This window comes from Acipenser ruthenus, chromosome 1 (assembly GCF_902713425.1).
Source record: "Acipenser ruthenus chromosome 1, fAciRut3.2 maternal haplotype, whole genome shotgun sequence".
Taxonomy (NCBI): Eukaryota; Metazoa; Chordata; class Actinopteri; order Acipenseriformes; family Acipenseridae; genus Acipenser; species Acipenser ruthenus.
The window spans coordinates 81,869,760-82,446,475 of record NC_081189.1 but is presented as its reverse complement, the minus strand read 5'-3'; the positions used below and the strand labels follow the sequence as shown (position 1 = coordinate 82,446,475).

Sequence of the window (576,716 nt, the reverse complement as noted above, 5' to 3'; positions counted from 1 at the left end):
TGTGTGTGTGTGTGTGTGCATGCATGCAGGGCAGGTGATAACTTTAGATAGATAGAGACAAGACTAATTAGTGTACCAGCATCTGATCATTTATTTTTATTTTTATTATTTATATTTTAATTATATACGTATTTTTTGTTTTCCTTTTCAGAAAACTTTTTTCCTCAGGAAGCGGACGGTGGCAAAACTAAATCCGTGCATCTGATGCAAAACTAGCTGTTGGGTCATTTTTATTATTATTAGCTATGTATTTGATTATTATTATTATTATTATTATTATTATTATTATTATTATTATTATTGGTTTATTATTATTTTATGTTTTCTTTGTTTCTGTGTCTGTGTATGTGTGTGTAAAAGGATGGAGTCATTATTTAGCTGTAGTGTGATTTATTTATTCTAGTTTTGAAAATAAAAATGTTGCTGTCAAAGTTTTGTCAAGTTGTAAGTTGCTCTTAAATAAATATACTTTTTTTATCACAAACAGGTTAACAATGTTTCCAGTCACAGTTTTTGGAAAGTCTTTGAGTTGGTCTGCATTTTGCCATTTCAGAGGTTGTTTTTGTTAAATACCATGCATCTTAAATCCTTGTGTATCTCTGCAACTGTACAACATATTTCATTTCTGATTCGAAATCCTTGGACATTTTCAGTTTTTATTATTATACATTTTTCAATATTTATTTGGGAGGCATGGCTTATATGAAAAAATATAAAACATTCCACAAAACAGCTACTTAATGCCTTTCTGTAGATATAATGGGTTTTAATTTCAGATTTAAGTTGCCAAACTACAAGCGCTAAAACACAAAGTGGTCATATTCATTCCCATATGAATATACAGCATATCAACAAAAGAAGAGCTTGAAAATAACAGGAAAATGCCCAGTTAATCACTTAAGTAGTTCAATGAAGGGTTCAATTAAGCAATTGAGCGCTGCGTTGGAACAAAAACCAGCAGACACGGTGTGCCGCCAGGAACAGGGTTGGGAAACACTGCTCTAAGCTAAACGACCGCTTAAAATTTGAGGATCGATGTTTTATGTATACAAACCAGCCTCTTGAAAACTGCAATTGCCATTGTCTCAGACAGTAAACTTGAATGTGCGTCACTTAAAAACAAACTGTTATACAATAAAATCCACTCAGAAATGTAGGATTTTTTTTGTGCCGAATGTAAATCTAGGTGAATTGTACAATCCATAGAACTATATTTTGCAAGATTTATATAATATTTTGAGAAATTATTATTATGATTAAGACAAGTTTCATTGTCTTTTGCAATATGTAGTAACTTTAGAGCTCTGTAAACATAAAACTACTTAAACATACTTAAATATTTTAAGACAGATGTGTATGGACAAAAAAGTTGTATTAAAAAATATATATTTATTTAGCAACTGATTACTGGGATAATCTTACATCGATTTCAAAACTGCTGCATTCACGATTCGCACACACTGTCCTCATAGGGGATAACGTGATCACGCCCAGTTCGGCCCACTCTAGTAGTCACGAGACAGAGGCAAATACAACGTGCTACCATTATTTCTTATTGATGTTAGTTACTCCATGCATGGTAATATACCAGTAGAAGTAAATGAGGAAAACAAATAGAAGGTGAGTAGAACACAAAGAGTACCTGTAACAGGGCGAGGAGCCCTGTACATGATTGTTTATTTATTTTTAGAACAGGGTCTCCCCCTCCGCCCCTGTGTCTCATTTGTGTTATTTTGTATTTCATTTGTTGTATTATTATTGTTGTGGTTGTTATTGTTATGATTTATTTATTTATAAATGTGACAGCATATGTTTTGATTATTTTCATTTAAATGTGTTCTGGCAGAGGCGAGGTTGTCAGCTCGTCCTCTGCCAGTAGTATTTAAAAAGCTCGTGCAGATTGTGGCCGAGGGGTAATGAGACAATTGATAGTTAACCCATTGGCCATAGTAAATAAAAGCCTGCAGCTCTCTGCATTCAGGGTGGGTATTCGGAGGAGTGAACAGGAGTGAGAGAGGAGAGTTTAAAAGTAAAAGTAAAACTAAAAATAAGTAGGATCAGTGAAGGCTACTGCCCAGCCTGACCTAGGGTCTGTTTTGTTGTGGGGGTTTTTTGTTTGTATTTTGTTTTTGTTTGAATATTTATTTTGCTCTGTGAGCACTGTTTTTGTTCAAATATTTTATTTATTTTTGTGTTAAAAATAAACGGCGCCGCAGCGTCTTTTTGTACTGCAGTATTTTGAGTTTATTTTCTTCCTGCATCTGGCCTGACGTCAGTACTTAGCCATCCCTGTCACAGTACCATATTGTTTATTTAATGAATTAAAGAAGATAGAAAACATAAGTGTTTCTTTTGAGTGCTTTGCTTGTTAATGTAGTTGAAGTTTTAGTTCTGCACGCACCCCCAGCTCAATTCAGAGACACCTAAAACAATGCAGCAGAGCAACCTGCTGGAAGAAGTGCAAAAAAATACTTTAAAAAAAAACAAACATTTATTTCAGGGAACATACATTCATCTCTAAGAAATACGATCATCAAGTTAGCCCGATTGCGATCTGACTGTAGTTTGTTTCTGCCACAGAAAAACAAGTCATAGAAAGGGAATGGTACTGCAACTAAGCCATTTTCTGATAGTATGGCAACAACATTATTCTAGTTTATATTTACAGCCCAGATCCTAAAAAGATCCTGGTAGATGTTTTGTACTTGTGGAGAAAAAGACAATAGCTGATAGCAGGTTGACAATAGCAATTGTGGATGATGAAGAATACATTATTCCTGAATAATGCCTTTTATGTGACAAATTAGGTGATTTCCACTGGGTTTGTGAATGTGCTCTGACTTATTTAGCACAAGCTCCATTTTAAATGATATGCCCTTGCCTAATGGTATTTTAATGCACCTACTTTGAAACCTGATAGAGATGATTGAATTTGTAGGTGTTTAGGCTGCTGCACTTCAGCCAGGCATTAACATTAATGCTAGCCTTAAGCTCTGCTTTCCTGTGATTAATCGTTAAACAATGTGGTCACGAAAAAAAGCATTTTGTATGGGATTCATTAGACGCTGATAGTGAATGGCTGAAAATTACAATTGAGTTTGTGGTCATTTAACTTTTAGTGACATACAATTAGTTACTCTAGGCACAGTACTAAATGATAGTGGATACTTGAAATGGCTTATCAAAAACAGAATTACTTTTTCTTCTCGGAACCAAACAACATTAACATGAAATAATTTTCTTATGTCTTAGGCCATATTTAATTTACGTTTTATTTTTTAGAACTCATCCTTTGTATAAAATAATAGTCTGACAATTGTACTAATAGTCTGTTTTGTGTCCTCATTAAGAGTAAAAATACAATACCTGGTTAAAAACTGCAATAATAATGCTTTCTCTCAATGTTATTAATTTTAGATACAACTTCGACAGTGTTTCCATTTAATTGATTTCCTACAGATAAAATCATAGTTTCACAACTGTTGTATCCTTTTGTACCTGTAAAAATCAATTGAGTCAAAATGTGTGCATTGTTAATACCAACATATTGAAGCAATCCTGGGAGGTAAAGCCCTTCTAACAATGTGCTAAATTTTAGGGGTGCTTAGCCATTCTGGTCCACTGGTAGTAAGGAAAATATGAATCTGTGAGCAGCTGCAGTTTGTTGAATTGAGAATCTAAACTCTCTGTGGTTTGCTTTCTCTTTTTTTGGTTGCTCTGGGTCTCACTCGAGCTCAGCACACATAGAATTGGTTTGCACCATTGGGGGTTGGGTAGTGACAACGGTCAACGGGGTAGACATTAGGAAAGTATTTTATTCTGAAGCCAGGTAGGTTGGAGAGTTTTTAATGATGGAACAGGCAGTGAAGAGTTCAAATATCTTGAAGCCGGTTAAGGGAATAAAATTGTAAGCATATTTTTTCCTGTTAACTACACACTAAAGCCTCAATAAACAACACATGTACCATGGGTAATATGTTAGGTCTTTTTTAACTGATGAATGGTAAGGGCTGTGGTATTTGGTCGGTATATTAGTTAGCTTGTGTAAAAAAAAGTACTCTTACTGTGCATCACAGAGCAAGTGGAATTCTCACTCAGTTGAATTAAAGCCACTGAAAACCGTGTAGACTCCAATTCACCACATGTAAAAACAATATACTTGTTTTAAATATATTATGTTATCCATAAATAAAGTGATTTGTCATTGCAAATCCTCCTTCCTGACTGTTTTACCATCATGTACTTGACATGACTAGATAATTATCCTCAAAGACAACATTTAAATAAGTATTTACAAAAATATCTGTGTAGCAGGGCAGAGCCCTGCCTGTAAATAATATTGTTATGTGGTGATTTGGTGGTGGCTGGCAGGGATGGGGTTAATTTCCTATCCCTGCCAAAATACATGTGAGAATGTGGCTGGAGCTAATTGAATCATTGATAATTGGGCTCCAGCCACATGCTATAAAAAGGGGAAAAATCCTTTGTTTGAGAGAGGTGTTGGGTGAGTGTTTGTTTGTGCTCTCTGTAGATTTTTGAAAAAGGTGTAGTGAAGGCTAATGCCCAGCCTACATTTTTGTGTTTTGTTTAAACCTTTTGTTTTGGCCCTTGCGCTGGTTATTTTGTTCTTGTTTATTGTGTGCGAGATTTGTTTTTGTTTGACCTTTTATTTTGGCTCGGTGAGCAGTGTTTTGTGCAACCTTTTGATTTATTTTTGTTTATTAAACGGCGCAGAAGCGTGTTAACTGCAATTCCTTGTCTCTGAGTCTCTCTGCCTGCCCAATACCATCTGGGCCCACGACGCTACCCTGTCACAATCTGATTAAAAAATATGTGTGTATTCCTTTTTTGTTTTACCATTGTAACAGGTGTGAATAAGCTATTACAATGTACTTGTTTATGTATAGGTATTGTGGCGGAGTGTCCCGCCCCTATTTATTATTATTTGTATTTTTGTTTGCGGCGCGGATAACAGCGCCGTGTATTTATAGTTATATTTAAAAACTCCGTGAGGATGCATGACTGATCAGCTACTGATTATGTAACTAGCTGACAGTCATGCATCCTTACCAAACGCGTGCAGACTCTGGCCGAGGGGTAATAAGATAATTAACAACTAGTTAACCCCTCGGCCAGAGTATAAGAGCCGGCAGCTGTCTGTGCTGCGGGGTTTGTTGTTGGAGCGTAGAGAGGAGTGTACGGGAGAGCGAGAGCATATAAAATTAACAATTGCTAAAACGTGCTGGATTAGCCAGCACGTCACTTACTTGTTTGTCTGTCTGATTCGTTTGGCCCTTGTGCCCTTTTGTTTTGTTGTTTGTTTAAATGTTTTGTTTTGTTTGTTAATAAATAAGCTGAGTGCCATAGCATTCAGCTTCACCCGCCCATCCATTGTTGTGGTTTCTGTACTTCCTGGTCCGTGACGTCACCACACCTCACCACTGCGAGCCAGCCTGTCACAGTATGTGTTTTTTTCTATTCTTGAACATTTATAAGGTAATTATTTGCACATTTATTTTCGCCATTAAAAATGTGTAAATTGTTTGTGTGTGTTAAACTGTCACTTTAAAATGACACATGGAGGCCCCCATATCAAAGGAGAATGAAAACTGTAATTACCTGCAGGGTAGTGAAGGATATTTAAATCTGCTTGTGAAAGCTCAGCAAGGGGGATGATATTGCTGTTAATTTGCAGGGGTAAAAAAATAAATAAAATGTGATACTGCTTTTCTGATCTATCTGCTGTCTTCTATTCATTTAACTAAAAATATAAAATGTCAATGCCTCTGCCAATGTTGATGGTAACATGAGTATAAGGTGCCTGCATTGTTTGGGAAGAGAGCAGAAATATGAAAACAGAGAGAAATGTCAGTTGACCAAGGCAGAATGAAATGGTGATACAGTCGGATATCCATTACCCAGATACACGTCAGTCGCGTTTTACCGCCCTTGTATTAAGAATAAAATCAATCCTCATGATATATATATATTGTAGCATACCTCAGTTCCCGCAGGCAGGCCCATCACACAGGGCGAGGCAATCCACACACAGGCGGAGGATGTGAGCGAATCCGGGACCCCTCGCACTAAAGCATAGCGCCGATACCGCTGTACAAAAGAGCCGGCTCCATTGCAAGGAGCTTATATCAGGCTTATGTCTTTGTGTGTGATTACGATACCTATCAGCCCTGCTGCTGCCTTCCCCTGTCGCTACACTATGTAATAAATTAATGCACTTACCCGTCACACTTGATTTCCGACTTCATCACCAGTTTTTTCATGCAAAGCCCATCTCTTCAATGTTACAATTTATCTGAATATCCGTCACAGCCCGGGGTTTTTTTTTTTTTTAATTCTCTCTAATGCCAAATCAGTCTTATATTGTGCAGTTACACAGCACTTCCTCTGGTTTCACCTGACAAAAATGCAGCAAAAACAAAGCGAACGAGACAAGCTAGGGTAATGTAACAGTTAATCATTAAACAGTTTTAGATTCTGTGATGTATTTTTTTTTTTATCTGTGATCTTTTGTTGCTTTTGTACATTTTCATTTGCAAGTGAACTGTGACATTAGGGCCTTATCGAGCACTATATTCTGCAATTTTGAATACTGACTTGGGATACTGTTTTAATTCTGGAAACTGTTGTTGTTTTTTTTAATCTTTTGGTTTTGCTAAATTGCATTGACTTTTACGGTTTACGCAGTTCTGTGCATGGATAACATTTAGATGTTATTTTGCTGTTAATGGGAAATTTTACATACTGCTACAATAAAATAAAACAGTCAAACAAACAAATCTTGGGCACTGTAATTCTGTACTGCTCCACAGAGTGTCACAAGCTCCCACTGCATCCCAAAAGTCGTCTCTGAGCTGCTAAAACCACCCCATTTTATAGCCCAGCATTTGTATAAACTTGCAACATTGTAAACAATACAACCAATCATAACTCCCCATCCAACACCACACCCAAGTCTCGTGCTGTAACAAGTGTCCCTCACGTGTACAAAGCAGGCTGCAATAACGATGTCACAAACATAATCCTGAAGGAAAACAAACAATAACACAAAACAGTTTTGTAGAGTGCGACACAACAATAGTTTTATACACATTTGTACATCCAGTAGTTTTAGTGTTAAAGACTCTCTGTTTTTGAAAAGTTTGGCCAACAACCTCGAACAGCAGATGGGGTGCTTACCTCCAATTTTGAACCAAGCTAAGCGAAGTACAGCCGACTATCAGAAGTTCACAGAGAACATTAAACTCTTTCAACCAGCAAATTGACCTCAAGGATGTGACATTAAATATGACAAAGAAGAAATTCACCAGCTTTGTTTCAAGTAAATGCAACCTGTAGTGTTAGAGTGTGTCTTAATATCATTCTGTTTATGAAATTAACAGAATTGTAATATACAGAGGGGGTTCCTAAGCCATTCTCTGTGTCTACTTCTTGTCACAAACTCCCCCACTGACAAAGAATGCATTTAAAAAAGTCATAAACTAAATACTGGACAAGTGGTTTATTTTCACCAGCGCTGAATAAATCCTGTGTCGCCGGCAGTGTCCTTTAAAAAGGTAAAACTAGACGGTTTTGAATGCCTTGACACTACTGCAAGATAACAGAACACCTGTGACAGAGACAGAATGATTCTTGGTGATAAATCTCCCTCCCGACCTGTGAGGGCGCTGTGTAAAGGGAACGGAGTGCTCTGGACTGGATGACCCGACAATTCATTCCCAGTGTTAGGTGGAAGTCGGCCATCTAGAAAGAGGGCGGAGCTACAGTACACCAAGTCATTGACCCGGGAGGGAAGCGATGTGGCAACCATGGATTGGAGGAGAAATGGTTGCAATCACTAACCAAGGGGGCGTGACTGATGGTATATAAGGGGACGAAGCGAGGTGATCTGTTCCTTTGTATGGTTAATTGCTGAACCGGAAGGAGAAACGTATTGGTATCATGAGTGTTTTGCTTGTTTTGTCTTGTCTAAAATGTACTTGTTTGTCGTTATTAGTTGGCTAACATGATCCAGAGCTGTCACTACAGGCCAGCACAAAACCCGGACAACAGTGCACCTTGTTCACGATAAATTGTATTTTTACCACGAGCGCTACAGCACTCACATTGGATTTAACTGAGCAATACACATCGTTGTGTATTGCCAGTTCTCATTATTATTTGCTGTTGTCAAGTGACGTTGGATTACAAATAAAACCATAATTTCACCAGTAACTTTGTTTTTTGTCATTATCTGAAGCACTGCATCACCTCTACACCTGCGCACTGCAAACCACTTGGTGTCAGAAAATAAGATGGATCACGCTTCACTATCAGTGCTGCTGGAGGTGCTGGATAGCAGAGGGAGGCCGAGGAGAGAAGGAGAGAGGAGAGGTACATGGCGCTAATCGAGAAGGTCCGTCTTGCGATGACGCCCAATGTACCAAAAGGACCTGTGATGACGGCCCCAAAGGCACAGGCACAGAAGATGACGGTGGATGATGACCCGGAAGCTTACCTGGTCACCTTTGAGCGGCTGGCTACCAACACGTCATGACCAAAAGAGTTCTTGGTGAGCCAGCTGGGACCCTGCTTGATAGGGGAGGCTCAGGCAGCATACCAGGCCATGATGGACGCCAAAGCCACCCAGTACGACCTGATAAAGCAAGCCATTCTACGCCGTCTCAACATCACAGGGGAAACACACCGGGTACGATTCAGGGAGTACCAGAGATCCCCCATCTACTAGCCTTGACAGCTGGTGGCACCAGGCTGTCTGTCTGCACTGGTTACGATAAGTCTAAGAAATGCATTGTTACCCCAATACACTTTGCAAATGGAAGCAGGACAGAAAAGAGTGTTTGGAATTACTGCTAATTTTACCAAACAAGATTCTGATGCAGCAAAGATGGAAAATGCAATAAGTGCACTGCATATGTTGAAAAGCACAGGATCTGTGTGATTTGTGCCAACACTTAGACTTTGTAAATGATTGTAAATGAAGCCCATTCTGGTCAAATGTTTATTTATTCATGTCATTTCGATTATCGTATTTCTGTATATAAACGCATAGCTTTGGTTGCGCCTTGTTATGTAGGTAGTAATATTTTTTTAAAAATGGATACTTATTTACATCGTTTCAGTTGTACAGTTTTGTATTTATATGATATACCTGTATACACACACATGTATTTTCAAATATTTATTTCATTTTTTTACAATTTTTGAGGATGCACATTATGTAATATGTCTATATATAAACACATTTCTCTTCAAATGTCAGTTTATTTACAATGTTTCTGTTGTGTAGATGCTTTATATGACATTCCTGAATAAAACTACGACTTACATTCAATTTTTTGTCCTTTCATTATAATATTGATGTTGTTTTTAATACTCCGGACAAATGGGTCATGGTTGTTCTAGGTATGACTATAAACGCAGTTGTTCTAGTGTTAAGCAGTTAATGTCAAGCCCATTGCTGTGCATAGAATGTTCTTTTTTTTTTGGGGGGGGGGTGATATGATATTTTCCCCACTTAAAAGTATTTATGTCCTCACTACAGTTGTTAAATACATTGTTTTAATGGGCTTAAGCAGTGATAATTGTTTTTTTTCCTTCCATGATGTGTGGTGGTGACATAATCAAAATAATCAGAATTCCTCAGGTTAGTATATCATAAGATAGCTTTGCAATCATCCTGTCCTGTAAATACAAACATTAGACACCCTAATGAAATATTGACAAGAAAATTTAAAATAAGTTGTTTTTTGGGGATATAAAACACAAGGGGTGGTTTGGAAAGGAAGTGTGGGTAAAATGAAGACTGGAACCTATTTAAAGGAAATAGAGCTTGGGGAAACAGAAAGGGAGAATAAAAAAGAAGATTGGAAAGAGAAATCAGCATGGAGAGTAGGATTCAAAAAGAAAGATTCAAGTGTGTAATCAGTGGGAATACCAGTAATGTTGTAATGCATATAACTGTGAAATTTAGTTAAATTTAGTTTCCTGTAAGGAACTACATTTAATTAATACGTGTTATGGACTAGCCATTTTTTTTAAAATACAAAGAACATATCTGCTGTATATAACTGTAGAAATATACATGTGGTATATGTAGGTCTTTGTCCAATTTATTTACAGTGACTTTTCCACGTTTTATTGTGTTACAACATGGAATCAAAATGGATTTAATTAGAAGTTTTTGCCACTGATCAACACAAAAAAAGTCTATAATGTCAAAGTGAAAAATAAAATCTACAAATTGTTCTAAATTAATTACAAATATAAAACAGAAAATAATTGATTGCATAAGTATTCACCCCCTTTGCTATGACACACCTAAATAAGCAGTGGTGCAACCAATTGTCTTTAGAAGTCACATAATTAGTTGAATGGAGTCCACCTGTGTGCAATTAAGGTGTTTCACTTGATTTCACGTTAAATACACCTGTCTCTGGGAGGTCTCACAGTTGGTTAGTACATTTCCTAACAAAAACTACATTATGAAGACGAAGGAACATTCAAAGCAAATCCAGAATAAGGTTCTTCAAAAGCACCAATCAGGGCTAGGACATAAGAACATTTCCAAGGCATTGAATATCCCCCGGAGCACAGTAAAGTCCATTATTAAGAAATTGAGAGAATATGGCCCAACTGTGAATCTGTCTAGAACAGGCCGTCATCAAAAACTGAGTATCCGGGCGAGAAGGGCACTAGTCAGGTAGGCCACCAAGAGGCCTATGGCAACTCTAAAGGAGTTACAGTCTTCCACGGCTGAGCTGGGAGACACTGTGCATACGGCAACAATAGCCTGGGTGCTTCACAAAACTGGCCTTTATGGGAGAGTGGCAAAAAGAAAGCCATTGTTGAAAAAAACTCACATCAAATATTGGCTAGAGTTTGCCAGAAGGCATGTGGGAGACTCTGAGACCAAGTGGAAGAAGATTCTATGGTTTGATGAGACCAAAATAGAGCTTTTTGGTCTCAACGCTAAGCGCTATGTTTGGCGCAAGCCTAACACCGCACATCATCCTGAGAACACCATCCTTACCATGGTGCATTGTGGTGGCAGCATCATGCTATGGGGATGCTTCTCTGCGTCAGGGCCTGGAAAGCTCGTGAAGATAGAGGGCAAAATGGATGCAGCAAAGTACAGAGAAATCCTGGAGGAAAACCTGCTGAAGTCTGCAAGAGACCTGGGACTTGGGAGAAGATTCATCTTCCAGCAGGACAATGACCCCAAACATACAGCCAAAGCCACACTGGAGTGGCTTAAAAACAAAAAGGTCAATGTCCTGGAGTGGCCCAGTCAAAGCCCGGACCTTAATCCAAATGAGAATATGTGGAAATAGTTGAAAATTGCTGTTCATCAAAGGCCCCCATCCAACTTGACGGAGCTTGAGCAATTTTGCAAAGAAGAATGGGCAAAAATTGCAGTGTCCAGATGTGCAAAGCTGGTAGAGACTTATCCAAATAGACTCATGGCTGTAATTGCTGCCAAAGGTGCCTCTACCAAATATTGACTCAAGGGGGTGAATATTTCAATCAATTATTTTCTGTTTTGTATTTGTAATTAATTTAGAACAATTTGTAGATTTTATTTTTCACTTTGACATTACTGACTTTTTTTGTGTTGATCAGTGGCAAAAACTCCTAATTAAATCCATTTTGATTCCATGTTGTAACACAATAAAATGTGGAAAAGTCCAAGGGGGGTGAATACTTTTGAGACCCACTGTAAGTAACAGTAGAGACCCTGAAGAGCACAATATATCAGAATCAGAAAGTGCTTCCCCTACTCCACTCTGTACTGGCCATTACTACGCAATCTGTTAAAACTGACAGGTATCCCAGAATACACTAAGAAATATTTTTCTAGATTATTTTTAAATTATTTTTAAATTTTGTTTTAAGCAACAAGGGATTATTCTTGCTTTACGGTTTTTAAAGGGAAATCAGCATCTTGGTTGTGTTCTTTCACAAGTGTGCGTGGGTTGGTTTAGGATTGAACATCATAGGCTGGGAGACATATGACATTAGGGGATGGGGACAAGGATTAGGTTTTATGATGAAGCCAGGCAGGGTACATTGGATAAGCTCTTGTTTCCAATAAGGCAGTGATGCCTGTCAATTTTTGCCTGTCAAGTATAGAGAATAAAAAAACAAACCTGAGGGCAAGTAGGAGGGACCATCAGCACATATTTGAACTAAAGAAATCTATTTGTTTTGTTCATATCACGTTAATTTGAGGATTTTAGTCTTTTATCAAGGTTTTTTTTCTTCAGTCTGTGTGCACACATCTAAAACTAATTTCAAGGGGGGGGGGGGGGAGCGAGTAGTATATACCTTTAAGTTTCTTGCTGTTATTTTTTTCTTGCATTGCCTTCAGTTGTTTTTGTTGTTATGAGATGTGATGTCTCTAATGTACTGTTTTATGATACAACCTACTGAAAACAAAAACAGTAGTATATTGTCCTGTAAGAAGACAGGACTTTTTATCTTAACATTTGGAGGCAATGTATGTTAAAAAAAAAAGCTTATTTTGTTTTTGCACTGCAGTCTGCCTTTCCTTATTTTAGTTAAACAAAAATAATCTTTGCAATTAGAAAAATGTAACACTTTTCAAAGAGCTGTTTTTTGGCAGCTGTATTTTTCATGGTTATTTTATTCGAGATCAGGTGTGTGAATTAATGTTGCACTTGTAGTGGTATATACACAGACAACACAATGTGCCTGTAAAACAATTAATAATTCTGCTTTGAATGTACTGTGTACATACAAATTATTGTTGTATTGAAACACATGTTACTCATAACATGAGCAATAAAATGTGGAGGTGTCACGGATGGCTTGAGTGGTGTGTGTGGGTGGTGCTATCAGACCAAGAAATGAAAAAAACAAACACAGGTAGTACGGGGCAAAACAGGGCTGCTGCGCTCATATTTAATAAATAATACAAAATTAAAGACATTACAAGATCGGCTTTTCGCCGGTCTCAAAATAATAAATAATAATGTCAGACGGCTTTTGTCCGTCCGCATACAAATACAATATAATAATACTACAAATTATAATAACGACAACAACACAAATTCAAAATTAATACATACATAAATAACTAAATAGGTACAAGGGGAGTGTTCTCTGTCACAGGAGTACTCAGTTAAATTACCCTAACCCCTAACCCAAATCCTAATCTGAACCTTAAACCTAACACTAACCCCAACCACTAACCCTAATCTGAACCCTAAACCTAATCCCAACCCTAACATAAAACATAAAACACCTGTTCACATAAACCAACACCTTTTCTAAAGTGTTGCCACATTTTGTTTTTACTGTTATCCATATTTATTAACACGGTTAATTATTCTTTTTGTACTAACCATAAATGAGTTTCACAATTTTCAAAACTGTAGTTCTGTGTCTATAAGTCTTTTGCAAGATGTTTACGCCATTATCATTAAGACACAAGCACTAGAAACAATGACATTTTTATATAAAGAGAAACCTTTTGTAACGTGGTTCTACATTTAAAGCTATCTGTCCCAGCAGGTGGCAAAGTACCTATAGCCAATTGAAAGGCCAATTGTAGCAGGGCGAGTGCCCTGCACGTGTGTATTTAGTGTTGGTATCATTTGTATGGGGAAATGGGTTTATTTTGTGTCATTTTGGGAGCTGATTTGTTTAATTGAATCATTGTTTACAGACGGACGCTCGATTGAGACTTGCTGCCTGCTAGGCTTGGTTGAGGGGAAGGGCAGCAGGTGATTGGCTGGGCTGGACCTCAATCAGCAGGTGGGCGGGTCTTGATCGAGTGTCCGTCAGGTTAAAAACATCCGCGGGAGATGGTTCAGGGCTGCTGCAAGGCCTGCCGTTTTCACGTAACCTTTGATTTATAGTTTGTGGGATTGTGTTTTATTTTGCACTTTTTGTACAGCTTGATGTACTGGTCCTCTGTGCGTTACCATCGCTGGTAACGTCACATGACCATCTTTATTTTACTTTCGTTTTGTGTTTGTTTGTTTGTAAATAAAACCTGCGCGCCTGTGCCGGCGTTTTCAACACCACCACCTCTGTCTCTCTGTATGCTTGAACAGCGGCTACCCACACGCGTGACACGAGGAAGACCCTGTCACACCAATAAACCAACATTTACCAAAGTGGAAGGGGGTCCTAAGACCCCATCAATAACTAAATCTGGAATACGCATATTAATATTACTGTGATGCATTAGTCAAACAGACACATTTTAAATGCAGTCATTTATGCTTGATCATTAAACATGTCTTCTGTCTCCCATAGGTAACTGTATTTGTAATTAAGGCTGTAAAATAAATTCATGCTGGAAGGGTGTATATTTTTATGCAAGACTGGTTTCAATTTTTTTTTTTTTTTTTTTTTTTTTTAATTTAGTCGTTGCCAATTAGTTTGTATTATTTTCTCCCCAATTTGAAATGCCCAATTATTTTTAGGCTCAGCTCACCGCTACCACCCCTGCGCTGACTCGGGAGGGGCGAAGATGAACACACGCTGTCCTCTGAAGTGCCGTCAGCCGCCCGCTTCTTTACACTCTGCATACTCACCTTGCAGCCGCCTCAGAGCTACAGCGTCGGAGGACAACGCAGCTCTGGGCAGCTTACAGGCAAGCCCGCAGGCGCCCGGCCAGACTACAGGGGTCGCTGGTGCGCGGTGAGCCGAGAACACCCTGGCCGACCTAACCCTCCCTCCCCCCAGACGATGCTCGGCCAATTGAGCGCCGCCCCCTGGGAGCTCCCGTCCACGGTCGGCTGTGGAATAGCCTGGACTCGAACCGGCGACGTCCAGGCTATAGAGCGCATCCTGCACTCTAGCGAGTGCTTTTACTGGATGCACCACTCGGGAGCCCTGCAAGACTGGTTTCTGGGGAAATAACTACAGTGGCCAGATGGCTTTATCATTATCTGTTATACAGAAAAAAACAGGGCACATATCAGCAAGTTTTGTATTGAATTGCTGCTTATCCACTGAAAGAGAATTATGGTTCAGCTGCTAAGAACAGATTTTCAATTTTCCATCATAGTTGTTCAACATCTGCTATTACTAACAGTTATCTCTATCTCCAGCATTAGGGAGACATTTAATAATTACTAGCTACCTGTTTCTGATTCATAGCTTATGAACTAAAAAGAACAAGGAATATGGATTTTCCGATTTAAGGTTAGGTTATTGGATTTATCTATGTATATCAGACTTGTAGGACTCGAGTCCGGGACTCGGATTCGAGTCAGACTTGAGTCGCATTTTTCATGACTCGGACATGGTCTCAAGTCACAGCCACAAAAGACTCGGACTCGACCTTGTGTGACTCAGACTCTAACATTTCGGCTGTCTGACTTGGAGATATTAACAGAGTCCTTTTTTATTTCCTATTACACAAGTAATATTACAGTTACTAGGAAACTGTGCACAATAAAAACCCACCCAACAAAACATTATCTAATTACTGGTTAGACCTGTTGTCTTTGCAGCCAATCATAATAAGAATAAGAAATTGGAAGCGAGTTAGGTTGTAGCATAAACATACGCCCACACAAATCCAATAGCAACCATCGCAGACCAAGTTTTGTTTTTTCTCTTTTGCATGTCAGCATGGTAAACAAGTAATAAATTATTTGGTTTTTAATGAGCCTTTCTCTTTACTATTTTAAACTGTGTTCTAAGTTTTTTAAGCACTATAGAAATACATTTCTAAAACTGCATTCTTGAAAAATACATAATTTGATTTTGCTGAGCTCCCTCAATCTCTGGAATATCATTTATTTGTTTGCACTGAAAACAATAGAACATTGGTCACCTTAATAATTTTGAGTTTACTGTAAACAAAAATGAATGAAAAAAGAATATATAAGTTATAGTCACACTGTTAGAGCTTCTTAATTTGTATCAGGCAGTCGCTGTGTGATTAAATATTCTGTGTTTTGCTTCTAATCTCTACTCGTTCCCAGCACAAACATCACTGTTTGCAAGCAACGTCAATTAATTCACCTGGCAAATTTAGTGTACAACTAGGCACTAAAGTCTCAAATCGAAAATTGCCTACCGTCAAAGAGGCAGATATATCAGACTGATTGATAGCAAAATAAAGAACGGCAGAATAACTTAATACCACTTAATTGACCAAAATGAAAATAATTTATTATGGACATGGGAAAAACACCTTAACAATACATTGTGCAGCGTCAACCTAGAAATCTGTATGAGAGAACTCCATTTGTTTATTCCATTATGAACGTACACAAAGGGAAATACATATAAATATAATGTGTTTTTGTGTAAAAAATAAAAATAAAAATACATTATCTGAAATCAAATGAATGAAGCATAATCTCGTAAATGCATCATTGTATTACAGACAAAAGTGCAAATGCAATGAAAGTGAAACATAACGTTTCCGTTTTGCAAAACAACTAATAAAAATAATACTAAATGTACTATTTAAGAACATAGTATATATACAGCTCTGTAAATCAGCAGCTTTCACCCAAATTGATGCTATAGTCAGAGGTGAAAGTAACTTTAATTTCTTACCGATGTAGTCTTATTTTCAGGTACGCATTAAAAAGTATGCACATGGCTAAACAACTTCTACTAAGAAAGCAGGGAAGCGCCCATTCAAATCTGGTACTTTATGCTGTTTTCGGTCTTTTACATCTTTTTTTTATTGAATGTATCATATTTTCCATTTTTTTACGTCATTTTTTTGTGAACAATTATTTTTATTGATTTTCTTTCCTTTCCCCACCCTTTGGGAATAGGGAAATGGGGGAGACAATACAATTTTAATAAATGTCACATTAATACAGAAAGTCCTAAGGGGAAATGCCATAATATAATAATACTAATAATAATAATAATACACACTTAATCTCTATCGGCAGGAATATCCCACACTGCCATCGTGTTAGCAGTGGCTAAGTGTAGCCAAGCCATGGACCTTTCCAAAGAAATAATGTCATGTAAATACTTTAACCAGATAGAAGAAAAGGCGATATACGGCTCCACCCAACCCTTCAGGATAGGTTTCTTGGCTGTCGTCATCCCTGCCAGGAAAAGCATCCTAGATTGTATTGGCACCCCCACTAGAGAGCCCATATTAGCTACAACAAACTGCCAAAAGTTAACATTTTTCGGGCACTCCCAGAACATATGCAAGTATGTGCCTGTCACTCCCAAGGTAGCAGCCTGGCAGTGCCCTGGATGTCAATAGGAGTAATCACCATGCTCTGGCTAACCGCCTGTGCTAGAAGTTCTAACAAGATGGCAAACAGGAGAGGACTGAGAGGACATCCCTGTCTGGTTCCTCTTGTCAGATGAAACTGAGCAGACATTACGAATCCAGTTAAAACAGAAGCAGTTGGAATACTGTACAGTGTACAAATCATTTTGATGAAGGGGGTCTTAAAGCCAAAGAGCCACAATACAGCCCACAAATAATCTCATTCCACTCTGTCAAAGGCTTTTTCAGCATCTAATAACAGAACAGCAGACGGCGATGGTGATCCCTCAGCCAGATCTATAACATGAAGCAAACTACGCAAATTATCTAAAGCAAGTCTGCCTTTCATAAACCACGTCTGATCGTGGTGAATTAGAGAGTGAATACATGAGTCAAGCTGACAGACTAAACACATTGCATACATTTTTATGTCTGCATTCAAGAGAGACAGCGAACGATAGCCAGAATATTCTAAAGGATCTTCCCCTTTTTCAAAAGAAGAGAGATCAACTGAGATTTCTGGTCTCTGTGAAAGGAGCTTATTTCTAATGAATAGTTAATTGACTTCAGGAATAGTGGGCCAATCTGTTTCCATAGTAATAACAGAAGTTCCATCCAATCCCGGGGCACAACCCTTATTCAGCCTCCTCCAGCTCCTGTAACGTCAGAGACGTGTCTAGCATTGAAACTTGATGAGGAGATAGTTGGGGTAATTCCAGGGTGTTCATAAAATCATTAATAACACTGATGTCTCCTGTTGCCTCAGATGTGTAAAGTCGAGAGTAAAATATCTTTAAGACCTTGTTTATTTGCTCTGGACGGTAAACCACCTTTCCTATTGTATCTCTGATTGCATCCATAGAAGTAAATTGTTCTGCTTGTTTTAAGTGCAAAGCCAATAATCTGCTTGGGCGTTCAGCATGTTCATAATAAAGCTGTCTAGATTTATGCAAAATAAATTCTGCTTTATTTCTAGACAACTTTTTATGTCTGGCTTTCAAAGCACATAGGTGGTCCATCTTGGATTTTCAATTATGATTCAATGTGTCTAACATCCTGCTCTGGGCTAGTAATCTGCTGTAGTCTGGATTTGTTCAAATGCGAAGCATTATGAGATGGTACAACTTTGAATATGACATTTTGTTACCTCCCATACAGTGTGGGGGGGTCACCCCTAAATTAAATGCCAGGAAGTCTTCTAAACTCTCTGTTAAATGTTTTACAAAAGCTTTATCCTGCAGCAGAAAAGTATTAAACCTCCAACACTTGGCCCGTTTTATCTCAGGAATAAAATTGAAAGTGTATGACATAAGAACATAAGAAAGTTTACAAATGAGAGGAGGCCATTCAGCCCATCTTGCTAGTAGCTTATTGATCCCAGAATCTCATCAAGCAGCTCCTTGAAGGATCCCAGGGTGTCAGCTTCAACAACATTACTGGGGAGTTGGTTCCAGACTCCCACAATTCTCTGTGTAAAAAAGTGCCTCCTATTTTCTGTTTGAATGCCCCTTTATCTAATCTCCATGTGTGACCCCTGGTCCTTGTTTCGTTTTTCAGGTTGAAAAAATGTCCCTTGGGTCAACATTGTCAATACCTTTTAGAATTTTGAATGCTTGAATCAGATCACTTCTTTGTTCAAAACTGAATACATTCAATTTAGCCTGTCTGCATATGACTTTACCTTTTTAAAATTGTAAACCTTAGCTTTAGTCGTTACTTTTGGGGTTTTAAAAAGCACTTCAAATGTTGTGATCTGAGTTTGCCAATGGTTCTCTAACCTCTATTTTAGTTATTCTGTCTTCATTATTTGAAAAGACTAAATCAATGCATGCCTCCCCTCTAGTCGGTGCCTTGACAAATTTCTACCATTTCAATTTCGTCTATCGTGCTCCCCACCAGTTTTTCCCATTTTATATGGGGGAAGTTGAAATCCCCCATTAATATGGCTTCTCCTTTGCTGCACGCATTTCTAATGTCATTGTATAACAGATTATTTTGTTCGGTACCTGAATTTGGCAGTCTATAGCATGCCCATATTATTATGCCCTTTGAATTTGTGTCCATTATTCTGAACCATATTGATTCTGTGTTGTTTTTTTATTCCAGATTTAACACCTGGGCATTTTGAAGTATAGCACAACCCCTCCACCTCTTCTGTCCTGCCTGTCTTTCGTATAGAGTGTATACCCACTAATATTATATTCATCTCCATCACTCTCGGATAACCACGTTTCTGTAACACCTTTCACATCGTAGTTACTTGTTAGTGCAGTAGCTTCAAGTTCTAACATTTTGTTTCTGAGACTTCTAGCATTTAGATAAATACATTTAATGGCTGTCTTACCTGAATTGTTGCCCTTGTTTTGATGTGGTCTCCCTTCTGTTTTTTGTTGATTTCTCCCCCCTTCCTTTCTAGTTTAAATATTCTGAACCCCCTCAAGGATCCTTTCTCCGAGTAGATTGGTTCAGTTTTTATTTAAGTGCAGTCCGTCCTGCCTATATAGATAGTCCTTCTTGTAGAATGTGGCCCAGTGTTCAAGGAAGGTGAAGTCTGTGTGCACCACGATTTCAGCCATGTATTTAGATTATTTATTTCCAGCTGTCCGTATGGTCCTTTGCAAGGTGCCTGCAGTATCCCAGAAAATACCACAGTTTTGGCCCACTACTGTGGTTATACCACAGTTTTGGTCTTGTCTTTTAATTTCCTTCCTAGCTCTCTGAATTTGTTTTGCAGGGACTTTGGTCTGTCTCTTCCAATGTTGTTTGTACTGATGTGGAACACTACTACCGGGTCGTGTCCTGTTAGTTCTAGGAGCCTGTCCACGTTCTCAGTGATGTGCATGACAAAGGCTCCTGGAAGGTTGTTGTAAGGGGGTCATGAATCCAACTCATTTTGTCTTGAACAAATATTTGAAATTGCTTAAGTACTCTTGTTTTTATAAAGATGGTTTGTTAAACTACCAGAAATGTTTTATTTTGGTCTTTGTCATATTAATTAGTGGTCACTAAGTGCTTTTAACATCTTCTTTATATTTTTTAATGAATTGCTTAATTTTCCAGCTATAGCAATAGTACTGTTCTTAAATCTAGCTAATCCCACACTAACCTATAGCACTAACCATGCTATCATAATGAAATGCATGCTGATAGCAGATGTATAAAACATATTTCAATATTATAATTCTATAAAAGTGTATCGGTGCTCTGAACAAACCACTTATCTAATCCATCCACAAAATCCTGTATACTGGATATGCAAAAATCCACATCCACTTTTACATCCTTTTTGTACTGGTAATAGTTCACAATTGTAGTTCTGGTAATTCAGAGGAATTCAGGTAAGAATGCATACCACTGTGTAAGCTTCTGTGTTCACAGCTGAATCTTTCCATTCCCCTTATGCTTTAAATAAAGATTGATTATTTTGGCCAGGTATGTTTCATATTATTTCATCCAATCTACCTTCATAGGAATCTACATATACCTCTACCAAGCAGTGTCACCTGCTGTGGGGGTGAGATTGGAGCAGCTGCTCGCAGCTTGAGTCTGTGATCATATGCTCCAGGTTCAGCAGTATGCCCCAGCAACACCAATGCAAAAATATTGTCTGGCTTAACTCTTTCCAAGCAATAAAAGCCTTTTGTACAACCTTTGATGACCCCCACACTGGTAGGATGTTAATATAGAACCTTGTCATTAGGAGTTTGCAGGAACCTAAATCATATATTCTGGTTCTCTTCCTCGTTCTCTTAAACTGTTGGCATAAATATGTGTGACAAATAGTATTAAGCATACAGTTTAACACCATATGTAAACTGTATTAATTGAAGATGTCTAATTTAATATGTTTCTTTCGATATTTTGTACACATGTAGTCTTATACAAATAAATGTTGTGGTAAGTACTCATGATTGGGTTTTCTTATTACTTACAATCAATCACAATACGTTAAAGCTTTACCAGTTTAAAAATTAAACATAATTGAATATGTTTTTGTTATTTTGCATTGTTATTCATTTTACTGACTGTATCTGACTCTGCTATGTATTTTGGAGTACAGTGGTGATTATTTCATGCAGTTGCATCCATTGTACAGATTTGAATATGTTTTGGAAGTTGACTTCAATAACTCCACCAGTTTTATCAACATTACAGATCTGGTTTTGAAAGGCTATGACAAAAGCACAGCCAGAAGTTGTGTTCCTGCTATGTGCACTAGAAGTCTGTAGCAGTATCCACAGGAGAAGGGAGAAAAAAAGGGTTTTGACATTAACAAAATTGACAAGAACATGTACGTGATACCATGATAAAAATAAACAATATGGTTTTAGATCCTTGAGCAAATTGTGTGAAGATGGATGTTAATCCTTAATGTACTTAATGGCTAACCTGGAGTGTATGACCTGCAAATATTCTGCAGTAGCAATGTACAAATATATTGATTTCCACCAACCAACAAAGGTTTCACATGCTAATTACCAGGCTGCAATATGGCAATGTATTTCAGAAGCATAGTAGATGCTGCCTTTCGTATATGAGGTCACCATAGGGATGGATCAACCATTCAGTATTAAGTTTATGCACCAAGTATTTCTCAAAAACATTACAAGGAAGCAATGTATTCCTGTCTTTCATTCACAGTATGAGTGTGGTTGTTGATATAAATGTGAAAATAGGCTGACAATCTACACAGAATATAAACAGTATCATAAAGCTAATGGCAGTGGGTATGCATTTTGAGGAGTCTAAAGTTAATGTATTTGTGAAAGACTTTGACAGTGACAGATGGATGTGATTGTACATACGTATAACTTTTTTTGTGATTTTTTTTTAAATGAATGCTGTGCTGAGATTTTTATGAGCTTCTGGTTATAATAATGACATGCCTACTTTATCATTCCACAAGGGTAAAGAAACCTGTTTTGTAAAAATACAACTATAGTAATTTTACAGGTCTTTGAAATATCAGCATTATTTGCAAAGCAAGAACTGAGAATGTATTCATTCACCTATCATAATCAAAAGGTGTACCATAGGAACTACAAGCAACACGAAGGAAAAGTTAGCCTCATTATTTATTTATTTTGGTGTTTTGAGTATTTTTTTAAAGAAAAAAGTAATGATATCAGTATGTGGTGTAACTGTTGGTGTAGGATAATGCTGATCAATTTCTTATACTGTACTAATGTGGAATTTAGACCACTTTCATTAAAATACAATAATATTGTTAATGCTTTGATAAACAGACCCATAGTTTTCCTAACTGTAGCTGCGTGACCTCACAAATTGCTTTGAATTTCCCTAGGTGGATACCCTTTATTTAAGCATGCCAGTATTACTACTTGTTTTACTATCTCTTAAACTGAACTTGTTGTTAAGAAGTCCTGTCAAAGGTGAGCTCCATCATCAAATTGTAGTGACAGCCACAGGAAAAGACACAACAGGCATTGTGAATACGTGCACACAGTTGGTCTGTAAAAATAATGTAATCAGGCTTGGTCTCTTCCCAGACGCAAGCTCTTTTCGCGCCTTATCTCTAAAATCCATGTAGCGTTTCTCTATGATTGCAGAACATGACAGAAGTGTCAGCAGAGAAAAAGGCTCATGTCATCTTGACAAAAGGAGAGATATTTGAACAGTAATGGCATTTTTAACACTTCAGGCGCTATTTAGAAAATATGTGTGCAGCCGCTATCGCTATCGCAAAAATGACAGCGTTAGCGAACCGCAAAAACGTGATTTAGAAGTCGGGTCTCATGCATGGGCTAATGCACATCAAATAGCGAGTCATGCGCCCAGCCAATCAAAGCACAGTGGAGGGAGTAAGGTTACAACCAATAACGATTCAACATTCCCTTTAAGAGCACCTGTGAATGGAGGGCATTTTGAAACCAAAAAATTGAAGGAAGACAAAAGCACAACTTTTTTTTAAAAGTCCAGCAGCCCAAGTGAAGAGGATGACCAAGCCCCTCAAGCAAGGCTACACATTTTTTTTAGCAGCCAGGAGGGGAAAAATGAATACACCATTTAACCCTTTGCGGTCCATTTATTCAGCGTGTCTCAGGCTCATTTATTTTCACATGCGCAGATTATTTTGGACATGCTGTTTAAAAGTATTTTTTTTCACAGTAAAACAGGTTTAAAAGGCACTGCATATCAACAGGACACTCTGTGGGTGCACGTACCTTTGTGCTACAAGCAAACAGTGTGCTCTCTGCATGTCTCCTTCCAGGTTAGCATGAACCAGTTGGCAGATGTCAGTGATTGTTTGTCCGTTGTGGCCAAATTGCTGCATAGATTGTGTGTCAGACTGGCTCAGAAAAGATGACTTCTAAATATTTGGGGACTTCTCCTCCTCTCTTTGTCTGGCCATGTAGAAATTATTTATTTATTTATTTATTTATTTATTTATTTATTTATTTATTTATTTCTTAGCAGAGGCCCTTATCCAGGGACACTTACAATTGTTACAAAATCACAGTGCAAAGAATCACATTAATCAAGTGTGCACTCCATATTTCTTTTGTTTCTCTTTTTTCTCTCTCTCTCTTTTCTCTGCCTGCTTCCCTGGTAGTTTCACTGGTATTTATTGTCGACCATGTAATTTGCGTACAGTTTAGACCTGATTTTCACATGTCTACTGAAACGCAAATGCTAACACTGTTGATGGTTTGCTAAATTGCTACATTTGTATGTAAATGAGGACACTCCTCTAAAGTTCAGCCCATATCAGCGCTAACGCTGACTTGTCGAGTGGGCACTAAAACACGATTGCTAAATCACATATGTGGGAAAAGTCTGTTTGGCCACACGTGCGCCTGATTCTGGTGCGCTAACTGTTCGCAAATGTGTTTTGTGATTGCCTTATCTACCGGTATTAAAAGTATTAACACATGATTGATCTGGTAAGAAACCAAATGAACACACATTGCTTTATAGTATTGGCAGTACAGAACTACAGCATTTTTCCCATAAATGAATCAGTCAAAATATCTATCTACCTGCCTGGAACTGGGGATGCAGAATTAAGTATGTGCCTGGCTCTGCTGTATAGCTGTTATGTATGAAGGTACTCAACCGTTCTCTTCATTTCTATAAAGATTGTGTTTGAAAAATGATTGTTCCTCATGAATTGAAAAATTAAATTTCTATTTAATAGGTAACGTATTTGTCCACATTACATTTGTGTGCCTTTGTAAGCTGCAGGGCAAGGCAGGTCATGATAAGAATAATCTTCTAAGTAGGCATTTCCCTCTGGGAGCTTAACAACTGTCTCAGCTGGGAGTTGTTAATTTTTGAAGTTCCTAGATCATGCAGAGAATAGTGCATTGAAGCACCAGTAGGTCACTAATATAGGTAGAAAATGTCAACAGCTATTCTGTGTCTGACTGTTGCAAGACGTCTTGGTGGAGCATGATGTTATTCACGATTCTGTAATGGGTATCTTAAATGTCAAACAATTACTTTAAACTTCAAAAGGAAAGAAATAAGAGGACAAAGCTACTTGTATCAGTTGCATTGTTATCTGCACATTGTCTTAATGTTAAGTTTATTTTTATAACAAGAATTCATCAAAAGGCACAGCAGTGCTGTCTGTTAATGATCTTTGCCATTTTATTTATTTTGCATATTTGTAATAGGCCGTACAAAGGCTTAGATTATGAGTAGGGGTCTACTTAAATCGTGGTAAATTTACGTATTTTTCACGGGTATGTTGCGGAATAAAATTAGGATTTCGTGGACATTTCGCTGACCTGTTTAAACATTAAATAAACCTAAGTAGACAGTATTTCAGAACACTATAAAGCCTAAAAATAGTGGTACTTGCTTCCCAGAGTGCTGTCATTTGTTAAAGGCAAGTATGCAGCATCCCCCAGCACTTGACTTGCCCATACATTGAGACTGCATGTTCTGCATCCACTGAATTGGTTGGAAGTTAAGGCAAAGCTTTGCCAAGTTATGCAGATGTGGAAATCGATTAGAAAACCCCAAAACTCGGCATACTTTAATAAAGGCAACGTATGCAGCACGTTCATTGTCCGACACTAAGTCTACTCACACTAAAAGCCTTATGTATGAAATTAAAGTTGGTTTAAAGAAAATGTTGGGAAGTCATGGTGCCCACTTAGCTGGTGGAGAATCATAGACCTCACTTGGTAGCATAGACGTACGTGTGTGTGTGTGTGTGTGTCACAGTTAATCTTTTGCTGAGAGTTGTGTTATGAAAGTCTAAACATGGTGTTTTTTTTGTTTCTGGTTGTCATTCGTATTTCTAGTGTGTACTGTAAAAATATCTCGATGCAGTTCTCTAATATATCAGCGATTACTGTTTTGTATGTCGGGTCATGGCAGACCCGTCAATTCATAGGTGTCTCAGCCAGAAAATATTTGAGAAAACTTGACATATATGCCAAGCTTTACAATAAAATGTGCATTTCACTGTTGTAGGTATTTTTCTATATGTATGATTTATATCACTAAGATATAATATACTATATACTATATTTAACCATTGGTAATTTCTCGTTCTCCATCCAGTAGTTTTAATCTGTAGCTACTTTTTTTAGACACTTGAGGACAATGAATTAGGCTATATTCATGTGATTTCAAAGAGCTGCATATTTGTAACTTTCAACCTTTATAAAAAATATAAAAAAAACACATGATTGAAACAGATTGGCTAGATGTTACATAAAAGATCTTTACTGTAGAAGGATTTTCATGTATTTAACATTTTGCACACACACACACACACACACACACATACCCAATATACAGCTCTTTACTTTAATGAAACTACGACCAGCTGTTGTTTTAACCGGAAAGACCTTTGCAGTATGTTACAGTGGTTTCCAAGGAGACGGGGTTAAAGAAAAGCAAGAAAAAAACTGTGACAGCTTGTTCTTGAAACGTTTCAATGTCACCATGACATACATTGTTATATTGTTCATTAGTAATTCTACATTATTTTCTCTCCTACTATCTGCCATTCCATACAGTAATCCAGGGTTAACTGTCATGTCCAAACACAGATATACTGTACTATTTTACTGTGCCTCTGAGGAGGTTAATAGAGGACGTGACATGTGCGACTCCTTTGAGAACGCTACTCAATTTGTATTTCTGCCTTTGTAGAGCTATCATAGGTATCCTTGGGTTACATGCTATTATTTTTTTTAGTTGAACCTTTATAATGAATGGTTACAATAAGGTTTACATGCTGTTTGTAAAGATTTTATACCTTATGCAAATTGTTATTTGCATCCACTATTGAATTAATGCAAAAGAACAATTAACTTAACTTATACTCCCATGCTAGAGTTTTAAAAAAGGATAAAAGGATACAGATCACAAATAATGTTATAGCGCCCCTCGTGGTCAGGGTGGCAGGGCACTATATTGTTATTTTTATGTTGGTGAAGGTGCAAGTCTTTTTAACATAAAGATGTGTTTCAGCCCTACATGCACACTTTTAATAGCAAAGCAAAAACAATGGGCCTCTGGCCCTTTAAGAATACAAACAATCGTTCTTCAAAAAACAAACAAAAAGCCTTTCATTTCACGTCCCTTTCCTTGTTTTAGTTATCTTATTTGAGGTGCAGACAACACTTAATAAGCTATGTGCATGTAAAATAACTAATAACTCCACAGTTAAATTACTTTGCACACACTTGCTATTGTATGTTTTGTTGAAATGCATTAGCTTTTAAAAAGGCAGATTTTGTTATGGCATTGAATGCATTTTATTCCCACATGAGATGTGTGCATTGTTGCCATGCATTGTATTTTGTCATCTGAGATACATTGAAAATAATTTTCCATTGTTTATGGAAAATGTATTTTGTGCATATTTGAGGGAAATATTGTTTTTCTTTTTTTTTTGTTCACAAGCATCTCTCCAGCACAATAAATACCTAGAATCCCCAAATAACACTCAAACAATAATTAGTATGTCTTTCAGATTTTTTGTCTTATCTAATGGATCTTGTAACCCTTATTTCCTACACCTCTCACAATAGTTGATCATAAGGGTAGACATTGGGTCTAATGATTATAATGGACCCAGTATATGATGGTTGAAAGTGCTAGCCCTATTTCCCCTGACAGAATGGTATGAACACAGTATATTTATATAAAAGGCTTACCTTTAGTATTGCTGTGCAGCGTCTGTGCCGGGTTACGAGACTTTCAAAGGCGCACCAGACTTGCAGCCTGAGCACAAGCGGAAAGCAGAGCTTGCAACAGCCGCGAGACTGCTCCCCATGGAGTGACATCGGTGAAAACTGCACCGACGATGACCCCTCGTCAGCACGACCAGGAGGACAGAAACAAGGGACGGGAGGCTGTGATTGGTTGGGGTTATTACAATGTTGAAATAATGTTAGTGGGCAAAGCGCTATTTAAGGAAAGTGTAAGGAGTTCCTGAAGAATTACAGTTGAAGAGTTGTCAGAGTGACTGCAATACAAGATTCCTGCTGATTTGCTGTAAATCTGTTTCTAGTCTTGTTCCTTCTTGGTGTTTCGTTACACTGGTTTAGTCAGGAAAATTCATGGGATAGAGATCAATATTTATTAAACAACAAATACTACGTTATACATATTTTCATTACATCTTTGGCCTTTGGCCTCATCCTTCGAGGTACCCCTGCCCTCCCCCTTAGACGAAGCCGAAAAACAGGTGGAGGCTGGGGAGGAGGAGGTGAACTCTGACTTACAGGGGGAACGAATGGATTGAGGTCATATATAAAACCCTTTCTAGCTGATCATAGCACGAATGAGATACCAGCCATTTGCAGACAAAAGTGGTAATGAAAGGTACCTAATATGCCTGATGTTTACAATTTTAATCAACCTTAAAAGTGAGTGCCCTACCTGAACCACCGCTTTGAAAAAATCACTCTTAAGAAAGAAAAAGACTGGGAGAGCAAGGCATCTTTTCAATTGAACAGTAATGTCATTTTGAAGACAACATGCTGGCTGTATTCCAGTGAAATTGTGCTCCACTGAAAAAGAATTCTCTCACAAACATGACATTGGAAAATGTTTAAAGTTACATTAACTATGTTAACAATTTAAGCTGTCATGGCCTGAAAACAACAGGCACATTGATCAGTGATCAGTCATGTATTCCTAATTAGTACATAACAATCTCACATAAAAGAAATACAGTACACTTATTGCTAAAAACAATTCATGAACCCAGTGGCTGTTATTTTGACATGTATAGATTTATATTTTCTATAATTATTATTGCAAAAGAATTACTGCTGATTTACTGTTTTAGTTAGGATTACCTTGAACATATACTATTAATTAAATGGTTGTAGGTTCAAATAAAATACAGAACAAAGAAATAATATGGACTTTCTTACAAATATCTAAATATATTTTCATTATGGTCAAAGCAGAACAATCTGATAAATATTTGATAAACAAAGGGGTATCTTCAAAGAGTAAATGTAATTAAGGATTTTCAAAAGTAAAAATATTGTTGTATTTCAGCATAAATGAATGCCATAGTGTCCCCTGTTTGGTTGTGTTGTGCAAGTAATTATGAAAAATGTGATTTACCTTCTAAATGTATTAAAATAATTAAAAACAGCTTTTTTAACAAGCACAATTATTAAAGAAAGTGCCAATTGCACAGTAATTACAGATGGTAGCACACACAATGAGAATGTATTTATTTTTTTAAGTACATTGATTCCAACAGTAATGAGTCACTGAAATTCCTTAACAGGGTGATTTACAAGCAATGCACAGTTCATATATGAAATAAAGCATTATTACATGACACCTGGCACATGGTAGTTTTTTATTAAGTTAGTAAGGACATTGTGCAAAATACTGGGCATGATTTTTGCACATTGTTGTTTCACAAGACATTGCACAATGTCTTGTGAGACATTGACGTGTTTATGGCGTTTCATATTTTGTTTACTATACTACAGAAACAATACAAATAAAATAAATCTATAAAATTACATTCCACAGCCTCTCCTGTCAGATTTTTTTTTTATTGTAGTTATAATACTAATAAAAAAAACAACATTTTGAAAGGTTGAAATCAATGCTTTCCACACATTTTCCCGATGGTTTATACAGTTTCTTTGCACACAAGAACATGAGTGTCTGAAGCAGCTGTGTGTTAAAGAGGCTATTAGTAAACTCAAAGACTATGTCAAGACCCCCTGACCTTTGGTGCCAATTCATTAGACACTTTTAATTACCTGCTAAAAAATCTGTCCCAGTACCAATGACTAGGTGACCCGTGTATACAGTTTACCAATATAAGCAGAAAATATACATCACATCTTAATTTCACATCGCTGAGCTACCTTCCAAGATATCAGTCATATCATCATTCACTTTGTCAGCAGCAACAGCAAGCTAATTGGACCTACATCTTTATACGGTTATTTCACCAGAGCAGCAGGATACAATTTAGTATGAAATTAGATGGTGATAGGTAGAAGAACCTGGGATTGTGAAAAGCTACATCAAGACAGACTAGATTATTGAAAGTATTAATTGTGTATAGTTGTGACAGGGTGGCTGGGCGGTGATGTCAAGGCAGAAGCAGGAAGGGAAACACTGACACCAAGTACTGCAGTTTCAAAATAAAAGACGCGTCGTTTTATGTAAATAATACAAAAATAAATAAAAAGTTCAAACAGAAAAAACTGTGCTCTCAGAGTAAAATGAAACAGGTAAACAAAACACAGCTCGAACACAAAATACTACGAAAACAACACAGGTCAGGCTGGGCAATTGCTGTCACTGTTCCTGTATTTAATTTTTAAGTCTCTCTCTCTCTCTCTCTCTCTCTCTCTCTCTCTCTCTCTCTCTCTCTCTCTCTCTTCAGACACCCACCCGGAACATGGAGAGATGCAGGCTTTTTATACCGTGGCCAAGGGGTTTAACTAGCTAGCAATTATTCTCTTACCCCTCGGCCACAATCTGCACGGGTAGAATTATTATGCGTGACTGCCAGCTAATTCAATAATAACTAGCTGACAGTCACGCATTCCCACGAGGTATTTAAAAAAAAAAAAACACACACACACGGCGCTTCGCCGTCATTCAATACAAATACACTAATAAATCATAATACAAAACAAATACAAAATAAAAATCTGCACAGGGGCAGAGGGGAATCCCCGTTCGAAAAATAAACAAATAAATACGTTAAGGGCTCCTCGCCCTGTTACAATAGTCCATTCTATTTATAAAGATATATATATATATATATATATATATATATATATATATATATATATATATATATATATATATATATATAGTGATTTACAATAATGTTACTTTGGGTTACACTTTCCAGTACTTTTACCACGGTAAACTTAAAAAAATGTCTCCAAAGACTGCGACACACATCCATCCAGTGGCGTAGCTAAGGGGGTGGTATTAGTGGGTGGTTTTAGGGGTTTGACCCCCCCCAAATGAATTATTCAACTATGTGGGCTACACCACGGCATCCATCAGCATATCACATACACCAAATAGCATCTGTATGTTGCAACTTGAGAGAACTTACTGTATGAGTGATGATCAGATACCTGGTGGATCTGGTGGGTAGTGAATTACTTGCCTGAGAAGGCAGAACTTAATATAGATTTTTTTTTTTTTTAATCTGTCGACTCAACTGCCAATACTATCAAATTGAAATAAATAACTCAGAAAAATGAAAGGAGGATACATACTGCAAACATAACACAACGAATATGCAATCAAAAAAGGAATTAAATACATTAATATGCACAAGGGGTGGGCACCCCGTCACAGTACTGTAGAACTTTTACATGTTGTCAACAAATTGTGATAGCTGTCAAGATACATTTTGCACTGGTACCCTTATTTAGACTTGCTCATTTGTCAAGAGGCTGCTCAACATCGTTTGTTGCTGTTGGTTTGGGAATCATGGATTCAAATGATGCAGACAAAGATTTTTGACTGAATTCCAGACTGCCAAAGCTGCTGAAATGCTGGAATCTGAGAATACACAGAAACATGTAGCTGGTCATTCGGTTTGACCCGCTATGTTGTTTCCTGATTCTGGACAGGTTATTAAACCACATCTTTCTTCACGACGATGTCCTCGGCAAGATTGTTGGAGGTCAAACACATCATGCTGTGGACAATCTTGGTCCCTGTAGTAAAACCATGTGCTAGTGTAATTGGCCATGAGTTTGTTCTGATACAAGATAAATGCCTGTTGTCATACTACCAGTATTGTCATAGATTGTCTTGAGCAGGAGACTATAAAGGTTATAAACTGCCCACCAAGAAGTCTGGACCTTAATCAGTGTTGTCACCCTCCACATGACATCAGAGAGCTTAGTGTTGCACTGACAGAAGATGAGAAGGATCCTCCAAACCTATGCTTTATACTGAGACACTCATATGTACCACTTTCAAACTGTATATAATGACCAAGTCCATGGGCTTGTTCAGATTTCTCTGTTAATTTCAATGTGTAAATAGGGAAATCCTTTGAAATTATTATTGTTATTGTTTATTGTGTCTTGGGAAAATAAGTATTATTTTTAGTAGTGTACATACTCATGTTTATTTATGTATATATTAATGTTTATTTCCTTTTTTCCAGCTAATTCCTGTTTAAACCAAGGACACGTGCTTTTAACCTTTTCATTTATGTTGTTGAACCAAATGCTATGGTGAATGCACTTCAGCTTCTACTGTGGATTCTGTTAGAGAGGTTTATGAGTGCACATTACTCCTTAGATTTACTAGGAAAATAACAAACAAGAACTGTAAGTTAATATTTTTTCAACCTTCCTAAAACACTGCCCTACAGTGCAGTACTTCAGTGCTTTGGTAGCAGCAACATTCATTCTTTGTCATTTTGTCAATACAAGAGTGCAGGAGAACACTGCCAAGCCCAAATCTCTGTCGATGCGCCATGCTGTAGCACTTCTCACTTGAATGGTATTCTCAAAGCACCAGGTCAGAGCACAATTCCTGAAAGGTCTCATCTCTGGGTAAACTTCTGTTCATATCCCCAAACGTGACCCGATGTAAAAAAAATAAATAAACTGCAAATGTTGTGTTGTTTCCCTTGTGGTACTATCATGTCCTGTGGGGTTTAAATAAACTCTTTGACGATAAAGGTTACAAGCACTTGTCATACATGAATTGAATGTGCACACACTTGGCTTCCTTAAAAAAAAGTTAAATAATCTAAGACTCATTTTGAATCCTTGAATCTCCTCTTTCGAACCATGCCATGCAAGCAGGGCTGTCTCTTACAGTGCATGAGTAAAAAGCTTTAAAGTGCCAGGTTGCCGGCGGGATTTTTAATATTAGGCGAACCCCAAAGAGTTAATAGAATTGTTAGTTGGAACATGATTCTTGGTTTTACACATGATGCATAAGCCAACAACACACCTGATACTGCATGTATGTTTTGCTTTATGCCAAAATTGAATATGCTGTACACCATGCCAGATAGTCAGTTGCACTCTAGTAATCAATGCTACTGTATCAGAATGAAGACGTTTAAACTTTCCTAAGTAGTGAGAAAATGATTGGAAAATGATTCCTATACCCTTTCAAGTGAATGTCCCAAGATATTTTGTTTAATTTTATGGATCCCAAAAGTGGTTATACCACATTTCCATGAACCACAGAACTCAGGTATGTGCCTGAGTTTTCCTCCTTCATCTTCCTTTCCATGTTTTTAAATTACTCGAGTTGGCTCCCAATCTGGGCAGGAGCCTGAATTCTCCAGTCCGATTTCACTCCTCGGGCTTGGATGAAATTGCATCACTAAATGTCAATTAAAAATGTTGTAGGGGGCGGGAACATACTGTATAACAGGACATTTGTCTGGTATTAAATTATTATTATTATTTATTTATTTCTTAGCTGACGCCCTTATCCAGGCTGAATTACAATTGTTACAAGATATCACATTATACAGTTGGGTTTTTACTGGAGCAATCTAGGTAAAGTACCTTGCTCAAGGGTACAGCTGCAGTGTCCCCACCAGGGATTGAACCCACGACCCTCCGGTCAAGAGTCCAGAGCCCTAACCACTACTCCACACTGCTGCCCACCACTACTCCACCTTGAAACATCTCCAAAGTCTGTCCCTACCTTTCCCTCCCGGATGTGGAGATACTTTGCTATGCATTTGTCTCCATTATTTTATTTTATAATATCTAAAAAAAGCTCTGCAAATGTCTGTGATGTTCTTTGAGCGCTGGATGCGGAAGCAGCTATCTTGTTTGTTTATGTCCGGTTTTTTTTTTTTCAGCTTCTCTCGGCTCCTATCGGTCTCACTCGGCCATTGAATGGTTTTCTCGGCTTTTTCTGGAGACAAAACGACTAGAGACCTGTTTTTTACGTACGGCATAGGATTCCACTGTGTATAAGGAGGTCCCACACTGGAAATGAAAAGCAAGTCCGCCAAATGACGAGTGGTAAGTGCAGTCCCTTTTTCCGTAATGATGTTATTCATGACACTGAATCTCCTTTCGCAGTCAGCGTTGCTTGCTGCAAGAGTATCCACTGCCAGGACAATTTTTTTTTTTTTTTTAATTTATCAGGAACGGTTTTTCCTGCAGAAGCTTTGAATTCTACAAATCCGAGGTGTGTTTCCTGGTGATTGATTCTCAGGTGATCAGTCAGTACTCTTATTTTCTTTTCTCCAAAGCTAGGATTATATGGTTATATTTCTGGGGAAAATCTGTAGTATTTCCTGCCCGACTCACGTGATAACTCAGGTAACTTGCCAAAACATGGAAACTCCACCTTTTCACCCTTGAGTTGTCCATCAACTCAAGTTCTGGTAGAATTCAGGCCAATTCGAGCGAACTGGAGTCGACTCGAGTTGGCTGTCCATGGAAACAAGGTATTGGACTTTAATCTTGCTGATGTTTTCCCCTTGTGGTGATGTATTGATCCTCTATTATAAACATAATGTATACAACATTACAAATACAGGTAAGAGGTCCACAAGCATGGTTACAACGTATTTGGGAAATGGTATAAACATCCGTCACTGTTTATATCATGTCCCCATTCGGTCATCTTGAAAATGACTTTGATGTGCCATTTAACAAATAATGAATTTATAGAAAGTGACCTTTAGTAGCAAAAATATATTTATGACATGAACATCAAATGCCATTAGTGAAATGCTTTACAGCAAGTTATGAAAGTTGCAGATTTTAATTAAGAAATAAAACGGTTGATAGAAACAAAGGTCACCAAAAGTAAATGTCACAATGTTCTGTAGAATAGTATATTGGTGCATTTGGAGATCAGTGTTGTTACGTCATTTAAAGGAGTTGGACAAAAAATAAGAAACACTTGCCATAACACTGTTGATAGGGGTGAAGGGTTATCACGGAACAGTGTAGGTTAGAGATTAATTAATAAAGGGTTCATATTATTGATGGAAACTGAATTTACCAGACATAAGTTGTCTTCAAATATTTATCTTCAAATATTTAAAGATAGCTCAAAATCATTTTAAAATATCTAAAATACATTTAGAGATATCTCAAAATGATTTACAGATATCTTTAAGTGGAGCTTTAAATGAGCTATCTAAAATGCATTTTTAGATATCTTTAAATCGTTTTAAGATATCTCTAAATGTTTTTGAGATATCTTTAAATACTTTTCAGATATCTCTAAATCATTTAGAGATCTTTAAATAACATCCTGTTCATTTAAAGATATCTCTAAATCATCTGAAGATGTCTTCAAATAACTTCCTGTTCATTTAGAGATATCTCTAAATCATTTGAAGATATCTTCAAATGAACAGGAAGCCAATTTGAGATATCTGGAAATGACGTCCTGTGAAAATGCTCTGTTTTCAATGGACTTCCTATCTATTTAAAGATATCTTCAAATAAACAGGAAGTTATTTAGAGAAATATCAATGATTTACAGATATCTTTAAATGAACAGGAAGTTATTTAGAGATATCTTTAAAATGATTTAGAGATATCTTTAAAACACTCATTTTAAGATATCTCTAAATGACAGTTTGGCGTGCCATGCTAGCACAATCCATATGGTTTCCATAGTATTTAAAGATACCTGTAAATCAATTTGAGATATCTTTATTTTATTTTTAGAAATCTCAAATTGATTTACAGATATCTTTAAATTAATTTTAGATATCTTAAAAACTGCACAATTAAAGATATCTGGAATTCAATTTGAGATATCTGGAAATGTTTTACAGATATCTCTAAATATTTCAAGATATCTTAAAGTGCAATTTGAGATATCTCAAATTGCACTTTAAGATGCAATTTGGCTTGCCATAGACCAGAGGGATTACGAAAAGAACCAAATTGCGGTTTGAGATTTTAGGTGAATGGGAAGTGAGAGTACGTCTGCCTGAAGAGGGCACACTTTTATCTCACTGCTGTTTTCTACAATTACCAAGTTAACACGAAATCAGTTGGTAACATGTCAATCTTGTAGCTCACAGCTTCATGATGGTATATAAATACAGGCACAGGGGAGACACTTTGAGACGGAGTCCAAGTCCTCCCGGTGACCCTGAAGGTGTGGCCGACGCGCTGCCAGAGGGATAGGTAATTGAGCTCTACCTTTACTTCTGTAATAACTAGTGCTACATTATTTTGTATATAATAGATTATAAGATGATGTTTAAATAATATGTATGAATCATTAGAAATTACAAACCACAATATTAGTTTCTTCACAACAGTACAACACTAATTTAAAGATGCGGCCGGTCCTGTTTCTATGTAGGAGACTATAAAGGTTATGAACAGTATGTTTTTGGCCAGTCATTTTCATAATTAGATTTGATAAATTCCAAAATATGATACGGTTAAAACATTAAATCAATATAAATAGTGATAATTGATTTGAATTTATATACAGTCAATGAAGGCTTTACCATCTGGTAATTGACTGCGAGGGTTATGCATCCTGGCTTCCAAAGTACAGACAGTTTTTTTTTTTATTCATAGAGCTGAAGCATCTGACCTGTTTGCCCTAAATTGCTAAATATAGCACCCATCCTGCAATGTTATTCGCTGCATTTCCTATTTATATAACTAATTGTCTGTTTTTCTATTTTTACATAAAAAATACATATATGTTAAAGGTTGTTGCTGTTCTAGAAGCCTCTATTTCCATCATTGGTTTACCCAAATTTCCTAAAGCTGGTAAGTGGGAACCTCACGATTCAAAGACAAATGTCTTAACATTCACTAAAGAGCAAGCTCTGTTGTTAAGAGGCAAGTATGTGGCTTATGCTGATGACAGTATTAGTAGCCATCAGCCGCTAGGAAGAGATCCATGACATTCTCCCGCCACTTTTAGATCCAGTATCACATTTTAACCTTCATAGTGTTGTACATGCATTCTTGTTCAAATATAAACAATTACCTTACACGAAAAAAGGTTAGTGCTGTGTTTTGCAGTTCTCTCCTCCCCCCCCCCCCCCCCCCCATTTCATAGAGACTTCCTCCACCTGGATTACCTGAGCAAATCCTTCATTCATTTTGATGTACAGTAGCTCCCAGAAATACAAAGCCAATGCAACTTAAAAAACAGACGTGTTTGCAAAATATTGCAGGAATTAAAATTCACCTGGTCAACACAACAGAAGTAACCCGTTATTCAAATAGTGCCACCTTGTCAATGGAGGAGAATGATGGATTAGCTTTTTTTTCTAAAATGACTAGTAGCAATATGTTAGCTTCTTAGAATGATGCTCATTAAGCATTTTCAAATGATTTATTAAGAGGTGCATTTTCAAGACCCATGATCCTGACCACAGTAGTGAATAACAAGATAAATATAGAAAAATAAATACATATGCTAGTCTTAGCAACAGTGTGACAGGGTAGTGGCAAGACAGAGACTCAGAAGCCAGGAAACTGCAGTACAAGCGCTAAAATGCACTTTAATAAATAACAAGGCATAAGGGCAAAATTAAGGTTTAAACAAACACACAAAAACTGTTCAGGCTTAGCAGAGCCTTCACTGAACTTTTAAATTAAATATATTGACACAAAAACAACACAGGTTCACTCACCAAACTCCTCTCTCCAAATGGAGCCCTGAACTCTCCTTTTATGGGATTTGGTTGGAGCCTAATTAATCAATAATTAGTGATTATCTAATTAAAGCCACATTCTCACATGTTTTTGGCAGGGAGGAATTAACCCCATCCCTGCTAACCACCACCAAACACCAATAAATATACATGGGCAGAGCAAGACAGATATTATAATGTTGTAGTAGCCCTAATAATAATAATAATAATAATAATAATAATAATAATAATAATATTATATTATATTAAAAGAGAAGGAAATGCTGTTCTGTTTTATTTCTTACTGTCTCAATATACAGAAAGATATGAATATTGAGGGAGGTTGGCGCGGCCGGACTTCCAGGATGAATACGGATGGAAAATGATAGAGTGAGCAGAAGAATGAGGAAATGAGAGTTTGGATAGTTTTGGCCGGGGGTCCCCTCATGCTTGCGGAGAACCTTCCTTGCAGTTCACTTCTCGGGCCTCTAAGGTTGGGAAGTTAACTTAACTTGTCCCCAAAAGAGGACCCCTGGGTCCCCGCAACTGTGCCACCAATGCAAAGGAAAATAACTAGAATAAATACAACTTATTTCTTTTTTTCTTTTTTTCACCGCTTAGTGGAGAGGGGAAAAAATCCTGTGGGAGGAAACCTCTGGTGGTCCCGATGAAGAGATGGCACACTAGCATTAACCCTTTGCGGTCCAATGTCGGACCTGGTCCGACATTGCAATTATTCCTATCCGGTCCAATGTCAGACCCTGTCCGACATCATCAAAAAGACGCAAAAAACAGGTTTCTAGTCATTTTTTCTCCGGAAAAAGCAGAGAAAACCATTCAATGGCCGAGTGGGAGCGACAGGAGCTGAGACAAGCGCAAAAAAAAATAAAAAAAAATGGGTGTCTCTCATGAATAGTCATACTTGCCCCTGGCATCTGATAATGGAGGCCATAAAGAAACAAGCTGACTGTGACTGCATCAGCGCTCAGAGAATATCACAGACATTTGCAGAGCTTTTTTCAGATGTTATAGTAATAAAATAATGACTTGGATCGCATTATTGAGGCATTTGGTGATAAAACGAGTGATCAGGAGATGATTGATCGGTATGTGCGACTATTATTATTATTATTATTATTATTATTTATTTCTTAGCATATGTGAAAGCTATAGCGAACAAAAGGGTGGGGCGGGGCTGGAGATGCCTAGTGAGTGCTTTGTTGATATGCAGGGCCTTTTAAACCCGTTTGACTGTGGAAAAAAAATACTTTTAAACAGCGCGTCTAAAATTAACTGCCTCAAGGAAGTATGCACGGTTGCCTTGGGTACAACCACTTCCCATTAAAGTAAAACATAAAATAATAACATGGTATGTATCATTTACTATACCTTACTCAATATGATGATAGATGATACTCCATAAATGATGTATATATTTATACTAATGATTCTTATTATTATTATATAAATAAAACTACAATATGCAGAATGATATGTCTTTATGGAGCATATAGGATCATACACCATGCTTGTGCTATAATTATACATTAATGGCTGTTTATCAAATAATTTATAACACATAATTAAAAATAAAAAAAAGATTCCTTGTTGTATACTAGAACCAGTTTTCCGACGTGATGTTCTGCAGTGGAACAGTGGAGGGCAGTGTTCTCTGTAGTAAATCATTGCAATGTCTGTATTTACTGTTTATCGTGTTTAAAATAATATATAAAATAACACCAGGTAGGTGATGATGTCACATTTAAAACAGCATGATTGGCCAGGAACATTTATCATTATCATTGTAGCAGGAAAAAATCGCTCTGAAAGCGATCGAAACGATAGCTATCATTATCGTTTACAATGGCTGTTATCGTTGTGGTGTGACCAACTCCATTCATTTGTACTGGAACGATTTTAAAAAATCATTATCATTATCCTTCCAGGTGTGACTGGGGCTTTACTCTGCTTTTTTATTAGGTGCTGATTGACATTGACTTTGGCTGCTGAGGTAGCTGCACCTATATGGAAGGAATAGATATATTTTGCATGGAGAAGGAATGCCAGAATGCAGTCCTAGTTGAAGGGGATATGCAGTTGAAAGTGGTGAAGGCGGGCCAACCGGTCACGGAGGAGAGGGTGCAAGGAACAAGGGCAGTGGCCATTAAGTCTTAGATGGGGGTAGATAAAGTTAATTGAATAACAGACCTCTGAACTGAAGAGTAGGCAGGGAGAAAAACAGGGGAGCCTTCCATAATGTTACACCGCAGTAGTGGAGAGAGTACCAGCGAAGAAGAAGGAGGATCTGCAAGTAGTATCAGGGTAAAGATTGGCAGCTCGATCACAGGGCGGGTGCAACGGGATTGGTGGAGGGGTCTCAAGTCATAGATAGGGTAAAGAAAAACAAGCCAACAGACATGACATATCAACTTTCCACACCATCAAAAATTTAATTGAAACAAAGAGGAATTTACACAAAATTCAAGATGGATTGGTCTTTTTTTTTTTACCTGAGGCCCACCTGTGTCGCACTGTGGCCCACTATTAACACTTCTTGAAAATTAACTTGAAACATTGTACTGTATATGTTTAAACACGTAACACTGTAAATATATATTTACATTATTTTTTCATTTGAATGTTAATCATTTTAATGATAGAAAGCAGTATGCACTGGATGAAGTGCTTCTAGAGCTTTTAAACATTCTTTGAAACACTTTAGTTTTATAAAGTAAATTGCAAATACTAAACAGGTGTTTCAAATCTTGAAATAATGCACCTTTTCACAACTAAATATCTTTGAAATGAAGCTGTTTTTCCTTCTTCATATATACCTGAACAGGCATCAAATTTTAGTGACACCAGTGCAACCTGAAAATATAAAATATATGTGATGGATGTGCCTGCTTCTCATTGCAAAGTTGCAGCTGGGTGCATAGTGAGGCTCAACCTGATTCCATCTTCTGTTTATTTTGCAAGATACTGTAAGAATATAAGAACATAAGAAAGTTTGGTTGTTAGTAGCTTATTGATCCCAGAATCTCATCAAGCAGCTTCTTGAAGGATCCCAGGGTGTCAGCTTCAACAACATTACTGGGGAGTTGTAAAAAAGTGCCTCCTATTTTCTGTTCTGAATGCCCCTTTATCTAATCTCCATTTGTGATCCATGGTCCTTTTTTCTTTTTTCAGGTCAAAAAAGTCCCCTGGGTCGACATTGTCTATACCTTTTAGCTTCAGCTGACGCTCAAGTTTTGACGACTTTAAACACTCATTTGCTAGTTTCACAGCATATAACACACTGAGGCAAAGGATACTCAAACCGATCTGGTAAAGGGAAATTCAAGCTTTAACAATAGGACCACCATAGCCGCTTTTTGAACGGCTTTTGCAATTCAAATTTAAATGTCCGTTCTTAAGTGTTAATAAACATTTGAATTAAATGCCCATACAGTGTTTCAGCTGCAGAATTGTAAAAATGAATAAGTTATAAGCACTTGCTTCTTCAACCGCCAGACCCACAGTTTATGTGGCATAATGAAATCAATACAATATAGCCGACAATTTAGTCTGGGCTTTGTAATAAAATCATCGTCATTGTGCAACGTATTATAATCCTGTTGAGTGCTTGAAACACAGATGAAAGTCATTCTACACATCATATATTATTATTTTTTACACTACATTTCTCAGGCAGAACGACTGTGCCACCCTGTGTGTGACGGTGCAAAAAATGTTTTAAAATGTGTATATTCTAAGCTCTGCAAAGATCAGTGACCATCGGGACTGATGCTAAACGAAAGTCAGAGACTGTTACATTTTACAACGCAATGAAGTACGGTGTAGATATACTGGATCAAATGGCACGGCTGTATTCTGTCAAAGGTGGTACTTGCAGGTGGCCTGTGTCTGTTTTTTATAATGTTTTGGACCTGGCAGCCATCAACGCTTTGGTTTTGTACAAGGAGTGCACCGGCAACACAATCACTCGGAGGGGCATCATTTTGCAGCTAGCCCTGGAGCTACGGCAGAAACATTTTGATAAGAGACACGAAAGCTGGCTGGCAAATGCCCTCAACCTTCAGCCAGCGCTGCGTCCACTGGCACACAGAATAAAAGACAATGCCAGGTTGCTAAATGCAATAAAAACAGAACTTTTGATGTCTGCGCCTGTTGTGAAAAGGCAAGTCTGTTTTCTGTTTTCTGCATAGATTGTTCTAAGAAAGCTGTAATAGAACTCTGAACAGACAGACAGCCTTTGAACTCAAAGCGCTTTCACGTTACATAAGTTATGTTATATTTTAGTTTTATGCTATTTTTATAACTAGTTATTTATGTTTTATAATTTTATATGTGCATACAGCTTTCTACACAAGTTTATTGCGTAAAGTTTATTTTATCATGTTTATGTATATGTGCTCTTTTTGAAAAAAATAAGGAAAAGTTAAATTTTCAATGTAAATACGGAGTTTATGTTCATAAATAAAAATATTAAGTTGTATCAGATTGTTTGTTTCTCATTTTCATATCGAAGCCGTTTTAAAATGGAGCCGCACATTTTGCGAATGCGGCGGTTGTATGTTGTCTGAAATCTCGGCGGTTCTAGTGTTAAGCATGCATCATCATATTTTCTCACCACTTTCTTAAATTTTTTCACTAGCTCATTTAGAAGGTAGAGTAGATTTAGAAGGTCCAGGAAGTTCATCTTCACCACCAGTGCAACCTTCTCGTTTTTGAACAATAAATCAATCCCTGACACATTCAAAATGCAAGCTGTTACTTTTTAGAGATGTAAAATGGACTGTACTTCTGTAGCTGAGTTACCGCACACTCAAACTCACATGACATACATGCAGGAAAGAGACACACATTGCAACTTGTTTGTACAACAAATACAACTTGCAAAGTTTCATTCCTTTGGCTTGCATTAAACTTTTACCTATATTATTGGGATATCAGTTTGGGAACCCCTGGTGTATGTACCCATTAACAACAATTTAGCAAAAAACAAAAGAAAAACAATTATCAAACGACAGCAAAGTTCAATTTATGTGCAAATTATTAGTTTTGCATTCTTATTTCCTGCAGTCATTACCAAAGCGTCTTTCAGGATTTTCATTCAATCATTCATTCAAGTGTGGAAAATATATTCTAAAATAGTAAGTGGCAGAAAAAAAGTTAAAGCTGCTTTTGCAGCTGTCATATCCAGAATCATACCATGTGGTTAAAAGGTTTGTGACTTTACACATCTCATAAATATATAAATTACATTTTCAAATAGAAAACAAGCAGAGCAAATTTGCCAACATTTATTTTGAAATGGACTGAGGTGGAGTGAGGAGTATTTCTGTGTTCAGAATGAAGACAAAATACCAGGTTTGATTTGCAAAGAGAGCATTGCCATTTTTAAAGAGTATAATGTTAGGAGGCACTATGGGCCCTATTCATAAAAGTACTTGCCGTCTGCTGTAGTAAAACTAATTTTGTTTAAAACTAACGAAAGTCGTCCATATTGTTATTCATAAAATTATCTGAGAATACGGACGACTGTCGTAAAGCACTTTATGAATGGGTATACAGCCCTTCAAGAACGAAAATCTGCCTCTTTTTGATGACATCATCAGCATTATTAATGTTCCCTGGTTGCCATCGATACTGTTGCAAAAAGAAAAAAGGACTCCACCGACAGTACTACCGAAACCCAAGTCTGCAGCTGCCAGTCACAGGCAGTTTGCAAAACCTGATTCCGATGCCCCTTCACGTCTGCCAAAAATTCAGGACATGTCATAATTTATAAAAAAAAGTTATTTTTAACTAAATACTTTGTATTTTCATTTTGTTTGGCAATGTTGGTAAACACATTTCCATACACACACATATGATTTCCATTCTTAACTACAGGACCAAAAATAAATAAATAAATAAATAAATAAATAAATAAATAAAAATAAACAAAAAGCACTGTAGGAGGATGTTTGAATAATACTGTAATTCTAGTAATAATAATAATAATAATAATAAACCCTGCTTAAAGGAATCAATCAGGGGCGAGTTTATGTTTATGAATCAGTGAAAGTTTCACGCCGTATTACACACTGTACACAAAATGGATTGTTTTGTGGTGCGCGAAAAAAAAAGACTCCCTTTCGAACACCGATTGAGCCTCGCACTGAAGCTCGATCAGTGTCATTTGCAATAGCAAGCAAGCCCAAATTTGCCACCAACTGCATCAGCAGCACTGGTGTACTGTATATAAACAGGTTCACACAGGCAGTATTCGTCCAAACTGCTTATTGTGAACACAGGTAAAATAAATAAAAAGGGCCGCTGTCAGCTGCAGATCACGGCAAAGGAATAAAATAACTGTCTATTCTCAGTCTCTCACTTGCTCTCCACTTCACAGCGCTGTTTCAAAATGATTATGCCAGAGAATATGTTCTTGTGTGAGTAAATGTGGTGTAGTCGTGTCGGAACACTGTTCCGGTACTTTGTTCAATAGACAGAACCTTGACTTAAGAATTAACTTAAGAATCTTTAACTTTTTTTATAAAAATGCTTTTATAGTGCCCGACCACTGTGATTTCAGTGAACGCGTACAGATGAAGTGATCCCATGCAACTGAATAAGCATTAGAAACTAAAAAATCAGTGTACAATTCCCTACGTGCTAGTGCTGATGGTACTCTAATCGGAGTCTCCATCTCCGATAAACGGCACGTATTTGAAATGTTTGCAGTCAAGTCACACACATCCCCTGATTCCCGCACAATTGTACGATTCAGTCAGTCGTCCTTGTGATTCAATGAAGAGAACATTAGGAACTCCTATTACAAACTACAGTACTAAAGTTTATTTTAGTAAAAATGCTGATGAAGAAGTAGCCAAATTCCAGCCAAGAAATACACCTACATTTAAGATTTAATATATTACAAAAGCACAAATAAGTGCTGCACATTTATTTAAAATTTAAAAAAGACAGTGATGGTATAAACTATGTATTTAGTTATCTGCTTTGCTTGTTTTTTTTTTCACAAGTTACAGTTACCAGAACTGTTTTTTTGTTTTTTTTTTAATCTGATCAGATCAAATGCGGTAGGTCCATGAAAAAATGTATTCAGTGTTGTGTAAAGTTAAATTGTCCAAAACTGTCAGTGGATACATTATTTAAAAATAAATTGAAAAACAGTTGTAATTGTGCTGATACAGTTCTCAAATTGGTGACGAATAAAAACTAACAGCGTTTGTGTGATTTGTAATTTTAATGAATGCACAGCTCCAGAAAACTGTATAACAGAGCAAGTGTAGTAATAAAATATGTCTGCCAAGGCTGTCGTTAGTTTAGACTTGACTGTAGAAAGCGGTCAATAACTCCTAGTTATCGACATCATTTTGCTGTCGTTCACTCTTATGAACAGCAGGTTGACGCTCAGGACCGTTGAAAACTTTATGCTAATGAGATAATCGTTAACCTTTCTCTAAATTCGTTAAAAACGTGCCTTCATAGACGAAAATCGTTGGGGCTTAAAGACGCATCTGAATTATTTCTTATCAATAGCAACTGCCATTAAATAGGCATTAATATGGATGAAATCTGATCGTGTACTTCTGTTTTCTAATTTCAGGTGTTAACCCTTTATGAATAGACCCCTATGAGACAAAACACAAAGATAAATACTGTGAATATCCAAATGTCACCCAGTTTGCTCGCACTTATTTATGTAAGCAAACATCAAAGTTGCATCAAGAATGACAGACAATCACCTCCATGCAGTGCAAAAGACAGGAGTTACGAATCTCCAACCAGACATCGGAAAATTGGCCAGTGAAATGCAAGCGCAGGGGTCACACTAACATCGACCTGCCCTACCAGCCCCCAAAGGTCAGTTTTTTAATATGGCCCTCCATTCAAAAAGGTTGGGGACCCCTGCTATAGACCATGCTTGGCAGTATCTGAAACGTAGCAAACACATTTTTGTTTGAAATTGAATGCCTATATACAGGTATGTCTGGGCTCGCTTTTGTGTTCATTTTTAAGCAATTTATTGTAAAATATTTCTACTTATATGTTGCACTGCTAGACACTCTCGGAGCTTAAATTAATCAGTAGCCAACTACGCCAAATAGTGACTAAATTTATCGGGCACTAGGACCCTAGCAACACTAAAAGCAACCCTAAAGCAATACAAGTTCGTAAATATGACCATGCAGAAGGACCATGACAAGAGAGGCAGACAACAGGAATGCAGTTGCACAATAAAATGTTAATTTGTTCTTGTAAAATAATTAAAATATGGCAATGAATTACTATAAACTAACAATACCAAAGGTTACCAAAATAAAAAAAACAAAGCACACACTAATTGGCTAGTGCACAAAGTATATATATATAAAAAAAAAAAATAATAAGTTTGTCAGGCCGCCAAGTCACAACAGCCGCCACTGGATCCTCATTAACTGCTCCAGGACGGGTGCAACTAGTGTCCCCCCACATCGGTGCCAGGCTCCTCCCTTGATGGGGCAGACACCCCCCCTGGAGACAGAAAAAGCAACAGCTTTGAGTGACCCACACACTATATGCATTGTACTAGTCACTGTACATAACACCCCAACAAAAATGAAGTATGCTTGTTTATAGTTAACTATACCAATACTATATCATATATTTAAGAACACACTCTGCAGCCACAGTTAAAAACAATTAAAATGCAGCACCTGAAATACCACTCACTCTATGGTGGGCATTTATAACGATATAAAGTGCAAGACAATAAAACACACCACCAAGATAGATATTTTCTTTAGAAGTAATAACTGGACACATGCAATTACATTGCAAGCATTTAATGCTTGTTACCCTAATAACAAGCATTAAATGGTGCAGAACAAATCACAAGTTGCAGACAAATACCAATCATTGTAATTATATTTGTTTGAAATACAGAGGGTAAACACCACAAAGCCTGCTTTTCTCCAGCTAGTTGGTTAAAATAAAATGCAGGTATTACTCTCAGCAGAGAGAAAGTAAAGGTGCACTAGGGTCCCTAAACACCAAGCGGGTCAAAAACCTTATTAGGCAATGTACTAATAATTAAAAAGAGGATCAACTACTTCCTTTTAAAACTGAACCCTTTTGTCCTGAGTCCACCCTCCAGTGCAGCCTGCCTGTTCAACTGGTGCATCTAGTATCTGTGGTTTCTCTTTGGATTCGAGTCTCTGCTCTCTTCGCTGCCTGTGGCTGTGTGTCTTTGAAGTGACGTCACTCACTCTCAACCCCCTCCCAGTCTGGATGCCGTTCCATACTAAAACACATGGTAAGACCAAGTTTAAAATAATAAAAACGTGCTCATGCAATCATAATAAAAGAAAAATACAGTATGTGCAATTCGTCCTAAATAAAGCAAAATCAAAACTTAAATACCAAGCCAAATGAAACAATTTATAAAATGTGCTCAAAATAACTCACACAGATAACTCATGCAAGTCTTACTCTGTGTACCTCTGGCAGCTGTGAGATAATTAACAACGTTCAATCATGTCGTGAAAGTCTCCTATACGTTGGTATATTATAAACATTATAATTTGTCATTGTTGTTCACAATAATGTGGTTCCTAAACTTTCATTTCATTTTGTATAAAACTAATACATTAATCCTGTGAGGTGCTTTAAAACACCTGTATGTAAAGTGTTAAATAAGCTAAAAAAAAAAAAAAATTGTAGATGTTAGGTCACCCTGTGACATATACATGTATATAAAATTGCCATTAAAAAGAATGCTAGTTGTTTCACGTTTTTGCCATTTCAGATCAATACTTATGAAAAACAAAATGGAACGCTGTTTGTGTGGCTTTTTTAACCTTCATAATTAATACACTAGAACAAAATGTCTTTGTGCATTTTTTGAAGATCTACAATTTATGTAGGGCCTTTATTATTTTCAGTATTAACTCATGAATTGTGTTTCGGTGGGAACACTAAAAATAGCACCAAGGAAGCTTCGCTCCCCTGAGCGTATAAAGCTTCCGGCGCCACTGCGTAGAGGTACTGCTTAAATGTAGCTATTCACAATCAGCTATATAAACTAAACTAAACATACACACTCTTAAATAACATGTAAAACATATAATACCATAATATTGCTTTTACTATTGTCCTAAAGATAAAACAAAAAAAATGACTTATTTTTACAGTGACAGAATAACTTTGCCTCTTAAGCAGGATTATATTACAACGTTAGACAGTAATTGTTTCTAAGAAGATACTGACATTTTGACAAAGGAATTAATGCAATAAGTGTTATGCAGCTCACTGATTCTGACACAGTTTGCATTCCTTAGGTACAGCTGCTGACTTATAAACTACAACTGCAATCACACCGCCTGCTGCTTAAATAAGGGGAAGCCATTGTTATGAAATGAAAGAGCAGCAATAAAGAAGTCTTAGGTGACATATCTCTCTATTGACTGACTGTTCCACAGCCCAGGCATGCTGGTGCTAAAGGTATTTATTAGACAAGCAGGTTTCATCCCCTCTGCAGGAAGCCAGTGGCAATGCTGAGGCTGCTAAGTGACTCAGTGGTGCAGGTGGTTAATTGCCCAAGACCATCACTTGCCACAAAAATAAGGCACTTAAACGATGGTTTCCTAAAGGTGGAGAGATTTGGATTGAGCACATGGCCTGGAGGTAACAAAATGGGTTCAAGCCGTTCCAACTGAAGCAGAAACTAATACACTTATTAATGCCCCAGATAACAAGATTGCCAGGTGAATTTCCCATTATATCAAACAATAATTAAAGAGGTGTTTTTGTGATGTGCACTATATACTGTATTCACATACTTATTTTATTTCAGTTATTCCACTGAGTAATGTGCAATAAATGTTGATTTTTATTGTTTTTTTAATGTTGGGGTGGAAACTCCATTTGCCCATAGCCTAGTTCACTTCCAGTTCTGTAGAAGGACGTTCTAAAGTATTCAGCAGCTGAAACTGATCTGTTAGGAACTCAGAGATATCCCTGCAATTGTTGTGAGAAAAGTGTATACATACATCTTGAAGCTACACGGAATGGGTATAAATATATTATTGTTTGTTTTTATTTGGAGAATTGTGCAATATTATACTTAGTAAAACACAATGCATTATGGACACATTTAGACCTAAACTGCTAAAGAAATTTAAATAAATACAGGAAGTGTTTTTTTTAATGAGGAAAATACCCTCATAAAGAACTGCATAAAGAAAAAAAAGTGTGATGATCAATAATAATAATAAATTATCTTTTTCTTAGATTCATTTATTAGGCTTCCAAGCCAAAGGCTGGGAAGCCTATTGTTATTGTCATTATTATTATTATTATTATTATTATTATTATTATTATTATTATTATTATTATTATTATTCCGTACAAACATCATCGCAGAGTTATGAAAACACATACGTAAGTAGATGCCTATGGCTGGACAACCAGACTGGCGCCCCCAAATGAAAAAGTCACATGGTTCGACCGCCATCTTGGATCTCGTGGAAATTTTGGGAATTTTTCAAAACTCTTGCCGTTAAAAACAACTTAAGGTGGAACTATGACAATGGCAGCAGATAGTGCAGCAATGGCCTATAAAAAACATGTTCAATCAAGGTCGATTGAACAATTACTTTGCCCGCTACGCTGGATTGGCGCCAAATATTCAATTATCTTCTTGTCTTAAACCGCAACGTCAATCGACACCTAAATTGGCACGCATGTTCATGACCAGGTCCTTTCTACCGTTTGTAAAATCCACACTTTTTCGCTAAAAAACATGGCCGCAGCGCGCAAATAACCGTTTCACGACAGCTCTATTTTCATACATTCGTGCATAAATCCAAGGTGCAATACACTACAGTCATGAAACTTTATATGACCATAGAGACTCACGTAAAGTACTGGTGATAGGAAAATGACACATTTTGGTCAATGTGGTTTGGCGGCCATATTGATAATTGTAAAAAAACTTTTGCAACCCATAACAAGAACACCATTGCACTTATGCTCTTCAATGTCAACACAATTGTACAGACCATTGGAAAGTAATAACTGCTGAAGATTGAAACCGATTGCTCACACGGTGCAGCGGCCATATTGGAATTTACGTTGAAATTTGAACTCCTAGGGCGTGCCGACAGGGTCAAAGTTATAATGGAACACGTATAGGAAGTCATATGTGCTCTATGAAAAAATGTAATCATCCGTGACCTCTGACCTCTCCTTAAGGTCAAACGGTTATGTATGACATCATCAATATATGCAACTGGCTATAAAACTGCCTATAACTTCTTATCTGCTACACCAAAATGCACGAAATTTGACATGGATGTAGAGGACTATGGGATGTTGTGCCATGGTCAATATGACGGCCTTTGGTCACATGGTGTGGCAGCCATCTTAGATTTAATGACAATTTCAGGGAATTTTCAAAAGTCTTCTCATATTTGTGCCAAAATTGACACAGTTGTGATGATAACGTTTCATCTATAATAACCATCTTAATAATAAATTTCACGATAACTGCTTGAAAGCCTTTATAGTTGCTACCAACTCTAGTTATTATTATTATTACTAGTATTATTTTTTATTATTATTTATTAGCAGACACCCTTATCCAGGGCAACTTACAGTTGTTACAAAATATCACAATACAAAATATCACATTGCAAAATATAAAATTACACAATATCACATTACAGATAAGAGCAGTTATAAAGTACAGTAAAATCAGTAAATACGAGCAAAATAAAGAATACAGTAAATAATTATATTTAAGAGCAAATTCGACTAAGAGCAGTTAAACTTATAGTAAAAATATTTGATTATACAAGTAAATTCCATTAAGAGCACCTGGTAGGATAAATGGATAAGAACAATTTCAAGTAAGAGCAATTATAAAAAACGTGAATACAGATACCTTCAAGAGTAAAATCAAGTACAAGATACTGAAAATTGGTATAATTAAGAGCAATAGTAGAATACGGCAAAATATGGAGCAGTTCAGTGCAAGTGCAAGATGATGCAAGCACTGGTACAATTGGGTGCCATATAGTACAGTATATTCGAAAGTTGTGAGGCTTACAGATGCTGTCTGAACGGGTGTGTCTTGAGGAGGCGCTGGAAGGTGGTCAGGGACTGCATAGTCCTGATATCCGTGGGTACGTCGTTCCACCACTGATTAATACCATCTTCATATTAGATTAATGTATAAAAACAAAACAAAATACATGATATATTATTACTTATAAAACGGCTTGGGAAAATAATAACCTTGTGTTGGTTAAACAGCATCACATGACCGTAATGGAAAAACAGCATATATGCACAGCTTGCATACTAATGAGCCGCTTCACACTCTATAAATCAATACACACCACATTATAAATTCCATCACAAAATTCCATGACAAACTTCCAATTGTATTTATCTTCTATAAAACCACTGCCACAAAATGAGTTACAATCCACCCATTTGAAACGCCAGACAACTGGTACAGCACCAACTTTCCCAGTGATAACAGTATTCCAGAAAAAAAACGTTTTAAAAAAAGGAAGTTCTACAGCAACTGTCAAAAGTAGACACAAAAGACTAAATGAGCCACAGCTAAATTAAATAGAAGAAAAAAAAACTACAACTATGGGTCGTTAATGTCTTTAAAAAAAATGTGGACGTTCATTTTAAGGAAATAACTCCAGAAAACCTCAACAGCATTCTGGGTGAATTTTATGCCAGTGCAAGAAATTCAACTGGGGCCCACTATGATTCAGTCTCTAGTTTTATAACGCTGAGAGCTAAACTAAATACTTTTGTTAACAGTAGAAGTTTTAACATCTCTGTTGACAGCAAGTTCAAGACCAGCAATAGTGTCTTCCTGTCAGTCATGAAAACTTTCAGAAAAGCCGGTAAAGACGAGGCCAAACACCACCCCCGCTTTACCGACCTGGATTTGAAGTGCCCGTGGGAATCTGAAGCACTTTCACTGGACTCAGTGGTCGGATTGGTATGGTTTGATCTTCAGCATAACCTGGCACGACATGGGTGGGAGGGTATCCTCAAACTGACAACAACATATTTTGAGACCCGAAAGGATGAAAACAGACTTGAATATGTGACCGTTGCCTGGCGACCCCCATTGTCCAGTACGGAGCTGCTCCGCCTCCTTTATCCAAAAACAGGATGAGTAAAATGCTTCAAGACACATTCTAACATCCAATCACTTATGTAGTCTTGACTGTCATCTGGTTTAAATCCTGCCATGCATCTGTGGGTTGTACTGGACAATAATTGTAGTGAATTACTGCACATTCTCCAGGAGAAATTAAAACATTGAAACATTAATAGTTATTAATCTTGTTTTTATTATAATAATGCAGTTATACAATGTATTACAAATTGGCCAAATATGCACTGTATACTGTGTTTAATCATAGTTCATCATGTCAACAGAAACCATGGACAGAACGACAGTACACCCCTGTGTGTACATTATTCCTTATAGCCTAATTTTCACAGGACAGCCTGTTCACAATAAATAGTCACTGGCCCAAATGTCTTATTTTTTTTACTTCAGTTAATGGCTCAGATGGACAGAAGTGTCATGACAATTACTTCATTAACATAGTAGCATCAGTCATGCTAGTGACTCATCTGTCACAATTTTGACGACACCTGTCAACATTTACACAACTGTGTAAACAGGAGAAATTCTAAGGTTATCAAGAAATTAACTTACCAATAAAAATGTAGACAGCATGTCAGCATCTATCATGTGTATGATTATATGGGGGGTAATTCCCCTTTTACTCCAAATATTCGATTGAGTCTTTGAAACTAAGTTGATAGGACGGGCATCAGTGTGGAGTAGTGGTTAGGGCTCTGGACTCTTGACCGGAGGGTTGTGGGTTCAATCCCTGGTGGAGGACACTGCTGCTGTACCCTTGAGCAAGGTACTTAGATTACCTTACTTCCTAAGTCTTCCTGGATAAGAGCGTCTTCTAAGAAATAAATAATAATAATAATAACATTTGCAAGCCCTTGAGGCTGAAACTGAGATTTATAGAAATATGATAAAGACATACAGTATAAGCTTTGTAACATATTCTTTTGGGCATTAGATTGCACAGTGTGAAGCAGGTACCGTAGTGTCTTTTGGGAGTTGGGTTACAAATAAGCATGCTGGCTGTGCAATATGTTTTCCCACCCGTTGCAGAAAGTGCACATTACAATATACAGACTTCCACCTGCCACTCTTGACACTTGGGACTCTAAACCTTGTGAGAAAAACATTCTGCGTATTTATTCATAAGCAATGACATATATTTCCCTCTGTTTTCACTTTGAGTAATTAACTGGAAAGTAAACACCTATGTCTATATTCCTAGGGGCTCATCAATATTTCAGTTACATTATTTAGGACCCTGGAGATGGGAAGCTTATTGAGGTCTGAGTGCAGATATTTGTTCAAACCATGAGCTGTATGCTTAACCTATCTTGAAGACAGGGGGCCTGTCTTACCCCTAGATTTACCTTTAGACTGTCCCGAGCCATAGGACTGTAGCCTAGCATTCTAGAACTCCAATTTCAATTCCCTATCAAGCAAACTGTGAATATACTGCCTGTACAGCACATTTGTTTGGAATCTGTAACTTCACACCCTGGATATATATCACATGATCTTACTAAGAAAAGGTCAATAATAATGACCAAAGTAACATACAAAGAAATTAAAAATTACAATGAAATGCCATGATGGCACAGGTATTTTACTCATTGTAAACTGTAATGCTTACTGTACACTGATGAAGGCACTATACAAAACGATACTGGTTTTAACTGGTTTTTCAGCTCACTCAAGGGGAACAATGACTATACTGTATATCAGTGGTGTTCAACTTTTTTTTTTTTAATTGTACCGTTTGTGTCTGAAGGTTTCAGCTCAAATACCCCTTTACAATTTCTGCTCAACTGAATAGTACAACAGTTGCAATAAAAGGCAAAATAATCTGATAAACACACATAACATATCATTTATGTCACAACAGTTTGGGACTGACAACCTGCTGGTTTAGGACAGAATACCAAACAGTAGTTCTTCAAACTTTTAATTACAAATCTTTGGATGCACAGAATCAAAAGACAGTATTTGGGAATCTCTTCGGAAACATATTCACGTTCTATTTAGCAAAGTTATTATAAATAATCCAACAATAGCCTGCACTGTAAATGTTTATCAAATTACCATTTACTTCCCATGTACTTATGTCTCTCCAGATTACAAGTTCCTAATAGCACACCTCAATTTCAGTCAGTTGCATTTGAGTTCTCTTTGTTGAATGTTTCTTTTTAAATGATTTTTCCCTGGGGGTCAGCTTCCCTCACCTTATTGATTCCTGTGTTTACTCTAAGGGAAGACTTAATATACTATGAATAAGTTCTTACTTTATCACTTTGTATTTGTTCCTTATATCTGTTTTCTGTATTAGGGTAAGTGTTAGGTAACCACTTAGTTTATGGCATTTAAACATGTTTAATTGAACTAGCATCAGACTGTGGAAAATATTAGGCATCAATCCAGTATTTATTTATTTATTTTTTACCCGTCAAATAATTCCAGTGTTTAGAGATTCCATGTGGTTTTGTAAAGATAGGACATGTAGTTCTTTCATCCTTCATTTTCTGCACAAAAGGCAGGTTGGCTGGTATTTCCAGGCATTGTGCCAGTCAGTGCACAAGCAACAGTAGTCATTTATAATCTATGAAAGTTGTCCTGCTATTTTTCAAACAATAGCATAATCAGTGTCATAATGCCAACCTACCATAAAAAAACATTGTATAAGTCGATTTTATAGGCATTTTTAGATATTGGTTAGAAAGCCGAGTAAACTTTACAATGCTATAATAATGCAGCTGACTTTGAGACAGGATAACGTAGGACAGTCAAACAAAAAACTAAAATGCTATTCAACAGGTTTGAAATTGGGTGTTGTTGAATTTTCCAAAATATATGTTATTTGCAATGCTGAAAAACACTACGTGACTGGAGACTGGAGAAACAAAGACAAACTTAAAATGGCCAAAGAAAAATGAGCTGATAGGGGAGGAAAGTGTTTAGGGCCCGATGTAGAAAACATTTAGTTTGAATGGAGTACTTTGAATGACTTTAATACATAATGTAATTTGTTCTACATGTCAGTGCAACGCAGTGGTATGGTTATGGTTCTGATTAACAAAACAAAATGAAAGTATTTGCACAGCTGGAAATTTAATGCAATTGTACTGCACTGTATACAACACTACATTTTTTGTTTACTGGTTATTGGTTTTGTTTTGATGGTGCACTGTTTATTTTATATTGTTTTATTTATTTATTTATTTTGCTTTTTTAATTGATACAAGCTGTGCTGTTTAACACTTTTTACAGTAATTCAACCAATATATTTAATTGCATCTGTTTTCTATGGTTGTTATTGTCTGGTACCATTAAACTATGTACTGTATCGATATGGAGAGCCAGTAACAAAAACAAGAATGCTGAAACAGAAAAACTGAAAAATACCTTTACTGGCTAAACAAAAGATTAGATGGCATAGAGTACAGCTAGATGTTTTGATAAAAACAAAGGTAGAAGATAAGGATGTAGTTGATTAACACTGTAGATTTGAAGTGTTAGACCAAAAGATGAATTAAATTTTCTTTTAAAATTAAGAGATACAGATGTGTGTCTGATAACGTTATACAAAGTAGAGGTATAAAGAGGTAAGAGAGATAACAACAGTAATTTCACTGCAGTAATCAAGCAAAACATAAAGTAAAAACAAAACAGGATTTTCATTCTTTTCATTTTGCATTGTTGCGGGATTTAATAAAAATGTATACATATGTAATTCTTATGGCAAGCCAAATTATCATTTAATTATAAATTAATTTATAGATATCTCTAAATCATTTCCAGATATCTTTACATATTTAAAGATATCTCAAAATTATTTCCAGGTATATTTAAATTGAGCTTTAACTGAGATCTGTAAAATGCATTTTACAGATCTCAAAATGTTTTTGAGCTATCACTAAATCATTTTAAGATATCTCCAAATAACTTCCTGTTCAATTACAGATATCTCTAAATAACTTCCTGATCATTTATATATCTCTAAATGGACAGGAAGTCAATTCAAAACAGAGCATTTTCACAGGAAGTCATTTAGAGATATATTGAAATGACTTCCTGTTCATTTCGAGATATCTCTAAATTAACAGGAAGTCATTTCGAGATATCTCTAAGGGGTCTATTCTGACTTGGTTAACGCACAATTTACGTGCTAGAAGAAGAGCCTACATGCCCATATATGGATAACACGGACATAAACAAACAAGATATCTGCTTCCGCATCCATTTGCAGACCTTTTTTTAGATGTTATAGTAATAAAGAAACGACTTGGATCGCATTATTGAGGAGTTTCGTGATAGATAAAACGAGCGATCAAGAGATGATTTATCGTTATGTACTATTATTATGAGGTATGTAAAAAATATAGCGAACAAGGGGTGGGGCGGGGCTGGAGATGCAGTACTGAGTGTCCTGTTGATATGCAGTGCCTTTTAAACCTGTTTTACTGTGAAAAAGAATACTTTTAAACAGAGCGTCTAAAATAAACTCTGAGTGTGAAAATAAATTGGACCTGACGCGCCTGAGACGCGCTGAATAAATGGACCGCTAAGGGTTAATGTAATATAGCTTCTTTTACTGTAAACTAATGTGATCCATCTGTGTTTCCTTCCATCTGATGGTGTAGATATCCTTCTGCCTGGTGTTGATGGCTGAGGTGTAATGCTGGCTCCAGGGATCAGCCTATTTTGCCTCTCTGGCGCATCAGCACACACAACAGCTGCAATGCTGGCTCCAGGGATCAACCACAGTGCGGCCTCCCTAACACATCAGCATGACAACCGTCTGGACTGAGCTGAGTAGGGTACTTCTCTGGGGTCTTCAAGTGGGCATCTTCCATCCTTGGTGTTTCGTTGACTAGCCCACGACACCTTAAGAGGGCTCGACAGTGATTCTGGCATCTCAGCATCACCCCCCTTCATTCCCCACTCAGCTAAGCCTAGCTTACTTAACTTCCTTTCCATCGACGTTGCTATCTTTCTACTATGCTTGAGGTCCCCAACCAGAATCTTTTCGTCTCAACCAGAGCCAGTTGCTCCTCTCTGTTGCTTCAGATAAGTTCTTCACTATGGGTCGCAACTTTTGACCACTGAGAAACTGGTTGAGGAGTGTGCCACAAATCCTCGATAACCCACCTCCACTGGGTAAACCTGGACTCTCCATCCTCGCTGTTCCGCTTCAGCAGATAGTTGAGCTTACCGAAGTTTCTTCCTTTCATATGCCTCATCCACAGCATCCTCCCATGGCACCGTATACTCTGCCAGGTGAATAAGACTGATCCAGACCACAAGACAATATCAGGTCGAAGGTTAGTGGTGGCAATCTCAGGTGGGAAAATAAGCCGTTGTCCAACATCTGCCAGCATTTTCCAGTGTCTAGCAGCTTCCAGTTGTCCTAGACGAGTTTTGGTTTTAATACCTTTTCTTGGTGTTTTCTCTCCTGGATGGAGGAATGTTGTTCTTCATGTGTCCTATATTGCTAGAATTGGTGGCAACATGTTGGTCATGCTGCGCTTGTCTTCCAATGCTAAGGCCAAACATCGCAGCACCTGGTCATGACGTCAAGTAAACCATCCTTGGCTAAGACCCACCTTACATCCTGTCAAACTGTGTCTTAATGTAGCTGGCGATGAACACCATATGTTGATCTGATGAGGAAACTGATCCTGCCGTGTTTCATTGTCCATAGATCTCGCCAGCCAATCTTGCATTGTTCCACACTCTCCCATCTCATCCATTCTCACTGCTTGGCCTGGGAAACTGCCTTTACACACCTCATCCTCTCCTCCTGCTTTTGCACCCCATTGACTACCAGCTTTCTCTGTTAAGCTGGGGCTGCTCAGGAGCTGTACTTACCTCATGACAATCTCTGAGCAACAATGCTGAAGAAAATCTTGCCTTCCACATTTAACAGGGAAATAGGGCAAAACTGACCAATACTCTTAGAATCTTTTTTGGGGGGTATAAAGACCCCACCTGTTGTGCACCATGCTCTTGGTACAACCTGTTTTTCCCATGCTACTTTCATCACTTTCCATAGGATTCGTAGAACACCAGGGGCACTCTTGTACACTCTGTACGGAATTCCATTAGGCCCAGGAGATGATGACGCCCTTGCCTTTTTCACAGCTTGCTCTATTTCTTTCCACTTCGGTGCACAGTTCTCCATTTGGTATTCTGGTGGATTGATAGGTGGGATGTCTGAAGGAATCGACATAGGCTCCTGCCTTTTTGAATCTGTGTGCATTTCCTTGAGATATCTCTCCAGCTCAGACGTAGTTGCTTTTAGTGTGCCATTTTTCTCCCTGGTGAATAACTTCTTTGAAAATTTGAATGGATCTTTATAAAAGTTAGTTCAAGCACGCTCCTTCTTTTTGCAGTGTTTCTGTAGGCGCTCAGCTCTGCACAATGTTGCAAGCTTTTATGATTTTTTGTAATAGATTGAGTGCCTCCTTCTCACTTTCTTCTGCTCTCCTCCATTGCCTCCTCAGCTGCCTCCTTTCTCTAACGAAGCTCTCAATCTCCTGCTGCCGTCTAGAATAGTTTGTACTTGGTACTTTCTTTTTTGAACTCCAAACCTCTCGCTTCCATATGCGTAGATGGTATTCCCAAATGTATCCAGCTTCTTCGAGATATATATATATATATATATATATATATATATATATATATATATATATATATATATATATACTGTTACATACACTGTAAGCCCCACTCGTGGAGTGAGTCAAGAAAGCACCAGGAACAATAAAGAAGTATGTTAACCTTGAGGTGAGTCATCCATGTGTATTCTATTAAAATACAGACGGCAACACTATAACAGTTATATTTATTCCACTGAAAAGGAAAATAGGTTAGCAGTTGACATTTCAGGTTAAAGATGCTCACTCTTTCTTAACTAAGCCCCATTCATTCACGTGCATATTACTCAGGCACCGTAAAAGCCACCTACCTGGCTTGTTTAAAAGTTCAGACCCGACACTTTCCAATGACGTATTCAGTGTTTGTGAGCGGTACTCCTAGCCAGAGCTATGATCGCCTGAAGGTAAGCCTGTCATCATGTGACAGACACAGGTTAGGTTTCGTTTTGAGTCGATTGCTCCGTCACTTTAGCAGCTAGACTGAAAGGGGCAGTACTTTGGAAAGCTTAGAATCTCAGCTGTCCAGCAATACCAGCAATAACCGCATACATAGTTCGTGAGAGATAGGGCGCTAGAGAAGCTGCAGACTTGGAGATAGACAGTGTGAGAGCGAGAGAGAGAGTTTTATTCATTGTGTTTGTGCCAGACAGGAACTGTTTTACAGAGTGGCACAGAAAGTAAAGGGACATGGCCTGAGCATGTAAAATTGAAACTAGTTATCTCCAGTGTTACATATTCTGTTTTGTTCAAAACAAATTTGTGATTATGCTCGGTTGGTAAAAGTGCTACTAAAACAGTTGTTTTTCACCCAATTTGCTTCATTTTTCCCCCCATGTTTGTTTCATATTGAAGTTCAATGGTGCAGTGTTTTTTTGAGCCATCTATGATTACAATATATACAGCAGTGACCAAACATGATTATTTTGGAAATGCGTTTTTTTCTTCTTTTTAATAAATATTCTCATCTCTACCACATATAGTATGCCTGATCCTGTTGCAACTGACATAATACGAAAGGAACTTTTGTGACCTTTCATTTGATATAAGTTACATGCTTGCAGCACAAACTATCCAGTAGTTAAACATACATAAATGAAAACAGTGAAAAACAGGCGGAAATAGGGCTGAGGGCTAAATAACTGAAATGTGCTTGCCTATTTCCCTTTTCAGGGTTTTCCGTGTAGAATAAAAACTACTCTGTTCTATTTACAGCTCACATTACCCAACCTCCTCATATGTACAGTAGCAACTCTTTAGTATATTAGTAAGCAGCCTTCCTTCAAGGGATTGGAATACAAATATGTCCCCTTACTTTTAGAATTCCCCACACAAGTCCTTTTATAGGATATCATGAGTCTGTGCTTATATTCCCCAGAATGCACAGACAAAAATAAAAGTTAAATATTTAGAGAATAATAAAACACAAAAAGGGGCTAATATACAATTTTACATAATATATGCTTCTTTTAAAAATAGCTTTATATAAGAAATATAAATATAGTAAAACCTAAAGTTTGTGAAGTTTCCTGTAAAGATGCAATGCAAAAATGCATTATTTATATCCAACAGCATCATAGCAAAATACAGTTATGGTAAAACATAATTCATGTTATTTTTTTCCTTCTCTTCATCTTCAAGACCCTTAAAATCACGAGGGGAGGGGGCTTGTTTTCAACAGGGTTTATTGGACAGTATTTCAATCTATTTTTAGTCTTTGTCACCAGTGTGCCAAACAGCCTTCACTAAACAGTCCCTACTCTGATTTTAGAGGTCTAGATATTCTCTGAACTAAATGCTCATTGTTTTAACCCTCTAGGGTCAAGCGCATAATTTAAATGCAGATGAAACCCATTAATCTTTTTGAGTGATTTCTTTTAAAGTCATTCCTTCAAACTAGGGGCCCTTAAGTCATGAGACTGGATGTACAGGAAGCACAGCTTAAAGGGCAAATTGGCCATATTCCAAAGAAATAAACTAATGGCACAACCTCAAGGAACTTGGTCTGCAATGCAAGATCAACAACAAGCATGCATTAGCGGTTACCTAACTGAGCTAAAAAGAAGAACAAAAAAGCTTTAACACAGCATGAGACAGAGTCCCCAATTAGCACTAATCTTGGAAACCTTACCTAAGGTAACATTCGCTAGTCCAATATTAGAGCTAATCAATGTCTGTAGAACCAGCCATATATACAGGGCTGATATAAAGTTGCTTGGGGTATATTCACATAAGCTGTGTGTTATCTATGGGGTGTAGAATGCTGAACTTGTGTACTGCTAAAGAACCATCCATAAAATGTTGAAGCCCACGTCACATTAAATAATCCACATAAACAAGGGTTTCAATTCTGCATGAATGTTGCATAATCACATTCCTCTGACTTGTTCTCTGCCAGTGGAAAATGATCCGTAACAAAAAGAAGATCCATAAAATCATAATTAGACTCTGTCAACAGTGGAATGTTCCGTACCTTCCCAAAAAAGTTTTGTGAAAATTTATGAACAAGTTTTTCAAAAGTCACTTCCTGTGTGCTTGTAGGTAATCAGTATTAAGTGCAATGGCTCAGAGAAAAATGAGTTAAGTAATGAGGATGTAAACAGAAGGCAACATGTGGAGAATGTGTGGTCTCCTGTATGTGAAGGCGATGGCAAACCAGTGGTAATTTCTGGAGACAACATGGTGGGAGGCGCTGAAGAGTCACAACCCCTCAGAAATTATATTCAAATCGAGTAACATCACCAACCTTTCTCAAACACCCCCCAAGTGAGAAATGACAAAATGTAATAGGTGTTGTCTACACAGGCAGTTCATGGACAGCTTCATGAGGCTGGTGTGAGGTAATCCACATACCACTGATGACATCGGCAAAAAAATCAATGATTGGAACCCAGGTTTCACAACAACATGTACAGCATTAATCAGTGGGATGTACAGGAACTATCGCAGTGTCACTGTGTTCAGACAAGGTACTTATCAGTTGCATTTTCTGTTGTTATCACTTAGTTAATGATTTTGTGGACCGTCTTGTGTGTAATGTGTAGGGCGATTTAGCGTGGCTATTGTTCTGTTAATAGTGGGCGTGTTTGTGTATTTGGCATAGCATAAATTGGTTCCGAAGCTGCGTGTATTCAGTTTGTGATTGTAACTGAAGAGACACGTGTGTTTCCAGTCGCTGGCTGAAACAAACATTGAAATAGGTAAGTGAATTACAGTTAAATTGATAGTTTAAATCATTGATTGCTGAGGTAACCAGACTGCACTTAAAAAAATTAATTTAGATTTCCTTTGTGTACTGGGCTGTGTTGAATTGGGAAGCTGATTAGAATCGTATGTTAAGTATATGGCTCCAGACCTACAAGGTAGTATTAATTGGCAAACAGTGTCATAGAACACCAGCTGTTCTAAGCGCCATCCGTCTAAGAGCCATACGTCCAAGGGCAGTCAGAGCGAGGACAGGTAGAGCGCGGACCTTTTCCAAATCCCTCCTAATGGCTACTAGAGGCCTCATTCCTACCTTGACACCTAACGTCTGGATCCCCTGGACAAAGCGTGCTCACTCTTTCACTCGCTCCTAGAATGAACACTGGTAAGTAATTGCTTCAGATACCACTACTAACTCCCTCTCCTCCTGTACTGCCTGCTACAAACTGTAAACTCTCCTTCCTGAATTGCCGTTCTCTGACTAACAAATCTCTGCTTCTCAGCAAACTTATAACTGATACTAATCTTGATCTTCTCTTTCTAGCAGAAACCAAGCACTCTGTAAATGCTAAGCACTCGCTACATCTATCCACCCCAAATGGCTACTTGCTCTTTGACAAGCCACGCCTCACTGGTAGAGGTGGGGGCACTGCTGTTATTGCTAACTCTGTGCTTGCCGCCTCAACTCTGTCTTTCCCAGCCTTCTCTTTTCATTTGAGCATCTCGCGATCAAGCTCCCCTCTCCCATGTCCCTCACCCTTGCTGTTATCTATCGTCCACCCTAATCTGCACTTCAACTGACAAAATTCTACTCCTAGGTGATTTAAACATCCATGTCGATTTGCCTTCTTCCCCTCTAGTGACCAACTATGTCACGCTCCTGGACTGTCTTGGACTCTCTCAATCTGTCAACGTTCCCACTCACACCCGTGGACACACCCTGGATCTGCTCATCACCAGGGGTCTTGATATCTCCAATCTCTCAGTCACAGATATTTCTCTCTCTGACCATTTCTTAATCACTGCCAATATTAATCTTCCTGCACTTTCAGCTACTACTGATACTGTTATTTCCTTCTGTCCCAAAAACCTGCTAAATCCTACAATACTATTAGAATGTATCTCTTCTTCCCCTCTGACTGGTACTCTTCCATCTTCGGTCGATGCTGTGGTGTCCCTCTACAACGCCACCCTTACTCAGATCATCGACACAGTTGCCCCGCTTACAACCAAAATAATGAAGAAACATCAAAACTGTCCATGATACACCCTTGAACTTCGACTGCTTAAGTCTGCCTGCCGCAAGTCTGAGCACAAATGGAGGTCATCTGGACTAACAGTTCACTGAGAGATTTGGACCGATCACCTCAGTAGCTACAGACGTGCGCTTGCTGCTGCCAGGGTGAAGTACTTCTAGAACTCTTATCACAGGGACACAGTAAACCAAATATTCTCTTCAAAACCATTGACCAAATCCTGCATCCAGTCATCGATAAATCCACCTCCCATTCATCCTCCTCTCTTACCTGCAATGATTTTTCCTCATTCTTTCGGAAAAAAAATCGACACCATTTATTCTATGCTCTCTTGCCACAAACCCAGTATAGTAGTTGACCACCTTGACTCTCCCACTGATTGCCCCTCCTGCTCTCTCTTCCTTCTCTGCTCTCTCCATTACTGATGTCTCCAGCCTATTGTTGAAATCAATTACTGCCACGTGCCCCTTGGACCACTGGCCAACAAATCTTGTCTGTTTCTGTGCTTCTGATCTTGCTCCTTCCATTATGCACACTCTCAACATATCTCTGGTCTCCCTTGACCAGGCTGTTTTATCCAACTTCCGTCCCATATCCAATCTTCCTTTTTTCTCCAAAACTCTTGAAAGGGCTGTAGCCAGCCAGCTGACGAAACAAATCACAGATAACAACCTACTTGAATCTCTGTACCGAACAGTACCCGAAACTGCTCTGCTCCGGATTGTAAATGATCTCCTGCTCAATGCTGATACTGCTGCTCCCTCTGTCCTTGTCCTCCTTGACCTAACTGCTGCTTTTGATGCCATAGATCATACCATTCTTCTTGACCGCCTTCAGAAGTATGCTGGGATCTCTGGAACCTGTCTCTCCTGGCTGTCCTCTTACCTATCTGGACGCATGCAGGCTGTTTTCTATGATGGAAGCAGTGCTGACGGTCACGTGCGGTGTCCCCCAAGGATCTGTTCTCGGGCTTCTTCTCTTCAACATCTACATGCTTCCCTTGGGTCACCTTATCCGCCAACATAGTCTCATGTTTCACTCCTATGCTGACGACACCCAGCTCTACCTAAAACTAGACCCTGGATGCCCCTCTGCCATGGTTCGGTTCTCAGCTTGCATCCAAGAGGCGTAGATGTCTGCCAATTTCCTTCAGCTCAACACCAAGAAATCTGAACTTCTAGTAGGATCGAAAACTCAACTGAATCTCAATATTGCTGCCTTGAACCTCAGAAACTGTCTGCTGCTGCCTTCACCCCACTGTACGAAGCCTTGATGTACTTCTGGACAGTAACCTCTCCTTTGATGCCCAAATCTCCTCTGTAGTCAAATCCTCCTGCTACCACCTCCGAAACATCTCAATGGCATGCATTCATCTCCTCTCGAATCAACTACTGCAACTCTCTCTACGGTGGTCTTCCGTCACGTGCCATAACCAGACTGCAGCTGGTTCAAAATGACGCTGCTTAGATCCTTACCAGATGTAAAAAAAACATCTGTCTTGCCCAACTGCACTGGCTACCTGTTAAATTCAGGATTATTTTCAGAATTCTCCTGCTTGCCTACAAGGCCCTCCATCACACAGGTCCAGAGTATCTCTCCAACCTGCTGACCCGCTATGTCCCTGCACGCAAGCTGAGGTCCTCTGACTCAGGCCTGCTGGTTATACCCAAGCAAAAGTACGCCACACTCGGAGAGCGCTCTTTTAGCTTTATGGCCCCGACTCTCTGGAACTCTCTCCCAGCTTTAGTGCGTGTGTAGCGTGCACGGGGGAAGGCAGCAGTAGGGCTGGTAGGTGACGTAGTCACACACAAAGACATAAGCCCGATATACTCTCCTTGCAAAGGAGCCGGCTCTTTTGTACAGCAGTATCGGCGCTATGCTTCAGTGCGAGAGGTCCCGGGTTCACGCCCATCCTCCGCCTGTGTGGGGATTGCCTTGCCCTGTGTGATGCGCCTGCCTGCAGGAACCAAGATCGCTACACGTGCAGCTCCCACAGTCGCTCCCTTCAAATCAACTCTCAAGACCCACTTGTTCTCTCTTGCTTTTAATGCTCTCTAAGCCTGGTATCTGTTATTAGCTGTTGTCTAAATTGCTATTTCAGGTTTTTTACTTACCTGTATGATTCTGCTTGACACACGCATCCACAATGTTTAGAATTCACATCCTAGCCTTTTATTTAATGTATTATGCCTATATTTAATATGTTTGCATTGTTTTTTTAATGTTGCAGTTAATGTAGTATGCCCTGTGTCTCACTGTATTTAATGTATTATGCATTGTTCCTCACTATCTTGTAAAGTGCTTTGTGATGGTGGTCCACTATGAAAGGCACTATATAAAATAAATATTGATTGATTGATTGATTATTTTTGTTATGCATAATTTTCCACAGGTTAAACTGCATATTAACAAAATGAGCCATTTAAAATATGAAGTATGAAACTCCTTTTTGTTGTATATCTTGATCCCCTGCAAGAGAACTGGAGTCCCATGCATTCCTAAAAAAAAAAAGAAAAAAAGAAAATTGAAAATAAGAAAGGCTATGTACACGCTCATGTGATAGAAATTACTTAAAGTTATGTGGAATTGCTTTCACTTTACATAAATGTATTACTTTTTGTTCTTGTTACCGATATAAAGTAATGAATTAAAACAACATTACTAAAAATGATTTCAATTCATCTGTGAATAATTTACATCTCCCGAATTACTAAATAAAAAAGTACTTGATCAGTTAAAGACTATGTATGCTTTCTGTATATATTATATATAAATCATAATAATTATCCCTGAATTGCATACTACAACATGCATCTCCCTAGTTTAACAAATAATAATGATCCTCATTTTTCTGGGTTGTGTGGGTCTCCACAAAATACTGCGGGAGCTCCTGTTAAAGATTCAGTTTAACAACATTAACGTTAACAACACAGAGTGCCAGTATGGCTTAAGATTTAACACTGGTAACAATTGACATTTTTTTAATTTGGGCAAAGGGTCCTCCAAATAGAATTATATCCGAGACGAAAAACAAAGAATAATTTCAAATATGTCTTTAAAGAAAAGAAAACCACTCCAAAAACTGAATGAAATGTCTCACCATTTTATTTCATTTAAAAACAAAAACAAACACACAAAAATATTTGAAAACAACAGAACTAAAGACAGGAAAATGATGTAGTATGTAAGAAATCTGCATTGTTACAAACCTAGTGAATACATTTTCCTGATTGCCTAAAGACCCATGTCTGTTCTTACTTAAAACCCAGTACATCATTTCTTCATAGGCTAAATCAAATGTTGCTTTTGAATTACTACCAAACATTAATTATTTAATTTTTTTTAACTTGTGTTGTTTTTACTAAACTCTCAGAGCATCAACTCTTTCATCAATGTTTTATTCAATCAACAGACCTGATGTTATGTTTTATTTTAAATCGTAGAATATTTTGTTAAAATGGGGGTTTACCAAAATATCGCAATAATATGGTTTATAATTGCAGTAATGACCTCTGTGTTTGTCTCTAACTGGCAGATAATGTGACCTATGGGTTGTTGAGAACTATTCCATTAGGTCATTATCTGCCAGTTAGAGACCGCCAGTCGTAATTTGGTAACTCCTCTTCTGTTTCTGGACATGGCTGTGGCTCATCCCCCTCTGGCTCTCGGGATGACAGCGGGCTCTTCCCCCTCTGGCTCTGGAAATGCAGCGATGCTTACCCTCACCGCATGTAGTCAGCCACCTGGTCAGGGTGCAGCATGCACCAGGTAAGACACACAGGCCGAAGCTGAGGCGGGCGAGAGCTCAGTTAGTTGAGAAAAGAACAGAAGGGAGGACACACACTTTTTTTTTTTTTTTTGAAGGCCAACGCACCGAGGTGGGCGGGCCGAGGCAGCCAACGAGGTCTACTCGACAGCGGGGCAGGCTATAGCACAGCCTCGGTGGAGGAACACACGGCTGACTGACTGTTGTTTTTTTTTTTTTGCCTAAGCTGCGCGAACAACAGCCAGCAGAGTCACTCAGAGATTAGTGACAAAGAAGCGTACCTTACCCTAGGTGACAGGCAAAAGAGGAAGTGGGCTCCGCAGAGCAACTATTTATTCCCTCAGCAGGTGGGACCGAGGACGTCACTCCACGGAGGGGCCTATCGGCAGCTCTGACATAAAATGCTCAGCGAATATCTACCTAAAGCAGGCATATCCCAAAAGTATTGGTTGGTGGTCATCCTCAAATTGAAAGGGAACCAAGTGTCTTCATATGGGCACTCTTCTGTGTTGTGCCCAACCTCCATGCAACTTTCGCAAAGTGGAGCTCTTTTGGCTTCCCACTGCCTTTGCTGCTCATGCCATGGCCTGGTTTGAATGTCCACAATTTTGCCCTGCTCCACTTTATCAAGGAACACTGTTACTTCCTTTGGCTCTGGATCTTGAAAGGGGCAGAATACCACAGTGTGCCCGAACTCCCTGCAAGCAAAGCACCAATTCTGGTCCCCAAGGCAGAAGAGGAGCTCCTTCACCACGCTTGAGACGCAGAGGGTTACAGCCAGTCCTTGCAGTTGCTTCCTGGGTCACTAGGGACACTATCCCGCAGCTGCCACTATATGTCATAGGGTAGCGTTACGGCCAAGACTGGTCAGCAGCAGAAATAGCAAATTCAGACACAGAAGATAACAGTTTAGAGGTGTTGCACACTTTTATTTGATAACAGGAACAATAACAAAAAGTTTAAACAAAAAATACAACTTCAAAACAAAACAGCACCTAAGCAAAGGCTATTTCAGTGTGGTATACAAAGAGCACAACCTGCTGCTCTCTGTCCTTCTCTCTCCCTTTCCTCTGCTCCCTAAACACACATTCCTTTGTTCTTAAATAATGTGATGTCTTCTCCAGATGGTCAACTGACTGATTGATCAGCCTCCCCATGAAGACACCACACCAAACCAATTATCTTATTAAAACCATGTGGCTGTGCAATGGGTGGCCATCCTGGCTCCAGGCTGTTCCTCCATTCCTGAGCCAAGATGGCCACTAGCCACCGAAACACATAACCTACTGTGCAGGGGAAGCCTAACGCTCAAAAAACAAACAAAATAAAAAATATTACTCTGTGCTCAATCAGGGAGACCAATACTACTCAATTTCCAGTAGTTTGCAAGACAAGAATAATTGTGACTTCCTGTTTAAACTACACAAGCTACACAACAGTCAAGCGAGACAAATACTGGGATCTTCCTTAATCAGATTAAGCAAACAGAACACAAATGTAAAGATGCAGCAAAGGACAAAAGATGGACAGAAGAGAAAAATATACAGATATACAGTATATATATTTCATAGTCCTTTTAACAGTGTGTGGCAGTTCAGTTAATTGCCGTGCACAGTTCCTGATAATTCCTTTAAACACAGTTCGAAGAAAAATAACATATGACCTGCCAAAGCTTCTCCCAAATACCGGGTATTTCATCTCCATCTTACAGCTGGCTTGTCCATTTACGAATCCATTTGCAGTTCAATCCTCTTCATTGAAAATTCAGCGAAAAGCGTAGCTGGTAAGTAAAGCAGTTTCTTCTGTCCACTCAGCATAGCATGTCACCATCTTGTTTCCAGGTCTCCTTCTGGTATCCGCTCCATCCCAGCACACAGATCAGATGCAATCAAACCACTTCCACAGGTAAAAAGAAAAAAACATGCTCCTTTGCTCCCCCCTCTCACCATCCCTAAGACCCAGCTTTTTAAAGATTTTTATTTATTTATTTATTTAAGGAACAACTTTAAAGGATTTTTATCACCACTCCACTCAATTATGGTGTGTCGTTAACTCAGCTGGTCAGAAACGACTCATAAACTGAAAGTGGCAAAACATATTGTATAATGAACAGGTTATTAAGCAAAGTGATGGTTCTGGCAGGGAACTCGCTTTAACCTTAGATAAAAGATTAAGTGCTTCCAATACCAGTAAATCGTGAATCGAATAGCTGGCTTCTTATTTGTCCCTCGATAAACAATATGTCCAATGATGGGCAAGGAAAGGATTTATATCTTACCTCACTCCACTACGTCCCCGCTGTGTGCCAGAGTTTGCCTCCTCCTCCGCAGCATCCACCTGCTTTTTTTGGCTCCGTCTAACAGGGGAGGATAGCTATCATAATAATAACCTAAGTACTTTCCCAAGGATCACTAATGTGTAGCCTATCATTGTAAATTGTCACTGACCACTTATTGTAGTTCACTAGCTACTAAGGAAGATTTGTAACAATTATATATGTTTTTTATTCCATCAGGCATTGTGTTAGAAGTGTGTCAAATCAGTTCCAGGGTGCTAAGCTCACTACATCCTTATTATATGAACCAATTTCAACTCAATGTGAAGCACAGCATGCCTGCAAATAATGTGTGAGCTGTTGCATGGCCTGACTCAATAGAAATGAGGTTTATTTTATGTCTTGGCAGGCTGTTGCGAGTAGGCTTACCTGTGCCCTTAGATACATCTGTCATCATTACAGTAAGTATCTGCAGCTGGCGGTCAATACGAGTGGAATGGAACCTCTCACTTTTCCATCTTGTTGGCAGTTCTATCAAGTGCCTCTAATGCAGAACCTTTGATACACTGGAAGGGAATCAATGTAAGTAATGAACAGATCTTCATTACTGTAAGGTAACAATTCTCTTGAGACCTGGCCTATTAATTCTTGTCTTAGAATGTGTACACAGGAAAGATTAATTATAAAGTGTCACCTTTGTTTCGTTATATAAATTGTACTGTATGTCTGTATTTATCATAAGCCATTTATTGAATACAAAACATATTAATACACACACTGGAATTGTATGAAATATTAACAGTAAGTACAGTACAGTGGAGAAGGCTTATATAGTTTTTAAGTTTTTAGTTTATTTTCTTTCCTGGATTGTTTTTACAGGCACCACAATGCACTTTACAATGGATTTCATTGGATATAGCAGTATTCATGGACAGCAGTGTGGTGTAGTGGTTAGGGGCTCTGGACTCTTGACCGGAGGGTTGTGGGTTCAATCCCAGGTGGGGGACACTGCTGCTGTACCCTTGAGCAAGGTACTTTACCTAGATTGCTCCAGTAAAAACCCAACTGTATAAATGGGTAATTGTATGTAAAAATAATGTGATATTTTGTAACAATTGTAAGTCGCCCTGGATAAGGGCGTCTGCTAAGAAATAATTAATAATAATAATAATAATAATAATAATATTTCATATTTCATATGGGTTAAAACACAGGGATTTAGTTAAAAGTAGTTTAAAATCAATTGTGTCATGGGATCTATGTTGATCTGATCATTAGTGTTGAGTACGAAGGACAGAAATTATGTTTTAAATTGTGGATTGCAGGGAAGAATTCCCACATTTAAACTAAATGGTGGTGTTTGAAAATGAATATGCTTTCAGAAAGTATTGAAAGTAGGTGAATTATTATTATTTATGTTTTTAGCAAAACAGGATTGTGGCAATGTGCCCCGCCCCTGTGTGCATTTGTGTGTTATATGTTGTATGTTGCGTGTGTTAATGTTGGTGTATAGAGATGGCTGCACGCGATATAAATGGGTGTGTGCAGCACAAGTTATTTAAGATGTAGAATTGTATTTAGGCACGAGGATGGCACATCACTTCACATGCATTTAAAGTATTTAATATGTGAGCACGAGGTTGCACATAATTAATTCACGTGCTGGGATTCAAGTGAATAATTAATTGGTAATTGAATCCCGGCACAACAGTATATATAGATGCACGTTTTACTCACTCGGGGTTGGGTGTTCGGTGAGTAGTGAACGGGAGAGAGGAGGAGAAAGATAAAGTGAAATAATAATGATAATAATAATAATAATAATAATAATAATAATAATAATAATAACAACAACAACAACAACAATTGCTATTGCGTGCAAGAGGCACGACACTTGTTTGTTTATTCTTACTCACTGTGTTTGTTTGTCTGTTCGTCCACTGTTTAGTGTTAATCCGCTTTGTCTATTTATTTTGGCGCAAGTGTCGTGTCCTGTCTTCTGTTTTGTTTAAACCTTTTTATTTTGTTCAATTAAAACACTAAGCACTGCCGCGACTCAGTTTCAACACACTCCACTACTGTCTCTGTGTATTCCTTTCTGGTGTGACGTCAGTCACAAAGCCACCCTGTGACAAGGATACATAGAGGTCTTTGTGTAACATCTGGTTGCCGATTGTATTGTATCCTTTAGCTAGAACCTGCAGCAGCCCCAATTTGATACTGGAGTTGTAGATACTGGGTTCATGGTTCACACATGCAATCCCATTCCATTGAAACTTTGGAAGCCCTTTTTGCAGTCTAAAATGAACGGAGCATACACATGCTAATGGAACTAAACAGTTACATTAACCTTTTTAAACACACTTTGGAAATCTAATTTAGCATACCACCAGACACCAGTTTATTTTCATAAATTAATCAATTCACATACATTACTAGTGAAGGAGTAGTAAAAGAAATTCTTTCAAGACTATTTAAGTGCTATGTCATTAACAATTAATCTTTTGGGACCTACTGAGAATAGTACAATAATGTACTTCAGATTCTTTACTAGAATCAGTGTGAAGATATTTGTCATCCAATTTAATTTCAGTACTGTCCCAGGTGTATAATGTGTGGCTAACTAGTTTAACTAGCCATATTGTGTTAAATAGGTACTGCTACTTCTATTATTATTATTATTATTATTATTATTATTATTATTATTATTATTAATAATAATAATAATAATAATAATACATTTAATTTAATTAAATCATTAAAAATACATTACATTTTGCCAATTTTCTTTCTTTTTTACTCACTGTGTCAGGCTCTATTTATTAATGTTGTTGATGTGCTTGCAACCTCTCGCTGCTCCAGTGTCTGGGCTAAATCCTGCCAGAACTGAACAGCTTTGAAACTACCCTATTACACACAATTGTAGATTCAATACGAATATGTGTGTAATAGGGTAATTAGACAGGTTTAATTGAAATAGTTATGACCTTGTAACGTTGGTGTAGAACACATAAATCAAAATTAGAAAGGAATTAGTTCACCTATAACCTTCCTTATCTGAAGTAGGATTTTGGTTTCAGTAACTCAAAATAGTGTCTGATCAATGACTTTGTAGCCACTTGTTTAAAAAGTAAAGCTAACAGTCAGGAAGTGTTTCCTTTACCAATAAAATAAATGAAAGTGGGGGTCCAAGTAAGCATAAAGAACTCCTTGTTGAAGAGACAAAACATAGTAAACGAAGATAGATCTTCCTTCTCTGTTTTTTGATTGAATTGACGTATGTAATGACCTCAGAGGCTATAGAACAATAGGATCAAAATCAAGTTTGGATATGTAAAATAAACAGAAGAAAATTAGAGAAGACATGTCTGAAGCACTGTGGTCAAGTCACATCTGGATACATAGGGTCATACATAACTTGGATGTTTTTAGATAGATACATTATACAAGATATTACTTCAGGCATATTTGAGATACATTTAATCAGCTTTCTTTATGAAACTACTGGTGTGGCACATCAGCTTCATTAACAATGCATATATACACATATTTGTTTTTATATACAATTGTAGTCAAAAGTTTGCATACCCCAATGAAAACAAATAATTTTAGGACAAATCTTTTGCAGCAAAAGTTTTGCTTTTGTGGATGAGGAATAAAAGTTACAAGAAATAGATCTACATTTTTTTTGCAAACCTCCAAAAATGCTAATTCAAAAGTATTCATACCCTGACAAGGAAAATGAAATTAATTAGGTAGTTGAGGCACTTATAGTAATAATAACCTCTTTTAAACAATTAGGATATTTGTCAATGAGCTTTTGGCATGATTCTTTAGTGATTTTTTACCATTCTTCAATGCAAAATTGTTCCAGTTCATTCAAATTCCAAGGACTTCTCTTGTGCACAGCCATTTCAATTCATATCAAAGATTCTCAATCGGATTTAGATCGGGACTTTGACTAGGCCATTCCAGAACCTGTAGACAGGAGCGATGGGGACCGCCGAGAAGTGCGAGGAGGCCCAGCGCCAGATTGAGGCGATCATGCGGGCACTGGCTACAGCCGAGATCAGCCATAGTGACTCTGAGGTGGGGGAGGCTCCCTATGCAAGGCCGAGGATGGCAGAGAAGGAGGCGCGGTCAGCAATGACCACGTAGAGTGCATCGGTGACGTCAACTCAGCGCATCAAAACAAACCGGTATGATGGATGGGGCAGCTGGGAGGCCTTCCATAGTGTGTTTGAAGCGATTGCGCTAGTGAATCAGTGGTCGGAGGCAGAGAAGGGAGGCCAATTGATTGCTGCACTAGATGGGGAGGGGCAGAGCTGCACCTTGACTCTACCAATGGGGGACAGGCCGCATCCTGTTCCACACACATGACGTGGCTGAAGGAGCTAAATGGCTTACCAGCTCGCCTGCCTGCCCATCAGCTGACCAGCTCACCAGCCCACAGACTCACCAGCTCACCTGCCTGCTCACCAGCTCGCCTGTCCGCTCATCAGCCCACCAACTCACCAGCTCGCCTGCCTGCTCAATGGCCCAACAGCTGAACCACTGGCCAGCCTGTCTAACAAATCACTAGTACAACCGCCGGGCTGTCCACCTGCGTGCCAGTCGCACAGCCCCCTTCACTGCAGGCCAAAGCCATGGAGGAAGGAGGGGCTCGACGGTAAACAGCGCCACATTCTGCAAGGATATGAGACCTGTTTTGCCCCGAAGTCCAAAGACTGCATGCAGACTGGGAACATGCTCCCCGGCTTCCGTTGGCCAAAAGGGAGGCCGCAGAGGGCATTATCTGAGAGATGGTCGCTGATAGGGTCATCGAGCCGTACGACAGCCCCTGGGCAACTCCCACAGTGCTCCCTCTAAAGAAGGACGACAGCCTCCGGTTTTGTGTCGACCACCGGCTACTCAATGCAATCACAAAGAAGGACGCTTCCCTGCTTCCCTGCATTGACGAGGCCCTGGACAAAATCGCAGGCTTCCATTGGTTCAGCTCCCTTGACCTGCGCAGTCAGCTTTTCACCATGGGGCATGGCCTCTGGCAGTTTATGTCAATGCCATTTGGGCTGTGCAATGCCCCTGCCACCTTCGAGCGCCTCATGGAGCGCGTCCTCAGTGGCATCCCCCGCTCAGCCTGCGTGGTCTACTTGGATGACTTACTTGTCCACGCAGCAACCTATGAAGATGCCATTGCCAACCTGAGGGAGGTGATGGACCGGATCTGGCCTGAAGCTGCACCTGGGGAAGTGCCACCTGATGCGCCAGGAGACGCAGTTTCTTGGTCACGTCGTGGGGGCCAAAGGGGTTGCCACCGACCCAGCCAAGGTGGAGGCAGTACAGGGGTGGCCGACGCTGACATCAGTCTGCCAAGTGAGGGGCTTCCTGGGGCTGGTCTGTTATCTGCGGTTTGTCCGGGGGTTTACCGACATCGCCCGAAGCGATTCAGCTGGACCGAAGTGTGTGACAGTGCGTTCTGCCAACACTGACATGCACTGGCCATGACCCCCGTCCTTGCCTACCATGATCCGGCCCTACACTTCCTGCTCGACACCGACGCCAATGATGTGGGACTTGGGGGCGTGCTCTCCCAGGTGGGCACCGAAGGGGAATGAGTAGTGGCCTACTACAGCAAGGTCCTCAGCAAGACCAAGCGGTGGTGCAGTCCATCCGTCACTTCTGGTCATACCTGTACGGAAGGCCTTTCACTGTCTGGACTGACCACGCTTTGCTACAGTGGCTTCTCCAAAGAACCAGAAGGGCAAGTGGCACGCTGGATTGAGGTGACTTCTGGTTCCAGCACCAGGCTGGCCGGCAGCATGGGAACGCTGATGCCCTGTCTCACCAGTGTCAGTGTCGGTGTCACAGGAAATAAGTTAGCTGAGAAATAAGTTAGCGTTTGCCTTTTTGAGCCTTTCTACGCATGTGCGAATCTTAGTACTTAAAGGCAAGGTTCTCTGTGGAGATTTATCCAAAATTACAGGATGCCATTTGTATTTTTTGAGAAACGAAAACAGGTATTGCATTGCAGACAGTAATTTTTGTTTAAATATGTTGTCATCGTATTTATCTAAGTGCATTGCAGACAGTATTTTTTTGTTTAAAAAGGTGACATTTATCATAATGTATATTTACGTTTAATTTTTATTATAAATACATTTTATCTTCAGGAAATTGCTCGCTGTATTTTATTTATTTATTTATTTTTAACATATTTTGTCGGTATTTTTATACATTATTTTGTCGGTATAATTTATGTCTATGCATAGTTACAATCACTACTTGCCAAATGTGTATTTCCTTTCAAAAATGCTGTTCGTGGACATGCTGTATACTGTGGCATAAGCAAATAAGTGTTTATGTAGGCTCACTTTAACAGTTATATTACTTACACTGCAAATTGCTCGGTGACTTTGAACCTTTTCAATAAATTGAGTGGGAAAGTAGGTACAAACACTTTTCATGTAGAGCATACTGTTTTTGACGTTTTTATCAAGTCTACGTGGGATATCTAAACCTGTTTTAGAAAACGTACACATTTTTAGTGGAGGATGGTGTTTTAAGGTGTATATATAATTTGAGAAAAGCACAAAACGATTGGCTTCCTATACATACCATCCTAAAATGCAGTTAAATTATTTATATGAACATCTGTAATCCTAGTTGACATGGTGGATGTATTTGCACAACACCAAATACTGTACTGTACTAATAATTCAGATAGCTCTCCAGTTTAATGCAGTACCCTGTGCAAATCTCTGATCCTCACTTCTACAATAAAAGTCCCCACTCACCAGTCGTTGTATTTCAGGAAAGATAAAACGTCATATCACAGGTTATACTTTTTACTTGTAGATTATTATGTGACGCTCCATATGATAACTTGCTCTTAATGTTATTTGATTTGTTTTAATTATTATGTTTTACACCAGATCTCATGAATCAAATATAGAGATATCATGAATATAATATAAAGGCATCATACAGCATTCATTGCATACCATACAGTAATACTTTTGTCTATATGCATTTTTCAATAACAAAGACCAACCTGATCATAACCCTAAAAAGACCAACCTGATCATAACCCTAAAAAGACCAACCTGATCATAACCCTAAAAAGACCAACCTGATCATAACCCTAAAAAGACCAACCTGATCATAACCCTAAAAAGACCAACCTGATCATATTTAATTTCGGGGTGCCGAATTGAATCCCCCCCTAAACAATGTATTATATTTAGGTTTACCATGATTGTTATTTATTATTATTTTTTATATATTGTACATAAATGCTGCATATTATTATTAACAGCATGCAGGGACTTGTAGGACTATTGTGGGGCTTAAGTTACTGCTTAAATCATTAAGATTAAATCATCCTCAGACACAAATGCATACAGGATAGATGCAGCTGTTAAAGAAGATGCAACATTTAGACACACTATGATTTCATATATATATATATATATATATATATATATATATATATATATATATATATATAAATATATATACTGATGCACAAAAGAATCATAACACTCAGGTCTAATGGATTTAATCAAATATTTTAAAAATAGATATCAAATAAAATCACAGAAAATGTAAACAAAAATACATGTATGAAACATGACACACTGTCAAAATGAAAGCATTACAAAGTTAGTATCAGTATGACCTCCTTGAGCATTAACACAATCCTGGCAGCGTTGACGCATAGACCTGATTAGCCTGATAGACTGCTGTGGGATGTTCTGCCATTCTTCCTGTGCAGCTGCAGCCAGCTGGCGAAGGTTGGATGGTCACGGTTGTCTCCTGTGGATGGCACTGGCGATTTGGTCTCACAGATGTTCTATTGGACTCAGGTCAGGAGAAAATGCTGGCCACGGCAACCCCTCAACATTGTAGTCATGCAATTGTAATCCTAGCACTGTGTGGCCCTGCTGGAAAATCGACACTTCTGGATTGGCTTGCAGGAATGGAAAAACTTTTACCTCAAGGACTTCGTCAATGTATCTCTGAGCAGGAAGGTTGCCCTCAATCTGCACCAAAGGCATTCTTGTGTTAGAGGAGATTCCTCCTCATATCACCACACTTCCACCAGTTGGCTTGAACAACGCAACAGTCAGCATAACGCTCACCACAACGTTTCCACACACGTTGTCTTCCGTCAGGTCTGTCAAGGGCAAAACAGCATTCATTGGTGAATAAAACAATCACCACTGTCTCTCTACCGCCACCTCAGGTCTTCTCTGGCCCACAGAAGATGTTGATTTCGTCTCTCAGTTGTCAACATGTTAACCCTGAACAGCCTTCGAGCATGCAAATCATTTTCATGCAGACGGCAAGCTACAGTCATTCTGCTGATGCGCGGGTTATTTTTTCCTGGAATTTCTTGTGCTGTAGCCACTGCAGTCTGAAAACGATTACGCAGATGGATCAGTCAGACGTGACGGTCCTAGGCCAGTGTGGTGACCCTCTGCCTTCCAGAACTTGGCCTGTCCCTCACAGAGCCAGTTTCCTGGTTTCTCTGGACTAGTCTGCTGATTGTTGAAGCAGAACATCACATTCTCCGGGCAACTTCTCACACAGACAGGTCACCTTCAATCATGCCGATAGCAACCAGGTGATCTTCATTACTAAAGTGGGGCATAGCCATATCTTTTTCTGTTCTTGCATTAATTAAAATAATGTCTATTTATACAGATCAACTCATTTTGGCAATTTTAACTCAACTCAAATACCAAACATTGAGCACCTGGCGTTTAAATGAAATCACATGACTTGAGCTCAGTATTTTGTTATCCCAAGGAACAATACTACTCAAAAAACCCACAAACCTATCTGCTTACTATTTAAAATTTAAATAAAATGGACAGGGGACTCTAATGCCCGAAGCCACAGGCTGAGGTCATTGCACCCTGGAGGTAACAATAGTCTTAATTTTGAATCAGTCAAGAAAATAAGTGAGGCAAGGTTGGATAGTAAGTATGACTATATATTTTGTTTAAATATAGCTGACACAGCATAAGTAAATAAATAAATAACAGAAAATGTTTTTGAACTTCATACCGCTGTGTGAACTTGCTACTATTCCTCTTTGTGTGTGTTTTCAAGAGAGGGAAGTTGGTTTAGGATGGTCTGCTATGCTGTTGTGTTGAGTGCTACCATGGATTGCTTTATTAACTGTGGTAATATAGTAGATGTCAGGCATTAAAAATGACTACCTAGTTGGAGAGGACCGTTGTGTTGACAACAGTCCTCTCCAACTAGGTAGGGCACATGCCATTATTTCTTAGAAACCAACCCCTCAATATCCCTTTATGAAACTGTGAAATAATTGGTTCTCTTCCTGTACATTATCAATTATCCTCTTGTCACATAACTCAGTATTTCCCCACAGGAGTTTCCACCCATTCATTATACACAACCATTTTCACCACTTCCAGAATGGTCAGAAGCCTTAGGGGAGTATAAAGCAGTTCAATAGACAGCAACCGATGTTGACTGCATCATTTCAGAAATGTGTTAATAATCTTTGTTTGTTTTTTGTTTTGTTTTTCCTGCTTATATGTTAATTCAGAACGGTTGCCAGGAACAAAATATAACTCATAGACCACCATTATACATGAGCAACCACAACCAGTTGTTAAGACCCAGTAGATTAGAAATATATTTGCATAGGAAGGGCCAAGATCAGACAAACTAAGATAATAATAGCTCAGCTATTTTGAGACAGGAAGTGTTATCAAATACTCATGAGATTATATAATAACCTATTGTCACAAATCCCAATCTACTACGAGAAAGTGTTAGAACAAAAAATGTCCTTGAAAAAAAATTAAAACAAGCTTTAATGACAAGAAAATGGAAACCAAAATACGTGATAAGTATAATTAATTTAACATATTGTCGGAAACCAGGGGGTCCTTGAATGCCCACTGCAAAACTGAAGTGTGAAAGTATAAGGAAGATGCTGGGTGTTGTCAGATTCGCACGTACACTGTGTAATACTTTTTTTTACTAGTACGACTATGACTATTTTTATTGTTCACGGCTCCCATATTGGACATTAAATAGGGCTGTATTTATTGTTTTCAACGGAGAAACAAATTTGAACAGCCATAAACATTCCATAAACTTACTTTATGTATGTCTATCTTACATATCTCCCCAGGTGGCCACCGCTTTGATTAATAAATAGGATTGTTTGTTAATCAATTGAATTTCCGTACTATAGCTTTCATGAAGAGACTGAGCTGCTGGCACAGATCTACTGGAAATATTACAATTTGAAGCTCATCTTCAAACGACAGTATTCCCACACATTTTTATTAAGGTTCATGCAGGATGCCTTCAAAAGATGTATTCTATAATTATGATATATGGGATGAATGTATGGAATAAAAACCTATATGACTTTAAATAACCCTTTAATATTATACTAGAAGCTGTTAAAACAAACAAACAGTTTAGTCTAGCCATATAATGACACTTTCTGTTGAATACATAAAGAACTGCCTTTAGGTATAGCTCACAATTGTTTACTAGTGGAAGAACCAGCTAGTTTTATATGTCTACAGTGCCACAGGATTTCACAGAGGACTGTTTTTTCACAGCTGGTTTCTTGACTGGGTAAAAACCTCTTTCCCTTGTTACATTTCTTGATGGATGGGCGTGTATGCTACGATATATTATTTTTAATATGATATATTTATTGGGCACCAATTGTAAAAAAAACAAACAAACAAAAAAAAAAAGCACAAATATTTACCAGGTGTTTTTTTCTTCCAGATTTAACTTTAAATCACATAATTTTTCCTAGATTTAACCAAAAAAATTACATTTATTTCCAGATTTAGCTTAGTACATAAATGTGAACAAAATGTGTACTTTTAGATATCATTTATAAATATTGAAAACGCATATCACAAATTTAACATTTAAAGTCAATATGACAATTACATCTGGAAAAAAATGCACCAGTCTTTAAATCTTTTTTTTTTACACTTGGCGAGTCAACATTTAGCTGGGAATCTAACAAAGAAATTATTGAAAAAATTAGGGCTGCCAATTAATAGCATTTTTTTGGAGATTAATTATTTTAATGCGAGTTAATCGCACTGCTGTGTTTTGAGCCTTTCTGGACACCGTATACTTTAATCCCGGCTGTGGCAACATTGTATTGTTTACATAGAAAGTTAGTCACTGACCCGCCTAATGGAGCAAATCACTAAAAATGAATGGGAGGGTTTTTTTGTTTTTTGTTTTTTTTAAACATTCTGACAGCTCATTGGACAGAAAGATGCTTACTTCTCTACTGTTAAAGTGAGTATCACCCATGATTTTCAAAAGGGGTGAAATAAGAACTAGGTCGCAAAGTGCTTTCTAAAAGCTGATTTGGGTCCTTAAGTGTATGGCTTTCAAATGAGTCAAATTAGATGAAATGAGTCGTGTATTCACTTGTTGATGCTAAAATACGAAACAGAGTTTTGTCAGATAATCTGCCATGATTAACACAACAACACATCATAACATGCAAATGAGTCCCTCGCTTAAATGGGCGGGGACCCATTTATCTTCAGATTTAGCTGCCAAATATTTATTTTTGAAAAAACAGATTTATTTTTCAAGATTTAATTGCAAACGACAAAGATTAAGCTAATTTTAAAATGCTGAAAGATCATGTATTTCAGAGTTCTCTGTTAGCTAAATGTTGGATGCCAAGTGTAAAATAAAGATTTCAGTTCTGTGTATTTTTTCACAGATGTATTTGTTAGATTCCCAGATTTAACATGTTGGCTCGCCATGTGTAAAAAAAAGATTTCAAGACTGAAGCATTTTTTTTCCAGATTTGTTATATTGACTTTAAATGTTGAATTGGTGATGCACATTTTCAATATTTATAAGTTATATCTAAAAGTACACATTTCAAACTTTTATGTGTTTTTTTTTACAATTGGCACCCCATATATATATATATATATATATATATATATATATATATATATATATATATATATATATATATATATAGCCCATGAACATTCATTAAAATTGTAATAAATAAGGAGTTTGTTTTTTATTTAGGCAATCAGATGTGCTATCAGAATGACAGAATAAAAAATAAATAATATGAGTATTCTAGACATGACATTCTTTTGTTATTATTATTATTTTAAGAAATACATAACATAGTGAATTATACAAAAAATAAGAAAGTTGAAACAAAGACTCTAATATTTTGTAAAAAATACACTTAGACAGGTACTGTCTAAAAGCAACAACATCAAAGCTCTACCTAAAGGCAGCTGACATTCAATTGGGACATCTATTTTCTGGCTTGTTGCTTCAGGAAATCACGGGGCGCACTCTGTAATTGGGTACTGACCAAAGCAAGCCTGTGGGTCAGTGAGCACTTTGTCTTTCATTAGCTCTGGATGTTCTTTTATTACCCTCATTACTTCACAAATCAGATTTGATATCAGTAGCCATGTTGTGTAAGACTATTTCAATTTCAAACCTGTATTATATAGGACATATTTACAAACATGTTCTCCTTTTAAATGCTGATAAGCATCCTAACTTCTTCTTTTTGTAGGTGAAATACTGTATGCTGTATACATTGTATATGAAATGTGAAGTCAACTCTACCATATTAGCTAGTTTCATGTTTACGGGTAACTTTTTTTTTATTATTATATTCTGTTTTTTTCCTGCTTTATAATTCTGTTTTTTTTTACCTTCAAGTGAAGACAATAACCTTAGATAATGACTTTATCGTGTCAGAAATGATCAAATTACTAAACTCAACACAAGCCATGTTCTATTGCCAGTAGACCCACATCAAATTGTTTTGAACTGGGATTCTGTCAGCTCCAGTTAGGATTGTGGAAATTTGACCTTTATATTACAACCTCAGATGTAACTGATTGCAACCACAGTGTGATATTCTTACAAAAAGAGATTGACTTTTACAACCTTATTTATGCTGTTGAAAGATCTGCTGTTGTAAACCTGGGGCTATGCATTAAACTAATTAATCACCATTTATGGTATAGTACATGTATGTTTTTGTTCCCCTCCACTGGCTGAATAAAAGTTTATGGCAACACGGCTTGCCCCGAACCTGTGGTTTGAGAATGATTGAGCATATTGTGAACACAAATAAAAATCAGATGAGCGCTTAAAATTGAAATCAGACTAGAGATCATTAATCTATTAATCTAAACTATAAACATCAATGCAACCAAACTTGCTTTCCAAAAGAAATGTGGACACTCGTATGTTTCTGATCACAAATACAAAGTCAATAACAATTCTGTTTCTGGATTGCAGTCAATGTACAAGTGCTGTTACCACCACAACTTGCTGTGGATTAAAATTGTATTCAACAATGCATCGATCAATGGATAGTCTTGTATTACCTGGGACCTATTTTCTGTCCACAGGGTTGACAGCTCTGCTTACAGCATTACTAAATATTGTTTTGCCACATAAGGTTGGATTTTGCCATCAGGAACAAGCATACTTTACATTTCTTAACCAACCTAATTGACCTAATCACAGAAAATGGAGCTCCAGCAAAGGTCCCCCTAAATAGAAATACTGTATTATAAAATGATTTATATATATCCCCCCAAAAAGCTTGAGGGACTCAAAAAAGAAGCCCCCCAAAGCTGGAAAGATTAATTAAGAACTTTCCTTGTTGGAACCAGCACTGGTTTATTCTATTTTCAAGAGATGTTAATTTTGCAATATAGTTCTTCCAACGCTTGCTGGTCACCAGCACACCAGCAATAAGTGGAATGTACACCAGAACCCCGCTTGTCTGTTAGATGTATTCGATACTACTGTCTTTCTTTGTAACATTTTTTTTAGGTTTGAATGGGACCACATGCAGCCCCATAGACATTTGCAGCAGTGAAAGTGCTTAATAACAGCTCCGTCAATAATGCATCTTCATTAAACAGTTTTCCATGACTTGGCAAAATAAGGTTATGTAAGATTGATTTAGATTAAAAAAGGGAAAACAATGCAAAAGTAAAATGAAACCAGAAGAGAAAGCAATGGAAAAAGATATATGATCTTCTCTCTCTGTTCTTGTTCTATTATTCAAGTGTTATGACTGAGGACAAAGTCCATTTGAATATATATATATATATATATATATATATATATATATATATATATATATATATATATATATATATATATATTAAATTGGCCAGTTTTCAGTTTTTGTCAGTAATGTATTATGCATATAGGGTATGTAATAGGTTAGATATACCAGTCATTAGTTTTTTAACTGTTAATGACAACCATACTTATTTTACCACACTATTAACAATGGAACACTGGGTTTCTCCTTGCATATTATCATTTTAATTACTGTGTGTGAACGTGTGGGTTGCAGTGCGTAGGTGTAGGGGTGATGCAGGTGCTCTAGGCAATGACAAACACAAAGTTCACAGATCAAGTTATTTTTCTTTTTCTCTTGTGGTCAACTTGACCATTTAAATAATAATGCTGGCTCTACCCAACTATGGGTATTGTCAGCGTATAAACCAAGGGGTTGCAGTCCCGAAATAATAATACAAAACACAGACACACAACACAGATATAAACACCTCTCCGGACAGTGCATGTTCTAGGTGCAGGTGGGGTGCTTGAAACAGTGGTGTTTGCTTGTGTTCAGGTGCAGTGAAGTCCAGGTTTATTACTGGCTTGAAGTGACAGCTCCCGGATTCGTATTAGCCGTCTAGCAAAGACAAACATACACAGTTAGTAAAACAAACAAAACACTTCACTCATGATTTCATGGTCCTCATTTCCTCCCATTAATCACAACAAAGGCACCGATTACAGCGTCACATCCCCCTAAAGTACCCTCAGCCCCGCCTCCTCCGATAGCTAGTTTAATCACGTCTCCTCCAATTCATGACTGAAACTTTGCTCACCGTACTAGGGCAATGACTCCTGGTACCGTGACGCTGCCCCCTTCCTGAATGGCTGGCTTCCGACTGACCCTGGAATGAATTGCCCAACCATTCAGTACGAGGCACACAGTTCCTGTTGTACAGCGCCCTCACAGGTCAGGAGGGAGATTGTTGATTCGGATTCATTCGCTCTCTGTCACACTGTGGCATTGAAAAAATTAAAGGCCCTTTAACAATACATTGCAGGGGGTCTATTTTTAATGATCCACACTGTGGCAGATCTTTGTACCCAGGGGTGAAATTCTCTACAAGAAAGTGCAGGTACTCATATGCACAGCCGGGTGTAAACATTTTAAAAATGGAGACAATTTGAGTGTCAATGAATAAATACTTTTAAAATATATATACATATCGGTACACAAAACATTTATGAATACAAAATAAACCTTAAAAAATAACTGATCAATTATAACCAATTCACCATAAACAAGGAAGCTGAAAATACCGAAAGCGTTGTATCCTCTGCATGTATCACTCAGTCATGTCCTGTAATATAACACTTAAGTTAAACCTTAAATGACAAGCATTAAGAAATATTACACTATGCGATAACTGTTGTGGAGATGGAGTTTTGTTTCAAGATATCCTAAAAAATGGATGATGTTATAAAAAATGGTATAAAAAAAAAACAACTGTGCTATGAAAAAATGATCCAAAAGGTCAAACAATGCACAATAGGGGCTAAAATACCCCTCAAATTTTTTACGGCACTACTACGACTAATGATGTACTTGACTTGGCCATTTTAATCTCCATAGTATTCTCAGCAATGATCCCCATACTTTCCAGACCCTGGGTACTCACCTACAACCGGCCCTGGACATGCTACAATAATAGCCTTGGATTAGAACATACAGTATATGCTGGTTACTTTTATGTATGTTTTACTTTACCTACAATAATATATTCTGTGTGTTTCTCTGTTGTGTTTCTGCGTAGATTAATTACCATGATCTATTCCATAAACTGATTTTCCAGGCAGAAACAGTAAAAAAGAAAAAAATATATCCCTGATATTATGGTTTCTGCACAATAAACAAAGTGGCAAAAGACACATTTTCATAAAGTAATAACATTACTGTGGTTTACTTCTGCCTTTTAGATGTACACGCAAGTGCAAAGTCATGTTTAACTTAAATAAACTCTTCAAAATGTTTTAGAAATGGGGGCATTTTACAAAGAAAAAACATCTCACCGTTATTACACTAACATGCACATTATATATCACAATTAACAGTATACAATCAGGGGCTTTAATAGAGCACAATTTATAACTGTGTATGTGTATGAGCATCATCTGACTGTATTTCTTAAGTCAAACGGTACTCACCTACTTATACAGGAATCGATCAGCAATTTCTCAATCGACAGCATGGCCAATGCGTTGAGTCGATCCTGCGACATTGTGTTAAGAATGTTTTAATTTTCTTCAGCGTGGAGAAACATCTTTTGGATTCTGCAGTTGTCATTGGTGTTGTAATAAGTATATGCAACAATGTCACAGTCTCAGAAAATGTGTCCTGCAGGTTGTTTTCAGTAAATAAACTGAAGAGTGACCAAGCCCCACTAGTCGAATGAAATTCAGTTTTTTCATAAATAACACAAAGTTCTGTTTGCAGCTTTCCTCTGTCCAGCATTGGATATTCCTGTATCGTGTCAGCCAATGCTTCTATTGGAAAGCATTTACTGTGCTTTTCAAATAATTCACTTTGCAGCAACTTGGCACTCATAAGATGTTTCATGAAAGCAAAATGTACCCTGGCATTGACTATTATTATGTCACACACTTCTCCAGCTATTTTCTCGTTTCCAGCCATGTCAGCGCTTCACCTAGATGACAGTGGAGGCAGTTTAGAAATCAGATTGCTGACCAAGTCTTGCACTTTGCTGATGCTGCTGACAAACATGGTGGTAGCTTTTTCAACATGCACTGTCAATATCATGCTTCTGGAGCTGGCTGTACAACATGTCAATGTGGGGCATAATTTCATGAAAAAGAAAAAGAAAGAAAATAAACTCCCTGTCTTTTGCAGATTGCTAAAGTGTCAGATCAGGCTGATCGGGTCCTAATCTTTTCAGTTTCAGCTTCTCCTCGAAACTCATTCCTAGGAATGGATTCGTCAATAATTTCTCAACACTATTAATCTCTGACGTTTTTTTAGCTCATTATCCATCAACAACCACCACCTTCTCAGATTGGATACTCGGTTTCCTAGGTAACGGCTGATATACCCACGAAACCTTGCGCTTGAGCGAGAGATAACATGCCCCATTAGGCACTGAACACATGAGCATTGTCATTCAATACAGAGCTCAGAAACCACTGCTGCGCATGTGCTCATATGCGTCAGCGATCCCGTAATGATACTATATGAAGTAGGTAACGATACAGTAATCTCTGCTGCTGTCCGTGGTCAGGACAAAATAATGAATTACTTAAAGCATTATTTATTGAATTAAAACTGGTGAGGCGGTGCCCCAACGCCCTCTATACACCAGCTACGCCTGAACGTTCATGCAAATTCTGGCAATGTGGTAAATCGGTGCAAGGCAAAACGCGTTATGATAATTATTTCTAATATTTCTCAACTATGTAATTTATGGAGAACAGTGATGTGGCTTTTTGCCTTCAAATTCATGTGCAGCAATGTTCGTTTCAAATGTTTCAGATCATCCTTGTGTTGCTCTAAGCTCTGATGCGCACAAATAGTAAAGGGCATGACCTGAAACATCTCTTGTTTATTTTTTGGCCACTAGCAAAACATATATTGCGCAATTGTTTTCTTTCTGATTAGCTACAACCTGATGGCCTATACAGGAAACTCACAAAGGAGTAAGTATTTCTAACTGTATAAGTAAGTTACTGATATAGGCTAAATTAAGATTTATTCTAATGTGTTTAAAAGGTAGTCAAAAATGTGTCACAGTAAAATGTGTTTATCTGCATATGTTTGTATTTTAAGAAGTTATGATTATATATATATATATATATATATATATATATATATATATATATATATATATACAGTACTGTGCAAAAGTTTTAGGCAGGTGTGAAAAAATGCTGTAAAGTAAGAATGCTTTCAAAAATAGACATGTTAATAGATTATATTTATCAATTAACTAAATGCAAAGTGAGTGAACAGAAGAAAAATCTAAATCAAATCCATATTTGGTGTGACCACCCTTTGCCTTCAAAACAGCATCAATTCTTCTAGGTACACTTGCACACAGTTTTTGAAGGAACTCGGCAGGTAGGTTGGCCCAAACATCTTGGAGAACTAACCACAGTTCTTCTGTGGATTTAGGCAGCCTCAGTTGCTTCTCTCTCTTCATGTAATCCCAGACAGGCTCGATGATGTTGAGATCAGGGCTCTGTGGGGGCCATAGCATCACTTCCAGGACTCCTTGTTCTTCTTTACGCTGAAGATAGTTCTTAATGACTTTCGCTGTATGTTTGGGGTCGTTGTCATGCTGCAGAATAAATTTGGGGCCAATCAGATGCCTCCCTGATGGTATTGCATGATGGATAAGTATCTGTCTGTACTTCTCAGCATTGAGGAGAGCATTAATTCTGACCAAATCCCCAACTCCATTTGCAGAAATGCAGCCCCAAACTTGCAAGGAACCTCCACCATGCTTCACTGTTGCCTGCAGACACTCATTCGTGTACCGCTCTCCAGCCCTTCGGCGAACAAACTGCCTTCTGCTACAGCCAAATATTTCAAATTTTGACTCACCAGTCCAGAGCACCTGCTGCCATTTTTCTGCACCCCAGTTCCTGTGTTTTCGTGCATAGTTGAGTCGCTTGGCCTTGTTTCCACATCGGAGGTATGGCTTTTTGGTCGCAAGTCTTCCATGAAGGCCACTTCTGACCAGACTTCTCCGGACAGTAGATGGGTGTACCAGGGTCCCACTGTTTTCTGCCAATTCTGAGCTGATGGCACTGCTGGACATCTTCCGATTGCGAAGGGAAGTAAGCATGATGTGTCTTTCATCTGCTGCAGTAAGTTTCCTTGGCCGACCACTGCGTCTACAGTCCTCAACGTTGCCCGTTTCTTTGTGCTTCTTCAAAAGAGCTTGGACAGCACATCTGGAAACCCCTGTCTGCCTTGAAATTTCTGCCTGGGAGAGACCTTGCTGATGCAGTATAACTACCTTGTGTCTTGTTGCTGTGCTCAGTCTTGCCATGGTGTATGACTTTTGACAGTAAACTGTCTTCAGCAACCTCACCTTGTTAGCTGAGTTTGGCTGTTCCTCACCCAGTTTTATTCCTCCTACACAGCTGTTTCTGTTTCAGTTAATGATTGTGTTTCAACCTACATATTGAATTGATGATCATTAGCACCTGTTTGGTATAATTGTTTAATCATACACCTGACTATATGCCAACAAAATCCCTGACTTTGTGCAAGTGTACCTAGAAGAATTGATGCTGTTTTGAAGGCAAAGGGTGGTCACACCAAATATTGATTTGATGTAGATTTTTCTTCTGTTCAATCACTTTGCATTTTGGTAATTGATAAATATAAACTATTAACATGTCTATTTTTGAAAGCATTCTTACTTTAGAGCATTTTTTCACACCTGCCTAAAACTTTTGCACAGTACTGTATATAGGGCAGCAGTGTGGAGTAGTGGTTAGGGCTCTGGACTCTTGACTGGAGGATTGTGGGTTCAATCCCCAGTGGGGGACACTGCTGTTGTACCCTTGAGCAAGGTACTTTACCTAGATTGCTCCAGTAAAAACCCAACTGTATAAATGGGTAATTGTATGTAAAAATAATGTGATATCTGTATAATGTGAAATAATGTATAATGTGATATCTTGTAACAATTGTAAGTCGCCCTGGATAAGGGCGTCTGCTAAGAAATAAATAATAATAATAATAATAATAATAATATATATATATATATATATATATATATATATAATAATATATATATATATATATATATACAGTGCCTTGCGAAAGTATTCGGCCCCCTTGAACTTTGCGACCTTTTGCCACATTTCAGGCTTCAAACATAAAGATATGAAACTGTAATTTTTTGTGAAGAATCAACAATAAGTGTGACACAATCATGAAGTGGAACGAAATTTATTGGATATTTCAAACTTTTTTAACAAATAAAAAACTGAAAAATTGGGCGTGCAAAATTATTCAGCCCCCTTAAGTTAATACTTTGTAGCGCCACCTTTTGCTGCGATTACAGCTGTAAGTCGCTTGGGGTATGTCTCTATCAGTTTTGCACATCGAGAGACTGAAATTTTTGCCCATTCCTCCTTGCAAAACAGCTCGATCTCAGTGAGGTTGGATGGAGAGCATTTGTGAACAGCAGTTTTCAGTTCTTTCCACAGATTCTCGATTGGATTCAGGTCTGGACTTTGACTTGGCCATTCTAACACCTGGATATGTTTATTTGTGAACCATTCCATTGTAGATTTTGCTTTATGTTTTGGATCATTGTCTTGTTGGAAGACAAATCTCCGTCCCAGTCTCAGGTCTTTTGCAGACTCCATCAGGTTTTCTTCCAGAATGGTCCTGTATTTGGCTCCATCCATCTTCCCATCAATTTTAACCATCTTCCCTGTCCCTGCTGAAGAAAAGCAGGCCCAAACCATGATGCTGCCACCACCATGTTTGACAGTGGGGATGGTGTGTTCAGGGTGATGAGCTGTGTTGCTTTTACGCCAAACATAACGTTTTGCATTGTTGCCAAAAAGTTCGATTTTGGTTTCATCTGACCAGAGCACCTTCTTCCACATGTTTGGTGTGTCTCCCAGGTGGCTTGTGGCAAACTGTAAATGACACTTTTTATGGATATCTTTAAGAAATGGCTTTCTTCTTGCCACTCTTCCATAAAGGCCAGATTTGTGCAGTATACGACTGATTGTTGTCCTATGGACAGAGTCTCCCACCTCAGCTGTAGATCTTTGCAGTTCATCCAGAGTGATCATGGGCCTCTTGGCTGCATCTCTGATCAGTCTTCTCCTTGTATGAGCTGAAAGTTTAGAGGGACGGCCAGGTCTTGGTAGATTTGCAGTGGTCTGATACTCCTTCCATTTCAATATTATCGCTTGCACAGTGCTCCTTGGGATGTTTAAAGCTTGGGAAATCTTTTTGTATCCAAATCCGGCTTTAAACTTTTCCACAACAGTATCTCGGACCTGCCTGGTGTGTTCCTTGTTCTTCATGATGCTCTCTGCGCTTTAAACAGACCTCTGAGACTATCACAGTGCAGGTGCATTTATACGGAGACTTGATTACACACAGGTGGATTCTATTTATCATCATTAGTCATTTAGGTCAACATTGGATCATTCAGAGATCCTCACTGAACTTCTGGAGAGAGTTTGCTGCACTGAAAGTAAAGGGGCTGAATAATTTTGCACGCCCAATTTTTCAGTTTTTTATTTGTTAAAAAAGTTTGAAATATCCAATAAATTTCGTTCCACTTCATGATTGTGTCCCACTTGTTGTTGATTCTTCACAAAAAATTACAGTTTCATATCTTTATGTTTGAAGCCTGAAATGTGGCAAAAGGTCGCAAAGTTCAAGGGGGCCGAATACTTTCGCAAGGCACTGTATATATATACAGTATATATATTTACAAAGCCTCTAAATGAAGTGAGGTAACCAGTGGAGTACCACAGGGATCAGTATTAGGCCCTCTGCTCTTCCTTATCTACATTAATTACTTAGATTCTGGTATAGTAAGCAAACTTGTTAAATTTGTAGACAACACAAAAATAGGAGGAGTGGCAAACACCTTTGCAGCTGCAAAGGTCATTCAAAATGATCTAGACAGGATTCAGAACTGGGCAGACACATGGCAAATGACATTTAATATAAAAAAAAGTGTAAGGTACTGCACGCAGGTAATAAAAATGTACATTATAATTATCATATGGGAGATACTGAAATTGAAGAAGGAACCTATGAAAAAGATCTAGGAGTTTATGTTGACTCAAAAATGTCTTCATCTAGATAATGTGGGGAAGCTATAAAAAAGGCCAACAAGTGCTCGGATATAGGAGGCTGTGTGGTCCAGTGGTTAAAGAAAAGGGCTTGTAACCAGGAGGTCCCTGGTTCAAATCCCACCTCAGCCACTGACTCATTGTGTGACCCTGAGCAAGTCACTTAACCTCCTTGTGCTCCGTCTTTAGGGTGAGACATAATTGTAAGTGACTCTGCAGCAGAGGCATAGTTCACACACCGTAGTCTCTGTAAGTCGCCTTGGATAAAGGCGTCTGCTAAATAAACAAATAATAAAAATAATATATTGTGAGAAGTGTTGAATTTAAATCAAGGGAAGTAATGTTAAAACTGTACAATGCATTAGTAAGACCTCATCTAGAATATTGTGTTCAGTTCTGATCACCTCGCTACAAAAAGGATATTGCTGCTGTAGAAAGAGTGCAAAGAAGAGCGACCAGAATTATCCCAGGTTTAAAAGGCATGTCATATGCAGACAGGCTAAAAGAATTCAATCTATTCAGTCTTGAACAAAGAAGACTATGTGGCGATCTGATTCAAGCATTCAAAATTCTGAAAGGTGTTGACAATGTCGACCCAGGGGACTTTTTCTACCGGAAAAAAGATAGAAGGGCCAGGGGTCACAAAAGGAGTTTAGATAAAGGGGCATTCAGATCACAAAATAGGAGGCACTTTTTTACACAGAGAATTGTGGGAGTCTGGAACCAACTCCCCAGTAATGTTGTTGAAGCTGACACCCTGGGATCCTTCAAGAAGCTGCTTGATGAGATTCTGGGATCAATACACTTCTAACAACCAAACGAGCTAGATGGGCCGAATGGCTTCCTCTCGTTTGTAAACTTTCTTATCTTCTGGTATGTTCTTATGTCTGAAGCAATTCTTACTCTGCTTAACCGTGGCTCCATCTGAATGTGTTTACATATCCTGTTCCACCTAGCTATCTATCAGACAACAAGTCAACACCAAATGCATTTCCTTTGTTTTCCTTTCTATGTCAATTTCTCACCCTTCTGCAGTCTTGACACAAACCAATAAAGAAGTAATTAATGAATATGTTTTTTGACAGCTGTCAAGAACATCTTGTGTTAAAATGAGTAAAACTGTCAAATCTGTTTATTTGTGCTTCTGTACATTCCTGTACATCTTTATAAACTGAAAAGGGGCAGCCATCAAGATCTGCCTTCGACTGTTAAAACACTGTTATCAATTTTCTTACCCTGGCAGCAGGAGAAAACGTATAGCTTAAGACAAATACCTGCTGTAGTTTTAGAACAGTCAGCTGCCCAAAATAGTCCAGATAGTTGATTCTGGGAAGCAGAACCCCCTTGTTGTTAGTCTGTCACTATGTAAACAGCCAGGATGGTCCAGAAGTTCCCATAAGTCAAAATACAATATGCACAATTTTATTAGCAGGGTTCTTGCGAAAAATACTAGTCCAAACACTATCTTCAGGATCACGTGTGAATAAGACAACGCTTCTGATAAAAACAATATTGTATTATCCCAAAGCAGTTTAATATACTGTAGAAGCAATCAAAGCTGTAAGCTTATCTAAGAACACCTAGCACATGAGAGGAAGAACACTTTCCTGATGTTTATTACATGAGAGTAGCTGTTATTTATTTACTTCATGCTAATAATATCTCCAACCAAGACATAGCTTCCCTACAACATCTGCACACATCGAAGTGAGATATGAGCCTCCAGTGCTTTTCCTCTGCCAGGTAATGCCTGGTGTTGATAGCATAAGTGTAATGCTGGCTCCAGGGATCAGCCAATTTGCGGCCTTCCTGGCACATCAGGACACACAGCGTTGGTGATGCTGGCTCCAGAGATCAACCAGAGTGCAGCCTCCTTGGTGCCTCAGCATGGCAGCCATCTTCAACGGGCTAGGTGGGGCAGTTCAGAGGAGTTGTCAGATAGGTACCTCCCATCGACACCTCAGGTAGGCTCAACAGTGATGCTGGTGTCCCATCACCACCCCCTCCACCCCCCAACCAACCCACTTAACTTACTGAGTCTTCCATTTCTTTCCATTGATGTTAGCTTCCTCCATCACCTCTTTTGAGGTCCCCAATCAGCCTCTTCCCTCCTCATCCAGTGTCAATTGCTACATCTCTCTGCCTCCCCTAGAGCCTTCACCAAATAACTCCTGTCCACTGAATCCAGTATCTCGGAATCTTTATGAAGATGGCCACAGGAATACAGAAGGGGCGTATACAAAAAATTAACAACATTTCAACTATTAGTTAAAACTTAATAGCAGTTGCTATAACACTTCATTTACAAGTGACACTGACAAAAAAGATGGAGTAATGAAACTCTACTTAATTGTATTTGTACTGTACCCATCCAGTTACATCAAAGTTAAGATAATGTTTAATCTGAAGCAGCTTGGCAATTAAAGTATGAACCTGTCTCTGTACCCAGCTCCCTGTGTGTTAGAAATTAACATTAGAATGCTTTGAAATGTAATATTCATTGCTTATATTTTTTTCTAATGTTCAAACAGCAGTGGAATGCGAGTTAAACAATATTGTTATATTTAAATTATTTACTTTAGCTAAATGAAGAAAGAAAACTATGGGTTCTCATTTGCATCTCTTGGTCATAGTTTAAAGTAGAGGTACTATAGTTTCCAGCTGTAGCCCAGTGTCCTGTATTTGAGCAACTGTGCTCTGGATTTTACCCACTTATTCTCAGAATCTACAGCCTCACTGATGTTAGTGCTGCCATCTTTTCTAAATGTCATGCAAGTTATTTTTGAAGATGCTGACAGTTGGGTTATTTGCTCCAATTTTACAGCTCTAGTTTTGGCAGCTTCTTGTCATGGAACAGCTTGGCGCTGATATACTGTAAATCAACTCTGTGAGTATGGTAGGTTTCCTGTTTCTCAAAACTATAAATCATTCTCATTCTGTCTTTTCTTTTTGTAGACTTTGCCACAATGCTGCTTGCATTAACTAGCTAGTTAATTATTTTAATTAATAATAATGGAGCATATGTATAGATTGTGCAGGCACATTTTACAACCCCTCACAGAATAAAATAGCCCACGAAGCCAAATAATCTCTAGGTATAAAAAACAAATAGGGGGATCCCAGAGTGGCGCATCCAGTAAAGGTGCTCCACGTGGAGTGCAGGATGCGCTCTACAGTCTGGACGTCACAAGTTCGAGTCCAGGCTATTCCTTTGCCGACCGAGGACGGGAGCTTCCAGGGGGCGGCGCTCAATTGGCCATGCGCCGCCCGGGGGGAGGGAGGGTTAGGTCGGCCAGGGTGTCCTCGGCTCACCGCGCACCAGCGACCGCTGTAGTCTGGCTGGGCACCTGCGGGCTTGCTTGTAAGGTGAGTTCGCAGTGTGAAAAAAAGCGGTCGGCTGACGGCACACGCTTGAGAGGACAGCGTGTGTTCGTCTTCGCCCTCCTGAGTCAGCGCAGGGGTGGTAGCGGTGAGCTGAGCATAATAAAATAATTGGCCATTCCAAATTGGGAGAAAATAATAAAAATAATTGGCAACGACTAAATTTATAAAAATAAATAAATAAATAAATAAATACAACAACAAAAAAAGAAGCCAGTGTTCTAACAAATGTGTTACTAGGGAGGCGGAGCAATAGCCCAACTCCCTTATGTGAATATGAATTAGCTTCCATTTAAAATAATAAAAAAAAAAAAACCTGAGATGTGCTTTATCTTTTGTCTTTGTTCATCCTTCTCTCAGGCAACAGTTTAAAAATGATGTAGGGATGTTAGTCCAGAGTTGTTAATATCTTTATTCACACATTCATTATTTTGCATCCATGAAGAACCATTGTGTTTTCTGTTTATACCATGTTTCATAAACTATTCATTTATTTTTGTTTTTACAGGTTAAACATTGCCCTTGCTGAGGGGAGCTCTGAATTCAAAGCTTGGCAAAGTCAATATTGTGATGTCACTGCTACAAGATAGCCATTGAAAAAGGAAAAATAAATATGATTTGAAACATGCATAGTATAAAGAATTGCATTGTTGCTGGTATTCCTTTGAATAGACACACTTCATGGCTTCAGTGTTTTTTTTTTATTGTGCTCATATAATACCAGTAACATTTTATGTATGTATGTATGTATGTATTTATTTATTTATTTATTAAGGTTATTGTGAAAACAGTATTAATCCTGTAAACAAACCATTCAGATTTTGCAAAACAGCAGTTTTGTAGAGCAGTATAGGAAACCAGCATTATGGAATAGTATTATTGAATAGTGTAAATACTGGACTAAACATATAGTAAAATGTATTAACATATAACCAGTTAAAACAACATAACATTAGATAATCAAACAATACATTATTATGTAATAAGAAAATAACTGTAGTTTTTCAAATATACATGTTTGATGTTGTATGACAACATAATAAAGATAATTGGAGAATTATTTAACAGTGTACAGTTTGCTGATTTATAAAATTATAGGCATAAGTCGTAAATACTACCTTCCACAGAATGAATGTCATTTCCTCTAACTCAGGAAAACAAAACAAAATGTACACAAAATGAAAACAAGTGGATCTTACGGAATGTACAGTAACTGACTTGTCTGTATACAGTATTGCAAATGCATACTGTTGCAAGGGGTAAGTGAAACAAAAGGTGATTTGTTCAATAATATAATTATTATTATTGAGAGAAGGAGAACAGGTATGGGCCTGTGACCAGGATGACTTTGGTGACATCAGACCAGGAAATGCAGGACACAGTATGGTGAGTTAATGCGCTGGTGCACAGATTTATTAAATAAACAAATAAAAGGTATGAACAAACACTTCTGCGCAAAACAAATGGCACGATGGCCAAACAAAACAGACAAAACAAACACTGACCTACAACAAGTATCGTGCTGAACTGTTTCAGCACGAGTAGCAATTGTTATATATATATATATATACATACAGTATATATATATATATATATATATATATATATATATATATATATATATATATATACATACAGTATATATATATATATATATATATATATATATATATATATATATATATATATATATATATATATTAGTTTCTCCCGACTCTCTCTCCCGTTCTCTCCACACTGAACACCCAACCCTGGGTGAGAAATCTGTGTTTCTTTTAAGCAGCTGTGCCGGGACTTGATTGCTAATCATTCAATCTGGCCCCGGCACATTCTGCACGTGAAGTAATTTGTTACTTCCCCGTGCCCACATACCAACATACTTTTAAAATCACCCATGCTACATAACCCACACTATACAAAATAACCCCAAAATACACCCAGGGGCGTGGTTTACCCCATCACGGCAAACAATGTCGAAATATCGCAAACTTATACAACTATTTACCAGTTCTGATTGCTAGTGTTTTGCAAGTCAGTAAAGTTCAAAAGAGGGAAATTGCCACAACTCTCAAGAAATGAATACATTTAAATGAATTTGAATTGGAAATGATTATAACTCACACTACAAAACTGTTGCAATGCCGTTTCTATATGTGACATTCTCAATCACTGAATCACAATTGTTTAGTATCAGCCAGGGGGGACCCCAGAATGACCCCAATACTTGTTGTATCTAGTTTTATCATTCAGAGAATAAACAACAACACATTTAAAGAAGTGCATGACACCTTGTAAACAAAAAGAAAAAAGGAAGCCTAATATTAGAATGTAGCCTCAGAAGGAAATCAACGGTGGTATGTAAGCATACATTACTTACCATAGATCATGAACAATACAAAAAGACTGTATAACGTAATTACAATGGAACCTGAAGAAAGCGCTTTTCAAATGGATGTATTTTGTCTACTAATGTAGGTTCATGGAAATTTTCCAGAGCTAATATGATTTGCTTTTAAGTTTTAAGACAGTGCTTGAAAGCTTAATGTAGGTTTCATTCTTTTTTTTTTTGTAAATGCAGACATCATGTATAATTTAATTGTTAAACAATTCTGTGATACAATGGTTTAAATCTCAGAATTCAAGATTTAATTACCAATAAGTACTTTGTTCAAACAACTGTTGCTTCATTAACATGCGCTAATATACATGCTAATATATATATATATATATATATATATATATATATATATATATATATATATATATATATATATATATGCATCACTCCCATTAGTTGTGATGACACCTTGACCAGTTTTAGTGACCCTTCTTTGACATTTCCATATATTTCTTCTTTAAATCATCTATTTGTAAAGCCTGCCAGAGCACATTTAATCTGTAACCCTGTCAAAAACAATAGGTCAAATGGATTTACTTGTTGTGGTTGTGTAAAATGCTCCTCCGGTTTCCTGTGTATGCAGTAGATGGTATTATTGTAAAACTAAATATATACATTATGTGCATTTTAGTGGTGCCTGGTAACTTAAGCGTAATATTGAAATACAGTATGCACACTTTAATTTAAAATATAATTAAAATACTATGATTTAAACATTGCATACTCACAGTTGAACTCATCAGACCAGGAACCCTTTTTAAGGCTTTAAATACAGTTTATGTTTAAATCAAGAAAAAGGGCACTGCCTGGTATTTTACATAAAGTAATTTTTCAGACAAAAACACTCATTTCCAGACAAAGCCTGCAAAAGTTGTATTAACTCTTTACTAGACTATTCAGAAGAAGCTATGTAGAGTTGTGGTAAATGAGATTAGTTCTGTGTAACTATGGAGATTGGCTTTGGTCCCATTTCTCACAACAGCTTTAGGCATTCTATATATAAAGTACCAAGGATGTAGATACAATCTTACTTAGAGGACCAAGTTATGAAACATGAAAATAAAAATTGCTGCATAAATGTAAATACCTTAAATATACCAACTTTCCAGAATAATTCCGCACGTCAATGAGGTCCAAAATGTATGATTTCCCATAAAAATAAAAGTTGAGTCTTTTTCTACAACTATCAGAAGTACCATTTTACAGAGCAGTGTGTGTTTTGCTGAACACTAAGATGTTATTCCAAAATATATTTAGCTGCAAACTAACAGGCATATTTCTACCAAAAGAGCTCTTACAAATCCAAAGTGTTTTTTTTTTTTTTTTAGGGAATTACTTTATTGTAGCATTTACAGTTAGTCAAGCAGAATATAAATGTGGGTTTAGACAAATAGACACCCACACATATATCCTCATGCACACACTTTCTCTCTATGAAAACACAGATCCAGCTATTCTTGGAGTTTACATTTTATTTGTTTCTGCACGTACAGCTTAAAGTTCACTGTATTTTCCAGACCAGCCACACAATATAGATGGAAAAATAGGCTTATTTATCAGTGCTACTTTATATTGGTCATGCATTGTTTTCATCAGAATGCCAATACAATCTGCTAGTTTCATTGATGAGTAAAATCATTATTTCTCCAAGATACTTTTGATTTTTTCTTCCCTGAATAGTCTCATAGCAACTTGTCGGAATGGATAAACATCTTGCAGAGAAGACGACTTTAATGGCTAACAGCATGAAACGGTTTCATTGGCCTAGAGGCTGTTGTTAGCTGCTGCTGAGACATGACAAGCATGGTCTTGTCTTCCTGCACCATGTGCAAGCTGCAGATCCTGGGAGAAATCAAGAAAGCCCAGAATAGGAGTGGATTGTGCTCTGTACCTCATGCACTAATAATACAATGGTATCAGTATAATATGATCAGAGCAAAAGTGGAAGTGGGCTATCAAAACATATTCTAAAGATAGTTTTACATTTAATAAATTAGACATTTCAAGGGGATCAGACTGCAAAGTAGCAGGTGTATGTAACAGTGAATCCTTCTTTCAAAGCCTACTTCTAACAGACTTTAAAAAACAGCAAATACTGTATTAGCAAATATTAGCTATTTATTTGACACAATCTTTCAGTTATTTTGTCTATAATTGGACTTACATCTGAAATAGTTTGTAAATAATAATAAACTTATTCTACAATGTATTTCACTAGAAACATACCAGATTTTGTAAACTGAATCTTAAAACAGCATAACACCCACTTCAATGAAATATAAAAGTAGTCTTTGCAGACAGGTGGCCTTTATAACTTCAGTATTTCATGATAATAATTAATTAATAAAGCAATAAGGCACGAGAGGGCATGGGTTTTGCTGGATATTGTCACTTAGTGCGTTGTTAGGCATGAGCCACAATCGAGTGCCTGCAACCAACCAAGAAGTGACAATATCAAGCACAACCCATGCCCTCAAGTGCCTTATTGCTTTTATAAAACAGATATATAAATGTTTTAATAAAAATAAAGGAGAAATGTATATAGTTTCTAAAGATGTATTGACATTTTAAGGTGTAACCTTACTCACCACAAAACATAAGAACTAAAATAATATTCAGTTAAAACATTTGCAATAAATGCAGTTACTTTAAATAACTTGCTTGCAATCCAGTAATGGACAGTTTCTGTATTAAGGTACTGCAGATGCTATGATTAGTGTAACATTGTGAGGTTCCTGCCTTCCTACATTTTCTGGGTAACATTGTTGCCAGTTAATTCACTCCCATTGGCTCTAGCAGATACCATACTGTGCAAGAGTTGAAGGTACTTTATTTTGCTTTGTTGGGATGAAGATAAAAGGCAGGTGGATTTTCCATAAGTTTTAATGAGTACTTCTCCAGTGAAGCTACTGGGCACAAGCAGCTTCCGGGCTCTTCAAACATGAATCCGCGGTGAGATTCTTTGTTCTGTTTGTAGGGATTTTTGTGGATTTCTTTGTACTTGCATACTTAGCTACATTTTCATCTGTGTTTTTTAACAAAGAAATCCACTCTTAGTTGTCTTCTTTTACTCTGCGTCCGAAATGTAACTGGATGTTGAACCAAGCTTTACTAACAAGACCAGTAGCTGTTTAATAATTTGAATGTCTCTTTCTGTTATTGCGAGGTGATGTTGTGTTTTATCCCGGCCTTCTTGTCTCAGTTTTTTATTTATTTATTTTATTTATTTTATTTATTTTATTTATTTCTTTATTTCTTAGCAGACGCACTTACCCAGTCGTAAACAAAAAAATACATTTCAAGAATCTCAGTACAAGAATTAATACAATTAAGAGCAAGATAAAATACAAAGACTTCAGTTCTAGTAAGTATAAGTATATGACAAAATACGATTCAATATCGGAGCAGATAAAAGTGTCAGTTATAGTTACATCAGGATACGGTTAAATGTAAAATACTACAGATTGAATAACACTTGTGGCAGAATACAGTACAGTACTCTGTAAAGTACAGGTTTAAATGCAGTAAAATAGGGAGCAGATAAGTGCAAGTAAAGCACATTAAATTAATTGTACCCACAAACAAATTTTTTTTAAAGTTCTGTGTCACTCATTAAACTCAGGATAAACTTAGCAGGGGTAATTTGTATGTCTGTTTATTCCAGCATGGAGCCCGACATTATTCTGTATTGCTAGCCTTTACAATTTCCGACTGTGCCATAGAAATCTCTCCATCTTTTGTAAATAATTTAGTCTCAAATTGTATTTTTTTTTTTCAGAAACCCATTAAAGGTCATTAAAGGTTTTAACTCGCCAATTTGTTTGTTTAGTGGTATTCATCTCATTTTGAGTTTTTCAAGCATGTCAATGTTACATTTTTGTACCTCAGCATGACGGCTTAACTGTTTTTATTCCTTAGTTTCCAGGGGAGGGTTGCTTTTAGGAATCAATGTGACTCTTCTGTAACCATTCTTCAAACAGTTCAAAACTGGTGTCTTCTGTATCTTCCATGAGAGCAAGGTATTTTGACAGGTGTTTTCTGATGTTGTGTGGCACAGTGATACACGGTTAGCATAGTTACAGTGATTTGCAGTTGTTGCTAAGTAGTTCCTCATCGTGCCGCTGTGCTGGATATTGTCACTACTTGGAACACTAATCGACCCATTTTATAATTGAGCATTTTATAATATTTTAGATCTGCTTTAATAGCATTAAACACAAAAAATGTAAAGCAAACTAATTTTCTTAAAGGCATTGTAGGCAGTATAGAAAAAAAATATTTAGTCTTGCATTGGACATCAGCTTGTATCATACATCACCTTATATGATATTTAGCGCCTCGTGTTTTTCATAAATAAGAAATAACCTGAAATAAAACCAAATTAATGGATAAAACGAAAATAAATAAAATCAAAGGACGAAACCAAAAAAATTATAAATCACAGTATGAAACTTACATCATGTTTTTTAAGAAAATATTAACAAAATAAATATTTCCAAACATAGTTGTGAAGAATCTGTTGTTACCATGGATATGGTATCGAAGGCAGTAGAAGTGTCTCATATTTGTAAACGTGCAAAGGTATTTTTATACAGTGCAACTTAGTTGTTCTGATATACTGTTTTGCTTACAGACATAAAATGCCTAAACCAAGTGTTATTATTAAAAGTATTGTGGCGAACCTCGGTTCCTGCAGGCAGGGGTTTCTTACAGGTGGAGGTGGGACGCGAACCTGCAGGGACCTCCTGCTCTGAAGCATAGTGCAGATACCGCTGTACAAAACAGCCATCTCCCTTGCAGGTATCAGGCTTATGTATTCATATTTGATTGCGTCACCTACCAGCCCTGACCCCTACCCCCGTGCACGCTACAGTATTAAAAGGAAATGTTGAGCACTGCTGCATACTTGCTTTTAATTCCTAAGTCACAATGTCATTTAGACTTCAATCAAACTTTTTCTAACAAAATATCTCTGTTTTCTTTGATAAACTTGTTTTTTGATCATTCATTCATATTGTGGCATACAGTGGTATAAATTATAAAACTGTTTGTTTTTGCTTGTTAATTGTGAGTGTTTCAAGCTTATAGTGATAACGTAGGTAGCAATTAGACAAACTCCTGACTGCAAACAATAACAAATAATACTTTATTTTCTACAGCCAGTTCTTACAACACCTGCTTTCTCTGCATTCATCTGTGTGCCACACTATATTGCTCCAAAGACTAGGAACCTTTAAACAGGACACACTATCCATAACAATAGGTTCCGCCGATATTACTACATCCTTTCTCTCAAAACCATTTTTTTCTCAAAACTATATCTAGTATAGGCTGTTTTTGATACCACAGGAGGCTCACGGCCATCTGGCTGGTTTTGGTGTTCAGATATTTCTGGTCCCCTTCTGTCATCGGAGAGGTTTCCGTCGCCCTGTGTGCTGGTATACAGTTTATTGCTCTCTTCATCCTCATTACGTGCCTCTGGCAGTTCCTGGGGCTTGTCTAGAATAGGAAAGTGGTTCTCTTTCTCTTTAGACTTCTTGAGTTGTCTTCTGTTTCTTCTTAGAATCTGTCCTTGTTCTGTCAGTACCTCATAAGACCTAATATCTACCAGCTTGATCACTGTGGCTTTCTCCCACCATTTTCTTTGTCTGACCAATGGCTGCACTCTCACCTTCTAATTTCTTTGCAGGTGAGGTAGATCCTTTGCAGTAATGTTGTAATATTGTGATAGCTTTTGTTATCTTTCCTTATTTTTTTCCTGCTTGCTGTTTGCCACTCCAGGCCTTAGTAAATGTTCACTCATCAGCAATAATGGATTTGTTTTTCTGCCCATAAGTCCCTGTGCTGGACTGCTCTCTAAACCCTGCGAGGGGGTGTTTCTGTGATCCATCATGGCTAGATATGGATCAGATCCTACTCTTTTTGCTTTAGCCATTATTAGCCTCATGCTGATTCAGCTTTTCCATTGCTCTGTGGGTAACCTGGGGATGATGTTTTGTGTTTAAAGTCTCATTTTTTACTGAACTCTTTGAATTCATCTGATGTGTACTGTGGCCCATTGTCAGAATACACAGTGTCTGGAATCCCATATCTCGCAAAGTGCGTTCTCCAGGTAGTCCACTTCCCAAAAGTTGGAGTAGTAGTCAACTGTAATGATATAGTCCTTCTCATTGAAAGTAAATAGATCCATTCCCACTCTTTCCCAGGGTCTGCTTGGAGCTTCATGTGATTTTAAGGTTTCTTTTTGTTGTTTAACTCCCCATGCACTGCAAACACTACATTGCTCCATGTATGTTTTCAGCTGTGCATTCATTCCTGATCAATAGACACTTCCACTTACTCTTCTCAGGCATCCTTCTACTCCAATGTGTGAGGAGTGTACTCTTTGCATTATGTCTGATCTGAGAGAAGCTGATATAACCACTCGCTCACCCCTGAAGACAATTCCATTTTGTACGCTCAGCTCATCCCTGTTATGGAAAAACATTGTCGCTTCCAGGATCACTTTCTTTACTACCTGCAAGCCCTTGTCTTCCTCTGTTGCTTTTTGTATGGCCTTCAACCTCTCGCTGGAGATAGTGCACCATGTTAATGGACTCAATTTCAGTTTCTATTGGGCCTTTTTTGTTGCAGTCTGTGAGATATGCCCTGCTTAGCGTATCTGTAAGCAATACATATCTTCTTGGGCAATATCTGAGTATTATATCATATCTTTGCAGCCTCAGTAGCATCCGCTGCAGTCTCTTGGGTGTACTTAGTAGTGGCTTCTTTATTATACTCTCTAGTGGCTTGTGATCTGACTGTACCTCTACTGTGCATCCATATGTGAACTGATGGAATCTCTCCATTCCAAACTGCACTGCCAACAGCTCTTTTTCTATCTGTGCGTAACCCTTTTATATTTCTGTCAGGGTTCTGCTTGCAAATGCAATCGGTTGTCCAGACTGTATTAGTGCAGCCCCCAATCCAGTTTCTGATGCATCACACTGTAAAACAAGCTGCTCTTCTGGGTTATAATATTTCAGCACTGGAGTTTCTGCAATTGCCTCTTTAATTTTTTCAAAGGCCTCTTCAGGTCCTTCAGTCCACTCCCACAGCATGTCTTTGTGTGTCAGCTGTCTCAGTGGTTCACACATCTCTGACAGGTGTTTACAAAATTTTGATAGGTAGTTCATCATATCCAAAAATTGTTGTACTCCTCGTCTGTTGGTCTGTCTAGTAGCAGTGACCTTCCCTGGATCCACTTTTAAACCTTGTGATGTTAAGAGATGTCCGATATATGGCACTTCTTTCAGCCTGAGCTGAAATTTGTCTGGGTTCATTCTCTGCATTATATTCTCTGCATCTTTCTAGGAACTTTCTCATTTTATCATCATGGTTGCGTGTAGCTGCTGAATCGTTGCTTCCCTCCCCTACAATAAGTATATCATCAGCTATGGTTTTGATTCCAGGTAAACCCTCTAACACTTGATTTAGTTTTCTCTGAAAGACCTCAGGTGCAGGGCTGATTCCCATTGGCATGCGCAACAAACTATAGCGTCCAAATGGTGTTGCAAAAGTGGTGAGGTAGTTTGACTCTTCTTCCAAATCAATGTGCCAAAACCCGTTCTTAACATCACACACAGAAAATGCTCTGGCTTTCGCCAAATCCGGTAAGACATCATCAATGGTTGGTAGGGGATAATGGCTTCTTTTGAGTGCTTTGTTCAGTGGCTTGGGGTCTATGCAAATTCTTAATTATTTTCCTGGTGGTTTCTTCACAACCATCAAACTGCTGATCCAGTCTGTGCTTTTCTAAACTGGAGCTATGATTTATTGTTCCTGAAGCCTTGCCAGTTCTTTCTTCAGTGGTTTTGACAGTGCCACTGGTACTCTTCTCTTTGGTAGCTTTAGGCTCTACACTTTCATCTACTTCTAGCTTGAGTTTTCCCTCTAGGTGTCCTTCACCCTGAAATACATCTGCATATTCCTGCCGGAATAATTCCATACTCCATGAGTCAATGTCTCTGTGGCAGATGGACTTGTCAATTGCTAGAATGTTTTGGTGTTGTACTGTTACTAACTCCATAACCTATATGGCTTTGCTGCCCAGTAGAGGTCTGTGCACATTATTGTTGACCACAATGAATTCCAGCCTATAAGCTTTTTTTGTTGCGTGGATTTCTTAGTTTAAGTTTACATTTTCCGACAGGCTTCAGTATACTTTTATTGTACATTACTAACACGTTTGCAGTTTTCTAGATGGACACCTTTTGTTAGGAGGTTCTCTGGAATTACATTGCAGCTAGCACCACATTCAAGCTGAAATTTAATTGGATGTTTTTCCAGTAACATGGTTGCAAACAGTGCTGTGTGAGGCTGTGGTGTTGACTCCTGTACTGCATTGATGTTTTCTGATTCTGGCTCTATAGAATGTCTTCACTGTCTAACTCAGTTGTATCATTCTCCAATGCTAACACTTACTGACTGATGGCCAATAATAATTTCGGGTTCGTACGGTCATGGAAACCATGGAAAAGTCATGGAATTTTATAACAGCGATTTCCAGGCCTGGAAAAAGTATTGTAAAAGTCATGAAAAACTTGCTTAGAAAAGGTTTAATAATATTTAAACTGCACTATACAATACAGCTGACCCTACATGAACATTGGTTTGACCCAATGCAACAAGCTGCTAGGCAGTTTTATTTTGGATACCACAAAACAAATATGTATTAAATAATATAGGTAGTAGTTAGTTTAGTTTGTTTTTATTATGTATTAATTCAATTACATTCATTAAAAAAAGATAAGAGAACCAGAAGTTTTTTTGTGTGTGTTGGTGTGTTTTATTTTGGTTTGTTTGTTTTGTTTTGTTTTTTTATAATAAGGAAGTAGGTTTGTATTGCTGCAGGGCCATGAACGGATGGATTTAAGTTCAGCACCAACTCTAAATAAAACGTTGTTACTGTTATTAAGCACTAGTAATAATCTAAAGCAGTGGTATTTCAAAATAACAAAATCATGGTTTTACTTTAGTGAAGTACGCTAGAATTGTTTTATTATTAAAAACATGTCGTTCTTTATTAAAATTCATTTTCAGCTTTCATATTAAGCTTTTTGTGCTCATTCAATAAAACCAAGTAGGAATTTGCTTGCACCGTATAAGACATTTTTCAAGTCAAGTAAGACTGGCAAAAGTAAACCAACATTATTATTATTATTATTATTATTATTATTATTATTATTATTATTATTATTATTAACTTCGTATAACACGCACGTCTGTAAACCTGCCAGGTTATTTTATTTATTTATTTTTTTCAAGTTACGTTTCCGATGGAGTTGCCTAACTTTTTTTAACCAGAAGGATAAAATGTAAAGGAGAAATTCTAAGTCTCCTAGACCAAGAGTTATCATTTAGCATACTCAGAAATGATAGCATATGAAATAGCATCATGTTTCTGGTTCTAGTGCTGATATTGCCTGACATTTAATTGCCATGGGTATTTGTTGTTAGATAGGACACCTTGATGCACTTGTCAGTTGTCTAGAAACAACTGAACTGTTTTATAATAGTTTTCTTACACCCATGAGTGGTGCTAGATTCATTCATACACCCAAAAAATAAACCGCCATACATGGTAGCTTGAGTTGTTTCACAATAACACGGTATGTTGTTTATAGTTTTTGTACATTTTTATCAAACAAATCATGTAATTGTGATCAACAGTTTTATCAACAACTGAATGAAAGATGGCCTATATTACGTTTATGTCACAGCCCACTGTATTAAGTCAGTATTTGTATGCTTGTAATAAAATGCTGTAATAAAGGATACTAATTTATCTAACTGGTTGCAGATTTAAATAAAGTTTACATTTAAATAATAAAAAGGGCCTGGCAATTTACTAACATAGGAGGCTCGAGGCACTGTTAACAAAATTGGTTTTCACAAAGAATAACCTTTTTAATGATTAAGAGGACAGCTGTATTTAGATTAGGTGCTGTTTAGATCAATTTAATTTTTTCTTCATACATATCCATCCCATTATAGTTACAGACATGTCTGTAACTTGCCTTGCCTTTCTCTAATCTCACTATAATAGGATTAGTGGGGTTTTTTAATGTGTGGCAAGATGGATGAATAGCTAGACACACAATCCCACCCCTTCTATCATAACTCAAATGATATAATTCTGCCTGGTTTATAAGTATTTCTCAATGGGATGCACTGAAGCAGATTTCTTTAGAGAACAGCATTCCCTCACTCAATCAATCATATAAATACTTTTATTTGTATTTATTTTTGAGTGGGATGATTTCCATTACACGAGAGTAGATGTTAAAACTTCATGCTGATTTGAACTCGGCTCTCGCCAAGATAAGCACCAACTAAGACGTAGCTTTACAGTAAACTAATGTGATCCATATGTGTCTCCATCCATTTACGTTTCCTTCCATATGATGATGTAGATATCCTTCTGTCTGGTGTTAATGGCTGAAGTGTAATGCTGGCTCCAGGGATCAGCTTATTTTGCCACCTGGCGCATCAGCACACACAACGGCTGCGATGCTGGCTCCGGGGATCAACCAAAGTGCGGCCTCCCCAGCGCATCAGCATGACAACCGTCTGGATTGAGCTAAGTAGGGTACATCTCTGGGGTTTTCAAGTGGGCACCTTCCATCCTCAGTGTTTCGTCGACTAGCCCACGACACCTCAAGAGGGCTCGACGGTGATTCTGGCGTCCCAGCATCACCCCCCTCCGTCCCCCACTCAACTCAGCCCAGCTTACTTACCTGTCCCCAGCCAGAATCTTTCCGTCTCAACCACAGCCAGTTGCTGCTCCTTTCTGCTGCTTCAGATAAGTTCTTCACTGTGCGACGCAACTCTTGGCCACTGAATCCGACGTCTCTGAGAAACCGGGTTGTAGAGTGTGCCACAAATCCTCGACAACCCACTTCCACTGGGTAAACCCGAACTCTCCATCCTCGCTGTTCCGCTTCAGTGGCTAGTTGAGCATACCGCAGTTTTTTCCTCTCATACGCCTCATCTACAGCATCCTCCCATGGCACTGTTAACTCTACCAGGTGAACAAGGCGTGCTGATCCAGACCACAAGACAATATCTGGTCGAAGGTTAGTGGTGGCAATCTCAGGTGGAAAAATAAGCCGTTGACCAACATCTGCCAGCATTTTCCAGTCTCTAGCAGCTTCCAGTTGTCCTGGGCGAGAATTGGTTTTAACACCTTTTCTTGGTGGTTGCTCTCCTGGGCGGAGGAATGTTGTCTTTTGTGTGTAATGTTTTGATGGAACAGGTGACAACTTATTGGTCATGTTACGCTTGTCTTCCAATGCTAAGGCCAAACATCGCAGCACCTGGTCATGGCGCCAAGTAAACCGTCCTTGGCTAAGAGCCACCTTACATCCTGTCAAAATGTGCCTTAATGTTGCAGGTGATGAACACAAAGGACATGAGGGATCCTCTCCTACCCAGAGGTTTAGATTCTGTGGTGATGGGAGAACATCATATGTTGACCTGATGAGGAAACTGATCCTGCTCTGTTCCATTGACCATAGGTCTTTCCAGCCAATCTTGCGTTGTTCCACACTCTCCCATCTCATCCATTCTCCCTGCTTGGCCTGGGAAATGGCCTTTATACACCTCATCCTCTCCTCCTGCTTTTGCACCTCGTTGACTACCAGCTTCCTCCTTTGAGCTGGGGCCGCCTTGTGCCATGTAGGAGGAGTTGAACTGAAACCAAGACCCCCTCTTCCATGCTGAACTTGCCCCATGATATCAACAATTCGAAGGGCAGCCTTTGCATCTTCCACAGCTTTCTTTGCCGCCCACTTTCTTCCAGTTTTCAACACAGGTGCTGCCTCCCTTACGCATTTATCGCGTGACTCTACTAATGTCATTTCCAGTCTGACCTTGGCGCACTTAAACTCCTCGGTTAGAGCAGAGACTGGTAGCTGCAGTATTCCTTTACCATAAAGTCCCACTCTGCTGAGGCAGCGTGGAACTCCCAACCATTTCCTGATGTATGAACTGATTAAAGCTTCCAGCTTCTCTACTGTTGTCAAAGAAACCTCGTACACAGTCAGTGGCCACAGCAACCTCGGCAGTAGACCAAACTGAAAGCACCAGAGTTTTAGTTTACCTGGTAGAGCGCAGCTGTCTATGCTCTTCAACCCTTCCACTGCTTGTTGTCTAACTTCTCCCACACGAACTGTGTCCTTTAGATCCCCGTCGTACCATCTCCCAAGACTCTTCACTGGCTTCTCAGACACTGTTGGTATTGGATAAATCTATTGAGATTTACCAACAGTCCATTTAGATATATCACGTATTTGAATATCCTGGATGTTGCTGTTCAAAAAACATCAACATCTGAAATGTTAATTTTCTAATACTTATAACTAACAAACTTTTAAAGTAGATGGCTGAAAAACTGTCAGACAAACACGACAAAAATGTGTGCAGGTTGACCATTAAAACAGAGATCAAGAACAGTAAGGTTCACAATTTGACAAGGATTCTCTAATTGACTGCTCTCACTGCCATTCATAAAGGCACACTAAACTGTAAGTTGAAGTTGAAATTATAAATCCTATTATTTCTGAAGTGTACAGCTGTGCAATAAACCCAGTGCTGTGGATCCCAATCAACAGCAGTGGATGGGTTCAGCTCTGAGTGTTTCATGACTTTAATATGAAAATACCACAGGAAAAAAAAAAACACCTGCTATAATAACCAGAAAGTTACTGAATAATTGTGACAAGTTGAACATAGGAGCAAGGTGGGCACAGGGACATTCAAAAGTGATCCCATATTGTCCAGCACCCGTTTGTTAGGGTTTACAAAATACAATGTTCAAACATATTGTAGCACAGGTGGGGATGCCAGTACCCTTTACTGGGTCAGTGGATTGTGGAGGTTTGTCAAATTGGACTATTTTGCCATCAGGGATCATGATGTTAGTCACTGCTCCATACACTTTGGGACTGGGAATCTGGCCACCCATGACCTTGCAAACAGGATTGGACATGTCCCTGTATATAAATCTGTCATTGTACCATTGCAAGGTTCTATCCCAAAAAGTGAATATGAAAAAAAGGTCCTTCACCATGTTTTTGAACAATCTAAATGTTTGTTCAAGACACAATCCTCCTCATTAAGGTTAACATGATGTAAAGCTTATAAGATACCTCTTCTGTGTAAAAAGCTCACAAAGGTATGAAAAATATTGAACCAGGTCTATGAGGGGAACAGGTGGAAGGTGAGATAGGAAGGAGTTAACAGAAAATATATGGGGAGTTGATCTATAGAAAGGCTTTAGATAGTGACAAAACACCAAACTACCATGACTTTGATTTGTTCATGTGACAAAGAAGCAATCTCTTTTGAACCTTTAAGTATTGTGGTCTTGTGTAGTGAACACCTTTATAGGGATCTAATGTTAACCTCTTTCATCATACTGGTCTTGCCTTTGTATAATATAAATTAAACAATGTAGCACTGTATATCTGGTATATTTGAGGTTAGAAGGAAGATTTTTTTATAGTGGCATAGAAAGGAATATATATATTTTTTTTAAAAACTCTATCTGGTATTACAGATTCAAAACAAATCGTACACGATTTTCAATAACAATGTGAATAAAAATAAATCTGTCAAAAAGACTGACTGCTGACCTTTACGCCTAACACAGTATTCTTCCCCAGAATCAGTGATTAATAGACATCTGTCCTATGCATTGGCAATCTGTTTCAAAAACGCAAAACGCGATTAATATTTAAAAGCGATTTCAGGCAAAGTACTCCAGTTTTTGTAAATTGCTCTCAAACAACTGTCTATATAGTTTATTATTATTATTATTATTATTATTATTATTATTATTATTATTATTATTATTATTATTATTTAGGTACAATTTGTCGTATTACCAGTGGAATTTTACGTTGTTCAGTTGTATTACCAGCTCAGACACCTGCCCGGCAGCATTAATCCAAAGAAAAGGTGCAGTGGATAAAATATTCATGCTGTATAGTCTGCATCTTTAAGGACGGCACTTCCCATTTGGAGCTGAGGTGCTGTTGCTTTATATTGGTTGAGCAGTGGCTTGTAGATACATTGTGGATTGCTCTCCTTCATTCATTTATGTCCTGGTGTGTTGTTCGATCATTTCCTTTCCGATCAGCTGAGTGAAAGATAACGTGTTTACCCGAAGACGTCGTCCACAATGAAGAAGGCTAGCTGCGAAATGACTTCAGCTTGAAGTCTCGTTTTATATATATATATATATATATATATATATATATACACACACACGTTGCTTTAGTCTTAGTTAAAGTCGTATCTTATGTGTGATGAATAACTCGCAAATGGCAGTGGTTGGCAGAGGAAGCTTTGTCACTGGCAGAGATGTCATTTTGCCTTGTTTTTCTTCCCTGCGTGAGGGGGTAAAGGGTATGTACTGCCTGAGAAACGTGATATCATCTCTACCTGTTTAATTTAAAGGGTTGGTCTGTTAGGTGTTTTTTGTTTTGTTTTGTTTTAATCGTTTGTATTAATGTGTTATAGTTCGCATTTAAAATACTTTTATCTACCGTCATGACAAGGCTTCTTTAAGAACTGTGTATTATTATTTTGTTTGTATATAAAAGTTCAATATCACATAGGCGGTGGGTTAGTGCATGAAGTGAGCAGAAGGTTTTTAAACTTTAAAGTTATTGCAACGATGGATGCAAAAAATGAACTTGTGGTCATTCCATTTCAGGTATTTGTGTAATTCTTGGTCCTTGAGGTGGCGCTGCAGTGACTGAACGATAAGGTACCACAGAACACATGTCAACAGGAAAATCATCATCGTCATCAGGTAACTTTTTCCCTTATAATGGGCACAGTGCCGCAGTTTTCAGCACTTATGTATCATTGACTAAGCATGCTGTTTATATATATATATATATATATATATATATATATATATATATATATATATATATATATATATATATATATAGGTTTGGCAGATGCTTGCTATTGGTACTGGTTATTGTGGTGTGATACAGTTACATTTCAAAAATAAGAAAGTGCATATTGTAACTGCATGTATAACAACACCTGCCTATTTCAGAACATAAATTGAAAGATATGTATCTTCAACATGAAATTGTCATATAGACATTATACTGTGATACAACCAGATAAGCATGAACGTGTGATGGAGAGACTACCAATGTCGTAAAAAAAAGTTTAAAAAATATACACAGATACGAAGTCGTCAATTTGTTTTTACATATTATCAAAGATTGGAATAAACAAAGTCACTTGTGCGTATATATTTATATGGGTTTATTAGTGATAGTACAGATTGTTTTCTGCCATGAATGGATGATATTGAAGAGAATCCCCAGGAGTATCATAACATATTATCCCTGATATGTGTTTGGCACCTGTGCACCCAGTCAGATAGATAGGCACATTAACCCTCACCTGTAAGTTAACCTATTGATTAGTTACCCTCGTTTACATATTTCTCCTTATTCTTCTGCGGTACTGCATATGTGGGCTATTTATTTATATGTATTATAATGTGTCTAGAATCATAAAGTATATGGTGTGTGTCTGTGTTTGTGGGCAAGTATGCTTTTTAATTGTTGTTTTAATTGAAACAATAATACCACCTACTATGCCCTAGGTGTTCAGTTGTGCTTTATCAAAAGCAAACATAGAATGATTTATGTAATGGAATAATAGGGTTTCACACAAGAAGCGGAACAGCATCTAATGTATATGTTCAATACTTTATTTTGCCAAAATATTATTTATATATATATCACATGGGTTTGCTAATAATTTTTTTTTTTTTTATAAAGACATTTTAACCTAGTATGTATTATTATTATTATTATTATTATTATTATTATTATTATTATTATTATTATTATTATTATTATTATTATTATTATTTATTTCTTAGCAGATGCCCTTATCCAGGGCGACTTACAATCGTAAGCAAATACATTTCAAGTGTTACAATACAAGTAATACAATAAGAGCAAGAAGTACAATAACTTTTGTTCAAGCAAAGTACAAGTGTGACAAACCAAAATTCAATAATACAGCAGATAATAGTGATAGTTACATCAGGATATGATTAAATAGTGATAGTTACATCAGGATGTGATTAAATACAAAGTACTACAGGTTGAACACTTGGCAGATTACAGTATTCTGAAGTACAGGATTAAATGCAGTAAAATAGGGGGCAGGTAAGAGCAAAATAAAGCACATTTACATGAAGGGTGATAGTGTCCCAGGATACAAACAGAGGAGTTCTACAGGTGCTGTTTGAAGAGGTGAGTCTTAAGGAGGTGCCGGAATGTGGTCAGGGACTGGGCAGTCCTGACATCTGTAGGAAGGTCATTCCACCACTGCGGAGCAAGGGTGGAGAAGGAGCGGGCTCTGGAGGCAGGGGAGCGTAGCGGAGGTAGAGCTAGTCTTCTAGTGCAGGCGGAGCGGAGAGGTTGAGTGGGGGTGTAGGGAGAGATGAGGGTCTGGAGGTAGCTGGGTGCAGTCTGGTCAAGGCATCTGTAGGCTAGTACAAGAGTCTTGAACTGGATGCGAGCGGTGATCGGGAGCCAGTGGAGCGAGCGGAGTAGTGGAGTAGCGTGGGCGAAGCGAGGCAGAGAGAACACCAGGCGGGCAGCAGAGTTCTGAATGAGCTGGAGCGGACGGGTGGCGGACGCAGGGAGGCCAGCCAGGAGGGAGTTGCAGTAGTCTAGGCGGGAGAGTACCAGGGCCTGGACCAGGAGCTGGGTAGCATAGTTGGTGTACAGAAAAAGTACAAGTATAGCTCAGTGATTGCCACTGTAATATGTGGGTTTATTTCTCTGACAATACATTTTACTAATAGGTACTGTACAGTGGACCCCAGTGGAAATAAGATGGAACATCTTGGTTGCTCTATCTTGATAAACTGCATTTTTTTCAGATTTACTGTGTTGGAGCAGAATAGAGTTGCTTGACCAAAGTAAGAAAAATGATGACTTCAGTATGTCAACAGGTTATGTTAACATCTGTCAGCCTGTCAATTAGGTTGCAAGATAAGAAAAAAAATACATTGTACGAAAAGCCTGTAAGGCATAATAATATAGACTCAATTACCTAGAATGCGATTTGTCAAATGGCTTACCTTTAACCATTAAACAATAAGTGTTGTGTACACTGTTCATTGTTCAATATATGGTTTGGAGGAAACACTTGTTGGAAGCTTCAAATTAGATGTTCAACCCTTTGTGGATGCAATTTAATTCAATGCCTGCATCAAAGGTTCTATTGAAAAATGTAACAAAAACAACCAGGGGAGTCAAGACCCTATGGTGTGTCTGTTGAATGCAGCTAGCTATTTATTTTCAATAAAGAATATGCATAGTACTGAAAGCTGTATATACTCACATTTTTATGCTGTGGAAAAAAAATCACTTTCTGTTGTTTTTGAGATTGTAGCCTGTGGCAAAGTGCCCCGCCCCTATGTGCATTTGTGTGTTTTGTGTATGTATGCGTGCGTATGTTAATGTTGGTGTATAGATTGGTACACGGGATATAAACGGGTCTGTGTTTCACGTATATTTAAAGTGTAGATTTGTATTTAGGCACGAGGAGAGCACAAATCACTTCACGTGCTGGTTAAATGTAATATGTGAGCACGGGGTTGCACAGAATTAATTCACGTGCTGGGATTCAAGTGAATAATTAATTAGTAATTGAATCCCAGCACAATAGTATATATAGACGCACATTTCTTGCACTCAGGGTTGGGTGTTCGGAAGAGGAGAACGGGTGAGAGAGAGAGGAGAGTTAAAATCATTAGAAGTAAAGATAAGTGTTTGTTCTCACCGTGTTTGTTTGTCTCCGTGCACCGTTTGTTAAGTGTTAGTCCGTTTTTGTATGTCTGTTTATTTTGGCGCAAGTGCCGTGTCCTGTTTTGTTTTGTGCTGTTTACAACCATTTTATTTGTTAATAAACGCTGAGTGCAGCCATTGCACTCAGCTCATCACAACCACTGTCTTTGTTTGGATTCCTTTCTGGTCTGACGCAACCCACTCTGGCCGTCTTTGTGACACGTGGTGTCATCGTGGGATAGCCGCGCCTCCAAGCGTCAGACCAGGAGGGGTCTGGATTAAAAAAAAAAAAAAAAAAAAAAAAAAAAGATTACAAATATTGTTTTGGGGGAAAAAAACAAAACAAAAAAAAAATCAATGGCAGAAGACGCCATCAAACTGCGGGGCTGGTTCCTGGAGAATGCTGGGCTGGAGGCCCAGTCTCTGCCCATAGTCGTCCGGGTCCTGTGGATGATGGACAGTGAGAGATGGGAGGCATATCAGCAGGAACACACCCCAAACACCTTGGAGGAGGGTGTGGAGTTTGTCCTCAACTACCTGGAGGCAACCATAAACGGAACAGCAGCCCAGGTAGCAGGACCACCAGCAGAGGAGTACCTGCTGTCCCCATCTCCACCAGCAGAGGGTGAGTACCTGCTGTCCCCATCTCCACCAGCAGAGGGTGAGTACCTGCTGTCCCCATCTCCACCAGCAGAGGGTGAGTACCTGCTGTCCCCATCTCCACCAGCAGAGGGTGAATGCCTGCTGGTTTTGCCTCCACAGCCCAAATGGGAGGAGCCTGAGCATCCACAGCCCAAATGGGAGGAGCCCAAGCGGAAGGAGCCCGAATGTCCTACGCCTGAGTGGGAGGAGCCCGAATGTCCTACGCCTGAGTGGGAGGAGCCCGAACGTACTACGCCTGAGTGGGAGGAGCCCGAACGTCCTACGCCTGAGTGGGAGGAGCCCGAACGTCCTACGCCTGAGTGGGAGGAGCCCGAACGTCCTACGCCTGAGTGGGAGGAGCCCGAACGTCCTACGCCTGAGTGGGAGGAGCCCGAACGTCCTACGCCTGAGTGGGGGGAGCCCGAACGTCCACAGCCCAACAGGGAGGAGTCGGGGCGTCCACAGCCCAACAGGGAGGAGTCGGGGCGTCCACAGCCCAACAGGGAGGAGTCGGGGCGTCCACAGCCCAACAGGGAGGAGTCGGGGCGTCCACAGCCCAACAGGGAGGAGTCGGGGCGTCCACAGCCCAAAAGGGAGGAGTCGGTGCGTCCACAGCCCAAAGGGAGGCAAGTCGGGGCTTCCACAGCCCTGGGACCCAAGCCACCAGCAGAGGGAAAATGCCTGCTGGTTCAGCCCCAAGAGCCAGAAGGGGAGGAGTTAAAGGCTCAACCCCCTGAAAATTTTTGGGGGGGAGAAGGGCAGGATGCTGGTGTCCCCCAGCAGCCTCTCGCTATGCTGCTGAAGGCAGCACGGCGTGCACATGCCCAGCCGCCACAGCAGAGGGAGCCAGCACCGCCAGGAGCAGAGGAGCTGGAGCTGCCTCTGCCTCCACCACCGCCAGGAGCAGAGGAGCTGGAGCTGCCTCTGCCTCCACCACCGCCAGGAGCAGAGGAGCTGGAGCTGCCTCTGCCTCCACCACCGCCAGGAGCAGAGGAGCTGGAGCTGCCTCTGCCTCCACCACCGCCAGGAGCAGAGGAGCTGGAGCTGCCTCTGCCTCCGCCACCGCCCGGAGCAGAGGAGCAGGAGCTGCCTCTGCTGCCCGTACCTCCGCAGGGAGTACGGTGGCCGGAGCCCCAGAAAGGGGAGCTGCCGGCCACGAAGAAGGGGGAGGAGGTCTGGAGACCACTTTCCCCAGCAGCAGTTTCGCTGCAGGAGTTCTTGTGGCCGGAGCCCCACAGGAGGGAGCTGCCGGCTATGAAGAAGGGGGAGGTCGGGGGACCACCTGCCCCCGCAGCTTTTTCGCTGCAGGACGGGACCAGCATGTTGTCAGCCGTGCCACTACCGGCAGGGGAGCTGACAGCATTGCCAGCCATGGGCCTACTGAAGCCTCCCTTCCCAGCCCGAGACTTTGTCCTGGACTGCTGGATTTTTAAGGGGGGAGGTGGCCGTTGAGGCCATGTGTGCTGCGCACAAGGGGGGGTATATGTGGCAAAGTGCCCCGCCCCTATGTGCATTTGTGTGTTTTGTGTATGTATGCGTGCGTATGTTAATGTTGGTGTATAGATTGGTACACGGGATATAAACGGGTCTGTGTTTCACGTATATTTAAAGTGTAGATTTGTATTTAGGCACGAGGAGAGCTCAAATCACTTCACGTGCTGGTTAAATGTAATATGTGAGCACGGGGTTGCACAGAATTAATTCACGTGCTGGGATTCAAGTGAATAATTAATTAGTAATTGAATCCCAGCACAATAGTATATATAGACGCACATTTCTTGCACTCAGGGTTGGGTGTTCGGAAGAGGAGAACGGGTGAGAGAGAGAGGAGAGTTAAAATCATTAGAAGTAAAGATAAGTGTTTGTTCTCACCGTGTTTGTTTGTCTCCGTGCACCGTTTGTTAAGTGTTAGTCCGTTTTTGTATGTCTGTTTATTTTGGCGCAAGTGCCGTGTCCTGTTTTGTTTTGTGCTGTTTACAACCATTTTATTTGTTAATAAACGCTGAGTGCAGCCATTGCACTCAGCTCATCACAACCACTGTCTTTGTTTGGATTCCTTTCTGGTCTGACGCAACCCACTCTGGCCGTCTTTGTGACACAGCCATATAAATCTTTACCTAAATAACAATTACAGGCATCAGCTGCATCATTTTCAATAACTTGCAGTGTTATTCCAAGAATCCTGTAAGACATTATTTAGTCCCTCTACCTTCAACATCCCCCATTTCTCACTGGTGACCATCATCTCACAGTGGCCAACTTACTTTATAATTACTTCTCTTGGCTGAGAAAATATCTTACAATAAATATTTCTGTATAGATCAGGTTGAGGCATGTCAGATAATATTTATTTACTAATAGATATACTTTATGTAACAAACTGTTACCATTGCCAGCCATTAATGCAGAAATGTTTCGAGACAAAAGTAGCCTTAGTACGAACTTTTAGTTTTTTAAAAACACTTTGGTAAACAACAATGATTAGCAGGAGTGACACTATCGACACTATTCATATTACTATCCGATTACGATCAGAGCAATGTTTTAATCATGGAGCAATATAAAAGCTAACATAATATTAGTGAAATAATTACTACTACGACTAATACGACTACTACTACGACTACTACTAATAATAATAATAATAATATTAATAATAATAACTAGAAGTTGCAGGCAACTTGAAGGCTTCCAGGCCTTTACAGCAGAACAAGATACGGTTTGAGACTCGTGAAAATGGAAATCATACGAACATTTTGTTAATTGGAAAGCATCATTTTATTGTGTGTGTTTTTTGCAGGATAACGGTTAGTATTTTATAAATGTTGATTTAGTATTCATTTTGAAACTACTTGCGATTCGTTGTGGGACTGCAATTCACGCTTTGGAACTTTCAGTTGCATATTTGAAATACCCCGGCTGTCAATTTTCTGTACACCCCGAGATTATAGTAATTTTATGAAAAATTAAAATAATATAAAAAATGTCAATTTTACACTGTTAAAAAATAAACTGGGCACAGTATTTTTTTTTAACCATTAAATAATTTACTGTTAGATGTAATAATAGTATTAAGCAGTATATGCTTTTCCTGGTCATAAGCGCCCTCTTGTGGTCAGATTTTCAAAAGCAGTCTTTGTCTCCAGAGACTGTTGTACAGTTCGCCACAAGAGGGCAACCTTGTACCACCCCGTAGTTAAAGGCCAAACTTTGTTTTTATTTCTGCTTAATTAATCTGCTTTTATTTCTGGTTAATGTAAAACACAGTGATATTTCGTTTTTTGTTCTAATAGTGGGATACTACAGGTAACAAGATAAAGTTACTTGCAAAGTGCCCCCCCCAAACTATCAGATACAACTCAAAAGTTTTATTTATAAACATCATATCTAACATTGCATAGCAGAAACATCGTATTTAAATGAAAAAATAAATATGAAAGGCTTTATTTTCAAAATTAGCGGATATAGGGCCATATAGCGCATTGTAGGTTATATTAATAATAAAAGCATGTATTGTAACAAGCCGTCAAAATGACTACTTTTGGCGGTTCTAGGTAGAAGTGCTCATAACTTTTTTTATTTTTGCAATTCTGACTTTCAAACGTCGTCAGTATATTCAATACATGTATTTAGGAAAAGTCATGAAAAGACAACCGTGGATCTTTAACACACACATAGTAATTTAAATTTTAAAAGTGAAAACGTGGCAGTTGTAGTGTTAAAAAGAATAGTGCAGGTGTTTTTTGGTTTTTTTTTGGCTTCTGCCTGCATGTCCACGAGGTTACTTTTAACATTATAGCAGAGAAGCTGGTCAGCTGGTATTTTTTTAACTGAAATAACCAGTTAATGAAAGATACACTTCAAAGTGTACCCCCTCCCCGATTTTTAAACAAACTGTATTCGTGTGACTTGTAAAGCTCATGTATTAAACATATTAGTATTACTGTTGTGTTCTGGTTTAAAAATAAGTGTGTTTTTTTCCCCCTGCTATTCAGTTGCAACAGCGTTTAAAAAAAAAAAAAAGATTACAAAACATTTGTATACAGAACGAGATCACGGTATTTTTTAAAAATAATTAGTGTTTCAGTATGTCTACAGTTCTGTATATGCCTGCATGTCCACAAGGTTATTCTAAATAAACAAACAACATTAGGGCAGAGATTACAGTCATTTTTCTCATACTTAGTGAGCGCGTGTGTGTGTGCGCGCGCGGTGCATCTGCAACAGTTCTTAAAAAAATAAGTTCTTAGTTACAGTATGTGGCATTGTACACTGTACAGTGTGTGTGTGTAATATAATACTAGCCTTTCCAGTGTAATTACTGTGTTTTAAGTTACACGAGTTAGTAAAACGGTTCTTGCCAGACACCAGCAAAAAAAATGGCTGCCTTTTTTTTCCTAGACCTTGCTCACGTTTCCATGGCAACAGCTGTCCCTAGTGGTGGGAATGTCATATCATTTCAGGGTATTTTTTGGGTAAAAATGCCATGTCACCCACATTGATTGGCTCATGGCAGCCATGTCTGTTCATGTAGGAACTTTCCCTGAATAACTTTTTTAGAGGACACTACAAAGATAACGTATACCCAAGATTCACGTCAATCGGCCAAAGGGTTTATGAGGAGATGTCGTTTAAGCGTTTTACGCAAAATGGCACATAGTTTCCACATCATGTGACCGATCAACTTTTCCTTAAGTAGAATCAATCCTGGACATGAGCGCACTACGTACAAAAATTCACAGCTGTACTATGTACTGTTCATGAGAAGAAGACATTTGAAAATTTCCCAAAATTTTCATTAAGTCCAAGATGGCTGCCACACCATGTGACCACCAAGCCGCCATATTGACCATGGCACAACATCCCATAGTCCTCTACATCCATGTGAAATTTCGTGAGTTTTGGTGCAGCCGTTTAAAAGTTATAGGCTTTTGTAATTTGGGAGGAAGGAAAAAAAAAAAAAAAAAATAGTAATAATAATAATAATAATAATAATAATAATAATAATAAAAATCTTTACAACAACAATAGGCTTCCCGGCCATTCTGGCCTGGAAGCCTAATAACAAAAACTGAAAAAAGAAATACAGTGCACAAATCTGTGAAACACGTGCTTTAAACTGTGGTATTTTCATAAGATGATCTAACCATTATTTTCTAAACTTTTAATAGCAGCATTCAGTATTTACCTATTTTATGGCTGACATGTATGAAAAGGGACAATAACACAATTTAGTTCTCCCCCAGTTTGTCCCTTAATTTATCAACTGTGCTGTACCAATTAATAGCACAGCACCAGCAATTAATTAATCAATGAAACCATTTTAATGCCGGCTACATTTAGATTGTTATTCATTGATATCAAGGAAGCATAGGGTAAATATTTGTGACAGTAAGATCTGTTGTAAGGCTGTTGTTGAGGAATTGAAAAAGTACTCTAAATATTGGACTTATGATTTCTTAAGATACAGTACTCACTTAGTTACTACTACATTTACATGTTTTAATTATATTGACATGTTTAATATTTTGTTAGGTTTGAAATCAAGATTATTGCCTAACAAGTGTTCACTTCACGAGTCACTAACTATCCAAATGTCTGTTATATAGAAAAATAAATAAATAAATAAATAAAAAATAATAATAATAAAATTATATATATATAAAATACCACTATTCTGGTACATTTTAGCTGGAAGATTTGGATAGCATCATAATGAAGTAGCATGAGCAGGTCAGTAAGAATTATCCATGGTTACAATTAACCACTCATTTTGAATGTGATTATTTCATGCCAGTAAACTCAACTAGTTAAAACCCCGTGAACTCTAGAAAAGAAACCAGTCACTTGGGAGAGTTTTTTTTCTTTTATTGATTAAACCTCTAAACCACTGGGAATCCTTTCACTGTGATTAATGCATCAAGGAGAACATGTTTCTTATGAAAGAGTCCTGAATGGATGACGAGGTTGGACAAATCTGCCATAACACTGTCAATAGGTTGTAGGGCCACTACATTTCATTTAGGTGGGATACCATTTGTCAGTATGGTGAGGATACCTATTCTATAGAATGTTCCATAGTCACCTCTTTTCAGACTGTTCTTTGTGAAACATCAATTATTTGTGTGCAGTACAGTGTTTTATACAGAAAGACCTGCTAACTATGAGCCCTTTTTTAAATGTCTTTCATATTAGCTGTAATGTCAATTGTTGCTGAAACTTGCACCAGGGAGTTTTTTTTGGTATGATATATTTAATTGCATTCCCTAAAGGTAGCCCTAGTTGAAAGGATACAAGATTCCTAAAACTGTTTAAACCTGCTACTACTACTATTATTATTATTATTATTTATTTCTTAGCAGACACCCTTATCCAGGGCGACTTACAATCGTAAGCAAATACATTTCAAGTGTTACAATACAAGTAATACAATAAGAGCAAGAAATACAATAACTTTTGTTCAAGCAAAGTATAAGTGTGACAAACCACAATTCAATAATACAGCAGATAATAGTGATAGTTACATCAGGGTATGATTAAATAGTGATAGTTACATCAGGATATGATTAAATACAAAGTACTACAGGTTAAGCACTTGGCAGATTACAGTATTCTGAAGTACAGGATTAAATGCAGTAAAATAGGGGCAGATAAGAGCAAAATAAAGCACATTTACATGAAGGGTGATAGTGTCCCAGGATACAAACAGAGGAGTTCTACAGGTGCTCTTTGAAGAGGTGAGTCTTAAGGAGGCGCCGGAATGTGGTCAGGGACTGGGCAGTCCTGACATCTGTAGGAAGGTCATTCCACCACTGCGGAGCAAGGGTGGAGAAGGAGCGGGCTCTGGAGGCAGGGGAGCGTAGCGGAGGTAGAGCTAGTCTTCTAGTGCAGGCGGAGCGGAGAGGTCGAGTGGGGGTTAGGGAGAGATGAGGGTCTGGAGGTAGCTGGGTGCAGTCTGGTCAAGGCATCTGTAGGCTAGTACAAGAGTCTTGAACTGGATGCGAGCGGTGATCGGGAGCCAGTGGAGCGAGCGGAGTAGTGGAGTAGCGTGGGCGAAGCGAGGCAGAGAGAACACCAGGCGGGCAGCAGAGTTCTGGATGAGCTGGAGCGGACGGGTGGCGGCAATAGGAGGTTATAAGTTGCTTTTTACAATACTTTTAGGAAAAGGTGGCTGTATTAAATTACACTGCATTTTAGTCCTAATACTGCTGCAATGTATATGCTTTTAATGAAGCTTAGATGGATCAGATTTGATCTGATATAATACTGTGATTGTGTGGACAATAAAGCGATGGTACTTTTTCTACCAATTTGGCTGTTTCTATAGTGGAATCTGGATATTGCCATTTTATCTGTCAAGTTATTTTTCATTGATCACTCTTAACTGGTTAGGGAATGTATCAACTAAAAAGAAGCTATTCCTCTGCATAAGAACGATTTTATATTTGTACTCTCATAGTCTACTCAGCAGATATCTCCTTATCTTTTCTTGGATAGACCATTACAGATTTTTTGATTGGAACAAAGAAAGAGTAAAAAGTAAAATTAAACACGTTGACAGAGTAGACTGGAACTGTGATAACCTATAGTAAAATTGTGTGAGAAAGCATGTCTGTTGGCATTTGTCTTGAAGCTGTTTAAAGTGCTTACATGATCAGTTTAGATTCTGAGGCGTCAGTTAAGTACAGTACTTGCATTTGAAAGGAATAAGTATACACAGGAAGTATAAGGAATGTTTACAAAAGCAGGTTTACTGTGATTGCATAACTCTAGTCACGTTAAATAAGGCAGTGTGATGCTTAGTGATGTACAGTAAATAACACTAAGTACAAACATGATTACCTAATTTAGACCACTTGGTTTATCAAAGCGGGGAACTGTTCTACAAGTTTTTAATTATAAACTTGCTTGGGTTCTAGAGATTAACTTTGAAATGGTTGTTTTTTTAAAGCACTGTGGTTTGGGAGGTCATTCAAATAGTCTCAGCTCTTTGAATACATTCACTCTTAATTAAGCTTTCACTAATCTAGGGCTTTGCCATTACATTCTGCATATTAATTCAATTTTTCTTATGTGTGGAGTATTTACATGCAAGTCTAGTGATCTTGCACTTGAGACATAACATTAATACCCTCAGACAAATAACAATCCCATCTTTATCCCTACGTTTTGTATAATTAATGAAGAAAGGCAGCAATTCTGAATTGCTAAAGCTCGAAGGACTCCTTCATATTCTCAAACGTCTCATTAGTAAACCCTGAGCTGTGAATGGTTACAGTCTTGGGGAATCTATTGTCGGATGTGGTCTTGGATATTGCATTACTGAAAGGTAAGAGGCAGCATTTGCCTGCAAGGGCAATATCTTTAACGTGGGCATACTATGCAATACTGTATATTTGACCATGACTGCAAATAGCTACGTTATAATGGATCTTGATAAATGTGCTGTTGTAAATAGTAAGTACTTCAAGTACTTCAATTTTAAATGCTTGTAGAATCTAAAGCAAAACAGAAACATTCCCATAATATAGTGGTATTATATCAGGTAATATCAGGTATTTACTGCTCAAATTGCACATGCAGTAAGACATCATTTAAAGGCCAATTGGCTTTTTTAAGCCAAAGTGATCTGCAACTTTGGAAACAAGTTTAATTTTGCTGGCAATACACTGCTCTGGACTAGATGGTGCTGGTGCTCACTAAAATAAAGACATTTTGGCTGTCCTAGCCTAAATTACTTATGTCCATGGCAGGCAACACCTCCTGAACTCATAGTCACAGCGCCTTATAATACAAATTTATAAAGAAAATTCAAAAACAACTATACAACTGCAGTCAATTCTTATTAAAACAAACTCAAATTAAAATTAATTTTCTACATGGACACGGCCAGATTTAGCAGTCACTTATTTTAAATTACTTATCATACAAATTCACTTTGCACAAATTTCCTGTTTGTGCAAATTATTTTGGAGCCCCGTAGTCAAGAAAAAAATGAATGAATTAATTGCCCTAGTTCGAAGCTAAGTGTAAAGGATATTTGGAAATGTATTAACGTACATCCAAATTAGCGCCTCTGTTCTGTGCTGTTTTGAGACTACTGATCCTATGATGCATTTGGAGTTTCCATAGTGCTCACGCATCAATGCCATTTCCACATAGCAGCACAACGCATGTGCATTACAAAAGCGGAGGTGTTGAAAGCAGTGGATAATTCACTGCTATATAAGAAAGATGTTGCTGCAGATTTCAACATTCGCGCAAACATTTTGTCAACCATTTCTGAAAAACCAAGAAACGTAATATAGGCCTATAACTAGCAAACTGTAGATGTAAAGGCCACCGCACACTAGACTGAACCGATAAGACACCGACACGATTTTGTTGTGTCGATGTCGCGTCGGTTTTGTGTGCGGCTGAAACCGACACCGATACCAATGGATTTTGCTTGTCGGCGCTCGTCGGTGGGTTTTCAAGTGTGCAGTGGCCTTAGGTCGTTAGCGTTTCCAGTTTACTCAATACCCTGATGTTGAGGACGCCTTGCTTTTGTGGTTTAAAAATGCCTTTGATCAGAATGGAACATGCAGATTTCAAGGACAGTTCATGTACTCAATGTATACTTTTTAAAAGTTACAACTGTATTTTCAATAAAATACTGTAATTGAAATTTGATTTCAGTGTTACCGTAACTTCATTAAAAACTGACAGTATGTATTCGGCTTAGCCTCCTGATAATAAGATTGACTGATAAGACTTTCTTTTTTGCTGGGCCCTTGAAATTAATATTATGAGATCTGACTGAGTAATTACAATGATAGCAAATAAGAACCAATGATTGCAAATATCCTGAAAATGTAATGGAACAGTAGAAATGAAATGTACTTTAAAGCTACTCTTGAAATGTAATTCCTCCTTGCACAGACTTTTGTGTTTTGTCATTTTAGATTCCTTTCTTTATATATGCAGAAACTCTTACTAGTGTCTTTGTTATTTGTAAACAACTATCCATCCCAAGCCTATTGCTCTTTCTGAATCCATTGAAAATATTGTTCATATACTTAAGAAGAGCACTCAAATATTGTGCATTTTGTTCTGGTAATTAATAAAATACCATACCTAGTTGTTGACAGTTTTATAGCTAGGTGGACCGAGGCTGTAAAATGACTTGTCTTCGGCCACACAGAAAGCATAAAAATGTGAAACGTGATGCTTAACTTTCCCTGTCCTCATCAATTTGTCCATGCTGCCACCATATGGCATACATTAAGCACATTTCAGAGGTTTTCCAAGATATTTGTGTTAAAATGGAAAGAAGCCTGAGTGGTGAATGATAGGTCCCTAGACTCTAGACCCAGAGTATTGGAGGCTCTGCTCTATGGTTTTGCCTTAGGCCCTGTCCACACTGTGCCTTTAAACCGTATTAGTTGCCTTTAAGCCCGCTTAAAAGTGCAGCGTATAATACCGTACTTGAGAACCGGACAAGACCACCTCAGGGTGTAGTCTTGAGTCCGGTTCTAAATTAGATCGCATCAGGTAGTGCGGTGAATGCCATAATACCAACCTACATTTTTTGTGTATCCTCTAATATCCCAAAATGCTTTGTGATATGTTTGGCTAAATACTCAGAACAGTCACCTGAAGGACTTGCTATCAGTGTACACTCCGCACTAGGTAATCATTTTTATGCTTAAAAAAAATTCGGACTGGACATCTCTGTTAAACTACTGGGAAAAATAACAAAAGCACAACATTAAATTAGGCGACTGCAAAAATGAAATGTGAGTTAAAGTAGAACCAGGGATGAACAATTTGTCAGGTTTGTTTGAAATAAAAGTAAGGGGACCACAATTAGGTTCAGGCAAGATATGAAGGTTAAAGCAAAGATTGTTTTGTAATTAACAGCTTTTTCTGAGTTTAATTATGAAACAGAATCAGCTCAATTTGTATGAAGGGACATCACCAGATTAAAAATAAAACCTCAGAAAACTTCAAGCCCTACTTGTGTGTGTGTGTGTGTGTGTGTTCGCATTTACTTTTTCCAAAATACTTCTTTTATTTATTTTTAGAAATATGGGGCTGTAACAGGGGAGAGATCTGTACTGACTCTGCTGGCGTGTTCACAGTGCTGCAGGAGGGGCGGCAGTCGTCCAACAACCGCCTGTCAGTCATGGCCGTGACACGGGGAGGTGGGAGAGAGTGTGTGGACTCTCCCTCTCTCTGAATGGCTGCGAGGCGGGTCTTGGGGAGATTGTTGGCCCTATAAGATAATGCTCTGCTGTTTCCTCAGGTCTGCCGTTTTAGACGCGCTGGAGGTGCGGAAAGTGCTGACCGGGAGCGAGGATCAGCGGAGAGAAAGGAGCCTCCGGATAGACAGAATTAGGGAGAGCGGGGTACCTTTGGGCAGAACCCCAGTAGTAAAAAGGCAAGCATAGCGAGCCGGTAGTGTAGGACGGAGATCCGGGTCGTGCGGGTAGCGGCGACCGGGATATTGTTGCCAAGGGCAGCACCTTTTTCTTTGAAGGTTTATTACTGTGTTTTATTTTCTCTTTTTCTTTGATCTTTTGTTTTCATTGTTTTGTTTGAGGCACCTGCGAGTGCTACTGTCCGATCCCTGGTTTACCAGACTCCTGGTATTCTCCGTGGCTCTGTTTACCATCGGTGGTACGCAGACCACGGACCCACAGCGCCATCTGCGGGCTAAAGAGATCAACTCCCTGCTCCCAACAAAAATAAAACTGGGCACCTGTGTGGTGACGCCAAATACACCTGTCTGTCTCTGCGTCAGTGAATTACCCACCACCCTTCCACACGTGGCCCAGTTTTATTTTTGTTGGGAGCAGGGAGTTGATCTCTTTAGCCCGCAGATGGCGCTGTGGGTCCGTGGTCTGCGTACCACCGATGGTAAACAGAGCCACGGAGAATACCAGGAGTCTGGTAAACCAGGGATCGGACAGTAGCACTCGCAGGTGCCTCAAACAAAACAATGAAAACAAAAGATCAAAGAAAAAGAGAAAATAAAACACAGTAATAAACCTTCAAAGAAAAAGGTGCTGCCCTTGGCAACAATATCCCGGTCGCCGCTACCCGCACGACCCGGATCTCCGTCCTACACTACCGGCTCGCTATGCTTGCCTTTTTACTACTGGGGTTCTGCCCAAAGGTACCCCGCTCTCCCTAATTCTGTCTATCCGGAGGCTCCTTTCTCTCCGCTGATCCTCGCTCCCGGTCAGCACTTTCCGCACCTCCAGCGCGTCTAAAACGGCAGACCTGAGGAAACAGCAGAGCATTATCTTATAGGGCCAACAATCTCCCCAAGACCCGCCTCGCAGCCATTCAGAGAGAGAGGGAGAGTCCACACCCACTCTCCCACCTCCCCGTGTCACGGCTATGACTGACAGGCGGTTGTTGGACGACTGCCGCCCCCTCCTGCAGCACTGTGAACACGCCAGCAGAGTCAGTACAGATCTCTCCCCTGTTACAGGGGCATAACACATTTAAAATAAAATACAGTGCATGGTGGGATGCTAGCGTATTAATTTCCACTTTTCATTGCACTGCTAGGAACTGTAACCGAAGTATTTTAATAGTGTGTGTACTTCCAACTAAACATGAAGCGGTACTTTAGTGTGGACGCTTTGAGTTGGATTAATTAAAACATTTTTGAGTACGGTTCTCAAGATCGGTTATGTAGTGTGGGATCAACTTGTTCTACTTTAGTGTGTTGCTGAATCTCTGCAACTATAATCCCTTACCCAATATCATTGATAGAAATGGTTTCAAGCTGAAAAAATTGCATTTGCTATGTGGAGGGTCCAATGTATTTGTTTTGACAGCTGGGGGAGTAATATGACTGGGCACCATGTGCTTCAGCAAACAAAAAGAAAAAAAAAAGAAAAAAATGTGAAGAGGAACTGAAAATTCCAAAGTTATTTATAAACTCCTGTGTGCCTATCAGATTCAAGAAAATTAAGCATTATGACCCCAGATCATGAGACGTGATAAATAATGTTTATAAATTGTGGACACTGACACTGTCATAAATTATAATATTTCTAGACATCAGCAGGTCATATATGCCACATGAAAAGATTTATGGCAACCTCGATCCCTGCAACACATCCTTTAATGAACGACCTTGCTTTGCAGAGCAAAGAGCTTTGTTTTTACTATGTGATAAAATATTTACTGCTTTTGACTTACATGAGGCAAAACAAGACCTCACAGCATGCAGTCTTTGAAGCAGCAACTGCTGTGTTGCCTTTGCTACACTAGATCATCTCAGGCTGGCATCATGCTTACTTTTTGCAGCAGCGTATACCCACAGTGTGAATAAGACATACAAATGGATATTATTACCTGTATTTTATTAAGTTACATATTTAAGATTGACTCTTTTAAATTGAGAAGTACAACCAAACTACAAATACTGTCTTGCACAAACACAAGCAAGTTTGATATAAAAAATACAATACGGGTCTCTTTTTACTACCTGTGTATTGATTATTAATTTGAGAATTTAAAGAAAATGTAGAAAATATGACAATACAGTTGTAAGTGTGGGTCTGTGGCCAGCGTAATAAAGACAAAGTTAAAACAAGCTTTGCATTAGCGGCAAGTACACCTCAATAATAACTGCAGTGACTATTCTTCTCAGGAACTAAATCTGAAAGAAAACAACATAACAACATCCTGTAAAGTATCCATTAATAACAATTACAGTGTGGCTTCCAATATGGAATGCTATATCTACAGTTATTACCAAAACGATCAAATAAGTAGCCTTTATTTAAAAATAAATAAACAAATAACTAAAGTATTGTACATGGTGTAGCCCAAAAAACCATAAACATTTTTATTTTATTTTAATGAAATAGATTTACTAAGAAAAAGCATACACACTCCAACATGCGTGAGGTGCAAAGCAGAAAATTAAAAACATTACTCACACACTTACCTATTTTGTTTTTGGTTAAATAAAAACGTTTATGGAGCACCCTTAAGTGCTAGTGCTCCCTCCTTTGAATGAAATATTTCTTTGGCAGAGTTTGCAAATTTCATTTTCTCCTGCTTGATAATGAAATTCCTCACAATGCTTTGCTTGGATGCCATGTTAATGTAAGACTGAAATATTTACATGTATTTATCAGTTCAGATTTGGATCTTTTTTCGTTTTGGGCTATTGTGTTTGCCATAGAGTGACTGGTGAACAATAAAGTTAGAACAAACGGGATGTGACAAAAAGGGAAACACAGGAAAAGCGAGAGAAAGAGAAGGAGCAGTAAAATATTCTCCTTGCCTAGACTTTTGTTTTGTGTAAACTACGCTGCTGTGTTCCGATTGAGAAAAGAAATACAACCTCCATTATTGGAACCCTTGCATTGCCTTGAATCAGTCCAAGTACAACATTACATTACCAACAACAGCAGCAGAATATGGCCAATAGATCTCACAAAGAATCCCGCAGCATGAAGCGCATTTAGCATAACTGTATTCGAACTGAGATGTTTATTATTATTATTATTATTATTATTATTATTATTATTATTATTATTATTATTTCAATGTTTCCAATACTGAAAAAGGTTACACAAGTCTACATATCTGAATGGACTAAATGTATGTGTACTATATAGTATCTCAATATGTATCATGCACTTTAAATATATTAAAACATTAATATATGTGATTTTTTTTATTTTTATCATTACCCGAAAAGGACCCCGGGTATCTGGGTATTTTTCACGGGGGGTACCCGGTTCTGGATTTTGTACCCGTGCCGACCTTGTTAGTTTAATCTTATGAACGTCTTATTGCATGTGCTTCTGAATAAATAAATGTCTTGCTGAAACAGGGAAATATGGTTGAGCAGTGCCTTTTATTTACAGTACACAGAATAGTGCTGCCGCATTACATTCAGAAGATTGAATGTAGACATTTTCTGCAAAGTGGTAGGGAGTGAAATGACTGGTAGCGTTCCCCAGCTGATGACCCAGGTACAGTACATGTGGATAAAAAATACCAAAAGAACACCATAATCGTGTTTAGAAAAGACACCTCCAACAATACATAATACACAGGAGGCAGTAACAGTTATTACAATCAGTGCTTTAATAGCCAATTACAACTTTAACAGCATTACAGTATGTTTTGTTTGTATACATATGTTTATGATATATTTTGCTTGCAGGACTAAAACTGTTCATCAGGCTTTAGTCAACTACAGAATCCATTAATGCTTCTGGATGGTTCCAATTATACAGTTAATAGGAAGAAAATGTGATTGCAAAATTAAATGAGTCATTAAAATTCCAATTTCAGCTATTACTAACCTTGTGCCCTGCTTTATGTTAAACAGATTTAAAGAAAAAAGACCTTTCTAAGTATAGTGTACTATCCTGTTAAGATTAAAGTACATACCGGCGACCTGAGGGTTTTCATCAGTGGACTCATTAGATTAGTATCTCAGTAATTAACTAATCAGGAAAAGTAATGGGGAGATTTAGAGCAGGACACATACTGTAGGACTGGATGCATACAACTTTATCCTGGTGCTAAACCTGTTTAGCACCTTGCTGTTTTTTTAGCACATTAATGAGATTCATATATGTGTTTCAGCATGATGCTACTTGGAAATAGCAAAAAAAAAAAAAAAAAATGCTAAAGATAATTTCCATAACTTGCACCTGATTCCTAAAATGTTTACCCTGTGCTAAATATTTTTGGCAATTGCATGAGATTTATATGCTTGTTTTATCATGGGCTATTTTTGACCTTGCTACTGAAGAAAAACAAGCAAAAAACAATTAGAATACTTATCACCTTATTTATAAATCTTCAAGAGGATGCTAACTGTGTTTTGGTAAAACAAATCTAAAAATATTATAAAGCGATTTGTTTATGCCTTTGCTTAATTTATACAATGCATTTATACATCAGTAATGAATTTACACAGTTAATGGTGTAGATGTGTGTGTAATAATCATAATATCTGTTACTACTAGTCAGTCCCTGAGTCAATGATTAAACAAACCACAGCAGCAGTCGGGTTACCAGACGTCCCAGGAAAACTGGGATTGTCCCAGTTTTCAAACTTTTTTTTATTTTTAATTTTTTTATCCCAGTCATAAACAGTAAAATTGTTAAATTGTCTCGGTTTTGCTATTTTGTATTCATCATGTTTGTTTATAAGTACAATACTGTAGCAGTGTGCTCAGCAAGTTGACAACGCAGTCATTTATTATTTACAAATACAATAAATAATCTTATGGATTACTTGTTTAATAATTCTGATTAGGTGTTTAATAATTCATATTCTGTTAAACTTCCTGGACCATGGCACATTTTTACAAATGTATTTTTTTTTACCTTGGAAGTCCACCAGTCAAGTTAGCCTTTTAAATTAGTCCCTATTGTGTTGTGAATAACACAGCCATTTATAACTGATTCAATAATAATACAATTCAAAATGTGTATTTGTTTAATTGTTGTTTAATTATTATTTATTGTTAATTATCACCTGCACCTGGCTACCATTGTAAATTAGAGCCAGGTGCAGGGTATTTGAAGAAAGCAGCCAGTCTGCTCAGGGCTGCTGTGTGAAGGAGCCCGATTGAAGGTGTGCTCAATCATAATGCAAAAGCCTTTTTGTTGTGTGTTTATTTTAACAGGTAAACATCTTAGCTGTCCTGTTTATTAGTTAGGTCCTGACAAGTGTGTAGTCAGTGCTCCAAAAAGGAGTTAGGTTTTGTTTTGATTTATTTTGTTTATTAAAAATAGCACGTAAGCGCCAAAATTCAAGTTCCTGTGTCCTGGGTCTTTATATTATTGGTTTTGGTGTACTGTTTCAAAGCTCTTGTGTATGTTTATGTAGCTAAACCTACATTATTTGGTGGCCTTTCCGTGAATTTTTTTTTTTTTCGCCCATAATATGTACAAAAAATCACCATGCAAAAATTGTGTCCTGACCAGTAAGTAAATATGGGAAAAAGTAAACAGCTATCTGAAGACCTTAGGCAGAAAATTATTTATTGTCATAAAGTTGGAGAAGGATACAAGAAGATTTAGCATTTGAGTATCCCAATTTCAAATATTGTTTCTATTATCAAGAAGTACAAGACTCATGGTACTGTCACAACACTCCCTCGGTCTGGAAGAAAGAAGGTTCTTTCACCAAGAACAAGTAGAAGAATTGTGAGGAAGGTTAATAACAATCCGAGATTGACTGACAAAGATACTCAAAGTGAATTGGCTGCAAGTGGGACTGGGGTTTGCCTGGTGAAGGTTTCAATGGTTGCAGGCCAAGTTAAAAGCCACCCTTAGGAAAATGTCACAAGGACAATCACTTAAAGTTTGCAAAGTGGCATTTGAATGATGGATATGTGATCTGGTCAAAGGTTTTGTGGAGTGGTGAAACAAAAATCAAGCTATTTGGTCACGCTGATAGTCACTATGTTTGGAGAAAGTCTGGTGAGGCGTACAAAGTAAAGAACACCATACCTTCTATGGGGCTGTTTTTCCTTAACCCTTTGCGGTCCATTGTCGGACCTGGTCCGACATTGCAATTATTCCTATCCGGTCCATTGTCGGACCCTGTCCGACATCATCAAAAAAACGCAAAAAACGGGTTTCTAGTCGTTTTTTCTCCAGAAAAAGCTGAGAAAACCATTCAATGGCCAAGTGGGAGCGACAGGAGCCGAGACAAGCCGATAAAAACAAAAAAATAAAAAAAAGGCGTATCTCATGAATAGTCATACTGCCATTGGCATCCCATATGGGCGGTCATAAGGAAACAAGCTGGATGTTACTGTATCAGCGCACAGAGACTATCACGGTCATTTGCAGAGCTTTTTTGAGATGTTATAGTAATAAAATAAGGACTTGGATTGCATTATTGAGGAGTTTGGTGATAAAACGAGTGATCAGGAGGTGATTGATCGGTATGTACGACTATTATTATTATTATTATTTATTTCTTAGCATATGTGAAAGCTATAGCGAACGAAAGGGTGGGGCGGGGCTGGAGATGCCTAGTGAGTGTTGATATGCAGGGCCTTTTAAACCCGTTTGACTGTGAAAACAAAATACTTTTAAACAGCGCGTCTAAAATTAACTGCGCATGTGAAAATAAATTGGACCTGACGCACACTTAATAAATGGACTGCAAAGGCTTAATGGCACAGGAAATTTTGTTCCAATACACAGTAAAATGGATTCCATAGCATACCAAAAGATATTGGCCAATCATCTGAAACCCTCCGCTACAAAACTTGGTTTAAAGTGCATCTCTCGCTGTAAGGATAGAGCAGAGGAACCTGAGGATCTGAAAACATATAAAAGGGCTCTGCTCGGCAGAGGCGCCTCTCAGGGTGATAGGAATAGTCCAACCGCTTAGGACTGAAAGGAGAGATAGTAAAGGGTTCCCTGACTGGTCTGGTGCTGCCCTCGCATGAGGTGGGACACAGGCCTCCAAAGCCGGGAGCGGGAAGACATCCCGCAGGGAACCTGCAACAGAGAGAGATGGGTTAGTCTGGGACTTGGGCACTGAGAGCGTAAAGCGGGCCACATTCCGAGAGAAGGAAGGACAGTGCCTCATGTGGTGAGGTAGAAAAGGTGCATGAGCTGCGAAAGAATAGTGTGGCCGGGGGTCCCCTCTGTCTCACTTGATGAGAACCCCCCTAGTGCGAGGATGAGGTAGCGTGGCTGACCAGAGGTCGGGGAAGTAGATCAGCACTTACCCCCCCCAAAGGATGGACCCCCAGCTCCCTGCAGAGACCCTCACCGTGAGACAAACAATAGAGTCGCACCAGTGCATAACATAAAAGAAACAGCTGGAAAAGATGGGAAAGGAAGGGACATATGAGACACACTGGAGAGGTTAAAATAGTGTTAGTGTGGTATGGTTATGTGATTACCTGCCGCTCAGTGGAGAGAAAAAACCTCTGGTGGCCCCGGCGGTCAGGTAGCCCCCACTTCGGGCATGCTAGCTAGTCTTTGATGGCTATTGCTATGTCGGTAGGGGATGAACAGATGCATGAATCGACTGCTGCAGAGGACCAGCTACCCATGCTCCTCGACTGGACAGAGATCGATGTTGGCTCTGGCTGCGGAAGTAGCTGCTCGATCCAAAATGACTGGTGAGAAAGCCGGTACTGGAGACGAGAGTGGTGAGACCATCCCATGTGTTAGTTAATACAGGATCGATCAGCAGTTTGCTACTGTCATGTCTGCTTGGAATGGTGAACTCACATTCAGAGATTTGGGTTTCATAACTCCAGTCATTCTCCTAATAGTGGAACTCCCTAACTCATAATCAAGACAGATTTCCAGTCTGGAAAGCTGGAGCATTGGAAGCTCTGGAGGAGGACAGTTGTAGATTTAAATGGTAAACTTAAGCAACTTTTGCCTGCTGCAACAGTGAGCAGATCTGAAGAGGGACCCGAGATCTGCTGTAGTGAGGAGCGATTAAGAGTAGAGGGTGGGATCTGCTGAGCAGTGCAGAGCTCTGAGGAAGTAAACGATGGAGTGCTGTCAGTAGCGTGCAGTGGCCCAGCTGTAGAAAGCAGAGATCTGCTGAAGCAGTTATCTGTACTAGTGAATGGTGGACTGCCATTGGTAGTGTGCAGTGCCTGCTGTAGAGCGCAGAGATCTGCTGAATGCGGTGGATATTGGTCTTTGAGTGTTAAGGCGGTTTAGATGGAGCCGAAAATGGGGCTGGCTTCGGGCAGAGATGAAGAATGCAAAGATCTGAGAACCTGAGGATGAAGAATGTGTTGCTCTGAGGCTGCTTTGAAACCTATTGCTTTGATCAGGAGCAGTCTATGAGTGTATTGTCCATTGCAGGGTAGGAGGGTGCCATGACTGAAACATTGATGATGGTAGGACATGGTTTCCGTATCCGACATGTGTCTCACATCGAATGAAATATTAACTTCTGAAGTAAAATTGATCCTGATTTGAAAATACATGACTTTCGCAATGAAAGAGGACCTGCTAAAATGTATAGAACTTGTGGTGTTATACTGCCATCTAGAGGTTATGATTAGAGTAAAACCGTTGACTTTAGAAAGTGATGCAGGGTAGAATATTTGAGTATTGTGATTAATAGTCCTCAAGATTGGAATGTTTATCCTAAATGCTCTGATGCTGTATTGTGATTGTGTTTTGACAGAGGGAGGTAGAATGGGCTGTGAATGCGCAGAGTCCGCAGGCGTTGGCTTGTGAACCACTGAAAGACCGATCGACAAAATCGTTATCTGCTGCTAAGATGGCGGCGGCTTTAGTGGAGAATGTTTTATAGTACTCATGGAACATAGTACCCCTGTATCTAACAGAGCTCGATAATGTAGAATAAATATTGAGCCGGCTCTTGACGCGATGTGGAATTTAATGTTGCATGACTTGAGTGTAACACTGATATCTTTACCATCGATTATTTATTTGGTAAAAGACCTGAATGTTATTGTTTAAACTATGTTTCCAGTTGGTGGAAACGGATATCTTCTATTTGCTTTCGAATGTTTGGAGAGAGTGTGGTGCCTAATGGTAGAGGCTGAATGAGAACCGGATGCAATTACTGATGCTAAATTTTACTCAGGCTATGCTTGATGGTTCCTTGCAGTGTGAGATGGACTGTTGGGATAGACAGCAAGATAGGTGAAAAACTGGCAGTAAAACAATACTGATACAGGATCCCACTAATGTATGATTTAATTGTGCCTAGAGCCAGATGGAGAGTCTCTTGCGTATGCGTTGAAAGCAAGGATCCAGTCTTGATTGAACAGATAGGAATCCAGTTTTGAGCACAGAAGACAAAGCAGTTACAGCCTGTGGTGCAAGACAACTCTGTGGGTGGAATGCCTGCAATGAGACTGGAGCTGCTGCTGCGATGAGCTTGCAGAATCTGGTGATTCATGAAACCCCTGAATCCTAGAAATGAGGCGTCTGTGAAAAGGGATGAGTCATGAGGGGCTGAGAAGCAGTCTGTAGAATAGTAAAAGCTAGTTCTAGTTTTTAATTAATAATGCACACATTTTGATATCCTTCCTGGATTGTGCAGATATGCTTTTATGAGCTTCCTGGCTTGATGCTGTAGAAAAGGAGCGAGGAGACATGAAATGAAGGTTCTACCCTTAAGGATCCGAGGTTGCTGAGTGTAAGTTATTGCGAATGTGCGATGATACATTCTGAAAATATCTTTAGTTCAGCAGCAGTGAAACTGGATGGAAAAATCTAGTACGAATAGCATTGTGAAGCCTGTTTCCAAAAATAAACTTGACAAAAACAACAACTCAGTCATTTCTTTTAGTACTTGCAAGCAGTCTTAAATTAGAACTGTACTTGAAAATGTTCTCTTTCAGAAAAAATAAATTAAAATGAGCTAGAAAATAGCTTTGAGAATCTAGCCCTTAATGTTGCAAAAGTATCGAAAGTAGAAGCCATATGTGGTCACTGGACTTGATTTCTAACAACAGACGTATGCTACGGACCACTGAGGGCAGCTGATGCCAGGTTGTAAGTGGGAATGTAAGCTGTGGGGACCAGAAGTGCTGAACCGAGACAGCGGTCATTGGAGTGGCGATACTGGGCTTGATAGAGACTGCTGCAGCGTTGCAAGCGACCTGTTTGTCCATATCATTGAGCCATGTATTAATTGAAGCAATTGATACGACAAAAGAGTGATTGAGAGACTTCATATCCTCTAAAATGTTGTTTATGAAGCTGAAGGGTAGGATTTTTTTTCGGCTGCGTCTCTTGTTTGCTGTGCTGGGAGGAGACGGTGACCATGACTGGAGAAGAGGGCAGTGCTGCCGTCTGTCCTGACGCTCTGAGTGAGCGAGTTTGTGGAAGTGCGTTTGAGAAGCAGGCAGCATAGTGTAGCAGATATAAAAGGTACAATAAATATTGAACAACGCTATACTGTCATTTCCAGACGGGATGTTGTTATTGTTGTCGGTTTTTAAAAGTTAGGCGAGCGGCCAATCCTTATAAAATAGCTGCTCCGGAGGCTTAGTCTGCTGGCGGGGGCATTTTGATCTCCTTAATGCCGGGGCAGCAGGTCTGGTTGCTGGGAGAAGTCTGCATTAGAAGTAGACGTTACTAGGTTTCCATCGGAGAAATGAATGAGATATTGTTGAGGAGAATCCGGCAGGGGGGTTTCCTGATCTGAATTGGAGTTGGTTCATGTTGAAAATTAAGAGTTTTAAATTTTGCGCAGAGAACGTGTTGCAGCATATGCAAGAAAGCAAAACACTAAACAGAGATGGAGTGCGAGATTGGGGTTTAAATAGGAGGTTAATGATGATAGATGTTAATTAATTAAGCTGCCCAGCTACCACCCCAACCACCATATATATATATATATATATATATATATATATATATATATATATATATATATATATAAAACAGCTTGGAAAAGTAACAACCTCTGATTGGTTAAACAGCATCACATGACCATGCGTATATATAGCATATATGCGCAGCTCACATACTAATGAGCCGCTTCACACTGTATAAATCAATATGCACCACATTATAAAAATGTCATGTCAAACTGCCATTTTATTTATTAGCTATAAATCCACCCATTTTCTTTAATATATTTGGGGATGAAACTCCAGGGAACTGGTATAGCACCAGCTTTCCCAGTGAAGACAGTACTCCAGCTGACAAAAAGAGAAAAAATGTGCTACAGAAACTGTCAAAAGCTGGCACATCCAAGGTTATATGAGGTACAGCAAAATAAAACAGAAAACACAGATGAAAAAAATACTAAAAAGAGTACAACATGGACTGTTAATATATTTAAAGACATAAAGCATAAAGAAAAAAAAGATGTATACTAATTTTAAGGAAATAAGTACAGAAAACCTCAACAGCATTCTGAGGGAATTTTGTACCAGTGCAAGAAGTTCAACTGGTGACCAGTATTCAGTCTCCAGTTTTTTTTGACACTAAGAGTTGGAATAAAAAGCTTAAATAAATAGATTTGTTAAGTAGAAGTTTTAACATCTCTGGTTTTAAGCACCTGCAGGAATCTGAAGCACTTTCACCATATATTTTGCTTAAATATAGCTATTACAGAACAAATAAATAAATAAATAACTTTCTCACTGCACCATAGAATTCTCGGAGGAGTCAGTTGAGTTTATGAACATCACAGTTATTTAAATCGTCGAGTTGGATTTGTTTGAATTTTAGGATGTCAGAAAACACTGAAAGCAAAGTTTTTATGACGATTTTAGTGTTTGCAGCATCTTTGTTTTGTAGTATATTTTATAATTTGTTTTCTGTACTATCAAAAAAATCGCTGGCCAGTGAGATGTGGGTTTGTCCGCCATTTTGCTTTGTTGTGTGAAGAAGGAAGGACATTCAGTGTGATGACGTAATATGAGGGAGTTTGTAAAAAAACTATTGACCGAAAGCAGCATCACGGGGGCAATACTTGGATCTATTTCTGGTCATGTGATGAGGTTTTAACCAATCATATGGCAGAATTTCTAAGGACTGATTCATATATATATATATATACCTGGCTTTTTATACATTTAATATGTTTTGGCCAGATGACATTAGAAATAAAACAACTGTTATGATCTGCAATAAATACACCTACTATGCAGGCATCAATGAATTCAAGAAAAAAAAATCTTGTTTTTTTTAACTCTGGAAATCTCGTAACCCTAAGCAGGAGTTAATAGTCTATTTGCCTTTTCCCACAGCATTGACCTTATCTATGATGTCTTGTCAAATTCGTTTCCTTAGGGCACCAGATGAACATTTCCAGCCAACGACTTAACTTATCCTATTCTGTTACTTCATGTCTTATTACATGTAGCTCATCAAGGGAACATTTCTTCTGACATGATTCTGGTTTGATGTCATTTTTTTATTTATTTATGAATTGATAGGAAAACCAACTGTGTTAAATTACGCCAAAAAAGTCTTTATAAATATGGCCCGTAGTGTTTTATATCTATGATTTTCATCTCCATGTGTTATTAATTTGTTTCTCCTAATGTCTGCTTGTGAATAGTAATAATAACCAACGTGTTTGAATATTTTAAGGTAGGTGAATGCAGCAACCACAATAGCTGAAATAAGAATGTCCCATTAAATTACTGGTAGTCAATGATTCATGCTGCTTTTTTAATGGTCTTTGGTGCATCTTATCCCCACACTGTCAATGATGATGGCCCTTCAGTGTGCTTAGTATCATTGTAATCAGCTGTTAATAAATCAAGAATCTTTTGATATCCTGATAAAAACGTGTTGTAGGTGTGCATGTGGCAATGATCTTAAAATGATAAGTGTGTAACTAGTGTATTTGTTAAATTAAGGATTTATAGTTGCATCCTGGGGTCACTAATTTTTTTTTTTGTAATTAACATGCTTTTTTATGTATATTGCTGTGACATTGTTGGCATGTATGAATATTTCAGTCTTTTGCAGAAATGAGAACTATGTGCAGTAATATAAAACAGCACTGTAATTAGAGGGTAGCAATGGTACCCAGACTTTTTCTAAGTAATATGAGAGATTGGAAACAATAATCCACAAGTGAGCCATGAGATATATGTTAGAAACAGATGGTATTGTTGGTAAAGCTAATAGTCGGTCTCTCTCTTTTTTTTTCTTTGCTGCTTTGATCTAACCCTCACGTTGTGTGGATAACACTGTAATTATCGCTGCTGCTATTGCAAAAAAGTTACACAACGCTCTCTGACCAGAACTGTTATGTGTCAATTTAGCTGCTGTTGAAGTTGCTCTCCATGAATGCAAATGTGGAATTAAACAGTATTCTGACAGGCTTTCTTGGGGAAAGCTTGATACGAATGTCAGACTGGTTGCCTGTGTGATTTTATGTTGCATTCTAGGCAGTCAGTGGTGTGCTGTTAAGTATAAATTACCTTCTGATGTCCATCTATCATTTTATTGAATAATATACACTTCCATAGCTATTGTTTATGATAGTTAAAAAAAACTATCAGGATTAACTATAAAGGATTTTAGAAGCAATAAAGCACAGCTAATCTACAGCAAGGTGCTATCTGAACAAAAATTGACACGCACGTTTTGTTTTTGGATAATATGTAACATTCATAATTATTACAATTGCAGGAATTCTGCTTTTTTTTATCAAACTAAAACAATATTGAGTATTAAGTGTGTCTGTAACACAAGCAATACATAAGCTTCAGTGTAGTTTACAAGTGTATCATAAGTCACAATTTATATTCGGGTTAATTATTTTAGGGGACGGTCCAAAATTCTTGGTTACATCAAGATCAAGGTTTGGAGAAACATTTTCACACTGGCTCCTACCTACTACACAAATATAGTTATTACACATGTTGTTGGTTTCAGAGTTCTTCACTTGGTTTTTCAGAATACATTTTTACAGTCTTGTTACTGTTTGAACTCTGTGCCAAAACCACAGAATTGTATAACTATTCTTATATGTTCCACCATTGCAAAAACAAAGTAAAGTGTAGCAAACCAAACTGAAGCACAGAAAAATAACTTCTAAATGATTGTGCTTTATGTTTTAAGTGAATTATATAGTCAGTATGTTTCAGTAATGTACTACCTGGATAAGGAATACCCCGCACACATAATGTGTTCTGCAGACACTGGTTCAGACTGGTAACTTTAAAATTGCAGGTGCTGTAAGGATCACTTGAATCACAAAAAGGTTGACAATTTTGATCACTATAACATCTGCATGCTCATTGCTAAACTTTGCACTTAGCACAGTTTGGTGGATCATGAATTGACATGATATTAAATTTGAGGTTTAAATCTATAGTGAATGGAGTTCAGTCCATTGAATATCACAAATACATGTGGACTCATATGTATTAATAAAAAGAGCATTACAGTGCTCCCCCTTTATAACGCTGTAGTCGGGAGCCATAGTTAAGAGTCCATGCTATTTGTGTTCCGCCTTATAATGAAAATACTAGTGTTAGTGTAATGGCATTATGGGGCAAATGGGAGCCATGACTGTACGGCCTTATAACATGTTCCGCAGTATAAAGGGCCGCCTTATAAAGGGGGGGGGGGGGGGGGGCACTGTATATCATATCTTAAAAAACAAATATCGGCTTAAAAACGCTACTTAACGAAAATTAGCTTTGTTGTTTTCTTTGTCTTTTTGAAGGGTGATTTTCCAAAGCATATGGAAGATATGAAAATGGTATCTTAATTTTTTGTTATTTATTTATTACCAGACATCCTTATCCAGGGCGACTTACAATTGTTACAAGATATCACATTATTTTTACATACAATTACCCATTTATACAGTTGGGTTTTTACTAGAGCAATCTAAGGTAAAGTACCCTGCTCAAGGGTACAGCAGCAGTGTCCCCCAACTGGGATTGAACCCACAACCCTCCAGTCAAGAGTCCAAAGCCCTAACCACTACTCCACACTGCTGCCCCTAATTGCTAAGGACAGCTGTTTTATTAACCATAGAGAAGGGAGACGTTAACGCTTGCAAACAGGCTATGGTAGCCAACACACATGACTGCATTTCCGCTTTCATTATAGCTGCAAATACTGTTGTAGTCTTTTTGGTTTATAGCGCTCGGTGTGTATCTACTCCTTACTATCAAAGCGATACCTGCTTAACCCTCCCATACCACCCTCTCAATTGCACAACATTTCCAATGTGAATGCAAGCAAAGCGTAGACTGGCATATGACTTGCTGGCCTGTTCAAAATGTACTGATGGTCCAGATTCAGACAGCAGTCTGGCTGTTGACTACCACTGACCTACTGTACATGAATACCTGTAGCATGTGAAGCCTTTATGTGTGAGAAAAAATACAACTCTTTATAACAAGTGTACAGTTTAGGCTTTATTGATTTATTGACAAAATAAGACATCTAAACAAACATTAAATTCCGAATCATCCTAAGTATTTTTCTTTGCTTTACCCCTCTGCATGTTATATAAGTGTGTATGTTATACACAGAATGTTAAATGAAACTGTTCAGTCATGCACACAATAAACAGGGTTCCTGTTGTATTCTGAGAATTACGGTACTAGATACTGTACGTCACTGAACACTGATGCTATCCAAGACTTTCAATTTAGATTCATTATTACAATATTTTTATTCAAACGTCATTTTTTTATATATATATGTTACACGTACAGAATGAGAATCAACTTCAATTCAGGTGCAACATATTTATTTTGCTTCCACTTGCTGGTCTCTGCAAAATAATAATAAGTTCGGTTGAAGTTTACAGAATACAGCAGCCTGTCTTCATATCATCACCATTGAGTTTTCTAACAACAATAGTCTATATATATTTAAACAGTATACAGCATTATAGTAATACTGAGACATGGTAGCAATACCTATAATCACTCACATTCATGCACACCTTTGTAAACAATGAACAAGTACTAACTGATTGGCTTTACCTATTAACTTTCGCTGTCATCATTTCCAGTTGTTTCTTTTCCTTTACATTTACAGTACATTCATTTGTCCATTGTTTGATGCAACAATCTAATTATTCTTTGTCATTAATCACTTACTAAATCATAGTACTGTGCATTTTCTGTTTCAATTATAGCAAATAATATTTTCACTGTTTATCTTAAGCGTTTTCAGATTTATTTCCACTTAAACACATAACAATCTTACTGATTTACCATTCAACCATAACATCCAACAGTAAAACTGAATTCTAACAATAACTTCAACATTCTGTTTCATTTTCTGAATTAGAAATTATTTTAATAATTATAGCAATACTATCAATGGCACAGATCGGATCGCCAACTTAATTATTCACATCCACATTGTCTTTACACAACTATCAGAATCCTTATTCATCCTTTGTTAATATTCCAAAGTAATCATCATCTGAACTATATATGCCATAAAGACAGTTTATATTCTCATTTTACACCTTTATTTTGGTATTTTATGCAACGATGATGTTTATTTATTCAGTTCAATGCAATTCCACCTTACCGTTATTTCAGATATTTTTCTCTTTAATCCCCAGTTTTAAACATCGGTCAAATTAATGTAATTGTAATCGCTAACTTTATTTATGATTCAATCTTTAGATTATATTCAGATTTGAATTCTTACCTGCAAAATAATAATAAAAGTTTGGTTGAACTTTACACAATACAGCAGCCTGTCTTCATATGATCACCATTGAGTTTTCTAACAATAGTCTATGATACGGCTGCCAGTGAACCTTAGAGCGCCACCTACTGACGGGGTGCCACCATCGCAATTATATTATTGTTTAGTTTTTTTTTTTTTTTTTAAAGGGGTACCTATTTTCCTGGCAATTCTATTTTGTTTCTACACAACTTACTTTCTATGTGCCACATATATATATATTTGTTTATTGAGATTTATTGTACAGCACAGTTAACTGTGTTATTGATAATACACCATGACTGAGAAACTTAATCATTAAAAAGCACAGCATAAATCTAAATGTCTTAAAATTATGAAAATGTGCAAATGACACAGAGTCTCTAATAAAAAAAAAAGTAATAATAATGAAAAGAAGAAGACATTTATTATAATACTTAATCTGTATACTACAAGACTACAAGCCTTTCCCAATTACATAATTAAGATTCAGTACATAACCTCTATTTATTATTATATGTTCAGTTTTCTTGGAAGTAGAAACAAAGCAAAGTAGACAATCCATTCGAATCTTGTAGTGAATCTGTGAATTGACATGATCGGTTTGAGGCTTCACTTTTATAATAGGAATTTATAATAATCATGATAATAAAATATATGATCAAGATAATTATGGTTGTCTTTATGTATTCTTTTTCAAGTTTCATGTTTTTATTGTGATTAATCACACAGTATCAGCTGCAGTCATGCTAGGTATCCTCAAGAACGAAAAGCTAGAATATTTTAGAATATTTGTATTCATGGTGTTAAAATCCAATAGCCTCTCACTAACTCCCCCTCACTTTTTACTTTGGGAAGTAGTCTATCCAGATATGTGGATACACGATAATAAACAGTAAGGCTTGTATAAGTACTCCACTGCCCTGGCTTCACTGTACAGCAGGGACCTACTATACATGGTGTCAAGGAGTGCTTTGAGACAAGTGTTTTTTATATTTTTTGGAAAATGTATTTGGAGCACCTTTGAGATTACACAAAGTCTCAATTATGCAACATAAGTACCCTATCGTGTCTTCTAAAAGGAACTGTCCATTTTAGTTCATAGTAATTTATAGTATTGCCCTGTGGCCCTGTTGAAGAAAGAAAATGTGTACCTCCACAACTGTTTAGCAAGAACGATGGTTTTAATGAAAATCTACTAGGATAACACCTAAATTGAATATTAAAAACAGGCACGGGGTATGTAATATTCTAAATATTGCACAGTATTTGTATGTACACAACTAATAAGAAAAATGGGTAATATATATTTTTTTAATAACTAAGCCAGAAAAAATAGTATGCACTGATTACAAATTGTTTTTGAAACACACTGTCAGTACATTTTTTTATCAGTCAGATTTAAAATGTTTGTTTAAGCCCAATCATTAGATATTTTTGTTTGTTTGTCTGAAATTGTGAAGAAAAGGAAACCTCCATTACAGTTTCCATCAGGGACGACTCTCCATTTAACCTTAGTGTTGTCAGACCATTCAAAGTAATACCTCCTGACAGTTCTAGGTCTAGAGTAGATACAAGAGGGAATGAACTCTCCACAAAATGTAACTACTGCAGGAAGCACTGTTAAGTACTCGTATGGTTAAAGGCAGCAAATTAAGACATTTAATTTGTAAGACCTTTATCCTTTAGTCCAGCATTTCTGAAACTTAAAGCAATAAAAATGACTATGCGACCCCACTGCCCTGTGTTATTGCAGAATAGTTAGTACTGAAAAGTAAAACATGCATTTCAAGACCATATCAACAAAACTAATATATAGCCATTGGCTATTTTAAAATAACATTACAATCGCTAGATTTTACTCCCGTTTCCAACATTTTCTTCAGAACACTGTTACTTTTTAAATATTTATAAAGCAACTTTTTTTAACTCACTTCCCAATAAAAATCACAGAGGCAGGACTAAACACTACAGAGGTGCATTCCGCTGATTGGCTGCCATGGAAAGTTGGTTGCTAGGTAACCCATTCAGAATGTTCAGACAAAGGCAGGTAGGGCGAGGGACCCATTGGGAGTACAACTGAGTAAAAAGTGCCAATAATAATAATAAATTAACATACCTGTTTCTTAAACACGCGGGAATCCACGAAGTAGCTGGTGCGCTTGCTGCCAGAGGTGGTGATCAGAACCGGCCAGCGGCTGCTCATCGCGGAGGCTACAATAGGTTCCGCTGCCCTGGTTCAGAGACAGAAGCCTCAGGCCAAGCCACAAGCCGTACAGCTGCCCTAGGAGTTTGCTTTTCAGCGAGCCATCTGGAGTATTGGCGTCAGTGCACCATGGACATCTGGTGCTTACTACTGTTCAGACCAGCTACTCACTACAGTTCAAGCACGTTCCCCCTCCCTTTTGGAGCTCGACTGTAACATCAGTCACAGACCCACAGGATGCAGTGGTGGTGTCTCAGGTAGCAATCCTGCTGCAAAAACACGCTATTCAGATCTTAGACCCCCTGCAGTTCTACTCCAGGTACTTCCTCATGCCCAAGCGGGATGGTGGCCTCAGACGATCCTTGATCTCAGACAGGTCAACCTGTATCTGAGCCGAAGGAGGTTCAAAATGTTGATAGTGGAACAGCTGTTGCAGTCAATCAGGCCAGGCAACTGGTTCACCACAGTGGACCTCAAAGACGCCTATTTCCACATCTACATAAAACCAGCTCGCAGAAAGTACCTGTGATTCGCCTTTCAGGGAACAGTGCATGAGTTCCTTGTCTTGCCATTTGGCCTCTCTCTAGCTACCTGTGCCTTTTTGAAGTGCATGGAAGCTATCCTGGCCCCATTTAGACTCAGAGGCATCAGAGTACTCAGTTATCATGGTAGTGACGTTCCAGAAAAGTCTGGGCTTGATGGCAGCATCTTCTCAAACCCTAACTTTGGATCTCCTGTGCATGTGTCCTCTGCAGGCCTGGATCAACAGCAGGGTTTTTCTCGTGACTGTCTTATGTCACTCTCTTGGTGGAAACAGCCTGCCCACCTACACCTCAGTATAGCACTGGGCAGTGTCACCAGAAGGGTGTTTGTCACCACGGACGCATCCAGCCTGGGCTGGGGTGCTGTTTGGAATGGCCGAGGTGTGCAAGGTGTGTGGAACCCCCCTTGGCAGGGTTTCCACATAAATGTTTTGGAGCTGCAGTCAGTTTACCTGGTCTTGCAGAATTGTTGCAGGAGGTTCAAAAGAGACATGTGCTTGTCCGTACAAACAACACAACAGTGCTGGAGTACATACACCACCAGGACGGCCTCAAGTCTCCCAGTACCCGTCGCATTGCCCACAAGCTTTTGGTCTGGGCACATGAGAACCTCCTCTCACTACAGGCAGCACATCTGCCCAGGGTGATAAACTGCGTGGTGGGCCTCTCAAGGGGAGTTTCTAGCTCCTCAGAATGGAGGCTACACCCGAAGTGGTGAGCCTCATTTTGGAGAGATTCAGGACAGCAGAGATAGATCTCTTTGCCTCCCAGGAATTGACTCACTGTCCCCTCTAGTTCGCCATAACAAGTGGCGGGGACCAAATGGCGATAGACAGGACCGTGCCAAGGTGCTCTTAGTAGCCCCTTATTGGCCCAGGAGGCTCTGGTTTTCAGCCCTGATGCAGCTCCAGAACCGTGGAAACTGCCCAAGCGCCGCAACCTTCTCAGTCTAGCGCGGGGGTCCTTATGGCATCCTGACCCATCGAGCCTGCAGCTCTGGTCTGGCCCCTGAAAGGCTGCATTTGAGCTGTCTGGGTCTGCCCAATAGAGTTATTGCCAGAACAGCATCCATGCATTCCCAGTATGGGTACAAGTGGGGCGTCTTTCAGACCCCATGACCTATCCCAAGGCAGTTATACTGCAATTTTTGCAGGACCTGTTTGACAAGGGGAAATCCCCCTCTACATTAAAGGTCTGTCTTGCAGCTATTTCAGCTTGCTATGTTAAAATTGACTTAGTCTCCCCAGGAGCTCACTTCCTGGCGGGGCAATTTTTGAAAAGGAGCTTGGCGGTTTCGGCTGCCTATGAAGGATATTGTTCCTTGCTGGAGGTTTAACGCAGTGCTTAATGCACTCATGAAGCCTCCATTTGAGCCCTTGCATTCAGCTGAGCTAAAATTTGTATCACTCTAAGCGGCTTTCTTGCTTGCAGTCACCTCCACAAAGCGTGTGAGTGAGATGCAGGCAATCTCAATAGCAAAAGCTTGCTTAGTTTTTGCAGAAGCCAGGACAAAGGTTACACTCCGTACAAATCCTGCTTTTTTTGCCTGAAACTAGCTCTGCATTTCATGTCAACCAGTCTGTGGAATTGGAGGCTTTTCATCCCCTTCCTTTCCAGTCTGACAGATAGTGGCTTCTCCATACGCGCTGTCCCGTGTGGGCCCTAGTTTAACTTTTTTTGTCTGCTATGGGGCCAAGTCATATATCAAGCCCTGTCTAAGCAGAGGCTGTCCAAATGGATAACAGACACAGTCAGGACTGCCTATGAGTGAGCCAACTTGCTCCCTCCAGAAAAGCTCACAGCCCACTCTACCAGGGGCATGGCAACTTCATGGGATTTATTCCAGGGTGCATCTGTCAAGGACATTTGCAATGCAATGGTGTGAGCTACTCCCCATACCTTCACTAGGTTCTACAGATTTAATGTTGTGGATCCTCAAAACCCTGGTTTTGAAACTAGGGCGGCTTCTCAATCAACCCTTCAACACAGGCTTAGAAGTGTTGAAGGGAGGGAGACAAAACCGAACCAGGTAACTACAGACCAATAAGCCTGACTTCTATTATATGTAAATTTATGGAAACTATAAGATCCAAAATGGAAAATTACCTATATGGTAACAGTATCCTGGGAGACAGGCAGCATGGTTTTAGGAAAGGGAGATCGTGTCTAACTAACCTGCTTGATATTTTGAGGATGCAACATCGACAATGGATAATAGCAAAGTATATGACATGGTTTATTTAGATTTCTAGAACGCTTCTGACAAAGTCTTGCATAAAAGATTGATTCTTAAATTGAACGCAGAAGGGGTTCAAGGAAATGCATGCACATGGATTAGGGAGTGGTTAACAAGTAGAAAACAGAAACTACTAATTAGAGGAGAAACCTTAAAATTGAGCTAGGTAACCAGTGGAGTACCACAGGGATCAGTATTAGGTCCTATGATCTTCCTAATCTACATTAATCTACAATAGATTATGGTATAGTAAGCAAACTTGTTAAATTTGCAGACGACACAAAAATAGGAGGAGTGGCAAACACCGTTGCAGCAGCAAAGGTCATTCAAAATGATCTAGACAGGATTCAGAACTGGGCAGACACATGGCAAATGATATTTAATATAAAAAAGTGTAAGGTACTGCATGCAGGTAATAAAAATGTCCATTATAAATACCATATGCAAGACACTGAAATTGAAGAAGGAATCTATGAAAAAGATCTAGGAGTTTATGTTTACTCAGAAATGTCTTCATCTAGACAACGTGGGGAAGCTATAAAAAAGGCCAACAAGATGTTTGGATATATAGTAAAAAGTGTTGAATTTAAATCAAGGGAAGTAATGGGAAGTAAAACTTTACAATGCATTAGTAAGACCTCATCTAGAATATTGTGTTCAGTTCTGGTCATCTCACTACAAAAAGGATATTGCTGCTCTAGAAAGAGTGCAAAGAAGAGCGACCAGAATTATCCCGGGTTTAAAAGACATGCAGACAGGTTAAAATAATTGAATCTATTCAGTATTGAACAAAGAACACTATGCGGCGATCGGATTCAAGCATTCAAAATTCTAAAAGGTATTGACAATGTCGACTCAGGGGACTTTTTTGACCTGAAAAAAGAAACCAGGACCAGGGGTAACAAATGGAGATGGAGATTGGGCATTAAAAACAGAAAATAGGAGGCACTTTTTTAAACAGAGAATTGTGGGAGTCTGGAACCAACTCCCCAGTAATGTTGTTGAAGCTGACGCCCTGGGATCCTTCAAGAAGCTGCTTGATGAGATTCTGGGATCAATAAACTATTAACAACTAAATGAACAAGAGGTGCCAAATGGCCTCCTATCATTTGTAACCTTTCTTATGTTCTTATGTGGGTTTCTCCCTCAAATTTTTATCCCTTGGACGAGTGCCGCCTGGGGGGGGGGGGAGGGGTTTGCTTAGGTCAGCCAGGGTGTCCTCAGCTCACCGCTGCACAGTCATTTATACCCTCTGAGGTGGGCATAACTGAGTCACAGACTCGGCTGAGCTGCTTTGTTATATCTGTTCAAGTTTCACCACCTTTACAAGGTAAATACCCATTTGGTAATGATTACATTTCTATTTCAGGGAACCAGGGTTATGATAATAATGCATTTTTGTTGCTTGCGTTATTTAAAGTTAGTGTATACTAATTGTTTTAAGAAATTTGCCTGCAGTTTCAACGTTACTACTTGGCAGTAACAATAAGACTGGAAAACAACAAAGAATATTTAACAAAATTGTTATTTTGGGTTGTTGTGACCATAGACAATCAAAATTATCTTTTTTAACATTTGCTTGACTGCAGTACAGTTTATCAATGTTGTTTGTGATTTGCCTTTTCCTCAGTTTTCAGTTGGGGGTCCCTATTCAAAAAATAGCTTTCAAAGAAAAAAAAAAATGAGAACCTCTATATCACCTACTGTACATGTTTTTTTTGTACAATTGGTTGGTGTTCATATTGAGTACAATTGTTGCTGTTATCATCTGAATTAAATGTTGTTTTTTTCATTATTGGCACTATACAGCATGCAGTCTGTGCATTCATTTCACTGTCAGGGTGTTATAAAATGCATTGATGTGAGTGATAGGGAGTACTTTATATTTGTAACTCTTAGAATGCATAACAATACTCTCCAATATATATAAAATAGTTGCCTTTTTAAGTATGTTTTTTTTGTTTGTTTTACAAACTATACTTTGGTCCTTTAACCCGTAACTACTATCCACGGGTCCTGTGACCCAGAACACTTTAAAAATGCCCACTGCTCTTCTGCTACGTGCAGCTACTTACTGTACCCTCAAGTAGTTTCATGTCAAGTCATGGTGGCGTTCTTGCTGGGCTGACTACTCTGAGTTTCTGCACAGGTGGGTATGTGGGTCCAGGGGACCCGTGGAAAACAGTTCACAGCCTACCTCTGTAAAGCGCTTTGTGATGGTGGTCCACTGTGAAGGCGCTATATAAAAATAAAGATATTATTATTATAGAATTTATCATTTTTGTAGCTACTAAGAGTTAGTTCTAGAGTCATATGAAGTAAATATGTTGCAAACAGAAAGAACAAAGTTTTTCCAATATTTTTAAGATTTGTTTTACTTATTTTGGTCAATGGCACGTTTTCATACCATTCTAACCATTGCTGGGATAAACAGTTACGTTCTCTACATGTCTGCAGCCCCTCTGAATTCCTCAAGGCACTTCGGACAGTCGTAGCTCGTCCCTTTATGGAACACAGAATGACCAACACCAAAGTACCTCGCAAACTCTGCTAACTTACAGTGGAAATTCTTGGATCTCGGATGCCTGCTGACCCAATCCCTGTGGATGATATTGCCAAATCTAAAAGGAAAGGTGCTCCATTTGTCTATCATAGAAGGACCGAAATGTCTATTGCACCTCATGCAAAAAATCCCATTTGTCTTTGATGTGCCTGTCACATGTTCAGATTGAGTCTGAGCAATGAAACTACTATGAAATATTTGAATAGTATTGTTTTCTTTTGATGAAGTGTTACTTTTGTTAAATGGATTTCATTTGTCTGCTGCTGGACCTGTGAGTTCAGTCTTTCTAGAGCCTTTCTCTTAAATGTATTATTTAGCTATAGGAGAGATTAGAAATACAGTTTGAGTTAGCAAGACAGTATTATTTAGTTTTTATATTATATCATATTTTATCTTGGAAAAGGTTCTTGGTTATTCTGTATCTGTTTTGCACTGTAAATGCAAATAATACAAGGGGTTGTGCACATTTCCTCACCACCAGTGCTGCAACAGTATAACAGGAAATACACAAAGAAAACCACAGCTGTTTTGGCATACATTTCAGAAAAAAATGCTCAATACTTGCATAGGTTGAGTAACAGAAATTTTAGTAATGGACATATATATATAGGCTATGCTTTTATTCACATTTCACTGGGTTAAAAAAAAACAAGGAGTATGACTTAGAAAGATTAATGTTTCATAAACTTTTCTTCAAGGCCTGCAGTACATTTTTATGAATGTTTAATCTCTATTATATTGTAGTTTAAACATTCTCTGTCTGTATAGATATACATATGAACACAGGCACACTTTTCTTTATGCTAGTATATACAGTAGACCGTTCGCATGAAAACCAGATGGGATTCTAAGCACTGTTTGTTACCTTCATCTATGTGTGTTTTCATCGTTTTCTGCATTCCAATAATGCTGATAGCAACAGCATCGCCCTGTCTGTATCTTTTAAGCTAAGATTCTTTAAAATTTGTACATCCGCGTGCACATGCATTTTTTTGCCCAGCAGCTTTTTCACACACACTGCAGTACATCTTGTCGTCTCGATAAACAAGCCACGGGTACTTCATCTCCAATTCAAAATTATAAGAACGTATTTTTTGTTTGCGTTTTTCTGCATTACTACTGCTTGCAACTGCTTTGGTCACTGTAGTACACGTACAGTCAGAAGTTGTTGGCTGAGATGTAGATGGATGATCTTCATGAGAATCCCCAGAAGATGCTGACTGCTTAGCAAAAAAACTTCCAATTGACAGCTGTTTCACCATATTGTCACAGACACTGGTATGGCTCCAGAAATGTCTAAAAGTAAATGTCCTTCTTAATATTAATGCATAAGCCAAATATGAGGCTTATTGCTGCCGCCTACAGGACTGGAGTGTACCTTAATCAAGGCTGTTATATTCCATAAAGCTAAATGAGCGTTCTCCAAGTGTGGTGCACTTTTGCTTGGGGATAACAAGCAGGCCAGAGTCGGAGGACCTCAGCTTGCGGGCAGGGACATAGCGGGTCAGCAGGTTGAGAAGGTAATCAGGACCTGTGTGATGAAGGGCATTGTAGGTGAGCAGGAGAGTTTTGAAAGTAATCCTGAACTTTAAAGGTAGCCAGTACAGCTGGGCAAGACGGAGGGTAATGTGTTCACGTTTTTTACATCTGGTAAGGATCCTGGCAGGGGCATTGTAGACTAGCTGCAGCTGGTTTATGGTGCGTGCCGGGAGACCACCATAGAGAGAGTTGCAGTAGTCGAGTTGAGAGGACACAAATGGATGACTAGGTATCTCCACATCCGGGAGGGAAAGGTAGGGATGGACTTTGGAGTTGTTTTGAAGATGGTAGAAGGAAGATTTGACCACGGAAGAGATGTAATAATCAAGGGAGAGGTTTCTGTCAAGAAGTACACCAAGGCTTCATACTGTGGGGGAAGGTAGCCGCAGACAGTTCCCGAGGTTCAGGGCAGCTAAATTGAGAGTCTTAAGTTGAGTTTTAGATCCTACTAGAAGGAGTTCTGATTTGCTAGTGTTGAGCTAAAGAAAATTTGCAGACATTCATGCCTCGATGTCTTGAATGCAAGGCAAGTCCGTAGGCACCCAGCCAGACTACAGGGGTTGCTGGTGCACGGTGAGCCGAGGACACCCAGGGCCGACCTAGGCCCTCCCCACCCGGGCAGCGCTCGGCCAATTGAGCGCCGCCCCCTGGAAGCTCCCATCCTTGGTCGGCAAAGGAATCGCCTGGACTCAAAGTCGTGACGTCCAGGCTATAGGCCGCATCCTGCATTCGGAGTGTCTTTACTGGATGTGCCACTCAGGAGCCCCGACATTGCTTTTTTGAAAGCAGAACATACAGTACTGTACATGGGTTGGACAAAAATAATAGAACTGGCCACTCTGTACCACTCAATTATGTTAAAAAAAGACTGATTAACCCCTTGTCATAGGCAAACAACCCACGGACAGGGCAGGCAGAATAGGGTGCATAAGCAACCTACACACATAAACGCAGTCGGCTTACATATTAAAACAAACACAAAAAAACAACACAAAACAGGTCTCAACTTAAATGAAGTGCTAAGCTTTATTAAAAAAAAATTTTTTAATAAAAAAATGCCTTTTCTATGTAAACGCCTTTCAAATTTCACACACAAATATAAAATGCACAAATACTTATGTACATGGAAAGTCAACATGTACAACACATAGCTGTGCTTGCATATGAAGTCACATTATGCATAAAAAAGCAGATTCCGTCTTTTCTGTGAAGAAAATATAGTGCACAAAGAGAAATGGCATTCATAACAAAAAAAGAAAGAATGACTCTGAAATGGTCTCTCTCAGACATTGATTCTGCAAATCCAATAGTGGCAGCCTACACAGTATTTGAAAGACACCTTTTTTTGCAAGTCATGGAAGACTAAAAAACTATAAAATTGCATTTTTCACTTTTGTAGGTACACACTGACAAATATTAGGCACACATTAAAAATCTCAAAAGAACACAGTCTTGTAACACTATAACTGTTACAGGATTCAGTATTGAGTTTTTTCAAGCTTTAGCTCCAATATAGACTTTTTAAAAAAAGTTTAGGCTCAAGATTCATAGCCACATGTCTCACTTTTGAAGATCATAAAATATGCCTATTCAAGTGCAGAGACTGGGACATCAATAATCAGATCACTTGTGTGGGCTTACCCATAGATGCTGTTTGAGTTGTTGCTGCTGTTAACATTGCATTAATCAAGTAGATGTTTTATTATTATTATTATTATTATTATTAATGTTGCTCTTTTTAGGAGAAAAAAAAAACAGATTAGATTAAGTCTTACATAGCACCTCATAGAATGTTAGTTTTGTTTCCGTAATAATATGAATATTTAAATGGAATAAATTCATAGCTGAAAATGTGCTTGTGCTGTTATTATTATTATTATTATTATTATTATTATTATTATTATTATTATTATTATTATTATCGTATTACACTTTTTTAAATGCTGTTACGATTCCGACTGGATATGGGATAATAAACTACAAATAAACTAAATTTTGACTGCAAACTTAAGAAAATTATTATTTTGCTCATCTGTGTCGATTTAAAAAAATAAGGAAAAATACTTATTTTGTTTCTTAAAACCTTGCAAACCATGAGTACTGAACACTGATCAAAGCATATATATATATATATATATATTGTAAGGCAGCAGGTGGAGAGAGACAGCAGGGAGGGGGTTAAAACTTCCCTGCGAGAGAGAAAAGATGTGCGAATGCACTTGTTGTTAATTGTTTTATTAATGATTATCCGCACCTGAGCGTTATTGGGCAGTTTAAAAGGAGAGCAGTCAGTCTGCTCAGGGCTGCTGAGGAGAAGGAGGCAGACGAGGTGCTCTGCTTCCCAGCAGTAAGAGAGAACGAGCGAGAAAGTTGAAAAGTAAGTGCGGTACTAAACTGTTTTGTGGGGCAGGGAAACGGCTTAGCCGTCCTGCGTTAGTTAGGTTCCTGCGTGTGTAGTTAGCGCTCGATAAGAGCTAGGTGTTTGTTTTGTGTTTTTGTTTGTTTTATTAAAAGTGCGCGTAAGCGCTGAACCGCCTATTTCTGTGTCTGGGTCAATTCTTAAAGGGGCAACGAACCGAGAAGGTGAAATCGTATTACAATATATATATATATATATATATATATATATATATATATATATATATATATATATATATATATATTTAGCCTTACTTGCAATAGAAATAATGAAACAATTAACAATAATCCCAGGGGGACACAGTGATAAAAAAAAAAAAACCACTTATTCGAGTTACAACTTACCCAAAAAAAACTTTTGGTTTTTCAGATCAGATGTAATTTTTAGCTGACCAAATTTCAATTTGTGATCCAAGTTCGATGGTTGTGAATGCATTGGTCACACACAATAAAATAGATGATCACACCCAAATTTGGTGCACCTTAGAGCCCTGCCGGTAATAAGCATGATATTGCAAAGATGGCATGTATCAAATACAGTGCGGGAAACTAATGTATTATACATGTCTGTATAATTTTAAAATTGGAAATCAACTTAATTTGTATGTGATTGTGGCAAAGTGGTTAATAGTGTGTAGGTGCAGGTGATTAAAGAACAAGCAGACAATTCCAGGTGAAAATGTTTGTTTTTATTTGTTTTGTCCAGTGCCTGACGGCGAAACAAACAGTAAATAATTATGCTAGTAAGTAAGACATTGGTGTTAATTACTTACGTTTATAATCCCCAAGCTGGTCTCGAAATAATAGTCCCGTTATTGTATCACCACATTAAATACAAAACACATACACAAGTCCCTTTATTGTGTGAATTAGTGAATGTGGTACAATACAAGTTACTGTGAAACAAGTGAAGTGCTGTTCCGGGTTTGTGCTGGCCTCTGGCGACAGCTCTGGAACATGTTAGCTGCCTAGTGATACAAGTAACAAATAGACAGTACAAAACAAAACACTCATGGTTATCTCCACAACAAACACAGGTCCTTCCAGGTCACTTTATAATAACCAAAATGAAGGAACAGATAACATTGCTTCGACCCCTATTTATACCGTCACTCATGACCCCTTGGTAAACGATTGCAGCCGCTCCTCCAATCCGCAGCTGCCACATCATTTCCCTTCCGGGTCAATGAGTTAGTGTACCGAAGCTCCGTCTCTTTTCTGACGACTTCCTTATAACCCTCGGAATGAAGTGTCAGGCCAAGTAGTCCAGAGTATTCTGTTCCCGTTACTTAGCGCCCTCACAGGTCAGGAGGGAGATTTACCACCAAGAATCATTGTCTTTCTGTCACAGTGATGTATCAATTTCACATCTCACTCAGCTCCCCTGCACCTCTCAGCAGTCTATGTGATTGTGTGACATGTAGTGATAATTTATGTTCCCATCGCCCTCCCTTCATATTCGTTTTCCTGTGTTGTTTCATATGTTATTGACTGATTTGCGGAAAAAAATACCAGTATACCAGCATGTTGACACGGAACATGCAACACCTCTTTAAAGAGAGCAAAATTTAAAACTCAAACTGTAAAAACATTTAACTTTATAATAATAAAACACTTCGGTAAAATACTACTTTTTTTTTTTTTTTGGTTGTTGGAAAATTTTGAGCAGCACATTTTATTGTGACTGTGGTGTATTTCGCAATGATCTCAGTCTTTCAGAATCTATGTGGTTTGTATTAAAAGTGTTTTTAATTTAAAGTGGTGCACTGCTAAGCTGAGTGCAGCGATCACTTTGCTTCCCACTGTAGTTTAAACAGGTTTTCTAATGTTGTTCTATATTAGCAAAACCATTGACTTTTTCCAAACAATTTTCCTTTGGAACACCTCACAGCTATGTAAGTCTATTCTTTTAATCCAAAAAGTGACCTCAGTGGGAGTCAAATCAACAGAAAAACAGAATTTAATCATTAAAAAAACAGCTTGAGAAAAAATACTTGCTTTACCTAATACACATATTTTTTGTTCTTGAAGATGCCTCAAAATACTGAACTCAGCTAAAGTAGACTGAGCCAGCAGGGAAGAACATTAGATTATCAGGACCCTTTTCGTAGCAACAGGAAAGTTACATCAGTATAGTTTACAAAGTAAAAGACAAAAATAAAACAGATTTGCTTAACAGGCTGGATAATTCAGATAAATGATCATGTGAACAGTTCAAAGTGAATTGCTTTTTACTGCATTAATATAAACCTGATTATACACAACACATACACTGAATTCATAGTAAAGGCATAATATAATTGGACATGTAATTACAGTTTTGGTAAACAAAGACTCAGTTAACATGTCATCTTTTTTTAACAAGGCAATTAAGAAACGGAACAGGAAGATAAGCTTTTAAAGCTTCTTGAAGCACAAAATTGTAGTGCCAGGTAGATGTTTCACAGTTTCTGCAATTAACAAGAGCTTTCTGTTTGGCACACTGCACACCTTTCTTAATCTGGATTCTATGGGATCTTTTAATTCATTTATAAATTATGGCTAAATTATGTTTTCCTCCTGGAATTTTACAATCGTGGGTAAAATGAGGCATAAGTGTCTATCATATTTTGTGACTGAAGCATTATGTGACAATATAAAACACAAGCACTTACGAAAACACTAGGTCGTCCAGTTAACATACAGTACTTCTAATAAAAGCCTTGTCTCAAAACAACATCCATAAGGAATACTTATAAACATTCCTTGAGGAACATAGGGCACCATTCATAAATAATACACGACTTTCCCACTATGCTCTTGTTTACCATTCATTGTTGACCTGTCACAGCATCCATGAGGGTGACACCCAACACCCCCACATTACAGTCATCCATCCACTAAAGAAACTATGTACATCATTGTGATAGGGGAGAGATCTGTGCTGACTCTGCTGGCGTGTTCACAGTGCTGCAGGAGGGGGGCGGCAGTCATCCAACAACCGCCTGTCAGTCATGGCCGTGACACGGGGAGGTGGGAGAGAGTGTGTGTGGACTCTCCCTCTCTCTGAATGGCTGGGAGGCGGGTCTTGGGGAGATTGTTGGCCCTATAAGATAATGCTCTGCTGTTTCCTCAGGTCTGCCGTTTTAGACGCGCTGGAGGTGCGGAAAGTGCTGACCGGGAGCGAGGATCAGCGGAGAGAAAGGAGCCTCCGGATAGAGAGAATTAGGGAGAGCGGGGTACCTTTGGGCAGAACCCCAGTAGTGAATAGGCAAGCATAGCGAGCCGGGAGAGTAGGACGGAGATCCGGGTCGTGCGGGTAGCGGCGACCGGGATATCGTTGCCAAGGGCAGCACCTTTTTCTTTGGAGGTTTTTTACTGTGTTTTATTTTCTCTTTTTCTTTGGTCTTTTGTTTTCATTGTTTTGTTTGAGGCAGCTGCGAGTGCTACTGCCCGATCCCTGGTTTACCAGACTCCTGGTATTCTCCGTGGCTCTGTTTACCATCGGTGGTAAGCAGACCACGGACCCACAGCGCCATCTGCGGGCTAAAGAAACCAAATCCCTGCTCGAAACGAAAATAAAACTGGGCACCTGTGTGGTGACTCCAAATACACCTGTCTGTCTCTGCGTCAGTGAATTACCCACCACCCTTCCACACGTGGTGTCAGAAGTGGGATTCACTGGCATTGCCCCAAGCAGTGCACCTACCCAGAGATAAAAAAAAACAAAACATAATGGGTGCCACGCAGTTTGCTGCCCTGATGGACCTCCTGCGCCAGACTCTCACCGCTGCGGTGCAGGGGGCGGCTAGATCAACAGCCCCAGACCCCCGGTTGCAAAGACCTACTAAAATGACGGCCGAGGATCGACCAGAAGCCTACTTGGAGGTGTTTGAGGCCATGGCGACCTCGGCCGGGTGGGCTCCAGAGCAGTGGGCTAGCTGCCTACTGCCTCAGCTCACGGGTGAGGCACAAGCAGCGGCGAGGACGCTATCCCCGGAGGCCATGATGGATTACCCCACTTTGAAGGCGGTCATCCTTAATCGCGTGGGGGCCACGCCCGAGGGGTATCAGAAAAAATTCCGGGGGGAACAGTTTGCGGCAGAGCAGCACCCACGAACCATTGCCCACCGCCTGAAAGATTACGCCCTAGGTTGGCTGAACCCGGACGTAAACACCAAAGCCAGGTTGGTGGAGATGGTGGTGGTGGAGCGCTTCCTGGAGTGTCTGGCCCTGGGTCCTCGACTGTGGGTCCAGCGACAGGCACCGGATACTCTGGACCGGGCGGTCGAATTGGCGGAGCAGTACCAGGCAGCGGAGCCAACGCCCGCGAGACTGCCTGGGAAGAGTGGGGCTACCGGATCATCCCCTCAACTGGCCCCGGAGAGGGTGAAGGGACTGGGGGGAAGGGGTTATCAAGGATTTGGTCGGGGGGTGTCGGCGGGGGCTCCCGGCCCGGGAACTGGGGCAGGGTGGGGCTACCCACGGGCTGCTGCAGTGTCGGACCAGGGTCTCGCGCGGACACCTTATCGGCGAGCCACTGTTCTGGCTCCGGTATTTCCACCTGTTGCCGAAGCTTCAGGGAGAGAAACCAGCCCACCGAGGTGTTGGACGTGCAGGGAGGTGGGCCACCTCGCCCGGGACTGTCCCGCGATGGAGTGTGACCTCGGCCGACCAGGTAAGCGCGTTCAATTACCTCAGTCACTTCAGCACACAGGTTTTGTTATTCCTGTGACAGTGGATGGTACAAAAACCCAGGCTCTCCTGGATTCAGGGTGTGGTCAGTCTCTAGTACAGGAGAGCCTAATCTCACCGGGGCACAGACTTATATTGGGACGGGTGCATATTAAATGTATTCATGGGGATGTACGCTCCTATCCTAAGATTAAGGTGAATATGACTATTGGCCAGCAGGTGACGCAGAGACAGACAGGTGTATTTGGAGTCACCACACAGGTGCCCAGTTTTATTTTCGTTTCGAGCAGGGATTTGGTTTCTTTAGCCCGCAGATGGTGCTGTGGGTCCGTGGTCTGCTTACCACCGATGGTAAACAGAGCCACGGAGAATACCAGGAGTCTGGTAAACCAGGGATCGGGCAGTAGCACTCGCAGGTGCCTCAAACAAAACAATGAAAACAAAAGACCAAAGAAAAAGAGAAAATAAAACACAGTAATAAACCTCCAAAGTAAAAGGTGCTGCCCTTGGCAACGATATCCCGGTCGCCGCTACCCGCACGACCCGGATCTCCGTCCTACTCTCCCGGCTCGCTATGCTTGCCTATTCACTACTGGGGTTCTGCCCAAAGGTACCCCGCTCTCCCTAATTCTCTCTATCCGGAGGCTCCTTTCTCTCCGCTGATCCTCGCTCCCGGTCAGCACTTTCCGCACCTCCAGCGCGTCTAAAACGGCAGACCTGAGGAAACAGCAGAGCATTATCTTATAGGGCCAACAATCTCCCCAAGACCCGCCTCCCAGCCATTCAGAGAGAGGGAGAGTCCACACACACTCTCTCCCACCTCCCCGTGTCACGGCCATGACTGACAGGCGGTTGTTGGATGACTGCCGCCCCCCTCCTGCAGCACTGTGAACACGCCAGCAGAGTCAGCACAGATCCCTCCCCTATCACAATCATATACAGACTAAAAGCATAAGGTGCAAGAAAGACTTATTTATTAAAAGCTATTTAAAAAAAAAAACAAGTGGAACACACTAATATTAGTACTGTGCAACTATAAATAAGTAAGACTAATGCATGACACTTTAACCTTATGCAAATGGGTGAGTTGTATAAAACAGAATGCCCTTGGTCATGGAAATAGGTAATGGAAAAAGCATTCACTCCAGCTTTGAGCATCCTTGAGGTACAGTTGGCTTTTGCCCTAACACTTCTCAGGGGTCTGTCTGTACATTCTAGTTATGTAACTGCAAAGATGAGACCATTTGGGATACAAACAGGAAAATGACTCAAATGCAATAGGTACAAAGAATAGGGGTTTTGCATCTGTCTTTACCAAGAGTTTTATATAGATCCCTTTTCCAAGTAACTTTTGTTGTTATCATACCTGAAACATTTGAAGTGTTTATGTAAGGTTAGCATCTTTGATTAAGCAGAGTATTTCCTTACTCTGTAATTAAGAGTAGCTTTTTGTAGCATTGTACATTATGATTCCATAACCCATTTGGACCCTTTTCGAAAGGGGTTTTATTTCTGGTGGAAATGGCAGAATTTTTCCACCTGTTAATCCGTTAAAAAATATCCACCTATTTTCTAACGTGATCCTCAGCATTATCTGCTGTCAGATCACATCTCATGCATACTTTTCTGTGGTTCTAATTTAATAATGAGCATTTAAGCGGTTTTATCCGCCAAAATAATACTTCTGGTTCAATTGTGGTTGCAAAAGCTGTATAATGCTATATAAATGCTATACACAATTGAAAAATTGTACCAAACCAGCAGAGAAATAAGTCAAAACACAAATGCAAATGGGCAAATTCTTATTTCCATGCAGTCTTACCAATCGGACAACATAAAATAAACACACATGATTGGAATAAATAATGAGAGTTCTAGGTTTGAAAGGAGGTATAACTGCAGTGTACAAAAATAAAAATGAATGAAAACTTGTTTTTTGGATGTACCTAAAATTAATAATGTGTCATTTATTTCAGGACGCTTAATTGTTTCTCTCTACAATGGTAAAGACAGGCTTTATTTATTTACTAGCTGAAGTACCCGGCATTGTCATGCATGACGAATTGGGGAACAGTAGCCTCATTGTTTCCTATAAATTACCGATCTTGGGTGTCTCACAATGCGCTTGGACCCCTTTCCCTTTTTTTAACTTTATTTTTTGGGGGGTTTTGCCATTTTAAAAATTGTGTTATTTATATTTATTTATTTTGGTTTTGTGGGTTTCTTTAATTTGAGATACATGGCTACTGTTGTGATCCAGCAATGGGGTTACTAAATAAAGTACCCCAGGGGTCAAAATTTTGGATCCAAACATAGCCCTCGGCCTTCCCCTGGATGAAAGAGGAGGCCATGCGAAGTTTGGTTGCATTGGCTCCTGCGGGGTCCGAATGCATAAAGGAACAGACAGACAGACAATCTTTCTTCTTTATAGTGGCTCTAAAAAAGTATTCACCCCCCTTGGACTTTTCCACATTTTATTATGTTACAACATGGAATCAAAATGGATTTAATTAGGAGTTTTTGCCATTGATCAACACAAAAAAAAGTCCATAATGTCAAAGTGAAAAATAAAATCTACAAATTGTTCTAAATTAATTTCAAATATAAAACAGAAAATAATTGATTGCATAAGTATTCACCCCCTTTGCTATGACACACCTAAATAAGCTCTGGTGCAACCAATTGTCTTTAGAAGTCACATAATTAGTTGAATGGAGTCCACCTGTGTGCAATTAAGGTGTTTCACATGATTTCAGGTTAAATACGTCTCTGGGAGGTCCCACAGTTGGTTAGTACATTTCCTAACAAAAACTACATCATGAAGACGGAGGAACATTCAAAGCAAATCCGGAATAAGGTTCTTAAAAGCACCAATCGGGTAGGATATAAGAACATTTCCAAGGCATTGAATATCCCCCGGAGCACAGTAAAGTCCATTATTAAGAAATGGAGAGAATATGGCACAACTGTGAATCTGTCTTGAACAGGCCATCCTCAAAAACTGAGTATCCGGGCGAGAAGGGCACTAGTCAGGGAGGCCACCAAGAAGCCTATGGCAATTCTAAAGGAGTTCCAGTCTTCCACGGCTGAGCTGGGAGACACTGTGCATATGGCAACAATAGCCCGAGTGCTTCACAAAACTGGCCTTTATGGGAGAGTGGCAAAAAGAAAGCCATAGTTCAAAAAAGCTCACATCAAATCTCGGCTAGAGTTTGCCAGAAGGCATGTGGGAGATTCTGAGACCAAGTGGAAGAAGATTCTATGGTCTGATGAGACCAAAATAGAGCTTTTTGGCCTCAATGCTAAGCGCTATGTTTGGTGCAAGCCTAACACCGCACATCATCCTGAGAACACCATCCTTACCGTGGTGCATTGTGGTGGCAGCATCATGCTATGGGGATGCTTCTCTGCGTCAGGGCCTGGAAAGCTCGTGAAGATAGAGGGCAAAATGGATGCAGCAAAGTACAGAGAAATCCTGGAGGAAAACCTGCTGAAGTCTGCAAGAGACCTGGGACTTGGGAGAAGATTCATCTTCCAGCAGGACAATGACCCAAAACATACAGCCAAAGCCACACAGGAGTGGCTTAAAAACAAAAAGGTCAATGTCCTGTAATGGCCCAGTCAAAGCCTGGACCTCAATCCAATTGAGAATATGTGGAAAGAGTTGAAAATTGCTGTTCACCAAAGGTCCCCATCCAACTTGACGGAGCTTGAGCAATTTTGCAAAGACTAATGGGCAAAGATTGCAGTGTCCAGATGTGCAAAGCTGGTAGAGACTTATCCAAATAGACTCATTGCTGCCAAAGGTGCCTCTACCAAATATTGACTCAAGGGGGTGAATACTTATACAATCAATTTTTTCCTGTTTTGTATTTGTAATTAATTTAGAACAATATGTAGATTTTATTTTTCACTTTGACATTATGGACTTTTTTGTGTTGATCAGTGGCAAAAACTCCTAATTAAATCCATTTTGATTCCATGTTGTAACACAATAAAATGTGGAAAAGTCCAAGGGGGGTGAATACTTTTGAGAGCCACAGTATACTGTATATTAAGATATATTTGAGAAATACTAAAGTGGGCTAAGTAATGTTTAACTGTTAAGTCAATATTGTAACAAGCATAATATCAAAACATTACAAAAGTATAAATATGCACTAAAAAAGGAACAGTGCTAAACAAAATGGTACAGCAAGTACCACATGTGCATAAAAATACTGAATACTGTATTGTTAAACTGAAGACGGTCTGTAAGATTTAATAGGTTTGTTTATTTCTCAAAAATAATAACTCCAGTCCTGTTGATGTGATTTTCAATAAAAACAGTTTAATTCCGGAACAGAGGAAAAAAAAATGATACACACTACAGAACGTACACATACGAACTGCACAGACAAATCTTCAAACAAAACAATACTGTAGATTTGACCCTACAGGACCCTTCAGCGTCGTCAGGTGAGCTTGATGAAAGAGGGCCCAGAATACAGAAATACATACTGTAGGTTTAAATAGAAGGCATAACCAGCCCCCCTCCTTACCCCAGTCTAAGCCCAACATCTTGTCTGTGGGAACCTGTCTCTGTCAGGTGTGATCGTGTTTTTAACACCTATGCCAAATCCGCTGTCTATAGGGGAAATAGCACTTCGAAAACCAGGATCTTCCACCTGAGTTCAAAGGGTACTCTGAACTTCAAAGTAACCAGATCTTATCCTGTTTCCCCTGACAGACAGGGCGTTTGGCGGTGTGTGAGATTGCAGGGAGAGAGATAATTAAGGATTTATTCCTTCTTACTATAAGAAGAGAACTGTAAAATGGTCACAATTAATACAATATTTAAAATCTTACAGGTCCCTGAAGAGAAATGAAAGCTAACTTACTTTAAGGAATGTATTGTATTTATTGTATGTTCATCCACAACACTCATTATTAAATCCTACTTAAAACTAAACAGCAACAGGAAAAAGTCAATTTAACAAGCCATTCTGTTGTGGTCACCTGTCCAAGTTTACTACTTTATTCTGCACCATACAGAAAGCACGTTTTCCTTGTTGAAGTTTTTATTTCTACTTTTCAAAGGTAAGCCCAACTTATCGAAAGTGTAAAGCAGTGTGTACACTGTATCATTGTTGAACGTCAATCTGTACCCCTAAATGATATTTTAGTTTCGTAGTATATTTATAGACCTTATTCATAGTTTCCTCCAGAATGGCTTGGTAAATGGACTTTTTCTTGTTCAGGTCTGTGTGAGTATGCTATATTACATGGGGAAAGCATAAAACTTAAAAATGGGTTATTAGATAAGATAACAAAGGAAAGCAAATTCCATGTTAGACAGGGACGAAAACATACATTTTATATATATATATATATATATATATATATATATATATATATATATATATATATATATATAAAGAAGCTGGCCAAATAAGAAGCCAACTTCAGCATCCACTTTCGTCTTTAGAAAAGACACAAATTCGCTCTGTCACAAATATGTACTGAATTTAAAAGTATGTAATGTATTATAGTCCATGTGTTGTCTGTTTTGGCAAGTGATGTTTTCAGAATCATATCATTCTGAAATAAAATACTTCTGTTGAAAATATACACATTCCTTTCTGCTATGTATTTTCCGACATTGTTTCTTTTTTGTGTTCCCTGAAAAAATGGACAAAAATTTGTCTTTTACTGCTGTGTTATTCCCCAACTCGCTAACAAATTTCAATGAAAGAAAGACCCCTCTGGATGAAAAACGAAACTAACAGGAGGACCATCTTCAGATAGTTTAACATTCGTGACAGATTGCTGTAAATATCCTGCCTTGGCCCTGTTGAATCAAATCTTCCATGGACGGTCTACCATACCGTATAGTTCTCCCTGTACAGTGCCTCAAACCCAAGTTATATTTTTTCTTTCCGTACGAAATGTGTGTGTGTGTGCAGGGCAGGAGGTTGTTGGCAGGTTACAACGTGCTCACCAATTGTGATTGATATTAATACTTTTCATCGTTTGCTACCTGAGGGCGTTTAGAATTTGTGAAAGAAATGCAAAATAACCATCTGCTCTACTGCATTCTTATGGATGCGGTGAAGCATTGTATTTAGGTGCTCCATTTAGTGTATTTAATTGATTTGAAGGGCAAACACTATTGCATTCTCATCTTGACAGGAATTTATTAATGCCTAAATCTCTTTGTGGCAGGACGGCTGTGTGGTAAACGTACCCAGACCAGTAAGCTGATACAGACACACAGAAGTACTGCAAGTTGATGGCGCTAGTGCGAGTATTTATTGACACCAAAATAAAAAGGCTATACAAAAAGCAGAGCAAAACAAAAGGTTTGAACAAAAACAGTCTCGACCACAAATAAGTAATACCTCCACCAAAAACACGTTATTGTTTTAAAGCTTTCTCCTTCTCTCTCGCTTGCTCATCCTTCCTGAACACCCACCACACTGATGAGTGGCTGATTCGTTCATTTATCCACCTGTGCCTGAGCTTGATTGCTTATTAAATTATTCAATCGAGCCCAGGCACATTCTGCACAAGAATTTTAATTTGAATGGCCAACAGCCAATTTGTTAATAATCATTAGTTGCCGAACACGCATTGCAAACATCGCCTTTGCCAAACCACATTCAACTATAACACAATAATACATTTAAATCATACAACACACAAATCATTCTTTAATACACACAAAACAATACATTAAATCACCTGTTCTTAAACCCCAGACACAATATTTAAATCAACCCACAATATTAAACACACCCCAAAATAATACATTATTTGCAGGGCTTAGCCTTGCCCCCTATTTATGTGCAGGGCTCTGCCGTTCCACACTATTTTTATACATAAAGATCTTTATTAGTAATCATGGTTGAATATGGATATTTTTGGACTAAACATTCAATTTCCCTGCCTCTCCTGGTATTACGATGGATTGGATAAACCCTAAAGAGACTAGCCTAAACTCATTGCAGGGGGCAATGATGGGTATAATCTGACAGATAGCTGTGTCAGTTTCAACAGGTACAAATGAGGGCAGGTCAGCCCTTTGAAGTATTCTTCTTCATAACTAATGAGAATTGACACATTTGTTTAGAAAATCACTTAAAATGAAATTCACACTGAGACAATTTTATCACGGCCAAATGTACCTTGATCTCTTTCTTTATCTTCTCTGGTCTAGCACTCCAACAAGAAAGAGCTGGCAGGCACATAAGGAAAAAAAGTGTACCCGTCAATTTGTCAGTCAGACAGAACACATTTATTTCCGAGGGATATCTTTCCTGTCACAGCTAATAATGAATTTCACATGTCTGATAAAAAGAAAATGGCCCTTATAGAAGTGTACTGTGGTATAGCTGTGTAATGTGCAGGTAGTAAAGTGTACCAAAGCACTTCATAGAATCATAGTAAAGTCATTGTGAAATCATGATGAATAGCCAATCATGGTTAAATAATACAATAGGCCTGGTAAATGTTTATAAAGGGGAGGGTGCAGGAAGAATTAGATCAACGTGATAGCATTGTTTTGCTTGTGTTTCCTCAGTCATGATAATTGAAATACAGTATATTACTCTGTTCTCTCAAATTCAGTGAAAAAACTGGGACATATTCATCTTTGGCAAGGGAATGCTGATTATGCAAAAGCCAGGAACATTCATATGTTTCTGCTGCTGCCGTAGCGTATCTGAATAGAATGACGAAGCAGCAAACAGGTTTCAAGGGGCATTGCTTATGTGCCTGCAGCTACAATGACTTTCTTATGATAATGTGAGGGTAGAAGGCTAAATGTAGATGAATTTAGTAAACACCGCGTAAGCATGTGGTTTGTTCCAGTATGCTGGCATGCATTGCTGTGAACTACCTAAATATGAACTCAGTGTAAATAACATTTTCTGTCTGAAACCTGCACACTCTTTCTTAAATTTACACACATGCATTACCTTATATTGTTGAACATGTTTGACAAACTGTGGTTATTAATAACATAATAAGTTAATATTTGCAACAAAACTCTTTAGGCTGATTGTTAGAACACATCCAGCAAAGAGCAAATAGCTGTGCTTGTTGTTCCAGCTTTCTACACTACACTTACTACAGTAGTAAAATAGTGTGATGGTGTGTTAAACTTCTATTTATAGTTATATGAATATTTTGCATTAAAGCACAACATAGTACGTTAGAGTATGTATTAACCATTGTCATGTATGTTAAACCCAAAGTATTTCAGTAACAGATTATTTATTTTTACTCTGTTCTTCCTTGCTTGTTACCATCCTCTGGAGGATTATAATAAAGCATATGGTGGTTTAAGCCCAGAAGAAAAAAATATTAATGTGATACAACATCCTAAACATACATCTAAAACACTGTACACACATACTGTGATGGAAACTTTGTTCAGTTACCAAAACTGCTATGTAAATTATAACTATTTAAAGCATTTTGTCCCTTTGGGCTCAAACAAGTCCCCGTGTTGTTTGTATGATGCAGTACTCACTGCTTAAGGAGCATTTCTTAGAAGCACTGTAATCATACAAATTAAATTCCCAGTGGAACATTTCTTTTAGTTCTGAAGCCTCCTGACATGAATTTCTAACCATCTTACTCAAAGCAACTCCAATTACTTAATGTAATTCATCAACATTTCTTATTTTTTTGTTATTATTTTAGCATGTTATACATCCACTAAATCACAATGGATTAATAGCATGGATAAGGCTGCAGTCACACAGGCACCACCATCTTAATCATTTACTTCATACATGGAAATAACAAAGTTCCATTAGACATGACTGGAAGCCAAAGGAGATCTCATAGCATCATAGGGCTAAGAAAGATTTGTAACTCACACGTTATATATATATATATATATATATATATATATATATATTGGCAGCAGTAGGGCTGGTAGGTGACGTAATCACGCACAGAGACATGAGCCCGATATACGCTCCTTGCAAAGGAGCCGGCTCTTTTGTACAGCGGTATCGGCGCTATGCTTCAGTGCGAGAGGACCCGGGTTCGTGCCCGCCCTCCGCCTGTGTGTGGCTTGCCTTGCTCTGTGTGATGCACCTGCCTGCGGGAACCAAGATCGCTACATTGGTGTCGGAAGTGGACGCAGGTACCCGAGCACGCACTCGTCGGACTGTAGCCTGGTTAGCAAGTCCGGGGCGGACTTGAGGCTGGCAGGGGAGAGTGTAGCGTGCACGGGGGAAGGCAGCAGTAGGGCTGGTAGGTGACGTAATCACGCACAGAGACATAAGCCCGATATACGCTCCTTGCAAAGGAGACGGCTCTTTTGTACAGCGGTATCGGCGCTATGCTTCAGTGCGAGAGGTCCCGGGTTCGCGCCCATCCTCCGCCTGTGTGTGGATTTCCTCGCCCTGTGTGATGCGCCTGCCTGCGGGAACCGAATACGCTACAATATATATATATATGCAGTGAAGGTAGAGTCTCTACAGAAATACAAAAGTTCAGAATTCTTTCAGCCAAACTTCCAGTTTTGATGGCTTTCCGAAAGAGTTTCCGTAGGGACATTCATGGTCGCACTCTCGCCATTTTGCTTCAAAAGGATTAAATACTTGACTCCTGCTCATTTGTATTTTTCAACAAAAAATCTCTTTATTTCTTTAAAATCATGGTTGTAAAACAAACAAACGTGTTTTGACACTAACGTGTCTTCATCGGGTTCACATTGAAGACACGTTAGTGTCGAAACGTGTTGTTTGTTTGTTTGTTTTTTGTCCCATATATATATGAAATGAAATGTGTGCATGTTTCAGAAGCTGTGGTTTTCCAGACACAGCCATTAGAGAAGCTCAGTTATGTGTATCTACGATAACAGAAAGGATGCCCACAGAATACTAATAATCGTATCCCCCTAGTTCTTACCTATCCTCCTGTGACCAACAAATACAATGTACAACATATACAATGTAGTGTTCTCCAATAAGATCTCGCTACAGCTCCTATTTTCAATAATTCACCATTGATGTCTTACAAAATAGACACAAATCTAAGAATATTTAGTCCATAGTAACATGTGGCCTAGTTGTGACACTCTTAAAGGCTCATTTACATGCAACATGTCATGCTGTGCTACTTGTAAATACATCCACAACAACACAGTAATCAAAGGGGCAAAATCTTAATTTACTATTCATGAGACACTCACTTGCACTAGTAAAGGAATAGTATATTGCATTGGTTGTGTCAAGTGTAACAAACTGTACATCGGAGAAAGAAAACGACGTTTCACAAATGACCACACTCTGCAGAAGTTATCACAATTTGTGGAATAAATCACTACTATGGCACAAATGCAGCCAGGAAGCAAAAACAACGCAAATTAATTTTCAAACGAGGCATTTTGGAACCTGTTGGAATTAACATTATATTCTGAAGTCATCATGTCATTATTCTCCGGAACTTTTCTTTTGAAAGCCGCTAGTGCAGGGACTGAGAGCTGAGAACTCTCCGAACTGCGGTAGCAGCAGGTGAGGTGTGGCCTCTGGACTTTGTGTGTTTTATCGTTTATTGGTTGTTTTCTGTCTGTGTTTCTATCGGTTTTCTTCCGCGCCTTATTTGAATAAATGTATCACAATGTTTATTGTTTTATGTCTGCTTGTCTATTTAGGTACTGAACCAGCAGCTGGGAAACAGTATACTTTTCCTTTCTCCAGTGTGACTAGATTTGATCTATTTCTGTCATTATTATAAGGACTGGCTCTGTAAACAGATAAAATCTTGTCTGTACAAAGAAAGCTTCTCTGCTAATAAATGAGGAGTAGAAGTGCATGTGCAAGAGCTGTGGACATGGGATATTTGGTTGTAAATTGGAAATGTAATATGGACTGTTTGCATATATTATTCAGCTATATTGACCTCTATACCTACAGTTTTTTTTTTTCTCTCTACCAGACTACCTGCTAATACAGCTCTGTTTTGGGTTCAGCAAGCTGATTCCTGTGTGAGAAAAATATCCTGTTCATTAATGAAGTATGACTTGAATCTTTTGGTTCAATAAAGTTTATTGAAATTGGGCACAAATTAGTACGTCACTGTCAGAAATGATGTCCATCACCTCATTCAGAGGATCTTTGACAAACCATAAAGACATGCTAAGTAATTGCTGACCATTTTATGACAATCTTTCAATATATATATTTTTAAATAATCCTGTTCAGGTGCTTTGAAAGAAGAATGACTTTCCTGCATTCATTTCCTCAGCAATACATCATATAACTCAGTCAAATAAACGAGAAGCTTGATGTTTTACATCGGAAAATGGGCTAATTACTTCATATCTTTCATCTGCTTATCATCTAGTACAATTATATTGAGAGGGGCAGATCTATTACTACACAAATACTTACTTTAAAGCTGAACATATTAATTTCTTATATTAATCATCTTTATTATCTTTTTATTTAAATCATTGGTGAATAAATCAAGAGTTGATAAAAGATTGATGGTGCTGGAATCAGTAGCTGTGCAGGATTCGTAGGCATGGTGAAAAGCATTCCCACTCTTATTTGTTTAAAAAAAAGTAGCCTCACATTCAGTTGCCTCTCTTATTTACACATTTATGACCTTTCTGTCTGGTGACAATGCATTTCAATATTAGTGGAAGACATATCTGTGGAAAGGCTTTAAATCTAATGTTTAGTTACCACACCTCTTATAATATCTAAAATAGCTTATACATTTCAGTTTTATTTCAGGAAATACTTTATTCATAAACATTCAAGTACAATAAAATACCTCCCAATGTCTGGACTCAAGAGAATATACACTTCTATATACTGTAGCGCTATTAAAATTACACATAACAATAAGTCAACATCATGGACGTGTGGAAAATGTAAAGATAAATGATTTCCATTACATGAGAGTAGATGTTAAAACTTCATTCTGAACTCGGCTCTCGCCAAGATAAGCGCCAACTAAGATGTAGCTTTACAGTAAACTAATGTGATGCATCTGCATCTCCATCCATTTGCGTTTCCTTCCATCTGATGATGTAGATATCCTTCTGCCTGGTGTTGATGGCTGAAGTGTAATGCTGGCTCCAGGGATCAGCTAATTTTGCCTCCCCAGCACATCAGCACACACAATGGCTGCGATGCTGGCTCCAGGGATCAACCACAGTGCGGTCTCCCCAGCGCATAAGCATGACAACCGTCTGGATTGAGCTAAGTAGGGTACATCTCTGGGGTCTTCAAGTGGGCACCTTCCATCCTCGGTGTTTCGTTGACTAGCCCATGACACCTCAAGAGGGCTCGATGGTGATTCTGGCATCCCAGCATCACCCCCTTCCTTCCCCCACTCAACTCAACCCAGCTTACTTACCTGTACATCAGCGTTTCTTTCTTTCTATGATGCTTGAGGTCCCCAACCAGAATCGGTCTCAACCACAGCCAGTTGCTGCTCCTCTCTGCTGCTTCAGATAAGTTCTTCACTGTGGGATGCAACTCTTGGCCACTGAATCCAACGTCTCTGAGAAACCGGGTTGTAGAGTGTACCACAAATCCTCGACAACCCACCTCCACTAGGTAAACCCGGACTCTCCATCCTCGCTGTTCCGCTTCAGCGGCTAGTTGAGCATACCGCAGTTTCTTCCTCTCATACGCCTCATCTACAGCATCCTCCCATGGCACTGTTAATTCTAACAGGTGAACAAGGCGTGCTGATCAAGACCACAAGACAATATCTGGTCGAAGGTTAGTGGTGGCAATCTCAGGTGGACAAATAAGCCGTTGACCAACATCTGCCAGCATCTAGCAGCTTCCAGTTGTCCTGGGCAAGGCTTGGTTGTAACACCTTTTCTTGGCGGTTGCTCTCCTTGGTGGAGGAATGTTTTCTTTTGTGCGTAGTGTTTTGATGGAATTGGTGGCAACTTATTGGTCATGTTACCCTGCAGTCACATTTGATATATTTCCTTGGTGATTAGGTTTCTGTAATCCGAAATCTGACTGTTTGATCTTCCAGTGCATTCACATCCTACAGGGACATTCAGTACCCTACGGTTTTAAAATTAGGGTCCCTGCACTTTATTAGCTCTGATACTCACCACTCACCCATGGTTTTCACTGCTTCACTTATTGTGTTAAACTTCACTGTGAAAAGGCTGTAATAACAGCACTAAACTGTGGATCCCTGTGTGCCAAGGTAGCCAATTATGCGTTCACAATTAGTTAAAGATAGTAATACAGTTCATACATATGGCTGATTTGCTTTCATATTGGTATTTATAACTTGCATGAAAATGCTGTTAAGTGTGTTATTTTATACATATAAATATCGTGTACCTAAAAAGTTTACTTTAGTATACTCTGGTAAAATAGTAAAATCACTGTTGTGATCCCTGGATCTGCAACTTAGAAGTCTGACAGTGATCAAAGTTTTTCTTTATACCTCCAAAATACACTAATTTTCAGTTAAATATAGAGTAAATCCCTTTACTAACACCTTGACCTTTTGTTTTCAGACACCGGGGTATATTCAGTTGACCTAAATAATAAATTAGGGCCTAACCTTTAATTACTTTTAAAGACAAAAATACACTAAGAGACACACACACTTAGATATGTTGGTTTTCTCAGAAAATAAGTCTCCCTATTTTAATGAATTAAATAATGGCATTATTTAAACCCCGCACCATTCAGATCAATAATAATAAAAAGATGACACTGCCTTATCTGCAGTGCTCCTACATCCCATGTAAGCATATATCTCAATAATCCTTTTATTTATTTTGCAAGTGGAAGCATTCAAATGTCCGAAGTAAACTGACGCAGTCATTGTTTTAGAGTTTATTACTATGTTTGATCAGTTTATTGTTTGTTTAGTTTAGATCACAATTAATTTGCATTATTTTAAACTGGATCATACTTCCCTTTATATAAGACATTCTTGAGGAATATGTGTAGGTGTATGTATGTCTGCAAGAATTCATGTTACAATTAAGTATCCTTTCTAAATGGAAAGCATCTAGTTTAAACGTTGCTAATGCTGGGAGTTTAAAACCATATCAGCAGATGGAACACCTGGAAGCAGTACAGAAAAGTAAAAGTGAAACAAAGGCATTTTTTTGTGAACAATTATTTTTTATTGATTTTTTTCTTTTCCCCACCCTTTGGGAATAGGGAACTGGGGGAGACAATACAATAAAAAAACATAAAAAACAATAAAAAAGAAATTAATACAGAAATACAACATAATATCCAGACAAAAACAAGAGCGTTACAACAAGATAAAAATAAATTATTGTAATTAAAATATTAAGCAAAGAATATTCTTTAATGATTAAATGAAAGTTGTCTTAAGTGGAAATGCCATAGTATAATAAACAAGGGGTTGTTGAAACCTGTCTGGAAAATTTAATGTTTTTGAATATCAAACTATTTAATGCATCAAACAAGCGTTTAACTTCAATTCTCTGTAAACACAATAACATTGCAAAGAAAGGGTTGAGATTTAACAATTATGTATTTATAATTTGCTAAAGATAATATTACAGTTCATACGTATGGCTGCTTTGCTTTTATTTCTATCTTAACTTCAAATAATATACAGTTATATGTGTTATTTCAAATACAGTGAAAATGTATATTTTAATAAAGTGCAGTTTAGTACATTGGTCCCAAGTTTCATCAACTGAAATACTGGTCAAGACTATTTGCTGTGGATGAGTGGGATTAATCTGACCTAAATTATTAAAATTAAATGTTGAATAATAAAAAAAGAAATCAACAACATTGGTTAATTTAAAATGATATAATTTGCAAATTGAATTAAGAACCCATCAATGAATGGAGTGTTCATCCATGCATACGCTTATTCAAACTCTATTCTTAATGCTGAGCACTAAGACCAGAAACCAGCATTAAATCGAATCTTACATATATGTTTTATTTTGAGGTTTGTACAATGACTGTCGCGGGGCTCCAGGTTTTAATGTCAAAATGGTAAACCCGGTCACATTCATGCACGAGACAAACAGGAGGGCAAATAAGATTGAATAAACTCAGGTATTCAAAGTTTAACGAATCAGAGTATATATTTACTCCTTTGGTTTGTTAATGCTTAAATGGATTGAGTGATCGCAGATCTACTTCGAATCCTAGCTCATAGACAGTCCAGTCAGTCTGGTGTCTGCAAACTAACAGCTTTAATAATATATAAAGCAATGTGGTTACGTTACGCACCTCAGGCAGTCTAAGGCACCCATTTACACTAATGCATACAATCTAACAACATCTCTAAAGCTAATAATAATCCTATCCTATAGCATCATGCGTCAATATAGGTGAGATATAAATTCAAGATTATGCTTGCCCTTCGCAGAGAAGTATGTCTCAAAATATAAAACAGTATTTCATAGTTCCAAGGTTCAATATGACATCCTGTGTTTTGGAATCTGAGAGTTCCGTTCAGCCCTCTAATGAGTTGTACCAATCACACTACAAGGAGCTTCCAGTCACATACACTAAGCAGTATCTGTCTCATGAACTCAAATCTGCAGCCAGTTGTATTAGTTCTTGCTTATATCTCTGTAAAAAACACAAGATGACAGCATTTTAAATTCAGAATCCTTGAGCTATGTCAACTTCAAAGTTTATCAGAGGGACAAGACAGTATAAGATTGTTGCCAACAGCCTACAGTCATTCTAAATTGTCTTGTGGGTCACTAATTCATACTTTTCTGATATAGTGCAAGACAAGACTGATGCAAGTTAATTTATAGCAGTTAAGTGTACAGTAGATACAAGGCATTTCTATTCATTTTCTTTAGCCATACCAGTGCTCGTGAAAGAGGTTCTCAGGCCCAGTATATTTATTATCAACTGAAGCCCAAAATGGGTAGCTCCTGGAGCATTGTTCGAGTGGAAACAGGTGTACCTTTTCCAGTTTTAAAGTTTTTTGTGATTTGGGCCTTTTTAGCAATATCTTGCTTGTCAATTTGTTGCACATGTCTGCGTGCTTGATCCATCATGACCTGCTTGTGCTTTCCCAGTGGTAGTTTTCTTCAAACATAGCCATTCCAGAAACATTGCAGACACTGGGTGCATGGGCATCCACTACTGTGCCCCTTATAAACACAGAGATTATTCTGCTTTCCAGTCATTTTTGCTGAATACTTTTATCTTTATCCACAATTGATATAGGTCTACTGGATCAGATACATTTTAGGACTAAGGAATTTTGCTTACAGTCAGTGAAGCAGATATTGTTTTCAATTTTTTCAAAAAGTGTCGTTATAACACAGCACTTAAAAACATAACAGTAAATATTATAATTAGAGTTAGGGGGAAAAAAGCACTTAAGGTAGAGGTGTCTTGATTTTCATGTTCAATAATAATAGATGTTTTCTCAGGCAATAAAATATATCTATATCTATATCTATATATGTAAGCAATAAGGCACGACAGGGTGTGGGATATACTCTAATACCCACATGCCCCGGGTGCGTTATAAGTCACGAGTATTAGAGTATATCCCACACCCTGAAGTGCCTTATTGCGCTTATAAAATGGATCAACCAACATTACAACCCCCCCCGTAAAAAAAAGTCATTTTTAATAAATATCCTTCCACCTCTGCCTGACCTTAGAAAAAATAGTCCCTTAAAACATAAAAAATAAAACCAAAAATGCATTAATTAAAAAATAATTTCAGATGTTGAATTGAACATTGCCATTGAAAGTGCAGTTTTGATTCGTTACACTTCGTTATATTACTGTCCATTTTCATCATGACACAGCACAAATGAGTCTGCCTTTAAATCACACAGACCCTTCCTCACAAGATCTGCAATAGTATCAGGTGAGAGTGCGTTTTTTTTAATCATCCTTTGTTATCTGGGGTAGTAACAGGAAGCATCCATACCAGATTTGTGCTACAGCTTCACAGTGGCAAGAAAGACGTTGCATGGAATACCCGGTTACTTCATTATTTCATTATTTATTTCTTAATCAAACTGACTTTGCAATTTACAGCTTGGCAACGTGGAGAACTACTGGGCCAGTGTTAAGAAACAATTTAAAACAATGCAGGGCACAGAAGAAGACATGATACCATCGTTTTAAACTATTTATTTTCAAAATGGTATAGGGAAACAGCGTAGTTCAGGGAGAAGGAACAGAACGATCAGAATGGCGAGTTTTGAATTGATTTGAATACTTACTTTTGCTTTTTTTCACTACTTTAATGGATCATTGGTGTCCGATTCAGATTCATTCAATATCTCATGTACACTTCGGTTTCCCAAAAGTTCAACATTTACATAAATCTCATCGGTCATGTTTATTGAGATAAATTTCTATATGTCTGCCGTTTTTGTTTTTAAATTCTAGAGGCGTATGGATATCTGCCAGTGATTTGCCCGTTTTTGAAAAAAAGTGCCGACCCATGGTGATATGCTGTAACATCAACACCCCTATGTGACCTTGTCACAAAGACGGCCAGAGTGGGTGGCGTCAGACCAGAAAAGGAATACACAGAGAGATGTGGTTTGGTATAAGCTGGGCGCGTGATCGCGCTCAGCATTTAATAAACAGAAAATAAAAGGTTTGAAACACAAAAACACTGGACACGGCACTTGCGCCAAAATAAAGAGACAAACAAAAACGAACACACACTAACAAACAGGGACGAACAAACACGGTGAGTAAAGCAATATTTACGTTCTTTCTTTCTTTCACTTTTTAGTTTCTCCTCTCTCTCCCGTTCTCCACTCACCGAACACCAACCCTGAGTGCAAGAAATGTGCGTCTATATATACTATTGTGCTGGGATTCAATTACTAATTAATTATTCACTTGAATCCCAGCACGTGAATTAATTCTGTGCAACCCCGTGCTCACATATTACATTTAACCAGCACGTGAAGTGATTTGTGCTCTCCTCGTGCCTAAATACAAATCTACACTTTTTAAATACACGTGAAACACAGACCCGTTTATATCCCGTGTACCAATCTATACACCGACATTAACACACGCACGCACGCAACATACAACACAGATCACACAAATGCACACAGGGGCGGGGCACTTTGCCACAGACCTGTTTTGACCAATCAGGATAGAATATTTAAAATACCTATTATATATATATATATATATATATATATATATATATATATATATATATATATATATATATATATATATATATATATAATACTGTCATTATTGCTACATGTTAATCCATGTGAACAAAAATAATTATCAGAGTAATTTAAGGTTAATTTAGAAAATGTGACTTGCATTACAGTTCTATGCAGGTTTGGCAAATTTTCCAACATCAACAGCAACCTGTCATATTTATTACTTTCATTTGTATGTTCTATGACAAGTCACTTCATGGACAGTAGATGTTAATTTCTTAAGCGAACAATAAGACACTATTTACAATTCTAAAACAAATAAGAAACAACTTAATACTGCTTACAGGCCACAAAATGGCATGCCTGAGATGTTTACTAATTGTATTGGGTTATTTTTATTCCTTTCCTAAAAAATCTTGCCAGTAACGATTTGAATGAAAGAGTTTTGAGAATCTATCCCAATGTGTGAATGTGCTTTACCATATACAGTACCTTCTTGGGAATAATACTGATTTAATGTTGGTTAAAAGACTGTTAGCAGAGTTCCTCTGTGTGACATACCCATGTTGAAGCACACAGAGTTGTAACATTGCACTGAAAGTAACCAGATCAGAGGAAATGCAACTCAAGCCTTTTTAGCCATTAGCAGGGTTTCGAATAACATGTCTTAAGGGCCTTGTAAGAGCTAAGTTTTCTGAAATAAGGACCACTTCAAGAATCTCCCAGGACCACATTCAATTTAATGTCATTTTGTTTCCCTCTGAAAGCCCATGGCTGGAAATCACAAAGTAGAAATGTATGTACTATACATTTCCATCTAACATATGGTCCTATGCATTTGGTCTGACTTCTATTTTAAATGTTTGTCAAAGAATTTTCCAAGTTTATTTTACTATTTCTATAAATTGTTTTTAGCAACAGCTAGCTATTATCTATTTCAGGTCTTACTTACTTAGTGCAGTAAGACCTGCCCACTTAAATTGACTTAAAATAATTAATACAAGTAGTATTAGGCTCACAACTAAAGTACATAACATTCATTTTAAATAATAAGTAATTAAGCTTTTGTAAAGTTTTACATAAATTCAAGACATGCAAGTACTCTATTTCACTGTTGAGTTTAGGAACATGCAGTAATGTTTATTCATTTCTTGACTTGAGATCAGTAACAACAAAAACGAAATACTTCAAAATAAATGTAAGTCAATTGGTATCCATAGTATTCAGATAGACTACTGAACATTAACTAACAAAGTGCAAGCAGAATATAGAAATTAAACAGTGGAAGTTTTCCTGTGTGGAATTACAGTAAACTTCTCAGTTCTGGCACAAATTAAACAATTGACAGAAGGAAACAGAAAGCTAAATGTATATTTTATTTTCAGTATGTTGATTTAGAAATTTCCATGGCATTATTAAAAAATGACAAAAGTGACTATGAGGCTACCTTTACAAGGGTATAAATTATACACACATTGATTGTGTAAAAGGAAGCATCATTCATATTCGGTAAACCAATGAAAGGACTGATATTTCTGAGGGATTAGCTTCCTGATTTACCCGGAAGTGAGTAGATCACCAAAGTAAACTCCTCTTTGGGCGCTATATTTAAAGAAAAACAAGCATTAACTCGTTCTCTTGAACTCTTCAACTCTTGGACTCGGACTTGGACTCTCATCTCACCATTAAGTAACCACAGAGCCTTCGCTTGTAATGGGGACCCATTCAAGTGTCATAAAAATCTCAGTTGTGAAGAAGACTTCTCATCGCTACACCCTGCAACTTTACATGTTATGGAGACGACAAACTGCATTCCAAATTTGTTTTTCAACAACAACCATATCTCCATAATTATTATGTTTCAAGACTTTTAAGATTCAAGTAAAATACTATGTTTGTATACAAAGTAGCTACATGCAAACCAGAAGTAAAAACATTTAATACAATGTAACGCTTTGCTAAGATTAGAAATACAAACCATTATACTTTGATGAACAACTGAAACGATAAGATTTTAACTGAACTGATGATATTGTGTGCATTTGAAAACAACAACGGTGAACGACGGAACCACTTAAACATTGAGTTTATCTACACATTGGAAGTAACTGAATTAATACTAAATCCAATTGAAACTGCTTCTGAACTGAACTTGTAAAACAAAAGTGCAGTCTTCATTCCAAACAACACAAGAGACGCTGCTTACCACCATCACTGTACGTAATGTGCACTAATCCTGCATGCATGTGTACGTAACCATACTGAAGCCTGCTTGCTTATGAAAATAAATGTTTTATTCCTGCTATGTCTATTCTTATAATTCTGGTACCATGATTTGTAACTTCTATATTCTTCTTACTTTTGTGTGCCTTAATACACTTAATACTTTTTATGTGTAGAGTTTATTTTTGCCTGTTATGAGTACTAAAGTAAGCATGTATGATTGATTTGAGATCCTTAAACCTATGTGATCTTTTAATGTTAGTATATTGACTTAGTTATTTGACTGGTTAACCTCTTGATATTGAAACTGGAAAGAATATTTGTATAACTTAGCCTCATATTTCTTTTCTATTTTGTTCATAGTTCTTGTAAATTGTAAATATAATTTTGAAATTTGTAATGGACTAAAACCCTAATTTTATATTTCAATATTAATCACATAATGGAGGTGTCGTCCTGTATATTAAGAAATTATATCTTCATAAATATGCACTACAACCCTGGCCTTTTTTATTTTGACAAGGGTTTACAACTACATGCCGCACCAGTGGGTGTCACCTTATGGTAATTAAGGAGGGGGCTATGTTTATATTACATAAAGCACCCATCATAAGAATGTACCAATAATTAAAAGCACATTACATTAAAAAAGGTGTTTGCAACAACTTAAAATGTTAATAAGATCTTAAAATTATATTACAGAAACATTCCAATTTTACTTTTTATGTCTAAATGTTTCTATAAAGATTCCTTATGCACTGTGTTAAAGCTCCATTTGGCATCAATCAAGGCTGAAATGTCTACTGTAGCACCCATATGTTTTAATGTAACAATCGACATGTCAGAGAGTAGAGAAAAATATCCCTGCAATTGTTTTACTTTCTGTTCAGCTCTTTTACCTCAGCATCCATTAGTATTTGTGTGAAACTTCAATTGAAGTCATTAGCATGGCATCTTTTGGAATCCACTCCTAAAACGTCAGCCACATACCAAAGGTCATTTAGGAAAACTGCTTTTATTCTAAGCCACAAACCACCTACAGTTGCATATAATAATCAAAAGTTATGAAAAGACTTACCTGACTGATTCTAACAGCCCTCAGTAGGAATAACCACGACTTAATGCTTAGTCTAGGTGTTTAGATGTCTAGGGTTTTGATATCTGTCCTGTCACTTAACTCATTCATCCCTTTTCACATTGTATGATTTTCTCCCTCTCACTTGAGCTGTTGCAGGTGATTTCCTGAGGGAAATCAATGCTTGCCGTGCCCTGCTGTGCACACCATATTTAACCTTTAATATCCATAAAGTCAGTGAACAATCATACACAAACATCAGTTATTCTTTAAAAAACATAAAATAAACAGACATCTCAGTTCTACTTAACCTTGTGAATCAATCACAGCCCATACAGCACATTATTCTCCAGAAAAAAATGCACTCCCGCTTTAGGCTAATGTTATTGAGACTGATAAACCTGCTCTAACCATGTCATTGCCATGTTGTAAGGTTTGTATTGATCCTAATCCTACAGCGATAAGATAAAAATTGAAAAGTGACACTCCCATAAAACCATTATTAAATCCTGACAGTGTTTCACCTCACTTGCCTTTTGTTAATAGCGACTCTACAAATGTATGTTTGCAGTACTTTCGTAATTGATGTTTTATATACAGTATTATATATTTAATCATAAATATATAATACGCTCAGAAGCAATACATTTTGGAAGAAGCATAGAGTGTGGGTATAGGACTCAGCTGGAACCTCTGCAGGTCGGCAGGGTTATGAGGTTTAGGGAGGCATTTTTAGGGTGGCATGAATAAAACACGATACTGTTTAGATAAATTAAATAGACCCCTCTATATATCAACCATTCTCAAAAGTTTTGGTGATAGATATTGATCAGAGCCTTGCCTTGAGATGTCAATATCAAAAATTAACTGACCATCATTAAACGAGCTGATGACCTGGCTATTCTAAGCCATTAGTCAAGAAATGATTTGCAGCATCAGTTAGGACAGATAATGTGTAAGTTTAATTGAATGCTAGTGAAATCTAGTGGCATAGCTTCCCCACTTAATGGATTACACTGTCCAGAGCCTGACACTGGGATCAATATATTTCGCTACTTATCACTGCTCCAGACTTCTACATAAGCTAATTTAGGCATAGGTTTAGAGATGCTCTATTTGGACTGAGGATAATGAAGTGGAAATTAGAGAGACTGACTGTTTCCAAGTCCTGGCAACAGTTGGTAATTGGTTCTGGTCCCACCAAGTCCAATAAACCAAGGCTTAATTCAACAGGAAAATGTTTGTCAAAATAATATGTGGTGTTTGATTGCTTGTTTAAATGAATATTTTTAAATGCAATATTTTTTCATGCATGAAAGTGTTACCAAGCACCAAGAGAGTTTATGGATGAATTTCTTTTAAAAACAATGTTTCCTTACAAACCTGGAGAATTGCTCTTTGCCCCCCCCCCCCTCCGCTGAGCGTTTTTCAGTGTTTAACTAAAATAAACTTAATTGCCATCACCTGCACGCCACATCCTGTGTGCTAGAAATCATTAGCATTGGTTTCAAGTAATGGCTGTTTGCAAGAGACCACTTAGCATGACTGCATATGCATCAAGCCTAAATGGCCTTCAATTAACATTTATTTAGGATAACTGACAGCACAATAGTTAAGCCCTGGCAGATTCAAGATAGGAGCTTCTCAAGAATACTTAGTACTAACAAGGTTTATTTAACATTTATTGAACTCATTAAAGAGACGTGGTATAGTTAAGTTGCGTCAAAGCTCCCAATTAAACGCGCACATTGAAATATAAATAACTTGAGTTTAAAAGCAGTAAAAGTATGAAATTCGGTAAACCCACAGTCATTCAGATTGTCTCTAAAACTGGAAAGGACATAAAGGGTACCTTTTTATTTTATTGTGCTACATGTTCCCATTTGTTGCTACAACTGTTTACGTAAGGTGTGTGTATTGTTTTAATTTTTGTTTTACATTTTGACCACTTTTTTTAAACTTTTAAATTGCATTCCCTGCCTCAAGATGGCTTCACATGTACCTGCATGGACCTCTCAGAACTACATTTCCCATCATCCACCTGCTCACTGGTAAATCCATCTTAGTTTCATATGTGAGCAGGTGTATGATGGGAAAATAGATTCAGACCGTTTTTTCAGCCACACATAGTTAAAATAAAAACTGCTAGGAAACATGCCGTTCAGCACAGACAAATCCGAAGTGAAAAAAAAAAAAATTAAAAGAGATATTAAGGTTTTAAAAATATAATCTCTGCATGAGCACTGTATTATGAAAATTCCAAAACCCAACAGTTGTATGGTGGTGCATTATCTACAACTTTCAACAACTCTTTTGGACTGCAAGGATAATGCAATGCACGTTTTTTTCATTTTAATACTTCATGGAAATGGCATTGATGTAGAGATGAAGAAAAAAAATAGCAAATATATTAAATGATTACTTTTCACAGGTTTTTACAAAGGAGGCCACGGACAACATGCCCCACATGTCGACCTGTTCCTATCCAGTTTTAAATAACTTTAGCATAACAGAGGCAGACGTGTTAAATAGACTAGGAGCTCTTAAAATAAACAAATCCCCTGGGCTGGATGAGATCCTCCCAATAGTACTCAAAGAAATGAAAGAAGTTATTTACAAACCGCTAACCAAGATCATGCAACAGTCTCTTGACACAGGGGTTGTACCGACAGACGTAATACCGATCCACAAAAAGGGAGACAAAACCGAACCAGGTAACTACAGACCAATAAGCCTGACTTCTATTATATGTAAACTTATGGAAACTATAATAAGATCCAAAATGGAAAATTACCTATATGGTAACAATATCCTGGGAGACAGTCAGCATGGTTTTAGGAAAGGGAGATCGTGTCTAACTAACCTACTTGACTTTTTTGAGGATGCAACATTGAAAATGGATAATTGCAAAGCATACGACATGGTTTATTTAGATTTCCAGAAAGCTTTTGACAAAGTCCCGCATAAAAGATTAATTCTCAAACTGAACGCAGTAGGGATTCAAGGAAATGCGTGCACATGGATTAGGGAGTGGTTAACAGGTAGAAAACAGAAAGTACTGATTAGAGGAGAAACCTCAAAATGGAGCGAGGTAACCAGTGGTGTACCACAGGGATCAGTATCCTCTGCTATTCCTAATCTACATTAATGATTTAGATTCTGGTATAGTAAGCAAACTTGTTAAATTTGCAGACGACACAAAAATAGGAGGAGTGGCAAACACTGTTACAGCAGCAAAGGTCATTCAAAATGATCTAGACAGCATTCAGAACTGGGCAGACACATGACAAATTAAATTTAATAGAGAAAGTGTAAAGTATTGCATGCAGGAAATAAAAAATGTGCATTATAAATATCATATGGGAGATAATGAAATTAAAGAAGGGAACTATGAAAAAGACCTAGGAGTTTATGTAGACTCAGAAATGTCTTCATCTAGACAATGTGGGGAAGCTATAAAAAAGGCCAACAAGATGCTCGGATATATTGTGAGAAGTGTTGAATTTAAATCAAGGGAAGTAATGTTAAAACTTTATAATGCATTAGTAAGACCTCACCTAGAATATTGTGTTCAGTTCTGGTCACCTTGTTACAAAAAGGATATTGTTGCTCTAGAAAGAGTGCAAAGAAGAGCAACCAGAATTATCCCGGGTTTAAAAGGCATGTCTTATGCAGACAGGCTAAAAGAATTGAATCTATTCAGTCTTGAACAAAGAAGACTACGCGGCGATTTGATTCAAACATTCACAATCCTAAAAGGTATAGACAATGTTGACCCAGGGGACTTCTTTGACCTGAAAAAAGAAACAAGGACCAGGGGTCACAAATGGAGATTAGATAAAGGGGCATTCAGAACAGAAAATAGGAGGCACTTTTTTACACAGAGAATTGTGAGGGTCTGGAACCAACTCCCCAGTAATGTTGTTGAAGCTGACACCCTGGGATCCTTCAAGAAGCTGCTTGATGAGATTCTGGGATCAATAAGCTACTAATAACCAAACGAGCAAGATGGGCTGAATGGCCTCCTCTCATTTGTAAACTTTCTTATGTTCTTCTGTTCTTATGTGTGAGCACTATAGCAACTCAAAAACAGTGTCTATGGCAACTCGAAATGCATCATAGGATCAGTAGTCCCGAAACAACACTAAAATACAGTACAGGTACAAGTTAATACATTTCTCAACGTCCTTTACACTCAGCTGTTTGTCCCAGTTATTTTCTACAAAATAACACTTTAAATCCTAGATTTACTTGTAATGATTTGTCGGGTACCCTTCTGCTGAGAAAATGTTTAGAAAAATAGTCCTGAAAATGTTCATAAAGGATCACATAGATAATGAGAGAAACTAACAAAAAACGTTTTATTTGTCAGAGCTACTTAGTTTAGTTATTTTTGATCATACGAGTTGCTCCAATACTGTGCTTCAAAAGTTCAAATATGTGACAAAGGTGTATCAGTAACAATATATAATAAACTCTGGTAATGTAAAGCAGTTTATTGAATACAGAATAGCAAGATGAATAAAGAAGTGATTCAGATATGGAGTTCACAGTTACTGAATGGCATCAATCAGAGAAAATAAACAAAGGGTTAAAGGGTTAAATCAATTAGTTGAATGTCTTAGAGTTCCACAGATTATGGCAATGTTATGTGAGCCTGTTGGTTGAGGATTAGGTCCTTTACCAGTGGAGCAAGGAACAGTGGTCAGGCAGTCACCAGCAGGAGTCTGTGAGATTGTTATTGTATCCAAGGTCGCAGACCAGTAGCTTGAACACAAATTCACAGCTGCTCTAAGATGGGGCAAAAAACAGAGAACATTTTGTTGGTTCCAGTTTAGTTTCGCTGGTGGACTTGACTTTTTAGATCAAACTTATTATCTGTTGGGTTAATTATTCCAACAAATCCTTCAATTAAAGCTTGACATTAGTGCTCTCCACTTTGTTATTGGAGGGTCCTTACTTTTATACCCCAGGGGTGGGGTCTCAGAGGTAACTTTATTGTCCAATAAAGTTACAGGTTTACATATGATGAATTACACAGTCACTGCAACACGTAATATTCATGATACTCAACTTTATAGTTCAAGAAGTTTCTTACAAATCCATTGTTTGTCAAAATACAGTCCGATAATTTAGACATACCGGCCCCCATTTTCAACACCTCCTCTTAAGATAACCAATCATCAAGAAGTGATTTGTTTACAAAACATGTGTGATACAGTGTTCAAGAAACTTTCTCTAACTCAGCATGTTTTTTATGACTTACAGAAACATTAGCAACATATTTGAAACCTAGTTACTTTTTTTTTTCGCGTTGCAGGCAAAATCCAGATTTTTGGGGGACGGATATATGTTTAATATTACAGGTGTGTCTGGATGTAGCCTAAATGAAGGTGTGTTCTTACTGTAGCGTGAATATGATAAGCCAGAATTAGAATTTAGAAGGTTTATCAGAAGATTTATATTATTTTCATGAAACCACTTGCCAAAAAAGTGTAAGCAGAATTATGGTTTATTTATGTTTGTATTAAAATATTTATCCACGACAAACAACTGAGATGCTGCATCTCATTCATGGTAGCAGACATAATAATAATAATAATAATAATAATAATAATAATAATAATAATAATAATAATAATAATAATAATAATAATAAATGTTCTTTGTAAGTACTGGTCCAAACAGGCCAAAACTATGACAGAGCTGGTTTTCACATTTGGCACTGTGCAGGTTTGCATCATTCACCAGCCTGATGTCCATGTAATTTACCTTGTGTATGTTCTTCCTTTGGTACAGCTGCTCTCTAATTGGTTAATATTTATTTTATGGCTGACTTGCAGGACATGTGCCTTACCAATTCAGACCGGTCTGTCACAGGGAGATAAAGCATGAGCAGCTTATGCAGCAGTTTGCAGAGTTCAAGGTGGGACTAATACTCAAACATATTTACAAACGTGTTATTAAATAGTTCAGCCGTAATATGAGCTCGATAGAGTCTAGTGTGAGCGTAAACATATTTTCCAAGCTTAAGACTATTTCTTTAATATTTATTTGATGTAAAAAATGTACAGTTTGTGAAAGAAATACAGTACCATTTCCCCACTTGCCTGCAACTTCAATTGTTATGGCTGTCGCCTGAGTCTTTCACAAATGATCTTCTAAACAATACCTTCCATTCTCCATGCTTAGCAAATTTGAAACCCACTTAGAACAGACTGCTAGTTCAGTTGAAGTCAGTAGAGATTTGCAAGGGATTGTTAATCAGGGCAAAGACCAAGCAAATGGTGCAGATCAAGGTTAAGTATAAGTGACTGAGGAATGACAGGTTAGATGTTGTCTCTCCCTAAGGTATTGGAACATCCTAGATGTAATTTTGAAATAAGTATGGGCAGACTGGCTGCTTGCTAAGAATAAGCAGGTATCTGACTTTGTTAGAAAATAGCATTGCCATGGAGACCACAGTTTGCTGCAAGATCCCATTGCTTGTCCTAGAAAGGAGTTGGATACGGCAGGCTGTATTATAACCCAGTTTAATATCAGCATGTGAACTAAGCCTGTGTTGTCTTGCAGTAGTGAGAAATAGACAGAAGGACAAGCAGGCGTCAGAAACTCCACTGAGAATGCCTAACCTCGTTGCACCCCAGAGCAGAATGTTCTACAGATATGAAGGAGCTTTTTGTACTCATCAGTCTATCCTTTACTCTGCTTCGGAGAAGGGCACCTTTAACATGGAATCAATGGCAGGTTTCAAAATAAGTCTTTCAGACTTGCCAGCAGGATGTCAGAATGAAAAATAAAGAATATAAAGGAATAAAGCCTAAATGAACTAGTTAGATTTGTGCATTTGTAGCTTCTATTGCCGATGAAATACTGAAGGATGAATGGATGGCGCTGACTAAGAAAGATCACAAATCTCTCTCTATATGTTTGTTTAATATGATACATAATATAAATTAAAATGTTAATCTACTTGACTTTAGTATATCTAGTATATGGTGGTATATTTAGTATATGGTGTGCCTGTATTTCACATGATGTAGAAGGAAAATACCAAGCAGTATTTCCTTTATTGTATTTTAATACTAATGGGGATTCTATATGTAAATATATAATACATTACTTTGAAATGAATCACAGGTATTAGATATCATGCACTACAATGTTTGTTATTAGTATGTTTATTACCTTTTATTAATAATTTAAAAAACACAGTGTGTTGGTTTTAAAACTGTAAATGTTATTGTGACAGGGAGTTGTTCCCTGACATGTGACCAGTACATTCTTTGCCATGCTCTCTGTAATTTATTATTTGTTTGATATTCATGAATCGTTTTGGCAGGGACAAGGTCTTGTCCCTGCTTTTGCTATAGAGGAGCCAAAGAAAGATGAGGAGAGTGAGGATTGCTATTGTGACTATGATGGTGCGCAACAAGAGTCTTGTTAAATACAACTCAACAATTGTTGTGTATGTCACTTACTCTTGCCTGATCTCCTGTACACCAGAGATGTTTCAGTTGTTTGGCCAACCTTTCAATGCACACAAGCCAGAAAAAAATACAGTCAGTATAGAAAGATCACAGATTAATTATCCCTGTAACAAACTAGTTCACTATGCAAGAAAACCTAGCCCTGTTTGGCCTTTTTGTGTATTGTCAGAATATAAAAAAAACATGTGTACTGGAAAAAATAAGAGCATGCCACAGTAGATCTGGGTTATTAAGTAGTTATTAGTTGAAAAGGTTCCAAGTCTAATACAAGAATACATTATGCAGTAGCAGTGATAACAGAAAAAATATATTCTTTACCCCAGTGTTGTTTGTGTTCATACCACACAATTCCATGCTGCTTACACATACACAACTCATTAATTCCTTTTCTGTGTTAACAGGTCGCGCCACATGCTTACAGTCCTGCTCACCAGATCACAAGATAATACTGCATTAATTTCGATGACAATAATTTCGGTTGCAATTATTACTGTATATGGTTTGATATAAGCCTCATATATGCTCAGCCGTTGGAAATAAAACACTTGAAAACACCTGGGGTACTACTGTTTTACTGTCTTACCAAGTGCACTTTAAACATTTAGATAGAAATCTGCTTTGATAACTGACATGTTTTGAAAAGCAGCTGTAGCTTATTGTTTATGATGCTAAGAAACAATTAAAAGATTTCAAGCAGACACATACAGGTCTATACAAATGTGTTTGAATGTTATTCTTACTATTGGGTTTATTATCACTGTGGAGGTCTAACACCCTTGAGCTTGAGCCAATTCAGAGATTGGCTCAAAAATCCTTGCGTTGACCTCAGCTAATAACTTTGAGCATTGTTGCATTACATCTAATGCAGGTTCTCCCTTATCTCATCCAGCCCAGTTTCTTATAGTGCTGATACTGAAACGTTCTGTATCAAATGTTACTGTTAGTGCTAGTTTGAATGTTTTTCAGATGTAAGAATGAAACTTCATACCCTATTGTGGTTTGTATTTATTACAGTGGGACCTCAGTTACTGTCACTCTGTCTACAAGACGGTGCTATCACTTTGCCAAAGAATATTGATCCTGTACAATGGCTTGTACAAGAATAACAACATTATTTTTTGCTGCTGGATCTGCAGAAGAATGGTATACCTCAGACAGGGTCTGAAAGCAGAAAGACTTTGCCTTAAAGATAAAGATCCTTACTTTGCATAATTTGATCCAAAATTCAATTCAGAATGATGAACAAGTGTTATCTCAAGATCCTCATCTCATTGTACTGTACCATATGCAGTCATGCCTTGCGTCAGTAGATATTAAAATAGCCAACTTCCTCTCACTCTGCAGATCTTCTTTCCTCACTAAAAATGATCATTTGTCATCACATCCTTAGACTTAGCTTATTGAAGAAATGATTTTTAAAACAATTACTTTACAAGAGATGAAATGCTGTTTGATGCCTCAACTTCATAAGAAAACAAGTATATTAAAAGGTCTCGAAAGAGCGAGTCTTACTTTATTATGATTAAATTGTACAATTTGTTAAATCACATCAACATATTATTTTTATTTGTGAAGGACCATATGTGACAAGTTGGGCTGTAATTCAATAGTACAGTATACATTAAACACTATGCACATCCTCGAGTCATGAGGAGAACCATAATCAGTGGCATTGAAACTTAAGGGTATTTCTGAATATTGAATATCATTTTGCCAATTAGATGAAAACAAAACAAAAAAACAATTAGCCTGCATTCAGGTGGGCAAGAGCTTCTTTGATGTAGTGGGTGATGTCAGGCTGTGTTAAAGTCAGTCAGGATTTCTTCATGCCTAAAGTAAGAATAACACTGCCCCTATCGAATAAAGGATTGAAAAATATGCAGTCTTCGAAGGGGATATTCTTTTCACTATAGTTTTACCGTGCATATCAAAGCATTTTATCTCAAGGGTTGTATCCTAGTTTAACTGTAATCCTTACATTTTCTTTCCATGTGTAGTGTGCAGATTGTCTAGCGACCGTTCTGGCACCCCTTTCAGCAACCCTGTTTATGTCGCATTCGTTTTGTGTTCGGCTGGGCTCTGGCAGCACATGCTTGACAGGCTAGAGCTGTACGTGTAACACATGTCCTCAGTTTTCTACATGTATACAGAAAACATGCCGGTTTAAAAAACAAATCATAGACAGCATGCTTCTATGCAAACTCTTCATCATCCTTAAAAGTATCCCTAAATATGAGTGTTATACTGCATATGTCCAATGTACAGTACTATGCTTTTCACAGATGTGTTGTCTTTATTGTCCATATGCATCATAAAACAAAGCTTTAAACTTCCCTGTGCACACCTGCTATCTACTCCATCTCTGAATTGGCTCAAGTTCAAGTGTGTTAGACCTCCACAGTGATAAACCTTCCTTTTAAAATCCTGTTCTACAGATTCACAAGGATGTAAGGGCTAAAATAATATATAAATATCAGTCGCCATCTAGAGCGTTCTGTTTATGAATCTGCTAATACGTTCTTTGTAGTAGGATGACCAAGTTAAATGGTTAAAGTTACGTGGGATATGATACTGCACTACACTTCCCTTTGTTTGCAAATGAAACAGAACACAGAGTCTAAATTTATACCGAAAACTAGAATTGTGGTTCCCAAACTTTAGTAAGGCGATCCACTAATTGCATTTTGTCTTTTTTTGCGACCCACAATATGCATAGCTGATGGTTAAAATGATGTTAAGAAACCCATTCAGTACATTACTAGTTTTCAAAACACATTCATTTAGGTAAAATAAAAAAAATAAAAACAGCTTTTGAAATTGTCCATGAAAGAAAGAATTTCCCAGGCTTTCTTTATACAAAATGATGAATTAGTAAGACAAAAATAATCTTTTAAAATAAAACCTATGGACCGTCAAAGTGCCATGAAGAGTAATTTGTAGTCACTGTCAGAATGATTGGATTGAACCGTGAAATGAATGGTGTATTACAGTCTTAGATGGAATTCTCGAAACTTGTGTCATTTAATTTGTGACCCTAATGTACGATTATTATTATGTGTATTAATGCAACCTTTAGTGTATCCACATATAATGAAAAACCATAACATACAGGACAAAACTTCAAAGCCTTTACCCCAGTTCTACCGTTTTGAAAGATTACAAATCCACATTAGTATAACTAAACTGAAAAACAGACAAACAGTGACAGAGTTTAAGAGACCTTCACAGTTATGTTACTAAGTAGTTTGGTTAGATTTTTGTAAAAATTTTTTTTTTTTTTGTTAAATACCAAATGACTGTAATACTTACTGTAAAAATCGTTGTATAGGTCGCACTGGCATAGTCGCTCCCCCCTTTTTGAGACTTCAATTTTAGGAAAACACTTTTTTGTGTTTAAAATAATTTTTTTACAATTGATTTTTTTTCCTACGTGCTCAACACCGATAAATAGATACACAGGTTTAGTTTTGAAATAACCCTTGTTTGCAACATTTTACAGTATTGTTTTTCATGATTAAGTTAAACTGCTAGAACCTATTCTGTTTAAAAAAAAAAAAAAAAGTGCAATGTCAAAATACATGTACAAAAAATGTAGGCTATACAAAAAAAAACCATGCACTGTATTGTAATACGCATCAAGGCGGTTCTAGGTAGAAGTGCTTATAAAATTGTTATTATTGCAAATCTGCTGCTCAAACGGCGTCAGAATAGCTAATACATATACTTAGGGGAAAAAAATGTATACCCGAATCTCGCCCTCACAATGGGGGGGGGGGGGTCGACTTTTACTTGAGCAAATACGGTAATCATCTTTTTTTATAGGAACCTATATTTAAGTAACAAATATGAAAGCAATAATTATTGAACATTTTCTAGAGAGTTTTTTTAATATGCATGTCAAGAAATACACTTTTTTTTACAGTATCTATTTATATCTTTTGCCAAGGTCGCTGTCTTGCATAATTTTTTGTAGATGCAATCATCAGTGACCAGTCTAAAGCAGTTGCAGACTGAAACGCTAAATTTCAATTTTTCTTTAATGGATAATGGTCATGTCTGATAGAAATTCATTTTTTATAAACACTACTCTTTTTTTTGGTGAAATTGATTCTATTAAACGTAATGTCAATCTGATGCAAATGTTTCAGCCTCTGAAGATGCATTGATACCTCAAATAATCTTCACAAGGCATTGAGAAATCCAGTGTTTCATTTAATTAAATTCATGCAGCAGTAACACACAGCTCTGCAGAGCCTGTGAAGTACACATTCTCCTGTAATATATCTCTGTCAGACTGCCTTTGCTACTTTACAAAGATGGAGTTGATATGACAGGTTCTTTACCTTGAGTTACTTGATAAGCTGAGCCATCATCCAAGTATGAAACATTATGGCCTGGTGACTTTAAAATAGGATGGCCCTAATGAATGAGATTAATTACACTTCAGGGAGATTCTCAAGGCTGTCAGATTTTCCAAGTGATGGGCTTTCTAACCACAGTGACATGTTAAAACAAGTTGGTTAGACAGATGTTCTTTTCTGTCTAAATTCCCCAAAGGGCATAATGCATAGTATGACTTTTGAACAACTCTGGGACAGATTGTGAGTGGTAGACAACCTTATCTCTAACTGGCCAATCATGTTTTAAATGTACAGTATCCGCCTGACCTTTGCTATGAAAGATTTGCATAAAAGAAGGGGATCTGGTAATGTACTGGCTTTGTGTTTGAATCAATCTCCAGTTGAAATGTATGGCATTTTAATCCCTACTGGCCACAATGAACACACACCAAATCACATGAACACTCCTGTAGAATCAGATCTTTTTTATAAAGGGTGATGTAGAGCATTGTTCCTAATGACTGAATTGAACTCTGAATGGCAGAATGGAAGTCACCAATGTTATCACCCCTTCATATCATATTTATTTATAAAAAAAAAAAAAAAAAAAAAAAAAAAAAAACATGAAAATTGAATCATATAAATATATTTTTTATTTTTAAATACTGAAAGGATTATTTAAGATTACTGGATAATGTTGATTAATGGAATTCAATACATTATCCCGTTTTTTTTTAATTATTTTTTTTAACCAAGGGTTAAAAAAATAATTCTAAAGAAAGGACTAAAAAGAAAGTTATTTTCTAATTAGAAATAAAAATGTTAAGCCTTGGTTGTCATTATCACAATCATAATTACAGGGAACAGTGACTCATGGGTACAGCTCTACAGATTTGTGAGCAGAGGGGAGCGGGGGATCTTTGTCTAAAAACCTTTTTTGACCCTTTTTTCTCACAAAAGAAAAATCAAGTAATTAACCTTGTGCACAATAAAATGTGCATTATACAACACTAAAGAACAATTTATTCCAAATTAATAATCTGCCTAGCAAGGCTTCCACAACAGCTCTAGCAAGAGGACACATTTCTGTAGACGCTGTGAAAACATTTTATTGCAATTTACATCGTAAAATTGTATTTATTGTAAACTTGGGTTCTTTGTAAGACACATACCCCTTTATTTAAATATACCCTACATATTTGTATGTTTACATAGAGTTTTCATTTATAACATTTACTCCACAATGCCATTATTAAGGCTTCCATCTGGTGATGTGTCGACAAATTATTTGCAAAGTAACAAAACATCAAAATTAATATACAATTAAACGACTGGATTTCGTGGAGATTTGTTTGTTTTCCATTTGTTTAAGAAGACAGCAGAACTGCTGAAAACCCACATAGAGCTTAGTACTTCAAACCTGACAAAGGTATGTTTTGGAGCTTCTTACTAAACATTTTTTTTAATGATATGATACCCAAAAAAGTATTTGTTAAAATGAGTTGTTAATTCCAACAAGTTGGGAATAAACAGATGTTGCTTTCTAGCAAATGCAATAAAACCACTACAGCGTGGTAGAAAATACTTGCCAGACAACTCCATGATTCTGTCACTTATTTTCATGACAACAGAAGTATTTACTTAATAATATGTACATATGAATTTAGTTATTTATGATTGCAGTCTAGAATAAAAGAGTAGGAAAAGAAACTTTAAATTGATCAAGGAATTACTTTTTTAAATTAGAAATTATCACAATTTCTGTACTTGTATCTGTTTCATACTTACCCTTTACTCTTTAATTTATTTTCAAAGTACATAAAATTAGGCTATTTTATTGACATGAAGGCAAATTTTAACCCAGTCAAAGCTCAACAACATTAAGCCAACGTAACAAGTAAGGTTGGTCCAACGGTGGCTTCCAATGGCGTCTATTGGCCATGGGCCAACATGAATCCAATTATTATCCAACCTTGGCAAATGGCTCGCTGTATACGCAGTTTACATTATTGATTGTATTTGGCCCCTTTTTCACCCAGACAGTCCTCAATGTTTGGTAATGCTTTCTATGTTTGAGTCTTAATGGCCTAAGTGTATAATTTTGTTAATAGATTTTTAAATTTATTTTCCTTTACTTTTTTAAACTATGTAATATTGGAACTCTAGAACTAATATGATAAAATAACAAAAATAACTAATGAATACATATTACCAGATAATACCTAGTCAACGCCCTCGTTTGAACGATGGCCCCACCCTGACTTTTAGCTGAAAGTTACATTTTCACCATTAATTTCCATTTTTTAATAACCATGCGCAAATAATGCCTGAGAGGAAATATCACGGCTCACGTGAATAGAAAAAACTGCTTACAAGTAGTTGCTCTCTGCATTGAATGATTCAGGGTTAGGGTTAGAGTTATCTTCGGTTCAGAAGATGTGGAGCTTGGCGGTTTCAGATCAGATGATACAGACTCTGCAGTCCTATTGATTACTCTTTCCTGTTGTTAAGCTACAATCCATATTTTGGATTTAAAAAAAAATCATAATTTAGACACTGCAAGATCTTGTAACTCATGCACCATTTTTTGGTATTGAACACTTTAGTGCTAGAGTGGTACTTTGGATGTTAGTTTATTATTTTGTGTTGTGTTTTCACACTGGTCACTGCTTACTTGCAGAGCCCTTTATTTTAGTGGACTGATCATTTCACGTGTTTAAATATTTTATAAATGTAGCAAATTTTATTTTGGTGTTTTTAGCCTATAAATGTGTTTTTCATTATGTGGTTTTATGGGGTGTTTTTTTCATTATGCAGCTTTAAAGTTTAATGTTTGTTTTGTGAAAAGATTTAAAATGACAAAACAATAGACATACTGCAGCAGCTTTGAATTGTATTTTACCAGTTATTAAATACGTTAACTGCACTTCTTGAGTCTTTATCGTGACTGTGTGCTGTGCTCCACCGTTGAATTTTAAACAGGCCTACTGGTAACGTAATCTAGCTACATTTTTGCCTTGACAACTTTACACCCCCCCTGGGAGTTGACTCGGCAGAAACGGGTAATACTGACAACAATATGGAAGTAACTGAGATGAGTGTAAAAACAAAACAATAATCAATGAACTGCCACGTAATAATGTTAGCAGTGAATATACTGTACCTTCATTTACATTGCATGGCCTTTGCTGCACTGCTTAGTTTGTGTCTCAGCACTAGAAAACTTAGCCTAACCTAGAATGTAGTTAGAATGCTGTGTTTGCTATATTTAAGTTATCTGACCCACAACAACATAAGATGTTACAAGATGGTACAATGCAGTAAATTGTAGAGTATGCCATGGCTAGAACTAATTATATATGTCAATTGATTAATTAACTATACAACTGTGTATGTAAATGAACAAAAAGTTCTTTAAATTTTTTTTTAAAGAATACATTACATGTATTTGTTCTAAAGACTGCTAAAATACCAACCTGTTCCTCTAAATTCAATAAAGTTAACAAACAAAATAACATAGTGAGAAGAACAAAAGGACACTATACCTATAGAATGCAAATCATAACAGGGCCTTGCTGTGTCATGTGATTAGTCTTGTCTTCTCTACAGGATTGGGGATAAGACTATTAAACCTAAGAAACTGACTACATTTCATGAAAATGTAATTTTTATATATATATCGTAGAGGGTAGAGAATAACAACTTACTGCAAATGCCTTGTGGTAGACAAAAAGTGAATGTGTCCTATAAGGGGAAAAGGATACAGATTATTAAAGGCTATAAATGAATACATTTCATAAAATTCAAGCCTTTATAAATATTGTGGGAAAATAACTTGCAGAGTGTAACAAGCTATTCCAACTGCGAATTATAGTAGTCTGAATGAGAAAGAATGTGTATTCTTCCTAAACGAGAAAGAGATACAGATTATTAACTTGTAACTCAATTGCATTTTAGGAAATCTAAACCTTTATAAATATTTTTTGAGGGAGTAAAAAAATGTACCTGAATCACCAATCTTGTTAGTCTGAGAAGGACGTTATTCTGAGGGAAAAGCCTTTTCTTGGGAGAGAGTCATCAGAAGATGTGTGTTTTCTGTATACATATACAGATACATTCAATTGTAAAGGTTGAAAAATCAGAATATCAGCTTGTAACATCTCAATTGAGATCTATGACAGCCAGTTCATCTTAAAATAGGTCGGTTGGCGCAGCATTGATCAAACACCAGCTCCCTGACCACGATGATTAGTCAACCATGCCAACCTTATGCCAACATTGGACCAACGGTGTGTGCTATTTGGGACATCAACCTAATTAGGGAAAGTCAACAAAAATTAACATCTGTATTACCATAGCAAATAAAATAAAATAAAAAAAAACACTGCTGGGATACTAAAAATATTGTGTCTTCTTCTCCTTGGTCAGTTATTATTATTATTATTATTATTATTATTATTATTATTATTTAGTCAACAAAGTTTTAAAAAGTTCTCAATATCCCCAAGACCAGCCAACCCCCAACCATCTCAACAGACTGCTGCCAAGTCCGTGGTTCATCTTTCTCTTGTTGCCCATCAATTATTAAATTTCCCTTTGACACAGAGGCAGGTACTATGGGTTAAAGCGCTGGTGCAAAAATAAAAATTTAAACAAAACAAATCTTGCACACTAAATCCCTCCTCTCAAAATAAGTACCGTGCTGGTGCTTCCAGCATATGTAGCAATTATATTTAATTTTTACTTTCGTTTTATCTTTCCTTCTCGCTCTCGCTCATGTTCCACCTTCCTGAACCCCCACCCCAACCAGCAAAAGCTGCAGGTTTTTATACATGGGACCATCTCCAGATTAGCAATAAATTAATCAATTAGGAGATGGTCACATTTCTACAAGAGAGATTTTAGTTTGCGTAGCTGACAGTCAATTTGTCAATAATCACTGACTGCCGACCATGCATTCTCACGAGCTGCCTGGCAGAGACGAGCTGCTAACACCGCCTCTGCCAGACCACATTTAAATCAACAATATAATACAGTAAATCACCCGTGTTTCATAACCCCACACAATACATTCCCCAATATTTATCAGCAGGGCTTTGCCCTGCCCCACTAATCACACTCAGAGCTCTTATGCCCTGCTACATTCAAGCATGATGCCCTCTGTACCTGCCGACTGTCTCTGTAGAGCCTTTCTGTGTGGAGGACTTTTTGATTGTACAAATCAGTGGCAAGATTTGGTTAAATTGATTATCAAGTGTTTATTGTTCTTATCTACTATAGCAGTGGTTGAAGTAGAACATTAGTTGTGATGAAAAACCAGCTGTCAAAAAAGAGCTGTTTTGAAACCCAGAGAACCAGCCAGAGAAAGTAATAATCTTCAACATGTGTACTTAATGAAAAGTGTAGTTATCGTAAGCTCCCCCGACATCATTGAAACCACGTTAGATGCATAGTGCGGTTGCATGTCTCTGTGGGCGCACTTCCTACTGCATTGGGTTTCAGCCACCCTTAACCAGTTTTGAACAAGAATGCACAACATGTTTAAAAGCGTCTCTATCTCGCAATCAGATAACAATGATAGGAAGTGGAGAGTGGTATCTTAGCTTTTCTCATCCACCCATCCTCCCACATTTACATGCTGTGCATGTATACATTCACCCTCCTACACAAACACATAAAAACCACACGTCACTCATGGAGGCGGGTTACCTAGTGCTCACCACAGTGCAATGGTGGAGGGAGACTGTTCTGACTTCAGTGCTCACTGTTCTAGAGGTTAACATCAACTTCATACAGTTTAAAATGGTTTAATCCTCAGTTTAAAAAAGTTTAATCCTCAGTCGATGTGTTCTTTTCGTACCAAAATTGAGATACTTAGCTATAGGGTAGTTCATCCATTATTTCACATAATGTACCCATGTGCAGGCCATGTTTCGCACTGATCAAGACCTTTATCTTTTCCCCAGATGTCCACATAACAAAATAATATCTGCTAGCAGTGTTCCTGTAGCATACCTGCAGCACATTCCTATCACGTTATATAGTCTTAAATTTCCAGGTACTGCATTACAACTTAACTATTTTTGTGTCTGTGTCAGTAACTGCTGAATACAGTATACTGTATAGTATGGCTATTATTTGAACCAAAGTAAACCTTGTTTCAACCGCCTCATAACTGACACATTGACAAGGTCAATGGACTTTTAAACTGTGTGATAAAAGATAAGTGTCAAGAAAATTGATGTCATTATTCACCAAACCTGGCAATTTGGATATAGTGTAGATGTTTGTATGTATGTCTTACTTATATTTTTTGATTTATCTACAAACCCAATCAATTGTAATGAAGCTTAGTATGACCATTATTATTACGATTCAAATTTCAAGAAGAACTTCCTCAGAAAAAAATGGGAGATTGTATACCTCCCTTTTTTAACACCACAAATACCTAAGCTGTCACATGAAGTTAAGGGATCAGTGGCGCACAAAGGGGGGCTGAGCAGATTATAGCCCCCCCCCCCCCCCCCAAATAAACAGAAAAACAGCTGAGCCTTGCTATAACGCTTTTAGCAGTCTGTGTTGTTGCGCATGAGCAGGGGAGCGTGGCCACTGGACTTCTTGGTGTGTGTGTGTGAGTGAGTGTGATTGTTAATGTTCTGTGATTGGTTGTTTATTTTCTGTTAATGCTCTGTTGTTAGGTACACTGGACCTACAGGGCGCTGCTAGTAGCCTTCATCCCAGCCCGTGAAAGGACGCTCACATAACTGTTCATGTGAAACGCACCGTGACTAAAACAAAACAACGAAAATTGACTTTTTTGTCAGGCAAATCAAGCCAACCTTGATCGCTGCTCCATCAACCTGTACTAGCCAGGATTCGGAGTCTTTCTCTATAACTCTCGGGGCGTTACCTTTGGTCGCGGTGCCCGAATGTTAAAACACAGACTCAATCACAGTTGCGAAACTGACCAATACAATATATAATGTAAATAAAAAATGAGTTTTCTGGTGAGTTTATGTATTTATATTTTTTATTTTTTAATAAAAAGGGCGGTTTCATGATATTTCCGGACCCCTACTTATATGAGGAGATCAGATCTGATCTAGCCACTTAGATAGCAGGCATGCAGTGCCATACTACATTATTTAGCATCTGGGTCATTTCAGACAACTTTGTTAGCAATTGGTTGGATATCCCAACCTACATTTTCCTGGTGTTTACAGCAGGTATTGAATGCCCTGTTGAAACACACCAGGAATTATATCTATTATCCTAAAGAGACAGATGCTCTCCATGATATAAAAGTGACCTTTTACGAAGTGTCTGGCTTTCCAAATGTATTGGGGGCTATTGATTGCACCCACATAGCACTGTCACCACCCCAGGATATAAAACATATCTTTCGTAATAGGAAGCATTACTACTCCATTAATGTACAAATGGTGTGATGCGAAATTGAGGATTCTTGATGTGGCTGCTAGCTATCCTGGCGCAGCACATGACTCGTACATCCTCAGACAGTCCAGGATATATGAATATTACGAATATAACCTTGTGCATAATTCTGTGTGATGTGACAGCTTGCAAATGAATAATTTAGCTTGCTTTATTTGTGCATATAATTAGCTCAGTGAATAGAGCGACCGCTGCTTCATTTTTGCATGCGGTGTGGCTTCCCCCTGCCACACGGTAATTCTGAGGCCTGTTTTCTGTTAGTGACTTATTCATGTGCAGTACCCTGCACCTAGACATTCAGTAAACATGGTCCCATTGTTTTTTTGTGTGTTTTTAGACTATTTTAATTGTTCCGTTTCTACAAACTAGCTTTTAATATTAGTTTTTTTCTAATTTTACAATTAAGACCATATTTTGATGCCCCTCTTTTTAATTTATGTTTTATCAAATGCTGTATTAATTGAATTGTTTCATTTTGTGTGTGTGTGTGTGTGTGTGTGTGAGAAGTGCTTTTGGATCCTTGTGATTAAAGGCAATATAGAAATGTGAATTGTTGTTGTTGAGCATGATTGTTTCATGGTAACTCTTGGTATAACAATGGGTGGTTGCAATTTAGAACAAACCAGATTGTGACCGATATGAGAACAGGTCTGTATTTCTTACTGCACTGTTCTGCCCTCAAATTGTTTCCAGAGCTTGGTTTAAGTCTGCTGCAAATATGAGCTGTCCTATAACTATGTGCTCAGAATTTGGTCCCTGCTTTCTGACACCTCAGTGAAATTAAGTATTAAGTGTAAGAGCAATGCAATGACACATGGCTACAACATGCAAAATCTTTCAATTAGTGATGCATGTAACCTACACACTGATATAATGAGTGCTGTTAGCACTACTACAAATTACCAGTCTGTTTCTCCCTTCCAGCCATGTCTTAAACAGCACACCTGAAACCAATGACAAAACTGAGAATAGAGAGATTTGGGGCATGTCAGTGGTGTGTTATCTGCTATGTTTTTACAATGTTTGGTGGCAAGGAAAGTCTATAATAAATTTGCTTTATTATGCAAATCAGAACCCGCTCCAAAAACTGTTTGAGGGGAAATACTAACATAGATAAAGTAGTGGAAACAAGTGAATGTGATGCAGAAATCCTTCAAGAAACAATTAGATACTGCTCTGGGCCGACAATGGTGCCTTGATGGGCCCTGTTGCCTCTGTTCATTCCTAACAGTTATTTTGTAGAATAGTAACATGTTTAGCACGACTCCTCAGACCATCAAGAATAAGCTATGTGTTTTGACAGTATCACTTGTAAGTGTTTGACAGGTCAGGGAAAGTGCTATTAAATCAGTAAATTCACTCCAATCAAAATAGGTGCCTCCTTCTGTGCCCTAGCATTAAGCCATTTTAAGCACTGAAAAACAGCAGGCTTTAACATAGGCTTTCTATTTTGAGTGTTAGCAGTAATTGCAGATGTGTCAATTGACTTCGGTTAGTTCCTATGGTAATAAATGTAGTTATGTGCGAATGCCCTCAAAAATGGCCACAGCTTCAGGTTAGCACCTGCTGATTGCACCTACTTCATGTTGTTCTTATTCTTTGCAGACAATAAAAGAGGAAGTGAAAGAACATTTTCTACAAGCCAATTTATATGCCATACAAAAACGCTATTGAAAACATCATAGTATAGCCATTCCAAAAAATGGTTAAAGGACAGTTTAACAACCAAGGTGCCAAATTACATTTACATTTTTCGCGGGTCTATCACGGCATAAATATCAAAATTTGCGGATATTTCACGGCTGTATTCATACAATATAGAAAACAATGTATGCTATATATATATATATATATATTACCTCCAAAACTCAGGAATACACATGTATTCTTACCTTCATAAAACGCGCCGTCTTATTTGTTAAATGTCAGCATGCAGCATCCACCAGCAGTTGCAGCTGACATCCTCTGTCTCTGGTGTGTGAATACTTGACCATACATTGATGTGGCACGTTCGGCATCCACTGAATTCACCAGAATTGTAAGGCAGCGCTTTGCCAACTTGTAGAGACATGGAAAGAGGTTGGAAAGCGAGTCCCAAAGCTCAGTCACTTTTACTGCCATCTGCAATTCTTTGACATAGTTCAAGTAAGCAGCATGTTCGTAGTCATGCTCTTTCTGCCATCCAGGTATTGCTTTAAGTAGATTGGTGTCAAAACACAGAAAAGATGCCTGACTTGGGTCAAAAATGCAAACAGCGCTTAAAAAGTAGGCAGCAGGCTGTTTAAATCGAGGTGGCTTTAACTGGTCGTACTTGTAGTACTGATTTAACTTTGCTGCGATTGACTGGAACACTTGTTGTCTGCGGCGGTTTTCGGCTTGACAGCCTGAAAGTTGTTGCGATGCCATATCCTCGACCCAGCTTATCAGATCAATAACTTTGTTGTATGCTTGGTGGATAGAAACCTTCCAACTTTCAAACCAAGTCAGAAGCTGCACGAACCTGCTTGCATTTTCAGGCACAAATTTCACTTGATCAGCAATGTCACTTTGTTTTAAAAGATCACAGATTTTAAGCAAAGACTGTGTGTCTGGTGTGATTTCAAGCTCGTCACAAACAAATTGCTGGTAGTACTGTATATTCTTTGCATGGTAACTCACTGCAGTAACCCACGAATTCCACCTCGTAATCACTGGTTCCGGAGGAAGCGACACTGCTGCAGGTACTTTGTCACTTTGATTGGCAATTGACTCCCGGTATCGTAATTTATGACTTAAATGTTTTTTTTAAAAAAGAAACCAGGATATCCACATCAGGGAAACATGTCGATCGATCGTGCTTTTTCTTGAAAAATCTATGGGCACATTGCAAGATGAATAAAACAATTTACCGCCGTCTGCATGTAAGGTTCCTGTCGGGAACTGCTTCACACGCTCCTGAGCTGAAACGTATTTAGATTTTTTGGATTTGTCCGTCATATTCCGGTTCTTTTAAGTAATGCCGCCTTCGATATGTTTAACCAAAGTGATGTCGCATGTACTGTAACTTTACATCATACAAAGTAGACGGACACTGATTCAGCAAGCCAGTGATTGGATTTAATTATCACGTGGCCACATAAAGAAGGAAGTAAAGTGCTTTTGCATCGCAGTGACTGCGGAGAAGTTTTAAAACAAACTATTTTATCAGTAATTCACATTTTATTTTGAATAATACTTTGAAGGTTAATTTCACAGACAATCCTGTATTTCACGACTTCCGCGAAATCGCGAATTGAGTAGACCCCTAGTTATGTCCTGTAATAGTTGTGAAATGTATACTTTGGTTAATACTATTCATTTTAAGGAAGATTTTATCTGCCAGAAATGTCTTCTTACACTGACTCTAAAGCAAGAAATTGCCAAACTTCATAAGCAAATAAAAATTCAGAAACATATACAAAACTGAGCAGTTTATTGAAAATAGTTTTAATCAAATTGATAAAAACACTTGGCTGGTTCTTGACTATAGAAGAGACTGCAAGTGTCCAGGATCCTAACCCTGTGAATACGCCTGTTTTAAATAATCCTGATCTCAGCCTTGTGAATGTGTTTGCTGTAGAGTTGTTGCAAGATCACAGCTGTGTTGAGGGACTTGAAATAAGTAGGGATTGGGTGACTGTTAGAAACAAACAGGAAGGGGAAGTGGACTCCTCTAAATTACTCTTTTCTTCAGAGTGCTCGTTTTACTGGTCAGGGATGTGGACTTGCCACTTTCTTCCGCACTGAACTTCAAACCAAATAAGAAATCTTGAAGGGATATTCATCCTTTTAATTACTAATGTTAATTATTGATAACAAATGACCTGTTCTTATTGCAATTGTATATTGTCCACCCAAGTCTAATTTACTTTTTTTGACTGAATTTGGTGATTTTTTTTTTTATCTATACTGTCTTTTAACTATGATAGGGTTCTTTTATTGGGTGACTTCAATATCCATGTGGACATTGATACTGATTCTAATGGTTCAGAATTTTTGAAGCTATTGGATTCTCTAAATTATGTACAGCATGTTAGAGGTCCTACTCATAATCGTGGACATACTTTAGATCTAATGATTTTTCGTGGTTTGTATGTTCAAAATATAGTAACTTCTGACCTTTCTGTTTCTGATCATCTTGCAATTCATTTTCAGATTAAACTACCCTTAATTGCGAAAAGCCAGGCTTGTATAATTAAAACTTGGGTAGTTAACTCATTAACAGCCACAAAGGTTTGTGAGGCTTTTAACTTATTACCTGCCGCTCAGGCTGTATCATTAAATGAGTTAGTTGACACCTATAACACCTCCATGACTAAAATGTTTGATACTATAGCTTCAGTTAAAACACGGAGGGTGTTTTCCAAAAGAAGCACTCCATGGTTTAATGATTTTACTCAGAAACTGAAATGTGATGGTCATAAATTGGAATGCAGATGGAAGAATTCTGAACAGCATGTTCATTATCTTGCGTGGAAAAGCCACCAAGTTAAATATAAGAAGGTTTTGTCCCAGGCTAGATCTTTATACTATTCTAACCTGATTGAAAAAAAATAGAAATAATCCTAGATTTCTTTTATGCATCTATAGATAAATTAGTAAATCCACCTTCTATTACTTCTACCTCTAATATTGGTTCCATTTTTTGTTGCACTGAGTTTTTAGAATTCTTTCAAAAAAAAAATATTGACATTAGAGATCAGATCTTACAGACTCCTTCTATTATGGACCTTTCCTCCTACTTTGAAATAACTAGACCTGGTAAAGTTATGATGGAGGCTTTCTCATTGGTTACTTTGCAAGAGCTGACAGCACTAGTTAGGCATATGAGACCAACCACTTGTGCCCTTGATCCTGTTTCTACTAAACTATTAAAAGATATATTTAGTGTTGCTAATATAAACATTTTAACAATTATAAATGAATCACTTTCATCTGGTATAGTTCCCTCTGCACTTAAGGTTGCAGTGGTTAAACCCCTGCTTAAAAAAAGTAATTTGTTACTTTTTTTTTTAATAGTTATTAACAAATATAGGCCAATTTCCAATCTTCCATTTTTAGCCAAGGTCTTGGATAAAGTTGTTTCCAATCAATTACTCAAATTTTTAGCTTGTAATGCTTTATTTGAGAAATTTCAGTCTGGCTTTCGATCTGCTGATAGCACTGAGACGGCTCTTGTTAGGGTAGTAAATTATCTTTTGATAAGCTCCGACTCTGGCTTTCCTTCAGTTTTAATTCTTCTTGATCTTAGTGCTGCCTTTGACACCGTGGACCATTCCATTCTATTAAATCAGCTTGGGAGTTGAGTGGGTTTGGCAGGCGGTGTCCATTCTTGGTTTAGGTCTTATCTTTCCGATAGGTTTCCGTACGTTTCTGTCAGGGAGATGAAGTCTGATTTGTCAGAGGTTGTCTGTGGTGTTCCTCAGGGTTCTATTTTAGGTCCCCTGTTGTTTTCATTATCTATTTTGCCATTAGGTGATATTATCCGCAGGCATGGAGTGAATTTCCATTGTTACGCAGATGATACTCAGCTGTACTTGTCTTTCAATCCAGACAATCCGGGGCGCTATTAGCTGCTTGCTTTGCGGACATAAAGTGTTGGATGTCACAGAAATTTCTTTTGTTGAATTCTGATAAAACGGAGGTCATGCTTGTGGGTTCACAGCACCAATTAAAAAAATGTTGATTTATATAAAATAGATCTTAGCAGCCTTTCCTCAGAACTAAAATGAAGCAAGACATTTGGGGGTTATTTTTGATCCCGTTCTATCATTTGAGTCCTGTTCTATCATAGGAAAATTACTAAAGCATCTTTTCATCATTTGAGAAATATAGGTAAACTTAGATCTGTTATTTCTGTATCTGATGCTGAGAGGCTAATGCATGCCTTTGTTTCATTGAGAATAAACTATTGTAATGCACTTTTTTTTCTGGGATTCCAAAGTATTTGGTGTCTCGCTTGCAGCTTATTCAGAATGTTGCTGCAAGAATTCTAAAACCGGAAACGGTGAACATATTACTCCACATAGCCTCCACTGGCTTCTTGTGCAGTTTAGAATTGATTTTAAAATTTTATTTTTAACTTATAAAGCCCTTAATGGATTAGCACCAGGTATTTACAAGAGCTGTTCCTACGTTCCTAAGTGGAATCTTAGATCTCAGGATGCAGGGCTCTTGGTTATTCCAAGGGTAAATACAAATAGTATGGGAGGAAGGGCCTTTTCTGATAAGGCTCCTACATTATGGAATGCTCTGCCTTTTTTTGTCAGAGAAGCTAGGAGTCTTGCTGTTTTTAAGTCAAGATTGAAGACGTATTTATATACACAGGTCTTTTTAATGTTTTATTCTGCTGTGTGTTTTATGTTTTCTGTAAAGCACCTTGGGGTCTATGACGTAAGGTGCTATATAAATGAAATAAATAAATACATAAATACTGAAGTGTCATTCTGGGCCCATGATTGATTAAAAAAAACAAAAAAAAAAAAACAGACTTTGTTTCTTTGCCTTACTGGGCCACCTACTTTGCAGTACAGCTTGTTAATGCATATCATTGGATAGGAGAGAGATTGAATTTCGCTGCCTGCTTTTTTTTTTTCCCATGGACGAGAAAACTGTGGTATGTAAATAATTATGCCAAACAAAATTGCCGTACCACAAAAACATAAGTTCAATGCTTCACAGTTTGAAATTAAAACACATTCAGAATTATTGTGGATGGAGTTATTGATGGCAATAAAAAGCAAACATCCGTAACAACATTTGCTATAGATTTGGCAGTTGGGCGTGATCCCGTTATCCCCTATGAGGGCAGTGCATGTGAATCGTGAATGCAGTAGTTTTGAAATCCATGTAAGATTATCCCAATACTGTGCCAACCCATAAAGCAATAACAGCGAGGCTGGAAAAACTTAAAGAAAATCGTGCTGCAGCTGTTCATACAAAACTTTCAAAGGGAGAAAAAGTTGCAATTAACACAGACTCGTGCACCCTATTCCCCAATCTTCCCATAGGTGGAAGGCTTTTTCCACAAGAAATTGCTCTCTAAGCTTTTGGACTGAACGGCCGTTTATGTTTAGTACAGTTTTTATTTGTATGTTGGAACTACTGCACTAAAGTAAAGGACCACCGAGACACAGTTCAAACAGGCAGGCCAGGCATCTCTTTTTACAATTTAATGTGAAGTTGTATGGATACATGAATTTGAATACTTTACGTTATTTAGTAATACTTGGCCATATACAAACTGCACAAGAAGGCAAACATTATATTAATTATTTAACATATTCTTGATTGTGTGTTGATTTGGCATTTAAAATAGGACTTGTGGCAATTTTTGGGAGGTTTATGTACACTAGTACAGTATGCAGAGGAGAGTGGCGTTTGATTTGAGTACTCGGAAATTATAATGCTCAAGTACTCGTCTCGAGCAACAATAGGTGTCAAAAACCCCACCGCTGCTATCAAAGACCGCAAACTTAAATCTCTTGAGGCAGACTTTTTAATATCAGTCACAGTGCTCTTTAAAATTCCAAATTATTGTGCTATTTTATCCCTGGTAATTACCTTTTCCAGAAGTGAAAGCATTTCCAACTTTTTTTCAATTGTAAGCACAACTCGCTTTCGCGCTGTACAGTGGGTGATGTTCGTCTCTTTTTAAATGTATATATTTTTTTTTTAAACCATATAATGTGGGGCAAAGTTACTTATAATAAAAACAAATACAAAAAAGCACATCCCAAGTGTGTATAAAGAAAAGCGCAGATTGAAGTCATTACTGCTGATATGAACTGAAGCACGTTGAGATCTCTTCTCTGTGGAAGATCCTAATTTATTGACTAACCCATCATTTTTTCTTTGTTATTTTTTGCTGTATCAGGCCCAGTTTTAAACATACAAATGAGGGATGCAGTTATTTTGTGTTGAAGAAATTGCAAAATATGTTAAGCTAGAAATGATTTTTATGATGAACTAAAAAGCATTCTTCTGAAACATCCCATCAATGTGCTAGAGCACAATATTGCTTTTTATTTTGTGCCATTGGACAGTTTTGAAGTAACATAGAAAGAAATTGGGCATCTGTGTCAGTGCTGTTGAATGCATTTTCTGGTGTTATATTAGCAATATGTGGTGAGAACCAAATTCGAAAAATTAATAGTTTTCCTAGCTCACCTCAGTAACCCATCACAGACACTATAGAGCATCTCACAGCAGTATGCCCTTTATTCTATTTAAGAAGCCAGCCAAAGACGCTGGGAGATGCAGTGGTCTCCCCATGAAATCTCATGAAGTGAGAAACGTATCTGAGATCTGCAAAAAAAAACAACAAAAAAAAAAACAAAACACTGGAGCCGTGGACATGATTTCCAAACTGATCAATTAAACATACAGGTTTAGCAGTTGTTAACTGATAGTGTAACCAGGGTATATTTTGTCACTGGACCACAGCTAAATACCTGTAAGAGTGCTTTCTTGTTTTTCACCATAAGTGGGAGTAAAAAAAATCTTACATTTTGCATTTAGATTTGTATTGTTATAGGATAATAGCAAAATTACTTCAGATGCAGTCTGATTTGTATTACATTGTCTAAAACAGTGTACAATGCAATATGTAGAAACAAATCTAATTGCTTTACACTCTGTTGTTATTTCATTGTTTGGTAGTGGCTGAATATATCTTTTTGTAAGTGGCAGCATTAGTAATGTTGATAAATATATCATTAGTTTATCCTGGTTTACGTGTATGTATGTATTATTCACATTTACAAACTGCACATATTTTTTATTTAAAATAGATAGAAAATATCTATTTTTTGTATTTAGCAATTTCTAAAATAAACTATATATGATCAGCTCAAAGAGCCAACTTCCCAACGTTTCGGTATGTTTAACATACCTTTGTCAAGAGAAAGTGTGTTTGAAAAAAAAACATTGGAGGTATTGTAGGGTTTTTGATGCCATGGTAACCATACCTTTGTTTCTCTTTAAATCTAATGTCTGTGATATCATTCACTATGTAGCTAATGATGTAACGATGTAATGATTTACTGTTCATTTCTATTTAAACCTTCAGGCATCATGGTATCTAGTCTATTTATCCATTTATTTTCTTCTATTCTTCTATACCGTACATTATCTAATTACTTTTTTTTTTTTAAACTACAAACTTGAAGTCATCCACGGTGTGTCTGTTCCTTGTAAAGTGCTGAACTATGGTTCATTTTCTTTTGTATTTCTTATATTTGATAGGTGGTACTGTATTCTTTTATATAATGATAGACCTGTCTCTTCTACATACTTTATTTTATTACATTTTATGCAAAATATACCATATACAAGGTTGCTATCCTTACACAACAGATTTTTTAAGACTGAATATTTTATTTGCGATTTCACTTTTATCTTTCCCAATATATTTGCACACTTTACATGTACTTTTACAGGTTTCAATGTCCCTTAATGTATCTATGGCCCCTTTATGTTTACTGTGGACTAAAATGTCAGCTAAATTTGAATCCCTTCTAAAAGCTGTGATCGGTGCTTTTGGAAATATTTTCTTTTACTTTTTTTCTGAATTATGAAGTATATGTAAATGCTTCCAAAATATGTTTTAAATGTTGGGTAATAATTTAGAATGTAATTATTAATGGTACTCTCTTAACCCTCTCTTCCCTTTTCTTATAATCAAGTTGTTCATTCCTATTGAGTTTGTCAACTTCTCAATTCTCTCTCAATAATTTGTTCTTTATATCCCCATTTCTTAAGATTTATTTTTAATTCCTTTTCTCTGTTTTTTGTAGTCATTTTCATCAGAACAGATTCTTTTTATCCTTAGTCCTTTAGGAATTGCTCTTTTAGTATTCATAGGATGTGAAGATGACAGATATAGGTGCTGATGCATATCAGTAGGTGTGATATAAAAGAGCAAAGAGTAAAGATCTGTTTTAATAGATCCTTGATCAAGTTTAACCAAGGTGTCTAAGAATTCAATTTCAGATTTAGTCCACCTTAAATCCACTGAAATGTTAGAGTGGATATAATTTGCTAATTTATGAAACTGTACAAGAGATTCTGCTCCACGTGTCCATATTCCAAATATGTCATCCACATATCTTATGTATTCTAATGGTTACAAGACACAGGTATTTGTGACTCATCCTGATTCACTTAAATAAATCAATTGATCATTTAAATATAAAGTGTTGTCCCAAAAAATTAATCCAAATCTTGAATTCCCTCTATTTTCTGTGAAATGGTTTTGTAATGGTCTTCTGTTTCTTTTTACTGGTATCTGTGTACTAAAACAGTATAATTTTATATCATATTAATAATTAGTATATTTTATTAAGGACACTTCTTTTATATACAGACTTCAATGTATTGCTTGGACATTCTCATATTAGGTTGTTTGTCTTTTGGATAGCATTTTTAAACATTGTAAAACACATTGACTGTATTGTTCACTTCTGTGTACACCTACCGTGTACAATATATATATATATATATATATATATATATATATACACACACATACATACATATTGTTTTTACCAAAAATACATTTTGCCTAGAAGGAAATGCCCATGTTCTTGGAACAAGGACTATAGACAGAAGATACAAATGTCATTTGAATCAGCTGTTTGCTTACTGAGTATAGTATAAAGAGATGACTGGTAGTGATAAATTGGCTTGTCAGAACTATTTTTTTCACCTTTTTTTTTTTTTTTTGGTCAGTTATACATTCTGCTACAGTATGGCTCAAAAGGCCAAAAACTGAACCTTATTTGTATCTGTCATAAAGTATTGGGAGCAGTCCTTTAAGGGCTGTGCCTTGATTATATCAGAGAGGAGTCGACCTGTGTATGAAGCAAGCTATTTTAATGTCAGCAATGTAAACAAGCTCATTTATCATTTTCATTTTTAAAAATAGTGGTTGCCACTTTGGTGAAGCATCAGCACAAGTCCAGACACATCTAAAAAAAAAAATGTGTTTGTTGAAAGTGACTACAGCTTTGCAGTGGAATGAATGATTCACTGAATCATATTGTCACCGAGTCATTTTGTGGGACTGCATTCGCATCGCCTCCAAGCCAGCCACATAACACAGATATCACAGTGGATGTGTTACCCTGAGAATATAAGATTTTGCATTTGATTCATTTTGTTCAAGTTTAAAAAAATGTTAAATTGTCTGATGCACAACTGTATATCAGACAAGATGGCACTTAAGAAGCCTGTTCTGGAAGTTTCTTCATATAGGCTATATTTAAATACAAATGGTTTGTAAAGCCGATCAACTCATATTTAGCTTGGATTGAGTTCAATCAGAGCAACTCCCTGTTTATTCCCATTAGCTCAAAGAAATACACGTATGCAATTTATCTGGATGAGTTAAAAGCTACAAACAATTTCCCAATTTGTATTTTATATATAGTACCATTTAAATAGTGGGCCACAGATCGGTAGCACAAGCCTCTAGTACTGGGACTGATTCCGCCTTATCTTGGCACAGACAGTCAGCAGCAGTAGTGAGTGAAAATATAAGAATTTTCTATTTTGTTGTTGGTGAAATATTTATTACAACATTTAGAAACCGCTCAAAGGCAGAATGTTTACCTTTGTCCCTGTTACATTGCATACAGTATTGTGATGAGTTAAGGAGTTAAATTGAGCATATGTGAATTACATTTAACAAAGGCCATTGAAATATGTTTGTGGTGTATTTAAAAATAATATATATTGACTCAAGTTGCTGCAGACCTGTCACATTCTTTAATGATGTAAACAAAAGAAATGTCATGTACATTAAATAGATGCTGTAAAACAAGGTAATGTTTTTTTTTTTTTTTTTTTTTTTTTTTTTTTTTTTTACAAATACGTAGACACTCAAAAACCATGTTACAAATTTGAGCAACTTTTGGAAGCTTAGGCTGATATTCAGGGGAGGTATTATTGAATGATTGCTCTCTCTCTAGGATTATTGAATATATAAATCTCAGGTAAACTCACCCGGGCGTTGCCATCGCAATCCCAGTTGTATTTCTACTCTCCACCTCCCCAACTTCCACCTTAATGCAGGCAGTCCCCATGATGGGGGGTGTGGAAGGACGGGGCTTCGTCACGGTCCACCCTGCTGATCCTGGCATTGTCAGATCAGTACCTCTTTCAGAGGGTGGTGGCGGCTTCTTCTCCCCTTAACAGGCGGGACCAGCGGCCAAATAGTCCATAATCACCACTCACTATACCCATGCATGCAGTCATGGTCCTGACATTGAATTGAGAACATATGCATAGTCCCACCTTCCTTTTTTATATTCATGAGATACAGTTGGGAATCCTAGCCTAAAATTTAACCTGCCTAATCCCTGGGCCAAATCAATTTTTGATACAACTTTAGTGTCCCGACGTGGTCTGCCTTGTTGGCTTGGTAATGTAAAAACCCTAAGTGTTTCAGAAAATAGAGATTAAAGACTATGTGCATTTTATGGAATTTTATGGGGTTTTTTGTTTTTTTTCACAGTAGATATGTTTAATTCTCCATTCCTGTATATTGCTTTTCATTAGGTTATAATTAGACATACTTTTCAACACTTAATTTTCAGAGTCTTACAGAGTAGTGAAATAAATCACTCACCTTTTAGAGCAATGTATTTTTTTTTTGTGCTGGGAGCACATTCCATACCCTCACCACTCTGCGTGAAGTGTCTCCTTCTCTCAGTCCTGTGTATGAAACTAATTAAATTAAACACTGATGAGTTGTAAACAGATTTATTAACTGGCTTGCCAACCGTTTCACATTATCTCTTTTCAAATAATAAAAGAATGTATCTCCACTTTTTAATTGTCAAGTATAAGAATCTCCTTTTAATCCATATCAGATTTGACTGCAGAACACTGTCAATTATATTTATTTGTTGTCATTGTATATTAGCTATTACCATCTAAATACATTTTACAGTCAAATTAAAATCAGTATGAAATTAGGCAATTTATTACTTACCGGTATATTATTCTATGTAGATATTATCTGTATTTTAATCTTGGGTTGCACATTTTTTGAAAGCCAAATGTTAAAATAATAAATGAGGAGAATAACTTTTATTTGGTGTCACAAATTACTTCTAGATTTCCACACACAGGCTGTTATTGATTTGAGAGAATTGTGAACTAAAATAATTATAAACAAACCATAATTATACTCTTAAGATTATAATTTGTGATGGGCACAGAAATTAATACAATGTTCCAAGGGCATTTTCCTATTTATGTATGTAAGGTGCTGCTCACAAAAAAAAGACCCTCAACGCTATAAACTCTAAATTGCTAATAGCGTAATCCCTTTTTTTTTTGTTTGTTTGAAAAATTCCTGTTACAATTATAAAAATGGTTACTTATGACTACTTACCAATTACCTCAAAATAAAATCCTTTTTTTGTGGAAAAAAAAGAATGTACAAAATACAACTTGGAGTAAGTACCTTTGAGGATTATTATTTGTTTATTTAGCAGACGCCTTTAGCCAAGACGACTTACAGAGACTAGGGTGTGTGAACTATGCATCAGCTGCAGAGTCACTTACAATTACGTCTCACCCAAAAGACGGAGCAGAAGGACGTTAAGTGACTTGCTCAGGGTCACACAATGAGTCAGTGGCTGAGGTGGGATTTGAACCAGGTACCTTGTGGTTACAAGCCCTTTTCTTTAACCACTGGACCACACAGCCTCCTTGGATCTAGCACATTATGTTTTTTTTTTTTTTTATATACAGTATATGTGGCTGTTTGTTTGAACATTTCTTTCTATTAATTGTGACTGTTTAACTTGTGAATGACTTGTTTGATTCGTTTGAAAATGTATAAACACCTTAATAAACAGGGGTTCTGTTTTTCCAAATTCATTTTTACTTTTGGGGGGGATAGAAAAGCAGGAATGAAACAATTACAGTTGGTGTGATTTGCCGTGTTAACTAAACAGCCTTTTAACTTTGATTGTTATTAGCATACTGTGCAGTCCACAGGCCATTATCCACTATACCCATATGTATTTGAGATCTAATTTATGTATACAGAAATACAATAGCATACTTTCACAATAAAATACCTTTTAGATAACCAGTAACATAATCATTCAGTTTTGTTTTTTTTTTACACAAAATTACTTTTAAAATGTAAACCTTCCCAAAATAAGCAACTGGGAACAATCCTGTAGAATGTCTTAACAATAAAATTTACAGTTATGTTTTTTTAAGATGTATTTGTATGGTAATGCAGGATTTTGAGGATACGGTATACATTTTCCAAGGGAAAGATTATTTTGTACTCAAGGTCTGTTGGTTCAAATCAGAAATTATCGATTTAGTGCTGTAAAAAGAGTTATAGTTTGTGATTCAAATTGTTTGATGACTAAGCATCCTGCTGCTAGAAGTCGCTCAGTTCTCAAAATAGACAATTTGGATCACCAGATCCAACCTGTCAGTTAATTGTAAACCCTGTTTCATGCATCTTATTGCAAAAATAAGTAAGTTAGCATCATTGTATTTGTGGGACATACATATCCCATGTACCTTAAAGCATTAAAATAATATATCAATACTGACTTATTCAAAATTTTAAGGAATCCTGGCTAATTCTGTCCTGGCAGATTAGTTAAAATGAGTGCTTATAATATCATCATCATCATATATATAATTAAAACATTTTACTACATATAGTTTTATTACATATAATGTATTGTTTTACTACATATAATGTATTGTGCCTACACTGTAAATCATGTTTAAGAATTAAACAAATCTCATTATAAACACATTTTAATATTTACTGTATAAAATTGTGTATTTTGGTAATGTTTATTTGTGCCTCTAAAGTATAGTCTGAGAATTAAAATAAACATCCCATGTTTTATAATCTGTTCCATATGATTTATATATATATAGTCACACACACACACACACACACACATATATAAAATGTGTGTGTGTATATATATATATATATATATATATATATATATATATATATATATATATATATATATATATATATATATATACGATTATAAAAGATATGGAAAAACAATAATGCCTAATTTAAAATAAAAATCTCATATTAATATGTCCATATGTCCCAAAGATGTGCAAGGGTGTGTAATTATAAATTAATTGTTTTGTCATTATTAAATAATTTAGAGGATCTTTTTTTATAATATAAAAAATAGCTATGTAAGCAGTAATACTACTGAAACCATTTTTCTTTATGAAAACCATGTAGGTTGAAAATGGCCAATAGAAGTAATTCTGGAAAGGGCTTCAAGCACTAAAACACAAAGCCTCTATCCCCTGATGTAGTTTTCAAAGCAACAGATAACAAATTAGAATAGCTCGGCAGGACATGAAGATTTTCAGACTTACACAGGGAAGGAAGAAAATGTCTGAATTCTATAAAGATGAAGCAACTAGATTGTAGTGCCTGCTCCCGTAAAAAGAAAGTAACGGTATGAAGCTAATTTCAACTGACAGGCCTGTTAGTAGAAAGTCTTACATCTGTGTGCCAATGTGCATTCAAAATCTCTTTTAAAAGGCGAACCTTGAAGGAGTTTTACTGCCTGAATTCTTTGAAGTTAATGCAAGCTCCATCAGAATAGAAATATGCTTTCTGAAAATTAAATCCTGTGAAACTAAGATACAAAACACTTCCCTGGGATAAAAGAATATTGTCTCATTTTTCAAAGGCTTTTTGCTGTAAGACTAAGGCCCTGTCCACATTAGAGCAAAAAATTCGACAACCGAGTTCAAAACCGATTTACCTGAACCCTGCTAGTTTTGCATGAGGGATTTTTTTTTCTCTATTTGTGATTTCACTTTGATATTTACAAATATATTTGCATACCTTACACATGCCCTTACAGGTTTCAATGTCCTGTAATGTGTCTACAATCCGTTTATGTCTACTATGTACCAAAATGTCAGCTAAATTTGCATCCCTTCTAAAAGCCACAATCGGTGTTTTCTGAAATATTTTTTCAATTTTCTCTGAATTATGAAGTATACGTAAATGCTTCTAAACTATTTTTGAGTATGTTGGGTAATAATTTAGAATATGTAGTTATTAGTTGTACTCTCTTTACCTTATTTTTCCTTTTATTATATTCAAGTAGTTCATTTCTATTGAGTTTGTCAACTTTTCTCAATTCTCTCGTAATCTGTTCTTTATATCCTTTTTTTAAGATTTATTTTTAATTCCTTTCTCTGTTTTTTATAGTGAAGATGACATATGTAGGTACTGATACATATCAGTAGATTTTGAGTAAAGATCTGTTTTAATAGATCCGTGATCAAGTTTAACAAAGGTATCTAAGAATTCAGTTTCTGATTTTGTCCACCTTAGATCTCCCGAAATTTTAAGATATATATTATTTGCTAATTCATGAAACTGTACAAGAGATTCCTCTCCATGTGTCCATATTCCGAAAATGTCATCCACATATCTTATGTATTCTAAAGGTTTCTTGTATACTTTACCCAACAACATATCCTCCCATTTACCCATATATGTGCCTAACTTTGAGCCTATTGCTGGGCCATCATTCTGCTTGAAACATGTATTTCCAAATGTAAAATAACTATTTCCTAAAACTATCTTGATCATATTTAATAGCTCTTCTGTAGGTATTATGTTCTTCTCTTTTCTGTTATCCAGTGCCTCTTTACATGCCTCTAAAGTTTCATTCCTAGGAACACTGGGGTACAAGGATTTTACATCCATGCAAAATAAAATAGTATTCTCTGGAAGTTTATTTTTTAATCTGTTAATCCTTTTCAGAAAATGTGTTGTATCTTTAACATAGCAAGGTAAACTTTCAACATGTGGCTGCAACTGCCCCTCAGCTATTTCTGCAATAACGTATGTTGGGTTATCAATTGTGCTAACAATCAGTCGCATAGGGTGTTTTTGTGCATTTTTGAGTTACCTCTAACCAAACCTGTTCTTGGATTTTGAGGGAGCATGTACTTTTTTTTTAAAATTCTTTTGATATTAATCAATTTTCATACAATCTATCTGCTAAAATTCCCACTCCTTTTATTACGATATTAATGTTATTAGTTTGTACTTCATATGTATTTATATTTTGCAATTCAGTCCCTACTGCTTTCATATAATCAACTTTGTTCATTACTACCACCCCAGAACCTTTATCTGATATCATCATCTCCTATTAGCTCTTTTAGAGCTTCTTCATTTTTAGTTAAATTAAGTTTACCTCTACTTAAGCCTGTTATTTCATTTCTAACTACTTCTATGTACATATCTAACCATTTATCTCTTCCATCTGGAGGAGTCAAATACTTATTTCTTTTGATTTTTATTGCATATTCATTTACCTGTTCTGCTAGCCTCATTCATCTTTCCCATTCTTTTAACTCTATTATTAACCTATTCTTATTTATGTATCCTTTTCCTGGAACAAACTTCAGTCCCTTCCCTAGTAATGCTTTTTGTGAGGCTGTTAATATTTTATCAGATAAATTAAATATTGCGTCCACTTCAGTTCCTTTTGAACCATTATCTTTATTTACTCTATTTTTGCAATTCTTGTTTTTGTATACTTGATTTTTAGGTGTCTCATCATTAATAATATTATTTGATGCTAATCCTACATCCCTGTTCTGCATTTTTTTCTTTTTGTGTGTATGTATTTGTTTTTTACATTGAGTCTGATCATTCGCAGCTGATATATTTGATATTTATCCATCATCGTTACTTTTCAGTGTAATTAATTCAAAAATTATTATTTTTATATAAAAGATTTATAAGTTCACTGTTACGTGGAACTGAAGTTTCTGTTCCTTCATATTTAAAACTTTCCTCACCTACAAAGTTTACGTAAACATGTACTGGTCTATTTATTATGTCTACAGCAGCAACAACTCCTGCCTCTGTAGCCCAGGGCTCTATTCCACCGCTACTCAATTTCATTTTCCCAAGACAACTGTCAGTTCAAAGTAATACCATTTGGACTTTACGCACCTGTGTCATTCAAGCGGCTCCTGGAAAGGGTCTTGGCTGATGTGCCACCACAAGAGTGCCTAGTGTACGTGGATGATCTGCTGGTCCATGGAGCCATGTTTTGGACAGCCCTTGCAGCCTTATGCAGGGTTCTCCAAAAAGTGACGGCGGCAGGACTCTAACACCACCCAGAGAAGTGCCGGCTGCTGTGGAGGGAGGTCACCTTCTTGGGCCACTGCATGGGAGGGGAGGGGATCAGCACTGAACCAGGCAAGGTAACCGCTGTTCAGGAGTGGCCTACACCTACAGACCCGCAGTAACTCTGGGTTTCTGGGACTGGCCTCCTACTACCACCGCTTTGTGCTGGGTTTCGCCAGCATCGAACACTCCTACATCAGCTATTGAAGGAGGTCTTTTTGTGGACGACCACGCATCAGACCGCCTTCAGCACTCTGAAGGCCCTGACCCAGTCTCCCGTGCTTTCTCCCCCAGACCCACACCTGCCTTTCATACTGGACACTGACCCCAGTAATGAGGGGATATGAGCTGTGCTGTCCCAACAAGTAACGAGTGGTGAGAAGGTTGTGGCTTATTACAGTCAGTCGCTAAGCAAGGTACTGCATCACAAGGAGAGAGCATTTGGCCGTGGTCACAGCGGTCCATCACTTCTGCCACTACCTCTGTGGTCTACCTTTTATGGTCCGGACAAACCACACAGCACTGCAATGGCTCCTGATCTTCAAGGTGCCGGAGGGACAGGTTGCCTGCTTTATTGAACAGCTCCTTTGACTTCAAGATCCAGCACAGGGCTGGAGTTTGCCACGCAAACGCAGACGCTCTGTCCTGCCACCCCTGTGCGGAAGACAACTGCACACACTGCCCCAGGAGAGAAGAAAGGGAATAAGAAGCCATTAGAGCAGGACAGAGAGAGAGTGATGGAGAGACTGGGTCAGTTGCTGGGAATTAGTCCCTGTGGGGATAGAGGAGTGGAGGCGGCAACAGGAAGAGGACCCGGAGCTAAAACCAGTGCTACAGTGGTTCCGGAGTTGGCAGCAACCAACATGGGGCGAAGTGGCGATGCAGGCACTGGGAACAAAGAGTCTGTGGTCGCAGTGGGCTGGACTTAGGATCCATGAAGGGATCCTGCAACGAAGACGGAGAGAGCCAGCAACTGGAGAAGACGGTTGGAAAGTCCTGGTCCCCCAGGCCTTTGGGGTGACCAAGATGTTGCATCGGATCCGCCAAAAGTTCTAATGGAGCCAGTGCTGCAGGTGCAATGACTGCACCGCCTGGAAATGACCCACGAACTTGTCCCATGCACCCCTCCAACGGTTTCCAGTCAGTGGTCCCATGGAAAGGGTAGGGGTCAACATCCTGGGCCCCTTTCCCAGCTTAGAGAAAGGGAACCGGTTTGTCTTGCTGGTGCTGGATTATTTTACTAAGTGTCCAGAAGCATACACTATTCCCGACTAAGAAGCCGAGACAACGAAAGAAGCGTTGCTGGAGGAGTTCTTCAGCCAGTTTGGGGTCCCTGAAGAGCTCCATTCTGACCAGGGAGGGAGGAACTTTGAGTCCCGCGTATTCACAGAGATGTGTTGGCATCTGGGGATACGTAAGACCCGAATGACTCCCCTTTACCCCCAGAACAATGGACTTGTGGAGCGGTTCAACTACATGCTGGCTGTCCAGCTGGCCATTACCACTGCGGAACACCAGCGTGATTGCGGCTCTTCATAAAGAGAAGAGGAGGTGTTCTCTCTCGAGTCCAACCTATTGAGATGAACAGAACGGTGCTGATAAATAGAGAGAGAGAGCAACTGGACTTTAAAGCGTGGCTGCAGCTTATAGCAGCTGAAGAGTTCTCTAACAGTACAGCACTCGGTTGCCTATTAATCAGCTCAGTGATATTAATAAAATTTGGGTTCAGCCCCTGAATTCCTGTCTTGCTGCCCTCCTTTCATTGCAAAAAACTATGTTAATGCAGCAGTTAGGGTTGAACTCATCGCCACAAAAGCAAGGAAATGTGACGTTAGGGTTTTTAACTCTAACTCGCCATTCTCATCCCCACACAAGCAGCCAAAGGAACCAGACAACACAAGCAACCACAAACTGCCGTCATCAGGTAAGACATAGATTGCAACTCTTTCCAGATGACACAAGAGACATCCATCATCATGGTCCACCAGTGCTGTAGCAATGTATATACATGTACACTTCAATACATACATACCCACTTCAGGCTGCAGAACCATATCAATGTTACAAAAATAGTAATTTCTTGCGAATACAATTTTTTACTTCAGATAGTAAAACGTGTCAAATATTCGGTCGGATATTTGCCCCATATATATATATATATATATATATATATATATATATATATATATATATATATATATATATATATATATATATATATTGTAAAAGATCTCCACTCACTTGAGTTCGTTGCCCCTTTAAGAATGGACCCGGCACACAGAAATGGATTTTTTAAAGCGCGTTTGCGCAATTTCTTTAATAAACAGGAACAAACAAAATACACCAAATCAAAATAACACCTAGCTCTTCTTGAGCACTAACTCGACTTACAGGAAACACCCTGACTAACGCGGGACAGCTAAGCTGTTTACCCGTCTTCACAAACACACTGGTTTAAACAGCACTTACTTTCTCTTCTCTTGGCTACTCGGAGACAGCGCACCAACTGCCTCCTTCCACTCAGCAGCCCCGAGCAGACTGCTTGTTCTCCTTTTAAACTCCCGCACCTGGGCTTAATTTCTAATAACGCCCAGGTGCGGAAGACAATTAATAATAAAACAATTAAACAATAAACAAAACAATAAAGCAACACAAAACGGTGCATTCCCACATGTTTTTTTTTTCCTTGCAGGGAGGTTAACCCCCTCCCTGCCGTCTCTCACAACCCGCTATATTACAATATATATATATATAATGACAATTAGTAAAAGTCAGGCAAAAGAAAGGTTTCAATTTTAACAGAACTGAAAAAAAGTAATTGACCCAGTCATCTTCCTCGCTCGACTCACCTTAAGGTCTACGCTGCAGGCACACACATAGGGATGTTAAAAAAAAAATCTTTGATCTTGTTCGCCCAGAGAAATACAAACAGACAGAATTTCTTTGGAAAGTTTGGCATTTAACCTGCTATCTGGGTGAGTGTTTTCACTTTCAATCCATTCCAAAATAACCATGTATTGTAAACCTCTCTAAGAAGATATATTTTTAAATTTCCTATTTAACATAATTGTCGTTATATTAAACGTTTGAATAAGTTATTTATTGCTGCCCTCACATTAAGTGGTGCTCCACATCCTGTGTGTACAGTATATATTTAAATATTCATTCCACCTTACACCTCATTCCACCTTACACCATACACCTTACTGACTGACACATTATTATTATTATTATTATTATTATTATTATTATTATTATTATTATTATTATTATTTTTTTTTTTTACTGGCAAGTAAAATTGGATGCTCTGCTCCATTTGGTATGCATTCTGGGTGCTGTAGTTCTAACTGGAGAGCGTGTCGACGTGATTGCCCAGAGTGGCCTAAGAGTGGCCTGTCCCAGAGTGGCCTAACATGCAGGGGCGGGATTCCTTGTAATAGGATTTAACAAAGTTCCAGATGCTAGGCGGTAATCTTTTTTACTCAGGAACCGTTTCATATTTTTTCATCAAACCTTCGAAAGGCCCTACCTCAGCACAGACCACATGTACTCGGCTTAGTGCAGAAATTCAGTGCCGTGTAGCCTGCATAAAACACAAAATAAGTATAGGGGGAAAAAAAGAGAACTTTTACTAAAAAACAGGTATCCAGATGTCAGAAACTACACAAGCTGGCGTCATTTGACTCCCCACTCTTTCTCAACATTGCAAGTCAATGGAACTTGTAAATCCATGGGCAATTCCAAAGTTATTAAAGTGCAAAGTTAGGGGTTCATTGAGCACCCAACTCAACCCTAGCTATAGTGGTGCTACCGGGTAGCCAGAAACCAGGTAGGAGTGCCAGTGTGAAAAGGGCTTAGAGTCCTTCCAAAACCTGCCCCTTTAGACCAGTCCTCTACAGTCTCAAGTGAGCATGAATTAAATACAATTTGAATGATTAATCCTTTGTGGTCCTATGTCGGACCAGGTCCGACATTACAATTTTTCCCTTCCAGTCCAAACAAGATAGCTGCTTCCGCATCCAGCACTCAAAGAATATCACAGACATTTGCCATGCTTTTTGAGATATTATAGTAATAAAATAATGACTTGGGATAGCATTATTGAGGGGTTTGGTGATAAAATGAGTGATCAGGAGATGATTTATCAGTATGCACTACTATGAAGAAATATGTGATAAATACAGCTGGAGATGCAGTACTGAGTGTCCTGTTGATATGCAGTGTCTTTTAAACCTGTTTTACTATGAAGAAAATTACTTTTAAACAGCGTGTGTGAAAATAAATTGGACCCGACGAGCCTGACAGGCACTGAATAAATGGACCGCAAAGGGTTAATGATTTTATTGGGTTACATAGACCAATACTGTTAAGAGCTGGTATAATCAATGAAAGCACTGTTAGCTATACTTGTCATGTTACCCCTTAAAAAGGTTAAAATTACAAGCAGCTGACTCTTGTAAATGTAATTTTAACCTTTTAAAGGTTCCGCATTTTTGGGATGTCCTCTCTTGTTTAGTTGTTGCACAAGTCAGAGTCCAAGAACAAAAATCACTGCAGAGTTATCAAAAACTCTGTCGAGTATATTTGTCTGCTTGCATTAGAAACAACAATGCGGTACAGTTTATTGGAAGAGAAAGCAGTGGAAAAAATACATTACAAACAAGCTCATGATTTATTAAATCAATCCCCTCAGTAGTCACAAAACTCATTCTGTATGCAGAGTGCCTCTGTCTCCGTAAGACAAATGACTGGCCCATGCAAAAGAGAAATGGCTGCACTAAACTCAGAGTAATCAACTTTTTAAATTAAACATAAAAAATGCCGAAATGATTGTGTGCGGAAAAGTGATTGGTCTGCAATTAGAACACACCACATTATTCAAACAGATGCAGTATATGGGATGTTAATGAGATGGTGTTCACCATTAAGATGTTTAAAATACAGCATAAGCCCAACAAGCTGCAGTACATTAATAAGCAGTGGGACGTTAACAAGGCTATAGGCAATTTGTTTCAGCTACTTTATTCTGTCAGTGACCACTACTGAGACCTTTGAAAGAAGACAGTTGTTTGTATTTATTGGCGGTTATTTGCACCGCTGGAGCATAGCGCTATACACCATTATTTGGACCATTTTTTCTGCACCTGTTTTTCCCACCGATTTTGTATTTTAAAAAGCTGCTAGTTTGGTGCATTCATTATTCTGGCGCTTTCTTTTTAGTGGAATATACAGTCAACCCTCTTTATACTGGCAGGTAAGGGCCATGGGCAAAAATGGGCAATAAGCAAGGGTGGCGTTATAGTGAGGGTCAATAAAAAAATCACACACACACACCCTTCTATGTTTGCAATACATTCAAATGTTTTATTTTTTTAAGTACACAATTACATTATCTCCAGGCCATTTTAATAAAACATTAATCTTTTTTAAAACTACAGTACTAGTTCTTAATACAACCACCATTTGAACTTTAAGCTATATCACTGTGTGGTGTTACATATCAGTCAGAATTTTTTCAGACTTCTGTCAATCAAATTCCGGAGGACAAGGCCTGTGTTTGCAACACACTATTTTCTTGTTGGAACTATGATTCACCTTTTTCAGACTGTTATGGGAACTATGTAGATCTTAACATAATATGATCACAGGAATATCAAAGATATTTACTGTCCGTCTTTGTTATGGTTGTCAGCTAGGGAACTGAGGGTGCAGAAATGAAGCCTTTACAACTGCATACCTGTATTTTGAAACTGGGGCTTGAATTGTTTGGTTTGTGTGTGTGTGTATATATATATATATATATATATATATATTGTAAATGATTCCACCTCTCTCGGGTTCGTTGCCCCTTTAAAAACAGTGACCCAACACACAGAAATGGACTTTTCTTGCGCGGTTGCGCTATTTTAATAAGCACCAAAACAAAAATACAAAAACAAACACCTAGCTCTTTATGAGCACTAACTACACAAACAGGAACACCCTGACTAACACGGGACAGCTACGCTGTTTCCCCGTCCTTACAAAACACACTGATTTTGAAACAGCACTTTGTCTCACGACTGCCAGGAAGCAGAGTACCCCTTTCTGCCTCCTTCTCCTCAGCAGCCCCGAGCAGACTGCCTGCTCTCTTTTTAAACCCCACACCTGGGTCTAATTCCCCAATAACGCCCAGGTGCGGATGATCATTAATAAAACAATTAAACAAATCAATTAGTAATACAAATCAAACAGAAGGTGCATTCCCCACAGATTTCTCTCGCAGGGAGGTTTTAACCCCCTCCCTGCTGTCTCTCACAACCCGCTTCCTTACACATCCCCCCCCTTGTCTTTACAAGACACAGGCCACGAAACGGCCACCTCCTCCCCTAAAACCCAACCACCCACCCTCGAGTCCACAAATGTCCATTTTCGCCCTCTTCCACGGGCGAACTCGAGGGTGGATCGGTCCACGTCCCGGCCCAGCCAGGTAGGGACCGCGCACCGGCGACGAGGGACCCCAACGGTTTGTCAGGGGCGACCCGAACGACAACCGGGGCACTGGAGGCTGCAGCAGCGGGCAGAGGTCTGCAGCTGGGACCCAGTGCAGCGACGTCCGGTCATCTAGGGGGAGCGAAGCAGTGACCAGGGGGAGCGTAAGCGACGTCTGGGAGCAGCGCAGCGACGTCTTAGTGTCCGGGAGGAGCGGAGCAGGGGACCAGGTGCAGAACTGTGCCCGATTCTGCCGACTCCTGGGCTCCAGGTCTAGTGACGGGAGGTCCAGACCAACCGACAGGGTGTCCAGGCGCAAGGGGTGAGGGACCGGACGCAGCGACGCCGGACTGGACAGTAGGGGTGGTGGTCGGGGCTGTGGTGGAGGTATGTTTTCCACCTCCTCCCTGGGCTCCGGAAGCAGCGGCTCCTCCCCTCTGGGCTCTGGCAGCGGCGGCTCCTCCCCTCTGGACTCCGACAGCGGCGGCTTCTCCCCTCTGGGCTCCGACAGCGGCAGCTCTTCCCCTCTGGGCTCCGACAGCGGCAGCTCTTCCCCTCTGGGCTCCGGCTCTTCCCCCTCTGGCTCCGACAGCGGCGGCTCTTCCCCTCTGGGCTCCGGCTTTTCCCCCTCTGGCTTGGGAGATTGTGGAGTTACCCATACCTGCTCCCACTTCTGGAGCAGCAGGTCTATCTCTGTGGGCTCCGGATCAGGTAGCCCCCACTCCTGTCTCCACTTCTTTATCTGCTCTTTTTGAGCAGCCGTGTTTCGATTGACCATTTCAACCAACTCCTTTAAATCCATTATTTGGGTCGTAGGGGCGCCCACACACGCTGCCACCAAATGTAAATGATTCCACCTCTCTCGGGTTCGTTGCCCCTTTAAAAACAGTGACCCAACACACAGAAATGGACTTTTCTTGCGCGGTTGCGCTATTTTAATAAGCACCAAAACAAAAATACAAAAACAAACACCTAGCTCTTTATGAGCACTAACTACACAAACAGGAACACCCTGACTAACACGGGACAGCTACGCTGTTTCCCCGTCCTTACAAAACACACTGATTTTGAAACAGCACTTTGTCTCACGACTGCCAGGAAGCAGAGTACCCCTTTCTGCCTCCTTCTCCTCAGCAGCCCCGAGCAGACTGTCTGCTCTCTTTTTAAACCCCACACCTGGGTCTAATTCCCCAATAACGCCCAGGTGCGGATGATCATTAATAAAACAATTAAACAAATCAATTAGTAATACAAATCAAACAGAAGGTGCATTCCCCACAGATTTCTCTCGCAGGGAGGTTTTAACCCCCTCCCTGCTGTCTCTCACAACCCGCTTCCTTACAATATATATATATATATATATATATATATATATATATATATATATATATATATATATATATATATATATATATATTACTGTAAAACGTTTCATAAGAATTGTTCATTAAAAACATAATGAAACCTGTTAGAGGAGTTTTCACTTAATTACCTAACATTACATTTATTTTACTGAATGACTTCCAGGACAGGACTAGATCCCTTCTTTCTGATTTGCTATAAGAAAGTTAGACATGAGTTCCCTACTTGAGCTCCATATTGGAGAATTGTGCTGATAAGGTGGGTTGCAACATACGGTATCCATCTCAGGATCAGTAACCAATTCTATCAGGTAGTGATAATGCAGCTGATACAAAGTGAACACTATGTTAAAAGTTATTACATTAAGTGGCAACACCTGATAAAGTATGATGCTTCAATAATCGTAACAGAGCAAATCTGTTCCTCAAAAATGTGAGTGATTTTTGGACATTAGTTAAAACATATACACCGATTCAATGTAACCCCTAATTAAAACCTTTAGAGTATAGATAGACTGACAACGTAACTGTGGCTCAAATACTGTAGTTTACTAAATGGTTATGATTATACTGTACTGCTGACTGTTTACAGACTAGATGTTACTGTAGCTGTACACAAACATCTAACTCAAATTACTGTCTTCAGAAAATTGTTGATGCCTAAAAATGCCAGATGTTTTCAGAAGGTTTGCTATATTTTATGTCAATAATTGTAAATTGTTATATTAAGTAATCCTGACATATCGTTTCAGAAGTCTGTGTTTTGTGATAACAACCTATGTATTAATAGATGACACTTGGTATGATCTGGTATGGTACCCCGATATTATGCGGGGATTTATTGAAAAATAAAAGGTTTAAACAAAGCACTTTACAAAATAAACACCACGTTGGCCAAAATAAATAGACAAAACAGACAGTGGACGAACCCCAAACAAGTATCGTGCTGGTCCTTCCAGCACAAGTAGCAATTGTTATTTTATTTCTTTATTTTCATTCTTTCTCCTCCCTCTCTCCCGTTCTCCACTGACAACACACCAACCCTGTGTGCATGAAACACTCTTTTATGCAGCTGTGCTGAGACTTGATTGCTTATCAATCATTCAACTGAATCTCGGCACAGTCTGCACTGAACTAATACAAATACCCACATTAATGCACATGAAGCGATTGTGCAATCCCCGTGCCTAAATACAAATATATAATGTAAATCACTCGTGATACACAGCCCACATTATACCCTCTGCACCAATACATACACACCAACAATAACACCCCACATAAAAAATAAAACACAAAATACACACAGGGGCGGGAGACCCTGACTCAAGAAGTTTAGAATATTTTTTGTTAATAGTCCTAAAAAATTACAAATGTTTAAATTCTTTATATATTATAGGTTTTCTATATGAAATCGTCTAAATTAGTCAGTGCAGTGCATTTATTGGATTGGCATGTTGTTGCTTTGTAAATACAGCCTATTGTATTTTCAGCATCCAATACCATAATTTTTTTTCAAGAATCTTTTTTCAGTGACATTTTAGTAGCCTGCAATTGTTTTCCAGCAAATAAAAGCAATTTATATGCATCTCCTAGAATCTGAAGTGGTGTGTAGATCCTAAGTGAGTGAAAGTTGGGAACAGATAGAGGGAGCAGAACTGATGAGAACCTTTAACTTATCCAAGGCTAAGATCACTGTGATTTATAAGACATGTCTATAAGTGCTTTGACTGCTCTGAATTTGTTACTTACTGCAAGTCCTGTGGGAACAATGCGAGAAACACATTTTCCTTGTATGCACCTTGTATGCATACTAACAAGTGAGTCCTCCCATACTGCACAGCTTGAAATCAGGATTTAAATTCTAGTAAATTCAAGGCTAATTAAACACCTATGGTGGTTAACACTAGAACCACTGCCGGCCGTCATTATGACGATTATATGTTAAACATCAATATTAAAATGAAAGACAAACTATCGGATACAACAAAAGTTTTATTCAAGCAAATCATATCAAACAGCTGCACAGCCGAAATTCCGTATTTAAATGAACAATTAAACATAAAATAGTTTATTTTCTCACTTACCACATATTATTAGTTTATTTAGCAGACGCCTTTATCCAAGGCGACTTACAGATACTAGGGTGTGTGAACTATGCATCAGCTGCAGAGTCACTTACAACTATGTCTCACCCGAAAGACGGAGCACAAGGAGGTTAAGTGACTTGCTTAGGGTCACACAATGAGTCAGTGGCTGAGGTGGGATTTGAACTGGGGACCCCCTGGTTGCAAGCCCTTTTCTTTAACCATTGGACCACACAGCCTCCTTTAAAAGCACTACTTCAAAAAATGAATAATAAAAGAAACATTTCAAAAGAAACAAGTGTGTAAACAGTATATGTACATACAAAACAGTAAAAACAAGTAGTTTTTAATTTAAAACGAAAGCAGCATATGTTTTCTCTTGTATGTGTCACTCGGTGCAGCACTGAATCCAGGTTGAGCTGATTGAAATGTTTCTGCCGAAGCACTGTGGCTATCTTCAAGATGAAATCTCTCCTACTGATATTTTCCCCGGTGCATTCCTTGTACAAAACAAAGGAATTGATGGCTGCCAGGTCCAGTAGATAACAGGCTTGCATATAAAAACAATATTGTAAGTTATATATGTTAGCATTTGTGCAAGATTCAGGGGGCGGGCGTTGGGGCGGCTTAATGTCTATCATTATTAACTCTCTATTTAAGGCACAATCTTATGCACTACCCCTGTCTAGTGTTTTCGCTTTGAAGCAAGCGTGCCTAAATCTTGTTGCTTCGTTCTCTCCTCTGACTCGAATGATTCTGGGGAAGAAATTATATTTCCTACCTGCTCTAGAGATACGTCTCATCCTGCAGCTTCCTTCTCTTTTGCGGCAGCAGCTCCACCATCTGTCGTCTCTCCAAATATTCACTCTCCAGCTCAGCAACCGCTCCAATACTCAACCTCCATTACGACTTCATTACAAAGATTGGCCCATTGCCAAACTCTTAAAAGCATTATTTGATAAAGGTATCAATATTCCAGGCAGCAGCGATCGGCTCGCTCTGTTCAACCTCTACTGCAATGCTCTATCCGCGTAGCCTGTCTTCCCTCCTCGCTTGCAAGCAGTGGCAGGCAGATGTCCCTCCCCCGTCCCACACACTGCATCAGCTCCTTCAGAACCAGCTTGATTCTCTGCTTCAGCAGAGGATCTTCTCTTTCAACTTCACCAGACCATTTCCAATGATTTAAAAGATCTGATCCAGCCTATTGCAAACTTGATTTCAACCATTAACGCCTGGCTCGACAATCTTGAAAGCCGTGGTATAACATCAACAACAACAACAGCAGCAATTCCTATGTTCTCTCTACTTTCCAATCCTGCAGCAGCTTCCACTTCCAGTACCTCAACCTCGGTCCCCACTTTTGAAATCCCTGAATACAACCTCTCATTTGCAATGGCATCCAGTTCCCATTCAGCTTCCACCATCAGACGTCACTCTCTTCAAATATTCGCAAACAAATCATAGAAGGTAAAGATGTTAATTTAGTTTCTATTCTGATTGCCGTGTCCGAGTTTCTGGATCACCGTGTTGTGGACTGTGGGGACTTGTCAGTTACCCTCAAATCTCGTGACCCACGCCTTCTTAAAAATCTAACTCTGGGAGAGTTCGTCCTGGCTTTTTCCATCTATTGTGACGTTCTCTCCTCTGCCTACCCTCACTGCTGCCTTGAGCTAGATCAATATCTTTTTTATATTGTGGAGCTCTCTGTTTTTATATGGGGGTGCCATGTTTTATGAGTATCACAAGGCCTTTTCAGCCAAAGCTGCCTCCATTTTATCAGTTGGTAACCACATTGTTGACTGGTCTTCCTCGGATCTCGATCACTATAACCGCATCTTTAGCGGTCTGCGAGCAATGGCTGTGGGGTTTGCGCATCTACAGCGCACTCTACCTCCCTCTGCCCCAAAACAGCTTCCTGTTCATTTAAAATAGGCAAATGCTCTACTCCTCCACGCTTATTTTTCAAGACTACCAGCTCCAAACCTTATCCAAGGCTCAGCCCCACTGGACAGATCTTCAATCCACGACAAACATGGTCACAATATCAAGTTCTCCAGTTCCAAGCAGATTTGCAACAACTTTAATTCAGCAGTCTGCTACTCCAGTACTTGCAGAAACCTCCATATCTGTAGCTTCTGTGGTGACGCCCACTCCAGATCCATCTGTCCATCTCTTCCCAAATGACTATCAAAATTACTGGAAGTATCAACTCCCATAAATATCCCTGCTATAACAGAAGCACTACAGCGTCATCCAGATAAGTTATTTACTTCTTACCTCATCAATGGCCTGTCATATGGATTCTCTACCAGCCTTTCCAAAATCCCATCATCATCTCACTTTTGCAAAAACCTACGCTCTGCTTAAATCGAACTTGAAATCATCACCTCTCTCATTCAGGCAGAAATTGACAATAATTTCATGGTTGGACCATTTGCAGCCCCTCCATTTCCCACTTTTCGCATTCATCCCATAGGCATCACCACTCGAAAATATTCAGGCAAGAAACGCCTCATCATTGACCTATCAGCACCTTGTGGAAGCCTCACAAGCAGTTTAAACACTCTTATTCCCCATGACCAATTCTGTCTTCATTATATTAAAACATCAGACACTATTAACTCTATCAAAACAGTTTGTTCGGGATCTGCTGGGAAGGTAAATAGTATTTCTCCACTAAATTTACATTCGGCTGCCGCAGCAGCCCGTAAATATTCAACACTCTTTCTGAATCACTTAATCACATTCATTTCACGTCTCCTCGCACTTTCTTTTGTTCATCTTGTTTGTGTATTTTCTTGTATGTCCTTTCCTTTACCGTCTTTTCCAGCTATTTCTTTTATGTTATGCACTGGCACGTCTCCTGTTGTTTGTCTCATGATGGGGTTTCTGTGGGGAGCCGGTGGTCCATTCTTTGGATGGCAAGTGAATCTCACTTCCCCGACCTCAGGTCTGCTTCAGCGACCTCATCCTCGCTCTGTGGGGTTCTCATAGCTGTGAGTCAGAGGGCATCTCCGGCCACACTATCCTGTCGCAGCTCATGCGCTAATCTTACCTCGTCACCCGAGGCTCTGTTCTATTTCCCTCAGGACATGACCCGCTTTACGCTGTCAGTGCCGAGTCCCAGTCTAACCCATCTCTCTTTATTGCAGGTTCCCTGCAGGATGACTCTCTGCTCCCAGCTTCGGAGGACTGTGCCTCACCTCGTCCGAGGGCAGCACCAGATCAGTCAGGGAACCCTTTTCTATCTCTCCTTTCAGGTCTTGATTCATCTGACTTTCCTTTGCCCCAAGAGGCGCCTCTGCCGAGTCAGAGCCCTTTATGTGTTTTCAGATCCTTGAGGCTTCAGCCTTCAACCAAGCCCGGTCCTACGTAAAGACGGCTCATCGGTTGGGGATCTCTTCCTCTCCTAACTTCAGGTCCGGGCCCCTCCAAGCCCGCCTCTAAGTCCGGGCCATCGGCTCGCCTTCTATCCTATGTCCGGGCTCTCTTTGTCCGCCTGTGTCCCACTAACAAGCTTGTTTCTGCTTCCTCTATTCTATCCTTACAGCCTCAACAAACGCCCCATGAATTAAAATAACATGTATTGTAAAAGGCAGTCAATTACGGTTTTGGCGGTTCTACGTGGGCGGGATTATAACTTCCTTAGTTTTGTGATCCTGCCTTTCAAACGGCATCAAGGTATTTAACCCTTTGCGGTCCTATGTCGGACCAGGTCCAACATTACAATTTTCCCTTTCCGGTCCGATGTCGGACCCTGTCCGACATCATCAAAAAGATGTCAAGCACAGGTCTCTAGTCGTTTTTTCTCTGGAAAAAGCCGAGAAAACCTTTAGATGGCCGAGTGAGACCTATAGGAGCCAAGAGAAGCCGGAAAAAAGGGGCGTATCTGAGCAATACACATAGCCCCTGCACCACAGAGATAACATGGACATCAACAAACAAGATAGCTGCTTCCGCATCCAGCGCTCAAAGAATATCACGGACATTTGCAGAGCTTTTTGAGATGTTATAGTAATAAAATAATGGCTTGGATCGCATTATTGAGAAGTTTGGTGATAAAACGAGTGATCAGGAGATGATTTATCAGTATGCACGACTATGAAGAGGTATGTGAAAAATACAGCGAACAAGGGGTGGGGTGGGACTGGAGATGCAGCACTGAGTGTCCTGTTGATATGCAGTGCCTTTTAAACCTGTTTTACTGTGAAAAAAATACTTTTAAACAGCGCGTCTAAAATAAACTGTGCGTGTGAAAATAAATTGGACCCGACGGGTCTGATACGCACTGAATAAATGGACTGCTAAGGGTTAATAATGTTGTAGTTTTATTATAAAATGTAATTCCTGAAGTATTCTTGAAAAAGTGTCACTTAAAATTGTACTGCACTTTACTCCTTTTAGTGATACTAGTTGCAGTTTCATTGTAGTGTAGATTACTTTGTTCTCCTAGATGACATGGATGTAAAACCTAACACATTAGGCCAGCAAATCATCCCTCAGCATGAGTCTTTTTGGCAACCACATAATGACACAAATTCCATAGCAATTATAATTCACTAACAAAAATAGCATAAAGGTACACCTGGGAAATAAATGTATAAATAAATAAAACACCAATCTGGGCAGAACAGTCACAAAATCCAGTTTATAGGCCTCATTACAAAATATATATATATGTAAGATCAAGAAAGGTCATTTGTGCACTACAATGCTTAATATTGACAAGGTGCTGACCAGTATAAGGTAATCACATGTAATGAAAGTAGAGTCTCTATGGCAAAAAAAGTTCAAAATTCTTTCAGCCAAACTTTCAGTTTAGATGGCTTACATTAATGAGAACCTGATGAAGACACGGTAGTGTCGAGACGTGTTGTTTGTTTGTTTTTATAATCATGTTTTTAAATTAATAAAGAGATTTCTTTGAAGAAAATAAAAAGGCAAGAGTTAAATAATTAATCCTTTTGAAGCAAGATGATAAGAGTGTGACCATGAATGTCTCTATGGAAATGATGGCAACTCCTCAATTATAACACATAAAACAAAAATCACATAACTGAGATGAATGCACACTAACACCTTCTGTGGTGCAACAAATGCCTTCACTGGACTCATGAGGAGGGAAGAATCACTGTACACACTGTTTAAATTATGTGGAAGTGTCTGGGTTTGGCATCGGCCTGGTACAAATGATACATTCCTTGTAGGTACGGTGCCAATGGTGAAAGGTGCTGCTTTTATTGCTATGGACAAATAGTAATCGAAGGACACATGTCTGCAGAACTCTGGTACAAATGATACAACCCTTACTGTACAGTGCCAGTGGTGAAATATGCTAATTTTGTTGATATGGACTTGGACAAATAATCCAAGACACATGACTGCAGAATTCTACTGTGATGCGTAACTACACCCACTGCCCCTAATAGACGGTTTATTGACATGTGTTTACAGCATGATTATTCTCATATACTCATTGTAGTATTACCGTTATTATAAAAGTTTACCGTGCGAAGGGGATATAGTGGAGGTTGTAAATACATGTGTAAGATTTTTTTCTTCATACCTGGAGAACCACTTACCATGTGTGACAAGGTCGCCTTTTGACCTTGTAATAACCAGACTGTACAGTAATATTTTGTAAGCCACCAGGCGTGTTTATTATTTACACAGTGCAAAAAACCTGTTTCCCAATATATACAACTGTAACAGCAGGACCCAGGATAATGAGCTGCTGTCTCTAAGTGATTGTCCAAGGTAATTTAAGAACTTCCCAGTAATTGGGTTGCCAATTTGGAATGCCCAATTATTATTTTTATCCCGGTTCACCTCTGCAAACCCCTGGTGAAACACGCATCCTCCGAAATGTGTTCCTGCCAATCTGTCATTTTTCACTCTGCGGATCCACAGCAAAGCCTCCAGAACTATAGTGCCGGAGGACAACACAGATCTGAATGGTTCCACTGCAGACCCGCAGTGGAACCACTTGCTGGTACGCAGTGAACTGTGGATTGCCCTGCCTACCTAAGCCCTCCCTACCCGGGCGGCGGCCCCTAGGAACCCCCGGTCACAGTTAGCAATGACATAGCCTGGATTTGAACCTGCGATCTCCAGGCTATAGGGCACATCCTGCACTTCATGGAGAGCGCCTTTACTGAATGCGCTACTTGGGAGCCTCCGCCAAACTCCTTTTATAAACACAAACAGTATAAACGTGAGGTTCAGAGTGGTACTCACACTGTTTGTGTTGATAAGCTGGCCGGTCCTGCATATCTTCTGTGGTGCTGCAGCTCCTGCTATACTCCATGCAGATTCTTTGTTGTCCAGCCTCCTGGCTGAACATGACCCACGTGCTATCCTGTGCCCGTGGTTGGAATTCTTCTTTTTATTTTCTGGCTCTTCTTCTGAGTGCCAGCTGCTACAGAAATGGTTTTGTTCTTCTATTTCTTCAGCAAACAGCACAATGCACTTTTAGTTTTGACTTTACTTTGTTTTCTAATTCTCAATCGGCTAAAGTAAAATATCAAAACTTTCTGTCCAATTCTATATTCTTTAATGAAGGTTTCTCACTGGTACAATTTACTGCAACACATGCACTCTCTCCAGCTCTTCCTGGTTAGCCCCCCATGTGGCTTTTCCAGCTTCCTTATATTCTACCAGAAGGCTGGACTTCCTTTCCCCTAAGCCAATCTCTATCTAGCTGTCAGAAGAGCTCAAACACCACTCGCCACTGCCTGCTTTCACACAGTGGCCACTAGTGGTGACAACAATCATTGCCAGGCAAAATAAAACAAACGAGACCCAGACCCAACCTAGATTCCCATAAATTATTCTAGATCAGAGGTTTTTAAACGCAACCTCCGATCATTTATGTAGCGTCCCTCGACAACTCTAACACATATGGTATTAACATTATTTAGCATAAGCTACTGAGAGTATCAGATTGTGAGGATATATGGAGGCTCTGTATGTCACACTTACAATTCTGCATACATCTGGAGAACTGCTTATCAAGTTGTGATAAACAAGTCATTGCCATTTCTGGTTATATACTATGCTTTACATACTGTTGATCTATATACTGTGTATATATATATATATATATATATATATATATATATATATATATATATATATATATATATATATCTTTTTAGCATACTGATGGATGAAGTTTGGACACATTTGTGTGTGTACTTATATAAACCAAACCAAAAAAGTTTTTAGTACAGTATTTTATTTTATGTATTTATTTCTTGGCAGACACCCTTATCCAGGGCGACTTACAGTCGTAAACAAAAATACATTTCAAGAATCACAGTACAAGTAATAATACAATTAAGATCAAGATAAATACAATGACCTGGGTTCTGGCAAGTACAAGTATGACAATTCAATAACGGAGCAGATAACAGCAGATAACAGTGTCAGTGATAGTTACATCAGGATATAATTAAGTACAAATGTAAAACAAAATTGCCAGAATAAAAAAAACAGAAACTTAGAAACTGGTCAGGTGGTTGATGCAATTTGACTTTAATAACGCATGCCATGTTCTCAAGAGAAAAAAGTACACATGTAAGTGGTGTACTAATGTTTAGAATGTGAGAATTATGGCATGGGCATGGGAGGTAGGAGCTGTCATGTTGTCCCACAGGGTACATCTCGACATTGTATTGTTTTACCCAACTTGCTGTATAAAAGGCTAGTGCTGGTAGGTTTTGGGAGTGCACCATACAATTTAACAGTGCATCATTTTTAGTCTAAAGAGAACTATATAAAAAAGGCATGAATCTAAAATGTTGTTTGCAAAAAAAGACTGCAGGTTATATTATTTACATTGAAAAGGTAAATTATTTCTGAGTAATGTATAAGCACTTAGGTAGTTATGAAAAAAGGGAAATATCACTTGAAAGACAAAGCTGCTTGCATAATGTATGTCTGGCAAACTTTTGTCAGTTGTCTCAGAAGGTTCATTGTGCCATTTATTCAATCTCACGTCTTTTAATCCAGTACGGAGGAGTTTTTCATTTTTCTGTATTTTTCCCATTTCTATGTCTATTTTTTAGTGTTAATTTTTATTGGGGGTCATTTTTCAAGTGATTCTGCTATGCTGCAATTCCTAACATAAATCAATTGATAAATGATTCCTGTATAAAGAAATAATAACCTGGTGACTAAATTGCATATGTTCCATTTATATTGACAATGTGTAATATTCTTGTTGACTAGCTGTATATTAAATTGGAGTTTCATTTGTCTGTAGTGTAAGTGTTAATCAAAAGCACTCCCACATACCAAATGTGTGCTGTCGTGATTGACATTTTCTGTTAATCAATCTCACAGATGGTAGTTTATCACTGGCATTCCCGTTCGACAAACATAAAGTCACTTTTACAAATAATAATCTTTAATACCTTTAGTAAATAGCATCAGAAACATGGCTTAAGTTTTTTTTTTCTTTTACTAAACAATGTACAATTTTGCTTTATATTACAGGTAAGCTATATTTACATGTGATTTTATAGATAGTTTTCACAGCATTATCTACAGCCAATATTGCTTTTCTATGTTTAATGTGTTATGAGCATGTTCAATTTGTACACACATTTATGGTAATGAACTGTCCCTTGCGTGGCTGATTAATTTGTTATGAAAAAGAATATTGTCGGAATTCAGTTTCTGTTCAATTGGACAAGACAGCAGCCTAGTGGGCAATGTAATATTCAAGACTGCACAAGCTAATGTTGTTTCACAAGGAACAGTTTCAAAAGTTTTAACTCTATGGGTGTTTCAGGAGTTTACTGCAGATATCCATCCCATTAAGGGATGGTCACATATCCTTCTGGAACAATTATAAAGCAGCTTGCAGAGTTGTTACTTTGAATTAATGGTCCGTCATCCAGTTGGCAGTGTTGTTAACACAATAGAGAGGAAAATACAGATGGAGGAAACCTCTGGTTGACCAAGGGAATAGTCTGAATCAACCAAGTGTTTGGTTCACATTTACAATAGAATCAGTAAATGAGTTGTGAATTAAAAAAAAAAAAAAGTTTTGAATAAAAGAAGCTGACCTGTAACATAAGTATTGGTTTTAGTGCATGGATCTCCGGATCACATTGAGTCTACTCACTGAAGTAGTCAGAGTTTGAAAATAAATGTTGAACAAAGCACTATAACTTTTTCTGTGTATGTATTTAAATATTCTAAAACATCTTACTGAAATGAGAAGCTGCGTGTACAACGATGCACTTTTACCTAAACTGCTATGATGGAAAATGTTCCAATAAAATAGGAATTTTTGCCCACTGGTTGATACTGGTGGAAAATAAAGTGGGATACAATTTTGATAAGAGGAAGGTTTAAATAAAGGGAGTTCTACTGGTATTACAAACACCTAATTGTTTTGAAATGTGTGGTCTGAAAATATATAGGTTAGGTTAGGTTTGATTTGAAATATAGAACTAAATTAACTGGCATTTTTTATTTAACAGCATATTAAAACAGCAGTTTTCTTCAGAACCTGTTTGTTAAAACGTGTAAACCTAAATTTAATAGCTATACAAAAAGAGCATATATACAAAAAGAAGAGGGATTTTCTTTGGTAGTGGGAATATAAATAGTTTCTTCGACTTAATGCTGCATGAGCCAGGGCTTTGATAATTACGTAATTTACCTCTACAGCATGTTAATGGTCAATTATTAACATTAATGGTTAATGCTTAACCTGGTATATTACAAACAAAGGTGTATCCTTTATGTGTTGGCAAGGTGTCTCTTTGTAAGTCTAATTTAGCATTATAAACAAATGTACAAAATATCTTTCACTATTATTAAGTCCCTTTTTCTATAAAATAAACCTGATGCATTCATGAAATATTAATATAAATGTTGACATATATTGTTATTATAATATAATGTTATTTTTAATGTTATGCAACTTTTTAGTTATTTACAAAAATACAGAACCTTTTTATTATGAATAGTAAGAGTAGTATGTGTTTTCAAGTCCAGGCTAATTTACAGTTGAGCAACTTTTCTTCAGTAAAGATTTGAGGATTCCAGATTCCATTCAATTTTGAAAAAGTAGAAGAACAAAACCCTCAGTTTTAGTCATCAGGATACAGTAGGTATTTCAGTAAATCAGAGGGTACTGTAGTTTGTTGTTTGGTGCCTAAGCGCTCTTGGGGGATCTTGCCAAGAAACAATGTGTGGAAAGAAATACCCTGAACTCAATGAATCCTTGTAGTGCTTTTCATACCCTGCTCTTCAAAACAAACATAGCTGTACTCTGTAATTCAATAACAACTCTAAAATAACTCATGATTTTTTTTGTTGATTTTTTTTTAAATATAATTTCACTTTTGTCAGAGAGTCCATTTTGGCTTATAGTTCACAAATAAAAGGATAAAGGAACCCTGGGAAAAAAAAAGTGGGCCCCTGTATGCACAAAACCCCAGCAGGACCATAGTGAGCTGATTAGGATAGCAGGGGGGAATGGACATTTTCAAAAGGTGCCTTGTGAGAAGCTTGTGAGTGTGCAAATTACTCCTTACAGGAGGACAAATCTGTTTAATAACATGTGGAACTCAAACTTTGGTGTATTTCCTTTAGCACTACAATTATTTAGCTTTTTATCTTGCCTTATTCATAGATAGTTGGTGTTAAAATGCCTTAAACTAAAGTATTACTCGGGGGAATATGACTGTATTTGTTTAAAATGTAAAATGTGTTGTGCTATAAGTGTAAAAATAACTGCTGGCCAGGACTTTACATTGTATATTGTTCAACTCTCTATCAAAATAACCGTAGCATATAATGGCACTAGTAAAACTGGTCTGCACCTTGGATTTGCTAAATGTTATGCACCTCATTTTTCAATGTACTACTGTCCTTCACAGGTATTAGTTACAGTTTTATTTCATGCCCTGATCCTGGCTTTTAATTACTGATAGTAAAGTGTGACTTGAACCATACTTGAATCAGTCTACTGTATCTGCTTATGTGAGCCAACTCAGAGTAATATCTAATCAAAAAGTATTAGAAATCTGAATGACTCCCTGACCCCAGGCTGCAAACAGCTAATCTTCAGGGTGAAGTTTTTTTTCTTTGTACGTAATGCAGGAGTTTAGCTGCAGGAGATAAAGGTAAAACAACTGAAAGAAATCTTTGATATCAAGACCGTTATACTGTGATTGAGTAACAACAGCTGTTTTTTGTTCTTGTTTTCTTTCTGTGGTAGGTGCAGGAAACACAGTTTTCAGTGTAGCATATTATTAAACAGCTGGAAGTTGGAAACCAAGGGTTATCTGGATCCTCCAGAACTGGTTGATTGCTTTGCCAATCCAGTATAATTTTTCCCTGATGACAAGCAATGCTTGCAAGTAATGAGAGCTGCATGAACTAAATCACACATGACTGCCTTTATGATGGTGCTGGTGTGCTGGTGAGGCTTCAAAGGATTCTGAGTTCAGTCAACCTGCTGCTATTGATTTTTGTTTCTTGACAGTGATGTTACGTGAAAACTATTTTATACATTAAAAAAGGAGGAGAGCTCTGGCGAAATGGCACATTTCAGTCCAGAAACAATTGAGCATTTTTTGTTCAAGGCTTTCTATCCCCTTTTGAGTCTTGCATTAAACTGCATGTCACACAGTACCTAAATTGAAATACTAATAAGATGAAATGCTTATGACAAGACACAACTACAGATCTATTCCTTGTGTCATTCCAATCTGGGGATAAATATCATATCTACAAGGCCCATTAAATGAGCAGGGAACTATTAGATTACATGTCCTACTTATCTGAAATCACATTTCAAAACAGGTAATAGGGTACTCACTTGCCTTAATGTTTTGGTTCTAAAAGAACCACACTTCATAGTAAATATGTATTCTTTTTTATAGTAGTATTCTTTTATGTGAACCTGTTTAAGGTTTCATAATCTTGAAGTTTGGATTCATGACTGCTTGGAATTGCAGTACAATCTTATAATACTATGAATTAAAGGTAACTTCTGGGAAATGGTTTGCTTGGAACTCTTTGTCTCATCAACATGCAATTGTTGAAAATCAGAACTACAGCTAAGTTGCAGATACAATAATTAAGCAATCAAACCCAAAAAAAGAGGGCTTTACCATCTGGTAAATTTAACATAACGACAAGGACCTTACCAGATGGTAAAGCCCTCTTATGAAGGTTCTATTGCTATTAGCCCTTTGCGGTCCATTGTCGGACCTGGTCCGACATTGCAATTATTCCTATCCGGTCCATTGTCGGACCCTGTCCGACATCATCAAAATAAAACGAGTGATCAGGAGATGATTGATTGGTATGTACGACTGTTATTATTATTATTATTATTTATTTATTAGCATATGTGAAAGCGATAGCGAACGAAAGGATGGGGCGGAGCTGGAGATGCCTAGTGAGTGCTTTGTTGATATGCAGGGCCTTTTAAACCCGTTTGACTGTGGAAAAAAAATACTTTTAAACAGCACGTCTAAAATTAACTGCGCGTGTGAAAATAAATTGGACCTGACGCGCCTGACGCGCACTTAATAAATGGACTGCAAAGGGTTAGAAAATGAATATGCTTAAAAAAATAACAGTTACATTTTTTCTGTTTGTTTTTTCCGGAGAAAAAACGACTAGAGACCTGTGTTTTACGTCTTTTTGAAGATGTTGGACAGGGTCCGACATCGGACCGGAAAGGGAAAATTGTAATGTCAGACCTGATCCGACATAGGACCGCAAAGGGTTAAACCCCTTGACAATTTTAAATACCTCTATTAACTCTGTCACTTAAATATTAAATACATTGTACAAAAAATTGCCTAATGAGTAAACAGTACATTTTAAATAAATAATAAAATCATCAAGGCAGTGAAAGAGTTAAACCCACCCCAACTACTAAGTGACAGCACATTTCTATTGGAGACTCCGCTTGCAAGATTTAAAACGAGATTACAATCAGGAATGGAGGCTTCACAGGATTCAAAGCTGTATTACAGTTAAGATAGAGATAGGATTTAAAACAGAATTGCAAATTGTGGTGAAATGTTAAAAGCTGACGGTGACAGGGAGCCCTGTCGCTGGTTCATGGAGTGTGTGTGTGCCTTGTGGAAAGCAGCTGCGACGCACAGCAGGAGACGCGTTGCTCAGTGACTAGCTGAGCGGTAGGCTCGCCCAGCACTGTGTGGATTGGAAAGTCCGTATTAGCTGGGGGACGTGCCCGGGGATGCTGTGCAGAGCTCAAAAAATGGCTTTGCCACAGCTCAGAGTGATTGCAATGCCATTGACACACAGACAGGCACTGAGAGAAGTGTGTTTATTTACATCAAGGAGAGGAGCATCCACTCTGCAGGAACTACTGCTACGGAATCCTTGAACTGCAAGACAGTGCCTGTGAAGGTGCTTGCCCAGCCAGGACTGTCGGAATGGCCCGGAGTCATTGAGAGCGTGGGACTTCAGGAGCTACAGAACAAAAGTAGGTTAGTTTAGGGGATGTTGATCCCAACAACAGTATAGAGAGGGTTACAGTAGACTAGTAGGTTCCTGGAGTGGGATGTTCCTTGTAGTGAGACTAGTGCTCGCCATTTTGTGTGGCAACCTTTTATTTTTAGCTTTGTTTTATTTTCATTTCTTTATTAGATGTGACACGGGCTACTGTTGCTGGTACTCTACTATGCCTGGGTGACTTTTCAGCACCAATGCTGTATGTCTATCTCAGTGTTTTCCAGTGGCTACCCACACACGTAACACATCCCCTGTTACAATGACCATAAGGATTTAGTTGTGGAAGACAGTAAAGGAAAGAAGGTACAACTTAAGTGTGCAAGTACTTTTGAGTTACTACTATACATATTTTGACAGAAAAAAACGGCCAAGCATTTTGGAAAGTAACCGAAAATGTTATGTAGCATATAAAAAGTTAAAGCCCCGAATAGAACCGAATTACATAAAACTTGAAAATAGCTTGAAATAAACACCGAAAAATGAAATTAATAAAAACTGAAAACAGAAGCCCTACCTTCATGTTAATGCTGATTGTGCTGTTTGTTCATTAATATGTTCACAGTGTGCTTGTAACAGAGTGAAATCCCCTCCATTTCTGACATTACCAACATACATTTAAAATACTGACTTTGTTATTGTGTATGTAATAGATTTCGGGTACAGTATATTTTAAGCCTGAAACCCATGATTAAGGAAACAAAACATACTTACATGTGTGGGGCATTGCTGTTTGGGGTCTGGGTCCCGGGTTATGCAGGGGTAGCGGGGGTTTGATGGGCTGGTGCTCGCAGCATCTCTGTAGAAATGAAGAACCAACAAGTAAATAACAAAAAGATTCAATTACATAAACGTTATGGGGAAGAAAATATGACAAAGTACAGCTACGAAACTCGAAACAAAAAGTTTGCTTTTACTTACGTGCTGCATGCTCTGTGTGTAGCCGGTGCGCTGTAAGGGCATGGGGTGGGCGGGCGTGAGCGTCATGCGTGCCATTTCACAGAGTAGCGGGGGCGTGCCTAATGTTAGTCTATGGAGTGGGAAGCAGAAATGCTCAAACATATTGTTAGTTGCCTAAAGAGTACCTATCCAGGACAGTTTGAATACAGATATTCTGTAGATCTGTAAATGGTGTGTTTTTGCAAGTTGGTGGTTTAAATCTGTTTGGTAAATAATTGTGTATGTTTATGTGAAATGGTATATTCCAGGGGAGGGGCAGTATATTTATACCTGGTCCTAGACCTCACTCGAAGAAAAGGAAAAAGAAAGGGACAGCTAGAGGAAGTTAGCTCTTATAATAGCGGAAAGGGACTGGGGTGTGCTAAAATACCTATAGCAGTCGCCAGCTATTTGAATGATTATTGTTATTATTACTATTGTTTTTGAGTCAAGCTTGCTGTATATACACTGTTCAACGGATCCTGCACTGTTCCTGTTTGTCGGCTAATAAAACACCAGCCGCCTGGTTGAAATGCATCTCCTGTGTCATCACTTCCTCCTTACTTCACTCACAGTGTTCATAAAGTTCACTTAGCGGGTGTGTACTAGAATAGAGTTATTCTTTCATCAAGCAGAAAAAAGGTTGAATACATAAATTAATACTGTATTTACATATTTTCCGGTGGATTGATTGATTTGGAACAGAGATTAAACATAGTTTGAACAATAACATTCAAGGTAATTTAATTAAAGGAATTCTCCAATTAATTTTCTAATAACATGTTCAGGTTATTGTTAGTTAAGTTTAAGAGACATGAAATGTGAGTGGTTTTCAGATCTCTGTCCATAATGCATTTCTCTTGTTTAAGGATAATTCTGAATTGGCAATAACCCTTACAAGAGACATATAATTGTATTGTATTGCCTTTTAACAATGTTGATGTACTTGTAAAGCAAGTCTTGTCATACTGCTATCCAAATCATCTACTGTAGTTCTTCCAGTAAGAACTACACAGCTTACTGGTACATGTGGTCAGCATAATCAAGGATGGGAAAGAGGGATAACCTGGTAAGTATTGATCTTGGCTGTTAATTAAAATAAGAATCATTACTGCACAGGGGCCATAGTTCTTGTTCTATTTTAACTGATACACAAGTATGACATATTCAAAAGACAACAGAGACAGAAAAGTAGATTTGTTTGCTTTCTCTAATAATGTGCATGGCTTCTAACTAAGGGCTTTTGCATTAATGGTGTTTGGGAGCAACATGACCTGGTGTAGTTTGAAACAGTTCACTGAAAGCAGGTTTACTTAAGTAGATAACAGTGCTATCCAAATATAAAATGACATCAGTCAGGTCCCAGGGACTAAGCATTAGGCATATTTACTGTTCTGCTACAATTTATGTGCTGCTGTAATTTGGTTTCATCTATACTCAGAAACCTTCAGGGTTTGCGAATACAAAAAAAAAAATATTGTTACGTGTGTGAATGATCACTGGATTAAAAGTCAGGAAGATTGCATTTGACACGCCTCACAGGCGTGCAGGTTTTATTCAAACACAATTGCAGTTCATGAATTAGTGATTGCAGTTACACAGTGCAGCCACTAGGATACCAACAGTGCTGAGTGAAGCAGGTACAAAAACATTCAAAGCAAACAAAATGAACACACAGCTAATAAATAAAAGGTGCCGTCAATACGGCTAGCGCTACCTCCACTACAAGGAGGGTCCCGCTACAGTCTGTGCACTACACCCTCGCTATACTTTGGGAGGATTTCTAAAATTCAATAAACTAACCCTAAGCTCAAACAATAAATACTCCTGGTTACTCACACAGTGACTGCTTCGTTGCACAGATTGTCAGGGTTAACAAACACTTCTTGGTTTGTAGTTTCGCTCTCCTATGCACAAGGTTTTGCTGGCTGCCTGCCAGCAGGTTGCTTCTCTCTCCGACGGTTTAGGCTGGGCAACTCCTTCAATGACCTGTCTCACAGCAGGCATCTCCCAGCATAGCATGCATCCCACTCTGTAGCGTAGCCTTCTTACGACTGGTTGGGTGCTCTTCAGGGTCCGTCCCTCAGCCAATCAGGCTCCTGACCGAGCCTCCCTGCTCAATCGGTTGCTTGGCAACGCGTCTCCATCATATAATTCTACGTGCCTTCTACATCTTCTTCAAAACTATCAGATCAAATGAATTATGTTACTCAAGCTCAGTTCCTCTTGGAGAGCATTCCTTCAGAGAGCATCTATACCAGGGGTGTCAAACTCATTTTATTTGGCGGGCCTGATCCGATACCATTGCGCTTGGTGGGGGCCGGGTGACAGTTATAACGAACCCAAAACCTCACAATTATTGTATTTAACAAAAAATATCATACATAGCATATTTACATTCCCCTAAGTAGCACATACTGATTGTACTCACCGTCACCTCTTAGAACACGTGTGAAAACATGCTTCTGAGCGAGTCCCTTCACATGAGCAACACAGATTGTCACGTTGCTGTGATTACTGTTAATCGCTGACTACATGGGTGAGATGGCAGTGTGTCCGACATAGAACCGCAAAGGGTTAATGTATGTCCAGAATCTGGAATGATACTTAATAACCCGAGTTCATGCAGTGTTTACTAACCCAAGAGTGAAGTAAATAAATCACTGCTAATTTGACAATTAGTTTGATACCCCATGCTATACTGGTAAGGCTGGACTAATATAGTTTGTAGGAATACTAATACTAATACTAATTCAAAGTTCAATATTAAAAAGCGATCATGCAATATGATCCTGAGTAATTGACTTATATTTCAAAACGGATTGAATAGACTTGATTACATTCCTAGAAACATGATTACATTCCTAGAAGGAATAAAAAAGTAGAAATTAACCAATTAATAATTTTCTGAAAATTATTGAACGTAATATACTGAACAATACAGAGGTGTTTGAAGGATGCTTTAATGATAAGTAATCTATCATTGTACAACGGATATTCTCGATAGTTTGGTTATGAGACTGACGTGTGTAAAACAATGTAATGTAACATGAAGGTATGAATCGATCAATACAATGATTACTTAATTCTCCGTGGAGATTTGTTCCCGAAAGCATGAAGGCTTATGACGTGTCACATGGATACTGTCTTAGAGAGTTCTCTTAATAAACAAATAAGTTGTTCAGGAAAGTTTGAAAACTTTCTTAGCTTAGTGGTTTATAATGAAGCTAGATTGAATTCTAGACATTTTAAGGAGTAAAGTCTTTCACTTATTAAAGATGTTACATAACCTAAATCTCCTGTGGGAACACAGTGATAAGGTATACTGACTAGTGTGCTGATGAGCTGCTGTCATGAGTGTGATCTGCAAGGTTACCAGAAATATTTGCAATACACAGTTAGTTATTATGAGGAAATCTTTTTGTATAGACACAACACAATGCTGACCTCCCCACATTACCCTGTATATGATTTGGATATTGTATTTCATAAAGTCATCAGTTAAATTACTGGATACGGTTTTAATATAGATTGGTAAAGGTGTGAAAATGTTTTATCAAAACTACCTGTAGTTCTATTGGACATTAATAGCCTTGCTCTATATAATTTACACAGCAAATGGGGAACTGTAACTGATTAATATCATGATGGCCTACCAAATGTGTACCACCCTGGAATAGTATTTGTTTGAAACGTTTGTTTTCACAACCAGAATTAAGAGTGTACAAAATGAAATCACTCACTACACCTATATGTGTGGATACTATTGTCTGAGATTAATCAGTTAGTCACATAATGGGTTTGAATATTCTTTGGAATCAGTAACATTGTTCAAAGGAACTTATGTGATACTAATGGCTATTAGTTATTCCAATGCTTTTACTAAAATTACATCCCCTTTGAATTAATGTCTGGTAGAAAAATAGCCTTAGCTATATATTTAGTATCTAGTAAGGGGGAAGGGGGTTGTAAATTTGATTTAATTCAATGTCTACCATGTTCATATGTAACACACTTGAAAGAACATATGCAAGAAACCTTTGCTTTCATGCTACAAATTTAGAATGGAGTGAAAGAAAAAGAAAACAGAGAAATATTTAGTTAGATTATCTTATAGTTTACCAAATTAAGATTGATAAGTACTCCTAAAATGCAATTTTCAAGTATGTTCATATTAACTAGTTGAGGTAATATTCTCCTGTTGAACAAGATGTTAGTAAGCCTAATAATCTTTTAAAACCATAAACTATAAAAGAAAGAAATTTGCAACTATGACATTTGGTGATTTTAATATCTCTAGAATAGGAAAATAATTCCAGGAATTATCAGTGCAACCACAATGGTAGTTATTCAGGTCTGTGGGTTATAATATACCGTACTTGTAAAACAATTGGGAAACTTGAAATAAATAACGTCTATAATCAATGAAACGTTGTTGTTTTGAAGTGAACTGAAATTTGTAAGAATGTAACTCTCACCATTATATAAGAATGGCTCACTGATGTTTCAGGACTACGTGAAGTAGTGACAGATACTGGTATGTGTACTGTGTCTAAAATAGTAGATCTGTCAGTATAAATCTCATGTTAAGAATACATGATAGATGTGGTCTGTGTTGCTGTATATTGTTTGTCATAAGGATCTGTAAGTGAATTAGACTGACTCTATTAAAGTGAATGCTGATTGTCATATATTGAAATCAGCAGACATGTTTTGCACACATGATAAATGGTGAAATATAAGATTGTAAGACCATGCCATGAAAATGCATTAGATTTCCCTATTAAGAACACTGTTACAGTAATACTAATATATGCACTTTCTAATGTAGAACTGGTAAGTATTGGTAAAACTAACCTTAATACTGTTAAATAAGTATTTACCAAATGTCAAGCTTTTTACTCCCTTTTAAATAAATACCTGAAAATTGTCGGAGATAATTGATTCCTGGTGCATGTAAAATGTGTAATACTTTATATGGTGAGATTAGAGATATTGCACTGACTGAGAAAAAAAACAAAACAAACAAAAAAAAACACATTGTACTTTAATGTAGGGTTTTTAGAAAGATACCATTTAAATCAAATTTAAAAATCCCTTTTTTGTGAAGAACAAAAAGAACCATAGACATGTTTTTTAATTTGATAATGAACAAGAATATAACCAATATTCATTGGTTGTGTCTTGTAAAATGAATGACTGTACAATACCTGGGTGTAATAGGAAGTAATTAAGTTACTACAAAGGTTGAGAACCCTTAATGATATAATATCATAAATAAATAATATGTAATGACTTGCATGCTAAAGCTAATTTACCTCATGATTGAGTAGAAACTATTAAACTTGATGAGTTCCGAATGCACTGGAATTTTCTTTTTCATATATGCAAATATGTTATGATTTTTTTCCTTTATTTCTCGAGTCATAAATGATTTAATTGATTGTTGATGCTTAAAATGCTGTAATAATGAAATGACCCTGCTTAATGACTTTTTCGTGTCTTGAATGACTACAACGTCTCGGGACCTCGTCGCCCTCAAGAAGGGGGGAATGTAGTGTCAGTGTTTGAAATTACAGAAGTGGAATATGTAGAGGGGGGTCCTAAGCCATTCTCTGTGTCTACTGGTTTCTGGTCACAAACTCCCCCCACTGACAAAGAATACTTTTAAAAAGAGTCATAAACTAAGTGCTGGACAAATGTCTTATCTTCCCCCACCACTGAATGATTCATTTGCCGCTAGCAGCATCTTGCACAACACAAGCCAGACAGCTTTGGGAGCTTTGACACCTCTGACAGAGAACAGTACCCCTCATAAATACAGCTGACAGGGGGCAAAGCAATGGACCAATTGAGAACAGTGGGCCGTCTAGGAACTAGAACAACCAATGAGAAACATCCCACGTGGACTCTGGCACAGCCCAAAATAACCAAACTAACCAATCACAGGGTTGAAGCGAAAATCACAAAAAGCCACGCGACTTTCAGAAAAGCAGAGCTTTCCATGGTTGCTTCCCAGCAGAGCTTTCCATATGAGCTACCCATGCGCATCCCACACTAAGAAGGGTTCCCCACAGAAGGAACAGTGCTCCAGGCAAGAGAAAGAAACAAGCTTCACCAACTAGAAGTGGCTCGGAGTTCGGGGGAACGAAATGGAAGCTAAACTGCTCTGGAGAAACTTTCTGAGTCATGGGAGCATAATTACTTGAATGCACAGAAGGCAAGGAAGAACCAATGTTCTGAATAATGGCTCAAATCATCTTCTGAGGAAGGGCCCTTCCGTCTGTCCTACAAGAGACTGAACCAGTAAATGGGATACTGCATTTATCGGAAAGCAGATCTTTGTTTCCATGTAGCTGCACGAAACAGACGGAAGCACAGCCAGCAGCTGGGCCTAAGGTGATGTACTAGCCGTATAGAAGAATTGCAACGAGAACACTTCTACAAACTACATAACTTTTCAATTACAACACATTATCTAAACTGAGTTACGTCTAATCAACGGAACTGTTTCCAGTTGGAAAACTGCCAACAACAAAGATAATCTTACAAGACGATTGGAAATCAACCAGCTGATCTCCATTTGAAAATAACTATTTGTGTATTGCGAGCCAACATAATGCAATGCGTACTTCAGGCAGGGTGCCGCCTCCTTTCATTGGAACTTCAGATCCAGAGCGCTGCAGTGTTCATCGACACAGATTGACTTCTTTATATGGAAATCGATTGGTATTCAACATATCTAAGTGTGGAGTAGTGGTTAGGGCACTGGACTCTTGACCGGAGGGTTGTGGGTTCAATCCCCAGTGGGGGACACTGCTGTTGTACCCTTGAGCAAGGTACTTTACTTAGATTGCTCCAGTAAAATCCCAACTGTATAAATGGGCAATTGTATGTAAAAATAATGTGATAACTGTATAATGTGAAATAATGTATAATGTGATATCTTGTAACAATTGTAAGTCGCCCTGGATAAGGGCGTCTGCTAAGAAATGAATAATAATAATAAATACTTTATGACTCGAGAAAGTAACTGTAGTAAATGCTATCAAGTTAGTAGATCAACTGTTCTAGGAATAGAATATAACTTCCTGTTTTAGAGTGTAAGAAATGTATTTTGTTTGTTGAAATGTGCAACTCAAAGGAGTTACATCATTTGCCCCATTTCTGAGTTAATTTGAATATATAATCAACTGAGGTTGATAACATATTATTAGTTTGGTACATCACGTCTAAACTAAATTAACACGGTAAAACTAATCTGCTAAATTACGTACTGGAATGTTGAATTCCGTTCTGAATGGGAATTAATTCTCGTGCATATTGACATGATCGCTTACAATGAGAAACGGGTGTTGAAAATACTAATGCAGAGTAGACACTTTGTGTGATAAGCCATATTTAATATAAGTATATTAGTATAGCACTCATTTTTTAGCTTTTTTTTACCTGTATTCTATTGAATTAAAAAATTATATTCCACGATATTCTGTAGGCCGGATACATCACTCTGGTGGCCGGATCCGGCCCGTAGGCCGTATGTTTGACATCCCTGATCTATACTCATATGCCTTTGTCAGGAATCTGGTTTCGCACCTGGTTTCAGGGAGGTTTACTTAATTTATATGTTTAATCCAACAGTCTTTACTTTTAATGATACTAATAACGCTTAAAACTTAAACTTACCTTAGGTTTAGTTGACCCTATAGCAGAGATAGAGTCTCAAGACCCAGTCTTGGTCTCGAGGCCGATCTCGAGGCCACATTTTAAGGTCTTGGTCTTCGGGCCGTCTGGACTTGGTCTTGGTCTGGGTTTCAGCACGTCGGGTCTTGGTCTTGGTCTGGGTCTCAGCACGTCGGGTCTTGGTCTGGGTCTTGGGCCATCTGGTCTTGGTCTGGGTCTCAACACGTCGGGTCTTGGTCTGGGGCTCAGCACGTCGGGTCTTGGTCTGGGTCTCGGCACGTCGGGTCTTGGTCTGGATCTCGGCACGTCGGGTCTTATTCTGTGTCTCGGCACGTCGGGTCTTGGTCTTGGTCTGGGTCTCAGCACATCAGGTCTTGGATTATCATATATACTTGTTTATCCTTCAAAATTCACACGCACTTTTATTTTTTTTGACAGTTATTAAATACAAAATAATGTAGCCATTATACTCTAGAGCAGCATTCGGAGTGTATTCAAATTACTAAATTTAATGCATCAGACTTTGTGCTGCCACAGCGTCTCTCAGCCTCTCCCATGAAGCAAACTTTCCCCCTGACACCAGATACATTTCCTGTAATACATTAGCAGAGATGGAGTCTCGATACCCGGTCTCGGTCTCGAGGCTGATCAAGAGGCCACATTTTAAGGGCTTGGTTTTGGTCTCGGTCTCGGTACATTTGGTTTCGGTCTTGGTCTCCGTCTATGTACGTTTGGTCTTGACTGCATCTCTGCCCTATAGTAAAGGACAGACATTTCTCATTGGCTTAATGAACATCTCTTGGGTTTGTTTACCTGTAAAATGTATCTTAACTGTTTAGTTTTTTAGTTGATACAGTGTGAAAAGTACACTAATCATCTCTCTCCCTTGTTGATGTAAGTGGCTGCAATTCATTACACTGAGGTGTATAATTGTCTTCAGGAACAGGCTGAGACATTAATCTGTAACTTTAAAGCTTATCAAGTGAAATTTAACACCACTGTTCATGCTAATTAGAAATTGCATCACTATGGAAGATGTGATTATTGTAAAGACCTTGAAAGCTTTGAAGGGTAGAGATGTATGTTAGGAATGTTGAGTTGCAGTCTAAGAAATACACTACCAAATCAAGATAACTAATGTATGTAGATATTATCAGGATCAGAGTCTCCATGTGTCTGTGATTTAAAGGAAGCCTTAGATCACTCCACTCCTGTTTGTCTAACTAATTGTACGGCAGTATGAATCTCAGATTTAACCTTTGGGTTTCTCTAAGTATATAGAATGCACCTGGTGTGCTTCAGTTAAAATGTAACTTTACATCATTCTATTACAATCTTTGTTGAAGCATTTTGCAATCAAATACCATTAAAATTGAACAGATCTGATACAGTGAAACTATCTACTTTTCAGAAGCTTCTGAAGAGTTTTCATAACTTTTGTCTGTTGTATTAAAAACACTGCAGACAAATCCCAATCACTTACACATTAATATACAACAAATTACTAATACATTATATACATTTTTCTCCTTCAAATAAACAAGTTGTACACCTGGATGCCAGAAAACACAGTAGCATTCATTTATTGTTTACAATAATAAAACAAAATAAACAAAACAACACCTAACCCGATCTCGGGTCCTATCTAAACAGATGTGTTCCTATCTGAGTACGAGGCAGGTTAAGCCTGTTACCTCATCTCCAAAACCAAATCGTAATCCAAGCTGTTGTCCGAATACCTTTTCCAATGTGTTCATTTTCCAGTTTTAACAGTAATAATAACAATCCTTTCACTTGCTCTCCAACTCTCCAACCAAACTCCTCCCATCACCCTTCCCGATCCACCCACCCTCCCACACACACACACACACACACACACACACACACACACACACACACACACACACACACACACACACACACACCTTTTAAACATAACTAATTACATTTAAACAATTATCAAAGCAATTAACTCCAACTGGAGTCAACCCTGACCCCAGTAACCTCCACAGGGTCCTAATGCCCCAATGTATTGTGTCTGCACAATAATATTTATTTTAAACCCAACTTATTTATTTTTACTTTCCCTTAATTAACACACAGTTGTCATTTACAAGTGTATTCATTAACCCTTCTTTAGTTTTAATCCCAAACACTTTACATTATTTGATTTATTTGTTCACCATCCAGTTGGTATATGTTGTCCTTTCACATTTTGATAGTTTTCCTTAACCAACCCCTCACACTATATACCATAAAACTTAAATCAATGCCTCCGGCGTTAATTTACAATATTTGCCAGCAGACCCGGCGCGTATTGGAGACCAGCGAGTATTTGAGACCAGCATTTATATTAGATAACTAGCTTTAGATGCTTCAATTGGTCATTGAGAAGCCGCTAACACACAGCCTTGTAACTCAATTTAAACATTCCAACAACTTTGTTAAAAGGTTGTGTGTCGGAACTACAGTTTTGTTTTATAACAAAATTACACTGTATTGCACACCTACCAAGTATAAAGCGAAAGTATTGTTACAGTCTTTTTATATGCACTAGTTAACAAGGATACGGTATGCAAAACGTTGGAAAATGAACAAGCATAAATACGAATTTGTATTTAAAAACATAATTAGATCTACCATTGTTAATAATAATAATGATAATAATAATAATAATTAAATCCACTAAAAGACAGCCCTGTAGATATCAGAACACAGGCATGTAGGCTACGCTTACAGCACAATAATAATAATAATTACAAACGTACACATATTTTTAAAAATGAACAACAAAAGCAATAAGTATCAATATCAAAAATAATTTATTGTTTAATCTCAAACTTGTACATTGTTAGTGCAACAAAACACATCAAAATATACCAAGAGGTTTGTATCTGGCCTACTTTCAGCACGCTTAAAATTATCAAAACATTTAATAACGTAATAACTGCATTAAACAAATATGCATTACATGTAGGCCTACTTAAATTACATTTTCTATTATTATTATTTATTAATCCTGAGAGTCACTTTCATCGTGTTTTTTTATTATTATTTCTGCTTAGAGATACATGTATAAAAACGCGTTATTCTATGACTTGAGGGATCTTACAATACTTCCTGCAAGTTTTGTTGAAAAATATTGATGTTTGGGCAAATTACAAGACATTGTTTCACATGAGTGATTGCAATGACATAATGTACGTTTATTCTCAGAATCTATGTAAGTAATAATAGACGCTACTCTCAATTTATTTTCTCAAAAGAAATATTTATAAGTAAAATAATAGTTATTCATTTAATTATTATCAGTAATACAGGAAACAACGTAATTGATACATTTAGATCATGAAATAGTATATGCTTATATCCACTTGTTTCTTGATATTTATAAATGTTGTAAAAACATATATATTAAAAGAAATGAGTCAAAATAAATGTTCGAATATAATAAGTCAAATACATCAGATGTACAGTGTTTCCCATTTTTTATTAGCTTTAAACAAGTTCCTTTGATGTTTTGTTTCTGCTTTTGTCTCTGCCTGGCTGCTGTAAACTGTCTCCGCCCTTTAGACACCAGATGCCCCTCTCAGTGTCGTCACACGAAAAAAAAAAAAAAAACTATCACGAAGTGAACGTCAGCCCCTCCCCAATGCAATGATATGTGTTTCAAGCCTGTACTGCAAAACAAGTTGGCCCGGCAAGTCATCAAAACAAAAAAGTGCTTTTTCTATCGTGTTTACACGATCGCGGTCCTAGAAACCCACTTCAGTATGATTGTGTTAACACGATCACAGTCCTTAAAGGGTTAATAAATATAGCTTCCCAGAAAGAAGCTGTTATCCTATTATAAGTGTTGTGACTGCTTTTTTGTTTCTCTTAAAAGGTTTATTGTGTTGCTAAAATTCATTTAATTCTAGGCTTGAGTGAAATTAATTTGAGCAACCCAATAAACCTTTTAAGAGAAACAAAAAAGCAGTCACAACACTTATAATAGGATAACAGCAAGATTTATTCTGCTTAAATGGGACATAACTCTGGGAGGCAATTCTTCCTAATGCTATTTATGTTGTTTAATTGGGACATGACCTTGTTTAATTGAGATACAGTATTTTCAAATGATGAGTGGAGATTACTTTTCAGAGCGAGACAGGTTCTCGCGTAGCACAGTGCAATGAGTATGTGAGTATGTAATTATGCTGTGACTTGGGTTGCATAAACCACATTGAATTATTGAAGGAGCTGGATACAATTGACTCTATAATGTGAATTTATAATATACAATTCCATTTATAATGTGATTTCATTCTGTTTCTTTTCATTTAGAAACTTTAAAAAAGTTAAAATTCTCTCTTGCATATGATGTAAATTATGAATGTAATACCCCTTTCACACAGATCAGTTATGACGGCACAGATCTGGCACTGATTCAGCATTTTGGTCTGTGTAAATTGCCTATACCGTTACAGAGCCGTCATATTTTATGCCATCTATAAACCACCTCTCGAGGTGGTTCAGAGACGACACTGAACCGTCTTAACTACCTGTGTGAAATGCTATGCCCGCACTGTAGCGCTATAGTGGGCGTGGATTGAAAGTCAACATCCCACGTGACTGTATACTGGATGTGTTGGGTATTTTTGTTGTTGGTGTTACACACTTTCATTACAATAGCTGATCAAGAACGAGGTAGTAATTTAAGTCTGGAATAAGTTAAGGAATTGCTAACTTTTCAATCTGATGAGGAGGTGAATTCACAAATAGAAGGGACGGTGCGTGATGCTGTAATTTATAGGTGAAATGCTGTTGGCATGAAATCGGTGCGGCGCTGACTGTACTTCTGTTTATACTGTATGTATTACGTACTTTTAATAAAATTTATTGTTATTATGAAGCAAAATACAACTGCCCTAACCAAAAACACCACATAAAAAAGACACATTTTTGTAAGGATTATTTTTGACAAGCTCTTCCCTTGAATGTTTTCATGACAGCTCTGTGTTTATTAAATACTTTTGAGAGCTTTGTAGATTACCCATGCACTGTATTTTGAAAGGGATTAAAGTACCTGCTCATGACGAGATGTAAGATACATAAATTTAATATTACTTTTAGACCTGCAATACAACATTTAAACATGCGTTATCTAGTCTAGCGCCCACTCTAATTTTATAAAAAATATTCATTACTCTGAATAAAATCATTTGGTGCGAGTGACATTCCATGCCATAACAAAACTCACTTGAGTCGTTACATCAGCTTCTTTACTGAACACAGGAAGCAGTATCTGCTGACTACAGAGTCATGCTTTTAAAGAGGCTAGTTTGTTTCTCCTCAAGTCTAATCCAGGAGGATATTCAGATGAAAATTGGTTGTGATTTGTTTCATAGGCATTTAAGTTGCACGCCTAGTGTGTAAGTGATTTGTTGCAGATGAGACACAGATTTTTACCACTGCTTTCAGTGAAAGCAAACTCTTTCTCTCATTCTGGCTTAAAGCCTCATACTTTCGTATATCTCATGGAGGGTATACTAAATGCCATTGTCTCCACAAAACGAATGAGCACTTAATTCAAAATTATCAAATTGACTTTCAACCACACATCCGGCTTTCACTCAAGGTGATCCGAAATATGCATGTCCAAGCTCGTGGTTTCAAAGGTCAAGTGACAAACTGTCCTTGCAGTGAACATGCAGGCTGAAATAAACAGTAGAGAGAGAAGGGGAGAGAAGAAAGAATCATTATTTTAAAGTTTTTCTCTCTTTCATTTTTGTTTATTATTCTTTCTTCAGTTAATTCAAGCCACAAAGTATGCGTCACTCAGCATTTCACCGGGAGCTGCAGTTTGGTAATCTCAGGTATATAGGCTTCAATTTTTTTCATTTAGTTTGCATCCGGTGTGCATTGGTCCTTTAAGTGTTTATTACAACATTCTCATGCTTGACCTAATTAAATAGGTATGTTAATTGTTGTACATTTGAATGAACGACCAACAAAATTCAATCATAGTATGTGTTCCAAAAATACCAAAATCAAAAAGTAGAACTCGCCTGCTAAACAAATGCCAGCAGTAGGTTTTTTTTTTTTTTATCATTTACAGACACTGGCAACAAGGCATGTATTATGTTGTCCATGGTGCTTGTCCTTTCTCTTCTTGTATAATGCTGACACAATTAAGCACAGACCAGTTTGATGCAGGTATCCTCTGTATGATTTAACACCCTTTTTTCTTTATGAAAACATGACGGAATGGCCAGTGAGAAACATGCTTTTTTCCCAGTCTGTGAAGCTAAATCGTTCCAAAATCTGCATAATTTTTGCCGTGCACTTAATTCAGAATCTCCTATACTGTATATAAATGCTATTGTGTTTAACGTAGTGATTTTTTCAGTCCTGCCGCGGAAGCGACATAGTTGTTGGGTAGTTGAAGCCCTCAGGGAAGGTTGCATTTAGAGTGGGTGAATTAAATGAGCATACACTTTTTTAAAATTGGAAATAATTAAATAATGAAATTCAATCATCATTTTATCTAGTGAAAACACTTAAACACATTTCATAATGAACATGTTTCTTTATGTTTTAATTAGGAAACTGCTCTGTTGTACACACTCATTACAATATTAGCAAACCTCTTCACCGTTCCATGTTTATTGCATGTGTTGGTTGATGAGAGTAATTTATATTGAAGTGAAGATAGAGCACTGCAGTGTAAAGAAGCATTGGAGTTAAAATGCTTCAAAACCAACAGCCTTTTTAAAGGCTACCACAGCATTAAAAGAGAGTAATTTCCCTGACAGTAGTGTCGTTGTAGTAACAAATTGTTATTCATATTTTTGTCATATACACTCCTGCATAAGTCAAGTAGAATTACATGATTACACTCAAATAAGTAACGCACACAACACATGCTTTAAATTTAGATTTGTATTGTAGACCTATGACACAACAGAGCAGTGTTCATTATGCTTTATTGTATGTAGTTACATTTTATGTAGCTGCAGTGTGGGATTCTAGCCACAATTTTGTTATTAAAAGTGCTGTATGTCATGTATTTATGTAGTATAATATAAATAAATCCCTTTGAAATTAATAATGATTGCATTATTCGTCATAATGCAGCCCTGTAACATTTCAACAATGGTTTCTGGACTAGAATGTTTTAGTAAATCTTAACACAAGTTGCAGGAAAACTACCTGACTTAAGACCAGACAGGTAACTCGCTCCTTGCTCTCGTTCTGATAAGACTTCTGAGCTTCTGAGCTTAAAATCTCTGGCACCTGTTGTTTTCACCATGAAACGAGAAAGCTGAAACATGGACTTTTGGTTTTGGGCTCAATTCACCATGGCAAAATACTTTTTAAAATGTTTTTTTTGTTGTTGTTGTTTACAAAGTAATACTAAACAAAATAAATGTCAATAATACTTAACTATTTTCATTGTGTATAAGAAAAGTTTTTTTGAAAAAATGAATGGGTCAAACTGGACGCCAATATGAATAAGGGCAGACAGTTGAGACTGGGCGATATATCGAACATATACAGTAATTTGTATTGAATGTATATTTCCACCAGCTGTAGAGACTACAACACGGTTTCAAGAACTTCTTCTTGCTTATATATTATTTATTGTTTTAACAAGTAACGTAAAACTGGAAAAATATAGGAATAAAACTGCTTATAAACATTGATATGTAAATGTGTTCTTTGAAATTATTGTTTCCCTTCAATAATGACGATCTGTAGCTTTACTTTTTGAACACTTTAATTTGTTGTCACCACCCGTTCCCTTGACCAGTGCTGGCCAAATTTTTTCCAACTGCGGGCCACATTGGCTTACTCAAGAAGGGTAGAGGGTCACACAACACGCAATAAAACAAATTTTACAATTTACATAGCCAGGCAGTTTCATGTCATAAATGAAGAACACCACTGAAAGCCCAATCTGCATTAAATCATTTCAGTAAAGCAAGAAATAGTATGTCTCTATTCATGTGAATTGAAGTAAACTGTACCAATTAGGATTTTGCAATACATATTAGTTATTGTTTCTAACAATCTTAGAAACTAAGCATTTCAAAGTGTTGTCTAATAAAAATGAAAATAAACAAGAAATGCAGGAGTACTCACCTAAATTTTCAGTCAGCGAAATCCTAATTTTATTCCATAACCTGCGAAAAATACGTAAATTTACCGTGATTTAAGTAGTACCCTAGTTATAAATCTCCCTTCTGACATGTGAAGGCACTGTGTAAAGGGAACAGTTTGCCCTGGAATGGATGGTCTGACAAATCATTCCAGGGAAAGGTGGAAGTCGACCATCTAGAAAGGGGGCGGAGCCACAGTACACCAATTCATCGCCCCAGACGGGAGGTGATGTGACAATCGTGGATTGGAGGAAAAGCGATTGCACTCGCTAACCAAGGGAGTGTTGCTGAAGGTACAAAAGAGGATGTGGCCGAGCGAACTAGTCCTTTGTTATTATTGCGAGAGAACGACTGAAGGAGTGTAAATAAAAGAACCATGAGTGTTTATTGTTTGTTTGTTTGTTTTGTAATTTCTAATTGTACTTGCTTGTTCTTGTTAGACGGCTAACACGTACCGGGAGCTGTCGCTAAAGGCCAGCACCAACCCAGACAGCAGTGCACTACTGTTCACTAATAAATTGTATTTCACCACTTGCACCAAAACACTCACTCTGGACGTGATCATGTTTGTGTTCTGTGTGTGTTTATACTGTGTTTATTATTTCAGGACTGAACCCCGTGGTTTCACTGTGCAGTTCATATTGCTGTGTATTACCAGGGATTATTATTTACGGTCGCCAAATTAATATAAAAACAAATAAAGGATTGTTTGGACCGTGAACTTTGTTGTCTGTCATCTGTTTAAGCATTGCATCACATCTACACCTGCGCACTGCAAACCACTTTGCCACAATATGTTATTTTCATTTGAAATTAAAAACAACTTTTGTTTTTACAGTTTTGTATGTACATATACCTGTTTACACCTGTTTACATGCTATTTTCTTTTGAAATGTTTATTTTATTATAGTTTTTCATTTTTTGAAGTTGTGCTTTATATGTGGTAAGTTAGAAAATAAACCCTTTTTGTTTAATTGTTCATTTAAATACAGCGTTTCGGTTGTGCAGGTGTTTGATATGATGTGCTTGAATAAAACTTTTGAGTTGTATCCGATAGTTTGTCTTTCATTTTAATATTGATGTTTAACATATAACCATCATAATGACTGTCGGCGGTGGTTTTAGGTATGAGTATAACCGCGGCAGTTCTAGTGTAAACATGGTATAAATTATGCCTTTGTTATTTAAATCAATGGCACATGGCAAACGCTATTTGAACAATATAAATGGCTGCCCTCAATAACCCTGGACGGTGTAAGTGGTGGATACTGTATTATTATTATTATTATTACTATTATTTATTTCTTAGCAGACGCCCTTATCCAGGGCGACTTACAATTGTTACAAGATATCACATTATTTTTTACATACAATTACCCATTTATACAGTTGGGTTTTTACTGGAGCAATCTAGGTACAGTACCTTGCTCAAGGGTACAGCAGCAGTGTCCCCTACCAGGGATTGAACCCACGACCCTCCGGTCAAGAGTCCAGAGACCTAACCACTTCTCCACACTGCTGCACACTAGCATTAAATGAACAGTTATTGTATTTTTTGTTATTTGGTACACTATACGGATATAAGTACCATAATTAAAATTTAGAGTGCCAACTGTTTTTTATGCTCTTCATTACTGTTTGTCAAAGTAACTGTAAATTGAAAATACTTCACTGTGAATATGGTCTCAAAACACTTTTAATCAATTAGACTATGCTAAGCGCAGAAAAAAAGGCATGTCTCAGAATTTGCTATTAAATATGCATTGAATTTCAGATCTAGATATATATTCATTCCTTAGCTAAACCAAGACCAGTCAAACCAAACTGTGACAGTGTGAATAACTGGTTTTGTGATTAAGTTCCTCATGTAATATGCATAATAAATGCCAGCTTGGAATAGTTCAAATGCATGGTTTACAATTTAGGGTGTTTTCTTGTCAGTGAAATATACTAACACTGTCTTGCCTAAAGGCATTCTTGATTCAGATTATGTAAAATAAAAAAAAGCCTTTGTGTCCTCAGAGGTAGTGCTCAGACTGTTTCTGATTGGTTACCCATGACAGGTCTGTGCACAACTTCTGGGAAGAATAAAATGCCACCCTTTTACTGAGAATGACATTGTAATACACTGCCATGCATTTTTGGTGTTCTTTGCAATAGGTTCTCAAGTACATTGTAAACATTGTGGCTCCCATTTCCCCCATAATGCAATTTGACTCGCAAACGTTGGGTGAACATTCCAGATATACAGTACGAAGCATGGCAGACAGCAAAAAACGAAAATCTTTCTCTGTTAAAATGAAATTCGATGCGGTGGACAGAATAAGAAAAGGTGAAACTCAGCACTTTCAAAATATATAAATATTGCAGAATCTACACTGCGTGGATGGCTAAAAGATGAAGAAAAAAAACTGAGAGGTTTTTGATTGACTACAAAGAGGGCTGCTCTAGGAAGAAAAATGTGCCACGCTAAAGAGTGAGACAGGCTGCTGGGTGAATGCGCTGCTGTGGAAGTGCAAGACTGTTGTTTTTGGTGCGGCCCAGGCTAACAGGGGCCGGGAATAATTGTCCCAAAAAAACGTGGATTTGAGTCCCTGCAAATTGTGTGTGTCTCCTTCCTTCATTTTCCACCGTACACTACAATATTAATTTGGCTTTGTGCGCATAGTAAATCATTTTGGGAACAAAAATGCCAGAAATAACGTGACTCCTAATTATGGACCCTGACAACCGCATTATAACAGGGTAGCACTGTATATATATAAACTGAAGCATGACGACATGCAGAATCCTTGTGAATATTATTAAAAATATTACAGTTAAAATTAAATAAATGTGCATGGCTTCTAAGTATGTTTCAAACTTTTCTTAAATAACTTAACTCCATGTTGAAAAATGAGAAACAATCAACTTTAGAGTGTAAATTGTAGTTTTGTTAACTGTTTTAAAATCAGCCACTTGGTTTCTCGTAAGATTTACCCCAGAATTGAGTGTTCAGTTATGGATGAAGTACTTTATCCACTGTCTAGGTACAGCATGGAAAGGTATATATAGTATTGCATTGGAGTACAACCATGATTTGAAGGGATGCCCCTCTAAAGGGGATGAGATGGCATTACAGGATCCATGCTCATATGAAGTGAGACCACCAGACTTGTTTCAACAAGACCCCAAATCAAAATGATTTTCAGTCACTAATGGCCTTAGATAACATTGAACTTCCAAGAAATTAAAGGCTTCTTGTCCTTATGCCAATCCACTAAGAAAGCCATTTTGCAAAAACTAATAAAATGTTAAATGCAATTTACTGTAACACTGGTGACGAAAAACACATTGGATGCATGTGTGTGTGTGTGTACTGTATGGGCATTTTCATTACAATGGAATAAAAAAAGTGCTGGTACTCAAATAAATGTAGTAGTGATAATTTACTTTTTCAAATACTGATCAATTCTGTTTACTATGTAATTTAAAAAATAAAAATAAAAAAAATAAAAATAGGGTACCGTGTATACTGTGAAGCCATAAATATTTGCAAGCCTTGTGCGTTTTTCACCAATGAAAAATTAATTCCACTAACAATACATACTTTGTATATTGCAACAGGTCGCCAACATTTCTGGAGCAAAATAGGTTTTATGGGTGTGATTCACCTAATATTTTGGTCGCAAATATTTATGGCTTTACAGCATCTTTATAATTGTTTAAATGAGGGGTCTGCACAGTCCACTCTCACACGCCATACAAACAATTTTTTTTTTTACCCCGGTTTTCTCCCCAATTTAGTATGCCCAATTATTATCTGTATCCTCGGCTCACCGCTCGCATCCCCCCCGCCGACTCGGGAAACGGAGGCTGGAACACACGTCCTCCGAAACGTGCTCCTGCCAAGCCGTCATTTTTCGCACTGCAGATCCACAGCGATGGCACCAGACCTATAGTGCCGGAGGACAACACAGATCTGGCGGCTCCACTGCATAACCACAGGCGCCCTATCGACCACAGGGGTCACTGATGTGCGGTGAGCCATGGATTCCCCTGCCGACCTAAGCCCTACTTACCCGGGCAGCGCTCGGCCAAATGTGCGCCGCCCCCTAGGAACTCCCGGTCACGGTCGGCTGTGACATAGCCTGGATTCGAACTTGCAATCTCCAGGCTATAGAGCACATCCTGCACTCCGCGCGGAGCGCCTTTACTGGATGCGCCACTCAGGAGCCCCTACAAACTAAATATTAAAAAGACAATAAACAATAATGTTTTTTATTTTTTGGAATATAGTACTGTAAAAATACAACTCCTGAAAGCACACAGAGCGCAAAATAATCATACCTGCATCTAAACAAAGCTATTTTTTGGCTGGTATACAAACTGAGAAGTGGTCGTACTGAGTTCCAGCCAATTTCGAGCACTGCTTCTATCCTTTTGGGAGACAAAAATAAAATAAAATCAATTATCAAGATAGTAATTTCTAAGAGAAAAAAAACTGTCATCCCTCTTATTCCTCTTAATTTGCATATGAATCCGACCTAAAGGTGCAAAAACACTTTCCATCCTTCTCAACTGATAGCCTGTGTGTAGTTTTTACAACTTGGAGTTATAATGTATTGAAAGTCAGTGTAATTTCCCTTCAGTGATGCAAACACGTGAGTGTATGAACAAAACAATCACCAGTCCTGCCAGAAAATTTGATTTAATTTGAGTCTGGTTGCCTTAATCATCCAAAGAAATTGCATTCTATAATTATAGAATATATATAATTTGTTATACAATGCTTGTGATAATGATTGTACATGTTAGAATGGATAAACTGCAATGTGTTAGGACTAAGGTACACACAATATCAACACTAAGATTCCTAATTTAGAATTCATTTTCCATTCTTTGTGAAGAATATATTAAATCCCACCTTTGTCCTTAGTCAGCAGGAGCAAGACAATTACTTTCAACCTAAAGGTTTAAAAATATGGGTTGTCAGTCTTGTTAGAATGCATAATGCTGCAAAACCATTTCCTTTTTCAAAAGCTGAATTCATGTGAATGTAGGCTATTACAGAAAGTTGCATAATATGTTGCACCTTTGGTGGGCTGTTGTACAATTAAAGCATTCATTTAAGCAATTTCACATTTCTCCCAACTTCTTTCCTTCTGGCAGTAAACTGATAATTACAGGATTTTATCTGTTCACAGACTGTCAGAACTAATATTTATTGACTGAGTATGAAAAAGTAAAAACCCCATACCAGTACTTTGTAAAAATTAAGAACAAAAACACAGGTCTTAGAGTTTTCAGCAGCTGTATTTATTAAACTTAGACTAATTGCTTTTCACAGAAGAGTATTTAAATGTACAAATGCATTTTAATTTGACAGGATTCATATATTTTGACTGTTATAGCAGTAAACAGATAGCTACAGCGGTAGATAGATTTGTACATTATACACAGAGGATGATTCGTTAATGTATGAGGAGTGTATATTGCAACGAGTGGGTTGTTCTCATGAGTGAAAAAAAAGAAAGCACTCCATGAACATTCATGTAGTATTCTGTTTAAAATGTATGTTCAGACCATAATCAAACAGCTGAATTTGGAGAATTACTTTCCTTATATTAAACTCTGCATCTTGTTAGTAACGTGCCGTCATTTTGAACAGTATTGTTCCCAGAACTAGATCCTGTACATTTAGCCACTGGCAGGAATAGGACTGCTGCCGGTGTGTTTGTAATTTTGTACCATATCATCATTGAATATATATTTCCTTTATTTGGAGTACTGTTTATTTTAATCTACATCAAACCAAAAGATAGGCTTTAACTCAGAAGCATGTCACAATACCAGAGAAATCACACGGAAAATAAACATATTGTCCTTTTTTATTTAAAACCGAAAAAATGGTTTGGTTCAAATTACTATGCATGTAAACTAACCTGAGATATTTTTTAGTAAACTTTGCTTTAGATATATTGTGTCTATATATTGGATCACTTACAAAGAATCCAAGATTTATTTAATAGATTACACCAAGAAGAAGAAGACGAACAACAACAACAACCTCCTTTTGTATAAGCTAGAATTAGTTATTTCACAAAAACATTGTGAATCATATGTCTCTGTGTGATGTCTGGGGCTGATTGCTGTCAGCTCCACTCACACATTTTGTGGTGAACCACCTTCATATCTCCACCTCCACACACCAGAGGATGTAAAGGGAAAATTATTTTGAGACGCATGTTATCTCATCCACTTTTAGAATAAAGTTTTATAATCAGATATATAATTTAAAATATAAAAGCATAGTTCCTCTGACTGAAACTACAGTGCTGCTGAATGCCTTGGACACCCACACAGGTACACTAGGTTAATCCTGTAAACCAGATAATAAATGTGGTCTCGTTATGCTGCCTTATGAATGACCTTGGTTAGTGGGGGAGATTTGCAGTACATTCTTATGCTAAAATTAAAATAAGCTATGTCATAAACCTGTAATACCCTTTTATCTTATTCAATAACTTTTAAAGGTAGTAAGTAACTCTTACAATACATAATCAGTATGGCTTATAATGGCCCCAGAACCAGCCCTCTGTGTTGACGTCTGTATTATCATAATTATTATTTGTATATTACTGAAAGGGAAACCAGTTTACCACCATAAACTTACAAATATATCTCTATTTTTTTTTTTTATTTGAAAAAACACACTCTCTTGAGAAATGTATATTAATAATTATTAAATGGGTAGAAACAATTGGTGAAAATGCTAGATTCTGATTGACTCAGACCATCTCCCTAGCCATTAGCTATCTGGTGATAACACAACTGTTTGGAACTTCTTTCTCCGAAGCGGCCTCATCACAGTAAACAAAATCAATATGCTAACTGTAACTGTACGCCTGGGTAAACAAAACCACTCGAGTCAGTCAGTATGACAGCAATCCCTGAGATTATCTACAAAAGTTCTGCAGCTGAAAACATTGGAAAAGAAAAGAAAATGTCAAAATCTCACCATACTGAGGTAAATGATGCAGATTTAGACAACCTAGAAATGAATACAACTGTGGAAAACACCAAGCACAACACAAAATGCGCTATGAAAGTTTACCGTGACTGGCTAACTGAAAAGAACATTGGCATTGATTTAAAAACAAAATGTTACAACAGCAGCACCAGCAGCTCAGTTTACTGGACAAAACCCATACATACATGTTGAAACAATGAATGGCAACATCCAGTTCAATATCTACAAAGCCTAAACAAGAAACTATTATTGTAGCCTGAAAAAAAGAAAATATTGTAGAAAACAGTGTAAAGTCAAATGTATTATTGTTAAGCTAATAACTTTGGTGACTGTGGAACTACTTTTTCTCTCAGTGGAAGGTTACACAAATAAAAATTATTTAAAAAAAAGTTTTAAATCTTCTTTATTTACCAACAGCAACACATTCATAGACCCATTTAATAATAGCAATAATACACTCTAGGGTCTGTGTGTTATCATGAGCTATCACCACTTTTTGGGTGGTTGAAGGCACTCGACTTCGTCTCGTGGCTCACAATGCACCCAAGGCGTGGCGATATCTCATGATAACACACACCCTGTCGTGTATTATTGCTTTATTATAAATGGGTTGTGGCAGAGCAGGGCTCTGCCCTTAGAAATACTGGCAGGGAAGGAGTTAAATTCTCCTCCCTGCCCAGATTGATTGCTTCAGGTGGGAGCTATCAACTAATTAATTATTCAATTAAGGACTGAGCCACCTGGCATAAAAGGAGGCTTCAGCCTCCCATTAGGAGAAAGAGTTCTAGCAGGAGCAGGAGCAGGAGCCGGAGCCGGAGCCGGAGCCGGAGCCGGAGCCGGAGCCGGAGCCAGTGTTTTGTATGTGCTGTTTTTCTGTTTGTTTTTGAATCCAGCGAAGGCAACGCCCAGCCTGGAAACCTTTATTTTTGTAAGTTTTGCTTTTTGTTTTGTGTTTATTTTATGTTTAAAACATTTTTGTTTGGCCCTTGTGTCTGTTTATTTTGTATTTTCGTTTATTAAAAAGCTTTATTTTGAACATTAAACTGTCTCTGAGCCTCAACCTCTGTCATCCTTGTCACATGGGTATTTTAAATACTCTATCCTGATTAGTTAAAACAGGTCACATGGGGGTGTGTTGATATTAAAGCATATCACCATGAGTTTGCACTTCTTTTCAAAAAGGTGCGAATCAGTAATAGATATCCATACACAACTAGCCTTTAAAAAAAAAGGCAGACATTGGAATTTATTGTAATAAACATGACTCATGAGATTTATGTAAATTAGTCTGAATTGGACACCAATGATTAGTTAAAGTAGTGAAAAAACGCAAAAGTATTCAAATCAATTAAAAACTCTCCATTCTGATCGCTCTGCTGCTTCTCCCTAAACTACAGAGTTTCCCTAACCCATTCTGGTCGGTTGCATCTCCTGCCCTGCATGCTGTGTGAGCTGATGCAGAATATTTATAAATGCATCTCGACAATTCCTACTGTACCTTTCTCTCCACATAAATCTGATAAGTAATCGGGTATTCCATGCAAATAACGTCTTTCTCGTCACTGAAGCGGTAGCACAAACCTGGTATGGATGCCTCATGTCACTAGCCCAGATAACAAAGGACGATTAAAAAATAACAAAAAAAAAAAAAACAGCACTGTCATCTGATACTGTTACAGGTCTTGTGAGGAAAGGTCTGCATGATTTTAAAGGCAGACTAATTTGTGTTGTGTCATGATGAAAATGAGTTGTACTATTTTACTTTAAAATGTAATGAACAAACCAAGAATTATAACAAATCAAAAAAACAGCATGTTCAATTCAAACTATAAATCGCTTTTTATTTTAATGAATGCATTTTTTTTTAAGTTATATGGAGCAATTCTTTCTTAGCTCTTCTTCTTAGCTGGAAGGATATTTAATAAAAATTACTTTTTTACTTTTTTTTTTTAAATGTAATTAGTTAACCCATTTTATAAGTGCGGTAAGGCACTTCAGGGTGTGTGATATACTCCAATAGCACCATGCCCCGGGCAAAGCCTTATTGCTTACATAACTGTCATCAAATCTGCTCTTGTAGTTATCGTGCACATTTCCATTCATGTTTACATTTTGTTTCTGTTGTTGACGTGTCGTATGTGTCTTTGTTAGGTTGGTAACTCATCCTTGTTTTTTAAATATGTATCATCTTCAAAGGGTGTGAACTAGTATGTGGTTAAATTGAACTGCAGACAGCATGTTTATATAAAGCACTGTAGGCACCAGTTGTCTATATATTGTCATTCTTTCCTTTATGACTCCACTTAGCATTAAAAGATCCTTCTCAAAAGAGACCAAATCTGTTCATCTACTTCAAAACAGAACAATAGCTGAACCAAATACAAAATATATTTTTATGCCTGTACATATTTACTTGTTGGTCATCAAGTGTTCAAGAAACTCAGAGAACATTTGAATACTTCAATCTGTTATCAAGCTGAACTATCATTGCAGGATGTCCTCTATACCCTATATCATGCCTAATTCAATGAAAGCGTGTAGGGGAAGAAAAAAGTCTGTTCACATTTTAACAACCTTGTATTCTTATCACAGCATTTGAAGTAACACATTTGTAAGTTACAAGAAAAAAATGCACTCCAGTATATCAGTCTTCAGTATATGCATACTCTATTTATTTCAATAGATCAGATCACAGTGTGCTAGTGAGCCCTTGTGCTTCATTGTTCTTCACCACTGAGCAGAATGAAACCCCAGCAGTTAGTCCAAACCTCTCCTGCTAGTTTGCAATGTCCACATTCACCAGCAGAGGGTTTTGTTGGTGTGGTCAAGCTACATAACTCCATAGGAATGCTCTTCTCATTCATAAATGGAGTCTATTTAATTGATCTAAACCAAGGGTGTCAAAAGGCATGGGAGCCAAGCCCCCAGGATATTTTGATTTGGTCCTCAAAAGACTGAGGCAGCCTCTTGGGGTGCATTTTCAGATGTTCTTTGTATTTGAATTTGTACATGAGCACATTTTTACAGAGAACACATATTTTTTGATATACTTGCAACATCGGTTTCACATCTTACAATGTCATTATGAAACAGTTTGAAGTAAAGCAGATGGACACCAGTTACATTTTGTATGTTAGCCAAATAGCAACAATTATCATTCCTCTAAATCTCCCTAACAGTAATCTAAATGCAGTTCTCCTTTTAAATCACGAAACATAACCCTCGCTGGTACTTTACATATTTTTACACAGAGAATTGTGAGGGCCTGGAACCAACTCCCCAGTAATATTGTTGAAGCTGACATCCTGGGATCCTTCAAGAAGCTGCTTGATGAGATTCTGGGATCAATAAGCTACTAACAACCAAACGAGCAAGATGGGCCGAATGGCCTCCTCTCGTTTGTAAACTTTCTTATGTTCTTATGTTCCCGAAAAGCACTGTTAGATGTTTGGTTTTCATCAACTATGGCACACATGTGGCTGTATTCGGATACATCTCTGTTTATATCAACTAGTTCAGCAACATTAATGTAACCTTTGTGGACTGTAAGATCCCCACTTCCCCCAGATACATTTCATACAAAACTGGGATAAGCGTGATGACCTACACCGATAACCAGAACTAAATATTGTATTTAAAGCTACATTTTTTGACTACCAACATCTTTGCAATGATACAATATAGATATTAAAATACAGTGCATGATTTCAGTTACTAATAATATATTCATGGGAATTTGATTCTCATGTCTTGTATAATCTTCATTCATAACCTAACATTACACATTCTTGCCTAAAACATTGAGTAAGACCTTTCACATAGAGTATTACAATGTACATACTACTAAAACACCACAGTGCAGACAGCACTCAAACTAAGCAAGGTATTTACTGTACTGCAAGAACTGTCTTAATTTTTCTATTTTATTATTTTATTTTTACAGTTGTATGTTATATTGAATAAAACTGTCAGATTTAATTGATCAATTAACACAATTTTTAAGTTAATACAACTATATCATGCAATTATTTATATCAGGTAATATTTATTTTCAAATATACAGAGATAATTAATATGTGTAAGGGTATTGTTAAATGACATACATGAAACATTAGATGTATGGAATGTATGTTTGTATAATTAATAGCGTAAAGTAATAATAATAATAATAAAAAATGTATACAGTGTGAAATATGTCAGCAGTGTGGAGTAGTGGTTAGGGCTCTGGACTCCTGACCGGAGGGTTGTGGGTTCAATCCCCAGTGGGGGACACTGCTGTTGTACCCTTGAGCAAGGTACTTTACCTAGATTGCTCCAGTAAAAACCCAGCTGTATAAATGGGTAATTGTATGTAAAATAATGTGATATCTGTATAATGTATGTAAAATAATGTGAATCTGTATAATGTGAAATAATGTAAAAAAAAAATGTGATATCTTGTAACAATTGTAAGTCGCCCTGGATAAGGGCGTCTGCTAAGAAATAAATAATAATAATAATAAATATGAATATCAAACAAAAAAACTGTAAAACAGCTTTTAATAAAAACAGATCCAGAAATGAATATCATTATAGTGAAGTTATTGCACCTGTTAGCTTGAGGGATACAATATGTATCACCAACCAATTAACTATAAACTGATAACTGTAAACATTCTCTCAACTAATTTAATTAAGGTTATTTATTTATTTTAAATGTTTAGACATGATAGAGTTTTAACTAATGCAAGAAACTGCTGTCTATTTGTATTGAACCAATGTATTGCCATAGAGTCTAAACTATTTCCTAACAAGCCTGACAGTGTAGGTAATATCCATTCCGACAATCTTAGTTGTTGCTGCAGTTTACAAAGTTGGACTTCTTTATCTGTATTTGTTTGATTTGCCAGGTAAATTATTTCCAGCAATGAGGTTAGACTTTATTCAACAGCTTGTTTACAGAGCTTACATTTATTTTTTTGTTAAATTTGTTTGCAAGACAAATACATATTTTTAATGGTACTGTAACACAATTTGTAGTTTGTGGAAAAGATTTTCCTACAATGTATGAATATTTTATGTGAATTGGATCACTGTAGATTTTCCAAAGTTGCTGTCGAAACAGTGAAAGCAACACTGTCAGCTCATTTTAACTTATGCAGCTAGCTGTCAATGTTTAAGGCAGAAAGACAGAGAACTGTGTAGAAACTAAAATAGTAAAACCAACACACAGACAGTGTACAACAAAAAACTAAAACAAAAGACTATTCTGCAATAACTGCACACCAGTTCAGCCACTGACCCCACTCTGTAGCCTTAGGCAAGTTAACTGATCTTCTTTGGAATCATTCAGATGAGTTGGTGAATAGTGCTATTTTATGTGAGCAAGAAAACACATGAAACAAAAGTATTTAGTGAACATTAACCACTAATTAATATGACAAAGACACAATTTCTAGTAGTTTAACAATCTTTGTAAAATACATAATAATTTAAAAGTAGAACTTAAGTCATTTCAAATAATATGAATCTGCCTACTCATTTATACAAAGTACGTTCAAAGTGCAAGTCTAACCTGCTTTCCCATATAACTTCGATAAGTCATTAATTGCAGGCAACATGCTTGCAATGTGTCATTTTCTTGCATCACTCTCCAGAGGTGTAACTGCAGCTCTGGCAGTGGAGGGCTTTAGAAAATGTACTTGTGTCATTGTTCTGAAAGCTGAGTTGTGATGTTTGTAGCTGAAACCTGTATTATGGCAGGGAGGATTAGAACTGGCACTGGTAATAAATCTGAAAAAGTGAGCTATTCCTGTAGCTAAAGGGGTTGCAGGATCCCATTAAACTTATAATAGATTTGATAATGGAAATGTCATCATCATAATTCCATTTACTCAGAGGGTATACATGTAGAACAAGCCAATGTTAAACTCTTTGAACAAGGAAATAGGTTTAGTTTGTGGGAGAGATAAGAAACAAATAGCCCTGTGTCCCTGTAGGGTATCATCTCATCCAACGCTCCTTCAAAGGACATTGCTGTTCAAATATCTAAATCATACTGACTTTTTTTATGGAAGGAGCTTTTATGATTTACTGGAGTAAACAGAGTTTTCCAAACAGACATGTTATTTTCTTTGACCTTGGCATCTTTTAAATTGGAAAAGGTTTTATGCCACTCCTTTATATATAAGCAGTACCTGCCCCTTGGGTAACTGTATTAAAGTTATGTTATCAGTTTTATCTTCTGGGGAAAGTTTACAGTAAAAGCTATTAGAATCTGAAAAACAAGTTATCCTCAAATTGCAGAAACTGTGTAAGAAATTGAAAGATATATAGAAATTAAATTTGGCTTGGTATTTATTTTTTTATTTACCGGAAGTCCCAACAGCAATAACATGTGGTCTTTAAATTGATGAGCAATTGGTCACACTGTTCCAGTCTGCAGTTTGCTTGCATAGTTTACCAATTTGTTTCGAAATGTCTCCTTTCAACTCAGATCAGGAGTTAGCTATGTGAGTCTACAAATGTGGACAATAAAAAAAAGAACTACAAAATCTAAAAAAAAAAGAAATAGAGAGAAAAAAAAACATGCAGGTGTTTTACACAGTTAAACAGTGCATTTTGGTGTATACATATGATACTGAAACCAGATAAACTGGAAATTATTTTGTCTCAAGCGTTGCCAGTTCTAAGCATTTGATGTAAACGAGGCATCACTTTGGAAGAAACTACAATATGTGCAATCTGATAACTTTTTTTTTTGGCTGACAATGGCACCCTGTTCTTCTTAAAGCTGTGCCTTAAAAGAGCAAATTATATATATATATATATATATATATATATATATATATATATATATATATATATATATATATATATATATATATATATATATAATTCAGAATGTTAAACAGCAGGACTCGTAAAGCTGTAAATCACTCGCCACTCTACTAAAGTCTTTGCCATTGGTTGGACGATACCATTTGTACTGTTTAGCGTTTAGTCTAGCAGAATGAAATGCATGTTTGACAAATTCTGATAACAAGGCAAGTCTCACTGTGTTCATTACACTGTTTATACTTAACAGATGCACACTAGCTTGGATTACTAAATAATGTATTGCTGGATGGTAAGATTTACAGTGTATGCTACTGTATAAAGATCAAAGTCTGACAGATTTGCTTACAAATTCAGAGCCCTTTACATGTTGTTGATAAATGTTGACAAATTATACTTTGTTTTAGGTATACTGTAGGTGTTTGTGGCAAACAATACAAAAGCCTTAACCAAAAGAAAGAGAATGAAATACACAACATTGAAATTGTAATATATTTTTTACAAACAAAATACAGTAGTTAAATGTATCCTTGATGTATTTTATTTGATGCAGAGATTATCCAAGACAATATAAAGACAAAAGCAAACAGAAATACTTGTATAAAAACGTCTATCTTTTCATACAGCTTGTACAATGTGCTTCTTTAACACATTTTTTTTTTCTTCTCCTGCACACAATAGTACAGGCTAGTTAAAAAAAAAAAAAAAAAATTGATTAATTAAAGCTGTGTCATGCTTAGTTAAACATTTACCCGAAAACTGTACTCCAGTGTTTCAGGCAATTGAAAGCTCTTTGTTGTTTGCAGTGCATCTTAAAACTGTCAAAGAGTGCAACCGGGAATGACATTTTTCTCCTGTGTTTGTCAGAAGCCTGATTTTGAGAGAAATGGCACACAACTTACGCAAGTGCATGGTGACAGATCCAGGGTATCCTTTGGGAGTATCAAATCAATCATGAGATTGTGAGAGGAATTCAGTTGAGCACTGAATTAGCTTCCAATGGAATGCATTCATGTGTAACATCCCACTGTCTAAATGACACCAAAATGGCTCCTAGTCCTTGAAAGACTTTACCACGATTAGCTGGAGGAATTGGATGTTTGTGTCAATCACTGTCCAGCACCGGCGCTTTCCATAGTTCTGTAGGTGAGAGACGCTGGCTTTCCGATGAGGGAGACAACAGTAGCAGCAGCTGTCGGGATTTTTTGTGGTGATTAAATACTTCTTGTGTCTTTTCCGTTGCTGTAATCCTTGTACCAGAGAAAGAAGCTGCTTGAGAATAATGGTGAATAGAGCAGTGAATCATTCCAGCTGGCTGCATCTTAAAGAGGACTCTGTATAGAATGAGATTGGGCTCCCTTGTTCAGTCACTAGAGCAGCAGCATTTTAAGGAGTTTCTCCTAGAAATTATTCCAGAAAGAGAGGCGCTTCTTCTTTGCTCAGTTGTAGTCACATTTCTGCACGAGGTAAGTGAGCATAGAGTCCCTTGGTGTCTCTCACTGAATGAGCCACAGTGTTTGAAAATACTGATGCATATTGAAACTTTTTGTGTTCCTGTTTGTGAACAAGCTGGTTTGAGCTGTTTTTAGGCATTTCTCTGGCTTTTGTTAACTATAAAAATGACAGATATGTATTTATGTTCTCATTGTTTCAAATGTATGTTGTAATGAGCTTAGTCAAGTCATATTTGGTAGTTGTCAACATATATGTGTGCTAGCAGTCTCATTTTTGTCACAAGCAGAGAAAGATGCTTTGATGCGCTAATATTATTTTAATTGTTTTTAGTGCACATAGATACTTGAGTCTGCTGTTTTACAGGAAAATATGTTTTGATAAAAAAAAAACAACTAAATTGCAGTTGGAATTGTGCAAGAATACAGTGTACAGTACAGAATTGTTTATGCTTCCTGTTTTGGTAAATACAGTGACAACATGAAAACCAAACACTTCTACTTTGTTATTTACAATTTAAAAAAACAACAACCATTTATTTATACTTCATGCAAAAACATTTTCTGTGCAGGTAAATGTTTACAATTTACATTTCAATGATAGAAAAATGTTTAGTTATGGAAATGTAGTAAACCATTGTTCTATCTAGAAAATGCACAATACAATTTTAATATTGAAAATAACGGCATTAGAAACTCTGATATCAATCTGGGAATATTTACTGAAGATGTTAATTTACTAAAAAGCACAGTGTAAAATAAAGCAATACAATTTCTGCTCACCCAGCAATGAGTAATTGCCTAAACCAGGTGGAAAACTGTGTGTACCATCACGTTTGATTTATTAAGCTTTCAGTTATGTCTGGAGAGAATGACATGAAATCACCATTGCAAAAGGCCACTACATTTGTTATTGCTGTTGTGAAGATTTATTGATTAAAAGCAAGTTCCACTGCACCGTAAAGACTGGAGGATTGGAGGGTGTTTTTCCTTTCCACTCACAGATTACTGTGACTCTTGTATTGGACCTTTTTGTGATTGCAGACACATTAGATCTCTGAGATGCAATTTCTGGTAGTGACTGGCTTTAGACTTCAAGTAACATATAAGCAATGGCTGCCCTCTAGTGCTAGAACTTGATTTAAAGGGGATTGGACCACTTACACACAGACAGTAGTAGCCTTGCTCTAAATGACACAGCACTCCCACTGTGGAGATTAGAACGTTTTGAGAAATGCAAGTTAGCATGTCAAGAGAAATGTATCTTCTCTAGTATACAATTCAGAAAGAATAAGATAAAGGATGATGATTATTATTATTATTATTATTTGTCATATTGTGCTCTTGTCTCTTGTCTAGCTGATCCCTGGAGCCAGCATTACACTTCAGCCATTAACACCAGACAGAAGGATATCTATATCATCATATGGAAGGAAACGTAAATGGATGGAGACACATATGGATCACATTAGTTTACTGTAAGGCTACGTCTTAGTTGGTGCTTATCTTGGCAAGAGCCGAGTTCAAATCAGCATGAAGTTTTAACATCTACTCTCGTGTAATGGAAATCATGTGTTGTACTTGCACATTGTCAATGGAAACAGCTTAGAAAACAGGTAAGTTGTTGTTTTTATTTCTGACTTAACAGCAGAGACAGTGTGGGAAAGTCTGATAACTATTGGTTCTGATAACCGCACTTTGATTCCTGCCCAGTCTCTGGCGTGTAATTTGATTATGAATGATCTTTGTTAATTATTGAGAGATAAAATTATTTTTCACAAACAGATATCTTTATTTTCTTGATGAGCTGTTTAGTTAGATGTTGTTATTCTTAGGTGCACTGCTAACCCCATATATCACAGATAAAAACACTTGACCTACTGGATTGCTTTTTTTTTTACATTACAGCGATCAGGTAACACACATAAAATCCACCAAGTACAATCATTAGAAACACTAAATGTATCAGATGTATGTGAATCCTATGAAATCAGTTAATTTTCAATTTGCTGATATTAACCTTAGTAATAACTTTGGAAAAAATATTGCAGTTGATGTCATATATCTCAGGTCAGCTGCCAGAGGAAAAAAATTACACAGTATCCAATTATCTGATTAATGTGATTTCTTAAAAACTTATGCTGATTTTTTTAAATAATCCCTAATAGAGCAGCATTAAAACATTGCAGTTCATTTTGATAAGTTGTTCTAGAACCAGCAATGTCAGGAGAACTTATATTTAATTTGCTTTTTCTTGTAGTTGACTGCCTTAAGACATTGGGATTTGCTGAGCAGAGATTCTACTTCATACTGCCGAAAGGACATTCCTATATGTACTGCAATGGTTACATGAAATTATGTTGAATACTGGAAACTCCATGCATTCATCTTAACATGGTATATTAAGAAAAGAGCATAAGGAAAATAAATTAAGTAGAAAGAAAAGGCACCACCGTTCAAAATGAATTTTGCCATAAAACTTCGCAGAAATTTGCGAAGGCTGGTGATCCTGCTCGCCACCTTCTGCATGGTAAGCATTCTCATATCTGCCTACTACTTGTACAATGGCTACAATCAGGAGATTGAACTCTCAGAGGGCACCCCAGAAATGGAATGTGGAGACCTCAAACTTCTTCCTTACCGATTAATGGAAATGAAAACTGCAAAGCCCATAGACACCTCCAGGACTGATCCAATCGTCCTGGTTTTTGTGGAAAGTCAATACTCACAACTCGGGCAAGACATCATAGCAATCCTGGAGTCCAGTCAGTTTCAGTATCATTCAGAAATTGCTCCAGGCAAAGGTGATGTCCCACCTCTCACAAATAAAGGAAGAGGGAGGTATGCACTCATCATCTACGAAAATATGTTGAAATACGTGAATATGGATTCCTGGAATAGGGACCTCCTAGATAAATACTGTGTGGAGTACAGTGTTGGAATCATTGGTTTTCACAAAGCAAATGAGAACAGTTTACCAAGTGTTAAGTTGAAGAGTTTTCCTTTGTACCTTCATACCAATGTAGGCCTGAAGGATTGTTGTGTTAATCCTCGTTCTCCATTGCTCTACATCACCAAAGCTTCGGAAGCTGACAAAGGACCATTACCTGGAGAGGACTGGACTGTGTTTCAGTCCAACCATTCCACATATGAACCAGTGTTGCTAGCTAAGTCGAGAACTTCAGAAAATATTCCGCCAGCCATCTCTGGACATGCTCTGCACACAACTGTAATACAGGACCTGGGCCTTCACGACGGCATTCAACGCGTCCTGTTTGGCCACAACCTTAATTATTGGCTGCACAAGCTTATCTTTGTGGATGCCATCTCTTTCCTTTCAGGGAAGAAACTGTCCTTGTCTTTGGAAAGATATGTTCTTGTGGACATTGATGATATCTTTGTGGGGAAGGAAGGAACCAGGATGAATGTCAATGATGTAAAGGTAAGAAGCCTACTATACTGACCATTTGCATTCACTGTTCAAGCAATGGTGCCTAGATTACTTGGTAAAGGTTTGGAGTGCTTTCATTAATACATCCCCACATTCAGGCAGTGTGTCAGTACTATAGCAGAACAGGGGTTATTCTTTCGAATTGTCCTGTTACTGCATGATTTACAGAATTATTGTATGCGTTTGAGTTTAAAATGCCCAATGGGGCAAGATAATTATCTTGGTATGTATTTGTATATTTTTGCTGTTTGCAATTTTTACTTATCAGGATATATTTTGTAGCCACTTTATGATATTTAACATTTATGCTAATTTGATAACTCACTTGTTCAGTTTTGTATGCTAACTGGTGATTTTTTAAAATTGTGTTTGCAATACTATAACACCCAACACACTGCTGATACAGCTAATAAAGATGCTGATGCTCAACATACGAAAAGAAAGAAAAAATTAGCTGGTTTTATTATAAATATAAACTTTCTTCTTTACAGTATTATTCCCAATATTTTAAAGGAATGATTAATATTAAATATGAATAGTGGGGCACATAAAAGGGTAAACCTTTTAATTAAATTAACCTGAGGTACAATGATTTCATAAAGATTTCATAAATACAAGCTAAGCCATTTCAAAGCTGTCCTTTAAAAATACAAGCACCAACAAAGGAATTTAACTGTTCTGACATTAAAAGGTTAGTAATATCCTCTACTCATGTCTAGTAACAACAACTGCAGTGGCAAGGCTGTTGAAAAAATAATGCCATTGATTTAAGCTGGTGTTACTTAATTCAGACCATGAGTTTTGAAAGGGAGAGATTTGTTTACCTTTAAAATCTGATGTTCGAGAAAATCAAAGTCCCTATCCTAGTGAACTGTGGGTGTCGTGAATTGACATTCATTCCCTGTAAAAAAAAAAAAAAAATATATATATATATATATATATATATATAACACTTAATGTATTTGCTTACGATTGTAAGTTGCCCTGGATAAGGGTGTCTGCTAAGAAATAAATAATAATAATAATAATAATAATAATAATAATAATAATAATAATAATATATATAAAACAACATCTGATTGGTTAAACAGCATCACATAACCGTGTGTATATATAGCGTATAGCATGGCTTGCATACTAATGAGCCGCTTCATACTGAATAAATCACTACGCACCACTACATTCTAAATTCCATGAAAGTGCAATTTTATTTGTTATTACACTGCGGAAGTATACACAATAAAAGTTGCTGTAAAATGTATTTTAATTATTCAAATTATTTTTCATCCCCCAAATGACAGGTAGCCGTGTTATAAGTAGTATAAACCACTTCGGGCCATTCGGTTCCGATGATCTATACCACTGTATACCCAAGTGTGATATATACCATGGGAACTGCACGGCCCGTCGTGGTTTATATATATAAATTTATATATATATTTCAAATGATTAAGACCTATTGTTGAAGACCTATTGTTCTGCCCTGTTATCTGTTGAAAAATAAACAAAGAAACAAATAAATAAAAAGGTGCAAATGTGTATACTTGCACCTTTGTCATGTCAATAGTAATACAGGAGCTATTGTATAAAAGCTCAGTTAAACTGCCTCCTTTTAAGTGATGCAGACCAATCACACAGACACATCAAGTTTGCACCATATGGTGGCTGGTATGTCACAGTCAAACTCATAGAGGCATCACAAAGGCAAATTGTATTAGACACACAGAATTCTGTTGTTAGCTTTTTATTCGTTTCATTGTAATAACAACAGCCTTCTGCTTAAAGAGGTTTGGGGAATCTTGGGAACCACTTGAATCATTCATTTTATTTGGTGCATCCGTGTTTATAAAATAGTTTTTTTTTAATAAGTCAGGGCAGGGAAAATGCATTCAGTAGTAGTACAAATACATTTATTTATAACATTTGGAGATTTGTTATTATAAGAACAATGTCAAAGACTTTTTTTATGATTGGGTAACAGTTAATGAAATAATTCCAGAAATCTTCTCTTTCGTGCATTTCCAGTTGCTCTGTAGGCCTCACATTTGCAGATTTGAAAGAAGTAACTGTTGTAACTAAGAGGGGTTTTCACTTTAAAAGAGGTTATCTTGTGCTGCACTATATTTAATTAAGCTCTCAGTATGTATGCATTCCTTTCATGAAGTCTGGTATTCATAGCTATACTTCATAGCTCATTTTGCCTCAGCAATGTCTTCAGGGTCAAATCGTGATATTTGAGGTCAAAATGGAAAGGGTCTATGTGACAATGTCTGCACAGAGGAAGCAAACGGTTGGGGAGGTAAATGTCTCACAACCCCTTCAACAACGTATTTCCTGCCATAAACCAACCAACTGCTTCCCACAAAAGTTTTGTAGCCAGTTGCAAAAGCCAACCTCAGGGTTTTTTTTTTGTTTATCTTAAGAGCAGCATTCCTAAATACCACCACTGTATTAAAATGAAGGCTTTTGCTAACCAAGATCATGAAAATCATACGTCAATGCTCGGAAGGTATTTAGATACAACCATTTAGATCAATTAAATCAATTGCGCCCCCTCCCCCCCCCCCCCCCCCAAAAAAAAATTGTTTCCTCTGTGGCTTTCCCCCTTCCCCCCCATTTGCTTGGTTCTAATGTGTAGTATAAGAGTGCTGTACTGAACTTCTTTCAATTCATGACTATCTTTCAGAATTATGCCCACAAGTCATCTTACATATAAATAAATGTCTGCTTTTAAAGCCCCAGAAAGCGTACAAGTTAGTATCACTTTTTTTTCCCTTTATGAAACTTAAATTGCCCTTCAAGATGTATCCTCGATGGAGCCCAGGGCATCTTCTTGTCTGAACACATCCCAGGTTGTCAGTGAGGCATTGCTCTAATGCAGCCAGAGATAGCTGCTTGATTTTTTTTTTGTCTGTCTCATCAGTCAACTCTGGATGTTGGTGATTAGGATGTCAGTCTGCAGTTCACTGAGAAATCTCCCCATCATGGCACTGAGTAATGAGTTTGTCCATAATGTTTGGGGAGTTTGGACAAATAGCTTTCTAAAATTTTAAGTAAGGTCCTATTATCTAAAATCTTTAATTGTTAAACTTTAATTCTCTTTTCAACTGTTACAAGATCTTTTGGAGCTAAAATCTTTCCCAGAACTCAAGCAATTCAAACAAGTTGGGAAAACTAAAGTTAAACCATGAAGAAATAACATGACTTTCAAAAATGCAACTGCATTTGATTCTGTTTACTTTTCAGTAGCTATTCAGATTATAAGTTATTGCACCCTGTGAATATATCTTTTTTAACTTTATCCTGCTTTGAGAATAAGATGGTTAGAGAGATCACTCCGACAACTTAATTGCGTGAACAACTACTTTTCTTAACTAGAATGTTTTGGCAAAAGGTCTGTACTTTATTTTCACACTAGTTTATCACCAAGATTGAAGGAATGTTCTAATTCTATGTTTTCAGGATAACAATAAATAAATAAAAAAAACACCAAAAGGTACATCTGGCATTCCTTTAGGAAACAAAAAAGCAGAATGTGTGCACGTATCTTGTTATCTCCAGCCATGCAAAGTGTGTCACTGTTTATAGTATACTAAATTGTTGCTTTACATCTTTCCTTCACACAAATCGCACAAACTAAGCAAGGCATTGTCTCAAGGGTAAACTAGATGGCATTCCAGGAATGTGGAAAACCTTTAACAAACAGAATCCCGAGATAATTATTCATTTTATTTCTCAGAAGTAAAAAGCTACTAAATTTCATACATGTAGTATTCAAGCTGTTTTTTGTTTTTTGTTTCATTCAATCATAACAGCAAATATCTATGTCTGTTGGGTTAAATATAAGTTACACATTTTATATGAATGAATTCTTATTGGGTCCTAGCCTTTAAAAACATTCTTCTATGCCTGATTTCTTTGATAGGCAAATTGGACTTTAGTTTGTTGCTTGTCTATTACAAATTCTTTGCATAACAAACTTTTTTTTGTGTTTGTTTATACTAAGTTGCAGGTATATTTACTTTTCCAAATTCCTTCATTGATTTTAAGTAGGATATATCTTTACTCTGGTAATTACACACTGGTTGAAGATAAAAGTAATTACAAGGTTGTTGTTGTTTTTTTTTGTTTGTTTGTTTTTTTATAGCAAACTTCTAGAAGAAAACAGCTGCAAAGTGAGCAAAATAAAGAAATTCCTCAATAACACCTTTAAAAAAAACGAAATTGAACATTATACTATTGTGAAAAAAAAGGTTTTGAGGTTTGTAAGATTATCAAAGCAAAATGAATGCAGTTACATGATCAAAGTTTGTGCAGGGATGTAGTGGAGGCGGCCATACCTACATACATAAGTGCTTTTGTCATATTTAAATAATTTACATATATCTAGAGAATTGCTCATCCAATTGTGTTGAAACTTTCTAAGAACAGCCTTTAGCACATGTTATAAATAGTATCATAATCTGGCTGAATATGAATGCTGTATGCCCATGTGTCTGTTTGTCTGTATATATGTCTAATTCTGATTAACTAGTCAGAACAAATAATTGAGAGTAAGGGGCTCCCAAGTGGTGCATCTAGTAAATGTGCAGGATGCGCCGTATAGCCTGGAGATCGCAAGTTCAAATCCAGGCTATGTCACTGCCGACCGTGACCGGGTGTTCCTAGGGGGTGGCTCACAATTGGCCGAGTCCCGCCCAGGTAGGGAGGGCTTAGGTCAGCAGGGGAATCCACGGTGGCCGATAGGGCGCCTGCGGTTCTCCAGTGGAGCCATCAGATCTGTGTTGTCCTCCAACACTATAGGTCTGGTGGCCTCGCTGTGGATCCGCAGTGCGAAAAATGATGGATTGGCAGGAGCACGTTTCGGAAGACGCCAAATTCCAAATTGGAGAGGAAACTAGGGTAAAAAAAACATTGGCGATGACTAAAATAAATAACAATAATTGAGCATATGATAATATTTGGAGGCAACTGTCTAGGTCAAACTTACATTTTTCATGACAGCTCTAAATTTATATTTACAGTTGTGGAAGCCCAAATATGTCAATGACATACCTATTTGAGAAGTATTGATGTATTTTAGAAAACAGAATAAACATTGGAAGGATGAGAAATGCATTATAAATGTAATAAAAAATGCAGTGATTTTATACAACAAATATTATTGTAATGCCAAGAAAACTAACCCCACAAATATAATGTATTATGTTTTTTTCTACTAAAGTTGTGCAAGTAGGACAGCCATAAAGTGCATGACATGGGCTGCTTCAATAAATGTATAGCAGGTGAAAATTGTTTAAGGAAAATATAAATAAACAGCAAAAGGGGAGTGATTTTTTATTTTGATTTGATAAACACATCACTTGTGATGCACTAAAATAAGAATTGCTTTTCTTCAAGGACCTTTTCTGATAATCCAACACAAAGTTTGCTTGCCTGATTGCTCCCCACTGGACACAAAGAAACAGCACTTCTTGTCTCTTGTTGTCTTTGACAAAACGTGGTTGCAGAGGGTTTTATTGGTGTACCAGTATTGTTTAACTGTAATAATTATTAATTTTAAAATAGGTGGGTTTTAAAAAGGTGGGTTCAAATCCCACCTCTGCCACTGACTCATTGTGTGACCCTGAGCAAGTCACTTAACCTCCTTGTGCTCCGTCTTTCGGGTGAGATGTAGTTGTAAGTGACTCTGCAGCTGATGCATAGTTCACACACCCTAGTCTCTGTAAGTCGCCTTGGATAAAGGCGTCTGCTAAATAAACAAATAATAAAAATAATAATAATAAAATAGTAATAAACAAAATAGTGAATAAACTGTATTACTAACATGTTGGCTCTCACACTTATTATATGGCCCAATTCTCTAGTGTGTGAAAATAATTAAGTAAATAATCTACAGCAGTGGTGTGCCGTGACAAAATGGACTGGGGTAGCAGAGTTGTCGACCCCCCCCCCCCCCCCTCCTTTTTTTAAGCCACAGATACCTTTCATAATTTGAATTCTAAAAGTGCCGAGTATATCCTTTCCCTTCCTGTGTCAGCTCGGGGATCTGTGGTTTATATCTCCCTTTTTTAACAATCTCCAATTTTTCAGAGAAAGTTCTCCTTGAAAAAGGATTCGTAACCAAATTGACTATGATGTCTCCGTTTTCTCACGTTTTTTTTTTTTAGTGTAAAATAAAATCCGAAATAATTAGATGTTGTAAAGGTATTTGCATTTATCAATGTATATTTATAAGCAATATATTGCAAAATCCAGCTATCCTTCTAACTGCAGTGCTAACCAAGGAATATTCTTGTTTTGGGGTTGCTCACTAATGATTGGTCAGCTGTCAGAGCTTTGACTTTCCCATTGGTTGCTAAAGCAGGGCCTACAAGTGAGGCAGAGAATACCCTGGGAGGTTTATGGCCCGCCTCTGCTCACTCCTGATTGGTCGCATGTCTAAAAAAAGGACATTCTTCGACTCATCTATTGGTTAAACTTACTCAAGCCCTTCAACTAAAACGGAGAATACCCTCAACTGTTTTTTTCTAGCGTCTGATCGTTGTTTTAGACTTATGCGGGGGAAATGCAGATCTCTTATTGGCTGATCACATCCCCTTCAGGAAACCCCTAGACTTAAAAAACCTCTATTAAACCCATGTAAGTCATCTTGGATAAAGGCGTCAGACAAATGAACAAATAATAATTAGAGTAGTATGCTTCATAGTATAAGCAAGCACACTGTACGCAAGTGAGTGAGGCAACGTAATGTCATTTGACTGACGGTTTACTTGGCACTGTCTGGTCAGCAGAGAATACCTTGAAGGTCCTGACAGCACACCACTGATCTACAGTTCATTAACTTAATAATCAAACATACTACTAATGAATTATTGATTAGTATAAGTTCACCTTTATTTAAACCCCAAGGGTTTTTTTAATACAGTATGGGGAGCATTCATAAAGCTTTTGAGTTGCGAAATACATTGCAGTCCTAAGCATTTGCCAACAGACCAACCATTTAGGAATGCAGCCATTACATATATCACCCTATAGGTTTCTTTTTTTAACTTTAAAGATGAAGACACACAGCATGTATTCTGTATCTCTTACTGTACCACATTAGTAACCCAAAAGTGACCTTTACCATTAGAGCTCCTCTAGTCTCTGATTGACAACCTCTTAGTTTATGCATGAACAGTAGGCTCCCAAATAGGTAACTCATCTTTCTGAGGACAAGAAGAAAAACACATAGCTTGCCCTTTCCTTGATCTCATATATATTTTTTTCTGATTCTCTCAAGACGCCCGATTTTTTTTCTGTCTGGTCATCAGTGTACATCAATGACTGAAATACATGTGCAGTGCTGGGTCATGTCACTGAGAATTAAATCAGCAAATGCTTATATCCAATGCTTATAAACAACTGAATAGAAAAATAAAAATGCCACATTCAAGTGTCAGCACCTAAATTGCTTATGTTTATTGGGTACCAGTGAGTCCTGAGCCAGTGGGTTTATCTGTTAGTAATATATCATATTGTACTATGAAAGAACTAGTTGAAAGCCACTTACACCTAAAAACAGAAAGGGTATCCAATCCAATATAACTAGCAGGTGGTTATATAGGTGGGGTAGCAGTGTAGAGTAGTGGTTAGGCCTCTGGATTTGAGCGGAGGGTCGTGGGTTAAATCCCAGGTGGGGGGCACTGCTGCTGTACCCTTGAGCAAGGTACTTTACCTAGATTGCTCCAGTAAAAACCCAACTGTATAAATGGGTAATTGTATGTAAAAAAATAATGTGATATCTGTATAATGTATATTGTGATATCTTGTAACAATTGTAAGTCACCCTGAATAACGGTGTCTGCTAAGAAATAAATAATAATATATAAAAACATAGGGGAAGATATTTAGCAATGATGGTCAGGAGGAAAGTTTATTAAACTTCAGAATGTCTAAATAACAGTTTTTGTTTGTTTGGGTTTATAACCTGTATGATACATTGCATGCAAATTGAGATAGTATAGAGGCATTTTGAAACAGAGATTATTGTAGTTATATTGTTTCAGCAAATAGATTGATAGTATTTGTCAAAACAATAATGCTTGGATTTATGTATTGTGCTATTTGTATTGTTATATTATCTTAAATGGATATATTTACACATATAAAAATATTATTTAATTGTCTGAGCATTGAATTCGTTTCTGAGACAGATTAATAAATCACATTGTAACGGTAATTGTCACATAGGTAAGCCAAGGTAAGAGCAAACATAGTAACTAAACTACTCACCATCTGAATAGAGGCAGCATACTTGTGGCACATTGACAGAGCAGTCTGGCTAAGCGACTTCTGATGCTTGTGTAACGGACGGTGTTCCGTGTTGATGAGATGAGATGAGATGAGGTTAAAAGCTCTATAACCACGAATGCAGACAAACCCAGCTGTCTTTCACAGCGGTTACAGCACTTGCTTGCGGTGTGCAGGGTCACCAGTTTGCACATAGCCTCCACCCCTGATACATTTGCATACCTGTCTTGAGTCATATTCATAAAATAATTAGTGAGCCAGTTACAGCATAGCAGTTCGTTGTATTTACTGCAGTGCTAATGTGTTAGAATATGGCTATTACTCACAATAACAACAATAGTAATAATAATAAAAAAGAAAACATAAGGGTTTACCTTTTTTCTACACACCATGATTCATTCATACAAAGAACAGCCTCGATTTTTCATTTTTGTGTAACCGAGGGTCCCTACTGAACCCCACAGGCTTTCACACAAGGTTCCAGCGTCATTTCAAATTAAAACATGCTGTGAAGGACGAGGTGGTTTTCTGTGTATCCTGCAGCCCGCAACTGAGTCACTACCTGCACATTTATTACTTTTCTTCAACTTACTAGAACCTAATTGCTGCAGTCTTATTAAGAAATAAAGCGCACTCCATGAAAGATCCTAATCAGGGTGAGTGCTCTGTTTCTCAGTGTGCTGAAGAGCAATATGATTCAGTAAGCTGGTAATAAAGGCTTCGAATCAGATCATATTAACTGCCGGTATAATTTCCTGTTTGCAGACAGTGACATTTGAAATTCTACTGGGTGGTAAATGATGTGTACTGCAGTGCTTAGTAGGTTTGGGGCAATTTGGTAATAATAAGCAATGACACTGATCATTGTGTGTGGGTATTTTACAGTAGTTATTTGCTTATGATATTAGTCAATATAAAATGGTGCTTGTAAATTAATTTAAAGTGTAATTGAATTACCTTGTTATTTATACTTTTTACTTGTGTAACAAGTCTGAGGGGTATATGTAGTAAGATGAGCCAGTTACAGCGCAAACATACCACAATTTACATTTTGTTGCATGTACTAAGAGAAAATATACTAATTGAAATATCTGTTACATCATCTTAGTGAGATCTTCAACATTGCATAATGAAAGGCAGTTTAATCCCATCAGATTCTATAGTGGGGCCCCCACCTTCACCCCTAAATAAAAATGTTTTTCTCTCAAAAAGCTTTTCATAATCATACAGTAGCCCCTCGCTAAACCGAACATGTTTGTCCGACATAAGGTATAAAACAATACAATAAAATCGCACACACATACATTTATAGTGCTCAGTGTATTTCAAATGTATAAATCATTGTGTTGAAATTAAACTAACGTGTTTTGGGTAGACTACACATTACATTATGAAAAAAATACAAGTCAGTACAGTATGCCTATACAGTCTACAATACAGTAATAAAATCAAATGAATACTTTGCGCACTTTCTTTTTAATTTAGCCTTTAGGCCACCGGTAACACAAAATAAATCATGCTGCTGCATTGTACATATTGATGTACAATGCGAATGAAAGATTATTTTAAATTGAAACTAAATGATTTTATCGTTGTTGTTTTATTATTATTATTATTATTATTATTATTATTATTATTATTATTATTATTATTATTATTATTATTATTAACTTGGCCTACTTAGTAGCCTAGACAATGAACACAAAATAAAAAATTAGTTTACTGTAAAGCTATGTCTTAGTTGGTGCTTATCTTGGCGAGAGCCGAGTTCAAATCAGCATGAAGTTTTAACATCTACTCTCGTGTAATGGAAATCATTTGTATTATCATGAGTAGCCTATAAGCCAAATGTATACTGTCTGTTTTTATATAAGTTAGTCAGTGGTGCAAACAATTACAAACCACCTGCACATTAATAGAATAGGTGTGTTTCCTATTCCTATATGTTCAGAATGAGCTGGAGAGGTTAGTGGCACATGTGTGCAGTCTATTGCTCACAACAGATTAGGGAAACCAGAAATGTCATAGAAAATTGTTTTCAAGGCTTGCAAGTACACCCTTACTAGTGAAAATTAGGTACTTGGGTGTTCACCTCAAAAATGCATTGAGCACAACTTGCAAAGTTCGAGAAAAAGCGGGCTAGGAAATGCCAGCAACAATTGCGACTGTTTAAAACATGCTTTCCAAAGTTCTTAACAAATTGATGCAATTGTTAATGTCGCAATTTCCTGCATCTTTAGTACATCTCATTATAATATTTGAGAACCCTAATCTCCATCCCCTTTTTGCTAATTTATGCAGGAACACCCATAATTACATATTCATCTAAGGCTGACCTGCAAAGAAAAACTGCTGCTGCAAAGCATTCCCTAAAAAGTTGGTAACAGCATTGCGCTTGTTTAGTACATTTCACCCTAGACTTCTGACTCGTTTGTGACTATTGCGCCAGGCATAACACTTTAGTACATCTACCCCTGAGTGTGCCTGAGGCATGGATACGTTATAATAGATTATTATTGAAAGGATGTAAGCTTTTAAAGACTCATACTTTTCCCACAATCACAGAATGGGAACACTTATGTTGAATACAATAAATATGAAACATATTTTTTAAAGGATACCTTTCAAAACCACTGTCTCACAGAGTACATTTCTATATTGAGTAGTCCAAATGATAACCTGCAATCTGCAGTGTGGTGAGATGATATTTACATTTTACCCCAATATATTTCCTTGATATAACCTATTGTTTTAGAAAATAAAAACCATGTTACAATGGCAGACTGCATTCATACATCAGTATAATGGTGGTCAGAGAAGGTATTTGGGCTTTGCAGTTTCAAACCCAGTCTTATTCACTGACTAACTATGTAACCTTGTATGTCACTGGTTCTCTGTGAGCTTCAGTCCAACCATCTGTAAAATTGTGTAAGAATAGCCCACTGTAACTAAGATACATGTATGTCATCTCAGCTGAGTAACCTTCATGGGGTTTCCATGCAAGTTATTTTTTAAACTCAAGACATTTACGCAAGAAAATGTCTCTTGTAAAATGCTTTTTTAGGTTTCCGTTCGCAGTTTATTTCACTCGAGTAAACCAGGCTTTTCACTCAACGTCATGCAAATGAATGGGAAAGGTAGAGGTTGATATGTAAATTAGCTATGCGTAAAGTGCTCGTGCTGTTTTTGAATATTACTGGTGACATTTTGTGAAAATGTGGTTTCAATGCGAGAACTGGTACACGAGTGAATCTAAGCTGCTGTAATAAAGCAAACTACCTCGTGCCTGGTTGGTTAATAATGTGTTTTACTGCTCTTGCCCAAATTGTTTTTCAAATGTCATTAGTGGGGTGTCATGTCGTTAGTAGTGAATACTGTTTCAACTAATTTATCTTACGACTCATTAATTACAAATAAACTCAGAGGTATAAAATGAAACTGCCCAACAGGTATTGCAGATCACCATGGCTGAAAACTGACAGAGACGTTATATATATTTCCCTTTCATTCAGGCAATACAGCATATAGGGGATCAGGTGATGCTGCGTGTACTACCCTGGCTTAGATTTAGAAACCCTACCGTCTGGACGGCTGACCGCTGCTGAGGAAGCATTCAACACCACGCTTGGGCAAATACGGTGGCGGATACTGATGAAACTGACTGAAGTGCAGCATTAGTTTGTTCCCAAAATTGCCACTGCCTGCTGTATCCTGCACAAACTCTTGTCAACAATAAATTGAGGTGTTCAGGAATCAGTGGCTGCCTGTGAGACAGACAGGGAAGGTTACCAGTGTTGCCAAGTCTCACGAGAAAAAAAAAAGTGACACTGCCTTTCAAAACAAGCTCAAAACAAGCAAACCCATGTTAGAGTATGGGTGTTTATGCAAGTTCCAACCAGCAACTCTCAAAAACAAGCCCAATTCTGCTTATTATAAGCAGACTTGACAACTGTGAAGGTTGCCTCAGCTGCCATTTTCAATTGGACAGCAGCGATCTGAGGAGTCTCGTGATGTCAGAGATTCTCTCTTTTCTTTTAAGTTGTGTTGGATTTACTGTTGTGTTAAATATTTATGATGCAAACAAATAAAACACAGTCAATACATTAATTAGCAATTTTATTTGGTCAGTTCTGAGAGGGCATCAACAACTTGTTGGATGTTGCTGTGCTGTTTTGGGTGATCGAGCTGGCTCATGACATCCAGATCGCCAGCTATATTTATTAAAATGGAGGGCAGACACGCGTTGTTTTTGGACATAGCTGTGACGGGAATTAATTCAGTTTAACATTTAAGCAGCAAGGGTATTCTCAAACAGCTGCATTAATACTATAACAAGGGCATAACGCAGTTCATGGTAAGTGGTTTTATACAGAACTGTAAACCCACAAGAGATATTCAACATGACAGACCAGACAAAGCAAAAAATAATAATAAAAAAAGCCACCGACATTATTATTAAGGTGAACTACACCACTGCTAACCATAAAATCGCCCATCAGCCACTACTTTCTGCCATCTTGGAATCCACAGTAACAACTGACCTGATCCCTTGCAATATTTATATTTAAGAATAAACAAGCTCATTAACATTTACACGTGAAATGCAGGTTTCCATGCGAAACTGGGCGTGGATTTTCCTGTGTGTTTCGTCATTTCGTCAACCTTTGTAAAAGGAAACAGAAATATCCCGAGGGGGCCTCTTGAACTTCAGAGCTTAGTAAAAGAGAGGAATTGCCCTAAACATATTGTGCATAAAAGCAAAGCTGTTTGCCTAAGCATGCTGTTAGTTTTCTCTTATATACAAGCTGCCTACTTGATTTCCAGGCCAAGACACATAGAATCTTTCCAGGCTACAGGCAGCTTGGCACAAGTCTTAAACTTCCTGTCATGAAGCCAGAACAACCCTGACCTTTGCAAGTGAGCTAAGGTGACCAGAGTGCCGACTGTTTACACTGGCTGACGTCTTGAGTCCAGCGACTCATCGCAGTCTCACAGTGTCCTCAAGCTGTGGTCAATCAGAATGTCAGAGATACCCAGCTTTCTTATCAGATAAAGAAAAAGACATACCACCTGCACTTTTTAGAGACATACACCTTTTTTATTTTCTGACATGCTGCTGAAGTTATGGAAACTGCAAGCATTGTTGTTACTCAGAAGGAAGAAAACACAGCTGGCCTTAGCCATGATTATCAATAGTGTCCTCAAGCAGAATTGGGGCAATATCTTGAAACATGAGTTTAATTTAATCTTCTTTGGACAGTGCCAAATTACCTATAAGAAATAAAATATATCATAAATGTCAGAATATACATACATTGTTATTCTTTTTACCTTTGGAGTTGTTGTGTCTGTGTGGGTACATGGCCTGCTTATTTATGTTATTTTATTTATTTACTTATTTACTTTGATGGACAATGCCACCTCTCCCTAACACTTGACTGATTATTATATAATTATCTTATGATTTAAAACATGTCAAGTATTATCAAATTTAGTATAACAAAAATAGTGAATGTGAGTTTGAGGCTCACATCTTAATTATAAATGGTGGTTATGTTAAAATAAATACTTTTCATTGGACTCACTTTGTCCTCACAAAGGTTTAGACCTAAGTTACCAAACTGTTGGGTGAATGTATAAGAACTGCAGTATCAGGCCTGTAATGGCTGCCATGATTTTGTTATCAGTTGCTTTCAAAACAATTTCCATTCCATTCTATATGGTTCTATTTGCATAAGCATCCTGGAAAGGGATTTCCACAAATATCGATTAAGTTATGGAAATGAATAAGAGATCATATAGCTTTATGTACACACAATCATGTTTACTTTAAAACAAATGTGGGAATTAAATAATAATTTTGTCATTCTACATGCCTGCTTTCCCTTTGAAACATCTGCACTCCTCTTTTTCTCTCTTTGTTGTTGTGACTGCTTTTGTTGTTTGTTGTTTTTTTGTTTTTAAACTATCCAAGCTGCTTCAAAAAAAACCTCAGGCTTCTTTAATTTAAGCAGTCAGACGTCTCAAAAATACACAGCTGAATGTTCGTTCCAATAGAGCATGCCAAGTATTATAATTTGAGTTTCTGAGGGAGCTCATCTGTATTCAAGCCTTAATCTTAAGAACATTATAAAAGTAGATATGACTGTGATTGGTTGTGAGCCCTTTTTGCTACAACAGCTGTTAACAGTTGCATAAAAGCAACAGTGTTTTTCTGTTGTACAGGTTGTTTTAAAAAGATATCATCAATTAGAAGAGTGTTTTCTTTGCCGTTTTCCACAATTCATAAGGGTTACTAGATAGAAATGTCATCAATAAGGAAGCAAAATGTGGAATTAAAAAAAAAAACAATTGCAGGATATATTTTTTTTTTTCTTACAACCACACAGACGCAGGCAGAAACACAGGCACAATAATATTGATTACATTTGCATCACCTTACTGACAAGAAATATGAGATTATTTTTTTTAGCTCCGTTAATCTGGCATCTGCCATGCACGTTCCATAAATCATCTCCCCTCTGCAAAACAACTAATCATGCCCCTGCAGCAGTATTGATCAGTCCAGCCCTTGAGCTGTGTAGGTAAATCTCTTTAATTACTTTGGCTGACTTTGGATTTTCACACTGTCTGGGGATAGAACGACGCATCCATGCCTTAACATTGCTCTGCCTTCTCTTAAAATTAGAGCAGCTGTCTCCAGAGAGCCACCGATTTCTGTGGGCAAGTGCGGAACGTTGACTGTTAAAATGCACGGCTGGACCCCAGATCTGCTCATAGGGACAGAGCAGAATCTTCCTTGGGGCCCCCTCAGAAGCTCCAAAAGCCCATCAATTTGCTTAGCCGAAGGAGTTTAAACCTTTAATTAAAAGAAATGTGTTGTCTTTTGTCCAAGAGGCAGGAAATAATGAACTCATTAAAATGAGGAAAGAAGTATTTAGGCCTTACAGTGACGGGAGCCTGAGTCTCATTAGCAGCCAATAATTCAGAACACTGTGTATAAATACACTTAATCTGCAATAGCAAAATCCGTTGATGCATTAAATGTAAATATGTTTAAATAGGGGCAGCCTGTGTATGCTACTGAGAATGAGAAGTCTAACCCAGTTGATAAAATAACATTAATGCAGATGTGACAGACTATCTTGATACATACACAAAGTTCAAACACAAGTTTTAAAAACTTACCTTGTGAATGTATCACATTAGAATCAATTCATACTTCATCATTACAATCATTACAAGTGTCGTTACATTAAAAAATCTAATTTAACGTGATTATTAAAATTGTAAATGAGGTTGGGATAAATCTAATATTTTGGCATTTTTTACATACTTTTCATGTACACTATTGTAATATTTAATGAAAATAATTATGCTTACTTGCTTAAAATCAACTGTTATGCTACATAAACTGTGTCTGTGCACCCTTTCTATTACCTGTTTTTTAATTTTTTTTAGATGGTATATTGTATCCTGTCTCAATTTTCTATACTGCGAGTTTTTATTTCTTTGGATAAGACTGTAAACAAGACATACCTATAAATGCCTTTGTAGGTACCTACTGTTTAGTCATTTGTTTTGTATAACCATCACTGAATTTATGAGAAACTGCACACATATTTTTGTGTTGACTGCAATTGTCTTGAAGGCCTTTGTGTTTATTTATTTTTATCTTGTATAGCTCCCCAGTTGTGACCAATTAAGAAATTAATTACCATATGAAGCTGTGCATGTTATATATATATATATATATATATATATATATATATATATATATATATATATATATATATATACTGTTTAATACTATTTATTATTTTCAGGCCCTTCTTGATACACAGAATCTACTGAGAAGTCATATTACAAATTTCACGTTCAACCTTGGATTTTCAGGGAGGTTCTACCACACAGGTAAGCTGATGTTGAGTTTTGTTTTTGTTAGATTTATCTGTGCAAGAGGTAACCTACATTCATTGTAAAGCTCACAGAGATACGTATGCTATTCCTTAACACCCAGCTGTAATACATCCAGTTACAGTCACAGTACAGACCTCATTATAACTAGGCAAATAAGGAGACGGTGCGTGGTACAGTATTTGAGTATAGATATTCTAGATTCATGTTTATAATACAACATCATTATTTATTTATTGCATTTATATAGCGAAAGGTCTACAGTATCAAAGGCAGCACTTTGTACTGTAGAAGAATTAAAACTGATGGAAAGCCTGAGTCAGAGCTTATCAGTAGATCATTCACAACTGTGACAAGGGCTGTCTTGGTGTTATGTGCAGCATGAAAACCAGACTGAAACTTCTCGAATAAACCATTAAGAGTTAGAAATGTGTGTAACTGAATTGCAACCACTCTAGAACCTTATCTAAGAATGGATGGTAGGTTGGAGATTGGCCTATAGTTAGGGTCCAAATTGTGTTTCTTCATAGGCTTTACCACAGCTACCTTAAGTGCTGAGGGAACTATACCGGAGGAAAGTGAACCATTTATATTTTAAAAAATGTGTGTATCAATAACACCAAGAACATCTTTTAATAGTTTTGTACGAATAGGTTCAAGAGAGCGTGTAGTAGCTGTCATATGTTGAACTAGCTCTGTCAGTTCCTGTAAGGTAATCAAAGAAAAAGCCCCCATAGTAGCCTTAATAGGTCTAGCTGGTAAAATTGTGAGCCCTCCTTAATAGAAGGTGTCTGTGGAATCTCATTTCTGATGTCTAGTATTTTATTTTTAAAGAAATGTAAGAAGTCATTGCAGCTGTTAGAGGAGCCAATGTCAAGGGTAGGACTATTAGGGGAAGGATTCATTTATCTAGGGTAGCAAAAAGAAATCTAGGATTATTTTTATTTGTTTAGCCAACGCCAGAGCCTTCCTATATTTAACCAGGTGGCCCTTCCATGAGATGTAATGAACATGCAGTTTAGATTCCTGCCATCTCCGTTCTAGTTTACAACCCTCATATTTCATCTTACGAGTTGTAACATTAAAACACGTGAGCTTTTTTTAAAAGACACTCTCACTCTCCAAGTTTCGATTGGCGCTACAGTATCTAAGATCTTTGTGCTGGGCAAGGTTGCCCCAATGGTTTTTTCAAACTTGGCTTGTGTTTTTGATATCTCCACTTTAAATGGCTGGGCACTTTTGATAACTTGCCATTTTTCACATTTCTAATGTGTTTTTGTTTCAGATATCCCTTCTTTTTTCACTTAATGGATAATAACACACATTACAGGAATAGCAAAATTGTTCAACTTGTATTGAGGCAATGTATTGCTGTTTGGATAGGGTAAATGTAAATAATAGCCTAGAGTGAATGTACGCCTAGTTAAGGTTCAAATCCTGCCTTACATATATATATATATATATATATATATATATATATATATATATGCACGTTAAAGTTATGGGTGCAAAAGTATGTATCTTCAATGAAAGTGTCATTCAAATCAACTACATTTTTTTTCACATAAAAACTAAAAAAAAATTTAAGTTTGCAATATAAACCCCACGTGGGAATCGAACCCAAGACATACTCCCAATGCAGCTTGCAATGCAGACTCCCTAGCTTTCACGCCACAACGTCTGCCCTTCCCCTTTATAACATTTGCAAGTAGTATAACCATAAAGTTACAGTTTTTAACAAGTAACAAAATGAACAAGATTTTGTAAATAATGATTATCTGTTATCCTGATTGTATTGAAAGCTTTCACCTGATTTTGCAAACTATCATAATAAGCTTGATCCGTTCATTTAGTATATTGCAACATTTTCATGTTTAGGAGATGGTGTTGAATTCTCAAAATGTTTGTTGTATTTGAAACGACAGAGAATTCCTGTCAGGCCGGAATTCACGGCTCCAAAATAATAACCCTACATTTTAGTCTTGGCACATTCACTGCACATTCTCTCCGGTCACAGCTTACACACTAGCTCAGTCGCACCCACAGTTTCTCATTCAAGTTCAGCGCTGGACTGTCCCCAGTCCCCAGGCTCATGTACCCCCTTATATAACCTCCCGTCGTTTCCCGCCGCTGTTTGGCTCATCAACCAGTCACATCCATGCTCTGCAACACACATTCTCCCCATTCATTCACTCACTCCCCCTTCCCATGCTAAGTAACGGCATGACCCGTTCCCCTTACAATACATGTAACATAAAAGACAGGCGAGACAAACTGAACAGACAACAAGTCCTGCAACAAAGCATTTGTCCGGGTCATTACATTATGTTTTTTGAATATATTGAAGAATGAATTACCCGGGATTTAAATGTACGATCCACAGTCTTTGTGATACTGGCAGATTCACCCCAAAAAGAATGGCAAGATGATAAGAAATAGTAAGAACTAGGGTTATGATAAACCACAAGAAATGACCAGATCTAAAGTATGGCCATGATTATGAGTAGAACCTTTGACATGCAGGATATAATCTAAGGAATCCAGTAGCCTCAAAAATTCCAAAGAGTTAGAATCAGAATCAATGTCAACATGAAGATTAAAATCACCCAATAAAATAATCGTAACATATTTCATTGTCAATATAGATAGCAGATCCCCATATTCAGACAGAAATAGTGGGTTTAACTTAGGTGGTCAATAAATAATTACAATATGAACAGGTAATGGACTGTTTAATGTTAAGTTTAACACTTCAAAAGATGAATAACCTTCAACAATTTCCTGTATGATTCACTACAGAGAACAGTAGCAAGTCCACCTTCCCCGCCCTGAGCGAGCATTCTGGAAAAAAGAATAGTTAGGTGGAGAAGCCTCAATCAGGGAACATTGTCATTTGGTCCAAGCCAAGTTTCAGTTAAAGAGAGAATATTAATGTTGTAATCCTGAATAAAATCACTAATTAACAGAACACTATTAGACAGAGACCTGACATTAAATAAACCTAGGTGTAAATTGGTCAAGACTATGTGATTGAGCAGGGGTAAAAGAAAAAAAAAAATCTGTAGCACACACCTCTGTGTTTATTCAGCAGGTAGCAGGAATGGCAGGGTACTTTAACCTGAATTTGACATGCCTCTTTAGATTCCTTCCTAGTTTAAACACCTTGCTAGGTATTTGCTTACTGAGCTATATGCCCCATAAAAGCAGGTTGACATTTGAAATACACTTACCAACATTTTTGTCTATCAAACTTAAAAGTTTATGTTGCACTTTAGATTACATTGCTGAATAGCCACATAATTACACTGTAATGACCCATGTTTCTTACATGAAAACAACTGTATCATTTCTTTAGTTTTGAGTGTTTAAAGATATTGCTGACGCAATATCACATCAGCACTAAATCATTGGGCCCTTTGTACTGTAATGATAAGTAATGGCTTTTTTTTAATTATACTATAATCACACTTTCTGTAATTACACATATATGTTTTTTTTTTTCTGTAATTACATTTATATGCAATTACAATTATATGTTTTCCTATTACCTGTGTGGAAAAGTTGCAAATCCAGTCCATTGTCTTAGACAATTATTAAAATAAACAACCCTGTCTACTCTATAGGTACAGAGGATGAGGATGAGGGGGACGACTTGTTGATGAAGTATGTGGATGAGTTCTGGTGGTTTCCTCACATGTGGAGTCACATGCAGCCCCATCTTTTCCATAATGAGTCATCCCTGGCTGAGCAGATGATTCTCAACAAGGAGTTTGCACTGGTAAGGAGCTGCTTGGCTGCTTCTATCTGACACGCATGGTTAGTGAGATCAAGAGGGGTTTAATTGGGTTATTTGGCTTTTAGGGGTTATTACATTTATGATGTTATGTTCCTTTTTGTAAATGAATGCCAAGTTGGTGTTTCCTATCTTCTCTAGAGAGCGATACTGCAGTAAGCCAGACAGATGACAAACAAATTCTGTTCGGATACAGGATTGGTGAATAGGTGGAATTGGGAATTTGGGAATTCACAGTGCATCACATTAAATACTGTAGGCCAGTGGTTCTCAATCTGTGGTCCATGGACCAGTGGTGGTCAGCTGGCTCCCTTCTGGTGGTCTGTGGAAAGGTTACATAATTATGGAAAGGAAGGGATTTTTATTTTGTTATGAGGTGGGGGGTGATGCATAAATGGAGAACATCTCCAAGTTAAAACGTCTAAACTCCCCGTCATATATAGTTTTGGAGTGTCTAAAATGTATTCTTTACTAGGGAGTTTTCATGTATTGCGGTCGCACTCAACACAACAGCTTGTAAAGTAAGGGATAACACACGGCAGGGCGTGCATTGTGTTGCATTAGCATACAGCTGTAGTTGGGTTGGAGGCACTGAACTAAGCTTCATGCCTTCAACCAACAAAGCTTTATGTTAATGGAATACAATGCACAAGCCCTGGAGTGTTATCCCGCTTATAAAATGGATACAAAAAAAACCTAAATAAACTATTGTGTTATATATTATTATTATTATTATTTATTTCTTAGCAGACGCCCTTATCCAGGGCGACTTACAATTGTTACAAGATATCACATTATTTTTACATACAATTACCCATTTATACAGTTGGGTTTTTACTGGAGCAATTGAGGTAAAGTACCTTGCTCAAGGGTACAGCAGCAGTGTCCCCTACCAGGGATTGAACCCACAATCCTCCGGCTTCGGCTTTGGAGAAAAACAGTACCTTAAACAAGGTTCTATTTGTTGTAAACATTAAACTGGAGGTTTTCAACTTTTCTATTTATTGTAATTAATTTAAATGAATGAAGCATTTTTTAATTCTTGGTCACTGCAGTTTATGTCAGCACTGCTTATGGAGCGACTGAGACCAGCACTGAGGCTAACATAACAAAATTGAGTACTCTTGACCAGCCGAATTACACACTGAAGCATAGAATTATAGAAATTAGACAAACTGTTTTTAAGTTGATTACCATTTCTTTATGTTTGATCAAATCAATAAAAACACCAGCTGCCCAAGCATTTTTGTTTTTTTCGATTTTATTAAGTTGTTGACTTGTTAAATCTTTGTGTCTCTTTTTTTCTTGCTTTTTTTTTGCTTCTTGTAATTCTAGCCATTCTACTATCATGCCTCCGAAAAGATCAAATGTGACGAAAGGAAGGTCACTCATTTTAAAAAACTTTAAAAGACCTCTCCCAACAATGTGATTTTAGTTGTGAGTTTAATAAGTTGTTGTGGCAAAATGGTGAGTGGTTACAGGTGTGTGCAGTGGAGAACGGATACAAAACAGATAGTGATTTCCAGGTGCAAGGGTGTTTATTGATTATACAATGTCCAGAGCCTTAGGGCAAACACCTGTAAATAATAAATGATGGAAGTGATACAACGGCGTGTATCACTTCGTTTGTAATCCTCGGGTTTGACCCGAAACCATAAAACACAGTCCAGGTTCTTTCCTCACCCACCGGTAACACAGAACACAAACACAGTGTTTATTTTAGTGCGTGAAACTAGTGCTCGTGGTGAAAAGACAGTACATTTGTGAAACAGGGAAGTACTTGTGTCCGGGTTTGTTGCTGGCCTGCGGCTGCACCTCCGGATAGTGTTAGTAGTCTTTAGAAACAAAAGCAAACAGTTTTTACTTGACAAAACAAACAAACACAACACTCACGCTTCGTTTTTACAGCGGTCTCCTTCTAGGTTGTTCTAACCATTTACAAAGGAACAAATCACTTACACTACGACCCCTATTTATACCCTCGCTCATGACCCCTAGGTTAACGAGCGCATCCGCTCTTCCAATCCTCGGATGCCACGCTGTTTACCGTCCAGTTCATTGAGTTTGGGTACTGTAGCTCCACCCCCTTCCTAAATGACCGACTTCCACCTACCCTATGGAATAAATTGTCATGCCATTTAGTTAAGGGTACTCTCTTCCTTTTACACATCGCCCTCACAGGTCGGGAGGGAGATCTAACACCAAGAATCATTCGATCTCTGTCACAGATAATGATAATTTATTAATTGAACTGTGCTTTGCAAAGATAAGTTCTGCCGTGCATTGTACTATTTAACTGCAGGGTAAAAAATCGAAACCTTCTGTTTTAAAAATAAAGATTATAGCTGGAGATTCGTAGCTCTGACTGTGCTGGTACCTCATGTATGCATTGTAACTAATTCACATAAATACATTTCTACTGTAATTATCAATTTAAAAATAAAATAATCCTTTTTTTCCCTCTCAGTAAATGTGTGTTAATGAAAAGTAAACTAGAACCGTTCTTTAAAACTCCAACTTTAAAATAAATTTGCTCACAGAAACAGGCCCCCCCATCACACTGAAACAAAGAAAGGTATGTCTACGGTTATTCTTAGTATTATAGTGATTTTTAATGTGCTTATTTTTCAGTCAGCTATACTGTTTATTGTGTGGTCCGCCAAGATAAAAAATAAAAAAAAATCCAGGTGGTCTGCGAACAAAAAAGTTTGAGAACAGCTGCTATGGAATAGGGATCAACCAAAGTCTGCTTTCCAACAAATAAACATAGCACTTCAAATATAGTTCATCAGACAGAAGAAGTAACGTCAAAAGAAAAGACCCTCCCCCTCCAATAAACAACAGACAAATATATAAACAATACATTCTCAGTTCATTGCGTTTGTATTCTTGACTAGGGTTATGGAAAATAAGAGTACATTTAGTTACAGAAAACAGATGAACTGATAGGCTGCCAAACCACCTGATGAAACATACACTTCAGGCAGATTATCTTCAGTCTGCTGTGAAAATATAAGGTAGGCAGCAAAATCATTATCAGTATGTAACAAAGATTATTAAACCATGAAATTGCTAATGTGTGCACATTATATGGCCTACATTTCACAATTAAGTTGTTAATAAAATGATTGCTATCTGTAATTTTACTGCTATGCTTGGTCACAAGCATTTATTACAAAAGAAGTCATCATTTACTCTACAGTCCAGCATGAACAGTATAGTGTCCCATACACCACAATAGGATTAAGACTACAATACTAAATCAACTAGAGCATCATTTCGTTATTATTTAGCATACAGGGTTGATGTTTTTAGTCAGATAATTAAACATCATGTGGTCTGTCAGCCATGTAAACAATTGTCACTGATGTCTTCACAGAGGTGTTTGTTTTGTCTGCATTTGTTTCCTTTTAGGGGATATTTTAATAATGAATCTAATTGGAAATACCTAAAAAAGGCTGTGTCAGGATGTGAAGTGGTGTGGATGACAAAGTGAATGTCCAGACAATACTTCAAGTGCCAAAAACATCTGTGTTTATTCACAAATCCAGCGACGGTATCGGGGGGTACACGGCGGGTTACAGTCCCAAACAGAATAAACACTCCACAACCATAATCCTCCATGCACGAAACTGTTCTCTTCACAACCAGGGAAAGTGGTGCGTATCTGTGCAGTGCTCAGCTGTGCAGTGATGGTAGTACTCCAGGGTTTGTGCTGGCTCTGTGGCGGCAGCTCCCGACTCTAAATCCTCCTCTGTGACAAACAAGACAAAACAATAACAAACACTTCCAGCGTAAGGGCCGTACTAACGTAGCTGCATCCCCTTTGTACTACCAAACTCCTCCCTGTGATCAGTCCGGCACCCCAGTCTATCCAATTGCTGCATGCCCCGCAGCTGACCACAATGGAGTTGTTTAGCAATCTCGCAGCTACGCGCTGTCCCCAAAATGGCCAACTTCCGGTTGCCACCTACTGTAGAGTCAGCCCATCTATGGGAAAGAGTACTACCTACCTTACACAGCGCCCTTTCTGGTTGGGAGGGAGATTTGCAGCTCAGATTCCTTCTCTGTCTGTCAAAGGCTGACTTGAATATAGGCTACTAGCAGTTAATGACGTCACGTTTCAGCCACACCAGTATTTCAGCTTCCGGCGAGTGAGCGGCGTATTCGAAATCCTGTTGTTCTATTGGATGATTTACAAAGATTTATCACTTGATTTTCACTTGCTGAGAGAAAGAGGATGAGTTGTACTTCAGGCACAGCTGTGAAAAACTTGAATTACCCAGCAATGAGAAGGAAATGCTAGTGATCACTGCTGTGTCCCGCTATGCTGTACTTCAGCACACAACAATTAATTGGTAAGTTTTCATGCATTTCCCGTGCATGAAGAGAAGAGAAAAATGTGGCTTACAAATATTCGAAGAAAGAAATTCACAGTCACTAATCACACCAAAGTTTGCATTCTGCATTTTGTTAAGACCTAATTGAACCAACACCAGGAGGCCGTCGGAGGCTGCATCAGGCGCTGTTCCAGTTCTGTTTGACTGGAATCACTACTCCTTGCCGGCCCAAAGGCTCGGTGTGAGAGACCGAAGAGAAAAGCCAGCACAGGATCCAGAAGAAGAAATGGACGGTATTTCTGCGGTGTAGTGTAATGATTATTGTTCGAAGCCAGAGCCATCAGCCCTTGATTTATCCATTTTTGAAAACGAGGAGTTGTTATATGAGATCAAGGTTTTAAAGCTCAAGTTAGAAGAGATAGCCCTGAATCAAAGTTTTGGTCTCCAAATTTTTGCAGGCTCCGACGAGTCCATCCGATTGTACACATGGTTAGTATTATTCACTTAATGTAAGCAAAAACTATTTTGTATTAATTTAAAATTTATATGTTTATATAATGTAGTGCACGTTCTTGATCAAGTATGTTTATATGCACACATTTGTGTACCGGGCGTTCGCTATTTAAATTCGTAGCATGCAAATATTTACAAATGCTCACAGTAGATTTTTTTTTAATGATAATGTCATAAAACTATACGTTTTTTTATTCATTGTTATTCTTATATACAAAACAGATTTGCAAGCTACAAGAACTGGAACTCTTAACTTTACACCCTACTATTAAACTGTGCGGCTTCTCATTCTTCAAGGACTTAAAACAGTGAGCCCTTGTCCTGATTTCTGCTGTCACCTTGTCTTTGTTTGACACTAACAGAAATATAAATTTGATGAGTTTGGAGAGTACTTTTATTAGAAGAAGAAGAAGAAGAAGAAGAAGAAGAAGAAGAAGAAGAAGAAGAAGATTTATTTTATATAGCTCAATTTATGTAGCACATCTCAAAGCGCTTAACAATATAAAACACAATAACACACTCATACATAATCACAGCAGACTTTGCATATCAAAAACACAGCACACATACAAGTTCAACAAATACATAATGCCAATTAAAAAAAAAAAAAGTCTTTGATCGCTTGTGGGAGAGTGTTCAATTGCCTGCGTATTGCCAACTTAGTTATAAACACATTATGCACCACATAAAATTAACGACAGACAAGAAGTAACACATGCTAACTGAAACAGTTTAAAATTCAGTTGAGCAATGTTGAGTTAAAAAAAAAGATATATATATATATATATGTTTTTGAACCCCTTATCTAACTTGCTTGATGGAGCTTTGCATGAGACTTTTGCAATCCTTTTGCAATCCTGTTCACGTTGTTTTTTGTTAACGTCGGAAGGTCTTGAAGACTCATATATTATTATTATTTATTTCTTAGCAGATGCCCTTATCCAGGGCGACTTACAATTGTTACAAGATATCACGTTATTTTTACATACAATTACCCATTCATACAGTTGGGTTTTTACTGGAGCAATCTAGGTAAAGTACCTTGCTCAAGGGTACAGCCTATTTAAGGCCGATAACAAACTGCGCCAGCCGCCTATTGGCAGCCGGCGCACCAGCTGCCCAAAGGCAGCCGGTGAAAAGATTCAGTTTGGCACCCCTTAATCAAAAGGGGGTGCCAACAAAAACCGGCCATTAACTAACCCAGTTTTTTTTCATAAATTAAATGTTCAAAAAAAGGAGGGGGTGGTACAGAGCACGCCACCCAGAGCCCACTGGTTGACAAAAGCCGTCATGTCGCCAGTGGACTCCGCGTCAGCGTGCTCCAAAGCCACCCGGGATTAAAATTATTTTTCACAGTATTATTATTATTATTATTATTCATTTCTTAGCAGACGCCCTTATCCAGGGCAACTTACAATTGTTACAAGATATCACATTATACATTATTTCACATTATACAGTTATCACATTATTTTTACATACAATTGCCCATTTATAAAGTTGGGTTTTTACTGGAGCAATCTAGGTAAAGTACCTTGCTCAAGGGTACAGCAGCAGTGTCCCCACCAGGATTTGAACCCATGACCCTCTAGTCAAGAGTCCAGAGCCCTAACCACTACTCCACACTGCTGCCCAAGCTTTCCTTGTAAGAGTGATCTGTTGGGTGTGAATTTCTAAATAAGTGTAGGTCAATTTATTTGGAAATGTTTTCCATTCTCCTGAAAAAGTGGGCCCGGGGGGGGGGGGGGGGGGGGGGGTGCAATTGTTCAGTTTTGCAAAATGTAATATGCAAATTCCAGCAAAATAAGCATGTGCATTAGCTCTGGATATTCCTAGCAGTTGTGGCCTGGTGTGTTACATATCTTTCTCAGGAGATTACACTACGGGTAGTTAAAATCCCTTTGATACCAATTAACCCACTATAAAGGCTGTCATCCCATCGCAGAAGTTGTTAATTTAATTTAAAGCATTGTTCCACTGGGAGCCGTAAATAATAAATCAATTCATCCAGTATTGTTTCAAATGCTTTTTAATCATGTGAAGAAAACAACCATGTGGTACGTCTACTGCAGTAACTCCAAGTTAGACAACAGTAAAGCATGAACATTTAGCTATAAAACATACAAAAAGTGACTGATATGTTGTTTTTTTTATTCATGTATTTAAGCAGAATTGCAACTCTTTTTAGCATACATAGGAGTGGGTGAGTGGAGCTTCCTAAGGGAGCTTTGGCTGACAATGGAGTTCATGTGTGACTGAACTGTGGTTCCTGAAGAGTCCACACAACAGATGGGATCTTGGTTTTACATCTAATTAAAGGATGTTATCTCCAGTAACACAGAGCTACAACACACATTGTGTTGGGATTTGGGGAATTCTAGTGTCAGGTTGTGCTTCAACAGGATCTAAACCTGTAACTTTATTGGTATTAATTTTAGTGGTGCATGTGAAGAATGATAAATTATTATCAAAGCATGCATAAACCATGGTAAAGTCTTAAGCATGGTTAAGTGCAAACTTATCTTTCAGATTTACCCTTGTAAATGCTTGTATGGATTTGACATAAAGGGCCTGATTTTGAGGAAACACGGTAAAACGCAAACGTAAGGGCAAAGTGCTTTAGTGATTCTGAAGTGAATTTGAGATGACCAATGAAGAAAAAGTCAAAAGTTGCCAGCAAATCAGGAGGAACTGACATTCCCTTTAAGAAAACAATTGTCCTAGTGATCATTGCCTTTGATTTTGATGAACAAAAAGCTGTTATTTACTGCCATAGCACCATTAGTTATTGAAGTATTTAGAACAATTTACATCCATTGAACAGGTTTGTAATGTGTGACTGCAGTGTTTAATTATATTCATAAACATTCATTATTTGTATACTTCCAGTCTTTGAAATAAAGCTGATTTAAGTTTTTATGAGAACTACGATTTGGAGTGTGGCTTCATTAATTTTAATGTTGCTGTGAAAAATATAGATTTAGATTAAACATTTTTTTCAAATACATAGGCGGACACCTCATACTTAATAATGTCTGGAAGTAATTTAGTCCAGCATGTTTTAAATTTAAATATGCACTTATTCTGCTGTTGGTCTAATAGATTACTAAACACGGGTACAAAATATGGGCTTCATATTATTTAAGAAAACTTTTTTTTATTTTTTAGAAACCGTTAATATTTTAGAACAGCAGTAAAGTTTATGAAGCCAGTAATGTAATGGCAAAACAAAGTAGTGGAGCTGTCCTAAAAAACAAGGGTGGAACATTACAAACAGTTAACCTCTACTAAATGTTATGTTTAATTAAATACCAGCCGAGACTAATACACATACTATCTAATGTTTACTAACACTTGAAGTACAAAAAAAAATGTTTATTTGGCTGGGTTGCTTGTTCTGCAACCAGAAATAATAATACCTGGCTCTACACAACAATGTGTATCGCACAGGTAAACCACGGGGTTCAGTCCCGAAATAATAATAGACACTAAACAAGACACACACAAACCCAACACGGTCACAAGTCCAGAGTGAGTGCTCTTAGTGAAAGTGGTGATTTACAGGTTTATACGTGCACAGTGGTGAAGTGTAGTCCGGGTTTAATTGCTGGCTGTTTCGCTACAGCTCCTGGATATTAGCCTTCTATAAATGACAAACGTAACAGTTTAATAGAGAAACAAAACAACACACAAAAACTCACGGTTTCGTTATAACATACAGTACTCCTTCACTGGTCCTTTCGTAACCATAACAAAGGAACAGATTGCTTTGCCACATCCCCTGATATATCCTCAGTCACACCCCCTTCAGTAGCGAGTGCAATCACGTATCCTCCAATCCATGACTGACACATCGCCTACTGCTTTAAGGCGACTTGACTTCTGGTATTGTGACTTCTGGTATTGTGACTCCGCCCCCTTTCTGGGTGGCCAACTTCCAACTGACCCTGGAATGAACTGCCAAACCATCCCGTCCGGGGCACACTGTTCCTGTTATACCGCGCCCTCACAGGTCGGGAGAGAGATTGTTATTGTTATTACAAGATATCACATTATTTTGACATATAGTTACCCATTTAGACAGTTGGGTTTTTACTGGAGCAATCTAGGTAAAGTACCTTGCTCAAGGGCACAGCAGCAGTGTCCCCCACCTGGGATTGAACCCACAACCCTCCAGACAAGAGTCCAGAGCCCTAACCACCACTCCACACTGCTGCCCTGTTGACTAGGATTCATTTGATCTCTGTCACAGAGGTATAATTAATTAAGTCAGTTTTTCACAGCATTTGGGCATTTCTATGTATGTAAAAAAAACTTCCCCACTAGACAGTGCTCTGAGGCGTATGCGCTGTGAGCTGTATGACTGTGAGTGAATAGTAAATAGGCAATTCACCCTTGACATGTGTTACGACCACGATCCAAGAAAAGTGTCTGTATTAACAAAATACAAATACCAAAATAAAATGTTAACTAGGTAATAAATAAGTGGTAGGGCAGCGTCCCACCTCCCCCAAAAAATTGCAGACGCGCCAGTCCAGACCCATTACACCACTGTTAGCCTGTATCATACAGCAGAGTCAAGTCTACTGTATAGCATGTACAGAATCCAATAGAGTCCAGTCGGTCATTTACACTGATTCGGAGGTACTTCTAACACTGTTTTTGAAAATATCGTGCTGGAATCTAAGTTAGGTCATACTGTAGTAAATCAAATGCACAGATCTGAGGAAATTAATAAAGCTGCGTAACTTTGTGTACTGCATAGATTGTTATAAATGCAGCTATTGGCTAATCCAATACATCATTTGAAAAACTGAAGTCTTTAGATTAAAAAAAACCTGATTATTAGTTTGTGGCAAAGTGCAGGTGTAGATGTGATGCAATGCTTAAACAGATGACAGACAACAAAGTTCACGGTCCAAACAATCCTTTATTGGTTTTATAATCCGGGTCATTTGGCGACCGTAAATAATAATCCCTGGCAATACACAGGAATGTGTACTGCACAGTGAAACCACGGGGTTCAGTCCTGAAATAATAAACACTGTATAAACACACACAAAGACACACACACGATCACGAGTCCAGAGTGAGTGCTAACGAGCAAGTGGTGAAATATAATTTATTAGTGAATAGTAGTGCAGTGCTGTATGGGTTGGTGCTGGCCAATTACAATTAGTACGACAAAACAAACAAACACTCACAGTTATATCACAGTCCTTCAGCAGTTCTCTTGAACCAACTCCCCAGTAATGTTGTTGAAGCCGACACCCTGGGATCCTTCAAGAAGCTGCTTGATGAGATTCTGGGATCAATAAGCTACTAACAACCAAACAAGCAAGATGGGTTGAATGGCCTCCTCTCGTTTGTAAACTTTCTTATGTTCTTGTGTTCTTATGTAAAGGAGCAGTTCGCTTGGCCTCATCCACTTTTGTACCTTCAGCCACGCCCACTTGATTAGCAAGTGCAATCGCTTTTCCTCCAATCCGCGGTTGCCACATCGCCTCCCGTCTGGAGCGATGACTTGGTGTACTGTGGCTCTGCCCCCTTTATAGATGACTGACTTCCACCTTTCCCTGGAATAAATTGTCAGACCATCCAGTCCGGCGCGCACTGTTCCCTTTAACAGCGCCCTCACAGGTCGGGAGGGAGATTTATAACCAGGATTCATTCTTTCTCTGTTACGTTTCCGAAATAATAATAGACACTAAACAAGACACACAGAAACACAACATAGATTCATAGTTGTATAGTTTTTACAAACACCAGTAACATCTAACCAGGATCCCTCCATTTGCTGACTGCAGTTCATACACTACCATCTGTATGACAGATGAGGGTGGTAATGAATGTGTAACTTTGTGTACAGCATACATCGTTATGAATGCCGTTATTTACTAATCCAACACAACATTTGAAAGGCTGGAGTCTTGAGATTAAAACATGTGGATGTTATTTGAATATAATAGTTTTACAAATAGCCAGTTACATCTAACCCAGGTCACCCCATTTACCAACTACATACAATGCTGTCTCTATGACAGATCAGAGGGGCAATGAATGCATAACTTTGTGTAATAAATAAATTGTTATAAATTCAGTTATTTGCTAGATGTCAGGACTGCCCAGTCCCTGACCACATTCCGGCGCCTCCTTAAGACTCACCTCTTCAAACAGCACCTGTAGAACTCCTCTGTTTGTATCCTGGGACACTATCACCCTTCATTTAGATGTGCTTTATTTTGCTCTTATCTGCCCCCTATTTTACTGCACTTAATCCTGTACTTCAGAATACTGTAATCTGCCAAGTGTTTAACCTGTAGTACTTTGTATTTAATCACATGCTGATGTAACTATCACTATTTAATCATATCCTGATGTAACTATCACTATTATCTGCTGTATTATTGAATTTTGGTTTGTCACACTTGTACTTTGCTTGAACAAAAGTTATTGTATTTCTTGCTCTTATTGTATTACTTGTATTGTAACACTTGAAATGTATTTGCTTACGATTGTAAGTCGCCCCAGATAAGGGCGTCTGCTAAGAAATAAATAATAATAATAATAATAATCCAATACATCATTCAAAAGGATGAACTTTTCACAGTATTGCTAAAGTTTAGGTATCAACAGAGTTTGGGTAGCTCGTTACTTAAGTAACATGTTACTGTAATAATATTACTTCTGTCAATAACGCGTTGTATTTTTAATGGGAGTAATAATATTACAGTTACTTTCCGCCAAAAAAAAAACATTAATAATTGTCTTGTTACCATTTCTCTGTTATACACCTACATTGATGGTCTTTTCTTGTTTTAAACCTGCTTTAAATAATTTTAAAATATTTTTAAAATACAATTTAGAAATGTGATCTTCTGGGGGTAAAAATGTTTATCCATGCAAAAATGTATATAAGTTCCAATTCATTTACATCCCCGCCTACTAAAATTAAAATCCTTCACAAATCAATGTTTTTGAAAAAGTATCCAGTCAACAAAGCTGCTGAAAAAAATGTACTGCTCACAGTCCGTCTTAATCAACACTATAAAAGGATTTCCTACAATGAACTGATCATAGATTATAAAGGCTAGCTTCTGCTGCAAAACAGATGCAACAGCATGGATCTTTCCTGTATCACAGGTTGATATGTTGTTTCTGTGATGCTGCCAAAGTGGTAATTAGAGGCTCCTCATAAGCTGTAGAAAAGTGTGATTTTTCTACACCTCTGCAAGTGTTTTCTATACCGTTGTTTAAGAACGGATAATACACAAGTATGTTATTGTCCCTAATTAACATGTATTCCTCCCCCTGCTCTCTCCACCCTACCACGTCTCCTGCAGTCCCTGTTCCCCCATACACTCAACAGAACCACAGTTTATCACTAGTAGTTACAGTATTTGAAAAGGCTAACAAGCGTACCAATTGATTACAAATTCAGACAATCAGGTATTGAGGTATTATTGTAAAGCAACTAGACTTACAGCTATTTATATTACAGATAAATAAATACACAAATACTGTACATATTTTCACAATCAGTTTCATACACTAATACACACATGATTAAAACGCCGTCATTATTATTATTAATCCTATGTGTAACATGCCCCGACTCCCCCTTCTCGTATATTGAATGGTTTGGTCCAGAATCAGCTCATCTCACTGTTCTATTGCAGCCACTTAAGAGCGAAAGAGAGGTTTTTAAACAGAAGTGCATCTGTTTGCAAAAAAAGATGTGTTACGATTGAGTTTTATCTTTTAAATAAATGTTTAGCTTATTTTATCTACATTATTTCTTATATATGGGTCTGGGGCAGAGTGTCCCGTCCCTATGTATTATTATTTGTATTATTCTTTGCGGTGCGGATAACAGCGCCACGTATTTTTTATTATTTATAATTTAAAACCTGTGAGGATGCGTGGCTGATCAGCTACTGATTATTTAACTAGCTGACAGTCACGCATCCTTACTAAACACATGCAGACTGTGGCCGAGGGGTAATAAGATAATTAACAGCTAGTTAACCCCTCGGCCAGAGTATAAGAACCTGCAGCTGTCCGTGCTGCAGGGTGAGTGTACAGTCTACAGAGGAGAGTACGGGAGAACACGGGAGAGCGAGCGAGCAAAAACAATTGCTATATTTAATATATACTTGTTGCTGTTTATTTGTTTGGCCAATGCGCCTTTTTGTTTTGTGTTTTGTTGTTGTTTAAATCTTGTGTTCTTGTTTATTTAGTTAATAAATTACGCTGAGTGCAGTTGCATTCAGCTTCACCCGCCCATCCACTGTTTTGGTTCAGTTACTTCCTGGTCCGTGACGTCACCACACCTCACCACTGCAAGCCATCCTGCCACAGGGTCTAAAAATAAGAAGTGTTCCAATTATTACATCTAATTGTGAAATGCTGACACCTCAGCACAGCGTTAATACAGGTTCCCTTCACCTCTCTACATTATTCACACCTGTTGTTCCAGACCAAGCACACTACATTAAAACTTTTTTCATTATTTATCTCTCAAGGGTTTCTTACGGTTATTGTATTCTTTGCTCATTTGTATGGGTTATACACATGTATATCTCCATATATTAATAGGAGCAAAACACATGAAGTACGGAAGCAGTGCTCTCCCTGCCCAAGAGAAGTGGGGGAGTGACGACCCCCCAGCACTGCACCCCACATTGTTTTGAAATTCTTCTTTAAAACAATCCACCTCTTTATAACACGCATTTTCAACATGTGCAGGCTGCATTGTATGAGTGACATTCCCATTCAGCCAATCACAGCTCACAGAGGTCATAAAATAGCCAATAAAATAGCACACAGGATCCGTTTCCTCACACACACACACGTAACAGCACAGAACACATAATTTTGATTAGGATAGTGAAGCGAAGGCTTGTTTAAACTATTTGTGTAAAATTTAAAATAAGTAGCCAAAAAGTAGTTGGAGATGTCACGGAAGCAAAAGGTGGTGGCGGAACACAGAAGATTCCAAAATTGTTAGCCAGATGATTATTTGTTCAATTAATAATTTTGACGGCAAGGCAATATGTCTGATTTGCAGTGCAATAGTTACAGTTATGAAAGATTTTAACATACAATGTCACTATGACACGCTGCTCAACATATTTTGAGTTTACTGGAAGTGAAAGAAACTATGGAGTCAACTAAAGGTTTTTCTGAAAATGAGAAGAAAAAATGAAAGTGCTGTGGATGCAACCACAGGACTTTTTTAACTTCAAGAAGCCATGGAAAGTGCAAAATTACCTTGGAAGAAACTAACTGGGATTACGACAAAGGGTGCACCATATATGACTGGACAAAAGAGTAAACTGGCTAGCAGAGTGCTTTTTTTCTTAAACTGGAACAGGCATTATGTGGAAAAGTTGCAGAATTAGAACACGTAGAGCATTGTTATCAAGTGTGCGAGAAAAGAAGTGCCAAGTGTCTGGACAGAAGTCATGAAAAGGTACATTTCATAGTGGTACTGACAAGCTGTGCAAATGTATTTTGCATTTGCACAGCTTGTCAGTAACTTTTCATTTTCTTCAGTGCTGTTAAACACGTTATATTTTGGAATATAAGATAAATATTGAGACTTAGCATTATATACTCTGACATCTTTTTTTTGTACTGTTTGAGATTTCCATTGAAATAAAATACTCTTCTATGCCCTCTGTTATATTACATGTGTGATTGAGTTTTTTTGTCAGTGTTCTAGGAAAGCTGCTTCTAGTTATGTCTGCCTATTTCGCACCTGCTGCCACTACTACTGTACCTATCTGTCTCGCCTGTCCTGCTATGACTGTCTCTCACATCCCTGTTATTCTCTCCTCTCACTCCCATCCTCTGTCCTCTCTCCGCCACTGTTCCCCTAACCCCTCTAACCTCATCCCTCTGCCTCTCCCCCCCTCCCACTCTCTCCCCTCCCGCACTCTCTCTGGTGCCCTCTGGAACTGTCACTCTTCCTCTAACAAAGCTGATTTCATCTCTGCCTTTGCCTCCCACCTCTCTCTCAATTTCCTTGCTCTCATTGAAACCTGGCTCTCGCCTGATAACACTGTAACTCCTGCTGCCCTGTCCTCCCTCTACGTCCTGTCCCATACTCCGCGTCTCACTGTACAGGGAGGTGGGACTGGTCTTCTCCTCTCTCCCTCCTTACTCTTTTCTGTCCCCTCTGACCTCTCCTCACTCTCTCTCCTCACTAACTTTTGAATTTCACGCTGTCCAACTAACATCTTCCTGTCAACTCCTGCTAATTGGACTGTACTGTCCCCCTGGACCTCTCACTTTCTCCATGAACTCAACTATCTCCTCTCCCCTCTCTGTCTACCCCAACTGTCCTGTTAGGTGATTTCAATATCCATCTCTCCAACCCCACCCACTCTGCCGGATTCCTTCCTCTCCTTCACTCCTTCAACTTCTATCTCTCTCCATCCCATCCTACCCACAAAGCTGGTGATCAACTGGACCTCACCTTCTCCACTGCTCTCTCTCACCTCCCTCCTATCGACTCCTTCTCCCAACTCTCTGTAGACTCTGCTACCTCCACCCTTTTCTCCTCCCTCACCTCCTCCCCCGACTCCGTCCCCTCACCTCCCGACCTGCCTGCCCTTCCCCTCCCCAACACTGGCTCTCCTCTGTGCTCCGCTCAGCAAGAACCAAACTGCACTCTGCTGAAAAGAAATGGAAGAGAACCAAACTCCCTGCTGCCTCTACCTCTACTGCTCCCTCCTCTCCTGATTCTGCTCTACTCTGTCCTCTGCTAAACGCTCCTATTTCCAATCTATTACCCATTCCTCCACTAACAACCCCCAGAACTATTCTCTACCTTCTCCTACCTCCTCAACACCCACCCCTTCTCTCCTCCTCTATCTCATCTGACAACTTTGCCTCTTTCTTCTCTAAAATCTCTGATATCCGCAAACTCTTTAACACCTCTCCCTCACCCCACCCCCCCACTCCAACCCTAACACCCTCTGTCTCTCCTACTAACTCACCCTCCTTCTCCTTCTCTCCCCTCTCAGACTGCCACAAACCCACCACGTGCGCCCTGGACCCCCTCCACACTCACCTCTTTCAAGCTGCTGCTCCTGCTCTACTCCCCTTCATCTCCTCCCTTCTCAACACCTCTCTCTGGCCTCTTTCCATCTGCCTTCATACAAGCCTCTATCACCCCCCTCCTCAACACCACCTCCCTCCAGAACTACCATCCTGTCTCCCTCTTACCCTTCCTCTCTAAAACCTTTGAACGGGCAGTATACTGCCAGCTCTCTGCTTTCTTGTCCAACCACTCTCTGCTCAACCCTCTCCAATCTGGTCTCTGCTCTGCTCACTCCACTGAAACTGATCTCCTGTCTGTCAAAATCTCACTAAACTCTGCCCATGCTGCCTCTCTCTCCTCTGTCCTAATTCTCCATGATCTCTCTGCTGCCTTTGACACTGTCGCTCACTCTATTCTCCTATCCTGTCTCGCTGACCTGGGACTCTCCGGCACTGTTCTGGCCTGGTTCTCCTCCTACCTCTCTGACAGCACCTACCAGGTAACCTGGCGCAGCTCAACCTCCACACCTCACCCTCTCTCAACAGGAGTCCCCCAAGGATCAGTCTTGGGTCCTCTCCTGTTCTCTCTCTACACCCGCTCCCTGGGCCCCCTCATCGCATCCTATGGTTTCTCATACCATTTTTATGCTGATGATGCTCAGATCTTCCTCTCCTTCCACCCCTCTGACCCCACCATCCCCTCCCGTATCTCTACCTGTCTGTCTGCTATCTCCTCCTGGATGCACTCGCATCACCTCAAACTCAACCTCTCTAAATCTAACCTCCTTTTTTCCCTTCCTCATCTTCCCCCTCCACTGATCTCTCTATCTCCATTCCTCTGGAATCTACCATGCTCTCTTCCTCCTCCTCAGCCAAGAACCTCGGAGTAACCCTGGATCCCTGTCTCTCCTACTCCCAGCACATCTCCACTTTAGCATGCACCTGCCGATTCTTCCTGAGCAACATACGAAGAATTCGACCCTTTCTCACCAACTACTCCATGCAACTCCTCATCCAGGCCCTGGTCCTTGCCCACCTAGACTACTGCAACTCCCTCCTGGCCGGCCTCCCTGCATTCACCACCCGTCCGCTCCAGCTCATCCAGAACTCCGCTGCTCGCCTGGTGTGTTCTCTCCCACGCTATTTCACTGCTCTGCTCACTCCAGTGGCTCCTGATCACCGCTCGCATCCAGTTCAAGACTCTTCTCGCCTACCGACGCTTTGACCAGACTGCACCCAACTGCCTCCAGACCCTCATCTCTCCCTACACCCCTACCCAACCTCTCCTCTCCGCCTGCACTAGAAGACTGGCCATACCTCCTGTATGCTCCCCAGCCTCCAGAGCCCGCTCCTTCTCCACTCTCTCCCCGCAGTGGTGGAACGACCTTCCTACGGATGTCAGGACTGCCCAGTCCCTGACTACCTTCCAGCGCCTCTTCAAGACACACCTCTTCAGACAACACTTGTAAAACTCAACTCTTCCCTTCTGGTCAATATAGCACTCTGCCTTTCATGCACTTTAAATTGCACTTATCTGCTGCCTATTTTACTGTATTTAATCCTGCACTTAACCCAAACTGTAGTGTTTTGTATTTCACTTGCACTCGTATCTAATCCTGATGTAACTATCAACACTGTTATCTGCTCTTGAACTGCCCTGATATCAAATCGTACTGTGTTTTTATTTGCTCTTATTAGGACTGAAGTCATTGTATTCTGTATGTTGCTCTTAATTGTACTGTAATTCTTGATATGTATTTTTTGTATACAACTGTAAGTCGCCCTGGGTAAGGGTGTCTGCTAAGAAATAATAATAATAATAATAATAATAATAATAATAATAATACTAATAATATAAAATACATTAAGTAATATGTTGATTAATTGATTGAAACTGTGACTGCATACTTATTGATGGCTAGGAATCGTGCAGTGGGGGTAATGTGTTTTGTGTAAAGTAGTATATTTGAGTATATTGGCCTAAATACAATTTATATAGACATTTTCACGTACATTACGATGTATGTATATTTTTTTTAAATGGCCCTTGCTGCCAGATTTTTCTGTTAAAACAAATATTCATAACCAAGTAATTCAGCAAGGTGTATTTGTTTTGCGTTAGTGAATCAGTAAATCAAATCTGTTGAACTGATTCACTAAACTGAATGAATCAAACGAATCGAGACAGTAAAAAGAATTGAACAGCACCTCACGAGTTCTCAGGCCAGTAAAATAGCGTGCCTATCAGTGGTTAAAGCCTGGTTCCCATACACACTAATAAATGATCACTTTAATGCACACTAAAATTAACGCCCTTTAGTAAATACCATGTGAATACAGCTCATCTCACTATTGTGAGCTGGATGCTCATTTACATATATTATCATGCATTACCATACGAATCACATATTCATTCTGATTACCATAATATGAAGCACTACATTTAGTGAGCGCCATAATATGCCAAGTATCGCACGCGATAATGAATAAATTGGAATAGTAAATACGGAAATCGTTAATTGCAATTATCGCGCACAATAAAGTTTAGTGCCCTTTCGTAAATGAGGCCCATAGTGTATTACAGGGCTAAGGTTCATAAGCACTGTTTGAGCAAACAAGATCAAATACTTATTAGCCAATCTTGTTTATAAGTGGGGTTATTAGGGAAACAGTACAGTACCCATGAAAAAAAAGAATACACTGTAATGTACTATTTATTTTGGGGATTTTTTTTTTTTTACTTTAGGGTTTGTGTTGGCAAGGATTACACATGATTACATAGTTCTGTCTAAATCCTTAAGGCTATCACATTTACAATCATCAATCACAAAAGTCTCTGAATGGATTTTGGCTTTTGAAATATTTAAACATGATCAGTGTTTAAATAAAAAAAAAGTCTGTCTATACTTGTTGTGTGAGAGTTGAGGTATTGGCCATTAAAGTGATATGGAAAATAATAGAAAGATGTTTTGAACATTAAGGGGTAGATGTACCAAGATGGGCCAGTTGCAGTGCAAACATATGGCATTTTGCATTTTCGTTACAACAATTCGCAAAGTGCACATTTTGTCGTATGCACTAAGAAAATTTTATATATAAAACATGAAAGGCAGTTTAATCCCATCAGATACTATAGTATATAGTAAACCGGACATGTTTGTCCAACATAAGGAGGTATCGGGTTTAAAAACAATACAATAAAATTGTACACACATGCATGTACAGTTCTCGATGTATTTTGAATATAAATCATTGCGCTGAAATAACACTAATGTGTTTTGGGTAGGCTACCCAGTACATTATGTAAAAATATAAATCTGTATAGTAGGCCTATACAGTGTACAGCACAGTAGTAAAATCAAATGAATACCTAGCATACTTTTTGTGTACTTTAGCCTACCGGTAACACAAAATAAATCATTGTACACATTGGTGTACAATGTGAATAAAATATTATTTTAAATTGAAACTAAATTATTACAGGGTTGTTTTTTTTATTTTATTATTTTTAACTTGGTCTACTTACTAGCTTAGACAATTAACACACAATAGATCATGGTCCTATACAGATGCTCAGAATGAGCTGGAGAGGTTAGTGGCTACCAACACGCTGGTAAAACCAGAAATGTCATAGAAATTTGTTTTCAAGGCTTGTAAGTACACCCTGACTTTAGTGAAAATTAGGTACTTGGTTGTTTGTGTCAAAAATGCATTGAGCACAACTGGCAAAATATGAGAAAAAGCGGACTGGGAAATGCCAGCAACAATTGCAACTGTTTAAAACATGCTTTCAAAAGTTCTTAACAAACTGATGCAATTGTAAGTGTTGCAATTGCCCGCAGCTTTAGTACATCTCATTACAATATTTTTGATCCCTCATTTGCACTATCTCCACCCTGTTTTTGTGAATTTCTGCAGGAACTCCCAGAATTACATATTCATTTAAGGCTAAAGCGCAAATAAGAACTGTGGCTACAAAGCATTCATTAAATTTATGCTAACAGCGTTGCGTTTGTTTAGTACATTTCACGCTACACTTCTGACTGGTTTGCATGTGGTTTGCAACGATTGCAACAGACGCAACACTTTAGTACATCTACCTAAGTGCTTATTTCATAAAATTGAGCTATCAGCTTCTGACAGGATATTAATCATTTAATGTCTTTATATATTATGTCTTTGTTCAGCCTTAAATAGTGTGTTTAATGTGAGTGTTGCCCTGAATAAGATAGCAGCTGCTATATTATGTGTTTCAGGAGCATGGTATCCCCACGGACATGGGCTATGCAGTGGCTCCCCACCACTCCGGTGTTTACCCCATACATGTACAGCTGTACGAGGCTTGGAAGAAGGTCTGGGGTATCAAAGTGACGAGCACTGAGGAGTATCCACACCTGAAACCAGCAAGATACAGGAGAGGATTCATTCACAACAACATAATGGTAACATTGAAAAAAAAAACGTGCATGCAAAATTATGTCAAACAGTTATAATACTGAAATTTGTTCAATTTTTTTCAAATGTGAGATGTTTTCTGATTTTGAGGTTATATTTTTCACAGTAAGAACCTATATGTTCATTTGAGTGATTGTATCCCCTCTGTTATAGCTCTTAGTGAAGCTTATGTGAACCCTCTAAGAACAAATTGTTTCTGACTGAAAACAACAATTCAGACACAGAACTATATGTAAGGGTAATAAGAATATTTAGTTTTTTGGGGTTTTATGGGTTAAAATATTGAATTTTAAAAACTGTGTTTAACCAGGCTTTTAATTCCAGGCACACACAGAGAACACACCAAATGGAATCAGAAGCATTATGTTACAATTTTATTTGAAGTAAGGTGACTTGCATTTGCAACGGGTGGTTTTTCATGTAAGTTTGGTGCCGGGAGAGCGTTTTTTATTATTCACCTGTAAGTAAAAAAAAACTACTAGACAGTTACTTCTCCCATTTGGCAAGTTACTGCATCTAAGTAGTCTTTAGTGCTATTTCCAGTTGTACGATTTGGTAACCGTTTTTGTATAGTTCTGACTGGACCTGTAACAATTCAATCCCTTAGGAACGTTTGAACTACAGCTCCCAGTTTGAACTACAGCTCCCAGTTTGAACTACAGCTCCCAGAATGCACACCGAACGGCTAACATTTCAAGCTTTTCACAAGCGTAACAAAGCATAATATTGTACTGTACAGAGTAAGTAAATAAATAATAAAAACAACATTACTGGGGAGTTGTTTCCAGACCCTCACAATTCTCTGTGTAAAGAAGTGCCTCCTATTTTCTGTTCTGAATGCCCCTTTATCTAATCTCCATTTGTGACCCTTGGTCCTTGTTTCTTTTTTCAGGTCAAAAAAGTCCCCTGGGTCGACACTGTCTATACCTTTTAGGATTTTGAATGCTTGAATCAGATCACCGCATAGTCTTCTTTTTTCAAGACTGAATAGATTCAATTCTTTTAGCCTGTCTGCATACGACATGCCTTTTAAACCCGGGATAATTCTGGTTGCTCTTCTTTGCACTCTATCTAGAGCAGCAATATCCTTTTTGTAACGAGGTGACCAGAACTGAACACAATATTCTAGGTGGGGTCTTACTAATGCATTGTAAAGTTTTAACATTACTTACCTTGATTTAAATTTAACACTTCTCACAATATATCCGAGCATCTTGTTGGCCTTTTTTTATAGCTTCCCCACACTGTCTAGATGAAGACATTTCTGAGTCAACATAAACTCCTAGGTCTTTTTCATAGATTCTTTCTTCAATTTCAGTATCTTCCATATGATATTTATAATGCACATTTTTATTGCCTGCGTGCAGTACTTTACACTTTTCTCTATTAAATGTCATTTGCCACTTAGGCTGAGACGTGCGCCATAGCAGCTATAAATAATGGTGAAACATTTCAAATAGGCCTAAAATGATTATTTACATTACATTATGCTTACAAAAATTGAAAACACTCATCCATATAACCAGAAGACAGAATAACTTCCAAAGAAAGCATTTTTGTTTATTTCTAACGTAAAACAAATAGCTATGCACTTTGATGCTCTAGTGTAAATAACGTGAAATGTATAGTATTAAAAAAATAAAATCTCGATTAGCAGCCATAAAACAAAAACACGGAAATACCAAATATATAAAACCATTTGAAACACTGTACTGTACAGTCATGCTCGTTTAGCGCAAATACTGTAGTCAGGACCCAGCGTATTTTTATCTGTACTTATTATCAATTATCAATTTCTACATTAAAAAAAAATACTTAGGACTTAGGCTAGACATTTTCAGAGATGCAGAATCACAGTCAAATTGTTCTTGTAGTTTAACAGTAGATTTATAGAATCACTTAGTAAATAATATAGCAAACTAGGCTACTCTATGGTTTCATTCACAAGTTATAAAAATAAAACAAATGGATGCAGACTTTATGTAAGCGATCACCAACAACAGATCATCTGAGAGCATTTTGAATAAACTTTATGAACACAACAAACAGCATGATTACTAAAAACATTGAAAAAAAGTAGCCTAACATACTAAAATTTAGCTAGCTGCACAAATATGCAATCAAACCCTATTAAAAAAAAAAAAAAAAAAAGTTACCAAAAACTAAATCCTTCACAAAACAGGGTACGAACAGCATGTCAATGGAATATTTTAATTAAATACGGTACTGTATGAAGTTGCTATTTACGCCGCAACTGGAAGTAGACTACAGGGTCCACTTGGATTAAACCGAAAAAATCTGAACAGACCACTGATTTTTTCTGAGAAAACCGCATTACTCATGGAATACAGAGGTAAACACTAAGCAACACAAACTACTTATTCATAAAAACTGGATAAAAACTATTTATTTCTTATTTTTTAACTGATCCATATTCTAATAGTGCTCCTTCGGGTTCAAATGCTTAAATAAGTTTAACATTTGCACTCAATTGTAATATTTATACTATAGGTTACATTTATGTCTCATGTTCATGATACTGTATTACCATATACATGTTTTTGCAGTTAGAAAATTTTGCATACAAAAATAAAGCTGGTCTCATTACTGGATTGCTGTAGTGTATAATAAAGTCATGTGCATAGGGACAGATTTTTTCATAAAGTGTAATAAGCCAGTTGACACATTTCAGTAGCTGATCTGACATTTTTATGTCCCAGACCCTGGGTGAAAAAAAAAAATGTGTTGGGATGCAGTGTTTTACTTAGATCTCTTAGAACAGTCCTGTTTCACCTGCATTATACCAGGCTGGTTGCCTTTTTTAGTGTGGTCTCCACTTCATGGGTTGCTGTACAACATATTTCCTTTCACATGTGTAGGATTTTAGAAATTGATACTGTAGTAGTTTCAGGTAAAAAAAAAAAAAAAAAGGAAATTCAGTACCAAAAACTTTGTTAAAATAACGTTAAGGCTGCAGTTCAAAGTCGGGAAATGGGACATTAAGGCACGCAACCTTAACTCACACCTATTATGCCTATGCGTCACATCAGATATGATGTCATACATGACATCAGTAATGACATCTGCAATGACCAGTCACATGACAAATGCTCCACTAAGACTGCCCAGAAAGACATTACCTGGGTGTGTTTGTTGGTCTGCGGAATATTGTGCCGTCAGCTGTTCTTAGGAACTCGTATGACAATAACAAGACAAAGAAGCAAAGTTTGGTCCTCATACTCCATGGCACTGCTCAAGAAAAAAAAAATCTATCCTTTTACTGAGTAAGATACATATTGAAATGCATTTTGGAAACCAATGGTCTTGGATAAATGTTGCAATGCCATATTGCAGTTCATTATTTGCATGGTGGCAAGTGAGCCTAGTTTTGCATTGGCAAAATTATGCAACACCTATATCACTTCTATAGGCAATAGTGCAAAGAGTGACCCGAGTGACAGTGAGCGCAATGAACGTGTCTTGATCTGCCTATGATTGTGTCTACGTTGGCAGAGTGATTTTCATACGATGCATGATAGCTACAGTCCAGCACAGACAAATTGTTTCCTAGTGTAAAGTTCTTCTGGGCAGTCTTGGTAGAGCATTTGTCCTGTGATTAGATATACCAACATGCATGTCATTGCTGATGTCATTACTGAGGTTGTGTATGACATCATATCTGATGTGACACGTAGGCATAATAGTTGCGTGCCTTAACGTTCCATTTCCCGACTTTGTGATTTTGCACTGCAACCTTAACATTACTTTAACAAAGTTTTTTACTGAATATATACTGTATATATATATATATATATATATATATATATATATATATATATATATATAATACATGGATGAAGGCTATATTTGCATCCTGAGCCATTAAAAAAAGGCATAATAGCACAGTAGTGACGTCAAAAATCCTCTAGAGGAAAATATACTTGAACTGACCCATTCGACTCCTCGAGACCATCACTTTCAATTCAAACACAAAATGTCTCGTTTTCAATCACTTGACAACACCCATAAGTACAGAAATATTCATTAATGATCAACAAAATGAGAATATGTTAAAAAAAAATGATGTAAAGCTGGTACATTCATATCTCAGAGAAACTGGAGAGGAACAGGAAATTAAAACAAGGTAAAGGCAATCACCCAAATAAAGCTGAAGCACTAACGGATAACGACATAGAACGTCTGTACAGCACTGAAACACTACGTTTAAATAAAAAAACCCAACTGTGATGCTAATGTAATATTAGCATCACAAGGGTATCCATGTATTATAAAAAAATAATAGATGGGCCTCTTCAGTGAGTTACAGGAAAACAATTCCATCTCGGGTTTCTGTGACAGTTTATAAATTACTCGACCTTCGGTCTCGTAATTTCTGACGTCGCAGAAATCCTTGATGGAATTATTTTCCTGTACCTCACTGAAGCCCATCTATTATTCTTTTCATGCATATAAAACTGAAAGTGTATCAGGTTTCTATAATTGGGTAGTTTTAACTGTGAAAGGTAGCATGCCCAATGTTACTCAGTAAGTCAATGGATAAAGTAAGGTTTGAACACTGCATCTTATGACTTTCAATCCTTAAGTCTGCTAGGCAACACTGCCTTTAAAAAATTCTGTCATTAAAAAAGATTGCATATGCAGCAATATAACATTTTGAAGCTTTTCATAGCATATGTAAAGCACCCAACCATGGAAGGAAGTTATACTTAAACAGGTCCTGCACATTAATTGTAATTTAATTTCAGAGATTGGTTTTCAAAGCAATAAAAAAACGCACTGCGCTTTAGTGGTTAAGACACTCTGAGTGTCAGTGCTTGTGTGGCTTCAAAAAAGGATATTTATGGACCTGGAGCCTAGGATCTTAAGTAGACAACACTTCAGTGGATTTCATATTGCCTTGTTCTCGGTGCACACCAGAATAGTACAATACCTGTATACAGTAAAGGGATCTGTTTACCTCATGCCATACCCCAGTAATCTAATAACGCACTTGCTTAATGCTTAGTTTGTGTGATATCAAAGAGTTTGAAGTACCTTGGGCTGATTCCTTCAAAAGGCATTCCTCACATACATTAATAGTTTTGTATTTCCTTTTTGGCTTATCTCTATCACAGTATTTAACTCCAGCTGTATATATTGCCCCCTTGGATCATTAACCCCTTTCATGACCAAGCATTTTTCAGTGGGATGCCCCCCCAGGACCAGGCGTTTTTTGGCTATATTTGACTCTTCCTATAAAAATTCACTACAGATATATTTGTTTGACACAATATTTCATTTTTTTTTCTTTTAATGTAAAGTATTTTTTATTATTTATTCTGTTTAGAGACAAATGTATAAAAACGTGTTATTCTATGACCTGAGGGATCTTACATACTTCCTGAAAGTTTTATAGAAAAATATTGATATTTGGGTAAATTACAAGACATTGTTTCACATGAGTGATTGCAATGACATAATACACGTTTATTCTCAGGGTCTTTATAAGCAATAATGGACACTACTCTCCATTATTTTCTCAAAATAAATATTTATAAATAAAATAATAGTTATTTATTCCATTATTATCAGTAATAAGGAAAAAATGTACCTGATAACTTTAGTACATGAAATAGTATCTGCTTATATCCACTCGTTTCTTGATATTTATCAATGTTGTGTGCTGTGTTTGTGTATATATATATATATATATATATATATATATATATATATATATATATATATATATATATATATAAACACATGAGACAATGAATGTTCTAATATAACTATGTCAAAACATCGGATTTACAGCATTTTTACTTGTTTTTCTTACCTTTCTTACAAATTTCTCTGAAGCAGACTATGATGTCTTTTCTCGCCGCTCTTCCAAAGCTTTCTCCACCCTTTAGACACTAAATGCCCCTCTCAGTGACGTCACATGAAAAAAAATAGTATCAGGTAGTGAATGTCAGTCCCTCCCCTATCCAGTGATATGTGTTTCAAGTCTGAACTATAAAGTACAATGGCTCTGCAAGTCATCAAAACGAAGTGCGTTTTTTTATCGTGTTTACACGATCGCGGTCCTAGAAGCCCACTTCACTATGATCGTGTTAACATGATCCCGGTCCTGAAAGGGTTAAACCACCAGATTAGACATGCTGGGACGTCCTTCGTCTACACCTTTACCTTGGTTGTGCAAGCTATACAAAATATTTGCAAACAAATTCCTCCTCATACTGTACATTCACAAGATATTATGCTGAGTGTTTTTTTTTTAGTTTTTTTTTACCGAATCTCAATTTGGAGTCAAACTGACATTCTTTCAAATAACATAACAGAATGACCAGCCTCACTGTTCCAAATTATGCTGATGCTGAGATTAATCTAGGAAAGTAATTTTCAAATGCAGCTGTTTAATTTAAACATACTTATCATTATTATCATCCGTCATTTTTCCAATAGAATACTCAACAAACATTGGTGGAGTACTATGTTTATTTCATGGAGATGGCTGTAGATAACACACTCTCCCCCTTTGTCGAATAACTACAGTACTCGAAGGGATCTATACAAACAAAAATAATTACATATTAAATTCATATTGTCAGCTCTCATTACATTGTTTAACTTACTAAACAAACAAGTTTTGGGAGTATTTGAAAGTTGCTAAGTGGCCTGACAGCATTTTTCTGTCAGACCTATGTGCATTTACATTAATTGACTTTGAAATGATCAAGAGCCAAAGGAGTATGACTTTGAATAAAAGGGAGTCAAAGTATTTCAAACACATTATTGGAAAAGGAGAAAGAGCCCAACACAGTTTAATAAATCTTGAGTGTGGTATGAATGATTTAATGAGTTTTGCATGGAATTGAATTTTAGGGTATAAAGGAGACTAAAGTATTAAATCAAAGCCACGTCCTGGGGATTTCTATTTACCATTTAGAAATCATACAGCTGGTGCCAGCTATTAAAAACTTCCACTGCCTCTGAGTCCCAGCTCTACGCCAATCGAATATTAACATAGTCATCAAAATGCTCAGAGGCTTCAAAGAAAACAAAGAAGTGATAAAAGTTAATCTGGGACATTGTTGTTTCTTTCATTTCTCGTCTACTCTGCTTAAAAACAAAATATGTGTGTGAGTGTAAATGCACCATGTCATAAATGAAGATAAAGGGCTGTTGCTTATTGAGAACTGCATTGAACTAAATATTACAATGAGAAAATGGGCCTGCTGTATCACAATCAAAAATGAAGAAATAAATAATGACCTGAAACTTTCAGAGTTGCTTATTACTAGTTTTGCAAGATTAACAGTTGCAAATTTGGTGTAGCCTTCTGAAATCTTGCCCTGTATGTAAATTCAGTGAAACAGTTGGTTATGATTTGTACTACTTATTCTGTACATTACGCAAGCTTTAACCTGTATTTAAAAAGTACACTTAAATTAGCACTGGGTAGGTAACTGGATATTGATTTGATATGCCCATTAAAACAGGAAAAACTGTGTGGCTGGCATTTTCACTTCCTTAGTTTGTCTTTTTGTACTAATAGAAATGTATTGCAATATTAAACAGCAAACACAAGGCCAGTCTTTTGGTAGTCAGCTTTTGTCCCTTTTTATACATTCTTCATGTGTCAATTTAAGCTTTCTTTATGTGAAAGATTGCATAATGCCATTTAGTTACAGTTGTGGCTTTTTGTGTTTTGAATAAGTCAAGTTTGTCATTTTTGGAACTGAATTAAATTCTAAAGAACAAGTTGCGCAAACAGTACTGCAAATGGCCAGTCTTAGGTATGCATGGAAGGCCACAGATTTTAAACTTTTCTATAAAAATTCCTGAGCCCATATTTCGACATGACTATTTAAAGCAGTTCTAAATGCAAAGCAGATTTTACTGTGCTGTGTAAACACCTCTAGGGTGTGAAAATGTATGTACATTATTGGTGTGATGTTTTTCTGATATGAAAAGCAAGACGCTAACCCCCCTAGAGTATCTTCTGTAGCTGGCATAACTAGTTTTTGTCATCTTCTCTCAAAGGAATCCAAGGCAAAATCCCCAGAAGCTATGACTTCTTTATGCATAATTCTCAGTTTTTTGACTTCCTATTAAATCCGTACAAAGGTCCTCTCTGTTGGGAAAGCAGATGTGTAATGAAAATACAGCTGCGTGGAAAAGGAAAATGGAAGCATGCTCTGGAGGGAAATGGGGAAGAAAGTAGATTCAAGTATGCTGCAGGGAAATTAATGAAAACAATTCTGTCCTTTTCTCAGATCCAAATTTGTAATAACGAAACCAATAAAAATATATTTGGTGGAAATAAAACACAAAACAAATTATTATTGTATCATTAATAGGCAGGTCACATTAGTAGGCAGTTTATTGCTGTTTAAAATACGAATATATATATAAAAAGATATATATATATATATATATATATATATATATATATATATATATATATATATATATATATATAATTAATACAGCCGACTCTTGCTAACTGCTTGTGAGAACTGACCCATAATCCAAACTCCAACCATAAAACAAGAACAGATAAAAACTCAATGTGTGGAGTTTTAAAATGTTCCAAATATAGCAATAGCCTTCTGGGATCTTTTCATAAGATGAGATAGAAATAAGAAAATAATATAAGCCTGTAGAAATGAAAAGACAATAAATAGGATAATCATAATCAATACTAATAACAACAATAATATACAATGATGTTACACATACATCACATGGTATCGAGGTAAACCTGTATTGTTTTGTTTTTAACCAGGTACTTCCCCGTCAGACCTGTGGCTTGTTTACCCACACTATATTCTACAAGGAGTACCCTGGGGGCCCGAAAGAGCTGGACAAAAGCATCAAGGGAGGGGAGCTCTTTCTTACAGTTCTGCTCAATCCGGTAAGGGCTGCAAGCACCTGTCAAATTGGGGTACTGAAATTAATATTAAAAGAATTATCATCCTTATTAATAATCTTTGGGACTCAGTACCTTGTGAGAGACATCATGGATTTGACTTTCCTCATGCTGTTTGGGTGAGCTGCTTGTTGTGTTTAAATGATCTTATGTAGCTTAAGGCATTTCTTTTCTCTAGTAGGAGGGCTATGGGACACAGCAGCTAACCGTAGTCCCGAGGGCTGACCTCCCCCACCTCCACTCCTTATTTAATAGGATTTTCTCAGTTTGCTGAGAAGGGACCAGTCTGCCCAAGACAATTATTTTTTTTCTCTGGCATGGTATTACATTCAGAACTTCTCAACACAAGTTTTTTTTTCCTATAAAATTCACATTGTGACTGAAAAATATAAAAATGAATTACGCTATAGATAAGTAAAGTATAAGTAAAATGCATTTATTTTTTTTTATAAAAAAGAAAGCTTAATGCTACAGGGCAAAAAAAAACCTTCCAGTTGCTGGTATCTGTGGTGTTGAACACAAGGTATGATTTCATAATTGGAAATGAATTGACAGATAGCAAAGGAAGTGATTTAGTACCACAAAGCAAGAGCAGCTTTTAATTAACTAGAGTTGTATTTGAAACATCTTCACATTCAAAAAAAAAGTATAAAAACACAAACAAAAAAACAGTAGGTATTCAACACAATAAAAAAAGCCGCTAATGCTGGGACAAGTATTCAGATATTTGTGAACAGAAATTGCAGTTTAAGGCAAAAAATGATCATACGACTAATAATGCAGTACAACAGGAAGTTTTATCATGTGTTCTCTCTTAAACATTGCCCTCCCTGTCAGGGAGAACCTTTCATATCAAGTGTTTGGTTTCCTGTTCTTGACTGGGAGTGCCACAGGCTCTCTGTTAACCACAACAGCCATGGCTGTGTTGCTGGGAAATGTCTGCTGTGTCTTGAGAACTGCACTCACTGACAGTTCCCCAGGGCTACAGGTGGTGTTCTTCTGTTTTATATGCAAAGGGTATCTTTGTCTGGAAGAAATCATATTGCCTGTGCACTTCTGTTATGTTTCTACATTAAAGGGCATTGCAGTAATACATTTTTTAAACATAAAAATAGAACATTTTAGAGGCTTCCTGAACATGTGCCAAGTTGGAGCAGATCATAGAAGACTGGTATATCTAGATCAGTTTGTTATCATAAATTTGTATGTGTGTGTGTAGGATAAGTTTTAATGCTAGTTGAAACCTGTTCAGCTTGTATGGATCATTTGTTGAAGGACATATCCATTAAGCAACAATGGACCTCCACAAGCAAATATTGTGCCCGACAGCCAAACTGCTGCATTTATATGTGGTCTGGTCTGTTCCATGTGTAAAGTTCTCTGTAAAGTTCCCTTATTGAAATATGACCAATGCTTGAAATTGGAATGCTAGGAGCAGGCTGCTACTTTATTATCTAGGTTATGAAATTAGAAGTTACGTGCATTCCATTAGCTTGACATAGTAAACGGAAATTCTGATTGAGTGTTTTTAAGTTGCCAGTGAGTTTTAAAACTACTTTTGTTAAGAGTGGGGTGTGGAACACATCCAGCTCTGTTGTATTTGTTGAGATGTGATTCTAAAAAGATCAGGTTCCAAGCAACCAGGCTCTTGCTAAATCTGCTATCCAGCTTGTTGCAACCCAATGTCATAGTTCAACTTAGCATTGGTAACACATTGAACAAGGTTGTTGTAAAATACAAGACAAATGGATTACAATACACCTGTTGCTCTTTTGTCCCTCTTTGTTCCCAAGTTCAATGAATAGTCAACTGCACTGCAGGGTGGTTTTCTAAGGGATTGTACTTCTGGAGAAATCAGTCCCCTCTCCAGCAACAGCTACGGCACTGCAATATTAACTGGATTCCCTGCAGCAATGTTATTCTCTAGCCATATGTTCCACATTCACAGTGCCAGTACTATTTTGCTTTGCTCTATTTCTACAAAATAAACTAGTATGAATTTAAAAATATGTTTTAAAACTAACAAAATTATTATTACTGAATTAAACATTATTGCTTAGCTCACAAAGTCAATAATATCATTATAATCAAGCCAGATTTGATTCAGTTTGATATATTTGAAGCTGGAACGTATCCCTGAAATAAAGTAGTAAACATATTTGTTTTTAAATCACTGCTGCACTGCAACATATAAATCCATAATAATATAATTTATTACAGTCAATCCCAGTAAATCAATTTTACATGGCTAAATGATCAGTCTGAAACAGTAGGTAACCACTGTTATTGTCATTCGGACACTTCTCTCAGTACAGGATTATAGCATAGAGCTCATAGATCAGCAGGTGTAAAAAAAGCCATTTGAACAAATAATGTAGGTTGGCATTCAACTTAAAGGTAGAACAAATTGTGTGTACAAAACTAAATAATTTTCTCATCCATGTTTTGTTTCCATTTCATATTGTTATATAAAATCAGTTTGAGCTCAGCAAGATTCATAGCAATATATATATATATATATATATATATATATATATATATATATATATATATATATATATATATTTATTTACAGTGCCGTGAAAAAGTATTTGCCCCCTGTCTGATTTTCTGCATTTTTGCAAATTTTTCACATTGTATTTGGTCAGATTTTTTTGTGGGTTGCAGTAGTATATAGAGGGAGTCTGAGAGAAAAAATGACACCAAAGTGTGGTGCTTCTTTCATTTGTTTGGTGTGCAAGGTAATCAAACATGCAATCTTCAGGTGTGAATAAGTTATTGCCCCCCCTAGTTAACTCAACCCAATTAAAGGGATAATTAGGGTCAGCTGTTTGAGTAGTTTGGTTAACAACCAGGCCTGATTTGGGCCAGCCCTGCCCAATATAAATCTGACTTTGGCCCTTACCATCAGAGTGAAGTTGTCAGCACACAGGTTCTAGAGGCACATAATGCCACGAACAAAAGAAATTCCTGAAGACCTCCGGAAAAAAGTTGTTGATGCCTATCAGTCTGGAAAGGGTTACAAAGCCATTTCTAAGGCTCTGGGGCTCAACCGAACCACAGTCAGAGCCATATTGTCCAAATGGATAAAGTTTGGGACAGTAGTGAATCTTCCCAGGAGTGGCCGTTCTGCCAAAATCTATCCAAAAGCAAGGCGTAAAATCATCCAGGAAGTCACAAAGAACCCTAGAACAACATCCAGGGATCAGCAAACCTCTCTCGCATCAGCTAAGGTCAGTGTTCATGACTCCACCATCAGAAAGACACTGGGCAAAAATTGGATTCATGGCAGAGTAGCAATGTGGAAACCATTGCTCACTAAGAAGAACATGAATGCTCATCTCAAATTTGCCAAAAAGCACCTGGATGATCCTCTAGAGTACTGGAACAATGTTCTATGGACAGATGAGTCAAAAGTGGAACTTTTTGGCCGACATGGGCCCCGTTATGTCTGGTGAAAACCAAACACTGCATTCCACAGTAAGAACCTCATACCAACGGTCAAGCATGGTGATGTTAGAGTCATGGTTTGGGGATGCTTTGCAGCATCAGGACCTGGATGCCTTGCCATCATTGAAGGAGAATTCTACAGGAGAATGTTAGGCCATCCGTCCGTGAGCTGAAGCTGAAGCGCATCTGGGTCATGCAGCAAGACAATGATCTGAAACACACAAGCAAGTCTACATCAGAATGGTTGATGAACAAGAAATTTAAAGTTTTGGAATGGCCTAGTCAAAGTCCAGACCTAAATCCCATTGAGATGTTGTGGCAGGAATTGAAACGAGCAGTTCATGCTCGAAAACCCACAAATGTCACTGAGTTGAAGCAGTTCTGCATGGAGGAATGGGCACTGTGAGAGACTAATTAATAACTACAGGAAGCGTTTGGTTGCAGTTATTGCTGCTAAAGGTGGCGTAACCAGTTATTGAGTCTAAGGGGGCGATTACTTTTTCACACGGGGGCATTGGGTGTTGCATAACTTTCTTTAATAAATAAATGAAATATGTATCACATTTTTGTGTTATTTGTTCACTCAGAGTCCCTTTTATCTAATATCAGGTTTTGGTTGAAGATCTGAGAACATTCAGTGTCAAAAATATGCAAAAATGCAGAAAATCAGACAGGGGGCAAATACTTTTTCCCAGCACTGTATATACTATGTGTATATATATATATATATATATATATATATATATACAGTGGTTTGCAGAAGTATTCACCCCCCTGCAAAGTTTTCACATTTTGTTGGCACCTGAGCGTACTTCACGACGCTTTCAAATTAGACTTTACATGTAGAATCTACACAAACTACTCCACATTGATAAAGTTAAAAAAATGCATATAGAATATAAAAAAGTAGGATTTACAGAGAAAAACAGATTAATCTCAGTTGCATAAGGTCACAAAATTCGTGAAATGGTTTCAGCCTATATGTACTCAAAGTGGTTTAACGTAGGTAATTTCCCTCAGGTATATAAAGACTTTCAAGCTGCAACTCACATAGTGAGCCAACAAAGCAACCATGATGACCAAGGAGCTTTCGAAACAAGTCAGGGATAAAGTGGTAGAGAGGCACAGAGCAGGAGAAGGGTACAAGAAAATTTCAAAGGCGCTGATTATCCCTCTCAGCACAGTGAAGTCCATCATTAAGAAATGGAAGATGTATCATACCACCCAGACACTACCCAGATCAGGTCGCCCTCCCAAACTGAGCAGCCAGGCAAGCAGGAAACTGGTTCGGGATGTCACTCTGAAGCCAACAATGACCTTGAGAAATCTGCAAAGTTCTGTGTCTGAGATGGGAGTCAGTGTTCACACATCAACAATAAGCCAGTCCCTAAACAAAGCTGGCCTGTATGGACGGGTGGCAAGAAAGAAGCCATTACTGAAAAAGCCTCATCTTAAAGCATGTATGGAGTTTGCGACAAAGCATGTAGATGATACTGCAGACATGTGGAAAAAGGTTTTGTGGTCAGATGAGACAAAAATTGAACTTTTCAGTCTAAATTCCAAGCGTTATGTCTGGAGCAAGCCCAACACTGCACATCACCCAGTCAACACCATCCCAACTGTCAAGCATGGTGGTGGCAGCATCATGTTATGGGGATGCTTCTCTTCAGCAGGGACTGGGAAGCTTGTCAGGATAGAGGGGAGAATGGATGGTGCAAAGTACAGGCGAATCCTTGAGGAAAACCTGTTTGAGTCAGCCAAGACTCTGAAACTGGGGAGGAAATTCATATTTCAGCAGGACAATGACCCGAAGCACAAAACCAAAGCCACACTGGAGTGGTTGAACAAAAAGAGAATTAATGTTCTTGAGTGGCCCAGTCAAAGCCCTGACTTTGAATCCAATCGAAAATTTATGGCGAGACTTGAAGATTGCAGTCCATCTACAATCCCCATCAAACTTATCAGAACTGGAGCAATTTTCCCATGAAGAATGGGCAAAAATGTTACCATCCTACTGTGCAAAGCTAGTAGAGACCTATCCAAAAAGACTGATAGCAGTAATTGCTGCAAAAGGTGCTTCTACCAAATACTGACTTAAGGGGCGGAATACTTATGCAACCAGTAAATTTCATTTTGTACGTTTTCTTTGCAAGTTTTGCTGACATTTAATCTCCTCCTCATATAACAGTGTTCAGCTACAGCTTTGAATAAAAAACTACAGCTTTGAATAAAAAAAGGTTTGTTTGAAAAAAATTCAACAAAATGTGACATTATTGGTAGGGGGTGAATACTTCTGCAAACCACGGTCTATATATATATATATATATATATATATATATATATATATAGCTCTGGAAAAAATTAAGAGACCACTGCAAAATTATCAGTTTCTCTGGTTTTACTATTTATAGGTATGTGTTTGGGTAAAATGAACATTTTGTTTTATTCTATAAACTACTGACAACATTTCTCCCAAATTCCAAATAAAAATATTGTCATTTAGAGCATTTATTTGCAGAAAATGACAACTGGTCAAAATAACAAAAAAGATGCAGTGTTGTCAGACCTCGAATAATGCAAAGAAAATAAGTTCATATTCATTTTTAAACAACACAATACTAATGTTTTAATTTAGGAAGAGTTCAGAAATCAGTATTGGTGGAATAACCCTGAATTTCAAGCACAGCTTTCATGCGTCTTGGCATGCTCTCCACAGTCTTTCACATTGATGTTGGGTGACTTTATGCTACTCCTGGCGCAAAAATTCAAGCAGCTCGGCTTTGTTTGATGGCTTGTGACCATCCATCTTCCTCTTGATCACATTCCAGAGGTTTTCAGTGGGGTTCAGGTCTGGAGATTGGGCTGGCCATGACAGGGTCTTGATCTGGTGGTCCTCCATCCACACCTTGATTGACCTGGCTGTGTGGCATGGAGCATTGTCCTACTGGAAAAACCAATCCTCAGAGTTGGGGAACATTGTCAGAGCAGAAGGAAGCAAGTTTTCTTCCAGGACAACCTTGTACTTGGCTTGATTCATGCGTCCTTCACAAAGACAAATCTGCCCGATTCCAGCCTTGCTGAAGCACCCCCAGATGAGTCCAATTTTCAGTTAGACAGAGACCTGGAGAGGCCTACAAGCCACAGTGTCTCACACCCACTGTGAAATGTGGTGGAGGATCGGTGATGATCTGGGGGTGCTTCAGCAAGGCTGGAATCGGGCAGCTTTGGCATGAATCAAGCCAAGTACAAGGTTGTCCTGGATGAAAACTTGCTTCCTTCTGCTCTGACAATGTTCCCCAACTCTGAGGATTGGTTTTTCCAGCAGGACAATGCTCCATGCCACACAGCCAGGTCAATCAAGGTGTGGATGGAGGACCACCAGATCAAGACCCTGTCATGGCCAGCCCAATCTCCAGACCTGTACCCCATTGAAAACCTCTGGAATGTGATCAAGAGGAAGATGGATGGTCACAAGCCATCAAACAAAGCCGAGCTGCTTGAATTCTTGCGCCAAGAGTGGCATAAAGTCACCCAACATCAATGTGAAAGACTGGTGGAGAGCATGCCAAGACGCATGAAAGCTGTGCTTGAAAATCAGGGTTATTCCACCAAATATTGATTTCTGAACTCTTCCCAAGTTAAAACATTAGTATTGTGTTGTTTAAAAATGAATATGAACTTATTTTCTTTGCATTATTCGAGGTCTCACAACACTGCATCTTTTTTGTTATTTTGACCAGTTGTCATTTTCTGCAAATAAATGCTCTAAATGACAATATTTTTATTTGGAATTTGGGAGAAAGGTTGTCAGTAGTTTATAGAATAAAACAAAAATGTTCATTTTACCCAAACACATACCTATAAATAGTAAAACCAGAGAAACTGATAATTTTGCAGTGGTCTCTTAATTTTTTCCAGAGCTGTATATATATATATATATATATATATATATATATAGACACAAAAAAAAACATTAAAGATGCTTCTAGTTAGATGCTTTAAAGATGCTTCTGTGGGCTTTTTGCACCATCTGTGTGAGTAGAAAAGTGAGACTAATTTGATTATTATCTGTGCAAGCTTCCCTGTTGACAATTGTGTTGTGATGTGCTAGTTGAGTTAAGTCATGCTACTAATGAGATGAATTGAGTCTGATGGGTTTTTCTCATTACAGAGAAGCTTGCACAGGTGTTTAAGGTGAGACTAATCAAAGTAGTCTCACTCGCTTACCTTTAGTCTCACATTGATGATGCAAAAAGCCCTACTGAAAGATATGCAATGTATTGTACACTACCTCATAGATTGCTGGGACTAATCCTGTACTTACTGCAAGATTACATTATATCTGGTGGATATTTATTTTTAATACCTTGTTAAGTGTATGATAAGACTTTTCCAAGTATTTATTTTCTAGGCTGGAGTACAATTAAATACAATTTACTGTATATAAATAAATGGATTAATTCAAAAAAATATCTATCTATCTATCTATCTATATATATATATATATATATATATATATATATATATATATATATAATACTCTCCCTTTAAAAAATGATACTTTTGACAAATATGTGCCTAGATTGTATTTCTACAATTAATAAAAGGTTAAGTTAAAGCCAAGCGTTTTATTCTTCCAAAAGCTAACAGTTCCATTCATAATGCCAAATAAAAAAAAAAATAATGTTGCTGCTATGTTAATGCAACCAGTAAAATGCATCTTGCTTTTCTATTTCACCCCATGTCTTAATGTAATACATTATTCAAACTTTTTGACATCACAGAATGTTGCTTATTAGCTGTGACTGATGAAAGTAAATCTGCTTTTCAAAACTGCTCAGATGTTTATGTATTGGGGACCAATAGCCAAAATGCTGACAAATGTCATCAATACAAAAAAATAGATAAAGAATGAAAGATAAATAACCTCAACCTTATTCTTCAGTGACATCTGTCAGTATTGTGTCATAAAATATATTTTTTAATCTCAGCTCAGGGCTATATTCATAATACTTATAGCCATAGGTACTGTATGGCCAGCTTAGTTTTGCTATGAAATATGACCTTCCCATTGGATACATTCTGACCAAAGGTTATCTCAGACTAAACCCAAACAGCTCGGGTCAAAACAGATAAATCTATGTGACAATGGACAGGTAGTGATCTACTATGATATATACATACATTTTAATTCATTAAGTTTACTGCAATAGTGGGAATAAAGTTTCCTTGTGGAAAAAATGACTATTTATTAGGGCTATCAAGCGATTAAAAAAATTAATCACGATTAATCTCACAATTAAAAAATTAATCACGATTAATCTCACAATTAAAAATTAATCGCGATTAATCTCACGGTTAAAAAAAATTAATCTTAGTTAATCTCGGTTTTAATCACATATTAAATTGTTACAATTACTACATCCTTCTAATTTAAATTTATTTTATTACTGATGCTATTGTTTTTATTATCCTTAACTGTTAATAAAATTGTTTAAAATGTATTTATTTATGTATTTATTTAACCAGGAAATTTACCCATTGAGACCACCACTAAAATTTACTAGGGGCAATAATTTAGAAATTACAAATACAACCAACACAATAAAATGTGCGGTTCAAGCTTGATCAGCAGCATACAGAGATCAGAAAACATAATACATAGGATATCTATTTTTAAATGTGATTGGGAACTGAAATATATATTTTTTTTTAATAAAATTATAAATATGTAGCTATAGTAAGCACTTCTAGGAAATGAACTGTTGATTGTGAAGAGAACATAAAAAAAAACTGTCATCAATATCCAAAAACTGCAAACTAACAATTGTTAGGCTTTACATACTACAAGCAAAAAAAAAATAAGGAGCAACACAGCCTAACTCATTTAACTGTTATTGTCTGTAGCAAAAGAGCTGCTAGTGTATTTTGAGAGATGAAGGCGTGTTCAGCATGCAGCAGACTAGATGTACCGTGTTTGATACTGGAACTCACTTTGACAGTAGACAAGTAAGCGTCTTTCTGTTCACTGAGCTGTCAAAAAAAAAAAAAAAAAGAAAAATCCCATTCATTTTTAGTGCTTCGCTCCATTAAGCGGTTCAGTGACTAACTTTCTATTTAAACAATAACTGCACTCAGACACTCAATACAATGTTGCTGCAGCCGGGACTGAAGTACGGTGTGCTGAAAGGCTCAAAATACAGCAGTGTGATTAATGAGCGTTAAAATAATTAATCTCCAAAAACATTTACGCGTTAATCGCAGAAGTTAACTGCGATTAATTGACAGCCCTACTATTTATACTTTTAAGCATGCACTCATTTGGGGCTGAATATGTATAAAGGAAAACTACATGGCAACATGGACTCAGCAAATGTGATGGTGTGGTACACCAGTAATTTAGAACCTCACAAACATGAGGTTTATTGTATATTTAGAAAAATTGCTGGCGATTTAGTGGTTGGGAATCGTCTTACTTTCCATAGATTTTTTAAGTGTTCTGTGAAATGTAATCTATTTGATGAAGAAAAGATGATCCTGTGTTTCATTGTGGTTATTAATAGACAACAGCAGCCAAGGTCACACATTCTGTGGGGGCTAGAGACAGCTCATTAGCTCATTAGGCATAATAATATGAATGAAAACATTGTATTGTGCAAAACAGTTGTAAACTCTTGGTCAGATAGACCATTGTTACTAGCTTTAACAGTTTTAGTTTGCTACAGTATGTAAATGTATGTTATAACTACCAAATAAATAACATTCCCCTATGGATATATGTAGACACACATGCCTGCATGTCTCAAAGACCCACTTTCTAAATAAAAAAAAAAGTATTTCTCAGAAAAGCTTTCAAAATGTTAAAAGTAAAGACCGGTCTTTGGGTGCAGTACTGACTGGCAAAACAAACACATACATACACGCCTATGCTACCAAGTGGGGACTATGATTCTCCACTAGCCAAGTGGGCATCATGACTTCCCAACATTTTCTTTAAACAAAAATATATATATATATATATATATATATATATATATATATATATATATATATAAATTATGCTTTAAGCTGAACATTGATATTTGTTTAAATTTTAAAAAATATATTTAAAAAATAAACAACCAAGTGGGGACTTAAACCACGTTTAACCTACGAAGTTGGGACCTGCAGCCTGCAGTAGGACTGGGTCTGAGCCTGCAGCCACTCTGAGTCCTGCTGTTCATAACCATTACACAGACATTTTTTAGGTCTTCCTCTTTCTTACAATTCAGCATTCTGGTTTACACACACACATTTTGCAGGCTTGGCCCTTGATTTGTGTTGAACCTTTTGAAGGCTAATGGGCACTGGGCTTTCCTTTTTATATTAATGTTTGGTCTTTTTCCTTCCTCTAGGCAGACTGCCTTTGCTTAAACAAAGGTTTATAAAACAATGGCTGCCGGTTTACCTTGTATACTTTGTGATTTTGTCTTGTAACTCTATTAGCTGCAGTTCTGTTCTTAATGATGTTTCGAAATCAATTAGGCCTCTCATAACCGGAGGACTTCCATTATTTAAAAAGGTTTGCATAAGTATGCCGGAGATGTAACTTGGTATTACGTATAGTTATTTGTAATTTGTAATTGAATAGCTAAGAGTATGTTTAATTACATTATGAGTGTATAGAATGTGATATCTGGTTTGTGTTCAGTTCAATTAAAGCAAATATAAGACAGTTATGGATAACAGGTTATATAGATATGTATATACAGTATATATATTTACAATAAGTGTGGGTATAGCTAGTGTTGGATACATTTTTGTTAGCATATTTTTAAAGAGGAGGCTATTATCTATTGAGAGGAACAGTAGTTCCTCGCGCCAAGTTATCTATCAGCGAGAACTGCCACTCTCTATACAGCAAGTATAGTTTACGTGTTTTCAGGGTATTAGCGCAGCAAAAGTAAATCAGCCAAAAGCACTATTTCACTTTTAATTTGTAGTTCCCAACACTTAGGTGAAATGTTGAAAAAAAAAGTCAATACCTGTGTCACAAGGATGGTTTGAGCGGTGACCTCAGAACCAGGAAGTAATGGACACAGTGAGAGTGGGTTACAGGTGAAGCTGAGTGCAATGGTGCCCAGCATTTATTAAATAATAAAGAATGTATATAAACAAACACAGCACAAAACAAACGGCACAAGGGCCAAAACAAAATAGAGAAAAACACGGAACAAAAGTATAAACAAGTATATATTACTATAGCAGTTGTTATATAGCTTATTCACAGACTCACATCTTTGTCTCTCCTCTGACACTCTTCCCCGTGCAGCCCAACTGCAGGTCTTTTTATATTATGGCCGAGGGGTTAACTAGCCATTAATTATCTTAGTACCCCTCGGCCATAGTCTGCACGAGTTTAATAAGGATGCGTGACTGTCAGCTAGTTAAATACTGATCAGTCACACACTCCCACGAGAGTTGGCTACACAAATACAAAATACAAACAGACACAAATAATAACAGTAATGGCAGACAGCTTTTCGTCCAACCTGTAAATAATGATAGATTATAATACCGGCTTTTCACCAGTCATACATTTACAATAAATCATAATACACAATACACACAGTAACAAGTAAGAGAAATAAGTTGCCAAAGTAAGGTAAATATGTCCTTCTCCTTTTTCTCCTGTTTTTTTGCAGATGTTTGCAGACCCCAGGCACTCTTATATACTACAGAACACATTTATTTTGACATCTGTATCATTTATATTAAACGATATATTGCTATTTTAAACTGGACTAGTCGCACACATCGCACGCCAGTCGATGACTTCTGGTATTGTGGCTCCGCCCCCTTTCTGGATGGCTTACTTCCAACTTTCCCTGGAATGAATTGCCAATCCAACCACTCTGGGGCACACTGTTCCTGTTGTACAGTGCCCTCACAGGTCGGGAGGGAGATTTATGACTTGGATTCACTCGCTGTCTGTCACAGTAGCCTATATATTTGGTAAAAGTAAAACATAAATAAATACATTAATAAATATTGAAATTATCCCATGTAGATTACAGTTCAGATGCAAAAAAATTGTGCTACTGCGTCAACCAAATGGCAGCCTGGCGCATTTTTTGGAAAAACCTTTCAAAATCTTCTTCTTGGGAACTGGTCAACCGATTGATCTGAACATTGACTTTGCATATGTCATCAGTAACCAAACCCGCTTCAAGTTTGCGAAGCAGAAGTTGCTGCGATAAATTTTACTATCAAAATGGCTGCCAAATTCACCAAAACATGCCCAAACATCAAACTGCTTCCATTTGAAAACTGTTTAACTCCTAACTTGGTAGGCGTCATCCTCGGGACAATGGAATTCAAATATGGCAAAATGGTGTTCTTTCAGCAAGACCTACGTTTCTTTCTTAAATTTAAAACCGCTTCATTTGAACACTGTTTAGTTGATTAACTCCAAAGTTGACAAGCATCATTCCTGTGTCAATACAATTGACATTTTCAAAAATGGTGTTTGTGTGTAAAGCAAGATAGCTGCCTGACTGACTTGGTTCTTTAAAAACCTTTCAAAATCTTCGATCAAATGTAAAACTAGCTTATAACTCCTTACAAAGTGCAGATAGGTTAATGGTTACTATGGAACACATATAGGAAACCATATGTGCTCTATCCAAAAATCACTTTGCCTGCAACCTTTGACCTCTCCTTGTTAAAATGTAAAACTAGCTTATAACTCCTTATAGAGTGTATATAGGTTAATGGTTACTATAAAACACAGATAAGAAGCCATATGTGCTGTATCCAAAAATCACCTTGCCTGTGACCTTTGACCTCTCTAAGGTCAAATGTAAAACTAGCTTATAACTCCCTACAGTGCACATAGGGTTATGGATACTATACAACATATTTAGGAACCTATATATGCTCTATTCAAAAATTACCTTGATCATGACCTTTGACCTCTCCTTAAGGTTAAATGTAAAATTGGTTTATAACTCCTTACAGTGTGCTAGTGCTACATACAGTGCCTTGCATAAGTATTCACCCCCCTTGGACTTTTCCACATTCTGTAGTGTTACAACCTGGAATTAAAATGGATGGATTTTTACCATTTGATTTACACAACATACTTAACACTTTGAAGGTGCAATTTTTTTTTTATTGTGACACAAAAGTTAATTAAACAAAAAAAAAGACATTTGTTGGTTGCATAAGTATTCACCCCCCTGAGTCAATACTTGGTAGAAGCACCTTTGGCAGCAATTATAGCTGTGAGTATTTTTGGGTAAGTCTCTACCAGCTTTGCACATCTGGATCCTGCAATTTTTGCCCATTCTTCTTGGCAAAATTGCTCAAGGTCTGTCAAGTTGGATGGGGACCATTGGTGAACAGCAATTTTCAAGTCTTGCCACAGATTCTCAATCGGATTGAGGTCTGGGCTTTGACTGGGCCATTCTAAGACATTCAGGTTTTTGTTTTTGGTCATTGTCCTGCTGGAAGGTGAACCTCCGCCCCAGTCCCAGGTCTCTTGCAGACTGAAACAGGTTTCCCTCTAGAATTTCCCTGTATTTGGCTCCATCCATCTTGCCCTCAATCCTGACCAGTTTCCCAGTCCCTGCCGATGAAAAGCATCCCCATAACATGATGCTACCACCACCATGCTTCACCGTGGGGATGGTGTTCTCAGGGTGATGAGCAGTGTTGGCTTTGCGCCACACATAGCGTTTTGCGCTAAGGCCAAAAAGTTCAATGTTGGTCTCATCAGACCAACATTTTTCCACATGTTTGCTGTGTCTCCCACATGCCTTTTGGCAAAATCCAAACGGGATTTGATATGGGTTTTTTTCAGCAATGGCTTTCTTCTCGCCACTCTTCCATAAAGCCAAGCTTTGTGGAGCGTCCGGGTTATAGTTGTCCCATGGACGGTTTCTCCCATCTCAGCTGTGGATCTCTCCAGCTCCTTCAGTTACCATTGGCCTCTTGGTTGCTTCTCTGGCTAATGCCCTCCTTACCTGGTCACTGAGTTTTGGTGGACGGCCTTCTCTAGGCAGAGTCGTGGTTGTGCCATATTCTTTCCATTTTTTAATAATGGATTTAACAGTGCTCCAGGGGATGTTCAAAGTTTGGGATATTTTTTTATAACCCAACCCTGATTGGTGCTTCTCCAGAACTTTATCCCAAACTTGTTTTGTTAGCTCCTTGGTCTTCATGATGCTGTTTTTTTAGCTATGCTCTCTAACAAACTCTGGGGCCTTCCAGAAACAGGTGTATTTAATCTGAGATCATGACACTTTAATTGCACACAGGTGGACTCCATTCAACTAATTATGTGACTTCTGAAGGCAATTGGTTGCACCAGAGCTTATTTAGGGGTGTCACAGCAAAGGGGGTGGATACTTATGAAATCAAGTCTTTTCAGTTTTTTATTTGTAAATGATTTTGAAAAATATGTAGACTGTTTTCCCCACTTCGACATTATGGACTATTTTGTGTAGATCAGTGACAAAAAATCCTAATTAAATCCATTTTAATTCCAGGTTGTAACACTACAAAATGTGGAAAAGTCCAAGGGGGGTGAATACTTATGCAAGGCACTGTAAGCAAGTGTAAAAGCAAGTAAAATCAAGTAAAACTGTTTTATATGTACACCCACAATAATTGACTTTGGTCTTCATACATCTATGAGGTCTCTCTTATGTGAACTTATAAATAAGAACAGTACTCTTATAAATGGCATGAAAATAGCTGCTTTCACTCAACATGTAATCCCTTGTGGGACTATATACTGTACATATAAGCAAGAACATTTTTTTAGGTCATGTCAGGATATAAACCATTTTAAACAGACTGAGTTGAGTAATTGGATTGGTTCTGGCATGAGCAGGGCCCCAGTGTAGCGCATAAAAGGGCAACTCTAGTCCAAGAAGCATTAACAGTCACTGAATGGTATGTTTTTACATTAAGCAGCCATCGACAAAATGGATCTAGCCATGCTACAGCAGGAATTCAATAGGAAAGGCCATTAGTCACCAAACCAATGCAAAAGAATGAACTAATTGTAGGGGGCACTCCCAGACAAATCATTAAAGCAGTTAGAAAATTTTTTTGTTGCTGGCTGGCTGTCAAATGAGGGGAAAAGCAGCTGGATGAATATAGTCAGATTGGATTTTCAGGACACAGGGTGACAGTTTCAAAACCAGGACTGGGAGGCAAACACTATATTTTTATCCAGGCAAATCCGACTGGCGTCAAGTTATCAGCTGCTGGAAAAGCTCTGAATTTTTGAAAAAAAAACTCCATCCCAATTTGAGAGTTTACTTCAGGTTGTCTTCTATCAGAGCTCCTCTGGGAAGGAAAATGTAGACAATGCATGTGGCTAAACCAAGAAAAAGCACAAGCAGACAGCATCAGTGCAAGAGGAAGCTTATGCCTCTCCCAGAAGTATAATCGGTTATGTAATGCTGAATGAAGAACCATATAATGAGGAAAGATATGTGCTGCACAGTAGACTTTAACACTGCAAGAATAAAAAAAGAAAATAGCACAAGGCACCACCTGAAATTGAAACTGAACATTTCAAACCTAAATCCTTGGGTGCAAAATCAACCAAAACCCTGGACATCACCTTTCCTATTTTATACCATAGATTCTATGCATGCAATTTATTATATTGTCATTCTTTGTAGGTCTGCATTTTTTTGTTGTGCGTTATCCCAACTAAACTTGCTGTTTTTTCAGTTTTTGTATTTCTTGCTGAACAAGTACAAGTTGTCCTCTTGAGCAATAAGAGCTGTTGGAAATGGTTTAGAGTAGTGGGACTTGCTTGTGGCTTGTGGTCCAGCCATTCCTTTATTAGTACTCTATAATTATGTGGCATACATATAATAATATAATAATTAGTGGCTAACTACATTTCCTGCTCTTACATAGTTACTACTTGTAGTATGTGTTTAATCAGATGGAACTGGCTTGTGCCTTGCTGTTACTCTGTAATTAGGTGAGCTAAAAAAATAATTTGTTCAAAGGGCCATTTTACATGCATGTATGAAGAAGCAAGGACCACTGTTTTTTACCCAGGTGTTACAAAGTGTTACCCCTTAGTTATTGAATTGTGCAGTACATACATAGCCTTGTTCCAAACTATTCTTTAACTGCATTATTTAAATGAGCAATTCAGGACCTGGTCCTGGTTTGGAATGGATTGAAAAGAAACACAAGTGAATACCACTGATTTAGCGCTTGCTTTCAGGATGTAAGTGCACACTGCTGTGCCATGTGAATCGCTCTATTCAACTTTTTTTTTTAATGTTCAGAATATTAATGTTCATGTATGCTGTACAAGTGCTAAAATACTATTATTGTACTGTTACCCATCTTGATCATGTTTACACTGTAGTATTAATAAATATACCCACTTTACCATCTTATTAATATGTCACGGTATATAATGATGCATGACAATAAAAAAAAAGAAATATACTGACCAAGTTACTCAATTGGAAATGGTTACTCAATTCATGTTGACTTCACCCCATTCCCATTAAAAAAAAAACCATGACTACAAAAAAAAAATACCTCTCCCACTGCAGTTGGGCAATGTCCATCCTTCCTGACTTGTATCTGTCAGTCATTCATTCTGAATACTTTAAACCCACCGCAACTACTGAGTGGCAGAAAATTCCTGTATTGGAGACTTCTCTTGTGAGATTTAAAACAGGATTACAATTAGGAGGCTTGTTCGCAGGATTTAAGCTATATTACAGTTAGATAGTGAGAATTTAAAATAGAAAAAAACACCCAAGCATTTTGGAAAGTAACCGAAAAAAATAATTTCATACTGAATATAAAAAGCGAAAGCCCCGAAAAAAGCAATTTACATAAATCTTGAAAATAACTAAAAAGAAGAATCGAAAAATGAATTTAATAAATTTAAAAAACAGAATCCCTAATTATAATATAACACTAAGAAACTTGCATGCAAGTTTGTTGTAATAAAGCAAAATACCCTGTGCCTGCTTGGTTAATAATGTGCTTTACTGCTCTTGACCAAGTTGTTTTTCAATTTGAGGAGGCTCATGCTGTCAGAGATGCTCTCCTTTCTTTTAAGTTGTGTTGGATTTACTGTTCTGTTAAATATTAATGATGCAATGTGGCAAAGTGGTAATGACGTGCAGGTGAGTGCAGTGCAGAAGAATCACACAGACAAACGTTGGTACAGGTGCAAGGGTGTTTATTTAAATTAATAAATGTCCAGAGCCTCAAGGCAAAACCTGTAACTAATAATAATGCTGGAAGTGATACAGCGGCGTGTATCACTTCTCGTTATAATCCTACGGGTTTGACCCGCAACCCCAAAGTCCCGTTCCGACACCCACACTAAACACAAACACAAAGACAGTGCGTGATTCAAGTGCTAAAAGGTGCAAAACAAAAGACAGTTCCAGTAGTGAAAAGGTAAGTGGTGAAGTCCGGGTTTGTCGCTGGCCTGCGGCTGCAGCTCCGGATCGTGCTCAGTAATCTTTAGTGAGACAACAACACACAAGACACACAGTGTTAGAACACAGACACAAAACACTCACGGTCGATCTCACAAACGGGCTCCTTCTTGGTCATATAATTTAACCATATGCAAAGGAACAGATCACTCAAGCCATGCCCCCTATTTATACCCTTGCCCATGACCCCGAGGTTAACGAGCGCATCCGCTCCTCCAGTCCTCGGATGCCACGCCGCTTACCGTCTGGGTCACTGAGCTCGGGTGCCATAGCTCCGCCCCCTTCCGAACTGACCGACTTCCATCTACCCTACGGAATAAATTGTCGTGCCATTTCATTAAGGGTACTCTGTTCCTCGTACACCGTGCTCTCACAGGTCGAAAGGGAGATCTAACACTAAGACTCATTCGATCTCTGTCACATATCCCACCGCTCAGAGTGGAGCCGAAGGAACACTCGGCTAAACCTACCTTTCCCATTACTCCCCCCTCCCGGGAAAAATAATCCGCATTTTGGTGGTTTTTCCCTGCACGGTGTACCATATGGTACATGAAGGGCTGCAATGCCAGATACCACCGAGTTATCCGGGCATTGCTGTCCTTCATTGTGCTTAACCACTTGAGTGGGGCGTGGTCAGTGACAAGATCAAATGAGTGTCCCAGCAGGTAATATCTTAAAGAGTGAGTAGCCCATTTAATGGCCAAACACTCTTTTTCGACGACGGAGTAGTTGCGCTCCCGAGGGAGCATTTTTTTACTTATGTACAGAACAGGGTGTTCTACTCCGCCTACCATTTGAGACAGGACTGCACCCAAGCCGACATCCGAAGCATCGGTGTGGAGGATGAATCTCTTAGTGAAGTCTGGCGTGATGAGAGCAGGGGCCTGGCAAAGTCTCTGCTTAACAGTATTAAACGCCCCCTGACATTCTTCTGACCATTTAATTGAATTTGGTGCGCTCTTTTTGGTGAGGTCAACTAAGGGATTAACCACTGTGGCATACTCGGGGATAAAGCGGCGGTAATAACCGGCTAACCCCAGTAGCGACCGCACTTGAGCCTTGGTTTTGGGGATTGCCGCGTCTACCAAGGCCTGGACCTTGGAGACAACGGGTTTCACCCTGCCATTCCCCATTACAAACCCCAAATATTGCGTTTCTTTTTTGGCAAACGCACATTTTCGCAAGTTAGCTGTCAGCCGGGCTGCCCTTAGAGACTGAAGGACGGCTGTGATCCTAGCCAAATGCTCTCGCCAGGTGGAGCTGTAAATGACCACATCATCAATATACGCTGCCGCATATTCACGATGTGGGTGTAAAACCTGGTCCATCAGTCTCTGGAAGGCAGCAGGCGCACCATGTAACCCAAACGGCATGGTTGTAAAATGAAACAGCCCCTCTGGTGTTGAAAATGCGGTTTTCTCTCTAGAACTACGAGTTAACGGGATCTGCCAATATCCCTTCGTCAGATCCAGAGTGGAGATGAACCTCGCCGTCCCCAGTCTATCTAGGAGTTCGTCGACCCGAGGCATGGGATACGCATCAAACTTGGCAATAGCGTTTACCTTGCGGAAATCAACGCAGAAGCGGTTGGTGCCGTCCTTTTTGGCCACTATCACAATTGGACTGCACCACTCGCTCCTGGAAGGCTCAATCACCCCAAGTTCGAGCATGTCCCATACCTCTTTGCGAACGCCACTCCGTCGACTTTCCGGGATCCGGTAAGGTCTCTCTCGCACTGTGACACCTGGGGGAGAGATAATGTCATATTCAGCGAGGTTAGTTCTACCGGGCGTGTTAGAAAAAACATCGCTAAATTCCTCAATTAACCTACGTAGTTCACGTTGCTGATCAGGAAGTAACTGTTCCCCCATCGAAATGTTCTTTGTGCTAGAGGGTTCTAGCTCGGGCCCTAAATCATCCTCTATATTGCCTGGGGCTATAAATAACACCTCTCTTGCCTGCCAGGGCTTTAATAAATTTATATGATAAATTTCTTTTTTGTTACGGCGATCGGGCTGTTTAATTTCGTAATTCACCTTTCCTATAGCCCGAATCACCTCATATGGCCCTTGCCATTTAGCACATAGTTTGGATTCCGCTGAGGGAAGTAGCAGCATTACTTTGTCTCCAGGTCGAAAAGTTCGGATTAATGCATTTTGATTGTAATGCTGCTGTTGTCGATGCTGAGCCGATCTGAGATTGTCTTGGGCCAAACGACCGACCAAATCTAGGCGATCTCTCAGTAGGAGCACATGCTGCACTACATTTTTGGACGAGCCTTTGTGCTCCTCCCACCCCTCTCTCAACAGATCGAGAATGCCGCGAGGCTGTCGGCCGTACAAGAGCTCGAAGGGGGAGAACCCTGTCGAACTCTGCGGCACCTCTCTCACCGCAAAAAGGAGGTAGGGAAGAAGCGATGCCCAATGTTTTTGCTCCTGATTCACAAATCGTCTCAGCATCGCCTTTAGAGTCTGATTAAAACGTTCCACCAAACCGTCCGTCTGTGGATGGTAAACCGACGTTCTGATGGGACGTATTTTTAGTAATTTATATACCTGCTGTAGCGTATTTGACAAGAAATTAGTCCCATGATCAGTCAATATCTCGTTGGGGATCCCTACTCTTGCCATAATCTGCACTAGTTCTTTGGCTATCGCAGCAGCACTAGTGGACCTCAATGGAACTGCCTCTGGGTATCGCGTTGCGTAATCTACCACCACTAATATATGCGTATACCCGGAGTCAGAAGGTAGCAAAGGGCCGACTATGTCCACTGCGATGCGTTCAAAGGGGGTGGAAATAATCGGCAGTGGGACCAAAGGGGCGGGGCGCACTCGACCCGGCGCTACTCTCTGGCAGTCTGGGCATGTGGCTACATATTTCGACACTTCCTTATAAAGACCTGGCCAAAAGAATCGAGCCAATATCCGTTCCCTTGTCTTGTCAACTCCGAGGTGCCCCGCAAAAGGGATATCATGCGCCAGCCTCATGACCTCCAGCCGACAAGACGGGGGGACCAATAATTGTGTTACAGGATGTCCTGTGCCCGCGGCCAGGTTTACCCTATATAGTAATTGCCCCTTGATAATGAAGTGTGGAAATACTAGTGCCCCAGCGCCTTCAACATCCTTACCTTCAATGGACCGGACCTGTCCCCGAATGTGCACCAGTGATGGGTCATTGTCCTGCTCCCACACTAGGTTCACATTCGAGTGCCACATGTCCGGTATATTGAGCGGGGCGGGAGTAACATCTGCCCTTGATGGCCCAGTAACCTCGCCCTCTCGGTCACACTGCGTTCCGACCCCCTTCGACTGACGTTTTTCACCGTTATAACAGGCTCCCACCAGCCCCCAGCCTTGTCTCATTAACGCTCCCTCCCATTTCCGCAGCCTTCTCTCTTTGTTTGTTTTTTTCGGCCGGAACAGGGAAGAGAACATTTCCGCTTGAAAGGGAAAAACATTACCAATCATTTCCCCTTCTACTTTTTCTGCCACATTTGCGTGTATGGCCGGGACTGCCCTTAATTTCAATAAATCTTTATAGTTGGGCCAGTCCCGACCCAGAATAATGGGATGTGGTAACCTTTCCGCTACCCCAACTACCAGGGAACGTTTCATCGGACCGACCGATAAATATGCTTTTACTGTGGGGTATGTTGCCGTGTCTCCATGGATACAGGAGATCGCCACCTGACCTTGTGGCTGCCACACCATACCGCCTAAGAGAGATGCTCTAATTAAGGTCTGACCACACCCTGTGTCCACTAATGCATGGGTTTTCACATTTCCAAAAATCACCTTAACAATACAAGGCCCCTCCCGACCATTTTTCCCTCGCTTACCCGCTTCAGATGCCAGATTACAGACGGCCACGTCACACTCCATCGCAGATGGGCATGACCTAGCCTGATGTCCCGGCTGGCGGCACCTAAAACAGGTAGGGGGAAAGGAGGGCACAGTGTTAAATGGTCTGTCCCGCTGCTGGTATGGCAACGGGGCAGGGGCAGCACCTCTACCCCAGCTGGGGGCCAACCTTGGTCTCCATGAAGAGGAGGCAAGGTCGCCCATTGGGGTTGGTGCTCTCGGAGGTCGTTGAACCGGTCCTGGTGGTGGGGTTGGTGGAGCAGAGAGAGGAGGTGAGGCTCGGCCGCTCCGTTGAGATAGCGGGGTGAGTAGCCCGGTCTGGGCGGATACCAGGGAGTCCTCGAAGTCCTCAGCGAGCTTGACTGCCTGTTCCAGGGTGTCGGGGTTGTGGCGCCGTATCCATCCTTGGGTCTCGGCGCCGACCACATGACAAAACTGCTCAATGACGATGGCCTCCCCCATCTGGGCAGTTGTTTTTAGCGCCGGGGTGAGCCAGTGTATCATGTGGTCACAGAGCTTCTGCGCGACCACCCTGGGGCGTACGTTCGGGGACCTCCTGTACTCCCTGAACCTCACTCGGTGCGTTTCCTCCGTAATGTTAAGACGGCGGAGAATAGCCAGCTTTACCAGGTCATATTGAGCGGCGTCGTCATCCCCCATCGCCTGGTAGGCTGCCTGCGCTTCCCCAATCAGGCAGGGTCCCAGCTGGCTTGCCCAGAACTGTCGGGGCCATGACGCGGTGGTAGCCAGCCGCTCAAATGCCACCAGGTATGCCTCTGGATCATCATCCGCCGTCATTTTCTGCGTCCGTGCTTTGGGCGCTCTGAAGCTGCATTCTGCTGATGCTGTGGGAGGTATTGCCAGCCCGACCCTCTCGATCAGCGCAGTGTACCTCTCCTCTCTCCGTCTTTCCTCCACCTCCCGTCTGCTGTCCAGCTGCTCCAGCAGCGCCGACAGTGTTGCGTAGTCCATCCTTACTTCTGACAACCACGTGTGGCAAAGTGGTAATGACGTGCAGGTGAGTGCAGTGCAGAAGAATCACACAGACAAACGTTGGTACAGGTGCAAGGGTGTTTATTTAAATTAATAAATGTCCAGAGCCTCAAGGCAAAACCTGTAACTAATAATAATGCTGGAAGTGATACAGCGGCGTGTATCACTTCTCGTTATAATCCTACGGGTTTGACCCGCAACCCCAAAGTCCCGTTCCGACACCCACACTAAACACAAACACAAAGACAGTGCGTGATTCAAGTGCTAAAAGGTGCAAAACAAAAGACAGTTCCAGTAGTGAAAAGGTAAGTGGTGAAGTCCGGGTTTGTCGCTGGCCTGCGGCTGCAGCTCCGGATCGTGCTCAGTAATCTTTAGTGAGACAACAACACACAAGACACACAGTGTTAGAACACAGACACAAAACACTCACGGTCGATCTCACAAACGGGCTCCTTCTTGGTCATATAATTTAACCATATGCAAAGGAACAGATCACTCAAGCCATGCCCCCTATTTATACCCTTGCCCATGACCCCGAGGTTAACGAGCGCATCCGCTCCTCCAGTCCTCGGATGCCACGCCGCTTACCGTCTGGGTCACTGAGCTCGGGTGCCATAGCTCCGCCCCCTTCCGAACTGACCGACTTCCATCTACCCTACGGAATAAATTGTCGTGCCATTTCATTAAGGGTACTCTGTTCCTCGTACACCGTGCTCTCACAGGTCGAAAGGGAGATCTAACACTAAGACTCATTCGATCTCTGTCACATGCAAACAAATAAAATACAATCAATACTTTTGTAATTTTATTTTATCAGTTCTAAGAGGGCATCAACAACTTGGGTGTTGTTGCGCTGTTTGGGGCGATCAAGCTGGCTTATGACATCCAGTTCATAAACTATATTTATTAACGTGGAGGGCAGATGCGCAATGTCTTTGGACATAGCTAGGATCAAAAAAAGGATGGGAATTCAGTTAAGCGGCTCACTTGCTGTTCGTGTTTAACTTTAACATAGTTTTTACAGCAAGGGTATTCTCAAACAGCTGCTTTAATACTATAACAAATGCACAACACAGTTTGTGGTAAGTGGTTTTATACAGAACTGTAAACCCACAAGATATATACAACATGACAGACCAGACACAGCAAAAAACAATAATAAAAAAGGCCGCCCGCTTTAGCATTAAGGTGAACTACTCCACTGCTAACCATAAAATCACCCATCAGCCACTACTTTCTGCCGTCTTGGAATCCACAGTAACAACTGACCTGCTCCCTTTCAGTATTTATAGTTAAGGATAAACACGCTCATTAACATTTACACATGAAATGCAGGTTTCCATGCGAAACTGGGTGTGATTTTCCCGTGTGTTTCGTCATTTACACGAGTAAATGAGATTTACCCTATCCCTCTCTTTGGCCGTTTTTTTCGGCCACAAACCTGATTTACCGGAGTAATTCTCCCAAACGTGCACCCGCATCGCCATTTCACGTGTAAATTGACCCGCATGGAAACTCCATAAATGTTATTATTGTTTTACCAAATTTTCTCTTAAATAAGAATTATGTAAAAAATAATAATAATAAATAAATATGAATTAACCTTAATTTAGTTCAGTACAAAAGACATGACATGGGGTAGCTAATTTATAGACTGCTGCCCCCATCACTTATTTATCATTTCAGACTGTGTTGCATTTTATTATGAAAAGACTATATCATGTTTTTTGTTTTTTTAAATAATTTACTGTTATCAAATAGCTAAAAATATAAAACAACCACAGACAAAACAAACAATTACTGTGTCTTAAAATAAACCTAAATGGCTGAGCTGAGCGTCAGTACGTCACTTCTAGCAAGCTGAATGTTTTATTAAAATACAAGAATGTAGTCTGATAGTATTAGACACAGAGCAACAGAGCAGCAGTTATATCTATAATTCAGAATGTTTTTTTTCTTCTTTTTTTTTAGCTATGGTTGGCAGTTTTTAAAGCTACAAATTGTTTAGTCCAGTCTAGAACTTAAATGTCCATATGCTTCCTGTAACGCATCAATTCCATATAGCTATTCACCTACACAAGAGAAATTCATTAACCCTTTTTTCATAACAGGTCACCCACGCTGATAAAGAAATTATTGTTTTTTATATTCTGACCTAATAGGCCCAGTGTGGGTTTTGAGGTACAGTAAACTCCTGCTAATTCAAACTAGTTGGTGACCGGACCCTGTTAAAATTTGTGATTGGTTTCGAGTACTGATCACAATCTGTACCATACTGAAATACTTTGTCTTGTGTGTAAAATACAGAGATGTTTTCTGTAACTTTAATATGCTTGTAGACATTTTTTTAGGTACCTTTCAAATGATTACCTGCACTATACTATAAATGTGCAAGTCACTGTTTAAAGTTTTGTTTCTACAGCTGCTCTCCGTCTTTCATTATGATAAGGGGGTTCTGATTATAGGTCAGTTTGGAGAAGGGTCCAGATTAGAGAGAGTATATTGTATGCTAAATACATATGCAGAGCTTTATCACTAGTACTCACTCACAGAATTTTTTGTTTTTTCAGTAAAGCCCGTAGAAGTTTTAGACACAGCCTGCTCCGTAATTTATTATTCTGTCAGGTTTCGAACTTAATGCTGCAGGAACAGCTGTTTAGAAGTCTCTAAATCCCTCCTGGAAAACCATCAGAAAGGCTAGGTAGACAAGAACCAAGTTATAATCCCTCTGTTCAGCAAGCCAGAATTAATTGCAGAATGGTCTGCACAAGATCATCATATCCTCTAGTGGACCAGAAGCAACTGAAACAACAGAACGAAATTAATTTAGGGTCATGTTGATCGTTCTAGTCCTCAGAAAATTGTGTAAATTAATCATCCAGCTTTGCTGTTACAAAACAAAAGAGACTGCACATTAGAAAACTGCAAAGGCAGCACCACAACTTGTTTATGAATATCAGCGAGCTAAATGTATTTGTATTTTGTCTTAGTCAGTGTGACTCATGGCTGTTTTATTAATTAAGCCAAAACAAGAAAAGTAGTCAAATTTAGAATTTAGCAGTAAGCAAGGATTGTGTAAGTAGTCTGTTGACTGCTTGCATAATCTTTGCTTATTGCTGAATTCTAAATTTGATTTTCTTTTTTTTTCCAATTGACAGTATTAGGCCCATGTTTCGTTGGTAGCTCAGTAAGAATGATTGGATTTTTGTTATCAGTTTGGTTCTAAAGGTAGTATTGAGTTATATAACATAGTTATTGTGAAATATATAATCAACTGAAGGTTTTCAATGAAACTGACAGTTAACGATTCAAGTTTTTAGTAGACAGTGGCTGGGTTTACATGCACGTGAAAATCAACTCTACAGTCATGACTGTTTGACGTTGTCATGCGAATACATCGTGAAACAGAAAAAGATCGTACTTGGGTCAGCGCGACATTAAGGGCAGGGTCAATTGCTTTCTCATGATAAAAATAGCTGTAAAAACCCATGTAAATCAGAGCAGGAATCGTGCTTGTGTCTCACAAGAATTCAGCAGTCAAGATCCCGTTTAACTGGCGGAATCTCACGTTATTCCTCAGCAAAGCCGTACCAAACCACACACACACACACACGCACACACACACATACACACAGACAAGAAAGAACGCAAAAAATGCTGCAAATGTAAACCTCTTGTATAGCCTATTATTAATGTTTGTATAAATGCATGTTGTTAAGCACAACTAACTGAACTTTTAGCCTTGTATTATTATTATTATTATTATTATTATTATTAATAATAATAATAATAATAATAATAATAATAATAGCTGCAAGCAGCAATGACCAGGGTCCAAGTGCCAGACCATGCAACCTGTGACCGTATTTCACACGTGGCATAGTAGCCCATTGGCCTCTACTAATCTTGTACCATATGGGCATATATACCGGTTGCTAAATGTGTTTCATAGTAACCATTAGCCTATCTGCACTCTGTAAGGAGTTATAAGCTAGTTTTGCATTTGACCTTAGGGAGGGGTCAAAGCAATTTTTGAGAGCGCATACATAGGTTACTGTATGTGTTCCATAGTAACCATGGCACTATCTGCACTCTATAAGGAGTTATTAGCCAGTTTTGTATGTTGACGATGTCATCCAACATGGCCGTCATGTTTTTTATTGTAGCAACCTTCCTTTAACACCCTTTAAAGACAACCACACTACGATCATATGTGCCACTGGGTTTGTTTAATTTGGACTAGCGGTTTCAGAGAAAAAATATCTTTGTAGTTTGTGACCGTGTAATTTTGACGCATTGCCGCCATACCACAAAACTATCCGCTTCTTACGAACACCAGTTGATCTTGGACTATCCCTCAACAACTATACCAACTTTCAGCACACTGCAATAAGTCGTTTTCGAAAGACATATTTTTACATTTAGGCAAAAAAAAAAAAAAATTCTATCCAATATTCGGCCAAACCATGTGACTTACGACATAAGTTCTTTAGCATTTTCCATCTTCCCATAAGCATCTACCAACCTACCGAATCTGGTGAGTTTTCGAGCAACTTTTGGCGGAAATAATAATAATAATCCTAATTACTAAGCAGACACGGACATTTAAATATCCCCTCCCCTAAATGCCAAGACATTATTATTATTATTATTATTATTATTATTATTATTATTATTATAATAATCTGCATTGGTACGGCCGACTTTTTTTCCTAAATCAGAACAGCATAGCAACGCATGTCCTGAAAAGTATGGCAAAAACATTGTGAGGAAAACTGTCATGACTCATCCTTGTAAACGCCATCAGTGATAGCTGTAAAATTGGTAAATGCTATTGATATACATTTTGTTTTCCACATGAGACAACAGAATACATTATATATTAAATCTATGTAAAATCAATATACAAAATCATTTTGGAAACAGAGGGTGTCCTGAAAAAAACTGGAAAATATTTGTTAGCACCTCTTCTTCATAAAGTTTCAATAACATGTTTAAAAGGGAAGTGGTTTGTTTTATATTCCTCAAAGATCACAGCCGAGCAAAAGGGTCCTCGTCCTGTTAACTGATGGAAAACACTGAAGAATCTGACTTATATCATTATCTTATAAAGTGGTTAAATAATGGTGTTGCTTTTAATTAACAGCAGTTCTGAATACTTATTATTGGTTATTAGTAACTGGAAAACAGATAACATGACTGTCATCAATATGACAACTGTTCTGTAATCCCCTATTTGTTGTCCAATTATAAGATATGATTAGGATAAGGAAACAGAAGACAATGGTCAATATATATATTTACACATTTGTTGACCATTCTAGAAATACAATTTTTTTGTAGACTTGGTACTGAAATAACTGCAGACCCTGTATGGCCCAGCCAAATAAAATTATGTTCCCAAGCCCAATAAATCCTGTGCAAGGTTAACTTATTTTTAGGACAGAGTAGTGTATATATTCAAAGCTTTTACTCCAGACTTTGACTCCTAGTGACTGGATCAGTATACATTCTAATGATGAAAGGCCACTAATTGACACAGCAAATAAAGCCATAATAAAGCCTATCATAATCAATTAAAATGAGATTTACAACACTCTATAAAAGATGTACTTTTATGTTTATACAGGGTATTCTCTTACAAATAATACATTAAAGTTGTAGTCTGCTTGGAGGTGCATGCTCCAAGCAGCACGCAGCTTATTTGGCTAGTGGCTGTCTCTAGGGACTGGTACTTTTTTCATGGAAAACATCTGTACATACTATGACTGTATCCACCTTGAGACTTCCGTCCAGTGCCAGGTTACGTGACCTGCAACCTTGCTAATTAGTTCAGTAGTTCAGAACAAACCCACAGCATTTGAAATGATTATTTTTTATTTGATGATTATGAAGTGTGGTACAAGATGAAACATTTGGCTAAACTCACTTGGTTTGAGGATCCATCAGCTGACTATTTCGACAAGACAATAGTCTCCCTGTATTTAACCATGGGTTAATTGAAATTTTTTTTTAAAATTTTAAACTTAGTACTGAAGGGATGTGAATCAATTGAACGAAAAGAGGGCTAGTTACGGGTCAGATTTTATATATATATATATATATATATATATATATATATATATATATATATATATATATTCCATGTATTACACTTACCATACCCTAATCTGTACAAGAACCTCAAGTGCATAGACTTTAATATGAGTGATGTAAGTGCTTGTTGGCAGACATCAGTTACAACATGTTTACATGATTTCTTTATACTGTCATAATTTTGAGCAGTGTATGACAGCCATTTTGTTTTTTGCACTTATGGTACAAATATACATGTTATGTACATTACAAAATAGTGCATGTCCATCAGCTGCCATGTCCTAAAGCTACATGAAAAAAACTGTGAATGTGTCAGAACGTGTCACAAGTTGTTGCGAAATACAAGAGACTCCCTCCTTTATGACCAGCTTAATATAAAAAGCAGTGCAAAATTAAGTTTCTGTTTGACCCTTTCAATTTGAAAACAGTCTGAAGATCTCCCTCTATTTGGACCAGTTCCCAATAAAGGCCATTTTACTCAGTTTGGTGTAGTTGCAATTGAAGGATTCCACTAAAAATATTGTATTACAGAACCTAAAGAGATGTGACAAAAGAATTGTGAGAAGTTTAAGAACTGTCAATTAAACTGATGTTAATTACTGAAAATGGGTGTCCATTTTTCTTGATCCGTGTGTGAGGAATTGATATAGAGCACCAGCAAGGTGAGTATTCATTTGTCATCTTATAAGTTCTTATATTGTATGTTGCCATGGAAACAGAATGCTAGCTTGAATAAAATATATTCCTATAATATACAAGTTCCTACAGCTTTATTTAAAAACAAACTGTTGCTATTATCAGTGCTGCCATCATCACTGTCGCTACAACAAGCATAGTACAATGGAGAAGAATAATACATTTTAAATTAATACATGGACATTCTAACAAACAATGACGAGAATTCAGAAACAATGAGGTTCAGACCAATAAAAGAAGAATTTAAGGAAATGTTTTTAAAAGAGCAAAAAAATGAAAATACAAGGGGAAAAAAAACACTTGCTGATATAGACCTCACAAATTTACATTCAGAGGGAGAAACAAAAGAACTTCACCAGTTACCTTCATCTTGTCAGTAAAAAAGAAAAATGGGGAGTACTTTGAAGAATGTCTTTATTTTGAATGATTATTTCTTCTCCATTGTACTGTGCTTGTTGTAGCGATAGTGATTATGGCAGCAGATTATTTTTAAATGTTACTTTTGTACGGTTCTCAAACTTCCTTTTGTCTGTGGTACTCCTCCCTCCCTCCTCCCCTCCAGCCAGTCTCATAAATGTGTTATATGGTGCTAGTTAATAAATTGCCTTCACTGTTTTTGAGTCAAATGTATGCAAAGAAGCACAGTCGGTATATTGATGCCATCAGGCCCGTGACTCAAGGAGATTTTGGTAAAGGAACGCAAAAACCTTGCATAGTTTGTATTTCCTTTGCCGTCATAAGCATCTCACTTTTTAGAAGTCACGGTTTAATGGCCTCTGTTATGCTTCCTGCTTGCTCTCCCCAAGGCATCCACTGGCCTTATCAAACAGTCCAAACAACTTTCAGATGTGACAGTAAAAGCAAAGCTTCCATACAGCTAAAAAGAACGGCTGTCATTTGTGAGCAATCTGGACCATGTTAGTGTAAAGTTAAAGGTATGTTGCAAGGCTCTGTATGAATTATAATCAGGTTTCCACCCTACTGCTAGTAACTGCTTTTTTAAGTTGGGCCTACTCAGTTATGTTGGCAGGGTATTTAGTAATTTGAGTATAGAGCTACAGGAAGAGCTCTCTCTAGTCAAAAGCCATGATTTTAAATGTACAAACAAAACCAAGCTCGAAATAAAGATCATATAAAAATGTGATATTTACAAAAAAGGACACTTTTATAATCTCAGTGAAATGTTTCCATACACTTAATTTAAAATATATATATATATATATATATATATATATACACAACATATCGAAGCGTTGGGCAGCTGGCTCTTTGAGCTAAATATATATATATATATATATATATATATATATATATATATATATATATCGGTACCTGTAATAACTAATGATATTAATTAGGTTCATGTTGGGGTTACAGTAAGGCTAGGGTAATATTACGGTAAATAATACAAAACTACAATAATGGCCAATTATTGCCTGGTTAACATTGTGGTTATTGTGTTCAGACTTATGTCAGTTAATTTTGCATGTGCTAGTTGTTACAAATATATGTTTTGTAATTTTAAAAATGGGTTTAGACACACCTTGCAATTCCTGAAGATTAGTTTACTTGAGAAAATTAAAGCTGATATATCACACTGGTGGGAATTTTCAAACCAAAGTTGTAGAAAAAAAAGAATTAGTTTGTTCATAAATTTATAAACATTGTGAAGGGTCAGTCCACCTTGTCCATACAAAACTTAAATATTTGTATTCCATCGTAAAGGAGCCTTTGACGTGTTATTTATGCTTTTCATCCTGCATCAGTAAATCTTATGCTTCTCGGAATGTCGACCAGGAGAGTGGCAAACATATTCAGCCCATGCTTTTTGAGCGTAACTATGACTGGAGCCACAGCATCCTTTATCTTTAGCAGGTGAAAGGGATGATTGAGAGAATCACAACTGTCAGATAAGGTTCCATGACAAGACCTGGTCTGAATCTTAAGGAAGATTTTGCCATCTTCTTCACTCCAAAGACTCCAGTGCACCGGCTGCTATGGTTGAGAATGTACTTACTGCCATCTATTGGTGACCTGTGGGAAATTCATTATGTATTGCCTTTTATCTCTAGATCAGCATCTTTATGACACATTTATCCAACTATGGGAATGACCGACTGGGACTGTACACTTTTTCAAACCTGGCCAACTTTGTTCAATGCTGGACTAACCTCAGACTGCAGACACTACCACCGTTTCAGCTGGCTCGCAAGTACTTTCAGCTCTTCCCTGAGCAACATGATCCTATTTGGCAGGTATGTAGTTTTATAGCTCTACAATACTTTACAGTGAATTAATTTATTTAAAGCATTGGGGAAAATAATATAAGCAATAGAGTCTATGGGACAATGTGACTGCAGGTCATTTTTAAATTGATCTGAAGAGGTACATGACCACTCTTCAATAAGTAATAATAAGGTAGCACAGGTATGAAATCAGCAGTGAGTTTGTGCTCCAGATTTTTTTGGAATGTGATACCGCCATCAAATCATCACGCTGTGAAAGTCTTGTCAGATCTGCTGCCTTGCTCAATATGACTTAAACTGACAAGGAGGTGCAGTTTTTCTATATTACAATATTAATTTTGCATAACAATTAAATAATTATTGCGAGACACGTTTCTATTTCAATCGTATTGTTTCTGACTGAGCTTTATAACCTCATATTTCATTAAGAGTGTAGAACAAAATCATAAAAAGTAAGATAAAATTACTTAATACGGACTTGTAGGGATTGTATCACATACATTTTCATTATATTGCATTTTTTACCTGTTTGACATTATGGGTTGTATTCTGATTGCAGCGCAAATGCTAGTGCAAGCACGAATGGTGCTTGCCCCCGATTCTGTGCCGCATAAATGGAATGAAGATGTAAAAAAAAAGCCCCACTGTGCTGAAGTGGTATTCTGAAGACATGTCTTGCGCCGTTATAGAGCGCCTGCCTCATCGCCACTGGTGGGCATAAATTTCGGAGTGTGGTATCATTAACATATTCACCGAAGCGATTCTGATGACAGCACAATGGGGTCCCAAATAGACAATTGAGCACTGCGTTAAGACCCGCTGAAACCAGGTTTATTTAGTGGAGCAATCAGGAACTTTAGCAATTGAACACACTATAAAAAGTATAGTAGTCCTAAGTAGCAACTGCATGCGCTTGGACTGACACAGAAAGAGGAAATCAAAGAAAGAAAAGTTAAAAGCACATTCTGTCTCTTAAAGGGATTGTTGCCTGGCCCTGATTGGATAGCAGATTCCCCAACCTACTCAGCATTGATTGGCTGGGCGCTGTCAGTGTGCCACTAAACGCGCTTGTGCTGGGTTTTTATTTTGATCAGAATCACACTTTTGCAGAAGCCACGCCCTGTGTGGCAGACGTGGTTGACTTTAACCACTGTGTTTGCGATTGCACTCATTTCATCAGAATAGGGCCCTGTGTGTGTTATGTATCTTTCTCCTGTTATTGTTTGTGCTTAGATTGACAGGGTTTTCATTTACAAGGCTTACAAATCGTAACAGCAAAAATGTCCTTTTCTCACTAATAAAAGCTGAATTTCTGAATACCAATATATTCATTTTATACTGACTGCAAATCTTTTTCAGAATCCATGCGATGACAAGCGACACAAGGATATCTGGTCGAAAGAGAAAACCTGTGATCGTTTGCCCAAATTCCTGGTTGTAGGACCACAGAAGACTGGTGAGTAAAACTGTTGCCATAGTTACCCAGGGCTTTCTTCAAGGATAGTGGCATGGGTAGTATAGCTCAGTGGACAATGCTTTTTTGTTACCAGGGAACGTTATATTGTATACTTCTTGGTGGTAATTTAGTTATTAAAGAATACATTTATTAACAGAATAATGTATGAGAATAAAATGTGTTGTGTTTTGTTTTTAGATAAGCAAAATCTACCATGTTTGCTCTTGAAATAACTTGTTTAAGATGCTTCTCTCTTGCATTTCTCTTGCTTTGTTCTTGCATCCTTGAAGTTTTTTCTTTCAGTTCATTACTGGATGCACCCTTTTCAGAGGCCTGTTCATGTAATTTGGCAGAAGAATGGAAATTATGTAGCACACATTACTTAGCAAATTAGTCATTGCTATCAGTATGCTGCACAGACAGAGGTTGTGAATGAGAATAGTTATCTAGTGTTCCCTGCAATCTCAAATTATACAGCAAAGCTTAGTCTTACGGAAACACAGAACACTTAGCTGAGGTCTAAAAGCATGTCCCCAGAAAACTGTGTTTTAAATTACACTTCACAGAATATAATTTCCAGAAGCAGTTTTACTTTTTAAACCCATAAGTGTATTTATATTAAAGGCTACACATGTTCTGTTGACATCTGTCCGACTGAATTCTGCCATAGCAAAATATTGATTGCTAATTAAACAAGGAGGAGGACAATCATTAAAGTAACATTGAGAGCTTGGTCAGGATTTTGTTTATCTGGCCAGATAACCACTGTTCAACTCAACTGCATTCAATAAACTGTAGATTTATATTGCAGTGAGATTCATTTTGGCAGAGAAGAAGAGGTTATTGTCTCTGGCCTTTTTTTTCAGGTACCACTGCTCTGTACCTGTTCCTTGTAATGCACCCTTCTATTACCAGCAATTTTCCCAGTCTGAGGACCTTTGAGGAGGTGCAGTTTTTCAATGGGAACAACTACCATAAAGGGATAGACTGGTATGGTGCTCATTGTATTAGTTTTTTTTTTATTATTATTATTATTATTATTATTTAGAATGGTTTACCCAATACCCTTCCTGACTTTATATCCAAACAATACAAACAATTCAAGTGTGTATAGTATTTATATGCAGTAAATGCTGAAAAAAGAATGACAGAAAAGGGAAAGTGTTAGACTGTAGTTTATCTGTAGTGTTGAAATGCACTGTGACTGCTTTTTTTTCTATTAGAAAATGACTTGTAGAACAGTTTCTTAGAAAACAATTACAGTCCTTTATCAATCCCTCTAGATCCAAACATAGTTTTTTTTATGATTCTAGTCAAAGCATTCTCATAGTTACTGTAGGTGCAGTTTTGTAATTAAGGGAGATATGTGTGTTTTCCAAATCACTAAATCAGCTTCTAATCTCAATTTCCATAATTGATACTTAGATTAAATAAATTGCATCATCAAAAATCTCTGTGCCAATTGTGTTTTTATATTTTTAATTTTGTCTTGTTATATATGAGGATGTATTTATTCATGAGTAGGTATTAGGTATATTTGTTCAGGTGCTAGGGCTGCATATTTATATATTTTTTACTTTTTATTTATTTATTATTCACTAAAAGCACTGGCATAATGCTGCTGACATTTTTGCAAGCTTGCATAAGAAGATACAAACTACTGACAGCAATAAACCTGCTCATGTGCTGGTCTTGTTTAATTTATATATACCAGATTTATATATACCGGATACCGAAGTCAACACCCAGGGGTCATAAAGTTGTAATTAAGGCAAAAGTGTGTGTAGGGGGAGGCATTGACTGAAGCAGGGGTGCAATTACAGTAGTGTTTTTAACATTAGGTAGGTAAATTACATTTACAATTAGGCATGCTTAAAATTCAAAGGTAGAGCACAGCACACAGTCACGATAAAGAATCAAGAAGCTAACATATTTATGGACTGGTGAAATTCAAAGCTACTGCAGTATGTCCACTGTTTTGTCATTTCATATATTTTCACATTAAACTTTAAAACTAGAGTGTGCAGTGCAAAATCACATAATGAAAAACCAAATATGTAGGTTAAAAGCCAGAATAAAGTCGCTACATTTAAAAAATATATAAACATGTGAAATGTTCAGTCTACTAAAATAAAGGGCTTTACATAATCTCTGTAAGTAAGAAATTGCAGTGTCCAGTATGAAAAAACAACACAAAATAATAAATGAACATCCAAAGTAGCACTATAGCATTAAAATGTTGAGTACAAAAAAAATGGTGCCTGAGTTACAAGCTCTTTCAGTGTCTAAACAATAAATCCAAAGTATGGATTATAATGTAACAGGAAAGTGTAATTAATCATGGGTTGCTCTATTACTGCACTCTATGAGGCACTGTACGTCAGGTTAACATAAATAGATGTGCTTTGCAGACATCAGCAATCCCAGAGCACTTGCTAACAAACAGTGGACCTCTTAACCCTAGTATACTGGCACTAACATCCCTCCAAGAGACTTTACTCCCCTACCATAACCTAAACACCAAACCCCTTTTGAATAAAGCTTTCTTAGGATCCAGACGCACACCTTTTCCATTTTAGCTTTAAAATTATTACATTTCTTTGCTTGGTGGGCCTAGGTCCAGTTGACTCACATTGCAGTGCAATTCACAACATAGAGTGTGGAGGTGGGGGTGTCATATGTAGAATAACAGCAAAGTAGCAATGACACAACCATAATTACAATGTATAAATTCACAGTTAACTTGAAATTAATTTGACTCAGCACAGATGGAGCAGTTTATGAGTTTAGGAAGTATGTGTAGAGCCACATCTGAGTATTATATACTAAAGAGGGTGTTAAAGAGTGGTACTGTTACCAATACATGCAGGGACCACAGTTATAGATATAGTGGAGAATTTACAATTTCAGGGTTCTTGTGAGGTAAAACTGTTAGTATAAATCAAGTAGACGACTTTTTTTATCTTTACTGGTTGCATGAGATGTCACATGGAGTAAAGGAGAGACCATTGGCCTGAGCTCCGGGATTCAAAAAACTATTGAGGAGTGGATGGTTTAGACCTCAACCTGGAGTTGTACTTTCAAAGAGGCTAATACAAGCAGCTGCTGCACATTTAAACAGTTTAGCAAGCCTACTGATAGTGCCTTTTTAATGTTCTTTACTGGGATAGAAAGCATGTGAAATCTTCAGAAAGGTAAGCAATTACAGGGATATAAATAGTGTAAATAGAAGGAACATTGTTGTCTTTTGTTTGTTAAGATGTCTGTTGGTAACACGCTGTCCTTCACACAGGTACATGGACTTCTTCCCAGTTCCCTCTAATGTGACCTCTGACTTTCTGTTTGAGAAAAGTGCAAATTACTTCCCTTCTGAAGATGCTCCAAAGCGTGCTGCTGCCCTAGTACCAAAATCAAAGATAATTACCTTAATCATCAATCCTTCTGACCGGGCTTACTCTTGGTACCAGGTAGGGGCTTTCACTGGAGCTTTATAGCAATTACTATGACTGAACTAAACTGCATGATAATTGCAGCTGATCATTTCAAATTTACATAAAAAAATGCAGCCTCATTTTTGTATTCCAGCTATAATCAATTCATGTATTCATGCCAACTTTAGTTGTGCACAATAATTTAAATCCATTTTGATTTTAAAAATAAGTACAGAAAAGAGTTTCTAAAGAATGCAAAAGGAATGCAGTGTGAATTCTGAAACAGGATTTATATTTTGATCTATATGTAAAACAAGAAAAAAATGTATTACATAAATGAAGCTTAAGTGTATAAAAAACAGTTCAGTGTGATGTTATGTGTTCAATTTTGAAAAACATGTTCACAGAGCTACAGATTTAATACAGTTCACTAGGTGTAACTTACTAATATAATTATTTATTGCCTTTATAAAATTATTATAATTACCCCTTGCATTCAATTGTTGTGCACAAGCCCTTACTTAACTGCAATGACATTAAAATAATAACACCGCAGGAAGAGGAATGCACCAAAAATGTATGGTACAATCATCGATATTTACATGAACGATTATATTTTGTGTGCCCAATTAATCGATTGCTATTTTGAGGCTTAAGAGACAGCCCCACATTGGTGTACAATGCGAATAAAAGATGATTTTAAATTGAAACTAAATGATTTTAGTTTTTATTTTATTTTATTTTATTATTTTTAACTTGGTCTACTTAGTAGCCTAGACAATTAACACACAATAGATAATGGTCCTATACAGATGCTCAGAATGAGCTGGAGGGGTTAGTGGCACATGTGTGCAGTCTATTGCTCCCAACACGCTGGGAAAACCAGAAATGTCATAGAAATTTGTTTTCAAGGCTTGTAAGTACACCCTGACTTTAGTGAAAATTAGGTATTTGGGTGTTCATCTCAGAAATGCATTGCGCACAACTGGCAACACACGAGAAAAAAGCGGACTGGGAAATGCCAGCAACAATTGCGACTGTTTAAAACATGCTTTCAACATTTCTTAACAAATTGATGCAATTGTAAATGTCGCAATTGCCCGCAGCTTTAGTACATCTCATTACAATATTTTTGATCCCTCATTTGCACTATCTCCACCCTGTTTTTGTGAATTTCTGCAGGAACGCCCAGAATTACATTTTCATTTAAGGCTAAAGCGCAAATAAGAACTGCGGCTGCAAATCATTCATTAAAATGATGCTAACAGCGTTGCGTTTGTTTAATACATTTCACGCTACACTTCCGACTGGTTTGCATGTGGTTGGCAAAGATTGCGACAGACGCAACACTTTAGTACATCTACCCCTTAGTGTCTCAATTACACTAATGTGTAACAGAATAAACTCTTCTGAAAAACATCCTAATAGACAAACATCATCTGGAAAACCAGAAGAAAAGATAACAACACAGATGACCTCCCTTTCAATATATGATGCACTACTACAGAACATCTGCTGGCGGTGTGAGTGCTTAGTTCCCAGCTCCCCAGGCAAAGCTGCTTTTATATCCCAAAGAGAGCTTGCAGTAGATAGCTGCCTTTTTATTAAAAGCTCTCTATCTCAGTAAAAGCCTCCTGTAAATGTAGGCTCTCTGCAGTGGCATTGCAGAAATAAACATGTCACACAAAATGCAGAAAGGACAGATGCAGTAAGTTGTCTGTTTTACACTGTATGTTGCCTGTTTCCCCTCAGATAACAGTTTCAGTAATTAAATATTTAATAGTGAGTATGCTCTTCTAGCAATACCACAGCTGAGAAAAAAGTCCCCCTCACCTAAAGCTGTTGTCACTTGTGTTTAATCTCCACTCATTTTCTCATATTTGCACATTTCCTAGCATTAAAAGATGATGTTGTTAAAACTGGCAATAAAGTAATTACTGTGAAGAAGTATGTATGCCCAGTGTTAATTGGCTTGCTTCTGTTGTTCAAGTGCATGGAATTTACTGTTGGGTTAAATTACCATTTTGTTTTCCATTATAAAAAGAACACATTCTGAAGCTGTTTCTCTTCCTGAGTCATTTCACTTGTCACTAGCTGCAAAGCATGAAGGTGTTGAAGGGGTGGAGACAATGACTCTGTCGAGGTGACATGATCAAAGAAGTGCAACAATACTTCTATCTAAACTACTCAAATTAAAAATACAATAAAACAAATTTATTTTTTTCAAAACTCCACATGTGAGATCTATGTCAAATGGAAGTACACAACAGGTGGTATTCATGAAATAATTTTGCTATCCAACCACAATATACAGAAGGAAAGGTCTAGGAAAATAGTTATTGTAAATAAATGCAGCCTGTAAGACATCGTAAACACTCACTGTATGTGGACTGCAGTCATCGATCGCTGTTGTCTGTTGATATTCCCAATAGCACCAGAGGGCCCATGAAGATCATGCTGCTCTGAAGTACAGTTTCTATGAGGTGATTTCTGCAGGACACCATGCCCCAGCAGAGCTCAGATCTCTTCAGAATAAATGTCTGGTGCCAGGCTGGTATGCTATCCATATTGAACACTGGCTCACTTACTACCCTCCTTCTCAGGTAAAAAGATGTCATTCTCATTTAGAAAGATGTAATATTTAGCAACTTTTACTACACCCTGTACAGTGCAATAATTAGATAGGTTCACTGTCAGAAAAACTAATAAAATAAACTGGATTAATAACTCTTTACAATACACATTTTAATGAAGAATGGACAGAAATACAAAATAAATTAAATTGATTATTATTTCCTATTCATTTAATTAGACTAAAACAGTATTTTTAAAGCTTGATGGACTTGATTTGATCTGATCACCTGACTTAACTGGCTACAGACTCTATAATGGGTCTGTTCTTTTACTTAGCTCTGTTAAAAAAAAAACAATAATATACTTTTTTTTTTTTAGTTGCTAATCATTGATGGGCAGCAGCTGAGGAGCGACCCCGCTGCTATAATGGATGAAGTCCAGAAGTTTCTAGGAGTGTCCCCATATTACAACTACTCTCAGGCACTATCGTGAGTAATAACTGTATTGAAAAGACTGTATCTTTCAAGCTCTGGAGATAAAACTCAAGTTTCCATCCTGGAGAGTTTAGTGTCTAATGCTGGAAGAGTATCATTTAATATTATTAAAAATTGTAGGTTCAGTATAATTCATTTTTATCAAATAAGCATGATACACAGTGCATTAAAAAATACATTCGAGTTATGGTATTTGCTATCCAGATGCTCTCTTTGTTTGTTTAGAAAACTGTCCATTGCACATTTTACTTAAAATTAGATTTCAACAGCTATCTTATCTTAACATTAAGGAAACCTTTCATGCTCTGTATTATATTGTGAACGCTATATTCCCAAGTAAGGAGCCCGCGTCTACTAAAGAAATCGTCACAGAAACTGGCAGGTCCTTCAATTCCATTGGGAAGCATGTCTGTATAAATATCCTCCATTCTTTTCCCACTGAAGCTTGGTTTTAAATGTAGTCTCTAAAGCAGGGTATTGTTTCTATGCTAGGGAGTAGGGCAAGGGCACCTTGCTCTTCCTTGACAAGTACAGCAAATCTTTAACATCTGTTTGCAGAGAGGGATTTTCTTTTGTATGGCAAGTCAAATGATCATTTTGAGGTACCTCAAATTGCATTTTAAGATATCTTGAAATATTTCGAGATAGCTATAAAACATTTCGAGATATCTCGAATTGAATTACGGATATCTTTGATTGTGCAGTTTTTAAGATATCTAAAATTAATTTTAAGATATCTGTAAATCAATTAGAGATATCTGTAAATCAATTAGATATATCTAAAAATGAGGTTTTTAAAGATATCTCTAAGTGATTTGAAGATATCTCTAAATGCTTCTTGTTCTCCTTGCGCTGCCCCGTTGTGTGACTGCACACGGTTCAGGCCAGGCTGTCACCCGCGCTGCACCCTGGTGCAGCACCATGCGTTTCCCTCTACTACTCTCCTGATTGCCTACTGCAGCCATTCAAGCCTGTGTATCTACCCTGGCGTATGCTACGCGCTACCCCGGGTTGTGTTGACTACACACGGTTAAGGTGAGGATCCTGTCCCCAGTACCCTCAGTGCCCTCGGTGCCTAAGAGCCTCGGTGCTTCGGCGCCCCAGCACGTCGTTCCTTGTATTCCCTGTAATGCCCTGTATTTCACTGCATTTAATGTATTATGCATTGTTCCTCATTATCTTGTAAAGCACTTTGTGATGGTGGTCCACTATGAAAGGTGCTATATAAAATAAAGATTGATTAAAGATTGATTGATATAGACATCAAGCATAGACACTTGCAACGCCCCCATCCCCCCCACTAGCACGGCTGAGCCGTGCGCAGCGCTGGGAGCCTCTCCATCCCCTTCCTCAATCTGTCCCCGAGCCCTTCGCAGAGCATCCCTGTGCTCAGGCTCAGATGCCTTGGTCTCGCACCCGCTCTCAGTCTCCTACACAGAGTGATGAGCAGGCCAAGCACAAGACAGGCACAGGATATTATGGACTTGAAAAACCAAATGAACATCGGCCCCGGAGCTGACCCTGTCTGCACCTGTGGTCACCCCAGATGTCCCAGAACCGGATGTCAGCATGGCTGAGGAGGACCATGATCCGATTTCGATTGCGTCCTCATGGGAAAGTTGCTCCTTCCTTCAGATGAAGGGGGTCTGCCTAAGGACCCTGCATGCCCTAATCGACGGGAGGGCGCCGGACGTGGGATTCCAGCACAACAGCAATCTCGGAGGCAGTTCCAATGCCACCCCAGGCAGCCCCTGCAACAGGCTCCACCTCAGCATCAGCAGCCCCAGGGGCCCCTGAAGGCTTGCGGCTAAAGCACACTTGCACCTCAGACACTTGAATGCTTACCACCATACACACCGGTTACGCACACTGTCATATTCTCCAGTCTGTCCGTCCTGTGCAAGGAAGCATCTTCGAGTTGGGTGCAGTCTGGGCCATTGGACATCCCTGCACATAAATGTGCTGGAGTTGTGAGCGGTTCAACACTCCTGTACGCATTCCCGCCAATACCGTTGCTCCCGGCCTTCCTAGAGAAAGTCCGGAGAGAAAAAGCGACAGTTTCCCTGGTGGCCCCCAGATGGCCCAGGAAAATCTGGTTTGCAACCCTTTGCCAGCTATTGCAGGACCAGCCCTGGGAGATCCCGCTGCGCCTGGATCTCCGCAGTCAGACGAGAGGCACCCTCTGGCACTCAGAACTGGGCAGACTCCAACTATGGGTCAGGCCCCTGAACGGGACCGTCTGGCCACCTTAGGGCTCTCAGACGCAGTCGTCAGTACACTAGGGTCTCCTCCACAAGGTCGTTGTATGCCTATAAATGGAGATATTTTCAAAATTGGTGTATGACCAGAGGTCATGACCCCATCTATTGCCCAATAGCAATAATCTTACAGTTTCTACAAGACCTGCTAGAGGTGTGTAGATCCCCCTCTACGTTGAAAGTGTACCTAGCAGCCATATCTGCATGCCATGTTCCCATTGACTCTGTGTCCCCAGGCATTTCCTGGCAACCCGTTTTCTGAAGGGCGCTTAGCAGTTACGTCCTCCGAGAAAAGACGTCCTCCCCGAGTGGAGTCTAGACATGGCATTGGAGCCTCTCACTAAGGCCCCGTTTGAGCCTATACATTCCATAGAGTGGGTTAGTGAGTTACAGGCTCTGTCAGGGCACAGTTCCTGTATGCGTATTTGGGATGATAGAAACGGTATTGTTACGCAGGAACCCTGCTTTCCTCCCTAAGGTGGTTAAACCAGTCAGTGGAGGATCGGAGATTAAATTATTTTTCTTCGGAGGAGGATCAGAGATTAAATTCCCTCTGCCCGGTTCAGGCATTGAGAAGTTATTTGGATAGGATGAGAGCGCTGCGTCAGTCTGACCAGCTCTTCGTCGGTCATGGTGAAAGAACCGTGGGTGAAGCTCTCTCGAAGCAGCGACTGTCCGACTGGATTGTGGGCACAGTTTCAACTGCACATACTTATGCCAGCCTTCCCCCACCTGGATGGCGCTCTACCAGAGGAATGGTAACGTCATGAGCCCTCTTAGAGGAGCTTCATTGACTGATATTTGTACTGCGGCTAGCTGGACTACTCCGCATACATTCATGGTAGATCCCTCTATGCCTTTATTAGGCACAAGGGTCTTTGAGGTTGCACGCTCACACCACAAACTCTAGTTTGCGGTAGTGAGACATCCCTCATCTGCCGTCTGCACTCACGCTCCTTCGCTACGGCTTTGGTATACTTTTCCCAAAAATATTGGTTGTTGGTTGTCTTCTCTTTCAGGGAACGTTATATTGAGGTATCTTAAATGAATTAGAGATATCTTTAAATGAACAGGAAGTTATTTCGGGATACCTCTAAATGATTTAGAGGTATCTGAAAATGATTTAAATATATCTCAAAAACATTTTTAGATATCTTAAAATTATTTAAAGATATCTGAACTCTCATTTTAAAATATCTCTAAATGACAGTTTGGCTTAAAATCCACATGGTCTTCATATTTTTTAATGATTTCTCTAAATCATTTGAAGATATCTTAAAATAACTTCATATTCATTTAGAGATATATTTAAATCATTTAGAGATATCTTGAAATAACTTCCTGTTCATTTAGAGATATCTCTAAATGAAAGGGAAGTTATTTCAAGGTATCTTTAAATTATTTAGAGATATCTCAAAATAATTTAAAGATATCTGAAAATGCATTTTAGATATCTCATTTAAAGTTCCATTTAAATATATCTGGAAACCATTTTGAGATATCTTTAAATGTTTAGAGATATCTGGAAATTATTATATCTTAAATATTTAGAAGTATTTATAAATTAATTTGAGATATCTCTAAATGATAATTTGGCTTGCCATACTTTTGTGCCTAGAACATCAGCTCTAACAATGTATAGTCCAGCACAGCTTCACTTTATATTAGCATTTCACTAACACAGCAGGCTGAAGCAGCCCTAGTTTCCCCATATCTGAGGCTTACAGGACAGAGAGATACATTTCTCTCCCTATATTTATATCTCCCCCTTACTCAACCCAATCCCATCTGCTGCATAACCCATGCACAGCCTAAGTGACTGTAAATTTAGCAAGGAAACCCACCCCAAGGAATGATAATGCGATGGCACTGCTGACTGGAATATCTCTAGGCCAACCAGTCATGGAAACTAGTCCCCTGTTAAATACATACAGCCCTGCACAATACGATTAACTGTAAAACCATAGATACCCACCCCCATGACTTGTTACTATGTTTTAAAGAGAAAGACAGAATAAGAGATTATATTGTACATAGATACCTTAAATAAAATTAATATAACAAACGCTCTTTGACTACCTTTCATCCAACATTGCAGATTTGATCCCCAGAAAGGATTCTGGTGTCAGTTACTTGAAGGTGGGAAGACTAAATGTCTGGGAAAAAGCAAAGGCAGGAAATATCCCCCTATGGACTTAGAGGTAAAACATCTCCATCATCTTCCTTTCTGTTTGTATTTAATCTGTGTTTTGATGTGAAAATGCACTGATGTGTAAGTGCTATGGTTTACATATATAACATTATTCAACGAAAGTCTGCTGATGTATTCTCCACATTCATTGAAGACATTTAGAAAGACTTATAGTCGAAACGTTTGCCATTTAATCAGACATTTTCTTTTAGTATTCCATTTTGATTGCAAGTTATGGATTGTGTCAAAAGAAACACAATTGTGACATTTCTGAGTTTATGCCAGGAATGGTGACAATGCTGGGTGGAATGGCTCATTAGAATAAGATGGAGGTGGATTTAGAACTTCAAAGTGTACAATCACTTTATTGATTAGCCTTGAGATCAGATCAGTGCTTTGCTGTTTCGAGTATTAAGGAGAGCACTTCTGAGTATCGGGTAAGGCTGATAAATACATTCACCTCATACTTCACGTTATGCTTGTGAGAGTATCGGAAAACAAAACCTCTGTGAAGCGAATTTGGATCATCCACATATGTTGTATAAATCAGCATAACCAGACATCTTGTTGTACGTTATTATTTATGTATGCAAACAATTACCTCTTGACTGCTGCAACTGCTGTATGTTGCAACACACTTCTTATTTCAGGATATTGAAACGAAAATAATGCACGCTTTACTGTATTAACAAAAAAACACAGTCTTTCACATTTTTGCTTACTCTAACAGTAGAGTTTAATTGGACTGAGCACTGTCTGGTCTGCTTTAATTGCCCAATTTTGTATTGCCTTTAAAGCATATAATTGGGCCAAAGGAAGCAAAATCTCAGTGGAGATAATTCAACAACTGTGACTGGATTGCATACTTGGGGCAGCTTTGGGAATCTTAGAATTAGCTCATTCATACTGCTCAGATCCATATTTTATCTTAAGCTTTAAAGCAGTCATTGCTGTGTAGTTGTTGTCTTTCCCCTCCATTTTATAAGAAGAAGATATGTATCATTTTAGAATGCCTTAGGTCTTTTAAACCTCGATGAGTCCGTGCTGCCAGAATGATTATAAAGAAAACCATTATTACAAGAGTACATGGATGTCAAGTCTCAAGGTTTACCCGTGAAACTTCTGTTTTTTCACAATTTTGAGAGTCTCACGGCCCTGCAATGGATTCTCACGTTTGTGCATAAGTTTGTTATTGTTTGCGAGGCTGCGAAACCCTTTATACATGATACAGCGGTAAATCCAATACAACTGTCCAAGCGTATCATTTCACTTGGGGGGGGGGGGGGTCACCATGAAGAGGTGTACATTACCATTCTATATTCCTGTAGCTGCTATGCAAACTCCCCCCTTACTCCAAAGATAGAATTGCCTTGTTGTCTCAGACTGACGGCTTGTCTGCGCAAGCCTTCTATGTTTCTGTACACAACACGTCATTACTCGGACAGAGTCGAAGGAGAGGCTGTCAGACTGTCACTGTCTCGTTCACACAGAAATTACCACAGAAATAAAAGAGAAATGGACATCAATGAGAATGTAATTATTAAAGTAGAAAAATATATTGTTCTTTATGATGCCAGTGTCAGTGGTTATAAAACAATAAAAAGAAATAGGCCATATGGTAAGAAATAGCAGAAAATTTTAAATTGATGGTATGTCTATCTCTCTTTATTTCACCTTAATTTTAGTCAAAGTGATGAGGAGCACCACACACTAGTTTTGTATTTCTGTAAAATGAGGCTTTTTTGTTTTAATAACGTTGACCAATAATAATAATCACATTCACACACTAACTGAAGATTTTATTAAAACTGAAAATCAATAAAAAAAAGTATATTAAACTAATTCTCAGTATTTACAAATAAGTTGTTTTAGTTATTTTTTAAAAGTTTCAGCGGTATTAGCGTCCTTGATCACCTGCGGAAGATTATTCCAAAGCCTTGGCGCATAACAGCAAAGTCAAAGAAATTGTGCTACAGTATAATCACACTTTCTGTTACATTGTCACCTCTTTCAAGTTACTTTCACATTTTCTCTTGAATAACATCCGTTTGGATATTTCATGCACCTTAAACTGGGATATCCGAGAGCATTTTCAACACAAATTAAATGAAGGGGCATAAAAGTGTACTGAACAGTATTGATTGATTTCCAGCAAAAGTAGCAATGCAACAGTGAACAGTCTCATAAGAGACAACCAACTGTAAGAAAATACAAGAATACAAGAAGAAAATACAAAATACAAGAAAATAAAAAAAGCTGTGTAGATTCATATTGCCTATATCATTGTGGCTGGAATAAGTGCTTTTGGATAAGGGTGTTGTGGTATCAATCCCAATACAGCACTGTCTTATCCAATACATAAATCATATGTCTTGGGCAGACAGGCCGCTTGTGTGGAGGATATGTGAACTCCTACTTGGTTAGAAATAAAATCACGACGTGGAGTTAGCTGTTCAGATCCATTGCTCTTGTTTGAGAAGCGACACGCACCAGCAGCAAGGTAAGGCAACTGGGACCAAGCATGAGATGCTGCCAAGTCCCCTTTAGTGAAAAAAGGTTTCTATGCTGTTTGTGATTAAAAATTCACAACCTGTGATGCTTTATCAAAGTTATGCTTTTTTCGGTTATTTTTAAGGAATGTGTAACTGCTTTGTTCGTTCTTGTTTATGTCTGACAGAAAATAAAAAGATTAATTTGGATTTGACCAGGTTTTTTGTGTCCTTCTCAGAAACTGTACAGACTGCACAGCGGTTTAGCAAGTCCATTTTTTCTGGCAATTGTTGAAGCAACTTGTTATGGGTAACATTTTGCCAAGTTGCTGAAATCAGTGTTTTGATTTTGCACTTAGGGAATTGCTTGAAAGTGTTACATATAAAGCGACTCTGTTCTCAGTGCAATTTTAAGACACTTTGTTCCTGTGGCTGTACTTTACAAACAAGAAAACATTCCTTTGAGTGCATCAAGCAATTGAAAATTCCAACTATAGGAAACATTGAATAAAGAGATATATCACAATTTATTTTCTCATCAAAAATAATTTGGTAATTGACCACCAGGTGCCCTTTAAAAAGAATGTGATAATGAAAATATCTGACCACCAGGTTGTACAAAGTGCTAATGTATGTAAAAATGTAATTCAAAGCAAGTGCAAACAATATAACCGTATATAAAATATTTTGCATGCCCATATTGTCAAGTCAGCTAAAAGTAGATAGGCTGGTCTAAAGTTTTGTAAATGTGTTTAACCTAGAAAAACAGGAACATTGCCACATTTGTTTTTCTTTAACACCATCTTTCTTTTATTTTCAGTCTCGAACATTCTTGTCAAGATACTACAAAGACCACAATGTTGAACTTTCCAAGTTGTTGCACAGACTAGGCCAACCACTGCCTTCTTGGCTAAGAGAGGAGCTTCAGAAAGTGAGATAACAATGAAGAGGAGGTTCAAGAAAGGACTTGATACACCTTCAAACTCATAAACCCTCAAGTGACTGCCCAGTAAAATATAAATGGGCTTTATACTTACCTCTTCTGGAAATAAAGGGTTTTCCATGTGCTGGCATATGGTATTATGAGTACAAGACCTTGTAAAAAACAGAAGTGTTTGGTTGTGGATATTAGAAAAGGTGGAACAATATTCAAAATCCAGTTCAGGACCTGCAGGATGGGTGAAGGTTGTTTGTTGTGTGAGCATGAATCTGTGACTGCAGTGACTTTTTTTTTTTAATTTATGATTCCAGTGCAGTGCTGGTCAGCTGTCTTGATATCTGTGGTGAATATTTGCACTAAGTTACGTACCATGCTTCACTCACTGATTGTTTTGTCATATATGTATAGAGAGAGAAATAGATACACAACAGTGCTTGGCACAGTTACTGCTGGGCATGCTAAGAGTACAGTAATTAATGTGTTGCTAAACCTCTGTGACAGAGGACTCATTTAAAGTAAATAATGTTCAGAAGAAAAAGGTGTGTGATCACATTGTTTCAGATAACAGCATTTAAATCCAACAGCTTTTTATGGTTACATCCACTTCTCCAGCTCACACCACACTGAACATCCATTTGTCCATTCGTATTTGTGTGATGGGAATTTTTAGTTTCTTAAAAATAAAGCTTTGTATTATAACTTTTTTTTTTTTTTTATCTATAACCAAGGTGTTTAAAACCCAGTGGAACTTATTTGAAGAGATATTTTATGTTACCATGTTTTCAGGTTTCACAAAATGTTTCCCCACTTTATGCACACCAATAAATGCTGTTTCATGCTAAATGGCCTTATTTGAAATGGATATACTGGACTACTGTATTCTGTTCGAAACCATGTAAACAACTTGCTTGACATTTCACCTACAGTACAATACTGTAAACCCTGTTTCTATAGGCTTGCCTTTTACTGTACCCCTGGAACCTGGTTTCATACGACCTGGTTTCATACGTTCAATACACAGTCAGCTGGTAATAGCTGTTGTTTATGGGTGTTATTTTATTCTAAGTCTTAGTCAAGAGTCAACAAACCATACATCTCACCAGAACAAGACACAGTTGAAGCATTGTGAAATGGTTCTATTTTTTTAAGCAAAAACCTATACACATTTTAAAAAGTAATGGTTTAGTCACCAAACTAGCTTTAGCCTTGCTTTCTGATTTGCAGTGTTGTGTCAATATTTGCCTCACTGCTACTCTGAACATTCCCAATCTGTAACTGCTTTAGAAGAGTGTATATGTTCAATAAACACTAAACTGTTATATGTTTTATTATATCACTTCATTTGCCACAAATGTGTTTAGGTTAGTTTTTATTCTACTGTATGGTTTTCAAAACTTAAAAATGATAACATATTTGAATGGTGCAATTAATAATTCAGAATGTAAAATGTTAAATATGTTAAATATCATAATGTACAGCTATGGCCAAAAGTTTTGCATCACCTAGAATTTTAGGATTGAATCATAATTATTATTATTTTTTAAAACCTATATGAACATAATTTAGATATTTTATTTAACGTCATCTAATCAAAGAAATTACAAAATTATATTGCAAAAGTCTACCAGAAGCCATAATAGTAGTGCAGTATTTCATGTTAGATTTCGAAATGTCGCATTTTTCAATTTTTGTCAGTTTTTCATTAATTATATGGAAAACTACAAAGCGTTATGTAATTCAAGATGTAAACGCCCGGCATGTCAATTATTCAGCAGGTTTCGTTCGACTTTATGAAGCAAATTAAGTTTATTCAATTGGGTGATGCAAATGTTTGGCCATAGCTGTAGGTTTATCAAATGTATCCAGAAACAAACCTTGACCTTTCTTATGATAAAAAAATACAATTTAGGGTCTGATTATCAAATGTAGATACATACAGTAAGTTTGCCTCAAAAGAGAAAAAACTATTTAGCAGGCAACCACCATATCAAATATAAGGTACCTACAGACTGTATAAAACAGGTGCCTGGCATGTGCTTAATTTAGGGTTAGCTCAAATCTCATAGTATCCACTATTGATTTTGAAAGCAGAAGTAATAGCTGTTTTTGAAGACAGATACTACGCTGGCTCTATTCAGCCTTGGAGATCTATGTCTGTGAAATCATATTGTGCTTTTGATTCTGCTACTTAATAACTTAACTTCCTTAGGGGAAAATGAAATCCTTTCAACAGTTCTGTTTTATCTGAGGTGCATACCAGGGCTAAACATCAAGTTAATTACAAGTCTGAGCAGGTCATACCACAAAGGATGTGAATGTTGTAGTCAATCTGACTCGTCTAGCACTTGGAAACTACGTTGTGTTTCTGAAAGGAGATTCCACCCTCTAATCACACACGTAATCAAACTGTTCCTTTAAATAGCCCTCTCATCTACGCCTCATCGTTTTTTTTTTTAGTTTGGTCCTCCTCCTCCCCTGCCTCCACCTTGCAGCGCGCCTTGTCCAGGGGGAAGGTGGCCCAGAGTGCCACTTGCCCTGCCCGCTGGCATTAGCTGTCATCAATCAATATTCATTACATCATAGATCAGCCAGCGTATAGGGGTGGCTATCGAGCTCCAATGGACAAGGCCATGGGCCAAATTATATTATGTTTCATCATGGGCATGGGCATCTGTCAAATGCAATAAAGAATTGATCATCTCAAATCTTTCGTGGATGTCTCCTTTCTGAATGTGCACTTCAGAATGTATAGGAGGACACACTGTTTATCGTGAACAATAATAACGTCATTAAAATCACTAGGCCTTACTTTATTAGACTTAATGCCAAGATAAAGTAGACATTGGAAGACCTGTCTGGTGTTATTTAAGTATGCATTTAGGCAATTGCTGTACTTAAAAGTTAACTTTCTTGTCAGGCTGTGACAATTTTTTTTTTACCCTTGTGTGAAGCCATATAAACCACCAGGACTCTACCTAATGAAGGTATTTGATTAAAGAGATCCACTTCATTTTGAGTGCTATGCATTAAAACATTGAATGCCTGTTTGATAAATAGACTTTAAAACAATAGTTTTAGATTAGATAATGGGGTTTTGGAACAATAAAGAGACTGTATCAGTTCAATGCAGGTTGAGTCAACAGAGTTTTAAGGTCACAACATCACTTGATTTTTGAAGACCAGGAAGTAAAAGAAAAAAAAAATTGCAAAACTACAGGGGTCTGCAAGGAAGATAGCAGTCAGTTATATTGATCAATACCTTCAAACAGTGATTCTGAATGATTTCTTTTGTACATAAAAAGTGACACAATGACAAGGTACTGTATATTATTAAAATACAAAAAGGAACTAAAACATACTCTTAAATAGAATAAAGCAACATTTCTAAAAAGGGTTTCTTAATCCAAGCCGTTTAAGTGCTCACAAATGACAGTATACAAACTTGCTGGACTTCATAAAGCGTAGTCTTTTTGTTCCCAGTGGAAACGGCTTTGCTTTTTAAGAAAATTGCTTTTTATGTGCTCAGTGAGGGGATTCAGGGATTTAAAACTGCTGCATCTGTTTGGATGATAGCAGGTATTTTATTCCAATCCACTACAAATATTTAACAGTCCATTTATTTCTAACTGAGGGGTGCTAATACCCAGTCTTCTTGGATGAGTAGACTGAAAGCTTTTCCCATGCAGATCAGACATACTGACTCTAGGAGGCATATTTCTATGACTACAGAGATGCACTGGAGTTCTTTTAAGTTCCATTTGAGTTTTGGTATGGGTGCTGTTTTTTTTAAGGCTGTTTGTATATTTGCTCGAGGGCATTTCATTACCACAATCAAATATATCTATTACACTGGCATAAGGTTTAATTTTTGAGTTTACAGAGACAACAGTGAACCACCATACAGTTATTTTATTGACAAGTTCTACACAATTCAGAACACGTATCTGCATTATTATTATTATTTATTTATTAGCAGACGCCCTTATCCAGGGCGGTTTACAATTGTTACAAGACATCACATTATTTCTACATACAATTACATTTTTTTTTTACACATTATTTTTACATACAATTACCCATTTATACAGTTGGGTTTTTACTGGAGCAATCTAGGTAAAGTACCTTGCTCAAGGGTACAGCAGCAGTGTCCCCCACCTGGGATTGAACCCACGACCCTCTGGTGAAGAGTCATGTCATTCCACAGCACTTTCAGATTCCTATGTCTGCATGTGGGTAGCAACGGTTTTCAGGAATAAATGAAAACATTATTTTAAGAATGCACTTTTATTTCAAACAAACATCTCATGAAGTAAAACTGTAAAAATAAATAACCAGATTACAAAATAAAGCCATAGCATAATATAACACGTATTCATTTTGTAAAAGACAAGTCCACAAACTTTACTAGAGCTTACACCTATTGGCACTGTAGTGCTAAACAACATTGAGGATGTGAATGTTTTCCTCAGATAAGAGCCAACAACACCCCCCCCCCCCCCACTATATTTATAAAAAGAAACAGCATTGAAACCTGAAGAGTTCACCTTGGAGTTTTGCTTTGCTCTTGAAACAATTTACTGTGCTGTTCAAACACAACTGGCTGGTACTGACAGAGGCACAATCCATTAGGAATCCATGCAGTTTACAGGCTTTGACAACGCCACTTGTATATCAAGCCTTTATGTACAATTTAATGTAAACACTGGATTGTACGTTTTCAGATCTTTCCAAAAATAATTATGTTGTGTGTTACTGGTAACATACAAGTTATGTAAAACATTTATAAGATCTATAGAATCAGTCAGATGTTGCTGAATATGGAGGAAGAGGAGCTGGTTTAAATGCTGTTCAGTTATGGATGGGGCAGTATTTTTTTCACTTTAAAAATAGGTATTTCAAGATATTTCATAATTAAACATACTATGTATTAAGCAAAAAAATAACAATTGCGCTGTCACATTGAAAATTGATAATTTTCTCTAGAGTTAACTAATGTTTCTAAATATTTAAATGCTTACCTGAAAAACAGTAAATGCTAAATTGTAGAATATTTAATTTTCATTTTTCAACAGACATGTGAAATCCCTTATGAAAATGAAATATATTTTATAATAGATTAACCTCAATATATTATCATATAGTTCAAAATGTATGTGTTGTAATGTATTTAATATATTTCACCACATACAAATTATTGCCATTTTCATATATATATATATATATATATATATATATATATATATATATATATATATATATAGTCCAGGGGGAAGGTGACCCAGAGTGCCACTTGTCCTGCCCGCTGGATTTAGCTGGATTATATATGTATTTATTGAGAATTAACTAATAAATATTTTGTAATATATTGTTAAATATATACATGTATACTGTAGCAAAGCAGGGCACTTTAAAAGCACCATTGTCGGGTTAAACCCACGGTGACATAACATAAATCCAGTAACACTACTCAGTAACACACAACACTTCCCAATAAAAGCACTCGATATACCAACAATAATCAATAACAGTAACACAGTAATTAACAGCAATTTAACAGACAATATAAATTGTCCCTATAACCCTGCAGTCCCAACGTTCTTTGTGCCTATATATGCAAATGAGCTACTTGCTGCTGTTACTGATAACTGTTTTTGTTTTCATCATATATTTTAATCTATCAGCCAAGAAAAATGCACAGGGAATTAAGGCATATAAATTGAAATAAGACATAAAACCGAGGTCCTATTGTAAGTGACTCTGCAGCAGCAGTTGTTGATGCATAGTTCACCCCCTAAGCTAAGTCGCTTTGGATAAAAGCTAAATGACTAATTAATAATAATAATAATAATAATAATAATAATAATAATAATAATAATAATAATAATAATAATAAATTATTTGTCTACAATGTCTACCCTCTTTCCATTTCAAGGCTACTGCGGGGTGTTAAAAATGGGCATCAAGTGAAATCCTGTATTTTGGACCTTGGTGATACTGCAACAGGACCGTCATAGCCTTGTTTACCTGTGTATCCGAAAACTGTCTTTGTAAGCAAAACCATTCATTTTCATCAGAATATTAAAATACGTTTTCATATTTAGAGTATAGTAAGCAGGCAGATGCGGTTTTCTGCTTCCCTTGCAGACACTTTTTCAGAAGTTCAAAAGACCCCGCTTTCACTGAAAATGGAGTGAAGGACTGGAAAAATCTAAAGAAAACACTTCAGAAACATTCATAATCTAGCACCACAAACAGTGTTCTGAAATGTGGCATTTGTTCAAACAGTAAAAGGATGTATGTTCTGACTGTAGCGTCACAGTTATCAAATTCTCACAAAACAGTGGTGTGTGAAAACAGACAGTATGCTACGAAAATATTTTGCCACAAGTTCTGTAAAATCAGATTCAGATCAAGCTGTTTGAATAGATAACAGCAATGCGAATAAATGTAGAAATTGTGAAGAGGATGTTCCAGGCATGGGAATGAGCGAAAAGGATTCAGAGTTTTCGTTGGCTGCCTCCTGCAGCATTATGGGGGGCTCAGATCGGATTGCCACAATATGTATATTAACGCTATTCTTTCAGAAATGGAAATTTGGACAGGGGAACTACATATTACATGGCAATGGCCAATGGGTACATTTCACAGAAATCATGTAATCCGTCATAACCATGAAAACAATTCAGCCTTGTCACGGATGATAAATGTAGAAATTGTGAAGAGGATGTTCCAGGCATGGGAATGAGCGAAAAGGATTCAGAGTTTTCGTTGGCTGCCTCCTGCAGCATTATGGGGGGCTCAGATCGGATTGCCACAATATGTATATTAACGCTATTCTTTCAGAAATGGAAATTTGGACAGGGGAACTACATATTACATGGCAATGGCCAATGGGTACATTTCACAGAAATCATGTAATCCGTCATAACCATGAAAACAATTCAGCCTTGTCACGGATGATCATAGGAAAATGTTCATTGTTCTGAGACTATTAAGTAAACATTTGTGTGTTTCTTTAATTCTCTAATAGTATTGGCATCTCCACTGAAGTAAGCGTGGAAGAGTAGATCCACTGGCAAATAACATTTGTTGTTAAATATCTATTTGCTGATTTTTCAACATTTATTTGTGTTTCTTTTAATATGAATGAATAAACTTCACTGCTTTATGTAACTTGCTGTTGACAAGCCCTGATGCTGTATATCTTGCCACTTGATCTGTTTCACCTTGCTGGAAGTTGGTACATAAATATCAGGCCTATGATCAAAATCTGAAACTGGGACCTTCCTGTAAAGAGGTCATGTTGTTATTATTATTATTATTATTTATTTCTTAGCAGACGCCCTTATCCAGGGCAACTTACAATCGTAAGCAAATACATTTCAAGTGTTACAATACAAGTAATACAATAAGAGCAAGAAATACAATAATTTTTGTTCAAGCAAAGTATAAGTGTGACAAACCACAATTCAATAATACAGCAGATAATAGTGATAGTTACATCAGGGTATGATTAAATAGTGATAGTTACATCAGGATATGATTAAATACAAAGTACTACAGGTTAAACACTTGGCAGATTACAGTATTCTGAAGTACAGGATTAAATGCAGTAAAATAGGGGCAGATAAGAGCAAAATAAAGCACATTTACATGAAGGGTGATAGTGTCCCAGGATACAAACAGAGGAGTTCTACAGGTGCTGTTTGAAGAGGTGAGTCTTAAGGAGGCGCCGGAATGTGGTCAGGGACTGGGCAGTCCTGACATCTGTAGGAAGGTCATTCCACCACTGCGGAGCAAGGGTGGAGAAGGAGCGGGCTCTGGAGGCAGGGGAGCGTAGCGGAGGTAGAGCTAGTCTTCTAGTGCAGGCGGAGCGGAGAGGTCGAGTGGGGGTGTAGGGAGAGATGAGGGTCTGGAGGTAGCTGGGTGCAGTCTGGTCAAGGCATCTGTAGGCTAGTACAAGAGTCTTGAACTGGATGCGAGCGGTGATCGGGAGCCAGTGGAGCGAGCGGAGTAGTGGAGTAGCGTGGGCGAAGCGAGGCAGAGAGAACACCAGGCGGGCAGCAGAGTTCTGGATGAGCTGGAGCGGACGGGTGGCGGACGCAGAGAGACCAGCCAGGAGGGAGTTGCAGTAGTCTAGGCGGGAGAGTACCAGGGCCTGGACCAGGAGCTGGGTAGCATAGTTGGTGAGGAAGGGTCGGATTCTTCGGATGTTGCTCAGGAAGAATCGGCAAGTGCGTGCCAGAGTGGAGATGTGCTGGGAATAAGAGAGGCAGGGGTCCAGGGTGACTCCAAGGTTCTTAGCTGAGGAAGAGGGAGAGAGTGTGGTAGATTCCAGAGGAACAGAGATAGAGAGATCAGAGGAGGGGGAGGAGGAGGAGGGAAAGAAAAGGAGGTCAGATTTAGAGAGGTTGAGTTTGAGGTGATGCGAGTGCATCCAGGAGGAAATAGCAGACAGACAGGTAGGAGGTACGGGAGGAGATGGTGGAGTCAGAGGTGGGGAAGGAGAGGAAAATCTGAGCATCATCAGCATAAAAATGGTATGAGAAACCATAGAATGCGATGAGGGGGCCCAGGGAGCGGGTGTAGAGAGAGAACAGGAGAGGACCCAAGACTGACCCTTGGGGGACTCCAGTTAAGAGAGGGTGAGGTGTGGAGGTTGCTCCACGCCAGGTTACCTGGTAAGTGCGGTTGGAGAGGTAGGAGGAGAACCAGGCCAGAGCAGTGCCAGAGATCCCCAGGTCAGCAAGAGATGATAGTAGAATAGAGTGATCAACAGTGTCAAAGGCAGCAGAGAGGTCGAGGAGAATTAGGACAGAGGAGAGAGAGGCAGCTCGGGCACACTTAAGTGAGTTGGTGACAGACAGGAGGGCGGTTTCAGTGGAGTGGGCAGAGCGGAAGCCAGATTGGAGAGGGTCAAGCAGAGAGTGGTTGGACAGGAAAGCAGAGAGCTGGCGGTGTACAGTCCGCTCGAGGGTTTTGGAGAGGAAGGGTAGGAGGGAGACAGGACGGTAGCTCGGGAGGGAGGTGGGGTCGAGGGTAGGTTTTTTGAGGAGGGGAGTGATAGAGGCTTTTTTGAAGGCAGAGGGAAAGATACCAGAAAGTAGAGAGGTGTTGAGGAGGGAGGAGATGAAGGGGAGTAGAGCAGGAGCAGCAGCTTGAAAGAGGTGAGTGGGGAGGGGGTCCAAGGCACACGTGGTGGGTTTGTGACCCTGGAGCAGGGAGGAGAGGTCAGAGTCTGAGAGGGGCAAGAAGGTGGAGAAGGAGGGCGAGTTAGTAGGGGATGTAGTGGGTGTAGGGGTTGGAGCAGGAGGGGGTGCGGGGGAGGGAGAGGTGTTAAAGAGTTTGCGGATATCTGAGATTTTAGAAGAGAAGAAGGAGGCAAAGTCATCAGGGGAGATAGAGGAGGGAGGAGGAGGGGGGGGGGTTTAGGAGGGAGGAGAAGGTAGAGAATAGTTTACGTGGGTTGTTAGTGGAGGCTTGGATTACAGATTGGAAATAAGCACATTTAGCAGTGGAGAGAGTAGAGGAGAAGGAGGAGAGGAGAGTGCGGTAAAGGTCTAGGGCAGCAGGGAGTTTGGTTCTCTTCCATTTCTTTTCAGCAGATCGCAGTGTGATTCTTGCCGAGCGGAGAGCAGAGGAGAGCCAGGGATGGGGAGGGGAGGGGCGAGCAGGTCGGGAGGTGAGGGGACAGAGGGAGTCGAGGGAGGAGGTGAGTGAGGAGAAGAGGGTGGAGGTAGCAGAGTCTACGGAGAGTTGTGAAAAGGAGTCGATAGGAGGGAGGTGAGAGAGAGCAGTGGAGGCAAGGACAGAGGGGGAGAGAGATCGGAGGTTACGGCGAGAGGTGACAGTGGAGGTAGGAGGAGCAGGGAGAGGGGGGAGAGACAGAGAAAAAGAGATGAAATAGTGATCAGAGAGGTCCAGGGGGGTGACAGAGAGGGTGGAGGGGCAGCAGGCCCTGGAGAAGGTGAGGTCCAGTTGACGGCCAGCTTTGTGGGTAGGAGGGGACGGAGAGAGACAGAAGTCGAAGGAGTGAAGGAGAGGGAGGAATCCAGCAGAGTGGCTGGGGTTGGAGAGATGGATTTGAAGTCACCCAACAGGACAGTTGGGGTAGACAGAGAGGGGAGGGAGGAGAGTAGATAGTCGAGTTCATCCAGAAAGTGAGTGAGAGGCCCAGGGGGGCGGTACAGGACAATGAGCAGGAGTTGTACTTATTGAGTCACCATAAAGGGACCTAATAGGGACAAAAGCAGAAAAACCAATTGGCACGTTTGTCAATTAGCCTAATACTGTTACAGGAGACTGGTTATTTCTTGATGGAAGGCTGTGGCAAAGTGGTTAACAGTGTGCAGGTGCAAGTCATCAGTGAACAGACAGACAATTATAATCCAGGTGCAAACTAGTTTAATGGGTTTGTATGTACAGTGCAAAACAAACAGTAAACAATGATGATGGTAAGTAATACAGTGGCGTGTATTACTTAATTTGTAATCCCCGGGTTTGTTGTGAAATAATAGTCCCATTTATTGTACACCCACACGAAATACCGTCTTATACCATCACTCATGACTCCCTGGTAAATGATTGCAGCCACTCCTCCAATCCGCGGCTGCCACATCGTTTCCCTTCCAGGTTGATGAGTGGACAATGGGGGGCCCTTAAGGAGCCAGATACAGTAGAAGCAAGAGTGGATGGTTTGACCTCATTTGTTTCAATTACTGTTTCATGACAATTGCTTTGTCATATCTGAAGAGACTGCCAGGGAAGGAGGTGTTGATTGGAGACAGGCTGTTCAGTTATCTTTGGAAGTTATCCAAAACTGTGAGGAGAACAACATCTATTTTGTTTCCCTTCGCCCCAACTCTACTCACATCTCCTTCTTGTGGCCTTCTTGAAAATGACTTGGCACCAGAATTTTACAGAAATGGAAGAGAGGTGAAGGCAGGAAACAGTCATCTATTCCAAAGGACACCTTCCCATGCTTGTTGAGGGAACGCAGTACTAAAATGGAAAAGAATGTCAATCACAACCTCAAGTCTGGCTTTTCTGAGTGACAGTTAACTCCTGTTGACCACAAGAAAGTTCTTGAGTTTCTGCCTGCAGAAACTGGAAATGAACCACTAGTCTGAGGGTGCAACAGCAGCAGAAACAGTGGATGATTGTGTGATTGCATGCCTCAGAAAGATTAGATATGGTAGCAATTCCCTACAAAGAAAAAGAAAGAAGAAACTCAACATTACCCCTGGAAAAAGTGTCTTTGGAGCAGACTCAGCAACCTGAAAGAGCAAGAAGTTCAAGACTAGTGATTCATTAGATTCAAGCACAGAGGAAGAAGGACCAGTCTACCAGTGAAGACAACGAAGGACAAGAGATAGAGCAGGAAAGTGATAGAGAAGAACAAGGAGCAGGAAATGGAGAAAGAAAGTGATGAAGATGAACAATCTGTTTCAGATGTGGTGCCTGAGAGAAAAGCACCTGGTTTGCCAAACTTCTCTCAATGGAGTATTTAAAGTGTCATGTTCACATTTGAAACCTGGCATGTGAGTAGTGGTTGATTTTGCACCACCAAAAAAGCACACATCTAGGAGAATCATTGGGCAAAAACTTTTCCTTGGGTGTGTTGTTGACAAACTAAGTGCACAGGTATTTGAAGACCAACAAATTTCAATTTTTTTTGTGTGTGAAACCTGACATTGAAGTATATTTTTTACTTTGATCAAGTCATTGGTATTACACGTCCTACTGAGGAACAATGAAGGGATGTTCTGAAATTTGACATCAATTCACATGAATGGTAAATACAAGACACAACCACAAAATACCAATACTTCTGTCATGATTATTAATAATAGATAGAGTATTTAAGTGTTAAATATGTAATCAATCAATGTGGTTTTTTTCAGTATTGTGTATATCATGGCAGAAGTGGTGCCTTTGTCAAAGAAAATATTATTTCATACTTTCAATAAAGAGCATTACAGTAGCCTACTTATTGTCTAAGTGGTCAGACATTCAACTGTCTCTATTACAATGCAGTAGAATAGAACTAATGTAAGAATACTGTAATGTAGTCTGTCCTTGTACACCCCAAAGTTTGGGTGACACATGCATTTTTTTAAAAAATCTATTAATATACACCACCATATAACAGACATCATTCTTGAGCATACTTTGGGACAAATATAGAAGGTTTAAAAAAACCTTCTATATTTATATATATTTATATATATTCTATAAATATATATAAATGTCACATAACTGCACAGACTCCAGTGCAATATTTAAATGAGGGCAACCAGAGAGCTGAATGGGTTAAGAAGAAATTACACTTTCAGTATTGCCTATTAACCTTAGATACAGTATACATTCATTAATTTTACACAGTGTAGATGCAAATATTGTGGCTCTTTTGATTAGACCCCTGCTGGCTATCTGCAGGAAGAAAGGCAAGGTTAATTAATTGACTGTTCATTGTGTTAAACGGTGGCATGAAAATGTTATGCATAAACTAGATGTAGATAGCTGCCCTCCCTCTTAGAAGAAGCCAAATAACTGGTGGAGGCTGGGGAGGAGGAGGCAAACTAACTCGCAGCAGGGAGGTAATGGATCAGGTAAGATTTTAATCCTTTCCCTGACGATCATTGGACAGTAATTACGTTAGCGATAAGGTACTGCTATTTCGATTGACAATTGTCTGGTTATCAACGCTAAATAAGCTTGATTTGATTGACTGATTAAAAGTCTGATGCCTGAACCATCGCTTTGCTTCATGGAATCTGGTTTTCTTTCTTTTTATTGTGATTAAAATAATCTTGTTTTAGATTTAAAGCTTTAAATTATTACCATATCTGCACTGAAGTAAATTAAAAGAACACACAAAAAACTACTAGTGAACTAGAGAGAAAGGTAAGCATGTAAAGCAAGACGTCTAAAATTATATTGTAACTATATTTTACCATCCATGTCATAGTACTATCAATCCTAGTGAGCACTTTTTCAAGAGTTGTTGTCGGACATCAAAATTAACAGCAAGTTTGGTATTATAATTCTTCCATTTACATTCCAGGGCAGTAGGTGGCGCTCAATAATCTTCAAACCATTTTTGTAACGAGAAGAACGCCATACTGGGAGATACTGAAATTGAAGAAGGAATCTATGAAAAAGATTCAGAAATGTCTTCATCTAGACAGTGTGGGGAAATTATAAAAAAGGCCAACAAAATGATTGGATATATTATTTCTTTCTTTCTTAGCAGACGCCCTTATCCAGGGCGACTTACAATTGTTACAAGATATCACATTATTTTTACATACAATTACATTCTTTTTTACACATTATTTTTACATACAATTACCCATTTATACAGTTGGGTTTTTTACTGGAGCAATCTAGGTAAAGTACCTTGCTCAAGGGTACAGCAGCATTGTCCCCCCACCAGGGATTGAACCCACGACCCTCCGGTCAAGAGTCCAGAGTCCTAACCACTACTCCACACTGCTGTGAAAAGTGTTGAATTTAAATCAAGGGAAGTAATATTAAAACTTTACAATGCAGTAGTAAAGCTGCATCCACACTGGACAGAGCGATGTAAGTGATGCAAATGTCGATCCACACCAGACACGACTTGGAAATGGTCCAAAAGACTGGAAATAAATACATGACCCCGCCCATGCATTCCTATTGGACATACTAGAGATGGGCTGTTTCATTAAAATAGGTCTTGTTTGGTTACCACCCTGACATTCCGGCAACTCCATTGTAAAATAAAGGTTGGACTTGTAAAATCTATAGATTAATTTTTTCATGGTACCAGTCGTAGTAGTAGTCTGATTTGAAGCCCGGTACATCTGCAGCTGTCAGAAGACAGATGGACAATAGTAGTATAGTTGAACTGATATTTTCAACAACATTATTTTATTGTTATACATTTTATATATACAACTTACTGCAATCTCAATTATGTTTCTTTACAAATTCCTTCTTTGATCCTTTTTGTTTATTAACTTTTTAAAAGTATTTTAAAGTGCAACATTATTATTATTATTATTATTATTATTATTATTATTATTATTATTATTAGGTGTCCAGGCTGACTTGGGAAGCCTATTGTTATTGTAAGGATTTTTTATTATTATTCATTAATTTTTTTACTATTATTTATATTATTAGGCTTCCAAGCTGGCTTGAGAAGCCTATTATTATTGTTAGGATTTTTCTTCTTCTTCTTCTTCTTCTTCTTCTTCTTCTTCTTCTTCTTCTTCTTCTTCTTCTTCTTCCACCAACTTCAACCTGCTCCTGTTGGTAGGTATCATCCTGTGTAGGTTACAGTTCAGACGCAAATAAAAATTGCACTCCTGCATCAACCAAGATGATGGCCTGATGCAGGGACGGACTGGGACTAAAAAACGGCCCTGGACTTTGACCCAGACCGGCCCACCACAACCGGCCCGCCGACGCACGCACGTTCACACACCAGCCCCTAATACCACCACCTAGCTGCATCACGGCTGTTGTTGTACACTAATGCAGTACTATTTTCAGAGTGCTACAGAACACACACACTCTGTACACTGTTATAAGACTTCTGCAGAACACATACTGAATTGTCATAATTGCCTTCTCTTGCGAACCTGCTCTCTATGAGCAGACATCTGACTGCCACTGAGCAGATTTTCAATGCTTTGGAGGCCCTTAAAACATACGCCTCAGCCCTACTTCTGTGCATGTTGTTCTTCTCATGCTCTTCTACTCTTTGGTGAATATGTTTCCAATCTGTCATTCCACTCATGAAAAAACTGCTGTCGGTGGGCTTGGCAAATGCCATACAAATTGAACAGTATAAAGCATGGCTTTCTTCACTGTATGACAGCTGCTTTCGATTGGTGCCATCTTTAAAACAGAAAACCTTCTGCACCACAGGGTTTTTTTTTTATTTCTGTTGAGGGTGGAAACTAAAAAACATGTTTAGGTCTCTTGAAATAATCAAAAGTTGGGCTGGCATCCTGGTTCTCCCTGACTCTCTCTTCCACTGCAGCTGAACTGGGCCTATCATCAACCTCAACCTGGATATGAATTAATGAATAAACTAATTATAAAGGCCCAATATTTTGACAAAATACAAAAACACAGCAGCAGCCCCACCATTTGATCAAATGAATGAATGAATAATAATAATAAACCTTTATCTGTATAGCATGAATGGGGCTGGAGAAAAGTAGCTTAGCACTAAAATTCAGTTGTAATTCATAGTTGTTTTAGCTACAGATTATAAATATAGCAACATAGTGGAAACAATAGCTTATAGTCAGGCTGAATCATCATGAATTTAATTAATAAAAGGCGGCTGTGCTGTGTCAAGGACTGACTAATGTAAATAGCAGGGCTTCAAACGAACATTGACCTGTTGGATATAATGTAAAAATGCAGTTTTCTGCCCAAATAGACATACCCAAAAGTAGTTATTTATCATGAGAGGGCCATACACAATAACTAGTAATGCTGCATACTCCAAGAAAGAGTAAAATCTCACCTTTCTGGTAAAAATAGTTATGCATTGCTGAGGTGTACTTACTTTTGAGGACACAAGCTCAAGTACATAGTAAAAATATGATGAAAATATGAAATATCATATATGGTGTAGTTCCTTTTCAACAAAAGTTGAGGAATAGGGCTTGAAATGACTGATATGGCTGGCATGTACATTAATCAACAAACTGTCTGGCTGGAATCATGTTACTGGTACAGTTAGTTAGCCTAGTTAGCTAGCACAATTTTGTTTGTTTGGTGAATCGCCACAAAACTTCGCTTTATGCGTATGTAGACCTTCTTCGTATCACAGATTTGTGCCACGGAACAATTTAGTGACCAAAACGTTATTTATCATTAAAAAAAAAAGAAAAAAAAACCATAGCCTAAAATTAGGCCACATGTTCAAGTTGTGTGAATGCGGGACCTTTTTTTGTGTCATTTTTAAAAGCCAGAAAAAGTGCACATTTTTTATTTAAATGCTGGATGTGTAGACTGTATGTATGCTCTGGTTTATTTTTGGTTATTAATAAACCTATTTTTATGCAACTTGCATAATCGGAAAGAAAATGTCTCTGCTAAATGCACCACCTGCAAGCCACCCAGGCATTGTCTTTCTTCTGGATGTCTTTGTTGTCGTTCAATTTGCAATCATATAATAATGGATACTGCTGCACCTCATAAATTAACGTTTTGTCATCCATGATTAACTTGTTTTGAGGAGTGACATGTTTTGAGGCGTGTGTTTGACGTATGTCAAGGGTGTTAAGCTTGCTTTTGATTGGTCAGTTTCATTCCAGTCATGCAACGAAAAAAAAAAATAGAAACAATTCGTTTAGCGACCTGAAATTTTCTCAAAGCAACGTTGCTTGCTTGCTGCTGCTGCTGCTGTGGATACTTTCATCTGACTGCAGTGACATCTAAATGATTCGCTCGCATGTGGAGGCAGCTTAAGACCTCATATAGAATATTGTGTTCCGTTCTGGTCACCTCGCTACAAAAGGATAATGCTGCACTAGAAAGAGTGCAAAGAAGAGCGACCTAAGCATTTTTCACATTGGTTTCCAACATTGTTACATCAGTAGATTTGAAACGTCGGGTTCACAAATATAAAGATGGCGAATAGTACTCTTGCCATTGAATAAAACTGTCAATTGAAAATGGCTTTTTTTTTATCGACTAACTTGTTGTATAACTTCTTACCTTGCACCGTTGATAACCAAAGAAATAAATGCAATTAAGTCATTTTTAAATTTCTACTGTGTGTTTCCACTTTTAGTACCAAGTTTTGGAGAATGACCCAGAATTGCAATCCAGGTAGGCAAATAGGTTATCAGTACATATACTGACTTTTCCTTTAGAATGGCACGTTTCTTCAAGTTAACAACAATAGAAATGAAAACTTATTATGTCTAGTTTTAAGGTGAAGATGGCATTCAACCCAGGAAGCATACTTACTTATGGTAAGAAACTTTGCATGCAACTACAATGAGTTTACAGTAGTACCGCATGGTAACTTTAAATAAATAAATAAATAAATAAATAAATAAAATGTACAAATGCGTACCGTTGTCGTATTATTTGTTTTTCATTCTGTGGTTTGTGTAAATAGTAGTAAGACGATGATTTACTGGCATTACTATTCGTTTAAAAATGTCACAGGATGATTAAAATACTTTTCTCATGCATCTCATGGTTTTCATTGTGGATGTGCCAACAATATTTCTGGTACCAGACGTATTGAGAACATGCGCATGTTGAAGGCCTACATAGTGTTACTACTGAGGCTTGCTTTAGTTTCATTACACCCTGGTTGTGCCTATTGTGTATAACCAGACCTGTGTCTTCTCCACATTTCCACAGGAGCTGCATTCATCATTGCAGTCTCCCTTCCTGGGTGTGGTACAACATTTCTTGTTTCTTGGCAAAAAAAGACAGCTTTGACAGCTTTCAAAACAGCTTTGACTTGTTTTGTGACAGTGACTCTTGACCAAGTTACATACATGGTAAACTTCAGAAAGACAATAGAATCTTGTACACATTGTGTCGGATACTAAAGCTTTATATAGAAAAAAAATCTGTGCACTTTATAGAAATGATTTCTCAGTCTATTACTTCTTACAATGGGCAATGCAAAATAAATATTTCAAACTTGCTGGACTAGGCAGTATACTTCAAAATGTTTGTATAATGCCAAGTTACCATGGGAGCTGTGTTCAATGTGGCAGTTCTCCCTTCCTAGACGTGGAACAGTAAATTCTTGTTTCTTAAAAAAACACAAACAAAAAAAACCTGCTTCATGTGTTTTCAGTAGCAGTTGTCTTTGAGCAAGGAACATATTGCAGTGATGTATGCCTTTTTTCCTAAATACACCCAGATATACAATCAGAATAGATTAGAGTAATTATAGGATACCCCCTGGCTGGTTATAATCTTCGTCAAATTTCAGTTTTGCACACAATACTTTTTTTTTTTTTTTTTGTGCCTACTGTATTAACCTCTGTTTTTGTTTATACAGAATAGGGGACTCTTATGAGATTTCCTGGAAGACATTTCTTCATCAACTTTGTATAAAAGACACTTAATTCAGATATTAGTCCCTAAAGAAATGTCACGCAGTACTGCTTGTTGTGGTTTGAGTGTGGAATACTTAGCAGTTGGAAACCCTTTTTTGAGTTCCATTTAAATATGTTTTTATTTACATTTTTGGCAGCCAACTAAGAGCGTTCTCTTCTAGGTCTTTTGTACTCTTGTATTTTTTTTATTTACTAGTTTTACTTGTTTTTTACTTGGTATGGTGTCTGACATTTACATGAGTTCCATACATCTGTGGAAACGAAACCCAGACTTGCTTGTCTCTTTGATTTACAACTATACTTGGTGACCTGCTTTAAAAAAAAAGTATGCAATTTGTGTTTTTATAGTGAAGAATTGGTTCTCGGCCCACAAGTTCCTCCTCAATCATCTTCTCAACTTGGAATATGAACAGAATGCGGTATGTCTGAATCATGTTCAAGGTGCAAAGTACAGGAAGATCTAGACCTGGAAGCAATAATGGTGAGTCACATATGGAGATGCCTATGGTTCTTACAAGGTTACTATGTTAATGAGACATGTCCTTAGTGATAAACTGTTGTACAAGATTATTATTTTTTTTTTGTAATTGTTTCATATTAGTTTTAGCAATTGTCTTTAAGAAATGTGTTTGAAATTGTTGTGTACTGCCTTAAAGAATGTTTGACTAAATATGAGTGCTTACTTAGGCGTGACATGTGTCAAATACAATGCTATTAATGAGCATTCCAGGTGAATCCATGAAATGTATTAAACATGCAAGTCTCAGAGAATGCAATGATCAGATATTTTACCTCTGAAGTAATGGCATAATACGCCACCTACTGGATTGAAAGTAACCTAATTATTGAAATATTTTTGAAATAGTAAGATATATAGTCTAATGTAATTTTTCTCTCGATTTTGAGTTCCATTGCTTCTGTTAAACTCTTCGGCTCATTTACTACAAAGCAGGTGTTTCACATAAATAAAGGTCAAACAGCTTCCTGTCTTAATTAAAATCCTGGGCTGAGATTGGGATTTCAATTTGCAAAACGGGTACATGTACAGTAGTTTAATGCATCTTCCAAGATTATTGAGTTGTACCATTTTTAAATTGACCCTTTTTTTGTTTTCTGTGTTCAGTATGAGACATGTTAATTTGAATAAAATAGCATGCACTTTGATTGGTAGTGGAGATAATTACTGGTGCATTTTTTATAGTGGATTAACAATTTTATTGATGAAGTGCTCACCTTATTTTACTGTATGCTTTAGCCTTGAAAGGCACTATAGTGACATCTTAATGTTTAACAAGGGGTCTACATTGCCACAGGGTTGCAGTTAAGCTACAATAATAATGTTGTCCCCTTGATCATTATTATCCCCCAGTGGGCATGAATGTCTCTGGTGACTGGGCTATATGGTGGAGATGATTTGAGGTTTTACCTATATCTAGAGAATAACTTATGTGTGTGTTCAGCTGTCTTCCATATGTCACATATTCAGAGATTCTGGAGATAAAAGGAGATGCCTTTCCTTCCCTTTTAACGTTTTCCAAAGGATAATTTTTGCATGTTTTAAGATGGGTATACTATTTGAAAGGGTGTAGATTTTGAGTTTATATGCAGAAACAGACATTTGGCTATGAAGAGCTGCCAAAGTGTTTGTTGAAAAACATCCAGATAGGCCAACGTCAAATATCTGGATCTTTGGAAGACAGAGGTCTAGTGGGAGGCCGAGGGTATCAACTGACAAATTAACTTCTATTGCAGTGTTTGGGCAATTAATGAATGGGTAATAAATAAATAAAATACTAGCCTGAAAGCTGAGTCAGGAAATTATCATTGGCTGTTGGTGCGCGTTGTTATGTAGCATCTGATTTGACCATACTTTTTCAGTGGTATATTTCAAGTTAATTTTCTAATAATATCCAACCATGAAAACATAGCAAACTTCAAATGGTAATATGCTACTATTAGTGCATTACACACCACTTTGGTGCAAACCCTTTATTCACATGCAAGTGTTCACAGCGACACATCACAAACCATGGAGCATGTGGAAGACATTATTAAGAGCTGGTGTGCTAAATTAACACCTTGGGGGACATTAAGAAATGTTTGCAGGAACAAGGATGACAATTTGAGAATGTTAGCCTACACAGTGCACAATACACTTAATTATTTCATTTTTTAAAATCTGATAAAGTGCTTCATTGTGATAAAACTTTATGTGGTGCTTTGTTTTTTTAAATCTGACAGACTGCTTCATTGTAATGAAACTTTTGTGTGTTTTGTTTTTTCTTCTAAGCCCAATAGACACCCCTCACCAATTTTAAGCTTCTAAAAATGATCACTAGGTGGAGCAGGCAATACTCCCCTCAGCCTTTTGGTTTTTACAGCACTTTTTTTAATATTGATGTATTTATTTTTTAACTCTGTAATGGCCATTTCTGTATCACATATAATACAATGCTTAGACACCTCTCAACTAATATTATTTTTTAAGTCCAGCCTCACATGCCAGAATTTTTCATATGAGGTAAATTGTGTGTCGCTAGGCAGGAAAAAAAAATGCCTTTTTTTGTGCAAGGAACTAGTCAAATAAATAAAGCAGCTTTTCTCATTTCAAAAATGTGTGGGCATTACAGGGTTAAATACACATCTGAAAAGCAGATGTTTCTGATTTAGAGTTTGTAGCTTGTTTACAATACATTCCCCAAAGGTATTGCTAACTGAATCCGTCTCTCCTTTTACCACTCTTCAAATCTGCTTTCCCTATAAGTCAAATTGGTATGCGCCCTCTACTGCATTCTTCAGCAGCAGTTATAAATGAGTTTAAAGCTGTGTTATTATAGCACCCCGCCCCAGATACGTGTTTTAGGAAACTGCTGCGAGTTGCTTAATGTCTTTTAAGTTTACTTTTATCATGTCAGTGTAAACAGTGTTTAGTTGGTCTGAGCATCATCTTCCAGCTCTCCTCCTTGCAAACATCTGCAGTGTGTCTGCATAAAGAGGCTGCCTCACTCCACATTGTTTCCACAGATATGTAAGCATGGTTTATCGTCAGTGTGTTTTCAGTATTAGTGTGATAGCTACCCTAAATAAAACCTTGTTCGTTTATAAAAAACTGCAAAACTAAACCTTACACCTAAAGAATTACTTGGTGTACAGTAACTATAATCACTGGTAATTCATTTTGCATGTGCTCTCATTGGCTAAATGTTAAATATTTACTTTACCACTTATTAACATTAAAAAGAGCTGACCAAGGCTTTAAAATACATTTGTATCTAGAAACATAACTAAGGATCCCCCTTTCAGCTGAAGGTTCTTTGAGTATTTATTTTACTTATTTTAACACAATACAATGGCATAAAAGCTTCCTGTTACCTACTCCAATGGTCTATCTGCAATCAGACATGTCTTGTGACCTACAGCACAGGAAGTTATGCTAACAAGTATGTCAGTGACTAACACCCCCTTCCACAGCTGTAGATATACATTTAGATTGGTTACGCACATGTAAACATTTAACTTTGACATACAGATGACAGAATGATAGATGGCCAAGGCTTTACATGTAATTGTAGAGAATCTTTCCCCCGGGAATGTCTAGTTGTATCTGGCATCTGCTTAGTTTTACTGCTGGGCATGCCTAAAGCACAAAAAAAGATTTTGCGACTTGCCCAAGGTCAAAGCTAAGCTGTGAATTGGAATTAGAATTTCATGGCTGGACACCACTGAGAGGAACTCAACAAGTAACATGTTTAAAATATTGTATTTATTTTATGTCACAAAGGCTTGTGAAATAACCATTTAGGTTCATTGAAGTGACCTATTTTAATGTACATGTTTCTAGATCATTTTTAATCTTACCCAGCCACATTAAAATAGCAAAGAACAAATGTCAATATGTCACTAAGGATGGCATTACACAGCACCAACATGCAAAGCCTTCATTCACATGCAATCTGTAAGGAAACATGGCCTCATTTTTCACATTAAATACATTTAACAAGAAATGCAAGAATATTATGAAATACCCTGTATTCTATATATAAAAAACCTAATTACAGAATGTAGATTAGTTCAACTGGAATATGGGCATGAATTCAACAAATTGAGAACCCTCAATATTTCAGAGCACACTTTTGTTCCTCTTGAAGATCATCTTGGTTGTTAAAAGAAAAACAAATAAAGCGTGTTTCATTTTTGATTAACCATACACGTATAAAGTACACCACCATGCTACTGGTACTACCAAACAAACATTGCTGTCAATCTCAAGAAAATAATAACAATCAAGTAGCAAGTACCAGGGCATTTCCAGGAGAGCTGGTGGCCTGGAGTGTTCATTTGAATGTCCCAGCCCCTTGTTGCTATTATAAGCCTTAAAAGCTGTGATACTTACTGTAACTAAGTATCTGGTTACTCACAATTGACCCCAGGTTTAAAATGGCCTGGTAAATATCTCACAGACACAGCAAGCATCATAAAATGTGTTTCCTCTGAGGCTAAGCTGCTGGGAAGAGTGAGCTAAGGACTGGGAACCTGTAGATTACAAATCCAAGCTCAACTGTGTGTGATCCTTGGCTATAGGTCAGGACCCTTCTGATAACCCCTTTTTAAAAACACGACAGTTCTAAAAAGAAACTAAAATAATAAAATTAGACCTAAACATTTCCAAGATAATTCTCTGTCAGTGTTTTTGAAATGTATTTATGAAATGTATTTGAAATGTGTGAAATATGTTTTTGAAATGTATTTATATTTGTTTCCCTCTCCTAAAATTGCACTGTTATATACGGAAATTGTTTTTTTTTTTAAAGGAAAAGTAAAAACAAAAATGTCTGCATTTTATTATAGTACAACGTGTTCTTTTTTTTAAACAAAACACACACAAAAAAATACACTTTATACATTCTTCTTGGACCTGAGAATAAAGCAAACACAAACCATAACTTTGGTAGTCTGGGGAAAAAAGCTAACAGAAACGGTCCCCTCACTAAAGCCTACATCTCACACAGGGGTACACTGTTTTGTCTATCCAAATGATCTCAATGGTGGCAGATCTAAACACTGCTGCCGCTTAAATAACTGAACAGGCATCTCCATGGAGTTTTACATGCCACTGTACTAGACCCTATATCTATATCCCAGTTTTACACATTAGCACCAAATCATCACAGTTATACAGTTAATACTGTAAAAGCCCAAATAATTATTAAGTGAAAACAAGCTTGTTTCCATGTGGTCTTGTTCCAGCTACCTTGACACAAACAGAAGACATGTGGAAAGGTAGAACATGTTTGTTGAGATTTCAATGTACTGTCTATTGACATATCTCTGCATTCCTTTTCTTTATTTCAAGTAAGGTCCCTCAGGGAAGTGCTATTTTGTACAATTTTAAGGAATAAAATTAAGAGACGAGCCCAGATGGGCCATATAAATGATTTTTAAAATCACTGTTGGGAGCCGGCTTCAGGCTTCTCATCATGCATTTCCAGGTCCTGTGACAAAGCCCTTCACAGTTTGATCACTCGTTTAATCCAGGGCACAAAGGCAGATACTTTCGTGTAGACCCCAAGAGAGTCCTGGACCCTGCATCCGTGTCCCCAGGAGGTCACGCCGTACACCACCCAGCTTCCCCCAGGCCTCTCGCACACCAATGGGCCACCGCTGTCTCCCTGGCAACTGTCCACCCGCATGCCCTCCTGCACATTCCCGGCGCACAGCATCCTCCCAGTAAATTGGCCCCGGTACCGCTCCTCACAAAGCCTCTTGGGAAGCAGAGGGATTGGTGCCTGCTGCAGGGTTTTAGAATAAGCTCTTCCTGCAGAAAGTAAGAAAGAAAAAAAAAAGTTTAATCACATTCACCTCAGCTTGAGCAGTGGCTAAATATCCCAGTACAGGGAACAGTTCCAGCTCTGAAATCAAAGTGAACTGGATATAACACCCCCCACCTCCCCACCCCTCCCCCACCTCTCTCCCTCTTTTCCTGTAACACTTGACAGCACAAACCCAAAGCAATATTGCATTCAGAGCTTGGTGGGCTAATATGGCTGGCATAACCTAGCTACAGCAGGAAATTTGGATACTATGGCAATGCTCGTCCCACCTGCTTGTTTTTATAGGCAGTCAGCCGAGACGGACACATTTTAAACAGGCTGCCATTCCACCCCAGGGAATTCCTTGTAGATGTTTTCATTTATGGCTAATAATGAAACTCAACTTTTCAATCCAGTAGCCTTACTTACTATTTGTCTATTTTATGAATGTCCTGTAAATGCTGTAAAATTGCTGTGGATCATCATTAAATTATTGCATATAACCAGTTTAATTTGAATGCCACTTTAAAAGCATAACTGAATTAACAACACATGTATATGGTTAATGGTGATTACAATGCAATTATAGCCATCGTAAATTGCAGCTACAAGTTGTCATTTTAATTTAACTGCTGCTCCAATTAATTAGTTTCACAATTTATTGTGGCTAAATTGTGATTACAACACAGTTTAATTGCTACCCAATAACATGCCATAGCCATGTATCCAAACGAAATGCACTTTAACAGCAATTAAGAGTACAGGTCTGTAATCTTCTGTTGTAATAGTTTATGAGACAGAATCCCTATCTGGAACAGACATCAGTTCCTGTGATCCTTCTATGTTAGGCTTATCCACCCTTTCCTGTGCATTGATTTCTCCGGCTGGGGGATAAAATAACAAGGCCTGTTATTACAGACGTTGCAGTTCAGTGTTAACTATCACTGCCCTTCGTCAAAAATGGTTATCAGTGTGATCTATTTAATATAGCTGAAAAAGTGAAAAACTGTAAAATAAATGTAAACTGTTGCCAACATTTATTATTTCAGCTTTTACCCTCATGACATTGTGTTGTCACTCTGGGTAGCAGAATGAATGTCTTTATTGGTACCTGACATGGATATAATCTGTGTAACATATTGTTTGAGTTCAAAATCTTATCCTACATAAAAAGCCTCATACAATTACATGCAATGACAACAGCATAAGCATTAAGCCTCTAAGTGTTTAGTCAGCATTTCGATGCAAATGTTATTATATTGGAGTAGCTTGTTCAATAAAATGCTCATTGAAACAAAAGGAATGTGGATAATTTCACCTGTTAAAAGGTGATGAAAGGGCAAGTGGTCAAACAGCCAATCTGCCACACTCTGCACTGTGATTAGGCCAATCCAGAAACATGAAATGGTCCACACCTGGTTATTAAGTTACAGAATTCAATTTCCTGACTTTTGCTCGGCAGGTTCCCAAGAAGAAAGTTAATTTGTTGCCATGGCTTCCGAATGAGATGTGCATAACTTTGGTTATAGTTAACCATTCCCAACATGATAAAGTCCATACTAGTCCACATGTGTGATTCCATTTTTGGAGTCAACATTTTAAGGCTTACAGGGAGGTTTAATTAAAGCCAAAGCATGATCAATTTATTAATTAGTTAATTTAGCTTTTTGTTACAATTGTCCATAGACTACAGCCTCTATAAAGCACCCCAAAAGCAGTTACAGGAATGGACTTATACCCATAAACAGGAGTGGAAGCCTGTCCATACTGTACCATCTCTGTAATTAAATAAAAGCCCAGTGCAGCCCTTTATTTTATTCTTTTTGATTTTCAGTAAGATATCACCTGCCCTGTTCCTGGTGGATTGTTACTTGATATGGACTGTTGAGTCAGTCCTCATTGTAGAGCAACAATGGTTTGATCCACTGAACTGTTTAAATAACTTAATAACAAGCTAGCCACAACAGAGAACCTTCTCTATTTTTATATCTGGTATTTAATGATGACTATAACAGACTCCATACCTGTGTCTCCCCATCCTGTAATGTAACAGTTTGACGCAACCTTGAGTGCTTTCTGTTTCCGAAGAGGTAAGCAAGCTGGCATGACGTGGCTGCTGAATTTTGCACACTGTCTGTCCCTCCCCACAAGCTGCACTAAGGCCAGATCATTATCATTGCGGTCAGGCTTGTAGTTGCTGTGAAGGACAATCTGCTGGATCCCATATTCTTCTTCATATTCCTCTGATACTAGTGTATGATAGTCTCCAACTCTTACAGTGTAGCTTTTAGTGTTGTTACCATACCTGTAAAATAAAGGGATAGCTTTAATTATGAATGACAACAGTTTTGTGCAAATACTGTATGTTTAATTTCAGGTTAGCTCTATCCATTCAGTCTTTGTTCCAGCTTAAAGGAAGTGCAGTTCATTGGGGTTGTAGGAATGTGCCAGATGCTTCCTTTTTTAAAATAAAGAACTAGACACATGTAGGAACATAACAGGTTAATAGGATTCAGCAGAAGTCTGGAGGCAACTGGCCTACTCTCTATGACAACCAGAAAGACAAGGAGTGTAGAATTTTATTCTTTGTGTTTTAAACTTATTTTTAATTGTACATAAGTTGCAAAATTGTAATAAAAGAGGTAAACGGGAGTGAGCCTAGCTCGGTAACCATAGCTAAACCAATAAGTGAGGAAAGCAGGCTCGACCAAATTTGACTCCCTAGAATTGCCAGGTGTCGCGGCTAATTCAATACAGGTATAGTGAACAATGAGAGATATTGCAAGTTTTGAAATCTTCAACCAAGAGGCTGTCTTTGTTTCGAGTGAGTTTGTATAGTCAGTCAGAGAAAAGGATGCATGCTATCAACATTTAGCAATAATAGAAAAGGGAGCTTGCATATAACATCTTTAACCAACAGCTCCAAACATGGACTGCAAGCTCTGAATAATATAGTTACAAAGAAAATGTAAATAACAGGTAGATGCCAGTTAAAAAAAGCTCAAAAAGTAGCCTATCCTCAAATATGGCCAGTAGCACTTACTGGGTTAATCTATCTTGAATTATGGTATAATAAGCATAGGGTGAGAGAGAGGTTAGGTTTTGCTTTGAGAGGCTAAACCAGCGGTACTCAACTCTGGCCCTCGAGATCCAATCCACTCCAGGTTTTTACTCCAAGTAGGTTCTAATGTAGTTAATTGAAGCTGTTAAGAGGCAATTAACTAATTTAGTACTTGGTTGGAATAAAGAACTTTTGAAACTTGCTTGTCCAGATATAAACTTACTTGTCCTTATGTGAAGTGCCTAAGCTGGAAACAACAACAACAGTTGGGGTCCAAAAAATGTTATCCCAAAAATGTTTTTTAACAAATGCATCTTAGTAAACGCTCCTACAGATCAACCAATCACCTGTTTGCACCTTGTTAGTGTGCGACTACTGTACTGCACTGAGAAACTGACACTGACAGCACCAGATGGGATGACAGAGGAAAAAAATTCTCTCAGCTCTCACCTTGCCGACCACAAAGCTCCGCCTGAAGATTACACCGATGACACAAATAAAATGTTTATTTTATTGTTCATTACATGTGTTGCTATTTACAAAAATGCTGGCTGGTTTGAGGAGTTGGGGGTTACAGCCTGTGAGTGATTAAATAACTATGAATTACTACCTACTATAATTAATGTACTCACATGGTCTTCACTAAAGTCCCAATTTAAAGACAATACGTTTCACTGTAGCCCTCGGGATGAAAAACACTTCAGCAAGTACAGTAGAATCTTCCAGAACTGACGGACTCTGAATCTACTAGGTTGGATACTAATGAGAGCATACAAAATACAAAAGAAAAATGAGGAAAATGCAGATTTTTTCAAGAAAGCGGGGGGACTTTGTATCAATGGATTTGAATATCAGATTTGCCAGAGTCGCCAGTGAATGTTTTGCTATTAAAATGATACTATAGTACTGTATTGGTATAAGAAAAGGGTGTTTTAAAAAAACGCGATTTCAGCTTCCAATCACTTCAGATATGCTGACGATAATGTAAACAACACAAAGCTACAGACAGCGAAATTACTGGTACTTTACTCAACTTTATTATGAATACATTCTGTGACTATGTTTTAAGCAACACATTACATTAATATTCATTATGGTAATTGTTTATTTATTAGTTTTAAAATGTTTTGTAAAAACGTGGAATATTTTTTTTTTTAACTTGTTAGTACAACTGGCCCTTTGCTAATCACATCTTTAGTCTTTTTTTTTTCTTTTGTGGTGGGGGGGGTCGCAACCCGGTATAAATCTCCACATTTTTGTAAAAGACTTTACACTTATTTAAAAGATGCAGTTTGTTTCAGTAAAATCAGACACCCAATAAACTTTGCATCCCGCGCAGAGGGAGAACAAAACGTAAACATCATGGGGTTGCCATTGTAGGGGAGATGAGCAAAGGTTTCAGTTCTGTTCAGAGTGACTGTTTTGTAAGTGTTGCGAATGCTTAATTATTCACCACTGCTACACACCGTTAGAAAATTGACTTTTCCTGCAATGTAAGGTTGGCAGGGATAAGGTTAAATCTGTCCATGCCACAAACACAAGTGTGGCCATTCTTCAATTAGACAATTGGCGCTAATTGGAGAATGGCCACCTGTGTAAAAGGAGGAGAACGTGTTTGTGTGGTGGAGGGAGTGGTGTGTGAAAATGGTTTGTAAACATTAGTGAAGACCAATGCCCAGGCTACTTTTGTGTATTTTGTCTACAACTTTTATTTTGGCCCTCATGCTATGTTTTGTTTGTTCCTGTTTTATTTGTGTTTCTGTAATAAATGCGTGCAACAGCGCTTCACTGCAGCTTCTGTCTCTGAGTCTCTAATTCCTGCAGGTAACATCTTGGGCCGTGATGCTATCCTGTCAAGGTTACCAAATAAATTAGTATGCAGACCACATTAAGCACTTGTCTTGATTTTGTTTCTTTCAGTAACCAAATGAATAAACCATGTTAATTTGGGTTCTCCTTATGTCTGCTTCCATAAACGACACCATCACTTCATACATTTCTACTTTTCTGTTCTTCAAATAAATAGTTCTTATCTTGAATTGACTTTCTTCTTTGAGTTATTCTTTTGCACTTAATGTTACTTGCCTACCCATTAATAAAACAATTAAAAAAAAAAAAACCTCTTTATTTTCATAATTTGTTCCAAACAATATAAAAACCAGAAATGGTTTAGATAATAAATGTGCTTCTTGGAATTCAAGCAGCTTCCGGTCGCTGGAAAACATGGATCAACAAACTTTTTCTTCTTCTTCAGCGTCACTGGCTGCTGGTGTTCCCAGATGGCTGGATTAAGTAGCCTGTGGAATAGTACTATAAGCAGCACTTCTGAAAGCAAATAAAACCCTGTGTTTAACCCTGCAGTCTGCATTTAATCTATCACTGCCTTTTGAGTTTCTTAAACTGAGATGCTGCTAATGATAAGCATGATTTATTGGATACTATTAGGTAGGATGTTACTGTTGCTGGATTGGAGTACACTTACAGTCCTTTTTTAACTGTACTGTTTTCACATTCAGAGTATATATGTTTATATTTGATTAGATATGCCAACCCCAACACATAAGACATTACTTATTTTACAATTCAGATTACACTGTGATTTTAAGAAGCACCAGTCCATGTTGGATAAATACTAAATGGTGTTTATCACAAGCTTGATAATTGTGTACTGGTTTAAATGTACACATTCAAATTCTCCCTGTAATATGTTGTATCAATGCTTTGAACATGCTAAACATTGGGTAAATAAGAAAGACCCTAGTACAGGTATTTACCAATATTGATGAATTCCCTCTTGTGTACTTGGTATTAAAACAAGCAAATCCTTAAAATGCTTCTAAGAATATGGTAAAATATCCCAACAGTCTCTATCACAACAACCCCCCCACCCTCCTCTTCTGTGACATGGAGTAAGTCATAACCTATAAACTGTATGGTACCTGATATTATTATTATTATTATTATTATTATTATTATTATTATTATTATGTATTTCTTACCAGACGCCCTTATCCAGGACGACTTACAATTGTTACAAGATATCACATTATTTTTACATACAGTTACATTACTTTTTACAATAACCCATTTATACAGTTGGGTTTTTTTACTGGAGCAATCTAGGTAAAGTACCTTGCTCAAGGGTACAGCAGCAATGTCCCCCACCTGGGACTGAACCCATGACCCTCCGGTCAAGAGTCCAGAGCCCTAACCACTACTCGGCGTCATGGATTTGAAGTCAAAAGTTCTTGAGTGTGGACATCTCCTTAAGAGAAGGGATGTTCAATCACAGTACTGGAGGGCCATTCCACTTTGGGTTTAACAGTTAATTATATATAAGGCTTCTGTTTTCGGGTTTTATTAATTGTATTTTTCGGTGCTTATTTTTAGCTATTTTTGAGTTTTATGTAAATCGTTTTTTTATGGGCTTTCATTTTTTATATACTGTATAAAAGTAGTGTTTTTGGTTACTTTCCAAAATGCTTGAGCATTTTTTTTTTTTTGTTTGTTTATTTTTTTGTGTGTGTCAAAATATGTATAGTAACTCGACAGTACTTGCACACTTAAGTTGTACCTTCTTTCCTTTGCTGTCTTCCACAACGAAATCCCTGGGGTTTTTGTGTGTATGCATTTTTGTACATTTCGTCACAATTCCGTTTTAAATCCTCCGTGTCTTAACTGTAATACATCTTTAAATCCCGCTAACAAGCCTCCATCCTGATTGTAATCTCGTTTTAAATCTCGCAAGCGGAGTCTCCAATAGCAATGTAGAAATATGCTGTCACTCAGTAGTTGGGGCGGGTTTAAAGTATTCAGAACTAATCCATGATAGATACAAGTCAGGAAGGTGGGACATTGCCCAGCAGCACAGGGAAATGTATTTATTATTATTTTTGTAGTAGGTTTTATTTTTTAAATTTGAAAAGGGTAAAGTCAACGTGAATAGATGAACCATTTCCACAGTTTTTACGGTGTTTTCTGATGTTTATTGGCTATCGACCGATTTAATTTTTTTTTGTATCGGGGTTGTTTTATCGGGTTTTGTCAGTTAAAACCAAAAATCAACAGCCCTAATTATATAATTAACTACTTCAGGATCTGGATGGAGGTTTCATTGGTTCAATTAAACAATATAGAACAGGGTTGGACCAAAGACCAGGAGTGGAAGGTACAGCTTTGGCCACCCTTGCCTTATAGGCTCTCTTATGCTACTCTCAGTACCTAGTGCTAAAGCTATCCAAACCAACTTCCATCACAATTGGTTATATAGCTACATGGTTATATGTAAAAATGGGACAACAATAGTATCTAATAAATGAATATAGCAGAACTATGACCACTGTTTAAATTAGACTGAAGTGACTTGCATGCACTGTTACAGATGCTGTTTTCAATAAACATGGCACACAAGGGCCCCATTTTATATAAGCAATTTATATATGTCTTGAATAAATCCTTTGGTTTGTGGTATTTCAAGAGTGGTCTGCAAGATAAAGAAGAATGAACAATGATAATAAAAAAGGAATGCTGTGGGATACCTTGGATTGCAAGACATCTGGCAATAGTATGTGAAAAAAAAAGTAAAAGAAAATGCACTGATCCAGTCAAGGGACAAAGAGGTTCTGCTAGAAAAAGAAAAAAATAGAATATACTGCAATATTCTTTCATCCACAACTCATTCAGCCCATGCTCTTGTCACACTTCTTTCAAACTGGATTTCAAACTTTGCATATACTGTAGATATAAAGTATGTGCGAGCATAAAGTAAAATTCTAATGCTTGACTCAATTAGCCATCCAACACTGAACAGGGCATCGTTCCCATCACAGGCAGAAACAGAGTGAAAGCTGACCTCTTGAAGCAGTGGGCCGCTGTGAGGATCCAGCAGCTGTTGATGAGCGTGGCTCCACACACCAGCCTCTTGTCCCCGTGCGCTGTTCTCAACCGAATGGCAGCCTGCCACGGCCACCCACCCCTGAAAGACACAGACCAAGGCGTTTGCTGTGTGATTTATGATTATCTGGTAAACAGTGAATGGATGGGAGTAGAGAGTGGAGAGAGACAAAGGAACAAACAAGCCGCTGAGCTGCTCATTGGAATCATATCTCTGCCACACACATCAGATTATGCTCAATCAATTGGGTCTCATATCTGTTTTTAATTTGGATGTTTTTTACCAATGGCTAAAAATGTAGAACAATGGAAAAATTGTATCATTTGATATAATTATTATCATAGAAGATCTTCACTAGCACTGCAAAAGTGATGTTCTGCCTGTGAGCCCTATATCAAAATTACTTACATGTGATGCTTGTACACCTGCTTTACTTCTATAAACCCAAATTTTCTATACTAATAACTGAATGTGGTGCCATTTTAGAGCATGATCTCCGATTAACTTTTTTGTGTGAAAAAGATACAGAGACCAAGTATTCTTGATAAACCAATTCTAAATTGCTAATATGCAAAGCTCTGTCAAACTCATCTCTTAACACTGGTTAGATCAAAAAGCTTCAGAAGACTAAAGTATTGTTTAAATAAAGCAATTGCTGCATGTTTTGCAGACAAGCAATATACTCCTGTCTGTACATCATGTCCTATAATTTACTTTAAATGACAGAGCCCTTTGAAAGAGCTAATGATTGGAGTGTTTTGCAAATGAAATGCTGTTCTGTGGAAGAATAACCATAATAGAAACATACTGATACACTGAAAATGAACAAAACATGTTGGTACCATGTATATTAAAACAAACAAATGAAAAATCTACCGTAAGGAATTCTTCCCCCCAATAATCCTCTTCTGGCGTGTGTGAACTAATCGTAGGCCACAAGTTGAAGAAAAAGGGTCTACAAAACAAAGGAAGTTTGGTTTAGATACTGTAAAGAACATATCATATTTTTTTATCGGTTTCAGGGAGGCACAACACATATAAAAAATAATCTCTCCAAAATGACTCTGACACATAACCAGGGTCGTAGCCACGGGCGGGCCAAATCTGCACTTATGTGAATGCCAAGTTTAAGTACATTAAAATTATGAATTTTTTATTTATTTATTTATTTTTTAATTGTGCACCCCAAAGGCGGGAGCTCAAGTTTAGGACAAATAAGCTATTTTTTTTTCAATGTCACAGGCTTTAGCCAATCAAAGCAAAGTAGTCATTGTGATGCACTGTTTGGGAGGAATCTTTCTCACACACAACGAATCATGTGCAAGCCACGTTTGATTGACAGCTTTTGAGACAGTTGGCGCCGATCTGTTGAACGTCCCAGACATTTCCATATTCCAACTTTATATTAAATGTGCAGTTTTTAGGCAAACCTGCATTCTAATTAGGAGTAGTGCGGTGGTCAATATGGCAAAACAATTGAGTCTATTTCATTTTTTTAATAGGCAACATACAGATAATGAAGCCACAAAACCAACTCTTCCTCCGGATCTACTTCAGCAGTGGAAATGGCAACATGTAAAAATAAATGTGGAATCAGTCCAGTTACAACTAACGCTCCTTCTAAGGGTAAGGGAACTTGATGAAATGCCGACTCAGCCGAAACTCCAGTCTTTTCTGACTGTTTTAGATGATTGCCACTTGGATATATTTCCAAATATGCATGCACTTTTAAGATTTTTGACCATGCTCCCAATGACCACCTGTACAGTTCATGGTGGCTCTTCTCCACCTTGAACAGCATTAAGACAGCTGCGTGAGCCTCAGTGCTGACAAGTCGCTTGAACATGCTGTTTCTCCTGTCGTTTGAAAGAGACCCATGCGACCCTTGAGTATGACTCTATAATTGCATATAATAATTGCTTAATGTAATATGACTGTGTTTTCGCTGGTTTGGTGACGTTGCCTGTTTGGCTTTTTAAAGTGAATTCACTGCGGATATATGTTAAAAATGTTAATGGATTTACAGGCGAAATATTTGATGTAGTCAGGGTTTTCATTGATTTAAATCATTTTTGCAATGTAAACTACCGTATTGCTTTGAATTAGCGCTGCTGCGTTTATTTTAAATTGTTAAAAATGGCTACGGCACTTAATTGAGGGTGGCGTTTATTTGAGGGCGGCGTTTATCAGGAATACTGTGGTTTTTGAACGGTGCAGTATTTTATTACATGATTTTAAGGCATTTTAGAAACGGTGCCGTGAGAGACTCCGATCTGCAACACTATACTCTTGTGTGTTTTGGGGGCTTGAATACGGTACATTTACTGACAGTTATCGAGAGCCTATTAGGTGGGAGTTGGGAGGTCAGAGGAGTACTGTACCAGCGAATCAGGACTGTGTATTTGTTGCTATTGGGCGGGACAAGAAGAGGAGAGAGAACGGAGCTGAGCGTGATGCAGTTGTTTTTCTTAATGAAAAATATTACCTCTGAATATCGGTTTGATTTCTGTTAAAACTAAAATATATCCTACTCGGTTATTTTTTTTTCTCACTGTAATTTACCTGCTTGTTTGTAATTTCTCTGTAAGAGAAACCAAAACTAAATCTTCTCATAGATAGTAAGAAAGTTGTTTTTATATATTTATATATATATATATATATATATATATATATATATATATATATATATATATATATATATATATATATATATATATATTTGTACAGGACTGAGTAAAATTCCAATTGAATAAAAAACAAAACAACTAAACTCCCTACAAGAAGATGTCTTCAGCCAGCTTTCGGATTGCGCTTAGAGTGACCGGCAAAGCTCTAAGTTCCTCTGAGTTATTCACCATCCAAGCTGAGGATGAGGTCAACAGACAGCCCTTGTTTTATCCCCTGCTGTGTTGGCACTGAACTCTGCTGGAAAATAAATAAATAAATAAAAAGACTTGAAGGACTTCTGTAAGCAGTTCATCTTGGGTTGTCTTTCAGGACTGTACCATAAAATAAAATTTGCTTACTAAGGTGTGTGTACATTAGTTTGTATTACATGCTGGATTGAGGCTGGAGTCTCTTTGGGGGCGTCACATGTACATAGCCAGAGTTGTGTGTTTCTTTCTTTATTTTTTGAGCAGAGGTAGAAAAAAATATCTTTATGTTTCTTTATTGAGAGCAGCGTTTATTTGAGGGCGGCATCTATTAAAAAGCTGATATCTGAGTGAGGCGTTAATTTGAGGGCGGTGCCAATTCGAGGGCAGCGTTAATTCCAAGTAATACGGTATTTCCTGTGAAGTGAGACCTTTGGTCATTGCCCGTCCACCCAAAGCTGGGGCCAGCCCAAATTTTCATGCCTAGCAATGCCACTGCACCTAACCAAGCAATGTTCAATTTATTTACATGATTTCATTTAATAAAAAAACATACAATCATTTCATTTTTAAATACTAAGTAATTTAATGTTCTGTACACATTTCTGTGAAATATCACACAATATTATATTTTTATTTTAACTAAGAATGGGCTTACACTGAAGTAAGTGCGGTTAAAATGCAACTTCTGTTTTTTATTAGTTAATTGATTAGTGCCTGTTTTGAAACAATATTGTCAGCAATTAATCACACTCATACCTTTGCTCCTCTCTGTTGTCTTCTCTTCACCATAGTTACAGATCACCCCAGCATCCTCGCTATGGCGACAGTTGTGCATACCAATTGGTTGTTTGATGCAATCAGCCAAAGACCTTTCATTTCCTGTGCATTTGACGTTGTCTATGTGGATAGGTCCTTTGCCCTCTCCGAAATAAGCCATGGTTCTAGCTTTGACCAGACCCCTGGAACACAAGAAGGAGGGTTTGTTTATAAAAGACAAGCTCAGCTAACAAAACTGCTAGCTGTTACAAAATCATTTTCAACATTTTCAGTAGGCACCTGCCATCTTGTTCAAAAATCTTGGGACAATTTTTTTCTCATCTGTACTTGTGTGAAAGCTACAGCAAAAGTGTGTGCTAAGGGAAAAATACTCACTCGTAGCAAAATTTTCCTAATTCCTTGACTTATTATTTTAAAAGGGTTTAAAACATTTTGGACCTTTTTTGAAAAACTTTAAGTACCAGTTACTAGATTAATGGTTTGAAAACTTCCCCTAATTTCCAGATGTATTTATTTTTCCAAAACATATTTAGTGAATGACATATTCACAGGTGCAGTGCTCTTACACTGTCAGTGTCTCTTTGAACATAAAGTTAAATCAGATTCCTCTGATACCAGATAATTGAACTGTCAAAATATTATTAGCACAAAGGTCCTTGTTAATATGTTTTGGCAATCTTTCAGCTTTCAACAGGATTTCTCAATGTTGAAATGATTATAATAACTGCTGGCCTGTCTACTGTGGTGCTTAGTTGCGTTACAGCAGTTTAACTGCAATGTTTAGGAATTTCCTGTCCACTAAGCCACCAACAGAAGAAAGGAGGCAGAAATGCTTTGGAAAAGAGCATGGGAGAAACATATTTTACAGACATGCTTGCCAATTCTCCTCTGCCTCTACTTAATTGTTAACCATTATCCATTAAAACATATCCACTGAGGTTAAAAAAAAGAATAACATGGTAAACCGAAGCTGACTATTCAAAATCAACAATAGTTGCTGTAGAATGAAATACATATGTTTGTATGTGCTTAATATGTATGTACCCCCTAATTTGTATTTCACATATTTCAGTTAAGTTGTATAAACAAGATATGTCACATAGAAGCAGTAGATTATAGGTAATCCACCTAGAAAGCAAATTTTAACAGAACTGTATTGAAAATACAGTATACAAATACTGTATGTATATAATGATGTGAACCTTACACTGAACCAGATTTTATAAAACCATTAAACATATACAAAAACATAATGTAAAGTTTGTGCTACCAGAAATAAAACATAAATCATTATTAAATATTTTCTTTCAGGACGATTTTGAACTGCCAGTACCAATGTGAATCAGTATTGTGGCAAGATGTATCTCTTACCCACAAAAATACAGTAACTTACTTGTAGCCCAGCTGCCTACAGACAACTTCTGCATCCCTGTCAGTCCATCCGTCATCACAAATCGTTCCCCACTGGCCATTGATATAAATCTCCACACGTCCTTCCTTCTCGTTTTCTCCATCCATCAGTCGCATAGGCAGACCTAGGAATCAGGCACACTTATCACACATTGATAAAAAAAAAACAAAAAAAAAACAAAAAAAAAAACATGGCAACAAAATCCTCCAGGAGAAAATTAAACGTAGTTACATTTTAATGTACTTAATTAAACAGCCTTGCATAACACAGTCAGCAGAGTGCAGCCAGTTGGAAGTGATTGTATTTGTTTAAAGGCATATATGACCATTTCCCAATAAACTCAACCACTTCTAATTCCTTCAGGGAGTTGTGCCAGCCAAGCTGGTCATATTAGGTTTGTTGCCCATCGTAACTGAAACAAGGAAATATATATTTATATATATTGACTTTACTGCCTTAACCAACCTCATTGTTCTCAAAGATACCCTAATGAACATTCTAGGGTTGAGTGGACCAACATCTGTAAATGGTAAGGTTAAACAAACAAATGCTGCTCTAAGAACACTTAATGCTGGTTTTGTCAGCCCTTTTTAGCACTAATTCTGAACGACAGTAACATTAGTCCAAAAGTAGTGCAGTGAGATAAACCAGTCGTTATTATTTCTCATTATAAAACCTTTACAGGTTTAATCTCATTAGCTCCAAAAACAAAACTGAAACCACCGTGTGGCTGAGATTATATTATATTATATAAAATCGCTCTTCCGGTTTCTTTCTCAGCACTGTTTACGAACCAAGACCACAGGTGTTTATTTTTTAATGGGCTTGCGCACGTTTATTTTCACACAACAAAAGGAAAAATAAAGAAAACAAAAACCTAGCTCGAGCACTAACTAGACACACAGGAACCTCACTACAGACACAACAGCTAAGCCGTTTCCCTGTAAAACAAAACACAAATACACAAAATAAACTTTGCAGTACTACGTTTGCAAAGTACCTTTTCTCATTACGGTTGAATGATCTGTGGGGTTTTTATACCCCACAGAATTAACAAAATACAGGCAGCTGGTACCAATTTACAATTGTGGCCAACTGCCAGAACAATTAAAACATTGTTAAATAAACATTTTCACGTGTTTTGCATGGAGGATTTTAACCCTCTCCGTCATACTATATATATAATTTCTGCAGCTAATTTCTATGCCACACCATCCAAACATGTGGAACACATCACATTTTACAGACCTCTATCCATCATTAGATTATAATGTTGCTTTTGATGAAAATGTCAGCAGGCTAGAAATAAATTGACTTGGAAAGGCTATGACTCAGTCTTGCCTTACATAAAAACATGTGTATGCATTCAGCCACTTAAAACCCAGAGCATCTCAGATTTCATTCTGAGGTAGCTTTGGGTGCGAAAGCAGATGATCCATTGCCTGCTGCTTAAAGACAACTGTACTTCTTGTTTTTTTTTTTCTGAGCAGTTGATTTGAACAAGGGATATTAACCAATTTAAGAGCTTATCTCGCACATGCCCTTTTAAATCTTAAAGGGACATGAGCTCATGCTGAATTAAAGAGCCAGCCACAAAATATTTTGTCTTGGTGATGGAAGCTTAAGGGATATTCAGCTCCTTTTAGGAGGCTTTTGACTCCTAAGTTTAACTTTGTGAATTAATTTTGTATGAAATACATTTTTTTGTGTTTGTTGATAAAAGCAGTTAACCCAGGTAGTGACGTCAACGTTTTATACCATACATGCTTACTGTTTAGGGTTCTCAGGTTTCAGAGAAATATAATTTGATCTGTAACAGATTTACAAGACCAGTAAAATGCAAAGTAACTAGATATAATGCATTTTCCACATTCCAGATAAAGTCCTTCTTTCACACAGTATCTAAATTATATCAGGGAGCATTACCTTGGACTAAATACCAATGGAATGGTGTAATTATTCCCAATCTTTTAGGTTTCTTTTACATTTGGGTGCTCTACATGTGGCCTGACTCCAGGCAGAAAACAGATCCATCGACTGTAGGCCATAGCTGCATATGTAGTCCTTTCTGTACTCCACAAAAACTGCTTTTAGTTACAATTCATTTCATGTCTTTCAGATGACAACCCAAGCCATCATTTCGAGATCACTTAAATTACAGATTATTATTATTATTATTACTATTTATTTCTTAGCAGACACCCTTATCCAGGGCGACTTACAGTTGTTACAAAATATCACAATACAAAGTATCATATTACAAAATATCACATTACAGATAAGAGCAGTTGCAAAGTACAGTAAAATCAGTAGAAATTAAGATCAAATTTAAATGAGCAAAATAACACTTTAAGTGTTTCTAAATAGCTGTATTTTCAAATTCCCCCCTTTAAAATGCTGTAAGCTGATGGGCATCACTTAAAACAGAAAGGAACCTGTTAAACTTTTTAATGGTGATGTGTCAGCGTTGATTTCTGCAATTGCACGCAGATATACAACTATCATGGATGAAGAGAATAATTCCAACACAACACAATGGTACCTGTATGAGCCGTTATTGTTAGACTACACTAGTCTAACCTCTTCAGGCAGCGAGAGTGATGATTCAGATGAGAATAGCCGCCAGTATGTTTTAGTAACACATATGGTAGTAACGCAGCAGCATGTATGAAAATACAGTATTTTGTTACCAGCACAACGATGCTCTGGGGAAAAAAACGGAATGAAATGAGCACTCCAAGAAGGTTTCTGGGGACACTGGGACCAGTGTTCCAAAAGTGGGACTGTCCTGTCCAAAACGGGACGTCTGGTCACCTTGGGTCATACTCACTGGATGGAATCCCATTGACATCCCGGTCGGGACTGCAGACAACCGATACATCCTCCTGGTGAGTGCAGTCATGCTTTCTCCATTCCCTTCTACCGCATTGTACCAGACAGGACTCTTTCCCTGAGCAGCTCACATCATCCAAGAAGATTTGCCCTGTACCAACTGCAAAATGGTGCTGCACAGAACCTTTAATGTACCTTTATACAAATACAAAATACAATCAGTCAGACGTAGAAGCATTGGGGATGTGTTGTGGACTTTCTTTTAAATTCTTTGATTGCTGACTAATTTGTCAATTACTGGTACTTCTTATGTTTTAATTCTCTATTATGTTATTATGTATTAAACTGTGATTTAATTGTACTTTTCTGCTGCTGTCTGTTTATTATCTTGCTAGACCCCTTTTGTACTGTAAACTTGTACTCTCCTGGTTACATACATTAATAAAGCTAGGCAATTTTGGTTCCTAATGGACAGGTTTCCACATCACAAAGCAAGTAGAATAATTGGTGTATAATGGTTTATATTTCGTACCTGAATCCCAGCTGTTTGCACACAACTTGGATATTAGATTCTGTCCAGCCATCATCACAGACAGTGCCCCACTGCCTATTATAGTACACCTCCAGACGTCCTTCATGGCTGCCCATTCCACCCACCAAACGCAGGGTACCATCTAGAATGAGAATTTCTCAATTCAGGGACTATTTGGGGATTATTCATTTTAAGAATTTCTACACATAAAAGCAATTCCTAATATCACTACATCTTTACATATACCTGTTGGTGTGAAGTAGGGAGATTATTTTTATGGCCGCTGCAGGTGTTTGTAATTAGGTCAACCACACAAACACACACGCACGCACACGCACGCACACGCACGCACACACACACACACCCACACCCACACACGCACACACACACACACACGCACACACACACAAATCCACCTTTCTAAAATATGTAATTTGCTCTTCAATGTCACCCACTTGAAAATAAATCATAGTTATAGTGATACAGAAAAGTATTTTTATAATACACCAGTTGATTAGTTCATCTATATATCTATAATTATCCACTTTAGTAATATGGTTATTATTTTATAAAAAAAGACACAATACTCAATTCTTTATCACTAAATTCAGAAGAAGTGTAGTAAATAACAGTGAATTGTGATTAGACTGCCATTAGCATGGGCTACTTGTCTTAACTTTAGCCTCAAACCCAAGTGGCCCCTACCTGTGAGAGGAGTGCACGAGACCCCTGCGTCCTCTTTGTGTGCACAGTTGTGTTCTCCCCACAGGCTCTTGCTGCACTGCTCTATAGACAACTCATTCCCTGTACACTGCACTTCATCGAGGAGCACGGGTCCATACCCTTCTCCAAAGTAGGCCTGGCTCCATGCTTTTGCTACACCACTGTGTAAGCAATGATGCAAAAAAGATGAAAAAAAACAGCTTTGGGTGAAAGCATTCTGAATTAGGATAATGAAAACCAGGTCAAGAAAGATATCAACCTAGCAACTTTGGTTAGTTAGTGAACAACAACAAAAGCATTGCTTTTTATTATATCACAAGTACTTGTGTTTGCTGTCTACATAGAAAACTTGGCATCCTTCTTTTAACATTCTGTTAAATATAATGCTGCATACAAAACACTTTTTTACATTATTTAAAATGAAAATTATGAGAGACAGTTTTATTAGAGGGGGAACAATTATAATTATATACATGTATCTTAATGCCATACAATGCTAGATAGTAGCAACTTAAATCTTAACATGCTGCTGACAAAATTGACTTTATAAATAATATATATATTATATTTGACTTTATACATTTTTACTGTTTCAATGTAGACTCTATGTATTCCTATTTTATTTTTATTTTCTTACATATTTTCTGGTACTAAATGTTACCAAGCATCTGATTATGTAAGGCCTGCTTTCACTGCCAGTAATTATGGGTGGGTAACCAAGACAGAATATGTACTTTGCATTACTCCATGGTTAAACCTGAATTCTGGTATAATTATTCCAATTCTTATTCTAAAGGGTTTCCAACTAAATTATTAGAAGGCAGAGATTTTTAATTGTTGGCTTAATTTTCAGACAGCAAACAGTGGCATGCATCTGTAACACTGCCATTTTCTAATTATGGACTTTTTGTAGCTTTGCAACTTGTTAAACTGATAGATCACTGTCATGTATTGCCTTTTCATGAAATAACTAACTCTGTGTTGTTCACTTGCCCCATGGTATAAGCAAAGCAGCATGACACAGCATGTGGAAAGCTGAGATGCACTCAAGTCCAGTCGTCTACAGGCTGGTTCATACTGAAGTCTTGAAGACTGCCATGCAATGCAATCAGGGAGTTGATAAGAATTTGATACTTGACTCCCTTGGACTAACAGTGACAAGACTATAGAGATGACCTATAAGGATAGCAGCGCCTTAATTAAAATGTAATCCTAGGTTTACTAGGTTAGCCCCTGGGGATCCAGTGATAAAAAAATGTATTGATATCAAAAAAGCATGTTTGTTTGCTTGTCATTCATTTTATTAGTATAGAAACCACTGGGAGAAAAGTTTTCAGGCTAATTTGAAGAAAGCACAGGACAGTGAAATCTGGTGGTGTGCGTGTGTATGAAACTTCAAGACGTGAATGTGGCTTACCCAAAACCTAACTGCCTGCACACTACCTCTGCATCTGCATCATCCCACTGGTCATCACAAATGGTACCCCACTGTCCGGCATGATAGACCTCCACTCTCCCTTCACGTTCAGAGATCCCACCAAGCAGACGCACTGGAACAAGCACAGCCGCTGGAGCAAAGAGACACATTCTACATTTACTGCTTCCATCGTCATTTATAAACAACCTGAAACTTATCAGCTTCATCATTAAACAGAAAGTTGTTTTTAAATAACCAAATCCTTGATTTGTGTATAGCTTATACATTGATTGTCAACCTTTGGAAAGAAACGGATATATACTTTGTGACACACAAAGTATTGCAGATAAATTTCAAATGTTTACATACCATGTGGGAACGGAAACTGAACTGACTGAGTTTAGACTACAACTTCCATTTCAGATAGCGACAGACGTTTTTTGAACATGCTCTGTTAGGCTAGAATTGTGTGGCATTTCTGATTAATTGAGATAACAACTGTAAAAGCCAGCACTGGGTCTGCTCTATATACCAATTTGGACCCAAAGTAGTTTCAGCCTTCATTATTGCATTGGTAATATTCTTCACAGCCTACTCCTCAGTTCTTACAATAATCTAATTGCTGGAGTGTTGACAAGAATAACAAAAAAGATCATCCTTTTGTTAATTATTATAAGGAATCATTTACACCCAACTATACATAATGGGGTACATGTTCAAAGGTGACTACATTTTTGTCAGACGTCTAAAATTACATTTTTTCTTAGACAGGTATATTAGAGTCACGATTTTCAACAGTGACTGTTGTAAGTTGATGTTTCTAGACATGCTAGTGTGCTATTTGAGCATCTAAAACCCTCCATAAGGTTACAATTGGATTTAGACGCCCAAAAATCTATGGGATTTTCAGAGTTACAGACTTTAGTATTATAATGTATGCATTTGTCTAAATATAGACGTATGCACCTATTACCGACTTGAGAACACAGGTATATATATATATATACAGTGCCCTCCATAAGTATTGGGACAGTGAAGTCCACATTGCTATTTTTGCTGTACACTATGAAAATATGATTAAAAGATGAATATGAGGCAAAAGTACAGAATGTCACCTTTTATTTCTGGCTGTTTCAACACATGTATGTTTTACCAACTAAGAATAACAGCACTTTCAGAGTTCCCTCCCCCCCATTTTATGTTTGCATAAGTATTGGGACATTTGTCTCACAGGTGTTTCTAATTGATCAGGTGTTTCCTGTTGCATTGATTGTTCACACATAAAAGAGCTGTGAATGTGTAGTCTCAGTTCTATCCTTTGCTTTTGCCTTTGGAGTCTACACTTGGTGTCAGTAGGCATAATACAACATGAAGACTAGGGAGCTGTCTATGAAACAAAAGCAAGCGATTTGGATGCTAAAAGAAAAGAGGAACTCAATTAGAACCATAGCATAAAAGTTGGGCATAGCCAAATCAACAGTTTAGAATGTCCTGAAAAAGAAAGAAACCACTGGTGTCTTCAGCAATCAGCAATGACCAGGTCGGCCAAGGAAAACAACAGCAGTTGATGACAGAAAAATGACCAGAGCTGTGAAAAACAACCCTAAAATAAGTGTCAGTGAAATCACCAACAACCTCCAGAATGCTGGGGTGAAAGTGTCACAATCTACTGTTCGCAGAAGACTTCGGCAGCAGAATTACAAAGGCTACACTGCACCAGCACCAAAAACAGAAAGGCCAGATTATCAAAGTGATGGGAAGGCAAAAGTGTGGAGAAAAAAAGGAACTGCAGGTGATCCAAAGCATACCACCTCATCTGTGAAGCATGGTGGAGGTAGTGTCATGGCATGGGCATGCATGGCTGCCTCTGGAACGGGCTCACTCATCTTTATTGATGATGTAACGAATGATGGCAGCAGCAGAATGACTTCAGAAGTGTACAGAAGCATCTTGGCTACCAATGTAAAAGAAAATGCCAAGACTCATTGGGCGGTGCTTCACGATGCAACAGGACAATGACCCAAAACACACTGCCAACGCAACCAAGGAGTTCATCAGGGGAAAAAAGTGGAAAGTTTTAGTCTGGCCAAGTCAATCTCCTGATTTAAATCCGATTGAACATGCATTTCACTTGCTGAAGAGGAGACTGAAGTCAGAAACTCCCCAAAACAAGCAATGGCTGAAAATGGCTTCAGTAAAGGCTTGGCAAAGCATCTCAAAGGACGATACCAAGAGTTTGGTGATGTCAATGGGTCGCAGACTCACTGCTGTTATTGCATGCAAGGGATTTGCGACTAAATACTAGCTTTTATACGTCTTATATTTGCTTTAAATTGAATTGTCCCAATACATATGCTCACATGAAATGGGGGATGGAACTCTAAATTCTTAGTTGGTAAAACATCTATGTCTTGAAACCACCAGAAATAAAAGGTGACATTCTGTACTTTTGCCTCATATTAATCTTTTACTCGTATTTTCATATTGCTTGAGTGTACAGCAAAAATAGCAATTTTGACTTCACTGTCCCAATACTTATGGATGGCACTGTGTGTGTGTGTGTGTGTATATATATATATATATATATATATATATATATATATATATATATATATATATATAAAATAATAGATATATATAAAATAATAGATGGGCTTCAGTGAGTTACAGGAAAATAATTTCGTCGAGGGTGTACTGTGGGTGTTGTCGAGTGATTGAAAACGAGACATTTTGTGTTTGAATTTAAAGTGATGGTCTCGAGGAGTCGAATGGGTCAAAGTTCAAGTATATTTTCCTCTAGAGGAATTATCACTTTTTGACATCACTACTGTGGTATTATGCCTTTTTTTAGAATGGCTCAGGATGCAAATATAGCCTTCATCCATGTACACAATGGCAAACAACAATGAGACTGGGAACTCTGTCACAGTACCCAATAAACCATCAAAAAGTCGAAAGCCAAACTTCACACAAAAAGAAAATGAAGTTTTAGTTCATTTTCTTTAGTTCAAATGAAGTATTTGAAATGTATAAATCATGCAGGACAGACACAAATATTTCAAACCACGGCTGGGAGACGGTGTTAAAAAAGGTAAATGTGGTTTCCCAGACAAAGCAAAATACCAAAGAAATAAAAAAAGAGATGGAGAGATATTAGGCGAAATACAAAGCTGCTCAAACAGCCACAACTGCCAAAAAAAAGTGGACCAGTGTAGGGCCAGAAAGTGGTACATCGTTAAAATGTGGTACGCCTACCCAATTAACGCCAGAAAATGGTACGCTGTCAAGAGAATTGTGAGTGTCTGGAACCAACTCCCCAGTAATGTTGTTGAAGCTGACAACCTGGGATCCTTCAAGAAGCTGCTTGATGAAATTCTGGGATCAATAAGCTACTAACAACCAAACGAGCAAGATGGGCCAAATGGCCTCCTCTCGTTTGTAAACTTTCTTATGTTCTTCTTATGTTCTAATGCTGTGCTTGACTACTGCACAAATTACTATGAACAAGACAATTTGTTGCTCCTCAATTAAAGTCACATACAGTTGCTGAGTTTTGAAAAAAAAATGATATTAAAAAGAACTTTAAGGGCCAAACTCAGTACATCGTACCCCTTTTAGATGGTTGTTTCCTTGTTTTCTGAGCTAAAATAAGTTGTGCATGCCTGGGCAAGCGCAGTAGACGGTGTACCAGTTTAACGCGTACCACAAAATAACACCACACCGGCTCACACTGTGACTTTGACTCCCCTTGAAGAAGAAGCCCTCGGTACTGTTCCTCACATTAATTTGGATTTAAATGACCCGATTAGTCAATGTATGTTTCTTTTCCTAATTTTTGCCCCTATTTCATTTAAAATAAACAGGATTTTACTGATGCTGCATTATACTACCAATTTCACTTTATTATGTGATGACCAGTGGGATGCCATTGTTCTAGAAATGATAGCCATGATAGTCCTTGTCACATTTCTGAAGATGAAGAACATCCTGTATCAGACAGTACAGCTGTATGAGGAAGTCCTTTACCTGGAGTCGGTGATGAAGACGAACACATCCAGACTTACCTCATGCAACATCACACTGATTTAAATGCTATATTAACCATAAATTTAAGATCCTTATCTACTTCTTAAGACAGCACAGAAAATACATTTAGTTATGTGAACAAAAACATAAAACTCAGACTTTGTCAAACATAAAAGATAACTGTTCAGAACTAAAGGCAGAAAAGATAACTTTTCAGAATTAAAGGCAGTACAGAGGTCAATGGTTGATGTGATGAAAGACCTCACGGTAGCATTAAGAGAACTAAAGATGGAACAATGTAATCTAAATTCGGAAATATGTGAGACTACAATTCAAAGCACTGAATCAGACGATTGTCCTGCTGCAGGGAAGAAAGGACCTGTGCAAACCAATATAGCAAGAAAAAGGAAATCATCTAGTGAAAAGGGTGAAACATGGACTAATGAGAGAAAGCAATGTTCATTCTAAATATTTATCAGTTACATTGAAAACAATCAAAAGGCTATGCTACATATTTTTTAAAGTAGTCTTTTATTTAACCATATCATTTTGAAAGGTTTTGTTTATGCTGGCCTACATGTAAATAATGCCCAAATATATAACATGTAAAACAATAACCCTATGCTGGTATTAATAAAGATAAATACTTACATCTACTAGGAGTCCTATTTTCCCCACACTGACAGAAAGATCGCGCCGTGAATGTATTTGCGCTATACATTAATAAGTTTAAGTTGCATACACATTATAAAACACACATTTGTTAAAATAGATATTAAATCACACATAACTAACTGCTGTTACAAACTTGAGCTGTCTCTGCAGTGATGCAATTGTGACATCCCTTTTTTATGGGAGCGCTTCTCTTCATACGAAAGATAGAAGCCCTCACTCAAACCAAAATCTACAATGTATACAAAACAACATAAAGTCATTAGGTGGGGAGTGGACACAAGCAGAGAAACATTTTAAATATTAAAGCAAGATCTCCCCTCCTGTTACACATGAAACGGGAAACAATATAGCAGGGAGATGTTGATGGTCCAGTTTGTTTACATAGCAAAGAGCATATAAATAACAGGGTTAGAATTGCTTAGTTGCAGTTGTTGGACAAATAAATAAATAAGACCTGTAGCTTAGTCTCTGCTATACTTCCCAGAGTTTCTAAGTTTAATTCTTATCACTTGATAGGACTGCAACACTATACAGCTATGTTTAGTTATATGTGTTATAGGAACTGTGTATTTGGAGTCTCATACTAATCATTACATGACCACAAGAATTGTAATCTGAATGACGATTGAACCTTGCTGATGTGTGAATAAATTATTTAGATTTGCGTGACTTTCTGGTTCTGCCAGGTTTTATTTCTAGTGAATGAAAATGGCCTGAACCTAGGCTAAATGTGTAGGTGTGGCAGTGTGGCAGTGTAGCAGTGTGGCGGTGTGGCAGGGTGAAAGCCCTGCCAGTGCACGGCTGTGTATGTGGGGAATATGAGGTTGGCAGGGAGGGGGTTAAATTTCTCCCTGTCAAAACACATGGGAATGGAACAGGTGTATACACTAGGTGTTCATGGGTGTTGGGGAGAATTGGTTTAGAGTTAATGTTGGTGTGTAGGTTTGTGTTCCGTGTGGTGCTGTCCGTGTCCTGTTTATGTTCGTGAGTGTTTTCTGTAGACCTTTTGTTTTGGGCCTTTATTTGTTTATTAAAAGTCTGCAGTAGCACAATTTAACTTGCAGCTTTCTGTGTCTGTCTCTCTTCCTGTAAATACCATCTGGGCTGGGAAGCTACCGCGCCACAGTAGGCTAGAAGTTACTGAGACTAGAAGGTCGTTTTTCTAACAGAGGAATATGTATACAATGTGTGTATGTCTGCTATTCACTATTTATATATTTTATTTAGACTTTAATAACAAAAATAAAAGACTCTTTATACTCTAGAAGTATAGTATCATTGTATTGCTATTTTGGAGGGAAGACGCTAGTGAGGAGACAATCCTGGTATTAAAAGGCTTGAGTTTATTTACCAAAAAAAATATTATTGTTTTCAATCCATAACTTTAATCTATTGTTCCCAAATGTAAACAATATCATTACCATACCTTTTGAATGAAATGAAAGCCTAAGTCAATTGACGCATTGATATACTATTTATTTTTAAAAATTGACACACAAATTGTCCCGAATTATTGTAACCCTGGCATTTATTTGAGGTGCCTGATCCAAAGTTTCATTGTCTTCCTCTCCATCTCCAGTGTCACAGTCTTGTCTGAAAGCTATGTTGTGCAATACGTAACAAGCTGTGACGATTCTACATACTTTTTGTGGGATATACTGTAGCAGACCATCTGAACGATCAAGGCACCTAAAATGCATTTTTAATATGCCAAAGGTCCTCTCTATCACAGATCAAGTTGATCGGTATGCGTCATTATATCTGCGATGAGCAGGAGTTGAAGGATTTGTAACATGTCATGAGCTATGGTTTCAATGGATATCTGATGTCACCTGTGTATTTAAAAAACACAATTTACTAACTTTCCTTATACATTAACGAGGAAAAAGGAAAGACACACGTTATTTACCTATGAGTCAGCTGCAAGCCAATACTTCAATGCCCATATACTGCCCCACACCAGATCTGGACAAAATGTAGGAGTCATGACATGATCCTGGATACTTTGCAACGACATCGGTGATCTGTAGATTTGCATATTCACTATATGCCCTCGTTCTTCTACTAGCTCTTCTTCATGCAGCTCGTATGGCAACCACTTCTAGTAATAAATCCGCCATTGTGCCTACTTGGAGGAGTTGGAGGCTTTTGACATCTAAACTGCTAATTTAAGACGTGGACCTACACTGAAAACTATACGTGAAAATGTTTATGCGGTCTACCCTTCCCCTGCATAAATTACAAAAAAATAGAAGCCAACAGACGCATAAGGGCCTAAGGTGCAAATATTAGATGCTTTAGAAAATCGCTCTTACACTAGACTCCAGTCTAAACATCTAAAAACATGAGTTACACCAGTCTAAAGCCCTTAGTCACCTTTGAAAATGTACCCCAATAAGGCTATAATTCCATTATGGGATTCTGGAGGCTGCATGATAAACCAGTTAAGCTTAAACTTATACACATTGGTGTGTTTTATTAAAATGTAGATCCAGTAAAGTTTCAAGACTGATTTCAGGAAACTGAGAATTCACAGTCTTACAACTTGTATTATAACGAGGATAGTGAGAATTGTTTTCTTACCTTCCTGAGGGGTGCAGGTGACAGCTGCAGTATCTCTCTGTGAGCAGAGCCCACCGTGCCATGCTTTCCTCTTGCACTGCAGCAGATCATCCTCATCCCCTCGACAGTGCACAGAATTCCAGTGTACTGGGACCACACTGAACCTGGAGATTGATGCCTGCCTGGCCCTGCCTTTATACCTGCACACAGAAGCAAGATTTAGCAGGAGAGGTGATGGTGATCATACTTTAGTGCATAAACACTCAAAATTGTAAACATGCCTGTGGTAAGCAAAGACACTTTGACCTCATACAGCCATTAATTAGGAATTACTTCAGATGAATTCCTCACAATGGCACCTGTCAGGGCCGGCGCCAGGTTTTTATGGGCCCCGGGCATTGACCCCTTGGTAAATGAGTGCAGCCGCCCCTCCAATCCTCGACTGCCGCATCGTTTCCCTTCCAGGTCGATGAGTTAATGCACCGGAGTTCCGCCCCCTTTCTAGCTGGCCGACTTCCCTTGAACCCTGGGAAAGAACTGTCAGGCCAGCCTGTCCAAGGTACTCTGTTCTCGCTGCTTAGTGTCCTCACAGGTCGGGAGGGAGATTTACTACCAAGAATCACTGTATTTCTGTCACTACCACCATCACAAAGCGCTTTACAAGATGCAGTAACAACAAGAAAATCCATAATACTTTAAATACAGATAAATGCATAATACATGCTATACAGTGTAAAAAAAATGCATAATACATTACATACAGTGGAAAGTGCATAATACATGATATAGTACATTAAATACAGAGGAAAATGCATAATACATGACAGTAGCATAATACATAATACATATTATCATATCATTGATAAAAAATTGGAAATAACCACTTTATCAATTGTTGTTGCTTCAGACGTGTATCAAAAAGATAATGAAACACAATAAAATTAAAATACACAAGCTAGATAGATGTTATGCCATGATTACAATACCCTGTTATTTTATTTGCCTAATGGTGTAAATTGTTGTTTGTAAACGTGGGAAACTGCTACTTTTAGTATTAAAGTTCAAGTGTTACAAAGGAACTTGACAGACTATTAATTACACTTTCAAACTGATCTGATGAATCTCATTAGTTTGATGATGTGTTAAATTACAGGCTTCTACAAGAAAGTGATCGCAGATTAGGGTAAATTATCATCACATTAGTGTTATAGCACAGACCCTGTGGAAACTGTCACATTACTGATATTTCTGGTAAATTGAGCAAATACCTTAGCATGGGATGCAAACGTGAATGCAGGAGTGTGGATCGATAGAGCAACAAAGGTTTTGGAGAGGGATTCAAATTTCATGGATAACAGTTTGTCCTTTTGTTCTATACATTGAGGATGTCTTTCTGTACTACTGTTGGTTAAAGTTCAGGAAAGTAAGAATATGCAGGCATATACAAGGCCACTTCATATGTAAAGACACTAGGTTTGAGTAATTTATAGAACCAGTAACAAAAGAAATATCAGTCCCAGCTGTAAAAAAAAAAAACATTACCGCTATTTGAAGACTGTTAAGCAAATATAGCAGAGTAAGTAGCTCTTTTGCTCATCGAAATTAGCAAAGCAGCGATTGTATTTCATACTTTGTCAAACTCCTTACCTGTGGCCCAGCTGTCGACAGACTACAGCTGCATCCTCATCCCCCCAGCTGTTGCTGCAGATTGTTCCCCAAACTCCATTTAAGTAAACCTCAACAGTGCCTTCCAGTCTGGTTCTGCCTCCTTGTAGGCGCACTGAACCTGGTGGGTCAATTTTTTTCTTATTACAGACAACCTTTCCATTCCATTGATAAAGCATACAACATAAAGGCTCTGTAAACTATACAGGGTGGAATGAGGTGGAGGTAAAGCAGCTGAAGTTTTAAGTATTTTTGTCAGTTAGCAAACTGCTGCAAAATGTGTGTATTTACAATGGGTTCTATACATACCTAAAAGGCCTTGTTAGTGTCAGAACATTTAATACCTACTGAAGTGTTATAACTGTATAGTTTACAAAAAGTAATCATTATTTTAGTTCTCTATGCAATTTATATTGATACTAATAGTATCCTATGTAGTTAAATAATATTTCTTTCTCTGCTATTTTTTAAATACAGATTAAAAAGGTAACTAATAGGTATATAATGTAAATTCATCTCGGGGAGCTGATGGGTATTCAAAAAAAAAAAAAATGGAGCTTTGCCTTGATGTAATTAAACATTATAATACACTGTCTGCCATATTATCTTTATATTATATACTGTATGTTTAGCATTCCATTAGCTTTAATTGCAATTCACTTATCATTACTACTTTGACTGCATGTTGGTTTTTAAGGTATTTCAGCTCTACTGGCAACAAGCACTTGAGCTGATTTCACTTTAAATGTAATCTTTCACTCAAGCTTAGACTAAACAACATAAAGGAACTTGAAGGAACTCTCTTGGGAACTCCCAAATGCTGTTGTTGAAACAGATACTCTTAAAGAACTGGTACTCTGAGCTAAACTGTGCAGTAAGCACAACAGAATACAGCTAGTGTGTGTGTCCAGCAATGGTCCACCCCAGCAAAACACATTACATGCCTGACGCCAATAGGTGTTTGTCAAACGTATGATACTTCTATATTGCTGAAACTGGAGGCGAACCAATAAAAAGGTGATTTAAGTTGAAGACTATTTCTTTCTCAGTAAAAACACCTTTGGTTGTTTAAATAATCCTGACAACATTAATAGTTTACTTTGGCCAAGTATAACTTCCATTGTGAAACACAAAACCTCAATTCAATGCTTTTGTGGCATTTGGTGTAACAAAAACAGTATGAAAATATCAACATTAGGTCTCAGCAAATCATGAATATACAGTAGTTCAATTGACGTGCAATGTACAGTAGGTAGCCTGTACTAACATTAAGGTACTGTCCAATCATTGCTTGTGGACATTTTGATGGGGTCAGGCATAGGGTATTTAATTATTAAGATGAATATATTGACCTTACTTGCACATAGTGGTTGCTTCAATCTATAATTAAGGATAAACAACATTAATGTATGCCATGTGACTGTGGGTTGAGCAACAATGTTATTTAATTTGTCCAGCCTTTGATTTATAGAATAGATAAGATATATTTGGGTGCAGCCACTCATAAGCACTATTAAAAAAAAAATAGAGAATAGGGATAAATGGTAAATATTGGCATTGGGCTACTGAGTTTGTGATGATAGCACATCTTACTTAATTAAGTCAAATACCTTTGCCTTCATTGTGGATTATAATAAATAACTGCTATGTGCTTGCTCAGCATTCCCTGTAACACCTGACAAATAGCTTATAAAACCACACATGTATATTGTTTGTATAGAGATCAACTCAAGGGTCGCTTTTTGTAAACACCCTTACTTTGACAGAGGAGGATAAATGCTTATTTAGGAATGGATTTTTTTTTTTCAAATGTTCTATTATTCAGATTCAAATAAATAAATACATACATACGTGTGTGATCAATGCTAAATAATGTACTTTCGTAAAGTGAAATATGGGACTTTGGAGGCATAGACTGAAAAGTGCACAAATGCATATTGTAGCATGCACGGGGGTAGGGGTCAGGGCTGGTAGGTGACTTAATCTGAACATGAAGGCAAAAGCCCGATATCTGCTCCTGCAATGGAACACGGCTCTTTTGTACAGCAGTATTGGTGCTATGCTTCAAAGCCGGAGGTCCCAGGCTCACATTCGACCTCCACCTGTGAGAAGCCCCTGCTTGCGGGAACCGAAGTTCGCTATAATATAGTTACAAATCGCTAAATAAATTGTATGAGTTGTTATAAGGATTTAAACTAGCTACACAGAAGCTATTCTGATGTGTACGGGGGCGCATAACGCACAGGATCATGGGTAACATGATAAATGTGGGACCGGGGTGGGGGGGTTATCGATGTGTACACATAGAGGACACTAGTTGGTGGTGGTTTGGGGGCGAGGGCCGGTGGTCATCGTGAGAGGGGGGCACTTCCCTGTAGTGACCACCTCTGCTTTTACAGTGTTCAAGCAGGCACCCTTTGGGCTTTGCAATAATAAACTGTCTGAGCATTCATTGAATGTGTCAGTTGTCTTTCCTTTCTCTGCTGCCAATCACATCAGTGTAATTGCTTCCGGGAGTCCTTGTAAGAGCTATCCATTACCTCTATCTTGTCACATTGGTGTCAGCAATGACCGACGCTCTCCAGCGCAGGTTCGGCAGCATGGGGGACCGAGAGCTGCTACGAGTTCGATTCAGGTGGTGAGTGTGCTCCCCCGGAAGAATTCTGGCAAAGCTGGCACCGGACCTGGAGCGGGAAGTGCAGCGTGCCTATGCAGATTCACTAGCGCGAGAGCAAGAGGAACAGGCACGCTTCCAGTTAGTGGAGGCAGTCAGCCCCGGGGAGCTGTGCAAACATCTGCGGCTGTCCAAGCTGCGCTCCCTGCAAGACGCCCTCCAACTAGCGCAGGAGTGGGAGGACATCTCTAAAGAGGAAGGTGAGCACCGCAGCCAACCTGCTGTTCAAGCAGTCGAGGTGGAGGTGGGCCTGGATCAAAGCGGGCTGAGGCTGGCCAAGGTGATGGAGGAGATTGTGGCCATTCAAAAAGCAATGGCAGCGCGACCGCCCTCGCACCCCCGGTCGGCGACGGCCCAGCACTGCAGCTGGAGATTCCAGTAGGCTTGGTCGGTGTGCAGTCATCGCCCGGGAGACCAGACTGGGAGTGGTGGAAGAAGGAGACTGGTCAGAGCCCTTATCAGGGCTCTCCCAGTATATCTGGGGCAGGCGGCCGCATTGCTGCAAGCGCCGACACACACGCCCCCAGCAGGTAGGAGGGTGGGGGGGCGGGGCGGGATTGGCCCTTTTCAGGGGTTGGACCAGCCTGGTGCAACACCAAATCGATACCGGGGCAGCACCCCCAAACTGGGAACCACCTTGTTGCCTCCACCTTTTCCGATGTGAACTGGCTGGAAACATGATACAGGAGATGCTAGATACGGACGTTATCGAGCCATCTGACAGTCCGTGGGCAGCTCCGGTAGTCTTGGTTACCAAAAAAAAAAAAAATGGCCTACACTCTTGTGTGGACTACTGCCGCATGAATGCAGTAACCAGGAAGGATTCCTACCCACTGCCCCAAATTGACAAGTCACTATTAAATTTAAATATTAAATTAGACTTCTTAATCACTCTTTATTAGTAACATAATGCTGTGTTTATGGTATAGTTCCAAACGTGTACATTTCATGGGAATATATACAATTATATACAGCATAAATTATATAAGATTATTATAATAATGATTAGGCAAATGTGATTTCCATGACCATTCCAAATACATTCCTTGTGTTGCGTGACTCGTATTTTCAGACATTAGTCTCTGTCGTATTGAAACACGACACCAACTACGATTAGACTCGACTATAGAAACAGGTGATAACTGATCAAGATTGCAGATGATAACTGGTCGTATTTGAACTTACGATCTCGCAATATAGAACCGAGCCCCTGGTCGTCTACTCAAACATTCAGCATGACTTTCAAAAGGGCAAAATAAGCGCTCACAAAGTGACAGCAGTGTGGAGTAGTGGTTAGGGCTCTGGACTCTTGACCGGAGGGTTGTGGGTTCAATCCCCGATGGGTGACACTGCTGCTGTACCCTTGAGCAAGGTACTTTACCTAGATTGCTCCAGTAAAAACCCAACTGTATAAATGGGTAATTGTATGTAAAAATAATGTGATATCTTGTAACAATTGTAAGTCGCCCTGGATAAGGTCGTCTGCTAAGAAATAAAATAAATAAATAAAATCTGAGTTGGGTCACTAAATATATGGCTTTCAAACGGTTTAGATCAAATTAGTCGTGTATTCACTTGTTGACGCTTTAAAATATATAACTCAAGTGACGTGGTTATAATAATATAATTTGTTTATTTAGCAGACGCCTTTATCCAAGGCGACTTACAGAGACTAGGGTGTGTGAACTATGCATCAGCTGCAGTCACTTACAACTACGTCTCACCCGAAAGACGGAGCACAAGTGACTAGCTCAGGGTCACGCAATGAGTCAGTGGCTGAGGTGGGATTTGAACCGGAGATCTCCTGGTTACATGGCTTTTTCTTTAACCACTGGACCACACAGCCTCCAAAATAATTCTGCGATATTGTTCTTATTGTGCACCTTTTTAAAAAATCGTGCTGATTGTCTATTTTTGACCAAAACAAAATGTATGAATAAATATTGATTTATTTCTGATTATTAAACTTAGTATATCTATACTTTGTGTAGTAGCCTATATTAACACGCAAACGCAGTGTTAACCGTTGTTAATACAAATAAAACATAATACAAATAAAAACAATACTTGAACAAACTTGCGTTCATTTGTAGCAAACTTTATAAATATTTGAAAATATAAATTACCTTGTTTGCAGTCACAGTAGCCCCAGTCTACTCGGTCTCTATTGTTTCTGAAAAAGCACCATGGTCTGATCCTGCTATCGGGGTTTCTACAATAATTGTGATCGCCTAGTCCTTTTCCTGGGTATCTATCTTTAAAACTGGTTACATTATTCCAGTTGATGCACTTTGCTCCAGACTCTGTAACATCAATTGAGCCCTGGAAATAACCTGCTTTGCCCTTGCTCTTCAGACAGTCGGTAAAGGGGAGAATTAATGAAGAGACGTCGCTGCCAAGGCAACACAACCCGGCAGCAGCCACTAAAGCAACCAGCACAACAAACCTGGACATGAACATGGTGCCAACTGCCTGTATCTATCAGCACTGTGAAATCAAGTCATCTCGATCATGGGGCGGTACCCCCGGATAATTATGTCCATAAGTTAATGTTTGATCCAAATCGGCGAAGGATAAGCCGGATCAATGAATAGGTGTCCAAAACTCTACACCATGCTTCATGTTGATTATAGAGTTCCAGGTGAGTCAAAGTTTCTTCTTATAAAAGCAGCTCTAGATTTTCCTGCAATATAAATTACAATATAATTATTATTTTATGAATATAATCCAAATGTTTCAAAATAATTGTGCGGGTAAAAAGCGCACCAAGCAAAATGGAAATATATATATATATATATATATATATATATATATATATATATATATATATATATATATATATATATATATATATATATATATATATATATATAATTGATATTGTTACATTATCTAAATACCCATTGTCGTTCATTGTTTCAATAATAATAAAAAAAAAAAAAACACTGGTACGGCTGTAAGACCAAAAAACTAATGTAATGCACTTGCAAATTATTTTCCAATGTAATAATCTTGCAAACTTTTCTTTTTTTTGTCATATATTATACAATACATGAGTATAACAAGTCACTCACAATGAGTCGGAACTGAAGCGCTGACACGCAAGATCGGGAGTGTAAAACAAGCTCCAGCTGTTTTCTAAAATAACATCTGCCCGCATCGGGTTTCTTCAGCGCATATGTGTATGTTGCTGCCGCGCGATTGATCCATACATCTTGGTGATATATCAGCCATTTCAGTTTAATTTCATCGTTTTGTTGACCAGGTTGTTCACTTCATGGCTGTATGAGATCAGTAGCGTCTGCAGCAGGATGTCCCTGGAGGTTGTCTTGGGGGCTTGGGGCAGCGACGAGCGCACTCTGTGGGTTCAGTTCACACTTCTCAACATTCTAGACTAACTTCTGCTCACCCCCTCTTTCAAAGCTCCAGATGAGGACTGCTTGCATTTCACACGGTATCACTCTACCCATAACAAAACTGCTGTCTAGCGCCCCCCAGTGTAGCAAATCCACATCTCAGCCACCGAATTCTCAGGAATAGGAAGATGTTTGCCTGACTGACCTGAGTTTGTTTGTTTCAAGAGACCCACATTTTTATCATGTCAAAGAGAAACAAAGAAATAATTCAGCCACACATCTGCTTTATTGAAAAAGGATATTTGAGCCATGATTTATATCCCAGTTTGTACTTATTCACAGGGTGAGGTCATGTTAAGAGTAACATAGGGTAGTTCAAAGGTTTAGGATTTGAGTTGTTTGCCCTGTTTTGCATTGTTTAAACGCTAATAATTTCCCTCCAGAGAGTACTGTACAGATGCTCTGCTTCTTGTGTGCTACTGTTGCAGTTTGTGTAGTTTTTATTACTGCCCGTAAAACAACTGTTATACACCATTATATTAATCTCCATAAAAAACAAAGTCGACAGCAATTTAATTATGTTTTAGTCTAGAAGTAAAAATGCTAAGAAAACAAGTCTTACAACTAAAGCTTTATTCCTAAATTCCACTATATTAGTGAACATGGATATCTTAGTTTGTCCATTTTTTATATTACAGTTTACATTTCCAAATAGATTTACAGTACATTTGAACTGTATGCAGGTAAGTTATTTAGTTGTTCCTGGTGAACTTCAAATAAACTGTACTTCAGACCTGGATTATAGCTAACAGGTCTATACATGAAAGCCATGAGTCAGTTCCAGTACAGACAGTATAACCCAAGTCATGCCAGTAAATGCTTTGAAACCTGAAAATAAACAGAAAACAAGTTTCAAAGAAGCATATAAAATAGAACAATCACTGTGAGAAACAGAACTAGGAAATGTACACACATGAAGTAAACTAAGGTTTAAAAATATTTTAGCAGCCCTTTCCTCCATCGAATCTAATTGTCCTTTAACTCCCACTCTTGAACTATTGAACCGCTTTTTGACATTTATTAATACAATGAAATATGGTGGATAGAGGCCAGTGATTAAATGTGCCTCCTGTTTTCTCAGTAATATCCTCCCTCATTATTATTATTATTATAGGTCTAAAGTCCCCCTATAATGAGGGACAATCTACATTATGGTGTGTGGGGGACACTCCATGGACTAATTCGGTTGAAAGTTTAGTTTCATATGTCAGGCTATCCTTAAAGTTGTGAAACAGCTGCATCAGTTATTGTGGTCTGGAATGGCATATTTAAACACGTCAAGCTTCAGGGTTGAGATTCCTGATGCTGACACAGTTTTTCTATGATAAATAATAGCTGCCATGCAACAGGACAGATTCAGCCTATGATGTTTACAGCTTTAGATAGCAAGTGGTTTAAGAGCTGAAGATAGGATCTTTTAACAGCATATCAGACAGAGCTGGGATAACTTTAGGTGGATATAAGACTTGTGGAATATTAATGCTACATAAGGAAAGTAAAAATGTTCAAAGAATAGCAATCGTTTTGGTAGTTTCACTGCAGGTTCTGCAGATATTTTGATCTTGACGGCATATTACCTTTAATATTAATCTATTTTACTTGCCTATGTGAAGTCAATAATGTTCACCTAGGACCCCTATAAAATGGCTTTATGGTAGAAAAGTACTAGGTTGTAATAATCTCGTCTTCATATACATTTTCTTCCATTTTCACAAGTTTGTTGTTCATGTTTTGTTTTCAGGCTTTATTTTCACTTTGAATACATTTTCCTCTTCTCATTCATTTCCTGTGTTATTATTATTATTATTATTTATTTCTTAGCAGACGCCCTTATCCAGGGCGACTTACAATCGCAAGCAAATACAAATACATTCAAGTGTTACAATACAAGTAATACAATAAGAGCATGAAATACAATCATTTTTGTTCAAGTGTGACAAACCACAATTCAATAATACAGCAGATAATAGTGATAGTTACATCAGGATATGATTAAATAGTGATAGTTACATCAGTTTATGATTAAGTACAAAATACTACAGGTTAAACACTTGGCAGATTACAATATTCTGAAGTACAGGATTAAATGCAGTAAAATAGGGGGCAGATAAGAGCAAAATAAAGCACATTTAAATGAAGGGTGATAGTGGACTCCATCTCACTCCACATAGTTTCCTGTGCAGCATACAAATTGTACATAAAGCTCAGGTTGGGCTATGTATACTGTAATAGAGGAAGTAAACTTGCATAACTTAAGAGAACATAATATTTTTTATTTGTGTGGCAATATGGTAAGCTAGTACACTGCACTGGCCCTAAAATTACCCTAAGCAGATTTAATACCAAGGCACAACAGTAATCTCACACTAAATACTAACACTGGAATTCAAAATTGAGCAAAGTGGACTCAGACCTCTGTATAATATACCGTTCAGAATAAAATAGATTCTATAGGCACCTGGATTGGTGCTCTTTATGCGGCTGACACATCTGCTGATCACTAACTTATACAAAGGTAAGAACGCTTCATTATGTCTATTTTTACTGCCATGATGGTCGTGGGGTGTTGAGTTGGGGGGGGGTACGTCTATTATATGATAATGTTTTTTTGCTTATGACCCCTCCCATGTGACAATATCCAGGACAATTATTATTATTATTATTTATTTCTTAGCAGACGCCCTTATCCAGGGCGACTTACAATTGTTACAAGATATCACATTATACAGATATCACATTATTTTTACATATAATTACCCATTTATACAGTTGGGTTTTTACTGGAGCAATCTAGGTAAAGTACCTTGCTCAAGGGTACAACAGCAGTGTCCTCCACTGGGGATTGAACCCACAACCCTCCGGTCAAGAGTCCAGAGCCCTAACCACTACACCACACTGCTGACAATCCATGCCCCCAAGTGCCTTGTTGCTTTTATAAAACTGATTTATAAACGTTTCATAAAAAAAGAGAGGAGAAATCTAGTTTCTAAAGATTTATTAACATTTCGAGGTATAACCTGCCACAACAGAAAATAGTCCTTATGAACTAGAAATAATATTCAAGTAAAACATTTTCTTTTTTTTGTTTTAGTAAAAGCAGTAATTTGTTTTAATTATGACTTAAAATAACTATCAACAAAACCTTGCTAGTTGTATATCTGTGAGCCCATCCTGCATATTCTACGTAACATTGTTGCTGGGTAATTCACTCCCATTGGCCCTAGCGTATACCAAACAGCGCAAGAGTTTAAGAAAGTCAGGCAAAAAATACTTGTGGGATATGCCTGCTTGTCAGGTATTCGCTGAGCATTTTATATCAAAGCTGCCGATAGGCCCCTCTGCGGAGTGACGTTCTCGGTGCCGCCTCACCGAGGTAATAAATAGTCACTGCACGGAGACTCCAGTCTCTTTTGCATTGAACCCACGAATGCGAGTGATGCGACCTCACAAGGTTGGCGGTCATCTTCTCTTTCACGGAACCGGGGTTACATCCGTAACCTATCATTCCCTTTCAATTCGAAGAAACAATACTTTTGGTAAAGTATACCAAAGCCGTCGCGAGGGAGAATGAGGGAACATCTCGCTACCGCCATCTAATGTTGGTGGTGTGAGGGTGCAACCTCAAGGACCCTAGTGCCTATTAAAGGCATAGAGGGATGTACGACATTAAGTCGGTAGAACCTGGTAAATGTATGAGGAGTAGCCCAGCTAGGCGCAGTACAAATATCTGTCAACGAGGCACCTCTAAAGAGGGCCCATGACGTAGCCACACCTCTGGTACAGTGCATGGCCACCTTCCCAGGTGGGGGTAGGTCGGTATTAGTATACGCAGTCGAAAACATGTTCACAATCCAATGGGACAGTCGCTGCTTATAGAGGGCTTGACCACGGGTCCTTTCACCATGACAGATAAAGAGCTGGTCAGACTGACACAGCACTCTCGTTCTATCCACATAACCTCTCAATGCCCGAACCCGCAGAGGGAATTCAATCTCCTATCCGTCTCCTCCACAAAGGGAGGGGGATGGAAAGCCTCTTGTTCCACCGATTGATTCAAGTGAAACGCTCAACTTAGGGAGGAAAACAGGGGGTTCTTGCGCAACGATACCGTTTCCATCGTCCCAAACGCGCATACAGGAACTGTGCACGGACAATGCCTATAGCTCACTGACCCGCTTAGTGGAGGTGATAGCTAACAGACATACTGTCTTCATAAAGAGATATTTCAGCTCTATGGTATATATGGGCTCAAACGGGGCCTTCGTGAGAGCCTCCAGTACCACGTCTAGACTCCATTCGGGGACAACGTCCTTTATAGGAGGTTGTAACCGCTGAGCACCCTTTAGAAAACTGGTCGCCAGAATATGAGCCCCCGGGGATACTGAGTCGATGGGAACATGGCAAGCAGATATGGCTGCTAGGTACACTTTCAATGTGGAGGGGGATTTGCCTGCCTCTAGTAAATCTTGCAGAAACTGTAAAATAACTGCTATAGGGCAATACATGGGATCATGGCCACCGGCCATGCAACAGTTTTTAAAATATTTCCACTTATAGGCGTACAATGCTCTTGTAGAAGAAGCCCTAGTTATGCAGTGTACTCACAATTGCATCTGAGAGCCCTAGGGCAGCCTGGCGGTCCTGTTCAGGGGCCAGACCCACAGTTGGAGTCTGCCCGGTTCTGGGTGCCAGAGTGTGCCTTTCATCTAACTGAGATCCATCCATTATTTAATTGTAAGCGTCATACAGTTACTGATATTACAAGTTTCTAAAAAAAAAAAAAAACACTTCAAAATAACGTTTTGATTATTCTTATGTAGAACACAAAGGAAATTACATCAAGCTTTTCCATTGTAATTGACACAATATTTTTTACACAAGTTTTTTTCATATTCTGTTTTTTTTTTTTTTAATGTAAATGATCCTATATGTGCAGTATTAAGTTTAAAAGTGAACTACAATAAAATAATAATTTTAAAATGTATCAAGGGTAATGCTACCAAAGCAATGCATAATTACATGGAAGTTATTAACACAAACAAGTGGTCCAAACTCTCAAATTCCATTTTGCAAGTCAGTTGCTGTTGTGGGGTACATGGGTCTGTGGCTATGACATATGCAAACTCAGGAACTTCTCTGTCATTGATAGTCACAAGACTTCTGTATTTTGCTACATAATGGATTGATGCAGTAGTTGAGCATACCAATTAAAATGTCTGTGTGTTACTGACCCACATTTCTGTAATATTATCGTTCTCCAAACTGTTAACAGATATTCAGAGATATGTAAATTAATATTATTTCAATACAGTTGCCAGAGTCATTTCAGTGTAAACGGGTATGCCTTATTGGTTTGGAAGTGTAGTTTGTTAAATTCAAGTATGGAACCATGTTTTTAATACTAAGTCATAATCTCTGATGTTTAGAGTTTAGTATGTTCCAATTGGCTCATCTATAGTAATTTACCAGTTTAATTCATGCATATTTGGTTTTTCACATATAAAATAACGTCCAGAGACAGCAACACAAACACTATTAAGTGTATGGAAAACTACAAAGCGGAATGTAATTCAATATGTTAAAGTAACATTATTCAGCAGGTTTCATTCGACTTTATGAAGCAAAAGTGTTTCATTATACAGGGTGATGGGAAACTTTTGGCCATAGCTGTACTTAAACAAATGCAAGAGGAATCTGTGTTCATTGAAACAAAATAAATAAAGTTGCCATCAAGGCAAATGTGGATCTGCCAAATAATAATATTTTGCTAAACACCAGTGTTTAGCTTCTCCTGCCCCAGCTTGCGATCGGCTCTTTTGGCTGAAAGCTCGAGAGTGTCAATGGCTATTTTTTCCTGAGGTAAAGTAATCTCTGCTCTGCCTGAGGTAAGTAGTTTATCTCGTTTTAAAATAATTGTCAATATTTTTTTTAATATAAAATAATACATTATTTATTAATTTGTTGTATTACAGAGTTGACCACTGGTTCTTGATCATTGGTTGCTGGTACAACAGAAAATTTAACTTATGAACACTTGAGGTAGATTCATTCCCAGTCTTCTTTGTAAGAGGTTTTATAATATGTCAGATCTATAAGTTGCATATAAAATGATTTGATATCTGTTAGTTAGCCTCTATAAATCATGCTCCATCTATGTTTTTAAATATAATTATCGGTTTTGATCAGAAAATTGTGAATTATGCCGAATTATGGCATAATTCATTCTGAGGAAAATGTCCCTCACTCCATTCAAATGAACGACGAAACAAAACTGTTTCATTGAAGACGGTGTGCTGGCTACATTTATTTATTTATTTATTTATTTTATTTAGTCGTTGCCAATTATTTGTATTATTTTCTCCCAATTTGGAATGGCCAATTATTTTTAGGCTCAGCTCACTGCTACCACCCCTGCACTGACTCTGGAGGGTGAAGACAAACACATGTTGTCCTCAGAAGTGTCCAACAGAGGAAGCGTGTGCGGTCAGCCGACCGCTTTTTTTTCACACTGCGGACTCACCATGCAGCCACCCAAGAGCTACAGCGTTGCTTACAGGCAAGCCCGCAGGCGCCCGGCCAGACTACAGGGGTCCCAGGTGCTTTTCTTTAGAGTCTTTTTTCTGCAAAACATTATGTGCTCACATCTGAGAGTGAAAATTCCCTAGTGGTGACATGAAATCAATCATGGACAAGTTCCAATGCTTTCAACAGGGAAAATATGTAAGTTTTTAAAAACAAACCAAACACATTTTAGCACACAGCCCATGTACTGTAGTGATTACCAGCACATGGTAGAAAGCGCAGAGGAGACAGACTGTAACTCTCTTCTATTCCTTTGGTTCCTATGTTTTGTGCCAATGAAAGATAACTGACTATGTCTCTGCAGTGCTAGGTTGAACAATCCGACGACATTCCAAAATGTTTTCATTCAATTATGTTAACAATCAATGTATTCCTGTATTATGTTTTTAAGAATATGATGAAAAGGAAAAGAGTGCGTTCATCTTAGTATAGAAAACAAAGGTCTTAATCAAGAGTATGGTGATCTCTTAGCTTAATCAATGTACAATACAGTGATTTTTGTTTTCAATTTAACGTAACTATTTCAATGCAATAATATTTTTTTTGAAGATTATAGGTTATATAGATATTTTCTGTATTCTGAGTTTATTTTATGTTTTGATTAAATTTAATTAAAATGTCTCATAGAAATATTGTATTTATTAAAATGCATCCGATATCTGTTTTTTTAAGTTTTAAAATAATTTATTTAATGTTTTTAACTTTGAATATTAAATCTGTATTGCTGAAAACAAATTAATAAACATTAATTTAGAACATTGTGTAGTTTTGTTGTTTGTTTTAGATAAGAGGTATATAATTAACAATAAATAAATAAATAAATAAATAAGCAGCAAAAAGAAAGTTTCCTGCAACCTTATTGTGGATTAGCTGCTAACAGTTTTTGCAACCTTTTTGCCACTAGGTTGCAATAGAAAGAGGTTGCAGCAACCCAATTTGCATGACAAATCGTGGATTAGCTGCCATAGTGCTGCAACCTGGTTACAGGAGGGATTCAGCAATATTGCTGGTATATACCAACAGCTTGTTGCGGCACCTTTACTTTTTTTGTAAGGGTAACCTTACGGTCAGTATCCTATACTGCAGTCATTACACATCTAAAGTAGTTAATGTTTGGCAGTGAATAAGCGTTTTGGTTGCTTTAAAAAAAAGTGACCGGAGGTGATGACTTCCTCAGTTGTCCTGCCAAGAACATTTCGTGGTACCTTTGTAAGCACTGCGCCTCCCGCAGTTACTTTTTAAAGATGCGCTGGGATATGATGGATATGCGCAGATCTGTGATACAAGAACGCACCCACAGTTCTTATTCAAATACTCCTTGATGCAATGCAAGTCAGGCAGTGTAAACCCAACCAGCTTGATTCTACGCAGCTAGATGTTGCTATGCAACCCAACTTGTCTACAATTAGTAGCCGGATGTGACGTCGTGACAAAGCGACGCAAGCTTTTTTTATGAAAGGGAAGGTGTGGACGTGAATTATAAGTAAGGTTTAATCAACAGTTTTAACTTTGCGAGTGGTAAAAATGAACAATCGGTTACAGGAAATCAGAGAGAGACAGAAAATACGACGGCAGCTTTTAGCACAGCAGGTAAGCAGGTAATAAATGATGCCATGTTGTTCCCCCTTCCTCAAACTGGCAGACAGTGAAGGCAACAAATCAACATTGTTTGTTTAACTATACATAATACAACATTGTTTATATAGTTCGTACGTTTGTTTACTATATTATTATTATTATTATTATTATTATTATTATTATTTTACTCTGCAGATGTTAAAGGCATTAGTGTAACATATTTAAAAATGTAAATTACTTTTGTTTTTTGTTTGTCTTGTGCTTTTTTTAAGTAATTCTGTATTACTGTATTAAATAAAGTATACAGTTATCTAAATTTGTTAGCACAGTGTTTGGCTAATACCTTCATTGATGTAAAGTAAATGCATTTGAATGAACACGTTGGTTTTAAATGCTTTTTTTAAAAAAAAAAATATATATATTTTATAATAATATCTTTAGAAGACTAAGAAATAAAGTAAATAAGCTCTCTACTTTAATAGGAAGCGGTGTATGTCAGTTAGCTTTCCCCCTTCCATATCTAATTTATTATTGCTTTATGTAAGTTGTAACCTCTGCTATATAATATTGCTACTGCAGAACTACAGGATGAAGTGCTCTGAATAATACACGATGGTTCTGCCCAAGTAACAGCCTATTTTTTATTTATTTATTTATTTTTTTGTAAGGGGTGTACGCCTTGGGTCCAAAAGCTTTATCTTGAGAACCATCTGTGACCTGCAGCTGGTTCCAGTCCTTTAGTATCCCTCTTTAGTATACTGTTGTGGTATTTAAAGCTTCTAACTTGTATATTATCTGACACATAATTGTGATTTGTATACAGCTGTACTGTGAATGTGATGAGCCCTTTGTTGTTTTTGACAGACATTTCACTACATGTTTCTTTTAAAGTATGTGACCCATAAAGCTCATACTTCTTTAACCTCAGAGCTATAGGAAACTACCTATCACATTTTTACTTTGTACCTGTCTATGTGGTAAGATCTAAAACACTGGCAACATAAAAAAAAAATAATAAATTAAATCCCCCCCACTCCCTCAAGTAGGGGAGAATGGTGTGATAACAAAGGACGAGCCTTGATGGGCCGAATGGCATTTTGTCGTTCTCAAAATGTTCTTAAGTTCTTGTGTAATATGGTGGCTGGTGAACTTTGGGCCAAGTGGGCATACGATAAAGAAAATGAATGAATGAATGAATGAATGCATACAGTATAAGTAGGGCTTCTGATTTAACCGATAAACAATATCCCCCCCCCCCCCCCCCCTCCCCCCCCATACAACAAAAAAAATGTAATCGATGTATAGCCAATAAACACCGGAAACCACTGGAAAAACAGTCAACAAAAAAAAAAAAAATGTTGCCTCCTTCCTGACTTATATCATTGATTTGTTCTAAATACTTTAAACCCACCCCAACTACTGAGTGATGGCACATTGCTACATTTCTATTGGTATAGCCACATATTCGGTGCTTCTCAGCTGATGGACAATGTAGGCCCTAGTCACATCTAGCATGTAGTTTACACATGCTTCTATACTGGATATAAAATCCACTAGCCCCCTAAACACTCCTGGATTCAAAGATGACTCTGACCACGTAATGCCAATTCAAAAGCACTGCAAAACCATACACAGTCGATTCACAGAATGTGCCAATTCCTTTCAACTTCCTCGTTATGCTTTCTTATACCGACACGAAAGCTTTCGTCCAATTGTTTTGCAATCTGAAACAAAAACACGTTGGAAATGTGAAAAAATGCCAAGTTATCAAAAGTGCTCAGCCATTTAAAGCATAGATGTCAAAAACACAAGCCAAATCTCAAAAACCATTGGTGCAACCTTGCCCAGCACAAAGCAAATAGGCACAACTGTAAAACCGATGGGGGTCAAGGTTCCCCCAGTTGTTTCTACTAACTTGGCTTGTGTTTTTCAGGCACAATAAAAGCGGATCGAACTTGCATCAAAAACACAAGCCAAGTTAGTAAAAACAATTGGGGCAACCTTGGCCCCCAATCAGTTTTAATATATGAAAGCATGACAACCTTTTATGTACAAAAATCTTCATACAGATTATTATTATTATTATTTATTTCTTAGCAGACGCCCTTATCCAGGGCGACTTACAATCGCAAGCAAATACAAATACATTCAAGTGTTACAATATAAGTCATACAATAAGAACAAGAAATACAATAATTCTCAAGTGTGACAAACCACAATTCAATAATACAGCAGATAATAGTGAAAGTTACATCAGGATATGATTAAATAGTGATAGTTACATCAGGATATGATTAAGTACAAAATACTACAGATTAAACACTTGGCAGATTACAATATTCTGAGGTACAGGATTAAACGCAGTAAAATAGGGGGCAGATAAGAGCAAAATAAAGCATATTTAAATGAAGGGTGATAGTGTCCCAGGATACAACAGAGGAGTTCTACAGGTGCTGTTTGAAGAGGTGAGTCTTAAGGAGGCGCCGGAATGTGGTCAGGGACTGGGCAGTCCTGACATCTGTAGGAAGGTCGTTCCACCACTGCGGAGCAAGGGTGGAGAAGGAGCGGGCTCGGGAGGCAGGGGAGCGTAGCGGAGGTAGAGCCAGTCTTCTAGTGCAGGCGGAGCGGAGAGGTCGAGTGGGGGTGTAGGGAGAGATGAGGGTCTGGAGGTAGCTGGGTGCAGTCTGATCAAGGCTGACAAAGATGACAAATATCTGCTGATTGGCGTTTTTCCGCTTTTACTCAGTCCCCCGGGGCTATTGATGTGATCAATGCAGATCCGGTGGAAAAATTTTTTCCCTTTTTTAAAAAAAAAAAAAAATCTTTATTATTATTATTATTATTATTATTATTATTATTTTTAAGCTATTAACACATTTGTGACAGTTTGAGGTTCGTATTTTATATATTTTTTTTGCATAAAACAAAAAAAAGTGAAAACATAAGGCACAATTTCATTTAGGCGGTTGTTTTTACGTTAGGTACCCCATTGGTGCTTGTAGATGGCTGTCTTGGCAAGTTGCTATTTCATTGGTCCACAAACAAGTACTGTGAATTAAACAGTTATGGTGCAGTTCTACAGTTCAGATTGCAGAAAATGGCAAAAATAATGGAACGAAAGGAAGGTGCTGCCTGCTGGCAAAAATTAAAGATACATGTATATATTTTTTCTGTTTCAGTTGTGCAGCGAGTGGGGGGGGGGGGTGGGGGCGGTGGTTCGATCGCGGACATTGTTGACAAAGCCTGTAGTCCACCACTCTCCTGGAGTAATCTAGGCATGTATATCTCACTTTAAAAGCAGTGCGCACCGTCTCTGCCTTTATTATACATGCTTTCCTGTAAAAAAATATACTCTTACACTACAATAACTAAGCTGCATTTGTTTTATTGGTCCTCATGTGTACCTTTGTACCAGTTATGTGAACCCCTGATTATGGATCAAGAGGGTACAAGGGGTTGGAAAACCATATGGCAGTAGTGTGGAGTAGTGGTTAGGGCTCTGGACTCTTGTTCTGAGGGTTGTGGGTTCAATCCCAGGTGGGGGACATTGCTGCTGTACCCTTGAGCAAGGTACTTTACCTAGATTGCTCCATTAAAAACCCAGCTGTATAAATGGGTAATTGTATGTAAAAAATAATGTGTAAAAAAAAAAAAAAAAAAGAATGTAATTGTATGTAAAAATAATGTGATATCTTGTAACAATTGTAAGTCGCCTTGGATAAGGGTATCTGCTAAGAAATAAATAATAATATTCTTTGCAGAACATTAAACATTAACAACATTTATTTCAGCCCTTGTGCACACGTAAGAAAAAATAGATTTCACTTGAAACAATTATAGTTTACCTCAACTTTATTTGACTGGATACTTTCAAGTTTCACAGACCCTATTTTATCGTCCTGACTTGTCAAAACCCACAGTTAGTCTGCCCGGTTCTGGGTGCCAGAGGGTGCCTTGCGCCTGACTGAAGAGATCAATGCGCAGCAGGATCTCCCAGGGCTGGCCCTGTAGCAGCTGGCAGAGGTTTGAAAACCAGAATCTCCTGGGCCATCTAGGGGCCACCAGGAGAACTGTTGCCTTGTCTCTCCTGACTTTCTCGAAGAAGGTAGAGAGCAGCGGTATCGGCGGGAAAGCGTACAAAAACACTTTGGGCCACCAGTGGGCTAGGACGTCGACGACTAGCGGACCTCCGCAGCTGTGGAGGCAGAACCACAGGGGCAATGGGTCCTCTCTGCTGTGGCAAAGAGGTTGACAGGTTTCCCTGGAGCGTTCCCAAATGCCAAAACCGAAGCCCTCCCTGGTGGTTCACGTACACCACTACTGACATGTTGTCCGTGCGGACAAGGACATGTCTGTTCTGGAGCACAGGAAGAAAATGTAGAAGTGCGAGGTGGACTGCTCTCAGCTCTCGTGCATTTATGTGCAGGGATGTCCAGCGACCCGACCAGGGTCCGCGGACTCCTCTGCCTGCCCAGACTTCCCCCCCAACCAGAGTTGGATGCGTCTGTCGTCACCAATTGACGGTTTTGTATCGCTCCCATCCTTACGCCTTCGATCAGGTGAGTCTTTCCAGCATAGACAAGACACGGTCAGCCGACGGTGTCTGTCACACTTGGGGTGTAGCCGAAAAACACGGAGCCACACTTGGATCGGGCACATGTGGAATAACCCCAGTTGGGTGGCTGATGAAGCCGCGGCCATCAGACCCAATAGTTTTTAACACCACACCAATTGTACTGTGAACCCTTGTTGAACAAGGCCAGTCAGTTGCGAATGGCAGCTACTCTGTCATCCAACAGGTAGGCTTGCATCATAAAGGAATGCAGCCAGAGACCCAAGTAGACCATACTTTGCACCAGTATTAACTGGCTGTGGCATCGCTGAGGGTGAGACCCAGCCTTAACAGATGCTTAGTCACAATCACTGTGTGGGCCACTGCTTCTTCCTGCGACTGGGACAGATCGACCAGTCATCCAGGTAGTTCATCACCCTGATCCCTTGCAGCCGCCAGGGAGCTAGGATGGTATCCATGCACTTTTGAAAAAATGTGGGGGGCTAAGGAGAGGCCGAATGGCAGCACGGAAAACTCGAAGACGCTCCCCTGAAAATGCGAAGCGCACATACTTCCTGTGCGCTGGACGAATAGGGACGTGGAATACGCACCCTTTCGGTCCGCTGTTCTAAACCGTTCACGTGGCCGGACAGACTGGCGAGTACGGCGGACGCCATGATCTCGTTCTGTCCCGTAACAGAGTACAGGAGGGGAGCATTGAGGTTACCTGTTGAGACGCCTTGTGTTCTCAGTGAGAACGCTGCAGTAATTCCTCTACCGCTGGTCCAAAGGAATGGTCAGGGAGGTAGGGGCTGCTTCTGAAGGTCCTCCTCAGCAATGCTGACATGCGGTTCTGTAACATCCGGGGTGTCCACTGGTGCAGGCGGGGTCAGCTCCGGGGCTGGCGTTATCGGCTGAGGGCTTGAGCCTGCTGCCAGGCCAGAGGCTGTCAACGCCGCGTGTGCAGGACATGCAAGCTAGGGATGAAACGATTTTTCGAAAGTACAATATATCGTGATTTATGAATATTCGTGATAATCTTATTGTGGACATTTAATTATTCGATAATCGTAGAAAACAATAGTCACATACTCGCTAAACATAGCTGGAAGCAGAACAGATGCGTTTCTCTCCAAACAAGGGTAAAATCATCGGTGTGTACTAGGGCTGCTATGATTAAATCAAATTCCATTCCTCATTATATACATGGATATAAATACCAGATAATCGATTCAATAATTACATTTTTGTAACCCGCATAGTTAATATCATTATTTAAGTTTTTCAACAAAACTGCACCGAACGTCCTGCCTTGCTATTTACAGTATTTTTGCCAGACAAGCAGTGGGCGTGTTCTTCTTCTCCTGCTCGTGTTAACTAGCCTCTGATTTGCTGGTCCCATCCTACCAGCGAATCAGATTTGAAAATGTTTGTAAATATGCCCCTGTAACAGGGCGAGCAGCCCTGTACATTGTTTATTTATTTTTAGATCGGGGTCTCCCCCTCCGCCCCTGTGCAGAGTATTGTTTTTATGTATGATTTATTGTATTTATGTCGGCGAGCGCCGTATGTTTTATTGTATTGTATTTATGACGGCGTAGCGCCGTGTTGTTGTTTTGTTTATTTTTAAAACGTGTCCTGGCAGAGGCGAGATCGGTGCTCGTCCTCTGCCAGGAGTAATTAATTAAAACTCATGCAGAAGGTGGCCATCTCCCGAATGAATTAAGTGGTTTAATTTGTTGCTAATCGGGAGATGGTCACCTGTTAATAAAAGCCTGCAGATCTCCAACTCAGGGTGGGTGTTTTAGGTGGAGTGTTTAAGAGGATACGCGAGAGCGAGAGGAGATACATTTATTTAAAACGTATGGATCAGTGAAGGCAGTTGCTCAGCCTGACCGTATTTATTTTGTGTTCGAGATTTATTTTTGTTTACTTGTTTTATTTCTGCTCTGCGAGCAAGTGTTTATTTTTGTTTAAATATTTATTTTTGGTTGCTTTAAATAAAACGGCGCCCGCGCCACTGCACAATACCTTTTTGTTTTTGTTGTCCCTTCTTCTGCCGTGACGTCAGACCAGTCAGCCATTCCTGCCACACGTGGTGTCCTGCGTGGGATCGCAGCGCCTCCAGGACGCAGGCAGAAGAGGGTACTGCAGGTTTTTCGTTTTTTTCCGTTATTTTTGTGTGTGGAGAGAAAAGGAGACTGAAGAGGAAGATGGGAGGAAGAAGGATGAGGAGACAGCAGCCGCTGCAGCAGCAACAGCCGCAGCAAGTCTGCCTTACCTGCCTGTTGGGGGAGGAGTGGTGTTTTAACTGTGGGGAGCCATGGCACATTTCCTCTGGCACCTTCCCCATATGGCAGGAGGAGGGGACACCGACAGAGGTGAGGAGGAGGAGGAGGAGGCAGAGAGGAAAAGTGGAACGAGGGGAAGAGGAGTGGTGCACCAACTGCATGAGATACGGGCATGAGGAGCACCACTGCCTGGAGGTCTTCAAAGACACGGACCTGGAGTGGGAGGAACCTGAACGTCCTGCGCCTAAAAGGGAGGAGCCCGAACGTCCTGCGCCTAAAAGGGAGGAGCCCGAACGTCCTGCGCCTAAAAGGGAGGAGCCCGAACGTCCTGCGCCTAAAAGGGAGGAGTCGGTGCGTCCACGGCCCAAGAGGGGGGAGTCGGTGCGTCCACGGCCCAAGAGGGGGGAGTCGGTGCGTCCACGGCCCAAGAGGGGGGAGTCGGTGCGTCCACGGCCCAAGAGGGGGGAGTCGGTGCGTCCACTGCCCAAGAGGGGGGAGTCGGTGCGTCCACGGCCCAAGAAGGGGAAGGCCGAAGGTCCACAGCCCAGGTACCTGCCAGCAGAGGGGGAATACCTGCTGGTGCCGCCTCCATCTCCATGGGAGGACTGTGAGTCGCTCCCACCGCCGCCAGCAGAGGGAGCATACCTGCTGGTTCCACCTCCGTCTCCGTGGGAGGACTGTGAGTCGCTCCCACCTCCGCCAGCAGAGGGAGCATACCTGCTGGTGCCATCTCCACCGCCCTGGGAGGACTGTGAGTCGCTCCCACCACCGCCAGCTGAGGGAGCATACCTGCTGGTGCCACCTCCGTCTCCGTGGGAGGACTGTGAGCCGCTCCCACCTCCACCAGCAGAGGGAGCATACCTGCTGGTTCCACCTCCACCGCCGTGGGAGGACTGTGAGTCGCTCCCACCTCCGCCAGCAGAGGGAGCATACCTGCTGGTGCCATCTCCACCGCCCTGGGAGGACTGTGAGTCGCTCCCACCTCCGCCAGCAGAGGGAGCATACCTGCTGGTGCCACCTCCGTCTCCGTGGGAGGATGACATGTTGCTCCCACCACCACCACCAGCAGAGGGAGCATGCCTGCTGGTTCCGCTTCCACCACAACCAGCAGAGGGAACATGCCTGCTGGTTTCCCTGTCGCTGCCAGAAGGGGAGGAGCCGCCTTCGCTGCCAGAAGGGGAGGAGCCGCCTTCGCTGCCAGAAGGGGAGGAGCCGCCTTCGCTGCCAGAAGGGGAGGAGCCGCCTTCGCTGCCAGAAGGGGAGGAGCCGCCTTCGCTGCCAGAAGGGGAGGAGCCCCTGCCGCCTTCGCAGCCTGAAGGGGAGGAAGCCCTGCCGCCTTCGCAGCCTGAAGGGGAGGAAGCCCTGCCGCCTTCGCAGCCTGAAGGGGAGGAAGCCCTGCCGCCTTGGCCGCCTGAAGGGGAGGAAGCCCTGCCGCCTTGGCCGCCTGAAGGGGAGGAAGCCCTGCCGCCTTGGCCGCCTGAAGGGGAGGAAGCCCTGCCGCCTTGGCCGCCTGAAGGGGAGGAAGCCCTGCCGCCTTGGCCGCCGTCAGCATCGCCTTGGGTCGCCTGTGTCTCCCTTGCGTCTCCTAGGGTTGCTGCCGGTCCTGCGTCGCCTCCCGAGGGTCCGCTGCCGTTGCCTCCCGAGGGTCCGCTGCCGTCGCCTCCCGAGGGTCCCATGCCGCTGCCGTCGCCTCCCGAGGGTCCGCTGCCGCTGCCGTCGCCTCCCGAGGGTCCGCTGCCGTCGCCTGGGGTCGCCAGGGATCCTGCTTCACCTGGGGTCCCTACACTGTGGTCGGAGCCCCACGGAGGGGAGCTGCCGGCCATCAAGAAAGGGGGGGAGGTCAGGAGACCAGCTCCCCCAGCCGCACTTTCGCGGCAGGAGTTTGGGTGGTCAGAGCCCCACGGAGGGGAACTGCTGGCCATGAAGAGGAGGGGGAAGGTCAGGAGACCAGATCCCCCAGCCGCACTTTCGCGGCAGGAGTTTGGGTGGTCAGAGCCCCACGGAGGGGAACTGCTGGCCATGAAGAGGAGGGGGAAGGTCAGGAGACCAGCTCCCCCAGCCGCAATTTCGCGGCAGGACAGAGTGTGGAGGGAGCCCCAGAAGAGGGAGCTGCCGGCCACAAAGAATTGGGGGGTGCTGGAGATTCCACCATGGCCACCCCCCGGAAACAACTTGCTTCCCCCTCTTCCGGGACATTGAGACTGAGGGGGGAGGTGGCCGTTGGGGCCATGTGTGCTTCGCACAAGGAGGGGGATATGTAACAGGGCGAGCAGCCCTGTACATTGTTTATTTATTTTTCGATCGGGGTCTCCCCCTCCGCCCCTGTGCAGAGTATTGTTTTTGTTTATTATGATTTATTGTATTTATGTCGGCGAGCGCCGTATGTTTTATTGTATTGTATTTATGACGGCGTAGCGCCGTGTTGTTGTTTTGTTTATTTTTAAAACGTGTCCTGGCAGAGGCGAGATCGGTGCTCGTCCTCTGCCAGGAGTAATTAATTAAAACTCATGCAGAAGGTGGCCATCTCCCGAATGAATTAAGTGGTTTAATTTGTTGCTAATCGGGAGATGGTCACCTGTTAATAAAAGCCTGCAGATCTCCAACTCAGGGTGGGTGTTTTAGGTGGAGTGTTTAAGAGGATACGCGAGAGCGAGAGGAGATACATTTATTTAAAACGTATGGATCAGTGAAGGCAGTTGCTCAGCCTGACCGTATTTATTTTGTGTTCGAGATTTATTTTTGTTTACTTGTTTTATTTCTGCTCTGCGAGCAAGTGTTTATTTTTGTTTAAATATTTATTTTTGGTTGCTTTAAATAAAACGGCGCCCGCGCCACTGCACAATACCTTTTTGTTGTTGTGGTCCCTTCTTCTGCCGTGACGTCAGACCCTCAGCCATTCCTGTCACAGCCCCTCTGTGTATTCACTGTGTAAAAAAAAAAAGACAAAAAAACAAACAAACCTTGTATCCTGTCCTGAGCAGGACAACAGGCTTGTACTCACGGCAAGCAGCCTGTAAATAAATTGTGCACATTGAAAAAAACTGACTGTATGTAGTTTGCGCTTCTTTGGAGTTTCAAAGTGAACTGTTATATAATGAATATTTAACAATATTCAATCACGTTAAAAATAAATAAATGGAGTAAGGATTATTATTATTATTTTTTTTTTTTTTTTTTTAGGCCGGGATTTCTGCATTGTATGTTTCACAAATAGTGAAGGTTAGGTGGTACAGTATTAACAAGATGCAATGCATGATGCTGCAGCTGTCACCGAATTAAAAACTCGTGTCTAGTTTATATAGCTTACATTCCAAAGTAGTGTACTCTGTTTGTAATAAATATTTTAGTAACACTCCTGTACTATGTTAAACTATGCTTTTGGTTTGTTGCGAATTGTTTTTTTTTTTTTTTTTCTTTCTCTTGACACTACCAAGGCGTAATTACCCCTCGCATTCAATTTACTGAACTGCAATAATATTAAAATAATAACGTCACGGGAAGAGGAATGCACCGAAAATGTATGGCACAATCATCGATATTTACTAGAATGATTATATTTTGTGTGCCCAATTAATCGATTGCTATTTTGAGGCTTAACTGACAGCCCTAATGTGTACTTTCACTACAAAAAAATATATAGCGGGGAAACACCATAGGATGTACATCCAATCCGCAGAATGTGGCAAAAGCACAACAACGAAAGCAGGAACTTCAAACATGCCCTTCCGTACTTACCACCCGGTGGAGTTTAGACGTCAGCAGTCAACAAGCAAGGTCACTTTAATAACATGCCTTTTTTTTTTTTTCAGTGCGGCGCCCTATACTGTCCTCTGTTCCACCTTCAATTATCAGTATATAATTTCAATATGTTAATTAAAATGTACACATTGTAGGCTATTATGCCACCAGAAAAACAGGCTACCTCGGATGAAGTTGATAACGGTATTGAAATGTGTTTTCTTAAATTATAAAGGAGCTGCGGTGTAAGACAGGAAGAAAAAGGCAGTAATAGGGAAAAATATAGGCTTACACACACCAGGTAGTGAGAATATATTACACAAAAATAACAGAAATTGATGCACTTCTCAAGACTGTGTTTTGTTCATTATTATGTTATCTCTCCTAAACGTTTCATAACGCAGGGAGCTCCTACTTGAACCAGAGTCCTGCGCCGCTCAGATTTTTCCCGCTTCTGTCCCGGACCCGTTACTACAGGACCCGAACCCGCAATCCGCAACTCGCTGTAGCACCGTGACCCACCCGACCCGAACCCACTAGTGTTTGTGCTTTACCTACTGCCTGTCTTCCTTTCGTGCCACCAGTTGAAAGGGAGCTACATCTGTGCTTTCTCAGAGATGTACCAGTTTTGTGGCTGTCATACACAAAAACATAAGGACAGGTTTTGCAAGTCACCAAGCAGACGTGCTAAAAAGATCTTTTGACGTATCAAACAAATGGCAAAACAAACCGATAACACTAGTCAGCTGACTCCTCTCTAATTGCCTTCTGCTTTTGTGCAGGAAATACCAGTACATTTACCTTCTAGTACATTATTTGGGAAAGGGTTACATACGGGTACGCTGAAAGGACAGAAAACGTTTTTGGTGATTCAAATTCACACCTGAACCTGACCTGAAAATTAAATATTTTGCACCCAAACTGCAAACCGCAAAAAAGTTCACATTCCAACCCGAACCCGACCCGATGCAGGACTCTAACTTGAACCATGTCATAGCTACTTACTTAGTTTAAAAAAATAATAATAATAAATTGGTGTAAGAATTTGAGCAAAACTAATAATTATCTCCCTGTTGTGTGTTCATTTTTAGTGTTGGTGTTTTGGGGAGAATAACACCGAATTACAAAACAGCAACGGTCATTGAAATGTCTATATAAATTAGAAATGTATATACACCGAAGACATGAAAGGGAATGTGTATTGTACTGGTGCATTTTAAAGTATTGCAATTTTAAGACCGGTCTGTCACAATTCAATTTCATTCTGTCTAATTGTGTCCTTTCTGCAGTACTTGACAACTGTAAATTCACTATTATTATTATTATTATTATTATTATTATTATTATTATTATTATTATTAGATACATCCTAGAACACTTCACTTGTGCTTTAGACAGCTCTTCTTCCTTCCTTCTTTCTTTTTAAACATTTTTTAATTGACATTGTTCTCAAATGGAAAAATCACACAGTGACACTGCCAGTGAACACGTGTGATTAAAAATTCCAGGAAGCGTGGTCATCTTGAGCTCAGTAACAGCATCCCTCCCTATGTTTGCCCTTCATTAACCAATGATACAGTACGTCTCTTGTGGCTTAGTACTGGGAGATGCACAGTGAAAAGAATGGAAACAATAATGCATTAGGATGACCCGATGAATCATTTTCATGCAGGACGAGATTGGAGAATTAAACTGAATTGTGACAGAACTGGCCAGCTGACGCTGAGCAAGTTTGTGAATGGGTTGTAGATCAGATGAGCTGGTGCTGATGGACACCGGTGACAATGATGGGCGGGCTTACAGGCAACGTTTGCCGTAAGTTTATTTATTCATGTATTTATTTATTTTTAATTTGAGAGGTATTGCGGCAATTGCCGTCGTTTATTTCGCGCCTTGCCAAAATTGAGAAGCATCAGAAGAATTATATTTTTGGAAATACTCCACTTTTCATTCTTTATTGAGTTGAGCAGGCAACTGGGCCGCCCTACTTGAGTGTGTTCATATCATTTAGTGAGTGCCCATCAACAAGCTTTTTGTCTTGGACCGTATTAACATGAACAGCCTACTGCACTAAACACTTTAACATGTAAGTATTTTGCTCAAAGTCATTTATGACTACCTGATATAAATATCCCCTTTCTACTTTCAACAAATTAGCTTTTGGAAATATTCACTTCAATACAATGTGCTTATTCTGGCTGGATTCGATACCGCACAACACACACAGCATTTTACATTGTCCTAGCTCAACTGTTCACAATAAAAAAAGGGCAGCAGTGTGGAGTAGTGGTTAGGGCTCTGGACTCTTGACCGGAGGGTTGTGGGTTCAATCCCCGGTGGGGACACTGCTGCTGTACCCTTGAGCAAGGTACTTTACCTAGATTGCTCCAGTAAAAACCCAACTGTAAAATGGGTAATTGTATGTAAAAATAATGTGATATCTTGTAACAATTGTAAGTCGCCCTGGATAAGGGCGTCTGCTAAGAAATAAATAATAATAATAATAATAATAACAATAAAATTCGAGTTCAATAAAAAAAAAAAAAAAATGTAATAGAAAAAGCCTATGTATGTAACTTTTTAAAAAATCTGTTTTCTCTCTACACTTCTGCATTTGTTGAAAGAAATGCATGTCTTTTGTTGAGAATTGCTTTTTGATTTTGTTGTACATTTTTTTCAGAAGCATAACCTGTTTTTGGAGTGTTAATTTGGACTTGTTTCAGCATGCTTATTGGAGCCCAGATTTTGAAATAATTTTACATAGAATTTTTAGTTGGTGCATTTGCACCATTGTTAACTAATTGTATTTTATTTCGTTAGTTTTTAACGGCAGTTTTCCATTTACGGTACCTAATCTAATAATTAGAAAATACCATATTTTTTCCTGTTTTCAAAGGTATATTATGACCTCAGATTGGGATACGTGGTAGACTACATTATTTGGAAAGGGGTACAGGGCCTAAAAAAATTGGAAACCACTACACTAAAACCATAACCAAATCTTTTCCCTTATAGCTGGGAGCTGAAAGTGCTGACAGCATTGGAGCAGTGCTGAACAGCAAGGAGGAACAGAAAGAGATTGAAGAAACGAGGGAGACAAGTAGGTTGGTATAGCATTTCAAAACGATTATAGTAGCTGTGTTACATACTGTATTGAAGCTTCTGCATGTCTCCCTGTTCATAAGTTCATTAAACCTCTTTGTACATTGACTCATTTAAGTGCTACTGTCCTCATTTAAGGACAGGCTACTTTGTAATTTTTTGAGCATTTTTAACTGGCGTCTGTCTTATTTGAATTTTCTCTAACTATATTGTTATGATAACTTACTCTAGTTAACCACAAAAGTTAAGTCTAAACGTAATGTATCAAATTACATAAATACAGCTTGTGTTCTGATGTTTTCAAAGAAAAATTAACTTGGTGCTTAAGGTGTTATTTTACTTCATATTTGAAACAGCATGCTTATGTTACATTATTGTTAACTTTTCAAAGCTTCTTTAATGCAAGCCGTTATTTTCTAGGGCTTCATATGACACATCTGCACCGGCTGCCAAACGTAAGTGCCAGAATGAGAGAGAGGTCACGGAGGAAGAGGCTGAAGAACCAAAGGTAGGAGTGAAAATAATGTGTTTGTTTTAGTACTTTATGTGTTAATTGTTGCTTTTGCAAATGTTTTTGATTTTTTTATTTGTCCACTTATTTTTTAACCCTCTGTCAGACGCTGTAGTTGAGCTCCCACATACATAAACGTGGTTAACTGATAATCCAAAGAACAACACAAAACTTGTTTATAATATTAGTTAAACAGTTCTGCATTGAATAAGCATAGTTTTGAGGTTATATAAACACGCATGCTATTACCAGTAAATGCCACAAACACAAATATAAACTACAAAAATACATTTTACAGGGGGTGAAATGAACCTTCCCATCCACTAGCCATCACAGCTAATGGATGGAAAAAATCCACTGGCTCCACACACATTCTGTTGGCCCAGTATAATGTGTATTGATAATTAACAAAAATGCAGAGTTTGTCTTGCAATGTGTTAAATAAGGAAACAAAAGAAACTGCAAAAATAAGCACCTATTGGAACATATACAAATTACATTAATTGTTACCACTGAACAGGTCATAGAGTTATAAAAAAATACAATACAAAACTAAACCATGTTTCAGTGTGGGTCTAATTTCTACGCATTTCACCCCCAGATTGTTAGCTTGAAATGTCCTGTTCGTCACTTGCGAGACAGATAATCTCTTCCGATTAATTTCCGAGACAATCTCTTATTCTTACCACATAGTAAACTTGTACACTGTCCCATCCTAAATTCATTTTTTCTAGTAAATTAGACATACTGTTTTTTATTGATTTTCAGCACTAAAAAGCTGATTTTCTTCTGTCATTCAACTTAACACATTTAATTAATAGCTATATGAACACACTGAACAGTTTACTATTGCAGCAATTATTAAAAAACAGCAAGCATTAATATAGTTGCAACAGCTATAATTGCAAAAGCTTAAGCTCTGAATTTAAATATATTTTTAAAAGCAGTAGCGCAATGTCACAGTTGTGTCATCTCTGCACAGAAATAAAACATTAATCCATCTTTTAACTGTACATAAAACATTACCTAAAGGAACTAAAGTATTCAAGTCAACAAGCACGTACATAAATAATTTCAGTTATCAGACATTGTTGCGCATATCACAATAAAATCTTAATTGTTCAACAAAGTTTTGTTGGAAGTAATAAGAAATGTATGTATGCACACATAGGTGTTCATTCTTGAATAGGAAATTGAGTACATACAGCTAAGTGTACCAGCTCCCCTGCAACTTTCAGCACTCTATTCTGCAAGTAAACAGGAGCTAGCTGTGCGTAGAAGCCGATACAGTCTATGAAAGACATGCTTTTCTTGCTCCCTGAAGACAGAAAAATATTAGTAATATATTTTCAATGCTGTACTGTGTCTGGTAATAAGCAGGATACTGTAAATAATGCAGTTATTAAATACAGTGCTGGAAACAAATGCATTAAACTGAACTATACCAACAAAAGGGAAAACTGAACCGAAACCAAATTTTTTTGTACAATGAAAGTGTTGGCAGTTGCCCACCGGTTTAGTGATTGAATTTTTTGGAGCGCTTCACGCAATTTGCTGAATATAGCAGTTCATATTAACATACCTTAATAATTTTAATATGATGACATAAATCAAAAGTAATGACAAAACTTACCTGAATGATTCTGACAGCTCTCAGTAGGGGTAACTGCGGCTTCATATGCAAACACTTGCATTCTAAGAAGCGAAACGCTGATGCTGGAAGTTTTTTTGTTAAAAAAAATAAATTAATAATAATAATAATAATAATAATAATAATAATAATAATAATAATAATAATTGAGTGTCGTGTCTGTTCAATTGCAGTGTGTAGACCTAATATAAATGTAATAATGATGCTAAACTGACTAAAACAGCCAAATGCAAACGTAATAAAAGAAAATGCATGTATTGAAATTAGTTTTGTTTCTCTGATTGCTTTGTTGCTGCATTCTATCGACATATTGAATGAATTTTCAAGTGTAAGGGCCTTACCCATAGTCGTGTGTGTGTGTCTGTGTATATACATATATATTGCATGAGCTGCAGTACTCAGGCATTGTTTGTATGTGATTTGCCACTTCTAACCTACCACAACGATAATGGGGATACCAGGAAAAAAATAGTGTAATGTCTATTAATACGTTACCGTATTAATTTTGCATTGTGTCTAATTGTATAAAACATTGGTATGAGTGATGCAATGTCACTGCATTGAGTTTATTTATCACAGTTGAAAAAAAACGACACATCCAGCTCATTTTTTTTGGTTTAAAACTTATTTCGGGTTTTTTGGAAACGTGATTTAAAGAGATAATAGAAAAACTGATCATAACCGACTTGCATACCTAGGATAAATCATTACTTTTTAGAAGCAATACACTGTTTCTACGTCTCCCTCAGCTCTTCTGCAACTCTCAAAAAAATATATACTGCCAGTAAGCAGGAGCTGTGATTTTTGGTACGTAAAGAAATTATATTTTTGTAACCCTCGGAAGGCGGAAAGGAGTGCAAGTGCACCCCTAAAATTTACCTTGTGCACTTTGAAGAAGGATTACTGACAAGGAAGTGCTTGGTATGAAAATAAAGGTAAGCGTTTAAAGTTTAGTTTAGATATCCCGCAAGTTTGAAACTCGCTGGGGTGTTTGCACCCGTTTGCACCCGTTGTTGTTTGAAGAAAGGTTAAGGAATTCTTAGGATCTGGCTTATAAAAATCAAAGTGTGGCATTGGCCTTTGTTTGTTTTTTTCTGGCAGTTTATCTTTCTCTCTCTGTTTTTACAGGATGAATTAGAGCCACAGCAACCCTATGAGAACCTGCAATATGAAGAAGAGGTGTATAAACATTCAAGTACTTTTCTAAAGGTAAGACGACCACTTAATCTGCCTACTTCACACTTCCGGTAAAGACAATGCATTATATGCGTTTTATACTTCGGTGGAACAAAACTGGATTTAAAAAATGCTACTGCATTTTGTAAGAAGGCATCTGAATTAAGTGCGAATGAAAGAGTGAAGTATGCAGAGAGATCGAATGGATAATTGCAAAGCCTATGACATGGTTTATTTAGATTTCCAGAAAGCTTTTGTCAAAGTCCCACATAAAAGATTAATTCTCAATCTGAATGCAGTAGGGATTCAAGGAAATGCATGCACATGGATTAGGGAGTGGTTAACATGTAGAAACAAAGTACTGATTAGAGGAGAAACTTCAAAATGGAGCGAGGTAACCAGTGGAGTACCACAGGGATCAGTATTAAGTCCTCTGCTAGTCCTAATCTACATTAACCCTTAGCGGTCCATTTATTCAGCACCTGTCAGGCGTGCCGGGTCCAATTTTTATTTTCACACAAGCTGTTTATTTTACATGCACTGTTTAAAAGTAATTCTTTTCACAGTAAAACAGGTTTAAAAGGCACTGCATATCAACAGGATACTCAGTACTGCATCTCCAGCTCTGCCCCACTCCTTGTTCGCTGTATTTATCACATATCTCTTCATAGTAGTGCGTATTGTGTAGGGCAGGAGTGTGGAGTAGTGGTTAGGGCTCTGGACTCTTGACCGGAGTGTCGTGGGTTCAATCCCAGGTGGGGGACACTGCTGCTTTACCCTTGCGCAAGGTACTTTACCTAGATTGCTCCAGTAAAAAAAAACACACTGTATAAATGGGTAATTGTATGTAAAAATAATGTGTAAAAAAATAATGTAATTGTATGTAAAAATAATGTGATATCTTGTAACAATTGTAAGTCGCCCTGGCTAAGGGCGTCTGCTAAGAAATAAAATAATAATAAAATACTGATAAATCATCTCCTGATCACTCGTTTTATCACCAAACTCCTCAATAATGCTAGCCAAGTCATTTATTTTATTAGTATAACATCTCAAAAGTGTCCGCGATATTCTTTGAGCACTGGATTGAAAGCCATTGAACGCTTTTCTCAGCTTTTTCCAGAGAAAAAATGACTAGGGACCTGTGCTTGACGTCTTTTTGATGTCGGACTGAAAAGGAAAAATTATAATGTCGGACCTGGTTAATGACTTAGATTCTGGTATAGTAAGCAAACTTGTTAAATTTGCAGATGACACAAGAATAGGAGGAGTGGCAAACACCATTGCAGCAGCAAAGGTCATTCAAAATGATCTAGACAGCATTCAGAACTGGGCAGACACATGACAAATGACATTTAATAAAGAAAAGTGTGAGGTACTGCACGCAGGCAATAAAAATGCCCATTATAAATACCAAATGGCAGATACTGAAATTGAAGAAGGAGTCTGTGAAAAAAATCTAGGGCTTTATGTTGACCTAGAAATGTCTTCATCTAGGCAATGTGGGGAAGTTATAAAAAAGCTAACAAAATGCTCGGATATATAGTGAAAAGTGTTGAATTTAAATCCAGGGAAGTAATGCTGAAACTTTACAATGCATTAGTAAGACCTAGAATATTGTGTTCAGTTCTAGTCATCTCGCTACAAAAAGGATATTGCTGCTGTAGAAAGAGTGCAAAGAAGAGCGACCAGAATTTTTACTGATTTAAAAGGCATGTCCTATGCAGACAGGCTAAAAGAATTGAATCTATTCAGTGTCTTGAACAAAGAAGACTACGCGGTGATCTGATTCAAGCATTCAACATTCTAAAAGGTATTGACAGTGTCCACCCAGGGGACTTTTTCGACCTGAAAAACGAAACTAGGACCAGGGGTTACAAATGGAGATTAGATAAAGGGGCATTCAGAACAGAAAATAGGAGGCACTTTTTTACACAGAGAATTGTGAGGGTCTGGTACCAACTCCCCGGTAATGTTGTTGAAGCTGACACCCTGGGACCCTTCAAGAAGCTGCTTGATGAGATTCTGGGATCAATAAGCTACAAACAACAAAATGAGCAAGATGGGCCAAATGACCTCCTCTCGTTTGTAAACTTTCTTTTTTGTTCTTATGAGGGACAATGGTAAAGGCTGAAGTTACTGGCCCTGTGAACGCTTTCCTTCCTAGCTGTGGAAGCAGACATTAGTTCTGACCTAAATAATTGTTTTGTGATGTGGACTAAAACCCACTTTTGTCTTTGAAAATTAGAAGAATTGGAGATTAAAGAAATTAATTAATTGTGAAATAACTGACTATAGTACCTATATATATCGGGGGTATTCAATTACATTCACTGGAGGGCCAGATAAGGTAATGTCCGAATCTTGGTGGGGGGTAACCACTTACAGTGATATGATTTATGCCATTTAATAATACAAAGCAAATATTTATCACTGTGATGCTATTAAAACTGCACGCTAGTAATCTTAATTTTATTAAAACTATTAAATGGACATCTAAATTATTTTTTGTCTAAATGTTTGACACTCGTTTGCACCGTTGTTGTTTTCAAAAAATGACTGCGCAACAAGCATGCAAGTTAAGTAATGAAAGCACATCAATCAGTGGCGGTAGCATGGCAGATTTGCCATGACAGCGGCGCCAGACTTTATATGATGAGGTGGAAGGGGGGCAGAACAAAAAATTGAACAAAAAATAATCTTCAGTGTCAGAAGTGGACCAGGGTGAACAGCAAGCATTTAAACAGCAGCCTTCAGGAAAGATAGAAGCTGCAGGAGAGGAGTCATTATCTGTAGAAATGAAATAATAATAATAAACTGTAAAAAAAAAATTCAACGTTCGGTTATGGAGTGTACTGATGCGAATGGGAATAAATGTGCATACTGAGTGTGTACTAAACTAAAGTTTATTGATTGAAGGTAGTTTACATACAGAGTGTTGTAAACAAGGAAGGAGAAGGGTTATTACCAGATAAAGTGCAGTGATCATTTGTTCCTGTATTATGGTGTGTTGTCAATAAATATCGCTTGTCAGGGCACACAGATACCCTGTTGATAGCGGTGACCTTTCAACCATGCACATCTGCAACTTGCATTTGGGCAGCAGTGTGGAGTAGTGGTTAGGACTCTGGACTCTTGACAGGAGGGTTGTGGGTTCAATCCCAGGTGGGAGACACTGCTGCTGTACCCTTGAACAAGGTACTTTACCTAGATTGCTCCAGTAAAAAAAAAACTGTATAAATGGGTAATTGTATGTAAAAATAATGTGTTAAAAATAATGTAATTGGAAGGTGCTCACTTGAAGACCCCAGAGATGTACCCTACTTAGCTCAATCCAGACTGTTGTCATGCTGATGCGCTGGGGAGACCGCACTGTGGTTGATCCCCGGAGCCAGCATCGCAGCCGTTGTGTTTGCTGATGCGCTAGGGAGGCAAAATAAGCTGATCCCTGGAGCCAGCATTACACTTCAGCCATCAACACCTGACAGAAGGATATCTACATCATCATATGGAAGGAAGCACAAATGGATGGAGACACCTATGGATCACATTAGTTTACTGTAAAGCTACGTCTTAGTTGGTGTTATCTTGGCGAGAGCCGAGTTCAAATCAGCATGAATTTTTAACATCTACTCTTGTGTAATGGAAATAATAATTATGTAAAAATAATGTGATATCTTGTAACAATTGTAAGTCGCCCTGGATAAGGGTGTCGGCTAAGAAATAAATAAAATAAATAGCATTTGTAATGAAGGACAGCTACTTTTACAAAAAACCTGCCTATTTCTTCCCGAAAGAAACCATAAAAAAATTAAAAAGCATGGCCCCAGGACTGAATGTTGTGCACTAAGTTCTGTGCAGCTGGATGTCTTTGAGATCAGTGCAGTTTGTGTCATTTACAATGTCTTTGATGATCTCAGACAATAATCCACAGTGGAAATGGCTGTGTGATTTGCCACTAGAAACGCTAGTTTTAAAAGGTCATTTTTTTTTTTTTTTTTTTTTTTTTTTTTTTAAACTGTGAATAAGTAGCTTTCTAATATATTTAAAAATTCCTTTTTAGGGGTTAGTAAATATAACTTGAATGTTATTATTATATTTAGGATTGTTGTTTTTCCCTGACGTTTTCTTCCCCTTTAAGAATTCGATTGATCCTTGTTAGCCATTTAGTAGTAAAATTGGTTTAATGTACGTGTTTTGGTGCATGCAGAACGAAGAAACTGCATGCAAATGAAAGTGCAACATTTTAATAAGTGTCTAATCTATATTAAAAAAAAAAATAATGCAGGACACCCTTTATTACAATCACTTCGTAATTGTATTAACATTAATACAGACTAGTCATTTATTAAAATGTGCTTTCATTTTAGCGTTCTTCATTCTGTGTTTAATGAGAAATTAAAGACGTGGATGATTTAAAAGCCTATTTAGTTGTTTCACATTAAAACCCCATAAATTAAAGTGATTTTCTCGCAAAACATAATTAAAAACAGCCACATTTTGTGGAAAAAAACGCCCAGTTGGCAGCACTGCAGCTGACATCCGATGGGCCAGACAGAAGGCGAGCTGCCAATTGATGAATGCTGCTATATATAGTATCTCAACTAAAATGTGAGGTGGTACTTTAAACATTTTAATCCTTTTGCTTTTTTTGTTCTAGGGAACTCAAAGCCTGAATCCACACAATGATTATTGCCAACATTTTGTGGATACTGGCCATAGGCCACAGAACTTTATCCGTGACGTGGGTATGTGAAATATTTAATAACTTGCCATTTAAATGTGTATTTGGAACAGGTTTGATTCCATACATTTAAACTACACAGTTCCATTATTTACAATTGGGTTTATGATCACATACAGTGATTTTAGCAAATGTATAGATGCACCACCGTTTAGGTTTTATTGACTGTGTGTGTACAGGTCTTGCTGATAGGTTTGAGGAGTACCCAAAACTCAGGGAGCTGATCAGGTTGAAGGATGACTTGATTGCGACAACAAACACCCCTCCCGTGTAAGTGGTCCTTATAAAGTTTGAGCATGCATTGACTTATTTAAACTCTATGCCTTCCAAGCAGCCCAACTATGTATGATATATAATATATTTAAAGGACTGGTCAGCAGACAACAAATTAGCTTTACAAGATGAAGCAGTTTATTTTAGCTTATATTGCCCATTAAAAGAGGATTAAGTTGGTTTAAAATTGGTAACATTTTTGCAGTCCTAAAATTAACTGGACAGAAGAATGTTGAGCCTAGTAAGAAAATAATTACTTGATGTCCTTATAACTGTGTCCTATACTTGTGAAACAGCTGTAGTAATGGCATGATTCAAAAGAAAGTGGAATATATTTAAGATAAATATTATACTTTTTTATTTTTATTTTAAAGTGACAATTAAGCTTTATACATTATATCAAACAGTTAAATGATGTTCGTGGTATGGTTTTCTCTCTAAAATAACATGGGTGTAATTTTAATAGTTCCATTTTAATTCCAACAGGTACTTGCAAGCAGATATGGAGACCTTTGATTTGCGTGAACTGAAATGCAAGTTTGATGTACTTCTCATTGAGCCACCTTTGGAAGAATACTACAGAGAGTCTGGTATCGTAGCCAATGAGAAGATCTGGGCGTGGGATGATGTGAGTGGACCTTTATGTACCTTTAGTGTTTCTGGTGGCGTGATATGGACAGAATTTTGTAATGTATGTATACCACAGAGAGCAGTGCCGAATTTGGCAGGTGGAGGACCGACCATGGAGCAAACAAGATTTTAGGCCAAAACCAACAGGTTCTGTAAAGGGTCCTGTTTTTGACTCCTAAAGTGCAATTACATAATCTGGCCTCCTTGTCAGTTCCAGATAACATTAAAAACAACATGTGTTATCACTGGGACACATAGTACATTTTCAAATAGGTAAAGAATTTATTTTGACCAGGAATTCAAAGTGGTATACAGATTTAACACCACTCTGTATTGATAGATAGGGCAGCAGTGTGGAGTAGTGGTTAGGGCTGCTGCTGTACCCTTAAGCAAGGTACCTTACCTAGATTGCTCCAGTAAAAACCCAACTGTGTAAATGGGTAATTGTTTGTAAAAATAATGTGATATCTTGTAACAATTGTAAGTCGCCCTGGATAAGGGCGTCTGTTAAGAAATAAATAATAATAATAGATGCAAATTAATTGTATCTACTTTAAAAGCTGATGTGCATGATATTTTTATGTAGTTGAAATAAATCTTTAGAACTTCACAAACCAGGCAGTTTTAATGTTACAGTTAAGTACAGTTTTCACTATTATATTTAAATAGTACTGAAAGTCTCTTCACCCCTGTCAGATGATGAAGCTGGAAATAGAAGAAATTGCAGCACCAAGATCATTTGTCTTCTTGTGGTGTGGATCGGGGGAAGGACTAGACCAGGGCAGAGTGGTACAGTATCTTTCAAATTTTCAAACAATATCCCAATTTTTAGATGTACAGTCCAATTAATAAGCATTCTCTGTAGATTATTTTTTTCGACCGCCATCTGAAAGTGAAGCGTGTTTGGCACAGAGCCACATAATTCCCAGACTCTTAATGGGAGAACATTATGTGATATGTTGTTTATAATGTAACCTGTATACACAGTAGCTTTGTGTGCAGTTTTAGATACCGAAAGCCTTCCACACTATGATAAATCATGTTCATCGACTCTGTAAACCACAGTCATTTTTCATATTGTTCTGTATTAAAGCATATAGAACAAAATTATAGGGTGAAAAAAAACCCTTTGTAAGGGACAAGGATTAATTGGTTGTGAAAAAATAAATAGTCTGCATGTGATTTACTTGTTTTAAAAGGAATGTCAATATTCAGTGCATTTCCATAGGCAAGCTCAGTTTATAAATCACTCAATGTCAGACTGGATTTACACTTAAGCTTTTTTACATTTAATGATCTTCAGTATGAATGTTTTTATCATCCTCACCATGTAGCTTTACTATATGTAGACATGAGTGTGTTTGACACCCTTCTGTCGTGCTTGTACTAATTCTAGTGGCTAAACCTTTGCTTTTTTTTTCTATAAATGAACTGCAGCTGTTTCAGTAGAGTAAATATAGTGTGATTTATACTTTACAGTGTTGCCTGTAAGTGACACTGTGGTCATTTAGGTGTTTGAATGGACTGTTACTATCTAAACAAGTTTTATAAAAATGTAAAAAAAAAAAAAAAAAAAAATATTCAAAATCTTTTTTCCTAGTGCTTACGAAAATGGGGTTTTAGAAGATGTGAAGACATTTGCTGGATCAAAACAAACAAAAATAACCCTGGAAAGACGAAAACCTTGGACCCCAAGGCTGTCTTCCAGAGAACAAAGGTACAAAACATGTCCACACTAATACGGCTTAGTTCTCCTTAAAACATAGCTGGTCAATCCATACTCCATTCTCTGCAGTTGTCTTTATGGTAAGAAAAAGCGATGACCTGGGGGATGCTTTTTCTAGCTGTTTGGTAAGATTACTGAACATAGTGAATAGTGTCCCAACCATGTCTTATTCTTCTGTATGGTCTGATAAATGTGGTGGTGTCACGACCTTCGATTGATTTCTAAAGTTTGTTTATTGCTGTCTGAAAGCTCTCTTTTACTTGAAGCATATTGAAATGCAGGGTGGCGGGGGGCGTGTAAATCTTATGTTGGTAAGAATATTTCCACTCCCCATTAAATGATTCTAAATAAAAGAATAAGATATGTTTGTTAAACTACAATGTTTAGACACCAAAGAGTACTAAGTGATTGCTTCTCTTAACTTTAGGAGCATTGCTTGATGGGAATCCGTGGCACTGTGAGACGAAGCACTGATGGAGATTTCATCCATGCTAATGTAGACATTGACCTGATCATTACAGAAGAGCCTGAGATTGGCAACATAGAAAAACCTGTGGAGATCTTTCACATCATTGAGCACTTCTGTCTAGGACGAAGACGGCTGCATCTCTTTGGAAGGGACAGCACAATCAGACCAGGTTTGTAAGAAGTATTAGTGGAACATGGGGGGGGGGAAAGTGACTTTATCTGAACGTGGGAAATGTGTATACTTTTTGAGGTATTTGTTCACATTTCTGCTGATTTAGGGGACCTTCAATGAAAATATACGTAAAAATAACCATTCAAAAACAATGCCCAGCCATATGAGATTGTTACATGTTTAAAGTTTTCATTAAAAGTCACTACCAAACTTTAAATCCCATAATAAATTACCAATGTTTAAGAAGACCAATACAAAAAGTAATAACATTTACACATGACTGAAATAAACTAAATCTAATTTGATTGAAAGAGTATTCTGATGGTTTATATATCACTTAAGTTGGTGTTATAGGGATCACTGCTATAATTAAATCTGTCAAGCTATTTCAGGCAGAAAAAAATAAATATATAGAGCAATAGTAATGCTTAGCACTGAAGGCAAACTATAATCTTCTTTCATTACAATATACCGTATTCCTTCAAACCTGAAGACAACATTTGTTTAAAATGTGCTTCTTCTCAAAAATATCCTGCGTCTTAAATTGAAGTATAGTGATGCGTGTATCGGCAACAAAAGACGTGACTGCCCGAGTACACAAACAGGAACGTGACTGACTGCCAGAGAAAAGAAGAGACAAACATGGCGATCCAGCAAATTATAAAATACACCCCAACTTTTTTATTAACAGAATGTTAAGAATTTTTATTTTAAGTTGTACACGGACCCTTTTTAAGTTTTTAAACTTTTTTTTTTTTTTTTAATTAAACTTAGCAATTAGTGTTTGTTTTTGTTAGCACTATATTTTCTTACATTTTTTTTCCCATGGTAACATAAAATGAAGCACAAAATGTCAACTTTGCTTTAAAATAAACATTTACAATATTAAATGCTGAGTATTGCAAATAAGCCCAAACCAGTGGATGATGAGCTCAAGTTCAAGAGCTCTTGCCTTGTGTGCGCCGCACTGAAAGTATTTTGTGTGGCTTCTTTTGTAGGTTCTATTATTATTATTATTATTATTATTATTATTATTATTATTATGAGTAATTGTATGTAAAAAAAATGTGATATCTGTATAATATGAAATAATGTATAATGCGATATCTTGTAACAATTGTAAGTCGCCCTGGATAAGGGCGTCTGCTAAGAAATAAATAAATATTATTATTATTATTATTATTGTTATTGTTATTATTATTTTTGTTATTATTTTTGTTATTAAAGCTCACAAAAACAAGAGGGAAAGGAAGGTGCCACAAAAATAGAAATTAACAAGAACAATTGAAAGTGTACAAGTAAATGTTGTTATTTTTTTAACTTCCTGCCAGATTTTTTTTTTTTTTAACTTCTCCTAATTTTCTTCTCTGTTCTTAAAAAATACAACCTATTGCTTTAAATACATATTTGAGAAACACACATATTAAGAATGCTTTAGTTGTTAAATATTAACTCCTATCCTTAATTTCCCTCTGTTTTTGGTCTTAGGATGGCTGACAGTGGGCCCAACTCTCACCAACAGCAATTTCCATGCAGAAGCATATGCCTCCTACTTCAATGTGCCCAACTCGACAATGACAGGCTGCACAGAGGAGATAGAGCGGCTGCGTCCCAAGTCCCCCCCTCCCAAATCAAAGTCTGAGCGAGGAGGCGGGGCCCCGAGAGGTGGAGGAAGGGGTGGCGCTTCCGCAGGACGTGGAGACAGGGGGAGGGAGCGGAACAGATCCTTTCGCGGTGACAGAGGGGGTTTCAGGGGGCGTGGAGGGCCTCACAGGGGAGGATTTCCACCACGATGATGAGATGCCATTAGATCGTATCAAACGGTTATCTACTGAGATTTTAATGGTTAATCCTAGTACTGTAGACAAGAACTCTCTACAGTTATTGTGTGTGTGTGTGATATATATATATATATATATATATATATATATATATATATATATATATAAAATTAAATTTTTTTCTTTTTTTTTTCTTTTTTACTTGCTTAAAAAAGAGCGCCTTTTTATAATAAATATTTTCGTGATGAGAAGGTTATATTTTAGTTTTTGAGCAAATAATTGCTTATCCAAGGCATTCTCTCACACTGGAATGTACTTTAGTTCTGGAAAAATTAATTATTTGTGAAAAGCATTATCAAAATTGTTAAACCATGGACAATTATTTCATTTTTTGCATCACTAAAAAAACATTTAAAACAGAATTCCTTTCAAGTCAACTACAATAACTACTACAAGTAATTAATTGAACAGGTATTCAAGAACCTTTGCTACCCACCAGTAAATAACTTTTAAGTCCTTTTTTTTGTTTTTTAAATGCATTGTTCAAAGAAACCGTTAAGAAAAAGACAATTGATATGCAAAGTAGAATGTAATTTTTATTTTAGTAGCCAGTATTTAAGATGAAATAGATTTACGGGGTAATGCCATTTTCATTTTACTTTTAAATAGTGTGTTTGCAAACAAGGTGTATCTGAGCTTATAATATCCACTTTTTAAATAACGTGTAGCATTATTTTTATTATGGTATTAACTATGGAACCCAAATAATAAATATAGAGGTTTAAACAAGTACAGCTACCACTTCCATAATGTCATCTAAGTGATTAAATAATTTAGAAAAATACTATTTCATTACCATAACATTTAGCAGGCAGCAAGTCTTTGTGGTGGTGGTGGTCTATATCCACACATTTACAAGTATACAGGTACTCATGCAGTGTTTTCTTAGCATTTTTAATAAAAACAGTTCCTTCCATCTAAACACGTTGCACTTCTTTTGACCTACAAACATTTGTATTTGTATTGCTTATTGTGTCCTCCACCCCACCTATAGTCTATAAAAACTTGATGTATAAGGGTGGATTCATGCCACTGTTTGCAAAAGTATTGCCCCATCAAAATAATTCTGCTATTCTGTGTTGTATGCTTTTGTGCTTAGTGGAAAACTGTTCTGAGAAAGGTTGGTCACCAAAGAAGGCCACCAAAAGCAGCCTTCTTATTTTGCTAATTTTTGGTCATTTTCTGTGGAGCCATGATCTGTTCACGATAGTACTGATCTGTTGCAAGGCCAACCAAATGGTAAGTCATATTCTGTTGTGTTGTCTAAACAATGTGATCTAGTCTCACAATTTTGATAGATTTATAGGTTTGAAGCAAGAGCAAAGAAAAGACAACTGCTGTAGCAGAAATTATAGGGAAAACTTTGCACTTTCTCAAAAAAAGGCTGCATTGGAATAGCTGTCTTATATCTAGGGTTAAAAACATTGAGAATAATGATGTCTGCTATCAATTTTCCTATGATTTAGATCCAAGGGTGTTTTGGATTGAAATCGGGGGAATGTGGTTACCAACCAATTATCCAATAAAATACCTTTTGACATACCTTTTGTTGTCCATGTAGAATCGTGAAATGATCATTGAGACAAAATAAAAAAAAAAACACCATTTGTGCCATAGTTTACCTCCTTCTATGCAATATCTGAAACAAAAACACATTAGGAATGTGAAAAAACGCCAAGTTATCAGAAGTGCCCAGCCATTTAAAGTGCACAATAATAATCAGGCACAATAAAAGCAGATCAAACCATGAAAAACACAAGCCAAGTTAGTAGAAGCAATTGGGGCAACCTTGGCCCTCACCGCTTTAACAGTTGTGTATATTTTGCTTTGTGCTGGGCAAGGCTGCCCCAATGGTTTCTTGAAACTTGGCTTGTGTTTTTGATATCTCCACTGGGCCTTTTGATAACTTGCTGTTTTTTCACATTTCCAGTGTTTTTGTTTCAGATAACACAACACGCTTGCAAACTGAAGGTTATAGTTTCAAATCCCACGCATTTTTTGCAGGTAAATGTTCCATTTTAAAACAGAAATAAATCATTTAATATAAATGATATAGCCGGCACAATAGGTAAGTTCCCTAGTATATTAACATGTTGACAAAACAAGTTAATTGTCATTAAACTCGGATGTCCTTTAATACACATGCGTGGAGTGCCAGGGGTCCGCAAAAATCTGTAAAAAAAAAAAAAAAAAACGGAGAAAAAGGAGGTCATTTTTAACTTTGACTTATTTCTCTTACTGTGACAAGTATTGACTTTTTTTTTCAATTCACTTGAGAGTTAAACTACAAATTAAAAGTGAAATGGTGCTTTTGGCTAAATTTACTTTTGCTGTTCCTATAGCCTGAAAACACGTAAACTATCCTTGCTGTATAGAGTCTGGCAGTTTTCGCTGATAACAATGTCTACAGAAGCCCATTTTCTCTGGCAAACTTACTGATTGGTCTGACTGCTGTACAAAATACAATTTGATCTCACTTGACTTTCTGACCCATCTGAGATTTGGTCAGAGACATTTTTGTCTTGCCAGAGTTAATATAGCTTACCCAGCCATCGTGGCGGCCTGGATATATGAGGTTGTGAAGCTGGGTGTTGTATTTTAATTTTAAACTGCAGACTTTTTGAAGCTTGCAGTTGAGATTTGCAATGTCTTTTGTCCTTTTTTGTTATGTATGTCATTCCCTTCGATTTCTGAGATGTATTTACACGTGATTGTAAAAAAAACAAACAATATAGATTGTATAAAAAGAGCACTTTATTCAAATTAATATCGGGCAACAGCTATTCAAAGTACAATATAATATAGCATAATTACTATGGTAGTTTTAATTGGTGCATATTTGTGAAATGTATAGTTACATATCTATAAAATTGTTTGCACATGGAGAGGGGATTGAAGGGTATAGTCTGTTTTCATTTGTTATCCCTCTTGGTAAGCACATGGGTTTCAGTAACGTGCAGTGAGAATAAACAGGCCTTCGGGAGGCTCCCTAAACACTCAACACGTAAACCAAAATGCTTTCCTGTAGAGGTGTCATTATATTCTACTGCCATCACTGATTGTGTCATTAGGAGAACAGCATGCATAAAAGAGGGGAGGATTGTTTTATTACAAGTCTTTTATTCTGTTTTGAAAAGATAAGGCCAGGTTAGGAACAATGCAGCATCATCTAATGTATGTTTACAGTCCTGGTCAGACAGTAGTCTTTAATCTGACTATAATAGGACATTATTGTCCAGTTCGGCTCCTTGGCATCTAGAAAACCAGCCGTTTACGTATTATAACCGTGTAAGATGAACAAAAATGAATGATTCAACTACTGTATATAAGACCATAAGAAAGTTTACAAATGAGAGGAGGCCATTCAGCCCATCTTGCTTGTTTGTAGCTTATTGATCCCAGAATCTCATCAAGCAGCTTCTTGAAGGATCCCAGGGTGTCAGCTTCAACAACATTACAACAAGATGCACGATTATTATTATTATTTATTTTAGTACAGCAGCAGTGTCCCCCACCTGGGATTGAACCCACGACCCTCTGGTCAAGAGTCCAGAGCCCTAACCACTACTCCACACTGCTGCCCATAAATATGTACAGATGGATATGTACTGTTCTGTTTGACTTCAAAAATGTGATACAATTAAGACTCCCGAGTGGCGCATCCGGTAAAGGTGCTCTGCGTGGAGTGCAGGATGCACTCTATAGCCTGGATGTTGCCGGTTTGAGTCCAGGTTATTCCATAGCCGACCGTGGACAGGAGCTCCCAGGGGGCGGCACAATTGGCCAAGCGTCGCCCGGGGAGGTGGGGGTAGGGCTTAGGTTGTCCAAGGTGTCCTCGGCTCACCGCGCACCAGTGACCCCTGTAGTCTGGCCGGGCGTCTGCGGGTTTGCCTGTAAGCTGCCCGAGAGCTGTGTTGTCCTCCAACGCTGTGGCTGCATGGTGAGTCCGCATTGTGAAAAAAAAAAAAAAGCGGTCAGCTGACGGCACACACTTCGGAGAACAGCGTGTGTTGTTCTTCGCCCTCCCGAGTCAGTGCAGGGGTGGTAGCGGTGAGCTGAGCCTAAAAATAATTGCCCATTCCAAATTGGGAGAAAATAATTTTAAAAAAAATTGGCAATGACTAAATTTAAAAAATAAATGATACAATTCTATACAGCACATACTTAATTTTGATCTGTGTATAATGTGGCCTATGTTCTTCTTGGATACCATCCTTTGTACACCATTGGAATGTCTGCATGCCATTGGTACTACATTCTGCGAATGGCTTTGTTTAAGCCCTACAGACACCTTCTTCATAATCCAAAGCAGTGGTGCTTGACTTTGTTACATACACCCAGTGGGAACACAATCATTTTCTTACTCACATTTAAATACTTAACATGCTGTCCTGGGAATACATCAAGTGTAACATAAGGTAATGCGATTCAGGTGAATCCCAACTACTATAAAATGCTCTAAAAAATGCACCGCTATTCATTACGGATGTAGGTGTCGGATACGGTAGAACATTTGTACAATAAATTTAAAACTATGGAAGAGAAATGTGATGTTTCATTTTCGACTGAAAAGGGTGAAGTCTTAATGTTTTATATTTTCAAATAGGTTTCAGAATGCAACGTTGTTTTTTTTTTGTTTTTTGTTTTTTGTTTTTTGTTTTTTTAATTGCAGAAAGGTCTAACCAAAGACATAGTGAACCTAGGCCTCCAACGGTGAAAAACCAACCAAGGCTGGTGAATGATCCATCTGTGCCACCTAGCCCCTGGCATGTGAGCATTTCTATCCAAACAGTACCAGTCATGACTTGTTCTAGATTAAAAACAAACAAGGAACCGTTCTAAATGGTTTTATTGATACGCTGGAATGTCATTGAAGCAAGGAAGTTAGAAAGGTTCAAAAGAGTGATTTTTTTTTCTTTTTCTTTTAAATATCAGCATCTTGTATTTGATAATGATGCACCTAACTACATAGGATGAGCTTACTGTGCTTTTACACTATAATGTATAATGCTAGGCCATACACAAGTAGTACCTGAGATTCACATACATCCTTAATATTCTACTTAATTAGTTTAATAAAAATACAAATCTGAGCCAGACTGTTGGAATATGGCTGTAGTAAGGTGACTCCATCAAAAGCATTACAAATGCAAGATAAAATTGATGTTTACTTGATTTCTTTTACAGACATGTCCTGTATTTATAAAAAGCCCCAAAAAGTCAAAAAACCCTCATTACATTTTAATTTCTGTAAGAAATATGAATTATCATGCAAGTGACTTAATAATAAGTGGTAATCGGAAATCGATAATAACCATTGTATTCAAGAGGGAAAGATGTAGATTCATTGTTATTGGTACTCTTGTCTCAAATATTTAGAATTTTTTTATAAGGCATCCATTAGGACAACAAACAGGCCATACTTTGGAGAACATATCAAATGGACACCCAGCTCTATTATGTATTTACTTAGGGTTTGAGCCGACACATACAGTATATGACAGATTACACAAAACATACAATGACAAGTGTTAAACCATGATAACAACAACAAAGAAGAAATAACCTACTCAGCCCGACGTAACGCACATTTGTAAACAATAATACCAAATACCAAATTGGTTTTTGTTTTTTTGTTTGTTTTTTTTTTGTTAAAAATGGAATTGAAACAAATTTTTGTGAAAGCTTGAAATTGTTAGGGCTTTGAATAAATAATACAATCCAACTGGCACATTTAAAAATACATTTACTTTGCTGGGATGAACACTGGTTGTAATACCCCCACCAGTGGTAATAAAACACTTGTTTAATGACGCTATATTAGGTAGGAATTAAGATAGATTTAGAAACCAGTAATCAATCTGATTTGTACATATGAATTTTAAGAGCACTTGATGTTGACAAGACAAAAATTCTAAAATATTATTTTGGTTACATTTTCAATAACCAATGAACTCCCTTAAAATGAGTATCTGCTTTGCTGGATAAATGACAGCCGCCGTTTTTCTTTATCAGAATCCAATAGAATGGCACAGTTTTCAGACTGAGATGAGTGGACTGTGTTGAGGCAGTATCTTTAGGTGAGTAGTTGCCTGATCTCTTTATGAACGTAGCACAGAAAATCCATGTAGGAAGCTCCTCCATACAAGCTCTTGTCTTCGACCAGGAACTGTCTGAAAATCATTTCTGGTTTGTCTTTTTGCTTTACAATCATCAGCTGTGGAAAGAATGATCTGGAGTTAGTATATGTATACTCATTTTGCTGTTACCTCTTTTAATAACAATGCTCAATTATTAAGCATTTTATTGCAGTGTGTAATTTGCACCATTTGTGATAGAATCCTTCAATTGGGGTGCCTCCACATCAAAATCATACACATACAAGTAAACCCATAAACAGAGCCAGACAACGACATGACAGCCTTAGTAGGTTGGTGTTACTGTAGGGGGCTTTATAAAATAGTTTTAATGTTAATTTTGTATGCCAAATGATGTCTGAGAAATGAAGTATTTAAGAATATTTTAAAGCATTTTACAGTATCACATTCAATGGCTATTATCAACCAGAAACAATATTGGTCAGAGTAGCACAACATGGCAACACTATTAGGTAAAGACAAATTAAGCATTTATATAACTCTGCAAATATGAAGTCTCGATCTCAAATGGTTTCTGTGGTACAAGGTGTTGAAAATGCGGTGACAGTGCCTTTCATACTCAAGGATTAAAAACATTACATAGGCTTGGATGGTGTTGTACCTTCATTGAATGAGGCCTCTGGCGATGTATTTCGTCAATAATTGACCTGATCTTTTTCGAGTAGGGGTTGTCCAGCTCTAGAAGTGTTGTCTGCAAAAAAATAAATTGTTTGTGACACCATCACATAAACACAGATATGTTGTAAATGCTTATAATCAAGTCCTAGGACATTGAGCTGGGATAAGACATTTTAATATTATTTATGTATCTTAAGACACATTGTTACACTACTGTAATAATACAATTACAGATAGTTTATTCAATTCCTGCAATCAAATAAAAGTCTGAAATCTGGGACTACCAACTCCATTTAATATTGTTAATTCTCTACAACTTCCTTAATTGCTTAATGCTAAAGACACTGTACATATTCAGTGCTGTTCACTTACTGCCTCTGTGTTGATATGTGCAAATGAAGGTACATTGAAGAGGCTTTGAATGGCCTCTGGAGGGCAGGCCAGCCCCAGCCACAGGAACATATGCGTGCCATTCTCCAGTAGGAAGATTCCTCCCTCAGACAGGCGCTCTTCTGAACATCGGACAGCAGAGGGCATCACATCGCTGTTCACATCAATGTTGTGCTGCAAAAGAAATGTGTCACAGCTTAGCACACTTACTGCTTCACAACAGTAGGACTCTAATAAGTTTGCAAGGTATAAATATGAGCAGCAGTACAGAGAAGCTGTGTAACTAACATTTCTAAAGATTAATAAATCCAAAATACACACAAAATTCAAATTGAATGTGAAAAAATACGCATAGCACAGCTTGTCTGCCTCACCTAAAAATTCCACTAACAACTACATCTTCCACAATACAATGTCTTCAGTCACTAGGAAACTACACAAGAAAAAACAAGCCAACAAACATTATCCAATCTCTGGCTAGCCCTGTTGCAGCCAATCACAGTAAGAATAAAAAACATTCAAAGCTACACATGTTGAAATGTAAACACCCCAGTCCAGCTACAATACAAATTCCAACTGGAACAATCATCAGAGGCAGCCTCTAAAAAAAGGTGCCTATAATATTAAGCAAACTGTTTTTTTTAAATTGGATTGATCTGTATGGCTTTATGTTCACTGAGTTTAAGAATGTCATGTTAAATATAAGTAACGTTATTAATTTGCAGATTCAGTGTGATACCTTGAAAAAGATATGTTGAGACGGTATTAAGAACCTCGTAGAACACACGCGTGGTTGTACAGTAGTTCAAAGTAACAATGCACACTCTGAATTACGAGCCAGGTGTCACATCCTAATGCTCACCCCCGGCTAACTTCCACCCCTGTGATTTTTTTACCAAGGCTAATTCTCACCACTGTGAATTTTAGTTTACGCTGATTCTCAGCCCGATAGACATTTTTAACGAAGTAGGCAAATCATGTAAAGCTATTCTTGTAACACTTTTTTTGTTTAAAAGTGACAGCAGTAGCGGTACATTGCATCTCTGTTGAAAATGCAGAAACAAAGAACTTTGGACAGTTTTTTTTTTTTTATTCCAGGGCCAGCATGAATGTAGCGCAGGGAATTATTTCTGGATTTGCCCTGTTACCATGAAAGATTGTACAGTATTTATCGAGATTACTCAAGACTTCAAGGTAATGTTGCATTTTACCCCCTGAAAATACATTTGACTTTCTCAGTGCTAAAATTAGAGGGTAAATTACTCCCAGACCCAAAACCTAATCTGGAGCGCTGAATATGAGTATGAAAGGGATACATGCTATGTCTGGTTTTTTTTTTGTATAAGACTTCAGTATCAGTCTTATCTAGATTTGCCTACATTGTCTGTTTTTCATAATAAACACATTGCCAAAATGTTGGCAATTCTAGCCTTAAACTACAGTGTTTACTCACAACAGGTATAAGTCTTGGGTAGAAGAAAGCCTGGGAATCAGCAACATCCATGGACATCACCAACTGCCTCTGATAAGCTCTTTCATCTATAGAAATGTCTGGGCTACCGACCAGAGGATAGCTCTTCATCAGGCAGTTCATGTAGACTGGAAAGATTTTCATAGCATCTGGAAGAATCAGCTAAAGAAACAATTGAAGAATTTAGAACAGGATGATGAACAGAGTCAATTATAAAGCATATCTATTGTGTGTTAGTCAGCACTCAGTTACCTGACCCCTTCCTTCACAAGTTTCCCTGAAGGATAAATGAGAGTGACGGTTTTATGAAACGTCCACTACACTGTGATGCTTAACCAGAAAAAAAATGACATCTAAAACACCATTCTACTAGAAATAACCACCAAGAACACATATGTTTTGTATAAAAATCTAATTGCTAAACAACAATAACATGCATACAGTGTATACTACAATCTAAGTTACAGCACTGGAAAACAACATTCACAGCTCAGTACTGTATTTAAATTGTATTTCAAGGAGGAGTGTAAAAAACACATTGAAACCAAAAACAGCAAACCTACAGCTTGCAACACTAAAACTTATTGTAATAATAAAAAAATGGTATTATACATACAATATAAAGTGCCAGGGCACATGATGAGAACAGTACTTGCTGCTACCACCTGCTTTTACTTTCTCAAATGTAACATCGTCAATGTTACAGAAACTTTTAACTTTGTTCAGTTAGCTAAACAGTAAAGCAACAAACAAAAATATAAGTAGGTTACAGTTCAGCGCTGATTCCTGGTTGTTTTAAACCCAGGTCATTGTGTGGGACAGATCTGGGAGTTATTAACAAGCAATACAGTGCTAGTGTAACAAAGGGGGACAAACGGGTGCTGACTAATAACAATGCTGGTTTTGATAAAAACTTTTCTTTCCCATTTTTCAATGGCTGTGTTCCATCTGCAAGGGTTGTGATCTATAATATTTAAAACGGCTGATGACGTTTTTAAATATTTCAAAGCACAAACCACAAGACTGATCGGTGGATTTCTACAATACAATCTTTTAATCCAAAATGCTATAGCAAGTGCTGAGAGGAGCTATTTATCTTCTGCATGGCATAAAAAGGAAATCTGACATTCGCTTTCATGTCTGACATGTGATCTATACTTTTAGTAATGGCAAATAAATGATTGCTGATGATTGATGGACTATAAAAAGAAAACATCATTGTGGCCTGAGATCACTATAAACCTGATGTATTATTATTTCTATACAGGTCAGCCAAATGCCAGTATCGAAATCCTTTAAAAATCATTTTCTATGTGATTCAATCTTCAGTAAGTATTACCACCAACTGCCTTCCTGCTGCAGTACATTACATTAGATTGCTATTAGCACTCAAGAAATGTGCTTTATAAAGCTTGATACACAATTAGGTATGTCATCTACTTTCTTCATTTGATTTTGATGAAAATGTGTAAGATATGCATCCAAACAATGCTACAGATAAACTGCTAAATCCTGGTACGTTTGTTACATGACCTGAATGCTGAGACACTTGTGAGTTTAAACTATAGCGCATAAAGTGATTAGGCACCAGGAACCAGCAGCAACTGGAAATCTGAATACTGAAGTACAGGCAAAAAAATACACACGATGAACATTTGTGCACAATTGTGTGATATGGCTATTGAAACACATGGTAGCTCTGAATGTGTTCTGCTGCCACTAAATATATTACTTTGATTTTAATAACTCAATTATATGAAAACTGATAAAAGAAAACTGTAAATAGTGATTTTATTTTTGTAAATACAATTTGAAAACTTAAAAGGAAGACAGATGCTCTGCAGAGACGTGCTGCTGGCTATGTGTGTTTACAGGGAATGGCAGATGGAAATTGGCTGGCTGTGGATCCCTTATCTGCCAGTGGGCATGTCTCAACAGGTCTTGCTATAAAAAGGAGCCGTTGACACACTCTCAAATCTGACAATCCCAGAAGTGACGGTCTGCGAAACAAAATCCATACAACTGCGTGACCAATTTAAACAACTATTTGGCCACCATGTGTGGAACCATGGTATTAGTTGTAAAGAACAGAAAATAAATTTGGGGATTTTAATCCTACGAAAGTATATTGAGAGTTTGTAAGGGAGAAGGTTCCTGGAGAGGAACCTCCGATATAGTGGGAATAGCCCTCGGCCACTGTTTTGGCCAGCTTTTGTTTTTGTTCACTGTGTTTTTCCCCAACTGTTTTTGCATTTTTATATTTATTTTTGTATGCCATATTGGTATGGCATCACTGAAGCTACCCCACTCTAGGGATACTATTGCCTAGTGGCGGTTACCTGCTACTACAATTCAAATTGTCAAAACCCTGTAAATACTGTGTAAATTGTGGGCACCTGTGGAGTGTTGCAACTCCTGTCTCTCCTCTTCTGTCAGCGGATACTCACACCCCCTAGTATATGATTTAACAATTTTCTTCTCAAGTAGCCTTTGCATTAGCCAACTCCTTAGGAAGCCACATGACACATTTCTACCTCACTTTTACTATAGGTCTTTTTCCCAATCCATGACCTAGCAAGAAAGTTATGCACCAGTTAACTGTGACAGCTTGAACTAAAGTCAACTGGGATATCATTTAACTTTGGCTTTGTTCATTATACTTGTTACTTCAAAGGCGCATGCTGCAACACTGTATATGGAAATGAATGGTCTCAGTTCTAGCTCCATAATATCACACCAAGTCTTTGGCCGTATAAGGCTGCAAAATATTTATATATGAAAAATTTTTTTTTTACAAATGTTCGAAAAAAGAGGTGGAAATTAGTTTACATTTCTTAGAGAAGGAAACTCTCACAAGCTATAATGGGGTTACATACCGTACAAGTCTTATAATACCAGGCTAAATAACAAACACATATAAAATGTTGCTAGGGCGACAAGCTAACTTAGGAGTTCAATGTAGTATGGTACTATGTTGTACTTAAGTCTTTTTGAGAAATATCTATAAACGACTTTCTGTCAGGTTCCAGGATTTAACAGCACTGGCCTGGGGATATATTGGGAAGGTGGTTGATACTTGGTAATTATGTACCAGTGAAGCCACCGAGTATCAAGAATCAGAAAGCCATGACAGGCAGGGAATATAGATTCATAGGGCCACCTATACTGTATAAAAGGATAAACTGATACAGAACATTGTAAATAGACACCAAAGAATCATATTAGAAATACAAGTGTACACTGTTGTGGGACAATAATGCTATTTTAAAAAAATATTAAATATTATTAACAATGTTTAATATTCCTGTAACAGTCATGGCATTCAGAATTTTGCTGTTTTTAAATAACGCTGTTGGAAAACTACACTTTAAGAGCTTGTGTACTATTGGTAGCTCCTACCTGGCTGGCTGAGGAGGGGCTGGCACAGTGCTTCCTGTAACACGCTAGCATGTGTGCAGTCTGATTAACCAGGATCTCTCTCACTGTCTTCAGAGGCTGGTTCAACATGGCTCTGTAGGCTTGAGTGAAGAAATTCACAAACGGCAAGTTATTTACAGGACAGTCAAAAAATACCATAACCCCTCATGCATTTGCAATGTCATTTCTTTACAAATTAAAATGGCTGCTAACTATGCAATGCACTGTATACTATGCCACAGAATAGTATTTTATCACTAACATGTATGCCACTTAATTTCTTGAACATTCCTTAAAAAAAAAGAGGCTGTAGAAATTATAGGGTTTGGAATATATTAAAATCTGGAACTAGGTTCTAAAAGGAGGCTGAATAGGAGGCTGTGTGGTCCAGTGGTTAAAGAAAAGGGCTTGTAACAAGGAGGTCCCGGTTCAAATCCACACCTCAGCCACTGACTCATTGTGTGACCCTGAGCAAGTCACTTAACCTCCTTGTGCTCTGTCTTTCAGGTGAGATGTAATTGTAAGTGACTCTGCAGCTGATGCATAGTTCACACACCCTAGTCTCTGTAAGTCGCCTTGGATAAAGGTGTCTGCTAAAATAAACAAATAATAATAATAATAAAACAATTTCTGCTCTGCAAACATGCCTAAATAAAATGTACATATTAAGGCAACCAATAATAAGAAAATACATATAGAAAAAGCATTAAATCTAACATGGCAACTTATGGTTCTATATTGTTATATATAATACCGCAACTTATGTTCATAAATATTGGATTACCTGTTTTGGCAAAGAAATTGATAAGGGCATCTGTCTCACAGCTCTTATATAGGTCAGCAAGCTGGGAGCTGCAATTCAGACCCAGGTTGTGGATACGCAGTCGTCTTTGGCCACCAACAGTTGTGTACAGCAAAGCACACTGCGAAAAAGGGTATAGCTTGTACCAAATGTGTGGCCCATACAGCTGACACTAAATTGAAACTGCAAACGAATTCACAAGCATTTATAATCCGAAAGAGATCCAACAATAACATTAGACTGTCGAAGTAAGAGCAGAAAATCTCTTAAATGCCAACAGTTACTTAACAAAGGTAGTTAAACATGTGCCGAGTACAACTTACTGTACTGATGAGGAGCGAGATGTTGATGCAGATGTAACTATATACTGTACTGTAACAGTGTGTCTGAGAGATGTTGTCAATAACAAAAGTACCTGCATTAAGGCTCCAGTATCCTCGCTGAGCTTGTCATCATGTTTGAACTCCACAGTTACTGCTTTATCACAGTCCACTGCTGCCATCTCAACATCTGTGGTGTTGTTCATATATATGGCACCAAAAAAGTCAGTTGCTCTGAATCCTAAAATGACAAATATGCATACAAAACTTTAAATAAAAATCTAAACTTATAAATGGTGACTCAAATGTTTTATTTTGTTTCAGCATCAATACTTTTAAAGCACATTAAGCCAAACCTGAGATGATTATTTACTATTTATTATTATTAATATTTATTATTTAATACTGTATAAGACTGGTATGCATCACAAATACTGCAGCAATATTAACAAGTATAATTATAAAGCTGTTTTAGATGTATGTTCTTTGTATTTGAAAGTAATTGTTAAAACAGACAACTACCATTTGTTTCTCTAGTAATATAAATTAATATTAAACATGGTCAATCTTCTATTGGAATACAAAGCAGAAGGAAGCACAACCTAATAATATAAATCTGAAAACAAAGCTTAATAATTAACATACATTATGGTTGATCTTGCTGCAAGAAACCCAAAAAACACAATATATTCTCAATTTAATCTATACAACTTGGATATACAGTTACACCACATGTCTGTAGCATAAGTGAGAATATCATTATTCATGCTTTATCACAATAATACATATTTGATGCATATGGCATTTTGAGAAACCCATGCGCAGCTCTATAGCAGGATCAGTACCTGTGCTCGTCCGGACCCGCATGATTGCATCAAATCCTATCTTTTTCTCAACATCTTTTCTTAGGTCTTTCAAGAAATGTTCCCCATCAGACTGAATCTGTGTGAAAAAAATAAAAAGAAGATATACATACTTTATATACTGTGGCAAGGTAGAGTAATGGAGAGAAAAGTGTGTGTGTACATGGGTGCGAGTTGTGGTTGGCAGGGAAAAAGGAATCCTGCCTTAACGAGTCCTTGACTGGAATGTGGCTTAGGCATAATTGGGTAATTGCCGATTAATTAAACCTCAGCCACATGACATAAAATCTGGCCTGTTCTGGTGTTTGGGTAACTAATTTAAGGGTGCAAACCAGCCTTGCCAAGGTGGCTTTGTCACAATATATATGGGAAATACTTCACAAGATGGCAGTACACTAACATAAATGCTATTGCCCTTAGAATGATGTAGTTTACTATCATTAAAAATAATGCAATCAATCCATCACTTCATTAATATATTCATTAAATGACATGATTAAATTACAAATGTTAATCTACATTGAATCTATTGTTGTTTAGTATTCTCCTTTACCAGTATTGGATTTGTACTACTAGTAAACCCGGATCCCGTTTCATAAAAGTTCTGCGATTGCGATGTGCTTGCGAGGACACAGAGGTCGTCGCTGCAAGCGTTTCATAAAACACATCGCTAGTGCTGCCGCTTGCAATCACTCTTTTGCGACCTGCGTTGAGAAAAATCAGTAACTTGGTGTGACAGGATAGCGTCACGGCCCAGCAGGATGAGGGACAGAGACAATTACAATTACATAATTACATACAATGGCAGGTATGCTAAGGAAAGCCAATTTTTCGAAAGAATAAATTGATACAATTATTGAAATGGTTGGTCAACACAACTTTGTTCTATTTGGCAAGTTGTCAGGAAGTTTAGTCACAAAGAAAAGAAACAAAGTGGCAGATGATCATGGATGCAGTAAACACTGTCGGGGTGGAGCAGAGAGCAGTAGAAAGAAAGGGATAGATCTAGTGAGCAGAACGAAACTAAAAGAAGGGAAAAGAAGAAGGGAGAGGAAAAATATGTCAATGAGCAGAAAAAAATATGATTCATTTTAGGAAGTGGCTTGATTACCAGCTCTCTCTACCTGGAAGTTGTTGTATTTGTAAAGGGCTCCTCCTGTGTGCATTGGGATGTCACCCAGTGTGGCCACATCCACAAACTGGCTAGGGAAAAGGAACAGGTCCACACAGCAGCTGTTTGCCACACACTCCTTGGTCAGACTCTCATAAACACCCTTCTGGGGCTGGAACAGGATCTTCAGGGAAATACAACATCTTAAAAGACACGTACACTTTTTCTTCAAATGCATTTACAGTAGAAGCTTTAATACCGGTGATCCTAACTTTACTTTAAATATTTATTGTCACTGTGTAAACTGTTATAAAGGTCTTTAAGCTGTTTCACAATAGATATGGTTTTCCTTTTCTGAAGTAAAATTTAAGAAGAAACAAATACCATAACACCTTGGAATATAAAGCGATAATATCCTAAAAGTAACTGGAATAGTTAAAAGTCACTGGAAAATATATATTATATATATATATATATATATATATATATATATATATTTACATTTCTAAAACAACATGCAGCTCATGGATTAAACCACATCATACACAAACTGTCATCGGACCAGAGGATACTAAGAGCTTCAAAAGCACTACATTTCTAGTACCTTCTCTTTCTCTGTGTTCACCAGCTTCCTGTCATCCCTGTTCTTCAGTTTCCCAGGTGCTTCAGCTGTGGGAATGGATGACTGGAAGATGAATAGTTTGCCACTGCACTCTGCAGCCTATTGCAGAAGAAAAGAACAAGAATAAATACACTACCAGAATTCAAATCGGGGCACTGAATTCTTACAAACCATAGAGTTTTATTTTAAAATAGAGGGGTTTTTTTTATACTATATAGCATGTTAATTCTCAACTGCCACTAAGTGGCTTCTGACAATCAGATCTGCTCAGTCTAAAGAAAAGCTCCCCCTACGGTAGGGGAAATATTTTCTTATGATATTTTATTCACATGGATTCTCCATAACTTAGCCCAGCAGTGAAGCTGATGAGCTTTGTAAATTAGTTAGCATGTCTTAGGAACCACTTGTCTGGTTTTAATGAAACTATGTAAGGATATTTGTTTTGCTGTGCTATTTCACATTATGTATATCAATGTCAGTCACGATGACCTATCTTTTCCTCAACCTAACACCTGTAGAGTGTCATTTATACCGCTGGAGGGTATGTTACCGACATACCATTTTTCAAAACACCATACACATTGTACCCAACAGTTGCAGAGTATATGAAGCACAGCAAATAAAATAAGTAACTATGGATGAATAACTTACCTTAATTTATGAGGGATCAAATATGTACATTACAGTAATGTGCTATAATGAAATTAATGGATGATGGAATGCACAATATCTGCAAAAGCCATCAACAGGACTATTGCAGGAATTTCTGCATTATTTGCAGCTGCAGTCAACTGTTAAGTAAAAACTTGACAAAACACCCTGTTACTGTGAGAGATCAAAGTAGCAATTTGAATTATTCCAGGGTAACTTTTCTGCATTAAATTATGTTTGTGGTATAGGATATACTCACAAGATGGCAGTACACTGTAACCTATATGCTATTGCTCTAAAAATGAAGTTTACAGTCTGCCCTAAAACTGCTCTACTTCAATGTAGCTTAGCTAAAAACATTCACACAAAATGTTTCTATAAAGTCTCAAGTCTTGGTTCTGCCCTAATAAGGATTTTTCCTTTCCCTTTACCAAACACTGGCTTTCTAACCTTCAATGCTTCCATGCCAGCCTGGATGACAGGGGCAAAAACAGTCTCGCTCTCATTGGTGTCAGCAAACATCTCTGGAATCTGGTCCAACAGGCTACAGACAAGGATGAAAAGCATTAAGAACTAGAAGAAAGCAGGCTTCAAATCACGCATCTTCTCTGCAATCAGAAAGTTAACTGTTTTTCATAAAATAAATTAGCTACGAAGTGAGTGTAAATGTGTTCTGAAAATGAAGTTTCTTTTGCAGCTTGCACTTTATTTGAGTAATTATGACACCATAATTGTGTGGAGTTTTTTCATAATCCTGAGTATATTGTAATAGTCAAAAGAATACATTTACTACAAAATGTGAATGTTTATCATTTTTTTTACTCATCTTTATTCACAGTAGAAAAACCCAAAGTGGGTAAAGATTGCGAGATACATACAATTCATAAATAAGCTAATAATATAGCTCCCTACTTGTTGATAACGGATTGAGATTCTTGAAAGTCTACAAGGAAGCCATCAAGCAGAGGCACAAACATCTCAGACACGTCTGAGACCACCAACATCTGGGGCTGGGCCAGGTTGCTCTTTACATTGTAGAAGTGGAGAATCGTGTTGTAGGTAACAAATCCAACTTTAATTACAGACTTCTCTGCTTGCTCCTCCCTGAAAGGAAGAAGACAAAAACAGTAATTTCCTGAACAAAGTTATCCAACTTATCCTGTTATAAAGATCTATATGGGCCTCAACATTTTACTCAGTTTTAACAACAGATTTTGAGTGAACTTACTTAAACTTATAATAAATGTCTGGTATGCAAAATTATTAATTGCTTGAAGAGCTGGTTCTAGTCATTTGTTCAAGCAACTGCAGTTTTAAAGCATGACATCATCATGACATTGCAACCCTCACTCCACAGCATGCAATAAAAGTGAACAGTTCAGGAAACAGTGTACAATTTAAGGCACAGTGCTAATAAAAACGTAAACAAGCCTGCTTATATGCTTTCAATTGCAGGACTCTTATATCATGTCATCTTGAAATGGTTCATAACTTCATAGTCACAAAATGTTGTGTGTTACAGCGCACAAGCCCCCTTCTCTTAAATTCAGTAACGCTAACCAGGGGTGTCCAATCACAGTCCTGGAGGGCCATTCCACTCCAGGTTTAACAGGTAAAATGAGATAATGAACTACTTCAGGGTCTGGATGGAGGTTTAATTAAACAATTTAGAAAACGGTTGAAACAAAGACCAGGAGTCAAAAGGCCAACTTTGGTCACCATTAGTTTAACATATGTATTTCTGCTCTAAAAATGTTTAGTTGCTAACAAAGACATTCTACTCTCACTGGTTGCTTACTGTGGACACTAATGTTATTATTCTTTATATATCTACTGTGCCTGTCTTCCAGCAGAACCTTTGGAACCCACAACCATTGACTTATATGCCTGACATAACGTTTTCCACATCTGAATTGTTGTGGTGATGAAGAAACTGTGAACACAGCTGTGTTTAATAATTGTTATTTTCTGACATTTTATTCACATGGATTCTCCTTAACTTAGCCCAGCAGTGAAGCAGATGAGTCAGCTGTGTAAATTAGTTAGCGTATCTTAGGAACTACTTGTCTGGTTTTAATGAAACTATGCACATCAATGCCTTTTCCTCAACCTAACACCTGTAGAGTGTTATTTATACCACTGGAGGGTATGTTACCGACATACCATTTTTCAAAACACCATACACATTGTACCCAACAGGTGCAGAGTATATGAAGCACAGCAAATAAAATAAGTAACTATGGATGAATTACTTACCTTAATAATTTATGAGGGATCAAATATGTACATTACAGTAAACGATGTGCTAATGAAATTAATGGATGATAGAATTCACAACATCTGCAAAAGCCATCAACAGGACTATTGCAGGGATTTCCTGCAGACAACTGTTAAGTAAAAACTTGACAAAACACCCTGTAACTGTGAGAGCTCAAAGTAGTAATTTGAATTATTCCAGAGTAACCTTTCTGCATTAATGTGGTATGGGATATACTCACAAGATGGCAGTACACTGTAAACTATATGCTATTGCTCTTAAAATTAAGTTTACAATCTGCCCAAAAACTGCTCTACGTCACTGTAGCTTAGTTGAAAACATTCACACAAAATGTAAGTTTCTATAGAGTCTCAAGTCTTGGTTCTGCAAGAAACAAAAAAAAAAAAAACACTTTCTAAAATAATAAAAAGCTTTGTTTGACTTGAGCTCATTAGAGAACTATTGTGAATTACCAGATAACAATTCCAGATATTCAGCTTTTTATTCAACAATATTTCAAAATGTTTTGAAGATTTATTTATTTATTTTAAAACATGACTTAAAATATTTAGTGCATGACGGACTGCTTAAAATAGAATGTAAAATCTGCTTTTCATTAGTCTGGCTAACTTAATATTCAGGTTTTCAGTTTATACCAAACTGCTTTCCAAATGATGTAACCTTTTACACAAATATTTCCACATAAGTGTTTTTTATGGAGATTAAAGCTGTCTACAAATAGTTCAACACACCTACACTAAAAAGCACTTTAAACATAGTATAGTTATAAAAGAAAAGACTGCTGTGAAATAAATGCTGTTGCACAAAAAAAGTATTTATATCGTTATTTAGATACACTACAGGATTGGACAGAACTGTCTTCATACAATTTTGTATACAATGCTGTAGGTCATACCATTCACAACTGAGCCTACAAACCTCACAACTGCACAGATAACTGCACTGTAAGCTTTTATATCCAACATGTTACAGAAATGAAATAATCGAGCACCACCACTCGGTAACCCCAGGAATGAGTGCACTGCTTTAATACGCTGCTAATGTTTCGAAACGGTTGTATTGTTTACCGGACAACACCAGTAATGTAACTTAACAAAGAATCCTACAATTTAATTCAGAAAATTATAGAATACAGTTGTTTACCAAATATTATCCCAGAAACGTAATAGTATTGCAGCCATATTAGGCCAGAGGCTAAAGTGAGACTGTCGCCAACAGGACAGAAATAAAACCAACAGGAAATATTACCTGGGAAGTTTATCCAGCAATGTTTTCAGTTCCTCACATATCAATTTGACCAGGCCACTCTTAATGTTGCTGTATGACACATCGATCATGAAGATAAAAGCCGGAGGGTTTGCAGGCCTGTTATTCTGTAAAAATAAATACATATTAAAATAAAAACATCAATGCATGCCACAACTAGAAAGCAATCAATAAAGCATAAATAAGATTAACTTGTTTCCTAATTCACTTTTAAATGTCACATTTTTACAACTGTAAACCAAACAAAAAAAAAACACCTTTGGTACAGTAGCATACTTATGAACATTTGGAAACGAGGCTGAAGTTGGCTTCTTATTCACCAGCTTCTTATTCGCCCAGTTTCTTATTCGCAAGCTTTTAAGTGCATATATGTATTTGTCTACGTTGAAGAAGTAGCCTTGAATTTAATTGGTTAAATCACGTTGGGCCATCGATTTCTCTGCAGGTACCTGAAAAGGGGCAACCCTCCTGCAAGTCCCACTTGTATTTAGCCCAGCCCAACGTGGTTTACTGGGGCAGAACAGAGAGTAAACATGCCACATGTGCCAATTGCACAGCTTCTTCACTGGAAAAAGCCTTGCATTTAAAGGGTTAAATCACTTTGGGCCACCGATTTCTCTGCAGGTACCTGAAGAGGAACAACCCTCCTGCAAGCCCTACTTGTATTTAGCCCGGCCCAACGTGGTTTACTGGGGAAGAACAGCGGGTAAATATGCCACATATGCCAATTGCTCAGCTTCTTATTCGCTCTTTATGTATGTATGTAGAATAAGTAGCCTTGCATTTAACTGGATAAATCACGTCGGACCGCTGATTTCTCTGCAGGTACCCAGCGAGGGGCACCCCCTCTGCAAGCTACACCTGTATTTAGCCCAGCCCAACGTGGTTTAACCCGTTAAATGCAAGGCTACTTATAAATCAAGAGTAATGTACGCTATTGCTTATAAAGACCCTGAGAATAAGCGTGTATTATGTCATTGCAATTACTCAGGAGAAACAATGTCTTGTAATTTATCCAAACATCAATATTTTTCAACAAAACTTTCAGGAAGTATTGGAAGGTCCCTCAGGTCATAGAATAACATGTTTGTATACATGTATCTCTAAGCAGAATACATAATAATAACACAAAAACTTGTGTTAAAAAAACATCTGGGGGGGGGGGGGATTACCTAGGTTATCAGTTTTCTGCACTCTTGTCAGAATTACCTCAAATGCTTACCTTGCAGTATTCCAAAGAGGCAATAAATTCGTACGATCCTAGTGATAGCTCTGGCCTTTCATAGTAGTCCAATCTCCTGCCAACATGGTCCAGATGCTGGAAATAGAATGGCGGTACTGCAAGACAAAAAAAAAACCCATCTATGATATTGCACTGCTGTAACCAATTCAAATCTAACCGAATGTTTAAAAATTATACATCATTATTGTAAATGGTATAATGGAATGTACTCATTGACCTTTTTTAATTGAAACTAACACAAAACAAGTGCCAATAAATCTGACTGAATTCCAGATCTTAACTCAGTTCTGGATCTTTTCTATTTCTGTGTCCTCTGTAAAGAATAAAAGTATTAAAATATCATTATTAATTACTGTCAATCCAAATTGATAAACAGGGTCATATTGCTTCCAAAATATTTTAAGACTGGGTAAGTTAAAGGAATGTCCAATCATAAGTGCTGCTTATATTGTATATATTTTCACTAAGCAGCTTAGCATACTGAATTTGGCTTTCATTCAGCTGTACATGACCACATGGCAGGGTGAAAGCCCTTAATGTAAAAAGTGTGTGTGTGGTAAGGTTGGCAGGGTTGGGGTTAAATCTGTCCCTGCCAACAATCACAGGCGTGGCCTTTCCCCAATTATGTAACTGAGTGCTAATTGGGGAGTGGCCACATGTATAAAAGGGGAGAAATCCTTTGTCTGGTGTGTTCATTGGAGTTTTTGTGAGTATATGTATTGTGTTGATGGACTGTCCAGTGTTTTTGTTTAAACTGTTTATTTTGGCCCCTGTACCTTGTTTGTGTATTCAAAGTGTGCTTACGCGCTTAACTGCAGCTTTCCCGACTCCGAGTCTCCTTTCTGATGCTATCCTGCTACATATGGTCAGCAGTGGAATAGTGCCCCACGTTGCTAACAGTGTCACCACTGTTGGAGGGCCCAGCAGCCAACGTTGGGGCAACCCTCTGTAGAGGAGCCCCGAAAGAGGAAAAGTCACTCGGGCGTAGGGGGTAGAAAGGAGGTTAAATGGGCACCCCCTTACAGAAGACTCAGGACCACCTCAGGCCAAAGGAGGAGGCGAGGGGACCACTTCCGCCACAACCACGAACACCACCCCTATGTCGCGACTGTGCCTATGGGTCACAGCCGTCGACCTGGGCTCCCCGACACCCGGCACTTGTGTCCGGACCTCGGTCGCCTGCCCTTTTCCCTCTGGTGGTCCAGAAGTCACTCCACAGTTGCCAAGGCTCGCACCTCGGCTGGCTACTGCACCCGCCCAGTCACCAACCTATGATCCCGACGCCCTGTTCACATCACCTGGGTCCCCTGTCGCCACAAGAAAGCACCGGAATCGAGACTAAACCAGCCGCCAGCCCACCCACAAGAATCCGGAGGAAGAAAACCAGACAAGGGTGGCCGATTGCGGCCATGTGTGCTGCACACATGAGGGGAGATGTGTGGCAGGATGAAAATCCTTAATGTAAAAAGTGTGTGTGTGGGAATGCAAGGTTGGCAGGGATGGGGTTAAATCTGCCACTGCCAACAATCACAGGTGTGGCCATTCCCCAATTATGTAATTGAGTGCTAAATGGGGAGTGGCCACATGTATAAAAGAGGAGAAATCCTTTGTCTGGTGTGTTGAGAGGAGTTTTTGTTAATATATGTACTGTCTCAGTGAAGGCCATTGCCCAGTCTAAGCAGTAGTGTTTTTTTTTTATTATTATTTGTTTATTTTGGCCCCTGTGCCTTGTTTGTTCCTGTTTTTGTGTTCTAAAAGTGCAATTACGCGCTTAACTGCAGCTTTACCGACTCCAAGTCTCCTTTCTGATGCTATCCTGCTACAAGCACTTAATGCACTGCATGTGGGGCAGCGCACAGCACTTTAACAAATACGGCATGATATCTTCTTTGAAAACAGACACACAGGTCACATAGAAATGAATGAGATGTTCACCCATTAAATACATTTTGACAGGCACATTTAACCTATAAATAACTTTAAACAGAGTTCTTGCTTGATTTGAGTTGAATAAACAAAACTTTTGGACAACTACTTCTGATTTTCATTCTTTAATAATTCTTTATTATTTATAATGACTTACCTTCGTTGACACAGCTGCAGAAAGAACACTGGTATCTGCGACCACCATCAATAAACTGCATTAGCGGACACATGTAAGCCTTGCAGCGATTACATCTTATGGGCCCGGTCTCTCCATGGTTTACAAGATACAGAGGAGTCTATAAAAAAATTAAAAAGAGAGATGTGTGGTGAAAAAATCATGGATTAATATGATTTTCAGTCTAAAATGTAGGCCTCTGTTTTGGTATATTTTACCTGGGAAAAATGATGAAAAATGATATGCAATAAACAGAACTGGACCCTTCATGGTTAAGTTCGAAACTGTACATAATAGAATGGCTAAACTGAAGTGCAGGCATTTTTATTACTGAATGAACAGGATGAAAAGAGACTCTTTAGAATATTTCACTCAAATAAATCATGAGCAATCTAATTTAAGCTACAGTTCCAGTTAGGTGCATTTATAAGACTAGCATAATGTTTCTGCAGGCATCTGTTAATGTGAAAATATTAAATTACTTGACACAACCACATTTTTGTCTGAACAGAATTCACATCAACCTAGTTTCATTTATTTGTTTATTTACAGGCTACAGTCCTTTGCAGCTGCTGACTAGAATATCGTACAAACAATCAACCACGACTGGACCTCAGTATATACAAAGGGAGGGAGCATCAGATATTTAGAAACAAAAGTATGTTTTTATATATGATTCTGTATAAAGTCCAAGACAGCAATTAAAAGTCCAAACACATAACTAAGCAAACAGACCAATCATTTTCTAGAATTAGGTTCTGCATTATCATATTCAAATGCCTAGCAACTTGGAGACAACACTATCATAGTATCAAAGGATATGAATACTTTTGAATAAGCATTTTTGGAGTTTTCCAAAAAATGGCTGAAATAATTGTAGATATCCATTTCTTGTAACTTTTTTCCTCATACACAAGGGCAAAACTTTTGCTACAAAGATTTTTTCCTAAAATTCTTTGTTTAATACATTTCCATTGGAGTATGTAAACTTTTGACTACAACTGTATATATATATATATATATATATATAAAAATTACAGTAAATAATAAACCCCCAAGACATTTCCTGATTCCTTAGAAATGCATTGGATGAAAAGTTAATAACTGCAGGGAAATGGTATTTAACAAAGCATTTAAAAAAATTAAAACATTTCATAACATAGATGCCTGTGTAAAATGCCAAAATGTTTTTTTTTTTTTTTTTTTTTTTTTAATTCTTCTAGCATATGTCAAGTATTTTTGTTGTATAAAATTGCTGCAACAATTATGAGCATTAAGTATAATAGCACCATTCTGTAGTCAGCACTGCAATTCTATGCCATCGGCACCAAACTTTGAGAGGTTACTTTGAAGCAATTAACTATATATTAGATAACCTGGTCCCCTGGGATGTAAAGGTATAAACTGAGTTAAGCAGTTTCTGGTCTAGAAACTAAGGATGGTGCGTACTATAAGACAAGTTTAAGGAAATGTTTTGAACAGCCTTATGACCAAGCGACTGCCACATTATACAAACATTGGATTTAATCCAATTGACTCATATAATTAAGACTTTTGTTAGTTTATGTTTTTTTATATAAAGATTATTTGTTAAATTTCTAGAAATTGTGTACTTTGCTTTTATTTTATAAAAAAAGTGGATAAGTTGACTAAATGATTGTCCTTAAATCAATATGTTGGTCTGCGACTGTAGATTAAAAAGGAGTATAATAACATGGCATGTATGCATCATGGCAAGTATGCATCATGGCATGATATTAGAAATGACTCCTATCTTTTCTTGTCCCTATTTTCAATGAAGCTAATTGATAAGGAATTTGTATGTTTAAAGACCACTTTTCTACCCACCCACATCTTTCCCTTCTTTCATTTGGAAAAGCTCCAAGTAGTGGTTATATAAACACTGGTAATAAAATGGCAATGCACATTAATCTTGGTGCATGAGAGGTGCATGGATAGTGTTTCAGAAATGTACAGGAAGTACACTGTAAGTAACCATTGCAATACCACACACAATTTTAAAGCAATAACTCTGAAGTACAATACATCTTGAATGTACCCATATAATTTCTAACAACATCAGAGTAGGGATGCTTTGTAAATGGCACTGCATTTTCTAACATTTGTAGCATTTTAATTTCCAATTAGAATCTGCACTGTGGATTACTCGACATGCAAAGAATCACAATGGCACTGTAACTAATATACAAAGGTAACATTGTAACCCTTTTTTATCCAGTGTTACAAAGAATACATTGTTCTAGCTTTGAATGTGTGATACAGTAACAATGGACAGCACAAAACATTATTTTGTATTATATATGCAATTTACTGCCCCACTTACTTTTATTCCTAGTAGGTATACTTTTATTGCTAGTCGGTATTTAAAAACAGGTTTGGCACGTCTTGATTATTACTGACTGTGGATTTTGGAATTCAATATTTTTTTGATACTGTTCTGTAGCCATTTCCTTTGTTGTAATTTGCTACGAATGCTTTTCTCAAATGGGAATCCAGCCCTTTGTCTTGACCATTATCTGCTGTGTTGCCAAAATCTTCTTCAATGTTGGAAATAACTGCCTCTTTTTTCCTGGTTATTGACTTTATAATGCAGCTTAGTTACTGTGTAATGGTTTTCAATTAATTACGGTAATATATTTTTAAAGTAGTTCTGTTACATTTGTATAGGCTTTTAATGGCAATGCGCCCATAATTTTGTTAACTGCTTTTGTTTTGTTTTTATAATGATCGTTTGTTAAACTACCAGACATTGTGTATTTTGGTCTTTGTCATTAATTATTGGCTAACGTTCACAAAATGCTTGTATTTAGCATGTTTTCTTGAACTAAGTGTAGGGCGCCGATATTTATGTCTGCGACTGTATAATAGAACACATTTGGACAGCAGACACATTGAACAGGAATTTGAATCCAAACTCATGTAAACAATGCAGCCTAAGCCAGGATACGTAATTACAGAGTGGTACCTCTTTGTAATATAAACACAAGCCATTAACATGAACAATACATATAGAAACACTGTCCTTCCAGTTCCCTGGATTTTTGTCCCCAGTGTACTCTGTGTAATGAAGTTCAATCTGACCTTTGCAACTATATTTGGCTCTTTGCTCTTCTCTCCCTTTCACTTTATTATTAATTGGGGGGGGGGGGGGGGAGCATTACCAATTGTAACATAGCATGGCCCAAATACAAATTTAGCATTTCTTTACAATTGGGCCATATCTACCTCATACATAACCGTTCATTCATTCTTTGTTACCGATTAAAGAATATTAATTATAATACAAATTAAAACTGCAGAAGAAAGAAAGTCAACTTTATAAACTGGTACTTTCCTGTGGTGTGTAAGAATTAAAGCAGAAAGACAGCAGCATGTTACACAAGTTACTGTTATGATAGAGAGACCAACAACAGTGGCAAGCAGTGAATTATAAATCACGCTCCTACCTTTAAATCAGAGGTTAACCAGTTAACGTAACTTAATGTAAAATGTTTACCACAACATGCTAACCTTGTAAGCCCTGAATGCTACCATGAGTTTCTAAGTATTACAAACTACCAACCAAAGGTTTAAAAAATTAGATATGTTGCTCGTAATAATATGACACAGACGATTAGATTTTTATGTTATGTGACTAGTTTATAAGGCTGGGGTGATGCATCGTATCGTTTGATCCCCATCCATGGTCAAGCATGTGAATCAAGCATTTTTCTCACACCGCTTTCTCTGCGAGCATTCGTGCACCCCATTCAAAAAATGTAAGGTGATTGTATTTGGGTTCATTTTATTCCACTACACATAAACAAATGGTGGGAAAAAAAAACAAAGATAGCTTTCCAAAAGTAGTCTGTTTGACCAGAACATAGAAGCATGTTAAACATCCCAGCAGTTAGTTTTGGTGACTTTAAGGACATCAATGCATCGGCTGTTTTAGAAAACGATGCATCAATGGTAAAAAAAAAAAAGGAGGCATCGTCCCAGCCTTACTAAGTTACAAAGTCCCCTAAAGTTTATGTTTCATGGTGTAGTTGAGAGAACATGGTTCAAATATAGATGTGAAGTATCACTACCAAGTATTGATGTTTTATCCAAATATTTACAATGCATACCATGCACTTCACCTTTGACAAGGTAAGCTACAAGAAATATAATCATATTAAATCAATCTTGCAAATACTGCTTTCATTTGAGAAAATGAAACACTGCCAAATCAAATAAATTATTCACTGACCATCTTCATGATAACTGGCCTTCTAGGCCCCTTTTGTAATTACTCTGAAATAATTTAAATGAAAATATTTAAAAGAGGCCTTAAATGTGAAATGGCTTTCATATCAAAGCACCTCTGTATTGTAACACAGAAAACATCTCACAAACTTTAAGAGAGAGTGTGCAGTTCCAGCAGTTCAAGGTCTGCAGTGTTATGCTGCTCCTTTTACTTCTTAAAGACATGAGGAATGTCTTAGAAATAGACTTTTTAATGCAGGTCCTTTTCTTTTCTTTGGACTTGTATGCAAGCTGATAAAGAAAAGCTGGATGATCTGCCCGTAGATTTAAAATATAAATCACGGTTACCTCATTCCAGTTTGAACAAGCACTTATTTCTTCACAACTACATAAAGATGGAAAGGCAGAGGGAATTGAATCCATGCTGCTGCGGATAACAGGATACATCAGCAAGTTTTAGATCTGAAATGGTCATAACAGTGGATAAGTCTGTCGAGAATCTTAAGGTTTAAATAATGTGGATTGATTCTTCCTCCAATTTAATCAAAATCTGCAGATACTACGCAACCAGGGGACTGACTTTTTGCTTTCATTATTTCCCTAACTGGGTAGCAATTAACAACTGTTTATCTTAACAATTCAAAGCATAAAAATGTAATTTTAACAATTATGGGTCACTGATCTAAAGGCATGCTAGATCTTGCAAAGATTTTTTTCATAACATAAGTAAAACAAACATATTTGGACCACACAGGCTGTAGGGGGTGCCCTATTTGATCTGCTGTTCAAGGTTAAGTATTTTCAAAATGAAGTTTCCTGAGATCCACCTTCTTGCTAACAACTATAATAAATCCACATTGCAGAGTAAGTAGTGGGGTTCTGAAGAATATAGCATTACATGTGTCCACAACTGTTTAAATAAAGTATATGTCATTTTTCTTTTCATTGTTAACATCCTGACAACTTTTTACACTTATAACTTTAAAGTCTGTTTCAAAGCTCTTTTCAAAAATATCCACTCTAGTGTACTGATAGTGTTTTGCCCACATTATCAACAGATAACACATCAATAATGATCCACGATGTTATACAGAACAGAAAAGCCAAAACACTTGTTATGTTTTTTTTTTTTTTTTTTTAACTCACTCTTACTGCAATGATTTAGGAGGACAGATCTCAAGTCCTAAGTTATAAGTTTAAAAAGTTGCCAGGATGTTAAAAGAAAAATTACCGCTAAGTTATTTACACAGTTGTGGCACCACGTGGGGGATGTATAACGCTATATTTTATGGAACCCCCCCTACTTACTCTAAGAACAATACCAAATAATAATACCAAATATAACATGAATCTAACATTATCTTACCTCGTTTTGAGGAACTGTTGCTAAGGGCCTCATGACTGCTGCCAGAGGAACATGGCATTGTTTGGCAAGATCAGCTGTGCAAGGGAAAGTGTATGTTTTAAGTGCCCTTATATCTTAAAACGTGCACAACTAACTACAATTAACTCATTAATACAAATGGTAAGAGACCAGCAAAAAAAAAAGTTACTCTGAAATTCAATTTAAATTACAGTGCAATGAAAAGTATTGCACATTTAATAGTACTGCGCATTTTATTGAAAATATGGTTAGAAGTGACCTTTTAAAAAGTATACATTGCAAAGGAACTGCCCTTGTGTCCCTTTCTGATCACAGGCATTTTTAAACCACAAAAGCATCTCAGATCAGGGTATTGAGCAAATTGGAAAAAGCTGACGACTTCCATCCAGTTTGCTGTTTATGGGCCAGGATTATTGTATCCCAGTTTTTTTTAGAATGGTATATAGTGCTCACGGGGATGTTGAAATCTGCAGCAACATCTTTCTTTTCCTATACGGTGGTGCATTATGCGCAGCTTTCAACGCCTCCACTTTTGTCTTTTTTGTGCTGCTTCATGGAAATAGCACTGATTTGTGAGCACTATGGCAACTAGAAAACTGTGTTTATGGCAACTCTAAATGCATCATAGGATCAGTAATCCCAGAACAGCATGAAAATATAATTCAGAGGTGCTAATCTGGGAGCAAGTTAATACATTTCCTAATATCCTTTACACTCGCTGTTCGAACTGGGGCAATTTGTTCATTCAAATGTATGTTCCTGGGGAGACTCAGAAACAATTTGCACAAACAGGAAATTTGTGTTATTAAGTGAATTTGATTTATAAGAAGTAATTAACAATATGACACTGCTAAATTTGGCTGGGAAAATTCTTAGCATCAGGAAATGAGTTTAATCCGAGTCTGTTCTAATGACAATTGACTATGCAGCAACAGTATCACTGAACAAATATATTTAAAATCTTGAGAAATTCTTTGTTCTATATTTATGGTACCACATCCTGAAACAAAGATTTCCAACCAGTGCAGCATTAAAATCAGTAAAAAGTAGCTGGATAAAAATTAAACAATTAAAACTCTAAAGGCTCAAAGTCTAAATGTGTAAATGATTATGTATTCTTGATTAACTTTGAAAGATGCAGTACTACGCTGTAAATCTGTTATTCTTATGTGCATAATCTGGAGGACCATATTAATTGCCTGCAAATTATACCTAAAGTAAAATCATTGAAATTTGTCCCACCACCAGAATAATCTCACTAAATCAGTTGAACCTGAGAGAGTTAAGGCAGGACTAAGGAAAGAGTTTAAAAAGAACTAAAAGATAGATTTTTTTTAGTTTTCTCACTATTTATTATTTAAGATGTGTAAAGCAAATGACTAACAATTAATTAAAAATGTCAAAGTTCAAATTTCAGGGTCATGCATTTTAACAAGACCAATATCTATTTACATATTTGTTCTGAACCAATTTTTTTTGACTGAAAAAGATGACTGTACATTGAATTTTGTTTTGTGAACTTTAGCAAAGGCATACCTCATTGGTTTTTGCATAAAAATCTTAGAACTTTAATTTTTTTTAAAATATATAAATTTGTCCTTGGATGCAGCACATTTCGTGTTGACATCATAGCAGGATTTCTGAGAACTGCTTGCTGTAGAGTGGTGTCTTTTTTCGCATATACGGGATGTGATCAATTCAACTTCCTCTGCTGGTACATGTGTGATCAAAGACGTTTTTCTAAACTGAATGAGGTTCAAAAAAAATTTGGAAGCAAACTTTCCTTTCACTCTAGGCGCTGGCATCTTCTTCACGCGCGCTGTCAGAACTGCCGTAAATGATAACAAACACGACGCAAAACGTATGCAAATTAGAAAAATGGTAATGATTCGTCACGCACACGTGACCTTTCCATAGCCCTACCTTAAATTAACTAATATTCATGAGTCATTTACTCACCAGCATGTGTGTTTTTGTCGTGTTTAACTGTAACTCCCCTTTTAAAGTGACCCTAAGCACTGTTTAATTTGTTTTGGTTTCTGAATTAAAACAGAGAAACTGTTAGTTGTGAAATTAATTTGCAAAAAGTCGGAAGAAAACACCAAAAGCAAGAGGCTCTAGAGTGTGTGTGTGTGTGTGTGTGCGCGTGTGTCTATATATATATATATATATATATATATATATATATATATATATATATATATATATATATATATAAAACTCGTCTTGACACAAGAGGGAGGATGTATCTCGGAGAAAATTATAGTCTATTAAATCAACTAATTTTTCTGAAAAACACTACAACTTTTTTTTTTTTGGAAATTCAATTTTTTTTTTTTTTTTTTGGAAAATCAGATCAATATGTGTTACACACTGTATTTGTTTTGCAAGGCTAAATGGTGAACATGCATCTGACGTAGAACTGAAAGCTGTCCTTGCAGATACACTTTACCTACAGGCTGTTGATTACAACACAGTTTCACAAGCTATTGTAAAGTGCTTGAATAATTTTGATGTTAATTTTGATGATGTCAGTGCATTTATCTCTCTATTTGCTGTTAAAAAAAATTAATGATCTGTACACAATTTATATAATAGCTCCGTGCACATTCCTCAAAATACGTCACTTCACCCATATTTCCGTGATTCACAGGGCCTTATTTATGACATAGGAGGTTCTGACAGTGTGGCGGTAAAATAATTAGCTAGAAAGGGTTCATCCTGTATGACTGAACTTGACAGAGAATTGCATAGTACAGTTGTATACAGAGTATCAAATTAATATTGTGAAATGTTAGGTCTTTATCATCTGGAACCCAAAAATGGCATCCATTTTAGGTCATAGGAGGATTAACAAGTTCCCCTCCTAGGAATGCCTAATAATGAAGATTCGTACTTTTAAAAGGAAGACGTTCGAGCAGTTACCTTGATCTTGAACCAAACAATCTGTGGTCACAAGGGGAGGAACCTGCCCCCTGGTGTTTGTGGTGTAGGTCTGTCCTCCTCTTCGTACTTTATCATCCTCAATGACTTGGGTCTGCAGCAAGAACACAGAAACCCCATTAACTAACATGTAAAACAACAAAAGTCAGCTTTAAATGGGCATTCAGACACATCTTAAAAATCTATTAGGGGAGACACTAACAGATATTCAGAAGTACAGTAGGACTGGGTCATGGATTAGGAACTAAAACAATTTGAGGCAGGTATTGTTAGCTTTAGCTACAGCTGCGGTACAAGCAGCTGCAAGACGGACTTCTTTTTGTGATGACATTTTTGTTGTGTTTTTATACAAAACAAACAGCACACATGCATATACTGATGAACATATTTTCCATTCCCGCCCCTCCCTCCCCCCTTCATCCCTTCCCGGGCCCCATGAGAGTAATTTGACACAGAAAATAGGTAACAGGTAGACAGCGAACCCCAACAATCCCCACTTTTCCTAACTGCCCCAATGGCAATTAGACAGCAGTCAATATGTTGACTATCTCAGCTGCTGCTCCCCTCCAAGTCTCCAAGGTGGCAATTTTTGCCATATTTATCCTGGCAGTAGATAGTTTCAAGGATGCAGTTTTGAAGTCCAGGGCTTGTAACCAGAAGGTCACCGGTTCAAATCCCACCTCTGCCACTGACTGACTCACTGCGTGACCCTGAGCAAGTCACTTAACCTCCTTGTGCTCCATCCTGTGGATGAGATGTTAAATCAGTGTCCTATTGTAAGTGACTCTGCATATAATGCACAGTTCACAGCCTACCTCTGTAAAGCGCTTTGTGATGGTGGTCCACTATGAAAGGCGCTATATAAAAATAAAGATATTACTATTATTATTAGTAGTAGTAGTAGTAGTAGTCGTAGTAATAAGTGACTCATCCAGTTAAAGTGCTGCCGCAGGGAGCGCAGAATGAGTGATACAGCTTGGAAGGCACCGGTTCGCGTCCAGGTTGTGCAAAGAGGCCGAACTTTGCTGTGGGACTCCGAAAGTTGGTGTCACATTGGCTCGGACGATCCCAGAGGTGGGGAAGGGAAACCGGCAAGGACTTATTCTACTCATCACGCAAAAGCGAACCCTACTGGCCAGACACCGAGCATATTCAGAGTGGATAAGAAGCAGAGCTGATCTCTGTCTTCCAGGATTGGTAGCCCACCCACCTCTGCTCTGGATTGCTCAGCGTAAAAGCGATTCTGGCTTTAGGCTTGTGAGATCGGAGGATGCTCACACGCCCTCAGAATGTCTGTGCTGTGTGGACTCGCTGTGGTGAGGAGAAAAAACATAACTGGACAGTTCAAAATTTGGGGGGGGGGGGGGGGGGAATAAAAAAAGAAAAAAATAATAATTGGTCGCTCTAAATTAAAAACCACTGCCATATAGGAAGTCTGTGGGGAGGAAGCCAGCGCTGTACTTTCAGTTTCTTTGACGCTGTCAGTCCGTCAAGCCAAATTTCCTCAAGTATTTGAAGTCTCGAATCATCATTAAGTAGTATAACTGGATCAAATGACAAGTCTCTCCCAATTATGTTGGACAGTATAGATGTCACTTAGCCCCAAAAAGAACTAACCTCTGGACATTCCTAGAGATTGTGCATTAGGAGGCTGTGTGGTCCAGTGGTTAAAGAAAAGGGCTTGTGACCAGGAGGTCCCCGGTTCAAATCCCACCTCAGCCACTGACTCATTGTGTGACCCTGAGCAAGTCACTTAACCTCCTTGTGCTCCGTCTTTTGGGTGAGACGTAGTTGTAAGTGACGCTGCAGCTGATGCATAGTTCACACACCCTAGTTTCTGTAGGTCGCCTTGGATAAAGGCGTCTGCTAAATAAACAAATATTAATAATAAAAGGTGCCAGGTGTTTTAAGAGAATAGAGGTTACAAAGTGGGTCTGAGGTGATTCCCACATGGTATCTCTTAAGAGGCGTCCAGTATGTCCTGTGGCACATTTTGAAATGAATTAGCTGATGATTAGATTGACGCATTAAATATAATATGCCAGATCGTATTACAATCAATTGGCCCATCTGAGGTTAGATCTTTTTCCCCATATTTTGGGCACAGGCAGCGGCTTATATGAAGCTTATAGCAGATGTGAGTATATCGCAGAGACCAGCCTCCTAGAAGCAGTTCCTGAGACCCAGTCTATTATAGGATGCACATTAAGTTCTGACCTCCAGGGAACCCCATAAGCACACAGAGCAGAGCAATAGGACCAAAGTGTAGTGCACATTTTTTATTCGTGAGACCTACCAATAAAATATCTTGTATCTTGCCACCGTCCATTTTGGTGCGTTGTATTGTATTCAGTTTGATTTGGGGATGCTTGCCATTCCAAAGAAATTTCCGAATTAAAGAATCAATCTTAGCCCAGAAGCTTATGGGGGGTTAGGTCATTTGAGTCAGGATATTCATTTTAACCGTAGCGATGCAGGTTTGTAGTGAGGCGGGCATCACTTTCCACCTACTTCAACTCTCTTAGTATTTTAAGATAGTTATTTTTGACAATGGATTGAAGGGAGGGTTGTGTATCAATGCCCCGATAGGTAAACTGCATTCTGCTGAATGTTCTGCGTTAGAGGTTCAAGAGATACTGCATTCTGCTGAATGTTCTGCATTAGAGGTTCAAGAGAAAGAGCAAATAACATAGGTCAGGGGTTTTCAACCTTTGTTTGAAACTGTACCCCTTCTGTCTGGAGTTTTCAGCTCAAGTACCCCTTTACAATTTTCACTTGACTGAACGGTACCACAGTTGCAATAAAAAGGCAGAATATTCTGATTAACACATTGCTTTTACCCCCGTTTATTTAATATACAATTTATGTCACAACAGTTTGGGACTGATAAACTGCTGGTTTAGGACAGAATACCAAACAGTAGGCTTAATTCTTAAAACTTTTAATTACATGTCTTTGGATGCCTAGAATTAAAAGACAGTATTTGGAAACACTTGCATTTGCTTTCTATTCAGCAATGTTATTATAAATAATACAAAATAGTCTGTACTGTAATGTTTATCACGTTAAATGTCTGCCATTGAAAATGTTTACAATATCAAAAACATTAACCTCAAGATAAAACTATAATAACTAACACTGATAAACTTTTTTATTCAAGCCAACATAAAAATGATCCAAAGGGATTCGGTTTAACTCTGTCACCTTGCACTTTCTGTACTCTTGTGCTTCGTTTTTCTTTTGCAAGTAAGACATGTATCCATTTCAACCAGCCGCTATTGCTGTTACTAAAAATGCATCCGCGCCTAATACATAAAACAAAAACTGTCAAAGTATGATTATTGTGATTGTTATTTATGTTTATCGGAGCATTTATACTTCTAAAAAATGCACAAATATTGTGCTTCATTGATTAGTATCCAATTGTACGACAAGCTGAAAACAGCAAAGTTAATGCTCTGCACAGAGCACTCTCCATAAGCTGAATCACCAGACCCCTGCTTCACCCACCCATATCAAAGTGGAAATCCACTCAATCAAAATCCCGCATGCATGCAGGTAGAAAGTTCGGATGTCATAGATTCTGTGTTTTGTTTTTCATCTGCGGTTCACTTTGAGCTGCTAAACAAAAATTCAACATTTATGTACAATGGTTTACAGATAATATATAATACTGTTAACAATCAATTTAAATTCAAGATAATAGGGCAGTAGTGTGGAGTAGTGGTTAGGGCTCTGGCCTCTTGACCGGAGGGTCATGGGTTCAATCCACGGTGGGGACACTGCTGCTGTACCCTTGAGCCCTTCATAAAGCCAGACTGATCAGGGTGAATACGTTTCCCCCATATACTTTTCTAGACTAAAATTCTAGAATACAGCTTCATGTCTGAGTTCATCAAAGAGATTGGATGATAATTTTCACACTCACTTTTAGAAAATCTGAGAAATCAGAGCAGTATTAAGACCCACAATGAAATGCAGCTTTCTCGACTGCCAGGTGTATTATGTCCAGACAGACTGGGCCGAGTATGTCCCAAAACAATAACAGTTCTGAGGGGATGCTGTCAAGTCCTGGGGTTTTGCCTTTTTTTAGCACTCTCCAGTACTGTTTTTAATTCATCCAGAGAGAAGGGTTTGCTCAATTCTGTTGACTCCACCTCAGACAGTTTTGGAAGGGAGGTTTTGCAAGAAATTAGCGCATGCCACCTCATCTAACGTGGTGTTAAGAGTTATAAAAATCAGAAAAAAATGAGCGGAAAGTTGCAATAACCTCTTTTGGATCATAAATTAGTCCTTTTGAGGACAAACAGGTAGTTTCAATGGATGCCCAAGACTCACTTTGCTTCAATTTCAGTGCAAGTAATCAGCTGGATTTACTGTTTAATATTTTTAAATGGTTGGTTCTGAAGTGTAGCCAAAACTGATTACATTCTTTCTTCGCTGATAAGGATTTATTACTAAACTCCAAAGATTCTATGCATAATAAACTCTGCCCGTCTTCACAATAAATTAAGCTCTGCCTTGGCAACTCGCAGTTTTTCTTCATCAGCTCGGGTGTAGTTATTTTTTTTGTGCATGCTCCAACAATTGACTGCATTTTTCCAGATCATTAATCTGTTTAAGTCTTGATTTTTTTACATGAGAAGCGAAAGAAGTATGGTCTTTTATGAAGCCTTTTATAGCCTCCCACACAATAGCTAGGTCATTCACTGAGATCCTGTTAATTTCTAAAAATTCCACTAGTTTAATTTTAAAATGGGCAACAAAGAGTTTTGTAGTAAAGTTACCTTAAATTACCAGCGTGTTGATTTTTGCGCTGTAGGGCGGAACTGAAATTCACACTGCATGGTGTTGTGATCGGAGATAAATCGCAGGAAACACTGTTATTGTATTGGCAAACTTAACTATATCAGGTGAAGGGGGCTCCCGAGTTGCGCATCCGGTAAAGGCGCTCAGCGTGGGGTGCAGGATGCGCTCTATAGCCTGGACGTCGCCGGTTCGAGTCCAGGCTATTCCACAGCCGACCGTGGACGGGAGCTCCCAGGGGGCGGAGCACAATTGGCCTAGCGTTGCCCGGGGGGAGGGAGTGTTAGGTCGGCCAGGGTGTCCTCGGCTCACCGCGCACCAGCGACCCCTGTAGTCTGGCCGGGTGCCTGCAGGCTTGCCTGTAAGCTGCCCGAGAGCTGCGTTGTCCTCCGATGGCTGACGGCACACGCTTCGGTGGACAGCGTGTGTTCGTCTTCGCTCTCCCGAGTCAGCGCAGGGGTGGTAGCGGTGAGCTGAGCTTAAAAAATAAATGGCCATTCTAAATTGGGAGAAAATAATCAAAATCATTGGCAACGACTAAATTAAAAAAAAAAAAAACTATATCAGGTGAAGATATAATCAACTCTTGAATGTGTTTTATGACATGAGGAAAAACAAGTGTAGTCTTTTCCAGAATTTTTGTCTTTTTGCCAGATATATGAAACATTCAGGTTCCTGTGCTAATTGATTTAATGCTTGGGACGCTGATTGCGGTGAACCAGAGAAGGCAACGTTTGATCCATCTTGTAGCAAATCAAAAACAGGGTTCATATCTCCTCCGTTATCAGAGAATACTCTTTTTTATCCTCCGACATTGTGACAGCAAGGAAAGTAGAAAAATCGTCAAAAGTATAACCTTAATTCACCAAAAAGAAGGGATTGGGGAAGGAGCTCTAGCTGTCTTCAACCATTGCGTGTGTAGGTCACGTGACCATCTGCAAGAGAGACCTCTAAGAAAAAAATTAACAGTCAAATTTAAGTTGGAACCGTTTCTGGACAAAGCACAGAAACTTCCATTTGAAGTCTTTGGATTTAGTAATACATCCCTTATCAGTGAAGAAAGAATATAACCAGTTTTGGCTACATATCAGAACCAACCATTTAAAATTCCTGTGTTTTTAATTTTCAAAGCAAACTTACTCGATTTTGTGTAATCCGAGATTTAATCAGCGTTTTAACAACCCACTGCAATGGGCAATCAATGCCAACAAATACAAATACAAACTCCAAGACCTCCATGTGCAGCAAAACCTATATAAAAAAGTATCTGTACCTAAAGTTTTTTTTTTTATTATTATGAAAGCCATCAGCTACTGACCTAGTTTTAAAAAACAATATTTCATAATGTATTACATACATTTTAGTAATACGGTATTTACATTTCTTACATGTTTAATATTGAATTATATTCTTTATCGTTGTTTCTGCACAGATCATTATTTTGCTGTGTTTCGTAGCTATTCTAGAGAACATGCAGTGAATATTCCTCAAGGATGGTTGTGAGGAAGTGATGTAGGGAAGCATTTAGGCTTTGTGCTGTGCGCTAAAGCCCATATGAGAAACATTGTGCACTGAAGCCTTTGCAACACATATTTTATAGTTGTTTGTATTGACTGGTTTTCTTTAGGGCAAATAGTATATAGTTTAAAGAAAAAGGAACGATAATAAGCTGTGCCTCACTTGTAGGCCACACAGCCTTTGCCTCACTCCAAGAATACATCTGATTATACCACAAATGTTGAGAGTTAAATAAAAAAAATCCTACATTAACATAAAAGTGAACTTCAAAATATCAGTAATACCAACTACTTTCCAAACTCTGCTTTTATTTAATTTAAGTCTGGTTTCCTCAGGACTTTATTCCAGCCAGTGTTTATAAAACAGCATATTTTCAAAGAAAATTGCTTTAATGTTTTCCCAGTTCAACTGCCAAAAGAAAAAGACCAACTTTCTAAATCTGTAACTCCTTGGGGACAAACTAGAGAAGCTACAGTGACCAGAAAGACTGACAATAAAATATTAGAAAATGTTTGTAATTGATGAGCACATGTTACACCGGTTATTGTTTTAGATAGTATAACAGTTGGCTTGCAGTACAGTGTTGAATTACGTCAGGCAACAGCAATCTGAAACTACTAGGACTTGCCATACATTTTAAAGACAGATGTTCTGGTTTAGTATGCCAGGGGGACATAACGATGAGATAGATAGAGTTGGAATGTTCAAATGGGAACCATCTTGCAAAAAAACCCCTTTCAAACTAGAAATGTACTAACGGAACATATTACTGAAACCCAATGCCCAGTGTAGTGGGTAGAGACGTCTCAGTACCGGCATTTGTATGTGAAAGTAATTCATGCTACTATTTTATACTATTTAAGTTATAATATTACGGTAACTACCAATGACAGTTGGCTAAACTGTAGTACATTTTAAAGCTATGTTTTTATTTTTATTATACAGCAACAGTATATTCACTCTCAAAGATACTCAACATTTCCTGTAATTAGAAAAACAGTGAGTGTTGTATTCTTACAGTGTAAATGAATCGGTTCTTGTACTGATAACACATCCTGTGGAGTACGCACTGAAGTGATAATCTTCAACAGATTGAGATGCCTACTGCATGGAGATCACTGGACAGTTTCCCAGGAAATGAAACATAATTAATAACAGGAATCAAACCACAGCTCTAAACAGAGTAGATAGATTGGAGCAAAAATGACAGACCAGACAATTGTGCATGAAAGTCTATTACGACTAAGGTCCAGTTTAACATCAAGTATTTCTGACTCTAGGCCAATGATCTTTGTTCCTCAGTCAAAAAAATGTGCTTTAGAGCAGTGGTGGCCAATACGTGGATCGCAAAAGATTTTTGGATGGACAAATCAGAACAAGCACTAACATATGAGCATACAACAGTTTTTTGTTACAGCTGATGAGGAGAGCCTTCTGTGTTGTCCAGTAGCACAGATGAAAATATCCTGACAGTTTCTGCATATTATGAGACTAAAAAATTGCTTATGCGAATGTACATTTTAAATTTAGGAGCATGTGTGCGACTAGAAATTCCTAAAGGTTGACTATAACAAATAAACATGATTTTTTTTTTTCAGATAAAAGTATTAAAAAAAAAAAAATGACAATCGGATCTAAGCTCTCATAGCTCAATCGTAATGTACTCTGGGAATGTAGTTTATTGGTGTCCACTGCCACTGCCCACTGTTAATCACACATTAAAAACTACAAATCCCATACCCGCCAATTTCACTGATTTATCAGTGCGATGACTACTCATTTCCAGACAGTTTGAAAACTTGTCAAACCAAGATGAGGAAAATAACAAATAATTTTCACTTGATTGGAGAGGTTTCAAAAGAAAACCGCGATGAACAAAATTCAGATATGTTGGCGTCTTTACAAGAAATGAGCAATGAAGGTATGTCAGAAGATGAAAGCGAACAGGGAACTTTGAGAAGGGCTATGTTAGTATAGCGTGTTCACAGTTGTAAGTAGCAAAATAACATACAAGTTCAATCAGCAGTGGCGAAAAGATTTTCCCTGGCTTAATGACAATGTTAAAAAAATCCATGTTTTGCACGTTTTGTCAGAATGCAGAGGAACTGATGGCAGGCAAGACTGCATTTTTAACAGGGAGCCAGAAGTTCAAACGTGAAAATATATTAAAACACAGTGCTTCAAAACGGCATGCAATGTGCAGAGATGCAGACCATCCCACTACCATAAACAGGCAAGTAGCACATTCTGAGGAAGATGCTACCAGTCATTTAGGCTGGAAAAAAAGTTGTCCATTATAATTTTGTTGATGCAAAAGTACTGAATTGCACAAGTGTTATGTATGGACGGAAAAAAAGATTTGTAGATATTCAACAACACATTTGAGCAAAATTGTATTTTTTATTTTTTTTTGTGCCCCTTAATTTCAGTGTGCCTACATTTTTTAACTTAGGCGCACATGTGCCTAAAAAAAGTTAGCGTAGAGCCCTGTCTACACCAGGCTTCAAGACTCAGATGAAACATGCTAGTAAGTTTCTTATAACTACCTATGCTTAATATTAAATGTAACAAACGCGCAATTGCTTTGATTGCGCGTTTGTTACATTTTTGTTGTTGTGGTTGTTTTGTTTTATTATTGCTATCTTACATATTGGACACCATTATATTAAATCCTGCTAATAATTGCTGGTCATAGTATACTGGTGGATCATGGAGCCCGCTGAGATCCACCAAAATGGATTGCAGTGTTTGGTGTATTGGCCACCATTGCTTTAGAGGCAGCAGTCTTCAAAGAAGCGTCATTAGCTTCCTGAGGAATTTGAAGAGAAGTTTTTATAATTTCAGCATTTCTAACAAACAGTACCAGCTTGGACAGATCAGAAATGCTGATCAGACCCCCATATTTTTCGACACATCAAGCAATACCACAGTTCACAAATTGGGATAACTGGTGTGAGTAATCACGACTGGAAATGAGAAGCAGCACATTACTGTAATGCTCTGGGTGATGGCAGACGGCCGCATGTGTAGTTGAGATTGTATCTTTGTAAATGCCTATTAATTGAGGGTGTGGAAATTTGAGCTGCGTCTTCAATTCGAAGGAATATGGTAGAGGGAACACATCTCTACCTCTCTGTTTAGTCTCTAGTAAGTGATGTCAGTGCAAATACCTTTGTTTTTGATAAATATTGAATTTATTAGGCTGTGAAATACTGAATACAAATTATTAATTGAGCTTCATATAAAACTGAAAGTAAGATATTCCTTTGAAAAGAATGAGAATTTGACCACTTATGGGGTTAAGCATAGTATATAATGGTTTTATACGGCAGCTGCAACTGAAGACATTCATGCACATTGTGCATGGGATGTGTACATTTCTGTACACATGTTCCTAAGAAGATACTATAGCATCATATTTTACTCAATTAGTATGTTTTTTTCTGTGTAATTAATCAATGCAGCTTAGTCATCAAAACAAAAACAAAAAAAACTAAATGCAGTAACTTTAAACTTACAATGCTGGGAATAGAGTCAGGATCCAGTTTTTTCTGCTGAGGACCAGCCATTTGTGTTGTGCCCCCTGGAAAAGCTCCAGGAAAGCCTGGCTGAGGTCCTGTCATCTGCCCCCCGAATGGACCTGCCACAAAAATAACTCCCAATTCATCAAAACAGTGGTAGAAAAGGGACACAACATTTACATTGACAGTTGAGGGTAACTTAGCAACCTTTTCCTATTTAGATTTTATACACATACAAAGTTTATGCTTGGTCATGTTTCAATGGTCCCTGTAACTTTTCAACTTTGTTTGCTTGTCATAAGTAGCATTCTCTTTACTGGGATCTGCTGTTTTTCCATTCTAGGATAAATACAGCACTTGTGCACTCTGTGGAATCACAGTAAAAGTTCCAGCTGCTGGAACAGTAACCTTCACAAAACATGCATCTTTTAACAGAATAGATCATTGCTTTAAATTTGCACATAATGCAAAAATATGAATCTTTAAAGCACTCACAGATAATACATTAAGTTAGTAAATATTACAGTGAATGATCCTTACTTTGCTTGTCTGAAGTACTTCACATTTAAAGTCATACATTATTTAGGTCAGACAAAATTCAGAAGACTCAGTCTGCTGATTTTACAGACCCCGATTAGCAATAGTCTTGGACTACTTTACCCAAAATAATATTAGTTAGTCCAAGATTAGTGATAATCAGGGTCTGTGAAACCAGCCATATACTGTAAATTCACTTCTTGTGTTAGATGTATTCGGATCCCCTTAGCAACACAAATCTCCTAAGAGAAGCAGGTATGGCTCTATTACTTGAAGCATAGCAAGTGGCAGAAAATACATTATTTCAATCAAATAGGAGTGAAAATAAAGTCAGGAAAACAAGATCAACAGCAAATATCTCGTTTAATCCAGCCAAGATCAAATTTAGTGGGCATTTTTTACTTTAAAAGAAAAAAAAAGAAAAATGACAGACTGGAGGCAACGTTTATAAATATGGCCCAAAGTCTTTACCTGGCTGTTGGGGGAATCCATGAGGAGAAACTTGTCCTGGAGGCTGCTGAAAACCAGCATTTACTGGATTGGGTCCAGGAAAACCACTCTGCATCCCAACAGGGGGACCTGGAGGCATTGTACCCATGGTAGGTGGGCCAATTTTTGGGGAGAGCAGGGTCATTTGTGGGGCATGAGATCCTGGAGGCATAGGAGGATGTGCCATTGATTGTGATGCTGGAGGTGGGAATGATGGTTGTGCTGCTAAACTGGGAGGTAGTTGAGAACCCTGCATTGCTCCAGGTCCTGACAAATACATTAAGGAAGCATTTAGGGTTATATACACAGCGACTCACAATAAGACTTTGGACAATAAACATCTGCTATATCAGAAAATATAAATGACAGGGTGTTTATGAGGTCACTTAGCCCTGTTGTGACAAAAAAGCTTAATTAGTCAAATCTGAAAAAATTAGCTAAATTAGTCAAATTCTAAAATCAGCTCAAAATGCTATGCAACAGTTTTTTTTCAGTGACTTCATATCCACACTGTGAATGTTCCGTGTTGCTTATTTCTCCCAAGTGAAAAAGAGTTTGAGATACATTTCAGGTGGAATCCAGCTTTAAACAGCAGACTGTATCCAGAATAACATTTTCCATCTTGGGACAGTTATCTGGGTAAGAAGAAAATAAAATATCTACCATATCCACTTATTTGCATGGCTCCCATCTGATTTGTCAGCTGCTGTGCAGATAAGGGAGGGGCTGAATTTTGATAGGTTGTCGGTGGAGGCTGCCCATATGGGGAAAGTGGAGGCTGGCCACCAACTGCTGTAGTAGGAGGGAACCTGAAAAGAATAAACTCAGTGTAAAGCAGCAATCGTATTTAGCATTATGTAGTGGGTATTATGCTTAGGATAACCAATCAGTGGTTGATTTTTTTTATTATTACTATTTTTTTTTTAAACACAAGTCGTATCTCTAAGTACGGCTTAAAACAAATAGACGTAACAATTAACCTGCCCCCCTGCCACACTCGGTTCTATGTGATATTTCTCACAGATGTATTTCCGTCCACTAGGAGCAGAGTTTTACAGGGGGACAAGTTTATAGTTACACTCTTGTACACCACCAGAATAACAAGGTTCACCCAGTGCAAGGATTTCACAATTCATTATTAAGTAATCGTTGAAAGACTGAGGAAACATCTCTGATACAGCAGGTCAGGTGTAAGTAGGTATAGTTATATTGGATGTGTCACAAAGATTATGTATAATTAGAGGAATGCAATACCTACTAAACAACTTAGTCATTGAACCACCACCTTATCTCTTCCTCAGAAATACAAAAAGCTTGTTCAAGCCAAGTCTTTATTGTCTGTGCAACCATGTCAGTGATGGTCCCTAGACTGTAATTATTGTGTTTTAAGGACTGTTTTATTAAGTGTTTAAATATTTTCTTTGATGTAACAGTGCTAACATTGTGAATTACAAACTTGATTGTCCCTCTTAGCATACCGTAATTCATTTCCTGCGACACTATTTTAGTGCATGCCAGGATTGTCATCGTTTGAATAGAAAATTAGTAAAGGAACCACATTATGTAGCAAAGCACTCAAACTGAAGGACTTGTGAATGGGACATTTATTTTTTTTAAACTTTCTGACGGTTCATTGGATTTAAAGAGGGTTACTTGTATCTGCTGTCAAAGTGAGTTGCAGTATCACAGACCTGGATAAGGGTGTCTGCTGAAAAATAATAATAATAATAATAATAATAATAATAATAATAATAATAATAATAATAATAATAATAAATCTAGTCTGTTGTACCACCTGTGTGCTAAACATGCTTTCACTTCTCAAAATACACTTTCTAGTAATGTTTTCTGCTACAGGCAACAACAATACAACAACAAATGAAATCTGTCAGTTTTGACAGAGTACTCTTTTAGAAATTCAGGATCATTGCAAACCCATGAATCATGCTAAGTACAATACTATAACCAGTGCTGTTGGATGGCTACCGACTGCAGACCCATTAACATTGTAGCTTTGTTTTATTTTAATAAGCACATTTATTTTAAACAATATTATTGACAAATATGGAGGATATAACCGTTACTCAGTGAATGTTTGGTTTTATTTAGGCAATTTCAAGTTATTAATAAAATATCATTTATTATTATTATTATTATTATTATTATTATTATTATTATTATTATTATTATTATTATTATTATTATTTATTTCTTAGCAGATGCCCTTATCCAGGGCGACTTACAATTGTAAGCAAATACATTTCAAGTGTTACAATACAAGTAATACAATAAGAGCAAGAAATACAATAACGTTTTTTAAAATTATTATTACTATTATCATTATTATTATTTAAACAGCAATGAAAAACATCCGTTTATGAGTAAAGGAAACTGTAAAGGAAACTGATAATTGTAAATGCAGTAAGGTGAGCAATAAACTAACTCCATTGTGACTTAGCAGTTGGGTGAAACAATTTAAGAACAATGCTAAATTGTATGTAAATATAAAACTATAAAGAGAATCCAGAAATAGGAAAACAGGGTTTTTATGATGGGTTGTTTTTTAAATAATAATAATAATAATAATAATAATAATAATAATAATAATAACATCAGTAATAAAACAAACTTAAATGAGATGGATGCAGTAATTGTATCAGTTAAATATGTGATTAAAACCAAGATTAACTGAGCTAAAAAATGTAATCTCAAGATTAATCGCGATTAATTTTTTATAAATTATAAATAAAGATAGAGAGATGGACATATTATTGTGATATTTACCTTTGTGGTTGAGCTCCTGCTGCAGTAAACCCATTATGTTGATTACCCAGGCTAAACTGGTTTGGGCCAGGAGGTGGAGGCATGACAGAGACTGGAGACCCAACAGAGGCAACTTGTTTCAGCACTCCTAAAATAAACCCACAGGATTAAAATACATATTACAAAAGTTACAATCACATATTGTACAATACATACCAGATTACAACTTCACCAGATTCTATGGAAAAACCGAATCACTTGATCAAGCTAAACCAAAAGTGTCTGGTTGCAAATGGAAATCTGAAGTACAACTCTGAACATAACAGTATTAATTAAAAAAAAAAAAAAGCTCTTATTTTACCTTGCTGTGGTGGAGCAAACATCTGTGGTGATCCACCATAGTGGCCATAGAGAGGTTGAGAAGATGCTGACCCAAAGCCAGAGGGGTAGCCTCCAATTCCCGGCTGAGCCTGAGAGTAAGGTGGAGTCGCGACGTAACCTTGTTGACTCATTTTAGAATTTTCTCATTACAAAAGGCAGACTTTGGGAAATCTGTAAATTTCATAAAAACAGACAATGTAAATGAGCAACCCTATTAACTCTTTCCAGTATTTTATTTAGAACATTCAGAATATGAACTAGTCCATGCATATCCACTGGTCATTGCTTTGCAAATGTTGATGATACAGAGAAGATGAGGTTGATTATTATTATTATTATTATTATTATTATTATTATTATTATTATTATTATTATTATTATTATTATTATTATTTATTTCTTAGCAGACACCCTTATCCAGGGCGACTTACAATTGTTACAAGATATCACATTATTTTTACATACAATTACCCATTTATACAGTTGGGTTTTTACTGGAGCAATCTAGGTAAAGTACCTTGCTCAAGGGTACAGCAGCAGTGTCCCATACCAGGGATTGAACCCACGACCCTCCGGTCAAGAGTCCAGAGCCCTAACCACTACTCCACACTGCTGCCCCTCCACACTACTGCCCCTATTCTATTATTATACTGTAGTAAGCTACCACAATAAGGCCAGGTAGAAAAACCACTTGACGGACATGGATAAATGGTGTATACCACCAACCCACCAACTGTACTTCAGCCTGAACATAGTCTAAAATAATAGGGTAGGCCTATATTGGGAATGCAACAAGTTGAAATGTTAGATAGACTAATCACAGGTGTATGGAAGAGTCTCCTGCACTAGGGGTCAACCTCTAGCAACGTTTTTTAATCAAAAACACAGCACAGCTTTACTAGAGGTTTGATTCTTAAATGCACAAACTCAAACAAGGGACTGATCTTATTCTATCCACATGTGCTAACATCTATCTAGTGGAAATTGGTGGATTTTTAGATCCCAGTCAGCCTAAAATTCTTAAATGTACCAAGTTTAATGATGCTGACTTTTCATCTATCTGGATTGCACCTGTTTGCATGGATTCTGCTGTAGGATGTGGCTTCCCTTCAGAAGGCAACCAACAGCAACATAATTTAGTATCAGAGAGCCTTTATGCAATCGCATTCTCTGTTTTATTAAGTCAATGGTGCTGATTCGCACATGAAACTGAGGGCTTTGTTACAATGCTGTATACCATAGACGTAACGAATGACCACCAAACCAAACATCTTTATGTTGAAGGCGTAGGTTACTGTAGTATACAGTGACAGAATAATACTGCCCACTGGTTCCTGCCATATTATACTCTTTTTTGATGGAACTGTCTAAATATGAAAATCCCCAACAGAACTGATACAATAAAGTCACAATGTGAAAATAACTACAATACAGTAACGAGAGAGAGAGAGAGAGAGAGAGAGTGTGTGTTAATTTAGGTACACAAAAATAAATAATTCCTAAAAAAAAATCTATTATATCAGGATGTTTCGGACAGTCCTTCAATTATTCACTTTTTTGTGTACCTACTACATTACTTTCTTTTTGATTTTGCACTTGCATTTGGTACACAGCAGTTTTCCTTTTTGATATAGTTGTTAAATATTGGTGACACATTTACTGTAACTATAGATACTGTAGAAGCCTACTGTTATTTTTTGCCATTCACGCTATACTGTCAATATACAGTAATACTGCTACTTTATTTAAAAATTCGATTCAGCATTAGCTAATCTGTTGCTTTCGCAAGACCAAAGTCTGCTAATTTACTGAACGTTGTGATTAGCGAAGTGTCAATAGTATCAAAACTTGCCACGTCAAACTGACATCAACAAAACACATAAGAGAATGAATACCTGAAGCAATCAAAACCAACTATATACATAACAAATAACGACAAGACACTGAATGTGCAGAAGCAGAAACGTAGACGCACTTAAATAAATCTCAGAATTTGGCTTTGACAGCTGTTTGTTAATAACTTGTTTTGCTGCTGTCTTCAACATCAAAATAAAATAAATATTAAAATGCATCCAAAAGAAATGACGAAATTAACTGAACAGAATGTTGCATATGCTATGACAACATGTAAATCACATTTTTAATAGCAATAAAGGATCTCTTTACCTGTGTGTCTGTGTTGCTCTGCTGGATGCTTTTCAATGAATCCTGTGTTATTCAATCTAGTGCCACGTCAAAACTCCAACAACACACCGGTTCCTCATATCCAGTGCAGTCAGAGAGCAGAGTGCGCAGGCGTTAACTAAGGGGATTCCTCTTACACGTCAGCGTTCTGCGCTCTTCAGAGAAGAGGAAACGTGAATTGAGAGAAGTCGTAGATATGCTGCTTTGGTGCTTATTTAAAACAAAACTATTTTACGAATACGTGGTGTGGTACTTGTTTTGTTTTTTTAAGGAGAAACAGTGTGTCCAACAAACGCAGAACCGTATTTTTAGCGATGGCTTTTTTTTATTTTTTTATGATTCAGATAGAATTAAAATGAACTACCGGTAGTTCTGCACAGGCTTTGACAACACAGGTGTTAAGATGCTCAGTACTTGTCTATATTTGTTGCATCCTTTGACCTTTAGATGGTTAAATGTCAGAGGTGGTGTAATGGTTTTTTTTTTTTTCTTAAATGCTGTTCTTAATATAATAGTGTGTGGTGTCAAATTACAAGCTGTAGAAGAATATTTAACCATCTAACAATTGACATGCTAGTAATTTGTCCATTGTGTTTGATTTCCTCATTCCACAACACCGTAACATTTTTGTAAAGTTTGTTTGATGCATGCTTACTTTTGTGATTATTTACATACAAAACAACAACATTCCGTAGTTATGGAAAAGACCATACAAGGAGAATGCAGACCGATTTGACTGAGTGTGCACGAATTGGTCTGAATTCTCACAGAACTCGAGTTTTCAGAGTTATCACATGAGTTGGGCAGGAAATACTTGTGAGTTAAAGGCCAAGACGTGTGTTTGCTGCAGACGGTGTTACAGTCAATTTGTCAGTGATTTCAAAGATAAATCCATCTAGATATTCTTTCGCATTTGTTTCATGCAGTGCATATACGTGGTATGCAGAACAGGAAAAGAAGCGCTGGACAAGGGAGATATGTGTCAGATGTCAAACTGGATATGAGAATGGCAGGGATTAAGTCATTTTTTTTAAACAAGGGTTTAATTAAGTAACAGCCAAATTTGTTTATGCCAGACTTGTTGATTGTTTATGCCATTCAGAAAGTGTAACAAAATGGTTGATTGTATTTTCGATACGTAGATATTACTAACCGTGCAGGTTTCGCAAAGTCCATAAACAAAACAAAACGTTACAATAAATTAGATCTGCACAGTATAAAACGGATCTGATTTTACCAGTGCTTAGTGTAACTGATTAGAAGAGCTTTTTTGTTCTCCAAGTTGCTGCAGTGACACTGTAGATGCTAGTAAAACGAGTTACTGTAAGAGATACTGTTTTAGCAGACAGATTGCATAAAGTAAACATTTATTTGAATCTTTTTGGAATTAAATGTATAAATGCAGGTGGGGGTGAGGCAACTCCAGCACGTACCGGGGTTATGTGGTTCATGGAAACGTGGTATATTTAATCCAGGGGTGTTCAACAAAGATCGCTATTGCTTCAGATAAACAGGTGTGTCTTGTTCAGCGCAGGGCCGCTGTAACAGGTCTATTGCTTGAACGTGTCTGTTTCCTCCCCTGAGACACTGGTCAATGCAGCCACCCCATTAAGGGACAAGGCAGTTTGCACAGAATTCCACTATCATGCCCCCTTGGGAAGGCACCTAGATCCTTCAGTTTTCCTATAATATTTGAATTTTTTTTTTTACATTCTCATTTATTTGGCCAGTCAACAGTTACGGATTTACTGACTGACGGAAACCTAAGAGTTATATGTCAAATACATTATTGAGTGGGAAAACCCCATGAAATCATCCTGTAATAGGACTAATGGTGCCTCAAACAACCCGTCAGATTTTAACAGAAAGCACCTAATTGAAAATTACATGCATCATTAGAAACAATGACAGAAGAGTTGAAAAGCTGTGTCTGAAGGGAAGCACATGCAGTGAGGGTTTCATGCACCAGTGGCTTTATAGAAGTCTGTGTTGTCATGAACACACCTATGATGTGGCCCTCTTAATTGCATTTGCACAGTTCCACAGTGATGTTCATGTCCATGCGTTAGAGTGTGATTTAACATAGCCCTATGGTCTGTATTTGACGTCTAGAAAACAAAATGACTTGGTTAAAATATACAAATATGTTTTTACTCATTGGCCTCTTCCAAAAAAATGTAAATAGTCCAAGCTTGCTTTATTGCCTCATAATAACGGTTTACCAGTAAGGCATGTGCTAAGATATATTTATATTTATACAAAATCCAGATTATTTATTTTAATACATGATCTGTGGGGTCAGAAGCAATTTCAGAATGGAAAGGGAAATAAAGTATACCTTGGTGCATTTTGCAGGTTACCTTGTATTCATTGCTATAGTTTACCTTTTTTTTTTTTTTACTACAGTATATGCTTTTCTTTGCTATACCTTGCTTACCTATGGGTTGATATGCTTTAACTGTGATTTGACTATTTTACAATAGTTCGCTTTTATTTATTTATGTATTTATTTATGTATTTCAATTTACCACAGCAAACTTGTATACAGGAATTGCTAAGTAGGATTGAAAAGGCGACACATATAAGTCCCTTTTCCAGATTTTCAAGACCTAATATTAAGATCACAATTTTCTTTTTCCGACTAATTTATATTATATTGTATTACGTGTATGTCGAAAGGAACACGATAAAACATTACATTTAATTAAGAGAAATGTCACAGTTTATAGAAAGAAAAACGTCAGCTCTGTATATACTCTCTTAAACTGACGTGTCCAGCATGTATTTCAATATTACTGACTGTAATAAAATGTAACTCGCCCTACTACTGCAAATCTATGCCAACTATAAAACTGTTTCACGAATCCCCATTAGCTGTAATGAGCCAAAACTGTCTTTGTTTTTTGGCTCTCCTGAGTGTACATTCTACAACTGAAATTGGAGAATATTTTCCTCGGATTTTATGATTTTTTGGTTCAGGGCATGGCTATGAATGTGACGTGTTTGAAGCAGGATGGGCTCTGAAATCTATGATGCCGGTGACCCTACACCAAACCGAGGTGCTCTGTCTCCGCAGTTCTAGTTTAGTGCGTTCTTCCATCAAGTCCAAACCTCTTGATCAGTAAACACTGCTGAAATCCGCCAGAAATGGGCACAGGGGATTATATCTGCATAACAGTGCGTGGAGGAGCGCCATGGGGGTTCAGGGTGCAAGGTGGCAAGGACACAATGCAACCTTTACAGGTTTCAGAGGTAGGATACTTTTTGAGAGGCATTTTTGACAGTGATGTCAATGCAAAAACAACTGAAAGGTGTTTGCTGACATGTATACAGTATGTTTATTATTTGTTTTAGTGAGACTTTTTCCATACATCAAAAACGTTCTTTATGTTTATCTTTTGCAGCGTTGAATGTGCGGTTATGATGTTAATCCGAGCATGGCGTGTGTGTGTTTAAGTTTTGTAAATAGGTCACGACTGTGTAATGCTAAAGTTTAACACACAGTAGTATTCAAACAATGCATTTTGTGAACTGTGTGAAACTATAGTGTTGTACTGTATCTATTCAATTGTGATGTGTACTGTATGTCGCCCATGGTTTGTTATGGCCAGTTTAATAACAGTGATTACATTTTTAATAGCATTACATTTTATAGCATTAAAAGATGTTAATATGTGTGTTATTTAATCGCTGCTGGAAAGGGTATGTATGCAACTTAACGTGCTTGACGGTATTCATTTTAATAGCATGTTCATTTTGTGTTTTGCATGTGTATCTAGGAAGGTGTCGTTTTAGTACAACCTAATAATACGCAATGCCTAGGGTGACGTAAGTGCCAATACCGTTACTGTATAGGCTGGTTATTTTCTGTTGGAAGGTAACACGCTTATAGCAAACGGAAAAGGTACTGTACACGATGTGAAATCCAGTGATGTGTTTTGGTAACTTCTTTTATGCAATAAAGCCAAGCATTTTATTAAAAAAAAACGCTACGTGCTACTGGTAATTGAAAATATATGACCACTTGTAATTAACTTCACAAAGGACATTGCTATGAAACTATGTAATTGAAATACACTCAGTGTTATCTCTGTTCATAAAGTTCTCAAACTTACAGGACATTAATTTTAGTTGAAATAAAAGTATAGTTATGCTACAAAAATAAACACAAAAAACATAAAAGTGACAAAGTAAAGTTCTTTCTTTTTTGTTTTGTTTAATTTTTTTAACTCAAAATCTACCTACCATGTTTTGAAAAAAACTCTGTAAGTTAATTGAAAAGGTTCCAGTTTTGGGAAAAATTGGCCTGGAGCCTAACGATTATAATAATTATCATCATGGAGAACAAAATTATTTTGAGGTTTGATTTTGATCACATAGGCCTATAACATATTTATGATATAGATGTTTCTTTCCATTTGTAACTGAAATCACTGTGTATATCACTTTGTTCATTATTATTCTTTCAGTTGGAAGCCATTTGTGCTCCAAATTACCCCTTATTTGGTAAAGTACAGAAGGTCAGGAATAGTATGTGGTGCAGGTGATTTTTTTGCTGAAGTCTGATCTGTAACCACTCAGATTGATCTTAAACAAAAAAGAAAGTAAAACAGAGATTCCAAAACAGATGTGTGGCACTTTTACAGGGATAAGGGGAAGAGTGGGTAGATAAAGTGAGCAAAAAGAAAAGAGATGAGTGTAAGATACCCTAAAGCCTCCATAATGAACGTGTAAAAGCTGTTAAATTATTAACAGAAAGTGAAAACTTCAACAACAACAAAAAATGATATTGACATAGATTTTTATATCACAAAATAATACAATATTTAGATATTGCTGTTAAATTGTAAATATTAATATAAATACAGTATGTTCTGGTCTTTAAAACCACATTTTTGAAAGAAAATGAATGGCCCCCTTCCTATTATGCATTAATAAATACATTAATACATTTACTTTGTAGTGCTTCAGAGTACCCATATAGTACTTTATTATTATTATTATTATTATTATTATTATTATTATTATTATTATTATTATTATTATTATTATTATTATTAGTCAGAATACATTTTGCATTGTTACTTCAGTCACCTGTTTTCAATTTTATAAGTCCCATGTTACAGATATGTTGTGCTTATAGATAAAGAGTCAAGCTGCTTTTGATGTTTATTATAAAACATTATGATGTAACTACAGGACCCTCATACAAATTAGGTTTCCCCTGAGTGCTTGTAAGCATGTTTAATAGCAGTAGGGGTGTGAAGTCTGCACTGCTGAATGGTTTTTGTTTGATCATTTTACCCCCATTGCCAGATTTGAATGTCACCTCATTGCTCCAATCCACTTACTAATCAGGACTGAAGATTTGCTACAATCCATTTACTAATCAGGATTGAAGATTAACAGGCCTCATTTCACTCGCTGAATTTAAGCAACGAAAGCTGCAAATGTGCTGAACCCAAGAGGTGAGGCCCACTGTGTCTCGTCTCTCTGCCTTGTCTTGTCAGGTACTGAACCCGACTAGAAGGGGTCGCTGAAGAGCGATCAAGTGAACTGTCGCATGCTGATATGCTGCTGGAGTACAAAGGCAAATGCAGCACTCCTTCTGGGTCACCCAGCTTGATATGAACTCCTTTAGATTCAAACCATGCTTGCCTGACTCACCCTGCACTCCACAAAATAGTTTTACTTGGTGAGCCTGAGGGGACCCTCAGATTTCAAGTTTTATTTCAGTATATCAGGGAAAAAATATTTGTGAGATATCAGTGAAACCCAAGAAATCCACAAATTTCTCTTGAGCCATGTGAGAATCAGTAAAACACCTAAATGATTCTCAATATGAGCCAGATGTTTTATTATTCTGATTATTATTATTATTATTATTATTATTATTATTATTATTATTATTATTATTATTATTATTATTATTATTTAACCTGAATAAGTTCACACTTAATAGGATTGTATTGACTGCAATGACATAGAATAGTGAGCTGCTGCTTTTATGAGTATACATTTCAAATTAATTTGTCATATAAGGGATGGCCCATTTACACTATAGTCTTTTATATTGCCTGATGCCGCAGAGTAAGACTATCACGAAACTGCTTGCAGCAAACTGAACTGTGACTTAGGGTATATTAAATATTAATTAAAATAAACAAATACCAATATGATTAAACAGGTACTTTTATATTTAAAAGTAAGTTGTACATAATACACTGCTCAAGTTAAAAACAAGTAAGGTGAAGCAAAATGTTCTAAATAGAGAGAAAAAAAAGCACATGATTTGTTTTAATTGATGATGGCTACATCACGAACAACAGCTAAGTCGAGGTGACTTTTTATTGCCTAAATTATATGGGGTGTGTGTAGTAATAGAGATAGTCCATATAAATCAATGGGATTATTAAATTTAAAAAAGTCATATAACATAAGGGATCCCTAATATGTTTGTAACCTAATCTGGTTATTAAATGAAACAATAAAAAAATGGCAATTTTATTTTACACCTTGCTATAAATACAGTACTTCATCTTTATAAAGCTGTAGTCAGAAGTCATAGTTAAGATAGCTTTTTGCTGCTTTTTTTCACCTTTATAATGAGAATCCAAGTTCTAGTGGAATAGCATTACGGGTCAAATGAGTGCTATGTTTTGTTTCACCGCTTTATAAAGGCCTATCTTATGAGGGAGCACTGTATTTTTTATTTATCTTCCATTATGTTTTGAGTAGAAGTTTTATATTTTATTCAAGCTCTAGTCAATCCAACCTCACCTGCAAAACACAATTAAATATGTGTGACAGATTTTGAAGATGACAGTTGCTGCATGTCAAAGAAACAACACAGTAAAAAAAAGAAACATCTCTGAGCAAAATTATTGTCATAAAAGACAATATGGCAGGAAATGTGTGCAGAAAAATATTTACCTCGCCTATAGGAGAAGCACTGAAACACGAATAACTCCTGTAACTGCTATGTAAAAACCTTGTTATAATCAAAAAGTAAACAGTAATAACCTAAAAGTGGCTTTCATTTTAGACAATAATGCTTGGCACCCAAATGGTTGTAACTTTAATTCAAATTGCTTACTGAAAAAACCTCAGCATGACTTCACTAGCCTTCCTGTAGCTGTATTCATGTTCTCTTGAATAATTGAATGACAAACTAATTTCAAGTATGTTTGCAATTATTTTAGCATAGAAAACGTATTACCACCAGTAAATAAACTGTCAGAATACACATGCAAAATGCATGCATAGGGTTATTGTTACCCTGTAAAAAAACACTTTATAGCCACACTAGTTTAATATGTTTAAACAATGCTACTTGTGATTTGTATCACATAGAACTGCTGTATCATTTGTGAAAGTTTTCCTTTTGAGGAGAATTTGTTAGTTGAAAAACTGACAGAAGCAGTTTTCTGTATACACAAAGCAGTTTTCCTTAAAAGGAGGTTGTTTTGTATTATGCCTCTCAGGAGCATTGGCTGCAGAGTGGGAATTGTTATCTCATGACTCACTTCATTTTTAAAAGGAGCTGAGGAATTTTTGGTAATAATAACTCAAATAATGTCCAGTGTACAATTAATGTTTTATTTTTTTAAAACTGTATCTTAATAATACCCTAGACTAACTCAGTTGTGTAGTATACAAGGTGATAAGAATTACAAATAAAAAAAGAAGCCTTTTTATTTTGGAATGTTTTGTCACTGAGAAAAACAAACCATCGGTCTCTATTCACCATTAATTTTTACAAAACTAGTGATTTAGGACACTGAATAAATCTAGACATAGGTTTAGTGGCAGATCTAAAAGAAATACCACCACTGTTTAACTATATAATAACTGAGATTGGGTTTTTGTCATGGGTGGTTTATTGATCCTTATATAAATATTAACAATGAAACCAGTCTGTAAATCTCATCCTGTTCCAATATCAAACTGTTGCTGCTGCTGCTGGTTCCATCTGCAGGCTACAATCCAGTCTCCCACCGGACATTACACAAAAGTCAAAGATCTCCTGTATGTATCATTTTCTTAATTAATTCAGTAATCTCCAATATTTCCCTCATGGTATTATATATTTACAGCTTTCATGTTCAGCCAATATTTATTTTTTCTGCAGATTTAAAACCCGCCTCTTGTGCAAGTGCATTGGATGCTCATTAGAGATTGAGTTCTGTCAGCCTGCAGTCCTAACTGGGGCAGATAGAGTCCCAAATTAAATTGATTTGGTCTTGATTTGCTGCTGATGGAAACATTTCAGTTCGCTTTCAAATCAGTCCCAGCAGCAAATGGAAATGTGTCTTAAGTCGACAGGAAAGCAAGGGATTGGTACTCCAATGAGAGCTAATATGTGCAGTTTCTGTGAGTTTGAGGTCTTTTAATGAAAATATATATAATTTTTTTTTAATATACTCAGGAAGAGTCATTGTATAACAAATCAAAAATGTTCTGAATTGCTTTTCCTACAATGACTCAAACTCCCAGAGGAAACTCATCTCTGACACATTCCTTCAATGGGAAGATGTTCACCATTTTGTTGCTTACAAATCCAATAAAAATTACAATTAAAAATGAAATAAATGTAATGTAATGCATTTTTCCTTCATTTAGGAAAATGTGAGCTCCACGACGTGGCGATACATACAGTACTAGGAAAGATTTACTGGAATTGTTTTGTTATCTAGATGTACTTTAAAGAGTGAATTAATGTCCAGCTTGTAAATATTTGTCGGTAATTAATTAATTAATTAATTAATTAATTAATTATGTATTATTATTATTTGTTTATTTAGCAGACGCCTTTATCCAAGGCGACTTACAGAGACTAGGGTGTGTGAACTATGCATCAGCTGCTGAGTCACTTACAACAACGTCTCACCCGAAAGTGTCGCACAATGAGTCCGTGAGTGAGTCGGGATTTGAACCGGGGACCTCCTGGTACAAGCCCCTTTTCTTTAATTATTGATACAATTCACTGGCTGTGTAAAGTTTCAACTCCCTGTAAGAGGAGTTGAAACTTTACACTCCAAAAACTCCACTATGCGCATCAGCACTGACTGATTAAATGTAATCCAAAACATGTGTCTGTTGCTGACGGCCATTGTAATATCTCCTATTACAAAGTCTTGTTTGCTGTAGTCATATGTAAAGACAAAATGTCTTCTTTATTGTCTTCAACAATAATCTAAGCTCTGAAGTGATCTGTCAGCTTTATCTGAGAGTGCCCAAGTAGAGCCATAGTGAGTGTACGAACACAACAGAGCTTGAGCAGTCAGGGCCTGGTCTGTCACAATATATCTATATATATATAGAGAGAGAGAGTATATAGATATTATTATTTATTTCTTAGCAGACACCCTTATCCAGGGCAACTTATAATTGTTACAAGATATCACATTATTTTTACATACCATTACCCATTTATATATATATATATATATAGGTAAATCTAGGTAAAGTACCTTGCTCAAGGGTACAGCACCAGTGTCCCCCACCTGGGATTGAATCCACATCCCTCTGGTCAAGAGTCCAGAGCCCTAACCACTACTCCACGATAGATAGATAGATAGATAGATAGATAGATAGATAGATAGAGTTAAGCCCCAGGTTTTGACAAAGTTTTCCCATTCTGACTGGGTAAATACAGTACATGGGAGAAAGCCAAATATAAGAACATAAGAAGGGTTACAAACGAGAGGAGGCCATTCGGCCCATCTTGCTCGTTTGGTTGTTAGTATCGTATTCATCCCAGAATCTCATCAAGCAGCTTCTTTAAGGATCACAGGGTGTCAGTTGCAACAGCATTACTGGGGAGTTGGTTCCAGACTCCCACAATACTGTGTAAAAAAGTGCCTCCTATTTTCTGTTCTGAATGCCCCTTTATTTAATCTCCATTTGTGACCCCTGGTCCTTGTTTCTTTTTTCAGGTCGAAAAAGTCCCCTGGGTCGACATTGTCAATACCTTTTAGAATTTTGAATGCTTGAGTCAGATCGCCACATAGTCCTATTTGTTCAAGACTGAATGGATTAAATTATTTCAGCCTGTTTGCAAATGACATGCCTTTTAAACCAGGAATAATTCTGGTTGCTCTTCTTTGCACTCTTTCTAGAGCAGCAATATCCTTTTTGTAGCGAGGTGACCATAGCTGAACACAATATTCTAGATGAGATCTTACTAAAGCATTGTAAAGTTTTAACATTACTTCCCATAATTTATATTCAACGCTTTTCACTATATATCCAAGCATTTTATTGGTCTTTTTTATACCTTCCCCACATTTTCTAGATCAGAGGTCTCCAACCCTGGTCCTGGAGACCCCATATCCAGCAGGTTTTATAGGTGTCTACATCATCAGTGGCTAAAGATCTGGAACACCTGTTAATCTTGACTAATTAAGCCAATAATTGGTTCAATTAAGTAACTGAGAGATTGGTTGAAACATAAATCAGCAGCCACAGTAGCTCTCCAGGACCAGGGGTGGAGACCCCTGATCTAGATGAAGACATTTCTGAGTCAACATAAACTCCTAGATCGTTTTCGTAGATTCCTTCTTCAATTTCAGTATCTCCCATATGGTATTTATAATGGACATTTTTATTGCCTGTGTGCAGTACCTTACACTTTTCTGTATTAAATGTCATTTGCCATGTGTCTGCCCAGTTCAGAATGCTGTCTAGATCATTTTTAATGACCTTTGCTGCTGCAATGGTGTTTGCCACTCTCCTATTTTTGTGTTATCTGCAAATTTGACACTAATGCATTTCAGTGTGTTAACCAACCCCCCTCCTAACCCTTTTCAACTCTGGATAAATTCTTAGAGGAAGCAACTCTCATTTAGTTATCCTCTATTTTTGTCTTAACTGAACTTTGTTTGCTTATAAGATGTGAGTGCAACCAAAGGCCAAATTAACTACCATGTATATATTTAAAATACAGATACATAAAGAAGAAATAAATAAGTAGCCAGTCAAATCAAATCAATGAGCTCAGCACCCTACCAAACATGTTATAGTTCTTTCTGACAGCTTGTTTATACAAGGTCATAAAGCAAAGTGGGTTTAGAATAAGCACCTGCCAAGCAGACTTCATCAGTGAAAGAATGCTCTTAACAAGTAATGGTTTATTTCATGTGTATTACAGTAGTTAAGAACCTCTAGCAAGCAATTGTGTATTGGATAAACCAATATTGTTGAAATGTAGATTACTAAATCAAAGACAAAGTGCAAACAAGATGTAATATTGATGTATAGTAATACCACACATTAATGAATGTATTTTGGAGTCTCCTAGTGTACATCAGAAAAGTGTGCAACACTGTGGGGTTGATTTTAAAAAGTACATTCAGATAAATCAGGCTAACCCAGTATGCAGGCTATGTTTTCAACTGTGAGACCCAGTTGCTTGGTTGAGGACCCTGAACACTTAAAGCACCTCATGATTTGGGATCCTTCTGGTCTGGTCTCCTTCAAAAAAGTAAACCGGGGTCTAGTGTATGCAGGGGGCGGGTACCCCTGTCTTCCTGTCCTTCTCTCCCTGTCAGCCTGTTCATTATGTCCTAGATACAGGACATAATGGTTCGTCTTCCGTGCTTGGCCTGCACTTTATTTTGTTTTTCGTTAATCTCCACTCCTGAATTTGTGTAATACATACATCTGTAAATGCAAATTTAAACATGGTTTTAGGAGGTGTTATAAAGAATTAAGTGTATGGGATGTTTTACAGTTGGCCCATATAACTTTTCATACCCATGTTTTTTGCTTCAAATTAGGTTTGCCTGTTTTTGGATTATTCTTTTGGGATTCTACATGTTTCAAAGGTGGAATTTATCCACTGAGAGACACGTGCCCTTAGGTCAACAATTAAAGTAGGACCACACCAGGGCCTCCTCTAATTCTTTCATTGTGTCTACCCCACACAAGGAGTGAGGGGTTTGAAACACTGATGAAGACAACATTGAAAACTTATTCTACTTTAACCTTAAAAATCCAAAGAAGAGTTGAAATACACTTAGACTGTGTGTTTAAATACAGTAAGGATTTGAGGTAGCATCAATTATATTTCAATACATTAAGTGCTTTCTTTTACATACGGTTTCTTAATCCAGCTAGAAACCCAAACATTGTAATTATTTATTTATGTATTTATCTATAGTATTCCACATATAATAATGCCTCCTAGTTTTGGAGTGCAACTGAAGTACTGAAGTAAGTTATTTTATCCTTTAATTGTGTATCTGTGATAATGGTGACACAGACAGTTCAGAGTTTGGACAGAGAGCCTTGCTTTAATGTATGTTGAGCATGAGGTTTAATCTGTGCTTTGACCATAATTGAAATGTGGGGTGATACAGTGTTGTCATTTACAGGCATTTTGGAATGTAAACATATATATTTGTATTATTCCATGAAAAGTATGCCATTTGGTTGGCAAATACTGTTCTCAGTGTATCGGTTGTCTTTGAAAAGGTGAGGAGGTCAAAAGGATTAAGGTTTAAAGACTTATTTATACAAGGTAGTGGTATAACAAAAGGCAGAGAAACACAGTTCCAATTATGCTTTTTAACAAGAATCTGGGATGTTGCCTGCTTATTTGGCAAAGGCCAGTTGTGTCTCCCTGCCGGAGATGCTTTTATAACTGAGGTCTTTGATAACATGTGTTTGGTAACAGTAAAGACACCATGTAGGGTTTTCTCTGTAATAAACTTCAGCTCCCCTTTGGAACAGACACACACACAGACCTGACAAGAAAGTGTTGCCATATACAGTATGATATGCTGCACACTTTTGGATAACAGATTCTAGGAGTGACCATACAGACCATTTGGATCACAAAACCTCTGGTCTATACCCTCCAGTAAGTCTAACATGGGAACAAGGTTCATCAAATTGGAAGTCTTTGCCTGATCCCATACCAGAAACACCTATGCCCAATATTATTACTATTATTACACTTAAGGTCTATAGCTATAAGGTTTTTGTATCTTGTAAATTCTTGAAAATGGCATGTTGGCATGTTCTCGAAATGTAAGATTTATTCTCTGTCCTGTACTTGTAAGCTGCTGAGGCTTGGAATTGTTCCTGTTTTATTGTTTTTTTTTTAATACACAAATAAATAAATAAATAAATTAGTTTTTATATATGATACTACTATATAAGCATAGGTACTTTGCACTTTATATGCAGTTATATGCAGGCTAAAACAAAATACTGTAATGGTTCAAAAGCCACCTTCTAGACAGTAGGTTTGAGAACATATTGTCTGTTTTGTATTGTAATTTTTCTTTTTTTTAAAAAGCCAGGTCTCAAAACTGGCTTAAGCCAAGGTTGAAATGGGTTTGGTGTTCTCATCTTGGCCCACAGTAGACACTAAATAGTTAACTTCCATTATACAATCTGGTGTTTCCTAACCCCATAAGAGGGTGGTCCATCCAGGGACCTGAGGCATGCTTGTGTGCGTGAGACATTCACTTTGAACTGTTTGTGCTGCTCTGTGAGAAGAGGCTTGCTGTCAGTGCCTTTCATGAACACCAAACCATTTAAAATAAATACATAACTGCATACCTGATAATGAAAAGTATCAGCACCTGTTTGGAGTGCTACTGGTGTAATTGGATGGAATGTAGAGGAGTCCAGGAGGAATCCTGGAGTATCGTGTCCATATACACTTTACATGATTCTGAATGGTTGGGATTGTTCACTAACAACACCCTCTGTTGTTAATTTTCCACACTACAGCACCACACCAGAAACATAGGGCAACTGTTACAATACAGTTGTGCTCACCATTATACCATATGTAACATTTTGTGTTTGATCAAATAACCAACACCGGGTTCATTGCTGAATAATAATGGCATACAAAGGCACAATCTTCAGCAACATTCTGTTTAACAGTACGCAGCAACTGCCACCTACTGTATATGTTAAAAATGACATTTTTATATAAAAAAAGTAATTAAAGCCAAATGACAAAAGCATTTCTTTCTGATAAGTCGAGTGTTGGAGTCAGTACATGTACAATAACTAACAACAGATCACATGATCTCCTTTTTAGGACTGTATGAGGCATGATGCCTTGTACAGTCCTAAAAAGGAGATAATTTGATCTTTTAAAGTGTGTGATATATAAAGTGTGTTTACTTGGCTTCAGCCAAGCATAATGCAACTGCAAAATCCAATTGTATTTTCTCAGAGGGTGACTAGCTCATTGGTTTGCCTAAAGTCATGTTCAAAGTGCAGTTCTTTTTCCAACTCACAGAGCTGAATGTTTATAGGTTATAGGCATGGTTCCATAAAAAAAAAAAAAAACATAGAAACTTCTGAAAATTGAGCAATTTCCCCTGAGCAGCTCAGCTGTGTGTCTGCTACGTGTCAGCAGTAAGTGTATGGTATTTATTTGATTCCAGTTGAAACAGAAGTGGACATCGAGTGGCAGAAAAGAGCACATTTGACATGTTAATTGAGTTTCTACTTTTACGAAGTGGAAACAATTCTGGCTTATCTAAATTATGTGATGGAGATGTCAAATTGAAACCTCAACAACAACTGTACGAAACTGCTGCTTTCCACCGCTTAGTCGTTTTAATTGATAACAAAGAAACGTGTTGCATTGTTGTGTAAATGGATCATTTCCCTGACTGAATGTACATGCCATGAGTATTCATAATAGGTGTAGATTGCACAACTTTTGAAAAACCCTCACTTTTGTTTTCTGTCAAGCTTTTTAACCTGACAGACAGATGCGTGTCCCAGGGATTATTATTATTATTTTATTGTTATTATTTATTTATTAGCAGACGCCCTTATCCAGGGTGATTTACAATTGTTACAAGATAGCACATTTTTTTTTACATACAATTACATTATTTTTTACATACAATTACCCATTTATACAGTTGGGTTTTTACTGGAGCAATCTAGGTAAAGTACCTTGCTCAAGGGTACAGCAGCTGTGTCCCCCACCTGGATGGGATGCAGACAACTGCAAACCAGAGATTCCTGACGAGTGCATCAAGACGCGGGTACCTGCAGCCCTGAGAGCCTTGACTCAGTGTCATAATTAAACCTTTAGAGCACTGAACATGCATTCTTTTTTCATTATGATCCATTTTACCTTACCTGAAAAAGTTTTAATTTCCTCATTGTGGAGATTTCCGGAATAAAAAGCTGAAATAAAATGAATCAAAGTACGTCTATAAAATAGGACTGAAATGTTTTGTGGGAATATTGGTTCAAAGTACGTGCAAAAGCCGACCCCACAGCTTGCAAATGGCTGCAAAATGAAATCAGTGAATCACCAGAAATTGTTAGGTTGCTGCTGCCAGACTGGAAGAAAATATTATGCTAATTCTGGGATTACATGAATGTAAGCACTGCCACCAACTTTCGGTGGAGATTGGCAAGATCTTTATAATTGTGAAAAAGTACTGAAAGGTATTTAAAGTAAACTGGGAAGATAGAAAATTAACGGCAAGGTGATATCTCATAGGTATTGCATATTTACAGTATATTGACCACCTGGCTCTTATGAATGTTAGTTGGGATTTCAAATACAAAGTGCAGATTATGTAAAATGTATTTCTAATAAATTGTTACTGTAGTGACACCTGTCTGCCCCCTCTGCTTGCTCCGTTGCGAATTGAAGCTGTTACAATCTATGTTGAGAGACGCCAGATGCTATGCAAAATCTGCATATTTTCTAAAAATGAAATATTGATGGATTTAAATAATCTTTTTAAGGTATGTAATGGCATATGTAATTTTGATATGCATTTTACAGTTGGGTTATTCCATTGTATTTGTCTTCTGTCTATTCACAACAGTGTACTAGTCAATTCAAAGTAAGATTTTAGTTCACCTTTTATATTAAATGGTTCAGCAGTAAACTGTACAAATCCTGACATACAGTACAAATCATGTGACATGATCCAGTTTTGTTCTATGAAGAATATAGGTCTACAGACATTTTCACTGGCTATTTTATTTATTTTTGTCAATTGTGACCAATTACTTTACTCACCAGTTTAGAGTGCCCAATTATGTTTACTCATCAAAGCAACTCCCCACAACAGATGGGGCTCTTCTGATCCCATTGCCAAGCCAATCTGCATTTTATACCTTTATATAAGTGCATAACACAGCATAGTATACTTTTCACAGCCAGGAGGCAAACCTGAGTCTCCCCTGAATGGATCTCACCCTGCACACCACATGATCCTGCATTTACCTGGCCAGACAACCAGGGCCCCCAGCATTCATTTTAAAAGATGCATTCTCCTTTTCTTGGCTGAACTTGTATGTGTCTCACTAAATTTGAATTTGGATCTTTGTGTACCGTAGGTGCAAAGAAAGAATCAGTTCAGGTAGTTTTCCTCCTACAATAGCTTTTAAAATCAGTATAGTACATAAAGGCTGTGTAAAAAATGTAAAAAGGCAACAGTCCCTACATGGTCGGGACAGTCCCGATTTCCTAGCAAATGTTCCACGTCCCCATACATAGGAAGAAGGTCCCGATATTTACCCATAGAAAAAAAATCATTTATTCTGCACAGTAGAGTTATTTATTTATTTATTTATTTATTTATTTAATTTAGTCATCGCCAATTATTTTACCCCGGTTTTCACCCCAATTTAATATGCCCAATTATTATCTGTATCCTCGGCTCACCGCTCGCAACCCCCCCCCCCCGCCGACTCGGGAAACGGAGGCTGGAACACGCGTTCTCTGAAATGTGCTCCTGCCAAACCGTCATTTTTCGCACTGCAGATCCACTGCAATGCCACCAGACCTATAGTGCCGGAGGACAACACAGATCTGGCAGCTCCACTGGCCACAGGTGCCCTATCGGTCACAGGGGTCGCTGATGCGCGGTGAGCCGTGGATTCCCCTGCTGACCTAAGCCCTCCCTACCCAGGCAGCGCTCAGCCAATTGTGCGCCGCCCCCTAGGAACTCCCGGTCACGGTCAGCTGTGACATAGTCTGGACTCGAACCTGCGATCTCCAGGTAGGGCACATCCTGTACTCCGCGCGGAGCGCCTTTACTGGATGCGCCACTCGGGAGCCCCTCTGCACAGTAGAGTTAGTGAAAACCACACGCTGTGCTCTTCGTGCGGCTGACACATCTGCTGATCACTAACTTATAGAAAGGTAAGTACGCTTCATTATGTCTATTTTTACTGTCATGATGGTCGTGTCGTGTTGAGTTGGGGGTGGGGGTACGTCTATTATATGATAATGAGTGTGTTTGCGTAAGACTCCTCCCATGTGTATGATGCATTACATAGAGCAATAGTTTTTCCTAGTTTATCTTATTACATACTACTTGAGAACATTTTAGCGACAGAAAATAAGAAAAGTTGACATAAACCTGAAGCCGTTCAGCATTTACATTGTAGTTTACTGTATTTGTTATAATAATGTATCAGAAACCTTATGTATTTAAATTTGAATTTGTTTAACAAGCAAATAACTGGACTTGATGAAGCCATCTAAGAGTGCTGGGCGACACACAATCTGTTGCATTGGTATCAGTTACGTGTTTTGCAGTCAACATTGATTGTAAAATATGTCCAAGTTTTAAAACCAGTACATGTTGAGTCAAAATAAAAAGCAATGGGACATTGATTGAACCTGGTAAAGACCTAATTAAAATGAGAGACCCGTTTTATATACCAAGCTCTGGTAATTTATGTGCTATCATTTTTGTGATTGATGAAAAAGGTCTCTACAATGAAGAGATCAAATCACCTTTAAGGGAAAGTTTTAGATTTGGAGGCTATCACAACCCTACTTCACTTCAAGGGGTGTGTTTCTTGATTTGTCTTTTTGTAATTTTTAGCTTTGTTATCATTATCTATACGTCTTGTTGAGCTCTTTTTCTTTTAATTATTGAATAAGAAAACCAATCAACAGTATTCAGTGACATATCTTCTTTTACTTGATTCCCACAATTATTTGTTTTTTGAGTGACAAAAGTATCCTTTTCCCAACAAGCTTCACACTACGAAACAGTGGAAATACTGTATAAACATGGGAAAGACACCAACATGCTGGGGGCTGCCAAATCAATCAATAAATAATAATAATATAAATCTATGAATATAAATTATTTGTAAGAGCACATTCATAGTCAAACACAACTATATTTAAATTGAGTATTTTATAAGTATAACTTTGTGAAAAAATGATTTACACTTAAGGTTAAGGTTATTATTGCTATATTAGCTATACATTGTTTTTTTGCTTGGTTGTACATTTGTAATGTAAAAGGTTTCTGTTTAATCTCTGCAGAAAAAGCTGGAGAAGGTCTGTTGACACTTATTAGATCTGCTGATAAGAATTTGACAGGGTTACACTCCCCATACTGAAAAGTATTTTTGATTCAGTTGTCTTCCTTTTAAGTAAAAATAAATACAATAATTTAAAAAATCCAAACATTTGTAAAAATAAATAGGTTTTTATCATGTTCTCTTTTTTATTTGTATTTTGTTATGTGCCATGAATAGGATTTATGCCACATTTCCATCAGTCTGTAAAACTCGATCTCATCTCGTTGAAATATCAAACTGGGTCTGTCACCGGTTCCATCTTCATGTTGTTTTAATGGTACTGCTGGCAATTTGCCATATGATTCTGTACAATATTTGTACCTTGAAATACACCAGGATGAGTTTTTCTTGGAGCTACTTTTATTGACCGTGTGCAGTAGTTTATGATGTCAAGTGTCATTAATAATACTCTATCTACAAACACAACTATGTTACATATTTTTCTAGAAGAACTATTTTAGTTTATAGCTAATTAGTCATCTATTTGTCCAGCTGGGATGTGATGCAGTGGGATCCTGTAGTACCCCTTGTCAAAGTTAGAGGGAACTGGTGTGAGGAAATGCATTGACTCTCAATAGACCAGCATAGCAAATCAATGCATAACTTGGCTCTTAGGCCTCCAAGCAAAGACTAAACTACTAGCCTTCCTAAAAAAAATGGTAAGAGTGCAGTGAGAGTAGGTACGGGACTGACCCTTGCTGTGTAATTTAGGTATTGCATGTGAATGCAATACAGCAGGTCTGTAACTGCTTGTCTAGTTCTTTTGTACAGTGGGTAATATCTGAACTGGCAAGTTTAACCGTGGGAGGCTGGGTGCGAACTGCTAACCACAAACACAACAAGTGAGCATCTTAACCAGTATGCCAAAGAGCCAGGCTCATCTGCATTTGTGTTTATACTGTAGAGCTTTTAACTTCATCTCATCTCACTGACAGGAGTCAGAATCCTTAACAGCAGTACATCACACAAGGTACACAGTAAGTGCCAAATCTGTGCATTGGGCTGCTCCACCCTGTTGATCCCCTCAAATGCATTTGGAACACAGGCAGTACATTTTAAAACTGCTAATACATTTGTCAAAAACAATGGGGTACTAAAGCTTGTTGGCAGTATCATAGTGTATAGTACAGTTTCATATATTATAGTACAGAATACCTGTACATTTAAAAAAACAAACCTTCTACAACTGTAAAGGAAAATGTAAATGTAAAATAAAAATAAATGTCAACAAATACTTTTTCTAGACACTTACAATGACTATGTCTATCCTTCTACGTTGGTGTAAAGAATACAGTACACATTATTTACGAAATTGTTCATAACAGCTGCTTTAAATGATGTAGGCCCACAGGACAGACAAATCTTTCACAGATGGGTTATTGTGCCCCCTGTAGTGACCTGTGGTGAGAATTTATGCCACAGAGTTACTTCTGGGATTTGTATTTATAGTCAGTTTTCTTGTAAATGCTTAGTGTTGCCATGTGTTACTGGACATTAAAGAAAGAAAGAAAGACTAACACATAAAAGGGGATTTCACTTTTGACAAAAGGTTTCAGCTGAAGTGAGCAAAAAATGTACTTCACATAGGGATCTTGTTTACTTCTGATAAAGGTTTTCTTTTACTGTAATTAACTTGCAAAGATGCAGTATCTGTAAAACAGAGATGACTGACAGTCACTTTGGAATGCAGTACATCCCTATATCTTTCTTGTATGCCCTTACCACTGTTGACTACCTTAGGGTTACAGTACTTGTCTGAATTGGCTAGTTTGTCATTTAATTTTCCTGTCTGTTGGATCTGAAGTGTTGGTCAATAGGTGCCATTTGAGTAGCTGCAGACTTCCCTCAAGTCAGTGCTGACCAAAGCCTGGTGCAGATATGTAGACAAGTGGTTGGGAGTGAGAGAGCATCTTTGATTATTTTCCTGATCCTTCACACATGCCACATACCGCACATATATATCCCCCCCCCCCCCCCCCCCATCCATTCGAACACACTAGTACCCCCTCCACTCCACTCACACACAAACACAAACTCAAAGGGTGAGTACTCATCACATCTCACCACTGAGAGAGGCTGCTTCTGCCAGATATTTGTGACTGTAGTACTGTAGTAACTGAGTATCTTCTGATCTATTGCTAATGCTAATCTTTAGATACGTTTCTCTTAGTGTTCTCAGCGAGTGTTATTAAGTCCTGAGATGTATAGGGGCTCCTGAGTGGCGCATCCAGTAAAGGCGCTCTGCTTGGAGTGCAGGATGCGCCCTATAGCCTGGAGATCGCTGGTTCGTATCCAGGCTATGTCATTTGCCGACCGTGACCGGATGTTCCCAACTGGCCAAGCGCCACCCAGGTCGGGAGAGCTCAGGTCGGCAGGGTAATCCTCAGTTCACCGTGCACCAGCGACTTCTGTTGCCGGCCTGGGCGCCTGCGGGTCTGCTGTGGAGTCATTTAGATCTGTATTGTCCTCTGACACTATAGCTTCGCTGTGGACCTGCAGTGTGAAAAACATGGCTTGGCAGGGCACGTTTCGGAGGACGTGTGTCTGCCGCTGTTTCTCGAAGTCAATGCGGGGGTTGCAGCGGTGGACTGAGATCAGTACATACAATTGGTGATTCCAGAATTGAGATGTAAGCCTACTGGATTTAAAAGTGTACAAAGAAATCATACTTTGCCTGTTGAGCAACTTAGTATGAATTTACAAAGACAGTTTTGTGACAGTTATTTTATAAAGCTGCTGTTGACAGTGGTTTCATGTCTCCAAAACCGTTTGAGCTTGTAATTTTATATTTGCATTTACCATCCCTGCTGAATGTGTTGGTGACCATGTGTGGAAGGGTGTAGGTATTCACTGACACGGGAGACAGAAATTGTAGTTGAAACACCATACAGGTGCTCGGTTTTATTTTTACTCCTGTGAGTTGCACTGATTTGTTTGAGTCCATAGAGGGCGCTGTTGTCCGTGGTCTGGCTACCAGCTATGGTATCCAGAACCTAAGAGAATACCACGGCAGGGTACTCAATACAGTTCAGGGGCACTCGCAGGTGCTCAAAAATAATGAAAAACGAAAAAGGCAAAAAGAAACAGGGAAAATAAAACACAGTAATGAAAACTACAAAATAAATGTGCTGCACTTCGCAGCGTGATTTTCCCCAGTTGCCGCTATTCGTACGACCTGGGCCTCCGTCCTACTCTAGGCTGTTCCTCAGCTCACTTTACAACAATATCAGGGGCTGCCCAAGGATTCCCCGCTTTCTCTCTCTTTCTTTAGATTATTTTCTTTAATTTTCTTTCCGGAAGTTTGTCTCCCATCCGTCTGTAGTCTTGCCGAGCAGCAAGACCGCTTGCTCATTGTTCCGGTCTAAAGGGGCAGATCTGAGGAAACAGCAGAGTATTAATTTATAGGTTCAGCAATCCCACTAAAACCCGCCTCCCAGCCACTCAGAGAGGGGGAAAGCGCACACACCCTCTTCCGGGACTGCCGCCCCCCTTCCTGCAGCATTGTGCACATGTCAGACGGCCAGTCCAGATCTTTCCCTGTTACACATCCTCCTCAGAATGGCACCACCGGTCCATTCGAAATCCTACACCCCCATGCCTTCCTGAGAGAAAAAATCAGCATTTAGATGGAGCTTTCCTGCTCGGTGGACAACCCTGAAGGCATAGGGCTGCAGGGCCAAGTACCACCGGGTGATTCTGGCATTGATATTTTTCATCTGGTGAAGCCATGCTCAGGGGGCATGATCTGTCACCAGGGTGAAGTGACGCCCCAGGAGGTAGTACAGGAGTGACTTGACTGCCCATTTTACTGCAAGACACTCCTTCTCGATGGTACTATTGTTCTTTTCACGGGGAAGGAGCTTCCTGCTGATATACAGGACCGGGTGCTCGCTTCCCCGCACCTCCTGAGACAACACTGCCCCGAGACCTGTCTCTGACGCATCCGTCTGCAGGGTGAACCGCTTGCTGAAATTAGGACTGCATAGCACTGGCTAGCTACACAGCCTTCGCTTCAGAGCGAGAAAGGCCCTCTGGCACCGCTCCGTCCACTGAACCGCAGCCTTCTGGGTGAGGTCTGTCAAAGGCATAGCAAGCGTGGCAAAGTTCGGAATGAACTTCCTATAATAGCCCGCTAGACCCAAGAAAGAGCGCACCTGGGTTTTGGTCGTAGGGACCGGCCAGTCAGCCAAGGCTTTCACCTTAGCAATCAGCGGTCTGATCTGGCCGCTCCCTACTCGATACCCCAAATACTCCGACTCACTCTTCCCAATGGCACATTTCTTTGGGTTAGCAGTGAGCCCAGCCTCCCGCAAGGATTGCAATACCGCCGCTATCTTACGCAGATGACTCGGCCAATCCTCACTGTGGATAACCACGTCATCTATGTAAGCAGCGGCGTACTGCTGATGGGGCCGCAAAACGCGATCCATCATCCGCTAGAAAGTGGCTGGTGCTCCGTGCAACCCAAAAGGCATGGTCCTAAATTGGTATAACCCGAAGGGAGTCGAAAACGCCGTCCTCTCTCTGGATTCTGGGGTCAGGGGTATCTGCCAGTACCCCTTCGTCAAATCCAGTGTCATCATAAAATGAGCCGTGCCTAGACGCTCCAGCAACTCATCTACCCGGGGCATGGGATAAGCGTCAAACCTCGATTTCTCATTAACTCGTCTGAAGTCAATGCAAAACCGAGTTGACCCATCTGGCTTATCCACTAAAACAATAGGACTGTTCCAGTCACTTTGGGACTCTTCTATTACCCCCAGTCTCAGCATCTCATCAATCTCCATTTTTATTACCTGTCTTTTACGTTCAGGTATACGGTACAGCCTCTGGCGAACTGGCGCCCCCGGCTCAACTTCAATGTGATGATGGGCTACTCGAGTCTGCCCCGGGACGGGAGAAAACACATCAGGAAATTCCATCACCAGTGCCTGAGCCTGACATTTCTGTGTTGGTGTCAGATTTTCTGCAATCTGGACCGACCCTGTTTTCGCCAACACAGAAACATCAGGTCCCAGGTCTGTGACGTCATCTGCCTGCGCCACTACCAACGCCTCCTGTTGCAACCAGGGCTTCAAGAGGTTTACATGATAAATGTGTTTCTCTCTTCGTCGCTCCGGCTGGCAGATCTCATAATCCACCGTCCCAATCCGGCGTGTAACCTCAAAAGGTTCTTGCCACTTAACCAGAAGTTTCGACTCAGAACTGGGTAATAATAGAAGTACTTTATCCCCCGGCTGAAATGTGTGTAACCGGGCTCCTCGGTTGTACTGTGTCTCCTGTCTGTGCTGAGCCTGCAGCAAATTGTCATGCGCCCATTTTCCAACAGACTCAAGACCTTTGTGCAGGTCCAACACATACTGGACTGTATTAGTCGAATTATCTTGCTGTTCCTCCCACATCTCTCTGACCAGATCAAGCACACCCCGGGGTCTTCACCCATGCAGCAGCTCGAATGGCGAAAGCCCGTGGAAGCCTGGGGTAATGCAGAATGACCAATAGGTGTGTGTTTCCCGCCGCACTCCTCTCCAGCGGCCCAACCAAATCCATTCCAATACGCTCAAACGGAGCTTCCACTAGGGGCAACGGCACCAGTGGGGCTCGTGGGATGGCTCTAGGACTGGCTTTCTGACACTCCCCACAACGTTCGCAAAAACGTCTGACGTCACCATCCAGCCCCATCCAGTAGAACCGTGACACAAGCCTTGCTTTAGTCTTATCCCTTCCCAGATGACCAGACAAAGGAATAGCGTGAGCCAGCCACAGTAAATCCTCCTTAAAGGGTTGAGGAATCACCAACTGGTGACGCACTTCCCCGGTCTGGGGCAATTTGTCAACACGGTACAGGAGGTCTCGAGCGATTTCAAAGTGAGGGTACGTGGCGGCGCGTCTGGGCTCGACCACCCGACCATTAACCACCGCTGCTTGGTCAAAGAGCCTGCCCAGCACGTCGTCACGCCCTTGCTCGAGTCAGAAGTCACAGGAACGAGCTAAAAAATCAGCTCCCATGGCTTCCAGCTTGGGATCAGGTCGGTCCTGAGCGGAGGCAGCCGAACCAGACCCCTGCGCTGGCTCCGCGGCCTCCCCCCCTGACTCTTCACCAATCGCCCCCACCTGAAACTTCTCAAACCCCGTCCACTGCCAGCCCTCATTCTTAGCAGCCCAGCGCTCCCGTTTAGTTTTACAGGGTTTAAATTTATGACAAAACCACTCCGGGTCGCGAAAGGGAAAGATCTCTCCAATTACTTCCTCTTTCTTAGCCAATAGGGAGGACGGGGCCGTCAGGGCAGCCAACCAACTCTTGAACTGCCCACAGTCCCATCCCAGAACTACCGGTACTGGCAATTGAGGACACAACCCCACCTGCACCTGCGTCACCTGCTGGCCAATTTTCACCATTATGCTAACCTTAGGATAAGAATGAACATCCCCATGAATACATTTAATATGCACCCATCCCAATATTTGTTTATGCCTCGGTGAGATTAGGCTATCCTGTATTAGGGACTGACCACACCCTGAATCCAGGAGCGCCTGGGTTTTTGTACCATCCACTGTCACAGGAATAACAAAACCCGTCTGCTGAAGTGACTGAGGTAATTGAACATGCTTACCTGGTCGGCTGAGGTCTCTTCTTGATTGTTATTTTTGCAATAGAAAATGTATATCGACAGCGCATAGGTGCCAACGTATACCTGGTTGATGTGCAGAAGTACATTAATTTAATTTTTAAAACAGTTGAATAAACAAATGAATTGCTGTTCAGAGCAAACATAATTTCTTTCCTGAGAAAACCTGCCCCTTTCACTCAGCTGACTGCTCGGCACAATGCCTTTTTCACTTTGAAAGATTTGTAAGCAGCAGTAGCCCATTACAAATAAATAAAATAAATAAAAAAACTGTTGAAAGAATTTGTACATACCCACCACACTAAACACTTTAATAACTACTTTAAAGGATTTTTTTTTTTTTAAATGTAATCCTCAGTCATGGAACTCAATGTTAACATCCAAGCACATCTGCTTGAATGTTAGCATTGTTTCCAACTAGATTTCAAACAGAGCATACATACCATTCCATATTTGTAAATGTTAGGAAAAGCAAGGTACTCCTTGTTCTTCTGTTTAAAGAAGCCACATGAGCAGAGCAGGCTTGTGTTGTTAGGTGTTACTGTTATTCCAGCTGTACCACCTTCTTAGGACTTAAGAACCACAAGGGTGGAGGTTACCCTGGTTTAAATTAACCTGAACTGCCTGGGTGTTAGTTCTGTATAATATATAATAAAATGCAACAAAAAAAACATATTCAGTAAATATCTGGAGTTATTATCTGGAGACTCGTATATTACTTGATTAATGTGATGAATAGAACACATGACAAAAAACATTTCACATGACAAAAAAGATGTGACACTTGGAAGAAGACACATCTGAGACCAATGTACTGTACTTCCATCTCTCATTTAAAGGCAAAGGCAAAGTATACACACTAGATGCTCTTACATTAGTTGCAATAAGGTCTAGTTGATCTAAGGGGCTCAAGATGTATCTAGTTTCTTTTGCTATTTCTTTAGGAATGGAGGATCTAGTTTTCCCAATATTTAAATATTTTGTTCTGAATAAATGTGTTATGATGTGGATGTGTTTCAAAATGATGACATGGTAGAGAATTGCCATTGCATGTTTACTATCAAATGATTATACTGGTCAATTCTTAATACCAGACTTTACTGACCTTGACATTTTCAATCTTTGATTCTGGAATAGAAATACATTCTGTGACTGAGAATAAAACCAAGTTATGGAAAACATATAGTATAGTAGCAACTTGTCTAGTACTTATTCTCATGCTCATAGAATGTTGCTTCATGCATTTAATAAATAATGCAACACATGTGTAAATACTGTTAGTTAATGTACTTTATAGTGTTATTAAAATAGTGGAGGTGTCTATTTAAAAATTTAACATGACTGAAACTTTTTTTGTTTTGCCAGATTGAAGAAGGAGGCAGGGCTTGCATTGCTGGCCTGTGCAAAGGAGACGAGTTGGTGTCAATAAATGGAGAGCCCTGTTCAGACTTTTCACACTCTGAAGCCACATCTATCATTGAAAGCCTGGCTGACAGCCTGCAATTGCTTGTGAAACGGTAAATATGAGAAAAATAAGCACAATTGTTAGTTGTTAGTCCACTTTACCAATTTTCAGTCAGGCTCTTGTAGTGTCAAAACATCTGTCTAGAAGTTGTAGTTGCTACCAAGCTGAAGTGAAGTCACCTTGCGTAATGTTCATTTAAATGAACACATGAAGATTATGGTTTGCAGCTCTAGAGACAGTCCTTGAATTATCCACAATGGAGAGACAGTACACTCAGCAGCTTCCCATATTGATGTGTGGAGTTTAAGCTTTGCGTCAATCTGAGCTCAAATGGATTTAGAAGCGGTCCAAAGTCCACACAAGATCCATAGTGCCCTTGGATCCCCTTGACCTGGACTAGCTCCCGGCTGTTTACTGGGCTTCTGTACAAGGGCGCCTATTTAACGCACATGGTGACCACTGGGCTTCTGTTAGGGGGTGCCCATTTAACCCCCGGCCTACACCCAGAGCCCCCTTTGTCCCTTCTTGGGGCTTCTCTCCGGAGGACAGCCCCAGCACTGGTGAAAGCCCCTGGCTTACTGCTGGCGTTGCTTGCGAGGGGCACACCAGCAGTGGCACTGGAGCGAGGCACTCCAGCAGCCACTAGCAGCAGCACTGGGCACTCGAGCAGTGGTGCTGGCAACAACAGCGCTAGGGCACTCCAGCAGTTGCACTGGCAACAACACGCTTGGCCCTCTGAATGCAGAGATGGTAGGGGTGCTGCCTGGCTTCCGCCGCGCTCCTCTCAGCATCATGTCCAGGGGATGCTGAGAGCAGCACAGTAGCTCCACTGCTCCTACAGATGGCAGTTCCTGTCACTCTGGCACAGTGGCTCCTCCCCCTTGGGCATGCAGGACGGCAAATCCTCCCTTTTTCGCTCTCGGGCAGGCAGCTCCTCCCTCTATGGCCCTTGGGCAGGCAGCTCCTCCTTTTCTGGCTCTCGGGCAGGCAACTCCTCGCACTCTGACTCTCGGGTAGGCTGCCCGTTCTCCGACTCTTGGGACGCAAGCCCCTCCTTTTCTGTTTGCCTCAGCAGCGCCTCAGGTGGCTTGCCCTTACTCCTCCACCAGGGGAACCTTCCCCAGGAATATCGTCAATGACTCTGGACACAGCAGTGGCTCTTCTCCAGGTATTTTCTCCCCTTTAGCCACAAGAGGGGGCTGGGATCCAAAGGCCAAATCTCAGCTACCTCCATGTCTCTCTCAGGTGGGTGGTCTTGTCTTGCCTTGGCAGGACTCAACGTGTGGGTATCTACTGAGAGACGAGAGAGACACAGAGGGTTTGTAGTTGAAACGACGTTCAGGCGTCCAGGTTTTATTTAAATCACAGGCAGCTGTAGTGCCGCCACTAGGGTACCAGCAATGATAGCCCTTGTGCAGAAGGAAATACACACATGTGTACATAATTACAAAAACACAAAACAAAACACAGTGGATAAAACAGCTACAAAACAAAAGGTGGCCAAGCTTGGGCTAAGCGCTGCTCCCAATAAAAGAAAGGGAACCTTCTCCCTACACAAACTAAATAAATTTAGGAGGGATAAAAAAATTCCCCTAAATTAATCCCTACCCTAAACACACTGTGGTCCTCCTGGTTAACTCTCCTTGGCTATCCACGCAGGGATGAATCTTCATGCTGGTACACAAGAACAGGAACAAACACCAAACAAAAGAAGAACAAAGGACTGGCTTTCCAGCCCCATTTTAAGGACAGGTGACCAGTGTTAATTGATCATCAATTATGCAAGTGACATTTAGTTTCAATTAGGCAGTATATCTAGTCACACTGATCTGTGTTTTTAGAAATCCATTATATTTTACAAAGCAACCAATTTTTATTTACAAACCCAACCACACATACACTATTTACAGGGGCAGTCCTCAGCCCTGCCACAGTATGCCAACCAGGGAAAGGGCACAGCTACATCAGTGCTTCTTCACGATTGTCAAAAATTCATTCTCAGGAATTTCACAACAGGCTTATCTGGATAATCTCAAAACAGGTTAATCTGTTTATAGTGTACATTTTTTATATAAATTTGAATTACAAGAGTCGAGATAGATCTCTGAGTCTGAGTATAACACTGAAATCTCAGCAGCAAACTCAAGTCTCCATGTAGTTCAATCAGTAAAGCATTAAGATCATAGCATTGAATCCCGCTGTTGATGTACTTCTCTTATTATAATCATAGTATAATAAAATTGATTTGGAGTTACATCGTATATCTTTTACCAGACATAATTTGCTTTAATTTGAAATTCATATTACACTGAAGCTACAGTATTGATACTGCTAAGTGAGGAGGTGGTAACCACCAAAAAAAAAACATATTTATAGTACGTAGCTCGAAAAAAAAAATGTCAATGGAAATAATAGTAGCGGTATCCTATTGGCACATCTTTTGTACAAATCTGTAACAAATCTCTTTTGTTCTACAAGGGAATCTTATGGGGACACAGGTAACAAATAATGACATTTAATCATCCTCTAAGATAGAAAAAGAGCAGGGGTGACAAGTAGAATGATTCATCTCCACCTGTTGTAAACCTGGGTTGACACGATTAGGTAAGTAAAATTAGAATATTTCTGTGATGTCATTCTAAAATCTTACAAAGTTGTTGTAAACACCCCTTTTAATGCAATGTACGTTTAACTCATAGCATGGTTCTTACAACGAGCGACATACGAAATATTAGTATAGGACCTCCTTAATTACCATAAAATGACACCCACTGGCGTGCAACTCAGGAGTTTGTTCTAAGCCCATGTCATAATGTTTTTGTTGTTTTATATGTAGCTATGCTTTGTGTATTTTCTTTTTCTTCTATTAAAATGTTATACGTTCTCAATGAAAAGACAAGCTTGTGGAAAGTTACTGACATGGCCGCATTCCTTATTTGGGTATGATATGTGGAGATTGTCTGTCTCTTGTACTCTTCTTGTAGAAATATATCTTATTAGCAGGTTGTGTGTGTCAAGTGCATGAATTGTGAGTATGTTTATTAGAATGACTGAAAGGATATCAAGCTACACTGGAAAAAAGTTACACAAGAAAGAATTGTTGAAGAATGATGTAACCAAAGGTTAGGTATAAAAAGGCTTGCATAGAGCTCTTTTGTTGGACCAGAGGAATGAAGACTGCGCACTCTATTGTCTCTGAAATTGGTAATTGTGCGCAATTTTTCGTATTTGCATGCTGAATTTGATGTTTAATAAAGTATTAAACTGACTAATTGTTGTATTGAGCGAATCATTGTGGGTTTAACCACAAAATGAGCCAGTAACACATCGAGTGGTTCTGGGTCCATTCTCATTTAACATGAGAAGTCTCTGGATATCTGTTTCTGTACAACCCAATTTGGAATTATATATGTAATAGACATCTTTGGGTAATACTGTTAAATTAAAAAAGTAAAAAATCACATTGGGATCTGTAATAAGTCACATTTTAAAGGGGGTGAAAATGCCTGCAATAATTCCTTAGTAAATCAGCCTATTCATGGTTACAGTCATCATATGCACGGAGGGGGAGGGGGGGGGGGGGGGGGGGGGTATAGACTGATTCTAAACACAAAAGGACTGTGAATATAAACATTTCCATTTCTGCTACCTCGTTACACCCACTCTAACTGCAGTTTTCTACTTTTTTAGGCAGCAGCTGGCAGTTTCATTGCCTTCTAAAATATGACACAGCCATTTTTCTTTTCCAGTTGCAGTTCAGTTACAGATAAAATTAAAATGTTAAAATAAGGTAGGGATTAATTTTTTTTTCAAATCTAAAGATCACTTTATCTAACTGTAATTTCGCTTCAAATATAAGCGAAAACAATCATTTCTGTGTATGACTGTACAGTGCAGCTCACTCTGATGCTGATGTTTTATACAGCAGTTATTAAGGACATTGAAGGAAAACAAATTATTATCCTTTTTTTGTTTTTTACCTCTGGATCTGTAAAAATAGAAAGATAAAAGCATTCTTTTTTTTTTTTTTAAATACATTTTACATCGCCAATTTTTTGTACACTTGTTTTTTCTCCCTAATTTTGTATGCCCAATTATTATCTGTGTCCTCGGCTCACCGCTCGCAACCACACCGACTCGGGAAACGGCGGCTGAAACACACGTCCTCCGAAATGTGCCAATCCGTTTTTCGCACTGCGGCTCCACAGTGAGGCCACCAGACCTATAGTGCCGGAGGACAACACAGATCTGGCGGCTCCACTGCAGAACCACAGGCGCCCTATCGGCCACAGGGGTCGCTGATGCGTGGTGAACCGTGAACCGTGGATTCCCCTGCCGACCTAAGCCCTACCTACCCTAGGAACCCCGGTCACGGTCACCTGGATTCGAACCTGCGATCTCCAGGCTATAGGAGGCAAGGAGGCTGTGTGGTCCAGTGGTTAAAGAAAAGGGCTTGTAACCAGGAGGTCCCTGGCTCAAATCCCACCTCAGCCACTGACTCATTGTGTGACCCTGAGCAAGTCACTTAACCTCCTTCTGCTCCGTCTTTTGGGTGAGACATAATTGTAAGTGACTCTGCAGCTGATGCATAGTTCACACACCCGTCTCTGTAAGTCGCCTTGGATAAAGATGTCTGCTAAATAAACAAATAATAATAATAATAATAATAATAATAATAATAATAATAATAATAATATAGGGCACATCCAGCACTCCACGCGGAGCACTTTAACTGGATGCGCCACTCGGGAGCCCCTAGATAAAAGCATTCTTACCCAATCTTAAAAAAACAGAAAAATCCCCATTAGAAATAAAATACAATGTAAAGTAATTAGCATTTTACTTTTTCTTGAGCTCATTTACAGGATAGTTCTTATTTTGAACAAGAATATATTGGGTCCTTAGCAGATTACAGACAGACACAAAAAAAGTTCACTCCTCTATCAATATTTACTGACATATTTGGTCCTTATAACAAAACAGATACAGCTTGTATACCTATATTCTCTTGCAAAAAAGTCAAATGAGTTCTAGATTAGATCACAGTAAAATGTATTTCATGGCCCAGGCCCAACTGTCCCATTTTGTTCAAAGAATGAGCTCCGCAGGTCCCTCCAGGTGAGTTACAGCACTTTGGACAGCTTACAAACCTTTTACGCTTCCTTGTTATGTGTGCCTTCCTAGTTTTTATGCACATTCCTTTTATTGCTGCTGTTAGTCTTGTCCTGCGATTATCATGACCAAAAATGCAACAAAATACAGAACCTATATACTGTTCTATATACAGGGTGATTAGAAAGTAAGTTTGCCACATCAACACACCATATCTCATGTGGTAAACTTACTTTCTAATCACCCTGTACTTACCATCCACTTTCACCTACTAGTTTTAAGGTTTTGTCACACACAATTTAAAGTATGACTTTCTTCTTGGTTCAGGTCTTCTTCTGGATTACATGAGCTCTCCGATCCTGGCTCTGAGAAGGAATACTTTGGTGAAACCAGTGCCTGTGTGGGCCTTGAGAGCACGACTCTGCAGATCTGGCCATCCTGCAAGGCCCCCACTCCAAGAGAGCTTTACATCTCTGAGTCTCAAGATGAAGCCTACTATGGAGAGACAGAGAGCGACACAGACCTGTCAGGGGGCACCAGACAGGGCAACCCCAGATTTCCTGGAACAGATATGGAACACCTACGAGAGAGATGCACCCTAGAACCTCCTAGCAGAGGCAGACAAAAGGGAGAATTCCACCCCGGAGCAGTAGTGGAGATCCAATTGTCCCTCTCAGATCACAAACACAGAGACCCCCAGGCAACTGCTGTCAGTGTTATGAGAGGTGAGAAAAGCAGCGCTTTCAGGGGAAATCAAGAAGAGGATGGCCAAGACCTTGAATCAGCCGATTCAGAGAGTAACAGACAGGAACCAATCCGCACCATCAAGACCCAGTCTGTCCAGCTGTCTCGGGTCAAAAGACAGGTGCTTGGAGTAGACGAATTGGTTAGCTCCTCCTCCTCGTACGGCCAAGTGGAGGTGACCAAAGAGTACTCTGTCTGGGACCAGCAGCTTCACCAGGAAGGGGAGGAGGTGGTAGTGGGGTGCAGGTCTGAGTCTGGTCTGAGTGGGTGTGATTCTCAAGTGGAAGGAGGGCACATTGAAGCACCTCCTGCTTCTGTCTCCTTTGGAGTTTCATCAGAGGGTGAAGAGCAGGGAGAAGAAGAGAGGGATTCAGAGTCAGAGAAGGATCACAGCAGACCTAACAAGCACCGGGCAAGGCACTCCAGTAAGTACAACAGATCCCATTCATTTCAGCTGGTTGGTTTTTTGAATGGCTATGGGGATTTGTTTTATACAAAAGGAGCATGAGCATCTGTTTTTAGTATTTTTAAGAATACAGATGTATTTCCACATTGTACGCGTCACTCTTTGCAAAAAAAAAAAGATAGAGAATTTTGCATCCCAATAAAGTTAAGACTGAAGATAAGATGATAAATATATATATATATATTTTTTTTTTTCGATTGCTTTTTGGCCCTTGAATAGGTATTGATTTGCCAAAGCAGATAGGAACAGACACAATGATGGAATGTGTTTATTTCCTAGCAAAATCGTTTCCCAGTCTGTGGGTTTTATTGGAAGAGGGTGTGCGAGGTGACTGTTCTGTTGCTTGATTGGTGGGGATAAGAATAAAATGAGAGCCACTCGGCTGGCTGATGATGCTTGCAGAAGCGTTTGACAGACACCAGCATGTGTAATCCTGGCTAGTTATCTGATCCTTTAAAACTGCAAGTCTTGACCGCAGTGAAAAGTGAACTCCCCATTTCTCCTGCCTTCTAGATCTTGAGGTTAGTCTGAAAACCTATGAGAAAACTTTTTTTATTGAAAAAAAAGGAAGGGGGCTTTTTAAACTGTCTACTTGCAACTTAATTTAGTCAGTTAATGTGTAACTTTAAGGTGCATGTTTAGTTATGAAATAGTGCAGCAGCTTCAAATTTAGCCCCATGAACTAGCCTGCTATTAACCTAGTTTGTATTCCAAGGCTATTTTAAAATTTATATGTCTGCACCATTTGCACCAATATGTAAAAGTATGGTATGCATGTATGTGTACAATTTAGTTTATTTAATTTAAATGGAAAGAGTTACAAAAGTTATAGTTACAGGGAAATTAAAGAATTCCCAAAGGGTAAATACACAAGTGTTATAAATCAATCATTTGTCTAAACAGCAATACATTTCTTGCAGCAGTGTTAGCTGTGTCTGAGGATTAAAGTTAATAGCCTAGGAAGTCATTTAAAAAATGTATAAAATTGTCAATAGATTCACAGGTAGCCTTGGCACTTTTTAATAGCTGATTTTGTTTGATCAGACCGATTGAAATATGTCTCGTTCTATTTTACTTATTGATATGCTGGAAAGTCTGAAACTGACACATCATTTATGAGGACTGGGATGCAAATTTGAGGAGCTGCATAATACCAATTGGAAATGTTGCCATCATCTTATTTCATCATATTGTAAAATTAGTGCCTACAGAAAAGCATGACCGATAGATGAGCAAGGGGTGTGTAGGCAGTAATGTGCAAGACCGGTGATCACAATAAAGTTAATCAAAATTAATTTTTTAATGTTGAAAAGCAAATAAATATAGGTGTGTGTATGTATGTAATTATGGATGGATGGATGGAAAATGATGTATACCTTACCCTATTTATGTATATATTAGATAACGTCAATAAACAGAAAATGTTGTACATTAGTACAATTAACAAACTTTCAGCATCTGTAATCTTTATGAATCAAGGAAAGACCCAGAAAAAGAAGAGAAATTGTATGATACTCGTAATGTAGTTACATGACACCTAACCCTAAATAAGTAAGGTGTGCTGTCTTGTCATGGATTGAACAACTATGTATTCAAACATATTTATACAATCCATTTAGATTTTAAATCAAAATTTAAAATAGTTTTCTGTGGTAAAAATACAAATATATGTATGTCACTGGGAACTGAAGGATTTGTTAATGGAAATTAATCTCAAAGTATTCAACTGCTTTTGGCTCCATTGGCAATATTAATATGGACACTGCATTGCGTTTTACTATTCTCATGTTTACTGCTGGCAGAAAGTTGGAAGAAGCTACCTTTCAACAAACATATATTTAATTGTACGATAGATAGATAGATAGATAGATAGATAGATAGATAGACAGATAGATAGATAGACTGCCTTGCATAAGTATTCACCCCCCTTGGACTTTTCCACATTTTGTAGTGTTACAACCTGGAATTAAAATGGATTTAATTGGGATTTTTACCATTTGATTTGCACAACATACTTAACACTTTGAAAGTGCAAAATATTTTTTATTGTGACACAAAAGTTAATTAAACAAAAAAAGACATTTGTTGGTTGCATAAGTATTCACCCCCCTGAGTCAATACTTGGTAGAAGCACCTTTGGCAGCAATTACAGCTGTGAGTCTTTTTGGGTAAGTCTCTACCAGCTTTGCACATCTGGATCCTGAAATTTTGGCCCATTCTTCTTGGCAAAATTGCTCAAGCTCTGTCAAGTTGGATGGGGACCGTTGGTGAACAGCAATTTTCAAGTCTTGCCACAGATTCTCAATCGGATTGTGGTCTGGGCTTTGACTGGGCCATTCTAAGACATTCAGGTTCTTGTTTTTAAACCACTCCATTGTAGCTTTGGCTGTGTGTTTAGGGTCATTGTCCTGCTGGAAGGTTAACCTCCGTCCCAGTCCCAGGTCTCTTGCAGACTGAAACAGGTTTTCCTCTAGAATTTCCCTGTATTTGGCTCCATCCATCTTGCCCTCAATCCTGACCAGTTTCCCAGTCCCTGCCGATGAAAAGCATCCCCATAACATGATGCTGCCATCACCATGCTTCACCGTTGGGATGGTGTTCTCAGGGTGATGAGCAGTGTTGGCTTTGCGCCACACATAGCGTTTTGCGCCAAGGCCAAAAAGTTCAATTTTGGTCTCATCAGACCAGAGAACCTTTTCCCACATGTTTGCTGTGTCTCCCACATGCCTTTTGGCAAAATCCAAACGGGATTTGATATGGGCTTTCTTCTCGCCACTCTTCCATAAAGCCCAGCTTTGTGAAGCGTCTGGGTTATAGTTTTCCCATGGACAGTTTCTCCCATCTCAGCTGTGGATCTCTCCAGCTCCTTCAGAGTTACCATTGGCCTCTTGGTTGCTTCTCTGACTAATGCCCTCCTTACCTGGTCACTGAGTTTTGGTGGACGGCCTTCTCTAGGCAGAGTCGCGGTTGTGCCATATTCTTTCCATTTTTTAATAATGGATTTAACGGTGCTCCGGGGATGTTTAAAGTTTGGGATATTTTTTTATCCCAATTGGTGCTTCTCCAGAACTTTATCCCGGACTTGTTTTGATAGCTTCTTGGTCTTCACGATGCTGTTTGTTTAGATATGCTCTCTAACAAACTCTGGGGCCTTCCAGAAACAGGTGGATTTAATCTGAGATCATGTGACACTTTAATTGCACACAGGTGGATTCCATTCAACTAATTATGTGACTTCTGAAGGCAATTGATTGCACCAGAGCTTATTTAGGGGTGTCACAGCAAAGGGGGTGAATACTTATGCAATCAAGACTTTTATTGTAAATCATTTTGAAAAATATGTAGATTTTTTTAGATCAGTGACAAAAAATCCTAATTAAATCCATTTTAATTCCAGGTTTTAACACTACAAAATGTGGAAAAGTCCAAGGGGGGTGAATACTTATGCAAGGCACTGTGTATATATATGTGTATACATACATACATACATTGATAAAGTTATTTTCAAATTATACATAATAAAACATTGGGAAAATGGTTGTGTGAGACTCATGTTGATCTGTATATCCATTTCAATCTGTCTATACTTTTTATTCTGCTAATTCATTTTTGTATATACAGATTCTGGCTCTACATCATCACCTATATTTAATTGTTCTGTTCATTCTGATAACTGTTTTAATAGCATACACCTTCTGAGATGATATGCTGGGAATGAATCGTTGCATGGGTTATTAATAGTCTGTTTTAACTGTGCTGATAGCTCTGTGAATCAATCAGTGGCGGTATAAAACATGGCCCAGTAAAACTTTATGTCTGGGAAGGTGACTATTAGCTTATGCTCTTAGCCTACAGCCCCCCACCCCACTTGTATTTCTCGGATGATGTTAATACATTCTTCTTCTGTCTTTTGATTCTCTCTCTCTGTCTCTCTCTGTCTGTCTGTCCCTCCTTACAGGGCTTAGGCGCAGTGAGAGCCTGTCGGAGAAGCAAGTGAAGGAGGCCAAGTCTAAATGTAAGCGCATTGCCTTGCTACTGACTGCAGCTCCATATTCCAGCAACAAGGGGGTGTTGATGTTCAAGAAGCACCGACAGAGGGCCAAGAAGTATACACTTGTCAGCTACGGGACCGGAGAGAGCGAGCCAGAGGAGGGTGAGGAAGGCTACGACGACGCCATCGAGGTCACTTTACTGGCCACCAGTGAATCAGAGCTTGACGAGGATTTCTTCACTGATGCCAGCGGCCGAGCCCGCATTGTGTCATTTGATTGGGATACAGGATTGCTGGAAATAGAGAAGAAGCTTAACGACGAGGAAGAGATGCAATATCTGCCTGAGACCAAGGGCAAAGGGGCCCTGATGTTCGCCAAGAGGAGGCAGAGGGTAGACCAGATCACGGCTGAACAGGAAGAGATGCGAAGGATGGGGATACCAGTGGAGGACCACAGGGATGCTGGTACACAACAGAGTTCAGGGGTCACTCAAAGCACTTCTTACCAGATGCAGGAGAGCTCTTACTCACAGTCCTCAATGCAAACCAAAAGCCAGATGAGCCAGGGTTACATTGACGTCAATCAGCAGATGAAGCTGCAGCAACAGCAGCAGCAAAATCATGGCCACCCTCCTGGAGGGACCAATGTAAATGGAGTCAATGGGAGGTCCGAGATGGTTCATCACAGTTCTGCTTACCAGAAAACTGAATCCGAGAAGTCTAACATTACCAACAGAATGGCCAGGCCCTTCACCGGTGTGCAGAACAGAGTTCCAGCACCGTTTTCCCCTACTAGAAGTATGACCAGCCCAATGTCAGATCTGCCTACCCCATACTACTCTTCTCTCAGTTCTCAAACAGAGAACAAGTACAGTGTGGTAATACCTCCTGTGCCTGTCACTACTCACTCGCAAGTGTGGTCACCAACAGATTCTGGGGAGCAGATTGCATCCCGAGATGAACGGATCTCAGTTCCAGCAATCAGGTCCGGGATTTTGCAGGAGACACGAAAAAGGAACTCTGCAAAGCCCATGTTTACCTTCATAGAGCCACCCAAGGTGTCACCTAACCCTGAGCTCCTGCACCTTCTTAACAAAGGGGACAAGCGGGCCCCGCTGGCAGGCTTTGAGTCAGGCCCAGAGGAAGATTACCTCAGTCTAGGAGCTGAGGCTTGCAATTTTCTGCAGTCCTCTGCCATCAAGCAAAAGACGCCTCCTCCTGTAGCTCCCAAGCCCTCTATCAAACCAGCCTCGCCCCATTGGTCTCCTCATCCAAAGGTATCCAACCAAGCTCCATCCTTCCCTATCCAAAATGCAGTACCGGCTCCTGCTCCTGTGAAGACTGTGGTGGCTCCTCAAGCTCCCCAGTCAGTGGCCTCGGCTCATTCATATTCCTCCAAAACACCACCCACCACTCCAGTTGGTAATGTAATGGTAATGAAGGATAGAGGTGCTGAGCTGTTTGCAAGCAGGCAGTCTCGTATGGAGAAGTTTGTGGTGGACTCCTCAACCGTGCAGGCCAACAAACCCAGATCCCAATCACCAACCCCATCCGTGCCTTGCTCATGGAAATACTCACCCAACATCCGAGCCACCCATCCGTTGTCCTACAATCCCACCCAGCCTCCCTCCTACCCCACAGGGGCAATCAAGAACCAGCCCCAGTCTGGCCCTACAGGGAAGACCAAAACCAAAGGGAAAAAACCCACCAAAGTTCTCAATGCTTTGGATATCATGAAACACCAACCTTATCAGCTCAACTCCTCTCTCTTTACCTATGACCCACCCACTGATGCCAAAGCCCCTCTGCCCAAAGCTGCACCTGCCTCTTTAAAACAGCCCATCAAGTATGACCCCCTGCCCCCTGTGAAGTCAGCTGGACAGATGAATGCTGCGTATTCCACCCCACACCAGAAGCCTCAGGTGTGCAAAGGACCATCCTATGGGTTATCTCCTTTGTCGCCAGCCGTGCAAGATGGTTCCTTCCAGCTTCCTGCTAACGCCTATGCAACCCCAAGCTACCCGCTGTATACCAAGCAAGAGTCATCATCATTAGGGAGCACTATGCTTAGTGCTCCCAGGCCCAAGTTTTCAGCCAAGAAATCTGGAGTAGCAGCCCAGGTGTGGAAACCAGCAGTTGCGGAAGAGTAATTGGTTTTGCTGAAAGGCAAGAGTCATGATAGAGTTGACTATAGGCTTGAAGTTCTGAGGGTGCATTAATGTTTTAGATAAATAGTTTCCTTAAATTATCGTAAAGCCCTCAATAAATATGAGATATATCTCATTATACAGTAAAAGGATACCATAGCACTAGAAATAAGAATTAGTCAAACATGCATTTTATTTTGTAATCAGCAGGCTGTAAAAAACAGATTTATATTCAATCAAGACCATCTAACAGTGAAATGTAGGTAATTTCAGCTCATCAGCTTCAACTTTTGGATGACATTTACTATAGAGTGACCTGTAAGTGTATGTCTGAATGGTAGTTCACTATATGGTAAAGTTGATCTTAAAAAAATGATTACAAAGTTTATACTTTTAAATAGTACAGCATTGTGTTTATTACAGACTGCACATTATTATACCCATGTCATGAATATTGATCTTTTTAGATTATTTTTTAGCAGTCCCTGTAGTAAATACAGTATACAAGGGTCTATGTTTGCTAGATACTAGTCCAATGGGTAATGAAATAAGAGGTTTTTTGTTTTTGTTTTTTTAAGCAAAGCGGGTCTTGCTTTTATTCTTCAAAATAGAAAAAACAAATATAATATTAATATGTAACTACCTTAGAATATCCCTTTACATGATAGGTTCAAGACTATGTTGTGTCAACAGCCAAGCGTATATGTATTGACTGTAATGTTTATTGGAACTGTGGATCTGTTTTGATTTTGTAGCAGTAGTTAGAGAAAGAAAGTGCTTTTGGAAATGTTGGAATGTAAGATGTAGCTGGGAGAAGGACTTGCTTACCTAATGAAAAAATATCAGGGTAAGTGACTTAAAGAAATCTGCCACAGTGGCTTTCGGAAAAGGCAGTTCTGTACTTTTATTTTATATTTGCAAGCAGGGCAAAGTCAGACTGAAATACTATTTTAAATTAGTTGACTCAGTATGTAAGAGTAAATGTTAGCAATTTTATTTTTATTCAGTAGACAGTGTTCATTCGAATGTGAAGCACAAAAGTTAAGTCTTAGTTTTCAGTAAATGTGTGTCAGGGCCATAACTAGTGGGGGTGGGGGTGGAACCTAATATTCTTGGATGTGTGTCATCCAGATGGATATTGAACGAGTTTCTTTAGTTAAATCAAAATATCCTACACAAATTTGGACAGTGTGTTTTTACTTTTAACTTTTTTTTCTGGCTGTTGTGTTTTGTGACATCCCCAAAGGTAACCTATAATATGTGTTAATTTTGGTTCTGTTTTGTCCAATGGGTGGATTGTTAGAGATCACATTCTAATGCCACCCTAGCTATGGCCTGCACATTTTCAAGCTTGAAAGTCACAAGAAAAAAAAAATGTTCACGCCTCTATGTATGAGCTTTTCCAACGCTTTCCTTCGTTTTTGTATTTCACCTTGCATTTTCTCATTTGATTTAAAACACCAACAGGATAAAGACAACAGTATCACCTAAAACTGTGACTACTCCTAAAATTAACCAAAAAAAAAAAAAAAAACCAACATTTCTTTAACTGTTGTGAGGGAAGACCAGTCTCAATTCTGAAGAATAATAACACACTGGTGATACTGCTTCCTTTCTTCTCTATTTTTCTTTCACATATTTCTTTCCAAGGTTCACTTTCTGTAAGCTTCTTCATGGTACTATTAAAGGACTCCTTTATCCATTTTTGTTGGGGTTTTATTTGTGGGTTACTGATGCATGTACCTTTTTATAGTCTCTAGAGATCCAGTGTACATTATAATGTACCTTTTTCCCTAAAAATTAAGAGGTGATTTATTTGGATCTCAATTATTAATATGAAAGGGGACTGAAATTCAACAAAATTAAATATTTTGGGTCACAACAGGATAAAACCATTATTCTCTTAAATTCTTCATAAATATTTTGCTGTTATTATTTTACATATTTTCAACAACATCCTTAATTTCCCTTCTTTTGTAATTGCTTCACAACTACTTAATTTCTTATTTATCGGCAGCCTGCTGTAACAACCTATTTTGGTCTAGCATTCCCAAGTGTGTCTGTAATCAGTTTTTATGTCCGTAAAGAAAAATCTATGCACCAGTGAATGTGTTCCATTTTAAAACGATTCCTTGAAAAGTAAGCCACTTCAAATGACATTTTAGAGTTTTTCTGGAATGAGGAAACCGTAGACAACTGGCACTTTGCTTTCCACTACAGAACTGGATTTAGCTTGAATGTCCATTGGAAAAACTTAATAAATGACTTAGGGGTTGATTGGATTGTTTTACAACATTTGGGAATCCCAATGGATTTCATCAACCACATATTGTACGGGGTAATCCCAGGATATCCATCTTCCAAATAAACTTTATTCCCAATATAGAAGCAAGAGTAGTGACATTTTCAAACAGGTAAACAAAGCTGGTGTCCATATCACATAGGCCAGGTTTGCATGCAGCTTAGAAAGTCGTCACACTCTCTCCATAATCATTATTTATGTGAAGTGCACGTCTAAAACAGTGTACGGCTTGCTAACAAGGCGTACAATTTACCAAAAACTCATTTTTCTTTTGCATGGAAATATTTCCGGAAGCCGTACATCATGCTATAAGACTTTAACACTGAAAATCCTGTTTGTGACGTAACCTCACTCAACTTTCTACAATACGTAAAGGCTGTACCATCAAGCAATCCTTTATTATTTGAGATCTGCTGGAAGTAGCCATGGCAAGGTTCTTTGACCAAATAGGAAAACATAAGCATACAGTACAAGGGGTTTAGATACCTTGTCAGTTTTTTTTTTTTTTTGTGACCCCATTTATTCAAATTAGTTGCAAGTTATTGCCATTTGACTCATAAAATTGTAATGCTTTATAGTTTGGTTATTTTATAAGCAACGTTATAAAAATTACTGAAGCGACTACAAGTAAAAAAAAATGCAGCCCTTTGAAATACATAAAAAATAAATAAATAAACAACTAAGCCCTTTGCAAAGCACTATTATTTCTGTTAATCCTTTTACACTTTTGCGATCAGATAGTCGATTGCGTTAAGCTTAGACTTTTCTGTCCCTTAGCTATAAGATGCATCTGTCATGGGTGCCTACCAAGGACAATAAAGTCACATTTGTGCCCCTACAAATTAGCATAGCTGGGAATTTGTTGCCAGTGGCTTTATTATGGCTGCGGGCTTGACCGTCCACCTACTGTTAAAGTAAAATCTCTTAAAACTAATTCATTGAGGAAGATTGGTTTTAGAAGAAAAAAAACATGAAAAAAATTGGTTCCACAAATTTGTTCAAAAGCTTAACATTAGTTTGCTGCAAGACATAACACAGTTACAGAAAGTCCACTGTCCCTGTGGAATTCAGATTCAGGTATTGTAAGATTATGCCAGTATCATCAATTGCAAAACACACACACACATATATATATATATATATATATATATATACACACACACACACATACATATCTATCTATCTATCTATCTATCTATCTATCGAGAGAGAGAGAGAGAGAGAGAGAGCACTCACAATGCTCCGACCCTATAAAATTTTGACTTCAGCGACAGTTAAACGAGTGTGATGCATATCTGATTATTTCATCTGATTTGACGTGTATGTAGGTGAGCATGTTGTAACCTGCCCCCTACCACCCAAACACCCCCTTCCCTGCACACACACTTTTCGTACAAAGAACAAATATGTTTGTGGAACTGTACAGGGAGACGTTCATTCTTTAACTGAAATTTGTGAGTTGGGGGAATACCATAGCAGTAAATGACAAAAACGTGCCAGTTTTTTCAGGGAACACAAAAAAGATACAATGTCAAAAATACATAGCTGATTAGGCTCCCATTTAGATGTACTGTAGTTGGTTTTGTTGGTACAGTACTATATTTTCAACAGAAGCAGTATTTTAATTCAGAACGATATGATTCTGAAAATATAACTTGCCAAAAGAGACGACTGGACACGTGTACTGTAATACTGTATATACTTTTAAATCAGGTACATATTGTAGCAGTATGTCAAATTCCCCATTAACGAACCAATAGCAGAATGAAATCAAAATGTTACCCATGCACAGAACTGCTTAAAACGTAAACACAATGCAATTTAGCAAAAGATTAAAAAATAACAGTCTCCAGAATTAAAACCATATCCAAAATAAGTGTTCAAAATTGCAGAATATAGTGCTTGATAAGGCCCTAATGTCACAGTTCACTTGCAAATGAAAATGCACAAAAAAACTAAAGATCACAGATTTTTAAAAAATGCATCACAGTATCTAAAACTGTTTAATGATTCACTTTTACACTACCGTGCCTTGTCTTGTTCGCTTTGTTTTTGGCGGAAGCGCTGTGTAACTGCAGTGCACAATAATAACAGGCCGATTTGGCATCACAGAAAATAAATAAATAAATAAATAAACACTGGCTGTGACGGTTAAACGAGTAACCTGGTGACGGAGTCGGAAATCACGTGTGACGGGTAAAGGCTGGTTTTTACTTCCAACAGCAATCCAATTTTTGGTCACAGTCGGTGATCTCCGACGGTCGGAAGGACATCATCCGCACTGCCGCGAGCTGCGTCTTTTTTGAAAAGTCGTACGGCCTATTCTTGTGTGTCTGCGGCCGCAAAACACACAGGCTCGGATGATGAAAAAATCCAACATTTGTTGCATGGTCGCAAGCCAGTAAAGCGCAAGTTTTTGAGGAACCCAATAAACATGAACAACAGAACAGGATTTTAAATTTGCCTCTAAACTGAATGAAATTAAAGCGTAAATGAACCTTTGCTAAAATGAATCTTTTTGCTTACATAGGCTACCATGAGCAGCAACCACTTGTATAATAATAACAATAATAATGAATACAATGTATTTTTATTTGTATTATTGTTATTCTTTTTATATATTTGAGTCACTAATAAAGTTAATGTCGCTATTTATTTTCTGTATGCAGTTACTTTCCCCATCAAATCAGTAACGTTGCTCAGCTGTTCAATATGTCTGATCGGAGGCAGTATGGAGAACAGCTGATCAGTTTTACTTGTTTGCAGCTCATAAAAATATATACAAGCCAATTTACATATTCACTTCATTCAGGAGATGGGCAATTTTAAAATCCCGTCTCGAAGTGTTGCGGGATTGTAGAGCCTGTTCTCAAACCTTGTCACAAGTCGACACCGGCAGCAACGCAGACTGGCTAAAAGTATGACCGACATCTACAACCACTTTGCTGGTTCAAAAAGTCTGCCAACTCGGGGGTGCTTCAGAAGTGTCTGCTGCTGACGTACGGTTTTTGTCTGTGAGAGGAGTATAAACCAACCGCTGACTGTATATTATGTAACACGGCCGGCACTCTCGGTCGTTCTAGTGCCCCTTTTAAATCAGATCCAACACACAGAAAATGATTTTTAATCGTTTACGTCCTATTTTTAATACACAAAAATAAAAATCCTAACTCCGTGTTGGAGCACTGACTACACAGTCAAGTCCCTGACTAGCTTGCAGAACGGCTAAGCCATTTACCTGTCATCAATACAAAACAAAAAGAAAAATCACACAGGTTTAACACAGCACTTACTTTTTATATGCCTGCTTGGAAACAGAGCACACCTTCTGCTTCCTACTACTTAGCAGCCCTGAAGAGACTGACTGTCTTTTAAACCCTGCACCTGGCTCTAATTTACAATGTGAACCACGTGCAGGTGATAATTAACAATAAAGAAAACAATTAAACAAATGTGCATTTGCACATGTTTTTTTTTCTTCAGCAGGTAGGAATTTAACCCTCTCCCTGCTCACACATCCTCCCCCATGTCTTTTTAAGACACCGACCATTTAACGGCCATCTCTCTCCACCCTTAAAAGACCACCCACCCTCAAGTCCCATCTCTTTGATTGTCACCCTCTTACACGGGCGGGCTTGAGGGTGGGTCGGCCACTCCGGTGCTTCCAGGGAGGGACCTCGATCCGGCGAGGAGGGACCCAGATGGCTTGTCCAGGGCGACTGCAATGCAGACCAGTGACCGGGAGCAAGCACTGGCGGGCAGAGGTGCGCGGCTCTGTACCGGCGCAACGACGTCTGGGAGACCAAAGGGAACGGAGCAGTGGGTAGGGGGAACGCAGCAACTAGCAGGGGGAATGCTAGTGATGTCTGCCTCTTGCGCAGTGATGTCTTCCTCCTGCATAGAGACGTCTGGGTTTCCAGGGGGAGTGGAGTAAGGGACCAGGCAAGGAGCTGTGCCTGGCAGTGCTGCGACCTGGGAGCTAGGTCCAGTGGAGGGAGGTCTAGGCATTCCAGCCAGGTGTCCACGATGTCAGGACGAGGAACCTCCCTCGGCAGGGCCGGAATGGCTTGCAGGGTTGGTGGTTGAGGCACCTCCTCCCCCTTGACTGCAGCCGGTACCTCCGGAGACAGCAACGGCTCCTCCTCCTCCTGCTCCTGAGACAGCAGGGCTAATCCCTCTGGGGCTGCAGACAGCGGTGCCTCTCTTGCCTGCTCCCACTTTTGGAGCAGCATTTCCAGCTCGGTCGGCTCCGGATCTGGTAGCCCCCTCTCCTATCTCCATCTCCTGTTCTGCTCCTTCTGAGCAGCAGTGTTCCTGTTGATCTGCTTGATCAACACTTTTAAATCTGTGTCCATTTCTGGGTCTCTAGGGGCGCCCACACACGCTGCCACCATATGTAACACGGCCGGCACTCATGGTCGTTTGTTGCCCCTTTTAAATCAGACCCAACACACAGAAATGGCTTTTTAAATACACAAAATGAAATAAACAAAATCCTAACTCCATGTTGGAGCACTGACTACACAGGCAGGTCCATGACTAGCTCGCAGGACAGCAATGCCGTTTACCTGTCATGACAACAAAACAAACAAACCACACAGGTTTAGCACAGCACTTGCTTTTTATATGACTGCTCGGAAACAGAGCACATCTTCTGCTTCCTACTACTCAGCAGCCCTGGAGAGACTGACTTTTAAACCCTGCACCTGGCTCTAATTTACAACGTGAACCATGTGCAGGTGATAATTAACAATAAAGAAAACAATTAAATTAAACAAATGTGCAATTGCACATGTTTTTTTTTTCTTCAGCAGGGAGGAATTTAACCCTCTCCCTGCTCACTATATATATGTTAACATGCCGCACAGGTGCGCAGATTTAATTAACACAGGTGCTTCCACTAGGGTGCCAGCAATGGTAGCCCTAGTGCCAGATTTAATAATGAAAACACAAAACAAAGCTAAAACAAAAAGTTTGCCACACAAAGCGAGAGCTAGTCTCACTAAAAGGGATGTCCCACTCCAGGAACCTACTACACTACGAAACCCTCTCTATACTGGTTGGGGTCAATATCCTCTAAACTAACCTACTGCTGTTGCTCCAGAAGTCTCGGCCTCCCAGCGACTCCGGGTCTTTATGACAGTCCTGGCTGGGCAGAGCCTTCAAAGGCACTGTCTTGCAGTTGAAGGGTTCCTTAGTAGTTATCCTGGGGAGAGGAAGCTGTCCTCCGTGATGTAAACAAAGCGCCCCTCTGTGTAGTATTGCGGCGCAGTCGCCTCGAGCTGTGACGCAGATGCTTTTTGAGCTGTGCTCAGCCTCCCCGGGCACGCCCCCCAGCCAATCCGGACCTCCCGATCAGCTCAGCACAGGGCGAGCCTACCTGCTCAATTGGTTGCTTAGTGACACGTCCCAGCTGCACACATCCGCTCAAGAACCAGCGACAGGGTCCTCCCTGTATTGCTGCTACACAGGGTGTGGCCTCTTTATTTGAATCTTATATAAGTAGGCACACAATCAAGTAGTAATTGTGGCATATTAGTTCCCCTGAGCTTTCTGCACTGCACATACATAATGTATCAGACCTGAGAATAAATAATTTGTGCATGTATAGGAAATAGCTAACCCTCCTCCACTGAGAAGGTGAAAGAATTTGGAAAGATGCCACAATGTATTAGTTTGAAAAGGGCACCATAGTGGGTGCCTGACTAAGAACATTTGTATCTCAGACTGCAACTACAAGGATGACTGTGTTGAAGAATTAATACAAATCCCAGAAGACAATTACTGATCCACATACATGTGGTCAGAATCAACAAGTGACTGATAGTGGAACACTATGGGTACGGTGTCCATTTTAGGACATCTTCAGGTATCACTCCTTCCTGTGTCAGGCATCAGTCCTCCTCCAGTCAGTCGTCAAGCATCAGTCCTCCTTGAGTCAGTCGTCAGTTATCAGAACTGTAGAATCTTGGGACAGATCATATAAATGTTTATATTATATTATGCTTTATTGTAAAGGCTGGTGTTGCTTTGAGGCGAATACTCCGGAAATGCTGTATCAATTCTAACATAACACTGACATGGTCGATTCACATGGGAGTAAAAAGACAAAGTCTGAAATTTCACAGAAGCTCCCGATGTCCTGTAAAATAATCAGAGGACCTCTGAGAAAATTATCTGGGATAAAAAGAAACGATTCACATGGGACTAAATTTCACCGATGTCAGTAAATATTCCGAAACCACCTGTTTATGTGGTGATTTGTAGTCCTGTGTGAATTGGGCTTTAGTTAATTTTTAACTGTTGTTGAAATGACAATTTTTGGGGGGGGACTCGAGCATTGATACTAGCCTAACCTCTATCTATAAATAGTTAATTGGTAACTCTTTCTATGTAAATATGCAATCCTTATTACAACTGTATTTCTACTTAGCAACCTGATAGGTTCACCGTACATCCTATGTGCATTAGATGAAAGGTAAGTGTTGAAAACCCCATCACCCACCCATTCATTTCCCTCCTGAGGATCACTAGGGACAGAGCTACATGAAATGCAGCTATATTTGGATCATTAGCACATTGACAGATTGATGTCATTTCTATTGCATCATGCAATCCAGAATACATTTTATACTCCTGTGTGGTTTTAGTGCTTTAGTTATATTTTGAGCACCATTTCCTTTGAATAGATTGTGAACATTTGTTAAGGACTTCATAACACATTTAAATAAATTATAGGTCTAATTTTTGTGTTGATGAAAAGCAGTTGAGTATGTACACTATGCCAGTTTTTGCATTCCATGTTACTGGCACATGTAAGCATTAATCTGCTTTGTTAATATGTATTTTATTTAATGATTCACCAAACAACCCAATTATATTTTTTCTGTAGATTAGTTTTAGGTCACCAATATAGAAAAATAACTAGATTAAATCATCTTCAATCATATACCAAAATAGTGCATAATACATTCTTGGCTAGGGTATTAACAATGGCTATAACAGTTAAACAGTGGATTTAAAAAAAAAGTGCAATTTTAAATGATTAACTTTCTATTAATAGTAAGCTTAAGATTCAAAGACCATAATATACAATCTCACTTGTGTAGATGCAGTGTTTAAGCTGTCATCCCTGTAATGCTATGAACAGACTAATCCGTTTACATTGCAATACATTGTTTTAGATGAGGAACATTTATAAACAATCATGCTATAAAAAACTACACTATACAGTGTTAAATATTATTCTATAGTCTCATTTCTTTCCTCACCAGTACAGGGCTTCCTGCTGCGATGCTTTGTTAATGTATTGGCCATTTGTACACACAAAAGAGAAGAAGCAAACCTATTACAATAGTTTTAAAAGGCACATATTAAGAACTGTAATGTGTTTTAGTCACGTTGTGAGGAAGTAGCCACATCCAGCGATGTTGCAAAACTCCTAGCAGAATGTTGTAGTCGATTCAATTTGTTGACTATCTGTGTTTATTTCAGTGGACCTAATACTCTGCAGCCTCCATCTTTGCCAGATACTTCCATTCAGTTTTGCCATTCCTCAGGTGACATAATGTACCTTGACTTCCTGATTGCCCTTTTCAAACCATAATAAATATTTGCTTCTATCCATTTCAGGGCCAAATAACTAACCGCAACTATAGGCCTTATTTACTACACAGTTTATCTTTATTTTCTTTATAGTTCATAATTAAGTGGCCATACCTTGTACATTTATTGTAAAAAATGAAGCATCACTTTACAGTTTAATCAGAAAATGTACAGGCTTGATACTGACTGGTAAGCTATCAATGTTTTTTTTTTTTCTGGACTATGCCATTCAACAAAGAAAAACATTGTTTACTAGCCTGTCTAAGATGCTTGGTAACAGCTGGTCACTGGCATTAATTCAACATTCAGTCCTAGAGCATTAATCACGTCAGACACTGCCACTGCCTGTAAAGGCTTGCCGTTGCTTTTATATAGCCTGTTACACAGTGTCCAATCTGTCAAATAAGGGCCAACAAGGCTGTAATATTTGTTAAAACAGTAGTAACAGGGTCAAAAGTGTAGGGTTTTAAAAGTGAACTGATAATATCAATTTGGAGTAGTAACATTACAGGATTTGTTTTCATCTCTCTTAAAGGTATTCAGTGCATTCTGACTAAATACTGCTGTATATATGTTTTCTTTTTAAATACATTTCTTCCCAATGAAGTCTAAAATGTAAAACTGTATGTCACATGATAATGTTCAATTTTAAACTGTTATTACCACATTCATCCATCATCAGAAATCAGACCATGTTGGCTCACCAGTTTGTTTAAATCCTTTAAAGGTAGTTTCCTATGCGGACATACGGTAAGATGATTCCCTTTGGCACTAAGTGAATCTGTGAACTAAACAAACATTAGCTTGATACTAGCAAGAGGTTATATGAGGTGTGCAGACAAGTGTTTTAGTCAATGCTTCATCAGTGTAATCATCATCATACACTGCTATAAAATCTCTACCCTTCATCTTTACAATAATGAAGGTACTAGCTGAAACATTTGTGAACTACTAAGATGTTTTTGTGCAGAAGTGTCTGCATATGAGCAGTCCAGCTAGATAAAATACCATCCTCTCCATAGTGGACGACTAAAAATGAATAAGCATTTTTTCTATATATATCTTTCCATGAGAAATGTAATTTTGTCTGACAATTCAAGTCCAACTGATAAGTATCTATTACATAGTGACATGGGATATGTACAACCTTAATGACATCACTATAGCAGAGGTGGTTGTGGCATGCCCGGAAGATTCCCATTTGGCAAAATCTCTCTCTCTCTCTCTCTCTCTCTCTCTCTCTCTCTCTCTCTCTCTCTCTCTCTCTCTCTCTCAATCTCTCTAGAAAAATCTAAAAATCTCCAAACTTTTAAAACACAACTCAATTTAATTGAATGCAGTTGTGCTGTGGAGTACCCAAGGGTAGTAAAAATGTATACCCCACTCCACATATACAAATATACTGATTCCTCAAGGAGCAGCAAGACACAAACCCAGCTAAGATGAGACCCAAAAGCAGTGCTGTCACTCAAAAGATCTTCTGGCTCTTCATCACTTAATGAATGTCCTTTAAAATGTGTTTGTGCCCAATAGCAATATAAACTAGTATTCCAACAGCACTACGTTCTATTTATCTCATGAATTTAATACTATTCACAATTATATTTATATTATTTATTCAAATTCATATGGCCTTTATTTTAGTGTTGTCAAAATAATTATTGGTATTACGTAAAAGTCAAAATTGAATTGACTGATGTACAACACTAAATGCAGTATGGTCTTAAAATGGTAGCACTAATTGCAAAAGATAAATGTAAAAGATTGTTACTACTTAGTTATTGTTATTTGCTTTTTAGGTTTACTTTATTGAAAGTGCAACATGTTGAATAATTAGGCAGTATTATAAACTCTATATGGAAATGTTCTGGGCGAGATTTGTTAAATGAGAAGGAACAATCCCAAATCAGCCTTCCAGTGACACTGCCCAAAAGTATAATATGAACTGCCAAAAACAATTATACCCAGATCAGGTTGTAATGGAATAAGATACATGGTGACTAAATTAATAATACTGTTGCAGCTAAAGACTTCAGTGCAAGTCCCAGTTTTACCCAACCAAGAAAATCGACTATTGCAGTTCTGACAGGATGTGGTTGTAATAAGAGCTATGTTTCAAGGATCTGTTGTTGCTTTGCTGTACCAGATGGTGGCAGCAAACACGTTATATTCCAGTGTTGCCTTCCTTTCGTAAGTCCATCAAATGGCTTTGGTTTTGGAATTGAGTACCACAGATCAGTGTTATCATAATGAATATATGCTGCTCTTAACAGTGTTGAACATAGTCTGTAACGCAAACCATTACCCTTTAAAATAGGCTATTTTAGGACCTCTCTGAAGTTCTGTTTTTAACTGATGTTAAAGGTCATTCACTATTCACTGTGCTTCTAAAGTTTTTGCAGTTCATCTAGGCTGAAGAAAAGGCATATTTAGTTTGTATTATATATATATATATATATATATATATATATATATATATATATATATATATATTCCTGATTCATATGTTAGCATTCAAATTAAACTGTTCAGAAGTGCAATATGTGTTGTAAATTAGTATTTGACAGTTTTGCTAATAGAGAGTTGGTGTTTGTGAAATGTTCTGTTATGGTTGGAAGACTGAATAGCGCTTCAGGTTTAGTGTATATGTAATTACATTGGAATTATGTCAGATTCCTATTGGAATTACTCACATGCTGTTTGTTCTGTGTTAAGGTCTTTTGAATATGAATTCAGGAGTTATGATGCCTGATCAGACAAATTATTTTTATGTTTGTTGGTGGTAGCACCATCTAGTACACAGCTTTGTATTGCTGGCAAAACAAAAGGAAACTGAATGCATACTAAAAACATAATCAAACCACTAACACAGACTTACCAAAAAAACATTTTTTGAGTAATTGCAGTAAGAACATCTCTGAATGATTGTAAAAATTATAAAAAAAGATAATGCATTTAATCATTTTGATCTGCTTTCCATTCACAATGAGAAAGTCGAGTTATTATTATTATTAGTATAATAATAATAATTATTAGTAGTAGTAGTAGTAGTCGTAGTAGTAGTCGTAGTAGTAGTGTAGTAGTAGTTCAATGTTAAAATAGCCACTTCATCTTTGTCTCCGGTAAATGTAATATAACAGAGCTTGAATATGCAATTTAATATGTCTGTACTGCTGCAAACAGTAGAAGGCATGTACTTATTTATCCCATCGTGGTAATCAGGTTTTCAAGTTGGACTATCAAAAAGGATATGTTACAACAAGGCAGTCAGAGCATAAACTTACCAAAACCACAGTTAATGCATATCCATTAGCCCTCAAACTAGCTGGTCACAAACAACACTTGTGTTGAATCTGGTACAACTATCCCAGCATGCCTGTAACACTGCCCTAGAAGGTAATCCGAGCACAAATATCCATTACATACATGATGGTTCTGCACATAATGAAATATACAGAAACTTATGGTTAAAGTAGCAGTATAAAAAGTGGGCAAATAAGAAATGCAGTGCCCAGGCTATACCTACAATAGTGTATAATGTCTAACATCTGTCCCTCCAGGGCGTTCAATGGAGCCATTCACTTATCCTGCCTAGAAAGATGTCATCACCAGGCTACCAACACAGCTCCCTCTGCACTACCCCTGTATTCTTGCCTGCTAACGGACTGGTAGAAAGACAAAGCTCTTTGCTGGATAAAAACTACAAGCCACCGACACCCTGGGAGGCTGCAGCAAGGAACCCGCTGGGTCTCATAGATAAAGCTTTTACCTTCCAAAACATCCAAGAGTCCATAGCTTTCAATGTTATTTCAGCAGCCCAGAGGAAAACACTACCAGAGCCGCCAGCCGAATGGAAGGAAAGGGTATCTTATGTGCCACCTCCAAAAAGTGGATACAGCTACCTGGGGCAAGGAACTGCCCCTTCCCTGTTAAAAAGTGCCTACTCAGCTCCGGCATGCACAGTTCAGTATGGGTCTCCAGTGAAATACTCCTTTAGCCCACAACGGTCAATGACTGAATCCAGCATCCAGTATAAGGGTTCAGGATCTTGCTATAGGATGTATGACAGGTCCAGGAGCGAACCCAATTATAATATGTAGGAGGCTGTGTGGTCCAGTGGTTAAAGAAAAGGGCTTGTAACCAGGAGGTCCTCGGTTCAAATCCCACCTCAGCCACTGACTCACTGTGTGACCCTGAGCAAGTCACTTAACCTCCTTGTGCTCTGTCTTTCGGGTGAGACGTAATTGTAAGTGACTCTGCAGCTGATGCATAGTTCACACACCCTAGTCTCTGTAAGTCGCCTTGGATAAAGGCGTCTGCTAAATAAACAAATAATAATAATAATATGTGTCCCAATGCCTGGAGACAGTAAACGTAGAAAAAAAGGAATTTATTTTATGGTGTTTTATACTAATACTACAAAAAAGCATTTTATTTTCCAATTATAAAACAGTTATATTGATTTAGTGCTATATATTTCTGCTCTTGACATTAAGAGGTCCCAATGAGTAAGGTAAATAAGAAGGTAGTGTAGACTACTGGTTCCAGAGAAGTCAGCAGGCTCAACCCAATAATTGAGCTGTTGCACAGTAAAAGTAGGAATCCACACAGTAAATGATATGGTAATGTGACATTTTTAAATCTGTATTTATACCAGATTTAACCATCTAATATTTGTCAACAGTACAGGAAATTGCAGGCAAAAAAAAAAATTGAAGATATTTGTGTTGGTATTGTTAAGATATGTTGTCAGTATTGTTCTAGAATGTATTGGTAGTTTTCAGTTTTGTTTGGAATGAGGAAGTTATGTGGTGATGAGTTCAGGGCTAAACAAGAAACAATTTGGCAAATTTAAGATTATATGTACGATAAAACTATACAATGCGCACGCAGTCTCACAGCATGGCATGACATGAAATAATAAACTACTAGCTAAGGCATTTGTGGTGACTCACAATTAACAGAGCAGTGTAATTGCTTTCATTCATTTAGAACTATGAAACAGGCAGACAGTGCTGTTAAATAAACTCTCACTACCATCACACTGTAACTCTGTAATAATCAGTGGGTGTTTTATTGCTGTCTTTATTAACATCACTAAATACAATTAAAAATATATGATAAAAAGAGGTTTGTCATAGTGCTCAGTTGAGTTTGAGGGTGGTTTTATTAAAAGGATCTGCAGTTAGCTAATTGGTCTGAATGCTGTGGTAAAGGAATTATGTTGCACCTTTGTGAACACAGGTCTGTAGAGAAGAAAGTATTCTTAGAACAAAGCTTTCAGTTTGCCTTTTAGTACCTGCCTTGCATTGGAAAATATATGTCTAGTAAAATAATATAATACTAAAAATAAACTAACATAATTAGTTTCATACAGAGTAAAAATTGTAATCCTGTGAAATGTGTTTGAAGGCTATTGTACCTGTATGCAATATTAAGCATCAACAGTGTGATTTAAGTTGTCACGATAACCATTTAACATCCCGTGTGAAAATAGAAGAACACCAACATATTACTATATAAAAGTTTTGAACCATAGCATATTTCACATCAAATATGCACATTATACAGTAATGTTTCAGACTCCATGTCAAGAAAAGCTGTGTACTCCAGTCCACAGGATATAAACAGGTGTGGATAATAAGCTTATCCCACTATAGAGAATAATAAATACATCTTCATTTACTACCATGAGCCACACCTGGTATGTGGCTGTTAGAAACAACTCAAATGGAGCACTCTGCTGCCCTGACATGGAGCCTATGGAGTTTTCAGTTTCACTATATAGCAGGCTCCATAGAATATGATGTGTTAGCTGTGATAATGGTGCCTTCAGTGGTGCAGTAGACTTAAATGATGTTAGTTTGTTAGAGCATTATTCTGCATCATTAGTAACCCTGTTGCCACTGAAATGTTAGAATACCATAAAACATGTAGTTGAAAGCTCTGTTTATATCTGTGTGTTTCTGTAAATAACAGGCCGTACTATATGTGGATGAGGGATTTAAAGAAGTGGTCTGCCTGGGTGGCACTGTCTGCTCAGTATTGTCCTCAATGAGCTCAAAACCTTGCACTCTCCATTGAATTGAAATACTAAGTCCTGGATCTAATGAAACAAGATTTTTAGTTATTGTGGCAGCATCTATGAAAATATGGCTCCCGAGTGGCGCATCCAATAAAGGCACTCCGCCCGGAGTGCAGGATGCGCCCTATAGCTTGGAGATTGCCGGTTCGAATCCAAGCTATGCCACTGCCGATCATGGATGGTAGTTCTAAGGGGTGGCACACAACTGGCCAAGCACAGGCGGGGTAGGGGTTAGGTCGGCTGGGGAGTCCTTGGCTCACTGCACACCAGCGACCCCTGTGGCTGGCCAGGCGCCTGCAGGCTGGCCTGTACGCAATTCAGAACTGCGCGGTCCTCCGACGCTGTAAGTTGTGGATATGGCCGCATGGCGGACTTGCAGAGTGAAAAAAAGCTGACAGCACCCATCTCAGAGGACGCGAGTGCTTATCTTCGTCTCTCCTGAGTTAGTTCGGGGGTTGCAGTGGTGAGCCAGGTTGATTGGACATAATAATTGGACGCTCCAAAAAATTAGGAGAAAATTGGAAAATGAATACAAATAATTGTTCAAAACTAAAATAAAAATCCCTGTTTGGTCCTAAAATAAATGTTTGTAGCCAGATGTAATTGTGTATATTTATAGTGTGAAAATCTATAAAACAACATATTGAGGTGAAAAGGAGTGGTCGACTTTTAAAGTAGAAGACAGAAAAAAAAAGATGATACGGAATGATTTATTTACTTTATGAACCACTTACATTGCTATTGAGCACAAATCGTAATTGATGTGTCATGTTTTATTATGTTTAACCTTTTGTTTTTTAAAAAACACTTAAATGTATAATGTTTCTTTTAGTATTACTAGTACTTACATTATGTACAAACTTAATTACTGCTGTTCCAATAATTCCTCATAAGTCCTGTGCCGCTGCATAGGATTTCCTTTGCCTTACTGTGGTTGCCCACAACAAGTGATTTCAAATTTGTCTTCCTTGGTCTTCAGTAATCTACACACTGCCCCCATTAAAAGACTTAATGTTTCTAACAGAAATTGAAGAGTTTGATGGGAAACTTTGTTTTTAAACTTGCCCTAAAAGCATGCTCAGTGTGCTCTTATGTACAATCCTGACCATAGCTTCAGGGTATAACGAATATTAGAATATTATGACAAGGGCTATGAATGATAAATCAATTTAACATTCAATATCTGAATAACCTTTGATAGCAGTTAAGAGGAATGTCACATGAAAATGTTCACTGCATGAGATTGTTTCATTAAACACTTCCATAAAAGCTTAAAATGTGTTTTTCTTTGCATGGTTGATAAAGAATATTTAACAATGAAAAAATAATCACATACATGCATACACAATTAACTACAGGATTAGGCTCACATTAGGGTGTCAAACAGCGTCGTAACCAGAGCTGACATTCTACTGAGGTCACACTTAGGTTTCAAGCTATAGCTGGCAGTATTTATATGACTGCTTGGTATTTCCTATTCAACCTCCAAATCTATGTTACACGGCAAACCAACAGAGAAAATTAAGGAGTCTTTTGTACTTTACCAGAGTTTTTACATGAGCATCAGCATTGATGATGCAAAAAAACAACCTTGGTGTCCTCATCGCTAGTTACGGCCATGGTGTCAAATAATCTACATGATGCTGCTGACTTATTTTTAATAATTTAACAAAAAATGCATTAACAACTACATCTTCTTCATAATGATATGTGGAAATTAAGGACACATGGGTTGATTTCATATATTCAAAAAACGCATATCACTGGACCATATTAATTAAGCCCTGTCATACTACATGTTCTTTGAGTCTAGAGCAAAGATGAGCATTAATACAGCTTTCTTAGCACTCACCAGATACACCCCAAAATATATATGTTTTATATCCCAGGTTTCCCTATAGCCTCTGTGTATTAATGGGACCTGTATCATAACCAAGAAGGTAATGTACTAAAATTATCTGAACAGCTGCAAAATAAATGTTACCTTGATTGAAATTGTTTCTAATCACTTAAAAAGGAGTAGCCAAAGGAAGAAAAGACATGAACATACTCATCAGAAATTCATTCTGGTAGCTTTCCGTTTTGTCTGCCATGGCTTGCAGGCTGTTGACAGAGCATGGGACTAACTGCATTCCCACTGGGCGGCAATGAGTTGGCAAAGGCTTGCTAGAGTGGAACATACGGTAGGTAGCTACTAGTGGTAGGGACAGCCCAACAGACTATTATACTAGAGCTGCTGTGGTTTCTGGCAGGACATCTAAACTGGCTGCTAGTAAGCCACTACTGGGAATTGAGAAAGACAGCTGGACTACATAGTTGCTGCAGGACAATAACATCACTTGATGTCCCTTTAACTGTGCAATTAGGTAATTTTCTCCAGTCTTACTATGTTGGAAGGGCACACCACTGAATACAATGACTCTCTAAGCTGCCTCTCTGTCTAGGGTTACATCACACGTACAGCAATATCATATTCTGTCCGCTGAGGTCACTTCTGTAGCTCCATGGCCTGCTCAAGGACAGGTCTTCCTTAGTGACATTCACTGGCGTTGTTCCCATGGTAGGCTGCTTCTGGAGCTCCTTATTCTTCTCCACTGTAGGCATCCAGTCCACTGTTACTTCCATTGTACTGATGATTATCTGGTTTTACAAAATTGCAAAAAATATTTTCATTCATTGCTGAGTCCTGTGGCCAGTTGGTACTTTAGCTGTTTCTTGTCAGTTTTGTAACATGGACATTCCCTTCACATTGCTAATAGAAAATGGAAGGGTAGCCTGTTGCTAGGATACAGGCCAAAAGTAAACAAAGAATGTCCTTCTAATTGAATTTAAGAAATACCTTTCCCCTCTGGAACACTGCATAAGGCCGTAATCAGTTAATCAATATAATCAATGTAATTGAAATTGGAGCTAACTAAATGCAATATAAAAAAAATAGTGACACCAAAGATATCAAAACAAATTACCCCAAGTGTCAAATGAATGACAGTGGGAGGCTTCATTGTCGCTACACAATAAGTGGGTTCAAAAGGCTGAATTGGAAGAGCACACGGTATTAAGAGGTATACAAAGCAAAGGGATAGTGCAGCTGTTTACATGCTTACCAATCACGTCTGTCGCAGTAATTATAACCTGCAATTTAAAGGTGTAGACACCACATTTTAAATATCATTTAACAAACACAATGATGTGCATGATAACTGAAGCTTATCTAAACAAAAAGTACACAGATCATAGCCATAGTATTGGAGATGTATAACTTACGGCAAGAGCTACTGGTCAATAAACCTACAACAGGGATAAAGTGAAGCATGGGTAACACAAAAAATTAGTTAGTGAAGCATGTGTAAAACAAAATAAAAAAGTATTATAAGGTAAATACTGTACTATGGTAAACAACATATGTACTGTGGTAAATGTTCTGGTGTGATTAAAAGTTTCTCATTCATAACAACATTTGACCAGATAAGATAAAGGAGATGAGAGTATTTTAATTGACGAGAGCCTCCAGCCCAGAGGATCACGCAGATTTACAGCACTGAATTAAAGTTACAGCCTCTCAGAGGTTGCGTCTGCTATGCCACTCTCTGTTGAAATTATCTCTCAAGAGAGATTCATGGAAGATGTTTATTTGGTTTTAAAAGATTGCATGCAACAGTTTTTATTCCACGACGAGTTCTCTGATCCCTACTTCATGTGAGCCTAAACTTTTGTGCTGTGCACTGGGAGTTTTGATCATGTGAATCCCAGTGATATTCAGTATTATAAAATATCAAGAATAGAGGGAGAAGTCTCATTGGTTAACAAGTGCTCCAAACTGTGTAGAAATGTCACATTCTGATTTGCTTGACAACTAGTTCAATTTGGGATGGGCGAGGAGGCTATGTTTTGAAAGGTTTTGTTAGTTTAATTAGATTTTGTTTTAGCTTTTATAAAAATAGAGCAAATAATGAAAATGTATCCTTGACTTAAACTTGCAACACCATATTGTGACAGTTTAATCAGGTATTGTTACTTAAAGTAGCTGTCAGATATGTGGAGCTTGTGCATTACTAATACTGATACTAATCAAAACCAAACCTGATTATTAAGAAAAATGATCCCTTATCAAGGTTCACCATAGTATTTCTGCATGATATTTTGCAGTTTTCCCATGGTTATACTATGCATTTACCATATTTTACCACTTTTTTTTTTTTTACTATGCTTTCACAGCGCTCCAGATAAACTGCATACTGGTTGTTTTATGCATTGTAAAAACTATGAATTACACATGATATTTACATTTAATGCGTAAAGAATATGCAGAGCAATTTTGTTGCTTAGCTTGAGTTCACATGCTATTAAGCTTCTTGTACATTGGTTCCCGGCGTCTCAATGGTCAATTATTAATATACTACAAGTGGTAGCTAGTGATTGGGTCCTACAAATACCTGGACAGCTAATTGTAGCCGGCCTGGAAATTGCCAGAAACACATGACCGATAAGTCTGGGTATTGTTGAATCCACCATTTGCAATACGCGTTTATGACTGGTGAATAAGCGACTGGATTCTTGATCTTCAGGTATTCTCTGTGCTGTCTTAGTCCCCCTCAACCTAACCTACCAATCTGTCAACCACAATTTTGAAGGGTAAGTCTATATAATAAATACAATATTCTGTGTTTGGAGCTTTATATTGATATAGCAAGGCTAGCAATAAGAATAACAAATCCACTGTACAGCCTAGTGCTAGTGGGAGGAGACTCAGTGAACGCAGTGGCTAACTACATCTTCTCAGGCTATAATATTATTAATATTATTAAGGCAGGACTAAATGAGAACTAAATATGAGCAAGTTTTTGTACAGTAGTTCAAATTAACATTACAGTTAAAATGTAAGGCTGTAATTGATGCATACTCTATAAGTTAGTCTTAAAGTATGTACTGTATTTATTAGTACTCATACTCATGCTTTGCCATGCTTTTTTTACTATGCTTTTACTATGGGAAACTTTTATTAGGGCGGTTCCCTCCTACTTGGTGATGTGGATGAGTTGCCTGCATGCGGGGTATGGGAAATCTATTTGAAAATATTATATGTATCTGCCATTGAGTTTCATAGAACAGAAGGTTGGCTATTCTTAGAACACAGAACTGTGGGCGTCTAATGTTCTACAGAATGAAGTCATCAAGACACCACACTACAGGTCTGTCTAAAGAAGCTATGGGTCTGCTGTCTTCTGTTTCAGGACCATCAATGCCATTGAGAATTTCTAATCCTAAAGTTACTAGTTTAAAAACAGTAGGTTACAGCAGGTTGTTTAATACATCAACACAGACTTGTGGAAAACATAAATCTGCATATACTGCTGTTGTGCTTTATATTATGTGGGCAATACTTAACAGAAAACGATGCATGAATGGATAGTACCTTTACCTTCAATCTTGTCCCATATAATTTGATTTCCTTAAGCTGTCTGTAAAAGTAGTTGGCTGATTGATGAAATGCTTACAGCTCATAAGTTACTAAAAAGCAAAGTTCAACCAATGTTTATTAAACTTCTGCTTTATATATTTTACTTTATTTTACTTCTTTTGCTTCATCACTTGCTTAAGCTTCTTAAAAAGCAAGAAAACGAGAGTGGAATGCAACTGCCCCACCCCTTTTCAAAAGTAAACCTTTTCAGTGGTGGGCTGCTGATATCCAAGAACACTTACATAACAGAAACAATCAGTGAAGTGGCAAACCTCAGTCCCTGCATGACCTTGTCAGAGACACGGCTCCACAAGATTCTGTATCAGTGCATTTATTTTACAACTTTTAGTGCAGGCAGTAAGCCCACAAAGCAACCAAAGAAACATGTATGGGTTCTTGAAATAAATATTCCTGGGCATAGGTGTCAAAAAGTCTTCTGAGAAGATAGGATGTTGCAGCCCAGTCCCCCTCATGTCCCTGCAATTGAGGAAATGTGAGTGGTTGGAGTGTTTGGGTCTATATATAGCTGGTTGATGTAAGCTGCATGCCAGTCACTTTGGACGCACTGACATCCCCCCAGTTTGCTTCGGTACTGGGTATCGTGCAGACCCAGGCAGATCAAACTACACAAGCCTGACCCCTAGGTCCCTGCCTAAACCTTGGAGGAAAACTCAGTCTAGGACAAACGGGACCTATAGACAGGTACGTTATTGTTTAATTCATATATACAGTATTTATTGGCTTATACTGGTATATATCACATAAACTGAATTGTTCTGACCCCCAGACATTCACCTTGGACATATATCATTGTTGGACTGGTATAGCTATGTACTATGTTACTTACTTTAAACAAATTGTTACCTTTGAGTTTTTAATGTAGTTTTCCAGGGGAACCTTTTCTTTCACATATTCTTGCAATGTTAATTATTTCAATTTCAGGTGAACCGATATGTTGATATTGATATTTGGATATATTGTTTCTGTTACAATAATACCACATGATTAGAATATTTTGTTTTATGAAACCATAAATATAGAATATTACATATAAGATTATACAAATACTTGCAATCACAAATGCATATTATGGAGCATTGCAGATTACTCTGAAGTTTGTTTACTGAACTATAATATTTCATGTAGAAAAAAGCATGTTATTAGATCCATATTTCTATACAGGTTTATTTCCTGTTCAAATGTAAGCTCTTATAACTGTATTGCTTTCAGTACAACAGTGCATACAGTACATTCTGAATTCTCTGGAGGGTCAGCCAATACATTCTAATGGTCAGCAAATATTAGCTATTAATTTAACAGCGATTTATTGCCAGTCAAAAAGCAACACAAATATAAAATAGGTTTTTAAAACAATACTTTGTAATGCCTTATTTCTAGGATAAGTTCAAACCAACCAGTCTGGAGTTACTGGCATAAGAACATATTGATATAGAAGGCTGGTATTCTTAATCATCTGGGGGATAGATAAGGAATATTTTAAGAATAAACTATTCAGTATTGCTTTTCATTTTTTTTCAGTGTTCGAGATCCAACCCGTAGAACATCAGAGACAATGATGTCACACAGCATGATGACAACCAAGGAGAGGAAGATGCAGGCTGCAGCCATTATAAGAGAAATCCAAGGAACAGGTACGATGCTGCCAACCCAGCCTCTTTTGCCACGTCACTTACACTTCC

The 576,716-nt window shown here is 38.1% G+C and overlaps 6 protein-coding genes and 1 long non-coding RNA gene across 11 annotated transcripts in view; 5 read left to right on the top strand and 2 right to left on the bottom strand.

Annotated features, from left to right (window-relative positions):
* Window positions 1-110,496: 110,496 nt before the first annotated feature.
* Window positions 110,497-374,963, top strand: LOC117420529 (bifunctional heparan sulfate N-deacetylase/N-sulfotransferase 4-like). 4 transcript variants are annotated; one of them, XM_059031098.1, is made up of 16 exons: window positions 110,497-110,875; window positions 111,186-111,284; window positions 275,044-275,300; window positions 275,945-277,126; window positions 293,257-293,344; window positions 296,971-297,125; window positions 317,299-317,484; window positions 326,289-326,417; window positions 358,095-358,277; window positions 359,628-359,724; window positions 360,591-360,714; window positions 363,017-363,191; window positions 365,588-365,758; window positions 366,108-366,217; window positions 370,580-370,682; window positions 373,982-374,963. In XM_059031098.1, exons 4-16 carry the CDS (start codon window positions 276,146-276,148, stop codon window positions 374,099-374,101), a joined length of 2,622 nt encoding a protein of 873 aa, XP_058887081.1. In that variant the 5' UTR covers window positions 110,497-110,875; window positions 111,186-111,284; window positions 275,044-275,300; window positions 275,945-276,145; the 3' UTR covers window positions 374,102-374,963. The 4 variants fall into 4 exon arrangements, with proteins under 4 accessions (XP_058887081.1, XP_058887092.1, XP_058887073.1 ...); XM_059031109.1 differs by lacking the exon at window positions 275,044-275,300; XM_059031090.1 differs by lacking the exons at window positions 110,497-110,875; window positions 111,186-111,284 and adding an exon at window positions 272,991-273,699.
* A 20,904-nt stretch (window positions 374,964-395,867) lies between these two features.
* On the bottom strand, window positions 395,868-431,564 carry LOC117421444 (neurotrypsin-like). Its single transcript, XM_034035900.3, has 14 exons — window positions 431,212-431,564; window positions 430,264-430,820; window positions 425,446-425,584; window positions 423,820-423,998; window positions 416,536-416,686; window positions 415,101-415,279; window positions 414,396-414,537; window positions 413,862-414,058; window positions 411,014-411,155; window positions 409,600-409,802; window positions 406,844-406,922; window positions 405,926-406,048; window positions 400,037-400,317; window positions 395,868-398,017 (listed from the first exon to the last, which is right to left on the bottom strand). The coding sequence occupies exons 2-14, from the start codon at window positions 430,595-430,597 to the stop codon at window positions 397,710-397,712; spliced, it is 2,457 nt and encodes an 818-aa protein (XP_033891791.3). The 5' UTR covers window positions 430,598-430,820; window positions 431,212-431,564; the 3' UTR covers window positions 395,868-397,709.
* A 7,921-nt stretch (window positions 431,565-439,485) lies between these two features.
* On the top strand, window positions 439,486-466,665 carry LOC117420852 (N6-adenosine-methyltransferase non-catalytic subunit-like). Its single transcript, XM_034034546.3, has 11 exons — window positions 439,486-439,725; window positions 453,310-453,398; window positions 453,817-453,904; window positions 456,687-456,767; window positions 461,395-461,482; window positions 461,658-461,748; window positions 462,238-462,379; window positions 463,078-463,170; window positions 463,982-464,098; window positions 464,535-464,745; window positions 466,236-466,665. The coding sequence occupies exons 1-11, from the start codon at window positions 439,660-439,662 to the stop codon at window positions 466,541-466,543; spliced, it is 1,374 nt and encodes a 457-aa protein (XP_033890437.1). The 5' UTR covers window positions 439,486-439,659; the 3' UTR covers window positions 466,544-466,665.
* A 31-nt stretch (window positions 466,666-466,696) lies between these two features.
* Window positions 466,697-475,338, top strand: LOC117420704 (uncharacterized). The gene is made up of 4 exons (XR_009329592.1): window positions 466,697-471,358; window positions 472,604-472,668; window positions 474,853-474,948; window positions 475,213-475,338. It is a non-coding gene; the product is annotated as an uncharacterized LOC117420704 (long non-coding RNA).
* On the bottom strand, window positions 472,211-514,813 carry LOC117420703 (protein transport protein Sec24D-like). Its single transcript, XM_034034241.3, has 23 exons — window positions 514,656-514,813; window positions 512,470-512,660; window positions 512,130-512,256; window positions 510,009-510,154; window positions 509,328-509,612; window positions 508,317-508,438; window positions 498,457-498,568; window positions 495,514-495,587; window positions 489,882-490,020; window positions 487,778-487,893; window positions 486,538-486,662; window positions 483,924-484,115; window positions 483,462-483,555; window positions 482,343-482,459; window positions 481,752-481,922; window positions 480,610-480,706; window positions 479,860-480,005; window positions 479,427-479,565; window positions 478,625-478,743; window positions 475,208-475,387; window positions 473,737-473,928; window positions 473,348-473,437; window positions 472,211-472,805 (listed from the first exon to the last, which is right to left on the bottom strand). Exons 2-23 carry the CDS (start codon window positions 512,618-512,620, stop codon window positions 472,665-472,667), a joined length of 3,075 nt encoding a protein of 1,024 aa, XP_033890132.3. The 5' UTR covers window positions 512,621-512,660; window positions 514,656-514,813; the 3' UTR covers window positions 472,211-472,664.
* Window positions 514,814-517,434: 2,621 nt separating this feature from the next.
* Window positions 517,435-570,829, top strand: LOC117420837 (synaptopodin-2-like). The gene is made up of 5 exons (XM_034034519.3): window positions 517,435-517,925; window positions 541,007-541,158; window positions 546,546-547,387; window positions 551,387-553,539; window positions 567,034-570,829. Exons 1-5 carry the CDS (start codon window positions 517,821-517,823, stop codon window positions 567,571-567,573), a joined length of 3,792 nt encoding a protein of 1,263 aa, XP_033890410.3. The 5' UTR covers window positions 517,435-517,820; the 3' UTR covers window positions 567,574-570,829.
* Window positions 570,830-575,557: 4,728 nt separating this feature from the next.
* LOC117421031 (myozenin-2) overlaps window positions 575,558-576,716 on the top strand; it is a 12,888-nt gene continuing 11,729 nt past the window's right edge. Inside the window, exons 1-2 of one of the 2 annotated variants that reach the window (XM_034034888.3) lie at window positions 575,558-575,718; window positions 576,556-576,668. In XM_034034888.3, the coding sequence (XP_033890779.2) occupies window positions 576,590-576,668 (79 nt within the window). In that variant the 5' untranslated portion in view covers window positions 575,558-575,718; window positions 576,556-576,589. Of the gene's footprint in view, window positions 575,719-576,555; window positions 576,669-576,716 lie in introns of those variants that run through there. The other variant, XM_034034889.3, reaches the window with a different exon arrangement.

Coding starts and splice junctions, on each gene's coding strand:
- LOC117420529 (XM_059031109.1), top strand. CDS start 276,146: ATGAATTTTGCCATAAAACTTCGCAGAAATTTGCGAAGGCTGGTGATC. Junction 326,418..358,094: donor TTACAGTTCTGCTCAATCCG/GTAAGGGCTGCA, acceptor TTTTATCTCTAG/ATCAGCATCTTTATGACACA. Junction 358,278..359,627: donor AACATGATCCTATTTGGCAG/GTATGTAGTTTT, acceptor AATCTTTTTCAG/AATCCATGCGATGACAAGCG.
- LOC117420852 (XM_034034546.3), top strand. CDS start 439,660: ATGAACAATCGGTTACAGGAAATCAGAGAGAGACAGAAAATACGACGG. Junction 456,768..461,394: donor ATTCAAGTACTTTTCTAAAG/GTAAGACGACCA, acceptor TTTTTGTTCTAG/GGAACTCAAAGCCTGAATCC. Junction 464,746..466,235: donor GGACAGCACAATCAGACCAG/GTTTGTAAGAAG, acceptor TTTTGGTCTTAG/GATGGCTGACAGTGGGCCCA.
- LOC117421444 (XM_034035900.3), bottom strand. CDS start 430,597: ATGTTCATGTCCAGGTTTGTTGTGCTGGTTGCTTTAGTGGCTGCTGCC. Junction 411,156..413,861: donor TGTCAATGGGATTCCATCCA/GTGAGTATGACC, acceptor CCTGATTCCTAG/GTCTGCCTATGCGACTGATG. Junction 409,803..411,013: donor TGTAGGCAGCTGGGCTACAA/GTAAGTTACTGT, acceptor CTTGTGTTCCAG/GGGTCTGGTCAAAGCTAGAA.
- LOC117420703 (XM_034034241.3), bottom strand. CDS start 512,620: ATGAGTCAACAAGGTTACGTCGCGACTCCACCTTACTCTCAGGCTCAG. Junction 498,569..508,316: donor CTGACTCTATTCCCAGCATT/GTAAGTTTAAAG, acceptor TTCTTGCTGCAG/ACCCAAGTCATTGAGGATGA. Junction 473,438..473,736: donor CACATATCAACACAGAGGCA/GTAAGTGAACAG, acceptor ATTTTTTTGCAG/ACAACACTTCTAGAGCTGGA.
- LOC117420837 (XM_034034519.3), top strand. CDS start 517,821: ATGGGCACAGGGGATTATATCTGCATAACAGTGCGTGGAGGAGCGCCA. Junction 541,159..546,545: donor CTGCAATTGCTTGTGAAACG/GTAAATATGAGA, acceptor TTCTTGGTTCAG/GTCTTCTTCTGGATTACATG. Junction 553,540..567,033: donor AATCTGGAGTAGCAGCCCAG/GTGTGGAAACCA, acceptor CTGTCCCTCCAG/GGCGTTCAATGGAGCCATTC.